General features: G+C 42.7%; 4 protein-coding genes across 10 annotated transcripts; 2 read left to right on the forward strand and 2 right to left on the reverse strand.

Moving 5' to 3' along the window:
• Positions 1–25,644: 25,644 nt before the first annotated feature.
• ntmt2 (N-terminal Xaa-Pro-Lys N-methyltransferase) lies at positions 25,645–47,066 on the reverse strand. Its single transcript, XM_078561361.1, has 4 exons — positions 46,901–47,066; positions 36,383–36,558; positions 26,466–26,715; positions 25,645–25,901 (listed from the first exon to the last, which is right to left on the reverse strand). Exons 1-4 carry the CDS (start codon positions 47,064–47,066, stop codon positions 25,645–25,647), a joined length of 849 nt encoding a protein of 282 aa, XP_078417487.1.
• A 4,429-nt stretch (positions 47,067–51,495) lies between these two features.
• kifap3a (kinesin-associated protein 3a) lies at positions 51,496–281,066 on the forward strand. Its single transcript, XM_078561360.1, has 20 exons — positions 51,496–51,654; positions 80,341–80,472; positions 104,029–104,183; positions 107,406–107,461; positions 108,275–108,416; positions 108,971–109,070; positions 119,961–120,081; positions 124,550–124,655; positions 125,194–125,372; positions 136,774–136,936; positions 155,886–155,986; positions 169,519–169,627; positions 172,867–172,979; positions 176,620–176,785; positions 184,560–184,685; positions 202,140–202,238; positions 204,782–204,867; positions 213,516–213,705; positions 224,637–224,733; positions 280,244–281,066. Exons 1-20 carry the CDS (start codon positions 51,623–51,625, stop codon positions 280,350–280,352), a joined length of 2,382 nt encoding a protein of 793 aa, XP_078417486.1. The 5' UTR covers positions 51,496–51,622; the 3' UTR covers positions 280,353–281,066.
• Positions 281,067–284,709: 3,643 nt separating this feature from the next.
• On the forward strand, positions 284,710–386,598 carry odr4 (odr-4 GPCR localization factor homolog). Of its 6 annotated transcripts, XM_078561362.1 has the most exons (20): positions 284,714–284,833; positions 289,558–289,663; positions 290,340–290,437; positions 290,949–291,029; positions 300,223–300,378; positions 301,461–301,592; positions 305,409–305,507; positions 313,592–313,698; positions 324,842–324,878; positions 339,494–339,628; positions 343,067–343,162; positions 344,637–344,678; positions 345,926–346,054; positions 348,576–348,657; positions 363,292–363,477; positions 369,389–369,415; positions 376,127–376,183; positions 383,329–383,502; positions 384,459–384,532; positions 386,465–386,598. In XM_078561362.1, the coding sequence occupies exons 5-20, from the start codon at positions 300,280–300,282 to the stop codon at positions 386,474–386,476; spliced, it is 1,488 nt and encodes a 495-aa protein (XP_078417488.1). In that variant the 5' UTR covers positions 284,714–284,833; positions 289,558–289,663; positions 290,340–290,437; positions 290,949–291,029; positions 300,223–300,279; the 3' UTR covers positions 386,477–386,598. The 6 variants fall into 6 exon arrangements, with proteins under 6 accessions (XP_078417494.1, XP_078417488.1, XP_078417489.1 ...); XM_078561364.1 differs by lacking the exons at positions 290,949–291,029; positions 383,329–383,502 and having other exon boundaries at positions 284,723–284,823; positions 300,260–300,378; XM_078561363.1 differs by lacking the exons at positions 289,558–289,663; positions 290,949–291,029; positions 383,329–383,502 and having other exon boundaries at positions 284,717–284,823.
• Positions 386,599–400,691: 14,093 nt separating this feature from the next.
• On the reverse strand, positions 400,692–444,913 carry LOC144692468 (phosducin-like). 2 transcript variants are annotated; one of them, XM_078561371.1, is made up of 5 exons: positions 444,794–444,907; positions 423,732–423,919; positions 406,895–406,994; positions 405,366–405,523; positions 400,692–401,868 (listed from the first exon to the last, which is right to left on the reverse strand). In XM_078561371.1, exons 3-5 carry the CDS (start codon positions 406,965–406,967, stop codon positions 401,341–401,343), a joined length of 759 nt encoding a protein of 252 aa, XP_078417497.1. In that variant the 5' UTR covers positions 406,968–406,994; positions 423,732–423,919; positions 444,794–444,907; the 3' UTR covers positions 400,692–401,340. The 2 variants fall into 2 exon arrangements, with proteins under 2 accessions (XP_078417497.1, XP_078417496.1); XM_078561370.1 differs by lacking the exon at positions 423,732–423,919 and having other exon boundaries at positions 444,794–444,913.
• Positions 444,914–576,716: the final 131,803 nt, after the last annotated feature.

Consider the following 576,716-nt stretch of genomic DNA (forward strand, 5'->3'; position numbering starts at 1 on the left):
TGTCTGCCACTGAACTTCCATTGACATATCCCTTAATCTCATTTGCCAGTTTACTTTAGCTGTCTCTGCTTTCATGCCCTCATAATTGCTCTTGATTAAGTTTAAAATACTAACCTTGGACGCACTCATTTCTCCCTCAAAATGAATGTAAAATTCAATCATGTTATGATCGCTGCTAACTAGGGATGCCTTCACTAGAAGGTTATCAATTAATCCTATCTCATTGCTCAATACCAGGTCTAGTATAGCCTGCTCTTTGGTTGGCTCCAGAACATGTTGCTCTAAGAAACTATCCCAAAATCATTCTACCTCTGCCCATCTGGTTTTTCCAATCTCCATGTAGATTAAAATCTCCCATGATTATTGCTGTACCTTTCTGGCAAGCTCCCACTATCTTTTCTTTTATACTCTGTCCTACTGTGTAGTTACAATTAGGAGGCCTGTACACTACTCCCTCAAGTGACTTCTTGTCTTTATCATTCCTCATCTCAACCTTTGGGTTGAACATCCTGGTTTCCTGAACTTAAGTCATCCCTCTTTAATGTGCTAATACCATCATTAATTAACAGAGCCACCCCTCCGCCTTTTCCTAACTTCTTGTCCTTCCTAAAAATTACGTACCCTTCAATATTCAGGCCCCAATCTATGTCACCCTGTAGCCATGTCTCTGAAATGGCTATCAAGTCATACTTATTTATTTCTATTTGCACTATCAGTTCATCTGTTTTATTTTGAATGCTACGTGCATTTAGATACAGAGCCCTTAGTTTTGTCCTTTTATTATTTTTGTAGTGTCTAGCCTTATCTGCTGATTTACTCTTAGAATTGTACTCTCTGTCCTTTCCTGTCATAGTCTGGTCATCATTTCCAATATTAATACCTGTCTCTCTTACTTTGTCTCTACTCTTTGGTTTACCACATCTTCCCAAATCGATCCCTTAGCCCCCACTGTTCAGTTTAAAACTCTCTCTACTTCCCTAGTCAGGTGGCTTGCGAGGATACCAGCCCTAGCACGGTTCAGGTGTAGACCGTCCCAATGGTACAGACCCCACTTTCCCCAGTACTGGTGCCAGTGCCCCACAAACCGGAACCCACTTTTCCCACACCAGTCTTTGAGCCTTCAGTAATTCAGTAATCTTATTTGCCCTATGCCAATTTGCACTTGGCTCAGGTAATAATCCAGAAATTATTACCTTTGCGGTTCGGTTTCTTAATTTGGTGCCTAGCTCTTCATACTGACTATGCAGAGCCTCCTTCCTCATCCTGCCTATGTTGTTGGTACCTACATGGACCACGACAACTGGATCCTCCCCCTCCCACTGTAAGTTCCTCTCCAGCCATGAGCAGATGTCCCGAACCCTGGCACCAGGCAGGCAAAAAAGCCACCTGGACTCTCGTTCTTTGTTGCAGAGAACAGTGTCAATCCCGCTCACTATACTGTTCCCTACTACCACTATATTCCTTTTTGCTCCCCCCACTTGGACCAGAGTACCATGGTCAATTTACTCATCCACACTGCAGCCCCTGCTCTCATCCAAACAAGCTGAGATAACCTCAAACCTGTTGGACAATTGCAGAGGCTCACACTGCTGAACTCCTGCCCTCTGGGTCTCCTTACCTGCCCCTCTTGCAGTCACACCTTCCTGTCCCTGGCAATTGACAAAATCAGAAGACCCTATCCTAAGTGGTGTGTCTGCCTCCTAGGACAAAGCATCCAGGTAACTTTCCCCCTCTCTGATGTGTCGCAGAGTCTGCAGTTCAGCCTCCAGCTCAATGACTCTGAGCTGAAGTTCCTCAAGCCAAAAACGCTTACTGCAGACGTGTTTGGCCTGGATTCCAATGTTATCCAGGAGCTCCCACATACTGCAGCCTTGACACATGCATTCAACCTAGACAATGGCTACCTCCAAAAAGGTAAATAAATTTGAGGGTTTTTTTCTGAAGAACAGAAAAGTTCCTTCCAGCTTCATTGTGCTTACAATAGTTGCTGCTGGCCATGAGCGGCTCAACTCCCAGGACTTACCTCAAGCTACTTCCAGTGAGGGAGCTGACCTGAAAATCCATGCTTCCACCAAGCGAGCTACCTCGAGGTGCAGCAGACGCTGGCAACTCGCCCTGCCTATTTCAATGAGGTCCAAGGACCAAATACTTGTGATCTTTAGGCCGCCATTTGCAGGTGCAGGGCTCATTCTTTTCGCCCATTAGTCCATGACCAAAAGGAATTTCTAAGCCATTTTCTTTTGTTCATACCCCATAATGATTTCATTTAAAACCACTAAACTCACATAGCTCGGTCAATCTTGAGAAATGTACAGCTATGAAGTATTTCATAACTTTGCATTCTGAAACACATAATAATGACCCTTATGTTTTAGATTTGGCAGAGGAGTGTGCTACTTTCCACAAAGGGTCAATCTGTGTAGTGTTGCGTAATTGTTAAGCTTTTGAGGTCTGAAATAACTTTTTGAACTTGCAAACTGCAGGATTTTTTTTACTAATGAGACAGGATATTCTATACAACTGTTATGCCTGATGTATTATGAAGTCTAATTAATACAATATTGTGACAGCAAAGGAAATTTTCTTGGATAAACTGGAGTATTTGAACCTTGCTCACTTTTCTTATTGCCATGCAGCAATGCTGTTGTGTATGTATTTCAAATGGTTAGTTTTGTTTGAGAGCTTGGGACTGTTAGCTTATGGAGTTTAGGCTTTGACTAACAATAAGGAGGTTGTGAGTTTCAAATCCTAGGGCACCTCTAGCTTAAATATATTTGTCTCAGTCAGTCTCCATGGTTCTTAACAAAGGCATTTGAAAGAGCTTTGCAACGTCCTTTCTGCATTAACAGGTGTAAAGAAATTCCTAGCTCAGGTTCATTTGTTCCTGGCTGACTTGTGTGCTGAATCTTTTTACATGTTTGCATTTTTGTTTTGTTTTCTAAATGCTTGCTTCTTTCAAATTGAGAGGAGGTTGGGGTGGTGGGAAGCATCAATGGAGGTTGCAGTGATTAGCAAGCAGAATATCCAGCAGCTAAACCCAGACAGGAAACAAGCACAGACAGTACTTCCAACCCTTCAGAGTTTTGAATTTGGCGATATAAAGATAGGAAAGCACCAGTTATCTAAATTGCACACTAAACAAACAGATACTTATTAAATGGGGAAAGAAAACTTCTGTATTGCAACAATGCATTATCTGCAATTTGTTTTACAAATGTAATATGTTTTATTTGCTGCTGAGGAATATGAATGTAGATTGACATAAGGCAAATATTGCTTGGTGTGTATTGTCATCATTTTTTTCTCTCTCTAAATGAGGGCGGTAGATCAAATTAAGAAATGTATTTGGTAGTCTAATAAAAAGAGGACATGGCAAGGCACCTCAATCCCATGGAATGTACATCGTTTGCCATGTAGGAACTCCAGGGTGTTTTTCATGTCCTGGGCAACCACAGGTGGAACTGGAATTATCATCAGCTGGAGGAGCTTGAACGGCAGTTGGCTCAACTGTGATGTATCTGTGAGGCTGAGAGATATGTGGAGAGAATGGATGACCGCCAGACACACAAGGAGGAGCAGGCAGATAGTTCAGAAGTCCCTTGCGTGCATCTTGCTCTTTAACCGGTATTCAGTTCTGAATACTGGTGAAGGCGATGGATCCTTTGGGGAAGCCAGAGCCAAGGGCATGGCACCAAGAGTGGCTCAGCTGTAAGAAGTGGGAGGAGGAAGATCAGATGTTAGGAGATTCTATAATTAAGGGAACAGACAGGCATTTCTGTAGCAGCAAACATGACTCCAGCATGGTATGTTGCCTCCCTGGTGCCAAGGTCAAGGATATCACTGAGCAGCTGAAGAATATTCCGTGCAAGGGAGGGTGAATAGCCGGAGGTCATGGTCCATATCAGTATCAATGACATGGGTGGAAAGACAGATGAGGTCCAGCAGGCCAGTTTTTGGGGAACTGGAAAAGAAATTAAAAAGCAGGACCTCAAAGATAGTAATTGCTGGATTACTCCTGGTGCCACATGCTAATAAATACAGAAATAGAAGGATAGTGCAGCTAAATGCGCAGCCGGAGGGATGGTACAGAAGAGAGGGCTTTAGATTCCTGGGGCTTTAGAGTCTTAAGACCAGTTCTAGAGGAACTGGAACCTACACAAACTAGGCAGGTTGCACCTCAACTGGGCCTGGACCAACACCATGGCAGGGAGGTTTTCCATTGCTCTTGGGGAGGGTTTAAATAGGTTTGGCAGGGGGATGTGAACTTGAGTGTAGATTTAGGAGGGAGAGAAGCAAAGCTGGAAATGAAAGGCCGAAAATTAGGAAGCAAGAACGGAAGGCGAAGGAAACAAAGGCTAGAAAATAGACAACAAAGGAGTTTGACAGTGCTTAGTGGCATATACTTCAATACGAGGAGTCCAGTGAAAACCGCAGATTAGCTGAGGGCACACATGGATATTGTAAGTATGATATAATGACTGTTACAGCAACATGGTTTAAAGGAGGACAAGAATGGCAGCTCAAAATGTCCGGTTACAAGGTTTCAAATACGATAGAAAGGGAGATAAAATGGATGGAGTGTCGTAATATTGGTTAAAAAAATTGCAGCTGTGAAGAGGGATCTATGTTTCATTAAATGAAGCCATATGGGTTGAACTGAAGAATAAACATGGCTAATAATACTGCTTGGAGTATACTCATTCACTCTTCCAGAATCACTTCATCCAATCCAGGGTCACGGGAAGCCAGATCCTATCCCGACAGTCAATGGACGCTAGGTGAGGTACACCCAGGGCCGGGCCCCAGTCCATCACAGGGCACAAACTCACACACACACACACACACACAAGGGGACAATTTACCGTAGCCATCCACCTAACCAGCACGTCTTTGGACAGTGGGGGGAAACTGGAGCACCCAGCGGAAACCCACGCAAACATACAAACTCCACACAGACAGACGCCTGAAGGCAGCATCAAACCCAGGTCCCTGGAGCTGTGAGGCAGCAACACTAACCACTGTGCCGTCATGCTGCTTGTTGGAGTATACTATAGACTCCTAAGCAGACAGAAGAAGATAGAAGAATAAATATGTAGGCAAATTGCTGAAAAGTGCAGAAACCATTGGCAGTAATTGTATGGGATTTCACGTATGCTAATATTTAGGTATAGAGGGTTAAGAATTCTTAAAATATATTCAGGACAACTTTTAGGCAGTACATAACAAGCCCAACAAGAGAAAGAAGTAACTCTGGTCTTAATTTTAGGGAATGAAGCCAGGTGGGTGGTAGGCATGTCAGTGGAAGAGTATTTTGATGGTAATGATCATAATTCAGTTAGATTTAGCATAATTATGGAAAAGGACAAAGAAGGGCCAAGAGTAGAGTTTTAAATTAGGGAAAGGCCAATTTTCACTCAGTTGCGATTTCATTTGGCAAAAGTGAACCAGAAAACAGCTCCTTGAAGGTAAATCAGTGTCAGAGCAGTGGGAGGGATTCAAGGTTCAGAACATAAAGGAAAAGTGTGGAACTCTCAAATCTAAGCCACCTCAACCCTCCCTCCAGGTGTAAAGGAGCATACAGGATGGGATTAGGCAAAAAAGGAAAACATAGAAAAAAAGAGCTCAATAATGCAGAAAGCTGAGAGAGTATAGGAAGTGCAGGGGTGAAATTTGCCAGGTAGGTGTTGAAGTTGTGGTTCTGTCACTGGGCTAGTAATCCAGAGGCCCAGGTTAATGCTCTGGAGGTATGGTTCAAATCCCACCATGGCCAATGGTGGAATTTAGATTAAATTAATAAATCTGAATCAATTGTTGTTCACTCATGCCTTTTAAGGAAGGAAATTTGCTGTCTTTACATGGCCTACATGTGACTCCAGAACCACAGCAACTGCCCCTTGAAATGGCCTAGCAAGCCTTTCAGCAATATAAAACTGCTACGAAGCCTACAAAAAGGAAATAAAATGGACGGACCACTGGCATCGGCCTAGGCACTGGAAATGAAAATGGCAAACCCAGCCCTGTCAACCCTGCCAAGTCTTCCTTATGAACATCTTGGGGTTTGTGCCAAAATTGGGAGAGTTATCCCACAGACTAGTCAAACAACAGCCTGACATAGTCACACTCGCTGAATCATATCTTACAGACAATGTCCCAGGCACCATCCCTGCATGTCCTGTCCCACCAGCAGGATAGCCCACCAGAGGTGACAGCACAGTGGTAAAAAGTCGGGAAAGGGAGTCTACTCCACATTGACTCCGAACCCCATGAAGTCTCATAGCATCAACCCAAACATAGGCAAGGAAACATCCTGCTGATTACCAACACCCTGATCTCCCTCCTCAGCTGACGAATCATTTTGAACACCAATTGGAAGTGGCACTGAGGGTGGCAAGGGCACAGAACGCACTCTGGGTAGGGGACTTCAATGTCCATCACTAAGGCCGGGGTTTTACTTACGGCAGGCGGGCTGGGCGGGAGCAGGCACAGGTGGGCACAGAGCCAATCGCCGCCTGCGGTTGGCTCTGCACCGCTATTTTAGGCAGGTGGGCCAATTAAGGCTCGCCCAGCATGAATTGCGGTTCCCAAGAACAGCAGGAAGAGTCCGCGTGGCGGTGGGAGGCCAAAGACTGCCGGGTCCAATGGCGACCCAGCAGCCTATTCAAAAACAGCGCAGGCAGCCTTCCAAAGGCTGCCACCGATGTCGCACAGGAGGACATCAGACAGCGCTGTTGGAGAGCAGGCCAGGCAGAATGGCAGATCGGCGGCGCAGTCTGTCCAAAGAATTTTGGATATGTGCCTCGCTGCCCTCCTCGAGGAGGTGGCAGCACACTGCGACATCCTTGTGCCAAGGGACAGGAAGAGGGGGCCCCCCCAACATGATGAAACGTGCCTGGGAGGAGGTGGCAGAAAAGGTCAGCTCCCACAACGTGGTGAGACCCACGTGGGTGCAGTGCCACAAGCGGTTTAATGACCTCTTGCAATCGGGAAGGGTGAGTACCGTGTTGGCATGGGTCACTCATCACAGCGGTAAGGTAAGCCCCTCCTGGCTCCCCCCCCAGTTCAAAATTTTGTTTTTGCATTCATTCATTCACGGGATGTGGTCTTCACTGGGTGGGCCAGTATTTATTGCCCATCCCGAGTTGCCCCTGAGAAGGTGGTGCTGAGCTGCCTTCTGTATCCGCTGTATGTGGTGCAGGAACACCAACAGTAGTGTTTGGGGGCGAGCTCCAGGATTTTGACCTAGCCACAGTGGTGGAGATCCAAAATGTTTCAAAGTCAGGATGCTAAGTGAGTTGGACGGGACTTTCCAGGTGGTGATGTTCCCATCTATCTGCTGCCCTTGTCCTTCTAGGTCGTAGTGCTTGTGGGTTTGGAAAGTCTTAGAGTGTGAGTGGCGAATGTAATGGAGGCAGCATCTGGGCAAGGGGGTCAGCCCTGTCTGCTTGGAGTGAGTATATGGCGGCTCCAGGGTCACAAATCCGATGAGCCCTGCAATGTTTCACTCAGGTTGGGGTGGCAAGGCTGCAATGGCAATGCAGGTACAGGGTGGACTAATCCATGTTCCTCTCTCCTTTCAGGAGAAGACAGCACACAATAATGCCAAGTGGCTGCGGACTGGCGGAGGGCAGCCCCACCTTCTCATCATCACCAGATAGGAGTAGGAGGCTCTCGAGCTGGAGAGGCACCATGCGCCCAGGTCTACCGGCAGCGGTGAGGTTGGGGTGCCAGTGGGAGGTAAGAGTGCCGTGCACTGAGGTCACAATGTCTGTCATTGCAAACATTCCACTGTTGACTGTATATTGATTTCAGCATCAAACATGGGTTTCCGAGCGCATCCTGATCCGGGGGGCCAGGCATGCACATTAACAGTGTAACCACTTCAACTAATCTGATGTCCTTGTTCTTCCTTTCAGCCTCACCGGAGCACGCCCAGACTCAGGAGGCAGAGTGACCACCACTGACCCCTGAGGGCCCTGAAGATATAAACGCACCAACGTCACCCCATCTCAGCCAGGCAGGCACCAGCGCAGATACCAGCACCTCGGTGGGGATAAGATCATCGGTTAGTATGTCGGCACAGAGCGGTGAGGGCACTTCACACTCACTTGAGGTGCAGACAGAGACAGAGTGCCCAGGGTGCCGGCAGTCGGAGGACTGCTCGGGACCAGGAACATGCTCAGTCGATGGCTGATGATGTGCCTCTAGCGTCGTCCCTGAGGCAGCAGACGCTGGAGGTCCAGCAGGGTCTCCGGGAGGATGTGGCGGGGATACATGAGGCAATGCATGCCATGGAGTCCATGATGGAGGAGTCCATGCGGAGCATGAGCAATGCAATAAGACTCATGGCCAAGCGCCACGCTTTCTCCATGGAGAGAGTGGCGACTCTCATGGAGAGGCTCCTCCAGGAGACCAATCAGGGCTTCCTGGGGATGTGCTTGGACCTGTAAACCCTCACAGCAGCAATGACCTCAGGTGATCAGTGTCAGTGTGGGAGATGGATTGGGTACCCAGTATCCCAGCTCAGTGCCCATCCATCAATGGTGAGCAGGGAGGTCCAAAGCGACCTCACGTTGGCGCAAGAGCTGCCTGTCATCTCTGCAGGCTCCTCTCAGGGTGCTCCAGATGAGGGCAGCAGCTCCTCCGCCCCTCTGCCCCAGACCATGGCATCTGATGAGGCTGCAGTGACTGGGGAGATGCCAGCCGTGCCACTGGCTGCTCCCTCCCAGTCAGGGCCAGCATAGGCTCCATGGCCAAAGGATGCCCACCAAGGTCATTAAGGCCAACAGGACAACAGAGTGAGCAGGCTGTCCCAGATGCCGGTGCCAGTGAGAGGGGAAGCACCTAGGTGTAGCACCCTCAAACGTAAATGTAAAACCTTAGGCACCCCACGGGCTTATCACTGGTGGTTTTCTTTTGACCCCCCTTTCAGTTGTTTTTAAATAGTTGTGCTGTTCAACACCTTTTAATGGACTTTGATTTCTGGATGCAAGTATGCAATTATTAAATATGTTGGTTCGCAACAAGCCTCTGGGTGCTTCATTAGTTCTGCAGGTGGACAGGAACCCATGATGTTATGATGTTATGAGTGACTTGTTTGTCATTGAGCTTTATTGACAAGGTGCATAGTTAATGTTCCTAACCAGGCAAATGTTGCTCCCAGGTATCGAGTATGGAGCCTGCAGCCCTGGCATGTGTTGGAGGTTCATCTGTGGTGGGCTAGCTGGAGGAGCATTGGATCAAAGCCTCCTGGGTGTCCCTGCCTCCCTGAAGGTTGCCCAGGTCAGCATCTATCCCCTCAGCGTTCTCCTGAGCTCGCCCTCGGACTCACTACTGGACTTATTGTCTGCAGCCAGAGCACCTGCGTCCATATCTTCTTCCTCCACTGTGTCCCCCCCTTTCCAGCACCAGATTGTGGAGAGCGCAGCATGCAATCACTGTCAGTGATACACGATCTGGGGGGTAATGCAATGCAATCTGAACAGTCCAGGCATCGGAAGTGCATCTTGAGAAGACCGATGGTACCCTCCACCACGGCCCTTGTGGAGGCGTGGCTACTATTGTACCGTTACTTGGCCTCTGTTCTTGAATGGCGGAGAGGCATCATGAGCCACCTTTTGAGTGGATAGCCCTTGTCACCCAGCAGCCATCCAGCCAGCCGGGCTGGAGCACTGAAGAGCCCCGGCACCTGGGAGTGTCTGAGGATGTAAGTGTTATGGGAGCTGCCTGGGTACCTTGGACAGACTTGTAGAATCTGCATCCTGTGATCACACACTATCTGCACGTTCATGGAGTGGAAGCCCTTCCTGTTGACGAAGGCACCGGGCTCACCTGCTGGCGCCTTGGTGGCCACATGTGTACAGTCTATTGTACCCTGGACGCGGGGGAAGCCTCTGGCATGCTCTGCCTGGCTGGCTTCGTCTGAGCAGTAGTGAATGAAAGTCAATGCACACCTGAACAGAGTGTCTGTCACCAGCTTGACACAACTGTGGACAGCTGATTGGGAGACTCCACAAAGATCATCACCCACTGACCCCTGGAAGGAGCCAGAGGCATAGTGAGGGCCACTGTGACCTTCAGAGTCACTGGCATGGGGTATCCACCCACACAGTTGGAGCTGATCTCAGTGCCGATCGTCTGACAGATGGAGGTCACTGTCTCCCTTGAGAGGCAAAGCCTCCTTTGGCACAGCACTTCAGACTTATTGAGGTAGCTGCATCCCCGCCTGTAAACCCTGGCAGCAGGATAGTGACGTCTTGTGTGGCCCCTTCCGCCTTGCACTTCCTGTTGGCCCTGCACCCCTTGTGCCTGTGCCTGTCCTCCCAAAGGCGGTTCCCCTGGAGGCTGAATATGGACTCCTGGCCTCCTGGCCCTCTCTTCCTCCTCAGAGGAGGTTTTTTGTGGAGAGCAAAATCTCCATTCCCAGGATAAGGGAAGGCTGTCTGATACATTCAAGGTCCCAAGTGTTCTGACTCCTCCAGAATCCTCAACTGAAGCCTGTTCTTTCTGTCAAATCAGCTCTGAAGAGAATTGAAGTTGTCCTGTTCACACAAGCAAGCAGCAGTAAGTTTATAACTAAAGTACTAACAACTCGCATTCACGAGCCCACTCACCCCTCTTATCCCGCCCATGGATGCGGTTTTTAAAAATGTGGCCTACCCGCCTGCCCGTTGCACCTGTGCGACACATTGAAAATTGCACGGGCTGCAAAAAATCACTGTCAACTACTGCCTCAAGGGCCTTAACTGGCCTGTTAATTAATGGCGAGCGCACCTCAGAACTCATAGTATGCCTGCCCTCTGAAATATCGCAATGGCGCTCGGTGACGTCAGGACGCACGCCCGACATCATCCTGCCCCTGCACGCTAACGGCAAAATTCTGTCCTAAGAGTGTCTCGGCACTGACAGAGTTGGCCGAGCCCTACAGGACATAGGTGCTAGATAGGGTCTGCGGCAAGTGGTGAGAGAACCAACAAGAGGGAGAAACCTACTTGACCTCATCCTCACCAAATTGCCTGCCATAGATGCATCTGTCCATGAAGGTATAGGTAGGAGTGACCTCCGCACAGTCCTTGTGGAGACAAAGTCCCATCTTCACATTGAGGACATCCTCCATTGTGTTGTGTGGCACTACGACCATGCTAAATGGGATAGATGTTGAAAAGATCTAGCAGCTCAAAGCTGGGCATCCTTGAGGCGCTGTGGCCATTAGCAGCAGCAGAGTTGTATTCAAGACAATATGTAACCTCATGGCCCAGCATATTCCCCACTCTACCAGTACCATCAAGCTGGGAGATGAACTCAGGTTCAATGAAGAGCTTAGGAGGGTATGCCAGGAGCAGTACCAGGTATACCTAAAAATGAGGTGCCAACCTGGTGAAGCTACAACACAGGACTACTCGCATGGCAAACAATGGAAGCAGCATACAATAGACAGCTATGAGATAGCACAACCAATGGATCAGATCTAAGCTCTGCAGTTTTGCCACATCAAGTCATGAATTGTGGTGGACAATTGCAACTAATTGAAAATGACTAATGGGAGGAGGAGGCTCCATTAATCCTCAAAAATACTCAAAAAGCAGACCGTGTCCGATAAGCACCAAGACCTGGACAACATTCAGGCTTGGGCTGACAAGTGGCAAGTAACATTTGTGCCACACAAGTGCCAGGCAATGACCATCTCCAACAAGAAAGAATCTAACCATCTCCCCATGACATTCAATGGCATTACCATCGCTGTTTCCCCACTATCAACATCCTGGGGTTTACCATTGACCAGAAACTGAACTGGGCCACATAAATACTGTGACTACAAGAGCAGGTCAGAAGCTGGGAATTATGCAATGAGCGACTCACCTCCTGACTCCCCAAAGCCTGTCCTCCATCTACAAGGCACCATACAGGACTGTGATAGAATACTCACCGTTTACCTGGATGAGTGCAACTCCAGCAACACTTAAGAAACTCAACACAATCCAGGACAAAGCAGCCTGCTCGATTGGCACCCCGCCCACCATCTTAAACATTCACTCCCTCTACCACCAATGCACAGTGGCAGCAGCGTGTACCATCTACAAGATACACTGCAACTCGCTAAGGCTCCTTCGTCAGCACCTTCCAAATTCACAACTTCGATCACCTAGAAGGACAAGGGTAGCAGATGCAAGGGAACACCACCACCTGCGAGCTCCCCACCAAGCCACACACCACTGACTTGGAACTAAGTTGCCATTCCTTCACTGTTGTTGGATCAAAGTGCGCAATCATCCCAGATTTGCACGAAATGAGGTAGCGGGCAGGAAAAAGGATGTTTTACACGCCGGCTGCAATGGCGGGTTTCTGTGTATTTTCATCCCTTTCCCGCCTCATTCGTATGTGTTCCCGGGAAACCCACTGGGTTGCTGTTGGGGCGTCCCCTGATTCACCCACCTCACTGTCATCTCAAGCCTTCAGTAAACCAGGCGCTATATTTAAAGGCCGTCCCTGCAAAGAGCTCGAACTCTAGGAAGCTGCTGGGGACTGATGGCTGCCAGAGGGAGGAAACATGCTGCCCCCAAATTTAGCGATGACTCCCTCAAGTGCCTACTGGACAGAGTGGAGGGCCGCTGTGATGTCCTCTACCCCAGCTCTGGGCAAAGGCCAGCAAGCAAGGTCACCAATCTAGCATGGGAGATGGTGGCAATGGTGGTCAGTGCCAATGCCCTGCAAAGGAAGAGAGCCATCCAGTGCAGGAAGAGGATGAATGGTCTCATCCGTTCTGCCAGGGTAAGTTACTCTTCTCATCACTTTCAACTCACACACTGACAAACCCATCACACATCCACAGGGATCTCACTCCTCAAGGAACAACACCACTAACTCTTACACACACCCTCATATCTTCACCCTCAGGCTCGTATCCTCAATCGTCCATCGCTCAACACACAAACATTCCAAGCAGTGCCATGTGTCCTGCTCACACTCCTTCCATCTGTTTTCATGCAGGAGAAGCTGCCTCACAACAGCAAGGAGATGTCCCAGACTGGGGGTGGAGTGGCCCACATTAGACCCCTCACTCACTTTGAGGAGAGCGCTATCTTGCTGACTGGTGAGGACTGGACTGTGCCTACAACGATGGTGAGTTCGGCAGCGAATATCCATGTGAGGATCCTGCACTACATCATCCCTCTCTCACTGCAACTGTGAGTGCTCTCTCTCTCCTGCAATTTAACTCTGCTGCAATGCACTAATTATCTCTACTTTGGTTCACAGGGAGCTCTGCCAAATGACTGGTGCCTTCAGCCAGCCAGTCCCTCAGCTCCATCCACATCCTCACCCCCAGCCAAGAGGACACCTCCTCCATTGAAGAGCTGGAAATAAGCAGCCTGGAAGACCCATTACAGCGCTTACCACACCCTCCACCAGCTCAGAGACATATCCTTCGGTAGGACTTAGATCTAGAGCAGGCTCAGGTTCACAATCTGCTGGTCATTGCACAGACACCTGACCACAGCAGGAGGAGGTAGGATCAGCCAAGCTCCCTGGCACTAGGAGGACTGCTGGGGAAGAGGCGTTTGTGAGGTCTGAGTCAGATGACGAACCTCTGGATTTATCCTCCCAACTCATTCTGGAGAGTCAGTAGAAGGCGGGGGTGCATCACACAGAGCTGCTGGAAGCCCTCAACAGAGTGTCATGTGAGTCGGAGGAGTGCATCTGCCTGCACTCTGATGAAGTGGCACTCACATGTGCGCATATGGAGGTCTCCATGGGAGGGATGGCGGGCGCCATGGAGACCCTGGTCCAGCAGAAAGTGGAGATGCGCGCAGGCCTGCACTCCCATCGCGGTAGCCATGGCTGAGTTCCTGCAGTGGCAACGCGAGAGGGAAACTGGACCACTCAACATTCCTCCAAGTGCTCCTTCCCCTCAAACAGTTAGGCTGGGCCCTCGAGCACTTAAAGGGAGGTGGGGCGGCAGCTGGACACCCCTGTGTCATCCACTCAGGAATCTCAGAGACTGTCCTCTCCCTCCAAGTCCCCTTTGTCTGTGACCTCCTCAACCTTGTCCCCTGTCTCCGCAGAGGGAGCAGCCAGCCCACAGGAGGACAGTCAAAGCAAGCTGAGCTTCTAAAGGCCTCGGCTATCCAGAAGACATACGCCGAAATCATCAGGGTCAACAGGGCCAACCATTGCACAGGCTGTCTCCAGTCTTGCTGTGGATGTCAGGGCAGCACCTCAAATAATTGGTAGGCCTAGAAAAGTTAAGAAATTCTGATCACAAGTGGTTGCACGGGTGAACACATTTTGTCACAATCTGAAAATACAATCACTTTCACCAAATAACTTGTAATGTTGTCTTTCAGCTTCATTTACAGGCTTTGCGAGTCCATCCACTGCATCATTTGTACCGCAATTGACACACCCTCACCCTCCCACCCTTCTGGCTCCCTCTGCCCCCCATTCCATCCTACCATGTCCACCCTCAGTTCACTCCCCAGGAGGTAGCCATTGACTCCATAGACCCCTCCTTTGCACATTCACCTGGACATCCCCCACCCCTTCCTCCCTTCTCCACACTTACTCCCTCCTCCACCCTTACTCCCTCTTCTACCTCTCCACCTTTCTCCCCACCGGGACTCATTCCCTCATCTGAACTCCTTCCCTCTACCGATCTCCTTCCCCCTCCACTCCAAACTCCCTTCCTTCTCCCCCTTATACCTACGTACCCACTTGCTGCATTCCTCCTGATTACACCCTCCTTCCCCACCGTACTCCCTCCTCTCCCCTCGCAACCTCACTCCACACCCCGGTACACCTTCCTCTCCCACGCACAGCTGGACCTTCCTCTCCCCGACTTCGCTGATCATCCGTAGCAGCCCATGGCTAAGACTGTGTTGTTCCGAGGAAGACCAAGACATCAACGGAGACTTCTGATCTTCCATGAGCTGCTTTGCAGCAGAGCCATGTCAATGAGAGTCCACCCAACACGTGATGCACGTGTTCCTCCAGGGTCCGGTAGCTGTCGGGCTCCAGCATCTTCTGCTCCTCGGATGTCCACAATCTGAGCAAGGCCCTAATGGTAAATCCCGACTTCTGCCCATCACACTTGCCCAGCTGTGTTCTGGCCCAGCATGTTTTCCCGCTGGCATAATGGAAAATCTGGCAAGGGAGGTGATTCCAGCCGGGCCTTAGTGGGATTCAAATCGAGTTCATGCCGGTCTCCAACGGGATTCGCGTCCCGTCACGGTGGACACCATCAGATGATCCCACTGTGCTTTAACGCTGGCATGAAACCAGTTCTTGGCCTTCTCGCCATATTGTTCACCCCTCCCCCCCCATCCCCCACCCACCATGACACCCGATGCCAAAATGGCGAGAAAATTCCGGCCTTTTTTCAACTGTTGGGAGGGCCAACATTTATCAGTAAACCTTCCAATAATCAACTACATTGACTGCATATGAACATGGCAATTTAATTATTTCATATTTTGTTGACAAAGTGAATCTGTCAAAACATCCGCTTGATTGTTCACAATTTTCATTGTATGTTTCATTTTGGTTTGCCTATCTATTTTTTAACTGTTCTTATAAGGTTACATTTCATTTTCACTGTACATTCTCTGACGTAACCTTTTCACATGCCTGTATACTCAAAGTGAACTGCTTCTACGTATCCCTGATTAATGGTAAAATTATAAAAAATATTTTATGTGCAGCCTCCCCTCCAGTACAATATTTTTTAGAGCTTCCATTAGAAGTCACTTAGAAAACAGTTACCATGTTTAGCATTGGTATATTATGGTGACCAAAATTGAAAATCTGAATTACAGATTGACAAATTTTCTGTCAACATCTATTATGGAATGAATCTAAATTCTGTCATTCTCTCCACGGCTAATTAAGCAGATGTTAAGTGACAGAGTTAAAATATATGCAGCTGTGACTAACTGTAAGATTTTTATTTGTGGAATAAACAAGGCAGGAGAAAATTTTGCACATCTGACAAGCTGATACCACATTTGGCTAGGTTAACTTGTTTTTGTAAGTTCTGGGAAACAAACTTCAAATTTATGCTTTAAGAGCATTAGCTGACCTCACACTCCAGACCAAAGATGTATGTTCACAATTTTCATTGTATGTTTCATTTTGGTTTGCCTATCTATTTTTAAACTGTTCCTATAAGGTTACATTTAATTTTCTCTGCACATTCTCTGACGTAAACTTTTCACATGTCTGTATACTCAAAGTGAACTGCTTCTAGCTTTCTGCTACTGTAACTGGCCACTAGGAGCCATGTAAGAGCAATTGCATGGGAATTGTCCCTCTGCCTTTGCAGCAGTTGTCTTGGGCAGAGATCAGGAATTTACTGCTGCATCTGAGAATAGCAAACATGAGACTAAGTTATCTCTTCCGTCTAGCATGTTTTGGCTTGCAGAATATATTTTGAAGAATTATGTTGTGGAGACTTTCTGCCAGTCTATTTCATATTAAAAACTCCAGTTGCCAAAACTTCAGTTGTAAAGATAATTTTCTGTCACAATTATTGCGTTGATATCATTGACACCATAGACCTGTTTATAAAGAGTGAATTTACATATAGCACACAGCACACTAATGATATCTTCCCTCCCTAAGTGATTGTGTAGTAAAATTGTACAAGGTAACCAGTGTAAATGATGTAGAATTGCATAAGACTAGAGTAGAGATGTGAGCTGATGTAGTACAACCAAACCAAATCATTAAGCCATATGGCTGTGAGCAAAAGTGTAACGTTCAATGAGAAGGCATGCAAAACAAGCTCAGGACAATGGAACTGTATATGCGGCAAAGTTTGCTGGACTGCCATATAATGAAAGAAGATGGTCCTAATGAAAGGTACTGTTCCTGGTTGAAAAAAATGCAACCAAATCAGCATCTGATTAAATAACACAATGTACTATGGTGAAAATCATCCTGTTGACAGTTTTCATGAAAAAGTCCCCATTTGGTCCTCACAATAATAGTCATCACAGATTGTCGCCATGCCATTCAACAGAATTGAATATCTCTCAGATACATCCCAAGCTGCTTCATGTACAATTAATTTCTTTGGCATGTTTTTACTCTTATGATAATCACCATATGTTAGTCAGAAGTGACGTACTTGTGTTTTTAGAAATCATATAAGTGTGTTTAATGTTGTAATTCAGAGTCAGCAGCCATTTTGCATACAGCAGGGTCCAGCAAATTGCAATAAGATTTATAATCAGTTTGTCTTTTTCTGTCAAATTTTGGTGAAGGAAGAATATTTTCAGAGCACTGAGAGAGCTTCATGCTCTCCTTCAAGTAGTATCTTGAGATCTTTGATTCGCACTTCAGCATTGCATTCGGCAGAAAGAACATAAGAACATAAGAAATAGGAACAGGAGTAGACCATTTGGCCCCTCGAGCCTGCTCTGCCATTCAATAAGATCATGGCTGATCCTCCTGCATTTTGGTTTCCACATTCCCATCTAACCCTCATAACCTTTGATTCCCTTGCATAACAAGAATCTATCTACCTCTGCCTTAAAAATATCCAATGACCCCGTCTCCACCCCCTTCTGAGGCAGAGAGTCCCAAAGTCGCACAACCCTCTGAGAGTAAAAATTTCTCCTCATCTCTGTCCTAAAAGGGCGACCCCTAATTTTAAAACAGTGCCCCCTAGTTCTGGACTCACCCACAAGAGGAAATATCCCTTCGACGTCCACCTTGCCAAGGCTGTTCAGGATCTTGTATACTTCAATCAAATCACCCCTCACTTTTCTAAACTCCAGTGGAAACAAGCCCAGTTTGTCCAACCTTTCCTCATAACACAACCCACTCATTCCAGGTGTCAATTTAGTAAACCTCCTTTGAACCGCCTCCCAGTTTTATGTCTCATCCAAAGGACAGCACCTCTGACAACGTGGCATTTTCTCAGTGGTGGACATGAATGTTAGCCTAGATTACTCATTCAACTCCTGGAGCAGGACTCAAATCCAATGCTCATTGACCAAGAAACGTGAAGCACTCTTCCAACAACTTTCTCTGCTCCTTTCACATTCTATAATTTTTCTGGTTTTACTTTCAGTTTAGCACTCTTTTTTTTTCTCTCTATAGCTTTCTGAATTGAAGGGAAAGCACACACATGTGCTTCCTTGCAGGACTGCAAATACTCCCACTACTTTTGATGTTCATAAATTCACCATTTGTGAATCAGAAGTGGTGGGTACTTTAAAACATTTTTTAAGTGCATCCATGCCAGGCTAGGGCAATTTCTTTACGAACATTGGAAATTGGGTGGGTGTGGGGGGGGGGGGGGAGGTGGGGGGGTGGTGGGGTGTGGCGTGGGGGGGGTTGTGTGTGGAGAAGGGGAGGTCATAATTCCCTGAACATGTTTGTAAATGGAAATGACCTGCATTTCATCACGGGAATTAACTAACTACTGGATGTTTGAAAACAGCACCTTGTACTTATTTACTGTCAGCTAAATTCTTGTTTTTGTTGTGCTTCTTAAAACTCTTTTCACGAGATGACCTTATGGCTGGGAAGGGGAGAGGAAACAGATAAATTCAAATGGTAGTTTCACACCATGTAAAAAGCAACTTAGGTCACCAGGCATTTTTTACACCTAATTAAATTAGAGTTTGCTCTGCAATAGCCGGTAATGTTAGCGGTGCTTGGAGTTTACTGATTACATTCGAAGTACGATTGTCTGCTTAGCTGACATGAGAGAGCCTGAGATTCAGCAGTTGTGCAGCTGTTGAAACTTAAGAAACTCCTTCTAGACCACATGCTGAATTAACTGAAGACTTTCTCAGCTGAAGCTCTTCATCCCTTTATATAAAACCTAATGCAGTTTTTGGTCACATTGCTGCAATGGTTCTCACAAAAAAAAGCCTATGTTTGATGTAGTTCATTTTATTTGAAGAGCAAAGGAATCTTTTCCATTAACCCTTGGGAGTATTGCTGTGTCACTTATTATTTTATTTAGTGAGTGTGAGGAGGAATAGGGATGGCTGAGGGGGAGTTTCTTTTGGTTATTTCACCTTTGCATCACTGTAAAGATAGAACTGTTTCCTACATTCATTTTCCAGCAAAATTGTAAGTTTGTCCTTTTACAATTTTGTTAGTAATAGGGAACATGAGAAACCTTACCTTATATTTATGCTGTTGCTCACACACTTGCTCTGCCTGCCCCACCACCCACCTTGAGAATGAAGATACCACTGTGATGGTATGCACATTTGTAATTCCACTCTTCCAGTGTAGTACGGGTACTGAAAAAAACATGGTAAGTTCTTCTACATTGGACACATAGGGCTGGATTGTCATAGAGTTGCAGAGACTCCACAGACCTTTGAAAATGGTGTTTAGGACCTGATTCTGGGATTCCCGGCCACACCCCAATTTTTACCATGGGATAAGGGTGTGGGCTGGTGCAGGTTATGAGCCCGCACCATGCACTCCCGACCTGGCCAGCTCCATGGTGGGGCTAGGCATCTCCTAGCTCTCCTCAATATTCATGGAATTGGGCCAGCTTTTCAAGTACTTGTGGTTCTTCAGGGATGTTGTGAACTATAGTCTGGATAAAGGACCCTTTTCAAAGGTAAGTTCAAAAGGTCTTTCCTATGCCCCCCATGCAAAGCCATGCCCTTCTACGCACCTCTCCATGGCCCCTCATATCTTCCATGCCAACCTATGCTCCTCCAGCCAGCCTCCATGACCCCTCAGACCTTCCATTACCATTCACCTAGTATGCACTCTGCACTGAACCAATGGACTCTATAGTAACAATAGCATGTGTGAAAAAGCTTTAAAAACAATCATTCATTCATAAAAATAGCTTTTATTACAGCCCTATAAAAATGTCAATCATTCAGACCCTTTAACGTATCATAGCAGAAACTGCAAGCACTTGATACCTCTTTATCTTGTGTAAATAAATATTGTGCAATTGACAGAATAAATCACAGAGTAACAGCTGTTAATCAAATAATGGGTGGAATTTTCCTTGCTCATTGGCATCAGGCATCATGGTGGGCGTGAGTGGCCAATATGCCAGGAAGGCCAAAAATTGGTTTTACAACATTGTGAAACCATTTTGCGATCTTCAGCTCTGCCTGTCAATGGCAAACCACATTTCTTGCTGCCAGGCATGGGAACTTCATTTTAATACATCTGCATATCATTATCAGCCCTACTTGCTGGAATAACCCCCCAGCGTCAAATTTACCACCCACGTTGGTGGGAAAACACGCTGGTGCAGAACACATCTTGACAAGTGTGACATGCAGAAGTCGGGACTTACCATCAGGGCCTTGCTCACATCGTGTACATCAAGGAGCAGAAGATGCTGAAGCCCTACAGCTACCAGACCCTGGAAGAAAACGTGCATTGCATGCTGAGTGCATTTTTATGGACATGGCTCTGCTGCGAAACAGCTCACGGAAGGTGCAAGGTCACCATTGAGGGTCTGTTTTGGGACATCAGTGTTTTGGCCATGGTCTGCTATGGATCATCGTCTAGGGTGTGGAGAGGAAGGTCCAACTGAGTGTGGGAGAGGAAGGTCTAGGTTTGACTGGGAGAAGAAGGTGAACTGTGGTGGGGGGAGTGGGGGGCGGGTGGAGGTGGGTGAGTTTGGGAGGGAGTGGGAGTTCGGAGGGGGCAGGGAGTTCAGAGGAGGGAAGGAATTCCAGGGAGAAGGAGTCTGGGGTGGCGAGGAAGGAGTAAAAGGAGTAAGGGTGGAGGAAAGAGTAAGAGGGATGAATGTCCACGTGAACATACTAGGGAGGGGTCTGTGATCCAAGCATTGCCTCCTGGGGAGATAAATGAGGGTGGGTGTGGTAGGAGGGAATTGTGTGAATAAGAGAGGGCAGAGTGAGCTAGTAGGGGGGGAAGGGTGAGGATGCAATGGCAGTAGAAGGGATGGCGAGGGTAATTGGTGGGGACTCAGAGGCAGACACGGACCCTGGGGGTGGAAAGGAAGAAGTCAGGGTGGTCAGTGTGGATGTGGGATTCTCAGGAAGGTAGGGAACATGCACATTCACCTGGACCTCCTGGAAATAAAAGGATTGTTGTTGGTAGGTGATGGCGGAGAGGCGGAAGGTGATGCCGAGGGGTCAACAGTGACGAGGAAAAACAAATGTGTGACGTGGGAGGGATTAGGATGTGGGAGCTAAAGACATAATTCACTAATACCATTTTGCAAAATTGAAAGTGAAAGGAGCCTAGTGTTAGGTGGGAACAGGTGCTGCAGGGGATTAGTGGGTGGGCGGAGATTCAGGTCAGCTCAGATGGACAACTGAAAGGGAACCTCAGCAGGCAGCATTGGACGTGTTCGGAATACTGTGATGAGTGTGATGGAGGAAGGATCTGCGTATGTGGGAGGGTGTTTGCAAGAGGCTCTAAAAGGCCCTGCCGCACACACACTTCTTCCTCCAGAATCACTCGTGGGCTGGCTGCGTGCCGTTGAGCTGCTAGTGTTGGGGGATGCAGGGGGAGGATTTGCAAAGCCTGTAAATGAAGCTGAAAGACTCCATTACAGATTATTGATTGAAAGTGAATGTATTTTCAGATTATAAAGTGGCAAAATGTGTTCAACCATGCTACCCTGACATCCGCAGCAGAGGTGGAGACAGCCTGTGCAATGGTTGGCCCTCCTGCCTCTGATGACTTTGGCGTGGGTCCTCTGGATAGCTGAGGTCTTGGGGGCCCTGGCTTGCTTTGGCTGTTCTCCTGTGGGCCAGCTGCTCCCTCTGCGGTGACAGAGGATGAGGTTGAGAGGGTTACAGGCAAAGGGGACTCGTGGGGAGAGGACAGCCTCTGAGATTCCTGAGTGAATGACCCAGGAGCGCCCAGCTGCCATTTCTCCTCCCTGCAAGCGCCCGAGCGCCCCAGCCTGACTCATTGAGGGGAAGGAGCACCTGGAGGGACGTCGAGGTGCCCTGTTTCCCCCTCGTGTTGCCATTGCAGGAACTCACCCGTGGCTACAGCGATGGAGTGCAGGTCTGCATGCATCTTCACATTCTGCTGGACCAGGGTCTCCATGGTGTCCACCATCTTCCTATGGAGACCTCCATACGCGCACATGTGAGCACCACTTCATCAGAGACGATATGGACGCACTCCTCCAACTCACATGCCACTCTGTTAAGGGCTTCCAACAGCCCTGTGTAATGTTTCCCCGCCTTCTGCTTACTCTCCATGATGAGTTGGAAGGTCGAATCCACAGGCTCATCATCTGACTTAGACCTCACAGATGCCTCTTCCCCAGCAGTTCCCCGAGTGCTGGGGAGCTTGGCTGAACCTGCCTCCTTCTGCTGCGGACATGTGTCCATGCAGTGACCACCAGATTGTGAACCCGAGCCTGCTCTAGATCCAAGTCCCACCAAATAGAGTGTCTCTGCGCTGGTGGAGGGTGTGGGTAAGCGCTGTGACGTGTCTTCCAGGCTGCTTATTTCCAGCTCTTTATTGGAGGAGGTGTTCTCTTGGCTGGAGGTGAGGATGTGGATGGAACTGAGGGACTGGCTGGCTGAGGGTGTCAGTCACTTGGCAGAGCTCCCTGTGAACCAAAGTAGAGATAATAGTGCATGACAGCACAGTCAAAGCAGGAGAGAGAGCACTCACAGTTGCGCTGAGGAAAGCATGATGTAGTGTAGGATCTACATGAAGGTGTTTGCCGCCAACCTCACCGTTGCCATTAGCACATTGCATGTCCTCACCAGTCAATGCGATGGCACGCTCCTCAAAGTGAGTGAGGGACCTAATGTGAGCCACTCCACCCCGGTCTGGGATCTCTTCTTGCTGCTGTGAGTCAACTTCTCATGCATGAAAACATATGGAGAGTGTGTGAGCAGGATGCGACTGCATGGTTTGTTGTGTGGTGAGCAGAACCATGGATGGGATGAGGACGCAAGCTGCAGAGGATATGGGCCTGATGGAGATGTGAGGGTGTGTGTGAGAGTTAGTGCTGTTGTCCCTTGAAGTGTGAGATCCCTGTGGATGTGTGATGGGTTTATGAGTGTGTGATTTGAGAGCTATGAGAAGAGTGACTTACCCTGGCAAAATGGAGAAGATAATTTATCCTTTTCCTGCACTGGCTGGCTGTCCTTTTTTGCAGGGCATTGGCACTGACCACCACTGCCACCACTTCCCATGCAGGGTTGGTAACATTGCTTGCTAGACTTTGCCCAGAGCTGGGGTGGAGGATATCACGGAACAAAAAGGCATTCTAGGGACACGTCACTGAATTGGGGGTCTTCAGTCTCCTTGCCTTCTGGGGCCTTGTCTTCTGTGCTGCAGTCCTATGCTAGAAGCGCTGAGAGGTGTGCGTATGGGTGCACTTTAAATATGGCACCCGGCATGAGGAAGTAGTGAGATGACATCATGGCGGGTGAATCGGAAGCCGCTCACCAGCAAAATGACATGTTTCCCAGGAATGCATGGTTAATGAAACAGGATTGGGATGATGCAGCCAGTGAGTAGAACGTCTTTTTTCTTGCCCACTACCACACTTAGTGCAAATCTGGGACGATTCTGCCCAACATTTTCTCTGAGGTGCAGCTGTTTCAACAGACTAATGGATTTCTGGTCTTTCAGACAAGCTTCATTATGCATTCTTGGCTGAAAGCCCAGATATCCATTCGTCTGTTGAAACAGTTGCGCGCCAGAAAAAGCATTGCTTGCTTGATAGCTCTTTCACTGTGACCTATTCTGTCAATTGCACTATGTTTATTTACACAAGCTAAAGAGGTTTCAAGTGCTTGTAGTTTCTGCTTTGACACTTTAAAGGGTCTGGATAATTGACACTTTTATAGGGATATAGCAAAAGCAATTTTTATGAATAAATGGCTTTTTAAAAAGCTTTTTCATACAAGCTATTTTTATTATTGGGCTGATTGGTTCTGTATAGAGTGTATCTTGGGTGAATGGGCATGAAAGTGCCGTAGGTTAGCATGAGGGCCATGGGGGATTGGTGGGGGCATAGGTTATCATGGAAGGTGTGGGGCTAATGTGCAATATGAGGTGACATGAATGGGGTATGGGGAGTTATGAGGGGGCGAGGGGGTGTGAGAGGTGAGAGCTAGAAGGCTGTCATTTGTTTTATTGACTTTATTGTAACTGGGACAAAGTCCCAGAGCATCGAGGAAGGTCTTTTAAACAGCCTGCCCTCGGTACCCAACAGCCCTGTAGCTGCATCTGAACCCTTCCCGGGGGCAGAAGATGAAAATCCAGCCCATATACTCAGAAGCAGAATATTTGCAGCTTGTTGCTCATGCCTCTCATATCATATGTGGGTCAAAGGTTGGCAGCAGAAATGTTGAAGCCTATGATGATGATTAGTCTCACACTAACGGCACAAACATTTTAATCAGCAAACTCATGAGAATCTCCACAACAATCAGTTCAGTTACAGGCATTGTTGATATTACTGCTGTTGATTGATGGGGTTTGATTTTCATTTTTGGTGTCCATCAGATAGGTGGTGGGCAGAGTAATCAGATGGAACTCCCTGCAGATGTTGTTGAGAAGATGTCTGAGCTATTTGATGATTTGGCTTCATTGCATTAAACTTTTGGGCTGCCCATGCTAATTAGGTAGTTCACTATTTTGGCAGAGCAGGATCAAATGGATCATTGATCATCCCGAGGAGGAGAAAAATAAAACAAATAGGGAAGACTGTATCAAGTACCAACATGGGTTAATCCAAATCATAACTATAACTGATGCTTCTGTATAAATCCACATTGTCATGTAACATATGCACTTCATGATGTCATTGATAAGGTAGTAAAGCTTCAAAAAACATTTTTATATTCAATCGGTTAACTTTAACATGGTTGTACTTGGGAGTGGATAGCTCCAACAAGCAAATATTTTTTTTCCCTAATACATTTTCTGTCTTATGTTCCTATATGCGCATAAACCAGGCAAACTATCCAGTATCTGCTTTACATATAATCAAGAAAGCTTCTTTCTGGTAACCCAGAGCACAATGTTGGTCATATTGGACACAAGGAATACAAATGGGGAGTTGAAGATGAGCATGATTTTAAACATAAAGGTTGTCCAAGTTTTTGATTCAGATCTGAGGGAGATTTTTTCACTCCCAATTTCTAAAAATACCTGTAGACCTGCTCTGATTTTACTGAACAGAGAGGACTGCATAGCTGAGATAGGCTAGCTAATGTTTCTGCAGACCCAGCCTGTTCCAATTGATGAAGAGTCCATTTAGAATGAATGGCCTTTACCGAAAGCCATTATAAAGAGTTAAATTGGGTTATTCTGAGAATGATTTAATTTCTTTAATTGTTCTAAATGACCAATTTAGATGATATTATTGCTCTCGGCATAATTGGACTGAATAATGTTAGTATAAACAGCCCATTTACCTATCTTGACCATAATTGTTGTGTTGCATGGGAAAGAAAAGTGAAGCTTTTATACTTTTCAACCTAATGAAAAACGCACACAAAAACAAAAAATGGACCCTTGAATTATGTACAGAGTGGATGAAATGTGATTCATTACATTGGGCTTTCATAGATCAGTATACGTCTTTATCTAGAGGTGACGGCTAGATATAATATGGATATTTCCCTCCAAAAAATCCTGGTCTAATATACATTAACTGATTGAAGTTAGTAAGTTAGTCAGAAGGAATTACTATTTCAAGGTCAGCATCCACACAGGTACAAACTGTTCAGGGATGTCCAGCTGTTTCTCTGCACAGATGATCTCCAAATCAGCTTTAGCTATGATGTTCCTCAGAATCTCAATCTCCCGAATCATACTACTGTCTGTTTGATCCAGGATGCATCCCTGACGACCAACATTATCTTTAATGATGATAACTCCTTCATCCTTCAGGCTGCACTTGCATTTTATTAGGAATTCCATCAGATCCTTATCTGTTAAATGTCCTGCATTGGGAGAAAAGTTATACATAAAACCTGACCTTTTTGGTTTATTTTTAATGTGTTTATTGTTTCCCTCTCTGTTGCTCATCCTGTCTCATATGCCAACCCCAGCCAAGAAAGTAAAAAGCCAAGCTTATCCCTGACAGCTCCAAATGCCATTCTATAATGTACAGTCTTATGGTGCACAAAGATGGCATGAGTGTTCTTTCTTTCCCTCATAATGAGGAATAGTTTGGTCTTTCCTTATCAAATTGACATGGCCAGGCTTGATTACCCTATATATTTTTTTTAAAATCCAAAGTTATCGAATCAACTGTTCTTTGCGCTTTTATTAATTTTGGATCCTGTTATTTGCTCCATTCAATTTTCAATTATTTATTTTTTAAATTTCAGCAAAATATATTGGGAAAGTGTGGCACTTCCACGAAGTGTGCGCAATACACAAGACTATGTATGAAATATAAATGGATGGAAAATCTAGCAATAACTTTTAATTGTTAAAGGTATCAGCATAACAGCAGAGATATAACTGTTGTTACACCCTTCAGTACTCTAATCATGACTCACCTGTTACCCACTGAATCCAAATAACATCATATTTTTTGATGGGTGGAGTGAACTCCTGTAAAGCAACGCAGAAATAATCCTTCACTTTTCTCACATCTGTTCCTATGTAGGAAAGAGCTTCAAATAAAAAGTTATCCATCATGTCCACCACATCAACAGAGGAGAAAACAGGAAGCAGGACATATCTGGTGACTCTGCCAATTCCACAGCCACAATCCAAGGCATATTTGGTATTAGCCTTTCCTGGGCCCTATCAAAATTGAATGTACATTATTAGTTTTTCACAGGTTGATATTAGACAGGCATATAATCAGAATGTTTATGCACAGATACTGCCTTAAAAACATTTCTATTGTTACAGATAAGTCACAGAAAATGATCCAACTCTAAGAAGATAATTGGAAATGTTCTCAACTGTGATGAGGATAGTCTTGAACTTCAACAGGAATAGACATGTTGGTAGATTGGGCAGACACATGGCAGATGAAGTTCAATGCAGAGAAGTGTGAGGTGATTCATTCTGGCAGGAAAAATATGGTGAGACTGCATAAAATCAAGGGAGATCCTTTAAAGGGGGTGCAGGAACAGAGGGACCTCGGTGTATATGTACAAAGGTCATTGAAGATGGCAGGGCATGTTGAGAGGTCAGTTAATAAAGCATATAGCAGCTTAGGCTTTATTAATAGGGACATTGAGTACAAGAGTAAGGAACCTGTTGAACCTGTATAAGATACTTGTTAGGCCTCATCCGAGTACTGCATCCAGTTCTGGGCGCCATTTTTAAAGAAGAATATGAAGGCCTTGGAGAGAGTTCAGAGGAGATTCACAAGAATTATTCCAGGGATAAAGCACTGTAGTTATGAGGATAGGTTGGAGAAGTTGGGACTCTTTTCCTTGGAGAAAATAGGGCTGAGAGGAGACTTGATAGATGTATTCAAGATCCTGAGGGGTATGAACAGGGTAAATAATGAGAAACTATTCCCACTCAAGAGAGCATCAACAACTAGAAGGCACAGATTCAAAATAATTGACAAAAGGAGTAAATGTGATGTGAGGAAATTTTTTTCACCCAGAGGATGGTTGGAGTCTAGAATGAACTTCCTGAAAGGGTGGTGGAGACAGGTTCGATCGATGTATTCAAAAGGAAATTGGATTGCTACCTAAAAAGGAATAATGTGCAAGGTTACAGGGATAAGGCAGGGGAGTGGGACTAGGTGGAATGCTTTCAGAGAGCCAGTGCAAACTCAATGGGCTGAATGGTCTCCTTCTGCACTGTAAAGATTCTATGATTCTGTGACATTTGTTAAATCTCTATATCAGAATCTTCAATAGACTCATAGGCGGGATGTTAGCTCAATCAAAACTGACCCACTTGCATAGAGTTAAAAATCAGACTCCATGCTCTTTTATTAGTTGGCTATATGAATTATTTCTAATTTGGGAAACAAGGTCAAACCAATCTATAATGTACTTAAGCAAGCTCGCATTGTTCTGTGTTCTCCATTTTGACTAATGAAGAGAGCTGACTAAACCTGTTCCGCTTCAAGGAATGAATATAGAATATCGGAGCCACTTTTAGTTTTTTGGTCTTTGACTGCTGATTTAACGCAGCAGTATTCAATATTATTCACTGGACAAAGCGCAGGAACTTTCTGCATGCGGCTTCAGTGGAAAACTGGCCTAAAAGTAAGAAACATAATCGTTTTTGAACTTGAAATTACACAGGTTGAGTCATTAGTATATTAGGGAGCAAACATAAAAGGATATTTTTGAATAATGGAAAACAGTGTTTCTTAAGAGGTGATAATGATGGATGCTGTTTCCATTGTTGCCTTGGGGTAAGAGAATAGGTTGACATTTTGAGCACAACCCATCATTTGAAGGAGAGAAACTTGGCCTCTTCTCTTTGGAACATTGATTTATCTGCTGTGCGTTTGCAACAGTTGGATCTTATTTAGTGTTTTTATTATAATTTTCTTTTGTCTCTACATTGTCGTTCTTTTTTATGAGCATGATACCCTTGTTCCCTAACCTCCGAACCTATAAATCAAACAGTGTATTGTAAACTGCATGCAGCCAAGAAGGCAGGTGAGTGACTATCAATAATTTTTCTTTCTTCTCAGTTGAGTCTTTGACATTTAAAAACCATGCCGACCACACTACAAACCAAACCACTGAGAAAATTACCACAGATAGAGTTTATTTTTGTCCTTTATGGATTATGTATATTCATCTGTAAAGGTATACCTAAGAGCATAAGAAATAGGAGCAGGATAAGGCCATTCAGCCCTCAAGCCTGGTTTGCCATTCAATAAGTTCATGGTTGATCTGATCATGGCCTCAACTCTGCTTTCCTGCCTGCTCCTTCATAACCTTTCACTCCCTTGTAGATCAAAAATCTACAACTTTGAACTCAGCTTTGAATCTATTCAATGACCCAGCCCCCATTGCTCTCTGCGGCAGAGAATTCCAAAGATTGATGACCCTTTAACAGAAGAAATTCCTCCTCACCTCCATTTTAAATGGGAGACCCCTCATTCTGAAACTGTACCCCCAGTTCTAAATTCCCCCAGGAGGGGTAACATTCTCTCAACATTACCCTGTCAAGACTGCTCAGAATCTTATATGTTTCACTCAAGTCACCAGTCATTCTTCTAAACTCCAATCAGTGTAAGCCCAACCTGCTTAAACTTTCCACATAAGACAATCCCTTCATCCCAGGAATCAATCTAGTGAACCTTGTCTGAACTGCCTAAATGTAAGTATATCCATCGTTAAATATGATTAATGAGGGTTATGAAATATTTCCTTAAATATTTGTCACTATTTATCAACCATCTTACATTTTAACCTATTTTCCCAGCTCATTTTAGTCAACACTGTCTTTAAAGATCTGTAATTGCCTTTGTTTAAGTTTAAGGCACTAGTTTCAGACCCAAGTTACTCACCCTCAAACTGGATGTGAAGCTATATCATGTTATGATCAGTTTTGCCTAGAGGACCCTTTACTAGGAGATCATTAATTAATCCTGCCTTATTTTACATCACCAGGTCTAAAATAGCCAGTTACCTGGTTAGTTCCACAATATATTGTTCTAAGAAACAGTCCCAAATACATTCTATGAACACCTCCTAAAGGCAACCTTAGCCAATTTGATTCACCCAATCTATATTATGATTAAAAACACGCATGAATATTGCAATACCTTTCTTACATGCCCCCATTATCTTTTTGATTTATACGCTGTCCTAGAGTGTAGCTACTGTTAGGAGTCCATAAACTATTCCCACCAGTGACTTCTTTCTCCTGCTATTTCTTAACTCTACCCAAATTGACTCTAGGGGTAGAAAGTCCTGGACTTGCACTAAGTTCAGTAGCGGGCGGGAGGCACGGCATTTTACCTGCTGGCCGCAATGGCAGCTTCTCACGCCATATCTTCCCAATCGCGCCATATCAATCATGCATTCCCGGGCAACATGTCGTTTTGATGGTGGGCAGGCTGTCATTTGCCCGCCATGCGATTGCCTCACCACTTCATTAAGCTGGATGCCATATTTAAAATGCAGCCCCGTGCACACCTCTCAGTCCTTCTAGCCCACAAATGCTGCAAAGAAGACATGGCCCCAAAAGGCAAGAAGGCTGCAGCTCCCGCCCCACCCCCCACCTCCGGTTTAATGACGTGTCCCTTGAGCATCTTTTGGATATAGTGGAGGCTCGCCATGATCCCTCTATGCCTGCTCTGACCGCAGGAGGGGCAACAGCATCGCTAATCCAGCATGGGAGGCGGTGGTCTGCAACAACGCCCTGCAAATGAGGACAGCCACCCAGTGCTGCAACAGGATGAATGGTCTCATCCGTTCCGCCAGGGTAAGTCACTCTTCTCATCACTCTCAACTCACACACTCACAAACCCATCACACATCCACAGGGATCTCACATCTCAAGGGACAACGTCGTTAACTCTCACACACACCCTCAAATCTTCCTCAGACTCATATCCTCTGGAGCTCACACCCTCATCCTGTCCATGGCTCCACTCACCACACAAACATCCCATGCAGTTTCATGTATCCTGCTCACGCTATCTTCATCTGTTTTCATACAGGAGAAGCTGGTTAACAACAGCAGGGAGAGGTCCCAGACTGGGGGTGGAGTGGCCCACATTAGGCCCCTCACTCACTTTGAGGAGCATGCTATTACGCTGACTGGTGAGGATGTGGACCCTGCCTGCGGCGACAGTGAGGTCGGCAGTGATCACCCTCGTAAGGACCCTGCACTACATCATCCCTCTCTCAGTGCAAATGTGAGTGCTCTCTCTCATGCTTTTGACTCTGCTGCCATGCACTAATTTTCTCTACTTTGGTTCACAGGGAGCTCTGCCAAGCGACTGACACCCTCAGCCAGCCAGTCCCTCAGCTCCATCCATGTCCTCACCTCCAAGAGGACACCACCTCCATTGAAGAGCTGGAAATAAGCAGCCTGGGAGACCCATCACAGCGCTTACCTACGCCCTGCACCAGCACAGAGACACACCCTTCGGTAAGACCTAGATCTATAGCTGGCTCATTATCCGGTGGTCACCGCACGGGCACCTGTCCGCAGCAGGAGGAGGCAGGCTCAGCCGAGCTCCCCGGCACTTGGAAGACTGCTGAGGAAGAGGCATCTCTCAGGTCCGAGTCAGATGAAGAGCCTCTCATTCAACCTTCGAAATCATCCTGGAGAGTCAGCAGAGGGCGGAGAAACATCACGCAGAGCTGTTGGAAGTCCTCAACAGAGTGGCCTGTGAGTTGGAGGAGTGCATCCGCCTGCTCTCTGATGAAGTGGTGCCCACATGTGCACGTATGAAGGTCTCCATGGGGAGGATGGCGAACATCATGGAAAGCCTGGTCCAACAGAACGTGGAGATGCACGCAGACTTACACTCCCATCGTGGTAGCCATGGCTGAGTTCCTGCAGTGGTGACACGAGAGGGGCACCTCGATGGCCCCCCGGGTGCTCCTTCCCCTCAAGGAGTCAGGTCAGGGCCCTCGGGCACCTGAAGAGAGGAGGAACGGCAGCCGGACACCCCAGGGTCATCCATTCAGGATTCTCAGAGGCTATGCACTCCCTCTGAGTCCACTTTGCCTGTGACCCTCTCAACCTCGTCCTCTGTCACTGCAGAGGGAACAGCTGGCACACAGGAGGACAGCCAAAGCAAGCCAGGGCCCCCAAGGTCTTGGCCCTCCAGAGGATATGTGCCGAAGGCATCAGAGGCAAGGGCCAACCATTGCACAGGCTGTCTCCACCCCTGCTGCGGATGTGAGGGCAGCGCCTCGAAGTCTAAGGCGTTCAAAAGTTAAGAAATTCTGATCACAGTTGGTTGCGTGGGTGAACACATTTTGTCACTTTACAATCTGGAAATATATTCACTTTCACTGAATAATGTGTAATGGTGTCTTTCAGCTTCATTGACAGGCTTTGTGAGTCCTCCCACTGCATCCCCCTCACTAGCAGCTCAGCTGCATGCAGCCGGCCCACGAGTGATTCTGGAGAGAGAAGTGTGTGTAACATGGAAACATAGAAACTAGGAACAGGAGTAGGCCATTTGGCCCTTCAAGCCTGTTCTGGCGTTCAATATGATCATGGCTGATCCTCTACTTCGACGCCATATTCCTGATTTCTCTTCATACCTGTATGGCAGAACCTTTCGGAGCCTCGTGCAAGCACTCTCCCACGCACGCGGATACTTCCTGTATCACACAATGTCCTGAGCATTTTCAATGTTGCCTGCTGGGATTTGCTTTCAGTTGAGCAACTGAGCTGACCTGCATCAGCACCCACCCACTCCCATGAAGCACCTGATCTCGTCCGCTATGACTCTTGTTTCACTTTGATTTAGCCAGCTTGGTAGTGCTACAGCTTTTCTATCGCTTCTCCATCCTTTCTCCCCAGTCACCCATTTATTTTCCCTCATCACTGTCGACCCACCACCTCACCCCGGCATCACTTTTCACCTTCCCTATATGACCTACCCGCCATAACCCTTTTCTTTCGGGCTGTCCATGTGAACATGCACGTTCCCCTCCTTCCCGAAAATCCCAGCCCCATCCACATTATCCTCTTCGATACCCTTCTTCCCACCCCAAGGGTCTGTGTCTGCCTCCGAGTCCCCATCAACCACCCTTGCCATCTCTTCTACTGATACCGTTGAACCCTCACCCTCCCACTCTGCAGTGTCACTCTGCCCTCGGTCATTCTCACCATTCTCTCATAGCACGCCCACCCTCAGTTCGCTCCCCAGGAGGCAGTCATGGACTCATCAGAGCCATCCCTTGCATGTTCACCTGGACATTCCCCCCTCTGGACTCCTTCCCCCCTTGGAACACCTTCCCCCTTCCAGAATCCTTCCCTTATACCTTCCAACACCCTTACACCTACCTTCCCAGTTGCCATCTTCTCCCTCTTTACCCCCTCCTCCCCTGTAGTCCCTCCCCACTCCCAACCTCCCTCCTGACACCTTCATTCACCCCTCCAAACCTCACCCCCACAACACCTTTATTCCTCCCCCCAACCTCACCCCCCGATACCTTTTCCTTTCACAGTCGATCCTAGACCTTCCTCTCCCACCCCCCGATACATCTTCCTCTCCCAAACACAGCTGGACCTTCATCTCCACCTCTTCGGCCTTCATCTGTTGTGAGCAGATCCTCAATGGTGACTTTCCAACTTCCTTGAGCTGCTTCGTAGCGGAGCCATGTCCATGAGAATCCACCCAGCATATGATGGACATTCCTCCTGTGTGTTGTTGCTGTCAGGCTCCAGCATCATCTGCTCCTCGGATGACCGTGACGCAAGCAAGGCCCTGGCAGTAAGTCCCGACTTCTGCACATCACACTTGTCAAGATGTGTTCAGCACCAGTGTGTTTTCCCGCCGATATGGGCGGACGATCCAGTGTGGGGGGATGATTCCATTGGGCTGGCCTTATAATGATATGCAGATATATTACAATGAGGTTACTGATGTCTGATGGCGGGAAATGCAACCCACCACTGATGGGCAGAGCGGATGATTACAAACTAATTTCATGATGTTGTGAAACCTATTTTTGGCCTTCTCACCATATTATCCGCTCAAACTGCCAAACACACCCGACGCCAGCAGGAATGGAAAATTCCGCCTATACATCTTGATCTTCTGAGCCATTTCTGACTATATTACTGATCTCATCCTTTATAACAGAGTTATCACACCCCTTTTCCTTTCTTCCTATAATTGTGAAATGCCAAAAAGCCTTGAATCTTCAGTTCCAAGCTTTGGTCAACCTGCAAACATGTCTCTACAATGGCTATCATATCACACTCATTTATTTCTATTTGTGCCATTAATTCATCTATTTTGTTCTGAGTTCTGTGCACATTCAGACAAAGAACTTCTGCTTCTGTTTTTTTACCGTTTTTTCCCTACTCTGACCTTGCTTGCTGGTGCACTCCTTTGTCCCTTCCTATCGCACTCTGATTATCATTACCCATATTGTTACCCTGCACTCTTGCCTTATCCTTACTCTTCAACTTTCTAAATTTCCCCTCACCTGAATATACACCCCACACAATGGGCAGAATTTTACGTCCCGCAGGCGGGTGCATGCCTGATCCGATCGGGTATAAAGAAGCGCACGATGACGTCGGGCGAGCGTCCTGATGTCATCACACACTCTTGCGATATTTCAGTTGGCGGGTGCACGCGAGAGTTGGCAGCGCGCCCGCCAACAATTAAAAGGCCTATTAAGGCCATTAAAGTACTCATTAACAGCAATTTTTCGCTGCCCGCCAACTGGGCGAATCAGCAAGGTAGCCTTTGCATTTTTCAAGAAACCTCATCCAAGGGTGGGATGAAGTTTCTGTAATTGAACAAAAAATAGTTAAAAATGTTTGGGCAGAATTTTTATAATGCATATGTTTAGGTGAGTGAGTCCATTGTGTGGACATTTTTTTCTGCATTTATAAATCTTGATTTGATATTCTTCAACTCCCTGAGGCTGCTTTCAGTCTTCAGGGATCTTTCATTGCACGCTCCCTCGCACCCGCACTGACTTCAGCGCTCGCCCTCATCCCCCATTTCAGCACGCATTTCATGCAGGCCGGCTTTTAATTGGCCAGCCAGTGTGAAATCGCGGTCAGCGGGTCGATCATGGGTGGCGGGCCATTCCCAACCACTCCTGGGCCCGCCAACTGCCCGACGACCAAAAAATCCTGCCCAATATTTTGTTCAAAGCTCTCTCCAGCTCTAGTTATTTGATTCATCTAATTGTTCAAACTCACTTACCTAAGTTCAGAGAGCTTAGGTCTAGCTTGATAAAGCTAAGGCTTAAGTCCCTCAGGTGTGCACAGGCTTAGTGCTGGAGCTTATAACTGTGCATACTATCAGTAGAGGCCACTCATAAGCTTCCCAGTGTTCAAGCATCTTATCTATTGTGACATTTGTCTTCATGGTTATCTGGAGCTAAATGAGAAACATCTTAGCATCTACTGGCATATCTACATTCCCAGGGTCCATTAGAGAGGCAGACTAACTGTCCAATCATCAACAGTGCACTTGTGTACTGTGGCCCATAAAGGCTCAAATATTAGAATACTGAGTGCACCACAGATCATTGGTTTGGTCCCAGACTTGCAGTTCCAGATATCCTACCTTGGGCTCATCTCATCTCCTCCCATTGTCAAGAATGCTAGTTGCTATGCGGTTTACTAATCAACTAATAAGGCATCAATAGATAGCTACTAGAAATTGTCATGACTGGCAAGTTGTGTGTGTTCATGCCATGGTCAGGAGGATGGTGGCAACATCTCACACCATCAACATCCTGGGTGTTGCCATTGACCAGCAAAGTAACTGGACCAGCCACATAAGTACTGTGGCTACAGTAACCGGTCAGAGGGTGGGTATTGGTGAATAACTCACCTCCTCATCCCACCATCCTCCCACAAAATCTTTCCACCCTCTCCAAAGCAGCAGTGAGGAGTGAAATTAAATACTCTCCACTTGCCCGAATGAATGCAACTCCAATAATACTCAAGAAACTCAAATCAACTGGAACAAAGCAAATCTACTTGCTTGGCACCCCATTCACCACCCTAAGCATTCACTCCCTCCACTACTGGCACAGAGTGGCAGCAGTATGTGCCATCTACAGGATGCACAGCAATTTGCCAAGGCTCCTTTGACAGCAGCTTCCAAACATGTGACCTCTATCACCTAGAAGGACAAGGGCAGCTGACAGATGAGAAGATCACCACCTGCAAGTTTCCCTCCAAGTCACACACCGTCCTGACTTAGAAATACATTGATGTTCCTTCATTGTTTCTGGTTCAAGGTCCTGGAGCTCTCTATCTGATACCACCATGGGAATGGAGCACCCTCACCGCATGGACTACAAAAGTTCATAAAGGAGGTTTACCGCCACATACGCAAGGGCAATTAAGAATGGGCAATAAATGCTGGCATTACCAGTGATGCCCACATTCCATGAATACATAAAAAGAGACTGAGCCCTGATGGTGATTGCAAGTTTTTCAGCTTTGGGGCATTACAGCTAAGTTTGGTGCATTCTTCACATACAGATATCCACACTTACAGATTGGGTTTGATTGCTAGCAATGAGGAATGGAAACACTGGCTGATTTAGGCTCTCCTAAAGCTAACTCAGTCCAGACTGATATTGAACTTGGGATCTTCTTGGCATGATTTCAAACCTTTCGAAAAGTTCTCAAAACTTTGTGCTCTATTCTCCAACTCTGGCATATTTCACTTACTTGAACTTTAAGTTGCCTCAGTATTACTACCATATTTATTTATATGCTTTAATTTAACAATACTCTCTTTTGGCACACATTGTTCACAGTATCAGTTAACTATCTGTAGCTACAGCTTTGGACTTACTCCTACAAACTTCCTTAGAAACACACTGGAGGCCTCCACATCTATGCTGTTGAGTTCCAAAAAGTCTCCCATCATACCCTCCTCTGTTGCTGGCACCTCTTCATTGAAACGTTTAGCTCTGGCGTAGAACTGCATTTCACCATTAATAACTTCACTTGTCTTGGTGAACAGTTTCACTGAAAGAAAATACAAAAATATAATTATGGTTATATGAAAAGAAACTAAACTGTTTACCAAGTGTGTCATTTAATATGCTCACTCTCTTCACTGTTTCACTTGTCCATTTTTCAGCCTCAATCAGAGCATCATTACAGGATGCTGTCAGATCTGCTGAGTTTTTCCAGCAATTTTTGTTTTTGTTTCAGATTTCCAGCATCCGCAGTATTTTTAATATGTCACAATAGTTGTCCAAATAATTTTCGATTAAATTTTACAATGAAATGTTGCAAGATAAAAACTGAATGCGGGCTACTATTGCCACTATACTGAAGTTGCCATGCCTAATAATATATACATATCATGCATTTAAAAGAAGTGTAAGATTATGCTAAGCTACTCAACACACTATCAGTTAAACCAAGCTTTTTGGCTTGCAGCAAATATAATAGCTGGGAAGTTGGCTATTAGTTAAATGAGTTGGATCTTTGGACAAGAAGATATACGATGTAGTTTCAAAAAATTGAAAGCATTACTGTCCTCTTAGTTTGAATCAAGATTGAATGCTTGGCGTTTAATAGCTAAGGACCAAAGACATTCGAAGTTTAGCATTTGGCAAGTTGTTTGGCAGTGATTTATCACCCTGCACCTCCATCTCCACATGTCTGTTTTTGTAAGGACGGTGTTTTCCTGAGCTCGTTTTTAGAGCTTTTGTTTTTTTCTCCATGTGCGAGCAGGCAGAATCTGCCATCAAAGTAGAATCAGACCATCAATCCATACTGCAACACCATGTGAAGTCATCCAGCTGGAGTTAGCCAAGGATGTTGCCGTTCCTACACACAGATTTCTCTTTACAAAGTGAACTAAACAAACTCAGCTTTTCGTACGTATGTTATGTTGTGATGTCCCACTTCTCAGTCATTTCAGTTGCGACTGAAAGGTTCTAAGTTGTCCCAAAGGGAGAGAGGCCATGTGATTTTGGTATTGATTCTAAAGTATCTAAAGCTGGTTGAATGCAGGCACAATATAGCAGTGCTCCTATAAACTGTGTTAGGATATGGATTGCACCCATAATTCTGCACAAGGCAATCAAGTTACTATTCCTGATTGTGTTGGCAGGATAGAGGTGCTAAATGGAGACCAGATGTTCTTGTGCATCTTGTAAAAACTACCTCCAAGCAGGATTTGCAGAGGCCTTGGGAACTGCCCCTGTCTACCATCTCATTCAATAAATGGTTCATTGCCTGACCCAGAAAGACAAAAACACAGGGAATGAAAGTGTATAAAATGAAGGGCAGGAATGACAAAAAGAACAGGCACAATTGTTAACATTGTCACACCTTGAGCATATTCAAATGAATTGTAATTTTTAAATCCAGTGTAACCTCTCCAATGCTGCTATTATTTGAAGGATTTCCGAAAGGGATTTTGAAATAAAAGTATATACATGGGCAGTGCTTTTTTCAAAGGCTTCAAAAACATTACTATTACAATAATGTCTGGGGAGCCAAATTCTGTCACTTGGAATGTATAAATTTGACAGTCTGTTTCCTATACATAGCCTATTAAAACTCTTTCACTAATGTTGTCATTTTACTGTAGAAATTCTATGAAGGAAGCTCAAAACCCCTGGTCACGTTTAATGGGCAACTGTGTCCTTTGGATATTTCTACAGACTTTGGGACAGCCTACCTTGCTTCCCCCAGGTTTTCAAACTTGGATCTGCAGGAAATAAGAGGTCTGCAAAAGGGATTATAAGGATCACAAGATTTATGTCCTTCTGTCATTAGCTTTATATAAAGTTACATACAGCCTACAACAGGGAAACAGACCATTAAACCCACTTGTCAATGCTGGTGTTTATGCTCCATACTAGTTTCCTTCCGCGCCTCTTCATCTAACTCCATCAGTATATCCTTCTATCCCTTTCTCTCTCATGTGCTTACTTAGCTACCCCTTGAATGCTATTCACCTCAGCTACTCATTGTGGTAAGGGTTCCATATTCTTGCCATTCTTTGGGTAAAGAAGTTTCTCCTGATTTCCTATTGGACCTATTGGTGACTATCTTATATTTATGGCCTCTAGTTTTGATCTCCTCTACAAATGGATAAATTGGGCGGAATAATAGGTGGGGGTTGGGGGGGGTGGTGGGTGGACAGCATGACCGCCCGGAAACCACGTCAGCATGGAGCCGACATGCTCTGCGCCGCTTCGCAGCCATAAAGCATTGCAGGGCAGACTAACCAGGGCCGAGTAGGACTTCTGCCCTTGTTGGGGCAAAAGTCCTGACCTCTGGAGTTGCTGGTCAATCCGATTGGCCGGCAGGTCCATCAGTCCCAGCAGCACCGGGAAGGTGCCAGTGGCAGCTGCTGGGAGTGCAGAAGGAAAAGAAGGTGGATCCCTGGAGCAGGTAAGTCTGGGGTTTTGGGCCGGGAGGGTTTGGGTAGGTTAGGTAGAGGCACGGTGGGGGTGAGGGGGTGGGTTTAAGGGAGAGAGCGGGTCGGAAGGAAGGGGGGTTGCCCTGCGATCGGCAAAGGGCAATCCCCAAAAAGTGATGCCCCCTTTCCATCCTGCCGTTAATTTCAAAAATCGGCTTCCCGGTGCTGCCCTGCTGCCCATGCCAAATATTTTATGGTGTGGGCAGTGTATTATCAGGGTTAATTGGCTTGAAAACAAGCCTAATTGATCCTTAATTATTCATTTAAATATGGGGGGCAGGCTGCCAATCTCAGCCCCTGCCTGCCGCGTATCACGGGGGAAAGCTTGGGGGTGGGCAGGAAAGTGGTGGGATGGGCATCCGCCCCATTTTACGTGCCCACAGGAAACACGCCCATCGGGGGCACATAAAATTCAGGTCATTGTCTATATGCCCAACTTCATTGGTGGGAATTTCCCTTTGTCGGGTGGGCCTGGGAATGGCCCCGAAATGGACAACCGCCCGCGACCGGGCTCTGACCACAAATTCACTCTGACTGGCCAATTAACGGGCAGCCAGCATGAAACACGTGCTGAGAGCCTCAGCGCTGCCTGGGTGGGGGTGGGAGGAACATGAATACTGAAGTCTGCGCACACAGAGCTGCCTCAGGGAACTGAAGGATTTTAAAATGAAAGGTAAGGATTTTAAAAATAAAGTAAACATGTCCCCACATGTGACTCAGCCACATGAAGAGGGACATGTTAAGAATGATATTAAAAAATTTTTATTGTTTTTTTATTTACTATTGGAAACCTCATCCCACCTGTGGATGAGATTTTGTAAAAAATGCAAAGGCCACCTGGCCTATTTGCCCACCCGCCAACCGTAAGGGCAGTGAAAAATAGCTTTCAATTACTTGCTTAAGGGCCTTAATAGACCTCTTAATTGTCAGCGAGCGCACTGCCAACTCTCACGCATGCCAGCCTACCAACATATAGTGCAAGTGTGCAATGACGACGGGATGCTCGTCCAATGTCATCGCACACTATTTTACACCCGATGGGGTCGGGCGTGCACCCCCCCACAGGATGAAACATTCTGCCCTCTAATTTTAAACACCTCCATTGGGTCACCCTCAGCAATTTTTTCCAGAGAAAAGAGCCCTAGCCTGTTAAGCCTTTCATGTTAGGTATTTCCTCTCAGTTCTGATATTACCCTTGTGAATCATTTTTTGCACATTCTCTAGTGTATCTATATTCTTTTGATAATATGGAGACCAGAACTGTGCACAGCACTCCAAACGTGGTCTAATAAAAGCTCAACCCATGTTTGACATAATTTGCCTGCTTTTCAATTCCATCCCTCTAGAAATGAGCCCTAGAGTCCTAGTTTTTTTTATTAATGTCTACCTCAGTATTAATGATACCCACCAATTTGGTGTTGTCAGCCTAGTTTGAAATTGTACTTCTGATTATTGAGTCCAAATTGCTAATGTGAATTGTGTGGTAACCAGCCCTTTATAAAGCTGAAACATGACTTCTACCCCTTAGTATTCTGGTCCTATAAATATAAGGGCTAGCATTCCCATTAGCCTTGATCTGTACCTGTTTGTGACATTTAAAAGATCTATGTACCTGGGCCTCTAAATCTCTTTTGACCTCCACAGTTTCCAGCTTTTCACCATTTAGAAAGTACTTGAACATTTACCTACACTGAAATACATTTGCCACAGTTTTGCCCATTCACTTAATCTATTAATATCTCTTTGTAATTTTATGCTCCCATCGACACTGCATACAGTACCTTTGTGTCATTGGCAAATTTGGATATGTGACTTTCTATCCCATTATCTAAGTTGTAAACAATTACAGTAAATAATTGAAGCCCCAACACAGATCTTTGTGGAACATAACTAACCACATGTTGCCAATTAAAGCCTATTCTCTGTCTTCTGCCGCTCAGTAAATTTTGTAATCAGGTCAATAATTTGCCTTCAATTCCATGAGCATGAACTTTAGCTAAAAGCCTCTAGTGGGGGGCTTTATCAAGTGCCTTCTGGATATCCATATAAATAGCCATTCCCTCGTCCACTATTTTAGTCACCTCTTCAAAAAATTCAATCAGGCTCATAAGACATAGCATACCCTTTACAAACCCATGCTGGATCTCTCTGATCAGCTGAAAATTTTCAAAGTGTTCAGTCACCCTATCCTTAATTGTAGACTCTAATAATTTCCTGACAACAGATGTTAAGCTAATTGATCTACAATTCCCTGGTTTTCCTCTCTCGCTTTTCATAAAAAATGGAGTGGCATGCACAATTTTCCAGTCTAAAGGTTACAACGATTTGATGTGTGAAAACCTTTGCAGATGTGAATGTAACAAGGTTTTGAATTGTAAGTTGGAACTGGAATGTGTACACTACTGGAGTATGAGCAAATGCAATAAAAACATGATTAGATTATGTGAAGGCTCAGCATCGGTCTGTAGTAAAGTGGAAGATATTGGTAGACTTTGTGGCATATATTCCTGGATCATCTACCTGGTAAATATTATTACTTGGTAGATTTACCTTAGCAGCATTCTTAAGGTTTTCCACATCTGTTCCCAGATTGTACAGGTAATATACTCAGCACTGTTCCTGGCTACCACCTTCTGTCGGGCATCTCGTGCTGTTGTCCTCTGGACATGGACAAAATAATAGAAGTCTTCAAAGTTTTGAAAGGGTTTGAGAAGATAAATAAAAATTATTTTGACTAATCAATGAATTAGCAACTGGGGGCTGTAAATGAGGGATTGGCACTCGAATCATAAAGTGGGGTGTTGGGGAAAATAAATTCATCCAAAGAGCTACTCAATTCTAATAGGTATGGCCAGAAGTAGCTATCGAAGCTGGCTCAATCACAACATTGCGAGATTTAGATAAACTCTTGAAGAGGATAAGATATTAAAAGGTACAAGGAAAGATGAAGGAAATGGGAATAGTGTAAATAGTTGCATTGGGGAACTAGCACTTGCACAGTGTGATCAGCTGAATGGTCTCCTTTTGAGCTGAAATTGCTAATATAAATTTCCTGGTGACAAAGTTGTATTAGCTGTTGGAAGCAACAAAATAGGCTATGTAGGAAGTAAAACATTCAGGGATTGATAGCTTACATGCAGAATTTAAATTAGTGTATTGCTTCACATCACTTTGATGACTCATGAAATGACATTATAAATCATATATCACATTCCCAGTCCTGGGTGATTGCTGCTTTTAAAACCAGCTTCTTTTCTCATCAGATAAAAGCAAAAAAACTGCAGATGCTGGAAATCCAAAACAAAAACAAAAATACCTGGAAAAACTCAGCAAGTCTGGCAGCATCTGCGGAGAGGAACACAGTTAACGTTTCGAGTCCGAATGACACTTCAACAGAACTAAGTAAAAATGGAAGAGAGGTGAAATATAAGCTGGTTTAAGGGGGTGGGGGGGTGGGACAAGTAGAGCCAGTGATAGGTGGAGATAACCAAAAGATGTCACAGACAGAAGGACAAAGAGGTGTTGAAGGTGGTGATATTATCTAAGGAATGTGCTAATTAAGGGTAGAAAGCAGAACAAGCAAGGTACAGATAGCCCTAGTGGGGGTGGGGTGGGGTGAAGGAATCGAAAAAGGCTAAAAGGTAGAGATAAAACAATGGATGGAAATACATTTAAAAATAATGGAAATAGGTGGGAAAAGAAAAATCTATATAAATTATTGGAAAAAAAGGGGGGGATTGGAAAGGGGGTGGGGATGGAGGAGAGAGTTCATGATCTAAAATTGTTGAACTCAGTATTCAGTCCAGAAGGCTATAAAGTGCCTAGTCGGAAGATGAGGTGCTGCTCCTCCAGTTTGCGTTGAGCTTCACTGGAACAATGCAGCAGGCCAAGGACGGACATGTGGGCATGAGAGCAGGTTGGAGTGTTGAAATGGCAAGCGACAGGGAGGTCTGGGTAATGCTTGCAGACAGACCGAAGGTGTTCTGCAAAGCGGCCACCCAGTCTGCGTTTGGTCTCTCCAATATAGAGGAAACCGCATTGGGAGCAACGAATGCAGTAGACTAAATTGAGGGAAGTGCAAGTGAAATGCTGCTTCACTTGAATTGCTTCATCAGCCCAGTGATTGACAGATGCAGACATCCAAGGTCATCCAAGTGTATGCAGCCATGCAGCTGGAGTTTAACAGTAAAAAATACACAATACACAACAGAACTCTGGTAATCTCCCTGTTCTAAGGACATTGACGCAGGATTATCTGGAACTGAGTGCTCATCCTAGATAAAGTCTGTTAATCAATATTTCAAAAAGGCAAAGCTTTGTAAATTTTTTTGAGACTGTTAAGTAATGATTCCACAAAATCTGCTATTACAACTCTAACAAAAAGCTTGTTGTGTGATGGATAATCCTTTCACCTCTACCCTCTGATCTCTCTCTGTCATACCCTTTCTTGCCTTTCTCCATTTTATTTGTCATAGGCAGAATTTATGTGTTTCCTTTTACTGCCTGTGATCAGTATGTTTGTACATAAGAGGTGTGTGTTTTCTTACCCTTGGAGTGTGTCCCAATTAAATAATTCAGCAGCAATCTTTTGTGAGTTTAATAATAAAGAAGAGTATTTATTATCAAATACTGGCCCTTAAATGATGCAACATTTCACTCACTCACCCCAGACACACTCACACACACACACAGATTAGTAGATATAAAGGTAATATACTGCTACAGCTTATAAGTATCTCAGTCTCATTCATAGGCCTTTATAGCTGAAGTGAAGGTCTTATAAGGTGAATGATTATCAATAAGCTGTGAGGTCTCTTTTAGTTGAATTTCCAGGAGGTTTGTTTTCAGGTGAACTTGAAGTTGGAACAAGTAGAGGGTGTCCTCCCACTTTCAAGATATTGCTCTCTATTACATTGGTTTCTTGTATGACTTGAAGCTATTTCAATGGATTTTGGTGGAATTTTCTTTCTGTCTGCAACCAGCTTCTTGCTGATTTAAGCAGACAACCAAAATGGTTTCCTCATCATGTGACTTCCGCAAATTCAAAATCCTTTTTCCAAACAAAGGCTGGTATGTTGATTACACATCCTTTGTTGTCATTTGATACCTTGAAAGTTTGAGACAGCCAGTGTCTTTTTGTTTGAATGACCCATTCAATTGATGATACGCCTTTAAATTAGTTTCAGGAAAGAGCATTAACACAACAGCAGTCAGGAAGGTTCCTTTTGTTCCCTCAAAACAGGGGAATGATTTCAATTTGATAAAGAAGTCAGATGTCACTCAGGCAACCATTGTTTGCAGCATTTTGTTCAGTTTTAAAAATATAAAGTATTGACAGGATATACTGGAACATGACATATTCCTACAATTTAGTCATTGCTTCTCTTGTTCAAATATGCCAGCCTACAAGTCTTTATCACCTTCCTTTCTTCTGCATAGACACAGTGTTGAAGTCAAGATTTATCCCTCCATCTCTTACTCTAACTCTTCCTTTCCCAGAACTTTGCAAATCCTCATCTTCCTCAGTTTTCCCTTCTTCCTAAAACCTACAGACTTTAAAATCCAAGTTATATCTAATTGTTTTTCCCACTATCTTCAAACTTGGTGATCCATATAGTTGCACCTTGGTTCCTTCATCACAGTTTGTTAAAAAGTTATCTTTGTTGTCAAACATTGGCAAGTAATGGAAAAAGTTGTAATTCAGCAGAGATTGCTATGAATGTTTTCAGAGACTGCCAGTCCTTAGCTCCCCCTCTACATTTCCAATTACATATGTTGCATATGAACTGCTAGTTCAGACAACAGCTGAAACAAATGCACTTAGTGTGCTGTGAGGATACCAGCAAGCAAAGGACATAATGTACATCAACATTTTAAGCACCAAGCATCCAATTTGCTCAGTGTTTTAAAGTTAATGTTCAACAGTAGATCCTGCTTTACCTACAGCACTAACTGATATTCTGATGCATGGTGCACTCAATTGCATCTTGCAACCATGTGATTTCAAAAATTACAGTCTGAATTTGTTTCTGTGTCATGTGTAATGTGATTTGGATAAAAGGTTTCAATAATCCCCACTATTATAACAACAATCTAGTAAATGCCATGTGTCATAAAAGTTGTAAACAGCATTGGTGTTCACAAAAGGCTGTAATAATGACAGGAATTTTTCGGGCCCGCCATGGCGGGATCTGCTGCAGGAGATTCAGCAGCCCAGCCAAAAGTCCATTTACTTTCAGCGGGACTGGATGATCCTGGCAGTGGCAGGGCTGGAAAATCCCACCTAATGGCTGCACAATTCATAATGGGAATTAACTATAATATAGAGAATACATAGAAGTAATATTAATCCCGTATAATCCACAATGAAGGGAAACAGCCTATCAGTACAGTGCAGTTCACATTTGCTTCATAGGACGACAGGACATTCATATGGTTCGATAGTTTGCGTCACTTGCTGCAGGTGTCTGCCGTTGGTAGAAATGCAATCCTGCTCCTTAATTTGGTCAAACTGCTAAAAGCACTTTTCATAAATAACAAAGGGCAGTAAGTAACCACTGAGGGGTTCAGATGATGTTGCCATGAGTTCTTTCCTGTGCTTGTGTCAGCCATGGCTCAGTTGGTAGCACTCTCGCTGCTTAGTCACAAGGTTCTAGGTTCAAGCCCTGCTCCAGCGCTTAAGCACAAAAATCAAGGTGTGCAGTACTGAAAGAGTGCTGCATTGTTGGAGGTGCTGTCTTTCAGATGAGATGTTAAACCAAAGCCCCATTTGCTTGTTTGGGTGATGTAAAAGACCCCATGGCATAATTCTGAAGAAGAGCAGGGGATTTATCCCTGGTGTTGTTGCCAATATTTATTTCTGAATCAATGTCACAAAGAAACAAATTACCTGGTCATTATCACATGGCTGTTTGATGTGTGCAAATTAGACGCCTCATTTCTTACATTACAACAATGACTGCGCTTAAGAAGTGCATCTTTGGCGGTAAAGTGCTTTGTGGTACCCAACAGTCGTGAAAGGTGTTATATAAATGTAAATCCCTCTTTCTTTATCTACCTTTAGCAGACTATTTTTCATTTGTCTGCTCGGATGTGACTGAATAATCAGCAGCGGCAAATACCAATTGCATCTGATGTGCAGTCACCTTGCCAAAAAATGCTTGTTGGTGTCAATTTCCTCCTTCCTCCCCTTGCATTTTTATGGAGATGTGGCCGGTTAAGGGATTTTTGATCAATGCCAACCTTTATATCAGGGGAAAAGGTAAACGGTTCTAACATTGCGGGTTACAGTATTTGCTTCACATATACTCCTAACGAGATGTTGCCATACCTAATCACATTATGACCATCATATACTGTAAAGCCTTTTTCAGTTTTGCCGCGTTAGTGATCATTTCTCTTAAAATGGAAATATCCTCAGTAATTTAAAAGTCTAAGTCTTATTCTGAATAATACATTCGATATTATTCGGCGGGTGGCTTTGATTCCGGATGTAGACCAATATTTATCCCTCAATCAAAATCACGAAACACTTTAGCTGGTCATTATCACATTGCTGTTTATGGGAGCTTGCTGTGCGCAAAATTGACTGCCGAGTTTCCTGCATTACAACTTCGTTGGCTGTTAAACGTTTTGAGACGGCCAGTGGTCGTCAAAAGGCGTCATACAGATGCAAGTTATTTTTTGTTCTGCTTAATTTGCAAAATGCTCCTCTACGATCGGGCGGTATTTCAACCGAATATGTAATAATAAAACTTGGCGAATACATTCCAGGGATCCGAAATATATTTAGCGCCTGTTTAATCAATTTTGCGTGTTATATTAGAATTCAGTGGTAGCTTATCTTTACTGGGATATGTTCACTCACGCAGCCTCTCCTAGTTATATATAGATAACTGGATAGCAGCGGTCACTCCAACTCACCCAAAGGCAGTTGCTCCAAGAGAAAGAGGTAACTCGAAAAGAAGTCACTCCTGATAGTTTTATGAAGGAAGAAAGTCATGCTGTTGCGGCACATATGGTCGTCGGTCCTCTCCCACCGCGATTTAAAAGCATAGTGGGCTTTTTTCCATTCTACCTTTTCTTCCATTTTATGTGAGAGTTTCTAAGGATTTTCTCTCTCTCTCTGCCTGGGTAGTTTGCTGCCGTTTCTCCTGGTGATTCAGATTCACAGTGCGACCGTCTGGGATCTCTGCTCCTAACAGCTTGGCGTTGACCCTTCGTCCTACTAGGCTCTGTTCTACTAGCAGGTGCTGAAAACGCGCCTCCGCATGAATTATAACCCTCCTAACCAACCAGATCCATGTAATGTCAGCTCTGCGCACAATGATCTTTCTGGAAAGACTAAATCCTGGTGGACAAAAAAAAACTTTTAGAAAAACTTCACTGAATGTGAAATTTACTGAATGTTGCACTGAAGCTGGTACACAGTTCAAACACTGTACCAGAGGTGAAGCAGGAGAAATGAGGCTCCGTGAGATGACAGTGAACACGTGCTCAGTTTACTTCAGTTACTGATTTGTCTTATTGTGAAAGGACATGTATTTTTGCGCGTCAGCCAATGTACCTCCCTTTTCCTTTCGGAGACTGAGGGAATAGAAACATTTTTGCAAATGGATGAGGTCCTAAAATTGTAAGAGAGTATGACAGTTTGAGTGAAGGAGGGGGTGTGTTATAAAGTCATAGCGAGGAAATGCATATGAGGGAAGATGGAGAAAGAGAAGTTTGTAAGACAGAAGAGTAAAGAATATGGCAGATTGACAGGTTAGTTCATGAGAGGGATAATGATGAAGAGAGGACAAGCTAAGAAATATGGAAAGATGGGAGCCAGTAAAGGATGTTTATGGATTTTGATCATTCAAGCCTACTAACTCTCCAATCAAAACATCCTATTACATTGTGTACAACACGGTGTTTTTGTCTCAACCATCATGTCTGGAAGATTATTCCAGAGCTTTATTATTCTTTGAGTAAATGCATTTCTCCTGTGTTGTCACGGAAAGAGAAGCTCATCAATTTTACTTCCAAAATATATAACAGAAGTAGGAAAGTGTTATAAAAACATGCCAAATAATTATTTTTAATCCACCAGATGGAAACCCGAATTGAGCTTTTTAAAACTTGAGCTCACAGCCAAAGATGGCTACCAAATTTACACCACTGTGCCTTCCACATTCCCATCCATTGAGATGGAGACACCATGCCTGCAAAGACCCATCAAGGACAATGACCAGGGGAATATGAGTGAACCACACACCCTGTCCCCATTAGCAAAGCATCCAAGGTAATACCTGAGGTATTCAACTGATGGAGACAAACCATTAAACCCAATCACTTGAACAATGGGATCCTGGCTGAGAGAGGGGAATTCCCAGACATGGACCTATTACTTTCCAAGGGGGAATATACTAGTAATGACCATCTTTGAATCACTGGGTGGTGGTCATGTGATGGATCCACTCTTTGTGTGTTTAAGCTTCTGCTTTCTGCAGTATGAAGACAAGAAGCTGAGGCACTGATAAGAGAAGATCCAAGTGGGGTCTCTCCTTCCTCCTCTCTCCTGCCTGCTTTGTAAGTTTTTGAACACTTTTTGCTGACTGGAACCATCCAGGAATGCCCTTGCTGGAGACAGAATCTTCTTGAAGGAAATTACCTTGTACCGCTGTCTCCAGAAGGAGAGCCAAATCAGCCAGCTTTGCTTTAAACCATATTCATGAGGGAAACAGCAGGACCACCAAATTCATCCTGAAGCCAGCAAAGTCACCAAACTCCATGGGCAGGAATTTCTGCACCCGCCCACTGCCGGGATTGTCCGGTCCTGCCGCAAGTCAATGGACTTCTGGCTGGGGTGCCTCCTCGCCCGCGGCGGGTCCTGCCTGCAATGGGGTCTGAAAATACCAGCCCATGGATCATATATCCCTGAATTTGAATTTAATTAATCCATCCTTCTACTTGTCTGTGTACAGGGTTTGAGTATGTGTGTGTGTGAAAGTTGGTGTGTATTTTATTACTTTACTTAGACCAGGTTAAGTAAAATAAAGCTACCCTGTTTCTTTGTTGAACTCAATAACTCAAGAAAACCTGTTTGATTGGTATTTTATGATCACAGCACGTGAATAGTTAAACATTCGCTGATGGGCAATGTGAAAGCTGGCCTAGAATGTAAGAATAAAAAATAGGCAAGTATATCCTTTTCACGAAAACCCTGCTACAGTCAAACGAGGAGTGGGAAAAAATGGGAGTAATTTGACCCCTCCTCACCTGATTGTAACAAAAGAAAACCTTAAGATTGGACTTTGAACTGTCACACTGCAAACTGGACTTGCACTGCACACTGGACTTGGGTGGAACAGTTTGGAAACAGTGTGATAGAGCAATGGCCGCAGAAGTGTGGAGAATACATCGCATTATTAATGACTTACATTAAAAAAAGAAAGGCATGCATTTATAAAACATCTTTCATGACCAGAGGATGTTCCAAAAGTGCTTTATAGTCAATGAAGTACTTCTAAAGTGCAGTTACTGATGTCATATAGGAAATGTGGCAGCCAATTTATGCACAGCTCCCACAAACAGCAAGATGATAATGTTCAAATAATCTTTTTTGATGATATTGAATAGGGGATAAATATTGGCCAGGACACTGGGGTTAATCGCCTTGCTATTCTAAATACTGCCATTGGACCTTTTACAACACTGTAGATTAGTTAGGGCCTTGGTTTAATGTCTCATCTGAAAGACAGCACCTCCGAAAGCGCAGAACTTTCTCAGTGCTGCACTGGAGTGCCAGCCTTGGTTGTTGTGCTCAAGTCCTGGAATGGGCCTTGAATCCACAACCTTTCTGACTGTACTAAAATGTTCCAAGACACTTCCCAAAAGTGTAATCAAATATATTGTAACCTAGACAAAGAAGGGGGTATTTGGAAGTGTGACTGAAAGTTAGGTCAAAAAGATAGGTTTTAAAAAGGACCTTAAAGGAATTGAGAGAGATAGAGTGGGGAGAGGTTTTACAGTTTAATTTCCAGAGCTTAGGTCCTTGACTTTTCAAGATGTGGCAACTAATAGTGAGACAAAAATAGTGGCGGATGTACAAGACGTCTGAGTTGGAGGAAAGCAGAATCTTGGATGGTTAGAGGACTGGAGTATATTACAGAAATGAGAATAGGTGATGGATGCCCTGGAGGGATTTGAACATGAGGATAAGAATTTAACATTTGAGGTGTCTGGCAACCAGGAACTCATGCAGCTTAGTGAGCTCAGGGGTCATGGGTGAGTGGTTACCTGGTGCAGGATATCATATAGGCAGCAAAGTTTTGGCTTGACTGAAGTTTATGGATGGTGGAAGATGGGAAGCCGTCTAGGAGAACATTGGAATAGTTGTGTCTGAAGGTGACAAAATACATGGATGAGAGTTCAGGCAGATCACTGAGGCAGATGGAAATAGGTGTTGATTTTAGTCACACATTTAATATTTCCTTCTTTGGCTGGGCATCATTGTTTCTCTGATTGCACCTCTGTGAAATGTCATGATGTTATGCCATGTTAGAGGTGCTAGGTAAATGCAAGTTGTTTTTGTTGCTGCAAGCAAAATATGCAGATGCTGGAAATCTGAAAAAAAAAATGCTGGAAAAACTCAGTAGATCTGGCAGCATCAGTGGTGAGAGAAACAGAGTTAACGCTTTGAGTCCGTATGACCCTTCTTCAGAGTTAATACAAATTGTTTTCTTAAATTATAATTTTAATTATTTATTAATTCATTTTTGAAATCCTTTCCCCCCAAATCCCCACCCACAAATACCCCACAGGGCCATCTGTTACGGGTTTCTCCATAGTGCTTTCAGAGCTCTGACCCTTGTTCTGCTATTAACACATTCTGCTCTAACCATCATGCCACAATCAGCACTTTCTTTAGCCTTTACCACTACCATTAAAACTCCTTTTGTCTTGTGTCCATGACATCTTTGACAATCTCTCCTTAGCTCCCACCTATTCTTGATCTTCTTATCTTGCTCCAAGGTCTCTTAAACAGTATCAAATTCATCACGTTTCTACTTCTCTTTAGCTCTGAAGAGTCATATGGACCCGAAACTGCTTCTCTCTCCAGATGCTGCCAGACTTGTTGAGTTTTTTGCAGCGCTTTTTGATTTTGTGGCTGTTGGGCTCCTTTCCTTGCAAAGCCACATTGACCTGGGGTTATTGTTTTGACTGTGACAGCTTTTGGTTATCTCCACCTATCACTGGCTGCTTGTCCCAAACCGCACCCCCCCCCCTCCTCCCCTTAAACCAGCTTATATTTCACCCCTTTCCTATTTTTACTTAGTTCTGTTGAAGGGTCATGAGGACTCGAAACATAAACTGTGCTCTTGTCCGCCGATGCTGCCAGACCTGCTGAGTTTTTCCAGGTATTTCTGTTTCTGTTTTTGTTATTGTTCTTGGCCTAGTGGCGGCGCTGTAGGCGGAGTTCCGCTGCCGTTCCCCAGGCCCCACCCACCGGCTCAGGCCCCGCCCCCAGCACCGCTGCGGATTGTGGGGCGGCTGCACTTGTCCCTGGTAACCTGGGGAGATGTTGTGAGGGCGGCTGCAGGGCTGAGGAAAGTAAGCAAACAAAGAAGCTGCTTGCAGACTGAGCGGGAGGGGCCAGTGAAGATGCAGCCAGAGGATGCTCGCTATCTGAAGAGGTTGGTGCGGCGGCCAGGGAGTTGCCGGTTGTTTTGCTGACGGAGTGGGCTGGGCCCAGGAAACCTGCAGCCGCCGTTATTGCACTTTGTGACCAGGGCACCTTTTGAATTCTGCAGTTATTGCCCACTTTGCAGCTACTGTTTAGGGTGCAGGTTTGGCAGACATGTTGTATAAATGTGCAAAGGCACAATCCCCGCTTCCTTGGAGATGCTGACACCGTCACGGGGCACATTTCCACTGGCGCAAGGTGACTCCCGGATACATAGCCTTGATGACATTATGTATGAGTCGGCCTGGAAAATGAATATTGTTGGGCCCCATTTTGGGGGAGCATCATTCGTAGCGAAGCTGATTCCCACGTAGTTGGTGGCAATTTCAGTAGGGGTTGCTGATTAGGAACGCTGACCGATTTCATTCTCTACCTCGCCCTCGTTCGGCGAGGTCAGTTGTATCCTGTGTGCCATTCTGGCTGTGATGATTTGGGGTTACTCACTAGATGCGTTTGTTGAGTCATTAGAACCAGTGCTGGTTGCTATCAGGCTGTTTATCAGGTGGTATCTGGCGAATTTTTTGAGATCGGGCATTCTGTGTTGGCAGGATATGTGACATTTTGGGAATTTGGGGATGGGGGGTGTGGCTTTAAACCACATATCCGCATCATCACTAAGATCGCCCATTTCCCCTCCGTACCATCATCTGCCTGGACCCTTGCCTCAGCTCTTCTGCTGAAACCCTCATCCATGTGTTTGTTACCTCAGGCTTGGCCAGCCTCCTGTATTGTACCCTCTGTAAACTTAAAGACATCCAAAACTCTGCTGGCCATGTCCTTACCTGCCCCAAATCCCGATCACCCATCGCTCCTGTGTTTGCTGACCTACACTGGTTCTTGGTTAAACAACACCTATATTTTCAAAATCTCTTCCTTGTTTTCAAATCCCTTCATGGCCTGGCTCCTCCCTATCCCCACAATCTCCTCCAGCTCTACAACTCTCCAAGATATCTGTGCACCTCTAATTCTGGCTTCTTGAGCATCCCATGGTGACTGTGTTTTCAGCTACCTTACCTTGGCTCTAGGCTCTGGAACTCCCTCTTAATGCTTACCACCTTTCTACCTCACTTTCTCCCTTTAAGACACTCCTTAAAACCTGCCTCTACGAACAAGCTTTTTGTCAACTGCCCTAAGATCATCTTATGTGGCTCTGTGTCATTTTTTGTTTTACGTCTCTGTGGAGCACCTTGGCACTCTTCCACAAATGGTAATTGATGCTAGATCAGTTGTAGAGCTGGAGGAGATTGCGGGGATAGGGAGGAACCAGGCCATGAAGGGATTTGAAAACAAAGAAGAGATTTTGAAAATACAGGTGTTGCTTAACCAAGAACCAGTGTTGGTCAGCAAACACAGGAGTGATGGGTGATTGGGATTTGGGCAGGTAAGGACATGGCCAGCAGAGTTTTGGACGTCTTTAAGTTTACAGAGGGAACAATGTAGGAGGCTGGCCAAGCCTGAGGTAACAAGCACATGGGGGGTGAGGGTTTCAGCAGCAGAAGAGCTGAGGCAAGGGTCGAGGCAGATGATGTTACGGAGGGGGAAATAGGTGATCTTAGTGATGGTGTGGACATGTGGTTTAAAGACCTCCCCGCCCCCCCAAGCCCACGAGGTCAAGTGTGACACTGAGGTGCGAACAGTCTGATTCAGTCTCAGTTGTCAAGGCGAGGGATGGAGTTGAATGTGAGGGTGCGGAGTTTGTGGTGAGCACCAAAATTAGAGGAAATTTCTGCTCTTCCAGCACTGGATGTTGGAAAAGTAATCTGACAATTTAGAGACAGTGGAGGGGTAGGGAGAGGTGGTGGTGAGGTAAAGCAGGCATCAGACAAAAATTGACAGAACCGAAGGATGAGATATCAGGACAGATAACTAAAAGTTTGGTCAAAGTAGATTTTGGGGAGTGTCTTAAAGGAGGAGTTTTAAAAATGTGTGTAGTCAGCATTCCCCATTGTCCAAACATTGAAATGAATAGACACTGTCTAGGGAGCCCCTGTGCTATTTTTGTAGTTTGACATTGCATTGAATTTATACTCTAGAAAGTACAAATCAAAGTGGTACAAGATTAACTCCTCTAGAAAATCTAGATAAGTGCTTCAGTCTGCAGTCAGATTAGGCCCTGGCTCCAAAATTAAACTAAACTTTACGGTTGCTTTAAAACAAAAATTGCATTGAAGTATGATAATGCAACCAAATCATACTGTTGACATACCAAGCCAATTGGTCTCTGTGTACAAGAAAATCTAGTGAAGACTTGGACATGATCAAAAAGGATAACTCATGTTAATACATCATTCTCTGTTATCTTTAAACTTGTGAACATATATTTATTTTTATGGAAATCCAGCATTTTGAGTCTTCACTTCCACCCTCTATTGATTTTACCATGTAGGAGGCTAATGTGTGTCTGGAGCAGCAGTTTGTGTGGGACTAGTGCTAGGAAACATCACTTTCAGGCTTGGTCACTCTTAGCGTTACCACTCCATCCAGGCCGATGCTTTTCATTTAGTTTAGCAGAAAATAGTAATCCACCTTCTGCCTCTCTACCTTTTTAAATTTGGCTACATAATCACTGAACTTCAAAGGTAATTCATTATATGTGAAGCACTTTGCAATGTTCTGATGTGATGAAGTGCTATATAAATCCAAATATATGTTAACATAATGTGACAGCTTCATTACAGACAGCTGTGAAACCAACTCAGCATTGAAACTATATTACTAATGTCTTGGTGATTCTGTTTTATTTTACCACAGGTTGTTCTGTGCCTTGTAATGTAAGCAATTTACAATATCAGTGGGGAAGAGAGATACTGAAGGAGAACATTTTTCAGGTGTCAGCGTTGTTTCAATGGCAGCACACTCAATCAAGCCAAAAAGGTTGTAGGGTGAAGACTTGAGATTTGAATGCATAACAGAGGTCAAAATATTGATTTATTTTTCGAGGGCTCTCCTTGTGATTTTCTCCAGGTCTACTTTTTGATTTTCTGGGGCTATGTTTGGGTTTTCAGGGGCTCCTTTTTCATTCTAATAACTCTATTAGGTGATACAATAACATAGTAACCTTACCTTCTGTATTTGTGTTCATTTTTTAATGGTTTCCTTCTTTAAATAAGATAAGGTAGCATAAATACCAAGGACTATATGTAAAATCTTTTAACTTGAAATTTATAAATATGTTTTTTTGTTTAATTTATTATAAATAAATTTTCCATACTCTGTTTCCAAATCGAAAATTCTCTCTATTTGGCACAAGGTAACTTATTGGGAATGAGTCTCACATTTGCGGCCCTTTTAAAAAAATTAATTGCAAGCAATTAGCACTCTCCAGCATCCTTTTGTTTAGTTCTGCCAACTTCAACTTCTTTCTCCTCAATACCTCTGTCTAGTGAATGCTGACAAACACGTCAGGATACTGACTTCCAACTGTGCAACAAGAGAAATAGACACAAATTAATTCTGCAGCACCAAACTAACCATGAGATAACAAGTGGTTTAATTCACATATACTTTACATTTCCGTGATTTTTGTTTTCCCAAGGTAATGCACCTCCTTTTGCATGATCATCTGTGCTTTAATGAGACATAGACACATAGATACAAGGAGCAGGAGTAGGCCATCTGGCCTTTCGGGCCTGCTCCGCCATTCAATATGATCACAGCTGATCCTCTATCTCAACGCCATATTCCCACTTTCTCTCCATACCCCATGATGCCCCTAATATCCAAAAATTTATCACTTTCTTTCTTGAATATACTCAGTGACCCGGCCTCCACAGCCTTCTGTCATAGGGAATTCCACAGGTTAACCACCCTCTGATTGAAGAAATTTTTCTTTACCTCAGTCCTAAATTACCTATCCTGAGACTGTGGCCCCTGGTTCTAGACTCCCCGACCAGGGGAAACATCCTCCCTGCATCCAGTCTGTCTAGCCCTGTTAGAATTTTATACGTTTCAATCAGATCCCCCCTCATTCTTCTAAACTCTAGTGAATACAGGCCCAGTCGAACCAATCTCTCCTCATACGACAGTTCTGCCATCCCCAGTATCAGCCTAGTGAACCTTCACTGCATTCCCTCTATGGCAAGTATATCCTTTCTTAGTTAGGGAGACCAAAACTGAGTGCAATACTCCAATACTTAACTGCAGTAAGACATCCCTACTTCTGAACTCAAATGCTCTTGCAATGAAGGCCAATGTATCATTAACCTTCCTAATTGCTTGCTGCACCTGCCTATTTACTTTCACTGGCTGGTCTACAAGGACACCCAGATCCCTTTGTACATCCACATTTCCCAATATATCACCATTTAAATAATACTTTGCCTTTCTGTTTTTCACTCCAAAGTGTATAACTTCAAATTTATCCACGTTATACTCTATCCGCCCATGAGTTTGCCCACACATACAACTTATCTAAATCGCCCTTAAGCCTCCTTGCATCCTCCTCACAACTTACAACCTCACCCAGTTTTGTGTCATCAGTAAACTTGGAAATATTGCATTTGGTTCCCTCATCCAAGTCATTTATATATATCGTGACTAGCTGGGGCCCAAGCACCGAGACCTGCGATACATCCCTAGTCACCGCCTGCCACCGGGGCACTTATTCCCACTATCTGTTTCTGGTCTGTCAACCAATTCTCAATCCATGCCAGTATATCACCCCCAATCCCATGTGCTTTAATTTTTCCCACCAGCCTCTTATGTGGGACCCTATCAAAAGCCTTCTTGAAATCCAAATACACTACATCTAATGGTTCTCCCTTATCTGTTCTACTAGTTACATCCTCAAAAAACTTCATTAGATTAGTTAAGCATGATTTCCCTTTCATAAACCCATGCTGACTTTGTCTAATCCCGCTACTGCTTTCCATGTGTTCTGTTACCACATCTTTATTAGCATTTTTCCCACTATTGATGTTAGGCTAACTGATTTGCAATTCTCAGTTTTTCCTCTCCCTCCTTTTTTAAATAGTGGGGTTACATTTGCCACCCTGCAATCTGTAGGAACTGCTCCAGAGTCTGTAGAATTTTGGAAGATGACCACCAATGCATCCAATATTTCTGGGGCCACTGCCTTTATTACTCTGGGATGTAGATTATCAGGCCCTGGGGATTTTTCAGCCTTTAACCCCATTAATTTCTCTAGCACCATTTTAAAAAAAACTAATGCTGATTTTCTTCAATTCCTCCCTCTCACTAGACCCTTGGTTCCCTAACATTTCTGGGAAATTACTTGTGTCCTCTTTTGTGAAGACAGAACCAAAATGTGTGTTCAATTCTTCTGCCATTTCTTTGTTCCCTATTATAAGTTCCCCCGTTTCTGACTGTAAGGGACCTATGTTTGTGTTTGCATATTTCGCAGTCCTTTTCTCTTCACATATTTATAGAAGCTTTTACAGTCAGTTTTTAATGTTCCTTGCTAGTTTACTCTCATACTCCATTTTCCCCTTCTTGATCAATTTTCTTGTCCACTTTTGCTGAATCCTAAATGCTCCCAATCCTCAGACTTGCTGCTTTTTCTGGTAATTTTATATGTCTCCTAATTTCTTTTGCAACCCACGATTGAGCCATCTTTTCTGTTTTATTTTTGTGTCAGACAGGAATGAATAATTGTTGTAATTCATGCATACGTTCCTTAAATATTAGCCATTGCCTATCCACTGTCAACCCTTTTAGTAATGTTCCCTAATCCATCATTGCCAACTCGCGCCTCATACTCTTGTAGTTCCCTTTATTTAGATTCAGGACCCTAGTTTCGGATTTAATTTCTTCACTCTCCATCCTAATGAACAATTCTATCATTTTATGGTTGCTCTTCCCAAGGGACCCTGCCCAACAAGTTTGTTAATTAATCCTTTCTCATTGCACAATACCCAGTCTAGGATAGCCTGCTCTCTAGTTGGTTCCTCAATGTATTGGTCTAAAAAACCATCATAGGAAATCCTCCTCCACAGTATTATTGTTAGTTTGGTTTGTCCAATCTATATGTAGATTAAAGTCACCCATGATTACAGTTGTGCCCTTATTGCATGCGTCTCTAATTTCCTATTTTCCTTATCTCCATTATTGTTTGGGGGCCTATAGACAACCCCGACCAACGTTTTTTGCCCTTTGGTGTTTCTTATCTTCACCCAAACAGATTCCACATCGTGATTTTCTGAGCCAATATCTTTCCTCATTATTGCATTGATTTCCTCCTTTACTAACAATGCTACCCCACCTCCTTTCCCTATTTGTCTGTCCTCCTAGATTGGAACCCCTTAGCACAGAAGCATCCTAGTTATTTTAAAGACACATACCACTTTATAGAGGTGGTTAACTCATGAGCTGTAACCCCCAATGTCATAATTTTTACAATGAACATTGAAAGTCTGTACACAAATATAGAAACAGTGAGGGGTGTGCTGACTGTCCGAAATAACTTTAATAAATTTCCCCAGCCTGACAGACCAGATGAAATTATTATCCAGTTACTACACTTAGGTTTAACAAAATATGACTTTGAATTCAACAATGAATTTTATCTACAAATCAAAGACACAGGTAATGTAGGTAAGAATTTTTTCCTAGCCTATGCAAACGTTAACATGGCAGATTGAGAAGAGAGTTAATGAAAGTGTCCCTGGCTCCCTATGTGTTACTACAGATACTTGGATGACATATGGGGTATTTTGACTCTCACAGAAGCAGAATTAGAAGAATTCATCAATGTCCTCAATAATCATCACCCCTCCATTAAATTTAAATTCACAACACACAAGGAAAGCAGTAAGTTCCTAGACACCACAGTATTTAAATTGGCACAAGAAAACAGCAGGTATAAACTTGCAACAAAAGTTTTTCAAGATAACTGATACATGCACACACTTTACTCCTTGGAAATTATGGGCTTTAAACTAATATGACTAGACACTACCACAAAGGAAAAGAAAAGAGAAACAGTGGATTACAAATTTAGCAGTACAGTTACCAAATGGTTCGAACGAAGTATAAGGCAGGCCAGTTTTCACCCAGACTTAAAACTGAAAATACTCATATAAATCTCCTGCTTGACAGGATTCTTAATCTCCATGGGTGTATAAACAGAAGTCATTTCTTAGCTCTCTGAATCCTTGGAATTCCCACTGGTCCTGCTATTCTCACTGTTCTGATCATTTGAGTTTCTTGTTTGCGGAGGATACCTACCAGCAGCATGACACTGATGACTGAAGTGAAGGATTATAGCAGCATTGCTGCTGTACTTGTTGGATTTAGAGAACGACAATTCTGACAAAATTCCATAACCCTCATCCAATAATTAGCCCTCCAGTGATTTATATCCACTAGAGAGCTCTTCACTCCATGACTAACTTTAAACCTTTCTCATCGAAACGACCTCCTCTCGATGGCGACAGTGGGACCAACCCGAATAACTGCTCCAGGAACCCTCTCTCCTGCCCTTGATGCTCTTCCAATCATAGATACTGCCCCTGAAGGAGGAGCAAGAGCAGGAGAATCTGTGATTGGAGGAGCAGCTCCTTATAGATTCTGTCACTTCCACATGTGGGGGCAACTTTTCTCTCATTGGCTGCCCCAGTCATTGATTTTCCCTGGGCTATTTGAGGCTTTTGCCTCTGCCTCCATGTATTTTGAACTCTGGTGATAATCTAGGTTGACTCTTCAGTGCAGAAATGAGGAAGTGCTGCACTGCCAATGGTGTTGTTTTTCAAATGAAATATTAAATGAAGGCCCCGCCTGCCTTCTAGGGTGGGTGGAACTTCCTCCAGAATCTTTTCTGCCTCTTCACCTTTAAAAGCTCAGTGGTTCAGCTAAGCTTCTGAACCCCTCTTCCAATCTCCCCTTCCATTAATTGGTATCCGTTCACTTTTTTCCTGCCCCCACCTCTGTAAAGTGCCTTGAGATGTTTTATATTCTTTGAGGTGCAATATGAATGCAAATTGTTGCTGTGTTCATGTTTGATAGATTTCAGACCCGTCACATATACTTAAAATGAGTGTTCATTTTGATTTGCAATGTAATTGATCTTAATGTAGTTCACTGTAGACTAAACATTAGTCCATATCTCTGGCCAGGTTTATAATGGAGTTCTTTGTTTTTAATTGTATAAATTCCACTTGTAACATTTCTATTGATAGCAATTCTGGATATTGTGAATTAGAGATGTATTACACAAAGTCAAAGAAGTCTAATCTGTCTGCTGTGGTCCTTGGATGTGCTAGTGCTGGACAGATTTTCAGCTTGTCAAAAACAGTTACTTCAACTTTAAACATTGAGACATAATCCTAGGAAATCAAATGAAAGACTGCTTTGGGAATAAATGAGAAACTAAAATGTTGAGTACAAAAGGGCTACAACAGGTCATAAAGGATCAGATGTAACAGTGGAAAGCAACTGGATAATTGAGTGGAATGTTCTGGTCCTGACCTTGATGTATGCAATTTATTTTCTTTTAATGTTTCTTGTAATAGGTGGAGAAACATGGTGTTGATGTACAGCATGTTGTGGAATGGATGATAAAACCTGGGACTGCCCATTCAGCTCATCACAGACTGAGTTTCTAATTTCTGTGTGCTGGGAGGAGAATGTGGGGTACCCAGAGGTGTTTGGATATGAGAGGAGAGTAAAGAATGGTTCTTGTCATTGAAGGAATTCGCATCACAATTGTTTTTAATACAGTGATAGTACTTGAATTGTGTAAGTTGGGGAAAACAATTGGTGAGATTTCTGTTACTGTAAAGGTATTTCTTCTTTCCATCCTCAAACTTGAGCAAAGTGTGGTTGAGGGCTACAATATTCTTTTAACTTGATTCTCAATTTATTTCTCTGTTCATGTCACCTGAATGAAGGAACGATAAGAAATGCCTGATCAGACCATCTAGTACAAGCTGATGTTTTAAGTCCATATACAGGATTCGCTCAGATTTTTTACTCCCTTGTGGCTTGACATTAAAATCCAGAATGATTTTTACTTATAGCTTTAAATTAGAATTTTCTTGGAACTGTTCCCAGCGTTGGGTGTTTTCAGTATTCCTTGTGAAATAAGTTAAAATAATCTCTGCAATGCGCGAACTGGACAGGAGACATAAGTTGCATGATTTTTAGTTAGTTTAGTTTTTTGGGAATAATAATTTGGGAAGAGGATGGGTTAATAGTAAGAGCTCTGTGTGATCGGAAGTGCAGTAAGATGACTACATAGCCCTTCCTGTCCTTTCCCTGAATTCCCCCCATCCATCCCATGACCCCCTACACTTTAAAAAAAAACTGACTCATTGATCACCTGATAGTGGTAGGTGCATGGTTGTAATAGTAAGTTAATTTGTAATAGTTAAGTCTTTTAAGAACTGCTTTGCTCTCCTTGCTAAGCAGGATTTAAAATTCATAAACCAAATAAGTAATGTCAATAGTTGAATATTGGTTTAATAGTTGTATTTCAGGAAGCAAATAAGTACTGTAAGTCCAACACTCCTTGTTCTCTTTATTTTCCTTTCGAGCTCATTGCTTTATGCCTTTTTTCTGTGGGGATTCAGTCTGAACATGTTTGCAAATGTCTTGCTGTTCCTACTGCAGAATTTAGCTGTTTAGCTTTACAAAGTGTTAATGGCCTGCAACAAGAGTGACACTGGGTTGTAACATCCGAGCTCCCCCGCGTCGTATTTGTGGGGGGCGGGGTATCCCAAAGTTGTGCTGGGGAATCCCCTTGAGAAGCCCCCAGGTAAGGGTTTGCATGGCAATTGTCCAGAATTGCAAACTTCCTCTGGGCAATTGCACTGCACTGGGAAACATCCGAAAATGTGTCTTAAATTGCAAACTTCGGATGGTTCCAACAGGGTTACATCAATAGTTACCCTGAAAAAGTTAGCAGAATTAAAACCTGTTCTAACTTCTGGGTAACTATTGTACAGATCCATCATACCCAGACCAACCCCCCGCCGCCACCCCTCGGGTCTCCCACCAGAGCCCTGACCACCCCAGAGGACCCCCTCCACCTACCCGGCGACTAACTCCCACCCCCATCCCCAGCCCCCTGCCACGGGTTCACCCTCCCCCCAACTAAACAGTGTGCCCCCCCCCCCCCCCCCCCAAGGGATACCCCCCACCGGGATGAGACTCCCCCCCCCCCCCCCAACCCACCACAGGTCCGACTGTCACTCCCACACATGCCTGGGGCCCTGCACACCCCCCCTCCCCCTGCCACAGACCTGACATCTCCCCTCCCTCATCTCCCCCGTCCCCCCGAGGTCCGACTCCCTCAGCCCTTGAGGCCCGATTTTCCACCACCCACCCACCCCCAAATACTATCCACTTACCTTCTCCCTGGCCTGTCAAGGGCGTTTAAATTTCAATGGGACCTTTAACTTAACTGGTGCCGTAAAAAGGGGTTGTGTCCTCCTTCACTTGGATGGAGCTGGACATCGACGCTGGGGATGTGCTGCACCACCTGGATCTTGCCTGGCCTGAGTTGGAAGATTGGTCAAGAAAGGATTGGAAGAAAAATCAAGTAATTAGTTGGGCACGGAGTGACAATCTGATGCTTCTCGCCAATCTGAGGAAGTTGCAGCCAATGTTTTTCTGTCCCAATACCCTTAGATGATTCCGAAAACACTAAAACAGGCATTGCGGAAGCTTTTATATCTAAATTTGTTTTTTAGCAACAAAAAAAGCATGCATGCACAGCTTTAAATTAGTCTTCAGATTGATATGTGACACTGTTTTTAGTTGGTGCCTGACCGAGATTGTGGAATTAGTTTATTGTTTTCCTAAAATTTCAAATGCATTGGCTGTCCTTTGCACATCCCCCACAAAAATGGCTCCGATTGTCACTGAGATACCCAGTTAATTCCTCTGATACTTTGCTTCCTGTCTGGATTATCCTCACGTGCTTTCTTTGTTCTTCCCATTTGCATGTCTTCCATTGTTACTCCTGGCAAAACCTTTTCTCAGTTGTCTTTTTAATCATTTTTGGTCTCTGAATTCTTTACTCCTGCTGTTCTCAACTATTTGAGCATCTGTGTCTCTTCTCCTTGCCTCCCATGACATTTTCTAGCTCACCTCCACTCACTTTGTTGTTCCCAGTACCTGTATAGCTATAGTTTGAAATAAACGACTGGAATAGAATGCACCAGAATAGATAACTTAAGAAGAAAACCTAGTTAATGTTTCTTAAAGCTGCTTTTGAAATTCTGGAAATTGAGGATTAGTGGTCAGAATAATTGCCATACCCTTGGGATATAAAATAATAAATTAGCTCTGAAATGTTTTTTAATAAAAAAACTCTTCACTTTTACTGCATGGCCAAAATTACTTCGTAATGAAAACTGTTCAAGAGAGTTGCCTTGCCAGATTTGTAAGCAATGCAATATATTTGCAAAATTGTGTTGTAAAGGATTTAGGTTACGTTGGCTTATTTCCTGACTGACTTCAAAACAAGAAAAAATGTGCAAGGCTAGCTATGGCATACAAGCAGTAAACTTGAGTCTGTAGTCAAGTGCACAGACTTAAATTTCTTGTCCCTTCAGTAACACATCAAAAATAACTTTAATTAACTTAATGTTAACAATGTTGTATATACCAGATGTGATGTTTCCAATCTATCTAAATTTTAAATAGAAGTTCGTAATGCTGTAGTTTGAATCGTTATATGCAGTATTTTCAAAGTTGGGCCTACTTAGATTCCTATACTTTGTATCTGTGATAACTGAGATGTTTGAGAGCTAAGTGCTCAGTAACATCCAAGTTTTTCTAGATTTAAACATGCTTAGGTGTTTGTTTTAAGCAGATTATTCGACTCATGGTTCATGCTGATGTGTTCAACGGTTTTCTTGATTTAAAAACAGAAAATGCTAGAAAACTCAGGTCTGAGAGCATCTATAGAGAGAGGAAAGTCACAGACTCGAAACGTTAACTCCGTTTCTCTCTCTACAGATGCTCTCAGACCTGCTGAGTTTTTCCAGCATTTTGTTTTTATTTCAGATTTCCAGCTTCCGCAGTATTTTTCTTTTATCTTAGTTTTTCTTGATTTGTTACATCTTAACCTTCTGTAACTGTCTTAATATATTCCAAGAAAGGTTTCTTGAAGATTGAATGTGCAATGTTTCCATGTATGGGCTTATTTGCACTTGTCCTGGGAAAAATTTTAGAAAACAGAAAAGTTGTAGCCAAGTTAAAAGTCAGAATATTTTCATTATTAAGAACTGATTTAAATGAGTTGATAGCAATCTCACTTAACACTATAGTTAAATTTTCTGATACGTGCAAAGAATAACAATGATTTGTAAATTGAAAATTTACAAATTTAATTTCTTGCAATTGGTTAATGTTTGTGACTGGAATAGTTGATTTGTCAGCTGAAACTGAAGAATATTTTGTGCAATATCTATCAATATTTTATGGAAAATGATTAATGCTTTATTTCGTATTTAGCAGTTTAAAGGATGCTGTGAAGCGTAGTGCTTTCTTTCCCCCCAGATTCAAAGTCCTACATAAAAATTATATAGGTTGATCCTTAGATCTCTGGGACCTGATCTTTGCATGTGTATAGCGAGGTGTTCTCTACTTTGCTTATATGTTCTGCCTAAGACATTTCAACTGGAAAGGAAGGTAATATGTTAGATGTAGGCATAGATTAGTTGTTTGGTAGTACAGGACTTGAGTATTGCTGAAAAAGGAGACATTTTTTGTCAAAGCTTTTCATCTTGCATTCATCGGGACAATTTGCAAGAAAATTCCAATGTCGGGGAAACAACAAATTGATACCGTATGAAAAGAGTGTGTTGATTCTTTGGAAGTGGACTCTGATTGGTAGAGGCATTGCCATGGGGAATGCACCAGTTGATGTTGACTGACAGTTCACTGCCAAGCATTGTTTGAAATTTAAACCGGGCAGCTTGACTCTGGTCAAGACATTGCCCTGAGGAATAAACCAGCAAATGGCTGTCACTTATTTTGTTTAGCTGAAACAGGTGCAGTGCGTGTACATGTTCTTTCCGTCTGCAAAGAACAGGGCCCTGTGTATTATTATATGTAGCTTCCAGTACACGCAAATGCACCACACTGCGAGCCTGACTGGTTGTCAGCATAATTCTTAGCACACTGAGGATTATTTAGTAAATGTTGTCCGTTGTCCAATCGCGGAATCACATCTCATGCTGGACACTGAGTTTTGCAAACACAGGCTGTTTGGGTACGGTCTGTACCTTGTCCATTGCAAATAGCAGAAGGGATATGCTGTTTGATATGATCTGCTAGTCTTTGGGATGTATGCCCTACATACCTAACATCACACTGGCACTGAAATTCATACACCACATTGCTCATTTGTGAGATAGGCATCATGTCTTTTTGGCTTGACGGCAGCATCCTGTTAACGGTGAATACCCACTTGTGTTGCTACTGCATCTTCATAACTTTAGCCTCAATATGGGCTATTTATAATTTATAAGTCACTGTCACTGAGTAGCTTTCACTTAGCAAGTGACGTTTCTGATTTTTGTGAAACTTATTGCAGACTTAGCCTCTCAATTTGCTATCGGCCAACTTTGTTGAGGATTGGATCAACAGGTTGTCATTCAAGTAATACCCTTGGATTCAGAAATCTCCCGTTTGGCTAGGTCTCCTGCCGTTGTCAGTGAATGAAACATTGTATGTGTGCATGATCCTGATTGTCTCAAACTGTTATGGTATGTGGGAAAACACACTTCTAATGCCCCAGCTGTGAACTTAATCCACAAACTAAGTAACTTGTATGTTGCAAGGGAAACCAAAAAGGGAAATTGAAAAACAAAACTGACCCTCCCATTTTCCATGGAAACTAAGACTGAAACTGAGATTGGAAATCAAAACTTCTGAGTAGACTGAACCTGGTTGAAATCACATATAAGGATACAGAGGACCCGAGCTCAGTAGTAATTGGTGAGTCCAGTGGTACAATATAGGCAGGCTGAAGAAAACAGAGGCTGGATACAGAAAGTGAGAATAAACAAATACACAGTTGCTGCAGCTGTTTCTGATACTTGAAGAAAGCATTGGATCTACGCCATCCAGACAGAGTTGAGGAGATTCTACAAACCTATCACACTTTTGGTGAAGACTATATGTGTGGAACTTGGGTTGGTTGTGTGCAGCTGTCAACTGGGGATCAGACTACATCGTAGAAGAGTAGGAGCTGAAATTCTTCATGAGGGAGAAAGAGTTTTGAATGACTTTGTGATTGAGTTTGATGACCTATAATGCTGAGTAGACTGCTGAGCCAATTCATTAGATTTGTCTTAGTTGTATCTGCCATTTAGTTTGTAATCTATAATTCATGATCGACCTGTTAATTCATGTTTCACTTATGTTGATGCTGGATTTGAGTGTTTAGGAAGTACCTAAGATAGTATTTAATGTTTGCTTTGTTTTATTCTTGTATAGTAAAATAATCTTCTGTTTTAAACTGTGAAGTCTTATGGCTTCATTCTTTGAATAAATAACTGGGATTTCAGATTTTTTTTTACTTACTGCTTTTTGCCAATATCATAACAATATGGATAGAGATAAAAGATAATAAGGGATCCATCACATTACAAGGTGTCATCTGCAGACCACCTAGTAATGGAAGGGAGGCAGAGAAAGAAATATGCAGACAAATTAGGGAATTGGGTAAAAAGCACAGTAGTAACTTTGGAGATTTTAATTACCCTGTTATTAATTGGTAAGAAGAGATGGGTAAAGGGGATAAAGGACTGGAGCTCCAACAAAGTGTACAGGGCTGCTTTTTAACCCAATATGTATAAAGCCCAACAATGGAAAATTTGCTATTGGATCTAGTAATGGGGAATGAGTCGGAGTAGATAAGAGAAGTAAATGTAGATAAATATCTCGGCAATAGTGATGATAATATAATAGCTTTAAAATGATAGGAAGGGACATAAATATGACAAAAACCAAGCTGATAGATTAGAAAAAGCTGATTTTAGGGGCTGAGAATAGAACTTGGGAAAATAAAATGGGTAGCTATATTGGCAAACATCGATGTGAAACAACAATGGGAAATGGTTAAAATAGGGTTTAACAGAGTGCAGGAAAATATATTCAGCTAAAGGAAAGAACAAGCTAAATGCTAGTGGGATACTATGAATGAATAAAGACATAAGAGAACAACTAAGTGTTAGAGGAATACATTAGGTACATAGACAGCAGAGAAGTGCATGATGAAAGAGAATACCAAGAGATTAGGAGAGAAGACAAAAAAAAATAATTAGGAAGACAGAGGAACCAGGAACTTAAATTATGAAGGAACGTAAAACAAAATACTGTTGTAAAATATATTACAGTCATATCATTAACAAAAAGAAGACTGTGATGGGAACCAGACCATTAGGTATAGACAGGATAATACCACAGGTAACGATAGAGAAATGGCAGAAATATTAAATAATTATTCCACTTCACCTTTTACCAGACAGAATGGATAGACATGATGTTGGATGATGAGATGAACGATGAAATAAGTTCATTTAAACTTATTTAAAATAAAAAAGGGGAGGTATTGAAACTAAACAAACTTGGAGGACAAAGTCCCTTGTCGGTTTGGATTGCACCTAGTATTTTAAAAGAATCTAGGGAAGAAATAGCAGAGGGTATTACTACTCATATTTAATAATTCATTAGAAAAGGATGTAGTGCCTGTTGACTGGCAGATAGCTAATGTATTTCCTATGCTTGCGAAGAGGGACAGAACATATCCAGGGATTTATGAACCAGACAACTTAACATCAGTGGTAGGGAAAATAATAGAATTTTTATGAAAGGAGAGAAGAACATATAGAAATGAGAAATATAATAGTCAGCATAAATTTCAAAAGGATAAGTCTTGCTTGACCAACCAAGGAGGAGGTGACAGAGAATAGACAATGGTAATGCAGTAAATGTAATTTATCTGGATTTTCAAAAGGCCTTTGATGAGGTCTGCCATAATAGACTAATGAATAAGGTTGGAGAATGTGGGTTCAGTGGACACAAGTGGCAGACTGGATTGCTAGCTGGCTTCCAAGACAAAGCAGAGAGTGGGAGTAAAGATGGTTATTCAGAATGACAATGTTGGGACCACTGCTGTTCACAATTTACGTTAATAATTTGAACTTTGAACCAAAAACACAATTTCTAAGTTTGCAGATGACACCAAATTGTGGGTGGGTAGTCAGTACTGAAGAGGACCGCAACAGATTACAGGAGGACATTGATAAATAATTGGGAAACAAAGATCACAGATAAATGTGACGTAGTATATTTAAGGAAGAATAGGGAGGCCACTTATTGGAAGGCACAAGTCTAGGTGAGGAACAAAGGGATCTCAGAGCGCAAACACACAAATCGCTAGAAGTTGCACCACAGGTTAGCAAGGCCATAAAAAAGCAAGCCAAGCGTTAGGCTTTACTTCTAGAAGGATAGAATTGAAAAGTAGAGAAGTAATGCTAAACCCAAATCGAACCTTGTTTAGATCACATTTAAGAGTACTATGTGTACTTCTGGCCACTATGTTATAAAAAGGATTTAGAGACACAGGAAAGTGTGCAGAGAAGGTTGACAGGGATGATACCAGAAATGTGTGGGTACACATATCAAGAAAGGTTTGACAGGCTGGGCTCCCTTCTCTCTTGAAAAAAGCAGGCTGATGGGAGACCTAATAGAGGTCTTTAAAATTATAGAAGGATTTGATAGAGTGAATACAGAGAGAATGGCTCAGATCTTTGGAGCTGCAGCAGTGATGAGTGGATTGCCGCTGTGCTTGAAAATATCCCTGACCCGATGCTGCTGTGCATTTCTTCCAGGGTCGTCTCTGGGGAACTCTGTCAGAATGGAGTAGAGGTTGGGGGGAGGAAAGGACACAGCCTTTTTATGGCACTGGCTGCCGTATAGTAAGTTTAAAGGTCCTATCTTTGAATGTTAGTGAATGGGTGAGGTGCATAGGAGGTTGGTCGGGTCAGGAGGCTAGCTTGCGGGAGAGGTAGTCTGGGTTGGTAGGGTAGCCAGGTCAGGGGGTTGTTGGGTTGGGGAGGAGAGGATTATTGATTTAGGTTGGGGTAGTCAGGAGGAGGCTGTCGGGATGTTGGCATAGGGGGTTAGTTAGGTCAGGAAAGAAGGATAGTGCGGTGGCCAGGGAGGGGGATTTGTCTGGTGGTCAGGGAGGTAGTCGGGTTGGGAGCTGGTGGTTGGAGAGGTCAGTCGTGTCAGGGTGGTCAGGTCAGGTTAGGGGTGGGGTGTAGTGTGGGAGGCCATTCAAATTGTGTTCGGGCCGGGGGTTGGGGGGGGTCCTAGCCGGGGCTAGTAGGGTCGGGGGGAAGGCGGTTTGTCTGATTGGGGGATGGTTCTGGAGTTAGCCAGGATGATCTGTCTAATGTTTTCTGGGTAACTATCCGGGTAAGTACTGTGGAACTGTCTGAAGTCTTTGACTGTAGAACAGAGTCGAAGATATTCACGGAGGGTCGCAGGGAGCAGGGGAATTGTCCTGTGGAACTTTAAACTTTCGAGGCCGTTCCCAGTAGGTCCGTGTGTCAGCACTTCCACAGAGTCCCGGCCCACATCTTCGGTTGTCTGTCCAGTCTCTGACGATCTGGAGACCAGAAGATTTAGCCCAATGTCTCCTCTTGTGGAGAAGAGCATAACTAGAGGCCATCTATGTAAGATAGTCACCAATAAGTTCAATAGGAAATTTAGAAGAAACTTCTTTACCTAGAGTGTTAAGAATGTGGAACTTGCTGCCACAGGGAGTAGCTAAAGTGAATAGTTTGGATGCATTTAAAGGGCAGTTAGGCAAGCATTTGAGAGATTAGGGAATAGGTGGTTACGAAGTTAGATTTGGATGAGAAAAAATGGGAGGAAGCTAGAGTGAATCATAAACATGAACTGGTTGGGACAAATGGCTTGTTTCTGTACCAACTATCCTACATGATCCTATAGTGAAACATCAGGATTGGCAAGGAGCGTCATTTTTTGGAACAGAGCATCAAAGAGCCCGTAAAGATGGTTTGGCATGTCTAATCACGCCATGTACTTTGAAATGCAGATCGTATTTTTTTTCATGGGAAGGCTGCAAGTTGCTCAGAGTTTTGACCTGCTTATTTGTCTTTCTGCAGTAATGTTGCCACATGTTAGCCAGGGTGATCTGTCTAATGTTTTCTGGGTAACTATCCAGGTAAGTACTATGGAACTGTCCGAAGTCTCTGACTGTAGATCAGAGTCGTAGATATTCGCGGAGGGTCCCAGGGAGAGAATATTTGCAGTTAGTTTGCAGCCATGTTTAAACATTGGAAGTACATGCTTATGAAATGGAAAATAAGATTGTGCGTACTAAAAATACATAAATCATAGAACCATAGAAAAGTTATGGTGCAAAAAGAGGCCAAAAAGGGAAAGAAGAAACTAGCCACTAATTTTTATCCGACTTTGCGGCACCTGGTCTGTAACCTTGCAGTTTACAGCATTTCAGAAGCAGATCCAGGAACCTTTTAAATGAGTTGAGTGTTTCAGCCTCAACCACCAACCTGGGCAGTGAATTCCAGACGCCCGCCACTCTCTAGGTGAAAAATATTTTGCTCATACCCCTCTAATTCTTCTACAAATCACCTTAAGTCTATGTCTCCTGGTAATTGACCCCTCAGTTAGGGGAAACCAGTCTTTCCTGTCTACCCTATCTAGGCCCCTCATAATTTTGTACACCTCAATTAAGTTACCTCTTAGCCTCCTCTGTTCTAAGGAAAACAGCCCCAGCCTATCCAATCTTTCCTCATAGCTGCAATTTTCAAGCCCTGGCAACATTCTTGTAAATCTCCTCTGCACTGTCTGCAGAGTAATTATGTCCTTCCTGTAATGTGACGAGAACTGTACACAACATTCCAGCTGTGGCTTAACCAGCATTTTATACAGTTCCATCATTACATCCCTGTTTTTGTATTCAATACCTCATCCAATAAAGGAAAGCATTCCATAAACTTTCTTGATGACCTTGTCCAGCTGCCCTGCCATCTGTGGACATGCACTCCAACGTGTCTCACTTCCTCAACCCCTCTCAATAACTTCCCATTTATTGAGTATTCCCTTGCTTTGTTTGCCCTCTCCAAATGCATTACCTCTCACATTTCTGGATTGAATTCCATTTGCCACTTTACTGCACATTTCTCCAAGCCATTGATATCATTCTGGAGTTGACAGCTATCCTCTTCATTATCAACTACATGGTCAATTTTTGTGTCATCTGCAAATTTCCCAATCATGCTTCCCACATTTAAGCCTAAATCATTAATATATACAACAAACAGTGAGGGCCCCAACAGTGAGACCTGTGGAACACCACTGGAAACCGTTTTCCATTCGCAAAAACATCCATCGACCATTACCCTTTGTTTCCTGTCACTGAGCCAACCTTGGATCCAACCTGCCGCCTTCCCTGTATCCCATGAGATCTCACTTTCCTGACCAATCTGCCATGTGAGACCTTGTCAAATGCCTTACTGAAATCCATTTGGACAACATCCACTGCACTACCCTCAGCAACCCTCCTTATTAGTTCCGCAAAAAATTCTATTAAGTTAGTAAGACACGATTTTCCCCTAACAAAACCATACTGACTATCCTTGATCCTTCCGTGCCTTTCTAAATGACAGTTTATCCTGTATCTCAGAATTGTTTCCAATAATTTGCCCACCATTGAAGTCATACTGACCGGCCTATAATTTTCTGGCCTATCCCTCACACCCTTTTTAAATAATGGTACAACGTTCACAGACCTCCAATCCTCTGGGACCTCACCTGTATCTATTGAGGATTAGAAAATGACCCTCAGAGCATCCGCTATTTCCTCCCTGGCTTCCTTCAACAGCCTGGAATACAATCCATCTGGGTCTGGTGATTTAGCCACCATCAAGGATGCAAGTCCCTCCGGTACTTTCTCTCTCGCTATGTTTATTGTATTTAATATTTTACGCTTCTCCTTTAACTAGAACGTCTGTATCATCCCTCTCCTTAGTGAAGACAGAGACAAAGTACTCATTGACAGCCCTGCCCACATCTTCTGCATCAACCAACAATTGACCATGTACATCTCTGATAGGCTCTACCCTTTCCTTAGTTATTCTCTTGCTCTTAATGCACTGGTAAAACATCTTAGGATTTTCATTGATTTTACCTGCCAATATTTTTTCGTATCCTCTCTTTGTTTTCTAACTTCCATTTTTACTTCACTCCTTTACTCCTCTAGGCTTTCTACAGTATTAAGCCTTTTGTGACTGTCATAATCTTTTTCTGCTTTATCTTGGCCTTTATGCTTCTGGATAACCAGGGGGCTCTAGATTTGGTACTACTATCCTTTTTCTTTGTGGGGACATGTCTACACTGTACCCATAGAATTTTGCCTTTGAATGCCTCCCACTGATTTGACAGTTTTTCTTTGTAATAGTTGTATCCAGTCCACTCTCGCCAGCTCACCTCTCAGCTTTGTAAAATTTGTCTTCCTCCAATTTTGAACTTTTACTCTTGTTCTATCTTTGTCCTTTTCCATAATGATGCTAAATCTAACTCTATTATGGTCAAAATTTAATTTTGGCAAACCTGAACTATAATTTTTCCAATTGGTTTCATGTCTTGGATACCAGTGAGGGTGTTGGTTACTTGGAGGAGTGCAGTCAGAGCCAAGTTTCTGGCACCACAGACAGCTGTGCTGTACAGGAGCAGAGAAAGAAGAAAAGAGCAGTAGAAATAGGGGATTCGTTGGTATGGGGAACAGACAGGCGTTTCTGTGGCCGTAGATGTGACTCCAGGATGGCATGTTGCCTCCGTGGTGCCAGGGTCAGGGATGTCATGGAGCAGCAGGACATTCTTCTGGGGGAGGGTGATCAGCCAGAGGTCGTGGTCCATGTTGGTATCAATGACTTAGGTAGGAAAGGGGATGAGGTCCTGAAAACAGACTTTAGGGAGCTAGGAAGGAGATTGAAAAGCATGACCCCCAAAGCAGTAATGTCAGGCTTACTCTGAGTCCAAGGTGCAAGCGAGTATAGAAGTAGGAAAATTCAGCAAATAAACATGAAGCTGGAAAGCTGGTGTAGGAGGGAGGGCAACAGACTTATGAGGAATTGGCACCGGTTCAGGAGAAGGTAGGACCTGTACAAGCTGGATGGTCGACACCTGAACAGGACTGGAATGAATATCCTTGCAGGGATATCCGCTAGCGTTCGGCCACCCCCTCCAGCTGCTGCCTGGCACTCAGCCCTCCCCCGGCCCCCTGCCATTTGGGCCCGCCTGGCACTCGGCACTTGGTGGGCCGCCTTCCTCCGACCCCCTGACACTCTGCCCTCCCTCCCCTGGTCCCCCCTGCTCCCCAACTCTGCCACTTGCGCCCCCCCCCCCCCCCACCTCCTCCGCAGGCCCCGGCACACTCCCCCGGCACTTAGCCCCTCCCTCCCCCGGCACTCAACCCCCGGCCGCCCCAGCACTCAACCCTTCCCTACCCCACTCCCACTCCCACGGACCCCCTTCCCCTGGCACATGGCCTCCTGACGGAGATCGGTCCCCTCCTCTCCTCTCCTCGTGGTGCTCAGCCCCTGGTGCTTGCCTGCCCCCTCTAGTTCTAGTCTCTCCACAAGAGGAAACATCATCCTGGTATTGACCCCATCAAGCCCCCTCAGGATCTTAAATGTTTCAAAAAGATCACCCGTCATCCTTCGAAAATCCAATGCATATAAGGCCAACCTGTTCGACCGTTCTTCATGGGATAGGCCCTTCATCCCAGGATGCTTCTAATGCATTTATATCCTTTTTCAAATAAGGAGACCAAACAATACACAGTACTCCAGATATGATCTCACCAAGGCCCTTTACAGCTGCAGTAAAACTTCCCTAGTTTTATATTCTACTACCCTTGCAATAAACGCCAACATTCCATTTCCTTCCTAATCACTTGCTGTGCCTGCATACTAACTTTTTGTGATTCATGTATCAAGACACCCAGATCTCTCTCTACGACCAAGCTTTGCAGTCTCTCTCAATTTAAGTAGTACACTGCTTTCTAAACTTGCTGCCTAAGTAGACAATTTCACATTTTCCCACATTATATTCCACCTGACAATTTTTGCTCACTCACTTAACCTATCTCTCCCTTGGCAGACGTTTTACCTCCTTTTGACAACTTACTTTCATACCTATCTTGGTGTCATAGGCAAATTTAGCTACCATACATTTGGTCCCTTCATCCAAGTCATTGATATAGATTGTAAATAGTTGAGGCCTCAGCACTGTCCCTGTGGCACTCCATTAGTTACAGTCTGCCAACCTGAAAAAGACCCATTTATCCCTACTTTCTGTTTCCTTTTAGCTAACCAATCCTTTATCGATGATAATATGGTACCCCCGAAACCATGTGCTCTTATCTCGTGTAGTAACCTTTGATGTGGCATCTTATCAAATGCATTTTGGAAATCAAAGTATATAACATCTACAGGTTCTCCTTCATCAACCTTGCTTGTTACTTTCTCAGACAACTCTTAAAAAAAAAAATTAGCTAAACACAATTTCCCTTTCACCAAACCATGTTGACTCTGCCTGATCCCATTATGGTTTCCTTAGCGTCTAACATTTATTGGTGCAGGTGTTTTCTTTTGATAACATTTTAGTTAGAGGCATTGTTGCACTTTAGGATCTTTCATCGATAAATTCAGAAGACTGCAGAATACAGCATGTTAACAAATTCTAATAGAATAAGAAATCTGCAACAGAAATGATGCTGCAGTGATGACTGGGCATTCAGCCCAGAGTTTGCTCAGGACAGGATGTTGTTTGTGTGCTAAGTATATAGTCATGGTCATATGCGATGGAGCAAAGGATGAGGTTTGCTTATTCAAACACTGTGGGCACCAGGCAGGGTGGGAAGGTTACAAACTTTTGTAAAGGAGTAGGCTAAGAAATGGGATGGTTTATTTCAAATGTGTTTCATCATAAAGAAATAAGCACTGTATTTGTTATAAACTCTTGTTCTCAAGCCGTTATGGGCGGAGCTAACTATTTATTGTACAGATTACAACAAAAAATTACTTTCAGCTGAAATTATTAGTTATTACCAGTTAATATGAATGCCTTCTACATACTCGAGTGTTTACACCACTATTTCCTGTTTATTCTATTTTATTGCTTTTTAAAATTAGATGTGACTAAAACAGTGTTGGGGATTACATTCAAAACCATACTCTCATTTTTTTCTTTTGTTGTGAAAGCACATTAAAACATAGCAAAAAATGAATTTCATTGCAGTGCTAAACCATTTATTTATTTATCTGTTTTCCTACAGTGGTTTTAGGACTGAAGCACTCAAGTTTAAAGCAAAAAACTGGATAAATATTTGAGGGAGTGCTGGTGCAGTCTTGATGGGCTGCATGGCCTCCTTCTGTGCTGTACTATTATAAATGGGTAATCAGGAGCTGTATATTTTTGGGACTGTTCAAATAGTCTACAGTCTTCTGATTCTATAGAAGTTCCTGTATGAAATTTTGATAATTGGGCAAATGCAAGAGATACTTGAGCTAGTTTAAGATAGTAGATTAATTTGTTGTGCATTATTAATGCTATAATATAGTGCATAAGCTCTGCATAGAACTATTGGACTGAGTGGCTTGTTTCTGTGCTGCACGTTCTATGTAATCAACAAAATGATTACTTCTGCCATATTGCAGTTGTCAGATATGCTACTACTGTAGGATTTTTTTGGAGATATTTCCCAAAACTGCTCTTCATATTGCAGCTCTAGAGCTTTACTGTTTTCTTAAATAAAAATGTTTCCTATCTATGCTTGTTTTAGAAGCTGAAATATTAGAGAAATGATTAATGTAGTAAAGCTAAAATGGATACTGGGAAGAAAAACCTTAGAGATAATTACAGACATCCAAGCTTTTTTCAAGGATCCTTGCTGAATTGTAAAAATATATTATTTTAATAATATTTCACCCAAGGTATTTATTTTATGAAAATCTTGGCAACAAAATTCAGTTTTCAGTAAAATTCTTAACCTATTTTTGGAAAGAAAGTAGTAAGGAGCAAACTTGCATTCACTTAGCACTTCTAAAGAACCCTGGATGTCCCGAGTACTTTACAATTAAATACTTTTTAGAATGTGGTCAGTGTTCTACTATAGGAAACACAACAGCCAATTTGTGTTCAGTGAGGTCCCACAAACAGCAATGAAATAAATTAACAAATTTGAGGGACAAATGTTGTCCAGGACACCAGGAGAATGTCCCTACTTTTTGAATACAGCATCTACTCTTCTCAGAATGCTGCATCAAAAATCTATTATCTTAAATCTGAATGATTAAGTTCTATGAAATTAATATTTATATGAAGCTCACGATTGCAGAAATTGATAAATTTGACATATAAATTTTGATTTCAATTAAAGGTACCATTGCGCCTCTGCTTCACAAACTAAAATGACCAGGCTTGAGGAACTATTTCAAGCATGTTGTAATACTCCCATGACTTTGATGAACTTGAAACTAAGAATTGTCCTATAATGTAATTTAATTTATAAGTCAAGAGAAACTGGCTTCTTTAACTAATTTTGCTGAACATATGATGCAAATAATTAATTTGATAACATTATTAGATTACAGTGAGCGAGTGAGTGTAGGCTCATTACATAATGGCAATCACATAAGTGATATAAATTTGTCACTATATAGCTTTGACTATCAAATTAGAGGTGATTCTGTGCTGCATGCTTCAAGTAGCACATCTATAAACATTGATAGGAAAATCAGGGATACAGCTTTGCAGACCCACTAACCTGACCGACATTCCTTGTCAGTCTGTGCTCCCATTTGAAACATGAATTCATGAAATCACCCCTATAGTATATTTGCAATAATACTAAATATTCTTGAAACTCTTTACAACAGAGCACTGCTAATTTTGCCTTTTTGCTTTGAATCAGGGTGTTCTCTCAGTAGACTAGCCAGATTTCCTCTTCAATCATTAATTAACTGGTCATTATCATCTGAGAGATCTTGCTAATTGTGAAATTGCTGCTACGTTTCCCTAGATAATATTTAAAATAATTGTGTCAGAAGTTGAGATGTTGAAATATGCATCAAGGTGCTAAACAAATACAAACCTTCAAGGTATCATGAAGAAGCCGATGCATATTGTTCTTGCATGTTTTTTTAAATCAGTTTTAGCTACTGAAAGCCTTCCAATCCATGAGTTTGGCAGGAAGAATAGAAATTCAGAATACTATTTAAATGGAGAGATATTGCAAAGCTTGGTGGTACAGAGAGACCTAGGTGTCCTGGTACATGAATCACAAAAAGTTAGTATGCAGGTATAGCAAGTGATTAAAAAGGCACATGGAATGCTGGTGTTTATTGCGAAGGAAATAGAATATAAAAGTAGTTGAAGTTTTATTGTAGCTGTGAGGGCCTTGATGAGAACACATCTGGAATACTGTGTTCAGTTTTGGCCTCCTTATTCGAAAAGTTATATAATTGTGTTAGAAGCAGTTCAGAGAAGGTTCACTTGACTCATTCCTGGGATGAAGGGCTTATTTTGTGAAGAAAGGTTGAACAGGTTGGGCATATGCTCATTGGAGTTTAGAAGAACAAGGATGATCTTATTGAAACATACAGGATACTGAGGGGACATGATCGGGTAGATACCAGAATGTTTCCACTTGTGGGAGAGACCAGAACTAGGGCACACAATTTAAGAATAAGAGTTCTGCCCTTTAAGACGGAGATGAGAAATATTTTCCGAGGGTCATTAGATTGTGGATTCTGTCCTCCGGGACACAGTGGAGGCTGGCTCATTGAATTTATTCAGGGCAGAGTTGGACAGGTTTTTGATAGACAAGGGAGTCGGGGGGGGAGGTGCAGACGAGAAAGTGGAGTTGAGACCTTAACCAGATCAGCCATGATCTTATTGAATGGCTGGGCAGGCTCGAAGGGCTGAATGGTCTATTCCTCCTAAGTCCTATGTTCCTTTGATACACAGTAAGAAATTTTATATGTGCAGTTTAGTCCACTAAGTAAAAATGATTGAGTATCACAGTTGAATTAACTCTGAAAGCAGAACACGTTTCACGAGGCTGGTGGATTACAGTATTAATTGTAGGATATCTTTCCACGCTCTCCACCATTTTGGTGGGCATACAAGAACTTCTAACTAGCTGTCTGCAACACACAATCTGTTGTAATGTAATCTTAAGCCTCAGGAAAAGTAATTTTGTGTTTCACCTGTCCAAAAATATACAATTTGATAGATCCCACACATGCAAATGAAGTATATATATCAAAATTATATCTTCAATGTATTTAAAGAATCGGTTCTAAGAGTTAAGAAAAGTTTTACTTTTTCTATATCGTCTTTTTGGGAGGATGGTTATTTGATATTCTCTTTAGGCTTTGCACCTTGTGAAGAGGAAGGGCTGCATATTTGAATGGAGGCTTCTGCCAATATAGCAATTTTTTTTTGGAGGTGCTAACAGCTGCCCAAAGTGATGGGTTTTAATTTTTGATGCCCAAAGGGAAATGTTTTTTTCCCCTCTGTGCTTTTCAAGTGGTGAAGAATGTTAATGCTGGGGAAATAGAATGCTTCCCAATATGCAGCATCCACTTTCAGCACTAGCAGGGATGGCGCAGCCAATAACAGAGTCCACTTCCCAGTTCTTTGCCTTAACAATGTACCTCAGTCCCAAGCTCAAATGAGCACCCCCTCAATTGGTCCTCATTTCTCACCACCCATCCTTAAGCTCGTTTATATGATCATTTGACATTCCCTGTCTAATTAGAGGCAGCAGGCCTATACGCACTGGGAACTGGATTTAAACAGGAAATGCTGGAAAAACTCAGTAGGTCTGACAGCATCTGTGGAGAGAGCAACAGAGTTGACATTTTGCATCCATATTACTCTTCTTCAGAACTACGGAGAAGTAGAAATGTGATGAAATTTATATCGTTTAAGGGGGTGGAGCAGGTGAAGCTGGATAGCAGGCCAGCAATAGGTGGTTGCAAAGGAGAGATTGACAAAGGTGTCATGAACAAAAAGACAAAGGGAGTGATAATGGTAGTGGTAAGAGTTTAAAAAAAAAGGTGCTGATAGTGGCATTAAGGTAAGAAAGCAGAATGTGATAATGGAAGAACAAGGGTAAGCACTCTGAAAAGAACAACATGTACAAGTAATAGATAGCCCTTGTGGGGGTAGGGTGGGGGGGAAAGGGATCGAAAATGGGATAAGAACAATGAATGAAAATAAAAATGAATAAAAATAAGCGGATAAAAATAAAAATGAATATTGAGAGAAGGGATAAAAAAAGGTGTGTAGATAGAGGAGAGAGTTCATGGTCTGAAGTTGTTGAACTCAGTGTTAAGTCCGGAAGGCTGTAAAATGCCTAATCAGAAGATGAGGTGCTGTTCCTCCAGTTAGTGTTGGGCTTCACTGGAACATTGCAGCAGGCCAACTCTGACATGTGGGCATGAGAACAGGATGGTGTGTTGAAATGACAAGCAACAGGAAGGTCTGGGTCATGCTTGTGGACAGACCGAAGGGTCCAGAGACATAGTGAAACAATGGATATTTGCATTCAAAGAGGGAAATATGCATAATGGAGAGAAGACTGTTTGCAAGGGAAGGCATTTTAAAATCTTACGAGTATGAAAAAGCCTTCAGCATCTATGCCTCAAGCAAATGTCTTCAAAGGACTGAAGTTAAGAAAACTCACTTTGAATTCGACTTGTTCAGGATATCATGTTTTTTTGCCTGAGTGTTTTAAAATTTGTGTCTTAATGTTGCTTTAATGAAAGTGTAACTGGGAGTTAGATTGATTAGGGGATTTAGAAGTTATCATCGTAGTAATTTGTAGATCTATGTATGTATTTAAAATAATTTCTCTTATTAATAAATGTTTAATCTAGTTTTGTAAAAACCTATAAGACTTGGTGGTCTTATTAGTTCTGAATTCAAGGCACGCATCTTGAAATTTATACAAATTGAAAATTAGTTGTGATAGTTGTTTCAAGTTTCCTTCTGGGATTTGACCAGCTTAGCATTTACCATCTGTGTCATAACACTTGATGCTATTTTATATTTAATTTCTAGAATGTGGGAAACCAAGATAAAATCAGCTACACATGAGATGTGACCTCTAATTCTAGAGATATACCTTATTCACAGTGTTGTGTATGATGCGCACTACCTTTGCAAATAGAGAATGCACAAGAAATAAATTGTGTTTCATTTAACAAAACAGACATTGAGACATTGACATCTTTAACTTGCACACCATTGCAATGGAGTAGACAATCATCCTGCTGGCCCAGCAAAGCCCACGTCCCGTGAATGAATAAAAAGAAATCCATTGATTCTGAGATACCGAGAGCCAGTAACAACCCTGGAAGTTAGGGTTTTTGTACTGTGTATTAATTTTATTGATGTGTAGTTAGTATGAATATTTCGCTATGACCATGGGATTCAGTTATGAATGTTGTCTGAAACATCTGGTTTTAAAATTATGGCTATGGATCACTACATTGACATATTTGAGGTTTTGTATAGCAGCTCATTTTTTCATTCTATTATGAATCTGTATGTTTTTTGTAGCTGTGAATAACTATTTATTTCTCTTTAGAAAAGTGAAAGGGGGTAACATAGATGTTCACCCAACGGAGAAGGCTTTGGTTGTTCACTATGAAGTGGAAGCTACAATTTTGGGTGAGATGGGTGATGCCATGCTGGGAGAACGAAAGGAGTGTCAGAAGATGTAAGTAATAGCCAACAAGATCCTTTATTTATCAGAATGTCATTTTTAAATGATTAAATGAAAGAATATTATCCATGTACTATAATGTATGACTCATAAAAGTACATTTTAAAAGTTACAACAGCTTGCATTCACATAATGTCCTTAATGAAGGAATGAATAAGTGTGCAAAATATCAAACATGCAACAGAACAGAAGTTCAATAAGAAAAACTATTCAACAAGAAGGACACTAAAAGATAGTTTTCTCCTGGAAAATGGGAACTCTCCCTATATTGTATAATTGCACGCTGCAAAATGTCTATGACCTCTAGGAGGCTTTAAGTTTACTGTGGAGGTTCTCTGTTGTCTGCAATTGTTCTTTTCTTTTTTTAACTGTACCATTGGGTACATTCATCTGTTCTCGTTTTACGAAGATGTTGTTTGTTTCTCATGGCCTTTTTAGCAAAAAATACATGATCAGGAAAAATGCTGAACCCTCAGATGCCAAAATTTATTTATAAATATTTATTTTTGGTTTTGAAATACAATGTTCCAGATATCTTGCCTAATTTCTTTATGCTGGCATTGGTCGCTGTTGACATCAGTTTTTGTTCACTGTTTCTACTTATCAAACATTGAAGGAAGTGGCTAGTACCATTAATGTTGTAATAGAGAATAAGTCCCTAGGCCAACAAGTAGAGCGTACAGTCATTTCTTTATTAGTGCTGATTAAGTGGATATGGCCTGACAAAGAGGTCACTGTTTTATCCCACCGTCTAATTTCTTAGGAAGTCCTTCATTGTTCAAACCTAAGGTAGGAGACCTTGGTGACCGGTGGCAAATGGCATTTTAATTTTTAACAGTGCATGTCATATACCTGAGTTAATTTTGAACATAATGGTAAATCTGATTTTGATAATTCTGAATCCTTTTTTAGTTTGTATGCTTTTTGGGAAAACAAATATTTTAGAACTTGTTAAAGGGGCTCTTTTAAAATAAGCCTGCCTGTTAGAATTGTGTATAAAGTGTTGCTTTACAAACCAGTTGTACAAGTTCCAAGGCTGCTTGTCCTTGGAATCTACCTGTGACAGGTTTTTCAAAAAGAATAGTTTTGTAATTACTGTAATGTAATAGATTTGCAATGCATTTTAACAATGTGCCATAATGATAGTTTGTGTCTCACTATAACTGACTATGTCAGTTCTTGTTCTTGCCTCCTTAGAAGTAACTATCCATATACTTACAATAAAATTTTGCAGATATTTGGAAAGTGCTATATAATGCTTATTGCACCAGTTCTGTTGCCTGATGGCTGATGAAATAATCACATCAGAAATTCATATGGTTACATTTGATGAAATAATATCAAACTGTACACTAATTGATTATTTGGCTAAGAATATCCTAAGTTCTTGTTTTTGGAAACTTCGACCCATTTTTTTCAAACTAGCAACAACCTCCAAAATAGATAGTGAGACTGAAAAAGTTAGAAAGGGAATATATGGAGATATCATACTGGTTCAATGAAAAGTTAAAATTGAAGTGTCTGTTGAAAACATTGAGTGTCTTAAGGGAGCTGATGGTTCTTTGGAAAGCAGCAAACAGTGATCAATGCATGCATAAAGACTGGTTTATTCAATATCATGGAGGTTTTCAACAAGATCCAGATTTCTTAGTCTCTATGATGATAGAGCTTTCAAAAACCTGGAAGCTCAGTCATTATTGGGCAAGGTTGATCTTTAGCAACTCTGTGTCCAATATCTCCCTTGCATTAAGACATTTCAGTGATGTATTAAATCTTTCTGATATCCTAAATATTCAACAAGGGTGTTATCCAAGGGGATGTGATTGATGGTGGTGGTCATTTGAAGTAATTTAATTTTCATGATCTAAGATGCCAAATGGAAATCACAATCAGGGCAAAAGACATTTTAACTACCAGGAAACCAGCAGTACCTTTGTAAGGAGATGAACAATAGTGGAGCTGCAGTATTAGATATTAAACAGAACATGAGCTTTAGCCCATTCTTCAAGACATTTCTTTCTTGCACAAATGCAAAACAAAAATTGAATTAGTATGAGCCTTCCTTAATGCCTTAAGTATGGCAGTGTTTCCAGTATGACTGGAAGGGAAAGTAACCAGGAATGAGATCAGGTAATGGGACCCTTTATGAACAGATATGTGTATTTGCTAAAACCAGCACCACATTTTCACTGGCAACTATTTGTATAGTATCCTTAACCAGATCATACCAAAGTCATGTAGACATGAAGGGAAACATCCAATTTATCTTTCTTAAAGAAAGGGGAAACAAAAATAATGAGAGTCTGCCAAACAGCAAGAGAAACTGTGACAAATGGATTTTATTGCAGGCAAGTTTGAGGTCATTCACTTAGGGCCTAAAAGGATAGAACTGAATGAGATAGAAGCAGTGCAGGACCAAAGAGACTTGAAAATAAGAAAAACTTGCTTTCATATAACACCTTTCATTACTGTATGAAGTCCCAAAGCACATTGCTGCAAATGTTGCAGTTTTGAAGTGAAGCCGCTATAGTAGTGTTGGAAAGGCAGCAGCCAATTTGCGCTCAGCAGCTCCCACAAGCAGTAATGTGATAATAACAAGATAATCTGTTTATCTGAGGGGTCCTGGTACATAGATCACTAAAATTCCATGAGCAGCTACAGAAAATAATCAAATAGAAAGCTGGTATTTATACCAAGAGAGCTAAAACAAAAGGGTATAAGTTATACCACATCTTTACAAACCTTCAGTCAGACCACACCTGAAGTATTCTGAGTATAGCTGGGCATCACACCTAGAAAGGATATATTGGCGTTTGAGGGAGTCCAACACAGATTTACCAGAATGATACCTGGACTTCAAGGGTTAAATTATGAACCAGATTACAGGGTTGCATTCTCTGGAATTTAGAAGGTTAATTTGACTGAAGTTTAAGATATTAAGGGGAATAGATAGAGAGGAACTATTTATACTCATTGATAAGTCTAGGACGAGGGAGAATAGTTACAAATTAGAGTCCAACCTTTCAGGGCTGTAGTTAGGAAATAATTCTACACAGAAAGGTCGGTAGAAGTTTGGAATACTCTTCCATAAATGACAGTTGATGCTAGGTCAATTGTTAATTTTAAATCTGAGAGAGATTTTTGGTTACCAAAGGTTTTAAAGGGAAAAGGCAGGTTTATGGAGTTAGGTTTAGCTGCTTGATTCCAAAATGTATTGATCTCAATGACTGAGCATCCCCAGCCCTCTGGGGTAGAGAGGTCCAAAAATTCACAAACTTTTGAGCATAACAATTTGTCCTTATCTCAGTCCTAAATGACTGAACTCTTAGTATGAGACTACAACCTCCTAGTTCGAGACTTCCCACCTAGCCTCTCACGCCCTCTAAGAATTTTGTTTCAAAGCAATAGTGCCTCGTTCTTCTAAATTGCAGAGAATTTAGGCCTATTTGTCTTTGGAATTCCCAAGCCTGGTTGTGAAGAAGACATTGACTAGGACGCTTTGGTGGAGACTGTTTATTGTTTGCCACAGAGCTTACTTTCCACTCTAACATCTCACCCAGTGCTGGCTGACTCTTCTTTAGATACACATTTGAGTATAATTAATCAATACCCAACACCTGTTCACCTTATTACCTTAAACTATTAGGTATTTAACATCCATCAACAGACCCTATTAGATACTAACAGATGTACCTCTTGAAATTAAATTGAAATGCAAATAAATATTCATAACAAAAGTTACAAAATCATAATGTTATCTTATATAATCAATCTTTAACATACTCCATATTTCTGGACTTGAAAACAAAAAATATTTAATAATGTTACAACATGAAAATGTCCATGTTCTCTCAATTCATTTTAACACGAGGCGTCCCTCAAGGATATCCAACAATTTATTTGGATAAGCAGTTCTTTTTGTGAAATAATCCGACAACTGGTTACTTGTGTCGATTCATTTTATTTTTGAAATCTCATTCCTTTCAAACATCTTTTATACTTGCAAGACCAATCCTCAACCCCCTTTCTGTAGCACAGTGTTGAATGGATATAGACCCAGAGCAAACGGTTATCTATATAGCATTGTAACTCTTTCGAGTTATCAACAGATCGCATGTAACTCTTTCGAGTACATTCACAGTTCTTGGTTTCCGGGAGTGGGACATGAACCCACAACCTTCTGATTCAAAGGCGAGGGTGCTATGAACTGAGCCACAGCTGACACCTCTATATAGCATTGTATAGGCACATTTTTACCCTAATTGCCCCTTATATAGGAGTTCCTTTAAAGTGCTTGATAAATTCACAGCCATATCTGTCGCTACTACCAGTGCAAGGTCTCCGCAGCTAAGGTGCTTTTAACTACTCTTGATTCCCATGTTAATGGACAACATTTATCGTTTTTTCATTGAATCCTACTGTACTCAAATAACCATCAGGAAGGTTAGTGTGTGAGGGTCACTAAAAATGACTAATTTTATTCTTTCTGGGTCACCCAGGTTTGGAAATCTGAGCATACATTCTTCTAAACTTAATTTCTTCAATATCTTTCTTGCTTTTAGCACTTCCCCAACAGTAGCATATTTCAGCATGGTGCTGAATTCTAATACATCATGACACTTGTCCAGTCTAGTTTTTGTGCATAACTAGTCTAGTTGCCCAACTAAGCTTCTTAATTCATCTGCTTCTCCTTTCGTTGTCGAGTCTTCCTTTTGTTGGCCCAATTTATTGGGATCCTGTTAACATTCTGCAGGTAAGACTGTTGAGTTAGGGTTATTCCCAACTTAATCTGTCTAATATCCAACTCTCTACACTTAAAAGCTCCAGAAGCCTGACTTTCAATTTCGAATTCCTTTATAATTTTATCTATCACAGATTTCTCAAATGTCGCATATCCTTCCACACACACACACACACACACACACACACCCCCCCCCACACCCCCCCCCACACCCCCTGCCCCAACCACCTTAGGAAATCATCTATGTGCATTAAGAAAATGCCTGCTAGTTTTCCTTCATCGTACCAATAAAGCATTGCTGAACCTGCTTTAGTTGAAGACAAACAACTTTTAGTAGGATAGACCAAACTGAAAAATACCACACCCTCGATGCATTGTTTAGCTCGTAAACACACTTATTTAGCCTCCATAATTTCCCCTCTATCTCCAATTTCTTTTGGAGGTTTTAAGAATACTTCTATTTGAAATTGTTCCCCTTGCAAAAACGCTCCCATGAGTATGTCACTAAAAGTGCTAGGAAAATCCTCGAACTTACTTTTCCTGCTGTTGGGGAGTCTACTCTAACTTTCTGGTTGCCCAGTTGTATCTCAAATCCCCAAGCTGCAAGCCTGGCCTTAGCCTTGAATGTACCATCCTTTGTACATATCCATCTATGGGACAACACAGGCTGTCATTTGTCTGGCACTTCCATGTAAATGCCAAACTCTCTCCAACTGTCAAGTACTTTTTGTTTTGCCTCCTTTACCAATTTACCATCTAGTTTGTTAGTAGCCACTAGAGTTTCTCTATTGCAGGGGCTCCTACTACTTGTGTTGCCCCTCGCCTGTTCTTTGGCCCTTCTTCATGTTAAACTATATCCTCTACTAGATCTCTTGTCCCTATCTGAACTACTACTACTTGACCTGTCCCTCCTGTGACTAGACTTTCACAAGTTCTTGATCATTTCATTGGGCTGTGATCACTAGTAGATCCACTGCTTGAACTTACACTAAGTTTCCTGGCTTTCCACATTTTTATTTCCTGCCAGTCCACAGATCTGATATTCTGCTCCTTATTTGTACATTCAGCCAGTTTTTATATTTCCCTGTGGCCTTCCCTGCCCTTCCAATTATGGTGGCTTCCTTCCACTCACTAGCCCCTTCTGGCATATATGCCACCCTAGTTTCAACTTTCGGTAGTTGATCTTTGTGATGGCCCTATCCTGATCTTCACTATCACTTGGCCTACTCTCGGTTAGCCTGTTATCTGCCACAAATCTGGCATACATGTGTGTGAAGTGCGCGGTACATCTTCAGTTTCCATCCTCTGTTCTGGTTCCGTCAATGTGTAATCAGTGCCAGTAAGCTGCGGGGAATGTACTTTAATAGTTTGGTTACACCATGTTGAAAGATTATCGTTTTCCATCAGTGCCTATAACTTTTCCTGGGCCCCTCCATTCTTTCTGCTTCCTCTTATTATATGTCATGTCCCCAGGCTTAAAATTCATTTCCGACTGCCTGATCAGATAACCTCCAAACCGTCCTGATATTTTTCTGAAACCTCTGCCTTAATAAATACTCTCCTCCCTGCATCCATATGTTCTGCAAAAATGGAATTAATGATAGTCCCCTCCAAAGCCAGGGTATGGCCCCACATTATTGAAGCTATCTTTGGATTCCAGCCATAAACAAATTGATAGGGGCTGTAGTCCCTAAACAGCTGGAGTGTGTTTTTTCCCCCATGTACTGCCTACAGTAGAGCAGTTGTCAATTTACAATTCAGTTGGTCAGCTAAAATTTTTCAGAGCATTTCAATCACAGCATGATTTTTCTCTCACATCCAATTGCTGAAATGGCTTTCTGCTGCTGTATGCATGGCTACAATGTTCAAATTTTCATACAAACTCTCGATTTCATCATTGGCAAATTCTCCTCCATTCTGTTAAGAATTTAGCTGGTGCTCCCAGCCCCTTTCCTATTCATTATTTTATCGATAATTACATTTTTGTTTTTACTAAAAACGACCTTTGACAGACTAAATATAGCCGCTATGTATACAAAATGTAGAAAAAAATATTTGTTATCCCATACCTTGAGGGCCATCACTACAGTTTCATTAAAGTCTCTCACCAATGGAAGACTTAACTGCTGGTCATGATGGCGTTCTCCTGTACTTTATTCAAATATCACATTTTTCACTAATACCTTTGACAAGTCTGCATCTTTTAACAGAATCTTCAACCTATGGCCAGAGGAATGTGCATATTGTCGATGTAGTTTGGTAATAATTTGTTTCTTTTCCTTTAAATCCCTATGCCCAGCTATCATTGATACCTCTTCAACATTCGGTCTAGAGATGATAGGCCTTAAAGAAATACAATAATGTCCTGACTGTGTAAATTGCAAATCTACAGATCTAGCAAAATCAGTTGCTTTATCATGCTCCATGTCCAACTTCTTTTGGGCCTTTTCATTGAAGGCTTACTTAACAGTAAAGGTATTTCACTTGATACCACATCAGTGCAGATAGTGATTCACCCCTGCTATTTTACACAGAATTACTATTCTCTTTAGTGATTTCAATGTGTCACCATCACCAAACCTGAAACAAGAAGAACTGTCACATTCTTTGACTTTACTTCAGTCTGCCTTACTTAACAAATCCATGTAACATTTTAGCCAGTTCACCCCACATGTCATGGATGTACACCCACCAGCTCGAATTTCACAATTAAACAAATCTGTAACTAGGATACTCATTACCTGACTGAAGCTTCTGGTGACCAATATGATTACCTTTTGGTCAATATCATCCTTCACATGTTCCGTACCTTCCATGTGGTTTTGTCACAAAAATCCTGTTTTTCATTTTTGGGTAGTTCAACACACTGATACTTAGAGCTGCATTTGATGCACCTGTTGACCACCCCTTGGTTATTCCTGGGGTTCATCCTTCTTCCATAATTGCCAAGCTCCTGCTGCCTGTTATAGCTCCCAGAAGGGTCTACAGCCTCATACATCTTGTTATAATTCTCCTTTTGTACAGACGTTTTGGGCTGTATTTGGAACGGTCTCGGAATGCTGATAGCAATTTATCCTCTATCTTTGGTGTTACTGCTGAAGAGCCCACCCACTTGTGCCATAAAAGCGGCCAGAAACAAATGATGTCCCAAAAATGTTTCAAGGCTTTGGACATTTGATCCAAAAGCGTATCACTCTCTTTGAACCTAACTCCGGTTAAAACCAAGAGCCTTTGATATCCTAGAACAGTCCAATAATTTAGAAATTTCCAAGTTGAATCATTACAATTTTGTATATTGTCAGTTAAACTCCATGATGTATTCTTCAATGGAAGAATCATCCATTTTTAAAAATTTATCAAAGTCTGACCAAGCCTCATAGACATTCTTTCATATAATTTTTATCCATGAAATTCAAGAGAATATACAAACCTCCTCCATTGTCCAGTTCCTTAGCACCTAGTTCCAAGAACACTGTGCAACTGATCTTGCTCCTCGTAGGAAGTGAAGTGCCAGAGCCATCCCTTGCTTTCTTTTCATTAGAGACGTAACCCGTGTTCATACATCAGCTTTATTTTTCCATCGATCATAACGTTCTGTTTCACAAAACATTGGTGGATAATCATATCCTGCCACTTTAGACCTGGTTTCAGTTATCTTTCTTCAAAAAGTCTCCAATTACAGTTAAAAAAAAATTAACTCCAATACTAGTCTTCTGTCTGGAAGTAAACCTTAGTCTCCAATCTTCACTTTCAGGTAAGCATCTTCTGTTACCAATTGTCAGTGGAATTTCCAAGCCTGGTTGTGAAGACATTGAGACCAGGATGCTTTAGTATTTAAAAGCAAAAAACTGTGGATGCTGGAAATCGAAAACAAAAACAAAAATACCTGGAAAAACTCAGCAGGTCTGGCAGCATCTGTGGAGAGGAGCACAGTTAACGTTTCGAGTCCGAGTGACCCTTCAACAGAACTAAGTAAAAATAGAAAAGCCAAACCAAGTTATATTTCACCTCTTTTCTATTTTTACTTAGTTCTATTGAAGGGTCATTCGGACTCGAAACGTTAACTGTGCTCCTCTTCACAGATGCTGACAGACCTGCTGAGTTTTTCCAGGTGTTTTTGCTTTTGCTTTAGTATTTATTGTTTGCCACAGAGCTTACTTCTCCACTCTGACACCTCACCCAGTACTGGCTGATCCTTCTTTAAATACACATCTGAGTATCATTAACTAATCGATACTCAACAACTGTTCAGCTTGTTATCTTAAACTACTCGCTATTTAACATCCATCAATGGAACCTATTAGATACTAACACTAATCAACCTAATCTCTTCTCATTGGACAGCCCTGTCATCCCAGGATCAAAAGCCACAACTTCAACCAAACTTTTAGCCACCCCTTCTCTCATCATCTCCTTTCACTTAGTGTCCATTTTATGATTACATTCTGAATAACACCCTTAACATAGTGCATACCTTGTTACCTGCTTCAAGCCGCATAAGGAGATATTATGACAGGTGACCAAGAGCTTAGCGGACAGGAGGACAAAGATGTAGTGAGATGAAGAGGCTTAGCAAGGGAATTCTAGAGCACTGGCTGCTGCACCTCACTAAATGACCTGAGAACATTTGTTCTCCTTTTATTGGTGCTGGTGATAACCTCAATGTATTCCCTGTTGGCCCGGTCCTGGTGTTTATCTCTCTGCACTGGATTGTCTTACCCTGCTTTGTCTGAGGAAAACCAACATCCACTGACCTACCCCATCTGTAATCACTGCGGTGATTGACTTTGCATTGCCTGTCCAAAGTGTGGAATGCCAAGCAACTAGGTTAATCGCATCTAATTTGGATGCATGAGTTTGGCAAAGATTGTCCATTAGGAGGGTGGCAGATTGAAAGATGGAAGAAATGCAAGTTTCAATTGATTATTTCTGCTGGACCACATAAATCCTTCTTAGGGTGGCGTGGAGAATGGCGGAGGGTTGCGGGGGGAAATTATGGTGGTGTTTCTGCACGCCGTCAGCTGAGAAGCTCCAGTGTTCCGTTAGTAAAAGCAGCTCTCCCTAATTCTGCAGTGCTAGCAGTTGGTGGCAGTGATCATTCACAGATTATTCCACAAAGGTCTTCGTCTGGAAAGAGTGTTGCATCGTCTGCAAATCCCTTGAGGTGGAGAAAAAAATTATTCAAAATTCTTGTCAAAATCTTTAGAGACTTGGAAGGAAATAAACTTTTGACCAACCACAGCGGCTTTTAAGTGTAAGCTAGCTCACTGCTGACAGATCAGCACAGGGAATTCTTTCAGTTATTTGCAAATATTTTGTTGAAACGTTCTGTCTATATTATGGTAATTAATCTTCATAATACAAGTCCAATGGGCCTAATCTAACACCATTAATCTCCCATCATCTTTCATCACCTAATGAAATAAATCAGGTAACATTCACCCATAGCAATGATCAAAATATCAGCAGGCTGATAGTGAAAGCTCTTGCCCTTAACCTTTTTAATTTGTGTACTAGAAGTATTTCAATACAACGAATAAAATGTGTAGCAAGGTTGTTTTCATATTTTAAAAAAATGAATCATACTTTATAAGTTTATTCAATCTTGAGATTAGCTTTTGAATGTTTATTTAAGTTTACCAACTGCTTTTTTCAACAACAACTTATTAAAGGTGCTACATGAATACAATAAAAGGTCTCAAGGCGCTTCAAGGGAGTGTTATAAAACAAAATTTGACACTGAGCAGCAAGGGGACAATAGGGCAGATGATCAAAAGCTTGGTCAAAGAGAGAGGTTCCAAGGAGCATCTTAAAGGAGGGAAAAGAGGTAATGAGAAGGAGATGTTTAAGGAGACAATACCAGATGTTATGGCCTTGGCAGCTGAAGGCATAGGCACCAATGATGAAGTGATTAAAATTAGGGATGCTCAAGAGGCCTCAATTAGCTGAACACAGATATTTGAGAGTTGTGGGCTGTAGAAGATTATAGAGATAGAGAGAGGTGAGGCTATGTGGGGATTGAATCAAAGGGTGAACATTTTAAAATTGAGCCGTCACTTCATTGGAAGCCAATTTAGGTCTGCGAGCATGGGAGTGAAGAGAATTTTGGTGCAAGTTAGGACATGGGCAGCAGAGAAGGTCTGAAGTTTTAGGGAGGCGAGAACATGGGAGGCTACCCAGGAGAGAGCTGGAATAGTTGCATCTTGAGGTAACAAATGCTTGGATCAGAGTTTCAGCAGTGGATGAGCTGTGGTATTGACATTGTTATGGAGGTCAAAATAGATGGCCTTAGTGATGGCATGATGTAATGTTGCAATCTTATCTCATGGTCACATGACACATATGACAGATAAAAGCAAAAAACTGCGGATGCTGGAAATCTGAAACAAAAACAAAAATACCTGGAAAAACTCAGCAGGTCTGACAGCATCTGTGGAGAGGAATACAGTTAACGTTTCGAGTCCGTATGACTCTTCACCAGAACTAAGGAAAAATAGAAAAGAGGTGAAATATAAGCTGATTTAAGCGGAGGTGGGACAGGTAGAGCTGGATAGAGGGCCAGTGATAGGTGGAGATAGCCAAAAGATGTCATAGACAAAAGGACAAAGAGGTGTTGACGGTGGTGATATTAGCTAAAAAATGTGCTAATGGTGACATTAAGGGTAGAAAGCAGGACGAGCAAGGTACAGATAGCCCTAGTGGGGGTGGGGCGGGGGGAAGGGATCGAAATAGGCTAAAAGGTAGAGATGAAACAATGGATGGAAATACATTTAAAAATAATAGAAATAGGTGGGAAAAGAAAAATATATATAAAATTATTGGAAAAAGGGGGATCGGAAAGGAGGTGGGGATGGAGGAGAGAGTTCATGATCTAAAGTTGTTGAACTCAACATTCAGTCCAGAAGGCTGTAAAGTACCTAGTTGGAAGATGAAGTGCTGTTCCTCCAGTTTGCGTTGAGCTTCACTGGAACATTGCAGCAGGCCAAGGACAGACATGTGGGCATGAGAGCAGGGTGGTGTGTTGAAATGGCAAGCGACAGGGAGGTCTGGGTCATGCTTGCAGACAGACCGAAGGTGTTTCGCAAAGCGGTCACCCAGTCTGCATTTGGCCTCTCCAATGTAAAGGAAACTGAATTGGGAGCAATGAATGCAGTAGACTAAATTGAGGAAAGTGCAAGTGAAGTGCTGCTTCACTTGAAAGGAGTGTTTGGGCCCTTGGACGATGAGGAGGGAGAAAGTAAAGGGGCAGGTGTTGCACCTTTTGCGGTTGTATGGGAAGGTGCTGTGGGAGGGGGTTGAGGTGTAGGGGGTGATGGAAGAGTGGACCAGGGTGTCCCAGAGGGAACAATCCCTGTGGAATGCCACCGGGGGCGGGGGGGAGTGAAGAGAAGATGTGTTTGGTGGTGGCATCATGCTGGAGTTGGCGGAAATGGCAGAGGATGATCCTTTGAATGCGGAGGCTGGTGGCGTGATAAGTGAGGACAGGAGGGACCCTATCATGGTTCTGGGAGGGTGAGGAAGGTGTGAGGGCGGATGCGCGGGAGATGGGCCGGACACGGTTGAGGACCCTGTCAATCACCGTGGGTGGAAAACCTCGGTTAAGGAAGAAGGAAGACATGTCAGAGGAACTGTTTTTGAAAGTGGCATCATCAGAACAGATGCAATGAGGGCGAAGGAACTGAGAGAATAGGATGGAGTCCTTACAGGAAGTGGGGTGTGAGGAGCTATAGTCGAGGTAGCTGTGGGAGTCGGTAGGCTTGTAATGGATATTGGTAGACAGTCTATCACCAGAAATTGAGACAGAGAGGTCAAGGAAGGGAAGGGAAGTGTCCGAGATGAACCATGTGAAAATGATGGAGGGGTGCAAATTGGAAGCAAAATTAATAAATTTTTCCAGGTCCAGACGAGACACACATGACAGGTTGTGAATAGCCTGGTTTAGCCTCAGACTGTTGCCAGTGGGTCTACGTCGCGCTCACGCTCTCCCTCTCCCGTGCGCACAAACTCCATTGTGCATGGGCGTGATAACCCCCTTGCATGTGTGCGCGCTGCCTCTCTCGCGCCCTCGCGCACGGGCCTTTCCTTCCTGCCTGTTTGTGCTCGCGTTCCCTCCCACCCGGGGGATTGAAACAAAGGATGAACGTTTTAAAATTGAGTTGTCACTTCATTGGAAACCAATTTAGGTCATGCGAGCATGGGAGTGAAGAGAACTTGGTGCGAGTTAGGATGGGGGCAGCAGAGAAGGTCTGAAGTTTTAGGGAGGCGAAAACGTGGGAGACTACCCAGGAGAGAGCTGGAATAGTTGCATCTAGAGGTAACAAATTCATGGATCAGAGTTTCAGCAGTGGATGAGCTGTGGTACTGGCATTGTTATGGAGGTTGAAATAGGTGGCCTTAGTGATGCCGTGATGTATGGTTGCAATCTCATTTCACGGTCACATGTGACACCCAAGGTTTTGAACAGCCTGGTTTAGCCTCAGATTGTTGCCAGTGGCTCACCCTTGTGCGCGATCTCATACTCTCCACCTTGCGTGGACACTAACTCCATTGTGCGCAAAATCCATTGCGCGCGTGCACGCTAACCCCCTTGCACGTGTGCGCCCTCTCTCCCTCTTGCGCCCTCTCTCCCTGCCTCCTGCCCTCGCTGACCTGGCATCCGCCCACCCTCATGCCAGCGCCCCCTCACTTGTGCCTGACACTCCTCCCTCCCTCCCCTCTGTCGCACGCGCCTTCCCTCCCTGACCCTTTGTGCTTGCCTTCCCTTCCGTTCCCTCGTGCGCTCCTTTCCTCCCTCCATCTCCCCTGCTTGCGCCTCCCCCCCCAGCCCTTGCGCTTTCCTTTCCCCCGCCCTTGCACCTTCCGCCCCCCTGCACTTGCGCCTCCTCCCCTGCCTTTGCGCCTTCCCCCCCGCCAGTTATGATGTATTGGAACTTAGTACTATAATGAAACATGCTACAGTTGAGGTTCTAAAACATTCAAGAAATTAAATTCAGAGAAATGTGCGCTCAAATTTCCAGCCTTGGGTGACCTGAAAGATATGAAGTTAACCCTTTTTAGTGGTGGAAACTGAAATATTGTCCCTTGGCCTAGGAAGCGAAGGAAATAAAAAGGTTGGTTAAAATTATTGTTGCTTCATAAACTCCATCACAAAGACTACCTACTCCCACGTCCGTAACATCGCCTATGTTCCTACCTCAGCCTGTCTGCTGCTGAAGCTCTCATTTGTGTCTTTAATACTTCCAAACTTAACTAATCTAAGGAACTCTTGGCTGACCCCTCATCCTTCACCCTTCATATACTTCAGCTCATTCAAAGCTCTGTGCCTGTACCCTAATTTACACCACTTTCCGCTTATTCATCAGCCCCATGCTCGCTATCCTACAGTGACTGCTGGATCCCAAGACTTGTAGTCTAAAATTATAATCCTTTGTGTTTAAGTCCTTTAATCATTAATCATTGCTCCCTATCTGCAATCTCCAATCCTGCATTCCTTTTCTGCGCCTGCAACCCCCCTTCCCGCCCCCCCCCTCCCAAACTTTCGGCCCTCTGAGCTTGGACTCTTGCAGGTTTCCCTTTCTGCTGTACTGATACAGCTGTTCTTTCAGCAGCCTCGGCCTCGCACTCAGGAATTCTCTACCCTGGCCTGGGTATAGGAGCCCAGGCTGATCTTTCACTCAGCCATTCTACCTGTTTCTTTTTGTTTAAAGCTGCCCTTAAATCTGACCTCTCCAAACGTACTTTTGCTCACCTTGCTCCTTATTGATATCTCCTTTGACTCGATGTCCATTTATGGCTGAATACACCTGTTTCCTACATGCCACTCATACAATGAAAGTATGCTGTGATTTCTGTTTGTTCAGTTATCTGCATGAGTGTGAATTTTTCTTGGATTTAGCTGACAGCTATTCAAATCACAACTTTTTTTCGTATTTACTAATCCTGGGCTGTTTAATTTGTTATGATCCTGGACCAGACCCTCAGATTTTTGGTATGATCTGGTTAGGGATCAGTAACTTTCTGTTTCATGTAGACAAAGTTTGAGATCTCAGGTACTTACTAGGAGAATAAAGCCTCAAGATTCCACACTTTTTGAACAAACAAAATAAACTCTACAATATCAAGTCAGAAAAGTAAAACAATGTACAATATCCATTCTGACATTCAGAATCAACATGAGGTACATGTGAATTAACAGATAAACTGTGGTCGAACACACCACACTGCACAATAAATGGCAGATGCAACCAAGACAAGATCCCACTGATTTCTCAGCAACCTAACCAAACGTCAGTATCCACTGTGAGTTACACAATCTTGTTGAAACTCTGGCCGGGATTTTCCAGCCCCACGGCATTCCTGCCCAAAGTCAACGGACCTTTGGCAGGCCTGTCAACTTTTCCATTCCGTCCACAATGATTCCTGCCGTGGGCTGCATTGGAAAATCCTGGCCTCTGTCTCCCTCACGAGGGAGTTCTAAGTCTTCTCTTTCAAAGATCAAGGCTCTAAATTCTCTCCAAAAGTTGCTCTGACTCAGATTGGCTCAATGACTGCTCACCTCCTGATGGTTTAACCTTTTCTCCTGGGACTATGTTCTACAAGCTTCCCAAAGCTGCACTGACACATGGACACAACTCCAGCTCTTCAGTCACATCAAACAGAACACGACCGCTACAAAGGGTTACCTTTGCTCCAACAGCCCACAGCACCAAGCCACCGACCTCCCGCTGCCTTTTAAGTCCTCCAGGGCTTCTCCTGAGCCCTCACTACTTGGGGCTTGCCAACCACAGCACTTTTGCTGCGTGCAGCCTCTTTCTGTGCTCCGCTCCCCAGTACCTAGTGGTTTCTCTTCCTGGAAGTTCTTAACGTTGGTCTCCTTCTCTCGGTGGACCCTTCCCCCAGCTACACAGTGGTCTATCTCCCTGGGACCTCCCCCTGGGTCCCCCCTCTCTGGGTTCCTTTCCTTTCTCTGTCCTGGGACTCCCCATGTTATGGCGCCCAAAACGGTGATTCTGTGATCCTTGATTTCGCACCAAACAGGTGCACTCCTGGGGCTGAATTTTCCCCCCCGTTGGGGGGGATGTTGATGGGTAGGCGTGTGCAGGTGTGCTTCTGAAAGGCGCACCTGATCGGAGGCGCAGTGCCATTGTACATGGGCGGGCCAATTAAGCCCACCCAGCGTGACATCCGCAGGGAGGCGCTATGCGCTCCTTGGGTGGGGCTGGGGGGCGGATTCCTAAAATCGAGAATGCGCTCTTTCACACATGCGCACGAAAGAGCGCACTCATGTCCCTGAGGCTAAGTGCAGCCTCAAGGAGATCGGCTCTAAATGTGAAAAAGATAAAAATAGAAAAATAAAATTTCCCTAACATGTCCCCTCATGTGACAATGTCACATGAGTTGGGACATGTTCATAATTTCCAAAATAACTTTATTAAAATTTTTAAAACCCCACATGAAACCTCATCCCGCTCGTGGATGAGGTTTCATGTTTTTTCCAGTTCCCACCGGGGCTCCTGGTCTGCTCGCCAGCCTTAAGGTCAGACGGGCAGGCCCACTAATTACTATAATTGATCTGTCAATGGTCTCAATTGGCCATTGACAGGTCGGTGGGCGTGCAGCTTATTTTGCTGTGCCCCCACCTTCCTGAAAATTTAAATGGGGCGCAATGACGTCAGGAGTTCCGCCCGACATCACCCCACGTCATTTTATGCGTCGGCGAGTGGGCCCCGCCCCCTCTCACCGACGGTAAAATGCAGCCCCTGATGTCCTGGATGGCCAAGCCTGTTAACTAAAAACAAAACTAGAAAGAAGTACGCATGGCCTGTAACCCTGCTGCACTCCGCGCATGCCCGGAGCTCCTGGGCCTGCCAGGAAATGGAGTCCTTGGCCTCTGCCTGGACTAAAGAAAGTTCCTATTTCCTATCAAATACAAAAAAAAATGTTTACTTGGAACTAAGAAATGATTAGTTAAAGCTTCTATAGCTGGTAAGATTACATGAAAATATCACTTGTGTTGACGCTGAGGTCAATTGTAAAATTATAAATTGGTATAGAGCTAGAAAGCCCTATTTTATTTATTGTTCCTATTCTAGCACTTGTGTTGTCAAGTACCCACTGTAAATATATACATTATTTATATTTATCTATTTAATAAATTAGTCAATTAAAGATTATAATGAGATCTTTATATGATTCTGCAGCTTTCAAGAATGAGAATTTGATACAGACAAAGAATGGATCCAGTAGCTAGTTATCATCAGACATGTTCTAGGAAACAAGAATGCTCTTGAGGCATAGGGAATGAAAACTCACCTATAAGAGGAGCCTGAAATAAATAACGTAAAACAATATTATTAAACACTTTATTCATTGCAAATTGTGCCTCACCTATGACGTTGGAAAGATTGAATGAAGAAATACCAGGAATGGGCGGGTTGTCTTATGAGGAAAGGCTGGACAGGCTAGGCTTGTATCCATTGGAGTTTAGAAGAGTAAGAGGCGACTTGATTTAAACCTTTAAGATCCTGAGGGGTATTGACAGGGTGGATGTGGAGAGGATGTTTCCTTTTGTGGGAGAACCTAGAACTAGAGGTCACTGTTTAAAAATAAGGGGCCGCCTATTTAAGACAGAGATGAGGGGAAATTTTTTCTCTGAGGGTAGTGATCTTTGGAACACCCTTCCTCAAAAGGCAGTAGAAGCAGAATCTTTGAATATTTTTAAGGCAGAAGTAGATATATTCTTGATTAACAAGGGGGTGAAAGGTTATCAGGGTTAGGCAGGAGGTTACAATCAGATCAGCCATGATCTTACTGAATGGCAGAGTAGGTTCGAGGAGCCAAATGGCCTACTCCTGCTTCAAATTCATATGTTCTTATGTAAATACCAGCAAAAGACAGATATTCAGTTCAAGTCGTAAGAGGTTCTATGTGAATCCTGAGTTATAGTAACAAGTGTGGAGATTTTGGGAAGTGCAAGTCAATCCCCATAAAAGTAGGATGCCCTGACTGATTACTGACATTGCTGAACCTGAGATGGTATCCAGGACAAAACGATGGGTAGAATTAAAGCTTGAGATAAAAACTAACATTTAAAAATCACATATTTAAATATGTATGACTATTCTATGAACCATACAAATTGGAAATTGTGGAACAGCTAGATGATTCAACTTGAGGAAAATGTTCTAACCCATTTAGTTTGATCTTGTGCCTCAGCAGGGTTTTTGTACTTGTGGGGTAATGGAGTAGTCTGCTGTTTTCCAACTCATGACCTTCACTTTTTATTCATGACAGCTTTTTTTGTTTGAAATTAGAAAAGACAGAAATTGTGGGCTCCTTTTGTTTATTAAAATAAAATATTATTTGGGTTTCATGCTGAACTGTAGATTACATTAAATTGTTGTCTATGAAAATCTAGGTTTTCAGTAGCTTGTAAATTACATGTATCTAGCAAGGAGATTATGTATTTCCCATGAGAAGTGGCCATAATAGTGATATGGAATGCCTAGCTTTGAGGTCCTTTATCATCTCCATATGTTGCCAGTCAAAGCCTTCAATCTTACATTTATGTACAGAGTCCCACTGGTTGTGTGGTGTTACTTTTGTTTTACTTGTAATTTTTGAAAACGTCCATTGACGTGCAGGAAAAGTTCTGTGTATTTAAGAAGGGTATGGCAATTTCACAGTATAATTTACAAAATGCAATTATAAATTTTTAATGTTGGAAATCCATATGTGTAATGAAAGCAAGTAGTCTTCTCATGGAGAAGTAAACTTTTTTTTATGATTGAAGTTTGTGTTCCATTTGGCTTCATCCCATGCCTCCACTGGATCCTACTATCCCTCAAAAGTGGTAGAGTAACGCTTTTGGGCATTAACTGCCACACAAATTTATTAAACAACAATAGACCAAGGAACACATCTATCTTCTAGCTCTTCACAGGAGACAATGATTTAATTTCAGTAGTAAAAATATGACTGTGATTACTCTTTACTTGTATGAAACCATTCCTTTGTTAACTACAGAGGGGGCATAGTCTCTGAGACTGAGACGAGGAGGAATTTCTTCAATCAGAGATTGTTTGAATCCCCTCCAATCAGGTGTTTGCCACTGCCACAGTACCAATTTTTAAAATTCATTCTTGGGATGTGAATGTGGCAAGTCCAGCATTTATTGCTTATCCTTAATTACCCTTGAGAAGGTGCTGATAAGCTGTTTCTTGATCTGTTGCAGTGCATGTGGTGTGGATAAACCCACAGTGCTGTTAGGAGGGAATCCCAGGATTTTGATCAAGTGACAGTGAAGGAGCAACAATTATGGTTTTCAGTCAGAATCGTTTGTTACTTAGAGGGGAACCAGTGGTGTCCTGTGCATCTGCTGCCCTTGTCCTTCTGGATGGTAGAGGTTGCGGGTTTGGAATGTGTTGTTGAGGAGCTTTGGCGTGTTGCTGCACGGCACCTTATAGATCGTACACACTATTGCCACTGTGTGCCGGTGGTGGAGGGAATAGATGAGGTGTTGATCAAGAGGGCTTCTTTGTCCTGGATAGCACCGAGCTTCTTGGGTGTTGTTGGAGCTGCTCTCATCCAAGCAAGTGGAGAGTATTCCATCACACCCTTGACTTGTGCCTTGTCGATGGTGGACAGGCTTTGGGGAGTCAGGAGGTGAGTTATTCACCACAGATTCCCCAGGCACTGACCTGCTGTTGTAGCCACAGTATTTATTTATATGGCTGGTCCAATTAAGTTTCTGGTGAGTGGTAACCCTCAGGTTATTGATGGTGGGCGATTCAGTGTTGGCAATGCTGCTAAAGTCAAGAGGAAATGCTTCGATTCTCTCTTGTTGGAGACAGTCATTGCCTGGCACTTGTGTGGCATGAATGTTATTTGCTACTAATTAGCCCAATTTTGAATGTTGTCCAGGTCTTGCCGCATGTGGTCATGGATTGCTTCAGTATCTGAGGAGTTGCGAATGGTACTGAACATTGTGCAATTAACAGCAAACATAGCAATCCAGATCATATGTTGGAAGGAAGGTCATTTGGTGAAGCAACTGAAGATGGCAGGGCTTCGGGAAACATCCTGCGACCCTCCTGCAACAATGTCCTGGGACTGAGATGATTGCCCTCCGACAACGACACCCATCTTCCTTTGTGCTAGATATGACTCCACCCAGCTTTCTCTTTGATTCCCATTGATTTCACTTTTGCTAGGGCTCCTTGATACTGCACTTAACCAAATGCTGCCTTGATGTCTAGGGTGGTTACTCTCACCACACCTCTGGAACTGAGCTAATTTGTCCAAGGTTGGACCAAACCTGTAATGAGGCCTGGAGCCTAGTGGCCCTGGCGGAACCATAGCTGAGTATCTGTGAGCGTATTGTTGCTGAGTAAGTACCACTTGGTAGCACCATCGATGACACCTTCCATCAGAAAGTAGACTGGTCATAATTGGCCGGATAGGATATGTCCTGCTCTTTGAGGACAGGATGTAAACTGGACAATTTTCACATTGTTGGTTAGATGCCTGTTTTGTTGCTTTACTGGGACAGCTTGGCTAGGGGCATTGCTAATTCTGGAGCACCAAGTCATCCGTATACAGCCGCAAAGTGCATCCTAGGTGACCTCTAGACCTGACTATTCCAATGTACCCCTGGCTGGCCTCCCACATTCTACTCTCAATCAACTTGAGATCACCCAAAACTCTGCTTTGTCGCACCAAGTTCCATTCACCTATCACCATTGTGCCCCCTGACCGACATTGGCACCTTGAAAAGCAATATCTTGATTTTCAAATTTTAATCCTTGTTTTTAGATCCCTCATGGCCTCACCCCTCCTTATCTCCCATCTCCTCCAACCCCATAACTCTGAGATGTCTGCACTCATCTAACTCTTGTTTCTTGGCCATCCCTGATTTTAATTGCTCCACCATTGGCAGACGTGTCTTCAGCTGCCTAGGCCTGAAGCTCTGGAATTCCTTCCCCCACCCCCCCAACCATCTTGCTTTCCTCCTTTAAATGCTCCTTACCTGATCAGGCTTTTGTCAGTCTGTTCTAATTTTTCCTTGTGCCTTGTGTGTCAAATTTTGCTTTATATTACTCTTGTGAAGTGCTTCGGGACATTTTATTACGTTAATGGAACTATATAAATACAAATGTTGTACGTTCTGTCAGTAAAGCTAGTGATTTAAACAGTTTTGTGCTACAACAAAATGAAAGAAAGAATTTGCATTTATATTACACCAATCATGATGTTAGCATGTCCCAAAGTACTTCACAACCAATGGAGTACTTTTGAAGTGTAGTTGTAACTGTTGTAGGGAAATGTTGACATCCATCTTGTGCATGGCAACCAAAATTGCAAGGAGATAAATGAGCAGATGATCTTTTCTGTTGGTGAATAATAAATGTTGTCCAAGACATCAGAGCAACTCCTCTGCTCATTATTGAAAAGTGCCAAAGGATTCTTTTATGTTGACCTGAGAAGCCAGAAGAGATCTTGTTTAATGTCTTGTCTAAATACAATCTCTGACATTACAGTGATGGCCCATGTGCATTTGGGGGGAAAAAAAAAACAATATTTTATGTGGGGTGATGGTCCCTTTAAGAACTAGGTTTCTCTGAAAGGGAATTTATGGCAAAGTACCTGACTTGCAGAAAATGATCATGTGACAAAGCTACATGGGAGATGAACCATACAGAACCACTGTAGGAGTGGTAAACTAAAGCAGTTTAGTTTAAAGTTTTGGACCAAGCGGCTGCAGAAGAGGAAACATCTCTCTGAAACAATGTTCAGTTGAATTTTTGTGTGTTGGCTAAAAGAGAGTAAAACTTTTGTTGACTAAAGGACTCCTAAAAGTGAGTTGAACTTCTGGTATAGCCAAGCGGAGAGAGCGAGATTTGGAGGCAAAACTCCAGAGTTAAAGAATGTTGGAACCAGGAGAGTTCTGACCCGAAGTCACTACACTTACGATGCTGGAGCTGCCTGTGTTGAATGGTGAGTTTGCAACCGTAGGGGTGTTGGAGGATATATGAAGGGACAACCTTGCCAGAAGTAAGCAGAAGGCCTAAGAAATCTCAACCCTTACATAAATCTTCAAAGTAATACTCAGACCAAGTGGTTAATCAAAATTTTTGATAAGTATCTGGCTTGAGTTTTGGGGCCTAAGTCTAATGGGGTAAGAAGGAAAATGGATTTAATGAGTTCAGTTTAGATTAGATTATACTTGTATCTGAATTCAATAACATAACTACTATTCAAAACACACTGTAGTTATTAGGATTTGTGTTCTTTGATTTTGGTAGTAAAGTTCTTTTGTTTTAAACCGTGAACCTGTGGCTTCCTTCTTTTAGTAAATGCCTGGAGTTTGGTTCTAAAAAAACTAAACGCATTACTGGTCTCTACAGATCATAACATTATTGAGGGAAGAGCAGCACTGCAGTGTCAACATTTAGAGATCAGTATTTTGTCGCATCAGATTAGGCTCTAAAGTTGCTACATGTATATCATCAAATTTGCTTTTAAACGATTGACAGTCGGAGGGATCGAATATCAATCATTGAGTATCAACAATCATACTATAATGACTGTTGCATCATTACAATTTATTCTGATAGATTGTAATTTGGATGCAGCTTTTCTGGAGGGAACATGTTTTGGAAATAGCACTCAAATATTGTAATGTATAGGTTATACCCCTCTAATTTACAACCATTGCTTTGCAACAATAGCTGCATTGTTTCAAATTAATTTCAAACTACAAACCTATTTTACTGCTGCAACTACTTTTTTTTAGCTATGTATTAATTTTATTCAGGGCTGTGAGTGATTAAGTCTTGGAATAAAAATCTGTTTCATTTTTTCTTTTCGACCGGCGTAATAAAGAACCAGAATGAACTGGCAGATTCTTGGCTTTATTGCACGTGCTCATTTTCAATGTTGAGAAATACCCTACACAAAGGACCCTTGAAGTCTGTTTTCATTGTCAATTTTAAAACTCAGGCCTTTGCTGGTGTTTTCATTTTTTCACACCAAAATTTGAATCCTGGCATATGCAGACCAAATGTGATGTGCTGACATCATGAGGTTACACTGTAATCAGGATAGTGCACAACATGATCATCTGGTTCCCAGTTGGCTGAACATAGTATCACTTGGTTGGGAATTTAGTGCCCTTTATTCCTACTTAATCATTCAAAGTTTTGCTTTCTTGAGCAAGTAGACACAGAGATTTATGTTATCCAGAAAGTTTTTTAAGGTGAATTTAAAGTGGTTGATTTCAATGTCAAATTAGGTACAGAAAGAAAAATAAAAACAGAAAGAAAGATTATATTGAGAGAGAGGGAGAAAAAGAGGCAAAGGGAAATAAATAAAAGTTAACATTTTTAAAATAGCACTGAAAAATCTTGGTGGGATGAGACTCCACACTTAATTCATTTTTGGTGTCAGGGAGGTTGATTGGTAATCATTAACACCACATCATTAAAAGGATAGTTACATTTGTAATGATCAGCATTAATTTTCTGTGGTTGGTTTAATGGCAATTGCTGCAAGTTCCTGGCGGGGGGAAAACAGGGAGGCTGATACTGGGATGCCACTTTCGCAAAACAGAACAATAGTGGGACTCAACAACTTTCGATATACCTATTTAACTGGTGCATCTGCTCATCACCTGAAGTTGCTGTACAGTTTACCTATAAATAACAATGAGTGCCATTAGCCATGCTGTATTTTGACACCAAATGTTGGCACATTAACTCCGCAGTTATTAATTTTCTTGGAAGATACCAACAAAGTTTTCTACTTTTCAGTATCCGTCTGAAAAGCCTGAATGCTAACACTGACATTGCGTCTCTGGCACGGAAGGTGGTGGAAGAGTGCAAGCTCATCCATCCAAGTAAACTAGCAGAGGTGGAACAGCTGCTTTATTACCTTCAGAACCGCAGGGAGAGTCCTCCAGGAAGAGGTAGGAAGTCACTTGTGGAACTCTTTGTGATTTGTCTAACCATTATTTTAAAGTAATCGGAAGGACTACAATCTGCATAGGTCTAATGTGTATATATTATAGCTGTAAATATACTGTTATGGTAATTACATCTCTTTTGAAGTGATACTGTAAAATCCAGTATATGCATGTCCTATTCATGGAGAAGGTATAGTTCCATTAAGAGTTGGGGTTTTAACTACAAATACAGTACTCTTTTTTTGAAAAGTGCTTTCAAACATTTTGGTGAATAATAACATGCTTGTTATCCTAGTCCACTTCTGAAGCATGATTACTTAATTGGTGAGTGCTGGTTACATTGTCTTGGAAAGTACCATGGAGGAGTCGAATAGTTTTTAGCTCCACATCAACAAAAACTGTCAGTAACCCAAGGGGTTTCAGTGGATTAAAAACAAAAATACCTGGAAAAACTTAGCAGGTCTGACAGCATCTGCGGAGAGGGATACAGTTGACGTTTCGAGTCCGTATGACCCTTCATCATTGGTTTCAGTGGATTGATCACTTTACTATCTGTTCTCACAGCAATGCCTTCAGCACTCTCAATATAAGCAGAACTGTTCAAAAATCCAATAGAAGTAGGCTGTGACCATAGAAAACTTGGCCTGTGCCTATCTGTCAGCAAGCATTTGAAACTTTTCATGACCTGGCATTGTACCAACCATGTATTACCATAATGAAGACACAGTACCGTGAATGACAAATTGGTGCTGTTGCTCAGCTATTTTGATTACATGATAGACCTTTGTTATTAACACTTCTGGGGAAGAAAAGGTCAGTAGTTTACAGGAGTTTTGTACAGAGCTGGGTGTCAAATTGGAAAGATGGCAAAGCTGAAAAAGATGGTTCACTTTTCATTTTAATGAATTATATGGAGCCGGCAATCTTTGTGCATGAAAATATGTATTTAAGTGGGGTGAAACACCTATGACAGCATTAGAGGTCTGTACAATTTTTAAACACTTTCAATACAACATGAAGTTTGCTTGAGTTGCTATTGGAATAGGCAGCAATCGTAATTTGCTGATCCACAATTACAGGGCAGGCATACACAGCGGCATGATTTCTTTCATGATATATAATGATAGAATGAATAATTTCAGAGAAATTAAGAGAGCTCTGTAATGCAGATTTAGCTCCCTCCAAGTATGAGAAGAATGAAACGTGAGGGAGTATGCATAGATTTTAATTTGTTGCTTGCCAGTTAAGCTATTGAAACTTACTTCAAGGATACACACAGCAGAAGCATTCTACACTATTGATATTTCTTTCAGTGCAGAATGGGATTCCTCCTTATATTTTTGTATGTGGTGAATATAGAATCTTTACAGTGCAGAAGTAGGCCATTCGGTCTGTCGAGTCTGCACTGGCTCTCTGAAAGAGCCAGGAAAGAGCAGAAAATCACTTAACCAGATCATAATTTTTTTAAAAAATGAATGAGCCCTATGATGGGTCCTCATCTGTGAATGCTACAAAATTATGACAGGAGTTGTAGAGTTGGATCAAAAATCCTGTCTTATAGTTGGCCATTTTTTCTTGTTCCAATTTTTAGGAATTGTAGATTAGTAATGCAGTACTGGTTTTGGACCAGTAACCCTTAGGTGAAAGACTTTCAAAAACATAAATTCTAAGTTTCCTAAGTTGGCTGAACATTGAATAGGATGGTGGCAGAAGAGAGATCTGTAATGCAGATTTAGCTCCCTCCAAGTATGAGAAGAATGAAATGTGAGAGAGTATGCATAGATTTTAATTTGTTGCTTGCCTGTTGGTCTAATGTTGCACTGCTATACTGCAGATTTCATTAAAAATTGGCACCCACAGAGGTCAGCTCACAAGTGTCTGAATGTGAGTTTTTTTATTAATGCTTGTGAAGAGGTGACTTTTTGCTAATCTTGCGAATTAAGGTTTGAAAAAGTCTTACTGAAGAATGTTTTAAAATTTGTCTTGCTCGATATGCAATTAAATTATGACCAATAAGAAGACAAAGTGGAGAATCCTTGAATGCGCAATCATATTAGCATTTTATCAGACCCTACCAGTAATACTGTTTAAAAACTGTGATGCGTTGTTAAAATCAATGATATTATTGGACCTTCAGAAATTGGGGAACACAGGCAATTTATAACTTGGTTTTGTTTTGTGGTACTATTCTAAGATAAGAAGCTAGTAGGTACTAAATGAATGTTGCATTTTGATTAAGATGAGTGCAATTTTTCACACCCCCTTAAGTTGCCTTTAGACATATACTACCTCAGATATTGCCTGCTAATCTGAATTAGATTGGTCCTTAATTATTGGTTGCAATTTTGGATTAAGTTTTTAAAACATTTCAGATAATTTGACATTTTGTAAGTGCAATTGTTACTGTAGTGCTCCATTACTTGACGGCAGCAACTTGAATGCGATAGCATTGCTGTGCTATTTATTTGTTTGAATAATCTCTGTAATACTAACCCCATTAAACATTATGGGGAGAATTTTCTGGTTGGCGAGTTGGGCCTGCTTGCCGACGCGTAAAATGACACACGGTGACGTCGGGTGGGCGTCATTTAGATTTTCAGTTCTGTCAAAGGCCTATTAAGGCCTGTTTAAAACTGATTAAATCAATTAAATGAGCTGCCTGTCCAACCTTAAGGTTTGCGAGCAGGCGAAGAGCCCAGGCGGCCTTCGCATTTTTCATGGAACCTCATCCACAGGCGGGATGAGTTTCATGAAGTGTTTATAAATTAAATACATTTTTAAATTAATGTTCCTTGACATGTCCCAGCTCATGTGACACTCACATGAGGGGACATGTCTTAAAATACTTTCAATTCTTTATTTAAATGTTTGAACCTTAAATCCTTAAACAAAAACGAAAGAGTACAGGCCTGGACTCAGGGAATCATCCCCCCGCACAGGGAGTGCTCGGCGCTTCCGGGCGAGCGTCAAGCTGGGTGGGCCTTAATTGGCCCGCCCATGTAAAATGGCGGCATGCACCCGATTGGGGGTGCCGATCAAGTCTACGCTCACTCCCGCCCGCCCCCGCGCAACCCCCACGATGCGGGGGGATAATTCAGCCCTATGCACTTGGTTACTAAGAGCCATCTTATAATCAAGATGGTGTTTTATTTGTAGTTTGAACCATAACAAAATGTTTGCATTTCTTGCAGAAGGTAAGATCCATTGACTTTGTCTTTTTTTCAGAAAAACGGGAAAAGATCAGCAAACCTAAGGACCCACCTCCTTTTGAAGGAATGGAAGTGAGTGACAAAAATAAATTCAAATTGAAACTGAAAATGCTTTCGTAGTGAGACACAAGTGCAGTGTACGCTGTATAAATAAGTTGCAATGTAAGAGAAGCATGCAGAGTAGCTATTTTGATTAAACATTCAACAGTTGTAATTGCTGTTGGTCATTTATGTGAATAATTTGAAGTCAATTCTATATTGTTATGCAACTGAAAAATAAAAATTCATTGTAGTTTAGCCAAAACCTGATGGAGAAAATAAAGTAATTTTCTCAGAATGCAAATGATCCTATGTAGTCATGAGTTGGATAAGAAGACAATCAAATAGTTTTCAATTCAGATATCATGATATTATGTTACATATTGTGCAAAATACATTATATGGAGTATGAGACAAAACAGATGAAAAATTGAACATTTCAGATTCTCTTCAATTGGCCAAAAGAATCAATCCTAATCAGTTTATAATATTATAAAATTCAAATATTGGAAAAAGTCCAAAATTTTCTCTGGATTATAGGTTGTTCACTTTCAATTTTATATTTTAATTATAATAGCCTGTGTAAAATAAAATCCTGAAGGGGTGAAATTCTAGTTTCATGAAAAGTGACAGCATGCTATTTCTTAATGATCCTCGTAACAAAATAGCATTCTCATAAAATTTTGTTATAAAGTCATGTGTTTCTGTGGTTTTGTTAGTGGCAAATTATATTGGGGAAAACAGACACTTTCATTTTTGGCTGAGTTGTTACCCCTTCAGTATCGACATTGGATGTGTTGCATAAAGAATATCTAGTTTCTGCTGCATGTTCTCTATTACTTACAGATTGATGAAATAGCAAATATTAATGATATAGAAGATTACATTGAATTGTTATATGAGGACATACCTGACAAAGTGCGAGGTTCAGCACTCATCCTTCAACTGGCTCGTAATCCTGACAATTTGGAAGAATTGCTACAAAATGGTAAGCAAACTTTACAGTCATAAAGCACCAATGCCCTGCTTCAGGTATGTACCTTTCACTTCTTGTTTGCCCTTCCCCAGCAACCCCTTTTCCTCACCAATGTCACACTAGCTTCAACAAATCTCACTCCAGTTTTTCTCATTAATTACTTTCCTATGTTCATTCTCTATCCACTTTATCTGGTAACTATATTTGATCATTTATCTTCTAGCTTTCCACCCTTTATAAATAAATTAAATTCACTTATTTTTCCACTTCCAACTGTAGATGGCCTCAGAACCAAAGCATGGGAACAGTGGTAGACTGTCCTATCTGTTCTGCTGTTCAATTAAATCATGGCTAAGGCCTCGACTTTTGATCTAAGGCAGATTCTCTTGGCTGTTTATCATACATTCCCATTTAATACATACTTGCTTTTTTGGTTCCCTGTTTCCATTTTGATTATTTTATGCTTGTTTTAGAATGCATTACTCAAGTTCATTCTGTATTTGTATTCTCCACATTTTTTGATGATTTTTCTTAACTTGTTAAAATTTTAAAATTTCTGTCTTTAGAGACTGCATTGGGAGCTTTGGCTCGAGTGTTGCGAGAGGACTGGAAACAAAGTGTAGAGCTTGCAACCAACATTATTTACATATTTTTCTGTTTCTCTAGGTAAGACTATCTTTGAAATTGTAATAGTACATGTAGCAGTTGGGAAGTGTTAGAATTTGGAATCGCTTTTCTTATTTTGTCTCTCTAAAAGTTGCTTACAAATGGACTTTCAAACTTCCATATGTAAATATATCAATATGCAAACCCCCAGGTAAATAACTTAAAACTTGGCAGATTTAAAAATCCAAAAGCAATAGCAGGTGAGAATTAGCAGAGGATGAGAACAGAAATTATCCTAGTTCATGTCTTAAGACTAACCTTTGGCTGTCCATTTGCTACAATATCTTTGCAGCCATCAATTTTCTCAACCATCTCTTCCTTTGTTGCACTTACTCCCAGTAAAACTTTTGCTGTCTGCCATCCAGTCCCCCTTTTCCCACATAGCTATCTTGCATTTAAAGAATTCCGACTTGGTTATCCATCACCAGATCCAACCGTATTTGGCTACAATGTCCTGTCAAAACTGACCAGTACTGTAAGCTCATCCTAAAAAGCAGACACAACCTTAAACTACTTTGTTCCACTACCAACATCTCCTTCATCCACTCTCCCTGCCCTTTCGATACTCTCCTCTGAATCCCTTCCCCTGATCTCTCCATTCCTGACTCTGGCTTCATGTGCATCCCTCCTCCTTCACCTTGGCTGCTGCATCTTCAGGAAATCTACACCTCATGCTCTTAAATTGCTCCCACAAACCATTTTGCCCCTCTCGTTGGCCTCTGTTCCTTCAAGAATCTCATTAAAATCTAACTCTGAAACCAGTGTTGTCCAATGCATGATCCAATAGTCACTAGTCACATGTGAATCCAAGCGTGGGAAATTGCAATTCTGGTTAGTAGTTAAAAAATGAGTACTGGGCATTCCCATTTGGAATGTAATCTCAATGCTTATTTGGACGGCTATGCATTTGTACTTAATTCTTTTTGTACATTTATTGATAAAATGGTAAGATGAAAAACAGAGTATGCGAGTGCTTTGTGATCACAGTGTTTTAATTCCTTGGATACTGAATGGTGGTAGATGTTAGTTAAATGCATATAGATGTGATATATATTTACCTTTGCCAGTGTACATAGGATGTTTTCTACTAAAATTAGTGCATGTTGCTATAACAATGATGCCATAGCCACACCTACTAGTCAGCGATTTCTGTTGGATAGCATTGTCTTGGATGAAGATTTAGATCACTTCTCCTAATATCTCCACTTGTTCAATGTCTGTTTTTTGATTATTCCTGTGTGAAGCTCTTTTGGATGTTTTTCTATGTTTAAAAAGTTCTATATTAATGCAAGTTAGTTTTTGTTCTAAAACGCATGTATAGCTTTGCCGTATCTACAAATAAACTATGCAATTTTAACCTAAAAACTTGGGGGAATTACTCAGTATCATTATAGTATCCTTATTAAAGGAATATTAGAGAAATATTTGTGAAATTTCATTTGTATGTGTATATATTTAAAGTATTGAGCTTGGGGTGTAGAAAAATGGAGTTTATTTGCTTTATTTTGGCTCCCAGCACCTCCTTACTAATTTACTGAAATGGGTAGTATGGGACACTCAGTGAGGCGAAGTATAAAGAAAGTTATGTTACGAACTATGAATGTGATCAATTATTGACAAATTCAACCTACAAGAAAGCACCATGTTGCTAATTTTAAAAATTGTTGGAATCAATTTTTGGAAAAATTATTTTAGGGGTTGGGGTGGGTATTATCAAACAGTGATAATACTTCAGAATCCACAGGTAGAGAATGGTATATTTTGCACACTGATGTTTAAGGTGTCGATTTAGGATTGTGAACTTCTGAACATTGGCCTTCAATGGAATCATTGAATGATTACAGCACAGGAGGAGATCATTTGACCTGTCTTGTGTGTGTCCACTCTCTGCAAGAGCAACTCAGCTAGTCCCACTCCCCTGTCTTTTACCCATAGCCCTACAAATTCTTTCCCATCATTACTTATCTAAATCCCTTTTGAAAGCTAGAGGCAACCAGTCTCTATGGTTATTTGTGCAGGAATGCGGATGGGAGTTTGCGCTCAGATTGAAAAGACCAAATTCATGAGGATTTAGAACAAGGCTGGAAGATTTGCCTAGCTTGAGCTAGAGGGAGAATCTCTAAGAAAACCCTCACAGTGAAAGACAGTTTTGGGGTTGAAAGTTACCAGGATGAGAAAGGAAAAGAACGGAAGTAAATTCTCGAGAGCTATGGATCACTTTGGGCTGGTTCCAGGAGAATTGAATGTCTACTTAAGGAACAGTGTAGAGTATAACCATAAAGTGGGATTTTCGGTTGTGTTAAAGGGGGAGAACGTGGTGTAGTGGTAATTTCATTGGACTAGTAATCCAGAGGTCCAGGCTAATGCTTTAGAGACATGGGTTCAAATACCACCATAGCAGCAGGTGGAATTTAAAATTCAACTAATAAATTCTGGAATTGAAAGCTAGTCTCAGTAATGGTGACCTTAAAACTATCTTCGGTTGTCATAAAATCTCATCTGGATCACTGATGTCTTTTAAGGAAGGAAATCTGCCAACCATAGTCTGGCCTATGTGTGACTCCAGACCCACAACAATGTGGTTGACTGCCCTATGAAATAGCCTAGCAAGCCACTCAGTTCAAGGGCAGTTAGGCATGGGCAACAAATGCTGGCTTTGCCAGCGATGCGCACATCCCATGAAAGAATAAATAAAAATAATAAAAGGGAAGGTTCTGTTCTGTAGCTTAAAATATAAGCTGCCTAGCCAAATAGTATTTAGTCAATGGGGTTTTTGGTTTGTTTGTTACAGTAAAAGGCTTAAAACGTGAAACCTTGTTATGTAATCCTTTCAGCTATTCAATGGAATTTTGAATTTCTTCTTAAAAGTTAATGGTCTCTATAGGGATTGTAAGAAATTGGGGTCTTCTTCTGGATTTCGAATCCATAGCTGAGATGGGTTAACTGGATTGGCTTTTTTTACAGTGGCTTTTGATGGATTTGTTGAAAAATTAAAATGGCTGTGACTATTACTGAAACATTCCTCAAAAGAGAGGCCTTGTCGTTGAGTGCTATGCAACGATCAGCAAACATTGCTTTGAAGGTGATAGCAGAGAAGTCGAAAATAGATTAAAAAGTAGAAAGTAGAGATAGTTGAGGTATTGGCTCAATATTTCTTCCTTGAGTAATCCAGATGAAACACTGGTTGAGTTAACTCAGATTCAGGTGCAAATGAAGTAACTTGAATTGTAAAAAGAAATGAAAAAATTTTGAGTTTGAGAAAGAAAGGGAAATGAGAGAACTTGAATTAGAATTCCAAAGGGAAGGCAAAAAAGAGTTTGAGTAAAAGAGAAAGAAAGCCTTGAATTGCAAAGAGAAAGGGAAGCCAGAAAATTTGAACTGAACAGAGAAAGACTTTGTTTATGCAGACAAGGAGTAGCAGGCTGTATTGACCATGTGTCAGATTTAACTCCTGGTTTTGGTTTGGCACATAATATTTGTCTCGTGCCTAAATTCAGCAAGGCAGGAATTGAAATGACTTTTGCCTCGTTTGAGAAAATTTCTACGAAGTCAGAATGGCTAAAAGACATTTGGACAATTCTGTTACAAAGTGCTTTGGTAGAAAAAGCATTGGAGGTTTCTTCGACCCTTTTGGATGAACAGTCCACAGATTATGATACGCATTAAGCACAGTAGTCTTAACTGTATGAGTTAGTTTGAGAAGCTTATAGGCAAAAGTTTTGAAATCTATGGAAGCGACAGAATCAGACTTTTGTAGAATTTGCTAGAGGAAAAGAAATGGTGTTTGATAGATGGCATAGGACAATGAAGCCTGAACAAGATTTTGAAAACCTTAAGAGGTGTTATTAATGGAAGAATTTAAAAACTGCACTCCTTTAGGAATCGGGTCCCACCTAGAAATTCGTAAAGCTTCTAAAATAAAGGAAGCTGCTGTTATGGCCAATAGTTACAAACTATCCCGCAAACGCATAGGTGGCAGCAAACCTTTATTTGCAAACCCACAGAAGTGGGGAGATCGGAGAAGTGCTAGTGAAGAGAACACTAATTACCACAAGGAGAATGACAGAACCGAAAAGATAGATGCTTCTCAAAGTAGTAAAAAAGACAAAGTGTGGAGGATAAATATGTTTTGAGGGGACCAATATGGTACCTTTGTCATAAGAGGCCATGTGAAGGCAAATTTCTGGAAATTGGAAGCTAGGGCTGTAGCTTTGATGGGTATTTCTCCAGAAAATGCTGTACCAGTGAGTGAAGCTTGTGACAAACCGATACCAAGTAATGTTGGTCTGAATCGGAACAGAAAAGATTATGGGACTTCTATATTTGAGAGTGAAGCAACTCCATTTTTCTCTGATAAAGAAGCCAAAAAGATCATTATTCTTAGAGATACAGGGCAGAATTTTACGGCCCTGGCAGAAGAGATGCAGTGCTTTAAAACAACATGACTTGGCTGTAACTAATACTGATACAGTGGAACTATGAGGATGGATTCAAGTTTTGGAGTGCATATTAATACTTTAGAAGGATGAAGCCATTGCTCTTGTGAGAAAGGAGTTGAACTAAATTCATATTAATTGAGGAAAACAATTTAAACCAATCCAGGGACTGACTGAAAGGAGTATCAGGATTTTTTGACTGATCATTGATCTGACCTTCACAAGACTCTTAAAGCAGCGAAATAGCCTAAATCCTGCATTTAAACGGGATGGACAATTCAGCTATTTGGCTAGCTGAAATGTTTTTTTCTGACCGGGACAATAAGGAACATACAGCCATGAAAGAAAATGGAGATCAAGCATTAGAACCTGGACTAGGTTCACAGACTGATTCTAAAGAAAAACAAAAGGTCATATTGAAGCCATATGAGAAAGAGTTCTGACAAGGATTTTTTCTCAGGTTATAGCTTACACCTAATGGAATTCGAAGATCACGGGGATTGTCTACAAGTGACAGTTTTGACAATGTTACCCAAACTGAATCGATTGGGCTTTTAACCTAGGACATGGGAACACAGGAATTTACTCAACAGGAGAAAAGAGAATTACCACAGTCCATAATGGAAGGTGAAGCCACTAGCAGCGAAACAAATTTTCATTCTCAGAAGAAGAACTTTAAGAATTGATATAAAGTGGATTTGAATTCCTAACTGTTGCATGCATTTTCTTGATACAGGTTAAACATTGTGATACTGCCAAGAAGGACTGTTTAATGAAAAAATGTGACGACATGGGGGAGAATATTACTTGTACTATATGTCTTAAGTTAGTAATTAAAATGTGTTGAATGTTATAAGTTGTTATATTTTGGGGAGTGGTTTTGAAAACTCATTACTTTTCATTTCTTGGGGCGGTGTTACAAATACGTTTTTGAAATTGTTATATTTTGGGACTGTATCTTTAATTTAGGGTAAGTGGAGGAATGAAGTGGGTGGGGTGTCCTGTGACCTGGTCTGAATTCTTTGACAGTAATCCTGGGTGGTTTGATTATTAAAGATTAACAAGGGGCTCTAGGTTATTTTACTGGGAAGAAAGTGCATGAAGACTTGTAGATAATGGCAGAAGCATCTGTGCTGACAGTTGGTAGACTGCTAGTCTCCAAAGTCTCAGGAAGGTGTCAATGTCCAATTTTGCAAATGATTGTACTTTATCAATTTAGAATCTGTATCCATCTTTCCCGGAACTTTGTGTTTGAAACCCTCCAATCAGATTTCTGCCACTGCCACTGTACCAAAGTGTCCCTTATCAAAATCACAAATGGCACGCTCTGTGACTGTGACAAAGGTAAACTATCCCTCCTCGTCCTTCTCAAACTTGTCTGCAGCCTTTGACATGGTTGATCACACCATCCGCCTCCAACTTCTCTCTACTTTCATTTAGCTGGGTGGGACTACTCTCACCTGGTTCTATTCTTAGCTTTTTAATCATAGTCAGAGTATCACTTGCAGTGTCTTCTCTTCCATTGACTCCCAGTCAAGCAAAGTCTTGATTTTAACATTCTCATCCTTGTTTATCACTGTAATCTCCAGCCCTCTAAGAAAACTATTCTAATTTAATTGTGGCCTCTTGAACATCCCTGACTTTAATTGCTCTACCATTGATGGCCATACCTTCAGTTGCCTAGGCGCTAAGCTCTGGAATTCCCTCCCTACACCTCTCTGCTTTTGTGCCTCACTTTCACCCTTTAAGTCACTCCTTAAAGCCTACCTTTTTGACGAAGCTAATATCTTCTCCTATGGCTTGGTGTTATATTTTGTTTTATAATGCTCCTTTGAAGTGCCTTGAAATGTTTTATTATGTTAAAGACTGATAAAAGAGACATGTCTAAACTTTCTATCTTGCGCTCATCAAGACACTTGCAAGAATACCAATATAAGGGGAAAAACAACAATTTATACTGTATGTAACGAGAGTGTTTGTTTTTGCGCATGGTTTCAATTTTGGTGTGCCTTCAGCCCAAATAAAATGGGAAGAGATATTAGCTGAGTTTAAACTCCTCTGCTCCCAACTATCCCACCACAAACCAGTGTCCATTGAAGAAGCTGAATCCTTGAAAGCGCACCTAGCTGATCTAGCGCATGCATATTGGGGGAGTCCGATCGACCTGGCCAACATTCACATGCAACGTGAATGTCTTATAGCGTTGCGAGGCGTTAAGACAAACCCGCACATACACATAGGTAAACCTGACAAAGGGATGGGAGTAGCCATCCTTAACAAGCGTGACTATATCAACAAAATGCATGCCATTCTTAATGACCGGTCCAAATTTGTATCCTTTGGTCCTGCCGCTCAGCATGACTGGACAGCCTTGCTCAAAAGTAAGCTAAAAAAACGCTTGCTGGATTTGTGTAAGAGCGATGAGCTACCGCGTGATATATATGACAGGGTTCGTCCTCACGGGTCGCTACGTCTGCGTATGTATGGCCTGGCTAAGACACATAGAAGTGATGTCTCTCTATGCCTCATCTTATCTGTAGCTGTTTCTGTACAGCATGAATTGGCTAAATGGTTGGACAAATTGTTGCAACCAGTTTTGACCAAGATTTTCACATACACGGTGAAAGACTCCTTCACATTTGTGAAGGCCATACAGGACTTACATATCGATAGCAATGCTGTGTCCATATGCTGGTTTGATATTGCTAGCCTATTCACCAATGTTCCACTTAAGGAAGTCATAGATATTTGTGCTGCAGTACTATATCATGGCGATCTAGACCTGCCACCATTGTGTGAATCAGTATTCATTGAACTTATGAACTCGGCAACTCGCGCAGTTGAGTTCAGTTTTAATGACACTATGTATGCCCAAATAGATGGTGTTGTCATGGGTTCCCCTCTAAGCCCAGCTCTCGCAAACATCTTTTTGTTGGGTTCCATGAGAAACGTGTCTTTGATGGAATGACACCTAACTTTTTACCCCTCGCATATTTCTGATCTGTGGATGATACTTTTGCTGTATTTAAATCTGCAGCTGCATGTCACAATTTCCTTACATGTCTTAATGGGCTCCATCCTGCGCTCAAATTCACCTATGAAATGGAGCAGTCAAATTAACTCCCCTTCTTCGACTTACTAGTTGAGAAATCTGCCAGGGATTCTCTACCATGGTCTACCGCAAGCCTACCTTCACTGGTCAATATACGTGTTAGGATTCTTGCAGTTCCACATGCTATCAGATTGGTCTTATTGGCAACCTTGTAAATAGAGCCCGAGCCATTTGCTCACCATGCAAGCTTGACGCTGAAGTAGGGTGTATCAAAGGAACCCTGCAGGATAATGGCTACAATTATCAGATTGTTTCACGTTGTATATCATGCAAACACGTGAAGGGGCCTAAGGCCGTCACTTTCAGCCCTGAAAAGTGCCTAGTCTACTTCAGATTACCCGTATCTCAAAAATTTGAGCAACAGGTGAAGCTAGCTGTCTCACACAGATACTGTGCAGTAGGAAAACGAGTGGTATTCGCCACTAACAGCATGGTGCCGTCAAGCCAAAAAAGACATTCTGCCTCTCACGTAAATGAGTAATGTGGTATATGAATTCGTGTCAGTGTGATGCTAGGTATGTAGACTGTACATCCCAAAGACTGGCGGATCGTACCAAACAGCATGTCCCAGCCGCTGTTCGCAACAGACTTGGTACAGACTGTACTCAACCAGCCCATGCTTGCAAAACTCAAAACAGTGTGTCCAACATTAGATGTATTTCCGCGATTGGACAACGTTTGCTAAGTAATCCTCAATGTGCTAAGAATTACACTGTCAACCAATTTAAAATTACCAGTCAGGCTCACAGTGAGGCACATTTGCATGTTCTGGAAGCTACATATATTAATACACAGGGCCCTCTTCTTTGCAGACAGAATGAACATGCAGATACATTGTGCCTATTTCAGCTAAACAAAATAAGTGACTGCCATTCGCTGACTCATTCCTCAGGGCAATGCCTTGACCAATCGGGGTCAAGCTGCCTGGTTTAAATTTCAAACAATGCTTGGCAGTTAACTGTCAATCTCCATGGCAACACCACTTGCCAACCAATCAACACACTTTTCACATACAGTATAAATAGTTGTTTTCCCCCTTATATTGGTATTCTTGCGCGTGTCCTTCTGAGTGCAAGGTGAAAAACTTAGACATGTCTCTTTTCAGCAAAATTCAAGTTATGTACTACCAAATAACTATATGTTAAAGGAAGTATAAAATAAAAGTTGTCATTGTTGATCCAACTGGCATGTAGTTGCTGGGTGTATCCATGCACCTTTTTTTGAATAACCATGTAACATTTGCAATTCTCCAGTCCTCTGGCACCACCCCTATATTTAAAGATGTTTGGAAGATTATGCCTAGTCCCATCTGTAATTTCCGCCCTTAATTTCCTCAGCAATGTTGGATGCTCCCATCCAGTCCTGATGACTTATCAACTTTAAACACAGCCATTCTTTCTAATACATCCTCTTTATCAATTGTCTACCATTCCAGTATCTCAACTACAGTACTTTCATTTTGTCTTTCACAGCATCTTCCTCCTTATTAAAGACAAATGCAGGCTACTCATTTAATACCTCAACCATACCCTCTGCCTCTTCATGTAGATCCCCTTTTTGGTCCCTTATGCCACCTGCCACCACTTCTCTTGCTTCCTTTGTACTATTTATGAGACCATAGGAGATTTTTGAATTGTCCTTTTCTGTTAGCTACCAGTCTCTCATATTCTTGTCTTTGTCTATCTTATTTACTTTTTCACATGCTTGCTGAACTTTATACTCAGTCTGGTTCTCACTTGTATTATTAACTTGGTACTTTTCATATACATCCTTTCTCTGTTTCATCTTACTGTCTATTTTTTTTCATCGTCCAGCGAGTTCTGGATTTGGTTGCCCCGCCTTTCCCCTTGAGAATGTACTTTGATTGTACTTGAACTATCTCCTCTTTAAAGGCAGCCTATTCTTCAGTTAAAGTTTTACCTGCACTCTTTGATCCAAATTTAGCTGGGACAGATCTGTTGTCACCCCACTGAAATTGGCCCTCTTCCAATGAAACAGATTTACTCCAGATTGCTCCTTGACCTTTTCCATAGCTAACCTAAGTCTTAGGAAACAATGATCATTGTTTCTTAAATCTTCCTTTCTTGATCTACTTGACCCACCTCATCCCCCAAAACTAGATCCAGCAATGCCTCATTCCTTGTTGGAGCAGAAATATATGGATCTAGATAATTCTGCTGAGTACATTTGAAGAACTCTTCACCCTCTCTGCTTTCGACTATGCCAGTACATATTAGGATATTTAAAGTCTCCCATTATAACTATTCTGTAGTTTGGCACATTACTGTAATATCCCTGCAAATTTCCTCCTCCATATCTTTCCCACTAGTTGGTAGTCTATAGAATACACGCAGTAGTGCAATAGCATCTTGATTGTTTTTTAATGCTGACCAAATACATTCTGTCCTTACCCCATCTAGGACATCCTCTCTCTCCAGCTCTGTACATTCTCTTTAATGAATATTGTTGCCCCTTCTCCTTTCTTCCCTTCCCTAACTTTACTAAATACTTTGTATCCAGGAATATATAGGACTTGCGGTGCGCGTTATTGAGCTAGTTGTAGCCATCATATGGGTTGTAGCCATCATATTCCCATGTGACTATTTGCGCCTACATTTCATCAACTTTATTTAGCATGCTTTGTGCATTTTCATAAATGCATTATAAACCTAATTTAACCTTATTGGCTTCACTCTTCCACTAGTGCTACATGTTTCTCCCAGTCCTTTGTGCACCTTCTTACTACTTTCTCGTGCCAAATCCTCATTCCCATCCCTTTGGCATCCCAAACAGCACTGACAAATAACCACGCCAGGACATTTGAGCCTTTATTGATCCTACCCCCCTCAGAGCTGTTTCCAATGAACATGAATCTAAGCCCTCCCTCCTGCACCAACTGTCCAACCATGCATTCATCTGTTCTATCCTCTTATTTCTATACTCAATGGCACATGATACTGCGAATAATTCAGATATTACTAAGCTTGAGGTCCTGCTTACTAAATCTCCTTCCTACCTCGCTAAAATGTGCCTTCCGGACCTCATCCCACAACCTCTGGCTGTTCACTGTCCTCCCTTGGGGTGCTCTGCAACCACTTAGTGGCATCTTTGACCCTGGCACCAGTGAGGCACTAGACTCATTACTTGTCGGTGTTTGGAAATTACACTTTTTCAAGATTGTTCTTGCTTTCATAATCCTGCAGTGCATATTTCATAGGCACATTTTAGTTATATTAGATGGAAATTCTTCATAGTGTGACATTATAAGGATCAGTTGGGGCTTAGGATATTAAGAATACCAGTGTTGCTGTGCGCAAACTGATTCTACTTTGTGTCTTGTAGTTTTTCTCAATTTCATGGGCTAATCACTCACTATAAAATTGGTGCACTTTGTATGAACATTATCGACCATGAACTGAAGAGACATGACCTATGGCAAGAAGAGCTTCATAAGAAGAAGAAGGTAGATATCCTTTGCTGTATGTAACAAAATCTAATACTAGTAACAAATGGCAAAGTTGTCTATTTTACTTCAATTAAAAGATTTCATAAATAATTGTCACAGCAGCATCACTCCACATAAAGTTTGACTTATTTGTATGTAAGAAATAGGAGCAGAAGTAGGCCATTCGGCCCCTTGAGCCTGCTCCATCATTCAATAGACCATGATTGAACCGATCATGGCCCCAATTCCGCTTTCCTGCCTACCCCCAAAATGACTCCCTTGTAGTTCAAAAATCTGTCTAACTCTGCCTTGAATATATTTATGGACCCAGCCTCCATTGTTCTCTGAGATAGAGAATTCCAAAGATTAATGACCCCCTGAGAGAGGAAATTCCCCTTCAGCCCCCTTTTAAATGGGGAACCCCATATTCTGAAACTGTGCCCCTGATTTCTAGCTTTCCCCATTGGGAAAAACATCCCCAACATCTAAACTGTCATGCCCTTTCAGAACCTGGTATATTTCAATAAAATCACCTCTCATTTTCATCAACTCTATCGACCCAACCTATTCAACTTTTACTTCTGAGACAACCCCTTCATCCCAGGAATCAACCTAATGAACTTCTTCTGAACTCCTCCAATGCAAGTATATCCTTTCTTAAATAAGGAGACCAAAACTGTATGCAGTACTCTTGGTGTGGTCTCACCAATGCCCTGTAAGTTGTAACAAGATTTCTTTACTTTTACACTCCACCCCACTTGCAAGAAAGGCCAACATTCCATTTGCCTTCTTAATTACTTGCTGTACCTACATGCTAACTTTTTGTGATTCATGTATGAGGAGACCCAGATCTCTCTGTACCACAGTATCCTGTAGTGTGTCTCTATCTAAATATGTTGCTTTTCTATTATTCCTACCAAAGTGGACAACCACATTTTGCCACATTATATTCCATCTGTCAAATTTTTGCTCACCTCACTTAACCTATCTATATTCCTTTACAGACTCTTTGTATCCTTCTCATAATTTGCTTTCCCACTTATTTTATTGTGATTTTCTAAGTGTCCTCATAAATGTCCTTCCTTAATAATGAATTCCAGCACTTTCTCAACTCCTTTTTTGAATAGGAATGTTACATTTGCAATTTTCCAATTTTCAGTGACCTTTCCAGAATTAAGAGAATTTTGGAAGATTCGAACCATAGAACCATAGGAAAGTTATGGCACAGAAAAAGGTCAATTCAGCCCATCATGTCTGCGCTGGCCAGAAAAGAAAAAGTAAAAGAGTAGCTGCCCATTCTAATCCCACCTTCCAGCACTTGGTCCATAGCCTTGCAGGTTACTGCCTTCAGGTGCAAATCTAGGTACCTTTTAAATGAGTTGAGGGTTTTTTCCTCCACCACCCACTGGTGCAGCGAATTCCAGACACCCGCCACCCACTGGGTGAAGAAGTTTTTCCTTATGTCCCCTATAATCTAACTAATTACAACTAATGCATCCACTATCTCTGCAGCCACTTCTTTTGAGATCCTAGGATGTAGGCCGTCAGGTCCGGTGGGTTTGTTAAGTCCCATTAATTTTCCTAGTATGTTTTCTGTATTGATAATGTTCGTTTTAAATTTCTCCTTTCCTTTTGCCCCTTGATTTTCTTCTATTCTTGGGATGCTTTTAGTGTCTGTATGTGAAAGATCCAATACTGCTTGCTTCCTTGTTGGGTTGTCAATATACTGGTTAAGAAAGTTCTGTGTAAAAATTCCAGGAGTTCCTCTCCCTCTTTGCCGTTCACACTGTTATTTTCCCAATCTGTATTGGGTTAATTGAAGTTCCCCATTACCTCTAATGTGAAGTTCTTGTATTTTTTGCAATCTCCCTGAAAGCATGCTGCGCTATCTCCTTCACACTGTTTGATGGCCTGTTGTATACAACAGCACCATAATTGCTCCTCTTGACTCTGAATCAGAAGGTTGTGGATTCAAGTCCCCACTATAGGAATTGAGCACAAAGATCAAGGCTGACACTTCAGTGCAGTACTGAGGGAATTCTGCACTTGTCAGCGGTTCTGTCTTTTGAAAGAGATGCTTGACGAATGTCCCGTCCATCTTCTCAAGTGTACGTTAAAGATCTAATTACACTATTTTGAGAAAGAGCAGGGGTATTATCCCAGGCGGCCAATATTTGTCCCTCAATCACTTTCACTGTTATCACATTATCTGGTTGTTATCGCGTTGTTCTTTGTGGGGGCTTGCTGTGCACAATTTGGCACTATGTTTCCTATATGATAACAGTGACTACACTTCTCGGGCAAGATTTCCTACTCGGCGAGCGGGCACGCACCCGACATGCTCAAGTGTAAAATAGCGTGCGATGATGTTGGGCAAGCGTCCCAAAGTCATCATGCACTCGCATGGCATTTCGGTTGGCGGGCGCACGCGAGAGTTGGCAGTGCACCCGCCAACAATTAAGAGACCTTTTAAGACCATTAATCAATTAATTAACTGCCATTTTTCACTGCCTGTCCAACCTTACAGTTGGCCGGCAGGCGAATAGGTCAGACGGCCTTTGCATTTTTGAGGAAACCTCATCCATGGGCACGATGAGGTTTCCGACATTAATTTTTAAAAAATGTTTTGACAGAATTTTTATTATATTTATGTTCATGTGAGTGAGTCCTTTTTGGGGACATTTTTTTTCACCTTTTCCATATCTTTATTTAAGGGTTTTATAATCTTCAGCTCCCTGAGGCAGCTCTCTGCCTTCAGGGAGCTTTCATTGCGCGCTCCCCCTTGCATGCGCAGACTTCGGTGCTCGCCCTCTTCCCACCCCCATCCCGGCAGTGCTGAGCTTCTCAACACACCTTTCACACTGGCTGGCTATTAATTGACCGTTTCTCGGCTGCTCCCGGGCCCACCCGACGACCCGAAAATCCTGCTCCTGTAGCACTTCATTGACTGTTATTTGCTTTGGGCTGTTCCATGGCTGCGAAAAGTGCTATATAGATGCAAGTCTTTTTATTAATTCCTCATTCTAACCAAATAAATTCTATGTTTGAACCCTCAAGTACATCACCCCTTTCTAGTGCTGCAGTAGTATCTTTGGTCAATACTTCCAGCAAATGCCAGTCCCTTATTTTCTCCTCTATCTTTCCTGACTAAATTGTAGCCAAGCATATTAAGTACCCATTCTGCTCCTTATTTGAACGAGGTATCCGTTACTGCCACCATATTACCCCTTGTGGCTACTTGTGCTTGCACGTGACCAACCTGATGAATTAGTTTCCAGACATTTGGACTCATGCACTCTAAACCCATCTTAGCCTGCCTTGCACTCCCTCATTTGATTCCTCTCATTTCTGAACTGCTCCTCGTTCAAATGCTGTTTGTGTCTCCTAGTCCTCGGTGCACCTTGTATTCTCTAATGGTTCATCCTGGTGCTCCTGCCCTGCAAATTAATTTAAACTCTCATCCATTATTATCGAGGGAAATTGATGTTTACTCCAATGGAGATTTTTGACATGTTTGGTTTTGGCCTTTGATGGTGAGACCAGAATTGCTCAATGCACCAGGCCTGAACCATAGCAAATGGATACTTAAGGTACTACCAGTTGAGTACCTGACAGGGGGAAGAAACACCTTGGACACTGTTACACCAATGACTTCTTAAGAAAGAATTTCAAACCCTCGTTCAGAAGTTAGGAGAGAAAAATGATGAGGGAAAGAAAGGTAATAATTGTGTAAAGGATGAAGAATAAAAAATAAAATATTTGCACTTTATGAAATATTCCAAATGGACCATAGGAGATCAGGTATTTCCTAACCTTCAGTGCTCCCAGGGACTCTGAACAGGAAGGTGTTACCCAGCTAGCTGTTAGGTTGCGTTAATGGTTGTTCTGATCTGACCCTCCCTGTGTGTCCTCTACAAATATAGTTTACAGTGAGTCTGGTCTGTTCTATGTAACTGAACATAGTGCAATTAAAAGTAAAGTGTAATTAAACTTGCTGAATTTGAAGATACAGGAATTTTAGTGTTGAAACTTCTTCCTAATACAGTGCCTTATTTAAATGAAAACAGTGAATTTCCTATTTTTTCATTGATTAAATAATATTTCATAAGCATGATACATTTATATCTAAGTTATATTATTTAATCACATCTGCATTCTCATTTTTAGTGAAATCAGTCATTTCTTCTGTATGGGCATTTATGGTTTTGTTAGAAATTAGAAATTGAGGAAATGCCCTTCCCCTTCCTCATGTGTTCTGATGTACCATAAAAAGTGATGTATAGTGAACATATAGTTGATTTATTTGCATCAAAATCCTGATATGAATGAAAGCATTAAATAATATGTCATAAGCGTGTTAAATATTTATGGTATTATTTAATCACACAGAGATTAACTAATATAACATGAGCTTGGTACATTTATATCTATGGTATATTATTTAATCGCACAAATTAATGGAATGGAAATGATTCCTTAACGTTAGCCTTCACTTGAAGATGATGCTGATAACCAAGTACTGAAGAAAGACTATGAGAAAACATACAAGAAATATCAGGGCTTAGTTATCAAGCAAGAACAACTGCTGAGAGGTAGGTAGTGCTTTTTTTAAGAAAAGTAAAAGTAAACTGCTTCAAGACATTAGAAGTAGGATTAAGGAATTTCTGATCTGTCATCTTCCTTCAAGCTATTGGAGAAGATTTTTTGTATTATAAGTAGTGAAAGAAGTCATTTCTTCTGTATGGACATTTATGGTTTTGTTCAAAATAAATCTCTTTTCCTCTTTCTCCTGTGTTCTGATGTACCTACAAAAATTGATATATAGTTGATTTATTTGCATGAAAATTGCAATATGAATGAAGGCATTTTTTCAGTTCCAATGAACAGTGTAATTATTTTCAAATAAATAGTACCTAATGTGTAACTTTTGTTTGAGTGAGACCAGTCATAGTCTGTGTTGGTATATTTAGTTTAGTTTCATATATGTCCTTATTTTTAATCACTCTAGTGCTTGTGTGTAAATCTGTTACATTTTACACTATTACTTATAGCCCAGAATTGTTTAATAGAACAGAATTCTGTGGTTTTTTTAGTGATTTTAAAAAAAACTTCTTTTGTGTTCTTTACTAGTTGCTTTCTATCTTCTGCTAAATCTGGCTGAAGACACGAGGACTGAACTGAAAATGAGGAACAAGAACATTGTCCACATGCTTGTGAAATCACTCGATCGAGAAAACTTTGAGTTGCTGATCCTAGTGATGTCCTTTCTAAAGAAACTCAGTGTATTTGTGGAGAACAAGAATGATATGGTAGGTAGACTGGAGCATGTATACTGACCAGATTAGAAAGAAAAATTGCAGGCATCATAACATAGTTTATCGCATTGAAATCAGTCACTGTCAAAATGGAGTTGAAAATATGTATATCAGACCAACAATGGAATAAAACATGACGTCTCTGGCGAAACTAGGGATGAGCAGTAAATGCTGGCCTTAACAGTGAAACCCAGTTGAGAACAAAAACAGTCTGAGCTGGTACGGATTGTAGACAGCTGCAAGTTTGAGTCAAATGTTTGGGAATTTTAGTTCCGACTAGCCACTGACCACTCTGGGTATGAAGCATTTTATATAAACAGTAGTAAGTTAAAGAAGCAGAATTACAAGGCGTACAATAAAATGGTATTTAACAAGGCGGTGGTCACAATCTGTTCCTACGAACACTGGCTCTAGACGCTCCGGTTGATTGGGGCACTATCTCTTGCTGTTGCCATGTTCTTGGTGCTGCAAAAAAAAAAAGCCTGAGTGGGTAGGTGTTTGTTTCTTTTTTTTTTGGAGAAACCCCAACCTTTTCATCTACTCTCCCCACGAGGCAGGTAGCAGGGGGGGAGGGCGGCGGCGGGGTGGGGGAGGAGGGGGGGGGGGTGCGGCGGGGGGGGGAGGTGGGGGAGGGCGGGGAGGAGGGGGGGAGGGCGGCGGGGGGAAGGAGGGGGGGAGGGCGGCGGGGGGGGGAGGAGGGGGGGAGGGCGGCGGGGGGGGGGGAGGAGGGGGGGAGGGCGGCGGGGGGGGGGGGAGGAGGGGGGAGGGCGGCGGGGGGGGGGAGGGGGGGGGAGGGCCGGGGGGGGGGGGGGGGGGAGGAGGGGGGGGGAGGGCGGAGGGCGGCGGGGGGGGGGGAGGAGGGGGGGAGGGCGGTGGGGGGGGAGGAGGGGGGAGGGCGGCGGGGGGGGGGGAGGAGGGGGGGAGGGCGGTGGGGGGGAGGAGGGGGGAGGGCGGGCGGGGGGGGGGAGGAGGGGGGGGCGGCGGGGGCGGGGGGGGGGGAGGAGGGGGGGGGCGGGGGGGGGGGAGGAGGGGGGGAGGGCGGCGGGGGAGGGGGGAGGGGGGGGAGGGGGGGGGGCGGGGGGGAGGGGGGGGAGGGGGGAGGGGGGGCGGAGGGGGGAGGGGGAGGGGGGAGGAGGGGGGAGGGCGGGGGGGGGGGGGGGAGGAGGGGGGGAGGGCGGCGGGGGGGGGGAGGAGGGGGGAGGGCGGGGGGGGGAGGAGGGGGGGAGGGCGGCGGGAGGGGGGAGGGGGGGAGGAGGGGGGGCGGCGGGGGGAGGGGGGAGGGGGGGGGGGGAGGGCGGGGAGGGGGGGGGGAGAGGGGGGGAGGAGGGGGGGAGGGCGGCGAGGGGGGGGGGAGGAGGGGGGGAGGGCGGGGAGGGGGGGGGAGGGCGGGAGGGGGGGGAGGAGGGGGGGAGGAGGGGGGGAGGGCGGCGGGGGGGGGGGAGGAGGGGGGAGGGCGGGGGTGGGGGGGAGGAGGGGGGGAGGGCGGCGGGGGGGGGGAGGAGGGGGAGGGGGGGGGAGGGGGGGGGGAGGGCGGCGGGGGGGGGAGGAGGGGGGGAGGGCGGCGGGGGGGGGAGGAGGGGGGAGGGCGGCGGGGGGGAGGAGGGGGGGAGGGCGGCGGGGGGGGGGAGAGGGGGGCGGGGGGGAGGGCGGCGGGGGGGGGGAGGAGGGGGGGAGGGCGGCGGGGAGGGGGGGAGGCGGGGGGGGGGGGGGGGCGGCGGGAGGGGGGGAGGGGCGGCGGGGGGGGGGGGGGAGGGGGGGAGGAGGGGGGGAGGGCGGCGGAGGGGGGGAGGGCGGCGGAGGGGGGGAGGGCGGCGGGGGGGGGGAGGAGGGGGGGAGGGCGGCGGGGGGGTGGAGGAGGGGGGGAGGGCGGCGAGGGGGGGGAGGAGGGGGGGGGGAGGGGGGGAGGGCGGCGGGGGGGGGGGGAGGGGGGGAGGGCGGCGGGGGGGGGTGGAGGAGGGGGGCAGGGCGGCGGTGGGGGGGTGGAGGAGGGGGTGGAGGAGGGGGGCAGGGCGGCGGTGGGGGGGTGGAGGAGGGGGGGAGGGCGGCGGTGGGGGGGGGGGGAGGGGGGGAGGAGGAGGGGGGGAGGGCGGCGGGGGGGGGTGGGGGAGGGGGGGAGGGCGGCGGGGGGGGGGGAGGAGGGGGGGAGGAGGGGGGGGGGAGGGGGGGGGAGGGGGGGAGGAGGGGGGGGGAGGGCGGCGGGGGGGGTGGAGGAGGGGGGAGGGCGGCGGGGGGGGGGAGGAGGGGGTGAGGGCGGCGGGGGGGGTGGAGGAGGGGGGCAGGGCGGCGGTGGGGGGGTGGAGGAGGGGGTGGAGGAGGGGGGCAGGGCGGCGGTGGGGGGGTGGAGGAGGGGGGCAGGGCGGCGGTGGGGGGGTGGAGGAGGGGGGGAGGGCGGCGGAGGGGGGGAGGGCGGCGGGGGGGGGGAGGAGGGGGGGAGGGCGGCGGGGGGGGGGTGGAGGAGGGGGGGAGGGCGGCGGGGGGGGGTGGAGGAGGGGGGGAGGGCGGCGGGGGGGGGAGGAGGGGGGGGGGAGGGGGGGAGGGCGGGGGGGGGGAGGGCGGCGGGGGGGGGGAGGAGGGGGTGAGGGCGGCGGGGGGGGTGGAGGAGGGGGGCAGGGCGGCGGTGGGGGGGTGGAGGAGGGGGTGGAGGAGGGGGGGAGGGCGGCGGTGGGGGGTGGAGGAGGGGGGAGGGCGGCGGTGGGGGGGTGGAGGAGGGGGGGAGGGCGGCGGTGGGGGGGTGGAGGAGGGGGGGAGGGCGGCGGTGGGGGGGTGGAGGAGGGGGGGAGGGCGGCGGTGGGGGGGTGGAGGAGGGGGGGAGGGCGGCGGTGGGGGGGTGGAGGAGGGGGGGAGGGCGGCGGTGGGGGGGTGGAGGGAGGGGGGGAGGGCGGCGGTGGGGGGGTGGAGGAGGGGGGGAGGGCGGCGGAGGGGGGGAGGGTGGCGGAGGGGGGGAGGGTGGCGGAGGGGGGGAGGGGGGGGGAGGGCGGCGGGGAGGGGAGGAGGGGGGGAGGAGGGGGGAGGGGAGGGGGGGAGGAGGGGGGAGGGGAGGGGGGGAGGGCGGAGTGGGGGAGGAGGGGGGGAGGGCGGAGGGGAGGGGGGGAGGGCGGAGGGGATGGGGGGAGGGTGGAGTGGGGGAGGGCGGCGGTGGGGGGGGTGGAGGAGGGGGGGAGGGCGGCGGAGGGGGGGAGGGTGGCGGAGGGGGGGAGGGCGGCGGAGGGGGGGGAGGGTGGCGGAGGGGGGGAGGAGGGGGGAGGGAGGAGGGGGGGAGGGCGGCGGGGCGGGAGGAGGGGGGGAGGGCGGGAGGAGGGGGAGATTGGGCATGATCAATTCATTCCTTCCCCCCTCTCTCAAAAGACCCTGCTCAAATACTCTGCACCCTAATTTTCACCCAGCGACACATGAAGTCTGAGGCAGTAAAATGGGGCCATGCTGGGAAAAGGTTTGGAAAGCACTGTCTTAGTCAGTGAAATTGATTAAACTTGGGTCCAGATTGGCCGACTGTTGCCTAAAAAAACAGACACCAACTTTAAAAAAAAATCTGTTAAATTGCTTAGCCATTTTTTTTGGCTTTAAGACAAAACTGAATTAAAGTTTTAAAATGCTATTTACTTAGCTAAATCCATGAACATTACCAGTGCCTTTAGTAATTTCAATTTAATTACACCTTCAATTTTCAACTGGGCAATAAGCAATAATATTTTGAATAAATGAATTTTGGTTGGACTTGGAAGTACCTCTTCTCAGCTGATTGTACTTGAAAGGAGACGGTTGTTAGGTAGATTGTCTAGTGAAGGATGGACAAAGATTGAATGACTTTGTTTTTCTTTTAGTCATGTAATCTTACATCACAGGAGGAGACCATTCAGTCTATCATGCCTGTGCCAGTTGATTGAAAGACCTATCCAATTTAGTCCCACACCAAAGCCTTTCCCCATGACTCTGCAACTTAGTCCTCAAATCCATGTCCAATTTGCTTTTGAAAGTTCCAATGAGATCTGCTTCCTCCATTCCTTCAGCAAGTGCAAACCACATCTTAACAACCGTTTGTATGGGGGTGGAGATGAAGAAATCATCTTATTTTCCTCCTAATTCTCTATGATATATTTTCCTCCTAATTAAATCTGTGACCTCTGGTTACCAATCAACTTGTTAGAGGAAACAGGTTCTTATTGTCTCTATCAAAACTCCTCATAATTTTGAATACCTCTGTTAACCTTCTCTGTCCTAATAAGAGCAATTATTGCTTCCTCAGTCTCTTCAAAAACCCTGTTTTTATCCAGGTAAGTCTCTTTTGCCCCCTTTCCAAGGCCTTGACATCCTAAAGTGTGTTGCCCAGAAGTGTACACAATACTCAAACTGAGGTTTAACCAATGTTTTCAAAAGATTTAGCATGATTTCCTTGCTTTTGTATTCAGTGATCCTGTTTGCAAAGCAAAGTATCTTATAGTTTCCTAACCGCCTTATCAACTTGCCCCGCCACTTTCAAAGATTTGTGAATACATAACTCTCGGCCCCTCTGCTCCCTCATTCACTCACAAAATATTACCATTTAGCTTCTAATTCAGCTGAATATTTAACGTAACGGTAAAATATTATGCCATCAGATGACAGGATTATACAAAAGCTATAAATTTGAAAATTAAACATTTGTAAACCGTTATGAGGTTTTATCAGATTTTTCCAAGTAGTCACCAATCAAAATAAATTCACCTCATGAAGAGTAGAAGAATATGGAAAAAGATTGACCAGTGATATGAAGGGAAATAGTAAGAATTTATAAACAGTGAAAAGGAAGAAGAGAAAATGTTTTTGCATTTGACCAAAGTATGCATGAACAATGCAAAAATAATATTCCAATCAAGCTTTATATCAGAATTATAATTGAAGTTCAATATTTTTGCCCTTGCTCTTTGTATTTCTTTCAGGAGCCAGTTATTATCATGAGCAGTTCTGTAGCTTTGTGTACCTGACAGGCTTTGTAGCTGCTATTCAGTATTCTACTAGAGCTTTGCTCTTTATTAAAATTAAAAAAGCTAATATTCTCTGCTCTTCCTTTTAATGCATTTTTATATATAGTGACTGGAGGTAATTTTATTTTCTGCCTCTTTCATCTTGTAAATGTTGATCACTTCATTGTTCAACTGGCTGGCTAGAATAAGTTAACATTTTAGTATGTGGTGACTAACTATTCAATTCTAGACAATGTAATTACTCCTATCTAAACCATCTCTTGGTCTATGACTGTCTATATCTACTCATTAAATTTTAATGTGATTTGTGTAAAAGAAAATTTAGAAAAGTCAGGTCTATATTTAAAGACCTACTCAAGCACATCATGTAATCACGGTTTCACCTTGGAGCAATTTTTTTGACCTCATCTTTGTTGATGTAGTTTTATGGTTGCTGGCAATTCTTCAACATCTCATTGCATTCTTCACATATTCCCAGGCTGTAAGTGTTGAACATTGTTTGTGCTATTCGATTGTGAACTGAGTCAGATTGTTTCTGCCACCTGCACTTGCAGACATTGGGAATGATAATTATTGCTGATTTTTCCATCACTACCCATTAAGATGCTGAAACCAATTAGAACTCTTTTACTTACTCTGGCTGGCATCAGTTACTTAACACACGTGGTGATCAAGTCTGGGACGTTCTCCTGGTCTATATGATGTGCTGAAGTAGTCTTTAAATATAGAACTGACTTCTCATAATTTTCTTTTGCACAAATTACTTTCATACTTAATGAGTACATGCAGAAGGTCATCGACTATTAGATGGCTCATAAGCGTAGTTACATTGCCTAGAGTTGTAATAGCTGCTGAAAAGTAAAATGTTCACCTAATCTAGCCTGGTCTGTACATTGTGGTGCCTCGGTACCACATGAGGCAGTGTATCACCCATTGAACCTTCGATCGAACACAGCCTGACTGTCGTTCTAACATCGTTGTTCTCTAAACCTGCATGCATTTTGGTGCCAGCAAATAATTACACTTACAAGCTCACTCAACCTTTTTCCATCTGAAGTATAGAGATTGTTTTCCTCTATTCTGGTACTTTGTTGAATTTTAAATAAATGTGTATCCACATTTTTTTATATTTTTGGGGGTAGGAAGAAAATATCATGTTAATGCAACTCATAAATTTTCCAGGCTTTTCATTCTTTTTAATCAGCTTTGGAAGTCTTTGAAAAGTCACACCTGGAAGTAATCCTATATGAGTAACAGAGGAATTCATCAAAGCTGTAACATGAACAGTCGTTTCAAATCATGCCACTTTTCCAAATGCAAGTTTGTTTAGTGTTGAATTATGGAGTGCTTTTTAATGTGTTTAAAACCAGAGATTTGTGTATTGTGTCCCAGAAAAAGAGCCATAGTTTTTTTTATGAACATGTTTACCCTGAACATTTGGTAAAAGTGAATAATTACTGGGGAGATTAATCAGACTTTTGTCTGCCTGAAAATCACGACTTTAATAACATAGTAAATTGTTAATCTCAAGCAAGTTGTTTCAATTTTTAAAATTTAATTTTGAAGCATCAAAGGAACTTCGGTTGATTTTTACTTTCTTTAAACAAAAAGAAAATGGCACATTTGTAGCTTGCTGTGTTTTTGCTGAAAGCTAATTAATCACTTTAGTATCAGAATTAGTAGTGGCCCCATATGCGCTTGCCAAATGGAGCTCAGAGTCAGCACAAGTGCAGGAAAGGAAATTTTAGCTTAATTTTATATTGAGCTTCATTTCATACCAATGAGAACTATGAAATAAATGGGAATTTCTATTGTATCTTGTATGTTGCATATTAATCAAAGAGCTTTCAATGCAGTTTACCTATTAAACATTAATAACCCTAATCATTAAAAGTACATTATGAGTAATTTTTGCATGCTTTCTAACCTTTTTCCTGAAGGTCTTAAAAATGTGAAACTACCATGGGATTACATACGACTGTCTGAAGACCTTAAATGTTTTGTAATGATGTGCTAAATCTTAACCTGATTGTAATTAAAGCCAGCTTTTCTTCAATGTGTTTTGTCATTAGCCTAATGCTTTTGCATCAAGAAAAACCTATAAAGACATTAAGCACTGTTTAATGCTGAAAATGAGTTACAGGAAAAGCGATTTGGACATGCAGATGTTTCAGGTTAAGACCCAGATGATCTGTACATGGACCCCCATATGTGCGGCGTCCTCACAAGTTCTTAATTTCTTTTTCATCCCACCTGTGTACACGTGGTATGAATTCATTGAAAGTGGGCAACTCACCAAAATTTTTTTAATTAGGTCATATATAAAGTGTTTAGTGAAGAGAGCTGAGTGCCGTAATGGTATTGTATGAAGACTAGCTTGTTGGTGGAAAATAAGCAACTTGCTTTTTTTTTAAACTGTTGCTGATCTGTGTATAGATGTTTGCTTGTCTTCTCTTTCTTTTAATGCATCAACAAGCTGTTCTGCATCTATGAAAACAAAACTAGGTGTCATCATTGATAGGTATCCAAATGAAGTATGACGAAGAAAATTCACTGTTCTTCAGTAATGATATTTGTGCATCCATTATTTCCTGAATATTACATGCACCTCCATGTCATGTTTTGTACAATACAGTATTTACGACATTCATTGGTGAAATCCAATGGAAAGAAATTTGTATCTCAAAAATATAGAATGTGTTTTAATTTTGAGGCAAATGTTTTATTAGTGTTCGATATTTAGAATTTTGTATTAATTTGACAAAAGTATAGGTCATTCATTTTAAACATTTAAACAAAATTACAGTCTTTCTTTGCATTTTTGCCTCCAATTTCCCATGTAATTGCCTCCCTAAATTGCAGAAAGGAAGGACTAAATGGACTTGAGGACTTCTATGCAGAAAGGGAATTGTGTTTTGTAAAGTAACTCTGAGCTGATTCTTTGAGGATGAATCAACTTGCCCTCTTGAAATTATCCAAGGCATATAAGGCTCAGGGGTAGAATATTTGTGACTGTTAGTTATCTGAGAATTGACGTTGAGGGTGGATCTAGATTGTTCAGCATAGTAAAGTTTCAAGAAATAGGTAACATATCTGATTTTAGCCTGCATTAATAGTACGTGATGTTAATGGGATAAGTGTTTTAAAGTATATGCAAAATTCCATGAATTGCTTCATAGTAGATGGTTTAGCAGATACTGCAGTTTGATCTGACCAGGGTTGGCTGTTGAGTTCTGCCGAAGGGCCATGAAGGCTCGAAACGTTAACTGATTTCTTCTCCGCCGATGCTGCCAGACCTGCTGAGTTTTTCCAGGTAATTCTGTTTTTGTTTTGGCTGTTGAGTGCTGGTTCTGGTTATGAATAGATTTCTACATAATGTATAATAATACAGCAAATTAAAAATTACATCTGGTGTGAATTTTGTTCTGGCTGCTGTAAAATGCATCTGACAGTTTCTTGCTACAGATCATAGGTTTTCAGCCATAAAAGATTGTACACATGAAAGTAGAATGACCAAACTGTTGGAACTGTGACTGGATGGATAGTAGTACTGTACTTCTAGGACGTGTCATTTTTTTGTGTCTCTTTACCATTCACTGTATATAAATTATAATCTTGATGGAGTAGTTAAACATAAAATCAAGCACTGATGTTTTTAAGATGGCAGATTCACGTTTCATTTATATTAAATATGGCGCTAGGTAATGCAGATCTTGTCAGTGTAGCTGAGCTTGTTAACTTTTTAAAAGTAAATAAGATTTATTAGAACTAACACTTGCATGTAGTTTGGTTTACGGTCAAATTTGGGAAATACATTATGCTACTGTTATAGGCGAATTAGTCAATGTGCCCTGTTTATAATTATAATAACGCTTCGACTTGGATTTCTTCTTTGTACCAGATAGCTGGTTTCCAGAGAAGCTACCATTTACATTTTATACACTAAACAATATTTGTTCCATTCATATTTTCAAATATTTTTAGATAGAAGTTACTAAAGTAAAAGAATGAAATGAAGTAGAGGTTATGGAATTTTTTGACCAGAGAGTTGCAATTAAATTATAGTACTTGCAGTTGTTAGCATTGCTCAAATATTAGATCTGAGATTTCTACTCACACCTGTGATGTAAACGAACGGCAAAGGTATAAGTACAGTTAAACGAGCAATATGGAGCTACCATATGTGCACCACTGGATCGTCAAGTGAATTTTCTTACATTCCTTATGTTTTCTCTCTTTCCTTTTCTCTCTCTACAACTCTTCCTGGCTATGGAATTTGCAAATATTTTTCTTGTTTTTTTTCCCATTAGCTGGAGGAGAACAGTCAAGAGGTAGCTATGAAAGTAGATATAGTGACGGAGGTACAGCTAACCCAGTATTCGTATTGAGCTTTGAAGAGGATATAAGGAGGCTACAAAGGGATATATATAGATTGTGAGTGGGTGAAGATCCAGCAAATGGGATGGGGGAAAATGTGAAATTGTCCATTTTGGCAAGAAGAATGAAAAAAGAAACATCTAGATAATGAGAGATTGTAAAGCTCTGAGATGCTGAGGGATCTGGGTATCCTAGTGCATGATTTGCAAAAGGTTAGCATGGAGGTACAGCAAGTAATTAAGAAAGATAATGTTACTGTTTATTGCGAGGGGAATTGAATGCAAGAGTAGGGAGATTATGCTTCAGTTATGCAGGGCATTGATGAGACCACATCTGGAGTACTGTGTAGGGTATTGGTCTCCATATTTGAGGAAGGATGTAAATGCGTTGGAAGCAGTTGAGAAGGTTTACTAGACTAATACCTGGAATGGGAGTGTTATCTTATGAGGAAAGATTGGACAGGCTAGGCATATACCTGCTGGAGTTTAGAAGAGTGAGAGGTGACTTGATTGAAACATATAAGATCTTGAGGGGTCTTGACAGGGTGGATGTGGAAAGGATGTTTCTTCTTGTGGGAGAATCTAGAACTAGGCGTCACTGTTTAAAAATAAGAGATCACCCTTTTAAGACAGATGTGCGATTTTTCCTCAGAGGGTCGTGAGTCTTTGGAATTCTCTTCCTCAAAAGGCGGAGCAAGCAGAGTCTTTGAATATTTTTAAGGCAGAGCTAGATAGATTCTTGATAAGCAAAAGAGTTATTGGGGGGTAGGTGGAATGTGGAGTTGAGGTTACTATCAGATCAGCCATGATCTTATTAAAAGGCGGAGCAGGCTCGAGGGGCTGAGTGGCCTACTCCTGTTCCTAATTTGTATGTTCATATAGTTAAAAACACACATGAAACTTGTTTGAATGGAGAGCTTTCACCATTCCCATGAATACTGACTAGCCAAGCTTTTTGACTTTCTTGCTATTAGGATCTTTCATATGAGATTCCTGTTTTTTTTTAATATATATATATACACAAAAAGTTAATAAGTTTAAGTACAATGGGATGATTCTTAATTTGTGCTGTTTCTAGAATTTTGCTGTCTGCAAAACAAGTTCAATGTATTTTAGCTGTCCTTTTATTGTTACAAAATCCTTGGATTTGTTTCGCAAATACCCATAGGTGTTATTTACAATCTCAAATAGTGTTTGATGTTTCCCACATAAAAACTTGATTTAACTACTGCTATATTTTTATGCCACCTTCACCCTTTTCCCCTCAACATTTGCTATTCAGGTGTCTGAATCATCAGCTGCTTATGTGGTGTTAAAACAGATGATGTGGCATTTATTTTTAAAACCTTTTGAAAGCTGGAGTTGTACTTCAGCTGAATAGAGAAATAAAGCAAATAAAGAAATGGTGAAAAGTTGCACGCGTTTTCTTTCACTCTAGTTTATCAACATTCAAAATTTGCAGTGAATCTTTTTGTTGGATGAGCACTGTAATTAAATGTTCCTTGTTAAAAGAGACAAGTTGTTTTTAAATTTAGTAAATTCTAAACTTTGTGTGGCCAAATTTTAACCATTTGATATGATCAGGGGAGTTGAGATATCCTTTGACCTTGACCTTTTTCAGAAAAGCAAATGCTTTTTGAGGGAAATTGTTTTGATGAAAGATAAGTTAGTGGAATTGTGTGGTGGAAGGCTAGTTTTGCAAAATTAATTCCTTGATTTCTCCTCCTCAAAGGTGTGATGATCCCGAAACTGCAATAGTCTACCATGCATTAAATGCATGTAATTTGTGTATTATTTCCTTCCCAGTCTCTGCTCTTTACCCATTGCTACTTATATTTGAGAGATCCAAAGTAACAAACCACCTTTGTTTTTACAGCTAAAAACTACTTTTAAAACCCCTGACCTTTAGGAAATAACAGTAAAAATCAATCAGTGAGCTGTAATGTTAAATTAAGGAAATTAAAATAGTTAATCAAAACCCGGAACTTTGAAGAAGAAAGAGCTATAAACACGAAGAGAACAATAATTCAGTATTTGTTTTTTTTTGTTAAACTGCAGATAGAGTTGAACATCATTGAGAAGTTGTCCAAGTTGGTGCCCTGTGAACATGAGGATCTTCTGAATATTACCTTGCGCTTGCTACTGAATTTGTCCTTTGATACTGGGCTTCGGAACAAGATGGTCCAAGTGGGGCTACTCCCAAAATTGACTGCCTTGATAGGTAATTTTTAAAAATCAAAATCAGCATACCATATTTTCTCAATTTCTTATTTCAAAATTTGCTCAGTTGTATAGTATGCTGCACATGTGACTGTCGAAGCAAATAACCCCACGGATGTAATTCAGTAATAAATACCAGGAGCATGGGTTTCTTAGATGAGTCATGATCCAAGCTCGCAGGGGATAGCCATTGCCTCCACTCAGCCAACCTCTCACTTGCTTTGCAGAGGCAAAGGCTGGTGAGTTGCAAGATTGGCACAAGATGAAAACTAAGGGAAGTTGGTACAGGCCTGCATGATGTGCTGTTGGTGATTGCACACCGGTTGCACATTAATGGGATGCAAACCTTTGTATTTCATGAAGATAAGAGGGCGAGTTTCAGGAGCCTTCATGGCGACCTTTGTGATATCAGTGATGCTTTTACATGAGGCCTGCAATTTGTGCAAACTTATTTGGTTTCCAGCTGTCTATAGGGAACGTAATTAAATTTTATTATTTAATAAAACATTAAATTATTTACTTTAGCAAATATGATATGAAACATTGGGGACAGGAGTAGGCAATTCAGCTCCTTGAACTTTCAATGTGATTGTAACAAATCTGCACCTCAACTCCATTTTCCTGCTTTTGCTCCATATCTCAGCATTTATCTTACATGATAACATAGTTCTTACCATACTTGCCTGCCCTGTTCCTTTTCAGCTCTTTTTCCTTCAGCCAGTATCCAATGTAATCTTGAATGCTGATAAAATTTCTGCCTCAACCGCAAGTCCTGGAACTGAATTCCACACCCTCATAACCTCTGCAAAGAAAATTCTCGTGTTTGCTGTCTGAAACTGCATTTAACCTTGCACCAATGGCTTCTCAGCCTCAACCACTCTGTCTGTAATAAAATCAGAAAATGTTGGAAACACTCAGCAGGTCAGGCAGCATCTGTGCAGTGAAACAATTATGGTTCAGGTCAATGACCCTTCATCAGAACTCATCTGTCTGCCCTGCCCCATCTTTTCATAATTTTAAACAATTGTCACATTGCCCTGTTATCTTTGTTCTTTAACCAGAAAACACAATTTTTCAAGTCTGCCTTATATTTGTATTTCCTCAAGCCTGGCAGTATTCTAGTGAGTTTGTGTTTTTAACCATTAGGGTTTTTTTTGCAATTATATCAGCCTAAGGCATTGCCTTTAAAGTCCAGAAAACCTATACCTTCAAATTCCTTTTCCACAACAGCGAGTTAACCTTAATTTAATTTACAATTACTGCTGTTTCTTTTGCCAAACACTTACTGATGTTGATTTGCACCTGTCACTTTTTAGTCCATCGTATCTCATCGATAGCCTGTTGCAGTTTTCGTTCATTTCCTTATGCTTTACTCCTCTGATTGTTAATACAATCTATTTTGGTATCATCTGCAAATAAACAGACGTGGGACCCAGACTTGAACCCTGGACACTACTGCCCTTATCTCCTACTCAGTTTTCTCCCTGTAAACTATTTTTAATCCAGTTTTCTATTCTGCCCTAAATTCCATGCCACTTAATCTTCTCTTGTAAATGCATGAAAGATACCTTGAAAAAGGTTTTCCTAGAGCATATGTACACAATATGCATTGCATTTCTTCCATCTACCATGGTGGTTATTGCCTCAAAGAATTCTGAGGTTTGTCAAGTACAGTCGTCCCTTTTGAAATCCACACTAGTTGCTTCTAACCATTTTCCTTTTATACTTGGTAATTTCATCCTTAATTAAGGATTTCAGTATTTTCTCTGCCACAGATATTAAACTAACTGGCCTGTAATGATCCTGATTTGCTCTGCCTAGCTTTTTAAAATTATGTGCTAGATTGGCTAGTCTCCAGTCCTCTAGTATACATCTATATGCAAGAGAACACTGAATATTATTTCATGGGCCTCTGCAATTTCCTCCCTCATTTCCCTCTGGATCCTACGATCCTGTTTTTCAATCATCAGCAAACTGACAAGCTTCTTGATCCTACCTCACGTTTAAAAATTATTTTCATTGATGTTGCTGATAACCTCTGTTTCCGTCTGGAAGGAACTGGACACAGAGAAATCGAGGGCCTCAGTAACTTGGGTTGCAAGAGGCCATCTGTCACCTGCAGTGGGTTGCAGGTTTGTTGCAGGAGGCAACACAGGTCCATGACAGCCTCCCTGAAGAAGTGCAGCCTCCTTATGCACTACTCTTCTGAGTGCGGAAGCTTAACTCTGGGCCTTTATGGTCTGTTGGAGGGTAAGGATGTAAGCTCTCCCTTTTTATCCCTGCAACTTCAGGATGATGTGGTCTTTCCACCCGTGGCTGCTGTTCTGGCCTGAATTGAATGGCCAAAATGATTCCCATTTTCAGAGAGTTTTGCCAAAACTCCTTTACCCTTAAGCAACATGGTCAAGCAACAAGCAAAAAAATGTCATTCTGCACCCAAGCACGACTGGAAAATACAGGCAAGATATCTTCCAAGCCTTTTCAATAAGCTTAAATTTAGCAGATAAGCGTCCCATTAAATACCACTGGAAGTGACCATTTCCCACCCTGTACCAGCCATGATTTGTGGGTGGGTTCAGGAAGCTGCGGTGACTCAGATGAAAATGAAGTCCAGCCCTGAATCACATAATAGGACCCTCATTTTTATATTTATTTGCTTCCTTCCCATTTCTGGTTGGAGCTAAATCAAAACGTCCTCAAAAAAACTCAAGAGGTGGGCCAGTGACAGAAACTGCACCCCCCCCTCCCTGATTTTTGTTCTGTGAGCCCCCCATTCATGTTGAAAAAGCATGATGTTATGCATACCAATATTAGCCCCAAGGACTGCAATTGATGTGTTTCTAAAAAAGATTCAACAGTGACCTCTAGTGGGTAAAACTTTTGCATCACTTTCATTCCTGTGGCTATTACCTCAATTGCTGAAGACCAGCTGTTGCTACTTTTGTAATATGTTAATTGGTAGGTTGTTGAGTGCATCATAACCATGAGCCTAGCTATTAATACCAGTGTATGTTTGGCATACAAAATAAAGCTAAAATTATAACCTTCCCAGTGACGGCATTGTGTGTATTTCCAGACATATGGGTAGCTAAGTGGTAGCTGTGACAAATAGGTTTAGCTCAATACAGGTTTAAGCTATATTTTTATTACAGCCCTTCCAGTTGCTGACTTGACATTTAGTTGTAAAAAGTAACCTTGTGAAGATGACTAATTGGGCCTCAAGAGTTAGAAAACAATGACTCATTTATTATAGCTAAACTGTTTGCAATGCAAGAGTCCTCTTACACTCATTTCAGGGCAAAGGAACTTTTTTCCGTAACCAAACCCTCTAATTGGTATGATGACAGCCGTTACTGATGGATCTAAATGGCTACAATTTTATTTTGTGAGTGATGTTTAAACTATAGTGCTGTCCCCCTGTGCTAGTTGAGCCTCTGTGATTTGGAAAGAGTTTAAATTGAAATGTTGATACTTGAAGAAATCATTGGAATAAATCTGCAGCAACAATGCTCTTGAAAACCTTAAGTACATAATGAGAAAAGATGTCTGATTGTATTTAACTGTAGTTTCTTCTGCTCTATCTCCATCTGTACATGTATCTGGGGAGAAAAACATCAGTTTGATATGAAATTAACATTCTGGTGGGATTCTTCATTTGAGTTTCCTTTTTTCACTTTTAGATGTCTAGCATTCCTCTTGCCCCATTGCTGCCAGTCTAATGTTAAACTTGGAATGAGGCAGAATTTCTACCAGTTGATCATCAAGAGACTTAAGTCATTATTTTCCAGCCCCCAGCAAAAAAAACTCATGCTCCCTCATCACCAACTCTGTTTCCCATTATGGTTGCTCAAGCTGAACCAGGTCTTGTTTAACTTTGTCATTTTGCTTGACTGAGCTGTGCCTCTCCATTACTAAGATCTTTTTACTTTTCAGCTTCAAAAAGCTGTCCACCTCTGGCCGCTCCTTTCCCGACTGCCTTGGAAACTCATTCCATATTGTTGTCACTCGAAGTATGATTTTTTTTCCAGTGTCCAGCATCCCAGTCTCTACAATTGCTAAATTAGTCACATTGTGCTGTTGCCCATTAATCTACTCTTGCTTCTGAGCCGCTTCAGTGCTTCCTATCGAATGTTGAATTTAAGATCTGCTCATCTACAAAACCATCCATACCCTTTCTCTACCTCTACAGCCTTCCCCAAGCTTACACTCCTTTTTCTAACTTCTCATTCCCTGCCCCAGCTCTCCTTGTGAATCTCCTCCTTTCTCCAAACTGCAGTTGGTGGCAGAACCTTCACCTTTCTCTGGAAATCCCTTGCTTGCTACCTTTAAAGGTTTTCTCAAAACTCACCCCTTTGGTCACCTGTCCCACTAAGATTTAAAGTAGGTACCTATTCCTCCTTATGATGCACTGCGTAATTTTTTTCTATGTTAAAAGTATTATATAAATAGAAGTCTGGATGTGTGGACTTATTTTTATTAAACCCTTTCACAGTCTGAAAAATCCCATCAAACTAGGTGGACCTGAACCCAGGTGACAGAGTGAAAGGACTGTGTTAAATGCAACTGTGCCACCCTTTTCTATGATGGAATGCCTAGGTAAACACAGCACGGAGGGGATCTAAATCAGACAGATCACATTTCATTCTTCTGAACTCCAGTAATCCTTCTATGATTGGCTGACACTGTGTTACATGTGTCAATTGTTTTATATCACCTTTTATGTCATAACCTCCTGTTAACTGAAATTCCATTTAGAAAACTATGCTGCATTGAGCCCAGAGATGATTAAAAAAAGAAACATATATAAAAACTAGAAGTTTGAATTAGAAACAAAACATGTCAAAAATTCATAGCAAGTTGGCCAGCAGATGCAGAAAGCAAGATTTGCACCATATTTCGGTTTTGTTTACATTATGTCCAGTTACATTTGGCAACACTGCTATATGATCTTTTGTACTTTGTGTATTTACCATCCTGCTGATTTCTGAGCTCCATGTATTGAGACCACCTCAAAAAGGTTGTCACAGGACTCGGGAGTAGGAGTAGGCTATTTGGCCCTTTGAGCCTGCTTCACCCACCATTCGATAAGATCATGGCTGATTTGATCGTGGTCTCAACCGCATTTTCCTGTCTGTAGTGCCACCATAACCTTTGACTCCTTTGTCAAAAATATATCTAACTCTGCCTTGAATAAATTCATTGACCCAGTCTCCACTGTTTTCTGAGGAAGAAAATTCCACAGACCAATGATTCATTGAGAGTCTTAAAAGGGAGACCTCTTATTTTTTAACTGAATACCCAGTTCTGGTCTCCTGCACAAGAGCTTCCCACCCTATCAATTCACCTCAGGACCTTGTATGTTTCAATAACATAACAAGAAAGTTGAACTAACTTTGTTGTGCTGCTGGTTTCTAAATTTACTAATTGTAAGGAGCTAAGACACCCATCAGCTCTTTGACTTTGAAAATGGCACCACTGAGCTTTAAGAAACACAAAGCTTCACTTTCCCTGACTTGAGAGGTGCAGTTTGATTGATGTAATCCCAGCTGCTTGTTTGTACCATTTTCCAGATATTGCACTGTAGTGTTGTATAACTGGAATGTTACTATCTGCAAAACTGCATCTCAGTTTATGGGTTCTGAATTTGTTGCATCTAAACTTACTAAATTACAGTGAATCCTACATTTAACTAACGTAATGACCAAGCAATCTGTTTCATGATGAGTTAATCATTTAATTTATTATGATCACCATACAATTAGTTAATATATTTACAACCTATTGGTTCCTGCTTTTTGTGATTTATTATTACCTGCTCGTCAACCATTATGTAGTATTCCTGTAAAAATGCCTCAGCTTTTTCTTTACTCCTTTGGGGTTAGTCTCAAAAACTCTCACTCCAGCTTCAAACACGCACAGTCTTTCATGTAGGTGCTGAGCATCCCTTAACTTAAATGAGGCTTGTGTGAGTTATTAAGTATTAGGTATCTGTGCAATGTGAGAAAACATCACATACGTCAGTAGGAAACTTTTTCATTATCCCCCTCTCCTTCCGCCTACCCCCTGCAACCCCCCCACCAACTCCCCACCACCATCTCCTAGTGTTACTTTTACGTGGAAACTAATGCTGAAGTATCTTATAAGTGGAGGCCCTATTTTTACTGAAAAACCTCAAATAAAAAGAGATTGCATTATCCACTACTTAAGTTAAATGGTTTTTGAGCTAGAAATTAGAACCTTAGAGCCATTCTTGCTTGTTGCATCTCATCTGTGTTTCCCATTGTTTTGTTTATTCCCCCTTTCATCTTGATTTCTTTTCACAAGCCTGTTGAATGCTATTCATTTTATCCAGGAAATCTATTGTGTTGACTTAACTCTACTTACCATGTCAGGACATTTTAACTGAAGAAATAGTTGGAAACAAAATTCTAATTTTGAATCACCAGTTTATGTTGCCAGGACACAGGGTATTGTCCTTTACATTGCTCGTTCTTGGTGGGGTAGAAATTGTGATGAGCTTTTCCTATTTCATGTATAGATACAACATTTCTTGTCCATAAAGCAGTATTTTATGTCGGCTTAGATTTAAAAAAAACGACACTTGTCCTTTTGAACGGTTAATGCTATTGAGAATAATCCTCAGTTTTTGAGCTAGTCTAAATGATTTCAATGTTGCTGTTATGCCTTTGAGAAAGTATCAGTGATCTGCAATCCTCTGTTTTATATTATGCATTTGCAGCTATTTGAAAATCCCAGTTCATAATTTTGTTTTCTTGTTGACAAATATTCCCTAATACCTGGAGAAAGTCCATACAGGCCAGAGATTTTTAAGTGACCTTGCTAGTATGTTTTGGCTCAGTACACCTGCAGCCAGAAACAATAACCTTTCCCTTCTCTCTTTCTGATCTGCTGTCTCTTGAGGCACAGAAAAGAAACACCTTTTTTTGTCGGTCTCAGACAACAGGCCATCATTCACTTTGCTGCAAAATTATAGCTGGCTTTGGCAGTAACACTGTACCGTGAAAGAAGCATTGAAGTTCTTTGATTTTGAACCTTGCTTCAAATTTCTTTCGAATTTGCATTCCATCTGTAAGAGTTGCTGGTTCTCGAGTAGGAGTTCCGTTTAGTGATGTGAGTGAAAGAACCTGGCTGAGCACATCTCCTGACCCATGTTGTGGAATGATGTGAATGATATATTGAGGCACAGGCCATCCTATCTTTCCAACTGAAGGGCAGCTTTAGGAAGACGGTAACGGAGGAATAAGCTGTGTTAGTTCTAAAATGTGACGCTATGGTCTTGCACTAGTTTTAGATCACCATTCCCTATGTGCACATTGTAATTCTGGTTGTGTGATACCCTTTGCCTGTCCAGTTTACATAATGCCAAAATGTATGCATTGAACTTAACTGCCTCACCAGACTTAGGGGGTCAATTAATCTTGCAGATTACTATAAAAGAGGCCCTTATTGCTACTGTAGTTCTTCTTTAGTTTTAATAGACCATTGCTTGTTATTTTTAGGGCCAATCTTTTACTATTCAGCTTATAAACAATCATACATTTTTCCTACAAATGAAGTGAGGTAATAGCAGGGGTCAGATGTGGCAAAAACCCTAACTAAAACCATCTGCCACAGCCGGTGGGGGTGCAGTAAAGTTGTATCAGGATTGCTTGAAGTTATTGATGGCAGTAAAATTTATGCTTCCTCCTGTTTTCTCAATTAAGTGGAGATGCTTTTTTTTTTCTCCTGGTGTTGGACTGGGCACAGATGGTTTTAATAGATCATGTGCAAATATTGCCAGAGTTTCTGCCTCTGTAGGGTAGACTCCTTAAAGAGGATGTAGTTTACAAGTAGGTTGTTAAATGTGAAGTGTGCATCACTCGAGAAACGACTGCACCAAACTGCAGTGTCTCTTTGAATGATTCATTCAATCAATTTGAGTCAATTTCATACATTCTTCTCAATGCCAACTCCCAGTACAATTGATGTACCTGAGTTGGATTGAACCGCCCACTTATTAATAAATCACTTCATTAAGATTTTAATTTAAGATTTTAAAGATGGTGCTCTATCATATTTCAGATAAATTTTATTTTAATATCACCTCTGCATATCTTAGCCCAAAAGTTGCATTATATTTTTAAAAACACAAATCAATAGTGTGAAAATTTTTGAAATACCCTTTCAGAAACAAAGAAATGCTTGACATGTTCCATCTCCTGGTTACCTTTTTCAACTTATTTCTTTCTCCTCACTTAGTTATGTTACGCTACTGGTCTGTCACTAACTATAGAGTGTGAAGCACAATTAGCATGACTAGAGTTATGCTGTGACTGACACTGTGCTGTGAGCAGAGAGTTCTGCTCACTTCTATAGTGTGACTTTAATCTACATGGAGACTGGGAAAATCAGATTGGTAAAGTTTGCCTGGAAAACACTCATAGAGTGTTTTGAGGACAATTTCTTAGAGCAGTACATTCTAGAGCCAACCAGGGAGCAGACTAGCCTCGACCTGGTAAATTGCAATGAGACAGGATTAATCAGTAACTCATTAATCAGTAAAGGAGCCCAACTGATAGCAAACACAACATGATAGAATTTCACATTCAGCTTGAAAGCAAGAAGTGTTGGGTCCATGACTCGTGTTTTAAATCTAAATAAAGGTAACTATGAGGCTATGAAGGCAGAGCTGGCTAAGGTGAACTGGGAAACTAAGTTGAAAGGTAGGACAGTAGAGTTGTAGTGGCAGGCTTTTAAGGAGATGTTTAATAGCTCTCAGCAAAGCTTTATCCCAGTGGGAAAGAAGGGCTCTGAGAAGGATGCATCATCCATGGCTGAATAGGGAAGTAAAGGATAGTATTAAATTGAAAGAAACACTGCACAAATCTATAAAGATTAGTGGTAGGTCAGGGGATTGGACGACTTTAAGAACCAGCAAGGAATGACTAAAAGGATAATGAAAAGGCAGAAAGTATGAGAGAAAGCTAGCTAGTAATATAAAAAGAGATAGTAAGAGTTTTTACAGGTATTTGAATAAGAAAAGAGTGACTAAAGCAATGTTAGTCCTCTAGAGAGAGTCTGGGGAATTGATAATGGAAAACAAAGAAATTATGGAGGCGCTGAACAGGTGTATATGTCTAAGATAAAAGCAAAAAACTGTGGATGCTGGAAATCCAAAACAAAAATAAAAATACCTGGAAAAACTCAGCAGGTCTGACAGCATCTACGGAGAGGAACACAGTTAACGTTTCGAGTCTGTATGTCTGTCTTCATGGTAGAGGACTTAGGAATCTTCCCAAAGATAATTGAAAACCAAGAGGTTATGCACCATCGTCAAGGAAACAAAGCTAGGAAAACTATTAAATCTAAAAGCTGACAAGTCCCCAGGACCAGATGGCCTGCATCCTCGGGTCTTAAAAGAAGTGGTGGCACAGATAGCATACACATTGGTTATAATCTTCCAAAATTCCTTGTATTCTGGAAGGGTCACAGCAGCTTGGAAAATAGCTAATGTAACACCTTGGTTCAAGAAAGGAGGGAGGCAGAAAGCAGGAAAGTATAGCCAATTAGCCTAAAATCTGTAATAAGGAAAGTGCTTGAATCAGTTAGAGTCATAGTTATACAGCATAGAAACAGGCCCTTCGGCCCATCGTGTCCGTGCTGGCCATCAAGCATCTATCTATTCTAATCCCATTTTCCAGCACTTGGCCCGTAGCCCTGTATGCTATGGTGTTTCAAGTGCTCATCTAAATACTACTTAAATGTGAGGGTTCCTGCCTCTACCACCCCCTCAGGCAGTGTGTTCTAGATTCCAACCACCCTCTGGGTGAAAAAAGTTTCCCTCAAATTCCCTCTAAGCCTCTTGCCCCTTACCTTAAATCTATGCCTCCTGGTTATTGATGCCTCTTGGTTATTGACACCTCTGCTAAGGGGAAAAGTTTCTTCCTATCTACCTTATCCATGCCCCTCATAGTTTTATATATCTCTGTCAGGTCCCCCCTCAGCCCTTTCTGCTCTAGGGAAAACAACCTTAGCCTATCCAGTTATTAAGGAGGTTATAACAGGATACTTAGGTAATCACAATGTGATCAGGCAGAGCCAACATGGCTTTGTGAAAGGGAAATCATGTTTAACTGATCTGTTAGAGTTTTTTGATGAAATAACATTCAAGGTCGATAATGGGGAATTGGTAAATGTGGTGTAATTGGATTTACAAAAGGCATTTGATAAGGTACCACATCAATGATTACAACACAAGATAAGAGCACATGGTGTAGGGGTTAACATATTAGCATGGGGTAAAAGATTAGTTAGCTAATAAGCAATGAGTAGGGATCAATGGGTCTTTTTCGGATTGTAACTAATGGAGTGCCACAGGGATCAGTGCTGGGTCCTCAACTATTTACAATCTACATCAATGATTTGGATGAAGGGACTGAATATATTGTAACCAAATTTGCTGATGACACCAAGATAGGTAGGAAAGTAAGTTGTCAAGAGGAGGTAGAAAATCTGCGAAGGGATATAGACAGGTTAAGTGATTGGGCAAAAATTTAGCAGTGGAATATAATGTATGAACTTGTCCATTTTAGCAGGAAGAATAGAAAAGCAGTATACTACTTAAATGGAGAGCGATTGCAGAACTTGGCGGTTCAGAGGGATCTGGATGTCTTGGTCCATAAAATTAGCATGCAGGTACGGCAGGTGATTAGGTAGGCAAATGGAATGTAAAATAAAGTGGGGAAGTTTACTGCAGCTGTACACGGCCTTGGTGAGAACCACATCTGGAATATTGTGTGCAGTTTTGGTCTCCTTATTTGGAAAAACATATATAATTGCTTTAGAAGCAGTTCAGAAAAGGTTCATTCAACTCATTCTTGGGATGAGGGTCTTATCTAACGAGGAATGGTTGAACAGGCTAGGCCTATACCCATTGGAGATTAGAAAAATGAGATGTGATCTTATTAAAACATATAAGATCTTGAGGGGACTGGGTAGGATGGAAACCAGGAGGATATTTCCTCTTGTGAGGGGACCTAGCACTCGGGGTCATAGTTTAAGAATAAGAAGTCTCCCTCTTAATTCAGGGATGAGGAGAATTTTTTCTCTGGCCATTAGAGTGTAGAATTCTCTTCCCCAGAAGATAGTGGCTGCTGGGTCATTAAATTTATTGAAGGCAGAGTTAGATAGATTTTTGTTAGACAAGGGATTCATGCAGACAGAAAAGTAGAGCTGAGACCACAACTAATAAGATCATTCATGATCTTATTGATTGGTGGAGTAGGCTCGAAGGGCCGAATGGCATACTCCTCCTAAGTGCTATGTTCCCATGTTTTTTTTAAAAGCTTGGGGAATGTGGGGTGGGAGTCTGTGACTTGTTAAAAGGCTCAATGCTATGCTCTGGGACCCAGTAGATGGTGTGAGCACTTTTAAAGCTGTTTCATGTTGGACTAGTTAAAGAAATGCTTGTACCTTTGACAACCTCAGAACGCTCAAAACCATTTCACAGCCAGTGAAGTACTTTTGAATGTAATTCACGGTTGTAACATAAGACTAGTTATATTGTAACTGCATTAAAGTCGAAACAGTGTGAAATGGTTTACTGGCATGTATTTCCCATTGCTCGGCTTTAATATACTTGGATGTTAGGTTTGAATAAAGATACTGAGTTATACTGCCTCATGTACGCATAAAATCATTTTGTATGAATGTGACATGCCAGAATAACTGCAACTTTGGAGGTGTAATTTATTTGATCAGTCTCTCATTCACAACAGCTCACAAAACTGCTGTGGCTACCAGGTCAGAAGTTGTGTATTCTTTGATGAGTGGCTCATCTGACTGCCCAAAGCCTATCCACTACCTACAAGGCACGTTAGGAGTGCTTAATTTGCTTGGATGGATGCAACTGCAGTAACACTCAAAGCTGAACATCATCCAGGACAAAGCAATGTGCTTTATTGGCACCTCATTTATCAGCCTAAAAATGCACTCCCTTCATCACCAACATACAGTAGCTGCAGTGTTTTCTAAATAAAGGAAGCTACAAGTTGCTACACCTTCTTTGGCCGTACCTCCCAAGCCTACAAACTCCACCACCTTGAAGGATGATCTGTAGGTGCACTGGAACACTGTCACCTACAAGATTCCTTCACTGTTCCGACTCTGATATATATCGCCATTCCTTCATCAACACTGGGTCATTTTTAATAGCCTAGTGGGAGCGTCTTCAACACAAGGACTACAGTGGTTCAAGAAGAAGGCAGCCCACCACCAACTACTGGAGGGTAACTAGGAATGGACAATAAATGCTGGCAAGGTCCATGTCTCAAGAATTAATTTAAACAAGAAACTACTTATGTGATAGCACACTGTAAATTAAACATTTGGACGCGTGCAAAAATCCAAAGTACAGAAAAATATGTGCATCCTTTTTTGGCAAACCTTTTATTCCACTGAATACGAATAGCTTAAAGAGCTGCTTCAAAAGAACATAAGAAATAGGAGCCGGAGTAAGCCATTCGGCCCCTCAAGCCTGTCCTGCCATTCAATAAGATCATGGCTGATCTGCCCCAGGCCTCAACTCCTCTTTCATGCCAGCTCCTCATAGATTTTTGAAATACTGGGGAGTTGAGGGCTATTTGCCTCCTCTTTAAATACTTTCAGTGATCCAGCCTCCACAACTCTCCTAGGGTGGAGAATTCCAGACATTGACTACCCTCCGAGAGAAGAAATTCCTTTGCATGTCAGTCTTAATTGAGCACCCCCTTATTCTGTAACTATGTCTCCAAGTTCGAGATTCCCCCACATCTCAACATCTACCCTGTCAAGCCCCCTCAGAATCTTGCATGTTTCAATAAGATCACCCCTCATTCTTCTAAACTCTAATGAATAAAGGCCTAACCTGTTTAGCTGCTCTTGATAAGTCAACCCCTTCATCCCCAGGAATCAGCCTAGTGAATCTCTTTTGAACTGCCTACAAAGCCAGTATATCCTTTTTTTAAAATATGGCGACCAAAGCTGCAAATAGTACTTCAGGTGTGGCCTCACCAACACCCTGTGCAGCTGTAACAAGACTTCCCTATTTTTAAACTCCAACCCCCTAGCAATGCAGGCCAAAATTTCCATTTGCTTTCCTAATTACTTGCTGCACCTGCATGCTAGTTTTGTGTTTCATGCACAAGAACACCCAGATCCCTCTATGCTGCACTTTTTTGGAGTCTCTCTCCATTTAAATAATAGTCTGCCTTTTGATTTTTCCTACCACAATGCATGACATCACACTTTCCTACATTAAACTCCATCTACCAAGTTTTTGCCCACTCACGCAACCTATCTATATCCCCTTGCAGATTCCTTATGTCCTCATCACAACATCCCCTCCCACCTATTTTTGTATCATCAGCAAATTTGGATACATTACACTTTGCCCCCTCCTCCAAGTCATTAATATAGATAGCAAATAATTGAGACCCTAGGATTGATCTTTTGGCACTCCACTAGTTACGTCTTTCCAATCTGAAAAAAGCCCATTAATACCGACTCTCTGTCTTCCATCAGTCCATGCTAATACATTACCCCCAATACCGTGAGCTCCCATCTTGTGCAATAACCTTTTATGTAGCACTTTATTGAATGCTTTCTGGGAATCCAAATACATGGCATCTACCCCTTTATCAAGCAAACTCTGCTTGTTATATCCTCAAAGAACTCTAGCAAATTTATCAAACATGATTTCCCTTTCACAAAACCATGTTGACTTTGTTTAATTGCATTAAGCTTTTCTAAATGTCCTGCTATTTCTTCCTTAATAATGGACTCTAGCACTTCCTCATCGACAGATATTAGGCTGACTGGCCTATAGTTTCCTGCGTTTTGTCTCCATCCCTTCTTGAACACATTAGTGGTTTTCCAATCCGCTGGGACCCTCCCGGAATCCAGTGAGTTCTGGAATATTTCGACCAATGCCTCCACTATCTCTGCAGCCGTTTGCTTTAAAATCGTTGGATGCAGGCCATCAGGTCCCGGTGATTTGTCTGTCTTTAGTCCCATTAGTTTGTGAAAACTTTGTCCCTCATGATAGAGACTGTTACAAGATCTTTATTCCCATTAGCTCCTTCCTTACCTGATATCTTTGGGATGTTTATAGTGTCCACCATCATGAAGACTGATGCAAAATATTGATTTAAATTATCTACCATTTCCCTGTTCCCCATTATCAGTTTTCGAGTCGCATCCTCCAAGGATCCCAGGCTCACTTTAGCTACTCTATTTTTTAATATACCCATAGAAGTTCTTTTTGTTTTTATATTTCCTGCCAATTTACTTTCATAACCAATTTTCTCCCTCTTTATTAGCTTTTTAGTCATCCACTGCTGGTTCCTAAAAAAATTCCCAATCCTCTGGCCTACCACTAGTTTTTGCTGCTTTGTATGCCTTAGTTTTTGATTGGATACTCTCCTTGACCACCTTTGTTAACCACAGGTGGTTCATCCTAATCATCGAGTCCTTTTTGACCAGGATAAATTTTTGCTGAGCGTTATGAAATATCTGCTTAACTGTCTGCCACTGCCCATCCACTGACCTTCCCCTTAGTCTATTTCAGATAATTAATTGGCCTTTTATTTGTAGACAAAATCCTTGAAAATTATTCTCAACTATTCTTGAAAATGGTAGGTAACAGATCTCCACTGTCTTGCAAGTCTCTAAGACTAAGGTAATTGGATTTTCAGTCTTTTATTCCAACACTGCCTCATGCCTTTACCTTCACTGAAGCAGTTGTTGAGGAGTTTGATGGGAGCTAAAGTTTGAACATGTAGTTTGGGCACCAAACCTTGATAATTACACAATAGTTCATATGGGAGATCAGCTGCTGCATGGTGACAATTATTATTTTGAGAGATTTCCTTTTTATTTCAAAAACACTTGCATATTATAGTTATTCAGACATATAGCTGTGCTGAAAAGCAGCAAGCATTGAAATGAACAAAAAAATGATCTTGAGTGTTTAAAACATTGTGCTTTATTTCTTGATTGCTTGAAACTTGTTTATACTAAAGGGAAGAAAGTGAACTGTAAGTGCGGTTTATGAGTAAGAGAGCTGCTTAGCAGACCAATTGCTCTTTTTGAAAAGTGAGCTCACAGAACATAAAACACAATTTCCCATCCATCTATGAGTCTTGATGCAAGAGTTTGTTTTCTTGCATTCAACTAGTGGATTGCAAAAACCAAACTTGTTTTATTAGTTCTAAATCTGGCTATTTTAATACATGATGTTGAATTGAGGACCATTAATGAAGACCATTTGTAGTCTAGTTGTCTTTCAACTCTAGACCTACAGCAATGTTTTTGACTCTTAACTGCCCTCTGAAATGGTAAAATAGAAAAGTCAAATAAGAATGTACAGGAAGAACCACCTGGCATCAACCAAGCATATGGTGCGACAAAGGGCCACCCAGCCCAGTTCACCTATGAAATACTCCTTTACAAAATCCACTGTACTAACTTCTGGGGACTTCTATCAAAATTGGGAGAGCTGTTCTACAGACCAGACAAGCAACAGCCTGACAGTCATATTCACAGAATCGTACCTTAAAGCGAATGTCCTAGACTCCTCCATCACCAACCTTGGGTATGTCTTGTCTCATTGGCAAGACAAACTCACCAGGGCTGAGCATCATTGCCACTGACCACAAAATCTGGGCCATTATGTAGCCCCCTTTGTACTCAATAATTCAGTAATATATCCTTTTACAGAGTTTCATTTTAGGAAACAGTGCTTGATTTCTTTTGGAAAAAACAAGCTTAACTTTTCAGAAGTGTTAGATATGATCAAATGTTAACATATTATGATTTAATGCAGTAATTATTTATAAAACATAATGACTATGTAAGCAGACATCCCATGAATCTGAAATTGGGAGTAATTTACTTCCATATTACCAACCCAAAATGCATTTTCGGAGGAAAAGTGTTCAATTTAGTCATGTAACATATAGTAGCTAGAAAAATAAACACAGACATTTCCTAATGAAGGGATGTGCACACATTTGTTTAATAGAAACATAGGAACAGGGCCGGCCTGTTTGTAAAGTTGGCGTCACACTTGACTCCAAGATGAGCTTTCAACCTCATAGTTACGCCATCCCTAAGACCACCTATTTCCACCTCTCCAACATTGCCTGACTTCACCCCTGTTTCTGCACCTGCTGCTGAAACTCTCTTTCATGTCTTCATTATCTATAGACTTGACTATTCCAACGCAGTCCTATTTGGTCTCCTAATTTTAACCCCTGTAAACTTGAGGTCATCCAAAACTTCTGCCTGTGTCTTAACTAGCACCAAGTCCCGTTCACCAGTCACCCCTCTTCTTGCTGACCTAAATTGGTATCCGGTCAAGCAACATCTTGGCCTGAATTTTGCTTTCTGAGGTTGGGCGCATGCCCGACCTGAACGTATGTAAAATAGCGTGAAAAGACATTGGGTGTGCGTCCCAATGTCGTGGCGCACGCGTGCAATATTGAGGTCGGCAGGCGTTTGCGGGAGTTGGAGCAGCGTCTGATGACAATTAAAGGGCCAATTAAGACCATTAAAAAGCCAACTGTCAGCAACGTTACATTGCCTGTATGATTTTTAGCTTGTCGCACGGGCAAAATGGATGGGCGGATTTCACGTTTTTATTATTTCCTCATCCACGGATGGGATAAAAGGCCCCCGGAGCAGTAGCACTTTCTCTGTCATCATCAGTTCATTGCTGTATGAGTACAGAGTTGTCCCAGAGTTTCTTGGCGTTTCGTTTGATTGTCAAGTGCATTCAGTAGATTGAATCATCAAAGTCATGCATACTGGGTGGGCTGAGGAGACAGTGGAGAGCTGCTACATGATACCATCTGCATTGGAACTTCAATGGGCTCCCTGTCTTCGACCATTCAGTTTCTGATGAGAGGATCCCGTTATGTTTCCAGTACCCACTGCTTACGCATCTGTCACCTGCATTCTTACCTTCATCCGAGACCCCCACCTCACCACAATTGGAGGAGTGAGCTGGCTGGTGGCATTCAAGCTCCAGTGCATCACTCTTGTGTTTCGTGAGGATGCACAGATTTGGCACTCCTCCACTCGTTCTGCGCAGTTCTGTAGCGTTATAACTACTCTTTTCGTGAAAGGGAAAAATAGCCTCATTATTGCCCCATTTCCATGAAGGGCCTTTCCTGGCTCCCACCCGGGCATTAGGTGGGCCATGTCACTGTGGCACACCTCACCTTGCAATGCAATGAGGCCAGTTGTGCTGACATCCCAGCTGTGGCAGGGTGGGCTTAAGTACCAGTTGGCATACACACTCTTAGACTCCTGAAGGTTCTGAGAAACGGGCACCCAACTGAAGTTCTTTGCACAGGTCCGTGCCATTTCTGCACTTGCCCTTGCTGACCGCAGAAGATCATTGAATCTTTTGCGGCACTGAAGCCACATGTGGCGCACCATGTTGTGCCCACTGACCTGGTAGGTGACCTCTGTCCAGGCCTTCTTGGTCAGGTGGGGCGGCCTTCTCTTGCTGTTCCTGGGCATTAAAATGTGCTACCTGGCACTGACCTCCTCCGCCAGCACTCCCAGGCACTCATCTGAGAAACGGGGCCAGAGTGCCCACCCAAGTTGCCCTCCCACCTTCCATGACTTTCAGGTGCTGAGGCCATGACTGCATGCCAGGATACTTCTTGGGCAGCCTCCAGAGAGGTCCCTCACCCTCCCCCACAACTCCTGGCAGCTGTCAGGGAGCTGCCTCTTCCATTTTTGAACACCCCACCGGGTCCCCATTGGACCCGGCACCCGACATGTTCCTGCCCGCCTGCATGGAGAACACATGCGGGTGGTCACATTTCACGCTGGGTTGGCCTTAACTGGCCACCCAGCGTAAGATTGCGTTCACAATGCGGTCTTGGCCGGGAGCGGGTTTTACATCCGCTTCTGGCCGCGCCGACCTCGGGCGCGCCCCAAGGGTAAAATTCAGGCCCTTGATTTTAAAATTCTCATCCTTGTTTTCAAATCGCTCCATGCCCTCACCCCTCTCTATCTCTGTAATTTTCTCCAATCCCAAACCTTCTGAGATGTCTGTGCTGCTCTAATTCTGGTCTCTTGAGCATCCTGATTTTAAACATGCCATCATTGGTGGCTGAAGCTTCAGTTGCCTAAACCGTAAGCTTTGGAATACTCGCCCCTCCCCACCTCTTTTTTCCTCCTTTAAGACAGTCCTTAAAACCTACCCCTTTGACCAAGCTTTGTGTCATCTTACCCCTTACATCATCCATGAAGAGCCTAGCTCTAATTTGAAGGTTATGCACCTTTGTTCCAGACTCTACCACCACATGATACCATTTCTATTAACCTTGCGAATTCCTTAATCTTAAACACCTCAATTAGATCACTCCTTGATCTTCAATACACAAGGGAATAAAAGCCTTGTATGTACACCTTTTTCTGATAATTTAACCTTTTCAGAACTCTGGTGGATTTGCACTGCACTCTCCTCAAGGTCAATATATTCTTTTGCAGATGCAGTGCCAAGAACTGAATGCAGTATTTCAAATGCGGTTACTGAGGCATGACATTCTCATTTAAGCTATACAAGCACTGGAGGGGTGCATTAATCCCCTTAATATACTGCAGACTACACCTGATATGCAGTGATTATACATAGATATCATCTTTTAATGAGATGCCACTCATTAACAAAATGCCAGCCATGAAACCCTTCTGGGGCGTCCAAAACTGAATGCTGTACACCAGTACTATAAGTAAAACAGGAATCAAAGTTTTGTTAATACACCAGCTACAATGGAAAATTTCTGGATATTTTTCAAATTTTTCTTTGGTTATCTTGGAAAGTGTTTGGAAAAGGAAAAAATTTGAGATTTTGATGTGGGTGACAACATTTTTTTTCGTATTTTCTATTTCAGGAATTGAAAACCATAGACAAATAGTGATGTGCATTCTGTACCATGTCACCATGGATGATCGCTTCAAATCCATGTTTGCATACACCGATTGCATCCCGCAGGTAAAAATAACTTCATGACCAACTAATTATGCCTTTAATTTAGCACTTTCACTAATGGATAATAGGGAATAGTACTAATGAAATATGCACCAGGATCATTTATAAAATATGACTATAGGTAAATGTATTCATATGTAATATGAGTGATTTTTTAATGTATTTCCTCCAATCTACATGCTACTTATGGTGCACTTGATCTAACACTGTTTAGGTGACTACTTTGCTGAACACTTTAGTTTTGTACGGAAGTGTGATTGTATTCTCCCTGTGGCTCACCACTTTAACTCTTCCCCCTAGCATTGGCCTCCCACACAAGGTTCAGGAGCAATATCGATCTTTTGTCTGAATGATCTGGAGTTTTTGGTTCAGTCTTGACTTTGGTAACTTTAGACTTTATTTTATCCTCTTTTCTTTTATAGCTGTGAATGCTAGTAGGGTGGGGGCAGATCTTTCAGCATTGTGAAGGAAGGCAGACAGATTGATCGGATAAATACTTACATCAGAGCACCATGTTAGAGCCTGGTACTACTCTACTCAGTGTGTCACACTTTAATTTCAGACTTCTATGTTTGCAGAGGTACACATCCGGTGCATTAACTTGTGCTTTCTCCTTATTGGCACTGACTAATTTGATATGTTTTCCAGCACTACTTGTTTTATTCCACTCTTTGCAAAGTTCTTGAATATCTCAGTTTTTATAAAAGATTAAGCTATATGTTCTTGTCACTATGTGCAGGTAGTTTTCATGTGATTTTATACTTTTGATTATTACCTTGTGTTTTCTGATTTTGTAATCTTGCTACCAGTGTTTTCTCAGTTAGCTGCCTTGTTCACTACACTGGTCCTGTCCCATGAGTGAAAACTGGTTATGGGGAATATCTTGCAGAAATGTCAGAAAATTAATGGGTAGTTATATATTGGGTTTCTTTGGTCCGTTTTAAAGGACTTGAGTATATGTAGTTTCCAACTATTCATTATTCTTTGCAATTACAGTTTTTGCTTTTAGTTTTTACATGATAAATTGGAAACAGTAACCAGGTCTATGCAGCTGCTATTTCTAGTGATGCAAATCTATAAGCAGCAGTTGTGGCCTCAATGTCGTCTTTCCAGTGTTGCATCTGAAGAAAGCTTCAGGTGATTCAGTAGTAGTATTGCAAAAACGTCTCCATCTTCACTTTGAATTCCCTCAGGCTTAAATTGCCAGTCAATTTTTAAATGCCTTAGTGAGCCTTAAAAAAAAATTAATTTTCTTGTGCAAGTGGGACAATTCTAATTTTCCACAATGAGAAATGAAATAAGTATCCACTATACTGGATCCCCGTGCTGGTAAAGATAAGCTCAGGTGATTTGGTGGTTGATTCATCTTTGGGCAGATTGCATCATGATCTCTACCAAGCTGATTTCTTACTAGAAATTTTTTTCTCTAGGGTAAGAATTTTCTTTACAGTCTTCTTTCTTCTTTCGTATGGCTTTAGGAGCAGAAGCTGTCGTTACTGTTTTAATGTTCCCTAAACAGTCCAGTGCCTTGCTGGAGAGCAAGTGTAGCTCCAGGATGTCACCCTCAAACTTGAGTCAGGGTCAAGATGTTATTATGTGCTCCATGGTTTGGTCAAGATTTCCGCAGTCACAGCCAGGCAAGGTTTTGAGTTGCCACTTGTACATTAGATAGTCAGATTGGCCATGTCCAGTCTGTATTCTATTGGGGATTGTCCGCATGCTCCAGGGGAGATTGAAGCCTGGTTGTTGCGATGTTGGGTTGGAGACAATGTGTTTATTTGGAAGGGTGTTTTCTGCCCAAGTTTTCCCTCAGATTTCATCAGTTTTATGGAGTTGGAGATTTTTTATTTGTGTCCAGTGGTGGTTTCGTAGAGCTATGTGGTGAGTTGGGGACCTTGAAGATCTCTATGGGTGGGGAGGTCCAAGTTTCTGAGGATGAGTTATTTCTGTACCTGTTGCTGCATCCCGTTGAATGATATTTGAGAGGACTGATGATCCTGAATTGAGTTGATCTCAGAATTCCAGAAATTATCCTCATTACTGAGTGTATTGTGTGTCAGTGAGTTTAGTGTGATGACTTGTGGCCCATATAGGTACATGGTACTCAGCTGTCGAGAAGACCAGAGTTCCAACAGTAGTAGGAAGGAATGTGATTTTTGCACCCCAGCTTGTGCCGGCAATCTTGCAGATGATAAAAGCAAAATACTGCGGATGCTGGAAATCCAAAACAAAAACAAAAATACCTGGAAATCTCAGCAGGTCTGGCAGCATCTGCAGAGAGGAGCAAAGTTAATGTTTCGAGTCCGAATGACCCTTCAACAGAACTAAGTAAAAATAGAAGAGAGGTGAAATATAAGCTAGTTTAAGGGGAGGTGGGACAAGTAGAGCTGGATAGAGGGCCAGTGATAGGTGGAGATAACCAAAAGATGTCACAGACTAAAGGACAAAGAAGTGTTGAAGGTGGTGATATTATCTAAGGAATGTGCTAATTAAGGGTAGAAAGCAGGACAAGCAAGGTACAGATAGCCCTAGTGGGGGTGGGGTGGGGTGAAGGAATCAAAAAAGGTAGAGATAAAACAATGGATGGAAATACATTTAAAAATAGTGAAAATGGGTGGGAAAAGAAAAATCTATATAAATTATTGGAAAAAAGGGGGGGAATCGGAAAGGGGGTGGGGATGGAGTAGACAATCACTCTCTACTCCATCCCCACCCCCTTTCCGATTCCCCTCCTTTTTTTCCAATAATTTATATAGATTTTTCTTTTCCCACCTATTTCCATTATTTTTAAATGTATTTCCATCCATTGTTTTACCTCTACCTTTTAGCCTTTTTTGATTCCTTCACCCCACCCCACCCCCACTAGGGCTATCTGTACCTTGCTTGTCCTGCTTTCTACCCTTAATTAGCACAGTCCTTAGATAATATCACCACCTTCAACACCTCTTTGTCCTTTTGTCTGTGACATCTTTTGGTTATCTCCACCTATCACTGGCCCTCTATCCAGCTCTACTTATCCCACCCTCCCTTGAACCGGCTTATATTTCACCTCTCTTCTATTTTTACTTAGTTCTGTTGAAGGGTCATTCGGACTCGAAACGTTAACTGTGCTCCTCTCCGCAGATGCTGCCAGACCTGCTGAGTTTTTCCAGGTATTTTTGTTTTTGATCTTGCAGATGATGTTCACTTGTGTCTTTTTTGACAGCCTTTCAGAGGTGGCGATGGTAAGTTAGGGACCGATCAAGGGTCACTCCAAGATGGTTGGAAGTCAGGTTATACCGCACTTTTCTCCACAGAAGGTGACATTTAGGGTGTTGTGTGCCTTGCGATTTTCAAGGTGGAATGCAGAGACGATGGACTTGCATTTGGTTGCAGTCTTCACTTATAGAAATATTCAGTCATTTTTGACAGGTCTGAGTTTAGCGTGGCTTCCATATCCTGGAAAAGTTTTGCCTGAATTGTCAAGGCAATATTGGTGGCGTAAATAAATTTTCGTGATGATGTCGGGTGCATGTCACTTGTGTAAATGTTAAGAAGTATCAGTGCCTGGACACTGCCCTGTGGGGGAACGCCATTGAGTGTTCTTGGAGGGCTGACCTTGTCTTGTGGGTAGACCTTCAACTTTCTGTTGCTCAGAAATGTCCACAACAATGGAGTAGTTTGGCACATGGCAGCAGCAGGGACAGTTTGAGCATCCGTCCATATTTCCACACAGTATCTTAGGTTGAGGAAAAATCTATGAAAACAGCTCCCGTCTTGAGTTTGTGATGAAAATCAGTATCAATGTTTGTGGCAATAGCAAGGACTTGTTCAAACGACTGCGTTGGGGCCTAAAGCCAGCTTGCTCTTGGAGAAGGGATGTGTTGGTAATAGGGCTAATTCTTAAAAGAATGAGCTGCTCCAGGAGCTTATAGGTTGTACAGAGCATTGAAATGGGCCTGTAGCTGCCAGGGACTTTTCTTGCTTTTCAGGTTTTGGCAGGGCTATTATCATCATCTCATGCCAGATTTGGGGATTGTGGCCATTCTTCACCACTACAGAAAAGTGTGCCAGTAAACATTATATTGCCAGTGGGCCAAGATGGTGCAGGAAGTCTGGTGGCATACCATCTTCCCCAGCAGCTTTGCCCCTATTTGCGGTTGCTAGGCCAGCATCCAGTCCCATGAGGGCAAATTGGGAAAGACTCTGAACAACTCGGCATTGCTTCTGAGTTTTTTTTCTTGACCTCCTGTTTGTGTTGTTTATTGAGGGGTCCCTTTGAGTTGGCCAGTAGTTTGGCAATGACAGCATTTATGGTAACATGTGGGTTAGTGGCCTCTGCTGGGTTTGATGCTGCGTCTTTCCTCAGAAGGTTCCAGGTCCAACAGCTTGGTTGTATAAAGTCCATGGATGCCATGCAGTCCAGCCAGCCTTGATGTCTTTGATTGTCTAGAGATTCAAGTAGTTCTGTGGCTGCTGCTGGATCTCCAGTTTGTTGGTATTGTTGAATGAGTGCTTTGTACGCAGGGCTCAAATAAGGGCTGTACTGCGCTCTGAAACCTCGAGGATTGTTCTTCTTTGCTGCAGCAATAAGCAGGGTCATAAATCGATTATACTGTTTTGGTGTTGCGGGGGATATGGTGGATGGTTTTTCTCCACCTCGGCAGTAAATCCAGGCCGGTTTGCCTTATGGAAGTTCCATCTTGGCACCTGTTTTGATGACATTGCAGGGATTTCAACCTCCACATGACCGATAATGGGCACATGTGGGGGAAGCCTGGGAGGACAGTTTGGGACAGGCGTACAGAAACACCTTCAAGATGTGATGAAACAATGGTGAGGTCAGAGTCATATTCCCTCTCCCACCTTGCTGATCGAAAGGTTGCAAGATGCTTAGTGTTATGCACAAGGTGAACTTCCTGTGCCGACATTCACCCTCTCAGGGGTTCCCCAATGTTATCACTTGAATCGTCGCCCCATTCCAAATGGTGACATCTGTTGGATTAGGCCATTCTTCATTGGGGGGTTTATAGATGTTGGTAACTGTCAGCTCACCAATCTTTCTAGCTGTTATGGAGGTACCTCTGTGTTTCATGCCTGAGTTTGTAATATAGTAATTTCATTTTTCACATAAATTGCCAGGCCATATTTTGCATGCCGTAAGGTTGTGGCAGGTTTAGAACCATAGATCTTGTAATGATCTTGGTATGAAAGCCAAACTTAACTCATTGGAGAGCGCGGAGGTTGGGAGCTTCAACTCCTGACCGGCCTTGGAGATTTTGCACATGTGCAGACTGCCATTTTTCAAGTAGTTCCGTGGCTGCTGCTGGCTAAACCTGCCACAACCTTACAGCATGCAGAAAATGGTCTGGCAATGATGTAAAAAATGAAATTACTATATTACAATTTCAAGCACAAAACATAGAGCTACCTCCACAACAGCTAGAAAGATTGGTGAGCTGACAGTTACCAACGTCTATAAAACCCCCAACGAAGAATGGCCTAATCAAACAGATGTCACCATACAGAATGGGGCTACGATTCAAATAATAACAATGGGGAACCCCTGACAGGGTTTTTTTAGGCTCAGTGTGCTTGTGCATAAGGAAATGGTGCGAAAACCCAGGTCAGGTGACCAGGAGTGCCATCGAGAAGTGCCCCAGGCAGGGAATAGGGAGAGGGGATGAGATAATGCATAGAAATTTTCAAAGAATCCTGAGGAATCCAGTTTGAATCTTTCTGATCTCAAGACCACCCCTTCTTGGTCCCGAAGGGAGAGGGTACAGGGAGAGGTCCCAAAAGAATGCAAGAGAGGGGCAGGGACAAGAAAAGGTCCCAGGTAAGTTTAAAAAAAAAAGGGAGGAGCAGAGAAAAAAGGCTCTAACTAAGAAAAGGGCAGCAAGTAGCAGACTTTAAGTGAGGAGGGCTCATGGGAAGCTGGTAATTGAAAAGGGCTCAGGAAGAGCCCTGAAGATCCAAGAAGGCAGTGAAGGTTGGTGACTCTGTGCTGTGAGCCGTTGGGGCAAAGGTATCCCTTTGGAGAAGTAGTGTTTTGCTTGGCTCAGCCGAAGATCTGAAATTGTCCTTGTGAGTTGGTGCTTGAATGTATACTTGGGAATCCATGGGAACAGAACCTCGAGAGATGAGATTGAAACCCTGCGAGGTGGGCTGTTATTGATGCCTTCCAAGTTGGAGTGACTTTTGGAGAGAATTCCAAGGTTAGACCTTCAAAAGCGAAGACTGGAATCTCTTGTGAGACTGACAGAGTTTCAGTGAGATCGGTTGACTCAGTGTTACTGACGTCTGGGTGGGTTGTTGAGAAATCTATGGACTCTATCTTTGTCGTATATGTTATTTATTGTGCATTATGGTGTGTTCGACCACAGTTTGCCTGTTAATTCACAAGCACTTTATATTAACCCTGAAAGTTAGAATATAGGATATATATTGTAAATTGTTTTATCTTTCTGACCTTGAATAGCAAAGTTTATTTTTGTTTGTCCAAAAACCATGGAATTTTGTAGCTTTATTTACTTAGTAAGTGTTTTGAATCTCAAGCTCTGCCTACTTTGAACAAAAATTATTGGTTCCTAACTGGATCTTACCAAAAATTTGGGGGTCTAGCTGGGGATCATAACAATTTCCAGTAACCCAAGAACATCAATATTATTTGTTCTCAGCAACTTTTCCAGGTAGTCACATTTGGCCCATGAGAGACTTTCAACATTCAGTTGACAGGGTCCAATCTTCGGAATGCTTGGCCTTGAGAGGGGTTGTTGTGATCGCTTTGATTTTTAGTTTTGCTCTGTTGGCCAGGAGGCCGGTAAGGGGTGTTCATTTGTTGTTTTGACGACATTAGTTACGGATTTGAGAGTTCAAGAATCTGCTTGAAGGGTGAGCCATGAGAAGGCTGTCATCATCCAGCCCTTCTTTACAGTAATTGCGATGGATGGGAGGAGGATACATAATTAATTATATGAATCCTATATATTCTTCCAAATTTGCATTTTTAAGGTAATGCATAGAACTTCTCAAAGAACCCTGAGGAATCTAGTTTGAATCTTTCTGATCTTAAGACCACTCCCCAAACTTTCACAAATGTGAAGTTCACAAGTGGACACGAACATACAGATTTTGCATTTCACTGTTCAGGGTGGCTACTGTGTCAAGAGCAATGGAGCTGCAGTCTTCAATAGTGCTGCAAAATCTGTATTCTATTGTGCCTGGTCATGCATATTATTAAAATTAATTGGAATTTGGGGCCTAAATATTCCAGGATGCTGAAGGATTCACTACAAACAGTAAAACAAGCATTTTGAAACCAACAGGTCTATGTGCACCCAGAAGTGTGTCAGCCATTTGTGCTGTTAAACAACCAGTCCGAGTGTAACTATTAACATCATAAGCTTAGAAGTTTCGTTTAATGATTTAAAACTAATTTTGTTTGATTTTATATTCAATCCCTGCAGTAAACTGTTACTTCTCAAAGGGATGGTGTGAGCACACCTTTTCTCTTGAAATTTTAATTTCCCAATTTCTAGTCCTGTCTGGAAGATGCTGCGTTACACTTCAATGCAGTTGATTGCCCTCTATAATGCAAACAAATTGCAATTCACCATTTGAATCTAGATATTCTTTATTCATTCGTAGGATGAGAGTGTGCTGGCAAGACCAATATTTATTACCCATCCCTAATTACCTTTGAGTAGCTGGTGACGAGCCACCTTCTGGATCCGCTGCAATCCATGTGGTGTAGGGATACCCGCAGTGCTGTAAGGTAGTGAGTTCCAAGATTTTGACCCAGTAACAATATAGGAACGGCGATATAGTTCCAAGACAGGACGGTGTGTGGTTTGGGGTGAGCTTGCATCTGCTGCCCTTGTCCTTCCAGGTAGCAGAGGCCATGGGTTTGGAATGCGCTGTTGAAGGAAACTTGGTAAGTTGCTGCAGTGCATCTTGTAGATAGTACACACTGCTACCACTGTACAATGGCGGTGGATGGGATGCCAATGAAGCATGCTGCTTTGTCCTGAATGGTGTCGATTTTCTTGAGTTTTGTTGGAGCTGCCCTCATCCAGGCAAGTGGAAATTATTGCATCACATTCCTAACTTGTTCCTTGTAGATGGTAGATGGGCTTTGGGGAGTCGAGAGGTGATTTACTTGCCTCAGAATTTCCAATCTCTGACCTGCTCTTGTAGCGCAGTATTTATTTGGCTAGTCCAGTTCAGTTTCTGGTCAACAGTAACCCCGAGGATGTTGATAGAGGGGAATTCAGTAATGGTAATGCTGTCGAATGACAAGGTGTGATGGTCATTGCCTGGCACTTGTGTGTCATGAACGTTACTCCCACTTATCAGCCCAAGCCTGAATGTTGTTGGGTCTTGCTGCGTGCAATCCCAGACTGCTTCAGTATCTGAGAAGTTGCAAATGGTATTGAACACTCTGAAGTCGACAGTGAACCTCCCCTCTTCTGCCTGACCTTCATTGATAAAACAATTGAAAATGGTTGGGCCTAGGACACTATCCAGAGGAACCCCTGTAGCGATGTTCTGGAGCTGAGATGATTGGCTTCCAACAACCACAACCCTCTTCCTTTATGCTACATATGATAACAACCAGTGGAGAGTTTCCGTCTGATTCCCATTGATTTAAGGAATAAGGAATAAGAAAGGTGCAATTACATTGCTTCGTGTAACATATAGACCACCAGCTAGTGCGAAGGATATAGAGGAAAAAATCTGCAAGGAAAAAGAGGTGTAAACATCATAGAGTAGTTATAATGGGGGACTTTAATTACCCATATATAGACTGGGATAGTGGTAGTGTAAGGGGCGCTGAGGGACAAACGTTCCTAGATTGTGTTCAGGAGAATTTCCTACAGCAGTATGTGTCCAGTCCAAAAGAAAGGAGGCACTGCTAGACCTGGTCCTTGGGAATGAGGTGGGCCAAGTAGATCAAGTGACAGTGGGGGAACATTTAGGGGACAATGTTCATTGTATCATAAGGTTTAGGATGACAGTGAAAAATGATATTGGTCAACCCAGAGTAAGAATAATTAACTGGCAGAGAGCGGACTTCAGTGGGGCAAGAACGGACCTGGGCCAGATAGACTGGAACTAAAGGTTGGCGGGAAAAACAGTAGCTGAAAAATGGGCTACCTTCAAAGAGGAGATGGTTTGGGCACAGTCAAGGTTTGTTCCCTCAAAAGGGAAGCGTAGGACAAACAAATCCAGAGCTCCCTGGATGACAAAGGAGATGGAAACTAAGGTAAAGAAGAAAAAGTGTGCTTACAATAGGTGTCAAGTAGCAAATACAATTGAGAACCAAGCTGAATACAGAAGGTTCAGAAGGGATGTGAAAAAGCAAATACGAGAAGCAAAGAGGGATAATGAAAAAAGACTGGCAGCTAACATAAAAGGAAATCCCAAAGTATTCTATAAGCACATCAAAAGTAAAAGATGGTAAAACGAGGAGTAGGGCCGATTAGGGACCAAAAAAGGGGATTTACATGTAGAGGCAAGAGGCATGGCTGAGGTGTTAAATGAATACTTTGCATCTGTCTTTACCTAAGAGGCAGATGCTGCCCAGGCCATGGCGACAGAGGAGGAAACTCAGTCAATAGAAGGGTTTAAAGTTGATAAGGGGAAGGTATTGGATAAGCTGTCATTATTTTAAGTTGATAAGGCACCGGGACCAAATGAGATGCACCCAAGAATATTGAAGGAAGTGAGAGTGGAAATTGCAGAGGCACTGGCAATAATCTTTCAATATTCCCTGGATTCGGGGGAGGTGCTGGAGGACTGGAGAATTGCGAATATTATGCCCTTATTCAAAAAAGGTTGTAAAGATCTGTCCTGCAATTACAGACCAGTCAGTTCAACTTTGGTGGTGGGGAAACTTCTAGAAACAATTATTTGGGATAGAATTAATAGTCACATGGAAAAACGTGGATTGATTCTGAAGAGTCAGCATGGATTTGTTAAAGGAAAATTGTGTCCAACTAACTTGCTGGAGTTTTTTGAAGAGGTAACAGAGTTGGTTGATGAGGGCAAGGCCATTGATGTGGTGTATATGGACTTCCAAAAGGCGTTCAGTAGAGTGTCGCACAACAGATTTGAGGAAAGTTATAGGTCATGGAATAAAAGGGACGGTAGCGACATGGATACAAAATTGGCTGAAGGATAGGAAACAGAGTGTTAATGGGGTATTTTTTGGACTGGAAGAAGGTTTGTAGTGGAGTTCCCTAGAGGTTGACATTGGGACCCATGCTTTTCCTGATATATATAAATGATCTAGATCTTGGTGTGCAAGAGACAATTTCAAAGTTTGTCGATGACACAAAACTTGAGAGAATTGTAAACTGTGAGGAGCACAGTGTAGAACTTTAAAAGGACATTGACACATTGTTGGAGTGGGCAGATAGGTGGCAGATAAAGTTCGATGTGGAGAAGTGTAAGATGATGCACTTTGATACAAAGAACATGGAGAGACAGTATGAAATAAAGGGTCCTATCTTAAAGGGTGTGCAGGAGCAGAGAGACCTGGGCGTGTATGTACATAATTCATTAAAGTAGCAGGACAGGTAGAGAGAGCTGTTTCTAAAGCATACAGTATTCTAGGCTTCATCAATAGGGGCTTAGAGTACAAGAGCAGGGAGGTTATGATGAAATTATATAGGACACTGGTTAGACCTCAGCTGGAGTACTGTGTACAGTTCTGGGCACCACACTATAGGAAGAATGTGAATCCATTGGAGAGAGTGCAGAAGAGGTTTTCGAGAATGGTTCCAGAGATGAGACACTTCAGTTATGAGGAAAGATTGGCAAAGTTGGGACTGTTTTCCTTGGAGAGGAGAAGGCTAAGAGGAGATTTGATAGAGATGTTCAAAATGATGAGGGGTCTGGACAGAGTAGATGGGGAGAAATTGTTCCCACTCGTAAATGGTTCAAGAATCAAAGGGCACAGTTTTAAAGTGTTTTGAAAAAGAAGCAGATGCGAGGTGAGAAAAAGCCTTTTCACATAGTGAGTTGTTAGGGTTTGGAATATACTGCCTGGAAATGTGGTGGAGTTGGTTCAACTGAGGCATTCAAGAGGGCATTGGATGATTATATAAAGAGAAACAATGTGCAGGGATACGAGGAAAAGGCAGGAGATTGGCACAAAGTTAAAACGCTCAGAGAACTATAAAAACACTATTAAGTGCAAGCTTGTGTTGTTATACATAATTTGCATATCATGTAATGGGGTGGTTTGTTGGCTTTGTCTATTATGGTATGCATACAACAATACCTTGCACTTTTAGGAGCGTCTTAAAGGAGCAGAGGCAGAAAGGCAGACAGGTTTAGTGAGGGAATTCCAGAGTGGGATTGAGCCAATGTAAGTCAACGAGCACGGGTGATGGGTGAATGGGAGTGTGAGTGCAAGTTAAGATACAGGTAACAGAGCTATGAATGAGCTAAAGTTTATGGAATGTGGAAGATGGGAGATTACCCAGGAAAGTATTCAAATAGCCATATCTAGAGGTAATAAAGACATGGATGAGGATTTTAGCATATTGAAATTGCTATTAAATTTCTTAACGTTGATCACAGCTCCACAGAATTGCAGGTATTTATTTATTAGAAACCAATTAAAATAGATGCTTACATAGTGATGTAATGATGCAGTTTAAAAGTAGTTTTGTCATGGAACAACATTCTGCTGCCTTGGCTTTCCAATCTTTATAAAGGCCATTGTTTTGATAGGTTTCCTTTGATCTCTCCTTTTTCTCGCACTAATGGAATGCTGCTAAGGGTCTTTTCATACAGTGCCCTTTGCTCTTTGAAGTCATTATCTGCAGAATTTCATAAGCTGCTTGATTGGTTCAAACAGTGAGTTTGGGAGTCATTGGTCAGGATAGTGATTCTAGAGGAAAGCAAGTTTTTTGCTGTAATCATTCAAAGATGTTGGAGGGGAAGGTGTGTGGATGTGGGAAGTGCAGAGTAGGCCTCTGGTTGCTGGTAAATAAGTGAAGTCAGGTGCCAGAGAGTCTAGACACAGTGATTTCAGCCTGGGACTATGGTATCTGATACTCAATATGGGAATTGTCTGACGGAATACCATCGCTTCTTCACTATAGATTCAACATCTAAATACTTTCCTGTTTAAAAAAAAGTGACTGGCAAGAATAAGCACACTTAAAAGAGGTATACTTTGGGTGATAATCAACTGTTAGTGTAGTGATTAGGAAGCTCTTAATATAGGAATAATCAGTGAAGTTTTGAAACCATATTTACACTTTAGCTGCAGACTTGGATTTGCAGCAATTACTGAAGAATAAATAGTGCACTATCATATTTGACCTCAGTTGTAGATTGAAGCAACAGTATACACCATTTGGTGTTGGAATGGACTTATATTACAAAGTAGGTGATCAGGCAGTCAACTTTTGCATCAAAAATAATTTGTTCGGAATTGTGAATTAAGCTTTACTAAGTTACGCTATCTGTTCTTAATTTTTCTAACTTAATTATGCAGCATTTTTAAAAATCTGTTTTTCTCTTGTCATCCTTATTCTCTTTCCCCCCCCCACCCGCCCCCCACTCAAGGCCCTGACCTTTGCTAGCGTGTGACTTCTCTGACACTGGCAGGATCTTGCACAGTTTTTCACAGATAAGTCCAGGCAGCATGTATTACCAGGCTAGTTGACAATGGAAGGCTTCAATGCCGTGGCTCATCATACCTCGCTCAACTTCCATAAGTGTACACTTTGCAACTGGTGCCACTGGACTCCAATTAGTATTGGAAATCCTGATTGCATTAGGAAGCGGGAAAAACACAAAAGATGCTACTGTCATTTCCAGCAGCCTGTTGTGGTGGAGATCCTTTCACTCGGCAATAATCTGGTGTTGAACTTAAAGACTTCTGGTCTGTGTGGCTCAACATCATACTAAGTTTATCGACTGGACTTGAAGGAAATGATTCAGGCAGTCGAGCTGGCCTATGTCACGTCACCATCCTATAATCTCACAAAAAGGATCTTCTTGCTCTCATGTGGCTTTCTTCCTTATAGCCTTTTTGAAAAGGGGTGCTTGCAATTTTAAGCAATGGCTTTATTAAGAGTGAAACTTTATTACCTTTCTCATGTTTAAATTTTCAACTATTTGAGATTCCAGAAGGAAATTTTAACTTGCTTGTCGGGAAACTGATTGGATTGGCTGTCCGTTTTGCACTGCCCCCTCGCCATTGTAATTTCCATTGAAATTAGTAGAATATAATATCAGGCAGGTTTAAAATGCCAGCCAATCCGATCCAGTCAGTTTCCCCACTGGGTTGGTTAGGTTAAAATTACCAGCAAATAGCTATCAAACATCGTGTAAAATATTTTACAGTTCAAGAGTGGGTTGGATATTTGCAATTCACTTGAAAAGATGATGCAAATTGTATTTCTTCACATTTTTAAAGCCATGAAATAAAGTACAGCTGTGAATATATTGTGGAGGAAGGATGCAGTAGTTTTTGAACATTGAAGAGCAATTGTAGGAACTGATGTATTTATGTGCTATTCTGTTAACAGTTAATGAAGATGTTATTTGAATGTGCAGAGGAGCACATTGACATGGAATTAATATCCTTTTGTATCAACCTAGCTTCTAACAAGAGAAATGCGCAACTGATCTGCGAAGGTAAGATTTATCTGATATCTAAAATATAGTAGAATCCTAACTTTTATATCCAGTTCAGAGAGAGTGGAACCTTAGATTTAGTTTATACATCTAGCACCTTTTATTTATAATTGTGACTTTTAAAAAATAGGTGATAACAGATACAAATAGATTGAGGGTGCAATTATACTTATCCTTTTGTGTTACTGTGAATAAGTTCACAATATCCAATGTTGAAATGACAATGTAACTGAATTCAGGCCCCAAACTGACTCTTGGGATACAGTGTCTTAATCAAGAGTATTCTTCTCTGCCATGTCACATGGTATACTATTACCGTACCATAATAGTATGGTATCAGGACAGTCATACTAAGAAGCACCATCAGTATTCGTAAGCATTTTTCACACTAAAGCAAGGCTGTTTTTTAACCGTGTTGAAAATGTAAATGTCCCCATGTATGCCATTAAAATACTGAATGTTTACAGACAAGGAGGGGAGTAACTTTCCCTGTGACTCAACCAGCAGAGTCACTTTGGTGTTTCTTGCTGCAATGCTCAGTCTGGTAATGACTTTAACTGTAGCATTATTTTTTGAATTCACATTTCAGTGTTATATCCTTTTAAGTAGCATGCTGTGCATTATGGGATTTTGGGTCACTGGAGTGTAAGTTGTCCACGCCTTTCAATAGCTTGGAATATTTTAAATTTGTGATATGGAAGATCTCACTTATTGTAAGATAGCTTGCGGATAACTCTTCTAGTCAGTTTAGTTGATAAGGTGCAGGTTAACAGATTTTACATTTGCTAGCAGCTTGTAAACCCTTTCAATCTACTTTCTTAAATGCTTGAAGTTCAGAAACACACAGATGCTTGATTGATTACACGTTTTGGGCAGTATTTTGTGCCCTTCCTAGTAGTGAGTTTGGAGGTAGGGAGGGCATTTAATTGGGTAAGATGTTAGTGGGTGGGGACTCGCCACTTTCTTGCCTTCACCCCAATTAAGTCTGTGACAGGAAGACCTATGGACATCCTTCCCAACCTGCTGACAGTTGAAGCTCTTAAGTGGGCAGTTTAATACCACTGTCGCTGGTATTAAACAGTGGCAGGCAGGCCTGTCACCACATGGGGAGCACACCATGGACTTCTGGTGGGTGTATTCCTGCGGCAACCACCATCTCCCTGGCGGTGCTGCTGAGTAAAAGGACTGCCGGTCTCTGATTAATCGTGGGCTTTCCGCCCACAGGGTCCTGATTCCATGGAAGACCTGCAGATAGCCTGCTAGTTGCCTGATTAGCTTGTAAGTTGGCAGGACCTTCCCAAAGGAGGCAATGTGGGTCTCTCGCTGGGTCTCCAGTATGTGGCTGAGGCACCCGTCGCCTCTATAAAATTCCCCCTTTTGGATGCAAGACTATTGAATGTTTCCAGTTCTTTTGTCTTGACTGTCACAAATGATAAGTCATTTTGTCAAAAAAACAACATACTTTTTCATGTACTTCTACTAATATGTGTACAAGGTACTTATACAAACCCTGATTCAGAAAGGGGTTACAGGATGATGTTTTTTGTTTTTATTGCAATATTGTAATTAAGATTCCTAAAATTTAACCACAAAACTATTTGTCAAGAACATTCTTATTGGGGAGTTACTTGTAATTTGTAAGTCATTTATGTTTTATTTGAAAACTGAGAAACTGAAATCTTACACCTCCTTCAGTTGTAGGTAGCATTTCTTATGGTTTGTAGTGGGTTGTTTCTCTTGCATAACTCCATCAGAAAATAAAGTAAATAAATCTATTTTTTCATTAAAATTATGTAATTTGCAACGGAGACAAATTGAATAATGAGCAAAAAGACTATGTTTTAATTCCTCTGTTTTTCAGTGTAACCTCCATTTCCTTTTCTTTTCACTTTTAATTCAAATCAAAGTTAGGAATCTGAAGTATCTCCACGAAGGACATGAATGGATCATATTGTGAATTATTTAGATAAAAATATAATTTATTAATGGTGCTAAGTAAGCATGTTTAATATAGCTCGCAAGCATATTAGGACCTTACAGACCAATAATGCTAATTTTTGCAATTAAATAACGTGTTTGCTGTTGGGCTATCTAGGGTCAAATATTTTAACTAGAAGGAAAGAAACAGAATTTACAGAGGCTTTAATCCCACTAATCTCCTCTGCCTGTGCGCACTGTGCTGGTTCTGGACTGCACTAGTGCAGCAGCACTGTGCGCAAGCACAGACACCTACCATGATCAAACAGCGACAGTAGGAGAGAAATCTGGGATAAATGCCATCCTGGGAAGCCCACACCCGGGATGTGGGAAGGAGGGAAAATTCCGGGATAGTTCTGGAAAATTGGGGACTGTTGGTCACCTGGTTTTAATATAGAAGCGTTGTTTAATTGGGATCCAATGTAGATCATCGACAAAAGGAGTGATGGATGCAAATTTAGGGCATTTTGAACCTCAAGTTTGTGGAACCAAGGAGGCCAGTCAGGTGTGCATTGGAATAGTCAAGTCTGAAAATAACAAGACATGGATGAGGGTTTCAGCAGCACATAAACTAAGATTAAGGGTGCAGTTGGGTTGTCATAGTGATGGTAGGGTTATATGTTAGGAAGCTCACCTTGGGGTCAAATATAACACAAAAATTGTAAACAGACTTGAAGAAAGATTATTTGTAGGCTGCAAAACTTGCAATTCTTTTACTGGTTGTGACCTTTCATTCTATGAATTTATGGCGTCTTTTGCTTTAAGTTAAATTTAAGCATATTGAAACACTATCATAGTACTGCATAAGTGTACAGACATCAGTAATGAGACCCCTTTTGAACAAGTAATCTGTGGGTAACTTGAACTATACCTTGTTAGTATTATTTTAATATATCTGGAGTCCCATGTGTTCTTCCACAGTATGTTTTCTGTGTTTGTAATCCTTGCTACTTTGATACTGTTAGACAATCAGTGTGGAATTTCATTTACAAACAAATGTGATATTCCACTGCAAGAAACTTCATGTTTTTAAATAGTTTCCATGTTAGCTTCTATTTTTGCTAACATTCATTTTTAAATCAATAGAATTAACATTTATAGTCTCTTGATTTGAGATGTAGTTATTCCTGTTTACTTACAATACTAAATAATTGACATGAAACATAGTTAATCAGGAGTGCTAAGTGGGTATGTGTCTAGCCATATTATTTTGCTGCAAAAATTGACTCAACATGGCTGACTTTGAACATTATACCTTTTAGGAAATGGCCTGAAAATGCTAATGAAACGAGCCTTCAAATTCAAGGATTCACTATTGATGAAAATGATCAGGAACGTTTCTCAGCATGAAGGTCTAACCAAACATTTATTCATTGTAAGTACTGTAGAGCGATTTATCTCATTGTAAACACTTTAGAGTGATTTACCTGGAGTAATTAGGAGAGTGCTTGTGGAGTATGTTTTTTTGGGTGCACCTATATATGGTTAACTCATTCACTTGATGATTGCCTTGACCTGGCTCCCATTTGTTACAGGGAGCTTTTTTTCACAAAAGCACAAATTTAGTAATGCTTGCTTCTCTCATACTGTTGTTTTGAATCCACTTTGAGCATAAGATTCAAATTCTTGATTATCAGATACTATCTATGGTTTGAGAGTGTAGACCCTCAGAATGAGGGGACATAGTTTCTCTGGGTTGCATTTCCTTGACTGTTACGAAATTGAATCCTATGGCTCACTCTTGATTCCACTCCCAAGAAGGTGTCTTGTCTGAACTGTTCTCAAAATGGAGCACACTGTCACACAAGGATGATCCCGTTCTCAGCATCTACCAGTCTCAAAAAAAAATCCACTTCATAAAACGGGCAGACTGTAATGCTTTATAATTAACCTGAGCCAGAAATATTGTTTGGTTATATTGTGCTGTTGTAGAGATGAAGGTGGCAAAGAGCAGTGTATATTTGTACTTACCCACCTTTGGGTAAGATATAAGATGCCTTTTACGAAAAGAAATCCCCCAAATTTTAAGGTTTTAAACTTCAAAATGATTTAACAGTTAATCAAATTGAATATAATGTACTGCACTTACTACACGTGTCTTGCAATAGTTTGGGGAAAATGAGACTCGGCCAGTCTCTACTGTTGCAAAACTTGTCCTCTCAATACATTAGTTTGTACACATTTGTTTTTCACAGATTGAGGAAAACGCAAAGGAAAGTGGTAGGTTTTTTATATCCTAAGTATGCAGTGGTTATATTAATTAGTTTTTTCCCTAAATCCTCTGATGCAGCAATTGATTATATTTGCAAATAGCACAGCCTAACCTGAGTTTTGCCATGTTCACGTTTTTTTGATGAGAATGATAATTAATACATATTAGGAATCCAATGCTGGGCAAAGACTTATTAGCACAGATTATCCCATTCATCTATGATCTACACCATGGAGTCAATTGCCTGTATCAAAGAACAGTACTCTATTATCTCTCTGTATTGTTGCCTGCCATTCTCATTTTACTTTAAAACCTCCATCTATTAATCTTTAGATCCATATCTTGTGCAGTATTTATCATATACCCTCTAGGAGCGAAAATATATCCAACTATTTTTAAAAATTGTCCATTGCTATTGTGTCAGCATGTTTATTCCATATGTGGACTTTCCCTTAGATAAGAATTTATGGATACTTAATTTGGAAAATAAATAAACAAAAATTATGCGTTCCTTCTTTGCTGTCCCATGCTTAAATATTTTTTCCACTCTCTCCGTCAATTTATCTTTGTACCATCTGTGGCCCAAGCAGTACTTTAGTCTTAAATAGCCCAATTAGCAGTCCTTTCCAAGTTAAAACAAAAGGAGTTACCCATTGCCTGTTTATCCATGAATGAATTTGTGATAAATACCATAGTTTTTTGACCTATTTCATTCTTTATACTGCTGGGGATGCCATTGCTAAATTGCAGGAACTCAGGATTGGGGAGGGGGAGGGGGGCCCAATATCCTCGGCTGCAGATTTGTGCCTTTTATGCTTTTTTTTCATTTTTAACGCTACAGTGTTGTCTAAGTGAAATTGAACAAAAAATTGGACTTTGCCAGTTTGGTAACTTAACTTTGGATGACTGACTTGTTTGTAACTGCAGAATCTAATACAATGGCTAGGATTTTCCAGCCCCGCTTGCTGCTGGGATCTTTTGGTCCCATTGAAAGTCAATGGACTTTTGGTCAGCCCGCCACATCCCCCATAGTTGGGCCTGCCACAGCAGGGCTGGAAAATCCTGGCCAATATCTTTCAAGCATCTGGCTTTACCTTGCTGGAAAAAATTGTCATGTGAATAATGTATGCCATTGTTGATGTGCAAAGCAGACAGCAAATTCAGGAGATTGAGATACACCATGAGTTGCAAATCTACAGAGCTTGCTAGATAATTGCACTGCTCCGCTGTAAGCTTTGCACAAATGGGATCTCACTCTTAGCCACTTTATAAGCTTTAAGAATGTGCTGGATTTACTTATTAGTTTTCCATTAAACTTGCCACAGAAGGTTAACTCTGGTAATTAATGTCATAAGTACCTTTTTAATAATGTGATAGTTGTAAGTGCAATGCCAATCAACCTCTCTGATCCAGAGAGGGAACCATTTAAAATGAAATTTCATTCCTTCAGGTGATAAAATTGATCATAAAGATTTCAGAAGTATCAAATTTAAAATTTTTAGATGTTTTTCCATACTTTGCTTTCTGTCTGTCTTTCTCAATTAAATCTGTTTTTCCCTCTTTCTGCCCTGATTTCACATTGAATTCACCCTCCTTCTCAGTTCTTTTTCCTTCTCAGTCCTTAAATTTCATCGATAAGGAGATACGCTGTTGATCCCATTGTTCACTGGGGTTGATCCCATTGTTCACTGTCCTGTTGCCTATTCCACACCATTATCAGCAAGTTACAATGCAAAATTAATTTTGAGCTCAAGGGCATAGATGAAATGTAAGAGGGTACATGACTGCTTGTAGCTGGTGTGTTCTGTTTGAGTTTCAAGCCTAACATCTGGATTATCACAAAAGCATCAATTTTCATGTATGTAATGTTATTTCTGTCTTTGCCTTGATGCTTTCAGACTCAGCTTCTGTAACACTGTCCATAGCAGCATTCTGAACACTACCAATATCCAACTAACCCAGAACCCTGCTGTCCAAATCAAATCCTATTTTGTTGACATTTACTTATTGTCCATTCCTCACTGGCGTTGAATGAATTATTCCCCCATATATGGATTCATTCTGAAATTCTTTTCCCATCTTACTCTGCAGCTTCCTCTAGTCCCATGTCCTAGCTCACACCTTGTCTGAGTTACGAACATCTCTTTCCCTTCCTGTTGTTACCCCTCATTTTGTATCCATGCAAGAATTCCATTATGACTCATGAATCAATATTGAAAAGTTATGTTAATCTTTGTGATAAATTATAGAAAAATGTGTTCTGAGTTATGAAGAAAGAATGTTAGCATATCAAGTTGCTATTTGAAGCAATATGCTTCACACTAGTACAGTCAATGCTAGTTACTACCTAGCTAGGAATATAAAATGTAACCCGATTGAGCTAGGCAGACCTGAGTATCAGGCAGGCACCGTGAACAGAGTGCTGATAAGTGCTGTGATTAAGTTACTGTAATGCTATATTTTAATGTTTACCAGTAGTGGTATCATTTAAAAACATCACTTTTAAAAAAATCTCATGTTTAACATCATTAAATTTGACTGTATTTTTGACTTTGAATATTGAGTATGGATTCCCACTAATACTACAGCTTTTAAAAAAAAACTTGAATGATAAATTGTATTTATTACAAGTTGATTATTTAAATTTCATGAACTGCTAGAAAACTAAATTTACAATGCACTCTGGCATGCAACAGAGTTCTTCATGTGGTATTAAATTTATTTTTTTTCATATGTAATTGTGCAGATCCAGGTTCTTCAGAGACAAAACAAAATAAAACATGAATACTTTATTCTCTTTCAGGATTACGTCGGGGACCTGGCAGCTCAGATCAATAGTCATGAAGCTGAAGAATTTGTTATAGAATGTCTTGGAACACTTGCTAATCTTACAGTACCAGATCTAGACTGGGAGCTTGTTCTGAAGGAGTACAACTTGGTTCCATTCCTTAAGGACAAATTGAAACCAGGTTTGTTGCAGGGGTGGATTATACTGACTAATAGGTAATGAAAGCATTATTGTAAAATTTAGTTAAGGGGTTTATATATTGCTAAACATATTTCTGATATTGAGTAATTATAATTTTGTAACCTGCGGGTATTCAACCTTGTAAAAAGCAAAAAAAAAGGCAAATATATTTATAATTTCCTTCATTGATAAAACACAAGAAGTAATTTTTCCTTTCACTTGCCCAACAAGCTGAACTTCTTGCAAGTCTCCACATTACTCTAACCCTGAGCCTATGTATTTTTCTAGCTTCTCTCATATGCTCTTCAAGCTCATGTTCATGAGACCCAGCACCTGCTCCCTTCATATCTCCACTAAACTGCTGCTATCCAACTTTCCTTCCATGGCCTTCTGCTGTTTCTTATCTACATGTTAATCCAAGACAACGTCATCCACAGGCATGGGACCAGGTGTACACTGACAGCACCCATCTCTTACTTCTCTGCAACCGCTCACAGCCCCTCCACTGTGTTTGTTGTTTCACTGCCCAATGTGAACAATAGCTTCATTTTAATATGAGGAGGACCAAAAGTATGGTTTTTGGCCTCCATCAGAAACTATTTATAAAGCCAGCGATTCCTTCCCCCTCCCTTGTTATTGTCTCAAGCTGAACCATACCTTTTCTAACATCTTCGACTTGAGCAGAACTTCTGACCCTATATCCTCTCCATTACAAAGACTGCCTACTTCTATGTCAGTAATATCATATCGCGTCGTCCCTACCTCAGCCCATCTGTTACCGAAGCCTTCATCCATGTCTGCCATCTCCAGACTTAACTGTTAAAATGCTGTCCAGGCCAGTCTCCCAAACTCTACCCTCATTAACCTTCAGCTCACCCAAAACTGCTACCTGTATTTTATCTTGTGCCAAGTGTCAGCCACCCATACCCCTCTGCTTCTGCACACTCAGAAATACCTTCCAGTGTATAGCAGTGTTCAAGCTCCTGGAACAGCAGCAGCATCAACAAGTTGGAGCTATAGTGGGAATGATTTTTGTATGGTTGGGGAATCGATTCTTGTGATTAAAAACATGGTCATGATTATTCTCGTGGCCCTGCTTACAATGTAAGATCAGGATTACTAAAGTATTGTTAACAAATTTTGGAAAGAATTTCTGAGGTATTTGGAAAGAATAAGGAAACCATCCTGATGAGGTTGTTTCAAAAAAAATGATAAGTTGCTTAAAAATGGAATTGCTTCCCATACTGTTACTATTTCCCCATTTTTGATTTGTCCCTTATGAGCTCCCAAGACCATAAGTTGTAGGAGCAGAAGAAGGCCATTCGGTCCATCGAACCTACTCTGCCACTCAGTGAGATCATGGCTGATCTGATAATCCTCAATTCCACTTTCCTGTCTTTTCCCCATAACCCTTGATTCCCTTACTGATTAAAAATCTAGCTCAGCCTTGAATACACTTAACTCAGCCTCTATAGCCCTCTGTAAAGAATTCCACAGATTAACTACCCTCTGAGAGAAGAAATTCCTCCTCATCTTTGTCTTAAATGGGCGACCCCTTACTCTGAGATTATGCTCTCTGGTCCTAGATTCTCCCACAAGGGAAAACAACCTAACCTACTCAGTATCTCTTCACAAGAAAATCCCTCTATACCTGGGATCAACCTAGTGAACCTTCTCTGGACTGCCTCCAATGCCAGTATATCTTTCCTTAGAAAAGGGGACCAAAACTGTTCACAGTATTCTAGGTGTGGTCTAACTAGTACCTTGTATAGTTTTAACAAGACTTCCCTATTTTTATACTCCATTCCCTTTGAAATAAAGGCCAACATTCCATTTGCCTCACCTATTACTTGCTGAACATATATGCCAGCTTTCTCGGATTCATGCACGAGGACCCCCAAATCCTTCTGTGCTGCAGCTTTCTGCAGTCCTTCTCCATTTAAATAATATTCAGCTCTTCTATTCTTCCTGCCAAAGTGCATAACCTCACATTTTCCCGCATTATATTCCATCTCCCAAGTTTTTGCTCACTCACTTAACTTGCCTATATGCCTCTCCAGACTCTGTATCATCCTCACCACTTGCCTTCCCACCTATTTTTGTGTCGTCTGCAAACTTGGCGATAGTACATTCATTTCCCTCATCCAAGTTATTAATATATATTGTAAATTATTGTAGCCCTCATAATCAAGGCTACAAATTTAGTTTCCTTCATAAAAAGGGTAAAATTTCATTTTCATAGGAACATAGGAAATAGGAGCAGGAGCAGGACATTCGGCCCCTCGAGCCTGTTCTGCCATTCAGCTCGATCATGGCAGATTTTCTACCTCAATGCCATTTTCATGCTCTATCCCTATACCCCTTGATATTTTTAATATCTAGAAATATGTCGATCTCTGCCTTGAAAATACTCAATGACTGAGTCTCCACACCCTCTGGAGTTGAGAATTCCAAAGATCCACCATCCACTGAGTGAAAAAATTCCTCCTCATCTCAGTTGTAAATGGCCAACCTTTTATTCTGAGACTGTGCCCCCTGGCTCTAGCCCCAGCCAGGGGAAACATCCTTCCTGCATCTACCGTGTTGAGTCCTGCAAAAATTTTGCATGTTTCAATGAGATCACCTCTCATTCTTCTAAACTCTAGAGAATATAGGCCCAGTCTCCTCATTCTCTCCTCATAGAACAATCCTGCCACCCCAGCGATCAGTCTGGTGATCCTTCATTGCACTCCCTCTAAGGCAAGTATATCATTCCTTAGGTAAGATAACCAAAACTGTACACAATACTCCAGGTGCATTCTCACCAAGGATCTATATAATTTCAGCAAAATTTCTTCACTCCTGCACTCAAATCCTCTTGCAATAAAAGCCAATATATCATTTACCTTCCTAATTGCTTGCTGCACCTGCATGTTAGCTTTCAGTGACTTATGAACAAGAACACCCAGGTCCCTTTGGCCATCAACACTTCCCAATCTCTCGTCGTTTAAGAATTACTCTGCATTCCTGTTTTTCCTACCAAAGTGGATAACTTCACGTTTTTCCACATTATATTACAGCTGCCATGTTCTTTGCCCACTCACTTAGCTTGTCTAAATCCCCTCGACGCCTCTTTGCATCATCCTCTCAGCTTATATTCCGATCTAGTTTTACATCATCAGCAAACTTGGAAAAATTACATTTGGTTCCCGCATCTAAATCATTGATATAGATTGTGAATAGCTGATGCCAAAGCACTGATCCATAGTCTGCTAGTCTCAGAATGACCTGTGATTCTTATTCTGTTTTCTGTCTGTTAATCAATTCTCAATCCATGCCAATATATTATCCCAAATTCCGTGTGCTCTGATTTTCCTTACTAACCTCCTTTGTGGAACCTTATTGGCAGCTTTTTGGAAATCCTAATACACCACACCCCCTGGTTCCCCTTATCTATTCTGCTAGTTACCATCAAAAAACTCCCAGCAGGTTTGTCAAAAGTGATTTCCCTTTTATGAATACATGTTGACTGCCCAATGTTACCGTAATTTTCCAAGTGTCCAGCTATCACATCCTTTATAATGAACTCCATTTTCCCTACTCGAGATATCAGGCTAAAATGTCTGTAGTTCCCCATTTTCTCTCTCCCTCCTTTCTAAAATACCAGGGTTACATTTTCTACCTTTCAATCTGGAGGAACCATTCCAGAATCTAACACATCCACTATCTCTACAGCCACCTCTTTGAACACTCTGGGATGTAGATCATCAGGCCCAGGGAATTTATAAGCTTTCAATCCCATTAATTTCTCCAGCACTACTTTTTTATAAATATTAATTTCTTTCAGTTCCTCCTTCTCATTAGTCCCTTTGTTCTCTAGCATTTCTGGGAGATTTTTTGTATTTTGCTCAGTGAAAACAGACACACAGTATTTTTTTAGTTTCTCTGCCATTTCTTTATTCCCCATTTTAAATTCTCCTGCCTCTGCCTGTAGTGGGCCCACATTTGTCTTTTCTAGTCTTTTCCTTTTTACATATATATAGAAGCTTTTACAATGTGTTTTTATGTTTCTCACTAGTTTACTTTCGTATTCTATTTCCTCTTTCTTTATCAGTTTCTTGGTTATCCTTTGCTGAATTCTAAAATGCTCCCAATCCTCAGGCTTACTACTTTAGGCAACTTTATAAGCCTCTTCCTTTGATCTAATACAATCTTTAACTTCTGTTGTTAGCCATGGTTGGATCACCTTTCTTGCTGGGTTTGTGCCTCAAAGGAATGTAAATTTGCTGTAAATCATGTAATAATTCTGTAAATGCTAGCCATTGTCTTTATATTGTCATACCTTTTAATGTAGTTTCGCAATCTACCACAGCCAATTTGCCTCTCAATCTTTCGTAGTTTCCTTTGTTTAGATTTAAGACCCTAGTTTTGGATTGAACTATATCACTTTCACACTTTGTAAAATTCTATCATATTATGGTTACTCTTCCCTGAAGGCTCTTTTACAACAAGATTTAATCAGCTCTTTCTTGTTGCACAATACTATATCTAAAACAGCCCATTCTCTAGTTGGTTCCTCAACATGCTGTTCTAGAAAACCATCTTGGATACATACCAGGAATTCATCTTCCACAGCATTAGTGCTAATTAGGTTTACCCAGTCCATATGTAGATTGAAGTCTCCCATGATTACTATATTACCTTTGTTACATGCACCTCTAATTTCCTGATTTATACCATATCTGATACTATCACTGTTGTTTGGTGGCCTATAAACAACTACCAATGTTTGCTGCCCCTTGCTGTTTCTTAGCTCCACCCAAACAGATTCTACATCTTGATCTTCTGAGCTGACCTCATCATTTATTAACAGCACTACCCCACCTCCTTTTCCTTTTTGCCTATCCTGCCTAAATGTCGAATACCCTTAAACATTCAGTTCCCAGCCTTGATCACACTGCAGCCACGACTCCGTAATGACAATTAGATCATACCTGTTTACTTCCATCAAGTGCCATCAATTCATCTACCCTTTTGTGAATGCTGTATGCATTCAGATAGAGTGCCTTTAATTCTTTTTATTATCTTTGCTTTTAGCTTTAGCTTTATCTGCTAGCACACTCAAGTTTGTATGCTTTTTGACACCAGTTGGAACTCCATTTTTTTAAAAATGGAATATAATTTATTTAATTCCTGTAATCTACTGCCCTGGTCACAAGCAGCTTCTGTGTCTGATGAGTTGCCTGCTTTGAGACTTAGTGGATAAAGGTAGTCTTGGAGCTGCATTGTGCATCAGTGATTAATCAGGTCCCTTAATCGGTTAGTGCAAGCCCTCCTCCATTTCCCAAGTTGATGTTAATTTATTCTTTGATTTTGCATTCCTTTCATAATAAATTGCTTTCATCATAAGATCATGCTTCAGTTTATAAAACTGTTTTTGTATTATGCTCAGTTGATTTGGGTTTGCAGTTGGCATCTCATCTGCTTTGACAAACAGAAAACAATTCTTGTAAATTGGGACATTTGCACCCGATGCCATGAAGGATCTTTGATATGATTTAGATTACTCTCCAATGACAGTTGAATGTTTTTTTTCTAATCATAAATTAGTCACAATGAAGTTCATCAGGCATCCTGTTAATTACAGTGATGTGACTCTTTCAGTAAGTAGAAATAAATTCAGCCTTGTAACACCTAGTACAGGTTATTCCACTGAACAATGTTTGTTCAAAAGATATTTGCCTTTCCAGAATGAAAGCTTTTTGATTCTGGTTATATTTTCTGTTGACCAATAATTCTTGGTGATTCTGTAATTTGCGTGTTTCTCTCCCTGAAGTAGTCATAATCTCAAAATTTTCTGTTGCATTTAGTTCCTGTTCAGAGCAACTGCTTAATTTGTAATAAGTTTTTGTTCATTTTGTACAGTCCTCCCCAGTAACGTGAGGTGTTCTTGACCATTCTCATGCTGTATCCACACATTTAAATGGTACCTTTTAAAACCAAATTTCTTCAGACCACTTTAATTTAATAATAACAGAAATGTAAACTCCTTCTGGTACCTCTTTCTCTTGGTGAGGGAGGAAAAGTCCTTATTTTCATTTGATTGTGTTGACTTATGACCTGATCGATCTTCAATTTGACTATGTACAGAAATGTATGACTAAGATGGTAATAAACAGAAAAATATGGTTGAACTTTCCACTACTTGGAGGTTACTTCTAAGTCGCTTGGTAGTACAGAACTTGAATATTGCTGAAAAGAGAAATGTGTTGCCAAAGCTTTTCATCTTGCACTCATCAGATTGGTTGGCAAGATGACTCCAATTAATCAATCAGCACCCTTTTCTCCGAGAGTATAAATTGTTGTGACGAGTTGAAATTTGGCATTCTTACATTTGCCCTGATGAGTAAAAGATGAAATTCTTCAACAACATCCCTCTTTTCAGCAATTCTAAGTGTACATGTGACATTTTTTAGTGCACGCCAATTTATGAAAAACAGCGCATTTGTACACAAAGATAGGAACAGAAAGAGATTTTCAGCCTCTCGAGCCTGTTACATCATTCAGTTGGATCATGGTAGATCCGTACCTCAACCCTATTAATCTGACTTTGCTCCATAATTCTTTGATACTAACAAAAACTTAACAATTTCAGTTTTGAAAATTTCAGTTGATTGAGTACTGTTACTATTCCACACAAGCACTCTCCTTCCTTCTATTGTAGATCTCAGCACATCGTTGTAATTATTTTGCTCAGTTCCGAGCCTGTTTTCTGTGGAATGTATATTTATATGAATATATCCATTTTAAATGCTTCACATGTCAACAAAGCACTTCTAAATTTCAGACATTGTTAGTTAGGAATACTTGGCAGCCAATTTGTGCATGTTAAAATGCCACAAATAGCAAAATACAGTTAACCTGTTTGTCATGGTGGTTGAATGAGGATGTTGGAAAATTCTCTGCTTTTCGCTGAATAGTGCTTTGTGAACTTATATATTTACCTGTTTCGACATATGCTTTAACATCTTGTATGTAAGGCAGCACCTCCACCACTGCAGCACTCAGTACTGCAGTGTAACATTGGCTGCATTGTATGCTCAAATTACTGAAAAGGAACCTGAATGCACAGCCTTTTGAGTTTGAGGTGAAAGTACTACTACTGAGTCAAGCTGTGATACTTGAATTGCGCAGTGTTCTTTCTTTGTTATGCTATAGAGCCTTTTCACTTTTGCTATGGATGCTGGGATGCTTGTACTTCCTATTTGTGTTCTATTGCTTTCTCATTCTGGAGAGCAAATTAAGTAGAAGAAATAGAGCTGCCATCAAAACTTGGGAGTAGTTCTCAGGATCATGTGCAGCATGAGGTAGAAACTGAAATCTACTCTTCGAGCCTGCCTTTTATCTTTTTTCCTGCCATTTTGTTTCTATGCCCTGGACGATAGCCAGACCTCTGTCAATACCATCTATAACCCAGTCAGTCTGCAGTGTGCACAAATGGCCCAGCATGTCTCTGGTGTTTGATTAGCTCTCTCTCTCCACCCCGACCCCTTTGATGAAATAGGTCTGGCTTCCATTCAGTGAATTTCCACAAAGGGCAGTTGAGAGAGGAAATGTTTAACTTCATTCTAGGATGGGGCATTCATGCAAGTGATCCTTGAATGTATCACTTGGAGCCCTCAGTGAAATAGCAGGCTAAGTGGAAGTTTCAAGCTAGGAACTAAATGTAATCATTTTCTGTCAGTAAGTATTGTCGAGCAGATTACAGTAACACATTTGTTTTTCTGATTTATCAGGTTCAACAGAAGATGACCTGGTTCTGGAAGTGGTAATAATGATTGGTACGGTTTCTATGGATGATTCATGTGCTGCAATGCTAGCAAAATCGGGAATTATTCCTGCTCTTATTGAACTTCTAAATGGTAAGGATTCACGGAATATACTTTATTCCTTTTTACTTTGTTCTCATTAATTCAGGAATGTTCTGGGTAATGGAACTCTTCACAACTCAGGCATGCAGTATCTGCATCAAACAGTGAGATTTTTTTCCAAAACAAAAAATAAAAAATACCTGGAAAAACTCAGCAGGTCTGGCAGCATCGGCGGAGAAGAGTATAGTTGACGTTTCGAGTCCTCATGACCCTTCAACAGATATTTTTATTCATTTATGGGACGTGGGCATCGCTGGCTAGACCAGCATTTATTGCCCATCCCTAGTTGCCTTTGAGAAGGTGGCGATGAGCTGCCTTCTTGAACCACTGCAGTCCCTATGGTATAGGTACACTTACAGTGCTGTTGGGGAGTGAGTGGGTGGGGCGGGGGGGTGGAAGTTCAATGATTTTGACCCAGCAACAGTAGAGGAACGGTGATATATTTCCAAGTCAGGTTGGTGGGTGGCTTGGAGGAGAACTTCCAGATGGTGGTGTTCCCATCTACCTGCTGCCCTTGTCCTTCTGGATGGTAGCAGTTCTGGTTTGGAAGATGTTGCCTAAATAGCCTTGGTGAGCTTCTGCAGAGCATCATGTAGATGGTACACACTGCTGCCAGTGTTCTTTGATGATGAAGGGAGTGAACGTTTGTGGATGGGGTGCCAATCAAGTGGGCTGCTTTGTCCGGGTTGGTATTAAGCTTACTGAGTGTTGGAGCTGCACTCATCCAGGCAAGTGGGGAGTATTCCATCACACTCCTGACTTGTGAATTGTAGATGGTGGACAGGCTTTGGGGAGTCAGGAGGTGCATTACTCGCTGCAGGATTCCTAGCCTCTGACCTGCTCTTGTAGCCACAGTATTTATGTGGCTAGTCCAGTTCAGTTTATGGTCAATGGTAACCCCCAGGATGATAGTGGGAGATTCAGCAAAGATAATGCCATTGAATGTCAAGGGGCGATGGTTTGACTAAAGGACATACCTGGGCAATTTTCTACATTCCTGGACGGGTGGCAGTGTTGTAGCTGTACTGGAACAGCTTGGCTAGGGGTGTGGCAAATTCTGGAGCAGAAGCCTTCAGTACTGTTGCTGGAACATTGTCAGGGCCCATAGCCTTTACGTTATCCAGTGCTTTAAGCCTTTTCTTGATATCACGTGAAGTGAATCGAATTGACTGAAGACTGGCACCTGTGATGCTGGGGACCTCTAGAGGAGGATGCACAGTAAAGCTTCCTTTACTCTGTGTCAACCTCAGAAGAACACTCCCTGATTTGGTGTGGCATTTTTCCCATTCTCAACTAGCATCATGTAGCCTTTATGAGTGAGATTTTCAGATAAAGCCATATTAGGAGCAGAGACTGGATTATGAGTACCCAAATTCAATATGATTCTTACAGCCAAAATACAGAGGAGACTTTCATTCCATCAGCCTGGACTGGATTTAAATCCAGATTCCAGAGCTAAAGGGTCTGCTGTGCTATGTAGTTTCCTATACATTACAATGTCGATTGTGCCATTCAACACTTTATTTCTTTAATTGAACTTAAACTCTAGTATTGGTACGAATGCTATATTGGGAGGCACCTTCATTAGATAAGGCTTCAAATCCAGATTTGCAACTAGGGACAAGCAATAAATATGGCCTTACTGGCATCATCCACATCCCAAAAACAAATATATTTCTAAAAATTGCACCCTGGAGTCCAAACAATTTCCAGCAGAACAAACTAAGATACTGGCTTCCCATCAGAAATTTCATACACAAAGCAAAATGCAACAGTGCTGTACATATTTGTTCATTGGTTTTTTGACAGTACTCTAATTGCTACCTCAGAATCTGGGAAGTACAAGGGCATATTTTGTTCCCAATTCCCTCTATGGCCTTAGCTTCCCTATTTCTGTAACCTCCTCAAGCCCAGTAACCTTTCAAGATATGTGTTCCTTCAATTCTGGCCCCTTGTGCATCTCTACTTTGAAATGCTGCACTGTTGGCGGCCTTGCCTTCAGCTGCTGAAGCACTAAGCTCTGGAATTCATCCTTAAGCGTCTCCAAATCTCTACCTCCTTTTCCTTTTTTAAGACCCTTTCTTAAAACTTTCCTCTTTGATCTAGCTTTTAATTATCTCATGTAATATCACCTTACCTAGCTCAGTGTCAAATTTTGCTTTATAATACTCTAATGAAGCACCTTAAGTTGGTTTATTATGTTAAAGGTGCTGTTTTGTTTTCCACACAGGTCATAATTTACAGATAATACCACTACTGAAAATTAGATTAAAGGAACAAAAGAAAAAGTCAAGTACAGAAGTATTAATGCACAATTTTAATCTCTCAGGCTTAAATTTAGCACAGAAAGGTATAAATATGATGCACACAGGAGGAGTAAAATCCTGATAGCTACATCATGGAAATATCTTTGTACTAATATGTACTTCATGTTTTTGAGTTGGTGGCCATTTGCTGCTTCATCAAAATGCACCTTTAGGCTCTGATGCAAGCCAATAACTTGAATATTTTGAATTCTGCATCAGCAATGCTTTGCCAACACAAGCCTGTTAAAGGAATTCAAGGCATTAATCTGAATTGTTAGTTTTTTGCCTTACCTACAGGATGCAATCTACTCTTGGCCCAAAAACTGCACAAAACTGCTTTTCTTAGAACTTTGACTTTGAGGCTTATTTTTATTTTGTGTGACTCTTCCTTTAAGAACAGTGACCACATTCAACCTCTAAATGGGCAAGTGGGCAGCTAAGTTTTATTAAATAATGCCATCTGTATTTTTCTGTACTTCACAAATAGTGTTCCAATATTAAAATTTGCAAATTAACCTATCACTAGAAAAAGGTGACTCAGCTTGCCTGAGTAAAGTATGTACTTTTACCTGTTTCAGAGTATTACAATATCTGTCGAGACCAGTAAATTTTAAAGAGAGATTCAAACTTAGTCATTAGCTGAAAGAATAACCTGACAAGATTTCACATTTTAAAACATTTATTGTAACAGATGTTATGATCCCAGCTGAGGGTACCCCTGGACAAGCCTGATCCCAGAGTGGAACCCAGCTTGATAGACCCTAACTTTTAATTTGTTTGTTTAGATACGTGGAGAATAGCTACTGAACAATGTCACCGGAGTCAGCTAATGAACTTTTAACAAAAGAATAAAACATTTATTTAACAAGAAAAAAATGAGCTTTATTACAATACTCTTTCACCTACAAGGGTACCTTTACAGGTATACAGATTTATAAGGATAACACAAGTTACAAAAGCTAACTTGTACTCTAATGTCCACATTAAGTACACAGTCTATGTACCATTAGGCACCCTGTGGCCAGATACACCACACTCTGAAACCAAGTGACAGATGGCACCTCAACCAGATGCTATGAATCTCTCCTCAGCTATCCCCAGATGTTTGTCACACCATGAGCCAACTGGTCTCACTGCACTCTGCCTTTCACCGAGGGTTTCCAATCTCCACTCTCCAAGACCTTGCCTTGGAATCTTCTCCCAAACCAACGCTTTCTCTCAGATGCCTTCCGCAAGGGTTCACCCTCAGGATTTCGAACTCTCCTTCTGATGTTCCTCTTCCCTGGGTCACCACATGCTGTCTTCTACACATTCTCTCTCTCAACTGACTCAGCTGTCAACAGTACCACTGCTTCATATGTCCATAGCAAAACGTTACAGACCTTCAGCTGTCACTTTGGACCTTCTTGCTTCTTGCAAGCTGTTCTCACTTTAAATCTGCTTTCTGCAGCTTTTGTCTCTTTAAATCTGAAGCTTGGAGCTTTTCTCTCTGTCCCTCACTATTAACTTCACTTAGTAGGACCTTTTCCAGGTGCCTGTCCTTCCTTTGACTAGATTGTCTTCTTGGGACTTTCCCCTGTTTCTTTGCCCTTGGGACCTTTTGGTTCTTTTGGGAAATCTGCAGCTCCCTCTCCCAGTGTCCAGTCTCTCTGGGGTCCTGGTTTCAAACTGAAACTTAAAACTGCTGTTTCTTTAGTTTTTCTGTATGTCTGGGGAGGGTCCTGCCTCTCTGCCCCCCTGTTGCTGGGAACAGTCCAATTCTTCTACCCTTGTTTGTTTACCTTAGGTAAACTTAAAACTTAAGTCGCAAAACTCTCATTAGAAATGCAAGCACCTTTTTAAAGTGAAACTAAAACTCTATTTGACCTTTCTTAACACACAGATACAGAAATACAAATCAAAATTAAACATTAAAGCTAAAACTCATTCCTAACATCCACAAATACCAATATAACTTAAACTGTCTCTAGCTCCTAACACAAATGACTAAGAGAACACACTTGATTAAACAATATTTTCTTTTTTGTAGACAACTTATACTTTACCTACAGAAAGTGACATTCTGCTGCTATACTTATCACCCATCACACTCACCATGGAATTGCAGGCCTTGTAGCAAACAATCCATTGTTATTCCCAGCTTCCAGTGGGCTCCCCTATCCCCGTTTCGTTGAATAGTAACTTTGAGAAACTGTCTCCAGGCAATTTCCTCAGTTTTTGGAGAGTTTCTTAAATCCACCACCAGCAGTAAAGCCTCTTCTTCTTTCCCCTGGCCATGCTAGAACAAATGTCCTGGAATCCATAGATGGCTGCAGGATGTGTCTCTTTGACCAGAGACTGTCTCCTTCCTGCATCTGGCTATGGTAGCTTGCAGAGCCAAGCAGCATTTTCTCTCTGCTGACCACACAGAACCTCCGCTATCTGCCTGGGATATTCATGGATTTGCAGTGAAGCCTGTAATCTGATGTTAAAAATAGCTTCCTTTTCCCCCTTTCCCAACATGAAAAACATTAGCCTTGTATCTGGGTAGAAATGCTAATTGGCTGTCACTGACCTTGCCTCCTTTTCATCATAGAAGTAAATGGATAATTTATAGCACAACCTGATAAAACAACTGATACCTACAACACCTTGCTAGTACCTTGAGAGACTCGAGTCCAGACTTCCATGCCTCCGTGGTTGGAAAGGAGACGGGCGGGTTTAAAAATGGCAGATGGGACCCAATTCCGGGATTCGTAGCCCCATTCCTGGTGTCTCCTGTTTTCACTGGCGCGGAGTAAGGCTGCGGGCAGAAAGACCACACCCTGCACTCCTGACCTGGCTAGTTCACTTGCTGGGGTAGGCATCTCCTAGCCCCTCCCCCGCAATTTTCATGGAGTCGGGCCAGCTGTTCCACAACTCGTGGTTCAAAGATCTCAGAAGTTGTGACCCATAGTCTGGATTTGGAAACCTTTTGAAATGTAAGGCCAAAGGTTTTACTCATGCCCCAACCATGCCAGCTCAATGCCAGTTCAAGCTTCCTACCCACCCCCAATGACCCCTCAATCGTCTTTGCAACTCATGACTCTTCCATGCCCAATCATCCGGTACACACTATATACAGAGCCAGTGAACCCTATAGTAATAATGGCATGTGTGAAATTGCTCCAAAAATCGCATTCATAGTTCTTTGAAAACAATGTGTGTTCCTACAACTCTATTAAAGTGTCAATGAAACAGAAGCTTTAAAAATTTCACAACTCTTATGCAAATAAGCATTGAGAGATTGAAAATAGAGATCAGAAAAAGGACAACTTATAACCATATAAAGATGTCAGTCTTTAACAACAGTTCTGTCCAGCTGTGTAAAAAACCTCCTGCTCTCATAATCCTTTTATGAGTCCCACATCTCAGCTAAGCATGTATAATGAGGCTTGGTGGGCGGGGGTGAGAGCAGTGATGGGGTGTGAGGGTTGAGGGCTGGAGGGCCTAAAATATAACCAAACAACTGGGACAAAGTCCCAAAAAAACTGAGGCGGGCTTCCCAACCAGCCTGCCTCAGCACTTGGTCGCCTTCTGTGGCCACCTCCGATCTGCTTCTGCGCGTGGCAGGCCCAACTCTATCCTGCACGCCTATCCCCCCTGCCGACCCTTCCCCGGAGCAAAAACTGGGTCTCATGGAGCACTTTCTATCAAGGGTGGTCTGCCGGATAGGGAAATTTCCCAACTTGAGCTACCTTTCTCGAAGACGAAAATCCAGACCTCAGGATCTATTCACCATAAACTCAGAAACTGCTGCCATTGCCTCCAAATGTAAATACCATGCACCTTCTTCTCTGTGAAACTATCTAAACCCTCCCTTTATCTTTAACAATCAAATCACCCAGGCACACTGTCAGGCAAACTCAGAACAGGTCACATTATCCCCCTCCATTTACCCTAAATTTATAGTCGCAAAATATGGCAATTTTATAAACCTCACTTTTGCAACAAGAGACATAATATAGTAGCAATAATTTTGTTGTTTCTTGTGTGACCAAATTGCGCGTAGATGGACTTTTGTATTTTCTGCCAAAATGCACAGATTGGATCAAGTGAAGCCACAACTTCATTTTCCTTTTAATGGGTATTTGTTTGGTATGTTATTTGCAGATTTAAAGGGATTTGTAAATTAATACATACGAACATACAAACAAGGAGCCCCTTGAGCCTGCTCCGCCATTTAATAAAATCATGGCTGATCTGATAGTAACCTCAAATCTGCATCCCGTCTACCCCCGATAACCTACCACCCCCATGCTTACAAAGAACCTATCCACCCCTGCCTTAAAATATTCAAAGACTGCTTCCACCGCCTTTCAGGAAGAAAGTTCCAAAGATTCATGACCCTCTGAGAGAAAAAAAAAATTTGCCTCATCTCCATTTTAAATGGGCGACCCCTTATTTTTAAACAGTGACCCCTGGGGTTCTAGATTCTTCCACAAGGGGAAACGTCCTCTCCACATCTACCCTGCCAGGACACCTCAAGATCTTATATGTTTCAGTCATTTAGCATAAATTGCTATGATATTGAAATTGCTTTTTGATATTGGATCTGGTAATGACTGAAGAACCTTAGTTAAAGCAAGCAAAATTTAAACCAAGGTCAGTGCAAACTTTTCAGCAAGTATAGAATGAGCATTGTCACAATAAAAAAGCAGAATACTGTAATTACAAAGCAGGTTACTTAGCTAAAAAAATACAAGTTTCAGTTGCGACCCTTTGTTGCAATGGAAATGCAACTTTCATTTTTTGGATGCTGACTGGCCTACTGTGTTTATAGCATTTTTGTTCTGCACAGGTAGAGGCAGCTAATTAATAATGTATTATTACACTTAAAAATTGGATTACTACTAAGTACCTAAACATAAAAATCCTTAATATTTGAGCTTAGTTTGCTAGAATATTTTTTTTCATAATTTTAAACATTAATATGCATATTTATTTTGTAGCTTAAAATTACATTGCATTTGGCAAATTGAAAAAAAAATTAAGCACTTATGTAGCTTATGAAGATCTATGATTGATTTGGTTTGGCACTTGACATTAAGATATATTAATGCTGGACTTGTTTTAATATCTCATCTTTTATAAATAGCATTCTTATCATTTGAAACTATATCCTGATTGAAACGAGCTGAATTGAGTACAAAAGTGTAGGACATTTTGTGACATAGGCATTTCACTTCAGTGAGATCATGATATAACTGTGACTGAAGATGTATAATAATGTGATTGTTTCCTCCTCTTTATCCTCAATTCTGTTCAACTTGACTGGCAGCCAAAAGAAACTTCCTGTAATCTCACCAAAATACTTTGAAGTTTCCTAACATTTAAGTTTCAAAAAATGTTGGATAATTAAAGTGTCAAATTTTAATTCTGGCATGAGTACTATGCTTATAAAATGACATTCAGACATTTTGGTGATTCTGAATAAAATAATATAAGCCTTGGTGTATTTGCTACTGGAGAAACCATATAAAGTTCCATTCACAACTCTCGTTTTATTCTCCGATTCCAAAAGATCATCAGGCACATCCTTAACACTTCAATATTTATCAAAGAACGGCCTGGAGTTCACTGTCCACTCTCCATCTAAGAAGTCTTAGGTGCTTGAATTTGGCTCCCTGTATCATCTTCACCAATTAATTGAGTATGCTAATATTTGCATAACCAATACCCCCTCACCTTCCACCCTAGAAAATGAGGACTATGTAGAGGATAATATATGAATGAATGAATGAATGAACGAACCCCTTCTTACAAAATCATTAGAGATAGTGGGATCATGAAGTTGCAAACTACATTTCTTAACTAACCTTATAGGAACATAACTAGCACCATTTAAGTATTAAATGATAAAAATGTTTAGTGGATGCTGTCAACTAATGGAATTAAGACTTTAGGCAACATAACCAATTCAGTTATGTCACAATAATACAGCATTAGCTGACTTTCCTGATTATAAGCTGCTATTAAGCTAAATGTATGAGACTGAAATAAAGTATACATTAGTTTATAGTTAGATTCTTTATATAGCTGACAAGTTAACAGTTTTAAATAGCAAGTATATCGAAAGACTGATCAGCTTATTACTGATGTACTTGCTGCTTTGGCAATGCTTCGAAAATCTTATACAACATTATCACTGAGTTTGTACAGCAGAAAAGGTTGCCTTGCCTAGCCTTCTGAAATGCTTGCCAATCTCCTGGTATGTCAGAGGAATGGGCCTCCATCCATATATGCGATATCTGTCTGTCTTGAGGATAGGTCCAATTTACATGTAGGTAGATATACTCGGACAACAACTGATTCAAGTCTTATCTCTTTTTCTGTAGCCTATATTTTGATTTGTAAAGTCCATAAATTCAAAATTTTAAATCTAACGAAAATGTATTGTTTTTATAGTAGAGAGCAGGGTGGTGTTTTTTTTTACCCTTTCTCACTGCATGATTTCATAGGAACCCAGGAACAAGAGTTGGCCATTTTAGCCTGTTCCAACCTGTCTTTGCCCAATGACCCTTAATACCTTTGGTTAACAAAAATCTATCAATCTCAGATTTAAAATGAACTCATGATCTAGCATCAGTTGCAGTTTGTGAGAGTTCCAGCTCTTACCATCCTTTGTGTGTAGAAGTGTTTTGACATTTTCTTGAGTCAAAAAACACCATCTTTAATACAATTCATTCTCAAACAAACTTTGCGTTTAACTATGCCAAGTGAGATGTACTGAAAAGTTCACGGCTTTCAGTGTCAAACAGATTTGTAAATAAATTCTAGTGACCTTAGACTTGCTACTTAAAAAAACAGACATGCTGATTGGTTTTTCACTCTCAACTTCTCAGCTTTCTAAAACAAAGGGATTACTTAAAGTAACATTGTTTTTAGCCACCTGCCATTTTGGGGGCAAAATTGGGCAGGGCCCACATGTGGTAGGAGATTACCCCATGCCTGTTGCTTCCGATGCAGGTAGTTAAATGTTTGCAGTATTCAGTCAATGCTAAGTACACTGTTTGGTGGTGGCATGGCTGAACAGGAGGCACAACATTATGAGAAGCTAGCACCAGTTAAAGCTAGCGTGCAATCCTTAAAAGGCAGCTGTACCCTTTAAGAGGAGGAACATTATGGCTGGTACAGGTGTTGGCAGTCATTCTTCAAGTGCTTTTGATGTGGGAGCACTCAATAATGGCAAAACCTGGCAGAGAGCAGTGTCCTATGATTTTTTGGCACTGCACTCGAGATCTTGGTGTAAGAGGTGGAGAGGAGGAGAGATGTGATCTATTTATAGGGATCCAGGAGGCCTTCTAGACAAACTATGCAAAGACAATGTAACCAGATAGCTATGGCAGTCGCTGCCTAGAGTCAGATGACCTGGATACAGTTCTGCAAAAAGTTCAATGATCTCACACGAGTAGTTAAGATCAGCAAATGAATCTTCAAGTGACATACCCCAACAATTGCACCACTACCTTACACACTGTTCAGTGCATCATATCTCAACCACTTACCTAGCAATAATCTCCATCAATGAAGATTCATATCCAGCATAGCTTCACCTTGCCCTCATCCAGTTGCTGCAAGCCTTGCACACGCATCTCGCAGCTTGCACACACTGCCAGCAATTCATTCATGGCAGCCCCATGACCCAAACACATTACACCACACTCACTGACACAGTTCACTATCTCTTGCAGAACAAAGTGGTGCATAAACGGAGACAGCAGGACTTAACTGGTGGGAGACGGGCATGGCTGCATGCGTTGGAGGAATGAGTGGTTACTGTTATCGGCGCAACCCCCCAGGATGTTGATAGTGGGGGATTCAGCAATGGTGATGCCAATGAATGTCAAGGGACAATGGTGAGATTCTCTCTTGTTGGAGATGGTCATTGCCTGATACTTGTGAGGCACAAATGCTGCTTGCCACTTGTCAGCCCAAGCCTGCATATTGTCCAGGTTTTGCTGCATTTGGACATGGATTGCTTCAATATCTGAAGAGTCGCGAATGGTTCTAAACATTGTGCAATCATCAGCGAACATCCCCACTTCTGACCTAATGATGGAAGGAAGGTAATTGATGAAGGAGCTGAAGATGGTTGGGCCTAGGATATTACCCAGAGGAATTCCTGCAGCAATGTCCTGGAACTGAGATGATTGACCATCAACAACCATAGCCGTCTTCCTTTGTGCTAGGTATGACTGCAACCAGCAGAGTTTTCCCTTTGATTTCCATTGACTCCAGCTTTGTTAGGGCTCCTTGATGCCACACTAGGTCAAATGCTGCCTTGATGTCAAGTGCAGTCACTCCCGCCTCACCTCTGGAGTTCAGCTCTTTTGTCCATATTTGAACCAAGGCTATAATGAGGTCAGGAATTGAGTGACACTGGCGGAACCCAAACTGAACGTCAGTGAGCAGGTTATTGCTAAGCACGTGCCGCTTGATAGCGCTGATGATGACCCCTTTCATCAGCGGAGAAGGTGCTGTGGTGATATTGTCACTGGACTACCAATCCAAAGACCCAGGGTAACACTCTGGGACCCAAGTTTGTGTCCCACCACGGCATATGGTGGAATTTGAATTCAATAAAAGTCTGGAATTAAAAGTCTAATGATGACCATGAAACCATTGATGGTGGTTGTAAAAACTCAGCTGGTTCATTAAAGTCCTTTAGGGAAGGAAATCTGCTGTCCTTAACTGGTCTGGCCTACATGTGACTCCAGATCCGCAGTAATGTGGTGACTCTTAAATGCCCTCTGAAATGGCTTAGCAAGCCAATTGGTTGTATCAAACAATTGGTTGTATCTCTGCAAACCTGGCCTCTTGCGTATTCCTGATTTTAATTGCTTCATCAGTGACAGCTATGAGCCCAGGAATTCCCTCCCTACACCTCTCCTCCTTTAAAATACTCCTTAAAACTAAGCTTTTGGTCATCTTTCCAATAATCTCTTTATGTGACTTGGTGTCAGTTTTGTTTAATAACACTTGTGAAGCACCTTAAAATGTTTTACTACAGGCATTGCAAATTGTTGTTATAAATTGCAATGGTTTCTGTTCCCTCTCCCACACCATTACATCTGGATACCCTCAAGGATCTATATTTCTCATCAACATGCCCCTTGGCAATATCATCTGAAATCACAACATCAACACCACATGTACACTGATGACACTCAGCTTATCTCATCACCATCTCTCTCGATCCCCTCCATTGTCTCTGATTTGTCACACTGCGTGCCTGACATCTAATATTCAGAGGAGTAGACATTTCATAGAACTAAATATTTGGAAGCCCGAAGTCATTGGCTGGAATCGTCTTAGGTTTGCAGTAAGCATAGTAACAGGCAAGAAAAAGGACATTTTACCCGCCAGCTGCAGTGGCGCCTTTTGGCCGTATTATCCCGATCTAGCCTCATTAATCATGCATTCCCAGGAAGCACCTGGGTCGCTGGAGGGCGGGATCCGGTTCACCCACCAAGCCATCACTTCACCGCTTCTTCACGTTGGGCGCCATACCTAAAGCGCGGCTGTGTGCACACCTCTGTGCTTTCAGCCCAGGACTGCTGCACAGAAGACATGATCCCGAAAGGCAAGAAGACTGCAGCCCCCCAATTCAGTAACGCGTCCCTGGAACACCTTTTGAACGCTGTGGAAGCCCGCCGTGATGTCTTCTCCCCCCCCACCCCCCAACACCCCACTCTGGCCACATGAGGGGCAGTAAGGTCAGCAATCCGGCTTGGGAGGCAGTGGCAGCAGTGGTCAGTGTCAACGCTGCCCACAAGAGGTCGGCCATCCAGTGCAGAAAGAGAATGAACGATCTCCATGCCGCCAGGGTAAGTCAACCACCTCGTCACTCTAAACTCTTTCACTCTCAAGTCCATCACACATTCACTGGTATCTCACTCACTGCCAGCTCAAGGGACATCACCACTCAATCTCTCACACATGCCCTCACATCTCCATCTGGCCTTATCTGCTCTGGAAATCGTCTCCTCATCCCGTCCATGGCCCCACTCAACGTGCACACGTGCACACCTGGCATCCTTCTCATTTTGGCCGGGTATGTGCTTTGCTTACATTCTCTCCATCTGTCTTTATGCAGGACAAGATTGCACACAATAAAAGGGAGAAGTCCCAGACCGGAGTGGGGGTGGAGTGCTGGGCATCAAGGTCCTCACTTTCTTTGAAGACCGCATGTTAGAGCTGGCCAGAGAGGACATGGACCAGATCACCCTTCTGGCACCTCAACTGTGAGTCCACTGTCCTGTATACCGTGGTGGTCATACACTTATAATCTCCACTTTCTCTCATAGGCACATCTGCCATGTCGTCCCCAGGTAGCCTGGGCTCCGACTCCAGCACTGACAGGCCCTCGAATGAGGAGCCTGAGACAGCACTCTCGAAGACCCGTCACAGCGCTCACCCACACCCTCCACTTGTGCAGTGACACAAATCTCGGCGGGACCTACATGGACAGTAGGCTCGGGTTCACTGTCTGGTGAGCACAGCACACAGTCGGTTCCATAGCAAGCAAAGGCAGGGACACCCGAGGTCACCGGCACTCGGAGGATTGCTGGGGGCAAGGGACCTGCTGAGTCTGAGTCAGACGATGAGCCTATGAACTTGGTCCTCAATCAGTTGTTGGAGCTGCAGCGATAATCGCGGGAACAGCAGGAAGAAATAACAGCTGCACTCCTTAAATTGCAAGGCATGATGGAGGAGTCTGTCCGCATATAGTCCGAGGTGATTGCATTGTCATGCCAATACACCGAGGCCAACACTGGTAGGATGGCAGCCGCTATGGAGACCTTGGTCCAAGTACATTGGTCCTGCACTGCTGCGTCGGCTGAACTCCATCGCCTTTGCCATAGTTGGCCTCCAACAGTGTCAATGCGAGAGGGATGTGAGGCAGCTCAATCTCCCTCCAGCTTCCCCTTCTCCTCAAGGAGTCAGCCCGGGGCCCTCGGGCACCCATAGGGAGGAGGATCAGCAGGTGCACACTCCGAATCCCCTCTTCCTGTGACCCCAGCAGCTCCAGCTCCACAGGCTGAAGAGGATGCCACTGCCACACAGCAGGACCCAGAAAGCAGGCCGGAGCCCTACAGGTCTTGGCCCTCCTCAGGGCGTCTGTCAAGGTCATTGCAGGCAGGGCGTAGCAGTCAGCAGACTGTGTTGGGGGAGCGCCAAGACGTAGCGGCAGGGTTAGGAAAGTTAAGATGATGTAGTTGAGTAGCCTGGGCACGGGTATTAATCACTTGTACATAATGTTCACTTTGTTAATAAACTCCCAAGAATGCCTCCTTGCCTATAGCTCCTTGTTCTGATGAGCAGTGTTTGTGTCACTCAGATATGAAACCTTGGTCCCTGCACAAGATATAAAGGCAGGTGTCTTAGTCCAGGGCCTCTTCACTGTGCATTGTGCAACCTCCCTAGCACACTGATGGTGCGCCTTCACAGTCACATCAGTCATGCCTGCACCTCGATGGGGCTTATCATTGCTGCCAGAATGTCCTGGGCCGGCAGCACAGAGTTCCCTCATTCTCTCTGTGTGTTTTCAGCACCTTTGAGGTGCGGCTGGCACCCCCATCCCATCAGCATCTGTGTCCGGTGACAGTGTGGTCCTGAAGGTTCAGCTCACGAAGGATGCCATAGTGTCAGGAGAAGTTAAAGTTTACCTGCTGCATCTCCATGATATGACCCTGCTCACAGAGCGCAAGTGATCTTCCATCAGCCAGACTGAAGTCAAACATTCACTTAAGCTATGTGAGGATCTATGCAGTGACCCACTGCATGTTGTCATCATCCTCCTAGAATGTAGGGACTATGGGCATCCGCTGCATCTCCATGACAGGAGCCTTATCACAGAGGGTATGTGCGCTGCCACCAGCCAGACAGGAGTCAAACTTTCACAAATGCAATATGAGGATCTATGGTGTCTCTTCACTGCATGTCGTCATCATCCTCCATGAATCTAGAAGCTTTGAGGGCCTCCCGAGCGCGCCTGCCTCATCTGGCCAGTGAGAGGGCATCAACACCGTCATCCACACTTTAGAGGACCTTCTCACCCTCATCCCTGTCAACATCGTCCTTATTGGAGGAGACGTGCAGCTCCTACATCTTCTCAGCCAGCTCCTCTCCCCGTTGCAGCATCAGGTTGTGAAGCATACAGCAGGTGATGACGATGTGAGACACCCTCTGTGGACTATATTGCAGGGCTCCACCAGACCAGTCCAGGCACTGGAACCTCATTTTCAACATTCCTATGGTTTGCTCCACCAAAGTCCAAATTGCAGCACGAGCCTTTTTGTGCTTTCCCTCTGTTGCACTCTGAGGCTGCCAGACGGACGTCATCAGCCACGTCGTCTGCAGGTAGCCTTTATCCCCGAGGAGCCAACCCTGCAGCCTTTCTGGACCCTGGAAGATGTCAGGCATCTCACACCTATTGAGAATGTATAAGTCGTAGAAATTCCCTGGGAACCATATGCAGACCTGTAGAATGCGGTGGTCGCACACCAGCTGAACATTCAGCGAGTGGAAGCCCTTGCAGTTGATGTGGTTGACCGCTTGTTGCCACGGAGAACTGAGTGCAGTCGATGGCATCCTGCACCTGTGGGAAACCTGAGATCTGGGCAAATCCCTGATCCTGGGCGAAATGCGCAAAGTTGTGTGCCTTCGCGAAGATGGCGTCCGTGACTTCATGGATGCATTTGTGCTTGGAAGCATGCAATATCCCACAGAGGTCACCTGTGGAGCCTTGAAAGGAGCTGCTGGTGTAAAAAGTGAGCGCCTCGGACACTTTCACTTCCACTGGCAGCGGATGCTCTCCATGTCCCCGTGGCGCCAAATCCTGCAGTAGGTGGCAGATGTGATCGACCAGTTCCCTGGACATGCGCAGTCATTGGCGACACTGGTTCTCTATCATCTGCAGGAATGACAAGTGCCATCTATAGAGCCTGGGTCTAGCGAGGCGCAGGAGCCCCAGCTGCCCCTTCTTCTTGAGGGTGTTGCTCCTCCCTCAATCCAGCTAGGCACCTCTGTTGCTCTCTTCACCTTCATCTCCGCTCCCTGTAAGCTATGAGGTATACAGCTAGGTCACCAGACTCCATGCTCCTGATGATGTACTCCTGTAGGATGAAAGAGATAGATGCGTGGGTTAGCATGAGTGTACTAAGAACCTCTCCTGTGTAAGTCTGAAAGCCCCTTAATGCATCACAGAGAGTGTTGGCCACCAGTTGGATGGCCAGAGTTTAATGCGCTGCATGGCTGCCCAAAACCCCACCCACCTCCGCCCCACTCCACCTGACCGATTGGCAGCAGCTTCGCCCACTGGACTGCATGCTATGCTCTCAGCTCAGGCACAGGCATTCTCCTAAGCCGCACTGCAAGGCTGCACTTTTAGCTTGAACCCTGGGGGAGACTGGTCCAAACCTGAATGATGAAATTGCAAGGGGCTGTGAACACCTCCACCAGTGACTGCTCCATGGCCAGATTTAGCAAGGAGATTGTACAACATGTCCAGTCGTCCAATTGTTCTACAGCCCATTAAAATTTTCATTAATTTGCAGTCTGTGCCTGAGGGGTGAAAAGCTCTGGAGAATTGATGGCACTTCCGTGCCTCTGCTGCATTGCTTGAGTGGGCAGTTAAGCTAGGGGCCCAACTCCAAGCATGTCAATGTGGCTGCGCCTGAATTGTCTCAGCTGCGGAGGAATGGTCACTTTATACAAGATGTCCCTAATGCGTTGCTGCTTCCCTCCTCCCAGCCCTCCTCCTCCCCCACCCCCTGCCTGCATGTGCTTGTGCACTACCATCAGACCAGGCTGCTTTGCCCTCCCCAACTCGTCTCAGATGCAGGGCAGCCCTTGCCTTTGCCCCAATCGCAGTGCAGCTCTTGCCCTGGTACTGTTAGCCAACAGGGAAAAAGCGACTTGCCTGTGGCCTTGCCTGAACGCATGACGCCTCAACCTTGAAGTCAAATGGGCGACCCTTGCAAGCGCTGTGCGACCTCACCTCCGAATTCCTCTCAAAGTGCAGCTCGCCAGGTGCACGCCTCATAAATGCTGTTGTGGAACGTGCCCGGATGACCCAGCGTGGGGGCTGATTAACGTGTAGGGCTTATAATGATATGCAGATGTATTAAAATTATGTTCCTGATGTCGGTGGTGGGAAATATGGCCTGCCCTTGACGGGTGGAGCGGACGTTTTCAAACTGGTTTCATGATGTTGTGACACCAATTTTTGACCTTCCTGCCATATTGTCTGATCATGCCCGCCATGACGCCTGACATCAATGGGCACAAAATTCCGCCCATTGTCTTTGATCCCTGCCACTTAATCCGTTCCCTGGCCACCCGTTTGTCCCGCTTGTTGATACTTGTCTGAGCCTTAGCCAGGTCATCCTTGTCTTTGACCACAAGATGAACTTCTGACCGCACAGTCCATCACTAAGACTGCCAACTTGCACCTCTATAACTTCACCTGATTCTGCCCGTATCTCATCTCATCTGCTGCTGTAAACAAATCCACCCCTTCATTATCTCTCCACCTGACTATTCCAGTGCTCTCCTGGCCAGCCTCTCGTCTTCCACCTTAGATAAAATTGTGCTCATCCAAAACTCTGCTGTTGTATTTTAACTCTCTCAAAGTTCACCCAGCATCCCTATGTTTGCCATCCTACACAGGCTTCTGGTCTGACAATGCCACAACTTTAAAACTCTCATCTGTTTTTTTCAAATTCCTCCTTGGCCTCACCCTGCCATATTTTGAAACCTGTTCTTACCCTATGAGCCTTTGAAGCATAATAATTTTGGCTTCTTGTGCATTCACGATTTTAATCGCTCCTCCACTGGTGGTCGTGCTTTCGCATGCAATGGTCCTAAGCTCTGGAATTCCCTTTCTCAACCTCCCCATCTCTCTTCCTCCTTTAAGATGCTCCTTAAAACATACCTCATTGAACAAACCTTTGGTCATCTGTTCAGATAATCTTCTACTTTGGCACGATGTCAACATTTGTATTGGTAACACTCTTGTTAAGCGTCGTGGGCATTCGACACATTAAAGGCGCTATACAAATGTAAGTTGTAGTTGGAATCTCCTTTCATTGTATGTTTCTGCTCTTTTCCGCAGCCAAACAAGAGGATGATGAATTTGTCTGCCAGATTGTATATGTCTTTTACCAAATGGTTTTCCACCAGGCTACCAGAGATGTGATTATAAAGGAAACACGTATCCTTTCTGAATAACATTTCTTTTTCCCCTTTCTGTTTAGTTCTTAGGTCAACTTGATTCAAAAGAGAAGATCACAAGGCTGAAAAATTAAACTTGTTCAAATACTGTACAGTATATTGGCATTTTAGGTCAACAGGGATCAAAAACTTCACTTGATTTCAGTGTCCTGTTAATGTTTAAAGACAAAAATCTGTAAAAGTTAATAGCATATATTTTAAAGTTAATTTCTTACAGATGAATATATAATTACGATGTACAGGCTGCATATGGAGTTAATTAATGCACAGGCCAAATCCTACATTTACAGAGCGACTGAAAATGATTATTTTATGAAATTGTTCATTATGTACTTTATAATGCATTTTGGCAATTTAACTCACTGAAAAGTGTGTTAAAGTCATTGAAGATGATGAGTGGTGATGAATTGAGTAGTTCTGTTCCATTCATTTTATCTACTTCGACACCTTTTGTGCCTAAGAATGCTAGAGATTTACTTTGTAATTTTTAAAAATGAGCTGTTTGTTATTTAGTCTTGATTTATACTGTGGATATTAATATTGGCAGCTTGGATTTTAATGTGATGTATTCTTTAGAATCTTTAAAACAGGGGACAGGTGGGTTTTGTGAAGATTTGGTAAATGAAATGATTAGATTGCCACTAAACCTCACAGTCCCCTTGGATTGTTATGACATCTAGTCCCATTTGGATCCAAGCTTTGAAATCAAGATTATGATAGAGAGCATACATAATATTGACTTTTTAGAGTAAACCCTAATAAACCCTAATGAAACCTAATTTCAAACAACTTGAAAGGCATATTTGGTCTGTGATGGATAATAATAACTTTCAACTATATGAATAGACAAGGTGGTGTTAAGTAAAACAACATAAGGACAGACCCAACATCCTGAAAGAGGGCATCTATGAGCTGCTGTGGGCCATCAGCTGTAAAATTGTAAACTCTGGATTCTTTAATCTGATGGCCCAATCATTCCTTGATCACAGTCAAACCAGGAGACCAATCCCGGTTCATTGCAGATTGCAGAAACACAACAGCCACACTTCAGAATGAGATACCAATCTACTGAAGTCATTAAGAGGGTTACCAATATGATAAACACCAATCTCAGTATGCTATAAACAGCTAAGTAGTTCCATAAATAGGTCAGTGCAAATCTGTCCTAGGCTTACGAAATTCACTCCACCCAAATTCATGCCCATCTTTCCCAGAACTCCCAGGTTTGAATCCCTCCAATGGAGTTTTTGCTCCTGCCACCATCAAAAATTGCCTTTTATCAGTCAAAAATGACATCCTTTGTGACTGTGACAAAGGGAATTTATTCCTTATTTGTCCTTCTTCACCTGTCTGCAGCCTTTGACATTACTGATTGCACCATCCATCTCCAAAGCCTCTCCAACATGGTCCAACTGAGTGGGACTGCATTTATCTGTTTTCATTCTTATCTATGTAATCATAGCTGCAGAATCACTTGCAATGTCTTCTCTTCCTGCTCTTGCACCTTTACCACTGGTGTCCCCCAGGGATCTATCATTGGTTCCTATTTCTCATGTACATGCTGATCCTCAGCGAAATCTTCCAAAAACACGTAAACAACAGTCAGCTCTATCTCACCTCCACCTCTCCTCACCCCTTCACTGTCTAAATTGCCAGTCTGCTTGTCTAGCATCTAGCACTGGACGATCAGAAATTTCTTCCAATTAAATTTTGGGAAAATACTGGTAAAACCAAAGCTGTTGTCTTCAGTCCCAGATATAATCTGCACTCCCTAACCATGGATTCCATCCCTCACCCTGGCAGCTGCTTGGGCTGAATCAGACTGTTCACAATCTTGGTGTCATATTTGATACTGAAATGAGCTCTCAACCACATGCGTGCCATCAATAAGACTGTCAATTTCCACCTCCATAACATCGTCCAACTCTGCCCTGCCTTAGTGCATCTGCTGTTGAAACCCTCATTCATGCCTTTGTTACCTCTAGATTTGACTATTCGAATGCACTCCTGGCTGGCCTCCTATATTCTACCACCTGTAAACTTGAGGGCATCCAAAACTTTGCAGCCCTTGTTTTAACATGCATCAAATCCCTTTCAGCCATCACCCCTGGGCTCATTGACCTTGACCGGCACCTGGTTAAGCAATGCCTTGATTTTAAAATTCTCCTCTACGTTTTCAAATCTGTCTAGGGTCCTGCTCCTCGCTATCCCTAATTTTCTCCACCCCCACAACCCTCCGAGATTCTGCACTCCTCTAATTCTGGCCTCATGAGCATTGCTGATTTTAATTGCTCAGCTATTGTCAGCTGTGCCTGAAACTGGAATTTCCTCTGTGGTTCAGTGTCATATTTTGTTTTATGTGTCTGTCAAGTGCTGTGTGACATTACTTTAAAGGTGCTATATAAAAAGAAGTTGTTGTTAATGTGCAGCCTGAAACACAATACTTCTTGCTTCCAAAGGCCCTTTGCAATAATATAGCATACTTGACTGGAATGTTGCTTTTCCTTAATGCGCTGTTCATAGAGGCTCCAGCATACTTGATTGACCTGATGCATGATAAAAATGCAGAGATACGGAAAGTGTGCGACAATACATTGGACATTATTGCGGTAAGGAAAAAATGTTGAGTCTGCGTTTATCTTACAACTTTTCTTTTTGGCCCATATCAAATGGGAAGCAATTGAAGAAGTAGGGGAGATGTGTAAAATGGGAAAAAAAATAGATTGTGATGTATATGATCGAGAGTCATAGAGTCATTTACGACACAAGAGACGGCCATTCGACCCATGCCTGTTCTCCATAGAGTAATCCAGTCAGTCTCCTTCGCCTGCTCTAATCCCATAGCCCTGCAAGTTTATTTCCTTCAAGTGTCCATCCAATTTCCTTTTGATTTGTCACACTGCTTGACATCTGGTACTGGATGAGCAGCAATTTCCTCAAACTCTTGTCGTTGGTCCCTACCTCAGCTCGGTTCCCTAGATACCTACCTCATCCTTTTCCATGGCAGTTGTCTAAGACTGTACCAGAAAGCTTGCAGCTTTGCTGTCATAATAAACACTGAGATGGGCTTCGACCACACAGCCGTTCCATCACCAAGACAGCCTACTTCCAACTCCGTAACACTAGCCAAATCCACCCCTGCCTGAGTGCATCTCCCCTGAGTCCTCATCCGTGCTTTTGTCACCTCTAGACTTAACTATTTCAGTTGTGTGTCAGCCGTGGCTCTCTTGGTAGCACACTCTCCTCTGAGTCGCAAGGTTCTGGGTTCAAGTCCCACTCCAGGGCTTGAGTACAAAATATCATGTTTGACATTCCAGTGCAGTACTGAGAGAGCGCTGCACTGTTGCCATCTTTCAGATGAGACGTTAAGCCAGGGCCCCATCTGCCTGTTCGGGTGACTGTGAAAGATCCCATGGCACTATTTAGATGAAGCACAGGACAGTTATTCCTGTTTCCTGGCCAATATTTGGCCCTTAGTCAACATCACAAAAAAACATATGATCTGGTGTTTATCACATTGCTGTTTGTGGGAGCAATGCGCATGTTGATTGCTGTGTTTCCTACATTACAACATCGACTACATCTCAGAAGTACTTAATTGGCTGTAAGCGCTTTGAAATGTCTGGTGTCATGAAAAGTGCTGTATGCAGGTCTTTCTTTTCTTTTTAATGCTCTCTTGGCTGGTCTCCCATCTTCCACCCTAAATAAGTGAGGGCTCATCCAAAACCCTGCTGTCTGTGTCATAACTTGCACAAAGTCCTATTCACCCATCATCCCTTTGGTCACTGACCTACATCTGGAAACACTTCAGTTTTAAAATTCTCTTCAACTCCCAGCTCCTCACCCTGCCATCATGGTGTCATCCCTCCTTATCTCTGTAACCTCCCACAACCCACATGAGATGTCTGCGTTTCTCCAATTCTAGCCTCTTATGCGTTCCTCATTTTAATCACTCCATCGTTGGTGGTCACACCTTTAGCTGCTTATGCTCAAAGCTTTGGAATTCCTGCCCTCAACTTTTCTCCTCTCTGCTCCTTTAAGCCCTCCTTAAAACCTGCCTCCAACCAAGCTTTTGGTTATTTGACCTAATATCTCCTCCTGCTGCTCAATGTCAAATTTCTTTTGATAATCTTATGGAGCACCTTGGATACTTTACAATATTAAAAGTGCCATATTAATGTAAATTAGCAGTGTTGTAGGATTGGCATTGAGGATTGATTGTAGACAAGTGAACTTAATGCATTTGGCCTAATTTCTGTACCAAAGTTAGCTGTGGATATCCAATAAAAATAATGGGAATTTTATTTTTGGATAGGACAGGGTTAATTCTGTAAGTAACATAAAGTTTAGTATGTTTTTAAAAATGGATTCCTTACCTGGTCAAAAATAACCTTATGCTTAAATCATTCACATTAATAAAGTGCACCGGATTTTTTTGTTGCTTACTTTCTTCTACATTACACAATTTCTAGAAATACATTATGCGGATAATGTTTTTCTCTAAATGTCTGAGTGGATAAATGCACTGCACAGTGTAGTATTTAGCCTTGCAACCAGGAAGATCTCATAAGGTTACTCCCTGGTCTGAGTTAACTGCCTTTGCTGCAACTGAAGGTGAAATACAGTTGACTACAGCCTTTCAAGGCTATTGAGATTAAAAGTCTTCCAGAGTTCCTGATCCTAATTCTGATTTTGCATCTATAAATAGTGCATCTCTATGTTGGGTGAGGACAGTGCAGGTTTACTGTACTTACGATCATCCCCATACCACCTCCCCACACCTAGGTTTGAATATTAAGCCTTGACGGGTTGCAAAGGCTTACTTGAAGAATGCTAACTTGGTCAACATACCAGAGAGCTGTGAGCACTCTTGGAGCTGTACCCAGCAATAGTGTTTATCTTCTGGAGAACGGGGAAGAATGGATGCTATTGGTTCTTTCTTGACAATCTGTAGAAGTGTTGCCAGAATATCTTTGTAATTATGCCATTAAAATAAATGGAAACAAACCTAAAGCAAAGTTAATCTGGTGCTCTAGAGGAGAAGGCCATAAAAGGAAAGACCACATTATTATTAAATCAAAAATCCTTAATTGACCTTTATTACAGATTAATATTTGTATTTGTTTTGGTCAGCAATGCTGTATAATATATTTTACCTTGTCATTGATATAGACCAGTTAACATTGTGGCCCCTTCCTCAAGTAAATGCTGGAATTTGTATATTTTTGTTGGCGTTTTGTCTACTTAAAATACATTTGATTAATACCTTGGTAGGAATGTCCTGTTTCACCCCAAATCCTGAATAACTTGCCAGGCTTTTAGATCATTTGTAAGTGACATAATTTCTTATATTTTCATTTGAGATTTGTTTACCACACGCAGCTTCAGATGTGAAGATTAAGAGATGTACTAACTGAACACTAAGTTTTGATTTTCTTTTGTATCAAACATTGAAGTTGAAGTTCAGTAGTATTGCTAACAAAACTGTTCATCTACAAATTTGGAAATTAAGCCCATCAGTATCTCTAAACAGAAAAAGGAATTCAGTATTTTGGGTAAAAGGCTTACGTCAGGCAAATAAATTCTGGCCAGGGCTCTACATCCAAAATTATAACCTGTCTTTTCTCTTTACAGGTGATAATGACTCTGCTGTACATGACAATTTCTGCTTTTGTTTCAAATTATTAGCATAATACCTCTCATATAAAATTGAATATACGAAGGAACAGTGTTGATGAGCACTCTTTACATTTGTTCAGTGCTTGTCCTCTCATGTAACATTAGAACATAAGAAATAGGAGCAGGAGTGGTCTATATGACCACTTGAGCCTGCCTTGCCATTCAATAAGATGACCTTATTGAATGATCTTGGCCTCAACTCCACTTTCCCGCCTGCTCCCCATAACTCTTGACTGGGAAAATAGATCCGTTTGTGCTCTTCAACCTTCAACTCTGAAACTATATAGAAGGTATAAGTTTTTAGTGTTGGTAAGCTTGTCAACTTGATAAAATGGATAGCAGTTGTGAAGTACATTGTAACGCTGTTTGTAATAATAGCTTTGGATAGACTAATGTGTAATCAATGGGAATTAATAGGTTAGGAGCAAGCGAAGGCTTACTAAGAATGAAACAATTTCTCAGTTTTTGTTTTAACATAGCTATAAACATTTGTAGCCAAGATCTGGTTTTGTTTTTTTTTTCTGGTTTTCAAATTCTGTTCACTTAAATTAATACCATGTATGAATACATCTTATTTTGGACCATTTATTTCACCTTTGTTTTCTTCTCAATGTAAATTTCAGTTGGCAATATTCAGTCAATAGGACAACTAGCTGAAAATTCCAGCTTTAGACTCACTCACTTGATTCCCATTATCAGTCTTTTCCAAGTTAGATTTATATTGACCTTGCTTGAGGGAAATTTGCTGAGAAAATAATTTTGTTATTGTAGGAGTTTGTGATTGACTTATTAACTTTGAGAAGTTACTAACAGTTCCAGTCAACACCAATGTTTCCCGCTTTATTCTTTAAAATAACAATATTAGGTAGGTAAGGAACAGCAGGTTTTGGATGTGAAAATCTTTGATATATTTTGTTAGTTACAAGATTCAAGCTCTTATGCCAATTGTGCGCCTAATGAGTTCATGGCATTAATACTAACTATCCAGAGACAAGGCAATCATCAATAATGAAATATTCTCCAATAGTGGCTAAAATGCTTAATAACCTAATAAGAAACATAAGCAATAACAGTAAGGGTAGGCCACATAGCCCCTTGAAATCATTCAGCCATTTAATAAGATCGTGGCTGATCGTTAACCTAAAACCTACTTTCCTGCCTGATCCCATATCACTTGTTACCTCTTATTGTCCAAAAATCTATTGATCTCAGCCTTGAACCTACTCAGTAACTAAACCCTCTGGGGTAGAGGATTCCAATAATTCACAGCCCTGAGTGAAATAATTTCTCCTCATCTCAGTCGTCAATAATCAATGCTTTATCCGCTGATGTTTCCTGGTTCTAGACATTCCAGTCAGGGGAAACAGCCTCTTAGCAAACACCCTTTCAAGCCCCTTCAGAATCTTTTATCTTGCACTGAGATCACTTCTTGCTGTCTGGAATTTAGAAGAATATAGATCAATTTTACTCAATCTCTGCTCATTAATCTACACTGTCATTCCAGGAATCAGATTTAGTGAGCCTTTGTTGCATCCCCTTTCAGGCAAATACATGCTTCTTTAGATATGTAGACCAAAACTACACAGCATTACTGGTGTGGTCTTACCAAAGCCCTGTGCAATTCCAGCAAGACTTCTTTACCCTTGTATTCCAACCTTCTTACATTGGAGGCCAACATATAATTTGTCTTCCTAAATGTTTGCTGTACCTGCATGTTAACTTTCTGTTCAGAACTTTGTTCTCATGAAAGGTCATCAGCTTGAAATATGAACTCCATTTCTCTCCATAGTTGCTGCCTAACCTGCTGAACATTCACAGCATTTTTTTAAATTTCAGATTTCCAGCATCTGCTGTATTTTACTTTTGTGTTAACTTTGTATTTATTGTACAAGGACACCCAAATCCCTCTGAACACCAACATTTAATAGTTTCTCACCATTTATAAAGTCTTCTGTTTTTTTCTATTCTTCCTACCAAAGTGAATAATCTCCCATTTCCACACATTATATTCCATCTGCCACATTGTTGCCCACTCACTTTTAAGTTTTTTATATCCTTTTGCGGGCTGTATCCTCACAGCTTACTTTGCCACCTACTTTTGTGTATTCGGCAAACTTGGATTCATTACACTTGGTCCCCTCATCTAGTTCATTAATTTGGATTGTGTAATGTAATAATAAATTGGAGATGTAACTAAACACTTGCATGGGTAGAAAAGGCTAGGGGAGAAGTTTTTGTCAGCATACACCCCTGACATGGAAGAAAGTAATATATACATCGGAGAGTTTTTTTCCAGATATTAAGAGGAACATAAATTTTCTTGGCAGCAACCTGGAATAGGTTCTCTGTGTTCAAATCCTCGATTAATGGGGTGTGTTCCATGCATCCACAAGTGACTTCATTGGAAATAGAAGAGCCACAACTTCAGACTGACCTGAGAAACCCTCTGGGGCTGTCTGATTACAAAGAAACCACATTATTGGTTGGTGAATGGGCATTCCCAGTTAGCAGTATTGTTCCCAGGGTTCCATTGCTCTCCAGCTTTTTAAAGTCATGGCTTTTGCTGTTGCCTATGGCGCTGCTCGGTGGTGCTCATTTTGAAACATTGTGGCGAGGGGGAGACCTATTTTAAAATGTCCATTCTGACAATTAAATTGACATTTTTACTGAACTTTCAAAATTATGTAGAACTTTTTGAACAAAAAATTCCCCTTAATTTTTCTTTCCCTTTTAATTATATTTTGTATCTGTATTTGTAGTTTTTTATTAAACATATTCATTACAAAGGAAAGATCTTGTTTCATGTTTGATTGAGTGAGTGCAACTAAATTCCTGATTCAGCTCATTCTCTGGCTTCTTTCACTGCTGCTTATTGTTTATCCAGCAATCTTTATGGCCATGCATATTTTACACACATTTGTCCTTTTGATATGTATGTGTTGCCAAACATTAATGAGGTTACATGTTTGAATTGTGATTATATATAATTTTATCAGTTGCTAAAATTGAATTGGGGTTAAGTGTATATACTACAGTGTTTTTGTTGCTGTGGGAATGTAATTCTCCTTACCTCGAGCGTATCAAACTCCAGATGTACGAAAGTGAAAGAAGACCTGTTTTTCATCAGTAGATATGGAGGAGAGGCAGAAGGGAGTAGTTTGTTTGTCCTACAAGATTGTTAATCAGATAGATATGGTTCAAACGAGTGACATGAACACTGAGGTGTTGAAGAGAGGAAACAGACGAAACATATATAGAAAGTTTGCAATTATAACAGATGTGGTAAAGTTTTAGTGCATGCCTCTTGTTTCATTTATGATTTACCTTAATTGTACTGATGAGTGATGATTTCTGTTTAACTGCAAACAGATTCCTAAATGTCTATTCTCTGATAATGTGCAAGAATGTGTTAACAGCATCTGTTAAAATGTTGCTTCAACTTCACTTGTGATATCTCATTTGCTACTGAATAATTCTCCTTTTATAATATAAGTGAAATATACTATATTCATTTCTTCTCCTCACTCCACACTATGGAAGTCTTTCATCAGGCTTGCTATCTTAAAAACATTTAATTGCATAATGTGATCTTTAATTCTACATACTTTATTGCAAGATTTGTGACCATTTTTAATGTTGCATGTGGTCATGGTGCTTCCTTCCTTCAGGGATGGATTGTGGCCGCTGTCAGGTTGGCAATCTATGGCCAACATCTGCTCATTCGAAGTCAAAGTATATTTCAGTTGTGAGTCTCGACTCCTTTGATGGAAATCAGATTGTATTTTAGGTATTTAAAGCCCCAAACGGCTGCCAGGAATGTTCCTTTACAAGGTGTGTGCCCCCTGTAGCCTAATGAGGCTTTAAACAGGCTACACAAAGTGCTACTTCACCACTACCTTTCAAAATAGCATACAGACTCTGGCCATAAAGAAGCTTGGAGCCACCCCATCAGATTGCCTTGATGTAAGGGACACTAACTCTGTTATTTTCTTTTTTTGTTCTTGTATGCCCTTTTCTATTATTTAATTTCCAAAATACTTCTAAAAAGATTTTGGCAAAAGAAACGAATTAGTCCTCATTTTGATATTTCTCCAGGGAAAAGGGGGACTGAATCCAAAGGAAAAAATTGAAGAGTTTCTCCACGGAAGGTGAAGAATTTAAAAAGAAAATGTGGGGAAGTCAGGTCAAACAACTTAGACAATCAGATTGACCCCTGCCTCTTTAACAGTTTGAAGATACATTTTCATGCAATATATGACACTGCATGCTATGCAATTAAATGCTAGTACAGAAATTAATGACAGTTTTTCTGATCTATGGATTCAAAACAGATGTATTAGTATTGTATTTATATCTAAGGCATAGAATGGCTTAGGGTGTTTTGCTAGCTTTTTCTGTTAAAATAGGAATTGCTCCATGCTGAGCTTTACCTGTTCACTGCAGTGTTAACTATGGTAGCTATTACTTTTTAAAAACTGGGTTCCTGATTTTTCCCCCATAAACTTGATACCTTTACTCTCTTTTAAACATCTCTATTGATTTTGCATCTATAGAACTCAGTATGTTCCAATCCTCACCCCTTTCTGTAACTTTCTCTGGACCTACAGCCATCCAAGAACTCTTGTGTTCCTCAAATTCTGACTACTTGTGCATTCATTACTTTCTTCGCCTCACTATTGGCAGCTGTGCCTCCAGCTGTCCACTCTAAACCTCTCTCTCCTTTAAGAAGCACCTTAAAACCCAAATCTTTGACCAAACCTTTGGTCAGTCAATGTTCATTTTTTGTCACACTTGGATGAAGCACCCTGGGGACCTTTTTCTGTGTTAAAGGTTTTATATTAATGTAGGTTGTTTGTGAGAACATATTTTCTGGTGCACTTTTAATTGGCTTTGTTCAAGTTCTAAAATTTAGTTTCTTTGATCTATTTGACAGTATTAGAGGGAAGAATCTTAAATTAAACAGCTAAAATTAGTTGATGCAGTTGTGCTTTGCTGGTAACTACATTCAGTTTGCAAAGGTAGAAATTACTTATTGCGGTAAGTGATGCCTGTATTTCCTAAATTACGGATTTTAAGTGTGCAATGTAAATTTTTTGCATTGTTTTTGATAAATAACATTAAACTTCTAGATATTTTAAACCTCGTGTTTCATAATCAGTCAGTTTATAGTATAGTGGCATGGCTAATAGAGCTGAACAATGAAAAGTGGGAGAAAGATAACTTGTATTTAAAAAAGCGAAAGGTAATGACTCCTTTGGACCACTAATTTTCAAACTCCCTTCGTTTGATGATGTTTGTCAAAATTAAACCAGAAAGGACAGAGATCCATATTACCCTTTTTGAGCAAAGCAAGCCCTAACCATTAATTCTGCCAAATGAAACAATATTTTTGAATACCTAAAGATAAACGAGCTCCTTGCATTCCTGACAGGTTCATGAGGTTAAGTGGTGTTTATGTTTACATAGACAGTCTGTGGAATTAACCCTCCTCCCTTTCCAGGATGTGGCATGTCCATACATATGTCTGAGGATTCCTACCTCATCACTCAGATAACATAACATGTTTATATTTTGACAGGAATATGATGAAGAGTGGGCCAAAAAAATTCAAAGTGAGAAGTTTCGCTGGCACAACTCTCAATGGCTGGAAATGGTGGAGAACCGCCAGATGGATGAAAGTGAGCCCTGCATATATGGTGATGATGGGATAGAGACATATATCCATGAAGGAGACATTCTTGAAAGACCTGACCTCTTCTACAGTGCAGGTGAGGAAACAGTATATGAAGAAGAAAAGATAAGTAAAGTAAGCAGTAACTATTGGAAATTAATGTATAGATTGATACCATTAAGAACACTAGGTTTTCATTTTGAAACTTGTAAAATGCATTTCATGATTACTAAACCATGACAGATTAACCCAATGAATCTGCCATTTCAGCTGTTTGTATCACTGTGTACATGTGCATGTGTGAAATTTCAGCCTCTTTTCACTTATCTGGGTTAGTAATCTTTTGTAGCCATATTTTCAAGCATTTTAATGTGTAATAATGCATAAAATAAATTTGCTGGAATTATTTCTTTGTAGCTAAAAAAAGTGCCATTGCATGGCAGGGGTATTAAATGAGTAGCTAAGAGACATAAGATTTATAGCACCGAAGGAGACCATTTGGTCCATTGCATCTATGCCAGGCGAAAAAGTGTTATCCAGTCTAATCCAAACTTCTAGCTCTTGAGGTGCCTTCAAGGCTACAAGTCAAGCAAATATCCAAACATTTTTAAAAAGCATCGAGGGTTTCTGCCTCTAACACTCTTCCAGGAAGTAAGTTACAGACTTACCCTCTGGGTGAAAAAATACTTCCTCAACTCCCCTCTAATCTTTCCATCAATCACTTTAAACCTATACCCTCTGGTTATGGACCTCTCTTATGGAAATAGGCCCTCCAAATCCACTCTGTCTAGGTCCATCATGATTTATCCACCTCAATTAAATCTCCCATTAGCTGCCTCAGTTCCAAAAAAAAGCACAGCCTATTTACTCTTGTCTCATAGCAAGAATTCTCCATTCTTCGCAACATTCTCGTAAATCTCTTCTGTATCCTCTCTAATGTGATCGCATCCTTTGTTTCATGTGGTGACCAGAACTGTATGTTGTACTGTAGCTGCTGTCTGATTAGTGTTATTATACAGTTTTCACAGAACCGTTCTGTTTTTTTATTGGTTGAAGTCTAGAGTAAAGAAAAATTTCCTGTATGCCTTCTTAAACACTTAGCTACTTGTTCTGCTACTTTCAGGAATCTGTAAACATACACTCCAAGGTTCCTCTGCTTCTCAGTATCCTTCCATTGATTGTGTATCACTCACCTTGATTGTCTTCCACGCATCTCAGGATCAAATTCCATTTGCCACTCTACTATCCAACTGAACAGTTCATTAACATCTTCCTGCATGCTATAACTTTCTTCCTTACTGCCAACACAATGGCCAATTTTCGTATCACTGCAAACATCTTAGTCACACATTTAAGTCTAAATCATTGACATGTACTACAAACAACAAGGGACCCAGTACTGAGCCCTACGGAATCCCACTGGATACAGCCTTCCAGTCACAAAAACGTGAGCCTTTGCTTCCTGGGCATTGAGCCAGTTTTGGATCCAATGTGCCACTTTACCTTTGATCCCATGGGCTTTCAATTTAATGATCATTCTGACATGTGGGGCCTTGTCAACAGCCTTGCTAAAATTCATGTAGACTATGTGAAACTCACTGCCTTCATTGGCTCCTTGTTAACTCCTTAAAAAATTTTGATCAAGTTAGTCAGACACAGCCTTCTCTTAACTGATCCACGCTGAAAGACCTTTATTAAACCGTGCCTCTCTAAATTACAATCTATACCATCTCAGCATGTTTTTTACACCACCAGGATGACTGGCCTATAATTCCTAGCTATTCCTCCCTCTTTTTTCAAAAATGGCATAACTTTAGCAATCCTCCAGCCCTCTGGCGCCGTACCTGCAGCCAGAGAGGATTGGAAAATGATGATCAGAACGTCTGTTATTTCCTCCTTTTGCTTCCCTTTGCAACTTGAGATACATTTCTTCCAGGCAAGTGTTTTATCCATTTTTCAGGATGTTTAACACCTTACTATTTCCTCCCTCAGCATGTTTATGCGACCAGTATTTTACAGTCATCCTCCTTAACTACAATGTCTGCTTTATCTCTCTCTTTAGAGAAAATGGGTGCAAATTATTTGTTAAGAACCATACCATATCTTGCGCCTTCACACTCAAGTTCGCTTTTTGGTCTCTATTGACCCTACTCGCTCTTTAGTTATCATCTTGCTCTTTATCTATTTATAAAACATGAAACATTTATGAAACAAATTTGGGTTTTCTTGATTTTACTTGCTAATTCCTTTCATGCCCTCTATTTTCCCAATTTCGTTTTTATTTCCACCCCTGCATTTTCTATGCTCCTCCAGGCTTTCTGCAGTATTAAGCTCTTAGCACCAGACAAACACTTTTTTTTTGCCATATTCTTCTCTGTATGCTCTTTGGCACCTGGTGGTAGTGTTCTGCTCCTTTTCTTAGTGTGAACATATTTGTTCTGAACCCTCTTAATTTTGTCCTTGAATGTCTCCCATTGCTCTCCATGAATTTACCTTGCAATTGCTGTTTCCCATCCACTATTTCCAAATCACAACTCGGCTTGTTAAAATTTGCCTTTCCCCAATTTAAAACTTTGACTAAAGCAAATGCTGCAAATGATGGAAATCTGAAATAAAAAAATGTAGGAGGGGTATCAGTGGAAGAACCATGATGAAAGGTCATTGACTTGAAATGTTGGTTTTTCTCTTCATAGCTACTGCCTGACCTATTGCTAGCATTTTCTATTTTTATTCAAAGTCTGTCTTTATCCTTTTCCACATCTGACTGTAATATGATCACTACCACTAAAATGCTCTCCAGCTGATACCCCTTCCACCTGCCCAGGTTTATCCCCTAAAACTAAGTCCAAAACTGCCATCCTTTTGTTGGTTTTTTTACATTCTGGCTAAAAAGCTTTTCTGAATATGTTGTAATAATTCTGCACATGTCTATCTATGCCCTCAGCTTATCTGCTTTATTCACTAGATTCCTTGCATTGAAGTATATACCATTATTCATTCCTTTGCTGTCTATCTTTTCATTAATTCCTGGATCTTCCATACTCACTTATTAATTTTCAGCTTTTCATTTTCAGCTTTGCTTCTCTCCCTTCTGAATCTACACTGAGGTTCCCACCACCCTGCCAAGCTGGTTTAAACCCTGCCTCAAAGCACTCGTAAACCTCCGTGTCATGTTATTAGCTTTGGCCCCGTTGAGGTGTAACCTGTCCAGCTTGACGCTGGCCAGAGGGAGACAACATACCATCCTGGAGTCTGCAGTCACAGAAATGCCTGCCTGGTTACCTAGCTATTAACTTTGCATCTGCAGTCACTGAGGAAGAGGATGTTGCCAATGTCACAGTAAAAGCAGAGGTAGTACAGCAATTTGGTAGGATAAAAATAGATAAAAAGGAGCTACTTAAAAGGTTGGCAGCACTCAAAGTAGAAGAGTCACCAAGTTCACATGGGACGCATCATATATTGCTGCGGGAGACGGAAAAGGATAACAATCCTCTGTAGATATAGAAGCAATGCCAGCAGACTAGATGATTGTAAATAATACACCACAGTTCAAAAAAAAGGTGAGGAGTAAATCCGCTAACCACAGGCTAGTCAGCCTAATCCCTATGGTGGAAAATTTTTATACAATAATCAAGGGCAAAATTGTCATTTGGAAGAATATAGATTAATCAATGATAGTCAGAAAGGACTTATTAAGGGCAAATTGTGTTTGACTAAGTTGATTGACTTCATTGATAGAGCAACAAAGAGATTTCTGTATTCTGTATATGGACGTTCAAAAAGCGATTGATAAAGTAGAATGTAATAAAATAGTTAGCAAAGTGGCTGAGTGGACACAAAATTAGCTAAGGGGCAGAAAGCAGAGTAGTGTTGATAGCTTGTTTTTCAGACTGGAGGGAAGTATACAGTGGTGTCCCACAGGGCAGTGAAGGGATGGAAGAAGAATGAGGGTAGGCAATATAAACAATAGTATAATTTTTAAGGGGGTACCAGAGCAGAGACACCCCAGGTGTATGTACACAGGATTTTTGAAGATGGAGGACAAGTTGAGAAAGCTGTTGAAAAAATATATTTGATCCTTGGCTTCATGAAATAGACACAAAGTACAAAAGCAAGGAAGTTATACTGAACCTTAATAAACGACTGGTTAGACACCTGGAGTTTTGTGGACAATTCTGGGCACCACCCTTTAGGAAGGACGCTAAGTCCTTGGTGAATATGCAGAGGAGATTTATTAGAATGCTATGAGGGGGACTTAGATACATGTAGAGACTAGGAAAATTGGAGAGTTTAAGGAGTGATTTAATGGAGATGTTCAAAATTTTGAATGGTGCTGATAGGTTAAATAAGGAAAATCTTTTCAGTGGCAGAAGGATCGCTATCCAGAGGACACAGCTTTTAGGTAATTCACAGAAGAACTGGAGGCATAATGAGAATTTTTATTAAACAGTGAGTTATTACCTGGAATGCTGTGCCAGAAAGGGTGATGGAAACAGATTCAACAATAATTTCAAAAGGGAATTGAATACATACATGAAGAGGAAAATTTTGCATGGCTATGGGGATAGAACAGGGATGTTATTGAGTAATTGGATAGCTCTTTCACAATGGACCGTATAACTTCCTTTTGTGATGTGTTGTCCTGTGATTCTGTTATGTATTATGTTGTAATAACACACAGTACAGCTCACTGTCTCCCAAAAGAAAGTGATACCAGTGCTTGTTTAAGGACAGATTTTATTTTATTTGTTCCACAGTATATAGACAATTTGAAAATTCTATATAACAAAAAAAATGAAAACTGTCATTTTTTTTCAAATAACTGTTACAGTGCAAATCAGTGAAGTATGAGGTAAAATATGCAAGATCCAAAAAACATTAAAGAGCATTCAGTCGACGAAAGCCCCAAGGCCTAGCTGGTGATCAGTTGAATTAAGCAAAATTCTAAATTGATACCACCACTCTACATTATACATAGAGGAGAGAGAGATTTTTCCAATATTTTGAAGACAGCAACAGTTACAACAATAGGAAGGGCAAAGGCGCCAGTTAATAGAAGTTCTTCAACTTGTCTTTGTCCTCGGTTGTGATTATAAAATGAGCCGTAGAATGGTTACAGCACAGAAGGAGGCCATTTGGCCCATTGAGGCTGTTCCAACTCTCTGCATGAGCAATTTAGCTAGTTCCACTCCCTGGGCTTCATAGAAACATAGAATAAAGGAGCAGGAGTAGGCCATTCGGCCCTTTGAGCCTGCTCTGCCTTTCATCATGATCATGGCTGATCATCCAACTCAATAGCCTGCTCCCGCTTTCTCCCCATATCCTTTGATCCTTTTCGCCCCAAGAGCTATATCTAACTCCTTCTTGAAAACATACTATGTTTTGGCCTCAACTACTTTCTGTGGTAGCAAGTCCCACAGGCTCACCACTCTCTGGGTGAAGAAATTTCTCCTTATCTCAGTCCTAAATGGTTTACCCCGTATCCTCAGACTGTGACCCCGGTTCTCGACTCCCCCACCATTGGGAACATCTTTCCTGCATCTACCCTGCCTAGTCCTGTTAGAATTTTATAGGTTTCTATGAGATCCCCCTCATTCTTCTGAACTCCAGCGAATATAATCCTAACCGACTCAATCTCTCCTTACATGTCAGTCCTGCCATCCCAGGAATCAGTCTGGTAAACCTTCGCTGTACTCCCTTTATAGCAAGAACATCCTTCCTTAGATAAGGAGACCAAAACTGCACACAATATTCCAGTTGTGGTCTCACCAAGGCCCTGTATAATTGCAGCAAGACATCCCTGCTCCTGTACTCGAATCCTCTCGCTATGAAGGCCAACATACCATTTGCCTTCTTTACCGCCTGCTGCACGTGCATGGTTATCTTCAGCGACTGGTGTACAAGGACACCCAGGTCTTGTACATTCCCCTCTCTCAATTTATAGCCATTCAGATAATAATCTGCCCTCCTGTTTTTGCTACTAAAGTGGATAACCTCACATTTATCCACTTTATACTGCATCTGCTATGCATTTGCTCACTCACTCAGCTTGTCCAAATCACACTGAAGTATCTCTGCATCCTCCTCACAGCTCACCCTCCCACCCAGCTTTGTGTCATCTGCAAATTTGGAGATATTACATTTAGTTCCCTCATCTAAATCATTAATATATATTGTGAATAGCTGGGGTCCAAGAACCGATCCCTGCAGTATTCCACTAGTCACTGCCTGCCGTTCGGAAAAAGACCCGTTTATTCTTATTCTTTGTTTCCTGTCTGCCAACCAGTTTTCTATCCATCTCAATACACTACCCCTAATCCCACATGCTTTAATTTTACATGCTAATCTCTTATGTGGGACTTTGTTGAAAGCCTTCTGAAAGTCCAAATAAACCACATCCACTGGCTTCCCCTCATCAACTCTACCAGTTACATTCTCAAAAAATTCCAGTAAATTTGTCAATCATGATTTCCCTTTTGTAAATCCGTGCTGACTCTGTCCGATTCTGCCACTGTTTTCCAAGTGCTCAGCTATTAAATCTTTTATAATGGACTCTAGAATTTTCCCCACTGCCAAAGTCAGGCTGACTGGTCTATAATTCCCTGTTTTCTCTCTACCTCCCTTTTTAAATAGTGGGGTTTCATTAACTACCCTCCAATCTAGAGGAACTGTTCCAGAGTCTATAGAATCTTGGAAGATGACCACCAACGCATCCACTATTTCTAGGGCCACTTCCTTAAGTGCTCTGGGATGTAGATTATCAGGCCCTGGGGACTTATCGGCCTTCAATCCAATCAAGTTCCCTACTAATACTGATTTCTTTCAGTTCCTCGCTGTCACTAAACCCTGCGTTCCCCAACATTTTTGGTATGTTATTTGTGTCTTCCTTTGTGAAGACAGAACCAAAGTATGCATTTAGTTGGGCAGCCATTTCTTTGTTCTCCATTATAAGTTCCCCTGTTTCTGACTTTAAGGGATCTACCATTGTCTTCACCAATCTTTTTCTCTTCACATACCTATAGAGTACAGTCAGTTTTTATGTTCCCCGCAAGCTTACTCTTGTACTCTATTTTCCCCTGGTTGATCAATCCCTTGGCCCTCCTTTGCTGAATTCTAAAGTGTTCCCAATCCTCAGGTCCGTTGTTTTTTTTTAGCCAGTTTGTATGCCTGTTCCTTGGATCTAATACTATCTCTAATTTTCCTTGTAAGCCATGGTTTGGCCACCTTTCCTGTTTTACTTTTGCGCCAGACAGGAATAAAGAATTGTTGCAGTTCACCCATGCGCTCTTTGAATGTTTGCCATTGCCTATCCACCGTCATCTTTTTAAGTAACGTTTCCCAATCCATCATAGCCAACTCACGCCTCATACCACCGTAGTTTCCTTTATTAAGATTTAGGATCCTAGTCTCAGAATCAACTACGTCACTCTCCATCTTGATGAGGAATTCTATCATATTATGGTCGCTCATCTCCAAGGGGCCTCGTACAACTAGATTGCCAATTATTCCTTTCCCATTACACAATACCCAGTCTAGGATGGCCTGTTCTCTAGTTGGTTCCTCAACATATTGGTCCAGAAAACCATCCCATATACATTCCAGGAATTCCTCCTCCACGGTCTTGTTACTAATTTGATTTGTCCAATCTATAAGCAGATTAAAGTCACCCATAATTACAGATGTTCCTTTATTGCATGTGTCTCTAATTTCCTGTTTAATGCCATTCCCAACATCGCCACTACAGTTTGGGGGTCTATATACAACCCCCACTAACATTTTTTGCCCCTTAGTGTTTCTTAGCTCTACCCATACAGATTCCACATCGTCAGAGCTAATATCTTTCCTCACTATTGCGTTAACTTCCTCTTTAACCAGCAATGCAACTCCACCGCCTTTTCCTTTTTGTCTGTCCTTCCTAAATACTGAATATCCCTGGATGTTGAGTTTCCATCCCTGGTCACCCTGTAGCCATGTCTCCGTAATCCTGACTATATCATACCTGTTTACATCTACTTGTGCGGCTAATTCATCCACTTTATTGCGAATGCACCTTGTGTTAAGGCACAAAGCCTTAAGGCTTGTCTTTTTAACATTACTTGTCCCGTTCCCACTATTTCAAACCAATGGAACTACTCCAGAATCTAGGGATTTGGGAAGATCACAAGCAGTGCATTCCCCGCCTCGCCAGCCACCTCTTTTTAGAGCCCGAGGTTGTCAGGTCGAAGGATTTGTTGGCTTTCAATTGAATTAATCTCCAGTACTTTTTCTTTAATTTACTAAGCTCCTCACTTTCATTAGACCCTTCGTTCCCCACTATTTCTGATATTTTTGTGTCCTACTCTGAGGACAGATATACAATATTTGTTTAACATTGTTGCCAGTTCCTTGTTCCCCATTATAACTTATCCTGTCTCAGCCTCTAAAGGACCATCATTTTGCAATCTATTTTTATACTTGTATTGTTTACTCCAATTTTCTGTTTTTACCTTATCAATGTTTAGATCCTTTGTATCTAAAACTCTACCAGTTGTCAGGCTTATTACTGTTCTTGGCAATATTATAAGCCTCTGCTTTTAAGCTAATAATATCCTTTGTCTCTTTAGTTAGCCACAGATGGGTCTTTTTTCCCGTGGTGTTTTTATTTCTCGATGAAATGTAGATTTGTTGAGAATTATCAAATATTTTTAAAAATCTGTGCCATCACTCACTCACTGTCATGCCTTTTATTCTAATCTACCTGAGCAAACTTGCCCCATACCTGTTCAATTGGTTTTATTTAAGTTCAATATTCTAGTTTAATGCATCACACTCAAACTCAATGTGGAATTCATAATATTATGATCCATAGAACCGTAGAAAAGTCATGGCGCAGAAAGAGGCCATTCAGTCCATCATATCTGTGCCGGCCAGAAAAAGATGAAAAAGAAACTAGCCGCTCATTTTAATCCCACTTTCCAGCACCTGGTCCATAGCCTTGCAGGTTACAGCGCTTCAAGATGCAGATCCAAGTACCTTTTAAATGAGTTGAGCGTTTCAGCCTGAACCACCGATTTAGGCAGTGAATTCCAGATGCCCACCACCCTCTGCATGAAAAAATTTTCCCTCATGTCCCCTCTAACCCCTCTAACCTTAAATCTATGCCCCCTGGTAATTGACCCCTCAGTTAGGGGAATTAAGTCTTTACTGTCTACCCTATCTAGGCCCCTCATAATTTTGTACACCAAGTGAGTTATCCATTAGCCTCCTTTGTTCTAAGGAAAACAGCCCTAGCCTATAAAATCTTTCGTCATAGCTACAATTTTCAAGGTCTGGCAGCATTCTCTCTGTAATCTCCCCAGAGCAATTATGTCCTCCTTGTAATGTGGTGACCAGAACTGTACACAAAATTCCAGCTGTGGCCTAACCAACAGTGTCATCATTACATCCCTGTTTTTGTATTCAGTAACTCATCCAATAAAGGAAAGCATTCCATATGCTTTCTTTATCACCTTGTCCACCTGTCCTGCCACCTTCAGGGACCTGTTGACATGCACTGCAAGGTCTCTCACTTCCTCAACCTCTCTCAATATCCTCCCATTTATTGAGTATTCCCTTGCTTTGTTTGCCCTCCCCAAATGCGTTATCTCACACTTTTCCGAATTGAATTCCATTTGCCACTTTTCTGCCCACTCAACCAAACCATTGATATCTTTCTGGAGACAACAGCTATCCTCTTCACTATCAACTACACGGCCAATTTTTGTGTCATCTAAAAATTTCCCAATCATGCCTCCCTCACTCTTTCCTGGAGAATATCTTACTATGAGAATAATAGTTGACACTTACCATTAAACAAAAGATCTAAAATAGCCTCTTCCTTGGTTGGTTTCAAGACATATTGTTCCAGGAAATTGTATCTAATGCATTCCATGACTTGTCCTCCAAACTACTTCTGTCAATTTTATTAATTGAGTCCATATGAAGATTGAAGTCTCCCACGATTATTGCATTGCCTTAGTTACATGCTCTTATTGATTAATCCTGAATACAGCAGTAGTTGTTAGCTATTGTTATGGGGTATATAAACTACTCCCACCATCATTTTCCGACCCTTGTTATTTCTCATGTCCACCCATACTGACTCTACTTCCTGCTTTTCTGACCCAAGATCCATGCCATCCTTTATTATCAGGGCTTCTAGCCCTTTCCATTTTGTACGTATTAGCAGTCTTAACCCTGGCATCAGGCAGGCAACACAACTTTGGAACTCCCAGACAGTGGCTGCAGAGAACAGCATCTCTAACTTAGAGGCAGGGACGTTACCCACTGCGCCACAAGACCTCCACTGCCTGAACTGCCAACCCTATATAACCTATTTTATTTATTTAATTAGTTCATGTATTTAATCAATTTAGTTTATAGTTTTTAGTCTTTTAACTAATTACTTATTTTTAGTTATAGGTTGATTAAATTAAATATTTACCTGTAACATGAACCACCATAAATATTGGAGGCAAAAAGCAGCATCTCCTGCCCCTTGTGCACTGAATTCTGACTTGAATCAAGTATCCACCTTTTACACTCTATTTGTATTGCGTTCTGCTTATGATCACTCTGGGCAAGGGCCAGGCAGTCTGTTCCCCTCCCTGGCATTGTGTCATGCATGACTCCAGTTGCCATTTGTAAATAAGTAGCTCTGCTGAAAGAGGCTGCAGTAATATACAAGGATGGGGGAATGATGATAGGAAAGCCAAGACTCCATAAAGAATAGTGACCCAATTAAACGTCAAACCTGGAAACAATGTAGGAAAAAACATTATACCTTTCTGCTTGATTATTTCCTCCTGCCCTTTTCATTGCCTGCAAGATACTTGACCTTTAAAGTATGTAGTATGTGCAACCTTATCAGCAAAGGTAATGTATCAATGTATGTTCTTGTATTTAGTTTCAGCGGCAATATGTGTGCCTTGAGCAAATTATCAGCCTGTGAAGATGTAAAGCAAAATTTAACTATGGGCAGTGATGAATATTTGTTAACTCTGTTTGCAGATGGACTTTTACCCCCTGATGGAGCTATTAGTCCAGATTTTTTAAGTGACTATCAATTTCAAAATGGTGACCTGGTTGGACAGCATCCTTTTAGCAGGTATGCTTAGCTGATGTGAGAACAAACTGCAATATCATGGGAAGTGCAGCTGATATAGATTAATGTCTGATTTATTTTTACAATAAGATTCAAATTTTGGTTCAACCTTGACATTTCTTAAATATTGTCAGAAAATCACCTATAATGTTCAATGAAATTCATTTAAAAAAACTAAAGCCTTATGTTAAAATACATTTGCTGAAAAGAGATCCATTGAATTAAGGTAAATAACTGCTACAAAAAGTGATGTCTCTAAAACATTAGCTTGTTCAGATTGATTACTGCTTGTATATGAAAAAAAATTGTAAAATATTTTTGTATATTAAATACAATGTTTTGCCCCATCTTTCGATTCACTGTAATTGCTCTCAGCCCTTATGCTGGTATGACTCAAAGTATGGTTCTTACACTGATACAGTAATGTTGTTTAAACCTTGAGTATGTAGTTATAGTCTTCATTGTAATGGAACTAATATTTTTTCAGTTGCCAACAAGGCATCTGGTGCTTTTTTCTACCTGTTGATGGTGGTTTGCTCTTAGGGATGTTTGAGTGTTGTTATTCTCTCCCTGCTGCTTTGCAGCTTCTGGGGATTTCATTTCTGCACCAAATATTTGCAATTGGTCGTTGTGTAGTTGATAATTATACAAGCTCATTATTGTAAAAATAACCTGCTGACAACTTCATAGAAACAAATATTTGAAATCTGATTATGAATGTGTTTCAGTACTTAGTAACAATTATCTCAGAAATACTAAGTGAAAGGTTCACGTGTTTTTCACTTCAGCATAAGACTATAGTGGGACTTTGAAACATAGCAGGTTGTGTTCAATAAATGCCTTAAGTTAAGTATACTGGATACTTTCCTCCGCTTCAGCATCACAGACAGCCCCCAACAGCAAACCTGCAGTCTGGAGTATGCCTTTATCCACCCAACACCTAAGTAAATGTAACAAGCCCAGGCGTCAAACCAAACCCTTATCAAGGTCTTCCATGATAGCTTCAGAACAAATGCCATCTGGGAAGAAGTCAATTTCAGATATATCATTCAAATTTCTTTTGAAAATATAATCAGAACTGCCAATGAAATATATACCTTAAAGGATGTATTTGATTTAAATTGAATGGCTTTGCTTTGGAATGCCTCCCTTGTCTTGGGGCTAAATTCTCCTGTCCCATCTGAATATTGTGCAAAGAATCTAATTGACAGTTATTAGTTACCACATTTGAAAACAGTGGACCAGTTAAGTCGGTATAAGATTGTAGTTAAATATTTATGTCTCCTACTAAATTAGGAGGCACAGCAAGTTGTGTAAATGGGTTACAAAAGCGGCATAGACAGACAACGTGGGCAAAACTGTAGCAGATGGAGTTCATTGTGGGAAAGTATGAGGTCATCTACTTTGGATCCGAGAAAGACATATTGGAATATTTTATTCATGTCAAGAAGTACAGAACTGTGGAGAAGCAACGAAATTTACATCAAATATAAAAAAGAAACATCACTTTTTAATAAAAATTATATTTCTCACAAGTCCATTCTGATCACATCTATGTGCCTCCACATTTAAACTCTCGAAAAAGCGTCTGCAATGATGTCGTCTCTTCATGCTACATGAATAATTTTCAAATTATATGGTTGTAGCATTAAACTCCAACGACATAGTCTCAAATTCCTGGTATGAAACTTTGCGATAAGGTTAAAAGATTAATAATATAAATAATAGTGCTTCAGTATTGTTAGAAATGTAGATTTCAACATGTTGTAGAGTCAACACCAAATTCAAAGTCTCTTTTTCCCAGTTGAATACTTTTGCTGGCACAAATTCGACTTTCGAGAAAATAACTAATTGGCCATTCGATCCCCATCTCATCTTCCTGTAATAAAACCGCACTAACACCTGCGTTGCTGGAGTCAACAGCCAGTTTAAACAGCTCAGCATAATTTGGCACTGCTGAAACCAGTGTGGTAGTCAGTATAGCTTTCAAGCTGTCAAAGACACTTTGACACTCCTTTGTACACTCAAATTTCTTGCCTTTAACAGGTTTGTCAGGGGAACCACTACAGTGCTGACATTCGGAACGAACTTCCGATAGAATCCACTCATGCCTAAACCGCAAAATCTCTCATTTTGCCTTAGGCACCGGAAAATTCAAAATACCCCTTATATTTTCTTCTCTCGGCGCTACTTAGCCTTGTCCCACAGCGTAGCTCAAATAAGTTACTTTCGCGTTGGCAAATTCACTTTTTGCCAAGTTTATGACCAAATTGGCCCTTGGTAACCAATCAAACAATTCATTTCAGTATTGTAAATGTTCCTCCCAGGTTTGGCTGAACACAACCAAATCATCAATATATACCACACGGTGGCATAATCCTTCAATGACTTCGTTGGTTAACCTTTGAAAAGTTGCTGCCGCACTTTTCGTTCCGAAGGCATAAATTTGCATTGACCAAGTCCATCCAGGGTTACAAAAGCTGATATTCTTAATGGAACTTGCCAATATCCCTTAAATAAATCGATTTTTGTAATAAACGTTGTGTGTCCAACTTCTCAATGCAGTCTTCTAACTGTGGGATTGGATATGAATCTACCTTTGTTACTGCATTAACTTAGCGATTAAGTATAGATTATCGCAGTTTTACCCATCCAGTTTCGGTACCATTACAATAGGTGAGCTACAGCTACTGTGATTTGATTCAATAATTTAATTTTCCATCATGAATTTAACCTCTTCCCTCACTTGAGCTGACTTCTCTGAATTTAGTCTGTAAGGATGTTGCTTTATGGGTAGCGCATCCCCTACATTAACATCATGTATGGCCAAAGATGGTTTCCTGGGACTATTCTCACAAATCAATTCATGAGTTTGTAATAGCTTTTGTAAGTCACCTTGACAATTTTCTGGAAGGTAGCTTAATATTACCTCTAAATTTTTAAGCACCTACATGTGATCCAATTTGATTAGTGGAGGGTTGCCTTTAGAATTTTCAACTTCTGATTCATTCTCAGAGTGTTGTGATATTTTATTTCACTTCCTACTTCTTTTACTACTGTAAATATATTCCTATTCTGACTTTCTTCCCTGTCATAATATTGCTTTAACATAGTCGTGTGACACACTTGCTGACTTTTCCTCCTGCCTGGAGTACTCAGTACATAATTTAAGAGTTTCTTTTTGATTTGATAAGGTCCAGTAACCTCGCTTTTAAGGGTTCACCAAATACAGGTAATGATGCTAACACCTTGTCTCCAGCTCAAAATTTTGAGCTTTGGCATTTTTATCTGCTCTAGCTTTCATTCTTTGTTGAGCAATTTTCAAATGTGCTTTGATTGATCTTTCCCAGAAATTTGATATGTAAGTCAAAAGTGTATTCTCTTGAGCTTTGGTTAATAAATCTTTCCGTAATTAATTTAAGGGTCTGCTCACCTCATACCCATATATCAGTTCAAAAAGACTGAATCCTGTTGATTCATTAGGGCCTTCCCTAATGGTAAACCGTAAAAATGGAGTTCCTTTATCCCAATCGTTAGGACATTCCTGACAATAGGCTTTAATCATGGTCTTTAAAGTTTGATGCCATCTTTCTATGCTCCTTGTGAATTGATAAACTGATAACTTAAATTGTTTTATTCCCAAACTATTCATTATTTCTTTGAATATTTGTGGCATAAAATTTGAGCCTTGATCTGATTGTATTTCCTTAGGTAATCCATATCTTGTGAAAAAAATTGAACTAACTTTCCACTATCACTTTTGCTGTAATTTTCCCCAAAAGGCACTGCCTCAGGAAATCTTGTTGAAACATCCATAATTGTTAAAAGATATTAATTCCCACTTCCGGTTTTAGGTAGGGATCCTACACAGTCTCTTAAGACCCTGCAAAACGTTGCTTCAAAAGCGGGTATCTGAATTAAAGGTGCAAGTTTAGTTGTCGATTGGGGTTTCTCTACTACCTGACATGTCTAGCAGAATTTAACTACGTTTTTATGCAATTCTGGCCAATAAAAATGTTTAATTATTTTAGCCTGTGTTTTACTAATACCTAAGTGACCTGCCATTGGAATTTTGTGAGCCACTCGTAAAATTTTGTTACAATACTACCACCTGATGAACTACTGCCCATTCCTCATCTGCTGGTATTTGAGGTGGTCTCCATTTCCTCATTAGCACTTTATCTTTTAAATCATAACGCTCAGTCTCTTGAGTAGGCTGTTGATATAGTTCTTTCAGCCCAGGATCAGCCTATTGCATTTCTTCTAAAGAAGGTGGGCTAAACATGTCAACCTTATTTTTTTTCCTTCTTTTTGCTTAGGTTTTCGAAAATTGTCACATAACTGAGTTTTTACTTCATCTCCCTTTCTTATAGATTCTTTCTCTACCTATCTAATTTTATGGGCCTGAGATCTAGTCACTACACAGTCAGGAAAAAAATCCAGGATGTTCCTCCTGTAACACCTCAGTTTCTTTCACTTCCACTGTTGTTCCAACACGCTCGGTGAAACTAATATTTTTGTGCCAGCCAGGCTGTTCCTCAAGAAAAAAAATCAATTCCTGCTATAGGCATTTTATGCGCTACTCCAACTGAAACCTCTCCATTTACTAAATCACTCTTTAATCCAGCCCTATATAATGGAATTAGTTTACAACATCCGTGGATATCTCCCATTAATATCTTTTCCTCCATTAACCTTTATGGAAGACAAAATGTATCATCAGCCAACATCAGTGACTGACTTGCTCCAGTGTCTCTCAATATCTATTGGTTTACCTCCTTGATTAGAAGAATATGGAATACCTCTCCTCTATGAACAAAATCTTTAAACCCTTCCATAATTTGTTTTTCTGAATTTACTTGACTATTCTGAGGAATTATCTCTACCTCTGGTAGACTCTGAGCCTTCGCTTTGTACTTGCACTATGGCTACTGTTTTGCCACTTGTCTCCTTCCCCAAGTTAGTTTTTTCTAAAGATTCTTTAGGTGTCCCTATACTGCAGGAGGTCTCCTAATTAATTTCCAGCGATTAGCTTTAGTATGTTCAGTTTTTTGCAATGGAAGCATACTATTTTCCTTTCATCACTTTTAGGGCCTAGCTTATCTCCTTTATTATTATTTTGATATCCTTCTACCTGTTCCCTAGAACTAGTACCTTTTCCATCACCAAATTTTCTATTCCTCCAATTTCCCTGTTGATTCCCAACCATTTCCCCAAATGTAACTGTCTGTGTGAAATATCATAGGTATCAGCCAAAGCTGCCTCATGCCGGATCTTTGATATTTGATGCTCATCTAAATATGTCTTAATGGTTACTGGTTATTTAGGAATTCTTCCATAATCATAATTTCCCTCACATTAATAAAAGTATTTTCCAACTTTAATGAGTGAAACCATTAGTCCCACAGCATTTCTTTTTCCCTAGCAAATTCTACAAACATCTGATTAGGCTTTTACATTATGGCCCTAACCTTTAATTTATAAGTTTCAGGGAAAAGCTCATAAGCATTGAATATTGCTTTTTAACTGCTTCATAGTCTGCAGATTGCTCTTCTGACATTCATAGCTGTACCTGTCAGGACACTTTGTAACATTAAGGTCCAAGCATCTTTTGGCCACTTCAACTTCACAGCTATCTTTTCAAATGAGGTGAAATATGTTTCAACTCCATCCTCTGCAAACTTAGGCACTAAACACAGATTTTTAATTAAATCAAAATCTTCAGTGGAATCAGAATCATTCTTTGAACCACTATCTCTACATTTTTCCTTTAGTCCAAGGTTTTTTCTAGCCAATGCATGCTGAGTTCTTTCACTCTTTGAAACTTGAGCTCAAACTTTTGCGTTTCTATTTCAATTTCTTTTTCTTTTCCAATTTGAGCTTTTTCATTTCAATTTTTTCTATTTTTTCTCTTTCTGTTTTTTTACTAACGTCTCTCAAGTTCAGGCTTCTGCTTTTCTCTATCTCTTTCTATTTTAAGCTGTCAATTCCTTTTCGTTTTCTATGTCAAGTTGCTTCATTTGCAACTGAATTCTAGCTAACCCTAGCTGTGATAAACCAATTTCAGGTTTCCCTTCTTTTAATTCTAAATGCTGGTTAATTTCTTTAATCATATATTATCCTTATGACATCCTGATTTTATTTCTATATTCAATTTATCTGCTAACACTGTTAGTGTAGCCAAAGTCAAGAATTTCAAATAATCTATTGTTACATTTTCTACTCCCAGAAAAGTCTTAGCAAACAGTCAAAGCCGTTTTTGAGTTCCAATCAGTGTAATATACTTCAAAGAAAATCCTCTTCCTAAGGCTAGTACCTTCATGTACTTGTTTCTTTAAGGATTCATGAATCCCACTTAAATTCAAGGATTTTTGATCCTGCAAGAGCCCCCACTTCATTATGATCCCATCTGATCTTAATACTGGACAAGTCAGATCCAAGAGTGAAACTTGGCTTGATGGATCCTAACTTTTTTTGGAAACCATTGGAGAAAGTTACTGAACAAATTCACAGCAGTCTGCTGATGAACTTTTAACATGAAAAAATAAAATATTTATTTAGCAAGAAAAAAATGAACTATATTACACCAGACAAAAAAAAGTTTGGAAAGATCTCAAGATAACACAAGAAGACAGTTCAAGTTCACACTATTCCTTTACCCCAGCAATATCTTTACAGACACACAAACCAGTGAAGAGTTTGACACCAAGGCTTCTCTCTCGGACTGGCACCGTTGCACACAGTTTTCTTCTGGAGGATTCCTGAGCATTCACTTGAAGCTTCTCACCCAACTTGTATCTCTCCCGGAGACACCCAAAAACCGCACTCTAAACACTCTTTCTCCAACTGCAGAGCAAACCGATGAGCTCCCTAAACTCAGTCTTCCAGTAGCACCTCTGCTGAATGGATGATTCTACTGAGTTCTATAAATGACTATTTAGTCAACTACTGTCTCCAATAGCCTTGTGTTCTTTCTTATCAGAGAGCTTAGAATTCCTGTCCTTTCTCTCTGACACACACTGAACTGTTCCCTGTTTTTTCTGTGTCTATGTCACTTGACCACTGTCACAAGGCAACAAGAAAGTTTTTTCTACTTCAGTGATTGTGGGGAGAAAGACACAAACTTTTAACCCCTTTTAATCTATCTCTTTAGCTTCAGGGGTTGTAAAACCCCATTAAAATGTATATATGCAAACAAACCCAAAAGACCTAACGTTTTAGTCAGGAGTCTATCCAGACTCCCAGGCACCAAGCTCACAAACAACCTAAATGAAACTGAAAGCATTTTACCTTTCTTAACACACAGATATATACCTATTCAACTGAAAAAAAAATGCATTGTTCACAGCACTTAGGTAAAGTGAAGTTTCTATACACAAGTGTCTTTTACTTTTCAAAATTGTCACAAATATAGGTAATATGAATTAATAAAATATATTGTTCCAGTCAGCAGTTTCCTGATGATAAGGAAACCGCTGTGTAATAACTTCTGCATCTTTATGTGGTACAACCAGGATAGGCAGTTAGAAACAAAATGAATGGATTTCATTAATGAGTATGAATTTCAATTCATGGATGATTTTGGCCAACCCAAGACCTACTAGTATCCATTGTTTTATCTCCACCTTTTAGCCTATTTCGATCCCTTCCCCCCCATCCCACCCCCACTAGGGCCATCTGTCACTTGTTCATCCTGCTTTCTACCCTTAATGTCACCATTACCACATCCTTTAGCTTATATCGCCACCATCAACACCCCTTTGTCCTTTTGCCAATGATATCTTTGGCAATCTCTCCTTTGCCTCCAGCCATCCTTGGCCCTCTATCCAGCTCCACCTGTACCACTCCCCTTAAACAGCTTATATTTCACCTAATTTCTTTTTCTCTTCAGTCCTGATGAAGAGTCATTCGGACTCTAAATGTTAACTCTAGCTTCCTCTCCACAGATGCTGTCAGACCTGTTGAGTTTTCCCAGCTATTTTTATTTTTGTTTTTGTTTCAGATTTCCAGCATCCACAGTATTTTGCTTTTAACCTACTAGTGGGATATAGTTTGTCTATTTTGATAGCTAGAAAGGTGTATATATTTATACATAGCTGCAAATAATTGTTCACCTTAGAATCATAGAATCGTTACAGCACAGGAGGCCATTCTACACATGTCTGTGCTGGCTCTCTATAAGAAGAACTTGCCTGTCCCACACTGCCTCCTTTCCCCATAGCCCTGAAAATAATTTCACTTTAGATAATTATCCAATTCTCTTTTGAAGGTCCCAATTGAAACTTCCTGCACTCCCACACACTCAGGTAGAGCATTCAGATCCTAACCATGTGCTGCATAACATGTTTTTCTTCATGTTACCGTTGCTTCTTTTGCCAATCGCCTTAAATCAGTGTTTTCTGGTTGTTGACCATTCCACTATTGGGAACAGTTTCTCCCTACCATACTTTGTCCAGTCCCTTCATCATTTTGAAATCCTCTATCAAATCTCGCCTTGCTCTCCTTGGAGAGCAGAAGATTAACTACAGCTTCTCCAATCTATCCCTGCAGCTGAAGTTTATCACCCCTAGAACCATTCTCGTGAATCTTTTCTGCACCCTCTAAGAAGGAAGTGAAGGCATTATAAAGGTTGATGCCTAGAATTGGAGACACTACTCCAGTAGAGGCCAAACCAGGTTTTATACAGGTTCATCAGAACTTTCTGGCTTTTGTATTCTGTGCCCTTATTTATAAAGCATGTGATCCTGCATGCATTGTTAACCGTTTTTTCAATTAGCCCTACATCTTTATCAAGTTGCGCATATATACACCTAGGTCCCACTGCTCCTGCACCACCTTTGGAATTGTACCCTTTATATTGCCGCTCTTTGTTCTTCCTATCAAAATGAATAACTTCACAATTCTCTGCATTAAATTTCATCAGCCATTTGTCTGCCCGTTCTACCAGTCTGTGAGTTATTTTGAAGCTTATCACTATCGTCCTTACAGTTCACAATAATTCCAAGATTGTGTCAGCTGCAAAGTTTGAAATGGTGCCTTGTACACCAAAGTTTAGGTCATTAATATTGATCAAGAAAGCAGTGGTCCTAACACTGACCCCTGCCCCCCCCCCCCCCCCCCCCCCAACTATATGTCTTCCTCCAGTCTGAAAAACAACTGTTCACAACTACTCTGTTTCCTGTCACTTTATCAACTTTGTATCCATGTTGCCACTGTCTTTCTTATTCCATAGGTTTCAGCTTTGCTGAAAAACCTGCTAGGTGGCACTTTATCAAATTTCATTCATTCATTCATGCATGTGTGCTCTGAAAAGCAATTCATTGGTTCATTGTCTGCTGATGCTTTATCCTGAGCTGTTTCTCTTGGCAGTTTTTTTTTTGTTATTGATGGTATGCCATCGCCTTCCACTTTTAGGGCAAGGTGAGGAGGCAGGTTTGCCTCGTTTGCCTCAGCCATAACTGGAATCAAATCCATGCTGTTGATGTTAATCTGAACCACACACTGGCCACCTAGCCAAATGAGCTAACTGCGCCCCTGTACTTTACCAGATATCTGTTGGAAATCCATGTACAGCACATCAACTGCATTACACTCATCAACCCTCTCTGTTTCCTCACCAAAACACTCAAGTTACTTGAACACGGTATGCCCTTAACAAGTTCGAGCTGGCTTGCCTTAATTAATCCACATTTGCTGAAGTATCAGTTAATTTTGTCCCAAATTATCATTTCTTAACGCTTTTCCTTAAACTTACTTGCCTCTGGCTGCTGGCTTTATCCTTAGACTCTTTTATCCTTATCCTTCTTAGACTTTATTTTGAACAAGGGTCTAACATTTGCAATTCTCCAGTCTTTTGACACCACCCCTGTATCTAAGGAGGATTGGAAGACCATGACTAGTGCCTCTGCAGTTTCCACTCTTTTTTCCTTCAGTATCCTTGGAAGCATGCCATCCGGTTCTGATGGTTAATCAACTTTAGGTACAGCCTTTCTAATACCACCTTTTTATCAATTTGTGGCCCATCCAGTGTCTCAATTGCCATCTCTTCATTATGCAGAATCTTCTTCCTTGGTAAAGGCAGATGCAAAGTACTCATTTAGTATTTCAGCCATGCCCCCTGCATCCATGCATTAAACTCCTCAATGTCTCCAGCCTCTAATCGGCCATGCTCCAACTTTTAGAAACATAGAAAATAGGAGCAGGACTAGATCATTCAACCCTTCGAGCCTCTCCACCATTCATTGTGATCATGGCCAATCCTCTATCTCAACGCTGTACTCCTGCCATACCCCTTAATGCCTTTAGAGTCCAGAAATCTATCTATTTCCTTCTTAAATATACTCAGTGACTTGGCCTCCACAGCCTTCTGTGGTAGGGGATTCCATAGGTTCACCATCTTCTGAGTGAAGAAGTTTCTCCTCATCTCACACCTAAATGGCCTACCCCATATCCTGAGACTGTGGCCCTTGTTCTAGAACATCCCCCAGCCAGAGGAAGCATCATCTCTGCATCTATCTGTCCATCCCTGTCAGTATGTTATATGTTTTAATGAGATTCCGCTTCGTCCTTTTAAACTCCAGTGAATACAGGCCTAGTCAGCCCAATCTCTCCTCATACAACAATTCTACCTTCCCAGGAATCAGTCTGATGAACCTTCGCTGCACTCCCTCTATGGCAAGTATATCCTTTCTTACGTAAGGAGACCAAAACTGCACACAGTACTCCAGGTGTGGTCTCACCAAGGCCCTGTACAGCTGCAGCAAGACATCCTTGTTCCTGTACTGAAGTCCCCTCACAATGAAGGCCAACATACCATTTGCCTTCTTAACTGCTTGCTGCACCTGCATGCTTGCTTTCAGTGATTGATGTACAAGGACACCCGGGTCTCTTTGTACATCAACATTTTCCCAATCTATCACCATTTAAATAATACTCTGCCATTCTGTTTTTCCTACCGAAGTGGCTAACTTCACACTTATCACATTATACTGCATTTGCCATGTATTTGCCCACTCACTCAACTTGTCTATAAATCGCCTTGAAGCCCCTTAACACCCTCCTCATCACTCACATTCCCACCAAGTTTCATGTCGTCTGCAAACTTAGAAATATTACATTTGACTCCCTCATCCAAATCATTGATATATATTGTGAATAACTGGTGCCCAAGCACTGATACCTGTGGTACCCCACTAGTCACTGCCTGCCACTCCATAAAAGACCCATTTTTTCCTACTCTCTCTGGTCTGCTAACCAATTCTCAATCCATGCCAGAATATTACCCGCAATCCCATATGCTTTAATTTTACACACTAACCTCTTCTGTGGAACTTTATCAAAAGCTTTCTGAAAATCCAAATACACCACATCCACTGGTTCTCCCTTATCTATTCTGCTAGTTACGTCCTCCAACAACTCCATTAGATTTGTCAAACATGATTTCCCTTTCACAAATCCATGTTGACTTTGTCTAATCCCATCGCTATTTTCTAAGTGTCCTGTTATCACATTCTTTATAATAGACTCTAGCATTTTCCCTACTACTGATGTTAGGCTAACCGCTCTGTAATTCGCTGTTTTCTCCCTCCCGCCTTTTTTAAATAGTGGGGTTACATTTGCCACCCTCCAATCTGCCGGGACTCTTCCACCCTTTTATTATTTATTTGCCTATAGAAGACTTTTGGATTCCCAGTAGAGATGAGAAGTGATTTAAATGATGGGTGAAATATCAGAAAATAGTTTTAAGATATTCTCTGGAACTGTCCATTGAGAACAGGCTAGTTAGATGTACAGGCATCAGAAATAGAACAAGCCTTTGAGTAATTGGTATTAAATTTCCATCAAGAACCTTTTTTTCTTAATTCTCAGGATGTGGATGTCTCTGGCATAGCTGGCATTTACTGCCCTTCCTTTGTTGGCCTGAGAAAGCCTCTGCCTTGAACCACTGGTAGCTGTTTGATGCAACAGAATAACTTGCTAGGCTATTTCAGAAAGCAGTTAGGAGTCAATTATATTGGTGTGAGACTGTAGTTATTTCTAGACAAGACAGAGTATGAATGGCAGGTTTCCTTCCCCATAATAAATTGGTAAACCATTTAGGCTTTTATGCAATTCTGCAGCTTCATGGTTTTTTTTGTATTGATACTACCTTTCTATTTTCAGATTATATTTTAACCTGAATTCAAATTCATAAACTGTCATGGTGGCATTTGTACTTTATTAGTTCAAATGGGTTACCAATCTAGTTACATAACCACTGCCCAATTAGGTAGTTCATGAAACTTGATGACATCTGAGCCAATTAGCTTCCTTTTTTATTGTGCTTTAAGACTGGCTGATTTCATTAAACTGCACTTTATTTGAGCTGGCAAAATCTTCAAGTTTTAGAAATAGGAGAAAAGTGAAAGGGACATCTACTTTTAAGTGTCTTTATAAATTAAAAACAAAATTATACTTCCATGAAACCAAAGCTTACCTCAATTTAAGAGAGTATCTAAATGGATCAAACTTTAAAATAGATAGCACTTCGGGCCAAGGAAGACTACCAGGAATCTTACTGTCAGCGAAGTACAAAAGCAAGTTTAAGCAAATCAGTTGTGCATCCTTTCGTTAAATGCTGGTCATGGCAGTGATGACGTTTCTGCTTACTTAGGAGAATGAATGTTAGATCCACATCTTGTTGATCAAATGCTGTAATCACTAAATCCTAGCAATGTATAATGTGTAAAAACATTCTGATTTTCTGCACTTGGGCTATATCATCTTTATTTTGCTTGCCAACCTATTGCAATAACAAATCTATTTGAAACTAAATCTAGTAATTTCAGTCTTATGCTTGTTGTTTGTATAACTAACCTGAAGGTTAATTCAAAATGGTGTAGTTTCAGACTATATTACCGTGTCAGTGCAACTGAAGAACACAAAATAGGAGTAGGAGTAGACCATACAGCCCATTGAGCCTGTGTGAATATGGCTGATTTTGAACTTCAAGCCCATTTTCCCAACTGCTCGCCATATCCCTTGATTTCCTGAAAGACCAAAAATTTGGCTATCTCAGCTGTAAATATATATTCAATGATGGAACATCCACAACCGTGTGGGGTTGAGAATTCCAAAGATTCACAACTCTTGGAAGAAATTTTTCCTCATCTCAGCCCTAAATGATCACCCCCTTATTCTGAAACTGTGCCCCTCTGTTTTCGATTCCCCAGCCAGTGGAAACAACTTCTTAGTGTCTACCCTGTCAAACTCTTTCAGAATCTTGTATGTTTCTCATTCTACTAAACTCCAGAGAGTAGAGGACCAATTTATTCAGCCTTTCACACATTTACAATATGCTATGCCATATCAGTTATGATGTACAAAACAAAGCATTTTCATTATTACACTGGCAAGTTCCATCAAATTAACTCTTTTCATTCTGGTTTATTAAATCCATTCAAAGCTATTTTCCAACATACCTCTATTGTTTGTGGGACCTTGCTGTGCGCATGTTGGCTTCCATGTTTGCCTACATTATAATAGTGACTGCACTTTACTTAATTGGCTGTGAAATGCTTGAGGATTCTTAAGGATATGAAATGCACTAAATAAATGCAAATATTTTCAGATGGTTTACAATATTTTGACACCAGAAAAAATACTTCAAACTCGTATGTTATCTGATCCTACTGTCGAAGCAACACGTCTGCGCATTTCCTGTCAATTGAATAATTTACATTTTTGATTCTTGTTCGCTTTATCCTATATCCTTCAAAAATAACTGAAAAATATGTGGCAACAGGAAGCTGCTTCATTTTTTTTAAACACATGATGGTTGTGTTTCCATGTTAAGCCAAGTGTTTATTTCAGATTTCAATTTTTCCTTTGTATCCATAAGGGCAAACTTCATTTTGAATGATCAACCTAATAAGTATTATAAAACTGTTTATTCTTTCTAAAATTTACCAAATATTTATTAGTTTTATCTCTCTATGGTTTCCCAAAACAGCTAATTTTGATGATCTTGTCGCTAAATGAGGTTCAGGCAGCTATGTTTAGTAATAACACTATTTCATTATAATTTCAAGGGTAAATCTCTGGTTCAGTTCTTTAGCTAATTTTGGCTGCTTCGGCAGCCAAATGTGCAGAGTAAAGTGAATAATGTCTAATTTCACTTATCAGACTGGCATTCTTATAACTAGCATAATGAATTGCCATTTATTTAATCTATTTAGAAACATTACTCAAATTCTGGCTACCACAAAGAAATGTAATGTATTGCCTTTTATTATGAGATTGGGCAGCACTGGGATCTTTATGGCATTAAATATAATTATTCTACTTATTGAAAGGTCTCCATGGGCATTGTCATATTGTTCAAACTGGAATTATTATAGCACTGTAAATCAGTAGTGGAAACAGAGAAATAAAGAACTGGCATGACAAAACGAGCTTGACATTTGTAATTCCAGAAGTTTATGTAATTTATTCAAACAATGACTCCTTATTTGTGCTTGTTCATGAAATGTTAATAGGCCCATATATTTGGAAATCATATTTGTTTTTAAAGACATTTATGTTTTTCACAAGTGCTTCACCATGTCTTGCTGAATAGGCATGTGGAGAAAACAAAAGTAGAGTAAGCAATAACAACATAATCCAACATAAGAGCATGAGAAATAGGAGCAATAGTAGGCCATTTGGCCCCTTGAGCCATTCAATAAGATCATGGCTGATCTGATCGTGGCCTCAGACTCTACCTTCTTGCCTGCTCCCAATAACCTTCGACTCCCTTCTTCTTTCGAATTCTCCCATTTTACTTCGGGTCGCCAACAAGGCTGGTTGATCACCTTTCTCCATCTCCTTCTGTCAGTCACTCATTCCTCTTACAGTCTCGCTGTGCTTAAGTCTCTCACCACTGCATCTATCCATCTGGTCTTAGGCCTTCCTCTTCTCTTTCTTCTTGGCTACCCCATCTCCATCACTTGCCTAACCATATTTCCTCTCTCTCCACAACATACCAATCCCTTCTCGGCTACCTTCTTCGCTTCCACAACCGTAGCATTTGACTGAGAGTTGCATCAAGGAGCACTAGCAAAATTGAAGTCAATGGGAAGCAGAGGGAAAACCCTTCACTGGTTGGAGTCATGCTTCACACAAAAGATGGTTTTCATTGTTGGAGGCATCATCTCAGCACCAGGACATTGGTGCAGGAGTTCCTCAAGGTAGTGATCTAGACCCAGCCATCTTCAGCTGCTTCATCATTGACCTGCCCTCCAATATAAGGTCAGAAGCAGGGATATCCACTGACGATTGCTGTCGTGATCCTAGTGGTTAATACTGGATAAGGCAGATCCCAGAGTGAAACCTGGCTTGATGGATCCTAGGAAAGTTACTGAAAAAATTCATAGGAGTCTGCTAATGAACTTTTAATACAAAGAATAAAATATTTATCAAAGCAAGAAAAGTGCACTATATAACACCAGACAAAAAAAGGTTGGAAAGATCTCAATGCAAATACAAGAAGGCTATTCAAATTCTCACTATTCTTTTACCCCAGCATTATCTTTTTAGACACACAAACCAGTGAAGAGTTACCACTAACTTGACACATAGGCTTCTTGCCTGAGACTGACAGAGTCGCAAATGGTTTTCTTCTGGTGAATTCCTGAGCATTCACTTAAAGCCTCTCACCCAACTCATCTCTCTCTCCCGAGACACCCAAAAACAGCACTCTAAACTTACTGTTTCTTCCACTGCAGTGCAAACAAATGAGTTCCCTAAACTCAGCCTTCCAGTAGCACGTCCACTAAACTGATCACTTACTGAGTCCCATAACTGATTATTCAGTTAACTACTGTCCCACTAGCTTTGCACTTTTTTTTCCTCTCAGACCTTCAAACCCCTGTTTTCTTTCTCTGACACATACACACTCTGCACTCCCCTCTCTGAACTCCTTTCTTTTCTGTGTCACTGGATCACTGTCGTGAGGCAACAGTAAAGCTTTTCTACTTTGTGTTTTGTTTTCCGGAAGCTCTGAACTTTCAACCCCTTTTAACCCATCTCTTTAACTTCAGGGGTTGTATGACCTCATTAAAAATGTATATATACAAACAAACCCAAAAGACCTGAAACCTCAGTCACAAGTCTATCCAGGCTCCCAGGCACCAAGGTTCGTAAACAACTGAAACCATTTTTACCTTTCTTAACGCACAAATATATATATAAATTTAACTTAAAATTATACATTGTTCATAACATTTCAGTGTTCAGTGCCATTCACAACTCCTCAGACACTGGAACAGTCCATGCTCGGATGCAGCAATACCTGGACAATATTCAGACCTGCTAAGTAATAAATAGCATTCGTGCCAACCAAGTGCCAGGCAATGACCATCTCCAACATGAGAGAATCTAACCATCTCTCTTCCATGTTTAACACATTATCATCACTGAATCCCCACAATCCTGGGGGGTTACTATTGACCAGAAACTTAACTAGACCAGCCACATAAATACTGTGGCTACAAGAGCAGGTCAGAGGCTTGGGATTCTGCAGCAAGTAACTCACCTCCTGCCTCCCCAAAGCCTGCCCACCTTCAAAACCCATGACCCACATCACCTGGAAGAATAAAGGCAACAGGTGCATGGGAACACCATCACCTGTAAGTTCCCCTTCCAGTCATACATCATTCTTATTTGGAACTATATTTCCATTCCTTCACTGTCACAGGGTAAAAATCTTGGAACTCCCTCCCTAACAGCACTAAGTTCAAAAGTTCAAGAAGGCGACTCACCACCACCTGCTCAATGGCAGTTTGAATTTGAGCAATAAATGATGGCCTTGACAGCAACACTAACATCTCGAGAACAAACTTTTAAAAAAGTGTTGAGCAGAGTACAGATAAGAAATTAAAGGTACAGGTGGCAAGGGTAATACAATCATCGTGTGAGACTTTAATCATCTTGTATGCTGGACAAATCAAATTTGCAGCAAATAGTGTGGAGGGTCCCTTAGAGATAAAGAGAGGAAAAATTATAATGGGGAATAAGGAGGTGACAGATATTAAACTAATATTTTGTATTGGTCTTCACAGTAGAAGACACAAAATAATTCCAGAAGTAGTTTGGAAGCTAGGGTCTAGTGAAAATGAACTTAAAGGAATTCTTAAAAACAAAAAGCTAAAAGCTACTGCGGATGCTGGAAATCCAAAACAAAAACAGAATTACCTGGAAAAACTCAGCAGGTCTGGCAGCATCGGCGGAGAAGAAATCAGTTAACGTTTCGAGCCTTCATGGCCCTTCGGCAGAACTGAAGCATAGTTAGAAGAAGGGAGAAATATAAATTGGTTTAAGGTGGGTGGGGGGGGAGAGACACATTGAGGGTGTGGTGATTGTGGCACAATCACCACACCCTCAATGTGTCTCTCCCCCCCCCCCACCCACCTTAAACCAATTTATATTTCTCCCTTCTTCTAACTATGCTTCAGTTCTGCCGAAGGGCCATGAAGGCTCGAAACGTTAACTGATTTCTTCTCCGCCGATGCTGCCAGACCTGCTGAGTTTTTCCAGGTAATTCTGTTTTTGTTAAAGGAATTCTTATTAGTAAAATGGTACTGAAGAAACGAATGGGATAGTGCATCTACAAGATGCACTTCAGGAATTCACCTAAGCACCTTCCAAACCCACGACCACTACGATCTAGAAGGACAAGGGCAGCAGATAGATGGGAACACCACCACTTGGAAGTTCCCCTCCAAGCCACTCACCATCCTGACTTGGAAATATATCGTCGTTCCTTCACTGTCGCTGGGTCAAAATCCTGGAACTCCTTTCCTAACAGCACTGGATGCAGCGGTTCAAGAAGGCAGATCACCAGCACCTTGGTTCAAGAAGGCAGCTCACCACCACCTTCTCAAGGGCAACTAGGATGGGCAATAAATGCTGGCCCAGCCAGCGAAGCCCACATCCCGTGAATGAGTTAAAAAAAGTCAACAAATCATCTAGACCAAATGGCCTGCATTCTAGGGTTTTAAAATAGATAGTTTGGATTAAAGAAGATCCACGACAGAGATGGTGGATGTATTGGTTTTGATCTTCAAGAATTCTAGAGCGATCTTCTTGGATTAGAAGGTAGCAAACATAAACCTACTGTTCAAGAAAAAAGGGAGGGAAAAAGTGGGAAACTATAGGCCATTTAGCCTGACATCAGTAGTAGGGGAAATCATTATTGGGGATGTGATAACAGGGCATTTAGAAAGTCGTATTATGACTGGGCAGAGTCAATGTGAATTTATGGAAGGCAAATAGAGTTTGATAAATCTGCTGAGGTTTTTGAGATGATAACTAATTGAGTGACTAAGGGGAACCATTGGATATTGTGTTTGAATTTGCAAAAAGGCATTTGATAAGGTACCGCATGAGGTTATTGCACAAAATTTAGGCTGCTGGGATTGAGAATGGGGTTAATGGTCAGAATAGGAATAAACAGATTATTTTCAGGTTGGCAGGCCCTAACTAGCTTGTGACGGCAAGGATCAGTTTTTGTCCCTCAGCTATTTACAATCTATATCAATGGCTTAGATTAGGGAACCGAGTGTGATGTATCCAAGTTTGCTGATGATACGGAGTTAGGTGAAAAAGTAAGTTGAAGGAGATGCAAGGAGGATGTAAAATGATTTAGATTAAGTGGATGGGCAAGAATGTGGCAGATGAAATATATTGTGGAGAAATATAATTATCCACTTCGGTAGGAAAAATAGAAAAGCAGAATCATTTTTAAGTTCTGGGAGACTGGTAAATGTTGATATTCAGAGGACCTTGGTGTCTTTGTACACAATTCACAGAAAGTTAACATATAGGTTCAACATTCAATTAGGAAAGCAAATGGTATGTTAGCCATTATTACAAAGGGATTGGCGTATGAGTAGATCAGCCGTGTTGCAATTGTACAGGGCAGTGAGACCATGTGAGGTTGGAGATTACAGAAATAAGGAGGGAAAAGGCCATGGAGGGATTTGAAAACAAGGATGACAATTTTAAAATTGTGGCATTGCTTAACCAGGAACCATACAAGTCAGTCAGCACAGGAATAATGGGTGAATGGAATTTAGTGCGACTTAAGGATGCGGGTAGCAGAATTTTAGAATTTCCAAAAAGGAACATAGCTAATCAAACTTCTCCACCAGGTCCCCTTATAAATCACATTGCTGCAATTTAAACTAATTTTGCTCTATCTACTTTAACATTTATTATTAAGCTATCACGATTTCTGGCTTTGAGGAGTACTGAGCTTGCCAGTTGGAATGTGTGCAATTGACAATTATGGTTGTTGCTAATATCCTCTAATCTATGACCATCTTCTAACACTGTTTCTGAAAATTATCTGAATTAGTACCCCAAATGGTCTCATAATTTGTCATTTAAAACAGAAATGGGTAAAACAACCATTCAGTAGACACAAACAATGTCCTGGGAGCTCCTAGGCAGTCAGACTACTGCCATTTTTTAAGCATATCTGCATACACACCTTTTTGTTCCCTTTGGGGAATAGTGGAAGGATTTTCAGGTTAAATTGCACCATGAGCGCTGTGGGTGCTGTGGTAATGAGATGGGACTGTTTGAAAGTCTGGTTTCAGTACGCAATTTTGGGGCTAATTCCTTGCTATAATTTGATTTCCCTGGAGGAGCTAAATCCTGTGGGTTTAGCATTAATTCAATGCTGTCATGGAAGTACAATAACTTTCATAATATTTTTCTGGTTTGTGAAGTAGGTTTATGGGGGTAAGTATAGTTGGGTCCGTCTGTGTGTGATTTAATTACATTTGTAGTCAAGTAGACTGCAAGTTTAAATCATCAAAAGAAGCTCGGTGCTTGACATGCTAATGAGTAAACATGGCTGCTGGTTTAGCTACCGTAACATGTAAGATGTGAAGGGAATTTGCGTTTTTAGGTAAATGGATTTCAAAGGGATTTTAGTCTGTTTACAGCTAGCCAGATAAGCAAGACTAAGGAATGTGTTTATTTTTCCCAAAGGTTACTAGCAATATTGGCACCATGAAAGTTTTTATATTATGAGGAAGATAGAGTTTCAAAGACATATGGAACAATAGATTTTCCATATTAAAAAGAAACATATATAAAGGAGAATGAAAGGTTATGTGTCAGAAGGCCATGTAAGATCTTAACAGGAGTGTGTGAAATAGCCTTAATGAAGCCTCCAACACTTGTGCATAAGTCTGTTATATAAGGAAGTTGAAGCTGGGGAAAAGCCATTTGGAATTCCACTGAACAGGGTATTTGTGTTAACTTGCTGAGTTTGTTTTAAATCTAAAATCTATATTTTTGATTGTTGCCTTAAAGGGAGTGTAAAGGGAACTCAGGTTAACTGGGAAGTCTAGGAGTTATTATAGTAGTAATTGTAGTGTTATGTATGTGCTTGACATCTTTTATTTTGTTAATAAATATTTTAATTTAACTTTTTTTAAAATCTCAAGTTCATGGTGGACTTATTACTTCTGAATTCAGTGTACATATCTCGTAATAAATACAAATTGCAAAACCGTTGTGATAGTGCAACCAAGTTTTCCTCGTGGATTTGGTCTGCCTGGCGCACACCATCTGCCACGTCATAACAATGCTACTTTCGTGGAATGGTGTATATGGGCTCCATATGGAACTGACACAGCAGCAGATTCAGGATGGCTCAGGGATCAACTGGAAGGGCTCACAGGTTCTCAGGCACAGAATTGGAGGTCCTGGTGGAGGAGGTCAGAGGATTGGGGTATCTTACATCCACATGGGGGAAGGAGTGCACCTTCCAGTCCTGTTCCTCTCTCCTGCACCGACTGGTGCAGCTCTATCTGACCTCAGGTAAACGTCCCATTCCTCTTGCAGCCCAAAGGGGCTGCTGTGCAAAATGCTGATAACCAAGCTCTCCCTTTCTGCTAGTGGCTCCCATAAGATTTCCAATAAGGTAGCACAGCATTCTTTTTAGGTGACGTTCTCAGAGAATTTGTAGAATAAATGCTTGAAGAGTTTTGAAATCTGTTTTGCAAAAGTCCTCTTCAAACCTTCAGAAGCCAGTGAACAGTAAAAGGTGATATTAAGTAGTGTTCCAAATCCTCTGTCAGTTGGTTGCTTTTGGAAGAAGGCATTAGATCAAGTACTAGCCACCAAAAGTGCCTTGTGTTGACTCAACAAATACACTTGAGGCTCCCTGCATAGGACATCAACAGTGTTGGGGACAAACTCCACCCAGATTTACCAACAAACATCTAATTAGATTAGAATGACATGTTAGGCAGGGTTTATTCAGCAGTGGTTATCATTCACTTGCTAAAACAAATGAGATTGGTTCCTAGATCACTCACCCTTTGTTTTGCAGTTTATATTCTGTGAAAAGATCCAGCAGAAGTAGTTCAGAACATTTTCAGGAGTCTGAGTATCCAGACATAGAATTGTTGGGTTCTCAAACAGCCAGTAGACCTTGTATTCTTGAACAGAGACCTGTCAAGTTTTGGCATCTGTTTTTTAAAATTTTTGTTCAATTCTATTGCCACTGGCTCTCGATACATGTGTCTCATGCAGACCATAGCAACACAAAATAAAATTGCTGCATTTGCTAAGCTGGCAAGTTGTCTTTGATCTCACAGGTAATTCAAAGAACATGTTCAGACAGCAACATTTAAATCAACTTAAAACAAGGACTTGATTCATAAAACGCCCTACCATGGACAGAATTTTTAGCTTGGCGGGTGGGCACACGCCCGACCTGCTTGAGCATTAAATAAAGCGCGTTGACGTTGGCCGAGCGTGCCAACATCAACGTGCACTCTCACGATATTTCGCTAGTGGGGGCACGATGGAGGCGCGCCCACCATTAATTAAGTGGCCAGGTAAGGCCCTTGAGACACCAATTGTCTCCAACTTTATGTAGCCCATTGCGATTTTTAGGTCCTCACACAGGCAAGAAGGGCAGGCAGACAGGCCACAATTTGCAAAACCTCATCCACGGGCAGGATAAGAGGGGTCAGCTGCTTTGTCAAAGTGATTAGTGAGGAGTTTAGGATATCATTTGCTGCTGGTTGCTTCTGTGAACAGGACAGCTTCATTTCGCTTCAGAGCTGCATTCAGATATTTTAGAGGCTTCAGTTCAGGACTCAATTATTGTTTTCTAGGCCCCTGGAGGAGTCACACCGCAGGGGCCTTCCAGGTATTAGACAGCCTTCTCTTACTCTGGTAATGGGGATTGTGGTCTCCGCTGGAGGCACCTCCTGAGGAGGAAGAGAAGGCCAGAAGGGGAAGAAGGCCCTATTCAGCTTCCAGGAGAGCGACCTGTGGGAGGAGAGGCGCAGGCACAAGGGACACAGGGCCAACAGGAAGTCCAAGGCGGAAGGGGCTGCAGAAGATGCCAATATCCCGCAGCCAGGGTTTACAGGCGGCAATGCAGCTACCTCAATATGTCTGAGGTGCAATGCCGACGGAGGTTCTGTCTCTCAAGGGAGACAGTGACCGCCATCTGTCAGAAGATTGGTCCTGAGATGAGCTCCAACTGTGTGGGTGGACACTCCATGCCAGTGGCGCTGAAGGTCACGATGGCTCTCAACTTCTATGCCTCTGGCTCTTTCCAGGGGTCAGTGGGGGATCTGTGTGGAGTGTCCCAATCAGCTGTCCATAGTTGGTGGACACTCTGTTCAGGTGTGCGTTGACTTTCATTCATTACTGTACGGGTGATGCCAGCCAGGCTGAGCGAGCCAGAGGCTTTGCAGTGTTGCTGGGTTCCCCCGCATCCAGGATGCAATCGACTACACATGTGGCCACCAAGGCCCCAGCGGGTGAACCGGGTGCCTTCGTCAACAGGAAGCGATTCCACTCCATGAATGTGTAGGTAGTGTGTGATCGCAAGATGCAGATTGTGCAACGTACCTGGCAGCTCCCATGACACTTACATCCTCAGGAACTCCCAGGTGCCGAGGCTCTTCAGTGCTCCAGCCCGACTGGATGGATGGCTGCTGGGTGACGAGGGTTATCCCCTCAAAAGGTGGCTCATGACACCTCTATGCCACCTAAGAACAGAGGCCGAGCAGCGGTACAACAGGAGCCATGCCTCCACAAGGGCAGTGGTAGAGAGAACCGTAGGTCTTCTCGATGCACTTCCGATACCTGGAACGTTCAGGGGGCACACTCCAATTCCCTCCAGATCGTGTGTCACTGATGTTGGTTGCATGCTGCGCTCTCCACAATCTGGCACTGGCAAGGGGGGATGCAGTGGAGGAAGAAGATCTTGACGCAGCTGCACAGGCAACAGATGATGAGTCCAGTAGTGAGGACAAGCATGGTGAGGAGAACGCTGAGGGCATAGCCCGTGTTGTGCTTAAGGTGCCTTATGTTTCCGCATGCGGGTGCTATGTCTAGGTGCTCCCCCTCGCTGGCATCGGCATTGGAGACAGCCTACTCACTCTGCTGTCTTGTTGGCCTTGATGACCTTGGCGGGTGTCCTCTGGCCCGTAGAGCCTGTGCTGGCCCTGCCTGGGAGGGAGCGGCCAGTGCCATGCCATCTCCCCAGTTGCCGCAGCCTCATATGCTACGGTCACTGGCAGAGGGGTGGAGGAACTGCTGCCATCATCTGGAGTGCCTTGAGAGAAGCCTGATCCTGCATGCCAGAGGTAAAATTCTTCCCCATGTCTTATCAAAAGCATCTCAAGGCACTTGATACTCTGTAAATTACTTTGAAGTGTTTGAAGATTAGGCAAAAATGGCAACCATTTTGCACATAGCAAAACTCCACAAACATAATGAGATGGATGACTAGTTTGCATTTATGCTGGGACTGGTTGAGGGAGAAATGTTGATCAGGGTGCTGGGAGAACTTGCTGCTCCTCTTTTGGGATTTTGAACTACCTGAAACATTAAAAGATGCAAACCTTGGTTACAGCCTTTTGTCCCATTGGTGAGAACACCGGAGTGTAGCTCTGCTTGAGATATATTTTTTGTGTGTTCTTGGGTTTTGTGGCAATTATATATTGCCAGCATGTGCAAGATATACACACTTTGAAAAGGAAAGAAACCCGATGAGTAGATCTTTTTCTTTAAAAAACAGAAATAAAATCCAGGTTTCCTTTGCTCTCTCATCACCTACCACAATGCAAATGAGGCATTAGATCAGAAAAAAGTGAAATAAGTTGGAGTCTGTGGTGACCATAAATTGACTGTTACTGCACTGTAATTTTAATCAAAACATTCCCAAGGCAAAATTATATCTTTGATCATGCTTCATGTCATTTAAATATGCAGCACTGAGTCGTCATTTCCTGAAAATGTTCTCTTAGAACCAGTGGCAACTCTTCCTCCAGGCATTGCTGGGCCATGTATGCTGAGATAAAGGGATAAGGAACTTGCATTCCTGAAGTTCACTAAGTACTGTCCACTGAAAAAAAATCAGAATAACTTTTCTTTTGCAATATCTTTTTGTGTTCTGTATTAAAATTCAACTCTAGCCGCAACATATTTCACAATATCTATTCCTGATTATAGTTTTCTTGGAAACAAACTTTGAAGCCAAGTAAATTGTACCTTCTTTCAGTCATTTTTTAAAATATAGAGACTTTGGACAAAGCTTAAAGCTGTGAAGAGATTTGAGGTTTCTTCTTGTAGTAGGTCTCTGCAATAACCACCATCACAAATGCACACAAAGTAATTATTCAGGAAATATTAACTAAATCCCTTAATTATTTTGTGACATACAGTAAGTCCTCACTTAAAGTTGCATTTGCATTCCTGAAAAGTGCAACTTTAAGTGAAATGATTTTAAGTGAATCAGATTTTTCCATTAAAACCAATAAGAAAATCAGAAAAAAAACCCAAAAATCCATTATACCCTGTAAATTGAAATACTTTACATTACTACATTCCTATATTAGTAAATGAAATAACTTGAAATAAAATAAATTTTAAAAATAAAAGAAATATGGTAACTTTCTACTTAGTTCCCGCTCACCACAGAACCTGCTTGCCCTCAATTCAGCTTGCCACCAATCCTGCTTCCCAAATCTCCCACTCCCTGCCCCTTCCTCTCACTGCTAACCCTGCAGGCTTGCAGCTTCTCCTGCTCCCTAACCCACCCTCTCGCTGCCAATCCTCCAGGCTCATAGCCTTGGCCACTCCCTGTCCCTCCCTCTCACCGATCCTTCATCTCACCAAATCTCCTACTCCCCAACTCTCCTGCTTGCCACTTCCCTCTCTTGAACCCTTGCTGTGAATGAGAACTCTGGAGAAAAGCGGCGAGAAGTAGGAGGATAGACAGCTAGCGCAAAATAATTTTAAAATGAAACTTGTGGTGCTGAATGAGAATACGGACCCCATTAAATGACGGATGTTAAAGTGAAACAATGTAAAATGGGGGGTGATGTAAAATGAGAACTAGCTGTATATTACAGGAGATATGAGGATTTTTAAGACAGTATGTTTAAAATCAAATAGCACAGTGGATTCTGAAAACACTTTTAGATTTGAATGCACGGTATTGTAGGTGATTTTACCTCTTCCTTAAGTTCAGACTCAATCGCATACTAAATCCAATACCCTCATTGAGAATTTTAAACACAACAGTTTCCGCAGAACCATAGAAAGTTACAGTGCAGAAAGAGGCCATTCAGTCTATCGTGTCTGTGCCAGCCAAAAAGAGAAAAAAGAAACTAGCCGCTCATTTTAATCCCACTTTCCAGCACCTGGTCTGTAGCCTTGCAGGTTACCGCAATTCAGATGCAGATCCATATACTTTTTAAATGAGTTGAGCGTTTCAGCCTCAACCACCAACTTCAGCAGTGAATTCCAGACGCTCACCACCCTCTGGGTGAAAAAGTTTTTCCTCATGTCTCCTCTAATCCTTCTACCAATCACTTTCAATTAAATCATACAGTTACCCTTCAGATAGTCAGTCAGAGATGATTGTAGGTCGCTAAGGAGTCATCTTTGACTGAGATCATCCTGCTTGGTTCACTGGGTCTCTTCCAGTCGATATGTATCTTCTTTTTGGAGCAGTGCCCGTCAATACGTATCTTCTAACTCCTTTCTGGAGCATTGCCTGTTGATACATATTTTCTGTCTTCCTTCTTGAGTGTTTGGGATTTGTTCAGGGGTTTACACACAGAGTACTATTTTTGAAAGAGCTCATGCACAATCCTCTTCTGGATGCAGATTGGTTAGTTTGGGTTCCGCCAGGATCACTCAGCTCCTGACCTCATTACAACCTTGGTTCGAGCATGAAGAAAAGAGCTGAACTCCAGAGATGATGTGAGAGTGACTGCCCTTGATGTCAAAACAGCATTTGACTGAGTGTGGCATCAAGGACCCCTAGCAAAACTGGAGTCAATGGGAATCAGGAGGAAAACTCTCCGCTGGTTGGAGTCAAAGAAAACTCTCCGCTGGTCTAGCGCAAAGAAAGATGGCTGTGGTCATTGGAGGTCAATCATCTCGGTTCCAGGACATCACTGTAGGAGTGCCTCATGGTAGTGAACTAGGCCCAACCATCTTCAGCTGCTTCATCAATGACCTTCCATCCTAAGGTCAGAAGTGGAGGTGTTCGCTTATGATTACGTAATGTTCAGCACCATTCACATCTCATCAGATACTGAAGCAGTCCATGTCCAAATGCAGCAAGACCTGGACAATATCCAGGCTTGGGCTGACAAGTGGCAAGTAACATTTGTGCCACACAAGTGCCAGGCAATGACCATCTCCAATAAGAGAATCTAACCATCGCCCCTTGATATTCAATGGCATTGCCATTGCTGAATCCCCCACTGTCAACATCCTAGGGGTTATCATTGACCAGAAATTGAACTGGACTAGCCATATAAATACTGTGGCTACAAGAACAGGTCAGACGCTAGGAATCCTACAGCGAGTAACTCACCTCCTGACTCCCCAAAGCCTGTCCAACATCTACAAGGCACAAGTCAGGAGTGTGATGGAATACTCTCCACTTGCCTGGATGAGTGCAGTTCCAACAACACTCAAGAAGCTTGACACCATCCAGGACAAAGCAGTCCGCTTGATTGGCACCCCATCCACAAACATTCACTCCCTACCCCACCGATGCACAGTGGCAGCAATGTGTACCATCTACAAGGTGTACTGCAGGAACTCATCAAGGCCCCTTAGACAGCATCTTCCAAACCCACAGCTGCTACCATCTAGAAGGACAAGGGCAGCAGATGCATAGGAAGACCACCAAGTGGAAGTTCCCCTCCAAACCCCATACCATCCTAACTTGGAAATATATTGTCGTTCCTTCAGTGTTGTTGGGTCAAAATCCTGGAACTCCCTCCTTACCAGCACTGTGGGTATACCTACACCATATGGACTGCAGTGGTTCAAGAAGGATGCTCACCACTTCCTTCTCAAGGGCAATTAGGGATGGGCAATAAATGCTGGCCTAGCCAGTGATGCCCATATCCCATGAATGAATTAAAAAAAAGTTGGGTGCATGATCAGCCATTGGTTGGTTAGCGTATTCCCAAATTGTCTTCCATTGACTTAGTCATAAAAGGCCTTCTTCCTCTCCTGCTGTGACAACCTGTCAGGTTTTAGTCAGCCTCCACTGATTTCAACCAGTTTGCTGAAATTAACAGTTCTATTCAATTAAAATAGTTCCATTCAATTCAGCAGCACTAAAATTAACGCATATTGAGATAATTAGCAAGTATTGCACCCAATTTTTTTTTCCACATAGCAAACACTGCTCTGAACTCGTGGCCAGTCCATTAACCCTTTCCTTACATATTGATGTTCTTGTTAAGCCTTCACTGCTCTTACTGCTGTACCATTTCCTGCTGAGAAGCTGATTGTTAACTACTGCTGCACTAAAACTCTGTTAGGATGGAGCCTGTTGTTTCTGGGTAAGCACCCTCATGATGAAGTATTCTTGGCACGTGCTGAAAGTGTCGTGCTCCGCTAAATGGAAGGCTGCACTCGTCAAGCATGATCAAGTTCTGTTGCCTTAAGGTTATATCGAAGTTTTTGTAGCATTTTTCTGCAAATTAAAAATGTTGATACTGTAAACCAAGAAAACAAATACAATGGATTATAATGTAACTAGTTAAGTTTAGCATTACCATTACAAGAACAAACCAGAATAATGGAGGAAATTTGTATATGAGAACTTGCAAAATAAGCGTTTTCACATTTTTTTACCCCAAGATAACCCAGAATTTATGCCATGGATGTTTTATGCTCTGTGGTAGAGGAGTTGTACTCAATTCCGATATTTCTTGAGACCAAACTGGCTGAGATTTGGTATTGAATAATATGATTTTAAATGACAACATTTGCCTGTTACTGAAATGAAAATAATGCCCATTTCATTCTTTGTACAATTAAATGCCGCCTTTCTGCACAAATCTACTAAAATAATTTCATACATTGAACTTAATTTATTTGAATGCCATGGATTTTTTAAATATGATCCAAGTCTAACAAGTACATTACTTACAGTTTTTTTATAGTTTTGATTTATAGTCCAGGAAGGCATATAGAAAAGAATACAAGCTCTTAAAACTTTTGGCTTTTCTCCTTTGTTTGAGAGTTGCATATAAATTGAAAATGACTATCAGGCACTCTAGAGGGAGGAAAGGATATGAGCTAGTTTAATATTTTAGGAAAAGCCAAATGTTGCCAAGATTTTATTGGCACATCAGAGATTTTGAACCTGATGATGATTAATTGTTGCAACCATTTTGCTTCATATTTTGGGGTAGCATTCTTTTGTGTTGGGCAGGTAAAATTGAGAATTAAATGTTTTTAAGAATCAATTCTGATATATTGAAATGTGGGTATTAGTGTTAATATTAAGCAACTTCCCCCATTTCCCTCAAAACAATCCATTAGATATCACTTACTGAATGGTGTTCCAAAGCAAATATTATTTGATTTCAAAAATGTACCTAGCAAGCTGAATCACCACCTAGAAGGACAAGGGCAGCAAGTGCATGGGAACGCCATCACCTCCATGTCATACACTCCCTTGATGTGTACATGTATTGCTGTTCTTTCATCATCTGGATCAAAATTCCAAATGCTATTTTGGGATAATTTTAACTCCACAGACTGCAGCAAGTCAGGAAGAATACCCAACACAACTTTCACCTACATCCTGAGAAAGCATTAAATGAAAAGTCAAGTGTAGTGTAAACAGTATGATTTGTTCTTGAAGCTGAAGTCCTAGATGTTGTCTGTTACCACTTGATGACTTTGCTTAATATTTCAAAAATACCTGATGGAAGTTACCTCAAGCTTCATGACAAGGTGGGTTAAAAAAAGTTAGAAGTTTCAGAAAACTGAGATTTTATTTTGACAGGGCTTTTACTTCTAAACTGGAATAAGTTGAGAAAAGGAAAGGTGTGTTCCAGTACCTTATAACCTGTATGAGAAGTTCTAGAAGAGCTTTCTCCAATTATGCAAAACGTTGTATGAGATTCTGTGGACCTTTGTTCATATTCTGTTCAACTAATTCTTAAATAGCCCGACTAAGTTTGGATCCTTCCTCAAAGGAAAATGTTCCATGGCAGAGCTCCTTTCCAGCCATGTTTTATCATTTTCTTGATCATGCTATCCTTGTTGATTTTAATTGATTTGTTTTTGGTTTTGTGCATATTGGAACAGGAAATTGAAAACTTGTGTATGCAATGGAATGCCTTTCTGTTGCAAAAGGAAGAGAAAGAAAAAGATTTGGTGTAAATATCGATAATTGGAAATTAGATATTAGGTGATAACTTGTCTGTAGAATGATATTTGACTATTTTGGAAGTATTGGAGGGGGTCCAGAGAAGAGAATTCCAGAGAAGATGTTTCCAGAATTTAGCACTAGAAGTACGAGATTTATATGTTTTCTCTTGGAGAAAAAAATATTGAGTGTTTTCACAATGCTTAAATGATGTAGATATTTGATTTGGACTGTAAGAGACACAGCTAAATTGAACAAGGTTCAAGGTTAGAAATTCAAGAATTGAGTGTTTGAAAAAGACTCCAAGCAAAAGTGTTAAGACTGATCAGAGGTTGGTCCCTGACAAAAATGAAACTTTTTTTGTCATATTACGTAGAGTTAAAAAATAAAAGCAGCTTCACCCGTGAAACCGGTCCTTTTTGTTTTAATGCACAAAGCAGCAAATTATTGATGTCATGTCTGATTTAGGAATCCAAAGAAATGGTGAAGTTATTAAATTGAAATACAAGCATCCTGTGACTGGCAACTCGCTTTGAAATGGAAACACATTTAAATATCCTTTGTCACTGTCAGATTTTGTAAAATATTTCTAGCCTGTCTTGCCCAAATTGGGGAAGTCTGTTCAGTCATTGGAGAAAGTTGAGAAATCGCACCTGACTACACATGATGCAGCCAAGATAAAATGCAGTAACAAGAGGTTTATTTTGTTTGTTCTTGAGGCTCACTCCAAATTACCTAGTTATTAGTCAAATATGGGGAGGTGATGGCGTAGTGGTATTGTTGCTGGACTAGTAAATCCAGAGACCCAGAGTAATGATCTGGGGACCTGGGTTTGAATCCTGCCATGGTGGAATTTTATTTCAATAAAAATCTGAAATTAAAAGCTAATGATGACCATGAAACCATTGTTGATCGTTGTAATTTCCTAATGTCCTTCAGGGAAGGAAATCTGCTGTCCTTACCTGGTCTGGCCTACATGTGACTCCAGACTCACAGCAATGTGGTTGACAAGGGCAATTTGGGATGGGCAATAAATGCTGGCATAGCTAGCGACGGCCACATCCCATGAATGAATTAAAAAAACATAAAGCCCGTACAATGGGACATAGGGCTTGCCTATTGAAGTGATCTCAGCAGCTGACCCAGTGGAAAATATCTAGAATAAAAACCCGGCAGTCTCACAAAATTGTCTATTTTGTGGATGGATCCTTGCTTCCTCACCAGCCAGGAATTTCCAAAGGCAAGATCTGCAACAGTTAGGCATGCACTGAACAAAATCTTTCACTTTCCAATTTCAACCACTTGGAAGAATTAAAGACTGAGTATCTCCCCCAGCATTTGAGCATGGGCCCGTTCACTTTCAATTGGCTAAACAACTAAATAACTTCTTCCAAAACAATTGGGATAGCTATATGTTTGGAAAAGGATTAGAACAGTTTTAGATAAGATGACTAAATTTACCACAGACATTAAACATTGAAATGAACTGGGGAGAATTGTCTGTGTGCAGCAAATGGGGGATACATTGTGACAATGTGAGGATGGATAAATATTCTGAAATATAGTTTGATTAACTTTTGCGGCAATGTGAGGATGGATAAATATTCTGAAATATTGTTTGATTAGCTTTTTTGGGATCAAACAATTTTCCATCAGGAGATTAACCCACGTTTGTATGTAGTCTGTGAAAGGAATGGATTTGATAGACTAACATTTTTCTTTCCTTGCCATGCTTATGCCAACAAATATCCTCCTCCTGATTTCAATGGCTTTGTGAACAGTTGGTACAAGGTTTCTTCTCTGCCAAATGTAAGAAAATCCTGTTCTTTATAAACAATTTTATGAATTTGTTTCTCACAGTATCGAGGAAATCTTCCTGCATGGAAAGCTGACATTGTTTAAAAATTGATGTTAAATATGATTAGACTATAAAAAATCCCCAAGTTGCACATTCAATCTGTGTAAATTTAAAATAAATCACTCAAAACTTTAAAATGTGTTGGAAACATGGTTGAAGACGTGGGGCCTTTTTTTGAGGTGTAGAAGAGAAAGTTTTCTTCTACCTTTTGCAAAAAAATTCAACAGGGCATTAATAACTTTCAAACATCTGTTAAGTAAGGTCAGTATACAACCTTGCCAATGACATTTCTTGAAGATAAGCTTTTTTTTTGTAAAAGCAATTCAAGAAGTCCTCTAATTGTAATAATTGATTGGAACCATTTCCTACACTTTATCAGGAGAAACTGCATGTATGATACCACATTCTTGAATCAACAGTTTCTCTAATGCTGTGCTTTTCAGCTACCAAGTTGTTCTACTTTTAGCGTACTGTAACTATTTATCACTAGATAATAAACTCATGTGCACATGCTTTGCAAATGAGATTATTTTGCTATTTTACAGCAAACCCAGATACTCTAATAGGGTTGCAAGCTAAACTAAATAGTGTTTCAAGAATTGTAGCTGCATTTCAAAAGGAAATATACAGCTGGCAGTTGTTGTGCCCTTAACAGCATGTGATCATTTGAAAGGAATTTTTAAAAAATTGAATAGAATTACCAGCTAACCACTTGATATTTACTGCATTTTGAAAGGACTGTGTAACCTGAGAAGTGACAGGCTAAAGAGATCAAAGGCATGGTTTAGTGAATGACTAAAGGGCCAGAAACTTCCTGCAAGGAAAAACTAGCTTACTATGGCCAAAACCCAGTTTTGTTTAAAGTCTTATTTTATATGCAGTCATTAGTCCAATTGTGGTTGAGGACTGACCTAAATGGTCTCACAGGGTTCCCTTGTAATTTTCCATTTAGAGTTTTTTTTAAAAAGATAGTTTATCCGAGCTGTAATTCTCAATTTGTAAAAGCAAAATTTAATTTTGCTGTGTGTGTTTTATTATTCCTCAAATGCCTTAACATATCAGTACAATTTTAAAATGAAGTATTACTGGTGGATATAGAATTAAGAGTTTCATATAAAGTTCTAAATATTTAGAAGAATCCAGAGAGGAGGATGTTTAAAAAGAAATGTACAGTATACTGTTTTAAAAAAAAGTTCCTTGTCAATGTGGTCCTTAAGGGGAGAAGACAAAGTACAACTTGTGTTTAGGACTTCTATTGAGCAAGTGAGCTGTACAGGTCAGGAAGATTCAAGACCTGACTCTTGCTGAGTTAGCTGCTCTTAGTTGGGGCAGCAGTTAGGAAACTATAATGACCTCAGGTAATAGAATATCAGCCATGGTCTTGTTTTATTGCTATCCATTGACCAATGCAAGAAATATACATGTACAAAGGTAGGATATCAGGTAAGACGGGATCAGGGTTAGTTCTTTAGTCCTTGCTGGCCAAATGGTCTGCCTGACTTGCTTTCTGGCGTTGTGCATTGATAACCAATTGTATCTGCACTTAGCCAAAGAAAATCCATATTCCTGCACAGAGTCAACACCATTAGCAGAGGTGGTGAGAAACCAGGCATAAAGGAGAAAAATAATAAAAACAATATTGATAGGAACAGAAGTTGGATTGTGCACATGAACAGTAGTAAGCCTCCGAAAAAATGCTGATAGAAATTGATTTAATTTTACTGTTATGAAATTAAGCTTCAGAGAATACATTTTGCTTTTAAATAGTCAGTGGTAAGAGGAGATGTTTAACCACTTTTTATGGGGCCTAATTAGATAGTTAGCCCTGCATGAAGAGCAGCAACTCTGCCTAATGTATTTGGCCATCTTTTTTGACCCTAGAGCTGAGAATTATCACTGGTTGCAAAACAACAGTAAAGTTACTGCTGTAAGCTCTGCAGTTACTCACTTCAGTCAGGACAGAATGCCGCCCCTCCATATTTGCAAGTTGGCCGGAGTTATAGGCAGCCTTGGATCTACAACGAGCAGCCATCTGTTTGGGAATAGAGCGCCCCTGCTGTTTTAAGCTACTAGACGCCCCACAGCTCACCACTGATAATTTAATTATGCCTGAGGCATCAACTGAAACATAGTAAAGAATAGTGTGAACTTGACAGAAGTTCCAGTGGTTAAAGTGAAGTATTTCTCAGTTAGTTGGCATTATCTACTTTGCATTGTTTGAAACTTTAGCAGGCTTATTCAAAAAACAGTTTAATATAACCACTTTATCCTCACTGGGAGGCCTCTGTCCAACAAAAAGCCATTCATTTTAATGATTTTATTTCTCTGCACCTCACTGAAGGAAAAGGGTTAATAGTTTTGACCTAAAACTATATAGACTATAAAAGAGCTGCTGCCAATTTTAAAAGTCTGAAGATTTTTGAGTTTACAAAAGCGCAAAAAATGGCTATATAATGAATGTTCCAGTAACTGGGACAGATGATAGTAACTTGGGTAAAATCTTAAAATGAAATGAATAAACATGATTTTTAACCAAGGATCTGATCTGAAATCTGACATTTCTGAGCAATTTCCAGTTTTAAGGCCGATTTTAAGAAAAGCTGTTAGCTTTGATGGGCTGAGGATCAAGTACTTCAGCCGTAAGTATAGCCAAAGGGCTTTCACTTTGCCGAATGGAATTTTTAATGACAGGATTGGCAAGCCATTTGGAAAAATTAGAATTCTGTGCACTGAAAAAGCCACAGTTATAAATGATGACTGGATGTGATTTAATTAATCAGTTGAGCAACTGCCTGGTGGTGAACACTTCATATCCTGAATGTTTGCTGGTTTTAAATATATTTCAAATCAGTTTGGACTTCAGTTATTGGGAGGCTGGTTAGAGTTTAACTCTTCACTCTCAACAGACAACATTCATCACAGAGAACGGCAGTATATTAATCAAGATCGAATAAAAGTGGTTTACTTAGCTCACTTTGAATTGTGTTGATTTATACATGTACTTAGAAATATCTTCACTTAGTTTTATTTTAAACTCCCTGCATCTTTGGTTTTGTCCTGTGTGAGGGGGCCTTGCACCTTCATCTTAATTTTGAATCTTACATTAATTTTTCCATTATGCTGAACATAAGAAATAGGAACAGGAAGGAGAAGGCATACGCCCCCTTGAGTCTGCTCAACCATTAGTAAGATCAAGACTGATTCTCAACCTCAACTGATCTGCATATTCCTTGATTGCCTTAGAGTCCAAAAATCTTTAACAATCTCAGGTTTGGATATATTCAAGAACTGAACCCTCTGGGATAGAAAATTCCAAAGATTTACAACTGAGCGAAGAAATTTCTCATCCTCTCGGGCTAAAATGGCTGTTTACTTATCCTGAAACTATGGGCTGAATTTTTTGCCTATCGGGCGGGCAGGCCCGACCCAATCTCCGGTGGGTGGGAAGCCGATCTCCGCTGGAGAAGCGGGCCCTGCCACCATTTTAAGTGGGCGAGCCAATTAAGGCCTGCCCAGCATGACGTCCGCCGGGAAGCGCTTAGCGCTTCCTGTGCGGGCGGTGGGGGGGATTCCCCAAATGCAAGAGTGTGCTCTTTCGCGCATGTGCTCGAAAAATCGCACATCTCCTTGAGGCAAAGTGCTGAAAGTTTTTCAAACTTTAAAAATAGAAAAATAAAAAAATCAGATTAACATGTCCCCCTCATGTGACAAATGTCACACGAGATGGGACATGTTAATAAATTGCACAAAAACTTTAATAAACTTTTTAAAAACCTACATGAAACCTCATCCCGCCGGTGGATGAGGTTTCATGTTTTTTCAGAAGCTTGCTGGGGCTCCTGGCCTGCCCACCAACCTTAAAGTTGGACGGGCAGGTCCTTTAATTGTGTTAATTATCCTGTCAATGGCCTCAATTGGCCATTGACAGGTCAGCGGGCGGACATCTGATCACGCTGTGCCCCTGCCTTCCTGAAGTTTTAAATGGGGCGGGTGACGTTGGGGATTCCCCCCACCCGGATGTCATCCCGCGTCATTTTCGCGTCGGTGAGCGGGCCCCACACCCTTCTCGCCGACTGAAAAATTCATCCCTATAGTTCCTAGTTTTAGACTATACAGCCAGGAGAGGAAACAGCCTCTCAGCATCTTCCCTATCAATCCGTCTAAGAGTTCCAAAGTTTTCATTGATATCTCATTCTTTTAAACTCCAGAGTATAAACAGATTCTGCTCAATCTCTCATTCAATAGCATTCTCATCACAGGAATCAAATTCATAGACTCATGGACGTTTACAGCACAGAAGGAGGCCATTCGACCCATCGTGTCCACGCCGGTCAACGAAGATCTGACTACACTAATCCCATTTTCCGGTGCTTGGCCCATAGCCCTGGAGGCTATAGCAACACAAGTGAATATCTAAATACTTATTAAATGTTACGAGAGTTTCTGACTCAACCACTCTTTCAGGCAGTGAGTTCCACATTCCCACCACCCTCTGGGTGAAAAAAATTCTCCTCAACTCCCCTCTTCGCCTTCTACCTCTTACCTTAAATCTATGCCGCTTGGTTATTTACCCCTCTACTAATGGAAAAAGTGCCTTCCTATCCACCCTATCTATGCCCCTCATAATCTTATACACCTCTATCAGGTCCGCTCTCAACCTTCGTTACTCCAAGGAAAATAACCCAAGCCTATCCAAACTTTCAAAATAGCTCAGACTTTCCAGCCCAAGCAGCATCCTGGTAAATCTTCTCTGCACCCTCTCCAGTGCAATCACATCCTTCTATAGTGACCAGAACTGCACGCAGTACTCCAGTTGCGGCCTAACCAGCGTTTTATACAGTTCCGGCATAACCTCCCTGCTCTTGTATTCTATGCCTCGACTAACAAAGGCAAGTATCCCATATGCCTTCTTAATCACCTTATCTACCTACCCTGCAATCTTCAGGGATCTGTGGATGTGTGCACCAAAGTCCCTCTGATCTTCAGTACTTTCCAGGGTCCTACCATTCATAGTGTAATCCCTTGCCTTGTTAGCCTTTCCCAAGTGCATTACCTCACATCTTTCCAGGTTGAATTCCATTTGCCACTGCTCTGCCCACCTGACCAGTCCATTGATATTTTTGTGAGCCTTCACTGCACCCCTTTTAAAGCAAATATATCTTTCTTTGGATATGGAGACCAAACTATTCACAGTATTCCAAGTGTGGTCTGACCAAAGCCTTGTACAATTGCAGCAAGACTTCCTTACTCATACTGCAACCCCCTAACAATAAAGGTCAACATGCAATTTGCCTTACTAATCGCTTGATGTAGCTGCATGCTAACTTGTCCCAAATCCGTCTGAACGCCAACATTTGATAGTTTCTCATTTATTTAGTTTCTCATAAATTATTTTTTCTGTTTCCCTACAAAGGTGAATAACCTACTTGTCCCTACATTATACTCCATCTGCCACCTTCTTGACACTCACTTAACCTATCCCTGATTCTTTAAATACTGATTATGTTTCCTCATTGCTTTCTTTCCCACCTAGCTTTGTATTGCGAGCAAGCCTGAACACATTAGACACTGTCTCTTCGTCCAAGTCATTGATATGGATTGCAAATAGCTGAGGTCCCAGCACGAATCCTTGCAACACCCCACCAGTAACAGCCTGCCAACCTGAAAATGACCTGTTTATACCTATTCTCTGTATTCCGTCCTCTAGCCTGTCCTCTATCCATGCTAAGATATAACACACAACCCCTTGAGCCCTTTTGCAACAACCTTCCATGTGGCACCATATCGAATGCTTTTTGAAAATCCAAGCATACCACATCTACATCACCCTTTATCTACTCTGCTAATTACACATTTAGAAAAGCTGTCTTAAATTTTCAAACACTATTTCCCTTTCAAAAGACCATGTTGACTCTGTCTAATCATATTATGATTTTCTAAGTTCTCTGTTACCACTTTCCTAATAATAGATTCCAGCATTTTCCTGATGACTGATGTCAGGCTAACGAGCCTCCAGCTCCCTGTTTTTTTCCTCTTTTCCTAAAAAGCAGTGTTTCATTTGCAACCCTCCAATCCACTGGGGTAGTTCCAGAGTCTTGGGTGATTGTTAACCTGCACATATAAATTTGAACATTTTAAGGCCTTGCAAAAAATAATCTTGTTTATGAAATGGACATCCTATTATAATATCAAATCCTGTAACCTAAACATTAAGATTTTCCCCTTTGTATCTTATTTTTAAAAACTAGATATTACACACAGGTTACAAGTTGATGCCAGAAAATTAGCTGACGCTTAACAATTAATGACCTAGATATAAACATTTGTTTAAATTGTAACACTTCGTTTTTTTGGAAAAGGGAAAGCTCTCAATGTTCTTCATGCTAATGTAGTATTGGTCTGTATTCTCAATATAGCATTTACAGGAGGGCACATTGGCAACCTAATTATGCGTATATATACAGTCATTTAGTATGTTTCTTTAAAAATTCAAAACAGAGGAGCAGTCTTTATTGCCTATTTTTCATTTGAACGGAACTTGTCCTGTTTGTTGATAAACAAAATGTATTCCCATTATTGCTAAATGGAATGATGAAAGCAAACTTGTGACAATGAAGAATGAGGTGTATGAAACTTAATTCATTCTGGCACCCTAATGGTGTAGCAGTATGCTGCTCAAAAGAGATATAGGATACAGCTACATGATTGCCATTCCTTTTACCATGAGACCTATCGATCACCGAATGATAAAGTGTTGCATGATGGAGTTAGAGAGAGTAGCAAAAGCCCAATCATAACTGGAATGGTTACCTTACTTGTTTTCAGTCAAGGAATATCAGCATGCAGAGAGTGAAGGGCAGGACTGATTAAACAACAAAAAAGATAATGGTGCAAAAAAAAGTGAGGTGATTATGAGAAAAGTATAAGAACAAAAGATGGACCTTTAAATGGTTACAACAGAATAGCAGAGGAGGAGGAATGGCAGGCGGACGCTTGGGTCTATACTCGATGGAGTTTAGAAGGATGAGTGGTGATCTGATTGAAACTTACAGAATACTGAAAGGCCTGGAGAGAGTGGACGTGGAGAAGATGTTTCCATCAGTAGGAGAGACTAGGACCCGAGGGCACAGCCTCAGAGTAAAGGGAAGACCTTTTAGAACAGAGATCAGGAGAAACTTCTTTAGCCAGAGAGTGGTGAATCTATGGAATTCATTGCCACAGAAGGCTGTGGAGGCCAGGTCATTGAGTGTATTTAAGACCGAGATAGATAGGTTCTTGATTGGTAAGGGGTTCAAAGGTTACGGGGAGAAGGCGGGAGAATGGGGTTGAGAAACTTATCAGCCATGATTGAATGGCGGAGCAGACTCGATGGGCCAAATGGCCTAATTTCTGCTCCTATGTCTTATGGTCTTATGGAGAGTGGATCACCCCGATGGCCTTGTACCAATAAGGGATCCCCACCCCATACCTCCTGCACTCCCAAAACACATTGATGTTATCCCTCATTTTTAAAAAACTTTGAATCAGCACATTGAAGAAACATTTGAGGGCTATTCTGCTACACCTTTTGTTTCTCTCCATCATGATGCAACTGTACACCTGTAAGGACACTCCTGGTGAGTCTAAAAATGGTGAATTTACATGGCTTATTAAATTGAGGGATGTGCATGCTGGGTTAAGAATTAAGGTTGTTACTATTGGACAATGGTAGACTCAGGCCAGGGTATAGCACAGGCTCAAATTAGGGTACATGCACTTTCTTTGATGTTGTTTAAAACTATCCAAGACAGGATCGTTTTTCTTAACCCAAACTCACCTGTGAAGTATTTCTATTCCCTTCTTAAGCCTCGATGAAGTTCTTCTGAAATTGCTAATTTAATGTGAGAGTATGGACTGTTTTGTACATGGCCACATGCCTACTTCAAACAAAACTGAAGCTGCCCAAATTCTGCTAGGTACCTCCTTTAGGGAAAAATTGATAAATAATTTAATTGGGACAATTGAAACAATTGAAAAGATTGCCTTTGACCGCAGGTGAGCCATCTCCACAATGCAGTAAGACTAAAGTTGGAAGATGAAACTAATCTGGAGTTTGCTTGATTACGCTTTGCATTGGGAAGAAATTATTTGGACCTTTACCTTGTAGGCTTAGCTATGAGATTGAGTGAGCTGGATTGGATTCATGGCCTTTGAAGAGAATGGACACATTGGGTAGAAATGCCTTTTCTAATTCTGGATTTAAAACAAAAGAATATAATTTCACTGACCTGGGGCAGAGGGTTACAAAGCTTTCTTTTACACTCTGTTGTGTTAACTGTGTCTATGATAATTAAGGGTGAGATTTTAACTTATTCAAAATCTATCCATGTGAACAGAGTTAAATTCTGACCCAAAGTCTCAACTTAAGCTATCTGAGTTCATAAAGTATATTTTGGACAATTTCTTAGAGCACTACCTTCTAGTGCCAACCAGGGAACTGGCTATTCTAAACCTGGTAATGTCCAGTAGGATAGGATTAATCAGTTACCTCATAGTAAAGGAGCCTGTAGGCAACAGCGATCATATGATAGAATTTCACAATCAGTTTGAAGGTGAGAAATATAGGCTTAAGACTAATGTTATAAACCTAAATAAAGGTAATTATAAAGGTATGAAGGCAGAGTTGGCTAAAGCGAACTGGGAAACTAGGTTAAAAAGTAGGACAGTAGAGAAGCAGTGGCAGACTTCTAAGGAGATATTTAATAACTTTCAACAAAGATATATCCCAGTGAGAAAGAGAGACTCTATGAGAAGGATACATCAGCCATGGCTAAATAAGGAAGTTAAGGATAGGATCAAATTGAAAGAAATACTGTTAAATTCTGTGAAGACTAGCGATTGGTCATAAGATTGGACAGATTTAAAGAATCATCAAAAATTGACTAAAAATATTTAGGAGGGAGAAATTAGAGTATGAGAGAAAGCTAGCTAGAAACACAAAAACAGATCATAAGAGTTTCTACAAGTATTTAAAAAGGATAAGAGTAACTGAGGTGAGTATTGGTCCTCTCAAGAGTGAGTCTGGGGAATGGGAAACAAGGAAAGTTGCAGAAATATTGCACAGGTATTTTGTCTGTCTTCACTTTAGAAGACTTAGAAAACTTCCCAAAAATACTTGAAAATCAAGAGGTGAAAGGGAGAGAGGAGCTTAAAACAATCACCATCACCAGGGTGAAGATACTAGGAAAACTTAGAACTAAAGGCTGACAAGTCCCAAGGATCTGATGGCCTACACCTTAGGGTTTTAAAAGAAGTAGCTGCAGAGATAGTGGATGCAGTGGTTGCAATCCCAACAATTGGAAAATAGCAAATGTAACACCTTTATTGAAGAAAGGAGGGAGACAAAAAACAGGAAACTATAGACCAGTTAGTCTAACATGTCATAGGGAAATTGCTGGAATCCAATATTAAGGAGGTTATAGCAGGATACTTAGTAAATCATAATGCAATCAAGCAAAGTCAACATAGTTTTGTGAAAGGGAAATCGTGTTTAACTAATTTGTTAGTGTTATTTGAGGAAGTAACAAACAAGGGATAAAGGGCAACCAGTAAATGTGGTGTACTTAGATTTCGAAAAGGCATTTGATAAGGTCCACATCAAAGGTTACTACACAAAACAAGAGTTCAAAGTGTAAAGAGTAACATTTTAGCATGAATAAAGGATTGGGTAGCTAACAGGAAGCAAAGATTAGGAATAAATGGGTCATTTTCAGGTTGGCTAGCTGTAACTAGTGGAATGCCACTGGGATCAATACTGGGGCCTCAACTATTTGCAAAATATATCAATTACTTGGATAAAGGGACTGAATATATGGTAGCCAAATTTGCCGCTGAAAGCAAGATAGCTCAGAAAGTAAGTTGCCAAGAGGAGGTAAAGAGTCTACAAAAGGATTTAGACAGGTTAAGTGATTGGGTTAAAATTTGGCGGATGGAGTATAATGTGGGAAAATGTGAACTTGTCCACGTTGGCAGGAAGAATAGCAAAGCAGTATATTTAAATAGAGAGAGACTGCAGAACTCTGATACAGAGGGATCTGGATGCCCTGGTATATGAATCACAAAAAGTTAGTAGGCATGTACAGCAAGTGATTAGGAAGACAAGTGGAATGTTGGTTTTATTGCAAGGGAAATGGAATATAAAATTAGGGAAGTTTTGCAGCAGTGAGACTGTATCTGAACCATTGTGTACAGTTTTGGCCTCCTTATTTGAAAAAGGATAAAATTGCATTCAAAGCAGTTCAGAGAAGATTTACTCAACTCATTGCTGGGTTGAAGGGCTTATCTTACAAAGAAAGGTTGAACAGGTTGAGCCTATACCCATTAGAATTTAGAAGAATGAGGAGTGAGCTTATTGAAACATCTAAGATTCTGAGGGGACTTGATACAGTGAATACCAGGAGCATAGTTCGTCTTATGGGGGAAACTAGAACTAGGGGACCCAGTTTAAAAATAAGAGGTCTCCCATTTCAGACAGAGATGAGTTTTATTCCTCAGAGGATCGTTAGTGTGCGGAATTCTCTTCCCCAGAAAGCAGTGGAGACTGCAGCTTTGTCACTGAATTTATCCAAGGCTGTTGTGTAGATTCCTGATAGACAAAGGAGTCGATGGTTATGGGGACCAGGCAAGAAAATGGAGTTGAGGCCCCAATCAGATCAGCCATGATCTTATCAATGGCACAGCAGGCTCGAAGGGCTGAATGGCCTATACGTGCTCCTATGATCTATGTTCCTTTGGTTTTTTTGGGTCGGGGTGGAGAGGGGAGAAATAAATTTTTAATTTTCATTTCCCGAGTGCTAATTCAATCTTTTATCTTTATTTTATACATTATAATCTCAGGTGACGCATAGATTTTACCTTACTGTCCACAGTTTCTCATATTTCTGCAGTGGTCATCTGTGGTTTCCTACTCATTGTGACATTTGTTGAAATCAAAGAAAAAACAAGCTGTTTAGTACATTTCACATGCATGTATTTAGAACTTTGCAGATCTCTACCAATTATTCACGTTTGTATACTGAATGCTTTGAATTACTCAGACAACTCATGTACAATAAGCACCATCAAGTGGACAGTAAGTGAACTACAGTGAACTATATGTTCGGTCTCTCAGCTCTTTGCATTTTCCTCCAACACTTGAATGTCTCTCACTTCATGGTGACCAGAACTTGATGAAAAATTCAAGTTTGACCAGAGCAATGTAAAATATGATCATTACCTCCGCTGACTTGTATTTCAGTTTGGCTGTGCAGTCCAACATCTTTTTGGCTTTGGCCACTCTGCATTGGTTAGACATGTCAGCTCAAGCTTCTAGGTCTCTTTCAGTTCCATTCTTAGCAACATTTGTGGAGCGTGTATGTCCCTCACCTGCTATTGTTGTGACTACTCAAACACTTGGCTTAATTCTCTAAATTAGGAAGAGTCGCGATCTCACTATCGAGCCTTGAGAGACCCCACTCCTGATAAACAATTCCATCATTTTACATGGAATTGAAGTAAGACTAATGGTTCTACTGTTGGCTATGCCTATCTTGTAAGCTTCTTTGAATACGAGCACCTTGCATATTTGCCTGTTTCCACTCTATTTGTAACTCTCATATCCATTGATTCCGTTGTAATGATTATCAGTGCCTTACAGGTCATCTTATTACTAAAGGATATACAGTTAAAAACTTGAGATGTTTCAGTCAATAAATTAATTCAACTCCTTTAATAGTAAGGCTAAGCTCTTTCATGTCAGTTCCTCCAGAGATGTCATTGTGCTCATTTTTTTAATGCAAAGTCAAAAAGCAAAGCAACTAGATTTTATATTCCATTTTTTAAAGACTTAGGATGTATTGGTCCAAATTTTGCTGTCACCCACTGCTGACCTTGAGGAAAGTTACCCATAAAGATCTAGTGATGTCTGGCATGGATTTCTCCTTTCCAGACATTAATTTCATTCTAGTACCAGTTATAGGGGATCTCTTGAGTCCAGCAAGTGTCAAGGAATGAAGCAATTTGACATTCCAAAGTATAAAATTAATTTTTTAAGGGCCAACTAGGTTGTTCAACAGTATTATGACAAAGTATATCATTAAAAATCCAGTTATGGCTCATGGGGAGTTGGGCTGGGGGTGGTGGTATAAGGGCCTCCAGGCTAGCAGTGGTTTGTACTATTTTTGTGGACTTAGAAGAAGAAATCTGGCTCCCCCATCTCCACAAAAATGAAATGATTGAAAAGTTTTCTTTGTCTGATAAGTTTTCTTTTTCAGCCAAATCATTGAAGAACAAGAATGACCAGAAGGTGCAAGCTCACTCTCTGATCAATTTTAATCAGAGCCCTATAACTGGCATTAGATCTCCAATTTGCAAATGCATGCTAACCATCTCACACCAGTAAAAGTTGCCAGCTTCCAATTTTGCTGCTGGTGCAGTTCTAGGGGAGATTGGGCACAGAAGTTTGCAACCCATAAAAGTGATTTAATGCCCAAAAAATTATCACAATATTGTTGAATTTTTCTGCCACCATATTTTAATAGGAAACTAAATTTGTTAAATCAGCCCACTTTTAGGTGATCAAAAAGCAAGACTTCATAACCATGCAGAAATTTACAGAATAAAACCCTTTCACTTGCTTGGCCGTAGGAGAATGCAGTAAGCACCACGGGGAATAGAAGAAGAACTATGAAATAAGTGCTTGAGACTGATATTTTTGCTGTTTGCTTATAAAGACACAACTTTTAAGCAGGGAAATAAACTGTAAAGTTGAGACTGAAAGGCTAATATATCTGAAAATGTATGTCAAGTAGGAGCAATCGTAAGTAAATAAAATAACCTTATATTAGCATAGCTCTATTTTGCTAAGTTGTTCATGATTTTAAATTGTAAATGGCCTGCTGATATTATGCAATTTTGAAATCGTATTCTTTACTGTTAAATATGTCTTAATTACTCAGTTACTCTTTGAATAAGATTGAAATTAGCAACATGGGATAGTTTGAAAGTTTTAATAACTAATCAAGAGGCAGAATCAAATTGTTATCGGAATCCTACTTCTAATCATTACATTTAAAGGACATGCACAGTCACTTCTGAAAACCATTTGGCTCTGTCCTGTTGCCATCTTCCTGCCATATATATGGTCATTTAAAAGTGTAAAGTGAAATAATTGGCTAGATTTGGCTTCCAGATAATAATGAGCTAGATAGTCGAAGTTCAAAGCTAATGGTATATAAATTGTCATTGTGTTCCAAAAGTTTATAGCAATGGATGACATTCTGGCAGCAAAGAATACTTGGGATATTTGAACATAAAACATAGTATGAGGAGGATACAGTTGCAAGAAAGAGTCTAATTAATGCAACAATCAGGTTTATGGAATTATTCTAAAAAAGAAATTCCAGTTAACTGCTTCAAGTAGTTCTGCTGTCTGTCCAAAAGTGCTGATAATTTGGAGGTACAGCAGCCCAACAAAAGGATTAGTCACACTCGTATAGGTCATGCTCGGAACTATAGCAGCCCTTTTATAATCTCAGTTGTGGCTTTGCAGGAGCATTTCACTGTGGACTCCATTATCTATGTCCCAAATTATAGACTATCATTCTTTATTCTTCAGCGGAGACACAGGTGGGCACAGGTTTAATTCCACTGTCTGCAGTTAACAGTTGAATAACTACTTGACAAGACTTTGCACTTAGATGGTAGAGGATTACAACACAAGCTTGGATTTGAGAGGCTGTCAGGAGGTTCCAAACAAAACACCATGATTTTGAAGTGTAGTACGGCTGCTTACACATGAAAACTTAACTGGTGGATATACTGTTAGCCTAGATGGACAACTTCTGTCATCTGCAATCATTGAATGAGTGAAGCAATAAGAGGAAAGGGATATGCTTTACTCGCAATGCAGTATTTCATTGTGCCTAAAAGGTAGGATCATGTCCAATTTTAGGTCTCCAAGCAGTTAAATTAGATTTGTAAAGAAACCCATTAAATTGTTAACATTGCCCAAGCTCATTCAGGCAGTCTGTCCAGGAAAGCTGCTGGGCCAATAGCTCTAAGTGATGGCTACTTTTTCATAATAATTCAGTGAATTTTTTGAAAGTATGTCACGTTCAATTTTTAGAGTCATATTTGAGAAAAACATATTCCCATTTAGTCTTTGCTTGTTCTCCATGATCATAATGAAATGTTTCTTGGTCACTGTAGCCGCTGTAGCATATTTCACTATGGCACTTATATATCTTGTATGGAGATCAAGTAAATGCTTATTTCACATGACTGGACAAATTCTTGCATTATCCCGTTGACAGTTCTCCTGAGACTGGTGTATCCTTTTCACGAGGAGATCCAGCTTTGATCCAACAGAAGTTTATTCTTATACTTCAGTCTGTTGGTGGCAGCAAATCTTTGAATTAAATGCTGAACTATTCATGAGATCTCGACATTTATTTCATCGGTGGTGGTCTTACACATCACCATTACTTCATTGAAAATGAAATAAGCTCTGGTTTTAGAAGCTGAGCTGGTGACTGTAGGAGATCTATGTTTTGTAAGATAAAAGATGACTTATATCTGTTCTTTTTATATTTAACCAGCAGGAACCACCAATAAGGGAGAGATATAAATTAACGTTACTTTGGCAATCAAGATAAACTTTACTTATGAAGTTGCCACTGGTAATGCAAGGAATGGCAGATGGAAATTTAACCTTAACTTTGAGAATGAAACACAAGAGCACTAGCTTATCAGATCCTCAGTCTTGGGAGATGATCTGATTAGTCATCCAATCCTCCTTTACCAGCATTTTCTAAACATTCCCCCCCTCTTCAGAATTTCATGATTCTGGGTGCATAGTGTAGGTGTCATGCCTTCTTTATGCCTCATTACTACTTTTGTCTATGTCAAACGAGCTCAGGTTAAGGGATTGATTGAAGCGCTCGATAGTTATTGTTTTTGTCCAGCCAATTTAAAGATATTATTTCACTGTGGCCTTGGACTTGTTGGTACAGTTCCTGCTCATAATGCCTGAGCCATTGTATTGTTGTATGTACTTTGACATCTATTTTCTTCGAAGTCTCAGTTCCAGATATTACTGATTTTGCTTTGAAGTCTCCTGTGGTTTCTTGTCACTTTGAGAAGCTTCTGCACACAGCAGGCAAGCACTCCATCATGCTCTCTGATGTTACCAATGGACCAGAATCTCTTTAGTTCTGAAGTCAGTATTACCTAAACCACTAATAAACTGCCTACATACCTAATATTTTGCAAGTGAACCTGTCGTGCAGGGAACAACACATTGGCCTTGACTTCCAGTTCAATTTATCCAAACCATCAACCAGCCTGAATTATGGACATGTCTAGCTCTGAGGTACTTTGACTTTGTATCAGATAACAAAACAATATATCAACGAACAAGATAGGATCTAATGCCATTTATGGGAGGAAACATATATCCCTTACATGGTCTGGCTAAGTGCTGCCTCAGGGAGATCGCTGAAAGTTTTTCAAACTCTAAAAAGAGAAAAATAAAAAAATCATTAACATGTCCCCCTCATGTGACAATGTCACACGAGATGGGACATGTTAATAAATTTCACAAAAACTTTAATAAATTTTTAAAAAACCGTCATGAAACCTCATCCCGCCGGTGGATGAGGTTTCATGTTTTTTCAGAAGCCCGCCGGGCCTCCTGGCCTGCCTACTAACCTTAAGGTTGGACGGGCAGGTCCTTTAATTGTGTTAATTATTCTGTCAATGGCCTCAATTGGCCATTGACAGGTCAGCGGGCGGACATCTGATCGCGCTGTGCCCCTGCCTTCCAGAAGATTTAAATGGGGTGGGATGATGTTGGGGGTTCCCCGACGTCATCCCATGTCGGTGAGCAGGCCCCGTTCCTGCTCGCCGACGGAAAAATTCAGCCCAAGGTCTTTTTGTCCAAGCAATTCACCTTTGAATGGTTTTCCTTAGCTGTTGAATACTGCAGTTGGCTTCTATAGATATCTTATCAAAGGGCAGGAAGGAAGGTTTTTCACATTCACCGGTGGCGGGGTCATTGCCTTTGGTGAGTTTTGCAGACTTGCCATTTCTTCTCCTCAGGGTTGGAATGTGGAATATATATAGTATTATCAATTAGTGTTGGCCATCTTGATATAAGTTTCATCTGTTTCAAAAATCTGTCTTTTTAAATGTTCAATTCCTGTATCCAGCAGATGAATTAAAAGTCTTCATAGCAGTAAAACTATTATCGATCTCAGTTTTAAAATTTTCAATTTGTCCAGCCTCAAAGTGAACATAAGAGTGCAGGATTCAATGATGTCAAATGATTAGTCATCTGTGAAGGATCTAGAAGCTCCTTAATCTATGAGACAGAGAGAGTTTTGACAATAGCTAATTCTGCTCAAAAACTGATTTCACTTAAGGTCAATGAGGGCATGGCAAGCTGATGATCTCTAGTGGTTAAAGTCACAAATCTGTTCATGCTGTGTTAATGAAAATTTCATGTTTATTTTTTTTCCTTTTATTCTGCTAGCCAAAGTGAATTTACTCTGGCTTGACAGGAAAACATGATACAAAAGAATATGATGTGCAAGAAGCATCAGCAAAAGGGATAAAGAAGTGGAAAGATTAATTTTTGTCTTTGGGAGTTTTGCCTTTTTGCATATGGGGATGTCACTTTTTAAGCATAGGCCTTGCATTTTTACATATTATATGTGTCCCATTCACAGGTTTTGATGTGTATCTGGCCCCTAACTTCAAAACATTTGACATCCCTGTTCTTAACCATGATATACTGCTGTATTGTGCATAAATCCATTTTGCAACTTGTTTTTTCATCACTTCCTTGACAATTCCATTTCTTCGTAAAATGGGACAGTATCCAACATAAGAACATAAGGCTGCTCAGTAAGATAAGAGCCCATGGTGTTAGAGTCAAGGTACTAGCATGGATAAAAGATTGGCAGTCTGGCAGGAGGCAGAGAGTGGGGATAAGGGGGTCCTTCTCAGGATGGTGGCCGGTGACTAGTGGAGTTCCGCAGGGGTCAGTGTTGGGACCACAACTTTTCACTTTATACATTAATGATCTAGATGAAGGAACTGAGGGCATCCTGGCTAAGTTTGCAGATGATACAAAGATAGGTGGAGGGACAGGTAGTATTGAAGAGGCGGGGAGGCTGCAGAAGGATTTGGACATGTTAGGAGAATGGGCAAAGAAGTGGCAGATGGAATACAACATGGGGAAGTGTGAGGTCATGCACTTTGGTAGGAAGAATAGAGGCATAGACTATTTTCTAAATGGGGAGAGAATTCAGAAATCTGGAGTGCAAAGGGACTTGGGAGTCCTAGTCCGGAATTCTCTTAAGGTTAACTTGCAGGTTGAGTTGGTAGTTAGGAAGGCAAATGCAATGTTGGCATTTATTTTGAGAGGACTAGAATATAAAAGCAGGGATGTGCTGCTGAGGCTTTATAAAGCTTTGGTCAGACCACATTTAGAATATTGTGAGCAATTTTGGGCCCCGTATCTCAGGAAGGATGTTCTAGCCCTGGAGAGGGTCCAGAGGAGGTTCACAAGAACGATCCCAGGAATGAAAGGCTTAACATATGAGGAACGTTTGAGGACTCTGGTTCTATACTCGATGGAGTTTAGAAGGATGAGGGGGGATCTGATTGAAACTTACAGAATACTGAAAGGCCTGGATAGAGTGGACGTGGGGAAGATGTTTCCATTAGTAGGAGAGACTAGGACCTGAGGGCACAGCCTTAGAGTAAAGGGAAGACCTTTTAGAACAGAGATGAGGAGAAACTTCTTTAGCCAGAGAGTGGTGAATCTATGGAATTCATTGCCACAGAAGGCTGTGGAGGCCAGGTCATTGAGTGTATTTAAGACCGAGATAGATAGGTTCTTGATTGGTAAGGGGATCAAAGGTTACGGGGAGAAGGCGGAAGAATGGGGTTGAGAAACTTATCAGCCATGATTGAATGGCGGAGCAGACTCGATGGGCTGAATGGCCTAATTTCTGCTCCTATGTCTTATGGTCTATAAGAAATAGGAGCAGGAGAAGGCCATTCAGCCCCTCAAGCTTGCCCTGCAATTCAGTAAGATTATGGCTGATCTGCCCCGGGCCTCAACTCCTCTTTCATGCCAGCTCCTCATAGCCTTCAACTCCCCAATATTTCAAAAATCTATCCACCTCCTCTTTAAATACTTGCAGTGATCTAGCCTCCACAACTCTGGGGTAGAGAATTCCAGACATTCACTACCCTCTGAGAGAAGAAATTCCTTCGCATTTCAGTTTAAAATGAGTGGCCCCTCATTCTGTAGCTATGTCCCCTAGTTCGAGATTCCTCCACTAGTGGAAACGTTTTCTCAACATCTACCCTGTCAAGCTCCCTCAGAATCTTGTACGTTTCAATAAGATCACCCTTCATTCTTCTAAACTCTAATGAATAGAAGCCTAACCTGTTTAGCCGTTCTTGATAAGTCAACCCCTTCATCCCAGGAATCAGCCTAGTGAACCTCTTTTGAACTGCCTCCAAAGCCAGTATATCCTTTCTTAAATACGAGAACCAAAACTGTATACAATACTCCAGGTGCAGCCTCACCAACACCCTGTACAGTTGTAACAAGACTTCCTTATTTTTAAACTCTAACCCCCAGCAATACAGGCCAAAATTTCATTTGCTTTCTTAATCCTAGCTGCACCTGCATGCTAACATTTTGTGTTTCATGCACAAGAACACCCAGATCCCTCCGTGCTGCATTTTTTTGGAGTGCAAAAAAAACCCCATTGTTTCCACTGATAGATCAAAGTAGAGAATTTTCTATTCAATTGTTTCAAATTATGCATCTCGCCTGACTTTTATTTCTGGCATATTAGCTTTTAAAGGTCAGTAGAGAGGGAGAAAATCTAATGTTACAATTTGCATTTCTGCATACAAGATTTTGTTTGAGTCAAGTATTGAATTCAGTGTACAGGATAATTATTTTTATATTGCTTTTAACTTTTATGGAATATTCCTGTAAAATATAGGCTCTTAAATCAGATCATGAAATACTAGAATAAAAACTAACGTGATTGTAATTAAAATAGCAAAACGTGGAAGATCAGATGAACGTCAATTGTTTTTAGACCAATCTCCTACTGTCTAATCAGAGTGTAATGTACTTTGTTTATTCAAATTGTACTTAGATTCTCAAAATTCTAACAATTCAGAATTCAAAATTAACTATTCATTCTTGTAAATGTTTGCAATGTGATTGACTGTTAAATGTCCTAGCAAGCTGCTCAGTTGTATCAAACCCCTAGAAAGTCAATAAGGAAAGAAACAGGATGAACCACCTGGCATTGAGCAAAGCACTGGAAACAACAACAGCAATGTCAGCCCTGTCAACCCAGCGAAGTCCTCCTCACTACAATCTGGGGGCTTGTGCCGAAATTGCGAGAGCTGTTTCTCAGACTAATCAAGCAACAGCCTGACATAGTCATACTTATGGAATCATACCTTACAGGTAATATCCCAGACACCACCATCACCATCCCTGGGTATGTCCTGTCCCACCGGCAGGACAGACCCAACAGAAGTGGCGGCAGAGTGGTATACAGTCTGGAGGGAGTTGCCCTGGGAGTCCTCAACATAGACTCTGGACCTCATGGCATCAGGTCAAACATGGGCAAGGAAACCTCTGCTGATTACCACATACTGCCCCATGCCTCAGCTGATGAATCAGTGCTCCTCCATGTTGAACACCACTTGGAGGAAGCACTGAGGGTGACAAGGGCACAGAATGTACTCTGGGTGGGGGACTTCAATGTTCATCACTTCAAAGTCCACCACCAAAAGTGGCTCAGTAGCACCACGACACACTGAGCTGGCCAAGTCCTAAAGGACATAGCTGCTAGACTGAGTCTGTGGCATGTGGTGAGGGAAAAACATACCTGACCTTATCCTCATAACTTGCCTGCGGCAGATGAATCTGTCCATAACAGTACCGGTAGGAGTGACCACCTCACAGTCCTTGTGGAGACAAAGTCCCGTCTTCGAATTGAGGATACCCTCCATCGTGTTGTGTGGCACTGCCATCGTGCTAAATGGGATAGATTTCAAACAGATCTAGTAACTTGACGAGGCGCTGTGGGCCATCAGCAGCAGCAGAACTGTATTCAACCAGAATCTGTAACCTCATGGCCTAGTATATCCCCCACTCTACCATGACTATCAAAGCCAGATGATCAGCCGTAGTTTGAAGAAGAGTGCAGAAGGGCATGCCAGGAGCAGCACCTAAAAATGAGGTGTCAACTTGGTGAAGCTACAACACAGGACAAATTGTGTACTAAACAGCATAAGCAGCAAGCGATAGACAGAGCTAAGCGATTCCATAACCAAGGGATCAGATCTAAGCTCTGCAGTCCTGCCACATCCACTCATGAATGGTAGTGGACAATTAAGCAACTCACTGGAGGATGAGGCTCCACAAATATCCCCATCTCAGTGATGGGGGAGCCCAGTACATCTGTGCAAAAGATAAAGCTGAAGCATTTGCAATAATCTTCAGCCAGAAGTGCCGAGTGATTGATCTATTTTGGCCTCCTCAGGAGGTCCCCAGCATCTCAAATGCCAGTCTTAAGCCAATTCAGTTCAGTCCACATGATATCAAGAAATGGCTGAAGGCACAGGCTACTGCAAAGGTATGGGCCCTGACAATATTCAGGCAATAGTACTGAAAACCTGTGTCCCAGAACTTGCCATGCCCCTAGCAAAGCTGTTCCAGTACAGCGACAACACTGGCATCTACCCGGCAATGTAGAAAATTGCCCAGGTATGTCCTGTACACAAAAAGCAAGACAAATCCAACCCAGCCGATTACCACCCCATCAGTCTACTCTCGATCATTAGCAAAGTGATGGAAGGGGTCATGACCACACTATCAAGTGGCATTTGTTTAGCAGTAACCTGCTCACTGACGCTCAGTTTTGGATATACCAGGATAACTCAGCTTCTGACCTCATTACAGCCTTGTTTCAAACATGGGCAAAAGAACTGAACTCCAGAGGTGAGGTGAGAATTACTGCCCTTGACATCCAGGCAGTATTTGACTGTGTGTGGCATCAAAGCCCGAGCAAAATTGGAGTCAGTGGGAATCGGTGGGGAAAACTGTCCACTGGTTACCTAACACAAAGAAAGATGGTTGTGATTTTTGGAGGTCAATCGTCTCAATTCGAGGACATCGCTGCAGGAGTTCCTCAGGGTAATGCCTTAGGCCCAACCATCTTCAGCTGCTTCATCAATGACCTTCCTCCCATCATAAGGTCAGAATTGGGGATGTTTGCTGATGATTGCACAATGTGCAGCACCGTTTGCGTCTCCTCAGATACTGAAGCAGTTCACGTCCAAATGTAGCAAGACCTGTCAATATCCAAATTGGGCTGACAAGTGGCAAGTACCATTCCTGCCACACAACTGCCAGGCAATGACCATCTCCAACAAGTGAGATTCTAACCATTGCCCCATAAGATTCAATGACATTAACATTGCTGAATCCCCCACTATCAACATCCTGGGGGGTTACTATTGACCAGAAACTGAACTGAATTAGCCATATAAATACTGTGGCTACAAGAGCAGTTCAGAGGCTAGGAATCCTGCAGCGAGTAACTCACCTCCTGACTCCCCATCTACCAGGCACAAATCAGGAGTGTGATGGAATACTCTCCACTTGCCTGGATGAGTGTAGCTCCAATAACACTCGAAGTTTGACACCATTGAAAACAAAGCAGCCTGCTTGACATCCACAAACGTTAATTCCCTCCACCACCAACAAACAGTAGCTGCAGTGTGTACCATCCACAAGATGCACTGCAGGAACTCACCAAGGCTTCTTAGCTTTCCAAACCCACGATTGCTACCATCTAGAAGAACAAGGGCAGCAGTCGCATGGAAACACCAGACCTGGAAGTTCCCCTCCAAGCCACTCTCAATCCTGACTTGGAAATATATTGCCATTCCTTCGCTGCTGCTGTGTCAAAATCCTGGAACTCCCTAACAGCACTGTGGGTGTACTTACAAAACATGGGCAGCAGCGGTTCAAGAAGGCAGCTCATCACCATCTTCTCAAGGGCAGTTAGGGATGGGCAATAAATGCTGGCCTAGCCAGTGACGCCCACACCCCATAAATGAATAAAAAAAGATGTTAAATGAAACATACTACTCAGCATTCTAAATGCATGTGAAAATAGCTGGCTTGCAGAAAGGCTTTCAAGTTGGATGTAGCTCAAACTGGTTGTTCTCTACAGCTTGCATTACCAATGTAATGTTTACAGTTTTACACATGTCACTTCCTTACTTTTAATTTCCAGCAATGGTCTTTTTATTTAACCATGGATTTGTTTGAAATAAACAGATTTCCAAAATTGTTAATTTATGGCCTTTTGTGATAAGCTTCAAAGAAGAAAACTTTAATCAAGCTGTTCTGGGTTGGAGCTCAAGTCCTGAGAAGAATACTATAGTAAAACTGGGAAGCAGCAGGCATTTAGTGATTAACAGCATGAAAGTGTGCACAGATCAAGTGAGTTCATTTGTAAGATTTTTCTTCAAATGCAGGACTTGAAAAAGGGACCTTTTACTGTAAACTTTATACTGATATGTAGTGTATATACTGGAATGAGGCTAATTAACAAGGCACATAACATTTCCTGTAATATGTTCACTACCTTTAACTGTCTAGTCTACATAACTTACACTAGATGCTTTAAACATTGATGAATTTTTGAGACATAAAGGCATTAATTATTTAAAATTATCAAGCCTCCACAGCTTAGTTGTAAGGTTGGTTCATTGATGATGAAATTGTTTATAGGACCTGTATAAAGACACATGTCTACATAGCCTGTAATTTGAATGGCAGACTTGATGTCTCAAATGTGGTTAATCTGCCCACCGTCAGCTTGGAATAGTTATTAGTCTCACCCAGGTATACCTAGAATGAGTTTACTTTCTGAATGGTGGTGCATTGTCATAGAGGCTGTCCTTTGAATAAGATGTTAAACCTAAGTTCCACCTATGGCCTACTTCTGCTCCTGTTTCATATGTTTCAGTGGTTCAAGTTAAATGATAATAGTCAAAGAAAAGCAGGAAGTTCATCTGGTATCTTGGTCAATATGTTTTCTTGATTTGACACCATTAAAAATGGATAAGTGCTGCTCCAATAACACTCAAGAAGCTCGACACCATCCGGGCTAAAGTAGCCCATTCGGTTGGCATCCCATCCATCACCTCAAATATTCACTCCTTCCATCAGCGATGCACAGTGGCAGCAGTGTGTACCATCTATAAGATGCACTGCAGCAACTCACCAAGGCTCCTTGGACAGCCCTTCCAAACCCATGACCTCTACCACCTACAAGGACAGCAGATACATGGGAACAAGTTCCCTTCCAAGTCGCACACCATCCTGACTTGGAAATATATCGCCATTCCTTCACTGTCTTTGGGTCCTGCAAATCCTTGAATTCTCTCCATGATGGTACTGTGGGAGTACCTATATCGCATGAACTGCAGCAGTTCAGGAAGGCAAGGGCAATTAGGGATAGACAACAAATGCTGGCTTGTGAAAGAGTAAAAAAAAAAATGGACATTGCTTTGTGGAATCTTGCTGTGTGCAAATTGACTGTCACATTCTGTCAAATACAGTCACTTTTTTGAAGAAGTTCATTAGATCTGAAGTGATGACATGCAAAAATATTATAGGCTACAAATACAAGTCTGTTTTTGTTTAGCATGCTTTATCAAATCTGAATCATTTTCTGAGCTAAATTTAAAAATGAAAGTTTTGTATCAGTTACTTGCAAAATATCTGAAAAATCTAGTGCTGAACCTGAAATCTTATACCCTATCCTTTGACATATTAACTTTTTTCACTTCTTTCCTGATTTCAGTATGGCAATTGATGGGTTTGGTCAGGCAGTTAACTTTCCTGGACGCCCAGTCACTGCCTATGGTTACCGTCCAGATGACCCTTACCTCTATCCATTTGGAAGCAGATAAGCTCAGCAAGAAATATTTATTACTGCTTTTGTAATACTCCTTGTATATAATTGAATCTGTAATGTTTTGTGGATTCTTGCCAGTATTGCATGTTGTGATAACTAACTTGTGACCTATACAGTTTTGGGCTGTTTTTATTTTGAGTATTTATGTAATGACCAATGCTCTGACATAATTGAAAATATTAGTTGTATTTTATTCTAATGTATACTACAATTTCTGTCTATCCTTTTGGATAGCTAAATGAGTCTGAAGAATGTAACTGAAGTAGAGGGTCTTATTTACAAACAGTAGTCTTAAATAAGTGAACACTAAAAGCTAATAAGTCTGCTATTTAAATTATAGGGTTTCATGTTTATCTAACAAAATGCTTCCATCTCAGCAATTTTTACGTTAGAAATTCTATCTTTAAAGATACGTACTGTACTAAATATAGTATTCCAGGCTGGATTTATTCTGCCATTTATAGAAATGGTTACATAATTGCAAAGATACATATTTTAGCTCTGAATAACTTGAATTGTATTACTTGCAGGTTGATGCACTAATTTTGTTCTGTTTGTGCTTTAAGCTTGTTTCTATTTCTATTGCCATTATTGTGGTCTATGAAGAAATGTGAATTTTAAATAGATTTGGCACATGTTCCACCTTACATTAGCATTGTATTTGTTTTGCATTATATGAACCTATTGAATTAATAAATGAGAACTCAAAATAAACAACCAAAATGTTTGTTACTGTCCTTTTACAGTTCTATATTTATTTAAACAATTATTTCATCTGGTTTCTGAGTGGGAGATTTGCTGGAAAATATCATTTAGAGATTAGATAAAAACAGAAATAGCATTAAAACACTCTACAGAAGTCAATAAATTAATAATTACAGATTTAAAAAGGAGTCCCTTTTACCTAGTTGACTGGAAAGGCTTCTAATGCGCAGTCTCTGATGACAGGCTACGTAAGATGCTTGTTCTGTTGTCATTCACAGGAAATTACATGGCTTCTGGGTAGGGATCAATATGCTGAATTGCACCATAACAGTCTGGGATAGACTTGAAGGATCAGTTGGTTTTTTCCCTGATATTTTTGCATGTATGTAAAGCAATCTTTTTCTTCCTCTCCCAAAGGATGTCAGTGTTAACTTTGTGCTGTGGAATTATAGGAAATAGTTTTATTTCAAGCTCCCCAGAGGTGGTGCTGAGTGGAAGCTAGATGCTTCTTTGTGGAAGAGACACTCAAGACAAGTTCGTCTCAAGCTATATTTGCACATTTCAGCAATCCTTTTATTGACTTATATAACAGCTGCTAGATTCTAAGCACACCATTTTTAAAATTTATACAGTGAAAGGACCAGTGTTGGGCTGGGATGAATTATGTTAGGCAGGCTTTACTTTGAGATTATCATCAGACAAATGACTTGTCGAACCACTTATTTCTTTCTAATGATGGAGGATTCCTCGCCTAAATGTTGCCAATTCAAACTCTTTCCTATTTCTCATTGTAGAAAACGGCCACATTATGACAAAGTTACTTCTCCGAAGGGAATATGTGATCCAGACCTTTCCAATTTTAACTGATACAACTAACATGCCCAACTTTTTAATACATGTGCAAGAAACATGAACTGTATCTCGCAATTTTATCCTGTAGATTGGTGCCAGTGAATATACACTGATGCTTACTTCTTGGATCACCCTATCAGGTATTCACCCCATGTGCAAAGTGTACACAAAATCTATCAGGAGATTTACAATTATTTTAAGATCCGCTGGGAATATTTCAAATGTGTTTGGTGGAAGCAGAACTCAAATGGGATGCTGGAGAAAACAAAATCTGACCTCAAACCATGGACACCACGGAGATGTGGACTACACCTGTATGTGAATAGTTGAATTCCACAAAGTATGTGTTCAGGAGGAGCTTTAAAGTTTAACCAACTGCATTGGAAGAGTAGAGTCCACCAAGCAAGAAGCTCCCACAGAAGAAAAAGAATGAGATATGAAAAAAGCACAAATCTGTGACAAAATCCCCTCAACACCAATGCCTCCGCTGTGTTGTATAATTCTAAACTAAAGAGTTTGAAAGGAGGTCTGCACAAGTGGTTCCTAAATTTGTAAGGTAGGAAAGCCAAGGCAAACCTGAAAAAGGTGACAAGTTTCAGGGAAAAAGGACTAACTTAAGCACTGGAAAGTACAGTGACATTATAAAATGAGGCAGAGAGCATCCATATGCCTGCAATAATTGCAGTTACATGCAAACCTAATTCAACAAAGGGTATATTACAGATAGCCCAGAGATGAAGAATAAAACTGGAGTTGATCTTTGCATACTTCTATAAGCTTTTACTTACACATCACCAACATACACATCGCCTCCCACCAAAAAAAATTTTGCTGTTCCTCTTTAAGTAGGGTTTCCCTTGAGTTTCTATAATGTCCACCACCTGCATATAAGAAAATATAGTTATCAAAGGATTATGCAACAATTGTAACTATCTTCAAAAAGGCAGAATAGGTGGAAGTGTTGGCAGGCAATTCCACCTCAGAAGGCATCACAGGCAGGGCAGAAATGTCATCATCCAACATCTGCTTTCCAGCAGGGGTCACTGGCTAATGATCAGGAGTGAGCAACCTGGTTGAGTTCTCTTCCCTAATTCAGAGCTGCTGAATTCAACTCTAAAACACACTACTGCCATTTCTGCTGAGGAATTAGTTCAGTACAGAGTATTACTGTAATCCACACATTCTTATTCTATATGGCTTAAGCTGACTGAGTAAAAGACTATCAGTTGTTTGACCTTTAAAGTACTTGGGTTTTGTTGTCCAGAGATAGAATTCTGTGCTGTGAAATTCTAAGGTTAAAATGACCATATAGAGATAAATCCCATTAGGCTATTACCCCAAGTGCCTCAGCTGATTTATCAATTATCAGATCACCCATTTCCTTTGTATCTTGTCCTGGACTGCATTATGTTAGGGAAACCGCTCAATCATAAATGTTTAGACCATCAGCCTTGCTCAGTGATAGAACTCACATCCGAGTCAGAAGGTTGTGGGTTCAAATCCCATTACAGACCCTTGAGCACATAATGCAGATTAATAAATCTCATTGCAGTACTGTTGAAGGAACTACCCATCAGATCAAGGTATTTCCCTCTTGCCCATGGCAGGGAAAATCTTGACATGCATTCTCCTGAACTGTCTACTTCCTGTGGCTGAGGAAATCACCCCAGAGAGACTGTGGTTTTAGACCTTCTAGGGGAACCTCTGACATTGCCTTTGTTACCGGGCAAATCCAAAAGAAATGTCAAGAACAACACCAGGAACTCTTAATTGTATTCATCAACCTGACCAAAGCATCTGACTCAATAAATCGCAATGCTCTGTGGATTGTGCTCCAAAGACTTGAATGTCCAAGAAACCTTCATCACAATCCTGCAGCTTCTGCATGATGATACGACTACAACTGTCTTGAGGAGGAAATCTTGAAACAGATGCCTTCAAAATCTGGACCAAGCAAGGCTGTGTGATAGCCCCCATACTATTTGCAATCTACTTGCCAGTGGCTTTTTAAAGATCAACTGCTCTCTGATATGAGTATTAAATACCACCTAAATGGAAAACTCTTTAACCTCAAGTCACCTCCATGTCAAAACTAAATTGACCACCGTAGACATACATGATCTACAGTTTGTGGATGACTATAGTATCTTTGTCCAAAACACTTTTTACAGTCTGGTACTTTTTTTGAAGCAGTAATTACCAGTTAATTTGTCTGTGATGTTCATTGAGGGATAAATTTTGGATAAATATAGCACCTTTCACGTCTTCCCGACATCCTAAAGTGGTTCACAATTAAGTACTTACGTACAGTCATTGCTGTAACTTAGGGAAATACAACACCAATTTGTGCATGGTGAGATCCTGCAAAAAGCAATGAAATGAAATCACGAGTTAATTTACTTTTGGAAGTGCTGCTTATTCGGAAAGTGCCATGGGATCTTTCAGGTCCACTTGAGATTGAGAGGGTAGATGATACCTGAGTTTAACATCACACCTGAAAAGCAGTAGGAATTATGTGCTCAAGCCTCTAGACCTTGCATTGAAATTGGCAATAAAAATACACAAATACATTTTTTAAAAAAAGTATGTTAAATCAATGTTTCAATCCATTCGCGTAGCTGAAATAGACTCTGGAACCTGGAATCATGACCCTGCCCAGTTGCACTGTTCGCTGTACGGCCGCCGGCCTGCAGGGGGCGCTGTTTTCACTTGAACGCGCAGTGCGCGCCCAACCGTCAACCGCAAGTTTCCCGCCCTCGTGCGCGTGCGCCGCGCTCCCGGCGGTTAGGGGCGACACGTCATCAGTGTGGGCCACCCTGCGCTGATTGGCCGAGAGCTGGAGCGGCGAAATCTGATAAAAAAAAGGGTCGCCACTGGAGAAAAAGTGAGAGAGAGAAAAAGCGAGCGAGGTAAGAAAAAGTACATTACATACCGATATCTGCAGAAGCAGCGGTACAGGGGGCCGCGTTTCACTAAACTTACTGAAAGATGGAGCCAGAGAGAGAGCCGAGAGGATCGTGTCTCTAACTTATTAAATCTACCGACTGTTCCTCACATTCAACATAAACCATTGTTTTACACGGCTGGAAATCCGAGACAACATCATCCAGCAATAAGATGGGAGGCATTCTCGTTCAGGCGCCTGCTACTTTATTATTATTTGATTATTTTTCCTGTTGTTACTTTGCTGACCTATTATTGTTTGGAAGCTGTTTGTTTGGTGACATATCCTGAGATGACGTCTTCACTGTGAGGTCACATTTCCTTGTGACCTCATAAGGTGATTGTTGCCCATTCCTCCCCCCCCCCCCCCCCCCTCAATAGACAAAAATGGCTCAGTTTTTAAACTTTATAAGTGAAAATACTGCATCAGATTGTGATCTTGCAGTTGCTGCTACTGTGGCCTTTATCCATGGTTGACCCTATTTTAACCCAAAATTTCCTGAAGACTGATGCTCCAGTGCTGGAAATGACATCTTTCAGGTGAAATGTTAAGCCAAGTCTGCCCTGCCATGTGAATGTAAAAGATCCTAAGGTGCTATTTCAAAGAAAAGCAGAGAAGTTATCCCTGGCGTCCTGGCCAATATTTATCCTCCAATCAACATCACAAAAACAGATCATCTGGTCGTCATTGCATTACTATTTGTGGGAACAACACCTCCAGTTCAGAAGTATTTCATTCGCTTCAAGGCAACACAAGAAATAGGAGCCGAGGTAGACCACTTGGCCCCGGCCCGGCTCCACCATTCAATATGATCATAGCTGATCTTGGGCTTCAACTCCATTTTCTCACCTGCTCTTCACATCCCTTAATTCCCTGAGAGACAAAAGATCTGTCTATTCCAGCCTTAAATACATTTAGCGATGGGGCACCCACAACCCTCTAAGTTAGAGAATTCCAAACGTTCATAACTCTTTGACATAATTTCTCCTCATCTCAGTTCTAAATGATTGGCCCCTTATCCTGAGACTGTGCTACCTTGTTTTAGATTCCCCGCCCATCGGAAACAACCTCTTAGCATCAATTCTATCAAGCCCCTTTTGAATTTTGTAGGTTTCAATGAGATTGCATCTAATTCTTCTAAAGTCCAGAGAATATAAGCCCCATTTACTTAGAGCCTCAATATAAGACAACTCTCATCCAAGGGACCAATTTAGTGAACCTTTTCTGTATTGCCTCAAATGCAAGTATACCCTTTCTTAAATGTGGTGACAAAAACTGCACACACTACTCCAGATGCGGTCTAACCATAACCATATACAACTGATGTTTTATTCTTGTACTCCAATCCTCTTGCAATAAAGGCCAACATGGCATTTGACTTCCTAATGCTTGCTGCACCCGTATGCTAACTTTCTGTGTTCCTTGTATGAGCACACCCAAGTCTCTTTGAACATCAACGGATACAAGTTTCACATCGTTTAAAAAATACTTTCCTACTTTATAAACCTTCTGCCATCTTGTTACCCACTCAATTAACCTATCTATATCTCTTTGCAGCCTCTCTGAGTTCTCCCCACAGCTTACCTTTCCACCTAGCATGGTATGATCAGAAAACTTAAATACATTACTCTCTGTTTCTTCATCTAAGTCATCAATGTAGATTGTAAATAGCTGAGGACTCAGCACTGATCCTTGCGGCACTCCACTTCTCACTGCCTGCCAAATTGAAAAAGCGCTATTTATGCCCACTCTCTAATTTCTATCTGTTAGCCAATCTTCTATCCATGCTAAAATATTACCCCCAACTCCATGAGGCCTTATCTTGCCTATTAGCCTTTTGTGTGGCAGCTTATCAAATGCATTTTAGAAATCCAGGTATACTGCATCTACTGGTTCTGCTTTACCTACCCTACTAGTTACATCCTCAGAAAACTCTAAAACATTTATCAAACAGGATTTCCCTTTAGTAAAACCATGTTGACTTGTTCTAATCATACTATGCATTCCTAAGTGCACTATTAAGACTTCCTTAATAATAGATTGCAGCATGTTCCCAACAGCTGATGTTAGGCTAACTGATTTGTAGTTTATTGTTTTTTCTCCCTCCTTTCTTGAAAAGCTGTGTAACATTTGCCAACTTCGAATCTAATGGGATAGTTCTCAAATCTAAGGAATTTTGGAAAATCATATCCAGCATATGCAATATCTCTGCAGCTATCTCTTTTAGACGCCAAGATTGTAGGCCATCAGGTCCCAGGATTTGTCGGATTTTAGTCCCTTAAGTTTCACCAAAATTTTTTTTCTGCTGATATCAATTTCCTTAATTTGCTCACTTTTTAGCCCCTAGGCTACTGCCTACTTTTTTGTCTATGTATGAAACCTATGTGTATACAGACAAAATATTTGTTCAGTGTTTCTGCCATTTCCACATTCCCCATGATAGTTTCTTCTATCTCTGCTTCTAAGGGAACAACATTTATTTTAGCTACTCTCTTCCTTTTAATACTTTTAAAAACTCTTACAATCTCTTTTTATATTTGTGACTAGTTTATCCATATTCTGTTTATTCCCTTTTTATCAACCTTTTGATGGCCCACTTCTGCTTTCTAAAACTCTCGTAATCCACAGATTTGCCACTGTTTTTTGAAACATTGTAAGCATCTCCTTTTAATCTAATACAGGTCAAGTATCCACTATCCGAAACCCTCGGGGCCAATTGTGTTTCGGATTTCAGATAATTTCAGCTTTCGGATACCGTGTATAGGCCTAGGCCTACTTACATTACATTGGCCAAAGCCTAGGCTAGTTATAGTCTAAAGTAAATAAAATGGCAGAAAAGTAAGATGTAATACTGCACAATAAATAAAGAATACCTGCGATAAGTTCCCAATGGTGGTGCCATCTGCAATTCTGCTTATAAGAGAAGGTAAACTGTGAAGAAAAAAATGACAAGGTAAATAGTGCAGACAAACAAATAGACTTCTGTACTGAAGGTCGATGAGATTTTTTAAAAATGCGGTTTTTGGATTTCAAATTTATGGATAAAGGACACTTGACCTGTACTATCTTTAACTTCCTGAGTGAGCCATGGATGGGTCTTTCTTGCTGAGTTGTTGTTTTTTCAATGGAATGCACTTTTGATGAACATATTGAATTGTGTTTTTAAATGTTCATTAACCTCCATACCTTTCAGTCTATTTACCCAATTAACCGTAGCCAGTTCTCCCCTCATACCTATGTTTTGTTTAAGATTCTAGTTGGCGATTGGAGTATGTCACTTTCAAATTTAACCTGGAATGCGATTGTTTTATGATCGCTATTTCCCAGTGGACCTTTTACTATGACATTACTAATTAACCCTGCTTCATTACATAATACTGAATCTAAGATAATTTTATCCCTAGCCAGTTCCACAACGTACTGGTCTAAGAAACTGTCACAAAAACATTCTACAAACTCACCTTCCAGACCACTCTTGCCAATTTGATTGTCCCAGTCTATAAAAAGATTAAAGTCCCCCACAGCTAATGTATTTCCAATGTTACAAGCTCCAATCATTTCTTGCTTCATGCTCTGCCCAATGGTATAACTACTGTTAAGGGGCCTATAAACTACTACCACCATTGTTTTCTGACTCTTGCTATTCCTAATTTCCACCCATACTGATTCTACTGTGATCTTCTGAGGCCAGATCCTTTCTCATTAATGTCCTTATGTCATCCTTTCCTATCATAAGGACATTAATAAGAAGCACTTTGAGATGTCAAGTGACTGAAAGGAACTAATTAGGTTTATCTGTTTTAATTGAAATTTTTTTTATAAAGGCAGTGAAAGGGAAGCTTCTGGGAAGGTAGCAGGAGTCGAATAGATTATCTTCATGGATTTCAGTCTTTGAATTTTCTGCATGTTGACTGTACTTTTGAGTTCTTTTACTGGACTGATCTGCAAAAAGGTACCATCTGGTACCATGTTTTCCAGTGTATGGGTAACTTGGCATTAGTTTCCAGGCCAGTCCAAAGTTGTGATGCCTATTAAGACCTTCTTTTCTTTAAAATGTTGTACAGTGCTTTGAAAACCTTCTCCTTAAATGTATGCAACATTCCATCTAAGTTTTTAAAATCTTTGCTAAAGGCTGATTTACATATTGGGATACCAGCAGATGCAGATGTTTCCCATATTTAAAGTTGAAAATTTGTGTTCCCAGGAATGATAGGCGAATTCTCAATTTGAGTGTGAGCTGACCAAAAATTGCCCTTGCAACACGTGATCCTTTTTGTACAAATTCACTGTTTGCATTTGCAATAATTATACTTTATTGTATGCTCAATATCAAAATACTTTAACATTACTGTTCAATTTATCTTATGATTAATTTACCTTTACTACAAAATCTCCTCAATATTTTCCCATTCCAAAAATGTTTGCTGGTTGCCTGCTCTGTGTCTTACGACTATAATGTGTGAAAATCAATGAAAATATCATGAAGACTCCGCTAAACTTCACTTATCAAAATATTTTGGAGGTGAAATTCCTCTTGTTCATAATTTAATGAAAAGGCCAGGTTGCTCAAAGTTTTCTGGTATAACTACCCATTTGAAGAATTTAAATCCAGGGTTCTTCCCTTGCTACTTCTTTCTCTGGAGAATTGGTATATATTCAGCTTGCAATCTGCTTTTCCAATCTTCGTATTTCTTCCTAGAATTCCCATTCCTACCAAAACAGAATGTGTATTTTGAGGAACTTCTGGAGTCTCTTATGTTCAGTATATGAAGCACTGTAAACCATTCGAAAGGAGATATACGAAGGTAGATATCTCAGCATTTCTATAAACATAAGTGTCTGCAATCCATATTCTTCTCAGTTTAGTTAACATCTGTCAATTCTATGTAGCTTATGGGGGATCTGTTTGAAAGTTTCTGTGCTGGGATAACTCACATTGTGAACCTTCCCTGTAATAGTCACAAAAATGTAAAAGTCAAACTTGAAGAAAGCTCATCTCTCTAAACTTCCAGCTGACCTAGACTAGGATTTAGATGCGCTTTGAACTTCCCTGAAGGTTATAGCTCTAACATCCTGCCTGGCATATTATTTCTATACATTTCCTTCTGGTGTCTGATATGCATTTATTCTTCTCCTCCTTATATCTATGACCTCTATTGTACTTATTGTTTTAAATAATGTTCAGGTTAATAATTGCAGATAAATCCTCAATAAACTCAAAATATTGTTGAAATAATTGTTAAGAAGAAAGTGCGGTCTACATTTGCCCTAGAATCATAGATGTTAGGAAAGGAGATTGTAAACTCTTATGTTGTCATCTTGTATGCTTTAAAGCTGCTGCTAAAGTCTCTCAAAATAGATTTTTTTATGGAATTACACTCCTTTAACATTATGAAGTTTAACTCCTTTAGGGGATATTGAATTATGGGCAGCTTTTCTTCATTCATGATGTCACTGGAGTCAAACTTTATGTTGTCACAGGAAGGGAGTTCTAAATAGAATATCTGTTCCAAAGTAGCTGCAACCAGCAGCTCTAAAGCGTACAACAGGATAACAAAGGGTGACTTGAGTAAATACCGGTAAGTGTAAAAGTATCTATCTCTCTTTATATAAAAAAGGATTGTGTGGCATTAACTCAACTATACTTTTCCTTTAATCCTACAATGTAAATAGCATAAAATGCAATGATACTGATATCTCTCTATATTGCCAGCAGCTGTCAGCAAACTAAATTAAAGAAAAAACACAACAATTTTATCTCAAAAAAATACCAGGAGGAATTATGGTCCCATAATCTAACAGGGACAGTTCAAATTACACGATAAACTGCAAGCTAATCAAACAATTTCATAAATCTCCCAACACACCAATAAAGAGAAAAAAGTTGCCTTCCAAACACAATAGTTTGAAACAAACTCTTAAAGATTATTTTTCTGTTAATGCTGTTTCTGCACGTCATTACATTGGATTAGTTATTTCAAATCTAATTTATGTTGCCAGATAAGCAAAGGTGGCTAATGCTGACTACATTGGCTTCTCCTCCTAACAACAGAAACACAGATTTATATATTCCCTTCAATGTAGTGAAAGGTCCCAAGGCACTTCGTAGGAACATTTGACACTGAGCCAAATGAGATATTAGGACATATGATGAAAAGCTTGGACAATGAGGTAAGTTTCAAACAGTGTCTTAAAGGAGGAGAGAGAGAGAGGGACATAGCGATGTGGTGAGGTTCCCAGAGGGAATTTCAGAGCTTAGAGACTTGGCAATTGAAGTCACAGCTGCCAATGATGGACACTTAACACAAACCCAAAATCAGAGCTACGCCAATTTACTTTGACTTACAATGATCGAAATTGAAGACATATACACAATAGAAAACACTATACTGTGTTTGCCTGTATCTATATTTTAGAAGTTATGGATGTATCTAGTAACGCTGCTTTGTCAGTAGCGCTTTCTAACTCTAACTCCCTTGTTGATCCCTAACCATGAAGCATAAACCTAAATCGTGTGGTGTTAATTGTGGTTTCTAACCCGAGTCCTAACACTGTAACTGCCTAACCCTAAATCACACAGTATTAGTAGTCAATTTGCTGTTATCTATGGTGCAGGGTGACTGGGCATTAATACTTCTTCCTCTGCAGATTTAGGTAAAAACAAAATACCAGATAATCAGAATATGGTAAGTTACTGTGTCTCTTTTCATTATCTGAGTATCCAGACTGTTGTTGCATAACAAAATGCACAATTTTTCACTCCTCCTAATCCGCATTAAATGCAGTCTTCAAAAAGGAAGTCTCTCAGCTGCTAATTGGCAGCTATGATCACAGTAGCTTATTCTTCAAGTAAGAGCACACGCCGTGTTACATTACTTATTTTTGGTTCTTGGAAGTCACATCTGGTCACCTTTCCAGCCCTATTGTTTAAATCTGAGGAGTTTCTGCAGGGCCATTCAGTTTCAATGCTAATTGAGCCATGGTCCAAACATAGCCAGAAGAGCTGAACTCCAAAGGTGAGAGTGACCATGCTTGCCATCAAGATTTCTTTCAAATGAATGCAGCTCCAAGGAGACCTAATAAAATTGAAGTCGATGGGGTTCAGTGGGAAAACTCTCCATTGGCTGGAGTCATACCTGGCACAAAGGAAAATTATTATTGTTGTTGCAAGCCAGTCATCTCAACTCTTGGACATCACTGCAGGAATTCCTCAAAGCAGTACTTAGGCCCAACCATCTTCAGCTGCTTCATTCATGACCTCCCTTCCATTATAAGGATCTGAAGTGGGGATATTTGCTGATGATTGCACAGTGTTCAGCTCCATTCATAGCTCCTCAGAAAATGAAGCAGTTATGCCCACATGTAACAAGACATAGACAGTGTTTGGACTTGGGCTAATGCATGATATGAATGCAGCTTGCCACTTAATAGTCAGTCAATGACCACCTCCAACAAGAGAGAACCTAACCACCTCTCCTTGACATCCAATGAAATCACCACTATCATCAACATCCTGGGGGCTAGGGGTTCACCATTGACCAGAAGCACAGCTTGACCAGTAGTTCAGCTTGACCAGCTATGTAAACGCTCTGGCTACTACAGCAGGTCAGAGGCTCAGTATTACGGAGGAAATACCTCAGATTCTGACTCCCCAGATCCTTTTCTCCACCTACAGGGCACTGAATTGGAATTGTGATGGAATACTCTTCACTTATTTGGATAGGTGCAATGAACAACAAGTTGTTTCGTATCCAGCACAAATCAGTCACTTGATAGGCACCTTCTCCACTCATCTAAATATCCGCTCACTCCACCACTGGCACACCCTGGCAGCTGTGTACATAATCTACAGCAGTGCTTCCCAGACTATTTTCCAGTGTGACCCCCATTTTAACAATTGAAACTCAATATAACCACAGACGGCAGCAAAAACAAAAGAGTAATAAAGCAGCATGGTAAAATTCAGTGTACAATTATTAAAGTTTGCATATTAGAGTTGAGGATATAATGCATCATGTAAATATGAAAACCTGTGTTTTTAAAGTACTTTGTAAAAATGTTATTATATGTACTCGAGGTTTTCAGCCAAGCTTTCCATATTCCCTAGGGATTGAAGACTCAATGAAGCCCCTCTCCCCTTACCCCCTCCTCCGCACACAGTAATAAGCCCATCTCACCGCCCCCACACAGTAATCAGTCCCTATCCTCACCACACACAATAATCAGCTCCTCTCCCCCCCACAGACAGTAATCAGACCCTTTCACCCCACATACCGTAATCAGCCCCTCTCTCCCCATACACTGTAATCAGCCCCTCTCACCCTACACACCGTAATCAGCCCCTCTCCCCCCACGCAGAGTAATCAGCCCCCTCCCCCCAACACACCGTAATCAGCCCCCTCCCCACCCCACACACCGTAATCAGCCCCTCTCCCCCGCCACGTACCGTAATCAGCCCCTCTTCCCCCCACCCCCCCACACACCGTAATCAGCCCCTCTCTCTCACCCCCCCCCACACACACACCGTAATCAGGCCCTCTCCCCCCCAACACACCGTAATCAGCCCCTCTCCCCCTACGCAGAGTAATTATCCCCTATCTCCCCCCCCCACACACCGTAATCAGCCCCTCTCCCCCCCACACACCGTAATCAGCCCTTCTCCCCCCCACACACCGTAATCAGCCCCTCTCCCCCCCCCACACACCGTAATCAGCCCCTCTCCCTCCACGCAGAGTAATCAGCTTCTAACCCCTGCACACACTGTAATCAGCCCCTATCCCCCCCTGCACACAGTAATCAGCCCCTATCCACCCCCCGCTCACAGTAATCAGCCCCTAACCCCCACACACAGTAATCAGCTCCTCTCCTCTCCCCCTCCACCCACCTCACACAGTAATCAGCCCCTCTTTCATCCCCCACCCCCTGCCACTCCATGCACCCCCCCACCCCCACCTGCCTTGATTTAGTTGCCACTGCGTGCAAAGCAAAGTCATCAGCCTGGGGTGAGGAGCCTGTACACCAGGCTGACGAGCACAAAGACAATAAAGTTTTAAACCACCACTCACCACTTCACCTCAGCAACATGACTTCTTGGTTTTTCCCACAATCAGTCACTGAGTTATGCTGTCTCTGCCTGCACCAAGTTGATGCACAAACGTCCCGGGTCTGCTAGGCACTCACTCCTAAGGCTAAAGGGTACCTTGGGGTCACCACCCATTCCTTGCTATTTGGCAGCATCAATCCAGTATGTCCAGGGCTGTCCTGCTAAAGTCTCCTCTCCACTGTTGCCATTTCTGCCTTTGTGTGAGGTGGGGTGGGGGCAGCGGCAGCAGGGGGTACTATCTCTGCAATCCTATTGGCAGTTGTGACCCACAGTTTGGGAACGGTAATCTACACGATGCATGGCAGAAACTCACCAAGACTTCTTTGGCAACATCTTCCACACCCACAACCTCTACCATCTAGAGGGACAAGGGTAACAAGATGGAACATCATCACCTGCAGTTTCTCCTCCAAATCACACATCATCCTGACTTGGGCATGTGTCATTGTCCTTTCAAACATTGGGTGAAAATCCTGGATCTTGCCACCTACTATCAGCACGTGACCTTCAGCTGTACAAGAAGGAGACCTACTGCCACATTCTCAAGTACAACTGGGGATGAGCAATAAATACTGGTCAAGAATAAATTTTAAATAAAACATCCTGTGTTGAACACATGACCTTCTGACTCAGACAAGAATACTAACAACTTAGCTAATCAATCCACATTGGTGTTTACTGGTCACACAAGAAAATAGCCTGAAATGCATTGGCCCACCCTATCCCTCCATCCCAACTTATTTCATTCATCTATCTAAACTAATCTTGAATGTTGTAAAGCTTGTGCCTCTTTCACTAATTTTGGAAGTGAATTTCACAGTTTTATAACTGCATAAAGAAGTTTCTCTTGCTTTTAGTTCTAAATCCCTTGCATTTAATCTATGGACTTCATTTTTGACCCCTTGAATACCGAAAACAGTTGGCTTCTAGCTACCTTCTCTCATTCTATCATAATTTAAAACACTTCAATCATATCGCCTCATGACCTGTGCTGTTCTAACAAAAACTGACTCATTTTTGTCATCTTTCCTAACCCTTGTATTTCCTCATACCAGGCTGCATCCTATTAAATCTGCGTAATGTGCTATCTGATGCCTTAATATCTTTCCTATAAGCGTGGTGCCCATTACTGCACACAGTACTCTGAGGTTTTATTAAGATTTATATCAGCTCATATTGACTTTTATATTCTACATGTTTTACGATAAATCCTAACATTTCCTTAGTTTTTGCAGTCTTAACAACTTCATGGCCATGTTGATGGTATTTGCTGCCCATACCATGTGGAGTTGCTGGACAAAAAGACATGGAGGTCTCCAGATGGTGGTAGCACCCTGACCAAGATTTACTATATATGCATTAGCGGCAGTTGGAGGACATCCCTACAAGATGTCCGGACTTGTTGAGGTGCTGATGTAGGATCATACCACCACCTTGTGTTTGGCAGCTGGTGGAATTTGAATTCAATAAAATCTGGAATTGAAAGCTAGTCTTAGTAATGGGTGACCATGAAACTATCATCGAGTGTTGAAAAACTCCATCTGGTTCACTAATGTCCTTTAGGGAAGGAAATCTGTTACCCTTACCTGGTCTGACCTATGTGTGATTACAGAGCAATGTGGTTGACTTTTAACTGTCCTCTGAATGGCACTAGCGAGCCACTCAGTTCAGTGGCAATTAGGGATGGGCAGCAAATGCTGGCCTTGACAGTGACATCCACATCCCATCAAAGAGTTTTAAAAAAACCATGACCTGCCTGCACCCATTCAGATCAAACTCTTTCGGGTTATCAACAGTCACAGATTGCAACTCTTTCGAGTCCAATCACAGTTCTTGGTTTTCCGGGAGTGGGACATGAACCCACAACCCTCTGATTCAAAGGCGAGAGTGCTATGAACTGAGCCACAGCTGACACCTCCCATTCAGATCAAGGTGGGCAACACAAATACCTCATCTAAATGATTGCAGCATTGGCCTGAGTGGCTCCTGCACTGCTTTCTACTCCTGAATGCTGCCTGAGGCCCCTGAATACAGCAGGAGGACACAACACCTCTAAAGGCATCCCAGAGTACTTCCAGATACCCTGTAATAGAAAAAAATCCAAAATTTAACTTCACTGCAATTCGGATTCTCGCCCTTTAAATTATTCTACTGTGGGACTCATCTTGCAGCTTTATGCATGTTTTTTCTTGAGTAAGTAAAACAGGTGCTGACTCAACCTTAGATGCCCAAATTTGAGATCCTAGCATCACATAAGCCATTGGGCTGTGACATCAGGATAACTCTGAATCAAAGCCTATGGTGCACTTAGGACCACACCGACGTGCTGCCTTATCCTGGCACAGGAAGCAACCGGCATTGCGGGTGGTACTAGTGGAGTGGCACATGGCCTCCGCAGTGTTGCTGCAGACGGCACTACATGAGGAAATTTCTCACCCTAAAAATCCTTTGATCTCAGCCTTGAATATAATCACTGACAGAGCACCCTCTGGGATATAGAACTCCAAAGATCCACAATACTCTGAGAGAAGAAATTTCTCTTAATTTCAGTCTAAAATGGCCCTTATCCTGAGGCTGTGCGATCCATGTCTACACTCTCTAGCCAGGGAAACAACCTTTCAGTGTCTACCTGGTCATGTCCTCTCAGAATCTTTAATATTTCAACGAGACCATCTCTCATTCTTCTAAATTCCAGAGAGTATAGGTGCATTCTACTCAATCTCTCCTCAAGGAACAACCCTCTCATCCTAGGAATCAATCTAGTGAACCTTTATTGCACCCCCTCCAGGGCAAATATATTCTTTCTTGGATTTGGAGATCAAAACTGTACACAGTGCTGTACTGCAGGTGTTGTCTCACTGAAGCCCTGTGCAATTGCAGCAAGACTCCCTTACTCCTTTGCACTCCAACACCCTGGGAAAAAATGCCAACACAAAATTTATCTTCCTAATTGCTTGTGTACCTGAATGTTAATTTGCTGTATCTCTTGTACAAAGACACACAAATCCCTCTGAACATAACAGTCTTTCTATTCTTTCTCCCAAAGTGAATAACCCCACATGGTACTCCCATCTGCCAGCTTCTTGCCTACCCACTTTATACCTTTGCAGAATCATTGTTTTCTCCTCATAGCTTACTTTCCCTTAACTTGATAGATTACACTCAGTCTCTTCGCCTGAGTCATTAATATAGATTGTAAATAGCTGAGGCCCCAGCACTGACCCTTACGTCACCCCAATTGTAACAGCCTGCCAACTTGCAAATGACCCATTTATTCCTACTATCAGTTTTCTGTCCTTCAACCAATCCTCTATCCTTACTAACATACAAGTGTTACTACAACCCCAGGAGCCCTTGTCTTGAGCAGCAACTTTTTGAGTAGCACCTAGTTGGCTGGCTGCATCTTCAAAAACACTCTTAATAGATTTGCCAAACATGATTTCCCTTTCATGAAATTTTGCTGACTCTGCATACTCACGTAACTTTCTAAGTGCCCTGTTACCAATTCCTTAATAATGGATTCCAACATTTCCCAACATCTGATGTCAGGCTGACTGACTTGTAGTCCCCTGTTTTCTCTCTACTTTTATTCTTGAATAGTACTATTATATTTGCTATCTTGCAATTCACTAGGACCATTCTAGAATCTAAGAAATTTTTGAAGATCACAACCTGTGTATTCATTGTCTTCACAGCCACCTCTTTTAGAACCCTGGGATATAGGCTGTCAGGTACAGGGGATTTGTCAGCTTTCTATCCCATTCGTTTTTCTAGTACTTTTTCTTTACTAATATTAATTATTTTAAGTTTCCCATTCTTATTAGAATTTTGGTTCCTCACTATTTCTAATATGTTTTGGTGTCTTCTGCTGAGAAGATAGACACAAAATATTTGTTTCACTTCTCTGCCATTTCCTTATTTCCCATAATAATTTTTCCTGTTACAGCCTCTAAAGGACTTTTGCTGCTCTCTTCCTTTTTATATATTTGTAGAAGCTCTAACAATCTGTTTTTGTATTTCTGGCTAGTTTTTTTCCTCATTTTAGTTTATCCCTGTTTATTAATGTTTTGGTCATTCTTTGCTGCTATTTAAAGCTCTCCTAATCCTCTAACCTATGAATCATCTTTGCAATATTCTTAGCCTTTTTTAAATCTAATACTAACCTTAACCTTGTTAGTTAGTGACAGATGAATCTCTTTTCCCATGGTGTTTTTATTTATCAATGGAATGTTGATTCATTGAGAATTATGAAATATTTCTATTTATGTTTACTATTTCTCATCTACTGTCATACCTTTCAACCTAATTTCCCGATCTACCTTGGCCAACTCACCCGTCATATTTATGTCAGGACTTGCTATGTCATTCTCAAACTCAGTGTGAAATTCATCATGTTATGATCACACTTTCCCAGAAGATCCCTTAATGTGAGATTATTAATTACACAAAATAATATCTGAAATAGCCTCTGCCCTGATTGGTTTCACAATGTATTATTCGAGGAAATGTCTTGAATTCATCCCATGAACACATGCTCCAAACTAACCCCTGGCCCTCCATCGTCTTTTTGACATTTTGCCAGTCTTTTCGAAATGCCAAGTACCTTTGAATATTTAGTCACTAACCTTGGTCGCCATGCAACCACCCACATCCCTATAATGGCTATTAGATCAAAACCATTTCTCTCTATTAGTGCCATTAATTCATTTCTCTTGTTATGAACATTTTGTGCATTCAGATAAAGCACCTTTAACTTTTTACCATTTTCCTTGATTTAAACTTATTTACTGGTGCATTATTACAGTTAAACTTTTCTCTCTTCCTACTGCACCCTATGTAGCCCTGGCTATTTCCTACTGCACCCTATATAGCCCTGGCTATATGGTGTTCTATGATACTAGTCCCAGTTCAGTTGAAGTGGAGCCTGGCCCAAAGGAACAGTTCCATCTTTCCATTGAATTAAATTCCTGAACCAGACACCACTCTTGAGCCATGCATTCAGCTCCCTCATCTGTGTGATCCCATCCCAAATTGTGCTTGCTCAGGTGGTAATCCAGAGATCATTATCTTTAAAGCTCAATATTTTAATTTTGACTTTAGTTCCTCAGACTCCCTCTGCAGGTCAAGCTTGAAGTTTTTGGCTAAAATTCATTTGCATAATCACAAGCTTCCATGAACAAGTTCAAATGGGCAAACTAATAGAATGCATTGTTTTGTTTTCAAAAAATTCTATTGCCAATGCTCCTTACTGTTTTAAGAATGTGACTCTGATGCAGTCTTACTTTAGCTGCTGAATTTGGGTTTATCAGCAAAATAAACATTTGCTTTCTTTCACCAATGACTAACCTAATTTAATGAAAATGAAAATTACTTAAAAAAATGATACTGAACTAATTACTAGTTTAATTGGTGTACACAAGACTGTTTCTTAGTAAATTTAAAGTTTTTGACATGAAAAAACTTTTATAGTATGTCTTAGCATCCATGCACCAAAGATTATGATTACAATTTGAATACCAATACAATGGCAAAAAAACTGCAGATGCTGGAAATCTGAAATAAAAACAGAAAATGTTGGAAATACTCAGCAGGTCAGGCAATGCCTGTGGAGAAGGAAACAGAGTTAACATTTTAGATCAATAACCTTGCATCAGATCGGGTTTGTAATTTGAAGCGCCTTCCTGAATCAGCAGAATCTCGCAATTTCAGCCTGAATCAGGGGTTCGATTCAGGCAAATTGAACCTTGAACCACCATAAAAGATCACGAAACAAAGGAGCATAAATTATTTTGGGCGTAGTTCAATCGTTTAAAATTCTCTGCGCTGTTTAGGCCCATTCCACTTGGATTGAGTTGATGTAACTAGTGGAAACTCACCAACAACGATTTTCCAAATTCGTAACTACTTTTAACTGGTTTTCTGTCAGTGCATTCTCAGTTCTTGCTAATGTAGACTGACAGCGAGACTGAATCTTAGTAATTCCAATTCCATCATGCAAAATATTTATCTGAAACTTGATATTGTGTGAAATAAAAATACATTGCAAACCTGACTGTTTAAAATTGTTATTGAAAATTAGCTGCTGACTTCTACAAGTAATCAAAATACAAGGAACAATTATTAGTCATGCCTAATTTTACATCTTTCTTGATATTTCACAAAATGAAAATTTTAGATGCATCTCTATAAGGTTTGATTTCTCAATCTTCCACAGTTTCAGTCTAATACTGTAAATATATTGTTTGTCCATCTGAACATAAGAGTGAAGATTCCTTTCTTTGTGTGTGATTTGGGCCAGTTCACCAGTGACATTTCATCATGGGAAGATCTTACGTCATTGGGGAATACAGTGAGAAATATCTTAAAAAACTGAAGGCAGAAGAACGATATGGAACAACTGGGATTTTATTAGGGCAGGTAAGCAAACTGACCATGTTCTATTGGCATGTTAAACATGATTAACTGGTTTTAAATCTAGAATTTATTAGAAGAAAAAAGAATGAACTTGCGTTTATTGTCTAAAGAAGATAAACCATTTAAATAAAGGCAAAATACCGCGGATGCTGGAAATCTGAAATAAAAACAGAAAATGCTGGAAAACTCAGCAGGCCTGACAGCATCTGTGGAGAGAGAAACAGAGTTAACATTTCGAGTCTATATGACTCCGAATAAAATAACCTATCATTTAGACTTTTTAGATTGGCATTTTTGATTTGTTTTTTAATTACCATATTTAAACAATACCGCATCTGAATATTTCATTACTTTTAAAAAATGGTCAATGGTAGCTATGTCTTGCAGCTGTCTTGTGTCCTATAATTTTGTTAATAGAGGATTGTAAGCTAATGCTGAATACAAATTCTTAAACGTAGTTTTAACTTAGTCATTTTGTGCTAATTAAACTGTTTGAAAGAAACACAGGCCCTTGTACAAGCCCTTCTAGAATGGCAAAACTGAAACATATTCAAGCTTCTTCATGAAGAAATGGAGTGATAATTGAAGGGCATTACAGTGCATCTTTTCATTGGAAATACTTCAAAATGTTTTTTAAAAACTTTACTTCCCGTTATATTATGTTGACTTTTATATAATACGGTGAAATCTTTTAAATTAATATTCACAATTGCTTGCCTTTGCCCTAAAATGTGAAGGTAGAAACTGTACCCCTTGTGAGTACCCAATGACCCTATTCTCACACTCAAAAAGTGAATCCCTAATGAGAGCTGAAGAGCATTGGAGCTTTCTCTGAGTGGGGGAGGAAATCACTTCCTATTCATGATTAATTAAATAGGATTTTTCAGAATTTATGTGCTTTCTCTTCTAAATCAATGAGCAGTTGTAAGTAGTGATCAGATTTAATTCTCATGTGGTGATAACCCTATTCTTGATTCAGGTGAGCAGTTAAAAATATAGAGTCCTGATGTGTGGTGAAATTTCAAATTACCTTTTTATTTTGTGGTTTTGTCCATTCTGTGACCAAACTTTCTATTATTTTTCAGATTACGCCAGTGAAAACCTATATAGCATTTGCTGCTCGGACTCCACTTAAAGATCACGCTGAACTTCCACCAGAAAATCCAAATGAAATGAATGCAAATGACATTGAGTGGGTGTCTGAGCATGCACGACAGGTCAGTGCTACCTTAAAGTAATTGCTGTTATTTGCATGGAGTAAAAGCTTCTTACGTTTATATTTAAACTCATTTTCTCTGTAGTGTTGCACACAGTTAGCCAGGATTAAGTTCTGCCTTCAGATCAAGCAGGGAAGAAAAGGAAAGAGAGAAGAAATGGAAGAAAAAGGCAAAGTTGTTACTGGAGGGAGAGGGGGAAAGGAAAGGAGGGGTAGGGTAAGAGGCCAGGGAGAGACAACTTTATGTGTGAGAGGGGTTTAGAACGGTACCTCAGTGTATTTTTAAAAGGCATGTCAAATGAACCTGTGCAATAAGATGATATGTAGGATGTACCCATTGGGGATAGTTGGCCAAAATCAAGAAAAATACTTTCTAAGTATGGAGGAGCTCACGAAAACTGTATTCCCTCAATTTGCGTCTCCTGAATTAAACAGATGATGGCACCTTATATTGGAAGCTGAGTGTTGTCCCTTAGAGGTGGTATGGGTGTTAAGGAATTGTATTTTCCTTGGCAATAATATCAGCATTGAATAGTCCCAGAATGGGCTGTGGACTGGAATAACAAATCAGCAGGGAGTTAGGGGAAATATCACATCTTTGTTTAGGATAGGGAATGACAGTGACTGACAACTAATCCAATGCAAGTGGAGAGCAGAAATCAGTTTCAGAAGGTGCACTGACAGTGGGCAATGTAAGGCCTATAATGGTTGGAGATAGAATTGAGTAGGGAACAGCACGGGCTTGCAATAAGTTGGCGGTACCATTTGACATGCATTGCTGTTATGTATCGGTAGTAAAGACCAATTTTAATTTTTTAAGACGAGCAGAGCTAGGGACTTGAGTGAGGATAATAGATCCAGTGTGGGACAATTAGGAGAGGGAAAGAATGTAAAGTGGCAGGGAGGAACTGTGGGAGAGGAGTGGAGAGAGAAAAGAAGGGAGTGTTAAGAGGAATTTAGATTTTTGGGGATAGGGTATTGAGGAATTAAGGAAGGAGAAATGCAACTAGTTCAAGACGGTGATATGAATGGAAAATGCAGTTTTGATGGCTGGGGGGGAGGGGGTGTTGGTTAGTGTAAAAATGGAAATAAAGCAGGGCAGCGGTTGCCTGAGAAGGGCAACTGCAACCACTGGGAGATTGGGTTGGAATAGAATTAAGTTGAAGAAATCTCACTCATTGGTGGGATGGGTGTGCAAAATCTTGTTCGTTGTGAAGAAGTGTGACTAAAATCTTGCTCAGAAGTGGGAGGAGAGATTCGGGGCTAATAATGCTCATATGTTAGAAAAGTGTTTTTCAGTTTTGGTGGTAAGTGGGATTTAAAAGCAAACTCTGTCAAATACCATTAAAATCCTGAGTCACGCCATTGTAATTGCAAATTTACGTTTTCTAATGATGCAAAATTCCGAGGAAATTATAGTGTATGTGAATTAGGCAATGCCATAGCTTCCTAGAATTATGTGCTGCTCTGCTGTTACCTTGCCAAAATAGTGGGAGATCAAATGTTCACAGCTTTTCTCTACTTTTAAATTCAGGGACAGTTTGAATTTTTCTGAACTAACATGACTGTGATTACCACTGTTACTGACACCATTGAAGAATTGTTCTGGTGGGCTTTATAATGTAATCATCTATTGCAATTTCATCTCTCACTTTCATTCCACTGCGTGTTTAATCTTTAATTATATATAACAGTTTCTGAAATCAACTGGACAAATCAATTAGCTTTCCTTTTTTAAGATAAGAATCAGTAGAGTGCTCACTAATATTCCTTTTTACAATCAGATTATGTGTTACGTTTTTATTTAAGCAACGTAAGAACATAAAATATGGCAAAACTGCAGAAGTTGCAACTGCATTCGATCCAGCGACAAGACACAATGGGGAACATTTTCCCCCCCGTTGGGGAAATGCGGGAGCGGGCACCACTAGCCAGCCTTCCGATTGGTGCCCTCGGTCGGGGGGGGAACTTTATGTGGGCGGGCCAATCAAGGCCCGCTCAGTGTGAAGCACTATGCGCTCCATGTGTGGGGGGGGGGGGGATTCCCTCAGCCAGGAGTGTGCTCTTTCGCGCATGCACATGAAAGAGCGCACAGATCTCCCTGAGGCAAAGTGCTGCCTCAGGGAGATCGTCTCCAAATAAAAAGTTGACAGAAAGGTAATAAAAAAATTTCCCTGACATGTCCCCTCATGTGACACTGTCACATGAGTTGGGACATGTCCTTAACTTTTATTTAAACATTTGATAAACATTTGAAAGTCTTCATGAAACCTCATCCCGCCCATGGATGAGGTTTCATGCTTTTTCCGAGGTTCGCCTGGGCTCCCAGCCTGCCCGCCAACCCTAAGGTTGGACGGGCAGTTCCATCAATCAAGTTAGTTTGTTTTTTAATTTGCGTGCCCGCCGAACTGAAAGTCTAAATGACACAGGGTGACTTCGGGAATCACGCCCGATGTATCGCCGCGCCATTTGACGCGTGGGCAAGCGGGCCCCGCCCCCGCTCGCCGACCGGAAAAACCTGCCCCATGTAAAAGTAAAGCCTAACCTAACAAAGACTTGTTTATTCATTCTTTATTAATTAATTTTCCTGTATTTTAGTTGATTGTTTGATACAAAAAGCTGGTGTATTGTTGAATCAAAGATCAGCCGTGATGTAATTAAATGGCAGAACAGGCTTGAGGCGTTGAATGTCTAACTCCTGTTCCTGTGTTCCAAAACAGATGTTGGTTTTAGGAAAAGTTGGGAATACTTTGCTTGTGTCACTCACATGCATATGGCCTCTGCTTTATTTTAAAAACTGTAATTTTTACCTGAACGAGGATTTTAAAATTTGTTCTCTAGTTTTCTTCACTTCATTCTGAAGAAATACTTTAAGCAGAAACTGCTAGACTCTTTTTTTCAGTGCAGCTGACAGAAGTATAGCGATGTATCTTGGGAAGTTAAGCACTGCGTAATCCAAATACAGCTCACAGTCATAGCTTTGGTCAAAAATAACAAGTTCAAGCCTAGGCTTTTGGGAGAGGTTGAGGCCTTAACTGAAAGCTTTAAAGGCATTAAAACATAGGTCAGTGGCTAAACTTAATCATATATTGTAAGTGTATTTTTTTCAATTTATGGACATTAGAAACTCAGGCTGAAGAATAAAATTAATATTGAAACATTTTTCAGAATGCATTTTAACTTTTAGTTAGTAGGAACTAGGTGGCCAGATTGCAATAAGTTGATATATTCTCACTATAAAATAAAGCAGCTATCATATGTAATGCAGGTTGTGGCAGGAAAAAAATGACACCTTTAACATTGAAGAACTACCCACAGAAGTAATAGGTACTGCAAGTAACTAAAGAATTTTCAGGCAAATATGTAGCCTGAGTACCAAATTTAATATATAACTAGCTAATTGCTTACAGTGTTGCGCACTGTAATTTGGATAATATGGTCATTTTCTTATCTCTCTCTTGTACCTTATTGATGATTCTCTTTGTCTCTAATCATTAGCTCCTGCCTCTCCTCGCTACTGTTTTTCTTCCCTTAACCTTTTTTCTTCCTTATTTCTCCTCCTCTGTCTTTCTCTCTCTGTCTTTTTCTTCTGCACTGAATCTCAGGACTGCTATATTTTAATCATTTTAACAAAACTCCCTAGACTAATGACCATTTTTCAGTTTGCTGAATTAATGTTATTCTGGTTTAAATTAGGATATGTGCCTTCATTGTATTTAGGATTTTGTCTTTTATTTTTATTTGTATACTTTGATTAAACAATAAAGCTGTGTAATATAGGATGTTTTAATATATGCATGTTTCCCATGTATACCAGGTTTCCAGAATGTTGCCAGGAGGGATATTGGTACTTGGAGTGTTTCTTATCAGACCTCCAAAAATGACAAAGGAGGAAGCTCATGATATTTTTCGAAAAGTGAGTATAAGGCCTGTAGTCATTTTGTTTTGCTATCTTTAGGCGCTTGTATGCACTATGTATATTTTGGAACGTAGATGGAGGGGAACAGTGTTCATGACAAAGATCCCAACTCTAGTATTGCCTGGATATATAAAAAATGTTTGCATGTTTAAGGACACATTGATATAAAAATTCTTCTTTTTGGTGTCTTCTATATAACTACGGAGATGGATTAGTTTCAGCAAAAATTACCAAGATTTAGTCTCACTAAGATGCACTTTATTTTAGTCTGCTATATGATTTTAATGTCATATGTAGGCTTTATAGGTATTAACGTAAAATAGTTAACATACATTGACGTAAATGGCGCAATATGCATTATAGAAAAGTGGACTTTGCCTGGTATAGAAACTCAGACATTCACTGCAGACAGGCTATCAAGCCAACATTTAGATACTTCACAGAATCAAATAGTTGGAATATAACGAGATAAGGAGGAAGAACAGGACACTTTTTAACCACAATATAGGTTTAAGCAAAAATGAATGATAGAATAGATTAGATATAGATTATAACGTGTGATGTTTATACCTATGTGAAACTAAGAAATAACATAATTAACAGTAGGCAGGTTAGTTCGGGGGTAATGAGAAATTACTAAAGGAAAGCAACTGAACGCTGCTAGGGACCAAGGAATATGTCAGCAATTGGGGAAAGGTTGTGGAGCAGAGAGGACGAAGAAGAGTCAATTGACAAAGATGATCACTACAGGACATAAAAAGTCAGGCAGCTTGGACATAAAACACTAAAGTTCCATCCAGTGTTTGTCTGCATGTAAGTAATGTGGATGTGCAGGACTTGCGTGCTTATTACGATTATTAATATAAGATAAGGTAAAGGACAGTGAATCTGCTAATCTTATATTAATAAAGTATTAATATTGCTGACAGACTCTCAAATTTAGGAATTTGTAAGGCTAATTTTTAGCTTGAATCTTATATTGGCTCTTTCTTGACTTGTGACTAGATAACGTTGAAAAGGTTTGAGTTTACTATCTATTTTTTGTTACATTTAAATTAAAATAAATTAGATAAATAGCCAATAGTTACATAGAAGACAGTTGTTATATTTCAGCTGTTTCTTAGCATAAATACCCAGTAGAATGTTGAACAAATGTAAGTATATAGGGTATATAGGTAATTTGAATCATGATGTGTGGTAAATTGTAGCATGCTTGGAAGAAATGGGTGACTTTGGGCCTATGGTTCGCTAAGATCTCCACCACTGAGATTTTCCATGTCTTATGTCTGGGTCTGTTGTAGGCCAAATGATAGAGATGGATTGCTATTTTTAGTCAACTACTATCAGGATACAGTAAATCCTTACTTAAAGTTGTGGTTGCATTCCTGAAAATTGTGAGTTTAAGTGAAACGATTTTAAATGAATCATAGGTTCCCACCGGAATCAATGTTACAGTCAGAGTTAGATTCCTTCAGAAAAAAACAAAGTACAAGTTGAAATGCTGTACCGTATGTGTGCAGCACTATGCTTCCCTAGCTGAAATAACTTGCAAAATAAAATCCGTCACTAAATGTGTAAAAAATACAATATACGAATTAAATTCTTTAAAAATAAATTACAGCACAGTACTCACCTCAGTACACCATATGTTTAGATTGACCAGGCTCCATATAGTCGCAGAAATTGGTTGGGGCAGTTAGCAACTACCTGCACCGAACAACTTCTACCACTAGATGGAGCTCAGGAATTTGTGCGAGTTCAGGAGTGGAGCCAGTAGCAGGAGTCAAGAGCCGCTGAAGAAAAGACCCCTAAGACACAGGTTAGAACAGAGGCTGGGAGGCAAGGGGTGGGGAGGTTGGCAAGGCAAGGTGCAGGGGGTGGGGAAAGGCAGTTAAGGCCGGGAGTTGGCAAGGTCGGAGAGAGAGACAAGGCTGGGAGTCAACAAGGCTGGGGGGGAGAGGCAATGGAATGGCAAGGCAGGGAGTCGGCAAGGAGGTGCAAATGCAATTAACGTCGGGAGTCAGCAAGGTGGGCGAGAGGCAAGGCTGGAAGCAGGAGGAAGAGGGACTGAAAGCAAGGGTGGAAGTTCTGGAGGAAAAGCAGATAGGCCACGGAAGAGGAAGTCTGTGGCCAACGATGTTAAAATGAAACTGGCTTTGTTAAATGGATATACTGACACTACTTTATTAACAACGTTAAAATGAAACAACATTAAGTGAGTGGATGCGAGGATTTACTGTATTGGATGGCTAACTAGATGGATCTAAGTCATTTTGATCTAGCAATTCCTATATCCCTGTAACCTATTTTTGCTTAAACAAATTTATTTGCTTCTTACATTTGGCCACTTTCTAAATCAATCTTACTGTCACAACAAATACCATACTATTCAATGTTAGGATAAGAGTTCCCTAAGAGCAGTGTTCCTTGCTTAAATGGAATCGAACAGAGTATTTCTGTTCTGACAATAAAAATCTATACACATCTGCTGTTAATTTTTGCCACATCCAGTCGTCAATGGTGGTGGACAGTTAAATAACTAACTGGAGGAGGAGGCTCCACAAATATCCCCTCCCTCAAATTGGGGGAGCCCAACACTTCAGTGCAAAAGAAAAGGCTGAAGCATTTGCAACTATCTTAAGCCAGAAGTGCTGGGTGGATGATTCAGCTTGGCCTCCTTCTCAGGTCCCAAGCATCACAGATGCCAGTCTTCAGCCTACTAGATTCACTCCACATTATACCAAGAAACTGCTGAAGGCACTGGATACTACAAAGGCTATAGACCCTGACAAAATTCTGACAATAGTACTGAAGACTTGTGCTCCAGAATTAGCTGCGCCCCTAGACAATCTGTTCCAATACAGCTACAATACTGTCATCTGCTCGGCATGTGGAAAATTGCCCAGGTGTATCCTGTTCACAAAAAGGTCAAATCCAACCTGGCCAAGTCCTGCCCCATCAGTCTACTCGACTGTAGAAGACATTAATAACATCCTAGAAATAATTATATATCAAGAGGTGAAAGAGAGGGAGGAACTTAAAACAGTTCCAATCACCAGGGAAAGGGTACTGAGAAAATTATTAGAACAAAAGGCTGGCAAGTCCCCAAGTCCGGATGGACTTCATCCTAGGGTGTTAAAAGAAGTGGCTGCTGAAATAGTATTGGTTTTAATCTTCCAAAATTCCCCAGATTCTGGAAAGGTCGGCCAGGATTTTTACCAAACCAGGTTGACTTGGGAGCCCTTTAAAAATGCCGGATGGGTCCTGATTCCAGGATTCCTGACCCCATTCCTGGGCTGTCTGATTTTTGGGAGTGCCTTTAAAGGGTGCAGGCTGCTTTCTGTCAGAAGCCAGCATCTGGCACGCCTAACCTGGCCAGTTCCATAGAGGAGATAGGTATCTCCTATCCTGCCCCAATTTTCTTGGAGTTATGGTTCATGGCCCCTTGCAGGAGTTGTGAACCCTGGTGTACATGAGAGGACGTATTAAAAGGTAAGTTAAAAAGCTACCCCTCATGCCCTCTATGCCATGTTACAACCCTCATCCCACCCCCCACCCCCGTTCCCTCAGGCCCCCATACCAAACTCTGTCCTTCCACTCAACCGTTACAACCCCTCATGCTCCTCTGCCAATCGCTTCCCTTCACAGGCACTTAGCAAATCATGCTGCACTCAGGCTGGGTCAACATGGCTTTGTGAAAGGGAAATTGTGCTTCACTAATTTAGTAGAGTTCTTTGACGAAGAAGCAAGCAACATGAACAAAGAGCACTATAGAAGTGGCGTATTTGGATTTACAAAAGGCATTTGACAAGGTGCCACTTCAAATGTTACTTCATGAAACAAGAGCTCATGGTGTAGGGGGTAACATATTAACCTGGATAAAGATTGGTTAGCTAACAAAGCAGAGTGTAGGCATGAATAGGATATTTTGGGGTTCGTAAGATGTAACAAGTGGAGTGCCCCAAAGAACAGTGGTGGGGCCTCAACTATTTGCAAACTATGTCAATGACTTGGATGAAGGAACCGAATGTATGGTTGCTAAACTTGCTGATGATACAACAATAGGTAAGAGAGTAAGTTGTGAAGAGGAAATAGGGGTCTGCAAAGAGATATTGGTTAAGTGAATGGGCAAAAATTTGGGCGATGGAATATAATGTGAGGAAATGTGAACTTGTCCACTTTGGCAGGAAAAATAGAAAAGTAGTATGTTATTTAAATGGAGAGAGATTGCAGAATTCTGCGGTACAGAGGGATCTGAATGTCCTGGTACATGAAAAGTTAGTATGCAGGTACAGAAAGTGATTAGGAAGGCAATTGGGATGATGTCATTTATTGCAAGGGGGATGGAATATAAAAGTAGGGAGAAGGGTCATGAGGACTCGAAACGTTAACTGATTTCTTATCCACCGATGCTGCCAGACTTGCTGAGTTTTTCCAGGTAATTCTGTTTAAGTTTTGCCACAGTTGTGCATGGTGTTGGTGAGACCACGTCTGGAGTACTGTGTACAGTTTTGGTCCCTTTATTTAAGAAAGGATATAATTACATTAGAAGCAGTGGAGAGAAGGTTCAGTTGACTGATATATGGGATGAAGAAGGGGTTATCTTATGAAAGGCAAGACAGGTTGGGCCTGTATCCAATGGTGTTTAGAAGAATGAGAGGCGATCTTATTGAAGAATAAAATCGTGAGGGGACTTGACAGGGCCGATGCTGAAAGGGTGCTTTCCCTTGTGGGAGCGACTAGAACTAGGGATGCAGTTTAAAAATAAGGGGTCTCCCATTTAAGACAGTGATGAGGAGATTTTTTTTTTCTCTGAGGGTTATTCGTCTGTCAAATTTTCTTCCCCAGAGAACAGTGGAGGCAGAGTCATTGAATATTTTTAAGGTTGAGTTAGATAGCTTCTTTGGAGAGTAAAAAACAGTTAACATTTCGAGTCCTTATGACTTTTCTCCAGAGCTAAAGAGAAGTAAAAATGTAATGAAATTTATGCTGTTTAATGGGGGGGGGGTGAAGCAGGTGAAGCTGGATAGAAGGCCAGTGGTAGCTGGAGGCAAAGGAGAGATTGCCGGAGATGTCATGGACAATAGGACAAAGGGGTGTTAATGATAGTGATACTGGCTAAAGGAGGTGCTGATGGTGGCATTAAGATCAGAAAGCAAAATGTGATAATGGCACGACAAGGGTAAGGCTCTGAAGAAGAGTCATAAGGACTCGAAATGTTAATTCTGTTTTTTTTCCTCTCCACAGGTGTTGTTAGACCAGCTGAGTTTATCCAGCATTTTCTTTTTTTGTTTCAGATTTCCAGCATCTGCAGTATTTTGCTTTTATCTTAGATAGATTCTTGACTTGCAAGGGTATCAAAGGGTATAGGGAGAAAGTAGAGGCCACAATCAGATCAGCCATAATTTTATCAAATGAAGAGCAGGCTTGAGGGGCGAATGGCCTAGTCTTGTTCTTAATTTGTATGTTTGTAAGAATTTGTGCTGCTTTCTCTATGTTGACATCTGTCAACGTATCGACATTCAAAGCCCATTCTGGTCCAAGTTCAAAAATGACATCCGTTCTGCCTCTTTGACATTATTGATCAATCTGTTCTTCTCTATCCACCTTACAATCAACCTAGAAGGCATGCACTCATGTAATTTCAATGCCTTCACCTTATCTTCTCAAACAGTATCTTCTTTACTGCTGAAAAAGACATTTTTTGTCAAAGCTTTTTGTCTTGCACTCATCAGAACAATTCACAAAAAAAACCAATGTCAGGGGAAACAACATATTTATATGTATGAGAAGAGAGTGCTGATTAGTTGGCCAGTAGACTCTGAATGATTGCCTCTTCTTTCGTATTTGTATGGCTGCCTCAGTAGTGTCCTAGGAATCCATTCTGGGTTCATCCATCTATAATTTTTTAATTCATTCATGGGATGTGAGTGTCACTGGCAAGACCAGCATTTATTGCCCATCCCTAATTGCCCTTGAGAAGGTGGTGGCGAGCTGCCTTCTTGAACTGCTGCAGTCCATGTGGTGAAGATACTGCTTCAGTGATGTTAGGGAAGGTGCTGCAGGATTTTGACCCAGCAATGATGAAGGAATGGCAACATATTTCCAACTCAGGATGGTGTATGACTTAGTGGGGAACTTGGGGCGGTGGTCCCCTCATGTGTCTGTTGCCTTTGTCCTTTTAGGTGGTAGAGGTCGCGAGTTTGGAAGGTGCTTTCAAAGTAATCTTGGTGAGTTGCTGCAATGCATCTTGTAAATGGTCCACACCGCAGACATGGTGCACCAGTGGCACTGTACTTTTGGACTGCCTGTTCAAGAGCAAGTCCTGATTTAGTTGAAATTTCTTACAGCTCAGTGTGAGCAAAGTTGAAGTCTGCTATTTTGGTCGCACTTAGGTGCCTTTGACTTTAACCCAACAACTTTCCTGGCTGTCCATTCAAGTAGTTTTTATCCAAAACTAACTTAGCACAACATACAACCTGTCACCAAGATCACCAACTGCCCCTCCACTCTGCCCCACCCCAGGATTCTCATGAACCCGTTATCACCTTGAAGAGCTATGTGGATAGACTGGAGTAGTTCTTGTTAGAGCAAAAATGGTGAAGAGATTTGATAGAGGTGCTTAAAATCAAAGAAGGGTTTAGATAGAGTAAATAAAAATAAAATATTTCCAATAGCTGAAGGGTCAATAACCAAAGGGCACAGATTTAAGGTGATCTGCAAAAGAATCTGAGGTGACATGAGGAAAACTCTTCTTATTCAACAAATGGTTTGGAATGCACTGCCTGATTGGGTGGTGGATACACATTCAGGAGTAATTTTCCAAAGGGAATTAGATAAATACTTGAAGGAGCAAAATTTGGGGGGATTATGGGGGTAAGAGCAAAGGAGTGGAACTAACTGAGTTATTCTTTGAAAGAGCCAGCACAGGCCAGATAAACCAAAGGGCCTCCTTCTGCATTGCACTTTTCTATCATCTTCTTCAGTGCTCGCCTCACTTCACAAACTTCAGCTAATCCAGAAATCTTGTGAATCCATCACTCTGGATCTCTGTGCCTTAATGAATTAATTTCAAGATCCTCATCCTCATTTTTAATGTATCTACTGCTTCATTGCATTCTATTTGAGTAATATTTTTCAGCCAGACACTTGTTCACACCTTCTACTCCAGAAATATTGCTTGTTCTCCACTTTCTGCTGACCTTTGAGCCAACATACCCCATTCTTCTGGAATTATTTTCCAAAACTACTTTATCTGAAAATGTGCATCATTGTCCAGATCTTTAGACCCCCTGCCTAACTTGATTCACTCTCTGCATAATAGCTGACCGCTCTAACATTCTACGGCATTCTTTTAAATGAGAAGTGCTATATCAAAATGTGTTTTTTAGCAATTGCAGTGGAAGTCTACAGAACAATCTGGAATAATAGGTTTCAGATTTAATAGGTTTTATATTTTTAGCAATTTTAAAAATTCTAAAAGTTCTATCTTTGATAGTAAACTTTTCAGCAATATGTTACATCAAGGAAAAACATCAAATTTAACACAGGGTGTACAAGCTAAAACTTAGCAACCTGTGGTATAAACAGGACACTGTAACAATCTGATAAATATGATCTGTGGAGTTTACCTCTATAAAACACTATTTTATGTACCACTCAAATGGATTACCATGCAGCAATCCTTTACTGATGTGCAGGCTGATACTATAGCATTCAGTAATCCATCATGCAACCTGCCATATTATTCCTTGCTAAAAGAAAGAACCAGCATTTAGATTGTACGATAGCATGTGTCAGAATATTCTAAAGTGCTTCACAGCCAATGAATGACCTTGAAATGTAGTTGCTGTAGTTATATGGGTAACCACAGCAAGTAATTTGAGATGTAGTCAGTTCCACATTGAAGAAGTGTGATTATTCTCATAAAAGCACAAAATGTGACATCAGCAAACCACTAGTGTTCTACAAATCCATACCTTTTGGTTGACAGTTTTAAATGATCAGTTATAAACCGAGTGTTTAAAAGGTCAATGTCTATTTTAACTAAGTATTATAATTGTTTAACTTTTCTGCTACAGTTGGCAACTGCTGTCGAGGTTGCTGTCGCAAAGGAAAGACTCTGGAATTTTACAGAGGAGGAACCAGCCGAACGAGTTGTTCTCCAAATCTATGCTGATTCAAAGTCGTATCCTTTAATGGTTAAACAGAGGGACACGGAATTTTATATAATAAAGTGTACTACTGTCAAAACATAAATAAGTAAAATCATGCTGAGCAAACTTATTTCTCAAGTGCTTCTCCATTTGCATTTTTTAATATTCAGGAAAGGGGAACATGAGTTTCTCCCACATGCTTCTGCCATTTGCAGGAGTCCTCTAGTCAGCTGAGAACAAACTGAAATCCCTTTTAAGTGACAGCATGTTGCTCTTGTAAGGAGACAGGAAAAATGCAATGGAGAGACGTAGGAAGAGGAAGAAGTTGACAGAGATCTTTTGGAGGCATAAAAGATAGCTTTCTCAAGGAAAGTATGAGGGAGAAGAGGTGCTCTGCCAAGGGAAAAGAGAGCATATCAGGAAAAAAGAGAATAACCTTTCTCTGGAAAGAAAGCAAAGTCCTGCTTGGGACCGTGAAGGCGGTTGAGTCACCATGTTTATTGGGGTAGGAAGAAAGAATGGAACACAAAGCTTATTGAGGTGGAAAAGAGAGAAAGTCTCTTAAATGTAGCAAGGAGAGTAGGAAAGGCAGACCGTTGCAACATTTTCTGACCATCAACCAATCCTCAATCTGTGTTAATATATTTTGACTTTAATAATAGATTTATTAATAATAACGATTTCCTACTATTGATGTCAGGCTAACTGACCTATAGTTCCCAGTTCTCACTCTCCCACTTTTCTGGAACAGCAGAATTATATTTTCTACCCTCCAATCCATGTGGTGTGTTCTAAAATTTAGGGAATTCTAGAAGATCAAACCCAATGCATCCACTATCTCTGCAACTACCTCTTTTAAAACCTCAGCTTTTTTCATATTATTTTCCCTAGTGCTATTTCTTTATTACTCTTTCTTGTTGGCATCCTTCCATCTGAGAGAGATGATGGAAATGCAGCCTCAGAACTTTGATGTGGTCAGCTGAGATCATCTTCAATTCTTTTGATGGTCAAACAAGCTGGTTCTAGAAAGGCTAAGTCTGCCACAAGTGCTACACATGAAGGTGGAGGATGACCTCTGCTGATGCCTTGTTTGCAGGGCTGGCATTTGCATTGGAGCTTCTGAAACCACATATCGTGGTGGTAACTTCCTGCCCAAAAGATGTTGCCATTTGCATCGATTGTCAGTTGGAATCTCCCATGTCATGAATGATATTGAGGGTTTTCATTTCTTCTTTAGAAAGCACCCTTGAATCAGAGCTTTGGATACCCTGCTGACTTGGCATGGTATACCTCCCCATGTAGCATGGGGATGCGGCCCATATTCCTTCCTGGTCACATACCCTAGCCAGCAAAGTGCTCTTTGCTTGATTAGTGCTAGCATGCTTGGCATGTTTGCCCTAGAAAAGACTGCTTCATTGCTGACTTTGTCTTTTCATGTGATGCTGAGGATGCATCATAAACACTGAAGGTGGAAGTAATTGAGCCCATTTTCTTGGTAAATGTAAGTTGCCCAAGCTTTGATGCCAATCAGCAATATGCTGAGGATACAGGCCTTACAGGTAAGCATCTTGGTCCTGTGGTCAGTTTTTTTTTTCCATGCCCGTTTTGTTAATCAACCAAAGCTACTGGCCAGCTTTCCAATGCGTGTGCTGAGTCCTTCATCTTCTGTCATTATAGTTCCAAGGTGTTAGAATTTTCTGACTACTTCCAGTGGTGTATTGTTGAGTCTGTTCACAGGCAGAGACGCACCATGTCACATAACTATAGCTTTCTTGACACTAATTGAGATAAATGACTGAGCAACTAGTGTAGCATCATTTTTTTATTCATTCACGAGATGTAGGTGTCGCTGGCTAGACCAGCATTTATTGCCCACCACTAATTGCCCTTGTTTAGAGGGCAGTTAAGAGCCAACCACATTGCTGGAGTCACATGTAGGACGGCAGATTTCCTAACAATTGACAACGGTTTCATGGTCATCCTTAGACTTTTAATTCAAGATTTAAAAAAAAAAATTCAAATTCCAACATCTGCCAAGGTGGGATTCAAACCCGGGTTCCCAAAGCATCAACCTGGGTCTCTGGATTACTAGTTCAGTGACACTCCCACTATGCCATTGCCTCCCCAGTGTGCAGAAGTTCTCTCATCAGGACATTCCACACTTCTGTCTTGCTTTGCAGCCTTGATAAGTTGAAGAATTTTCCTCCTTGGTTATGTATGTGGAGGTACACTCCTTCCATGTTGGCAGGGAAAGCATAGGTCAGGAGGACAGAAAAAAAGATGCAAAACAGCGTAGGGGTCAGTGGGTACACAGGTGTTAGGGGAATGGGACTTGGTGCAAGGTAAGGCACAGACAGCAGAGTTTCAGATGACTTCACTATGGGAGAATAGCGAGGAGAGCATTGGAATTTTCAAGTATAGAGGTAACAATGGCACAAATATGTGTTCGGAAGCACATCTCAGAGTCAACTATGACAGTAGGCTTATGAACAACCTGGTTTAGTTTTGGTCTGTTGCAATGGAAAGGAATGGAGTTGGAGCTAGGGAATGGAAATTGGAGTGGGCACCAAAAACAATGGCTTCAGTCTTCCCAATATTTAATTGGAGGGATTTTCTGCTTATCCAGTCCTTGATGTTAGATAAGCAGTCTAATAATTTAGCAAATGGGGAAGAATCAAGGGAGGTGGTGGTGAGGTAGAACTGAGTGTCATCAGCGTACGTGTGAAGACGAACATTGTGCTTTCAGACGATGTTGTCAATGGGCTGCATACACATAAGAAATAGGAGGGGTCCAAGGATAGATCCTTGAGGGGCACCAGAGGTAACAATGAAGGAGTGGGAAGAGAACCCCTTGCAAATGAAACTTTGGCTAGATAAGAATAGAGTTAGGTGAGAGTGCTAGTTCCCAACCAGCCGGCCAACAGTGGATAGGTGTTGGAGGAGGATGGTGTGGTCAGCTGCGTCAAAGATTACAAACAGATCAAGAAGTACAAAAAGGGATAGTTTACCTTCGTCACAGTTTTTTCAACATTGTGGCAAGAGTGGAAACCTGATTGGAGGAATTCAAACGTGGCGTTCTGGGAAAAATGGCAGTGATTTGGGAGGCAAAAACATGTTCAAAGACTATGGTGGGGAAAGGGAGGTTGGAGATGGTGGGATAGTTTGCAAGGACGGTGGGTTCAAGGGTTGGTTTTTTGAGGAGAGGTATGTTGACAGCAGATTTAAAGGAGAGAGGGACAACACCTGAAGATAGAGAACCATTAACAATGTTGGTTAATTTGGGGACCAGGAGGAGAAGTTGGGTGGCAGCATTCCAGTGGGAATTGGATCAAAGGAGCAGGAGGTGGGTTTCATGGGCAAAATTAGCTCAGAAGTGGCAAGAGGAGAGATAGGGAAAGAAACTAGAGAAAGGTGTATATTGAAAGGTAAAGGCAGGGGAGCACTTAGAGGAAGTTGTCGCCAGTGAGCTATTGGAAGGGAGGAATGTGGTAAGGGCAACTGTCGTATGGCCTCGAACTTAGTGAAATAAGCCCATGAGCTCTTCATACTTATTGCTGGAGGTGAGGGCGGAGGAGGTAAAGGAGAGGTGTTTAAGAAGACGATTTGCAGTAGAGAAAGAAGTTATCTTTGTGTTCCAGGATAGTCCTGGAATATTAAACCGTTTTAGCAGGTGATAGCAGATCCCCGATAGTGCTTTATGTAGCCCAGCAGATCTAGCGGTGGTTCGCTAAACCAGATGTCTACCACATGCTTGCAATTCTCTGTCCTTTAGACTTGAGGAACAGGGATGAGGGGCATAGCAGGGGAAATGGCCAGAGTGAAGGAGAGTAAAGTTTTTTATTAAGGACTAGGACATCAAAGTTGGAGGTAAGGTTGTCATTGAGTAAATCAGTAATATTATGTTGAACAGTGGGCTAAAGGCCAGGCAATTGGAATTTTGAAAGTGCCATTGTAATTGGGGGTTAGTTCTTTCCAGGGACAGGTACAGAAGGAAGTAAGGCTGGGAACAGAAGAATTAGAAGCAGGAGTGGGCCATTCGAGCTGGTCCAGTGGAGCTGGCAGTGAGAGTGAGGAGATGGGGAGTGGGAGTGTGGGTGAAGGTTGGGGTGGGAGTTGTATTTGGGAGAGGGAGTGGGGCACAAGCTTGCCCTGCCATTCGATAAAATCATGGCTAACCTGATTGTGGCTTCAACTCCACTTTCCTATGTTTCCCCCATAACCTTTGATTGCCTTGTTGATCAAAAATCTATCTAACTCAGCCTTGAAATTATTCAATGACCCAGCCTCCAATGCTTTCTGGGGATGAAAATTCCACAGAGAAAAGGTTTCTCACCATCGCAGTCTTAAATGGGAGACCCCTAATTTTTAAACTCTGTCCCTAGTTCTAGACTCCCCAACAGGGGGAAACATCCTCTCAGCATTCACCTTGTTAAGTCCCCTCAAGATCTTGTATGTTTCAGTAAGATCACCTCTTATTCTTCTAAACTCTAATGGGTATAGGCACAACCTGCTCAACCTTTCCTCATAAGTTAACTCCTTCATCCCAAGAATCAGTCAAGTGAACCTTCTCTGATCTGCTTCTAATGTACTTATACCCTCTCTTAAGTAAGGAGACCAAAACTGTACACAGTACTCCAGATGCAGTCTCACTAAGGCCCTGTACAGTTGTAGCAACACTTCCCTGCTTTTGTATTCCATTCTCTTTACAATAAACACCAACATTCTGTTTGCCTTCATAATCACTTGCTGTACCTGAGTACTAATTTTTTGTGATTCATGTACCAGGACACCCAGATCCCTCATACAGTTCTGCAATCTCTCCCCGATTAAATAATATACTGCTTTTCTATTCTTCCTACCAAAGTGGACAAATTCACATTTTCTCACATTATACTCCATCTTCCAAATTTTTGTCCATTCACTTAACCTATCTAAACCCCTTTGTGCCCTCTTGACAACTTACTTTCCTACCTACCTTTGTGTCATCAGATTTAAGTACCATACATTCAGCCCTTTCATCCAAATCGTTGATATTGATTGTAGATAGCTAAGGCCCCAGCACTGATCCCTTTGGCACTCTACTACTTGCAGGTTGCCAATGCAAAAGTGACCCATTTATCCCAACTATTGCTTCCTGTAGCTAGCCAATCCTCTATCCATGCTGTTATGTTACCCCCTGCACCATAAGCTCTTACTTTGTGAAGCACCTTATTGGATCCAAGTACCACATTTACAGGTTCCCCTTTATCCACCATGCTTGTTACTTCCTGAAAGGACTCTAATAAATTAGTCAAGCATGATTTACCTTTCACAATACCATGTTGACTCTGCTTTATTGTATTATGCTTTTCTAAATGTCCTGCAATTACCCCCTTAATAATGGATTCTAGCATTTTCCTAATGACAGATGTTAGGCTAACTGGCCTACAGTTTTCTGCTTTCTGTCTCCCTCCTTTCTTAATTAGAGGTGTCACATTTGCAATTTTCCAATCTACTGGGATCATTCCAGAATTTAGGGAATTTTGGAAGATCACAACTAATACATCTACTATCTCTACAGCCACTTCTTTAAGACCCGAGGATGAAAGCCTTCAAGTCCAGGGGACTTGTCAGCCTTTAGCTCTAATTCTTGTAATAGTTTTCCTAGTTCCCTTTCCCTAGTGATTGTGATTGTTTTAAGTTCCTTCCTCCCTTTTACTTCTTGATTTTCAAGTATACTTGAGATGTTTTTGTGTCTTTTACAGTGAAGACAGACTCAAATATTTGTTCAAAACTTCTGATATCTCCTTATTTCTCATTGTTAATGCCCCAGTCTCACCTTCTAAGGGACCAATGCTCACTTTAGTTACCCTTTTCCTTTTCAAATACTTGTAGAAACTATTTTCATTTTTCTGGCGGCGGGTGTGGAAGGGGGTGCAGTTGGAAAGCGATACAAGGAGGTGATCCGAAGTGGCCTTATCTGTGATTAATACGTTGGGACCTGCAAGACCATGTGAGATGGCAAAGTCAAGAGGGTGACAGTGAATATTGGCTTGGGATTTTATACGGAGGGAGAGATTTAGCAAGGATAAGAGGAGAGTGGGTGTGATGAGGTGAGATGTAGGTTGAAAATACAGGACTCGTATGCTAGAAACTTAGAGCACAGAAAGAAGCCATTCAGCGTGTCATACCTGTGTGTGGCTCTCACGCCCAAGCTTTTTTACTCCTTAACCCTGCAAGTTAGTCCTCCTTTAGAAAGATCCTATGGGATCTGTTGCACCACCCTTTCAGATGGTGATCTTAACAACCCTCTGATGAAATTTCTTCTCATTTCTACAGTAATTCTTTAACCTGTGGTTACCAGAGGAAATAGTTTCTCCCTACTTACTTTATCAAACCCCTCCTCTGTTAAGCCTGCCCGTCTCCGCTCTAAGGAAAACAATCCCAGCTTCTTGAATTTCTCCAAATAACTGAATTCACTCATCCCTGATATCATTGTGGTTAAACCTCCCTTGTACCCGCTCCATTGCCTTGACATTCCTTCCTAAAGTGTGATGTCCCGAATTGGAGGCCTAAACAGAGATTTGTACAGGTTTACTTTTATATTCAGTGCCTCTATTTGCAATGTCAAGTGCCCCATATGCCTCATCAACTTGCCCTTCTACTTTCAAAGATTTGTGAACTTGCACCTCCCTCAAATTAGTACACTTTTAGATTATACTTCCTCTGCATATTGTTTCTCCCAAAGTGCTTCACTTCACCCAGCTGCATTGAATTGTATCTGTCATGTGTGCTCATTTCACCAGTGTGTCTCTGTCTTCCTGGGGTTTGCGACTACCCTGTTCAGTGTTTATGGTGTTGACAAGTTTGTTACCATCTGCAAACTTTGAAATTGTACCCCCTGTAGCTGAGTTCAGGTCATTTGTATTTAACATGAAAAGCAATGGCCAAATGCAGACCCCTGGTGTTAGAACTTGGATAGTGAGGTGGCGAAGGGTAGAATTTGAGCCTAATATTTTATACCTAACTTACAAACTTTTATTTGTAGAGCTACACAATAAAATTGTGCATCTCCAACTTGAGAACTAGATTTTCAGCCTGCTATATACTCTTGCAGGAGGTCTTGTGGCACAGTGGTAGTGTCCCTACCCTTGGGCTAGATGCTCCAGGTTCAAGTCCCACTTCAGGACTTGATGGCCACGGAAGGAGCATTCATAACGTGGCCAAACATGTTGATTATTAGCCTGTAAATCTTTCCAATGTGCCTGATGGAAGGGAGAGTTTCCTGGTCAGCCATACTGCTGAAGACAATGGCAAACCACTGTAGTACTTTGCCAAGCATAATCATGGACCAATCCAATGGTTACCAATGCATGGTACATGCTTGGGGCATGGTACTTGAAGGAGGAAAAGGGTATACTTTTGAATAAATCAAATAAAGTAATTAAGGAAAGAACCACCCTTTATCAGCCTGCTATATACTGTTCTGAGTGTTCCAAGTGAACTAATAATCAGCCTGCAATATATGAGCACAGGCGAGTTCCCAATTAATACCCACCACCTGAATACAATTAAACACTCAATTGATGTACAGTTGACACCGGGGAAGGGGACATGCCATTGCATCCTTTTCTAGTCAGAGCAACGGCCTTTCATCGCTACTCTCTGCATCCTATTCCTTTGTCAATCTCAAGTCCAAGTTGCCACCATCCCTTTAATACTATGTGCTTCTATTTTCTGAAGAAATCTGTTATGAAGCCTTTTGAAAGTCCATCTGTACAATATTTACTGCAAAACTTTTATCAACCTATTACTTCGTTAAATAACTCAATCAGGTTAGTCAGACTTGATTTGCCTTTAACAAATCTATGTTGGCTGCTTCTTATTAGCCTATGCTTCACTAAGTGAGAATTAATTTTGTCCTTGACAATGCTTTCTTTTTTATTCATTCATGGGATGTGGGCGTCGCCAGCTAGGGCAGCATTTATTACCCATCTCTACTTGTTCTTGAGAAGGTGGTGGTGAGCTGCTTTCTTGAACCGCTGCAGTCCATGTGGTGTGGGTACACCCACAGTGCTGTTAGGGAGTGAGTTCAAGGATTTTGACCCAGCAACAGTGAAGGAACGGCGATATCTTTCCAAGTCAGGATGGTGAGTGGCTTGAAGGGGAACTTCCAGGTGGTGGTGTCCCCATGTACCTGCTGCCTTTGTCCTTCTAGATGGTAGCAGTCGTGAGTTTGGAAGATTCTGTCTAAGGAGCCTTGGTGAGTTCCTGCAGTGCATCTTGTAGATGGTACACACAGCTGCCACTATGCATTGGTGCCGGAGGGAGTGAATGTTTGTGGATGGGATGCCAATCAAGCAGGCTGCTTTGCCCTGGATGGTGCCAGGTTTCTTGAGTATTGTTGGAACTGCACTCTTCAGGCAAGTGGGAAGTATTCCATCACACTCCTGACTTGTGCCTTGTAGATGGTGGACAGGCTTTGGGGACTCAGGAGGTGAGTTAATCTCTGCAGGATTCCTAGCCTGTGACCTAGTTTCCAGTAGTTTTCCCACCACTGGTGTCGGCCTGTAAACACTCGATTTATCCCTCTCTCCTTTTTTGAATAAAAAGATTTGCAATCCTCCAGTTCTCCAGCACCACTTCAGTGTTCAAGGAGGATTAAAATCAGAGCTTAAACTATCTCCATCCTAGCTTCCCTCAGCAATCTAGGTTTCATCTTATACAGTCTGAATGATGTGGCTGAGCAACAGAAGCAACATGCTATAGACAGAGCTAAGAAACCCCACATCCAATAGATCTGCAGTCCTACCACATCCACTCGTGAATGGTGGTGGGCAATTAAACAGCCAACAAGACGAGAGACGCCATCCTCAGCAGAGCCCTGCACAGGACTGTAAAAGATGAGGCTGAAAAATTTGGAACAATATTCAGATAGAAGTGCCAAGGTAGTGGGTCATCAATCTCTGCCTCTTTCTAGGCCCACACCAGCAAAGCTAGTCTTCAGCTAATTTGATTCACCCCATGCACCATCAAGAATCAGCTGAGCACAATTGATAAAGTAAAGGGCCCCAAAAACATCCCTGCTATTTGCTGAAGACCAGAACTAATCACATCTCCAGCAAAGCTGTTCCAGTGATTTTGTTTATTTGGTTTGTAACAAAAGAGTTACAACTGCTGGCATTCACCTGACAAAATGGACAATTGCCCATGTAAGCCCTGTCACAAAAAGCAAGACAAATCTAATCTGACCAGTTATTTTTATTACTTCTTCATGGGAGTTTGGCACCGCTGGTAAGGCCAGCTTTATTGCCCATTCCTAATTTCCCTTGAGAAGGTGGTGGTTAGCCTTCTTGAACCGCTGCAGTCTGTGTGGTGGAGGTATACCCACAGGGGGAGATGATGGCATAGTGGCAATGTCACTAGACTAGTAATCCAGAGACCCAGGGTAATGCTCTGGGGACCTGGGTTTGAATCCTGTCACAGCAGATGGTGGAATTTGCATTCAGTAAAAATCTGGAATTAGAAGTCTGATGATGACTATGAAACCATTGTAGATTGTTATAAAAACCCATCTGGTTCACTAATGTCCTTTAGGGAAGGAAATCTCCTGTCCTTACCTGGTCTTGCCTACACGTGACTCCAGACCCACAGCAATGTGGTTGACTCTTAAATGTTCTCTGAACTAGGGCAACTAAGGATGGGTAATAAATGCTGGCCTGGACAGCGATTCCCACATCCCATGAATGAATAATACAAAAAACTCCACAGACCTATTAGGTAGGAAATTCCAGGATTTTCAGCCGCTGACAATGAAGGAATGGTGATATATATCCAAGTCAGGATAGTGTGTGACTTGGAGGGGAGCTTGCAGGAGGTGTTTTTTTTTAATGCACCTGCTGCTCTTTTCCTTTTAGATGGTAGAGATTATGAGTTTGGAAGGTGCTGTTGAAGGAAGCTTGGCAAGTTGCTTCAGTGCATCTTGTATATGGTACACACTTGCAACTGTGCGCTGGTGGCGGAGGGAGTGATTGTTTAAGGTGGTCGATGGGATGCCAATCAAGCAGGCTCCTTTGTTCTACATGGTGTTGAGCTTCTCGAGTGTTTGTTTTAGGTAGTTGGAATACCTCTCCTCTGAGCTGCTCCTGTAGCAGCACAATTTATGTTCCATGCTGGCCAAGTTAAATTACTGGTCCTTGGTGACCCCCAGGCTGTTGATGGTGGATTCGGTGATGGTAATGCCATTAAGTGCTATGGAGAAGCGGTTGGGTACTTTGGTTGGAGCTAGTCATTGCCTGGTACTTGTGTAGTGTGAATATTATTTTCCAGACTCAACTATTCCAATGTTATCCTGGCACTCGCTGACTTGTTAGGTTCATGGTACACCAACATCTTGATTTTAAAAATTCTCATTCTCATGTTAAAACCTCCCATGGTCTCACCCCTTCCTAACTGTAATCAATAGTGTGGGCGCTGCATGTTCCCTGAACCTGGCAGCAAGGGCGCTACACATTCCCCAAACTGAGCAGGATGGGCGCTGTGCGCTCCCTGAACACAGCAGGGCGGGCGCTGTGCATGCTCCTAACCTGAGAGTTTGAGTGCCCTGTTCTCTGAAAACAGTAGCCTTAGCACTGAACTCTGTGGCCTACTTAGCAATGAGCGAATCAAATTATACAGTGCAGAAAACATTGAATTACTCTATAGTGGACATGATCAAATTACCATCCCTGACAAACTTTGGTGCGCCATATTCTTTAAGCGGACCAGTCAAAAGCCTGGCTTCACCAACTTGTTTTGTACATTGACATTGCCAACTTGCACTAAGTGCTAAAACATTGAACAAATTTGAATGCTTCCTGCTTTAAGCTTACATAAAAGGACAAGTATTAAAAGCAAAGAGGAGCACCACCTTCCCTTTCTGAAGTGAATTCCCACTCATACCCAGATTTCAACTTTCCGTACTGTTCATGATGAGCTCTGTTCACGTGGCACCCTGTGGTTTAGCTCCATGCCTCATCTCTGGAACAGATCATCCAAAACCCAAAAAAGTCTACACGTATTGAATTGATGTGAAATAACAACCAGTAGAAGCAATTACAAGTTAGAATCGCAGTAACAAATAATTTATACAATTTAAGAGGAATCAACTCTAGTTGAAAAATGAACCTGAACTTTTCCTGAGCTCACTATGTACAGAATGAAGGTGCGAGCTTATGATCTTCACAATCCACAGGTAAGAATACTGTGATGCAGTCCACTGAATTTGAATTCACCTAATTCAAATGAAATGATATTTCCATTATTTAAGCACCAAATTACCACTTTATTGTGTTATTTCTATAGCTGTTTTTTTTTGCAAAATCAGGAATAGACTGTAGCTTTAAATTTTTTTAAATTTTAAATTTCTGTTTGCGGATGTGTATGCCATTAGAAATATAACGGGTTAACTGGGAGACTTTGCAATCAGTGTGGAAACTTATCGATGTGAGCACAGGCTCTGCACTGGCATTTAAGCTTTCAAAATTGTCCCTGTAATGTCTTACATTATGACTTACATAGCTTATTAGTGTATTAACTAATAAAGATTTTTATACAAAACTTCAGTTGGTATTACCAAATCTGAATATTGCTGGAAAGTGAGGCATGTTGCAGAAACTTTTCATCTTGCACCTATCAGGAACAAACGTAAGAATGTCAAATTTCAAACATTGAACAATTTATACTGCAGGAGAAAAGGTTTTGATGGTTGGCAATTCGACTCTGGCCAAAGCATTGCCATGGAGAAAGCAACAGGAAACTATAGGTTCCCCAGCACCTGGATAATTCAAAAATAGCACAAGGCTTGAACATATTACTTTTCTCTGCAGAGAACAGGTTCCTGCATATGAATGTATGTCACTTCTAGCAAGGGTAAATGAGCCACGTTATGAGTTCGGCTGATGATCTTAAATTGGTTGTTTGTGTACCTAGTAGAGCGCTCAGGATTGTTCAGCAAGTGCTGCCCAATTGCGAAATCACATCTAATAGTAAACATTTTGTTCTGGGTTTGCAAACATGGGCTGATTGAGTACATGTGTTTTCTGCTTATTACGAACAACCGAAGGAAAATGCTGTTTGATTCGATCAGTCAGTCATTGGGATGCACAGGCTACGTACCTGGCATCACACCAGCACTGAAGTTGAATATATGAAGTTGCTCGATTGTGTGGTAGGCAGAACATCTTTTTGGACTGATGGCAGCATCCTATTAGTTGAAATTACCACTTGCGTGGCCACTGCATAGTAGCAGTGTGAAATGACTCGCTTAATCTGTTGTTCAAATTTTTGAGACACTTTGCCTTTCTAGGGTAATTTGAGGTAGACCAGGCCCTTCTCAGGTTTGAAAATTGTGGTTTTTGGCCTATTTCGATTTTGCGTGCAACACAGTGAGCGATCTGATCAGAATCACACAGTGCAGAAGAGGCCCTTCGGCCCATCGAGCCTGCACCGACACGTGAGAAACACCTGACCTACCTTCCTAATCCCATTTACCAGCACTTGGCCGATGGCCTTGAATGTTATGACGTGCCAAGTGATCATCCAGGTACTTTTTAAAGGATGTGAGGCAACCCGCCTCCACCGCCCTCCCAGGCAGTGCATTCCAGACCATCACCACCCTCTGGGTAAAAAAGTTTTTCCTCACACCCTCCCTAAACCTCCTGCCCCTCACATTGAACTTATGTCCCCTTGTGACTGACCCTTCAACTAAGGGGACCAGCTGCTCCCTATCGACCCTGTCCATGCCCCTCATAATCTTGTACACCTCAATCAGGTCGCCCCTCAGTCTTCTCTGCTCCAACGAAAACAACCCAAGTGTATCCAACCTCTCTTCATAACTTAAATGTTTCATCCCGGGCAACATCCTGGTGAATCTCCTCTGCATCCCCTCCAGTGCAATCACATCCTTCCTATAATGTGGTGACCAGAACTGCACACAGTACTCCAGGCTATGGCCTCACCAAGGTTCTATACAACTACAACATGACCTCCCTACTTTTGTAATCTATGCCTCGATTGATAAAGGCAAGTGCCCCATATGCCTTTTTCACCACCCTGCTAACATGCCCCTCTGCCTTCAGAGATCGATGGACACACGCCAAGGTCCCTTTGTTCCTCAGAACTTCCTAGTGTCATGCCAGTCATTGAATACTTCCTTGTCAAATTACTCCTTCCAAAGTGTATCACCTCACACTTTTCAGGGTTAAATTCCATCTGCCACTTATCTGCCCATTTGACCATCCCGCCTATATCTTCCTGTAGCCCAAGACATCAACCTCGCTGTTAACCACCCGGTCAATCTTTGTGTCATCCGCAAACTTACTAATCCTACCCCCCACATAGTCATCTATGTTGTTTATATAAATGACAAATAATAGGGGACCCAGCACAGATCCCTATGGTATGCCACTGGACACTGGCTTCCAGTCACTAAAGCATCCTTCTGTCATCACCCTCTGTCTCCTACAACTAAACCACTTTTGAATCCACCTTATCAAATTACCCTGTATCCCATGTGCATTTGCTTTCTTTATAAGTCTCCCATGTGGGTCCTTGTCAAAGGCTTTGCTTAAATCCATATAAACTACATCAACTGCACTATCCGCATCTACACACCTGGTCACCTCCTCAAAAAATTTAATCAAATTTGTTAGGCATGACCTCCCTCTGACAAAGCCATGCTGACTATCCCTGGTCAAACTTTGCCTCTCCAAGTGGAGATAAATTCTCTCCTTCAAAATTTTCTCCAATAGTTTCCCTACCACTGACGTGAGACTCACTGGCCTGTAGTTCCCTGGCTTATTTCTACAACCCTTCTTAAATAGCGGAACCACATTAGCTGTTCTCCAGTCCTCTGGCACCTCCCCCGTGGCCAGAGAGGAATTAAAAATTTAGGTCAGAGCCCCTGCGATCTCTTCCCTTGCCTCCCTCAGCAATTTGGGACACATATCATCTGGACCTGGAGATTTGTACACTTTTAAGCCTGCCAACACCTCCAATACCTTGTCACTCCCTATCTCAATTTGCTTAAGAACCTGGCAGTCTCTCTCCCTGAGTTCGATACCTTTATCCTCGTTCTCTTGGGTGAAGGCGGATGTGAAGTATTCATTCAACACTCTAGCGATGTCATCTGGCTCCACCCATAGATTGCCCCCTTGCGTCCTGATGTCACCCCGCATCATTTAGATTTTCAGTTCGGCGGGCGTGCAGCCGACTCGGCTGTGCGCCCACCCAACTGTCAACAGCCTATTATGGCCATTAAAAAAGTAATTTAAATGATTAATGGACCTGCCCGCCCAACCTCAAGGTTGGCGGTTAGGCGAAGAGCCCAGGCGGCCTTCAGAAAAAACATGAAGCCTTATCCACGGGCGGAATGAGGTTTCGTGAGGGATTTTAAATTTGTGTTACATTTTTAATAAAAGTAATTGACATGACCCAGCTCATGTGATAGTGTCACATGAGGGCACATGTCAATAAAATTTTTCCCATCCTTTATTATCTTTTTAAAAGTAACACCGATCTCCCTGAGGCAGCACTTTGCCTCAGGGAGATCTGTGCATGCGCGTGAAAGAGTGCATTCCCGGCTTAGGGAATCCCCCCCCTCTCTCTCTCTTCCCCCCCCCCCCCCCCCCCCCCCGCCCGCTCTGGGAGCGCACAGCGCTTTTGGGGCGGACGTCACGCTGGGTGGGCCTTAATTGGTCTGCCCACATAAAATTGCGGCACGCCCCCAATTGGGGGCGCCGATTGGGATCCCGCCTGCTCCCGCACAACCCCCCTCGACGGGGGGATAATGCTGCTCTTTGTTAAGAATGAAGAGTGGCTGTATAAATTAATTGATAACAGGGCTGCGAGAACTCAGAGACCCAGGAGGATGTTTGTAAACATATTTTTGAATGTGGTAGGACAAGTTGAGAAAGAGTTTTAAAAAGCCATTGTAGACCCTTGACTTTTTTAGGAGAAGCATAGAGTACAAAAGCCAGGATGTTATGCAAAACAGTGCTAAAACACTGATTAGGCCTCAGCTAGAATGATATGTTCAGTTCTGTGCACTACACTTTAGCAAGGATATAAAGACCTCAGAGAGGCTGCAGAACAGAATGATTAGAATCACGCTAGAAATTAAGAACTTAATTTATGTGGAGAAATTGGAAAAGCTGGTGGTTGTTGACCTTAGAGCAAGGAAGCTTAAGAAGAGATTTGACGGAGGTGTTCAAAATCATGAGTGGTCTTCCTGGAGTAATTAAGGAGCATCAAAACAAGAGTAGGCTATTTAGCCCCTTTGAGCTTGTCCCACAAATCAGTGAGATCATGGATGATCTGTGACCTAACTCCATTTACCCACCTTTGTGCCATATCCCTCAATACCTTTGCCTGACAAAAATACATCAATCTCAGTTTTAAAATTAACAATTGATGTGACATCAATTACCATTTGCAGAAAGGAGTTCCTAATTTCTGTCACCCTTTGTGTGAAGAAGTGTTTTCTAATTTCACTTCTGAAAGGCCTAATATTTAAGTTAGTATTTAAGCTATGCCACATAGTCTTAGGCTCCCCAATCAATGGAAATAGTTTCTTCATATTTACCCTATCTGTTCCCCCTAATATCTTAACCTCAATCAAATCACCCCTAAACTTCAGAATTCCTGGGGAGACAACCCTGGTTTGTTTAATTCATCTTCGTAGCTTAACCCTTGGAGCCTAGATAATCACTCTAGTAAATCTACATTGTACTCTCTCCGAGGCCAGTATATTCTTCTTAAGGTGTGGTACCCAGAACTACTTACAATACTCCAGGTGTGGTCTGACCAGGGCTGTGTATAAGGAGAAACTGTTTCCAGTGGTTGAAGGTGGGTACCAGAGGCAACACAAGGAAACATTTTTTGACAGTAAGGGACACATTGCTGCCTCTGTGCGTCAGTGGTGAAGGGAGTGAATGTTTGTGGATGGGATGCTTTGTCCTGGATGATGTCAAGCTTCGAGTGTTGCTGGAGCTGCACTCATCCAGGCAAGTGGAGAATATTCCATCACACGCCTGACTTGTGCCTTGTAGATGGTGGACAGACTTTGGGGAGTCAGGAAGTGAGTTACTTGCTACAGGTTTCCTAGCTCCTGACCTGCTCTTGTAGCCACAGTATTTATATGGCTAGCCCAGTTCAGTTTTTGGCCAATGGAAACTCCCAGGTTGTTGATAATGGGGGATTCAGCGATGGTAATGCCATGGAATGTCAAGGGGCGATGATTAGATTCTCTCTTGTTGGAGATGGTCATTGCCTAGCACTTGTGTGGCACAAATGTTACTTGCCACTTGTCAGCCCAAGCCAGGATATTGTCCAGGTCTTGCTGCATTTGGAAGGCAAATTTAATGCTGGCCTTTATTGCAAGGGCAATGGAGTATAAGACCATAAGACATAGGAGCAGAAATTAGGCCATTCGGCCCATCGAGTCTGCTCCGCCATTCAACCATGGCTGATAAGTTTCTCAACCCCATTCTCCCTCCTTCTCCCCGTAACCTTTGATCCCCTTACCAATCAAGAACCTATCTATCTCGGTCTTAAATACACTCAATTCAGCCTCCACTGACACAATAAGAGTAGGGAAGTCTTGCTACAGCTGTACAGAGCAAAAGTGAGACTGCACCTGAAGTACTGTGTCCAGTTTTGGGCCCTTTATTCAAAGAAGGATATACTTGCATTTGAAGCAGTTCAGAGAAGATTCATTAGGCTAATTCTTGGGATGAAGGGGTTGTCTTATAAAGAAAGGTTGAGGAAGTTGGGCCTATACTCATTGGAACTTAGAAGAATGAGAGCTGATCTTAAGATTCTCAAGGGGCTTGAAAGTGTAGATGCTGGGAGAATGCTTCCTCTCTTGAAGGAGTCTAAAACTAGGAGGCACCGTTTAAAAGTAATGGGTCTCCCAATTAAGATGGAGATGGGGAAGAATTTCTTCTCTGAGGGTTGTTACTTTTTGGAATTCTCTTTCACAGAGAGCAGTGGAGGCTGAATCATTGAATATAGTCAAGGCTAAGCTAGTCAGATTTTTGATTGACAAAGGAGTTCAGGGTTATGGGGAATGGGCGGGAAGGTGGAGTTGAGGTCACAGTCGGATCAGCCATGACCTTATCAGATGTGGTGAGTGGCCTACTCCTCCTATTGCTTATAATTTTGAGTTATTGTGATCTAGAATGCACCACCTGAAAGCATGGTGGAAACGGATTCAATGGTAATTTTCAAAAGTGAATTGATTAAATACTTAGGGGGAAAGAATTGCAAGGCTATGGAGAAAGTGTGGGGGAGAAGGACTAGTTGGATGGTTACTACCAAAGGACTAGCACTGGTATGATAGGCTGATTGGTCTCCTTTTTGCTGCATCATTCTGTGATTCTACATGACAAGAAATTGTTGGAACTACACCACCATTATCTACCTCACTAGTTTAATTTTTGCAAAAAGAAGAAATGTAAAACCTTCTGAAAATTCTACAAACTGCCAATAATGACAGCAAATGGAAGATAAACATTAAGATTTGCAGAATTACGGAAAACAATTAAATGCCAGCGACATGGCATGATATAGATATGAATGGTTAATTTTCTTGTGATTTACTGGCATCCTTGTTATAATTTTGTTTAAATTACATGTTCATCCATTATATATAACTTATTCCTCTTTGTGCATGACATTACCTGCTAGCTTTGCCAAAACAAATGTATTAGACAATATGAAACCAGCCCCTGGTACACCTTGAAGATGTTTTTGATCTGCAGGTTACCCATATCCTTAATATTGGTCTTGTGATATTTTGTTAGTAATTGCTACCAAACAATATTATGAGTTTAAAATAGATTTCTTATTGTTTGTGATCTCAGTTTCACCTGACAAGCTATTTTCAAGACAATTCTCTAGCACTCAGGTGCTGACAGACCTTTACCCAGTGATTTTGGGCATTAACCAGCCCTTTCCCACCAACCATGAAGCTTTTAGCTCTTTCTTCTTTCAGCTATATATAACACTGTCATGAGATACCACCCTTCAAACCCAAGTGCTTGCCTTGTGGAGGCTGAAACTAAACTGGCTATAGGCATTGAGGATCTTTATTTTTTTCCATACTAGAACTCTCTCTTCCTGATCTCACTGCCTCTTGTTTTTATTCCTTCTGGTTACCGTTGCCAGTACAACTGCTGAAGGATAGGGGATACCACCAGCTGAGCAGCAAAGTCTTGTTGAAGTTTTGATTCATTAGTCCTTCGCAGTCTGCAACCCTTATTTAATGAACTCCCATATCTTTGTGACTGCTGAATACATTTAAAAGTCAGTCATACCTCAACTTCAAAGTCCTTCTTCAAACCAACAGTTGTGTTATCTCCTTTGACCATCTCCTATTCCTGCACTGGTCACACTGCCAACTTTGTTTTGCTTCATTGATGGCACAATATAACTGCAAATTGTTGATTTAACTGTGGAAAACTCAATTCAGTTCCTTCATCGCAAGACTTAAGCTCAAAACCTAGTTTTCTTATGTCCCAGATGCTGAACATTAACCCTGTTTCTTTCTCCACAGATGCTGCCAGATTTGCTGAGTTTTTCTAGCACTTTCTGTTTTTATTTTAGTCAGACAGGCCTTTGCACAGTTGCAAGTTGAATAGCTTATCATCAAATCACCAACAGATTGATGCTTTTGGACAATGTATTAAACTGTGGCCTTCTCTGTCTGATTTCCCTTTGCTATTCAAAGAGTAGCAGGGAGTTTTCCCTCAACCAGTACCACCAAAACCCACATTAATTATTTGCTGTTTGTGGGGCATTGAAATGTGTAATTGGTAGCCACATTTGTCAACCTATCTGTCACTGCATTTGAAAACGTAACTGTGGAGTGCTTTGAGATGCTGTGCAGATGTGATAAGGCATTATATAAATGTAAGTTAATTTATTTTGATTTTTTTCTTCCCTGAGCTGACTGGTTAATATAATTTCAGAGTGCAGCAAACTGATGTGAACACTGCCTAGCATGGGAGTCTAGTTCATGTGTTGTAACATATTTGGGTGTTGGGAAGGAGTGAGGGCAGGGAGAGAAGGGGAGGCTGAATCAACAAAAGTGGTTTTGGTTGGCCTGGTCAGGCCCATTTCCATGCTCTCTTGCAGAACCAATTAGTGCATTGCTGATCCCTTGGAGGATGAGACTGGGGAGTTAATAGCGGGGAACGCAGAAACGGCAGAGACGCTTAATCAATATTTTGCCTCAGTTTTAATGGTGGAGGACACTAGTACCATCCCAATAGTAACAGGTAGAGCAGAGGGTATTGCGAAGGAGGAACTTAGAACAATCACTAGAGAAAAAGTACTGAACAAACTATTGGGATTAAAGGGTGACAAGTCCCCAGGACCTGATGACCTACATCCCAGGGTCTTAAAGGAAGTGGCAGTGGAGATAGTGGATGCATTGGTAATAATATTCCAAAATTCCCTGGATTCTGGAAAGGTTCCAGTGGATTGGAAAAATGCTGATATAATGCCCTTATTCAAAAAGGGGGGCAGGCAGAAAGTAGGAAACTATAGACCAGTTAGTTTAACGTCTGTCATTGGGAAATTGTTGGAATCCATTATTAAGGAAGTAGTAATGGGACATTTGGAAAGTCAAATTCAATCCATCAGAGTCAGCATGGTTTTATGAAGAGTAAATCGTGTTTGACTAATTTGCTAGAGTTCTTTGAAGATGTGACAAGCAAAGTGGATAATGGGGATCCTGTAGATGTAGTATATCTGGACTTCCAGAAGGCCTTTGATAAGGTGCTGCACAAAAGGTTAATACACAAGATAAGATCACACGAAGTTAGGAGTAATATATTAGCTTGGATAGAGGATTGGCTAACTAACAGAAAGCAGAGAGTCGGGATAAATGGGTCTTTTTCTGGATGGCAAGCTGTAACTAGTGGGGTGCCACTAGTTCCTTAGGCCCCAACTATTTACAATCTATATTAATGACTTGGATTCAGGGATGGAAGGTACTATAGCTAAATTTGCAGATGACACCAAAATAGGTGGGAAAGTAAGTTGTAGTGAAGAAATAAGAAATTTACAAATGGATATGGACAGGTTAGGTGAATGGGCCAAAATTTGGCAGATGGAGTTTAACGTAGATAAGTGTGAGGTTATCCATTTTGGCCGGAAGAATAAAAAAGTGACTTATTATTTAAATGGAGAGAAACTTCAGAATGCTTCAGTGCAGCGGGATCTGGGTGTCCTTGTGCATGAATCGCTGAAAGCTTGTATACAGGTACAGCAGGGAGTAAGGAAGGCAAATGGAATTTTGGCATTTATTGATAAAGGAATAGAGTATAAAAATAGGGAAGTGTTGTTACAACTGTACAAGGCATTGGTGAGACTGCACCTGGAGTACTGTGCACAGTTTTGGTCCCCTTACTTGAGGAAGGATGTAGTTGCATTGGAGATGGTTCAGAGAAGGTTCACTAGATTGATTCCAGAGATGCGGGGCTTGTCTTATGAGGAGAGATTGAACAGTTTATGCCTATACTCGCTAAAGTTTAGAAGGATGAGAGGAGATCTAATTGAGGTATATAAGATGCTAAAGAGGATAGATAAAGTAGATGTGGAGCGGATGTTTCCCCTTGTGGGGCATTCTAGAATGAGAGGCCATAGTTTTAGGCTAAGGGGTGGTAGAATTAAATCGGAGATGAGGAGGAATTACTTTTCTCAAAGGGTCGTGAATCTGTGGAATTCACACCTCAGAGTGCAGTGGATGCCGGGACGCTGAATAAATTTAAGGAGGAGATAGACAGATTTTTAATTAGTAACGGGTTGAAAGGTTATGGGGAGAGGGCAGGAAATTGGAGTTGAGGCCGAAATGAGATCAGCCATAATCATATTGAATGGTGGGGCAGGCTCGAGGGGCTGAATTGCCTACTCCTGCTCCTAGTTCTTATTTTCTTATTGCTGAAGAAAATCATAACAGGAGGCTAGTATCACAACTAGTTGGACAGACCCAAGTGTTGACTCCCCTCAGGCAGAGCAGAATGCTAACACCCATTAGAGCAGAAATCAAGGTTTCTTTGAACACTTAGTTGGCCAAGAATATTTGGAATGTGCTGTTGCTGCCATTTTCTTGAGTGATAAAATCTGAGTGATGCATGCCCATCATACAGCGTAAGTATAAGCACAGTGGGCATAATTTTTCGCTAGGCATGTGGGCGCATGCCCGACGCACTCGAGCATGCAATAGCGCATAATGACGTTGGGCACACATCCCACATGCCTAGCGAATCATCGCGCAGTCGGCGATATTTCGGTTGGCAGGCATACGCACGTGAGAGACGGCATCATGCCCACTGACAATTAAGAGGCCTATTAAACCGTGATTTTTTTGCTGCCCATCCAACGTTACAGTTGGCTGACAGGCGAATTGGCCAGGCGGCCTTTGTCTTTTTGAGGAAACCTCATCCAAGGTTGAGATGAGGTTTTCGATACTAATTTTAAAAATTTACATTTTACACACAATTTCCATCTGGTATATGTTCCAGTGACTGATTCTGATGCATGGACATTTTTTCCCAGTTTTTAAAATCTTTATAAATGCAAAATACTGTGGATGCTGGAAATCTGAAACAAAAACAAAAATAACTGGAAAAACTCAGCAGGTCTGACAGCATCTGCGAAGAGGAACACAGTTGACATTTCGAGTCCGTATGACTCTTCATCAGAACAAATTCATCTGCCTCTTGCTTGTCCTGCTCAGACCTTCCTGTCGCTTGCCATTGCAACGCACCACCCTGCTCTCATGCCCACATGTCCGTCCTTGGCCTGTTGCAATGTTCCAGTGAAGCACAACGCAAACTGGAGGAACAGCACCTCATCTTCCAACTAGGCACTTTACAGCCTTCCGGACTTAATATTGAGTCCAACAACTCCAGATCATGAACTCTCTCCTCCATCCCCACGCCCTTTCCGATCCCCCTTTTTCCAATAATTAATAATTTTTTAAAAATATATTTTTCTTTTCCCACCTCTTTTTAAATTTATTTCGATCTATTGTTTTATCTCCACCTTGTAGTCCATTTCGATTCCTTCCCCACACCCCACCCCCACTAGGGTCATCTGCCTCTTGCTTGTCCTACTTGCTACCCTTAATGTCCCCATTAGCACATTCCTTAGATAATATCACCACCGCCAACACCCCTTTGTTCTTTTGCCTATGACATCTTTGGCAATCTCTTCTTTGCTTCCACCTATCACTGGCCCTCTATCCAACTCTACCTGCCCCATTCCCCCTCTACCAGCTATATTCCACCTCATTTCTCTATTTCCTTAGTTCTGATGAAGAGTCATACGGACTCAAAACATTAACTGCGTTCCTCTCCGCAGATGCTGTCAGACCTGCTGAGTTTTTCCAGCTATTTTTGCTTTTGTTTAAAATCTTTATTTCTGGCATTTAAATTCTTCAGTTCCCTGAAGCAGCTCTCTGCCTTCAGGGAGCTTTCATTCCGCGCTCCCCACGCCGACTTCAGCACTCGCTATCCTCCCACCCTCACCCCGGTAGCGCTGAGCCTTTCAGCACACCTTTCACGCTGGCTGGTCGTTAATTTGCCAGCCTGCATGAAATCGCGGTCAGGAGCCAGTCGCGGTTGGCGATCCATTCCCCAGCTGCTCCCGGGCCTGCCGAACTAAAAATCCTGCCCAATGTTACCCAAAAATGCCTCAAAGGGATATTGTCCCTCTTTTCTTTCCCAGTGTTTTGCAATATGCCTATTTCAATAGCCCCATCTATGTGGAGAGCATGTCCCCATCCATTGAATGGAGAAGAATGATAAAGGTAAATAATCCTTTTTTTGCTTTATGGGCCCTGAACTTCGTTGGATTGTGTAGTTGTAAATGCGGCACTGTTTACAAGCTTAAACAGGGTTTCCACGCTTAAACAGGGTTTCCACTGTATTTCCAGCAAAGTTAAGGCGAGTAACGCAGGCTTAAGAAATCCATAGCCATAATGACACATTGTCATGAAAAGATTAATGTCTATAATCTTATTGGAAATTATTTTTAAATTGCAATTGTAGTAGGGTCTGCGTCTATGTGTGTGCCTGTGTGTGGTTTAATTGGATTAAAGCCAGCTAGTCTGGGTGCTTTGATGTATAGTAGTTTGAGATGTTAATTAGATAAACGTAAGGAGTAAAAGGTAAAGTGCAATTTGCATTTGTTGAATAAACCATTCAAAAGACTAGGTAAAATCTTGCACCTAGCTGGGAGACACCAAACAATGTGTTTATTTTAATAAAAATAAAAATACCTGGAAAAACTCAGCAGGTCTGGCAGCATCTGCGGAGAGGAACACAGTTAACGTTTCGAGTCTGTACGAGTCCGACTAGGCACTTTACAGCCTTCCGCATGTCTGTCCTTGGCCTGCTGCATTGCTCCAGTGAAGCTCAATGCAAACTAGAGGAACAGCACCTCATCTTCCGACTAGGCACTTTACAGCCTTCCCATACGTATCGAACCGTTAACTGTGTTCCTCTCCGCAGATGCTGCCAGACCTGCTGAGTTTTTCCAGGTATTTTTATTTTTATTTTTGTTTTGGATTTCCAGCATCCGCAGTTTTTTGCTTTTATCAGTGTGTTTATTTTTTCAGCTTACTAATAAAATTGGTGCTATGAAAGGGGTTTTATTGTTAGAAGAGTTGAAATTCAAAAGGCCTAGTGATTCAAAGGGAAAGCTAGGTACATAAAGAAAGGAGTTTGTGTGCGTAAGGTAGAGGCATTTAAGACCTAACCAGCCTGTATGCCTCCAACCAATTTGCAAAGGAACCACATTTAGAATTCGTAAGGTCAAATGTTCTTTGCCTGGTGTCTATTTAAGGTCTGTGGGAAGAATTTTCCCCCTGTCGGGGGGGGAAGTGCAGGAGCGGGCGCATGCAGGCACGCCTCCGATCGGCACCCCCAATTGGGAGTGCGCCGCCATTTTACGTGGGCGGGCCAATTAAGGCCCACCCAGCATGACGTCCACCAGGAAGCGCTATACAGGTACGGGCGGGGGGAGGGGATTCCTTCAGCCGGGAGTGTGTTCTTTCGCACATGCGTGCGAAGGAGCGCACTGATCTCCCTGAGGCTAAGTGCTGCCTCAGGGAGATTGGTGCCAAATTTAAAAATGGTCAATGTACAAAAATAACATTTCCCTGACATGACCCCTCATGTGACACTGTCCCATGAGTTGGGACATGTCCGCCACTTTTAATCAAACTTTTATTACATTTTTAAAAACCCTCATGAAACCTCATCCTGCCCGTGGATGAGGTTTCATGCTTTTTCTGAAGACCGCCAGGGCTCCCGGCCTGCCTGCCAACCTTAAGGTTGGACGGGCAGGTCCATTTATTACTTGAATTAGTTTTAAAACGGCCTCAATAAGCCGTTGACAGGTTGGCGGATGCACTGCTGATTCGGCTGCGTCCCCGCTGACCTGAAAATTGAAATGACGTTGGGAGTTCCACCCGACATCACCCCACGACATTTTACGCGTCGGCGAGCGGGCCCTGCCCACCTGTCGCTGACCTCAATATCCTGGCCAATGGGTTACTGTTGCCTTAGTGGAGATTTACCTGGGGGTGATTAATTTAAGGATTTGTTAAAAGTTATTATAGTAGTAATTTGTAGCCATGTGTATGTGTTTAATTTGTTGTTAAATTAATAAATGTTTAATTTTATATAAAAACCACGAGACTCGGTGATCTTATTCCTACTGAATTCAAAGTCTGCATCTCGAAATTACAAATTGCGAAAAATGGATTATGACAGTTGTTTCAAGTTTCCCCCTGGGATTTGAACAACTCAGCCTTTACCATCGCTGTGTCATAATACACATAGTGAAAAGAAATGTTGGAAGGAAAGTACTCAAATGATATTTCACATGTAGCTGTTTAACAGTTTCATGATGCACTTGTTTGCATTCAGCTGTTTTTCAGTTGTACTGCTTGAAGCTACAATTTGTAATCTAACTAATTCTTAACTTTTCCAGCTGACTCTTTCGCATTAAAGATCAAATGATGAATAGATGTTGGGATTTTTAATGCTAGCTTGGTTCAGCTCTGGCATTTTTTGCCTCTGAGTCAGAGATTGTAGTTTTAAGTACTACGACAGAATTTGAACACTGTAGGACCACTATATTGTTGGAGGTGTGCTGTCTTTCAGAGGAGAGATTAAACCAAGGCTCTGCCTGTCTGTACATGTGTATGTAAAAGATCCTATAGTATTGTTTGAAGAAGTTCAAATGTCAATGTCTGCAAATGGCCGCTATTCCTCCATCAGGTTAGCACCACCAAAAACACAAATTAACCAGTCATTTATCTCACTTGCTGTTTGTGGGACCTTGCCTAGTGGAAAATGTCTGCTGTGTTTGTCTAAACAGGCAGTATCTGTTCATCAGAAGTAATTAACTGTCTGTGAGGTGCCTCTGGGGATGTCCTGAACATGTAAAATATGTTGTAGAAATGCAAGTTTTTCTTTATCTTTAAAGACCTTAAAATATATTTGTAAGACAGTTGCATGACATAAAATTAATTTTTTGAGATAATACAAGCAAGGAAACAACCAATAGTAAACGTGTCACAACAAAGTAAGAACAGATGGATGTGCAGAAACTGATTTTAAATATCTTGGTTTAAAACTTTGGCCTTGAAGTATTAAATAGAAATGTACAAGAAATATTTGGACATTATTAACAGCAGAAATAGTACTCTGTGTGCTAAATATTCATGTAATAATTCCAGCAAGAAAATATACTGTCTACTAATGAATCTTAATTTCCTGTTTTTTCAAGACTCCTATTAAAATGTTAGACTGTAAACCCAGCAGCTTGACAGCTCCCTGGCAGATCATGGAAGCCACTATCAACGTGGATGTTAATATCCCTGTACCAGTAGCTGCAGAACATAAGTTTGACAAGGATTCATTGGTACGAGTTACTTATTTTGTTTTAAATCTTTCATTTTTGCACTGATTAGGGTTTCATGAGTCAAAAATTCTTGTTGTTTTGGAAATCCCCACTGTTTAATTTGAACTTGGTTGAACAGTGTAGGAAACTAAAGATGGATGTGGTGTGATAAAGGGTGAGCGATACAAGGATGTTTGGTAAAGTAATCACCAAATCACCATTAAAATTGCCAACATAAAGAAAGCAGTGAATACAATATGTTATGTTGATGGAGGTACTTAGAAATCACTTGATGTCCAAGGCCATTTAAGGGAGTGGAGAATAGTGCAGGCTTATTCCACATGCTGAAGTTTGAGGTGAATAAAAAGCTGCTGGTAAAGTAAAAGAAAAGCGAACAAGAATATTGTAGAGACAGTAGCACCTCTGGAAAGGTATGAGGGAAGCAGCAGATGCATTTGATACTGTTTATGTGGAAAAAATAGTAGAAGATGATCTATCAGATGCATTGGCTAATAAGATTGAGAAGAAATTCTGTCATTATTCTGTGAGAAGTGAGGAGTCATGGGCAGGTAGGTAGTAACTGAAGAGAGGATTGAGTCAAAAAAACAAAAATGATTTTGGTGTGAGAAGAAAATGCTGAAGCAATGGACCTCCCAGGACAGGGCAATTTGAATCTTGGGCACAGGATAATGAGTTTGGGGGCAGGGAGAAGATGATGTTCAAAAGGATAGTGATCTTCTTCAAGGTGATTCCTTCTTAGTTTCATTTATCCTTTTCACGGGACGTGGGCATCGCTGGCTAGGCCAGCTTTTATTGCCCTTCCCTTTGCCTTTGAGAAGATGATGATGATGTGCCTTCTTGAACTGCTGCAGTCTATGTGGTGTAGGTACACCCACAGTGCTATTAGGGACTTCCGGGATTTTGACCTAGCCACAATAAAGGAACAACGATATAGTCCCAAATCAAGATTTTGTGTGGCTTGGAGGGGACCTTGCAGCTTGTGGTGTTCCCATGCATCTGCTGCCCTTGTCCTCCTGGGTGGTAGAGGTGGCAGGTTTGGAAGGTGCTGTTGAAGGAGGCTTGGTGAGTTGCTGCTGTGCTTCTTATAGATGGTACATACTGCTGCCACTGCGCTTCAGTGATGAAAGGAGTGAATGTTGAAGGTGGTGGATGGGGTGCCAGTCAAATGGGCTGTTTTGGCCTGGATGGTGTCAGGCTTAAACGTTGTTGTGGCTATACTCATCCAGTCAAGTGGAAAGTATTCCACCACACTCCTGACTTGTGCCTTGTAGATGGTGGACAGACTTTGGGGAGTTAGGAAGTGGGTTACTGCAGGATTCCTAGCCTCCGACCTGCTCTTGTAGCCACAGTGTTTAGATGGCTGGTCCAGTTCAGCTTCTGGTCAATGGTAACCTCCACGATGTTGATAGTGGTAATGGTACAATGGTAATGCCATTGAATGTTAAGGGGAGATGGTCGGATTCTCTCGTGTTGGAGATGGTCATTGCCTAGCAATTGTGTGATGTAAATGTTACTTTCCACTTATTAGCCCAAGCCTGAATGTTCTCCAGCTCTTGCTGCTTATGGACTCGGACTGCATCAGTACCTGAGGACTGATGCAAATGGTGCTGAACATTGTGTAATCACTGAGATGATTGACCTCCAACAACCACAACCATCTTCCTTTGTACCAGCTGTGACTCCAACCAGTGGAGAGTTTTCCCCCTGATTCCCATTGACTTCAGTTTTGCTACAGCTCCTTGATGCCACACCCATATATCACAAGTCTTCAGCACTATTGCTGGAATGTTGTCAGGCCCATAGCCTTTGCGGTGCCTTCAGCTGTTTCTTGATATCATACAGAGCGAATTGAATTGGCTGAAGACTGGCATGTGTGTTTTTGTGGACCTCAGGAAGAGGCTGAAATGGATCATCCACTGGGCACTCCTGGCTGAAGATGGTTGCAAATGTTTCATCCTTGCATTTTACACTGATGTACAGGGCTCCCCCATCAACTAGGTGGAAATGGGAGTTGTGAGGAGAATGCGAAGATGCTTCAAGGGGATTTGGAGAGGCTGAGTGAATGGGTGAAAATTTGGCAAATGGAATACAATGTGGAGAAATGTGAGGTTATCCACTTTGGTAGGAAAAACAAATGCAGAGTATTTCTTATATGGTGAGAGGCTAAGAAGTGATGAACTTCAAAAGGACTAGGGTGCCCTTGTTCATGAGTCACTGAAAACTAACGTGCAGGTACAGCAAAAATTAAGAAGGCAAATGGTATGTTGGCCTTTATTATAAGAGGATTTGGTATTGGAGTATAGATGCCTTACTGTAATTATACAGAACCTTGGTGAGACCACACCTGGAGTATTGTGTGCAGTTTTGGCCTCTTTGGCAAAGGAAAGATATATTTGCCATAGAGGGAGTGCAGTGAATTTTCACTAAATTAATTCCTGGGATGGAGGGATTGTCCTAAGAGGGAAGATTAAATAAACTGGGTCTTCATTCTCTGGAGTTCAGAAGAATGAGAGATGATCTCATTCAAACATATAAAATTCTTACAGGGCTCGACAGAGGAGATGCAGGAAGGATATTTCCTCCAGCTTGGAGGGCCTAGAACCAGGGGACACAGTCTCAGAATAAGGGGCTGGCCATTTAGCACTGAGATGAGGAGGAGTTTCTTCTCAGAGGATAGTGAATCTTTGGAATTCTCTGCCCCAAGGAGCTGAGGAAGTTCAGTCATTGAGCATATTCAAGACTGAGATCGATAGGATTCTACATATTAAAAATATCAAGGGATATGAAGATAGTTCAGGGAAATAGTGTTGAAGTAGAAGATCAGCCATGATCTCATTGAATGATGGAGCCAGCTCAAAGGGCTGAATGGCCGACTCCAGCTCCTATTTTTTATGTTCTTATGCTCTTATCATTGAGTTCTCTTCTTGAAGACAAGCAGGGAAGTTATCCCCGGTGACCTGGCCAATATTAATCCCTCAATTTACATCACTAAACACTGATTATCTGGTCATTATGACATTGTTGTTTGTGGGAGATTGCTGTGCGCAAATTAGTTGCCGTGTTTCCTACAGCCAATAGTGACTACACTTCAATAAATATTTAGCTGTGAAGCGCTTTGAGATGTCTGGTGGTTGAGAAAAGTGCTATATAGAATGCAAGTCTTTCTCTTTTTTTCTCTGAAATCTAGGCCAATGGAATTTATATTTCAAAAAATTTAATTTCTAGTATATTCCCTGTAATGCAATATTCTTGAAATTGCATTTTGTTTCAAATGTAGCTCACAGTCATGTTATGTTGAGCATGTCTATGATGACACTTTGAGGAAAATACTAGAGTTAAAGAAAGGATAAGCAATGTAATAAGCAACTTTTGTTGTTTGTGTAATTTTTACTTAGTATATTTTTGTTCTCTTCCCTTTCACCATTTCCCCCTCCCCAGAAAGGTCTGAATTCCTGGGCAAAACAAATTATGCAAAGCAGTTACCTGATAAATGGACAGTTTAAAGATCCAGAGAACCTAATAGGGGAAGGATCGGTATGGAAGCAAATAATTATTTTGGAATTGTTCCTTTTAAAAGTGCATTTAATATAATCTGTCTAACTTATTTATAATAACCAAAATTGCTGACCAAAATATGTGTTTTTTTCTTTCGTTCATTTTGCATTTATAACTTATAACAGTCTCTCCATTGTCTCTCTAGCTGGGTGGGATTGCTTGTTCCATTCTTATCCAACTAGTCATAGCCAGAGAGCCAGTTGCAATTTCTTCTCTTCTGGGTCCTGCACCGTTACCCCTTTTGTCCCCCAAGGATTTTGTCCTTGGCTCTTTCATGTGACTCATCTACGTACTGCTACACGTAAACAACATCCAAAAACACCTCATCAGTTCCCACATATATGATAACTACACCCAAGTCTACCTTGTCAGACAGCAGAAATTTCTTACAAGTAAATATTAGGAAGACTGAAACTTCTGTATTCAGTCATACCCTAAACTCCATTTCCTAGCCACAACTCCATCTCTGACCTTGGCAACTGTCTAGAGCTGAACCAGACTCTTCTGAATCTCAGTGTCATATCTGATCCCGTAATCAGCTTGCGAACATATATCCGTAGATGCATTGAGCCCACCTATTTCCACCAAGGCTCCTTAGGCAGCACCTTCCATGCACACCACCGCTACCATCTAGAAGGACAAGGGCAGCAGACACATAGGAACGCCACCACCTGGACGTTCTCCACCAAGCCACTCACCACCCTGGCTTGGAAATATATCACCGTTCCTTCACTGTTGCTGGGTCCAAATCCTGGAACTCTCTCCCTATCAGCACAGTGGATGTACCTACACCACAAGGACTGCAGTGGTTCAAGAAGGCAGCTCACCGCCACTTCTCGAGCAATTAGGGATGGGCAATAAATTCTGGTCTGGCCCACATCCAATGAATGAATTGAAAAAGAAACCCGATTCTGCCCTTAACTCATCTGCTGAAACACATCCATGTTTTTAATACCTGCAGACTTGACTATTCCTGTGCACACCTGGCTGACCTCTGACATTCAGCCCTCCATAAACTTCAGGTCATCCAAGATACTGCTGCCCATATCCTAACTCTCAACTCCTGTTCCCTCATCAACCCTGTCCTTGCCAACCTATATGGGTTCTCAGTTATGCAACGCCTTAATTTTAAACTTCTCGTCCTTGTTTGTAAACCCTCCATAGCCTTGCCCTCTGTCAGCCCTCCCACCCTCCAAGATATCTGGCCTCTTGACCATTCCCAAATTGGGGGTGTGTTACTACTTTAAAGGTGCTAAATAAATACAGGTTGTTGTTGTAGTTATCACACTCATAAAGTTATAAAAGTACTTTATTTTTAAAGGAAGTAAACAGTATTCTTTGTGCAATGTTTACTAAAACCCTAATGTATTAGAGTGAATCTAATTTATTATGTGCAGTTTGTTAATCTTTAAATTGCTACTGACTTTTTTTTTGTTTTTTATTACTTCCACAGAAGAAGAAATTACCAGTGGAAGTCCAGTTCCTGACAGCTCCTGTTAGTTTTCACTATTAATTTTTCAAAGTTTCATTGTTTTTTCATCTGACTCATCATAAATGTTTGCTAAGTGTGGTTATTTTCTTTGTTAATTAATATTGAATATTTCAACATGTGTCAATTTAATTTTATTTCTTATTTTGCAATGGAATTTTTACCAGACTGTTCACAGGTTCTGTGCTAAGTAAATAGAGTTATTATTAATCCTTGTATATTGTGTATACACACATTAGTAGGGTATGATGTAAAATGAAAATAATCTATTAGAAAAAAACTGGCAAGCAAAATTTGTACCGTTGATAGATGTATTATTCAGCATGACCTTGAAAAAAAACAACTCAATCATACCCCAATAAAACCATGCCAGCCTAAAAAGATATTACTAGTAAAAAGCAAAGAAACTGCAAATACTGGAAATCTGAAACAAAATAGAAAATACTGAAAACACACAGTAAGTCAGTCAGCATCTTTAGTGAACAGAAGCTTGGTCCATACTGAGGAATGGAGTAATAGCCAAGGTAAATAACAGTTTCTGATTCACCACCATATTTACCAGAGCCCAGTTTAATCAGGTGGAAGCCCCATCACTATGTGCAAATTGGGTTTCTGTGATATAAATAGGGTGATGATGTAATTTCAGGGGGCAAGTAGGTGGAGCACTCTCGAAGCAGAAGTCTCCCCATTCATACTGGGGAGTGAAGTGGAAGATGCCCCAAAAACATATATGTAAAACAACTTTTGTGGGACAGAGAATCAGGAATGCTCCTTTGGGCTCCAGGTGAATATTCTCTGCCTCATGCAGTGTTGGTTCCTCTCCTTCCCCCATACCTCCCTAGCTGATAGCTAGGCTGATCTCCAGTCTGCCCAATATTGCAGCAAGTCATAACAACTTATATAATGGAAAACCTACTCAGGGCGACGTGGTAATGAGGCCTAGCCCTCTAAATCGATTGGACCTCCAGCCAACAGGAATGAGCAACTGGGCCACTCAATCCAACTGCCTGACAATCCAACAAGAGTTATAGCTACACTGTTGTCCTTCTTCACAGCATTATGATGAACACTGTCCAAAATGTTAACCTGTCTCTTCTTATTCTACAGGTACTGAATGACCTGCTATGTGTTGTTGGCATGTTCTGTTTTTACATTAAAACTTTCTTTTTAAACAATGTATTACTGTACAATGCCACTACAATTGACCTATAAATGAATGTTTTTCTTAATTGTTAAGATCCTTTTGTTTTAAGGTTCCTATCGCTGATGGTGAGGTTGATGCTTTAATTGAAGACTGCGGCAGCTCTGTTACTGTGAAGGGTACTGTACGCTGCAGAGCTTATCTCCATGGCAGTAAATCAAAAGTAAAAGATGCCATACAGGTACAGTGTTCTTAGAAAGGAGTTTTTGCTCCTCAACTAAAATATTCCCAACAAGATAAATATAGGCAAGCTCTTCTGTGATTTTTACTTTGTTGCTTGATGTAATTTTATGTCTGCAGAGAATCCTTTGGATTTGGATGATACAAGCATGCAGTTTACACAGATTAATTTTACAACCAGTATAGGTATTCTGTAGTGGAGATGCACAAAAGCTTTACATTGTGCATATTCAAAGAGCGCTTCTAATAATATTTTGAGGTAGAAATGTTTAAGCTAATTCTTTTCTTTTATTATATTACACATAACATGGGTATACCAGCAGGAAGATGAAAGTGATTTCTATGCCACAAAGACTCTTCATTTACTTTTCTATTCTGTTAATTTGCCAATTTTCTTTGGTGTAAGGTGCAAGTGTGATCTTATGAACACTTTGTCATATAAGAGAAGTAGAAGTAACCTAAAACAAAGACTCTACATTACCTTATTTTGTTTCTGTTTCTTCTAATTTTGAAGAAGGTATTTTCTGCCTGGACTTTGTTTCCTGTACCCACACTTATAGAATAACACTATTGCCTCCTGCTAAATTACAATTTTATGGTTTGTGAAAATTAAATAGAATAGAAAGAGGCAAAGCTGAGGCGAACGCCACATTAGGTACAAACATCAGTCTTTTTGTAACCTACCTCTACATTGACATTTTTCCTGCAGCCTGATATGCTTAATCAGGCATGAATTGTAAGTGCTATTACATTCATCTTCCTAAAGGAAAGGCGGACACATAGTGTAAATGGGGTTTTTGAGAATTCAACACTAAAAAGGGATCATAGCAAAGCTTTTCTGGAGCTAACATGAACACTTGTGATATCCTAATTTTCAGAGATTTAGTGGTCACTGGCCGTCACTAATGTTCATTAATCACCTTGCATCCATCAAAAGGTCAGATGTGGAAATGTTCGCTGATGATTGCAGTGTCCAGTTCTATTCATTTCCTGTGTCCACATGCAACAAGACTTGACAACATTCAGGATTGGGTTGATAAGTGGCAAATAACATTCATGCCACACGAGTGCCAGGCAATGACCGTTTCCAGCAAGAGAGAATCTACTCACCTCCCCTTGACAGCTGAGCCCCCACCAGCAACATTCTAAGAGTAACCATTGAGCAAAAGCTGAACTAAACTAGCCATATAAATACTGTGGCTACAAGAGGCTGGGTATTCTATCTTGACTAACTCCTGTGCTGACTCACTAAAGTCTTGCATCACCTACAAGGCACAAGTCCGGAGTGTGATGGAATATTCTCCACTTGCCAGGCTCAGTGCAGCTTCAATGGCACTCAAGAAGCTTAACACCATCCAGGCCAAAGCAGTCCACTTGATAAGTACCCCATTCACCACCTTAAACATTCATTCCCTCCACCACCAGCACATCATAGCTGCAGTGTATACTATATACAAGATGCACTGCAGCAACTCACCAAGGCTCCTTCGACAGGACCTTCCAAACCCACGACAGCTACCCACCTAGAAGAACATGGGCAGCAGGCACGTGGGAACACCACTACCTGTCCTGACTTGGAAATATATTGCCAATGCTACATCCTTGCTGGACCAGAAGCTTGGAATTCCCAAGGTAACAGCATTGCAGGTGTTCCTATACCACATAGACTGCAGCAATTCAAAACAAAGCTTACCATCAGGGCAATTAGTGATGGACAATAAATGCTGGCCTTGTCAGCAATGCTCATATTCAATGAACAAACAAAAAATCTTCCAAAATACTATCAGCCTACACAAAAGTTCTGTCTTAAACTATCGGAAGTAATGTCATTCAAAACTTATTCTCCAGCTGGTCCTTTTATGGTTTTTTTTTAAAACATTGTTGGGTAAGTACCAACCAACTGTGAAAAGAATTTTTGACCTGATTGCCTTTAACCATAGTTGAACCATATTGCCATAGTTGAAGTTACGGTGCTGTTGTTTTGTTGTACTGGCTGAATTACAACAATTCAATTGGACTATTTAATCAGCACAAACGCAACTTTCAAGTATTTTAAGGCATAATTCAACATTTTTGCCCCTACCAAAATGCAGACACTTTAGCTGGTTGATGAATTTCACACATGATTTTATGCTGTAGTTCCCAGGCAATTCTCAGTTTAGTTACCACAAAAAATATTAAATCATGTTTAGTTGGAAAATAAATTTCAAGATATATTTCAACTGCAAGGCTTGCTATATAAGTTTTACTTTCTTCATTTCTAAACATACTTCAGTTAACTTTAGGTAATTTTGTTCCTTAAAATCTGATGATATCAGAAAAAGATGATTGATATTAAGTTGTATTGTGGTATGATGCTTACCATTTGATCAGATTGCAATATTTTTGTTTGTAAGCACAGAATAACGGATGAACTCTTTTAATCATGTTATTGTAGTCTCAAAAAATAGAGTATTGTGTATTTCCTATAATTGCAATCTAGGTGTAACAGTTAATCAAAACCAAACTCATTTTTTTCCCAGTCACTAAAAAGAGATGTGCTGAACACTGTGTTTATCCGCTGTCAAATGGTATTTGAGGATCAAATTCTGAACAAAAATGTTGGTAAGTAATTGATAACCCATTGATTTTTTTCCCCATCTTCTTCAGTGTAGTAATGTTTGTATTAGACTCTAACGTTTTTTGATGTTGTGTGACCAGAATAATATTTAGGAATATTAATGATATTTTGATGTCTGATGAACAGCTGAGGTTTTACTATTGCATTTTGTCTGCTTAACATTAATGTCATACAGTGGGATATCAGGAACTCCTCATTTTATAGGTTTGCTGTTCTTCATTTCCCGGTATTTGCTGTTTTCCTAGTACAGACTCAAACTTGTGCCTCCCGGTTGTTTAATGATTAACTTGTTGCCATTCTCTGATGGACAGGGCAGATAGGATCCCTTTTCAGTCACATTGCCTGCAAGGTAATATGCTTAATAGATGAAAGGTTGGAACTGAGTCAACCTTCAGCAGCAGACCTGAGCCAAATAGGGCACTGATGATAATTGATCAGTCGTCCTGACTCATTAATGAGCCTTGGAGGACGTCACATGGCATCCTATGCATCCATTTCCAGATAACTCTGCAAGCTAGTGTCCCAACAACTAAGATGGTCATAACTTGACAAGCAGTGAGAAACTTACCAGCACTGTGGTAAATTATTCTATTCCAGCTGATTAAACTCCAGCAAGTATGTACAGATTGGATGTTGCCAAGCTGCTCCTATGCTCTCTAAATTCAGATAAGTGTTGTGTATCTTTACTGGGAGAAATTGCTTTATTTCAGGCAAACAAAAGCTCTAACTGTATGAAGTTCTCAGCAATAAGAGGAAATACTAAAAATGCTCACCAGGTCTGGCAGCATCTGCAGAGAGAAATTGACTTAACATTTCAGGTTGATGACCCTTTTGCAAGAACTGTTCTGATGAAAGGTCATCAACCTGAAATGTCAGCACTGTTTCTTTTTCTGCAAATGCTGCCTGACCTATTGAACATTTCTAGCATTTCCTGTTTTTATTTTAGATTTCCAGTGTCTGCAGTATTTTGCTTTTGAATTTCTCAGCAAGTGGTTTGGAATACTTGAACATATGCATCAGGCACTAGGCTATCCAGAAAGTAAACAAGAATAGTGTATCTCCAAAGGTACAGGTATATCAGGCCTGGTAAGACAGGTCATCTGATGATAGTAGCGGCAAGTTACTGAAAATGCATATACATGAATCTAGATAATTTGCATAAAGTAAACCATATAAGGTATATACAGATGTGTTTTGAAATATGTTTATGTATTGTGAGAAGTATTGTAAATGAAATCCTGTATTTACATATGCTTTGATAAAAATTTAGAAGTAATTACTATCTCTGAAACCTGGTTGGATAATAGTGAAAGATCAGAAGTGAGTTCAGAGGCTATGTAAGGTTGGGTCATAAAGGAGGATGTATAGCTTTATTTGTAAAAGAAGAGATAGTTGCAATTCTATAACCGAGAGAAAGAGTATTAGTTATGAAGAAGGAGTTAAAATTAGAGGATTTGGGAACAGTTAAAAGTATGAGTTGTCCAAGGTTGATCATTCTTTGCCATCTTTTGCCACTGATGGTCATACCTTCAGTTGCCTAGCCCTAAGCTTTAGAATTCCCTAAACCTCTCCACTTCTCTACCTTTCCTTCCTTAAGACAGTCCTTAGAACCTACCTCATTACCAAGCTCTTTGCCATCTGCCCTAATATCACTTTATTTTGCTCACTTTTTTTATGAAAGGCTCCCTGTGAAGCACTTTGAAATGTTTTAGTACTTTAAACGTGCTACATACATACAAATTGTTGTTTCTCTGCCAATTGCCTCTCTTCCACTGTTTAAGTTTCCCATCTCTAATTGTGCATACATTTTGTATTTGATATGACAATATCAAGGTGCAAGTTTAAATTTAGCTTTCATGAGCCCATAACCATCTCCTGACCTTACTTGTTTCTTATCTTCACTATGTTCTGAATATCTGCTTAAATTTGCACTCCCCACCCTTGACACCCCCTCCCTCCCACCGAGTTGCTCTGTCATTCGGACGATGATACTCTGCTGGACCACTGGGAACTGTACTGTAAGACTTGAGCAATGTGACTGATCTGATACTTGTTTGCTTTAAGTTTTAAGGTAACTATCTAGCCTACAGCCCTGTTCCTATTCAGATTTGGACTGTCCCTCACTGCAGTACTGGTTTTCAGCATTATTTTGCAGCTATGTCAGTCCTGGCCTGAAATCCCTTCTTCATGGGCTGAAGCCCATTTCTTTGTTGCTTCTCGATATTATCATGTTGTCCCACTTCGTTGTTGTTTCTGCTGTTTTTGTATTTTATGGATTATCTTGATTCTAATACCTTATCTGCTTTTGCATCTTTGATTTTCTGCATCTCTTGAGGGGAATTTTTAACTTTACACTGAGCTTGCTCTGATCTGTTTCCACTGATCCCCACTCCAGATTCTGCTCCACTGCTACTGAATGACATTTATTCTATCTCTTTCAAAAGCAGCAACTTATATTTATATAGCATCTTTAGCATAATGAAATGTAATAAAGTGCTTCATAAGAACATTATAAAAACAAAATATGACACCGAGCCACATAAGGATATATGATCATTTTTGAATAATTAGGGTTATTCACTTTGGAGAAACCAAGATTTAGATGGAGAATATGATTGAAGATTTTAAAATGATGAGAGATTCAATGAACTGTTACCTAACATGGTGCTAGGAAACTTCGGCCTTACTTCATGAGCTTGTTCTGTTCTTTGAGGAAGTGAGTTATGAATGAAAATAACCTGGTTGATGTCCTGCAGCTTAACTTCCAAAAAGTATTTAGTAAAATATGTATTGGTGGATATTAGAACAAATGACATCTCATGGGAATATAGGACAGTTATTATATTGTAGAAGTACCTGATTGAAAAGTGTTTTTTTTTATTATTCATTTACGAGATGTAGGCATCGCTGGCTAGGCCACCGTTTTTTGCCCTCCTTAATTGCTCATGAGAAAGTTGTGGTGAACTGCTGCCTTAAACCGCTGCAGCCCCTGTGGTATCGGTATAGCTACAATGCTATGTTAGAGAGGGAGTTCCATGATTTTGACCCAGCGACAGTGAAGGAACGGTGATATATTTCCAAGTCAGAATGGTGAGTGGCTTGGAGGGGATCTTCCAGGTGGTGGTGTTCCCATGTATCTGCTGCCGTCGTCCTTCTAGATGGTAGCACTCGTGGGTTTGGAAGGTGCTGTATCAGGAGCCTTGGTGAGTTCCTGCAGTGCAGCTGGTAGTGCTGCTGCCACTGTTTGTCAGTGGTGGAGGGAGTGAATGTTTGTGGAAGCGATACCAATCAAGTGGGCGGCCTTGTCCTGGATGGTGTCAAGCTTCTCGAGTGTTGTTGGAGCTGCACTCACCCAGGCAAGTGGAGAGTATTCTGCCACACTCCTGACTTGTGCCTTGTAGATGGTGGACAGGCTTTGAGGAGTCAGGAGGTGAGTTACTCACCGCAGGATTCCTAGCCTCTGACCTGCTCTTGTAGCCACAGTATTTATATGGCTAGTCTGGTTCAGTTTCTGGTCAATGGTAGCCCCCAGGATGTTGATAGTGGGGGATTCAGGGATGTTAATGCCATTGAATGTCAAGGAGCAATGGTTAGATTCTCTATTGTTGGAGATGGTCTCGCATATGTTATTTGCCACATGTCTGCCCAAGCCTGGATATTGTCATTGAGGATGAGGATATTCGTGGAGCCTCCCCTTCCAGTGAGTTGTTTAATTGTCCACCACCATTCACGACTGGATGTGGCAGGACTGCAGAGCTTAGATCTGATAAGCTAAGGGCTGTTATTAATGGGGTACAGTTGCACATAAAGCAGGGATTTGACTTGGGATCATTGTTATGCATCATTTTAATTTATGATCCAGAGGAGGATCAAATGGAATAATTTTTAAATTCACAGATAACATAAAATGCTCATAGGAATTAGTAATACAGAGCAAAACAATCTGATGCAGGTCAATTTCTATAAGTTAGGTGAATGGGCATTTGTGTGCCATTTAATGTGGACATTTGCACTCACTGTCACGGGCATATCTTAACTTTGCAAGAGGATTGCATAGGATATACTGCAAAGAAACGGGCCATTCAGCCCAACCATTCCATGCTGGTGTTTATGCTCTACTCAAGCTTCCTCCTATCTTTTCTCATCTAAATTTACTATCATAACCATCTATTTTCTTCTCCCTGGGACTATCATCCCTGCCAATCCTGTGACAAGTGGGAGACTACGAGGATCCAGGAGAGGGGCAATAAGTAAGAGGCTGTGAGAACAATGCTCTCTTCTGGCTGAGTTTAATCTGTGCCATCTTTGATGCAGGCAGCTGTCTGGGATGACGCTGCAAGTGACTTCATACACATCTCAACCTCAGGTGTGGGGAGCGCATCGTCCGCAGTTGTGGCGTCATCAAACACAGCCTGTTTTTTTGACTTCTCCCCTAATCTCTTTGTACCCTCTCTTATCCACAACTATCTTCTTTTGTGTTAGGCATGACTCCCACCAGCAAGTGTTTTCCCCCTGATTTCCATTGACTCCAGTTTTGCTAGGGCTCCTTGATGCCACACTCGGTCAAATGCTGCCTTGATGCCAAGGGCAGTCATTCACCTCACCTCGGGTATTTAGCTCTTTTGCCCATGTTTGAACTAAGGTTGTAATGAGCTCAGGAGCTGAGTGGTCCTGGCAGAACCCAAACTGGGTGTCAGTGAGCAGATTATTGCTAAGCAAGTGCAGCTTGATAGCACTGTTGATGACCCCTCCCATTAATTTGCTGATGATCGAGAGTAGACAGATGGGGTGGTAATTGGCAGGGTTGGATTTGTCCTGCTTTTTGTGTATAGGATATACCTGGGCAATTTTTCACATAGCCGGGTAGATGCCAGTGCTGTAGCTGTACTGGCTAGGGGTGTGGCAAGTGAATTGAATTGGCTGAAGACTGGCATCTGTGATGCTGGGGACCTCTGGAGAAGGTCGAGATGGATCATCCACTGGACACTTCTGGCTGAAGATTGTTGCGAATGCTTCAGCCTTATCTTTTGCACTGATGTGCTATGCTCCTCCATCATTGGGAATGGGGATATTTGTGGAGGGTCCTCCTCCAGTGAGTTGTTTAATTGTCCACCACCATTCACGACTGGATGTGGCAGGACTGCAGAGCTTAGATTTGATCCATTGGTTGTGGGATAGCTTAGCTCTGTCCATCACTTGCTGCTAATGCTGTTTGGCACACAAGCAGTCCTGTGTTCTAGCTTCACCAGATTGACACCTCATTTTTAGGTATGCCTGGTACTGCTCCTGGCATGCCCTCTGCACTCTTCATTGAACCAGGGTTGATCTCCTAGCTTGATGGTAATGGTAGAGTGGGGGAATATGCTGGGCCAAGAGGTTACAGATTGTGTTCGAGTACAATTCTGCTGCTGCTGATGGCCCAGAGCGCCTCGTGCGGTGGTCACTCCTACCGATACTGCCATGGGTAGATGCATCTGTGGCAGGCAGGCTGGTGAGGATGAGGTCAGGTATGTTTTTCCCTCTTGTTGGATCCCTCACCACCTGCCTCAGACCCAGTCTAGCAGCTATGTCATTTAGGACTCGGCCAGCTCGGTCAGTAGTGGGGCCACCAAGCCATTGACGTCCCCCACCCAGAGTACATTCTGCGCCCTTGCCATCCTCAGTGCTTCCTCCAAGTGGTGTTCAAAATGGAGAAGCAGTAATTCATCAGCTGAGGGAGAGAGGTATGTGGTAATCAGCAAGAGGTTTCCTTGCCCATGTTTGACCTGATGCCATGAGACTTAATGGGGTCCGGAGTCGATGTTGAGGACTCCCAGGACAACTCTCTCTCGACTGTATACCACTGTGCTGCCACCTCTGCTCGGTCTATTCTGACGGTGGGACAGGACATACCCAGGGATGGTGATGGTGGTGTCTGGGACATTATCTGTAAGCTATGATTCCGTGAGGATGACTGTGTCAGGCTGTTGCTTGACTAGTCTGTGAGACAGCTCTCCCAATTTTGGCACTAGCCCCCAGATGTTTGGGAGGAGGCCTTTGCAGCGTCGACAGGCTGCGATTGCCGTTGTCATTTCCGGTGCCTAGGTTGATGCCAGGTGGTCCATCCGGTTTCATTCCTTTTTTGTGACTTTGTAGCAGTTTGTTACAGCTGAGTGGCTTGTAAGACCATTTAAAAGTCAACCACATTGCCGTGGGTCTGGAGTCACATGTAGGCCAGACCAGGTAAGGACGACAGACTTCCTTAGCTAAAGGATATTAATGAACCAGATGGGTTTTTACAACAATTGACAATGGTTTCATGGTCATCATTAGACCTTTAATTCCAGATTTTTATTGAATTCAAATTCCACCATCTGCTGTGGCGGGATTTGAACCCAGGTCCCTGAGCATAACCCTGGGTCTCTGGATTATTAGTCCAGCAACAAAAGCACTACGCCATTGCCTCCACTAGCTCAATATATTTTTCCTGCACTCTGTGAGAGTATGAGAAAACATTAGCTAGTAATATAAAGATGGATAGTAAGAGTATAGATATTTCAGCCAGAAAAGAGTTAACAAGTGAGTGTTGGTCCTATAGAGTCTGTGTATGGTCTGGGAAATTGATAATGGAAAGTAGGGAGATGGCGGATGAATTAAACAGGTATTTTGCTTCGGTCTTCACTATAGAGATCACAACATCCCGGAAATAGCTGTAAATCAGGAAATGGAAAGGAGGGAGGAATTCAGGAAATTTACAATCACCAGGCAAGTGGTACTGAGCAAATTGTTGGGGCTGCGGGCTGACAAATCCCCAGGCCCGGGTGGACATTATACTATGGCCTTGAAAGAAGTGGCTAGTGAGATCGTTGATGCACTGGTTTTAATTTTCCAAAATTCCCTTGATTCGGGGAAGGTTCCATTAGATTGCAAAATAGAAAATATAACTCCTTTATTCATAAAAGAAGGGAGACAGAAAGTAGGAAACTATAGGCCTGTTAACCTAACATCTGTCATCGGGAAAATGTTAGAAGCTATTATTAAAGATATTATAACAGGGCACTTAGAAAAATTCAAGGAAATCAGGCAGAGTCAACATGGTTTTGTGAAAGGGAAATCGTGGTTAACCAATTTATTGGAATTCTTTGAAGAAGTCACATGTGCTATGGATAAAGGGGAACTGGTGGATGTACTGTACTTAGACTTCCAGAAGGCATTTGATAAAATGCTATGTCAAAGGTTATTGCAAAAAATAAAAGCTCATGGTGTGGTATAGGGGTTAACATATTGGCATGGATAGAAGATTGGCTAGCTAACAGGAAATAGAGAGTTGGCATAAATGGGTCTTTTTCTGGTTGGCAGGGTGTGACAAGTGGTGTGCCACAGGGGTCAGTGCTGGGGCCTCAACTTTTTACAATTTTTATAAATGACTTGGATGAAGAGACCGAAGGAATGTTGCTAAATTTGCTGGTGACACAAAGAGAGGTAGGAAAATAAATTGTGAAGAGGGCGTAAGGAGGTTACAAAGTGACATAGATAAGTTAAGTGAGTGGGCAAAGATCTGGCAAATGGAGTATAATGTGGGCAGATTTGAAATCATTCATTTTGGCAAGAAGAATAAAAGAAGAAGCTTATTATCTAAATAGTGAGGGATTGCAAAGCTCTGGGATTCAGAGGGCCCTGGGTGTCCTAGTGCATGAATCACAAAAGATTAGTAAGCAGGTAATTAGGAAAGCTAATAGAATGTTATCATTTATTGTGAGGGGAATTGATTACAAAAGTAGGGAGGTTATACTTCATTTATACAGGGCATTGGTGAGACCACATCTGGAGTATTGTGTACAGTAATGATCTCCTTCTTTAAAGAAAGATGTAAATGCGTTAGAAGTAGTTCAGAGAAGGTTTACTAGACTAATACCAGTAATGGGCAAGTTGTCTTATGAGGAAAGGCTGGCAGGTTAGGCTTGAATGCACTGGAAGTAGAAGAGTAAGAGGCGAGTTAAGGGGTCTTGACACGGTGGATGGGGAGAGGATGTTTCCTCTTGTGGGAGAATCTAGAACTAGGGGTCATTGTTTAAAAATAAGCGGTCGCTCATTTAAGACAGAAATGAGGAGAAATTTTTTCTGAAGGTTGAGAGACTTTGGATTCTATTCCTCAAAAGGCGGTGGAAGCAGAATCTTTGAATATTTTTTAAGGCAGAGCTAGATAGTTTCTTGATGAACAAGGGGTGAGAGGTTATCAGGGATAGGCAAGAATGTGAAGTTGAGGTTTCATTCAGATCAGTCATGATCTTATTAAATGGCGGAGCAGGCTCTAGGGGCCGAGTGGCCTACTCCTATTACTAATTCAAACGTTCTGTTGGACACCATTTTAAATGTTGCCTGTTGTTCCAGATTGATGTTTGTCAAATTGTTGTCCTTTTTTTCCCCCCAAGCTTTATTCTCAGCTCTTAAAAATCAGCTTTTCTGTTAACTTGGTTTTCATCATACTTATGTCCTTCTCTATCATCTTAAAGGGTATTTCTATTTAAGTCACTATTGCCTAGATGTTCCCCTAATTTTACTTCTCTTAGCTGTTTTGATTCATTCCCCATTACTAGATTTAATAGCAAATCTTCCCTTATTGAGCATTTTACATTTTGGGTTAAAAAGGAGCCCTGTACACGTTGTAGTTCCAGTCCCTCATCCCCTTTAACCACCTCTTCTGTCCAATTAATATCAGGGTTGAAATCCCCCATGATTATTATCCTGTGCTTTTTACTCAATTCCTTAATTTGTCTGCATGTTTCCCCTCCATCTCCCTTCTACTAATAGGTGGTCTGTACCCACCTATTCATGTGATTGATGCTTCATTATCTTTTATCTCAATCCAAATGGATTCTATTTTTGTCTTGCTGAGAGCTGCGACCCTTTTTTTGTACTGACATTATGTTATCCTGCATAACTACAGCTACTCCCACCGCCCATTTTCCTCTCTATCTTTTCTAAATATGTTATACCATGCAGTGGTATAGTCATGTTATTCCATGCAGTGCTCCTGATTTTTCTATAGCCACGTCTCAGTAATCCCTACTATGTCTCGTTCCTCCCAGCACAATTGCCTTCAACTCCCATGTTTTATTACGGACACTATGCATTGCTGAAAAGATGTTTTAACTTCATTTTAATATAATATATTAATCTTCTTTTTGACTCTCATTCTATAGGTGTACTTATTCCCTTGCCACCAATGTTCCCCTTTACTTTATTCTTCCCTGTGTCTTCCTGTCCTGTTCCATTCCCATTTAAGCTGCTTATATTCCTTGTAGAATCATTTTTGCCCGCTGCTGCCTTACTAGTTTAAAACCTTTGCCACTTCCCTATTTTCCCTTTCTGCCACGGGTCCCATCCTAGTTCAGGTGGAACCCATTCCATCAGTAGCGCTTCTTCCTGTCCCACCAGTAGTGCTTCTTCCTATCCCAGAACTAGTGCCAGTGTCCCATGAAAAGGAAACCCTCTTTCCCACACCAGCCCCTTAGCCTTGTGTTAATTCTCCTGATCTGTCTGCTCCGATGCCAGTTTGCATGTGGCTGTTTAAAAGGAACTGATAAGAAAGAGTACTGGGGTTTCTGTTCACTTGTTAAGCATACCCAAGCAGTATGAAGTGGCTATAAGGAAAGCAAATAAGATTTTAGCTTGTATTACTAGAGCCGTTGAGTATAAAATGAAGAGCACTATGCTTGGGTTTTATAAGACTCTGATTTATAAATAGTCATTTGGTGGTACAGACTTGGGTATTTTTGTCATTTTGTCAATTCAGATATTTTGTCGAAGCTTTTCGGTTTACACTCATCAGGACAGTTTGCAAGAACACAGTGTAAGGGAAAACAGCAAATTTAGACTGTATGAGAAAGGAGTACTGATTGGCTGGCAAGTGGACTCTGATTGGTCGAGGCATTGCCAAGGAGAATGTACCAATTGTTTGTGACTGACAGTTAACTGCCAGGCATTGTTTGATATTTAATCCAGACAGCTTGACTCTGATTGGTCAAGGCATTGCCCTGAGGAATGAACCAGCCAATAGCTATCACTTATTTTATTTAGCTGACACAGACGCAATGTGTGTACATGTTCTTTCTGTCTGCAAAGAACTGGGCCCTGTGTATTAATACAGCTTCGACAAAATGTATCTTTTTTTCAGCAGAGCTCTGGCATATCTACACTTGAAGTTTTGGTGCCTGCAAAATGAAGGATACTGAGCCTTTGAGAAGGGACCCTGGGATGGCACCAAGGGCTGAGTTTTACATTAATTTAGGGGCGAGAACAAAGATAGGTGGGCACTTCAATTAGTGCTGCAGGCCATGATGCTAATTTACGGTCAGTAATTTTGCTCAGGAGGTGCGAAGGTGGAACCCAACAATCTGCCTGATTCAGATTAATGGCCACTTGCTGACAGATCATTGAGAGCCAGTTTGGAATTTTTATGGAGAGGCACAGGTTCCACGATGGATCCAGAGCAGTCCAAGTGGAAGAAGGCAGCAACACAGCGGGGAGCCAGTCATGGCCGTGCCATTTAATTAGATGGACCCTTAAAAGGGTGCGTGGCTGAGAGAGACACACTGCAGTTGGTACACAGGTGCCATTATGTGAACAGAGTTAGCAGAGCAACTGATCTGTGTGTGTTCCCTCCCTTGCGAAGGTTGTGAGCCCCCAGGGATCAGGGGATCATCAGAGGCAGGTCCCTTAAGCATTGGGAGACTGAGAATATCTAAATAGATGGTGACTGAGATTTGTGCCCTGATTGGGCGAAACCTCAGACCTCAAACCACAGTTACAGTCACTGTGCCTTGAACAACTTCATCTCTGGCTCATTCCCAGGATTAGCAGTGGACCTAGGTAGCTTCTGTTAAGCAGCAGCACACCATTGCATCTCACCCTATTTGCAATAGCTGAGCAGTTCATACAATTTCAAATAAATGAAATCTTGCAAGCACAAAGACAGCGGGGCTTACCTCCATTGCTGGATTCCCAAAGTTGCAGGACCTCATCACTCACACCCATGTGACAATCAAGGTGCCGACTGAGCAGCCAGTGAGATTCATCAACAGGAAGGACTTCCACTCCCTAAGCTTTCAGTTGATAAGAGATCACAACAAAAGATTTATGCATATGTGCGTTTACTAACCTGACAGCTACAGTAATCAATTTTACATTTCAGTTTAAAATCTTATATTTCGTGATTTAATGTGCTATGTCAGAAAGTTATCGCTGAAATTGATAATAGTTTGAGACTAGTTATTCACATTTCCCCCTTTTTATTTTTTTTTCAATTTTAAACTTCATCACAGGAAGGGTAGCGGAAATCTGGGACTGTACCCCTGAATAAAGCTCTCGCTGGTGGGGATTAAGTAAAAATTTAAAAACTGAAATTGATGAATTTTTGTTAGGTAAGGGCATTAAGAATTATGGAACCAAGGCAGGTAACCCTTTTTGGCACCTGCCTTGGTTCCATAACTCTTAATGCATTTATATAATAAATAAAAGGGCATTAAGAGTTATGGAAGGTAGATGAAGTTAAGATACAGATCAGCCATGATCTAAATGAATGGAGGAGCTGAATGGCCTATTCCTGTTCCTATGCATTGTCTAGCTTTGCCTCATCTTCCAGCATCCCATGGTTTTGCAGCTCTTCATATCACCAGCAAAACTCCATGAATGAATTCTCGGACAAGGATGAGGCTTGATCAACCTTTACATGACCCCTGAGACAGAGGTGCTACAACCAAAGCTGTTTGCTCACAAGGTCCATCATTGAGCAGATCATTGGGCTTCTGAAGATGCAGTTTTAGTGCCTGGACCGGTTGGTCAACACCCTGCAATACACTCCTGCCAGTGTCTTCTGCATTGTGGTGGTCTGCTGTGCTCTCCATAACATGGCAATGCAGGGAGGTGTGGAACTTGAAGAAGATCAAGCACTAGACCAACACAGCTCTTCGGAAGAGAAGGAGGAGGAGGAAGATGCGAAACGGAACGGCTCCCATGCTGTGCAGGGAGGTGGCTAAGGCTGGCTTAGAAGTCAAAGCTCTCATCAGGATGACATGAATACCAGCATACATCTGATTCAGGCACATTTCTCCTGAATGCAATTCATCCAGCAGTACCATATGCTTAGGCACTCACTTTGATCTCCCTTTAAGTACACATCCATTAAAAACACAACCTTGAATAGATCCATTCTTGCCACTCTTCCCCATTCAAAGACCAGAGCTTCCCTTCCCCATTTCTTCCCTCATTTGCAGTCGTGCCATTAAAGAATCAAGTTCACATGCCGGGAACATGGCTCAAAATTTCCAGTGATATTAATAAATTACAAAGTGCACATCTACAAGTAAAATAAACCCCAGTGCGCTGGCCGATACTGGCCTTCGCTCTCAACAACTTCTACACGGTGCTAGTCTTTGGCCTCGGATGAGGTGCAGGCAGCCCACTTGCATGCGTCTGCTTATGGCCGTGATGCATGTAAGGGTTGTCGTCATCATGGAGGTGCCAGTGCAGATACCTCTAAAGGTTGCGGCACTGGTATCAATTCAGGACAGCCCGTTACAGGGCCTCAGTCAGAGGCCAAGGAAGGTAATAAGGATGATGGTGCAGCGTGAGGGTCAACACCCTCATCCTCATTGGTGACTGCCTCAGCCCTTAGATAGCATCCTGGATTGCTGGAGGGGACCACCATCTGGGAGGCAACAAGCATCCACTCCATGCTTCTTTGCAACATTAATGCCACTGACCAATCAATGCTACAGAACGTTGCATGTATTTTGTGCATGTCAGTGTATTGTTCCTGCATCTACTCCTTGTATTGTCGCACATGGTTCTCCATGAGGTTGGCCACCTTCTCAGTGGAGGAACACATGCATCCAAAGTGCATCAGAGTTGAATGGACTCTTCCATTCTGAACCCATGACTCCACAGTGCCTCAGGGAACTCTGATATGTGGGCAAACATCTCATACAGCTGGTCAAAGTAACTTGTAACTTCTGAGGCCCTACACCTGAACCCAGCTGAGCATGTCTGTGTCTGTGCCCTATTTTCTGAGAGGGATTACCCACAGCTGCCTGTCCCAGCACCTCCTTCTCACAAGTGGCATGCTGTACACCCAGTGCCACCTTTTCTAACTATGAGCGAAGACTCACCAATGTGAATGTATCTGTGCTGGTGGAGGGTACACTCTAATGATGTGATGGTGCTGACCATGCTAGTTTGGTGTTGTTGGAGACCTCTGCTGATGCTGCTGCTTCATTAGTATGTTCCTCCTCCAAAGCTGATCTTGTGGGTCACACCAAAAGGAGGTCATGAGAATTCATCTCTGACAGCAAAAGGCTCTGCAGAACCAATGCAGCTGAAGCTTTGGCATACTGCAATACAGAGAGAGTGCACTCCATCCCCTTCAACTACAAAATTCAATGTCTTTTCACCCTCTCCTCCAGGTATTTCCATCTCTCCAACACCAGCCTCATCATGTAGCACCACCCTCGCAATGTCCATTCCCACCTTCTCCATAGCTGTGAGGATGATAAACAAGGACGCCCCTCCTCCAGTGGGAGCCCTCTCACTTGTATTCTTTGCCCTCCTCTCCTGTGAGGACTGAAAAGAGAGAGATAAGGCAGTGCTGACCTCTATCACCAATGCCAGCGGCTCATTTAAATAAGCTGCATGTATTAGTGCTGTCAGGCCCTCAACAGCACTAGGGTTCTGAGCCTTGCTGACAGGTCCATAATTATCCTGGACACACAACTCTCCCATGTTCAGAAGCACCGTGTGCCCTAAGGCTGATGAGCTGATATGTCTACTGCTATGACATACCTGGAGGCCTATCATCGGAGTGCCACTTTGCACTCATCATGCCAGAGCAAAGGTCATTAAATCTTTTGTGGCACTGCACCCAGGTCCTCTGGACAATGTTTAATAGGTGGATATCCATTTACCGAACCAGGCAGCAGAAGACATTCTGTGAATCACAACAGTTTTATTGTTAAACTATAGTTCAGTACAAATGCCAATTCCCACTCTTCCCTTCTGGATTCTTTCCCTACCCGGGAACAAAAACCCAGCTCTTAAGTACAGGCTTAAATGAGCATCACCTGCTCTCAATTCACTCAGGAGCATGTCCTGGTTCACTCTGAAAAGGACCTGCTTTTCTAATAGTGTCAGATATTGACTGTCTCCTGTACCTGCTGGTTCCCTTTCTAACTCGCTCATGCAGTATATAGCTCCTGTGTCTTTGTGCTCCTTGCATGCTGCCTGATGCAGTTGTACTTGATCTCTGAACATATGCTCTCTTATACTTGGGGATTAATTCTGCAGAGGAATACAAAGAATACAGTCAATTTGTCTCTCTCTTGCTCGCTCCCCTCTTTCTCTCTACCCCCTCACCCTCTGCCATCTCCCACCCCACTCCCCCACCACTTCATCTATGTCTCTGTCATTGAACTGTTATAGCAATAGTAAATTGGAACAGAGAAATTTAAATACTTGCTGAACTAGTGTTGTTCAGCACCCATTAGATTACACACTTGGCTTCATTATTTTAAGTATTGTCTGTGGTAAAAGTACAACATAGTTGTCTCATTTAAAAATTAATTTTGTGCCCTGTTTTTCACCAGATGGTGATTCTTCAAGCCTCAAAGCTCCGCACAGGGTATTTGCCTCAGTCTTGCCTTCCGGGGTTGCTTTTTGTGATTACGGGTTTTCAGATGAGGGAAATAAAGAGCTGGAAGAACATTTTAAGGAATTGTTGGATTATGAACTAAACCCAGCACAGTTGGATAGGACAGAAGAAGTCATGTTGGGTGAGTCATTTATCTCTCTTTACCATGCATACGTATAGTGGACTGTATTCCTTTAAAATTGAGATGTATTATGGTTCTAGCAGTATGTTTACTTGCAATTACATTGCTGGATGTGTCCACATAAAAAAGACCTGTTCAGGTCCTGAAATAGAAAGAGCTCCACTTAAGTTTAAGTTTTGAACTACTTGAATGAATTAATTGATAATAATGATGCCTTCCTTGTTATAATATTTGATTGAGCAGTAGGAAATTAAGTAATAGTTAAGATGTTTACAGAGATAGTTACATGTTATAAAGCTTAATATAAAAATAATCTGCTATCAGAAGCTAGACTGTTCAGTTAGTATTAATTCAGTTTTCTGTGGGTGTGTTGGGAGATTCTTATGGGAACACTGCAACTTTATTTTTTCATGTAAGCCTTCTGTAATATTGATTTTAAAAGACTGTTGCAGATATCTTATCCTCAGGCAATTTGACCAGATTAGCATGGATAAAGTAAAAGAATATAACCAAGAAAATTTGAGGTGTTTTTGAGAGAAGAATTTCTATGAATTGCTGTAATGTTGGTACAGTCATATTCAAACATTCATCAAGACTGCAATAACATTGTCAGGCATTGAGAACATTTGTTGCATCCCAAGTGGTCCATTGGTCCCCTATGTTATGTTATTCAAGAACAATATCTAGTTTCTGGGTGTAACAGAAGGATACAGCTTGGTCAACTAAGGGAAAACTTTTGTTGGAAGTGATAGTGTTGGTGATGGACAGTGAAGTATGTTAGATTATAGTAAAAAGTTGGACGAGACAAGGAATCTGTAGCCTTGAAAGGAATCAAACAGGAAGAGAGCAATTAAAGATGCATGACAAGTGCAATAAAAAAAGACCTGGAGCATTATTTCAAGTTAAATAATGACTAAGAAAGGCAGATGAAGGTACAAATGCGAGAAAGGTATGTTCAGAACAAAAACAAGAATACCCGGAAAAACTCAGCAGGTCTGGCAGCATCGGTGGATAGGAGCAGTACTGTTAGAAAATAATCCTCGCAAATATCTAACATCGTATTCTGGGAAGGAGAGGCATGTCAAGATTTCTAATGAAGAACAAGATAGAAGACAAGTGGCTTCCCTTATCCTTACTGACCTTTGATGTCTAATATATTATGCGGTTTTGGATTTCTACATCATGGTGCTTGATTCTTTAAATTTCTGATAGAAACCTAGCCAAAGCCAGAGGCAGTTGCATCTTTTGATAAATTGATAACTATGCAGTTAGCTCTGAAATATATATTGTTTAACTCAAACAATTTTAGCCTTCATGCTACTTTATCCTGTAAAGATGTTGTAGCCACTGAAAATTATCCTGAATTGCAAAGGTAGCGAGTAAGACCGTTTGTACTCATGGTTTTCTGTCTTGATGGGACTATTATGTACTTTCGTCTGTACAAAATATATAACTTGCTGCGTGTTCCAATGATCATTATCATTGAGACCTTGCTTTCTGTTTGCTGAAGTTTGTTCGTATATGGAGACCATCAAGTAAATCAGCGGTGCCCAGGTTGAACAAAGCATTCTTGCACTATCAGCTGCTCACAGGAAATGTCTTGAATGAGGAATTACATAGTTGTGTGCATAATACACAATTCGTGTTTAATAAAAACTTAAGGGCCGATGCAGCAGATTCTGCTCAATTACAGCATTAAACTTCGAACTCTTTTGTTCATAAAACAATAACCTCGAACTTTGACCAGCTCCCACAACACAAAACTTATAAGTAAAAATAAGACTAACATGTGAAACCTTCATGAGGTCATTTTCACGTTGATTGAAATGGTAGAATTAACGGTCAGAGATTTGTTCAGGGTGATAGCTTCTTGACACTGCTTTGCTCTCAGAAGTCAAACGATAGAGAGGTTAGGAAAACTTTTGTATTGGCCAGTATTAGACCTTGCTATATGTCTAACAATTGATGCCAGGTCATTAAGCAGGACACAGCCCAGACAGTACCCATGATTCTAATTCATGGCTCCAAAATCTCCTAATGGTTTTCCAGCTTCAAGAGACTGTCCACTGTCCATAATTGGATGGCGAGCCTGCCCTTTGACCACTAATTGACCAATTCAGGGAAAATCACAGATGAATGCCCGTTCCCTGCACAGTGCAGCCTTCTGATCCCTATTAGACCATGATGGTGGGGTCCTAAAGCCCACAGGGAAAATCCTGCCCAATGGTTGAGAGTAGATTTGCCTCCATTCTTGGGGGCAAGCATTGCCAAGGGCTGATACCTATATGACTCATGCGCAGTCCCTCATTAATATGGACTTATGCAACTACATCCACTGCATGTGCCTAAACATGTCAAAATGGTGGCATCTTGACATCACATAGCTCAACCAGCTGATGTACTAGGATACCAAAATTGGGCAAGCAGGTCTTGGCAACATCTGCATTGACTACTCGTTGTACAAAAAAAAACTGAAGTAGCAAGATGGGCTCTGCAGTATCATTACTTAAAGGACCAGGCATCCTGATTGCAGATAAGTAAAACTTATGGAACCTTTTCCTTTGGAAGGTGCCTGAAAGCACTCTTGATTGTTTTTGGAGATGTTTTGCTGTATTTGCTAGAGAGTGTTACTGCATCCTGACAGGGATGACTGTGTGCAGAAAGGTTGCAATAGCTTTAAGGGACAATCTAAGCAATGACAGTGTAAAGGAAAACATCAGAAGTATGCATGATGCTGATGTAATAATGATGTCAGATCACATGACAGAAGTAAGAGCGATCTGGAAGGAGGAGAAGCTCCAACTTCATGTAGAGGTCCAATTTACTGTAAGTAAAGAGTAATGGTTTTAAGAAACTATAGACTTGAGCAGCATACTTTGGGAGAATAGACAATCCCCAAAACTGCTGTCTAGACCCCGACCACACAAAACAAAGAGTGCCTCTGGGTCTGCAACATGACAGGGAGAGGGAACAGATGCTGCAGAGAGGGCACACTCCATGCCATGCCTTCTGCCAACTTGGAAACTCACTCCGGCATGCTCCTTGACAGTGATAGGAGGCTGTCTGGCAAGCTAGCCAACTTACCCAGTATCTCAGTGCACATACCCATTCAGAGTTCTCCTATATGCCTCCTCATCAAGGACCACTTCTGCGTCCCTTGCAGTAGAACCCGTCTGCCACCTCTTGCTCCAGAGAATGGGAAAGCAAAACATCCCTTATCCCCGGCCTGGTTACAGCCCCCTCAAGTCCAAATGACTCATCATGTGCTGATCCCAACTGTATAATAACTTCTGAGAAACCTGCAGTGCCAGTATCTCAGATCAAATGATGAGGCCCCTTCAACTGTGCTGTGCTGTTGCTCTCCCTTCCTCTTTGTGTCTGGGCTGGCAGCAATTCTTGAATGTCTGAAAAGCGGGAACTTTAAGAAATATGCCTGTACCATGTGATTGGGAAGTTTCATAGACAGCACCACTAATAGAACAGCCCATTTTTGACCTTTCCTGATCTCTTTGATTTTCCATTATGAAATGATGGCATGAAGAGTAAGCAGCAAATTCTCTTATAAATCACTACATAATTTCAATCCTCACTGGTGGCCACCCAGGATTCAACTAGTCACATTATAATTGTGAGATTCTCAACTGTTTTTGAACAAAGCAGGCTTCGCACACCTCAGATTTTCACTCCTGGGTGTTAGGAAATGGAGATAGTTTAAATACGTTATATTGGTATTTGTAGGTGTTAGGAATGAGATTTAGCTTTAAAGTTTGATTTGTATTTCTGTATCTGTGTGTTAATAAAAGACCAAATTGAATTTTAGTTTCACTTTAAAAAAGTGCCTGCATTTCTAATTAGGTTTTTTTATGACTGTTGTAGCTAGGTTAAACAAATGTAGGTGGAAGAATTGGGCTGTTGCCTAGCAACAGGTGCCTTCCACAGACACACACACAAAAGCTAGAAACATCAGTTTTGATTTGGAAGCTGTTGGAGTTCAGGTTTTGAAGATAGCTGCCAGGCAGGGGTAGCCTAGAGGGGGACAGATAGCCTGTCCCAAGATAAAGAAAAACCCCAAAAATCCAGGGGAGTGGAACACGAGGAAGTCCCAAGCAGACCTTCTAGTCAAAGGAAACACAGGAACCTGGAAAAGGTCCTGTCAATGAAACTAAGAGTGAGGGGCAGAGAGAAAAGCTCCAAGCTTCAGATTTAAAGAGACAAAAGCTGCAGACAGCAGATTTAAAGTGAGAACAGCTTGCAAGAGGCAAGAAGGTCCAAAGAGACAACTGAAGGTCTGTAACTCTTTGCTATGGGCATGTGACACAGTGGTGTACTGTTAATGCTGAGTTGGTGAGAGAGAGTGTATGGAAGACAGCTTCAATGCATGTGGTGATCCAGAGAGGAGGGACATCGGAAGGAGAGTTCAAAAACCTGGAGGTGAACCCTTGCAGAAGACGCCTGAGAGAAAGGGTTGGTTTGGGAGACGGTTCCAAGGCGAGGTCTTAGAGAGTGGAGATTAGAAACCCTCATGTGAAAGACGGATTGCAATGAGACCGGTTGGCTCAAGGTGTGACAAACGTCTGGGGGAAATTGACGGGAGATCCAAAGCATTTGCTGAGGTGACACCTGTCACTTGGTTTCAGAGTGTGGTGTGTCTGACCACAGGGTGCCTATTGGCACATGGACTGTGTACTTATTGTGGACATTAGAGTATAAGATAGCTTTGTAACTTGTGTTATCCTTACTAATCTGTATATATCTGCAAAGGTATAGTTGTGGGTGAAGGAATATTGTAATATAGTCCATCTTTTCTTGTTTAATAAATGTTTTATTCTTTTGTTAAAAGTTCATCAGCTGACTCCTGTGACTCTGTTCAGTAGCCACTCTCCACGTATCTAAACAAATTAAAAGTTAGGATCTATCAAGCTGGGTTCCACTCTGGGATCAGGCTTGTCCAAGGGTAACCTCAGCTGGGATCATAACATGGGGCATTTGTGATGCCAACAAATATCCTTGTGATCAAATACAAGCTATGTCCCACGTCATGTTCACCAACTTATTGTCGGCCTACATACTTTGCATATGAGTGGTGATTATGACCTAAAATACAGAAAACCATTTATTAAAGTTTCCATGTAAGTACTGTGGTGCTATTTTATCTGATTTTACTTCTGTACATATTTCTTTCTCATAATGAATTTAATTTGTAGTCTAGTTTGACCTGCTAATATAGTGTTTTACTGCCTATTAGAGAAGCATATGCATTGTATGTCCCATAGTATTTCTTATATAAACCCTGTGGTAAAAGGGCAGTTTATTAGCTTTTGCATCCCATTCAGTGCATGCTTAAGGTTAATGTTCGGTTCATAAAAGATGTAAGTCAAAATATTGAAGTTGTCTTGGGCGGTGAGCATGGGAAAATAATTTTGGCAGATGGTCTGAGCTATAAAGATAGCAAGTAGCTGTTCTTCATATCCATTTTACTTTCTACAGGGATGTCTCAACAATTTTCTTAATATAGCTACTTATAACACATAAATGGCCATTGGAATTAAATATCAAAAAGAACAAATGTTTTTATTAATCCTTTATAAATGTACAAAATCTTCCAAATAAACATGCTTTTCATTGTTTATAGAAATATTCACCAGAACTTTTAACTTCAGCAAGTGCATAAAATGCAATATCAGATTGGTCAATCATTACACACCTCACTGGGGAAAGAAAATTCAGGCGGCGAATCCTTTTATACCCAGACCAATGTTGAAAGTTCCATGCGGTATATTAAAGCAAATTTAATATTTATTTTAATTTGTAGCTCTTCATGAATAGAGAATATGCTTCTTTTCTACTACCCACTTGTCTGACATTCTGTTTAATTTTTATTTTGTTTTATACCTGGATGCAACAACTGCAGAAGAGATGGGGACGGAAGGAATCCAAGGTAAAATTGGAGAGAATGTGATTCAACAAATGGGAGATTATAGGTCCGTAATTAAACAATGTGAAGAGTGAGAGATATTTGTCTAGATCTCCTGCGCATTCCTAGAGAAATGTAACCCTAATGGTGACAACTTTGAGGTGGTTAAAATTAAGACTTCATATTGAAGATACAAAATGTAGTGTATTACAACAGTACTGGTGTTTTCATGTAATTTGTAAGTCTGTTCAAGAATATAACTTAAAACAACCTTTCTTATGGTATTATACCTTCACCTGGTGTAATATTGCATTTATGGGCAGAATTGGTCCTTTTTGAAAGGATCACAGTGTGAAACAGTGTTTCACTTCAGAATCAGTCTCCATGCTGTACCACAGAGTAATGTGATTCCTTCCATGGTGGACTTCTGGATTTAATCAAACAATTTTGTAGGTTGTGAATTGGGGAACTGGCATCACCTCGTAAGAGAAAGAAGGGAAATAAAACTCGAGTCAGTAGCCCTGTCAATTTAAAACCACTCTTTCACCTGTTGTATGGATACAAGGATAACCATGTTTTCTAATAGGAATGACGTTGAATTAATTCTATGATCTTTGATCTCAGTGCATTAACATTTGCTGCATCTACGTACTTGATTTGAAAGGAGAAACACAGTGTCGTTGCAACCTTAGAACATGGCAAATCTTTTAATTGATACTGTGCCTTTAATTAATGATGACCCACTTTAAAGGTCACTTCGAATTTCATTTTACTTCCCATCATTCATACCAGTTGGAAGCTTGAAGTTTTCTATTATGTATTACGCAGATTTTGTACATTGTCACTTGGGATGTTTTACTTTGATCGGTGATGTTGTCAAAGTTGAATAATATTAGATTTTTAAAGTTTGGTTTTGCTGTTTATATCTCAGATTTCATTCATGCACTTAAATATGAGATAATTCTGTTTAGATATGGGCCATGTGCTTTACAGCTTTGCACCATTCGTATAGACCCTCGGCCTTAACTGGTATCTTTTGCATTTGAATATTCTGCCACCAAGCACAGTTTCAGGAAGCATTGTGTCAGTACTGCAGATAATTCTCAAATTGAGACAATGGAGACAAAGTTCAACTTGGACAGTCTGACAGCTATCCATATCACTGCACTTCTCCTGCCTTTACCCATAATTATTAAAATGAAGATGCATTTTCATAGAGCCATCATAGCACAGAAGGAGTCCATTAGTCCCATCAAGTCCATGCTAGCTCTCTGTGAAGCAATCCAATCAGTCCCATTCCCCCGCTCTATTTCCGTAGCCCTGCCTGTTTATTTCCCTCAAGTATCCATCCAATTTCATTTTGAAACCATTGATCGTCTCCACTTCCGCCACCCTTGTAGGTAGCGAGTTTCAAGTTATTATCATTCACTGCTTAAAAAAATTATTCCTCACATCCCTCCCTGCATCTCTTGCCCTGAATCTTAAATATGTGCCCCCTGGAATTTGAACCATCAGCTAATGGAAACAGCTTGGCTTTGTCTACCTATCTAAACCTGTCATAACCTCGTACTCCTTGATTAAACCTTCCCTTCAATATCCTTTGCTCCAAGGAGAGCAACCCCAGCTTCTCCAACCTAAACTTGTAGCTAAATTCCCTCACCTGATAAAGCTCCTCTGCACCCTTTCAAAGACCCTCACATTCTTCTTAAAGTGTAGTGACCATAACATGAAAACACTGTTCTTGTTGTGGCCTGCTTTTGTATTCAATATCTCTATGAAGCCCAAGATCCCATATACTTTGCTGACTACTGTGTCAACATGCCCTGCCACCTTAAAAGATTTATGTACATGAACCCCAGGTCCCTTTGTCCCTGTACACTCTTTAGAACTGTGCCATTTAGTCTATGCTGCCTCTGTCTGTCCCTTCTGCCAGAATGCATCAACTAACAATTCTTTGTGAAAAATTCCATCTGCCACTTGTCTGCCCATTCTGCTAGCCTCTCCATGCCCAATTGCAGTTGATTGGTATCATACTGACTGTCAGCACACTTCTAAGTTTGGTGTCATCTCAAATTTTGAAATTTTAGAAATTTCTCTCCTCCTTTTCCCTTTATCTAACATTAACCCAATTAATATTTGGGTAATTAAGTCCCCCAATATCACTAATCTATAGTTTTTGTACATTTCTGAGATTTCCTCGCAGATCTGCTCCTCTATCACTATTTGGAGGTTTATGGAATACCCCAGTTGTGTCATTATCCAAATTTTGCTTCTCTAATCTAACCAATTCTGTCTTTGCCCCCCCACCCCCCTCAAGGACATCCTCACCTTCCAACACTACAGTGTCTTCTCTAATCAGTACTGTTACCCACATCTTTTTTTTCCTTCCCTGCTTTTTGAACACTGTATCCTTGAATGTTAAGCAACCAGTCCTCAGCGTTTTTAAGCCGCATTTCCATTATTGCCATTACATCATACTCCCACATGACTGTTTCTGCCTTCAGCTCACCAACCTTATTCACCACACTTTGTATGTTTGCATATCGTAAATCTGTCTTTGTATTCCTCGTAGTCTGCTACTATCTAGTATGGTACTACTTCTCCTTGTCCCACTTTAGTAGAAAACCTTACACAGCCAAACTGGTAAAACTTGTTGACCCATTTAGTTTGAGCTTTATCCAGTTCCTTTCTAGTGAGAGCGATTGCTTCAATTTGAAATTTAAATTTACATTCAGAGGCACGTATTTTTCCCCGCAGCCCTCTCGTGTCAGCATTGGAGCAGCTGTTCCAATCTCCTTCATTGCATTCCTTTCCTTTGTTTCATCATTAGCTTTGAATACTGTTGCTATCTGCTTGCCATGTTTTCCCTGAATTTTTAATTAAGATGGATTTTTCTCATCTCTAACTGCCATTAACTTCCCCCTTATCTCAGCCTGATGTTCCAATGTCCTTTTAAAATTAGTAGGCTGAGTTCCGACTCTTTGGACACATCTCAAGTAGAAACATAAAATTTTGCAACAGGCTCATAGAAAGTCATTGATTTTTTTAAAGACACTCAGCCTTTCCTGTACAATTTTAGTTTTCGCAACCTCAACAGACTTTTCCAAAACCGCTGCAGACAGCAACGCCTCGTCCCCTGCCAAGTCATTTCCTATTAGGCAAATTATGAATCACACCCACAATTACAGAACTATTAATTAACCCACATTTTAAATTAACTCTATACAAAGGAACAGGTGTACACTTTCCATTAACACTTCGTGTCAATACGTTTTTATTTAGTGAAGGCTCTGGAGGAAAATTCTGTCACCTGCCAACATCTATGACTGTGCTGATCCTGTATCTCTAAGAATGCAGAATTGACTTCCCTGCCTTACCAGACAAGAATGAGGATATTTCACATTTAAACAAGAAACTTCCATAATTTCTGGCACCCTGTCCCACTTTAGTAGAAAATGCAAGGGAACGTACCAATTTGTCATCAATTTTACCCACTGGAACAGTGTTTTCTGGAGGGGCACTGTGCAATCTTACAAATGCTACAGTTTTGCTTTTTAATTCACCTTCACATGTCTTTTTTTATGACAAAGATAACATGTTAGTACCCATAAGTTAGGAGCAGGAGTAGGCTAATCGGCCCCTCGAGCCTACTCCATCATTCAATAAGATCAACCTTAACCTTTGAACTGTCTCTCTTACTACTCTGAGGAAGGCCTGTTTCTTCCTCCAGTTTTCACCAATATAATCAGAACCCTTATCTCTCCAGTTTCTCTGAGGCTTATTACTAACATGCTTGTGAGACAACTTGTTGTCTGCCATTACTACAATTCCCCCCCCACCCTCTCCTTATCTTAGAAACATTAGGCTCTTCCAGGCAGGATCTTACTCCCAAAGGAACATTATTTTTAATTTTTTCCAATAGCATCACCTCTCTAAGATTTTCAAAGTCTAGTTGCACCTTCATTGACCTATACTATCTCTAAAACATAATATCCTTTTCTCTAGCAAATTCCACAAAGGTCTGGATTTCTTCCTTAAATTTCTGTCTGTAAGCTTCTGTAAGGCATTGAGAATAGCAGCTTTCACTGTTTCATAGTCACCAGACTATTTGTCTGAAGGAGATGAACACACCCTGCAATAAAATAGTCTAATCTTCTCTAGACCACTGTGGTATTGTGGCAATTTTCTTCCTGCCAAATCATCACCAGGACTTAATCCTGAGTCACCCTCACATTTTACCAACACTTCCTGTTCATGTAATCAAAACTTTTCTCAGTCCACTTCAAATTTCCTTGCTTCCTTTTCTCTTGCTCTTTGGAATTCTAATTCAAGCTTTTGCATTTCTCTTCCTTTCTCTTTTTCCCCAAATTCTTTCTCGAATTCAAGTTTGTCTTTCTGACTCCAATTCAAGTTGTTTCATTTGTAATTGAAGTCTAGCTGACTCAACTTAAGTGCTATCAGGATTTCCCCTTTCCTCCTCAAGGTCCAAGTGCTGAGCCAATACTTCATAGGAGCAAGAATAGGCCATTTGGCCTGTCAGGCCTGCTCTGCCATTCAAACAGATTCTGGCTGATCATCTACCTCTACGCTACTTCCCCCACTACCCCCATATCCTTTGATGCCATTAGTATTCAGAAATATATCGATTTCAGTTTTGAACAAGCTCAGTGAGCTTCCACAGCCCCCTGGGATAGAGAGTTCCAAAGATTCACCAGCCTCTGAGTGAAGAAATTTCTCTTTATCTTAGTCTTAAATGGTATGCCTCTCATTCTGAGACTCTCTCCTGGTTCTAGACTCACCAGCCAAGAGAAACATCCTATCCACATCTACCCTATCATACCCTGTAAGAATTTTGTAAGTTTCAATGAGTTCACCTCTTACTCTTAGAAACGCTAGAGAATACCAGGCCCAGTTTCCTCAATTGATCCTCATAAGACAATCCCGCCATCCCAGGGATTAGTTTGTTGAACCTCCGTTGCACTCCCTCTATAGCAAGTACATCCTTAGATAAGGAAAGCAAAACTGTACACAATACTCCAGGTGCAGTCTCACCAAGGCTCTGTACAATTGTAGCAAGACATCTTTACTCCTGTACTCAAATCCCCTTGTGATGAAAACCAAAGTACCATTTGCCTTCCAAACTGCTTGTTACACCTGCATGTTAGCTTTTGGTGACTCACGAGCAAGGAGACCCAGAACCCTTTGGACATCAACACCTCCCAACCTCTTACCATTTAAGACATACTCTGCCTTTCTTTTTTTTTTAACCCAAGTGGTCACTTCACATTATATTCCATCTGCCACATTCTTGCCCATTCACTTAGCCTGTCAAACCCCCTTGAAGCCCCCTTTCGTCACCAATGTAAGAATCAAGCGCTAGAGGGTGAAAATGTAGAAAAAGAAAGGAGCACCTCCTTCCTCTCTTCACCAGATTTCCTCACTCACCAAACTTCTTACTCAGCTCAAGCCACTTTCCTGTTTCAATAATCTCTGCTTTTTTAGCCCCACTTTCAAGTCAGCCTCTAATTTCTCTGCCACAGCCATCAAATTAACCTTGTTAACTATTGCAAGGTAGTAACAGACAGGTCTTCTCTCCCCAGCAATGTCTGAGCATTGAAAGTAGCCACGTTGAGTTTCCACAGAATACAGCAAAAGTAATGTGAAATCTTGCTTCTCCAGACTCTGGAAAATTCCAGTCTACCCATTTTACAGCCTCTGTTTCATTTCCACAAGAGCCCCCAATTTGTTACGATCCCTATAGAGACTGATAACTTTTAAAAAGAGATGAATTTCCCAAACAACTAACAGAAATAACCAAAGGACAAGATTTCACATTTTAAGACTTCTACTGCAACAAACAAACTGAAATCAATATAAATCAAACATTACTTAACAGGCAGCTAATACAACGAACTAAAGGAAAGCGACTTTTGCATTAACTAATGCAATCGAAATATGTCTTATAACCCCTTTCGCTGTGCATCGCACTTCAGGCAGAGTGTAGCAAAACAAGACATAATGTTACTGCCGGTTCTCCAGCACGCTCACTTCTCCCTACCATGCTAGGTTGTAACTTCCAGTGTCCTTTGAAATCGTTCCACTCAGCCTGAGTTCTCCAAATCTGACTTCCACCAGCAAGGCCCACCTCTGCAACTCCTGTTCCTTAAATCTCCAAAAGTCCCATCTGTCCTGTTCCCTTCCTTTTGAGCAAATAACAAACTCCTAAAAGCATCCTAGTCCTCCATAGCTACTTTGTTCCTCCACACAGCAGTAGTTGTTTTCTCTCTTTCCCTGTGTCTCACAAAGCGACTTTTCATTTCTGTGAATTACTGTGTAAAGGTGTGAAAATTGTCACTTGATTTCAGTAGGTTTCTGTTTGAGTTTCAGTCCTATAGCAACCAGACCACATAGCCATGTCTCCGAGCTGGTGTGGTTCTGAAATTTCCAATATCACCTTAAGTTAAAGGAGATATTTTAAAATCTAATAATCTTGTAAAGTCTGGCATTTGTAACAATTGTCAAACCATATAGCATTGTTGTAATTTAAAATTGTGTTGTTCCTCATGAGTTAACTAGTTTGAATCACTTGGGAAAAATAGCTTACTGACATTTAATACTCCCCAACCATTCATAGATTATAGAAAAGTACAGTTAAGATGTTTGAGATGTGGTTGTATAGGAAATAAAGTTAGTTTTGACTAATTAAAATTCTATTTTCTATGTTTAAATGGCAAGATCTATTAAAGAAACCAGAAGAGCAGGAAATCACAGAAGCTGGGTTTAAATACAAGGGTAAGTTGCAAATAACTGGCATTTCCAATCTTTCCGAAATCAATAACACAAGTATCTGCTGGACTGTTTGCTGTGTTTATGGATTTGTTATCTTCCAGTCTTCCGGAAATAGACAGTGATGCCATCTCACAAGACATGCAAGAAAAAAGCTATCAGAAAGAGTGCTTAATCTGAAGGAATTTGTCTTCCATTTGTCTCTCTCAGGCTAAATTATTTGTGTTCAGTCTCCCTTTTTGAAGTATTGGATATGAGGGATAGAACTGCGCTCCTCTTAGTGTTCTCAGTTGAATCTATTCAGTAACTGTACTTGAAGATGCAATGATTTGGAGGGCTCAAGTAGCTTTCCATTTTGAGGACCTGACTGTCTGAGTGTCTGTATTTCATAGCCCTAAAGGATGGCCTGCCATCCCTGCAGAGCCCTCATGACCAGGGATGGGTAAAACAATTTATATTAGCATATTAGCCCCCTTTTGTCTTTATGTAGGATGAGCGGGTGTAGGGATTATGGTCCAAGATTAACCTGTGCCTGTTAATTGCCATGGAGACAGCGTATAAAATCCATCTGCCTGCTGATTGTCATGATTTTGCGTATGGCCAGTGCTACCTGTGCTGTTCATTGCCTGCACACATGAAGTGGATGACTGATATTGGGTGTCCAAGATGTTCTTCACAGGCAGCTGGTACCTCTTAATGGGGAGGTACATTGTGGCTGCAGATTAAGTGGAAATAGTCTGTAAGGTGAAATTGCTGAAGCTGGCAGAGAGTAAACAGTAATATTCTCCGATGCTGCACAGGAGTCCTTGGTGCAGGAGGAGGAACATTCTATATTACCTGGTGATGGGGCAGCAGGAAGCCTCCCAGGTATTTGATGGCAGGCAATGGGAAGAAGAAAGAAAGACTTGCATTTATTTGGTGCTTTTCACAACTACCAGACATCTGAAAGAGCTTTACAACCAACTAAGCGCTTTTTGAAGCGTAGTTACTGTTGTTCATATAAGAAACATGACAACTAATATGCGCACACAAACAGCAATATGATAATAACTGGATAATCTCTTTTTGTGGTGTTAATTGAGGAATAAATATTGGCCAGGACACCAAGGATAACTCCTCTGCTTTTCTTCGAAATATTGCCATGGGATCTTTTGCATCCACCTGTGCAGGCAGATATGATCTCAGTTTAATGTCTCATCTGAAAGACAGCACCTCTGACAGGGCTCCCTCAGCACTGCACAATAGTGTCAGCTTTGATTTTTGTGCTCAAGCCCTGGAGTGGGTCTTGAACAATCATTTGCTAGGGACAAGGCTTCTTGGACGTGAATGTGGTGTTGAAAGAAGTTTAATAATCTAACAAGAATTGTCAAGGTAAGAACAGTCTTCTGATTACAGAGCCTCATTAACTGCTGAATTCACACTATGCCCAATCCCTACCATCTGTAATCTGCAACAGTGAGTACGACACAGTTCAGTTGATACCCTTTACATCACACTCACATACACTGCACTATTACTAAGTTCACAGCCACAACTCACATCTCACACACAAACACAGTGGCAGTTATTTAATGATAACCACATTACATAAATCTGTTGTAAGACTCTCGCTAACACACTTTGTTCTTTTTTTGCAGGAGTGGGTGGCTCATAACACTGGGCAGCAGACTGCCACCGTAGGAGGAGTAGTGAAACCATATAATCTTTCATCCATTTAGGAGATGATGTTGGCAATATTGGGATGGGGCAGAATGGAAGCCATGGCCTCTAGCTATACAGGTGGACATGTGTAGGGTTTCATACCTAAACCAGCACTTCACTTCTCCCTTACTCTGCCCACTCTTTATGACAAGCCGTGGATGTTCTCAGCATATACTCTTCTTCCTCTCTGCTCTCCTCACACCACATGTTATAATGAAGATGGACTATCCTTTGATCTTGCTCTTACAGCCACCACCTTCAGTTACGGTCATATCTGGAATTTATAGGCTAGGTTAGAGGAGGGATCCGTATGTAGCGAATCACCAGACACAAGCAGGATAAATCCAGCCAGGCCAATTATCACCCCATCAGTCTACTCTTGATTATCAGCAAAGTGATGGAAGGCGTGTTGACAGTGCTATCAAGCAACACATACACAGCAATAATCAGCTCACCATTGCTCAGTTTGGTTTCTGCCAGGGTCACTTGGCTCCCGACCTAATTACAGCCTTGGTCCAAACATGGACCAAAGTGCTGAACTCCCGAGGTGAGAGTAACTGCCCTTGACATCAAAGCTGCATTTGATCGATAGTGGCATCAAGGAGTCCTAGCAAATCTGAAGTCAATGGGAATCAGAAGGAAAACTCTCCACTGGTTGGAGTCATACCTAGCACAAAAGAAAATGGTTGTGATTGTTGGAGGTCAATTATCACATCCTTTAAAAAGTACCTGGATGAGTACTTGGCATGTCATAACATTCAAGGCTATGGGCCAAGTGCTGGTAAATGGGATTAGGTAGGTAGGTCAGGTGTTTCTCATGTATCGGTGCAGACTTGATGGGCCGAAGGGCCTCTTCTGCACTGTGTGATTCTGTGATCTCAGTCCCAAGACATCATCTTAGGATTTTCTCAGGGTAGTGTCATTGGCCCAACCAACTTCAACTGCTTCATCAATGACCTTCCTTCCATCATAACGTCAGAAGTTCACTGGTGTTTGCTCAACGTTCAGAACCATTCGCAACTCCTCAGATACTAAAACTATCCGTGTCCAGATGCAGCAAGACCTGGACAATATTCAAGCTTTACATGGTGATAAGTGGCAAGTAAAATTCACACCACAGAAGTGCCAGGCAATGACCATCTCCAGCAAAAGAAAATCTGACTATCTCCCCTTGACATTCAGTGGCAGTACCATCACTGAATACCCACACTCTCAACATCCTGGGAGGGGTTACCAAGCACCAGAAATTGAACTGGAACAGCCACATAAATACTGTGGCTACAAAAGCAGGTCAGAGACTGGGAATTCTGTGGCAAGTAACTCAGCACCTGACTCCCTAAAGCCTGCCCACCAAACAGAAGGCACAAATCAGGAGTGTGATGGAGTGCTCTCCATTTGCCTGGAAGAGTGCAGTTCCAACAACACTCAAGAAACTCGACACCATCCAGGACAAAGCATCCTGCTTGATTGGCATCCCATCCATCACAATAGACATTCACTCTTTCCACCACTGACGCACACTGGCAGCAGTGTGTCTAACACATAGAAGGACAAGGGCAGTAAATGCATGGGATCACCACCACTTGCAAGTTGCCCTTCAAGCCACGCACAACCCTGGCTTGGAGAGCTATATGTCTGTTCCTTCACTGTTGCTGGGTCAAAATCCTGGAACTCCCTCCCTAACAGCTCTGTAGGTGTGTCTGCACCACATTGACTGCAGCAGTTCAAGAAGCGGTTCATCATCACCTTCTCGAGGGTAATTAGGGATGAGCACTAAATACTGGCCTAGCTAGCAATGCCCACGTCACTTGAATTAAAAAAAACAAGTTTACAAGAGTCGGGCAGGGGAAGAGGTTGCAGCAGGTGCCAGCTTGCCAGTGGATGTTCTGTTATTTATTCTGCTGCAAAGGACTTGGGTATGGACTTCAATACACCAGGCTACTGAAAGAGGGTAATGGGCTTACGCCAAGAAATGTTTAGTACACTAAGAAGCCTGCTGTCAGGCTTGCAGACAATGTCACATAGCCTGGACAATTCTATCTGCAATTTTGTACAGAGCTTTGAGTCCGCCCCCTCCTATATGGAGCATTTAATCACCTTAATCAGTGCCACAGTGCAACCCACCATGAGCGTCCAGGTAGCCCCATGAAAGAGGAATCTGTTGTCCTCTCACAGCGTAACTCCTTCCACATTTGCCACTCTGTCAGTGCCCTTGTTGTTGCCTGTCAGTTAGCCAGCCCAGACTGCAGCAGTGGGGCTGAGGTAATGCAGACTGCATTCAGCCCCTCCAGGCCCAGAACTGCTCACAATTGTCCAACAAAACCATCTGCAGTCTCCTCAATTGAAGCTCTGCAGCCATCCTTCTCCCAAATTTCAACCACTGGGGAAACACCTCAGAGAAGCACCAAGATTGGGAAAACAACCTGATAGACAGGTAATATGCAAGTGATTTGTTTTCGTGTAGTGTGAGATTATTGATTTGATAAATTTTGAATTTATATTTGGTTTGCAGTCACTGAGGGGAAAAAGCAGTGTTGAGTGAAGCAGGATATGTAATGGTGATTGTCAGAAGAAAAGTATGAAATATGGGACTGCTGGTAAATGGGAACTTGGCATTGTGGCCATTAGAATTGCTGAATCAGAGCTTGGGCAGAATGGGGCTCTCTTGATTGTTGCCTCCCTGCAACCTATCCCCATGGCAACATGGCACACCTGGGATGTCCCAGATAGAGATTTCAATTAACATATTTAATGAAGACAGGACAGTTCTCCTCAGAATTACTGTCTTCAGTTCCCCAGCTAAATGGGCCCACCTGCTGTTTTTGGCCCTTCTAACTCTGACCTTGTAAGTGCACATGGAAGGATGGACGTTTGTGCAAATATCTTGGGAGATCTTGCAACTTACGCCTTCCAGATTTCAATGACCTTACATTTACAAATTTAATTTCCAAAACATGTGAATCGGAAAATTAAATATTTTCACAATTATGTCACTTTTTGTAGCCTGCAAGTAGCCCAAAGCATAAAAGTTGAAAGTGACAGTGACCTTGACAGCCTCAGGTAGTACCCTGGTTTGAGGCTACAGTTGTAACTACAACAACTGAGATAGCTCATACACTGCTCCCTAGTGAAGTTGAAGTAGAAGAAATGCTCCCTGAGACCCTCTGTGGACATGGCCTCCTGCTGAGATCCTTCCTTCCTCTTGTGGCAACTTATCCTACTCTTTCCTGTCTTTCTTCATATATCCCAGTCATGCTCTATTCCCAAAGATAGTCGTACCAGGCCACCTATGACTGGAGACAGATAATTTGTGAAGGAGCTAACAGTAACGAAAGTGCATGAGCAGTCAGATCCCCCTCCCTACAAACAAATTGTGCTTTGAACTCAGTAAATATCACCTAGAAATTGAACAGCAGTCAGAAGTAATAATCAACTTACCTGTAAATCCTGTATCATCTCTTTAAACACTGTTAGTTTAGTAACATTCTGCTTACCGGCATGTTTTGCTGAACAAGGTCAGCACATGCCATTCAATCAGTGGAGCCTTCCAAAATGACCATCGCAGCCGATAATCAGTTTTGCATCCAAGTACTTATTTCTCTCCTCTGCACCTTGTCAATAATGATACTTTTGCAAATGATTCCTCCTGCACCATGGTGCATACAGTGGACTTTATGCAGTAAATGCCTACACACATCTTGGACACCATTTTGGATCATTGGCTGAATGCATAGCACCTGAAATAATGGGTGCTGTGCAGCCCAGTTTAATCACCATCCTCATGTTTTAAAAGATTCCAAAACATGATAACCTACATTGGCACGGACGTGGAAGATGTTGAGCAAAAGTACATTTTTTTACAGTTTGTTAGCAGCGTGTGTTGGAGCCCCAACACAGTCTGCCCTTCAGAGATGATAAGATTGTAGAATTTTGATTAAATTTTCCAGTATGAATTAACTTGTTAAAATTATTCATCAATAGTGAACATTGTGTTGTTTTGTGAGTGTGCAAATCCCTGGTATGTGATTGTATTGATCTCTCTCTTCGTTTTCTTTCGTCACAATAGATTTGCTCAATCCTAATGCACTGCTGTACATTGTATGATTTGATCATTTTGCAACAATAAAATTGTAAATATTGATCTGATACGAAAGTATAAACTATCCATTTTGGCACATGGAATTGTGCCCATCAGGAGTGTATATTAGAAAAAAATCATGGACTCATAGCTCTTGACTTCCATCTGTGGCTGGAGTGGCCATGTGGCAAGCTTACCGTTAAACAGTGTACTCTGAATATAAACTGTTTTTATTAATAAGAACACCATTTAATGATTAAAATGTATTTTGCTGTTTTAGAGAATGGACTAAAAACTGGTTTACCCCGTTATTTTTGGGTGCTGGGGTTCATGATTTGTGACTGGCCTGCACTGGTTTCCTTGGGGGTGGGCAGCAAATAAATTTGATGCTGTTATTTAATTACCCTCATTGTAGCATTGGGGCGAGTGGATTCCCTGCTGCTGCCTGGCTGTCTGTTGCTGCTGCCTGGGGATTGAACAGAATTGTACGGATAACAGGTGGTGCATTTGACCTGCTCTTAAAGGCAGGCTGCTGCTCTTAAAGGGAAGTTGCACCAAATAATATTTGTACAATTTAAAACATGGAACCTGGAACACCCGGACAGAGAGGGATTCCGGGACAACGAATGCAGGCTTTGGTGGTGCAGGTGGGCAGGAGAAGAAACATTATGGTCCATGAGGACCAGGATGCCCTCAAGAACCACACTCAAGGGAGTAGGAGCAGTGGTCATGGAAGTCAATTCTGCCATCTGGCCTTGAGGACCTGACAGTACTGCCACAAAAAGTCGAATTACCTCACGTGGAAAGCACCTTCACATGACATCCCTTACCCACCACACCACCAGTCCCTCACACTGCTCAATGCACCACACCCCCAATACGCACCCAGCAACATTCCCTGACACTCAGAATTCATACCTAACACCCAGGTACCTGTACTCCACCTCACGCTCAGACCCACCACTCGCTGCCTCCACATACCTCCAGCTATACAGCTATAACAGGCACATCACCCAACTACTGTGCAACACAACCACTGACATTCTGCCATCTCTCTTCCAGGAGAAGGTGGGGCACAATGAAAGGGAACAGAGCAGAACTGGTGGGGGACCATCTCCAGAGATCTACAGTGGAGATGGCTCTCTGCATCACAGCACCGGCTGCGACAGAGCCCATGTCATCCAGCATTGTTGAAAACTTGAGGATGACGATATGCTCCTGCTTTATGCCCTTTCTCAACTCTCAGCTCACCCTCATCCTGAAACATGATAGATGAACAAGTTGCTAATGGTGCAACCATGGACCTCTTGCTTCCCACCCCACCCACTTACCCTCAAACCAAACTTCCTCTTTTGATTTGTTTTGCTCTCAGACACCCAGGAACCGCCATCAGCCCAGCCACAGCAGCCCGTGGAGCCAGAGGAGGAGAAGGAGCTAGAGCGCAGCACTGATGAAATGGCCCCGTCATTTGATATGACATTTGCGGCCAGCTGCTCAGATACTTCCGCTGAACGTATCTTGGAGGCTACTGTTGAGCTTGCACGTGGTGCGTCACTGGGCATGAGTGGGCTACAGCCACAGCAGCAGAAAAGGATGGTTCATTTGTCAACTTACCAGAGAGCAAGGTTGCAGATGAGTTCTACTGCAGAGAACTCAGGTGAAGACCAGGAGGGGTGACATAAAGGATAGTGCTGATGAGCATACACACCAAAACGCTAAGTGCATTAGCTGGCCAGCCAGACAGGATCCTGTTACTGTCGAAGAACATGGAGGAGTCTGGCTTCAACTTAGCAGAGGGCATCACACACAGCTTGCCCACTCTGCAGCCTCTGCTCCATCTCCCTGTTGTCCTGCTGACCCAAAAGCACTGTAGGCCTCATACCTGTTGCAGCTTTTGTGTGGGCAGGTCATCTACTCATCTGCTACCCTTGTGAGAATGCAGCAACACTCCCTGTCAAATCCAAGAACTCACCACAACACCTCCAAAAACACTCCATAGAACATTCAGACATTTTCTAATAGCCGGAAGTTCTTCAAAATTACATTCCTTGAACATTGGGTAGCTGGCCCCTCTGACAGCTCAACACTTCTTTGTGGATTGACGCTCAAATTTGTTGCCTGGATCCATGTGACGCAAATTCAGAAGTTTGTTGTCTGTTGTCACATCAGCCAGTGGGGCTGTGTAACATCAGGATAGCGCCCCATCACTTACTTTCAATGCACACAGAGAACACCAACCCAGGCACGCTTCTGAAGATGGCATGCCAGAGTTAGCTGGAGTTGTGCACCTCCAAGAGGGTGCAAGGTTTGCATAGAAGATAACATTCACACCCTAAGTGTTCTGTGATCTATGGTTTGATCCAAATCCCTCAATTTAAATTATATCTCTGTTATGTTCAAAGAACCAATGTTTGTAATTATAGCTATTCATGGTCAAGGTACAGGCTAACATACACCATCTGCTCCATACCCCAATCCTCATAAAATTTGTTTGTATCTTAGGTGTGGCAGCAGCGGCAGGTGTAGGAGTCATCGCAGTAGCAGTCTCTGTGATTTATTTTGGGAACTTCATTGGTGTAAGTCGAGCTTAACTATTATAAATGAAACTGTATAAGAAGGCTATTTATTGTCTTTATGAATCAATCATTTGTTTTACTAAGTTTTTCTTTGTTAATGTCACCAAAACCATGCTGTCTTAATACCGTCTGAAACTAAGCAGTACTTTGGCTCAGCTCTCCGGAGACAGCCACCACCCCCCCACCCCAGGATGTTCCAGCTATGAGGAAGCAGTTCAGGTGAAAGGGTCAATTTCTGAGTGTTTTATCTTGAATACGTTATCCATACGGAACCAAGTCTGTGTTAATTATGTGGTAAATTAAACTCCCCTAAGACATAATGAGGTAATAGTTCTTTCTTGCCCTCTACATGCATGGTTTTTTTACATAAGGGCATGTGTCAGGACAGTTAATTCTTTGTGAGGATAAAAATTAAAACATGATCGAAATGAGCATCGACCAGTATCTCATCGCAAATTTCCTTATTTTTGGAATTGCACTCTTGTAAATCGCATTATAGAAAATGCCTTAATTAATTTCCACTTTCGACGCATACATATTGCATGAAAACCTCTGAACCAGCCCGCTCATAAAAGGGTTTTGCTGCTTTCAGTGTGTTTGTACCTTCAACCCTAATTCTCACCTCTGTGCATAGTGTGGTATCCTACCTCTTAAATCTAGAAATACTATCTGTGATGTCATTTTGATACTGTTGTTGGTGCCTTTTTGGGTATAAAACCAATGAACAAATACATATCAGTGCCAGATATTTCCTTAGAGTTACTCCTGCTTCACAACTGTAAACTGGGTTCCTTCCACAATTTTGGTGGAGTGGAAACAGCCGTGATGTAATTCCCACCTGGTATATTGTTTATGAAGCCACCTGAAAGAAATGAGGGGCCAAACAAGAAGGTTTGATTTCAACTGGCTGGCACAGAGCCCAACCCAGAAGAAAGAGATGTTGAAAGTTGAAAACAAAATTTAGTGTCACTGTTAACATTTTAATGATTGAAGGGTCAACTTTTCTCTTGTTTTTTTTAATCATTAACAATCCCTGTGGTACTAGTAGCACACTTTGTATGCATTTGACTGTGCATGCATGAGGCTCCAACTGTAATTTCACTACTAGATGAACAGCAATATTGATCCCTGCTTACATTGGCTGCCTAGGCTCAGCATTCTTGGTTCTTGGTCAGAAAGGCATGCCCTCAAACCTCACTGAAGAGACTTGAGCACATAACTAAGCTGACACTTACCATCATCTGCCTGTTCAGATGGATGTAAAAGAATCTATGTCACTGCTTTAATACTATCGATAGAATACTATCGTTGAGCTAGCCAACATTAAAACAGATTATTTGTTAATTTGTCTCATTATGTTTGTGGAAGATTGCGAGCATGATTTTTATTTCTCCCTCTGCCTTCACAGGCTGGCTTTGCCTGGGGAATTTCCTAGTGTTATAACATGGCACTCTTTCTCTTGCAGGAGAGCATGAGAAAGACAAAAAGTTAAGGAGGCAGCCTCTGCCAATCTTGGTAGAGAGTATTAACAGTACTAACAGTGTGCTTTCATTTACACTTACATGAGAGGGAAGTCAAACGGATAAAACAATGATCCATGCATAATCGCACTTTGAAGCCCCAACATTGCCACATGTTGAAAGTACATTGTTTAAATAGGTAGCATGGCCTGATTACAACATTTAAGATTTGCACCACATGACAACATTTGACATAAAGCTTAACAGGTTCCTCTGCGATTAGCTAACTGAAATTTAAGGAGTTGGATCTCCTGGTACATGGCTGGGACAGATGGGCAATAGTCCGAAACTGGTCATGCAATGTTGGGAAAGTTGTACAGTTTTATTAAAAACATTAAAATTATGCAGTTTTACAAAAAATGTAACAAGCATATGAGGAATTTTGAACTTGCCTTCTTTTATTCTATTGCAGGAATCAGCTTAAGCACTGATTAACAGCATTCCAACTCCTTTTTCAAGGAACATATAAGATCCAGTTCCCATGCTTTTTTGACTGAAACTGTATTCTCAGCTCCATTTGAATAAAAGCATTACACAGAGAGAGAAGCAATAGATTTTGGTGCAGTTTTTAGACTTGTATTATTATCACAGAAATGGACAGGCTTTTTTATCACTATTGACTGTCTTAGTTGATAACGAATCTGAATATATAAGGAAGTGACCGCTCTGATATTGTTTTTGGACCTGCTGAAATTGTTGGAGAATTATAATTACAGTATAAATCAAGTATTTGTACCTCTCTTTGCCTGATTATGATCTTCCATCTTTTTTGGGTAGGGGATTTTGCAGTCTATAAATAACCAAAGATAATCAGAAACCACCCCAGGAGGTATTACATTTACAGATGTCAGGCTAGGTGTTCCGAAAAGACATTAGATTTGCCCTTTATGCAATCCTAACTCAGTCAGTGAACTTTGGCTCCAAGTAACATGAGCCACACTTCAGCTGTGGAACAGCAGAGAAGCAGTTATTATGCAGGTATGTGAATGTGTCTAATAAAAAGTGTCTCAACTTTTCTGCTATCTCTCCCAGACAAAGCTGTCTTGCACACCCGTCCAGTTCTTTTCTCTTACTTGGCTGCTGCATGGTGACCAACTGGAAGCAGACCAGGGAACTTTTTCATAAAACAAAAGCTTCAAATTCTAGGTTGTTAATCTTCATTTCGGGCAGCAATGATGGTGCTAGGCAAAGGAAAGATTAGAAAAGGACCAGTGCTTCTGGTCATTCTTCATTGAACCTTTCTCCAAAGCCTGAGTTAACAGACAGTTGAAGTAAATTTACAGACATTAGGGGGCCATATTTTTGTGAAGGAGATGGGAAGCGTGAGTCGTAAAGGTTAAGGAGATCTCCACCCTCCATATTTTCATTTCAGGTTTGGGGACAAGAAGGAGTCAGCCTGCAGCCTCCAGCCAAATGGCGGGGCCAGCAGGCTAGAAGGCCTGCCTCTGTTTACTGAGACATCGGCCCAGTTGTAATCATGATTGTCAGGCCCTCACTCCCGGCAACTGTGTCAACAGAAGCAGTTAGTACAGATGGCCAGGCATCTGTTTTTCCAAATGGCCTCATTTTGAATTCTTAGCTGAGCTCTAAGAATGGCTAAAAATGCACTCAACTCAACAGGTAATGTTGACACAGCTTGCACGGGTGTGATAGCTTGTTTGTTTGACATCTTTATAATTACCTGACCCTTGAAGAGTTTTTTCAATGCCTATGATTTTACTTACACAATATTAAGAGGTTAATAACTTTGTCTCATTGATCCTATGAATGGCTGTGATTGAGTGACAGTTTTATGAGGTCAGAGAGCAATGTACCTCAAAGGGAATGTTGATTGACTTTTTTTGGTAGCTGTCTCAGGACTAGGGTTCCTCCATTGTTTACGAGTCCTCTAAGGTGCCATGAACCACATCTACTAACAGAACGGGCCTGACCCCATCAACAATAGTGGGAGGATTAAAATGTCCACTCCTGCAACGGAGTCAGCAAGGTCAGAAGCGCTGCATGTGGGCTGGCTGCCGCACCCTTATCTCATGCCAACCCATATTGCTGGCAATGGGGATGGGGGCGTGAAACTGGGAATCAGGTCCCGCGCACCCTTTTTAAAGGCCTCCCAAATTGGCCCAACTCAACGTATATCCGGGCCAAGGTGAGGACAGCTTTGACTTTTCCTGTAGCTGTGTAGCCTGATGACTCCTGTGCTCACACTTGACTTTGCCAATTCCATTGTGAGTTACAACTTTCCATTGCAGAAAAAAAATGTGGAAAGTTTTTTTTTAATGAATTACTGTGAATGCATATACCCTATGTCTGTAAGTGCATGCACATTTTTTTTAAATGCAGCCTTTCCTTACAATGGTCAAGTTTGTAAAATTGCTGCACAGAGATGCTGCCAGCCACAGCAAAGCAGAAATGAGTTGGGGAGGTATTGGTCATTGTCTATTCTATCATTTAGCAGCGAGTTTTATCTGCAGAATAAATGTACAACCAGGAAAGTAAGTTGGTCAATAAATACAACAAAGTTGCTTTTAATAAATTAATCACTTATTTGTGCTGCAAGCATTGGTGGTTTGGTAGCCTGGGATCCAAATTTCAACATGTGGGGAATAGACCAAAATTATTTCTGTCTATACCCAGTCAGGCTTTGAAGAGGATAGCCTCATGTGTCTGTGGCTATATTTAGCAAGGCACCCTACCAGAAGTAGTGAAAAATTTAAAAAAATGTTTTATTTCTTTATAAATTATCCCATATCTATATACCCTGCTTAGTAAAGACACTTCTGGTGTAAAGGAGGGTAGGTAAGTCAGTCTGCACCCAGTTTGCCACCTGTGTCATTTGAAGTTGATTGCCAATGGCACGCTGGGGAGAGACTGCAAGTGCAGAGAAATGATCAGCCCAGCTTGACGTGGATTAGATCAGGAACTGAGCAGAATGATATTGGACCTCTATTTGTTCCCCTGTTTTGAGTGTTTGTACTCTTAGGGCAACATTTTCCCCCCATCGGGAGGGATGTGCGGGCGCGGGCGGGCAGGTTCCCGATCGGCACCCCCAGTCGGGGGCGCACCGCCATTTTACATGGGCATGACGTCCGCCAGGAAGCAAAGTGCTGCCTCAGGGAGATCAGCTCAGGTTCGAAACATCGAATAAAGATTAGGAAAAAAAAATTACTGACATGTCCCCTCATGTGCCACTGTCATATGAGTTGGGACATGTCAATTTCTTTTATTTAGACATTTAATGCAAGTTTTAATACCCTCATGAAACCTCATCCCGCCCGTGGATGAGGTTTCATGTTTTTTTGAAAGCCCGCCTGGGCTCCCAGCCTGCCCACCAACCTTAAGGTTGGACGGGCAGGCCCATTGATTGATTCAATAACTTTATTAATGGCCTTAAGTGGCCTTTGTCAGGTTGGCGGGCACACAGCTGAGTTGGCTGCGTACCTGCCGGGCTGAAAATGTAAATGATGCGGGGTGACGTTGGGACGCTTGCCTGATGTCACCCTGCATCAATTTATATGTCGGCACCCCCAGCTCGCCACCCGGAAGATGTAGCCCTAGAAATATAGATGGTCAACGATCTGTTTTGCTATACTCTTGAGTATTAAAAGGGTATGACTAGTAGACTGGCACTAGGATCAGTATTTGGGCCTTGGCTATTTACTGGAGAATCTAGAAGTAAGAGGTCATAGTTTTAGGATAAGCCATTTAGGGCTGAAATGAGAAGAAATTTCTTCACACATAGGATTTTGAATCTTAGGAATTCTGTACCTCCGAGGGCTGATTGATGCTCAGTTGATGAGTATGTTCAAGAGTGTGATCAGTAGATTTTTGGGCACTAAGGGGATTGAGACACAAAAAAAAACTCGTATTTGCATAGCGCCTTTCACAACCACAGGACATCCCAAAGTGCTTTACAGCCAAGTATGGTCATTGTTGTAATATAGGAAACATGGCCACCAATTTGTGTACAACGAGCTCCCACAAACAAAAATGTGATAATGACCAGATGATCTGTTTTTGTGATGTTAAATATTGTCCAGGACACCCGGGGTGACTCCCCTGCTCTTTTTCGAAATAGTGCCATGTGATTTTTTGCATCCACCTGAAAGGGCAAACTGGGCCTCGGGTTAACATCTCCGAAAGACATGTCAGCCTTCATTTTGTGCTCATGTCCTGGAGTGGGACTTGAACCTTGTGACTCAGAGATGAGAGTGTTACCAACCTAGCCATGTAGCTATGTAGAAGTGCAGCCAAAATCTTATCAAATGGTGGTGGAACAAGCTAAAGGTGCAATATGGCCTACTCCAGCTCCTAATTCTTATGTTTCTATAATAAACCTATAGGAATAAATAAGGAGTTCATGTCTATATAGGGCTCCGGATGAAGGCTAGCTGTTTTGACAACATTCCAGTTCATTGTGGAGATAAAAGTCAACTCCAGCAGCTCTAGCTCATCACCTATTTCACCACAGACTTTGATGGTTGATTGGGTCATATGGCCAAAATAAATAGAGAAAACACTGGAAAAACTCTGCAGGCCTGGCAGCATCTGTGGAGAGAGAAACAGAGTTAACGTTTCGATTCTACATGACTTCTTCAGAGTCTTTAGCTTCTTTAGCTCGGACTCTTTAGCTCTGAAGAAGATTCATATGGACTCGAAACGTTAACTCTGTTTCTCTCTCCACAGATGCTGCCAGACCTGAGTTTTTCCAGCATTTTTTGTTTTTATTTCAGATTTCCAGCATGCACAATATTTTGCTTTTATCTTAGGGCCATATGGCCAGTTTGCTTCCATGTAATGCTACATCTTTTGCAGAGCTCTCCACCCCTTATCCATCCTGATTCAAACCTGACAGACTGTTTTATCAATAAAAAGTTACAACATACAGGGCAATGTAACCTGCATAGATAATGGACCACTTCACAGATATCACTTAAATATACAATAGAAAAGATTGACTTCAAGATACTTTGAGGAGAACTGGCATTCGTACATTAGATGGTGAACTTTTCATGGCAGGCATTTCCAATGAGATAATTTTACAATCTACTATACAATTTGTCAGTGTATTGTGTTAACTTAGCTATCTAACCTTGATGCAGTTGCCAGATATACAAATGAAGGACATGATCAATCAAGAAATCATGCAACCTTTTTCCTTCTAACCCAGCTTACCCTATATATATATTACAAGGTCTTGCACATGGCTTGTACTTCCTGTAAAACTTGTGATGTCAACAATTGCAATGAAACCTGTCTATAGCTTACATAATGGGGAAATGAATTTAAGCATGTTAACATTTCATAATAGAAAAACCTTTTACCATCATAGTTCACTGATAAACTAGTCTAATCAGTCAAAGCACTTTTTTTTTTATAAGCCACTTTTCTGAATAGCTGAAAATTCTTGTATCCAAAATAAAGTTTCAAATAAAAATGTACCCTTTTCACAATATGCATAAGTTTATCCATTGAATTCTCATGTTTTTTTAAGATTCTCCTTGAAGGCCTTGGCCTGTCTCTCAAACTGGCTGTAGGCTTATTATTCTTGCCCAAAGCTGTGATTCTATGAGCTGGGGATAGATTCTGCAGCCTGAATGTCTGCAGTGTGCACAATGAAGTGTTCCACTAAAATAAAATGGTGGAATGCTTCTCTCTTAGTCTCTATCAAAATCAGTGAGGAACAAATTTCAAAAACTTTATTTGGGCAAAGTTTATGCTGGTAAATCGTGAGCAGCTGTGCCCAATTTGGCAAGAAAGGCTTTCCTCACACCACACTCTTAAGTGTTGATGCTGAAGAGGAATTAAAGAATCTTAACACCTCCTGGAGTTCCCCTACCCTATCATTGCTATTTAAATGAATAGACCTCTTCCCCACCTCCCAATCCTGTGTACTTTGGCAGGGTTAGCAGCAGTTAGAACTGACATAATTCAAAATAACATGACTACATTTTTCTATTAAATTGTCTCTTAATGCCTTGATTCTTTTTTTTAGTTGATTTCATGAGTGGAATCTTCCCTTCTGGAGATTAAGTGCGGCGGCAGGCAGGTTTCATAGCGCATTTCCCGCTGGGCAGTGGGGAGGGATGCATCAGAGGAAGAACCGTCACTGCATTCACCCGCACTCTCCATCAGTGCAGAGACACACATCCCAGTGCGCCATGGATCTAGATTAGGCTCAGGGGTCACATTCTGGGGAACACCTCACTGACGTGTCTCTGCAGCAGTTGGAGGCTGTGACACCACAGGTGCCTGGCCCTCGGAGAACTACTGGACACCAGGGACCAGGCACCTGCTGAGTATGAGTCAGATGATGAGCCTCTGCAAGTGGCCATCTCTAACTTGCTGGAGACGGCACGACAGGCAGCGGAATATCAGGTAGAGTTGCGAGAGACAGTCAACAGACTAGACAAAAGGATGGAAGAGTCCATACGTGCTCTGTCTGATGTCATGGCTCCGACATGCTAGCGCCTCAAGATGGGTGGGAAGGGTCTTGGCCACCTTGGAGACCTTGGTCAAGCAGAGTTTGCCGGATTTGCATTCGAAGCTGCACTCCATCGCTATACGCATTGGTGGGATCCATCAGTAGCTAGTCGAGGGGGGGTGGGGCACATTGACCTTGCTCCAGGTGGCCCTTCTCAGGGAGTCAGGCAGGGCCCTCAGGCACCAACAGGGAGGAGGACCAGCAACTGGAGACCCGGGGACCATCCATCCAGGTGACAGAGAGTTAGCCGATCCCAATCCCTTCTGCCTGTGACCCCATCACCCCAAACTGTACTGGCCAAGGAGGTTGCATCTGCCCCACAACAGGAGATCCAAAGCAGGCCGGGGCCTTCTAGGTCTCAGCCTTCTAGAGGACGCCTGCCAAAGTCATCAAAGACAACAGGGCTTAGCAGTCAGCAGGCTACCTCCATCTCTGCTGTGGATGTCAGGGATGCACCTAGACGTAGTAGTAGGGTTAGAAGCAATGAGAAGCTTTGACATCACTCTGGGTCATGGGTGTTCACTCACTGCATATATCATACACCTTTGTAAATACATTTGCTTCCCATGAGAATGGTCTCGTCATTTGAAAGCATCATGCATATGCATTTTGTGCCCTCTTATAGTGAGGGTGAGCCATGCTCCCACTCACGGTTCGCCTCCCTTTGTGAGCCTCATATTCGTGGTGTGTAGCTGAGTCATGATATTTATTCAACCCTTGTGTTATGTCAAACTCTTTACTGGAAATGTTTGCAAAATGCATTAATAACCTCTACTTCTTACAAAACAACATGGAGCACACAGATACAGGGTTCACCACTGACCTTTCCAAAGATTAGGACCTGGTGAATCATGAAGGTTGAAGGTGCAAGTCTGAGTGCTGAGCTTGCTCTCTCTGATTGTAAAGGCCTTTCAGTGCACTGGCATAGCATTAAGGGACAGAAGGAAGTGGCAGTGTCCTGCTGTCTACACCTTACTCCTGGAATCTTGTGGCTATCAGTGTGGCACAGGCACGTCTTCCACATCGTGCTTCTTCGATGGCACCTTCACGTGGAAGCTGACCCTCATCTCTCTCTTCAGGTTCTTGCTCTACCTGCTCTTCTTCATCCAAGGAACTCCAAGCCTCCTCCATGTCTCCTCCTGGCAAGGGACCCCCCTTGAAGCGCCAGGTTGTGAAGGGCACGACAGACCACGATTATGCGGGGCACCCTCTGTGAAGAGTACTGCAGAGCCCCACCTGAGCGGTCCAAGCATCAGAAGTGCATCTTAAAGATGCCAGTGGTCTGCTCGATGATGCATTGTGTTGACCTATGCGCCGCATTGTACCTCTCTTCCGAGGCACTCTGAGGGCGATGTGTGGGTGTCATGAGTCATTGTTTGGGACCCCTCATCCCCTGTAATTGCTGAGGCCCTTTTAATATATGAGGCATCTGAGAGTGACTTTGGATCTATAAGTCATGGGAACTTCCAGGGCACCTGGCACAAACATGCATGATGTGCTTCTGATGATCGCACACCAGTTGAACATTCAGGGAGTGGAACCCTTTCCTGTTAATGAACATCAGGGGCTGCTACCATGGAACTCTCAAAGCCACATGTGTGCAATGGATTGCACCGTGTACTCTAGAGAAGTCTGAGGTAGCTGCAAACCCCAAAAATCTAGCAGCATAACTACTTCATAGAGTGTGAATTTAATGATGAGCCTTACTCTAGAAGGCATCTGTCACCTTGATACATTTATGTGCTGAGGACTGTGAGATGCCTCATAGGTCCCCTGTGGATCCCTGGAACGATCCACAGGCAAAAACATTGAGCACGGCTGTGACCTTCAGGGTCACTGGCAGAGGATGTCCTCCCAGTCCATGGGGCAAGATGTGTGCCAACTCCTATTTAAAAAGAAGAAAAATTGCATCTACATAGTGCTTGTCATTGCAACCGGACACCTCAAAGCACTTTACAGCCAATGAAGTACTTTTTTAAAAATATAGTCACTGTTGTAATGTAGAAAATGCAGCAGCCAATATGCACATGGCAAGTGCCCACAAACCATAATGTGATAACAATGATAATTTGTTTGAGATGTTAATTGAGGGATACATATTGGCCAAAACACCGGGGCTAACGCCCACGCTGTTCTTAAAATAATGCCATCGGACCTTTTACATTACCCTAACAGAGTCTTGGTTTGACAACTCTACTGTGCACACTGTATCCATCAGTGCAGCACTCCCTCTGTGCTGCACATGAGTGTCAGCTCTGATTTTTGTTGTAAAGAAGTTCATTCGCACTGCTCTTCCATGGAATTCAATTTATCCTCCATTTCCTAAGTCAACAGCCATACTCCTTCCATTGGAATATCCCCACTTGAAAACATTAGTGTCAGTTTTCAATTCAATTGGAAGCTTTTCTCCCTCACTGATTAGAATCATTTTAAAGTTCAGAAAGTGACAATTTGACATATTGTACCTGTGCTGATTTTCTCAATCAGCACATTTTAGTCCCATTCCCCTTCTCGTTCTCCACAGCATATTTTGAGTTTTTAAAATCCATCTTTTTAAAAGTCATTATGGATTCTGCTAATACTCTGGTTTCTGGTAGGGCATTTTATGTTCTAAGAGCTTCCTGCATAATAAATCTCAAATTTATGGCTCATAGGCCAGGAAAAATTAGTATCCCTATTTACATTATCAACACCTTTTTTAATATTGAATACCTGTGTTTCTCTTTCTGTGCCAGTGAAAGGAGCCCTAGTTTCTTTAGTCTCTCTTCATAATTAAACTGGATGTTCCAAACACTGAGCTTTTTCTGTTTGCTATGTCCACAGAAGGCAGATTTCCAAAATATGTACCAGGTTTTTATACCAGTGTTGATCTGAATCAATTACTTGGAAGTGGGATAATTGCTTTGGGTTGATTTTCTCTCTCTAAAGGGATGAAGTACAGCACTAGCATTTGGCATCCGATTAGACATAAGCAATTTGCCGTACCTGCTGGGAACTGTATTCACAATCTTGATTCTGGCATGTGAATACGCTGTGCTCCTAGGATTACTGTTCAGTGAATTGTAGATATGCACTAGAGATAATTCCTTAATCCTCTCCTAATCCCCAGTTTGGTATGGGGCCATATTATCCTCTTCCTCATTTTCAGCATTTTCTTGGAATGCAATAACCTTTTCTGAAAAAAAAATCTCAGACACATATTGCTGAAAGTTTCACCTTTATTGAACTATTGTTTGTATTCAGAGACCTTCAATGTGTAAAGAAATTTTACAAATTTTTCCCTACAAACAGTGAACTAGTTTTGCAGAAATCATTTATTTATGCAACACAAAAGTGAAAGTTGTTTGGAAAAATTTAGTGGGATAAATCATTTTGAAATAACATTGGATTATTTATGACAGATATTTAGTATTATCTTTAGAGAGTGTGGATTTCATTGCTGGGTCTAAGAGAACAGGTAACTGATAACTTAGATTACCTGCAGATTACATGGTTTTTTTTATTCAGTTTTAATCTATTTCTCATTTCCAATACAATTTTATTAAAGCTAAATTCTAGATGCTATTAAAACACATCCAAATAAGTAATAAAGCTATAACAATCATTTCATGTTCATACAGGTACATTTTTACATATTTTTATAAAATACATTAAAGAAAGATACTGTGTAATAAAACTGGACTATTTGTAACATGGTTAATAGCTGTGATCTGCATATGGAGGTGGGATGAGAGTGGTGGGGCTGGGAAATGGGGAGAGCAGAATAAAAAACATATTAAGATAATGGTGACCGGTACAGTAAAGTTCGCTCAACTGCATTTTGTGCCTTTCAATCCTCTTTCCAAAAAGACTTTTCCATTCACTGCATTTTAATTATTATTGATGAGACCAAGGAGGAAAAATTCTACAGCTGCTGAAAATGGGTCCAGGGGTTACGATGCAGGATTAAATGTTAGTAGCATGCAGCCCAGCACTAAAGGCACTGTTGAGTGGCTGCATCCCTCAGCAGGGGGCCCAAGTTCATGAATGGCTACTACCACTTAAAGCAAGCCAGAACCCAACCCCCACAGATTTCCAACCCCCAGTCACTCCCACCCTCCCGGACCTTCGACTGACCTTGGAAACCCCCCTCAGCTCCTGCAGACTTCCAAATTTCCTCCTGCCCCCGATCTCAGACCCACTCCCTACGAACCATCCTACCCCCTCCCCCCCCCCAGACCTCTGACCCCCATCCCCTCAAAGCTCCCCAGACCTCCAACATCCCCGGACCTCTGACCCGCCCCAGCATGGACCTCCAACTCCCCCTGACCTTGAACCTACCCACCACTGCCCTGTACACAAAACCCCTCCCATACCTCAAACCCCACTCCCCCCACAGGCCTCTGACCCCCTCCAACTGACCCCCTCACTCCCCACTCCAGATCGCCCCTGCACACCTCCACTCGCCAGATCCTAACCACTTACCTCGGACAGGTACCTTCCCTTGGCCTGCCAATTTCCCTGGCCCTTTAATCTCACCTGCTATACACCAGCAAGTGCTTTCAAAAAGGGGGCGTGGCCTCCATGAATCCGCTAGAGCTACACTTCGCTGGGGCCTGTGAGCAGTCTTTAGATGCAGGCCCCAAGCAGCTCCGGTGAATGGAAGTGTCAATGTAATTTTCAAGACCAGGTAAGTGTGCATTTATTTCTTCTAATTCTTGCGGGCTTTAGTTGGAAGTTACAGCACAATATCTATCAACCACAACTCCTACTTCACATTCATAGCTTCACCTCACACTTGCACACTCAACACTGCTGCAAGCCTCACACCCACATCTCACAGCTTACACACACGGCCAGTTATTCAACCATGACGACCACATTACTCCAGCAGATTGCAACCACACTCACTGACATGCTTCTTTCTTTCAGGACAAGGGGTACATAACCAGAGGCAGCAGGGTCTAACCGGCGGGAGATAGACACCACTGTATGTCCTTATCCCGGTTGAGGAGGTGGTGCTCGCCATCACTGAGATGGCCATGACTGTAGCTTTGGCCTGCAGTGGAGATGAAACCATTGAAGATGATGGTATGCTTCTCACATCCCAAGTCCCCCTCATCCAACAATCTCTTCTGACTTATAAGCTGCAGGTGGATTAAGGATGCATCTCTTGCTCTCCCTCCTTTCCCTCACTGCAACCCTACCCTTGTGCCTTTCGCCTTTTGGACCCCTATGGCCTGCAGCCTAACCAGGCAGTGGTGTAGAAGCAAGAAGTAGTAGAGCAGGCAGTGACTGAGGACAAAGAAACACCATCACTCACTGTGACGCTCGCAGCCTCCAGCTCCGATATTGACACTCCACATGCTTTAGAGAATAATTGCAGATGGAGTCTGCATGTGGTGAAAGACCAGGCACAAATGGTGTGCACCCAGGGCAGGGGGAAAGGATGGCACAGGTGCCAGTTTGTTGGAGGGTAAGATTGCAACCAAGTTCTGCTGCAGAGGATTCAGTTGAGGACTTTGATGGAGTTGTCTATAGAAAGAGAATGATGGGCATGCACACAGAAATACTTGGTGCATTGGCAGACCTGCCAGAAAGCCTGTGGTCATTGCCAAGGAGCATGAAGGAGTCTGGCACCAGCCTTGCACATGGCTTTGTACAGAGCTTGGAACCCATCCTTTTCCAGCATTGAAATGGTAGCCAACCCCATGAGAACACTTGTAAACCCAGCCATTATTCTGTGTCTAATGGCTGATATCTCAGCTTCTGTTATAGTGCAAGCAGCAAGCATGCAATGCCTTGAGTGCTGTACCTGTAGTGGAATTTCAGACTGAAGTCATGCGAGCTCAGTTTGTTAACATGGATGTGTAGCTTTCTGTCATGCAGGCTCAGACTCCTGCCATCGTGAGTTTGGTACCAGTGCTCAAAGGGCATAATCTCACAGCACTCCACAATCTGTCCCTCAACCAATTACTATAACAGCTGAGGGGCTGCCCCAGGGGATGGGCAGTGCCTCTGTGGAGCCAGAATCTGCTGCCCTGGATGACAGTATTCATTGTCCTATCACCACCCACTCTTCCAACACCTTTGCTATTGCCTGTTGGCCAGCCACCCCAGACTGCTGCCACAATGGTTTAGTTGGAAGCCAGGCCACCTCATGTTAAAGCTATGAGAGATCCTCCTGACAGCCCATCTGCAGTCTGCTCTGCTGAAAGTCAGTAGCCTTCCACCAGCCATATCGCAGCCACAAGGGTAGCATTGCCTGGAGCACTAGTGTAGGCAAAGGCACATGGAAGACGGGCACTAAAAGAATTCAGAAGGGTTATTAGATGACTTTTATATGGAATATTGGATGGTCTTTAATAAAGTTGGTTTGGAATGCTTGTTTTGTGGTGTCATTTATTTCAGTGGCTAAGGAGATGCTGTGATGGTCAGTATCTGAGGGAGAGTAAGGTGTGGGACTGTTAGTGAATGGGGCATTGGTGTGTTCACTGGAATCGCAATCAGGTGAACCTATCACAGACAACTTGGCCAGAAAGGGGATCTGTTGTTTGCCTTATCTCCTCTTTCACCCTCTCAGCTGCTTAACATATATCTGGTGGCAAAGGCTAGGCTATGCAGGATACACCAGGCCATGACAAATCGTGACATATGCTTTGGTGGATACGCCAATGGTCTGCTCGATGCCCTTTCGTATGGCAGCATGGATCTCATTATTTAGATATTGCCCACATGTGCATGGGTTGCACATCAGAGTCAGACATTGGGTGGTCAATAGATAGTCCTTGTCATCCTTTGGTGTCTCATGGTGGTTCAGATGCTGATGGTACAGTGGACAATGCCAGGATACCAGACATTGACCTGCATGATGCGCTGAACATGGTTGCGCATCAGCTGTACATTGAGGGAGTTGAACCCTTTGCAGTTGTAGTACCTCTCTGAATTTAGATGTGGTGCCTGCAAAGCAATGTATGTGCAGTAATAGGCATCCTGCCCCATGGGGGAACCTGCTTTTCCAGGTGAAGTCACGTGCATGTTCCACTTGCACTTTTCTAGTGCAATGTATTCCCCTCTCTTCACATACAGTGCACTAGCCACCTCCCTTATTGAAGAGTGGACTGCGAGATATTGGAGATCTTCCAGCCGGGAAGGAGCCCAATGTGAAGTTGTTCATGGTCACAGTCACCTTTATGGTCACTGGCAATCCTCATCCCTCCCTGTTCAAAAGTTGGAGATCTGCCTGCAACTGGTGCCAGATTTTAGTGAAGCAGAGGGGTACACACTGTTCCTCATTGAAGATGAGGCAAGAGAATTGCTTCCTGAAGACCCTGGATGAATGTGGCCTTCTGGTGAAAATCCTTCTCCCTGTCTCCCTTCAAGAAATTGTCCTCTTGTGTGCTGCCTCTGTTTATTCTCCCTGTCATGTTGCAGGCTAAAGGGGAGCAAGTGCTGTGATCAGAACCTTAAAGTGAGAACCAGGACCTTCACCAGGTGCCACATGACTCCCTGTAGACTTCGGCAACTTTAAATAACAGTGCAAACTACCAAGCACTTCTACTAACTCAGCAACAACCAGTAGAAATAAATCAGCAATGATCTTGAAAGTAAGTGATGATCCCTTTAAATAGCACTGGTGGCATGTCCTTCCTGCTGCTGAACACATGGGAGTTTAAATGAGTGTGTTAGCTGGAGCACTGTGGTCAAAAATGGCACAGCTATAATCAAGTCAGTGTGTTACACACTAAGGTCACAATCTTGCCTATTCAGGATACTTCTGGCACATACTCCCAACACCCACACCAACGAGCTCACCAAGTGCAACGTGCATCCTAAGTGTGCACACAGAGTTCACACATCATTCTGGACCTGAAACGGCATATACAGCCCCAGAAATATGGGCGGCTACGCGTGAAAGTTTTGCAGCCCAGGACTTTAGGTCAAACTCTTATAACATTTGTAGTTTATCATTCACTGATCCCTGAATCTTTGCTGGTAGCATCTGTGCTAGTTATCAATTTAGAATAAGTAGGTCCTGCATAATCTTTTCACAGCAGCACACAGGGGAGTGTGGGCCGCCAAAAGCTCAAAATGCCTCTAAAAACAAAATGAGGGAGAGCAATGTATGTCACAATGTACAAGTGTAATGTGATGCCAAACTTATCTTAAGATCGGGGCTGCAGTTTGTCCATGGATGCAAAACCAGTTTAAGAATAGAATCCACAGGGGTACTGTGGCACTAGGACAAAAGTCATGATCTCAGGAATGGTAGCTGCCAGGACGAAGGAGCGAACTGTCTACTAGATTTTTCTTGTTTTTTTGCCAGTATATTTTAAAGGTTTTATAGCGAAATCTTAGTAGAAGTGGAGCTGAACTATTAGTCCAGATTTACTTACAAACATCTACCTATAGCTATGTATCCATGCTCTTGATGGCCAGGAAAAGTATTCCATGCCATGACACACCTAAACGTTAGCAGAACTACAGTAATTTCTCACCAGTATGCTGTGAAGGTTAAGTGTAGCAACGATATTTAAGACTCGATGTTCAACTGACGATATTCTCTTTTTCCCTTTATGAGGAGAATGAAAAGTGCATGCAGTATAAGTTAGTACCACTAGCACTACACATGTTTGTAAATCTAAATATGAAATCTACAAGTGAGATATAGAGGCAAAAACTTGGTAGCAAGCAAATAGCTGTTTCATTGTCCTCATTACATAATATTGAAACCCCAGAATACGATCAGTTGAGATCAGAGAGTGCTTAAGATTAATTTTTCCCCTATGAAACTATGAAATCTGAGTTGGGCTTTACTGTACTGGGATTTATTCAATATCTACATCGCTACCATCACTGGCGTTTTCACAAGCAGTGAATTCCCTTTCTGGCAAAAGGCCATATTCATTTAGAAAGGATTCAACATCCACCGCAAAAAATTCTTCACCCAGCTGCTCAGTGATGCGTATGAAGTTGCCTATCAGCTCGCCCGCCTTGTACACCAATAATGCTGGGAGGACATGATCAGAGAAGCGGTCACGAGCCCCGGTGTTGGAGGCCTTTATTTTACAGAACTTGACCAAGGGGTACTCCAAAGCAAGGCATGTTAAGCAATTAATCAGAGAATCGCAGCCCTTCACTCCATCTTCATAAATGTTCACCACCACGGTGGTTTTTTTCAATTCTTTTTCAATCACTTGCAAAAATTGCTCGCCGCTCTCTAGATCATAGACCACTCCAAACTGAGGCCCGAAGCTCAGCTGCTGATGCATTTCCTTCATACACTGTTTGCGGTATTTACGAAGGCAGGCTTCATCTTCCTTGCCCTGGATCATTTCGTATTCCTGCACACTCATCTGTATTTTGTGGTTTGAAAAAAATGGTTTTAAGGTTTGCAATTAGAACGTTAATTTATTGTGGGAAGACCAAGCACGTGTTCTTAATCATTTATTCTGAATTCCTTTTAAGGATTCTGTTCTTCAAGAACAAAAGGTGGATAAAATAATGTTTCTAACTGTTTTGGATTTGACTTGATCTATTAAAGAATGTGTTGCATGTTATTTCATAATTTTCCCTTAGCACAGTGTGCAGAATTGTAATCTTATATAGTAATATTGTACATTGTTGAGCAGCACCACTATGTCAATCACCACTTTGAAAAGGTGGACATGGACATTATGATTATTTCTTGCTTGTTAGTTATTGGTTTTTCCCTAATGTTAGTGCTGTAACTGTTTTTGCATTAGTTTCTGTGTTGATGAAAATTATAGCAGTGCTGTGATTATATCACGCCAATGTGTAAGGGAAATTCGGACATTATCCTTGATACTATTCACCATCTGCAAGGCACAGGTTAGGAGTGTGATGGAATACTCTCCACTTGCCTGGATGAGTGCAACTCCAACAACAATCAAGAAACTCGACATCATCCAGGACAAAGCAGCCCGCATGATTGGCACCCATCTTCTAACTTAAACATCCACACCCTCCACAACCAGCGCACAGTGGCAGCAGTGTGTACCATATACAAGATGCACTGCAGCAACTCACCAAACAACCTTTGACAGCACCTTGCAAACCTGTGACCTAGGGCAAGGGCAGCTGGTGCATGAAAACACCACTACCTGTAAGTTCCTCTCCAAGTCATAGTAGAGTTAGGGTCAAAGTCCTGGAACTCCCTAACAGCACTGTAGGAGTACGTAGAGCCAATGGGCTGCAGCAGTTCAAGGCGGCGGCTCACCACCACCTTGGCAAAGGCAATTAGGGATGGGCAACAAATACTGGCCTTGCCTGTGATGCCCACACCCCATGAAATTGATAAGAAAATCTTTGAAGGATGTTTCGTTTTCAGAGCTTTCTTAGTGCTCAGAATTGAGGGCTATTCTTTGCCAATTTTCTCGTCCTGACTCTGGATAAAGAGGCAGAAGCGAATTGATGAATATATTTATCACAATTCAGTTATCAAGAACATATTCTGTTGTTGATGAACTATAATCTGCTGGCCGTGAAATGTTTTTAGTATGAATGAATAACTGTGATGGGAGAGAGAACCTGAGAAACTGAATTGTACAAATGCCTCAATTTACGTGATCCTGTGAGACCAGGTTTCACAATGATGGGAACTAGATAGTCGGCTCTAACATTTGACATTTGGCAACCCAGCATATACTTTGATCACCTAGGTTACTCCAAACGCTAACCCAACCAATTGGCAGTTCACATGCTGATGAGCGTAACAGGCTTTAGTTAGTGGGTAAACACCAGAGAAAAATTAGAACCAAAATTTATAATCAGAAAGAGTGAAATGAGCCACAATTCTAGGGGTAGAGTTTCTATTTTGGGCCCAACTGGTGAATTAGGTATAAAATTGCCCCCAAAGTTGTGTCCATTTTGAAAAGTATTTTTTGCTTTGGGGTTCCACTCCAATTCATTAGCATTTCCAATGATTGCAAATCTGCCATGAACCAGCACAATCAGGCAGTGTTTTAAAACATAATTTTAAAAAAATAATTTTTCCTTTAAACAGAACTCCTTGGTATACTTAAAATGGCAACTTGGTGCAGTTTGGTTATTACAACTGAAAGTGTGTTTATCACAAAAAAATAAGCATTTTTAGTTAGTGTCAATCTACCACCTGTGAGTATCTCCATTTTAAGGCACTGAAAATGATTTTTAAAAAATATACAGTGCCATATGCTAGTTATATTAGGGCACAACAGTCAGTTCTTAGTAAATTAGAAGAAATTATATTCAAAATCTTTTAAAACATTCTAATTAGCTTCCCTTACACCCAAAAGAATCAGCTTAATTTTTAGAACCTCCTCAAATGAGCGCAGTTAGCAAAAACTCCCAATGATGATTAATTCATCCTGGGAACATGGACAGTTACCTGGACAGGGTCTTTGCCCAGTGCAATGCTTTTTAAAACCAGCACAAAAGATCATGGAAAGTTGATTTGCACTGAACATAATCTTTTGTGCTGGTTATACCAATTTCAGGTGACTATCACTGAGAAAACCAGCATAACCTTGTGGAAACTCCAGGGCACAGTGTTTATCTTTAGGTGGGAGATGCTTGAAATTAAGTTCAATTTTTGGTGTAAAATGAACAAGTTCACTCCAGATGAATTGCTCTTGTTTGTCTAGCTTTGTTACACTGGTGCTATTTTATTTGCTGATGCCTTGCTATTAAATCATAACTCAAAAATAAAACTGTATTACCTAGAATATACAGCACAAAAACAGGTCATTTGACCCAAACAGCCTGTACTGGTGTTCATTCTCCACACTGGCCTCCTCCCATGTTCTATCTGTTTCCCCTCTCCCTTTCAGTACATCTTTCTATTCTTCTTTTTGATCATGTATTCATCTAATCTCCTTTATATTCCATGATAAATAGATTTAATAATTTCTTTTTACTTTCCCGATTTTTTTTAGCTTCTCCCCTAAGTTCTTCATGTTCCCTATTGTCCTCCTTTCCTTTAGTAATTAAGTACTTTTTACATCCTTTTTTCTTTAGATTCAGTATTCTCTTTCATTTTTTATTCATCCAAGTTCACATAACTAGCTGGATTGTTTTTGGCTTTTACTGGAATACATTTCTCTAGAATGCTCAAAGGTTTCCCTTTGTTTTTCAAAATTTTCTTCCAGTCTATCTTCTTTAGTTTCCTCCTTTTTTCATCATTATATGCTCTTTTCCAATCTATTAGCTTAATCTTTATCCCACTATGTCAGTCTCGATCCTAATCTTGAACCTTACTATGTTGTGATCACTATTACCAAGATATTCCCCTACTCTTACCTCTCCCAGTTGTTCTGGTTCAATACAAGATCTTACAGTAATTCTTTTCTTGTTGAGTCTCTTAAGTACTGAGTTAAAAAGGAGCCCTGTCTACACTGTAAAAATGGGATGATTTCTTCTTTTGCTGCTTCTTCCTTCTTTATTGGGGTGGTTGAAATTTCCCATGATTATTATTCTGTGCCTATTTTTCACCTCTTGGATTTTCCTACATATTTCTTCCTTTGAATTCCCTTCCACTATTTAGTGGTCTATAGATATTCCTCCGGGTGTGATGGATCCCTTCTTATCTTTTAACTCAATCCATATGGATTTTGTATTTACGTTACTGTTAGTTACATCCTTTTTGCAACTTTCAGTGGCACAGCTCCTCCACTTCCCCTCCTTCCTTCCCTAAATGTGTTGTATCCTGCAATATTTAGTTGCTAATCTTTTCTCTATGCAGCCATGTTTCATCCATATCCTTTCCACAAATTATTGACTCCAGTTTATCTATTTTGATTTGAATACTGCGTACATTGCTGTATAAACAATTGTCTTGCCTGTTTTAGCTTACCTTACGACTGAATTTCTCATTTGTGCCTTGGTCTTTACTGAGAGATCGGTATGGTGATGACAGTTGCCTAAGGAGTTGCCTTTTGTTTGAAGGAGTGGTTTCTTGGTCCTCACTCTCCAGCTTAAACTTTCTCCAGTCATTTATTACCCCTTTTGGACCTGGAAGCACAATTATTGGTTGTAATGCTGCTCTTTCTATCCACGTGGACAGAACAGAGCGGCTAAATGATATAACTCCAACAAAAAATTACATCGGATTTTACAGCCCAGAAACAGGCCTTATGCTGTTTATTAGCAAGTTTATGCTAATGTTTAGGTTCCACATGCGCATCCTGCCACTTTACTTCAGCTCAACCTTTCAACATATTTTGCTATTTCTTTCTCTTGAACTTTTCTAAATATGTTCATTCGTTTTGTTTTAACCTGATGCATCTGTATTGATCTTGAATATCGATTATGTAAATCTTTTGTGCAGGACAGCACCAAAGGTTGAAGAGAGCAAGAATGAAAGTGAGATCAAGAAGTAAAGAGTAGGTGAAACTTGAAAGCTTGAGTATTAAAACCTGTAGATGCAGGGTGTCCAAACTATAGCCTGCAGGGCCACATGCTACCTCCTTGTCCTGCTAATCCAGTCTGCAAAGCCTCCGTGACTCGGTCCCTTTTTGCACTGGCACTTTTTTTGTCACTTGCTCCCTAGGTTTCAGCAAAAGATCAGAAGTCAAAGCTGCCTCTGATTGGTGGATAATTCCTGAATCTGAAGACCAAGGTTTGCTACTATTGACAGCTTGAGTTAGCTGTAAATTAACATAATTTTAAATCACTCAATAATACATAATTAAGAGATCAGCAAAAATAAAACAGTTTGAACATATGCTGTAGATTGTTAGAAGGAAGAAAAGACTCAGGGGCCAAGGAATGCCGCTATTTCGAGGTCCCGGGTAAAAAAACAACTTTTCTATTAATACTAGTATAAACATCTGGTTAGCAATGGAACTTTGGTTATGATCTAATATCATATAACAGCCTTTATGTTTTGCGTTTATAGCATGTTGGTTTATTTTCACATTCTTTAGATTTATGCCCATTTCAAATTTCTGACACTTATTCTTTAAAAAACAAAGGAGGTCATGTGAGAGTGCTTGATGAACAATAAACTGATGTTATCTTCATTCGTCCCCTGGGCACACGATGAATCTAGGTGAGTGAAAACATATTCTGGAACGTAACAAATCTATGACTTACATACACGAGTAGCCAGAAACATGGAAACCAAAAATTATCTTAAGTAAAAAAGTGTAAAGAAATCCCTTAAAATGTAACGTGCTTTCCCTAACTCCCTCCTTAGCTATCCTGAAACTAACCATAAGGAAATATGGAAGTGTGATTTTGCCAGTGATTTGCGCTTCTCTCCCTCAGGGGAACACTTTGCCCTGGTATACATAAGGAGCTCTAGGGCCTAAACACACTTCTTGATCGCTTTTTGGCATGATCTGTTAGTATACCAGCGTGCAGCACAATCAGTTTGATTACCTGTGTTTATAGCTGACATTTCAAGATTTGAATCAGTTTCCACATCTTCATCCCAGCTTTGTCCACGCTCCATTCTGGATAGGTATGTAATGAAATGTACCTGAAAATGTGATAACAGGAAAATAAGATGAGGTTTGGAATTTTAAAACAGAAATTACGTGTATGTGGGTGCAGTGTGGCAGATTGCAAATGATTACTTAAGGCAGTGAATTTTACAGGGTGGGTGTGTATTCCTCGCCCAACCCCACCCTCCAATGGAAAAGTCAGTAGGCGCAGCGCCAACTTTAAATCTGGCTGTTCTGCAATGATAATATGCTGGGGGCAGCCTCAGTGAGCTAAGAATGGAACTTCTGCGCTTCAGGGACAGGAAGGCCCTCCCCCCCCCCCTCAAGAGCTGCCGGCCAATCTGATTAGCCGGCAGCTCTTTTAGCCCCAGCAGCTCCAGGACGCAGAAGTGGCCACTACTGAGACTGCAAGAAGTCCCGAGAAGAATGAAAGATTGATACCGGACTACAAACTGAGGGTACCATCTTGGGCAGGTGCCCCATGGGCACAGGGGACCCCCAAAGGAGGTTCATCCCCTTACTGCCCGCCTTTCTCCTCACAATGAAACCTGTTGGACTACCTGCTTTCCTCAGCCACATGTATAATTGTGGCAGAGGTGGAATAAAGTCCTTATGTGGCCATTAGTTGTCCACTTAAGATCCTCAATAGGCCTGAATAGATCCTCTGGCAGGCTGCCTGCCGCCTTTCCCACCCCCCTGTAATTTGGGGTACAGGTCAGGAATGGAGGTGGGCTGCCCATCCACTTTATTTTGCTTGCCCCCTGCCTTCAAATGTATTCGAGGTTGAGGGAGGGCATGAAATTCACCCCATGGTTGCCTTATACATTCCAGATTTTGTTTGTGATTTAATGCTGTTGTTTGAACCTAAAAATATTTTATTTTTATAAAGCATCACAGAAAGTGGATGTCTTTAATAGTAGTTTTGGAATCCCAGTTCAGAGCATTGTGGGCCAGAATCCCCAAGATTAATTTGAACTTCCCCACCATCGTTTATGAAGATTTTCTAGTTCTTGGGCTGGCCTGAGATGGAACAATGTTTGGCAATACGATACGTTAAAAGAGCTAGTTCTGCCCTGCAGGCCTGCGAATGCAGAGACTTCTACAGCTTAGACAATCTTAGAATTTCATTGGAAGTGTTAAATGTGGTATTTGGAGCAGAATAAAGAACTTTACATCCTTTACTTCACTAATGTGTTTCACAGAAGGGAACCTGCCACTTCCACCAGTTCGGGCCTACACATGACTCTAGTCCCACACAGTACGGTTGATCCTTCATGTCGTCTGACATGGTCAACAAGCCATTCGGTTGTACAATCACTCTGAATTCAAGGAGGAGGCCTATTAACATCATCTCAGCACAACTAGGGACAAGAAATAAATGTGGTCTTGGCAGTAATTTTTATATCCTGAAAATTAATTTCAAAAATGGAAATAGTGAGTAAAGTCTTAATTTCAACATTGGACGCAGGAAAAGCTTCTACAATTACAAATGGAGCTTAGGAGAAACAAGAAAGAAAATTTCAAAAGAGCAATGACCATAGTAGGTGTAAAAAGCAAACTACCAGATTTTTGGGAGAATTAGTATGGGCTGAATTTTGCCGTCGGTGAGCAGGGGGCGGGGCCCGCTTGCCGACACGTAAAATGATGCAGGATGATGTCAGGCGGAACCCCCGACGTCATCCCGCCCCATTTAAATTTTCAGGAAGGTGGGGACGCAGCAAAATCAGCAGCGGGCCCGCCGACCTGTCAATGGCCAATTGAGGCTATTGACAGGATCAGTTATACAATTAAAGGACCTGCCCGTCCAACCTTATGGTTGGCGGGCAGGCCAGGAGCCCCGGCGGGCAATAGAAAAAACATGAAACCTCATCCACTGGCGGGATGAGGTTTCATGTCGGGTTTTTAAAAGTTTAATAAACTTATTATGTAAATTATGAACATGTCCCATCTCATGTGACATTGCCACATGAGGGGGACATGTTAGGAAATTTTTTTTCTTCTATTTTTCATATTTTTAAAAGTGTAAGTGATCTCCCTGAGGCAGCACTTTTGGGGAATCCCCCCCACCGGCACAGGAAGCGCATAGCGCTTCCCGCCGGACGTCACACTTGGCGGGCCTTAATTGGCCCACCCATGTAAAATGGCAGCAAGGCCCGCTTCTCCGGCGGGGATCGGCTCCCCGCCCACCGGAGATTGGGTCGGGCCCGCCCAGAAGGCAGAAAATTCTGCCCAATATGTTTGGCCCTTTGTGTTACTGATAAGCACACCAAACATTTGCAATATACTTAGTAGAATTACATAACATTTACTGCAGAGAAACAGGCCATTTGGTCTATACTGGTGTTTTATGTTCCACACAAGCCTCATCTCACCTTACTTCATCTAAGCCTATCAACATAATTTTCTACTACTTTTTCCCTTGTTTTACTAGTTTCCCCTTAAATATCCCTGTGCTATTCACCTCATATTCCGTGTAGTAGCAAGTTCCACATTCTAACCATTTTTCTCGGTGAAGAAATATCTCCTGAATTATCTACTTGATTTATTAGTGACCATCTTATATTTATCACTCTATTTTTAGATTGCGCCAAACATTTTCTGTATGTTAACCTCATCAAACTACTTCATAATGTTAAAGAGCTTTGCCAAGGCACCCCGCAGCTTTCTCCTTTCTGGAGAAAAGAGTCCCAGCCTTTACTGATTGATCAGTTACTCCATGCACTATCCAAAGTAACAGTGAGCCATGTGGACAGGAAACTTCCAGTTTCAATTCCTGTTCTGTGCAAGTGTTATTACTCAATAGAACCTTAGTTGATTCCCCCAAACATTCCCAAGCCAGGATTCCAATGCCTTATCCATATCCAGTCATTCCTGCTGGAAAGCTCACTTGCATTGATGCCAGTTGAAGGCAGAGTTGGCCTTAGCTGCGATACTCTCCATGGGCAAAGATTTGCCATCTTATCTCATAGAATGACCAATTGGGCAAGGCACCAGAGGTAGTCTACTGCCTAAAACTAACTCAGTGGATGCATGAGAATTTGCGAGTGGAATAAACATTCTACTTGCTTCATATTTGCCTGCTTTTGACAGACTATAAAATGTGTAATCAACATCTCTTGGAGATTTGAGCAAAAAATCTTGAGGCTATTTTGGTGTATTTCATGGATGTATAAATGAATATGCAACTTGGATCAGAACGTAACAATTGAATATACTATACACTGAAGCCAGCGCAAATTGAATATGGAAGTAGATGATGGTGTGGGATCATCTGTGTTGCTTCTGACAGACATTTGGGGTTATCTTAAAGTGATTGTAAATACTTCAACTCATGTAATGGGTCAAGACAAACAACTCTAAAATGAGAATATAATGTAAATGTACAAATATCAGGGGAAGCTTACAACCTGCGTTTCATGGATGACCAAGGAAGCTTGGGATTTACAAACATTTTTACTGGGTCTGATTCTTCCCCCCCCCCCCCACTTTGTTTAAATGATGTATTATAATTTTTACTGGGATTCAGATGTTTAATATTAGGGCAGCCATCTTGTACAAGATTCTTAACCAGGGGGTCTCACTACTCTCTAAGGTCCTCACCCTGTATTTGGTATTAACGACACAAAACAAACTATGGATATAATTTCCACTTTATGTGGAAAGCCTTTATTAACCCACCTACCAATAGTATATACTCACAACACCAGTAGTTTAGCAAGACCTGTGTGCTGGAGCTCATTCCCGGGTGGTCGGACTGCTGAATGAATTCTTCCACACAACTTCCAGTGACTGACCAAATTACACTTCCTGGTTGCAGCCCCAACGACCTTGGGAGTTGTGGCTTTATACCCCTTTCTGACCCTGGTCTCGCGGCATATAACGTAACGAATAAAATCGAGTTATCTGATTGGATTATCAATCCCACTCTGGCCCTGCAAAGACAACCTGCACATGGTCATTTCCTGCTTTCAGCAGGCGGGGTGTCTCCAGGTCCCTGCCAGCAATGGATGTGATTTCTGTACCTTGGTAAGGCAGGAGGAAAGCCATTCACACATACCCGAGAGACCATTGTCTAGTTCCGTTTCTGTGATCAGGGTGCCTGCAGATTAGCCACTGCCCCAGTGGCATGTCCTCTTATGCCTGTGTTTGTGTGCGTCCATATCCTTGTCCAGCCTTTATTTTTAAAAAAGTTCCATATAAGCCTCTGAGTTGATGTCTTCGGTCAAAAATCTTCTCTCTTTGTCTGATGTCCTCTGCACTCCATGTTCCTACCACCCGGCTCTGAGCTCAGGACGCTGGTCCACCTCACACGTGATTACATTTTGACACAAGTATAAAGATAATACGTAGTAAAAAGAAACAAAGGGAGGCCTTACAGCATCTCAGAAATACTCAAAATATCAAAATGCCTTACACCTGAAAGTGCAGAAGATGGTGGAGTAGTGGTAATGTTGTTGGATTTGTAATCTAGAGACCCAGGTACCTGGGGATATTCCTCCACTGGTGGAATTTAAATTCAATTAATAAATCTGGAATTATAAAGACTGTCTCAGTAATGGTGACCATGAAACTATCATTGACTGTTAGAAGGGAAGGAAATCTGTCATCCTGTGGCACACTTTTTTAATTCATTCATGGCTGGCTAGGCCAGCATTTATTGTCCATCCTTAACTGCCATGTTCAGAGGGCAGTTAAGAGCCAACCACATTGGTGTGGGTGAATCTGGAGTCACATGTAGGACAGCAGATTTCCTTCACTAAAGGGCATTAGTGAACCAGATGGGTTTTTACAACAATCAACAATGGCTTCATGGTCATCATTAGACTTTTAATTCTAGATATTTTATTGAATCCAAATCCACCATCTGCCAGTGGTGGGATTCAAACCCAGGTCCCCAGAGCATTACCGTGGGTTTCTGGATTACTAGCCCAGTGACAAGACTACTATGCCATCGCCTCCCCTAATGTGACATGTGACTCCAGACCCACAGCAATGTAGTTGGCTCTTAACTACCCTCTGAAATGGCCTAGCAAGCCACTCAGTTCAAGGGCATTTAGGGTTGGGCAACAAAAGCTGGCCTTACCACATCCCATGAAACAATAAATTTAAAAAAATAGCCTTGTCAAGGGATTTGTATAATAACATGATGATGAAAAGTCATAACCAAACTCTGGATCAATTCTGTTCCACAGGTAAACGAGACTCGACGCTGGCCTGTATCTTAATATCCATTGCTATTAGTAGCTCAAGCAGAATCCCGCACTATTAGGATAGATTATTTTATGCTACTGCATCAGCAAAAAGTACGCTGGAAAATTACTCGTTGACATCAGGTCAGGTCATTCAGTTATCTATTATCCTGGTATTAGGATAGATAGGCTTATACTAGTCAGGTTGTTATCTTCAATGCTGCCAGAATGTGTGTCACGCAAAGTTACTTTTGGGTACTAAAGCTTATAAGGATTTTGCAGCTTATGGTGTAGGCTCCAGAGTGAATGCACTGAATGCTAGTGGCACCTGAATGTCATGCCAGCTGCAGTATTGTTGCCAGTGCACGGTGTTATAATATGTGCTTTTCCTATGAATTCAGTGAGTTCACAATCTTGATCAGTCAATCAAAGGGAACAGATGAATTAGGAGCAGGAGTAGGCCATTCGGCCCTTTGAGCCTGCTCCGCCATTCAAGAAAATCATGGCTGATCTGAATGTAACCTCAACTCCACATTCCCACCTACCCCTGATAACCTTTCACCCTCTTGCTTATCACCAATCTATCTAGTCCTGCCTTAAAAATATTCAAAGGCTCTGCTTCCACTGCCTTTTGCGGATGGGAGTTCCAAGGACTCTAGACCCTCTGCGAGAAAAAATCTCTCCTTATCTCTGTCCTAAATGGGTGACCCCTTATTTTTAAATAGCGACCCCTAATTCTAGATTCCCCCATAAAAGGAAACATCCTCTCCACATCGACCCTTCAAGACCCCTCAGGATCTTATATATTTCAATCAAGTCACCTCCTACTTTTATAAACTCCAGCGGATACAAGCCTAGCCTGTCCCATGTTAGGAAATAGAGATAGTTTAAATAAATTATATTGGTATTTGTGGGTGCTAGGAATGAAATTTAGCTTTGAAGTTTGAGTTTGATTTGTATTTCTATATCTGTGTTAAGAATGGTCAAATGGAGTGTTAATTTCACTTTAAAAAGGTGCTTGCATTTCTAATGAGTTTTACAACCCCTAAAGAGAAGGTAAACATACAAGGGTGAAAGGATTGGACTGTTGCCTAACAACAGGGGCCCAGGGAGGCAGGTCCTTCCCAGCCACACGCAGAAGGAGAGAAACAGCAGTTGTTTTAGAAGCTGTTTGAGTGCAATTGGTTCTGAAAGTTGCTGCCAGGAGAGACTGGAGCAAAGGGGACAGATAGCCAGTTCCAAGCTAAAGAAAAACCCCAAAAATCCAGGGGAGTGGAAGAGGGAAATTCCAAAGAAGACCTACTAGCCAAAGGAAGGACAGGAACCCGGAAAAAATGTCCTGTTAAGTGAAGTTAAGAGTGAGGGGCAGAGAGAAAGGCTCCAAGCCTCAGATTTAAAGAGACAATAGCTGCAGAAAGCAGATTTAAAGTGAGAATAGCTTGCAAGAGGCAAGAAGGTTCAAAGAGACAACTGAGGGCCTGTAACTGTTTGCATTGGGCATGTAAAGCAGTGGTGTACTGTTGACGACTGAGTCAGAGAGACAGAGTACGTGGAAGACAGCTTGAATGCATGTGGTGACCCAGGAAACCCTGGAGGTGAACCCTGGCGGAAGGCGTCTGAGAGAAAGCGTCGGTTTGGGAGAAGATTCCAAGGTGAGGTCTTGGAGAGTGGAGAATGGAAACCCTCATGTGAAAGACGGAATTCAGTGAGACTGATTGGCTCATGGTGTGACAAGCGTCTGGGGGGAGCTGAGGAGAGATCCATAGCATCTAGTTGAGGTGGCATTTGTTACTTGATTTCAGATTGTGGTATGTCTGACCACGTGCCATAGATTTACATGTACTGTGTATTTACTGTGTACATTAGAGTATAAGATAGCTTTTGTAACTTCTGTTATCCTTACAAACCTGTAAACATCTGCAGAGGTATAGTTGTGGGTGAAGGAGTATTGTAATATAGTTCATCTTTCTTGTTGAATAAATGTTTTATTCTTTTGTTAAAAGTTCATCAGCTGACTCCTGTGCCTCTGTTAAGTGGCTACTCTCCATGTATCTAAACAAACAAAAGTTAGGATCTATCAAGCTGGGTTCCACTCTGGTATCAGGCTTGTCCAGGGGTAACCTCAGCTGGGATTGTAACATTCAACCTTTCCTCATCAGACTACCCATCCAATCCAGGTTTTAGTTTAGCAAACCTTCTCTGAACTGCTTCCAATCCATTTACATTCTTCCTTAAATAAGGAGACCAGTACTGTACATAATACTCCAGATATGGTCTCACCAATGCCCTGTATAACTGAATCATAACCTCCATACTTTTGTATTCAATTCCCCTCGAAATAAATTATAACATTCTATTAGCTTTCCTAATTACTGGCTGTACCTGCATACTAGCTTTTTGCAATTCATGCACTAGGACACCCAAATCACTCTACATCTTAGAGCTCTGCAAACTCACACCATTTAGATAATATGTTTTTTTTTTCATTCTTCCTGCCAAAATAAACAATTTCACATTTTCTGACATTATACTCCATTTGCTAGATCTTTACACACTTAGTTAACCTATCTTTATCTTATTGTAGCCTCCTTACATCCTCTTTACAATTTCCTATCCTACCCATCTTTGTATCATCAGCAAATTTAGCAACTGTACCTTCAATCCCTTCATCCAAGTCATTTATATAAATTGTAAAAAGTTGAGGCCCCAGCACCAATACCTATGTCACAGCACTCCTTACATTTTGCCAACCAGAAAAAGACCCATTTATGCATACCTTCTGTTTCCTTTTAGCCAGCCAATCTTCTACCTATGCCAATATGTTCCCCCCTACACCATGAGCTTTTTTTCCCGCAATAACCTTTGATGTGGCACCTTAACAAATACCTTCTGGAAATCTAAATACAGTACACCCACTGGTTCCCCTTTATCCACAGCATATGTTATTTCTTCAAAGAACTCCAATATATTGGTTAAATATGATTTCCTTTCACAAAACCACATTAACACTGCCTGATAGCCCTGATTTTTTCCAAATGCCCTGTTATAATGTCTTTAATAATAGCTCCTAACATTTTCCCTGTGACAGATGTTAGGCTAACTGGCCTGTAGTTTCCTGCTTTCTGTCTCCCTCCCCTTTTGAATAAAGGAGTTACATTCACTATTTTCCAATCTAATGGAACCTTTCCCAAATCTAGGGAATTTTGGAAAATTAAAATCAATGCCTGAACCATCTCACTAGCCACTGCTTTTAAGACCCTAGGATAAAGTCCATCAGGACCCAGGGACTTGTCAGCCCGTAGCTCCAACAATTTTCTCAGTACCACTTCCCCGGTGATTGTAATTTTCCTGAGTTCCTCTCTCCCTTCCATTTCCTGATTTACAGCTATTTCTGGGATGATACTTGTATCATGTACAGTGAAGACTGATGCAAGATACCAGTTCAATTCCTCTGCCATCCCCTTATTTTCCATTATTAATTCCCCAGACTCACATTATATAAGACCGTCGCTCATTTTCTTAATTTTTCTTTTTTAAATAGCTATAGAGGCTCTTACTATATAGCTAGCTAGCTTTCTCTCTGTTATAGAGTTGATCTTCCAGACTGCTTTTCTTAGTGAACATATTTAACTTTACTTACAAGACAGCGGCAGCAACTACACATGTGCATCAAACTTCATAACTAAAGAAGAACTCTCCAGTGGAGGTTTCCTGCATTGTTAACACATTGGTTTGCACAGATCATGTGATCTTACATCACAGTATTATTCTTAAAGCTACAGTCTACATTTCCCAAAACTATAATTACTAAATTTCTCCCCCTTTAATTTAACTTTTCCATACATTTTGCATTTACAAGGATATTTATCTCATGACATTACGATATTGACACAAGTCATGAAATTACAAGTTTAGTCCTTCAGGCGGTTTCCTGATCTATGTGGAACGTTGCAGCTCCATGACTTCAGATTCTTTTGTAGGAAACACATTCTCTGGAACCGCATTAACATCAGGTACCTCATTCCCGGGAGGCGTCATCCAGCTCCAGTTGCTGATAGGCGTGACTCGTGTCAAGCTTTCTGTACGTTGTCCCTCTTGCTAGTTTGGTGTATAGGTCTTCAACCTTGGGAATAGGGTACCTGTCCAGTTTGGCTGCTTTATCGTCCCCACAGATCCAGATGGTCTGGCCTGGCTTAAGGACTGGGACTATGGGTGCTTCCCACTCTGAGAATGAACCGCTTTTATGACACCCAGCCTCTCTAGCCGGTTCAGCTCAGCGTCAACCTTCTCTCTCAGGGCACATGGCACCGGTCTTGCTTTCAAGAAGTAAGGGGTTGCTTCTGGGTCCATGTAAATCTTGGCCTGTGGGCCTTGGATTTTTCCCAGTTCATCCTTGAAGACAGCGTCATATTGTTTCAGCAGCTCTGTTGGTCTGCCTGCTCTCAACTGGAAGATTTTGGACCAGTTTAATTTAATCTCCTTTAACCAATCACACCCTAGAAGGCTTGACCCTTCATCTTCTACCACCATCACTGGTAGCTGTGCTGATTGGTGTCTATAATGAACAGTTGCTCTGGTGATACCTTTTACTTGGATTCCTTTTCCTGTGTACGTTTTCAACTTGGCAGATGTTTGTTCCAAATTTAATTGTTGAGCACCTTTATTTAAATATCTGAAAGTGTGTTCTCCTATTACAGTGGTAGAAGCACCTGTGTCTACTTCCATTTTTAATGGTTTACCATTCACTTGCTCTGTAACAAATATTGGCTCTGCCTTCCCAACTTTCATGTTGAATAATGACTTAATTGGACTTCATTTGTTGTTTGGAGGCCTGTTTAAGTCTCACTCTGCACTGTCCGCTTCTGTGACAAAAATAACATTCTACTTTTTAAAATTGCCAATCACTATAAGAATGATTGTTTCCACATCGATGAAAATTATTTTCCGGTTTAATTGCTAAGCTGTTTCGTTTTTCAGTTAGCGGTGGCTGTTTCCTTCTTTGCAGCGGAGTCCCGGCTCTTTGCATCACTTTCGGCTGACTGTTCCCACCCGACTAGGAGCACAGTGCCATTTTGCGCCCCTTGAATTGCTTGTGAATCCTTTTTAGTGCTTTCCATCGCCAGCGTTATCTCTGATGCTTTCTTAAAATCAAGATTCACTTCAGCCAGCAATCTTCGCTGAATAGTGTCTTCCTGCACACCACATACTAAACGATCTCTGAGCATGTCATTCAGGGTTTCACTGAAATCACAATATTCCTTTAGTTGTTTTAATTTCACTAAGTAGGTAGCAATTGTTTCTCCCGGGACTCTATTCCGTGAATTGAACCTGAACCTCTGCATTGTGACTGAGGGCTTGGGTTGAAAATCTTCCTTAATGAGGTCTATTAATTCACTGAAAGTCTTCGAATCTGGGGTACTAGGGGTCATCAAGCTTCAAATTAAACTGTAGGTTTTTCTCCCACAAATACCCAGGAGAATCGCTCTCTTCTTTTCCTCCCCCGTGATTTTGTTTGCTTGGAAGAAAAACAAAACATCCTATATATTAAGACCAATCATCTGTGGTTGGATCAAACGGATCGAGTCTGCTAAACTATGGAATTTTGTATGAGTATATCTTCTTTTCTTTCTAATGAGCTTAGATACTCACAATGGCTGGGCAAGGTACAGCACCAAATCTGATTTATCCTCATTGTCAGCTTGTTATAGAGTTGATCTTTCAGAATACTTTTTTGGTGGACACATTTAACTTTGTTTACAAGACAGCAGTAGCAACTACAATCCGCATCAAACTCTATAACTAAAGAAGAACTCTCCTGTAGAGGTTCCCTGCGCTGCTAACACATTGGTTTGCACAGATCATGTGATCATACATCACAGGATTATTCTTAAAGTTACAGTCCTACATTTCCCAAAACTGTAATTGCTACATTCTCATATTCTGATTTTTCCTTCCTTATCAATTTTTTGACTATTCTTTGCTCTTGTATATATTCTGTTCAATCTTCTGACCTGCCATCATGTATGCTGCCATCATGCCAATGGAGAGTGCAAAAGGGCATGCCAGGAGCAGCACCAGGCATACCAACAAATGAGGTTGTCAACCTGGTGAAGCTACAACACAGGACTACTTGTGGGCCAAACAGCATAAGCAGCAAGTGATAGCCAGAGCTAAGAGATTCCACAACCAAGGATCAGGTCTGAGCTCTGCAGTCCTGCCACATCTAGTCCTGAATGGTGGTGGACAAGTAAACAACTCACTGGAGGAGGAGGCTCCACAAATATCCCCATCCTCAATGATAGGAGAGCCCGTCACATCAGTGCAAAAGATAAGGCTGAAGCTTTCGCAATCATATTCAGCCAGAAATGCCAAGTGGAGGATCCATCCAGGCCTCCTCTGGAGGTCCGTATCATCACAGATGCCAGTCTCCAGCCAATTCGATTCACTCCACATGATATCACAGCTGAAGGCACTAGGCATAGCAAAGGCTATGGGCCCTGACAAATTCTGACAATTGTACTGAAGACTTGTGCTCCAGAACTTGTGTGCCTCTAGCCAAGCTGTTCCAGTACAGGTACAGCACTGGCATCTACCCGGCTATGTGGAAAATTGCCCAGCTATGCCCTGTACACAAAAAGCAGGGCAAATCCAACCCTGCCAATTACCACCCCATCAGCCTACTCTCGATTATCAGTAAAGTGATGAAAGGGGTCATTAACAGTGTTATCAAGCAGCACTTGCTTAGCAATTACCTGCTCGCTGACGCTCAGTTTGGGTTCTGCCAGGGCCACTCAGCTCTGACCTCATGGTTCAAATGTGAACAAAAGAGCTGAACTTCAGATGTGAAGTGTGGATGACTGCCCTTGACATCAGGGCCGCATTTGACCGAGTGTGGCATCAAGGAGCCCCAGCAAAACTGGAGTCAATGGGAATCAGGGGGGAAATGGTCCACTGGTTGGAGTCATACCTAGCACAAAGGAAGATCGTTGTTGTTGGAGGTCAGTCATCTCAGCTCCAGGACATCACTGCAGGAGTTCCTCAGGGTAGTGTCCTAGGTCCAACCATCTTCAGCTGCTTCAGCAATGACCTTCCTTCCATCATAAGGTCAGAAGTGGGGATGTTCGCTGATGGTTGCACAATGTTCAGCACCACTCACGATTCCTCAGATACTGAAGCAGTCCATGTCCAAATGCAGCAAGACCAGAACAATATCCAGGCTTAGGCTGACAAGTGGCAACTAACATTCGCACCATGCAAGTACCAGGCAATGACCATCTCCAACGAGAGAGAATCCAACCATCGCCCCTTGACATTCAATGGCATTACCATCACTGAATCCCCCATTATCAACATCCTGGGGGTTACTACTGACCAAAAACTGATCTGGACTACCCATATAAATACTGTGGCTAAAGAGAGGTCAGAGGCTAGGAATATTGCATAGATTAATTCACCCCCTGACTCTCAAAAGGCTGTCCACCATCTACAAGGCACAAGTCAGGAGTGTGATGCAATACTCTCCTCTTCCCTGGATGAGTGCAGCTCCAACAACGCTCAAGAAGCTTGACACCATCCAGGATAATGCAGCCCACTTGATTGGCATCCCATTCTCAAACATTCACTCTCTCCACCAACGACGCACAATTGCAGCCTTGTGTACTATCTACAAGATGCATTGCAGGAACTCACCAAGCCTCCTTAGACTGCATCTTCTAAACCCACGACCACTACCATCTAGAAGGACAAGGACAGCAAACACACCATCTGCAAGTTCCCCTCCAAGCCACTCACCACCCTGACTTGGAAATATATTGCCATTCCTTCACTGTTGCTGGGTCAAAATCCTGGAACTCCCTCCCTAACAGCACTGTGGGTGTACCTAAACCACATGGAATGCAGCGGTTCAAGGCAGCTCACCACCACCTTCTCAAGGGCAATTAGGGATGGACAATAAATGTTGGCCTAGCTAGCATCACCTACATCCCATCAATGAATTAAAAAATACTGCCAAGCATACTGTTAAAGGTCTTACTTTATACCACCATGTATGCATTCCTCCAAAGCAGGTTTGGGCACATACTGATGTGCAAGTGCCACTATCACTAAAGTTATCGTTTTTTTGCTAATCTGAGAGCAAGCATTAGACAGGAGTATAACTCTGGTTTGCTTACAATAATACCAATTTGGGACAGATTAGAAAACATGCAAAAACTAGTAACAGTGGTCAGACATGGAATGCTTTTTCTCAAATAATTATTGAGACAGACTATAACTTTATTTAAAAGGGACTTGGATAAGTATTTGAACATGAAGACTAAAAAAAGGAGGCAGGGAAATGTATTGGGCAGATGCAGTTGAAGAGCAAGTACTGACATTGGCCTTCTGTGCTGCTATTTCTACAAGTGATGGTGTAGTTTTGCGATCCACAAATAACACTGAACTATACTGTCAAGTTTTTTATGCTCAAGGCATAGTTTAATTCACTGAGCTTGTTTATTCCAGCCACACGTTTTACAAAAGTAATAATGCATTTGTGTGTGCCTGCAGTTTACTTTTGTAAAGTCTTATTCATGAATCATTGAATTACAATTTAGAGATAAACTATTTAATCAGTTCATCAGATGTATATTTCAATGAACTAATGCCACCCATTATAACAATCATGAGTCAAATTTAAGTTAAAGTGTTTTGTAATGTCATGGAGGCTGCCATTGAAATGAAAACTGCGTTGCTTGTTCAAACTGCTTCCCCAAGCTGGGGTCACAGCCTCAGAATAAAGGGTTGTGAATCGTTGGGATTCTCTACCTCAGAGTGCTATGGATGCTCAGTTGTTGAGTATATTCAAGAAAGCAATAGATTTTTTGATACTAAGGGAATTAAGCTATATGGGGATCATGCAGGAAGGTGGAGTTGAATGAGGAAGCAGGTTCAAAGGGCCTAATGGCCTACTCTAGCTTCTATTTCTTACCTTATATATTGGTCACCTGTAAGCAAGCAGTAATTTGAATTTAAAATAATTTAAGGAAAGCATTTCTGAGCATGTCACATGTCTCCAAATTCAGAAAAAAAATAACCCTAGGGAAGATGAATGATAAGTGTATTTAGGAGTCTTTTAAAATCAGGGGGGAGGAGACAGCAAAATGTGGAGGGGGGGTGGTGGTGGTGTATGGGGAGCAGTCTCCAGAGAGCACGTGAATTGCAGTCAGAAGATGGTGGAGGAAAGAGTGAATGAGTAGCAATCCGGTAGCACAGGAGGTGGTGTCTAGCGAATAAGAGCTGGATAAGATATTTGTGGTGAGGGAGATTCAAGGGGCATAAGCAGGGTATGTTCAATTGGTGGAAGAAAGCGATCTGTGGAATAGGTGAGATGTGCAGTGAGAAGCTTAGCTCAAGGTCAAACCACCTTGGAACTTGATGAAATCCAAGTCAGAAGGATCTAGATGCTGGTGGGCGGCAAAATGGAAGGTTCCAGTTATGCCAATGTTGAACTGAAAGAAATTTCTCATCCAAGACTTGCTATTGAACTGGCAGCAGCAAAGTGATGTGATAGCTAGGTTAAAGTGGAAAGGTAGAGTTGGTTATCTCCATAGCTTGTAGTGCTTGGGATGAGTATGAGGGGACTTGGGGTGTAGCCCTGGGGTACTTTTTTTATTCTTTCACAGGATATGGGCGTTGCTGCTAAGGCTAATATTTGTTTTCCATACCTAATTGCACTTGAATGAATGACTTGTTAGGCCATTTCAGAGGGCAGTTAAGAGTCAATCACATTATTATGGGTCTCGAGTCACATGTAGGCCAAACCAGATTAGAATAGCAGATTTCCTTCCCTAAAGTGAATCAGAATTTACGACAATCAATGATTATTTCTACTACCATTACTGAGACTAGCTTTCAATTGCAGATTTTATTTATTGAATTTAAATTCCTCCAGCTGCTATGGTGGGATTTAAACCCATGACCTTAGTACATTATCCTTGGCCACTGGAACACTAGCACAGTGACATTACAACTACTCCACCATCTCCCTATTACCTCTGATATTACTTTGCAAGTGCAGGAGGACCAATGTTTAGGGGAGTGAAGTGACTGTATTGGAAGAGATATGGCTGGTGTCTGGGTTACAGACACCAAAGGAGGTGCAGTGGAGTCAAATGGTCAACCATGTCAAATGTAGATGATGGGCCTCACACTGGCCCCACACTCTCCTTTCACCCCACCCTAGTTATTGTGCTGACAGAGTTTAACGTGCAGTTCAATTTATGGTTGTCATGGAAAAGAACAAAGACAGACCAAGAGTAAAAGTTATTAATTGGGGACAGGCCAATTTAATCAGCTGTGATGTGATTTAGCAAAATTGAACTGAGATGAGTAGGGGGAAAGACAGAGGGCCAGATTTTTTCGTTGATGGAGACTCTCTCCTCTTCATCGTGGGGAAAATGGCTGAAAATTTTAAGACCCCACCCCAAACACAGCACTTCCTTTTTTTGTGGGAGCAGGACTGACTGGATTCGGACCAGGGTTTGCGCATGCACAGTTTATGGGGGCAGCTGCCCATTTAAATGACCAGTTGCCTCCACTGAAGCGGGATTTTGGTAGGCTAGGAGTGTGAAACCCAGAGTGTGCAAATTATACCAGGTAAGAACTGGTTTGAACTTGGTAAATTTGTTTGGATAGCCAGGGTAACCCTTTGGATATGGTCCTAGGACACCTTTGGGAGAGGTCAGGAACCCTTTGAGGTTGTTGCATAAACTCATTGCAACTATCAAAGAACTGTCAAAGCTGTTAATAAACTGTCAAAGCTGTCAAGGAACTATCAGAACTGTCAAATCTGTCAAGGAGCTGTCAAAGGATACTAGGTGAGTTGGCAAGAGGGGGTTAAGAGCAAAGGGTGATGAGTAGGGGTCATGGGTGGCATGAATTGATACTAAGTTGGCATGGGGCTATATAGGGCCATGGGGGGAAAAGGGGTATTAGAGGCCATGGGAGGTGGGTAGAGGGGCATAGGGGTTATGAGGGGACTTGGGAGTGGGTAGAGAAGCATGGGTTGGCATAGAGGGTATGAGGGGCCATAGGAGGGTGGTGGGGGACATTAGGTGACATAGGTTGGCATGGATGGGATATATGGTGAGAGGAGTGGGGGATGAGGCTGGAGGGCTGTTTTTTGTTTTATTGTTTTTAAAATTTGAATCAACAAAGTGCCAGAGCACTGAGGCCGGCCTTCTGCCCAGCCCATCTCCACACCTGACAGCTTCGCACTCGTTCCGGGCATGGCGGGCCTGAATTTTAATCCAGCCTGCCCCGCCAGAACCAAAATCCCAACTGCAGGCTGCCATTTTTAAAGGTTGAGTTCGCAGAGCTGGTAATTCTCCCATCTCTGTGCACCCGACCTGGGAGCGAAACCTGTGCCAGAGTTTCAGATTTCCACTACACTTTTGATGGAAAACAATCCTTTTAATTATGCTTCTAACAGGCCTAGCTCTAATTTTAAGACCAGCCCCATCAGAGGAATTCAGAATCCCTTTATCATTTCAACACCTTGAGGAAAACACCCCACAATCGTCTAAACTCAAGAATACCAGCAACCTGTCCTCACAATGTAACCCTTTTAGTCCTGGTATTGATGAATCTCTGCTGCACCACGTTGAAATGCCAATATATATTTCCTGAGGTGCAGGAATTGAATTGCAAAATTGAAGGCAGTATTCCAGGCGGGGTCTGACCAAGGCTCTATCCAACTAAAGTATCACTTCTTCAGTTTTTTATTTCAGTACCTTTGAGATAAAGACGAATATTCCATTAGCCTTTTAGATTATTTTTGAACCTGTCTTCTAGCTCTCAACTCCTATTCCAACACACTCCTGGCTGGTCTTCTAAATTCTACCCTCTGTAAACTTGAGGCCATCCAATACCCTGCTGCCCATGTCTTAACTCACATCAATTCCTCTTTTCCCATCACCCCAATACTCGATGACTTACATTGGCTCCCAGTCAAGCAACATCTTGATTTTAAAATCCTCATCCTTGTTTTCAAGCCCCTCCGCGGCCTTGTTCCTCCCGATCTCTGTAATCTCCTCCAACCCCACTACCTCCACGATATCTGCACTCTTCTAATTCTGGCCTCTTATGCGTTCCCAGTTACATTTGCTCCTCCATTGGTGGTCGTGCCTTCAGTCGCCAAGGCCAAAGCCCTGGAAATCCCCCCCGCCCCGCCCCCACCTCTCTGCCTCTCTACTTTACTTCTCTCCTTTCAGACACTCCTTAAAACTTACCTCTTCGACCCAGCTTTTGGTCACCTGACTTAATATCTCCTAATGTGTCTCGGTCTCTTACTTAGTTTTATAGTGCTCCAGAGAAGTGCCTTGAGGCGTTTCATTACTTTAAAGGTGCTATCTAAATATAAGTTGTTGTTTTGGTGCTTTGTGTGCATGGATACTTGAATCCCTTTGCTCGTGCACAGCTTCTAATGTCTCACTGTTAGGAGCATTTTCCAATTTGCCTTTCTCTGAACCAAATTGGATGACCTCACGCCTTCCTACATTGAACTCCATCTGCTGTAGTTTTGCCCATTTGTGTATATTGTCTCCCCTTGTAACTTCCTGCTCTCATCTATACAATTTACTATGCTTTCTAACTTAGTGCCATCTGGAAACTTGGATATACTCGGTATAAAGAAGAATGTGTTCTGACATTTTAATTTTCATGGACCTCCTGATTTGAAGGCGTCCTTGGCACCTTCACACATTCACACATTTGTCATGCATGTGCAGTTTTCCCTGTCAGTTGGGTTATTAGTGATTAATAATCTACAGTACACAAACCATACAGAATATGCCATTAAGTAATTGAATATAGGTTTCTTAACAGCCCACATATGGGTAAGTGCCCTCTGCAGTTGTGGTGTCACCAGATATAGCCTTTAAATTTACTTCTCACAATTTTGAACCTGTGCTCTCTTGTCCTGCAGTCTTTCTGTATCTGGAACTATTGTTCATGGCTTTATTTTCCATATCTTGTTAAACAACATAAGTTCAGGAATGAAGTGCAGAAACGTCCCAGATTTGCACGAAGTGTGGTAGCAGGCCGGAAAAAGGAAGTTTTACCCCCCGGCTGCAGTGGCAGCTTTTCACGCTATATTGCCCCTTCCTGGCGTGTGATAAATGATGCATTCCTGGGAAACATGCTGGGTCACTCGTGGGACAGTCTCTGAGTTGCCTGCCCCACTGTCACCTCAGGCCTTCAGTAAACCGGGCACTGTATTGAAAAGTCGCCCCTGTACAGAGCTAGCACCCTTCAAGGGATAGGAAGCCCCTGGGAGGAAACATGCTGCCCCCAAATTTAGCGATGCCTCCCTCAAGTGCCTACAGACACAGTGAGGTCTGCCATGAAGTCCTCTATCCCCGCTGTGGGTGAGGATCAGCAAGCAAAGTCACCAATACAGCATGGGAGGTGGTGGCAGTGGTGGTCAGTGCCCTGCATAAGAGGACAGCCACCCAGCGCAGGAAGAGGATGAATGGTCTCATCTGTTCCACCAGGGTAAGTCACTCTTCTTATCACTGCCAACTCACACACACACAAACCCATCACACATCTACAGGGATCTCACACCTCAAGGGACAACATCACTAACTGCTCACACACACACCCTCACATCTCCATCAGACTCATATCCTCTGGAGCTCACGTCCTCATCCTGGCCATGGCTCCGCTCACCACACAAACATTCCACACAGTGCCATGTGCCCTGCTCACACTCTGTCTGTTTTCATGCAGGTGAAGCTGGTTGACAACAGCAAGGAGAGGTCCCAGACCAGGGGGTGGCGTGGCCCACATTAGACCCCTCACTCAGTTTGAGGAGTGTGCCCTTGCGCTGACTGATTAGGGCATGGACTGTGCCTGTGGCAATGGTGAGGTCGGAGGCAAACACCCATATGACCCTCTCTCACCACATCAACCCTCTCTCAATGCAACTCAGTGCTCTCTCTCCTGCTTTTGAATCTGCTGCCCATGCACCTCTAGCCAAGAAGACACCTCCTCCATTGAAGAGCTGGAAATAAGCAGCCCGGAAGTCCTATCACAGCGCTTACCCACACCCTGCACCAGCGCAGAGACACACACCTTGGTGGGACCTGGATATAGAGCAGGGTGGTCACCGCACGGACATGTGACCACAGCAGGAAGAGGCAGGTTCAGCCGAGCTCCCCAGCACTCAGAAGACTGCTGGGGAAGAGGCATCTGTGGGGTCTGAGTCAGATGACTAACCCCTGGACTCGGCCTTCCAACTCATCCTGGAGAGTCATCAGAAGGTGGGGGAACATCACGCAGAGCTGTTGGAAGCCCTCAACAGAGTGGCACATGAGTTGGAGGAGTGCATCCACCTGCTCTCTGATGAAGTGGTGCCCATATGTGCGAACATTGAGGTCTCCAAGGGGAGGATGCAGAAATGCACGTAGACCTGCACTCCACAGCAGTAATCAAGGGCGAGTTCCTGCAGTGGCAACGTGAGAGGGAAACAAAGCACCTCGACATCCCTCCAGGTGCTCCTTCCCCTCAATGAGCCAGGCTGGGGCCCTCGGGCACCCAAGGGGAGGAGGAGCAGCAGCTGGACACCCCTGGGTCATCCATTCAGGAGCCTCAGAATCTATCCTCTCCCTCTGAGTCCCCTGTGACTCTCTCAACCTCATCCTCTGTCACTGCAGAGGGATCAGCTGGCCCACAGGAGGACAGCCAAAGCAAGCAGGGGCCCTCAGGGCTTCAGCTCCCCAGAGGACCTATGCCGAAGTCATCAGAGATAACAGGGCAACTATTGCACAGGCTGTCTCCACCCCTGCTGCGGATGTCAGGGCAGCGCCTGGAAGAAATGGTAGGCTTAGAAAAGTTAAGAACTTCTGATCACAACTGGTTGCATGAGTGAACACATTTTATCACCTTATAATCCAAAAATATATTCACTTTCACTGAGTAATGTGTAATGGCATCTTTCAACTTCATTTACAAGCTTGTGAGTCCTCCCCCTGCATCCCCCGCCCACCAAATGCACGCAGCCGGACCACAAGTGATTCTGGAGGGAGAAGTGTGTGTGTGACAGGGTCTTTCTGAGCCTCATGCAAGCACTCTCCCATGCACGGGGAGTCTTCCTCCATCACACACATCTCAATGTCCCAGGCATTTTCAATGTTGCCTGCTGGGGTTCTCTTTCAGTTGTCCATCTGAGCTGACCTACATCTCCATCCACCCATTGATCACACCCCCATGAAGCACCTGTGCCTGCCCAACATGAGGCTCCGCTTACTTTCGATTTGAGAAAAATGGTAGTCGTCACATTTCTGCTCAGCTTCCCCATCCTTTCCCCTCCCCCGGTCACGCATGTCCTTTCCCCCATCACTGTCAACACCCCTGGCATCACCTCTCACCTCCCCACCATCACCTACCAACCACAACCTTTTTCTTTTCAGGATGTCCAGGTGAACGTGCACATTCCCTATGTTCCTGAGAATCCCACCCCCATCGACACAGACCTTCCCAACTTCCTCCTTCCCACCCCCTGGGTCTCTGTCTGCCTCCAAGACCACATCAACCACCCTTGCCGTCCTTTCTACTGCTACCATTGGACCCTCACCCTCCCACCCTTCTGGCTCACTCTGCCCCCCTTCATACTCTCCATTCCCTTCTACCACGCCCACCCTCAGTTCACTCCCCTGGAGGCAGTCATTGACTCTGCGGAACCCTCCCTTGCATGTTCACCTGGACATCCCCCCTTACTCCCTCCTCCACTCTTACTCCTTCCTCCCCTCGGACTCCTTCCGCCCGTCCAGACTTCTTCCCCCCTCCCAAACTCCTTCCTCTCCTCAGATTCCTTCTCCCCTCCAAACTCCTTCTCCCTTCTGAACTTCCACCCTGCTTACACCTACCTCCCCAGGTATCGCGTTCTCCCCTGATACACCCTCCTCCCCGCATATTCCCACCCCCTTCCAACCTTACCCCCCAACACCTTTGTTCCCCCCCAACCTCACCTCCTGACATCTTTGCTCCCCCCCCCCAACCTCAACCCTCGACACCTTCATTCCCCCCTCCCAACCTCATCCTGCCCCCGGTACACCTTCCTCTCCCACTCACAGCTGGACGTTCCTCTCCCCCACCCTCACCGATCATCTCTAGCAGCCCATGTCTGAGACCCTGAAGTCCAGAAGCAGATTCCAGACATCAGTGGAGACCTCCCATCTTCCGTGAGCTGCTTCACAGCAGAGCCATGACCATGAGAATTGACCCATGATCATGAGAATCCACCCAGCACGCAATGCACATGTTCCTCCAGGGTCCGGTAGCTGTAGGGCTCCAGCATGCTCTGCTTCTGGATGTCCACCATCTGAGCAAGGCCCTAATGGTAAGTCCCGACTTCTGCTTCACGTCACACTTGTCAAGACATGTTCTGGGCTGGTGTGTTTTCCTGCTGACGTGGGTGGTAGATTTTATGTGGGGAGATGATGAGATGAATATTCATTGAAATTAGGTTCCCGATGTTGGATGGCAGGAAAGGCGCCTGGCTTTGACGAGTGGAGTGGACGATCGCAAACTGACTTCATGATGGCGTAAAACCGATTTTTGGTCGGCTCGCCATGTTGTCTGCTCACTCCCACCATGACTCCCGATGCCAATGGGGGCAGGAAATTCCGGCTGAAAGACCTGGTTCAGTGTGGATACATGTTTTTTGAGTTTTCTTTCACTATATATTTTAGAAAATCTATTAATAATCAACACTATTCAGAAAAGTTAAGATAACTTTGACTGATAGCAAGTATTTTAAGACCAGTAAGAATAATAGTGAATGGGGGAGATAGACAGAGAACAGGAAAGAGGGAGAGGTAAAAAGGCAAGAGAGAAGAAGAGAGAGAGCAGGAGGAAGAGATTCAAAACAAGACTGACAAAACAGAGTTCAGAAGGAAAATGGTGAAGAGAGAAAACAAAAGTGAGAAAAGCAGTAAAAGAAGAGAAAGAAAAATGAAAAAGAAGAGGACAAGGGGAGTCACAAAATACAAGAAGAGGCACCAAATAAAATCCTGAGCTAACAAAGAGAAGTCAAATTGGAGTAAAAGGAGAGTCAAAGAGAGGGAGTAAGGACAAAGGGAAATGAGTAAGAGAAAGGAAACAGACACACAGGTCCAAAGTAGATGCACAGAGAGACAGGTGTCACTGGAGCCTAATGTCATATCAAAAAGTGCTGGAATTACTGAGCAGGTCAGGAAGCATCATTGGGGAGAGAGATGGAGCTAATGGGAGTTTTATGCCCTCATGGCTGTTTGGAGGAGAGGATGACATTAATAAGATGGGAGTGTGACGTACAAGCACTCTGCCGCCTTTCCTCCTCCGCCAAAATTAAGTTCAGGGTGGAAAGGCCTGTGGTCGCGATTCAAGTTCTTGTGGTCCCTCATTCAAAGGCACACAATGTCTTATACAGGGATCTGGCATCAGGAAGTGGGGGTGGGCAGCTGAGAGCTATCCCCCTGTCAGTGCTGCTGACCCCTTTCCACCTCCCCCGTCACTCAGCCCACAAAACCCGTCTGCCTGTGATATCTTTGCAGAATGGAAAAGAGACTGTGCAGCACATGAAGTTCAAAAGTACCCAACTGAAAACTAGTATATTCTGGTTTGACTATATATATATATATAAAATATATTATACATCATGTGCTTGTGCATGTGTACATACATATATATATATATATATATATATATACACACACACACATGGCCACAAGAGGGCGTTATTACACTCCTCCCTCCTTAATGAAAATATTACACAAAAGCTAAAATTCCATACAACTTATGTACATATCTTGTTTTTGTATTTGCAAATCCAACTTAACTACTGGTTTCCTATTCCTAAGAGGACACCTCCTTTGTTGATCCAAACTTCCAGAACTTGGGGAAGGACCTTGACTCACCTTGGTCTGACTCAGAGGAGACGTTTTCTCCAACAAAGACTGATTTTCCCCTTGACATTCAGTTGAACTTTCCACTTCATCACACATGTCTGTCTGACCCTGACTTGGATTTGGACTCGTTTCAAGCACAACTGGTGTTGGAGTAACTATTGGATAACTATATAACTACTCATATCCCAACTATCTAACTCATCAGGCTGATTTGATTCTTCCCACTTCTTTCCTGCCAGACGTCACCGCGCGTCATTTTACACGTCGGCCAGCGGCCCCACCCCTGCTCACCGATGGGAAAATTCTACCAGTGCCACCTGCTGTGACTGGCAACTCATTTATGTGTGAAAGAAAGATACGTCTTCCCTATTGGCTCTACCTCTCAGGGGAATGGTAACCTAGATATCACATCGGCATTACAAGGATCTTCTGATCGTCCGTATTTAATGCCGTATTGATAAGCAGATAAAATCAAAGCCCATCTCTGCATTCAGGCTGCAGCTAATTTGGCTACTGGAGATTTTGGATTCAAAATAGCCGTCAGTGGCTTACAATCAGTTTTGATCGCAAAACCCATGACCATACAAGTGGTTTTGAAACCTTTTTACTCCAAAAATCAAAGACAATGTTTCACCTTCTATCTGAGCATCATTTCACTCACTGGCGCAGAGGGTAATTGAGGCTGATGCAATTGGTCTCTCCTCACCAATATTCAACACATGAGCAATCACAGCACATTGTAATGCACAAGCATTCTACCATCTACCAATTTACTTTTATACAACTGGAATGGTTTGTCACACCTTTGTCCAATTTCAACCTTCCTTGAAAGTTCGTTCAATGGTTGCAATGAGGTTGCCAAATTTGGTATGAATTGAATTTGGTATGAATTTAGTATGAAATTTGGTCAAAGGTTATCAGGGGGTAGGCGGAACATGGGTTTGAGGCCAAAATCAGATCAGCCATGATCATAATGAATGGCGGAGCAGGCTCAAAAGGCCAAATGGCCTACTCCTGCTCCTAATTCATATGTTCATATGTAATTTACTGTAGTAATTCACTAAGCCTAAAAAAGATCTGAGCTCAGAGATATTCTGAGGGGGCGGCACATTTCTTATTGCCTGAACCTTACTCTTGGTAGGATGTAACCCACCTGTGTCTACCCTGTGACCCAAATACTACACAGAATTTTGAAACATTTCACATTTGTTTTCCTTCACCTGAACGCCATGCTTTTTTAAACATGGAGCATCTTATGCAGCCTGTCATCATGGTTCTGCCAGTTGGAGCTGAAATAAGTATGTCAGCCAAATAGCACACCGCTCCCTGAATTCCTTGCAAAATTTGGTTCATCACTCCTGGGAAAATTCCGAGGGTTGAAGAAACACAAATGGCAGCCTATGAAACTGAAGAAGACCCATGGATGTAACAATAAGCAAATATGACTTAGACTCATCATTTAACTCAAGTTGCAGATAAGCATTTGTCAGATCTAACTTTGAAAATATCTGCCTTCCTGACAACATTGTGAACAGACCCCCCACGTTTGGCAAAGTGTTGAGACATCCACAATCTCATCTCATTGTCAGACTGTGATTTTTTTGCAGGACAGAAAAGAGACTGTATGCAGTACATGGACTTCAAAAGTACCTGACTAAAAACTAGTTTATTCCGGTTTGACAGTATATACGTAATTACACAAATGGCCACAAGAAGGTGCTATTACACCACCACAACTTACCTCTGGTCTGGGTAGCTCCTTGATCCTGGCCTTCAGTGGCCAGTTGTTCCCACAGCAGCCACTGCCTTGCTGGTGATGCTGGTGGGAGAGCAAAGGAGCTGCAGACGTCTGATTAGCTGGCAGCTCTCGAAAGTGGGATTTCCACCCCCATGCTTCTTGATCCCAGAGGAGGCCGGCCAGGGCCACTTAAGTACCTGAGAGGCACTTAATACTGATGGGCCTTCCAAGTGGAGACATCGTAGGTCTCACACTGGCAGTTGAGACCCCTGAGGTTTCAGGTTGATCAGCTTGCATTAAAACTGGGAAAAGTTAGAGACATAGGGTGGGATTTTCTGCCCTGCCCACTGCCAGGATTGTCCTTAACTGCTAGGGCTGGAAAATCCCAACCATAATAGGTTTTGAGCAAGAGATGGGTGGGACAAGGACAAATCTGTGATAGGGTGACAGACAGGAGAGATGGAATGAGTATTTCCAGCATTTTCTGTTTTTATTTCAGATTTCTAGCATCTGCAGTATTCTATTTTTCGATTTATGTCAGAGCAAGTTGTTTTGCATGACAACACAAAGAATAAATTGGATAATCTGCTAATCTATTAATACCCAATTAACCTACATACACTGTCTGACAGTGGCGTACGTCAACAAATGTAAGACAGTTTACAGCATTCAATCTTCTCTGATCAGACAGGCACATTTCAAATCCTTATACAATTGAAGATGTCCTCTCCTCACTTAACACAAATCCCTGGACACATACTGCATGTAGTCAAGTGTAAATTATCTCGCTCCTATTTCACACTCACTCTCTCTCCTGTTTTCACACACACCTACTTTCTCTCCTTTTTTTTCCCTCTCTCTCCTACTTCTCTCTTGTGCTTTCTCTCTCCTTGGTACGAATGTGCATATGTAAAACTAGAAAGTTCAGTCAACATTTGGAGGTTTTAAACAAACCTCAAATGCCACATTCTGGTAGGTTGTCTGCATTTTATCATGGGTTTCTTCTATCTTTTGTCACTCTTTCTAAAGAAGAACACTCCAGCTAAATAGAAACTGCTCAAGAATATTTAATTGTTGCTGATAGTCCCACTTTCATTTTAACTGTGTTCCTTGGCAATATGATTGAAAATTTATTGGAGCATATGAACGCTGAAGATGCTACAACAAAATGAGTCAGATAAGTCAGCATCTGTGAAGTGGCAAGATCGCTTATGATGTGGTGAATGTGTTCCCTCCATGAAATACTATGCATCATAATCTGCCTTTTTCCTTTTCAGATGCTGACAGACTCACTGTGTATTCATAGCTATTTCTTATTTTTTCCCCCAGGAACATGACATGCTCTGGCTGGAGGAAAGCCAAACATGACTGACAATTTAGTTCCCCTGGAGCTTGTAAATATATTCGCCCAGGTCTAACAGCCATAGACAACTTGCAAAACTCATAACAAGGGAACTGATGAGGCGGGATTGTCCCAGGTTTGCACTAAGTGTGGTAGCGGGCAGGGAAACCGATGTTTTACCTGCTGGCCACAATGGCGGCTTCTCATGCCGTATCGTCCCAAACCTGCCGCTTAATTATGCATTCCCGGGAAACACGCAGTTTCAATGGTGGGCCGGCTATCATTTGCCCACCACACCATCATCTGGTCGCTTCATCACACCAGGCGCCATATTTAAAGTGCAGCCGCATGCACACCTCTCAGTGCTTCCAGCCCAGGACTGCTGAACAGAAGCCAGGATGGCCCCGAAAGGCAAAAAGACTGCCGATTTAGTGACGTGTCCCTCAAATGCCTTTTGGATGCAGTGGCGGCCCGCCATAACGTCCTCTACCCCCTGCTCTGGCCGCAGAAGGGACAGCGGCATTACCAATCAAGCATGAGAGGTGGTGGTCAGCGCTAATGCCCTGCAGAAGAGGACAGCCATCCAGAGCCACTACAGGATAAATGGTCTCATGTGTTCTGCTAGGGTAACTCACACTTCTCATCACTCTCAATTCACAAACCCATCACACATCCACAGGAATCTCACACCTCAAGGGACAACATCACTAACTCTCACACACACCCTCACATCTCCATCAGGCTCATATCCTCTCGCGGTTGTGGCCTCATCCCATCTCATCTCACCACACAAACATTCCAGGCAGTGCCATGCCTCTTGCTCACAATCTCTCCATCTGTTTTCATGAAGAAGCTGGCTCACATCAGCAGGGAGAGGTCCCAGACCAGGGTTGGAGTGGCCCACATTAGGCCCCTCACTCACTTTGAGGAACATGATCGCGCTGACTGATGAGGATATAGACCATGCCTGTGGCGACAGTGAGGCCAGGAGCGAACACCCACGTGAGGACACTGCATCACATCATCCCTCTCTCAACGTAACTATCAGTGCGCTCTCTCCTGCTTTTGACTCTGCTGCCATGCATTAATCTACTTTGGTTCACAGGGAGCTCTGCTAAGCGACTGACACCCTCAGCCAGCCAGTCCCTCAGCTCCATCCACGTCCTCAGCTCCAGCAAAGAGGACTCCTCCTCCATTAAAGTGCTGGAAATAAGCAGCCTGGAAGATCCATCACAGCACTTACCCACACCCTCCACCAGCGGAGAGAGACACACCTCGGTGGGACCTAGATCTAGGGCAGGCTCGGGTTCACAATCTCTGGTAGTCACCACATGGACATGCGACCAAAGCAGGAGGAGGCAAGTTTAGCCTAGCCCCCCGCACTCAGAGGGCTGCTAGGGAAGATGCATCTGTGAGGCCCGAGTCAGATGACGAGCCTCTGGATTCAGCCCTCCGACTCATCCTGGAGAGTCAGCAGAAGGCGTGAGAACATTACGCAGGCCTGTTGGAAGCCCTCAACAGAGTGTTTCGTGAGTCAGAGGAGTGCATCCGCCTGCTCTCTGATGAAGTGGTGCCCACATCTGCACATATGGAGGCCTCCATGGGGAGGATGGTGGACGCCATGCAGACGCTGGTCCAGCAGGACACGGAGATGTGTGCAGACCTGCACTCTATCGCAGGAGCCATGGGTGAGTTCCTGCAGTGGCAACATGAGAGGGAAACGGGACACCTCGACATCCCTCCAGGTGCTCCTTCCCCTCAAAAAGTCAGTCTGGGGCCCTCGTTAACCCAAAGGGAGGAGGAGCAGCAGCTGGACACCCCTGGGTCATCCACTGAGGAATCTCAGAGGCTGTCCTCTCCCTCCAAGTCCCCTTTGCCTGTGAGCCCCTCAACCTCGTCCTCTGTCACTGCAGAGGGAGCAGCTGGCCCACGTGTGATTCTGGAGGGAAAAGTGTGTGTGTGGCAGGACCTTTCTGAGCTTCATGCAGCACCTGATCTCACCCAGCACGGCTCACGTTTCTCTTTCAATTTAGGCAGCATGGTCCTGATTCAGTTTCTTCATTCGTTCCCCCATCTTTTCCCTTCCCCCAGTCACCCATTTCTTTCCCCCATCACTGTTGACCCCCCTGGCATCACCTTCCACCTCCCCTCCGTGACCTACCAGCCACAACCCTTTTCCTTCGGGGATGTCCAGGTGAACATGCACATTCCCTTCCTTCCCGAAAATCCCACCCCCATCCACGTTAACCTACCCGACCTCCTCCTTCCCACCCCCAGGGGCCGTGTCTGCCTCCGAGTCCCCACCAACCACCTTCTCCGTCCCTTCTACCGATACTATCAAACTCTCACCATCCCACCCTATCATCTCACTCTGCCCTCAGTCATACTCACCATTCCCTCGTTCCACACACCCACCCTCAGTTCACTTCCCAGGAGGCAGTCATGGACCCAACAGACCCCTCCCTTGCACATTCACCTGGACATCCCCCCCCTCTGGACCACTTCCCCCCTGGAACCCCTTCCGCACCCCAGACTACCAGCACCCCCACCCCTCCACCCCAGACTCCCCCCCCCACCCCACACTTAGCCCTTCCCCCTTTCTGACTCCTTCAGACACCCATACTTCTTCTGCCACCCTTAGTCCATCCCCCCCTTGACCCTTTCCTACAGCCTTACTTCTTCCTCCAGCCTTACTCCTTCCCCCTTTCCAACTTCTTCCTCCACCCTTACTTCTCCGTCCACCCTTCCTTCCTTCTCCCCTCGCCTCTCCGCACTCTTTGCTCTCCCTGGACCTCCTCCCCTCTCCATACTCAGTCCCCCCTCCGAACTCCTTCCCCCCTCCGAACTCCGTCCCTTACCTTCCAACCCCCGCCTTATACCTGCCTCCCCAGTTGCCGTCTTCTCCCCATTACTCCATCCGATCCCATACTCCATCCCCGCCAACTCCCTCCCCGACATGTTCGTTCACCCCCTCCCAACCTCACCCCCTCAACACCTTCACACCATCCCTCACCTCCCTCCCGACACCTTCTTTCCCCCACCCTCCTAACCTCACCCCCCCCAACACCTTCATTCCCCCCCACAAATGTTACCCCTCCCGACACCTTTGTTCCCCCCACTCCCAACCTCACCCCATCCTGACCCCTCTTCCTCCCCCAGCCGATCCTAGACCTTCCTCTCCCGCTCCCCAGTATATCTTCCTCTCCCAAGCACAGCTGGACCTTCCTCTCCACCCCCTCAACCATCATCTGTTGTGAGCAGACCCTGAACGGCGACTTTCCATCCCTGTGAGCTGCTTCGCTGCAGAGCCATGTCCTTCAGAATCCACCCAGCATGACATGGGCATTCCTCCAGTGTGTCGTTGCTGTTGGCCTCCAGCATTTTCAGCTCCTTGGGTGTCCGCGATGTGAGTAAGGCCCTGGCGGTAAGTTCCGACTTCTGCACGTCACACTTGTTAAGACGTGGTTCTGCACTGGTGTGTTTTCCCGCCGATGTGGATGGACAATCCAGTGGGGGTGGGGGAATGATTCCAGTGGGTTGGCCTTATAATGATATGCGGATGTATTACAATGAGGTTCCCGACGGTGAGACTTACGGCCCACCATCGACGGGCTGAACGGACAATCGAAAAACTGGTTTCACAATGTTGTGAACCCAATATCTGGCCTTCTTGCCATATTATCCGCTCACGCCACCGAGCATGCCCGACTCCAGCGGGCACAGAAAATTCTGACCATAGTCATAGTCAGAATTAGTATCATATTGGTTTGTATATTTTATTGCACTCGCTTTTACTTGATTTATCATAAAGCAATTAATTTGAACATTTTTAATGATGCATTTAATTTGTGGTTTTGAGAGGCACAACATTAGTGAAGAGATTTGAAGAGAGCAAGTTTGTAGCAGGGACTGAAGACAATGACAATAAACCTGTTGAGCCAAATATATGTGTGGGACGATGTTCCATTTGACTACAAGTGTATCCCTCATTTACTTCAGAAGGAGCACGACTGAGAACATAATGGAAAGTGGCAGCTCCTTTTAAAGTGCAGAGAGATTAACTATTTTATGATTTTTCTTTACGATAACAACATTTAAAAATAAAGCCACTGTTCACAAAATAATAGGAATGACTTGTTGTCCATGTCTGTGCTATCTTCAGACTCTTACCCGCAGGGATGCAATGTAACTTCTCACAATCCGTAAGTAACTTGTCTTACTGATCCTTTTCAGTTAAGTGTTCAGCAAGCCTCTGCCAAGTAACACTGCAGTGAACAAATGCAAGAAAGAGCCCACATGATTCATAAGTGCCACAATTAAGTTCTCAACCAAACTAAATAAAGCCAATCCTATTGCTAACATTTTACTTTGCCTGGCTGGTGAACCCATTTTTATTAACCCAGAGCATTAATATCTCAGTTTGAGAGAGTGTGACATTTGAGAGTCTTCTTAAATTGACCTGTATTTTCACTTCATTGAAAAACATGTAAGCATTGCAACTTTAAAAATCATTCAGTGATACAAAATTCTCTTAAAATAATAAATCAAAATACTAAGATTAATCTGGACTTTAATACCATGTTGCACATTGTGGGAACACAATGAAGAGTGAAGCACTTAAGTAACACAGTAGATTGTCCAAATGGCTTTAAGCCCAACTCTCTGATTTGAGAAAGTTTTTCTGTTTCATGATGAACCAATGTTGTAGTGGAGGAAAATTTAAAGTCTGGTTTAACAGTGCTTCAATTATTTAAAGCATATTTTCAAAACACAGTGCTGCAATTACCTTAATAACCATCTTGTAAGATCATTGCCTTAATTTTTTTCTATTTTATAATCATGCTGCTTTACAAAACAGCAAATATATCCCCTTAAATTGCTGATGTAAGTGTAGAGATTCCTGTTTCCATCAGCAGATGATATCTAGTTCTCGGATTTGTTAGGAAGGACCAGAGCCCGAGTGACACACCCATTCAATTCTGTTTATCTTGGCTCTGCTTTGAAAGCTGATAATGACACAAGGTCAAACTTGTACAAACAAGCCTGATTTTGTTTTATTCTGTTCCCTACTATGTGTAGATTTAATATCATTGGTAAGGCAGCAAAAAATCTGTTTCACTTGTCCTGAGTTAACATTGTGGCATTTCAGTACCTGTTAACCACGTTGAGGTTTAAACCCCCCTCACAGTCAAAATGCCAGATGTTTACGAATGAGAGAAAACATTTAGTTCTGTTGCTGGGTGTGTGTTTGTGTGTGGAACCAGGTCAATGTTCTTGAGTCTTAGTTTAATGGAGTGAGATAGAGACTGTGCACAGTAAACTTGTCAAATCTGACAATGGGTAGAATGACAGAAGTTAATTGTGGGCTGTGGGGGGGGCGGAGGGTGTGTGTGGGGGGGCGGAAGGGGTGGGGGCAGCAGATGTTCAAGAAAGAATTTAATGTGATACAGAACCAGCTTCTACCCCTAAGGGAAAAAAGCTCTGCTTTCCACAACAAAGAAACACAGCCATGGGCAGCTAAAGAGGTAATGAAACAACCTAAAACTCAAAGCGAAAGCAGATAGAAGTGCAAAGAAAAAGCCAGATCCTGGTGAATGAGAGAAATTCAAAGAGCAGCATGTTGGGTAACAAAACAGATAGTAAGAGCAACAAAAAGTGAATATGAAAAAAAAAACTTGCAAAGGACATGTAAAGCAACACTTTTTTAAATATAATTATATAAGGAAAAAGAGGGTTGCCAGGAGCAACATGGGTCCCATGAAAACTGATAACGGTGACATTGTCAATGTAAACATGGAAATGATGTACATGTTGAATAATTACTTTGCATCAGTATTTACAGTGGAGGAAGAGGATAGCATGTTGGATATCCCAAGGAAACTAATATTGAACTAGAGATGGTGTCTTGCCAAAATTAAAGTAAATAACAGTAATGAACAAAATAATGACACAGTAGAGTGACAAATCCCCCGGACCAGATAGTTTCCAACCCAGGCTTTTGAGGGAAGTAGGCGTGAACAGAGATATAATAAGAGGAATAAATGTGACTTATTCAGGTTGGCAAGCTGTAACTAGTGGAGTGCCACAAGGATCAGTGGTGGGGCCTCAACCATTTACAATCTATATCAATGACTTGGATGAAGGGACTGAATGTATGGTAGCTAATTTTGCCAATGACATCAAGATAGGTAGGAAAATTAGTTGTCACGAGGAGGTAGAGTTTGCAATGGAATACAGACAGGTTAAGTGAGCGGACAAAAAATTTGGCAGATGGAGTATAATGCGAACTTGTCCACTTTGGCAGGAAGAAAAGAAAAGCAGTATATCATTTAAATGGAAAGACATTGCAAAACTTGGTGGTACATAAGGATCTGGGTGTCCTGGAACATGAATCACAAAAAGTTAGTATGCAGGTACAGTAAGTGTTTAGGAAGGCAAACGGAATGTTGGTGTTTATTGCAAGGAGAATGGAATATAGAAGTAAAGAAGTTTTACTGTAGCTGGGGAACCCTGGTGAGATCACTTCTGGATTACTGTGTACAGTTTTGGTCTCCTTATTGGGAAAAAAAGATATAATTGCGTTATAAGCAGTTCAGAGAAGGTTCACTCAACTCATTCCTGGGATGAAGGGCTTATCTTATGTGTTAGACCTAAACCCATTGGAGTTTAGAAGAATTGAAACAAATAAGATCCTGAGGGGACTTGATAGGGTAGATACTGAGAGAATATTTCCACTTGTGGGGGAATCTAGAGCCATAGAACACAATTTAAGAAGAAGAATTCTCCCTTTTAAGATGAGGAGAATTCTTTTCCACCTGAGGGTTGTTGGCATGTGGAATTCTCTTACCCAGAAAGCAGTGGAGGCTGGGTCATTGAATTTATTCAAGGCAGAGTTAGACCGATTTTTGTTAGATAAGGGAGCCAAGGGGGGGCAGACAGAAAAGTGGAGTTGAGACCACAACCAGATCAGCCATGATCTTATTGAATGGCAGGGCAGGCTCAAAGGGCTGAATGGCCTATTTCTGAGCCTAAGTCATATGTTCCTATGTTCAGATGCTCTAACCATAATCTTTCAAAGTTCTCTTGATTTGTAAATTGTTAGATTGGAAAACTGTGCATGCTGCTTCACTATTTAAGAAAGGTAAGAGAGGGAAATCAGAGAATTATAGACCGGTTAGCCTAACATCTGTTTTTGAGAAATTGCTGGAATCTATAATTAAGGGCGGACAGGTCGGGCAGGTCCGAGATTGGCCAGGGAACGAACCACCGTCCGTGATTGGCCCCTACCGCGAATTCACGCTGGCTGGTCAATTAACAACCAGCCAGCGTGAGGTGCGCGCTGAAAAGCTCAGCGCTGCTGATGTGGGGGCTGGAGGAGGGTGAACGCTGAAGTCAGACAAGCACTCACAGAAAGCTCCCAGAAAGCAGAGAGCTGCCTCAGAGAGCTGAAGACCTGAACAAACTAAAGTAAAGGTCACAGAAACCGGAAAAAAGTGTCCAAGCCTCATAATCAGTCACCTGAAAATGTAGGTAATGAAAATGCTGTCCACAGAAATTTATTTTAATTTTAATTTATCACAGAAATCTCATCCCGCCTGTGGGTGAAGTTTCCTGAAAAATGCAAAGGCTGCCGGGCAGATTCGCCCACCCACCAACCGTAAGGTTGGACGGGCAGCAAAAAATCTCTGTTAATTGCACAATTAATGGGCTTAATTGCCCTCTTAATTGTCAGCGGGCATGCTTCTGAGCTTAGCACACACCAGCCAACCGAAATATCACACAAGTGTGCGATGATGTCGGGACACTTGCCCGATGTCATCATATGCTATTTCATGCTCGAGCGGGTCGGGCACGCGCCTGCCTGCTCAGCCAAAAATCCTGCCCTAAGAGCAAGGTGACTGAACACCTTCAAAGTTTTCAGTTGATTAAAGAGAGCCAGCAATTTTTTTAATTCATTCATGGGTGTGGGCATCACTGGCTAGGATAGCATTTATTGCCCATCCTTAAGTGCCCTTGAGAAGGTGGTGGTGAGCTGCCTTCTTGAACCACTGCAGTCCACGTGGTGTAGGCACAGCCACAGTGCTGTTAGGGAGGGAGTTCCAGGATTTTGACCCAGCGACAGTGAAGGAATGGTGATATATTTCCAAGGCAGGATGGTGAGTGACTTGGAGGGGAACTTCCAGGTGGTGGTGTTCCCATGTGTCTACTGCCCTTGACCTTCTAGATGGTAGCGGCCGCGGGTTTGGAAGGTGCTATCTAAGGAGCCATGGACTATGGGTTTGTAAAAGGTAGGAATTCCTGATGAACCATTGGCAAATATATGGAGTTAGGTTGCAAATCAGCCATGATCTCATTGAATGGTGGGACAGACTTAAGGGGCTAAATGGCCTACTCCTGTTCTTATGTTCCAATGTTTAAGTGCCAAAACAGCACAATGCAGGTGAGTGCCAAATGCACACCTGGACCCTTCCAATGCTGGTCTATAGTTATGTGTAAGAATAGCCCAAGCTATTCTCGTTCCAGTTTTTCCTCCATTCAGCTGAAGGGTTGCCTGAATTCTGTTAATGGCCCCTCTGAAAACCTGACCTGGCTCATTATGTGTGGAATGACTGACTGCTCCGGTGTCATTCAATCCTTGGCTTGGCTCATTGGAATCATAATGTTCTGAATGCTATTTTACAGGGTATCAGACTTCTTCTATGCCATTTCCATGGGCAAAATTTCCAAAACCTACCTGACCTATTTTGATCTTTGGGTGAGTTAGAATGTGTAACCACTGGTTGAGTGATATTTTTCAGTGTAGCATAGAAATATGGCAACTCTGAGTTTGGAGATCCCAGCACCTGGCTGGGTTTGGGGGTCTTCCATAGGTTTGGGACTATAGTCTAGTTGACTCCCATAAGCCAGTGAAGAGGAATTTGATTTTGGATCAATGAGTGCCAAAATATCACAGTGTTAAGATCTGAAGAATGCAACAGCCTTGGATTATCTCAGTGATGGCTAGATCTTCACTTGATTGGGACAAAAATTAGCATAAAACCTTTTACAATTATATATTTAATTAACTGGAAATTAGTGGAAAATGAGGATATTTTGCTTCTCTTTCCCCAGACTTAATTCAGAAATTTGAAGAACCAACAACTTCTCCATGGAATTCATTTGATCAATGATCAAGATTTTAAATTTTAAAATATACACAATCAACCCCAGAATTATTAATACTTTTAAAATTGCTGCTTGGCAAAGAGGAAGGATGAAATTGTGAAGCAAGCAGTTGAGGGTTAACAAATACATGTTTTTCGATCCCCTTGGGCTGTTGACATTGGCATGTGCTGATTCCTATTAAACTCTACATTAAACAACTAATGTTGTTGAACTTTTAGTAGAACAGAGTGTCCTGTAGTGGTAAACTGTGAAGAATAGTTAACAAACTATAAAGAAAGAACTTGTTTTTATATAGTACTTGTAATGTCCTTGTGATGTTCCAAAATATTTCACAGACAATTAAACTGTTGTAATGTCAGGAATAGCAGCAGTCAATATGAGCACACCAAGCTCCAATAAACAACAATGAGATAAATGACCATATCATTTGTTTTTAGTAATGTTGGTTGAGAGAGAAGCTCAGACACCAAGAGAACTCTCTCCTCTTCTTTGAATAGCTCTATAGAATATTTTACGTCCACCTGAGAGGGCAGGCAAAGCCTAGATTTAGCATTTCATGCGAAAGTGGGCACCTCCAACAGTGCAGCACACCTTCAGTAACCCACTGAAATGTCAACTTAGATGATATGCTCAAGCTTCAGGAGTGGGGTTTGAACCCATGACATTCTGACTCAGAGGTGAGAATGCTGAGTCAAGGATGATACTAGTTACAAAACGACTGTAAAATTGTTAGTGTGTGATGGAGATCAAACAGAACAGCTCTTTGTTCTTTCAGCATGATGCCATCACACACCTAAATGACTCAAAAAAGCATAGGGGAGAATCTTCAGCGTGGCGAGCTGGGGTGGGGCCCGCTTGCAAAAGTGTAAAATGACGTGGGGTGACATCGGGACGCATGCAAGGCGTCACCCCACGTCATTTTACGCCTTGATGAGCGGGCCCTGCTCCTGCTCGCCAAGCCGAGGATTCTCACCATAATGTCAATTGAAATTCTTTTTTCTGTTTTAACTTGTGTTGCATGTTTAGATTAGAGATTCATAAAAATGGCCAACACAGCCCACAGCTGATGTAAAAAAAAAGTGGGATTTATTTCATTGTAAAAACCCTGGGCTTTACCACTTTTTGTTTATTTTAACAACACCAGTTTCAAATACAGCAAATATCCTGTGGAGTAAAAAAGCTCCACAAAGGAGTTTAGCTGCTTCCCTATGAATTCCAGCTGAGTGAGTAACTGCTGTGTGATTTCTTTTATTTTCCCCAGCTGAAGTGACTGCATTTTCTGCAAAGCTCATTGGCAAGACTTTAGTAGGCAGCAGCAGGCATTATTAAAAATATTGACAAGTCTCTTCTAAACTTATGGAAAGCAGTTAGCAATGCAGCAAAGGGAAGATGGTTTCAATGCATTTCCCATTGCTTTACCATCAATTTAAACACCCATTGCCATTGTGCAAACAGAAAACATCCTCATACACTTCAACTGCCATAATATTTCATCTAGATTTCCAAATCATATTTTCATTTGTGAGCTGAATTATCACCAAATCTACCTTGCAATGTGTTGCAAACCTTTACCAGTTGCAGAATGTTTGTGCCAATTAAGTTTACATAAATTCTGTTTTGAACAGAAGTGCTTGAAGTATCGTTTAGGCCTATGATGTCCATTATGAAATTTGAGGCAGAAGTTGTCAATTTGTTTTATCGGACGTTATATAAGAGCTAAGAATTGAATTGTTCCTCTGGTAATATAACATGCATTGCTGTTTAAAAAAATGCCACATCCTGCAATGAAGGAAAAATTATCTCTTAAGATTTGTAATATTAGATTTAAGGAAGTACATTAAGGAATGGTGATCTGAAATTATTTTGAGCTCCCACAATTATGTTCATTAACAAAAGGCCAATGTCACATATGAATACTGTATTCCCAATCCCTTGGTAAAAGGGATTGTAGAATTATGGAGGAGACCTCACAGCCTCAGTAAATAATAACAGTAACAAACCACACTACCTTTAGAAAGTTACACAGATTTTGACACTAGTGACTATGATTTGCAGCCAACCATGAATAAATATGCAAAATTAGAGGAATTCTAAAAACACAGTAAGTGACTGTGGCGCTAATCAGTGTTGTACTAGGCTTTTAAACTTAAAACTGATCAATAATTCACGCTATAGTCAACACTAAATTCATTTAAATTTTTACTGGGTTAGATAATTAACCATATCTACTTCTTTTACAGCTCAGTGTTTAACATATGGTATGGATGCAAAATATAATGAGAACGGGGGGATATGACTTATTTCCCACTTGCAGCAGTGGCCAGATCACCATTAGTTTGGCTCACAGCAATAAGACTTACTCTGATGTGAGAAATTAAACTCTATTCTCCTTATAGACTGCAGAGACAGCAGCTTAAAATACTGAGTACAGAATGCAGACGAACTGTGTGGCGAAATGAAAGAGACCTACCTGCTCTATACAGCTTCAATGTTCCAACTAATGATCTAGGTAATGTCCTTGAACGTGGCAGACAATAATTCATGCACAGGATAGCTGCTCAGGCTGGACTGCCCTGAGGTTTGAATTTCCAGATCAGGGTGATGTGTCCAGAAATAACTGAAGAGTAAGAGGATTGAGCTGAAAGAATTAAGAATCTTTTCTCATTAGTGTGCTCCAATCAGATGCAGTGCCACAGTTAGTTGCCCGAGTCTCAGGTTTGGGATGTAAGGAACAGAATCTAAATGAATTGATGCTGGTGGAATATATCAAGTAAATTAATTCAACCTTTTGGGGATATTGGAAAAAATGGAATACTTATGAATTAACTAGATCACAAGATTTGAAAGAAGATGGCTGTTTAGTGCATTTAAAAAAAATTCATACAAACATACGAATTAGGAGCAGGAGTAGGCCATTCAGCCCCTCAAGGCTGGATCTGATTGTACCCTCCCACCTACTCCCAACCATATATTTGTACCAGAAGTTATACTGTCTATTAGCTCTTCTGTAACATCATCCAATTTTGTCCCTGTCTCAGCTCATCTGCTGCTGAAACTCACGTTCATGCCTTTGTTACCACTATTGACTATAAACTATTCCGATGCACTCCTGGCTGGTCTCCCACATTCTACCCTCCTTAAACTTGAGGTCATGCTAGGCATTGCTGTCTGTTTCCTAACTGGCACCAAACCCCATTCACCGCTCGTCTTTCATCTTGCTCACCATTGGCTCCCAGTCAAGCAACAGCTTGAGTTTTAAATTTTCACCCCTATTTTCAAATGCTTCCATGGCCTCTCCCCTCCCTACCTCTGTAATCCTCTATAACCCCACAACCCTCTAGGATATCCATGGTCAGCTAATTCCGTCCTCTTGCACATTCCTGATTTTAGATGCTCCATCATTGGTGACCATCCTTTCAACCACCTAGGCCAGGACCCTGCAACCTTAATGACAAAAAGAGTCATTAAATAAATTTAATAAAAAATGCAATATCTTAAGAGCTTCGATGCTATTACTCAAGCACCAATAATAACAAAAAACAAGACAGAGGCTGGAATATCCCCCCCGAGGCCCCCACCCACATTGGCGTCGGGTGTTATGGCGGGTGTGAGCAGACAATATGGTGAGAAGGCCAAAAATTGGTTTTACGCCGTCGTGAAACCAATTTGCAATCATCCGCTATCCCCATCAATGGCAGGCACCTTTCCCGCTGTCCAACATCGGGAACCTAATTTCAGTGCATTTACATCTCATCATCTTGCCTGCTCGCTGAAATCATCCCCCCCCAGTCAAATTTACCACCCACGTCAGGGAGGTTACGGGGAGAAAGCGGGAGAATGGGGTTGAGAAACTTATCCGCCATGATTGAATGGCCTAATTTCTGCTCCTATGTCTTATGGTCTTATGGAAAACATGCTGGTGCAGAACATGTATTGTCAAGTGTGATGTGCAGAAGTTGGGACTCACCGTCGGGGCCTTGCTCGCATCGTGGACGTCTGAGGAGCGAAAGCGTGTTGTGATGAGGACATAAGGAATCTGCAAGGGGATATGGACAGTTTGAGTGAGTGGGCAAAAACTTGGCAGATGGAGCTTAATGTAGGAAATTGTGAGGTCATGCACTTTGGTAGGAAAAATCAAAAGGCAGACTTCTATTTAAATGGAGAGAGACTCCAAAAGAGTGCAGCACAGAGGGATCTGGGTATTCTTGTGTATGAAACACAAAAGTTAGCATACAGGTGCAGCAAGTAATTAAGAAGGCAAATGGAATTTTGGCCTGTTAGGGGGATGGAGTTTAAAAATAGGGAAGTCTTGTTACAACTGTACAGGGTGTTGGTGAGGCCGCACCTGGAGTACTGTGTACAGTTTTCGTCCTCATATTTAAGAAAGGATATACTGGCATTGGAGGTAGTTCAAAAGAGATTCACTAGGTTGATCCCTGGGATGAAGGGGTTGACTTATCAAGGACGGCTAAACAGGTTAGGTCTTTATTCATTAGAGTTTAGAAGAATGAAGGGTGATCTTATTGAAATGTACAAGATTCTGAGGGGGCTTGACAGGGTAGATGTTGAGAAGATGTTTCCACTAGCGGGGGAATCTCGAACTAGGGGACATAGTTACACAATAAGGGGGCACTCATTAAAAGTGAGATGTGAAGGAATTTCTTCTCTCAGAGGGTAGTGAATGTCTGGAATTCTCTACCCCAGAGAGTTGTGGAGGCTAGATCACTGAAAGTATTTAAAGAAGAGGCAGATAGATTTTTGAAATATCGGGGAGCTGAGGGCTATGAAGAGCTGGCACAAAAGAGGAGTTGAGGCCTGGGGCAGATCAGCCATGATCTTATTGAATGGCTGGCAGGATTGAGGGGCCGAATGGCCTACTCCTGCTCCCATTTCTTATGTTCTTATGACAGATGCTGGGGCTCTACAGCTACCAGACCCTGGAGGAACACATGCATTGCATGCTGGTTGGATTCTCATGGACATGGCTTCACTGTGAAGCAGCTCACAGAAGGTGGGAAGTCTCTGTTGGTGCCTGGGGTCTGTTTCAGAACACCACAGCCTTGGCCATGGGTTGCTACGGATGATCGTCGGGTGGGGTGGAGAGGAAGATCCAGTTGTGAGTGGGAGAGGAAAGTGTACCTGGCAGTGGGGGAGGGGTAGGGATGTAGGAGAGCAAGGTCTAAGTTTGACTAGGAGGGGAAAGCATACTGGAGTGGGGTGAGGTTGGGAAGGGGGAACAAAGGTGTTGGGGGGTGTGAGGTTGGGAGCAGGGGAATGAGGGTGTCAGGAAGGGGGTGAGGTGGGGGGAGGGAGTACGGGGAGGACGGTGTAACAGGGGAGAATGTGGCAACTGGGGAGGTAAGTGTAAGGGGGGAGGAAGGTTGAAGGGAAGGAGTTTGGGGAGGATGGAGTTTGGAGGGGGGAACAGTCCAGGGGAAGGAGACAGTAAGGATGGAGGAGGGAGTAAGGATGGAGGAAGGAGTAAGTGGGGTGGGGTGATGTCCAGGTGAACGTGCAAGGGAGGGGCCTGTGGAGTCAATGACTGCCTCCTGGGGACTGAACTGTAGATGAGGGTGGAAGGAGGGAATGATGAGTATGAGGGGGGGCAGCATGAGCCAGAAGGGTGGGAGAGTGAGGGTGCATCGGTAGTGGTAGAAGGGACGGCGAGGGTAGTTGGTGGGGACTTGGAGGCAGACATGCACCCTGGGGGTGGGAAGGAGGAGGCTGGGGAGGTTAATGTGAATGGGGGTGGGATTCTCAGGAAGGTAGGGAATATACACGTTGACCTGGGCATCTTGGGAAAAGAAGGGTTTGGGTTGGTAGGTGACAGTGGGGAGGTGGAAGGTGATGCCAGGGGGGTCAGCAGTGATGGGGGAAAGACATGGGTGATTGGGGAAGGAGAAAGGATGAGGGAGCTGAGAAGAATCCTTACTGCGACCATGGTTTTGAAATCAAAAGTGAGCGGAGCCTTGTGTTGGACAGGCACAGGTGCTGCATGGGACTGCGATCAGTGGGTGGATGGAGATTCAGGTCAGCTCAAATGGACAACTGAACAAGAACCCTGGCAGGCAGCATTGAAAATGCTCGGGACATTGAGATGAGTGTGATGGAGAAATGCTCTGCGTGCGTGGGAGAATGCTTGCCCTGTCCCACACACGCTTCTCCCTCCAGAATCACTCGAGGTCTGGCTACACGTAGCTGAACTGTTAGTGGGGGTGGGGGGATGTAGGGGGAGAACTCGTGAAGCATATCAATGAAGCTGGAAGACACACATTATTCAGTGGAAGTGAATATATTTTCGGATTATAAAGTGACAAAATGTGTTCACCCATGCAACCAGTTGTGATCAGAATTTCTTAACTCTTCTAGGCCTACCACTTCTTCTAGGTGCAGCCCTGACATCCGCAGCAGGGGTGGAGACAGCCTGTGCAATGGTTGGCCCTGTTGCCACTGATGACTTCGGCATGGGTCCTCTGGGGAGCTGGCGCCTGAGGTCCCGACTTGCTTTGGTTGTCCTCCTGTGGGCCAGCTGCTCCCTCTGAAGTAACAGAGGACGAGGGTGAGGGGCTCACAGCCAAAGGGGACTCGGAGAGAGTGGACAGCCTCTGAGATTCCTGAGTGGATGACCCAGGGGTGCCTAGCTGTCACTCCTCCTCCCTTAGGGTGCCTGAGGACACCGGCCTGACTCCTTGAGGGGGAGGAGCACCTGGAGGGACATCGAGGTGCCCCCTTTCCCTCTCATCATTCAGCTGCAGAAACACACCCATGGATACCGTGATGGAGTGCATATTTGCACTCATCTCCACATTCTGCTGGACCAGGGTCTCCATGGCATCTGCCATCCTCCCCATGGAGACCTCCATACACACACATGTGGGCACCACTTCAGAGCAGGGCCCCACTCCCTGACTCGTGTGTCACTCTGTTGGGGGCTTCCAACAGCTTCGCGTGATGTTCCCCTGCCTCCTGCTGACTCTCCACGATGAGCTGGAAGGCTGAATACAGAGGCTTGTCATCTGACTTGAGCCTCACAGATGCCTCTTCGCCACCACCCTTTGAGTTTCGGGGAGCTTGGCTGAACCTGCCTCCTCCTGCTGCGGACACGTGTCTGTGCGGTGACCACCAGATTGTGAACCCAAGCCTGCTCCGGATCTAGGTTCCACCAAGGTGTGTGTCTCTGCGCTGGTGCAGGGTGTGGGTAAGTGCTGTGATGGGTCTTCTTGGGAAGTCCCTTGGGAAGTTTTATTTGTAAAGGGTGCTATATGGTGTGTTGAACACACCAAGCTGTTTTTGGTAGATTCAGTGCAATTAGCTACACAAATAATGGCGCAGATCTTCTAGGTCTCCAGACCGTCGGAGACTGGATGTCTGACTTAACTTGTGTGCTGGGAGCCTGCAGTAGTCCTGACACACTAATCTCCTTGGGAGTTGCTTGGGAAATTTGAACTTCTGATGGGATATTCCCCTCCTCCCAGGGACCCTTAGTGAATGTGTCTGACTCTGGTGTTAAAGCTGCAGACTTTGGATGGCTCCAATTTACTTACCTGAATAAAAGGAAAGTTACCCAGGAAATGTTAGACAGAAAAATCCTAGTCACCCATTCACTAACATTCACGCTGGACATTTAAACTTACCTTACGGCAGAGTACTGTAAAAAGGGGATGTGTCTTGTCTTCCTCCCGACTCTCCAGCGCTTAGGAAAGTTCTCCATGGGACTGTACGCTCCACAATTCTGAAGAAGCTGGGCTTGGAAGACCCGGCCAGAAATGCTGAGCAGAGTCGGGATGCAGAAAAGTATGAGTGAAGCGGCAATCCAAGAATGATTGCTGCTTTGTTGAAGATCCCGGCCAATGATTTTCTATCAATGTCAAATTTTTGGAAGAATGGTTAGTGTAATAAAAATGTACAGTCAAAGAAAAATGTGACATTTAGTGAAATATTCTGCTGCTTGAAGATGATCTACATGGCAATGTAAACAATGTAGAACAGAATTCCCCAAACCAATAGTTATCTGTGTTATTTACTGGTACAAGTCGGAGGTGACACTTTCATTGGGGCCCTTTTTAAAATTCGACCAGCCAAAGAACAATAAGATCAGCTTTAACTTGCTTCTTGTAGGTTCCATTTGTCCTTTGTTAAATTTGTTACTTGGAAAGTAAGCATAGATAATCTCATTGAGGGAAATGGCTTTCAGACTTACCAGTGCCAATGGTGTAAGTGACCTAAAGCTGAAACACGCTAAGCTGGTGTTGATATTAATATCTTATTCAAATCCCTTACAGTGTCAGAATCAATAAATCCTGCTAGCCAGTTTTCACAATCCTCCCGACCCCCCTTCCTCCTCCAGAAAGATTGACAATATACAAAAAGTGTTTAAGCTAAACATAATTCTTTGTAATTGCCCATTTTCCCCCCTTAAGTGGGATCCAGAAGGTGACATTGTTTCACTTGGTTTTGGCAAAGGGGGTCAGCTGATGTGATTCTGGAATAGCCTCCCCTGTGTAGTTTGTTGTATCATGTTGACAAGCTGTCAGATGGCATACTGATGAACATGTGCTGCTTGGTGAGATACAGACCAAGAAGATCCAAGCTACAGCATCTTGTCTGCTCTGAACTGACTATTTTTAGCTGATGTGGTGGTAGAGATACAACAGTTGGACTTATCATGGGTGCTTGTGTATGTGAGGTGTAGGTGGGGCTGGGGAAGAGAATTGGCCGTAGTTCTTGCTCCTGGGCAAGGACAGGATCTGGCTGATGCCTACACAGAGGGAGAACACTTGCAGCCTAGTCTCGTGTGAAGAATGACCACTTGAGGGCCACTCCACTCACTGCAATGTCTACCTAGATTATGTGCTCAAGTGTCCGAAGTGGACTTGAATACCCTGCCTTCTGACTTAGAGACGTGTGTGCTATTACTAAGCCATGGATAAACAATAAATCACTGCTTGAGCTTGGCAGGCTAGAATCCCAGGGGTCAGGGCTACAGAGCCCTGTTCCTACCAGAAAATTTTCACCTTGATTTTGCATTCAAATGTGCTCCAAATGATCAGTACATCATTTGATATCAAACAGTGTAACTTGGAACGAGGTTTGATTGCAGATGAAGCACTCAATTAACATGATCTCTTATACTTCAGGAGTCATCAAAGTGCTCTAAAGTGTTCAAAAGCCATCACAGGTTGTTAAATTTGTGGAAATGATCACTAGCATCCAAAAATGATCATCAGGCAGTATAAGCACCAAAAGCGGTCATGAGGGTATCAGTGCAGCTTTGTTATGTTGAGAAAAATAAAGAATTGTTTATTTAACTCTTACCGCTTCTCTTCAGAATTTTTCCAAGAGCTTCTCTTGCCCCTTCCATTTCAGCTGGCATGTTACCCCTTCCTTCTGATCATTCTCCCCTGCTGCTGCCAACTTCGCCAGGGTGACCAGCTCTGGGGAAGAAATAAGAAATGTTTCACCAGAGGAGTGGGGTGGGGTTGGGGGAGGGAAGGGGGGGAGGGGGAGGGGGGAGAGGGAAGAGTGGGGGAGGGAGGTCGCGGAGTGGAGGGGGGAGGGGGGTCGCGGAATGGGGGTTGGGGGGTGATAAAGAAATAGTCAACAAAAAAGTAACAAAGGGTGGGTTCATCCCAGATTTGCACCAAGTGCGGTAGTGGGTGGGTAAAATGACGTTTTACCCACTGGCCGCAATAGGTGCTGTCACAATTCCGCCACATTATTTATGCATTCCCAGGAAACATGTCATTTCCATGGCAGGCGGGCTCTCATTCACCCACTCGCCATTACCACACAGCTTCATCACGCCCAGCGCCATATTTAAAGTACAGCCATGCGCACCACATCTCAGTGCTTCCAGCCCTGGACTGCTGCAGGGAAGATGTCCACGAAAGGCAAAAAGACTGCAGCCCCCAGGTTTAGTGACGCATCACTGGAATGCCTTTTGGATGCTGTGGAGGCCCACTGGGATGTCCTCTACCCCAGCTCTGGCCGCAGGATGGGCAGCTGCATGACCAACCAGGCTTGGAAGGCAGTGGCAGTGGTGGTCAGCACCAATACCCTTCAAAAGAGGACAGCCACCCAGTGCTGCAAGAGGATAAATGATCTCCCCCGTTCTGCCAGGGTAAGTCACTCTTCTCATTACTCTCAATTCACACACTCACAAACCCATCACACGTCCATAGGGATCTCACTCACTGCCAGTTCAAGGGACATCATCATTCATTCTCTCAAACTCACTGTCATTGTCCTCGCCCGTCCATGGACCACTCACCACCCACACAGGCCAGGCATACTTATCATCTGGCCTGGCAGGCATCCTACTTACACTTTCTCCATCTCTATTCATGCAGGACAAGCTGACACACAACAACAGGGAGAGGTTGCAGACCGGTGGAGGAATGCCTGAAATCAAGGAAAGCAGGGCCACCCAGCTGGCCAGTGACGATCTGGACCGATCCTGTGCTACCAAGTGAGGATCCAGCAGTGCAACATTCATCAGACAACCATGCTGTGAGTGATGTGTCCTTTTTCACAGGCCACTGCCAGGCACTAATTATCTCCCCTTGCTCCCGGAGGCACATCTGGGAAATAGCCGACAGAGTCCATGACCCAGGACCTCCAGTCAAGCCCCGAAGAAACCTCAAGAGGAATCTGGAGGCACCCTCCTTGAAGACACGTCACAGCACTCACCCACACCCTCCACCAGCGCAGAGACACACGCCTTGGTGGGACCTAGCTTTAGAATAGCCTCGGTGGCACTCTGATGCCTCTGCGCTGCTTGAGTAGGCGCAGAAGATAGGAGCCTGACTCCAGTCATATCAATAGCTGCGTTTGAACTGTCTCAGCTGCAGAGGAATGGTCGCTTTATAGAGGTTTCCTTAATGTGTGGCCGCTTCCCTCGCCCACCCTACCCCCCACCCCGAATGCTTGTGCACTATGTTCAACAGCAGGGCTGCCCTTGACCGCCCCCACCTCTCAACATTCCTCAAGCTTGAAGTTCAACAGGCGAGCCTGGCGAGCGCTGCACATCGTCGCTATGTACTCACCTCCAAGTTCCCCTCAAAGTGCAGCCTGCCGAGTGCACGCCTTTAAACGTTGTTGTGAAACACGTCAGTGTGCTTTCCCGCGGACATGGATGGATGATCCAGCGGGGTAGGGGGGAGGCAATTGTGGCGGGCTGAGCGGGTGATTGCGAACCGGATTCGCACCGTCGTGAAACCAATCACGCCATGTTGCCTGCTCACGCCACCAAACATGCCTGACGCTGGCGGGCACGGAAAACCCTGGCCAAATTAAATGTGGCGCCATCAGGAGAAATAAGACTGCAGTGGAATTAGGTTTTGGGAATTTGACCGCTGAGATGCTGGAGTTGGCAGACAACATGGCCCGGAACGACAAGAAGGCCGTATCATCCCCTGCCACCAACAGGTCGCCATCTGCAAAGATGACAGGCTCAACAAGCTACAGGAATGGGTCACCATGGCCCAGGGCAGGGTCCTGTCTAGCACCCAGGCTGGGTTACTGCCCATGAAAACCAGGCATACCAGCAAGTTCAGGCCTGCTGGGCCAAGATCAGAGAAAGGTAAAAACCTATTTTGAATAAAACATCTATCAGGAAAAGGATCTACTGTCCAATACGTGGTTAAAAACCACAATCCTGCAGCTCGACCCCCCCGCCCCCCACTTTCAATTCTCCCCTGACCGCCTGTTTTCCTGCTGGGAGTCAGGAGGCTGGCCTGGAACCCTCCCCTCCCTTTCAGGCCTGCCAGAAACATACCTGCATGGATCTGACCCGAAGCTCAGTCTCAGGCCTTAAACTGACCTCCTCCCCACCTGCGCCTAACCCCCCCACCCCGCAGTCTTGGGTCTGCAATCAACCATCTCCATGCCCCACCCCCACAATCCCAGGCCTACAACTGATCTTCTGGTGGGTGTTTCCTTCCTGCTCCTCACTTTCCATGTGGTGGCATCTGGGTGGTGACTGCAGGGCCTGAAATTTGGCAATCACCGTGCAGAACACTAAACTTTGTATGCACGGTAATAGGCTAATAAAACAGGGACAGTCTGAACACATCTGAGCAAACTCACAAAGAAGCCTTTTGAACTACATCACACATATTAAATGTTTCAGACTTAATTACCCTGGCAGGCAGACAATTCTGCTGAGGGTGGTGAGTTAAACAATTGAAAAAGCTGTTCTAGTCAAATTGATAATAGGAACAAGCAAACAATGCCCTTATCAAAATCCCCAGGGAACAGCAGTATGTTCTTATGAAGAATATTAAAGCAACAGAGATATAGTTAATAATCAATGGACCAATTAACCAGTTATAAAGCTGCTTCGGATCACGAGTGAGTCTGTAGTCAGGCTTGGTCACAGGAGAATCAGTCTGGGACAATGCCTTCATTGGCATGAATAAAAAGTTTCCTGCTTTCTGTCTCCCTCCTTTCTTGAATAGAGGTGTCACGTTTGTAATTTTCCAATCTGCCAGGACCTTCCCAGAATCTAGGGAAGTCTAAGATCACAACCAATGCATCTGCTATCTCTGTAGCTACGTCTTTTAAGACCCTGGGATGCAGGCCATCAGGTGCAGTGGATTTGGCAGCCTTTAGTTCTAATAGTCTTCCCACTACCTTTTCCCTAGTGATTGTGATTATTTTAAGTTCCTCCCCCTCTTTTACCTCTTAATTTTCAAGCATTCTTGTGATTTTTCTGTGTCTTCTACAGTGAAAACAGACACAAAATGTCTATTCAACACTTCTGCCATTTCCTTGTTTCCCATTATTAATTACCATCTCATCCTCCAAGGGTTGAATACTCACTTTAGTTACTCTTCCTTTTTAAATATTTGAAACTCTTACTATCTGTTTTGATCTTTCTAGCTAGCTTTCCCTCATATTCTAATTTCTCCCTCCTTATATAGCTCTTTAAATGTCTTCCACTGCTCCTCTATTGTCCCACCTTTTAACCTATTTTCCAAGTTCACTTTAGCCAACTCTGCCTCACTACCTTTGTAATGGCCTTTCTTTAACTTTAAGACACTAGTCTTAGACCCACACTTCTCACCCTCAAACTGAAATGTAAAATTCTATCATGTTGTGATCACTATTGCTTAGAACCTTCTTTACCATGCAAGTCATTAATTAATCCTGTTTCATTGCACAAAACCAGGTCTAAAATAGCCTGCTCCCTGGTTGGTACTAAAACATGTTGCTCTAGGAAATTGTCCCAAATATACTCCATGACCTCATCTTCCAGGATACCTTTGACAATCCAATTGTCCAATCTATGTGAAGATTAAAATCACCCATTATTATTGTAGTACCTTTCTTTTAATTCCCCATTATTTCTTCTGTATACTCAGTTCTACAATGTAGCTACTTTTATGGACCCTATACGCTACTACCAAAAGTGATCTCTTACCTTTGCTATTTCTTATCCTTACCCAAACAGATTCTATATCTTGATTTTTGAATTAAGGTCCTTTCTCACCACTGTACTAATGTCATCCTGAACTACAAAGCTACCCACCAACTTTTTCCTAGCTTCCCTTCTGATCATTATCCATATCACCAATCTGCTGTATTGCCTTGTGCTTTCTCTTTAATTTACCACATGTCCCCTCACATGATCCTTCTCACCCCCACCCCACTCTTTATTTTAAAGCCCTCTCCACAGAAAGATTCACAATGGTGCAGTAAGAAAATAGTCCTTAGGATATAGGGTTAAGGCATCATTACAGGACAGCTTTACTTTCTACCTAGCTGTGAGAAATCTAACTGTGGTGTAAGATCCTGCTACCATGTGCCCCAAAATGGATATGTTGTTCCATTACAGAACTGGATGAGCAGGGAATAGCTTCATTTTCATTTTTCAAATATTGATTAGATGAAAAATGAGTGTTGTCTCACCTGTCTCATGGAGTTATTGTAACTGACTGTGCACGCCAAGCAGGAAGGAAATTCCTGAAGGTCACAGGAACAAACATTAGCCAACTTTCCGATGATTCTATGCATAAATAAGTTTGACACTCTCAAACTCTGTCCAAATCAAAACTTTGGGTATTGGGTCCTCTCTTTCTTTGAAGGTGAGCACTCACGTGGGGGCTATGACTGAACAGATGTCAGTCCCTATTTGCTACCTCTCCCAGTGACCACTCTTTATGTGTGAGCCTTTATGTTAGGTGCTATTATTTTGTTTCACATTTCTCTCCTCATTAGACAATCACGTGGAGATTCTTCCACACTGGCCACTAGATGGTGAACTAGATGATAATTGGGGGCAAAATGCTGGCTGGTTTTTGCCTCCCCCCCCCTCACTGTGGCTAATTGTCATGCTCACAGTACCAACAGAACTAAGACCAGCTAATTCAGAACAGATCAGATGGAACTTTATCCTACACTGGACAGTGCATTTACTCACTGGTGAAGGTCCTTTTAGGCATTATTAGTGCTTTCATCAATCAAGATTCATCTATAGCAAATGTCACTCTTAAAATTACTTTACAAACAGTGCCACAGTAATGCTGAAAGGCATTTAAATAAGCATAAAATCACTGGATTTACCGTCAACAGGTATTAATTTTCATTTATTAGGTGTAATACACTGGAAATAAAGTTAGTGGCACAAATATTTCATTTTAATGTGAAAGAAATCCTTCTGGAAAACCGCAGTCCTGGCTGCAGGTTGGAGTTTACAACAATATTCCAGCATGACTAACTGACATCAGGTTCAAAGGGCAAGAATTCGAAGAGGGTTAAAATTATTGAAGAGTTCATTTAAATGTAACTAAATGAGGATTGCTGAGCCAGAACCCATGATCTTAAGTGGAAATTAATCATGCTACTAAGAGAATGGCTGTTTTTAAAATCACTCCTAGAAAATAACAATTAACAAAGGATGCCAAGTTCAGTAACCAAAACTTAGATTGCAACTCAGATGCAGTGCTTTTATCAAACCAGAACTAGAATCATCTCTTCTTAGGCAATCCCTCAGGACCAAGGATGACTTTATTTCACACTGGAGTTATGGGTGCTGCGGTGACTAAACAGTCCAATGCTGGATCTGCACGCTGTGCCACAGGTGGGGCAGGTAGTGCTTGATAAGGTGGGTGGGTGGGATGCCCGGATTTTGGTATGCTCCTTCCGCTTTTTGCGCTTGGCCTCCATCTGGATCTGTTGGAGACATTTGCAATGGTTGGCACCTTTGCGGATGCTTCTCCAGTACGGGTGGTCTCGATCAGGAGACCAGTGTCCGCAAGAAAGACCCAAACCTCCCTGTCGCTTGCCATTTTAACACTCCACCCTGTTCTCTTGCCCACATGTCTGTCCTTGGCTTGCTGCATTGTTCCAGTGAAGCCCAACGCAAACTGGAGGAACAGCACCTCATCTTCCGACTAGGCACTTTACAGCCTTCTGGGCTGAATATTGAATTCAACAACTTTAGATCTTAAACTCCCTCCCCCCATCCCCACCCCATTTCTTCCCCCTCCCTTTTGTTTTTTTCAATAATTTATATAGATTTTTCTTTTCCCACCTATTTCCATTATTTTTAAATCTACAACTAATACCTTGTCAGTCTTTCCACCCCATCCCCACTAGAGCTGTACCTTGTCCTAGTCCTGCCATCCATTCTTAATTAGCACATTCTCTTAGATAATATCACCACCTTCAACACCTCTTTGATCCCTTTGTCTGTGACATCTTTTGATTATCTGCTCCTATCACTGCTTGCTTGTCCCTACAACCACCCCCCATCCTCAACTTCTCTCCCCCCCCCTCCCACCTTAAACCAGCTTATATTTCACCCCTCTCCTAACTATACTCAGTTCTGCTGAAGGGTCATGAGGACTCGAACCATCAACTCTTTTCTTCTCCGCCGATGCTGCCAGACCTACTGAGTTTTTCCAGGTAATTCTGTTTTTCATTTGACTCCCTTGTTAGTCACTGTGCATGCTAGGCACCCTGTTGAGACATTGGAGATCTGCATCATGGTGCCCTCACCTTTCAACGATCAATGAGGACTCCAGGTTCGAGGCTCACATCAATGAAGAGACTGCACTAGAATGGTTGCACAAGCCAAAATTCTCACCTCAGTGCACTGCACTCTTACCTTCGTCTGACACCACAGCCTTACCACGGCCGCTTGACCGAGGTGCATGGAGCCTCTTGAGCTCCAAGGCCTCCTGCTCGTACCGGGAGAGGATGAGGAGGTGAGGGGGTCCTCCGCCAGTCTGCGACCTCTCAATATTGTTATGGGATGTCCTCCTGAAAGGACAGAGGAGCAATGATTAGTCCACTCTGTGGCTGCAGCGCCATTGCAGCCTGGCCAACACCAGCTGAGGAGCATCTTGCAGGGCACATCCAGGTCGTGGCCCTTGAGCCGTAAGGCACTCAGTCAAAGCAGCCAGGGCTCAGCCCGTTGGCCAGTGCCGGTGTGATTGACAGTTGGCACTCAGACTCTAGCACCCCTGAGCTCCACAGAGGGATGGCCAGCCCAAAACAATTGAACACTTTGACCCATGCTAACACAGTACTCACCCTTCCTGAGCGCAGCAGGTCATTGAAGCGCTTCCAGCACTGCACTCAGGTATGCCACACCACGTCATGGCTGCTCACCCGGGCTGCCACCTCCTCCCATGCCCTCTTTGTGAGATGAGGTGGCCTCCTCCTCCCATCTCTGGGGACAAGGGTGTCCCTCCTGGCAGCCACCTCCTCCAGAAGGGCACTCATTGGAAAAACAGGAGGCCGAGTGCCCACTCGACCTGCTCTCCCATCTGGCGTTTACTGACACATCCGACTCCATCCTGCAACGGCAGACAGACCGTCCTTCCCTGGCAGCCTTTCTGGGGCAGCCTGAGCCATTTTTAACCAGGCCACCGGGTCACTATTGGACCTAGTGGCTGACAGGCCTCCACTGCCGCTCGGCCCTTCCCAGCCGGTGACGAACCGTGTTTCACGCTGGGCGAGCCTCAGTTGGCCTGCCAGTGTGAAACTGTGGTCTGGCCCCAGTCACGGGCAGTGGTCGGATTTCCGAATGCCCCCGTCCATCCCCGTCAAGCCTGCCCAACGAGGGCAAAATTCTGCCCCAATAGTTTACCCCTATAGCTGCAGGCTTTCGATGGCAAACATGAACCATTCCTGCACATTAATTAGGTACTTTTAGAAACAGCCTGCTGACCCACATGCTTGGCAAAATTTCAGCACTGACGTCTGAATGTCATGCATAATTACAATATTGCAATCAGGACAGGGGTGTAGTGCCAAATTTTGAGGTGCTGGAGCTCTGAGTAAATGTGTTGGCCATATCATTTCTAAATCTACAATTATATTGTTTTCCTATGTATCAATCATTTGAGTCCCCAAGGCCAGTAAAACCGTGCTTTTTAAGTGAAAAATATTAGTGCTGGTTGGCATTTTATTTTGAACCATGTGCTATATTGAATCACTAGTCTTTAACATTGCTAGAATTTTGTTGTGCAACAACTTATTTAATTTAAGCCTATTTAAAACATGAATTACAGAAAATTTTACTGACTTCCGATTGGAGGATGCTATTTTTAGGGGCTACTGCTTTTCTTGATTTATATTTATAACCTGGACCTGGGTGTACAGGGCACGATTTCAAAATTTGATGATGGTGCAAGACTTGGAATTATTGTGAACTGTGAGGAGGATAGTGATAGACTTCAAGAGGATATAGACAGGCTGGTGGCATGGGCAAACATGTGGCAGATGAAATTTAATGTAGAGAAGTGTGAAGTGATACATTTTGTGGAGAGGTGGCATAAAATGAAGGGTACAATTCTAAAGGGAATACAGGAGCAGAGGGACCTGGGTCTATATGTGCATCAATCTTTGAAGGTAGCAGGGCAGGTTGGGAAAACAGTTAATAAATTACAAAAGCAAAAAACTGCGGATGCTGGAAATCCAAAACAAAAACAAAAATACCTGGAAAAATTCAGCAGGTCTGACAGCATCTGCGGAGAGGAACACAGTTAATATTTCGAGTCCGCATGACTCTTCAACAGAACAAGGAAAAATAGGAAAGAGGTGGTTTAAGGGGGTGGGGGGGGGGGGGCGGTGGGACAAGTAGAGCTGGATAGAGGGCCAGTGATAGGTGGAGATAACCAAAAGATGTCACTGACAAAAGGACAAAGAGGTGTTGAAGGTGGTGATATTATCTAAGGAATGTGCTAATTAAGGGTAGAAAGCAGGACAAGCAAGGTACAGATAGCCCTAGTGGGGGTGGGGTGGGGTGAAGGAATCAAAAAAGGCTAAAAGGTAGAGACAAAACAATGGATGGAAGTACATTTAAAAATAATGGAAATAGGTGGGAAAAGAAAAATCTATATAAATTATTGGAAGAAACAAAAAGGAGGGGGGAAATCGAAAAGGGGGTGGGGATGGAGGAGAGAGTTCATTATCTAAAATTGTTGAACTCAGTATTCAGTCCGGAAGGCTGTAAAGTGCCTGGTCGGAAGATGAGGTGCTGTTCCTCCAGTTTGCGTTGAGCTTCACTGGAATAAATTATAAACCGCCCGGTTTTCGGATGAGTGCCTTGCGGTGCTCTTGGAGGAGGCAAGAGAACACCCTTATCCCCAGGGACGGAAGGAGGAGGCCACCGCACCAGACAAAATAAACTGTTAATAAATTATATTGGGTTTTATAAATAGACACACAGAGAATATTGAATATTTTTAAGGCGGAGGTAGGTAGATTTTTGTTAGGCAAGGGAATCAAAGGTTAAATGGGAATGTGGAATTTGAAGGGAAGGGCCGGGCGGGGGCTTGTTGGGCACCAGGTCCAATAGTGACCTGGCAACCGGTTTAAAAATGGCACAGGCAGTTCCTTGAAGACTGCCAGGGAAGAACATATCTTCTGCGTTCTGGAGACTGAAGCTATGGCCTCAACAGCAGCTGGAGACGCCAGGCGGGAGGGCAGGCCGAGTAGGCACTTGCCCCCCCCCACCCCGCCCGGTTTTCGGATGAGTGCCTTGTGGTGCTCTTGGAGGAGGCAAGAGAACACCCTCATCCCCAGAGATGGAAGGAGGAGGCCACTGCACCAGACAAAAGAAGCTTGGGAGGATGTGGCAGCCCAGGTCAGCAGCCACGGTGTTGTTCAGCGCACGTGGGTGCAGTGTTGCAAAAGGATTAACGACCTGCTGTGCTCAGGAAGGGTGAGTACCATGTTGGCATGGATCAGTGCGGCCAAGTGTTGAGGGCTGGCTGTTACCCCATGTAGCTCAGGGGTGTTAGAGTCTGTGTGCTAACTGTCAGTGATGCTGGAGCTGGCCAAGGGGGTGAGTCCTCGTTGCTTGGACTGAGTACCTTGCATCAAGGTGTTCCTCAGATGGGGTTGGCCAGGCTGCAGTGGTGCTGCAGGTAGAGAGTGGACTAATCGATGCTCCTCTGTCCCTTCAGGAGAAGACGAGCCATAACAACATTGATAGGTCGCAGACAGGCAGAGGCCCCCAAACCTTCTAATCCCAAGCAGATTTGAGCCAAATGCCTTGGAGCTGGAGAGGTGCCATGCACCTCACTGAGCTGGTCGCGGAGAGGCTGGGATGTCACACGAAGGTAAGAGTACAGTGCACTGAGGTGAGAGTTTCGGATGGTGAAAACATTCTTGTGTAGCCTCTTTATTGATGGGAGCCTCAAAACTGGATTCCCCATTGATCATTGAAAGTTGCTGGCACCATGATACAGATCTCCATTGTCTCATCAGGGTGCCTGGCATGCACAGTGACAGTGTGATGACTTAAACTAATGACATGTCCTTGTTCTCCCTTAGATTCGCCAGCAAGCACTCGTTCGCAGGACCCCAAAGAGCCACCCCTGACGCCAGAGGACTGCCGGCCTTCAGATGCACCTGCATCACACCCACTCTCTGAACCGGGCACCAGCACAGATACCAACACCTCGGTGGGCATTAGAGCTTCAGCTAGAATGTCGGTGCTCAGCGGTGAGGGCACTTCACACTTGCTTGAGGTGCGGGCAGAGGCAGAGAGTGCCCAGGGCGCCAGCAGTCAGAGGACTGCTGGAGACCAGGATGATGCTGAGTCAAAGGCAGATGTTGAGCCTCTGGAGTCATCCATTAGGCAGTAGATGCTGGATGTTCAGTGGGATGTGCGGGAGGATCTGGCGAAGATCCATAAGGGTAAGTGTGCCATGTTCCCTGTTGTGGAGGAGTCCATGCGGAGCATGAGCACTGCATTGACTTTCATGGCCGAATTACTCATGGAGAGGCAACTCCAGGGACAGAATCGGGAGTTCCTGGGGTTGCGCTCAGACGTGCAAGCCCTTACTCAGGAACTAACCTCAGGTGGTCAGTGCCAGTGTGGGAGATGGATGAGGCACCTAGTATTCCAGCTAGGTGCCCATCCATTAGTGGTGAGCAGGAAGGTCCAGAGCGACCTCACGTTGGCACACGACCTGCTTGTCGTCTCTGCGAGCACCTCTCAGGATGCTCTGGATGACAGCAGCAGCTCTTCCACCCCTCTGCCAGTGACCATGGCATCTGATAAGGTGGCAATGATTGGGGAGATGCCAGCCAGAGATGCCTCCCAGGCAAGGCCAGCAAAGCCTCTACTGGCCAGAGGACGACCGCCAAGGTCATCAAGGCCAAGAACACAGCAGAGTCAGCAGGCTGTCTCCAATGCCACTGCCAGCGAGGGGAGGGGCAGGGGAGTGGAGGGGTACCAAGACGTAGCACTCGCAAACGTAAGTTTATAGCACCATGAGCATGAGGGATCTCACTCGCTGCCAGTTCAAGGGACATCACCATTCACTCCCTCACATACACCTTCGTCTGCCCTGCGGATTGTGTCCTCATCCCACCTATGGCACAACTCACCACCCGCACACGCCAGGCATCCTTGTATCTGACCTGGCAGGCATCCTGTTTACGCTTTCTCCACCTGTATTCATGCAGGCCAAGCTGGCACACAACATAAAGGAGAGTCACAGACTGGTGGAGGAATGCCTGACATCAAGGTCCTCACGGAGTTTGAAAATAAAGTTATCCAGCTGGCCAGCGACTATCAGGATCATTCCTGTGCTGACAGTGAGGTCAGCGGTGCTCAACCATGTATGGATCCAACAGTGCAACATTCATTAGACAACCATGCTGTGAGTCAATTCTCCTGTTCTGCAGTCCCCTGCCAATTATCTCTCCTTGCTTTCGCAGGCACAACTGGGAAGCAGCCGAGTGGGTCCGTGAACCAGGTCCTCGACTCAAGCCCCATGGGTACCTCGGAAGAAGAATCTGATGACATGCTAACTGAAGACCCATCACAGTGCTCACCCACACCCTCCGCCAGTGCAGAGAAATACACCTAGAGTAGCCTCACCACAATCTGTTGAGCACATCGCACTGTCTGACCCACAGCAGGTGGCGGCAGAGACTTCTCAGGTTTCCAGCGCTCAGAGGACTGCTGGAGGCCCGAAATCTGCTGAGTCCAAGCCAGACGAGGAGCCTCTGGACTCGGTCATGCACCAGCTGCTGGAGCTGCAAATACAAGTTGGGGAACATCAGGAAGGAATGTCCACTACAATCCTCGGATTGCAAGACACAATGGAGGAGTCCATTTGCCTTCAGCCTGAGGTGATAGCGCTGGTAATGCCAACGCACCAAGTTCAACACTGGTAGGATGGCAGCTGCCATGGAGACCTTTTCTAGGACATTGGTCCTGCACTGCTGCACAGGCTGAATTCCCTCACTCATGCCATAGTTGGCGTCCAACAATGTCAACGTGAGAGGTGTGTGGGGCAGCTCAATCTCACTCCAGCTTCCCCTTCTCCTCGAGGAGTCAGCCAGGGTCCCTCGGGCAAACATAGGGAGAAGGATCAGGAGGTGCACACCTCGGGGCCATCTACCCAGGTGACTACAGGAGTGTCCAGCCCGTCAAAATCTCCTCTCCTTGTGACCTCAACAAATCCAGCTCCATAGTCTGAGGAGGGTGCCACTGCCACACAGCAGGACCCCAAAAGCAGGCCTGGGCCCTTCAGGTCTCAGCCCTCTAGAGGACGGCTGCCAATGTCATCACCGATAGGGTGTAGCAGTCAGCAGGCCACCTCAACCTCCGCCGTGGATGTCAGGGGAGCATCAAGGCAGTGTTAGGAAGGTTAAGAAGAATTAACTCTTTTGGAGTCAACCAAATAAACTAAACTAACAAAATCAGGGACAAAATAAACACAGCCCCTAAATTAGGGAACTGCAAAACCAAAGAAAAAATTTAAAGGAAATTTACAAACATTAAACCAAAAAGAAGAATTAGTTGCATAGCCTGGGCATGGGTGTTAATCACTTGTACATAATATTAATTATTGTAAATATACTCCCAAGAATGTCTCCTTGCATATGGCTCCTTGTTCTGATGAGCAGTGTTCATGTCACTCAGATGTGCAACCTTGGTTCCTACGCAAGATAAAGGCAAGTGTCTCTTCCCTCACTGGACACATTAGTGATGCCTGCACATTGATGGTGCTTGTCATTGCTGCCAGAATGTCATTGGTAGACACAACAGAGTTCCGTCATTCTCTCTTTGTGCTCTCAGCACTTTTGAGGTGGAGCTGGCCCCCCACCTCTTCAGAGCTGTGCTCCTGAAGGGGTCAGGTGCTGAAGGCGGACAAAGGATCAGATGTATTTAAAGTTTCATGGCTGCATCTCCATAATATGACCCTGATCACAGAGCACAAGCGAGCTGCACTCAGTTAGACAGGAGTCAGACATTCACAGAGGCAATGTGAAGATCTATGGAGTGTCCTCACTGCATGTCGTCATCATCCTCCTGGAATCTAGTGACTATTAGGGCCTCCACTGTGTCTTCATGATATGAGCCTGAGCAGTGAGGGGATATGTGCTGCCATCAGCCACACAGGAGTCAAATGTTCACAGGTGCAAGGTGAGGTTGTTAGGACTGTCCTCACTGCATTTCGTCATCATCCACCACAAATTTTACAGCTGTGAGGGCCTCCCATGTGCGCCTGCCTTATCTGGCCAATGCAATGGCCTCATCACCAGCATCCTCGCCTTTGAGGACCTCATCACCGTTATTGCTTTTGACAGCCTCCTCATCGGAGGAGACATTCAGCTCCTCCATCTCCTCCTCAGCCAGGTCCTCCCCCCTTTGCAGCGCCAGCTAGTGGAGTGCGCAGCAAGTGATGATGATGTGCAACACCCTCTGGGGACTGTATTGCAGGGCTCCACCAGACCTGTTGAGGCACCAGAACCTCATTTTCAAAATGCTTATCATTTGCTCCATCAAAGTCCGGGTCGTGGCATGAGCCTTGTTATACCACTTTTCTGCTGCAGTCTGAGGCCACCGCATGGGAGTCATCAGCCATGTCCTCTGTGGGTAGGCCTTGTCCCTGAGGAACCAACCCTGCAGCCTCTGTGGACCCTGGAAGATGTCAGGGATCTGAAAAGTGCTAAGGATGTAGGAGTCATGGATGCTCCCTGGGAATCATGCGCAGACCTGTAGGAGGCATTTAGGGTTGTCGCACACCAGCTGAACATTCAGCAAGTGGAAGCCCTTGTGGTTGACGTAGCTGACTGCTTGTTGCCACGGAGATCTAAGCACCATGTCAGTACAGTTGATGGCACCCTGCACCTGTGGAAAACCAGAGATCTGTGCAAATCCCAGTGATCTTGCTTCCTGGCTTTCCTGATTCTGTGCGAAACGCACAAAGTTGTGTGCCATCGCGAAATGGCGTATATGACCTCCTGGATATAATTGTGCAGGAGGCTGCGAGATCCCACACAGGTTGCCTGTGGAGCCCTGGAAGGAGCCACTGGCGTAAAAATTGAGCGCTGTGATCACTTTATTGGCCACTGGCAGTGGATGCCCTCCATGTCCCTGTGGCACCAAATCCTGCAGCAGGTGGCATATGTGACTGACCAGTTCCCTAGACACGTGCAGCCTTTGGCAACACTGGTTCTCAATCATCTGCAGGAATGACAGGTGCTGTCTCTAGATCCCGAGTCTAGCGAGGCACCTACAAACGACGGCTCGCTGTAGATCTTCAGCTGTGTGTGCAGCAGGACCTGCCATCCCATCACTTTGAGGGAGATGCTCCTCCCTTTGCTGAGACAGGTGCCTCTGCCGCTCTCTTCTTCTACTTCTCTGCTCCCTGTAAGCCATGAGGCATACCGTTAAATCATCAGGCTGCACTAGTTACAGCCTGCCAACTTGAAAATGCCTCGCTCCTACTACTCTCCCTGTCTGTTAACCAAACCCCATCCATGCTAATATATTACCCCCAACTCCATGGGCCCTTATCTTGTGTATTAACCTTTTGTGTGGCACCTTATCACATGCCTTTTGGAAATCCAAGTATACCATATCTACTGATTCCCCTTTAACTACCCTACTATTACATTTTTTAAATTCTTTCATGGGATGTGGGTATTGCTGGCTAGGCCAGCATTTATTGCCCATCCCTAATTGCCCCGAGAAGGTGGTAGTGAGCTATCTTCTTGAAGCACTGTGGTCCATGTGGTGTAGGGACAGTGCTGTTAGGGAGGGAGTTCCAGACCAATAAGCTCCAATAGATTTGTCAAACACAATTTCTCTTTGTCTGATCTAAATGACTTTCTAAGTGCATTGTTAATACTTCTTTAATAGTAGATTCCAGCATTTTCCTGACAACTGATGTCATGCTAACTGGTCTGTAACTCCCTGTTTTTTCTCTCTTTCTAGGCCAAATGAAAAGTTAAAAACTGAGATTGATAAATTTATGTTATGCAGCCAAAAGCAGGAGATGTAAGATAGAGATCAACTATGATTTAGTTGTAGGGTGGAACGATATTCCTAACAGTATGCAAGGCATTTATTGCAAAAGGAACAGAGTATAAAAATAGGGAAGTGTTGTTGCAACTGTACAAGGCATTAGTGAGACTGCACCTGGAATACTGTGCACAGTTTTGGTCTCCTTATTTGAGGAATGATGTAGTTGCATTGGAGGCAGTTCAGAGGAGGTTCACTAGATTGATTCCAGAGATGCGGGGCTTGTCTTATGAGGAGAGATTGAGCAGTTTAGGCCTATATTTGCTAGAGTTTAGAAGGATGAGAGGAGATCTAATTGAGGTATATAAGATGCTAAAGGGGTTAGACAAAGTAGATGTGGAGCAGATGTTTCCCCTTCTGGGACATTCTAGAATGAGAGGCCATAGTTTTAGGCTAAGGGGTGGTAGAGTTAAATCAGAGATGAGGAGGAATTACTTTTCTCAAAGGGTCATGAATCTGTGGAATTCACTACCTCAGAATGCAGTGGATGCCGGGACGCTGTATAAATTTAAGGAGGAGATAGACAAATTTTTAATTAGTAATGGATTGAAAGGTTATGGGGAGAGGGCGGGAAATTGGAGTTGAAGCCAAAATGAGATCAGCCATGATCGTAATGAATGGTGGGGCAGGCTCGAGGGGCTGAATTGCCTACTCCTGCTCCTAGTTCTTATGTTCTTATTAAGGCACCAAGAATCACCATAGTAGTGTCAGATCCTTCTGTCTTCATACAGAAGATGGGGGAGAAATGTTTTTTAAGTATTTCCTCACAAATTTTAAAAGGGAAAACAATGAGTTAAATTGTTCTCAAATTAGCAAAAATATTGGGCATTACTTCCCTCTCCTCAAGCACATGCCATATATTTTTGTGAGTTTGCTTCAATCAAGGACATTCTGACTAATGGCCCAACGATTACAACATTTCAGCATATTCTGAATGATAAGCATAGGGGAAGTTAAAGTACAATGTACAAGTTACCGCCAGAATTTCCTAGATGCATGAGCTAAAATGGGGTTGAATATGTTTTTCAAAAATTGAAAAATTGTTGCTTTTGCCATTTGTAAAATTACATGTCGTTTAGTTACTTTTCAGACAGATGACACGTTAATGTTACTCAAATCTTGTTGTTACAGAAATATTCCCATTTCCAGTGTAAAGACTTGCCCACTCTCCATTATTCTCAGTTAGGTAGCTAAAACAATGGCAGCGGTTAGAAGGTGGAGTTCAAGCAAGATATTCCCACATTTATTATCCATAAAGAAACCTGAACCTGTGACAGATGTGAGCAAAAAAAATATAATAGTAAAGTTACAGCACGACACAAATTTAGTACAGCCCAATGGGATGCAAGGTATCGAAAAGCTCATGTTGAACTAAACACTATAATAAAAATTATATGAATGACTCCACCACTGAAGTTTATGTATGTATTTTTTGAATACTATTAACACTAATAACTAAGCTACTCACTAGTAAACCTGAGCTAGCTATTCTGACAGCTCAATACATTGCTTACATTTCTTGCAGCATTGCATTGAAAGTTCAATACCTCTTTTGTAAAAATATCTAATGTTAACCATTAGCTTCCTGTATCAAATGCAATCTTAAATAGGGAACTGATCATTCTTTGAATTGCTGCTGGTTTTTCTGTTCTTGGAAATACTTCCCATTTCTGACTGAATGCTTGCTAACAAATGTCAAATATTAAACAAATTTCAGGGGATGGATTTCCATTCCATTATGCAAACTTAAAAACCATCAAGATAAGTTGTAAAACAAAAATGGTGTCCCAATCACACCTTCTACATTCAAGTTCAAACCTTTCTTTAACCATTAAGCGAATATTTGTATCTGTCTTGTACTTAATCACATGGACTGGAGCATTTCAGTCCAAATTTAGATCTAATGCGCAGGTAGTTTTTTGGGGTCCATTGTTCTACATGAAATCAGAGCTAAGATTCCTCACACCAGAGACCTGAATTAAAAATCATAATAAATGGCATACTTGTACTTGAAATAATAATTCTTATTCATCAAATGGAAATTTCTCACAAACCATTCCCGGAACTAGAAGGAAATGAAAACTAATACTTGAGAACTATAGAACCATCTCCTTCCCCCTTCATGTATTAATAATAATTGATTGTTCCTGAACCTCTATTAGTGTTCAGAAAAAATGCATTCTAATTAATTTTCCTTTGACTAAATTCAAAGGTATTATAAACTATTATAATTTACAGGAAGTCGAGCCATTTAAATTGTTTCATTAGGATGCATAACAGATACTTATGGTTGACTTGAACAGTAGGCGTGTAACAAAGAGGCAGTGATCTAGTTGCCCCTATATAACAGAACACTGTTACTCAAGAGGCTTACATGATAGAAGAAAAAATAAGTTTGACCTTGTTACCTCTCCTTTTCTGATCCCTAATTTCAAATTTTAAAAAATACCGCAGATGCTAGAAACACAAAATAAAGATGATAGAAATGCTGGAAGGGCTCAGCAAGTCAGGCTCAGCATCTCTAGATAGAAGTGACCAGTTAAAATTTCAGCTGGCCTTCATTGCAGTCTAAATGTATCAAACATTTTCTCTTGGTGTTTTTAAACCTGTACTCAGTGCTTAGTTTAGAAAAATAACTCCCTTTTCTAGTGACAAAGTCAGTCATCAGTAACCCATCTTCTAAAGTTACTGAGTATATTATCCGTACTGTATCTTTACATATTGGTATTTAATCAATATTAACTCACCTCTGAGATATAGGGTTAATAGAGATTTAGGTGCTAGACATACAGAGATAATAGAGATATAGGCACTAGCTAAAATTAGTTTCATGCCTTCCCTTGCAATCATCAGAAGCCAAGAATACATAGGACAGAAACACCACAGCTTTGATAACTGGCCTGACTTTCGATGCAATGTACCACAAAAAAAGTATTAAAACTATAAATGTCACAGTGCTGGAACAAACTGTTTCCTTAATGCAGTTACCACACATTATTCAGGGTAACCCTTGATGTAGATGAGATGCTTGATGTAGTCGATATGAAATAATTGGACTGATTAACACTGTGATAGTCCCAGTCTGGTTCTATACTCTCAGTGACCCTGGGTTGTCTCCTGAAGCAGATAACTCTTCAAAAGAATTTAGTGGCAACTAATTAATGTACTTTATATGCTAATAAAAGTTCAAAAATTGCTACTGTATGCAATATATATTTTAAACATAGTGGACAGAATCGTCCCAGATTTGCACTCAGTGTGGTAATGGGCATGTAAAATGATGTTTTACCCACCGGCCACGATGACAGGATTTCATGCTGTATCGCCCAAACCCATCACATTATTTATGCATTCCTGGGAAACATGCCGTTTCCATGGTGGTCAGGCTCTCATTCGCCCACCACGCCATCGCCTCGTCACTTCATCATGCCCAGCGCCATATTTAAAGTCCAGCGGTGCGCACCACTTCTTAGGGCTTCCAGCCCATGACTGCTGCAGGGAAGAGTCCACGAAAGGCAAAAAGACGACAGCCCCCAGGTTTAGCAACGTGTCACTGGGATGCCTTTTGGATGCCGTGATGTCCTCTACCCCCGTTCTGGCCGCAGGGTGGGCAGCTGCATGACCAACCAGGCTTGGGAGGTGGTGGCAGCTGTGGTCAGCGCCAACGCCCTTCAAAAGAGGACAGCCACCCAGTGCTGCAAGAAGATGAATGATCTCCTCTGTTCCGCCAAGGTAAGTCTCTCTTCTCACACTCCCAACTCACACACTCACAAACACATCACACATCCACAGGGCCCTCACTCACAGTCAGTTCAAGGAACATCCCCATTCACTCTCTCACACTCACTGTCATTGTCCTCATCCTGTCCATGGACCACTCACCACCCACACATGCCAGGCATACTTATCATCTGGCCTCGCAGGCGTCCTGCTTACACTTGCTCCATCTCTATTCATGCAAGACAAGCTGGCACACAACAAAATGGAGATGTCACAGACCGGTGGAGGAATGCCTGAAATCAGTGTCCTCACGTACTTTGAAAACAGAGCCATCCAGCTGGCCGGCGAGGATCTGGACTAGCCCTGTGCTGATGGTGAGGTCGGCACTGTGCTACCAAGTGAGGATCCAGCAGTGTAACATCCATCAGACAACCATGCTGTGAGTGATGTGTCCTGTTTCATAGGCCACTGCCAGGCACTAATTATCTCCCCTTGCTTTCGCAGGCACATCTGCCAAACAGCCGTCAGAGTCCATGACCTAGGGCCTCCAATCAAGTCCCGAAGAAACCTCTGAAGAGGAATCTGGAGGCACCCTCCTTGAAGTCCCGTCACAGCGCTCACCCACACCCTCCACCAGCGCAGACACACAGCTCGGTGGGACCTAGCTTTAGAGTAGCCTTGGGGTCAAAATCTAGTATGCACATCGCACTGTCTGATCCACAGCAGGCAATGGCAGGGACTTCCCAGGTGTCCGGCACTCGGAGGACTGCTGGAGGCCAGGAATTTGCTGAGTCCGAGTCAGAGATGAGCCTCTGGACTCGGTCAATTCACAGTTGCTGGAGCTGCAAAGGCAAACTCGGGAACACCAGGAAGAGATGTCCACTGCACTCCTCAGATTGCAAGGCATGATGGAGGAGTCTGTCCACTTTCACTCTGAGGTGATAGTGCCAGCATGCCAACACACAGAGATGTTGGTAGGGTGGCAGCCGTCATGGAAACCTTGGTACAGGATATCACTCTTGCACTGCTCCACGGGCTGAACTCCATCACTGTAGTTGGCCTCCAACAGTGTGAACATGAAAGGGGTGCCGGGCAGCTCGATCTCACTCCAGGTACCCCTTCTCCTCAAGGAGTCAGCCTGGGGCCCTCGACCACCTATAGGGAGGAGGATCAACAGGTGCACACGCCGGGGCTATCCATCCAAGTGACTCTGGGAGTGACCAGCCCATCTGAATCCCCTCTTCCTGTGACCTCAACAGCTCTAGCTCCACAGGCCGAGGAGGGTGCCACTGCCACAGAGCAGGACCCCGAAAGCAGGTGGGGCCCTCCAGGTCTTGGCCCTCCAGAGGAAGCCCGCCAAAGTCATCACACACAGGGCGTAACAGTCAGCAGGCTGCCTCCACCTCTGCTGTGGATGTCCGGGGGGCACCAAGATGTAGTGGCAGGGTTAGGAAAGTTAAGAAGAAGGAGTTGCACAGCCTGGGCGTGGATGTTAATCACTTGTACATACTGTTCACTATTATTAATAAACTCCCAAGAATGTCTCCCTGCCTATGGCTCCTTGTTCTGATGAGCACTGTTCATGTCACTCAGATGCGAAACCTTGCTGCACAAGATAAAGGCAGGTGTCTCATTCAGGGCCTCTTCCCTGTGCTTTGTGCGGCCTTCAGACCAAAGTGATGGTCCAGCCTCACACTCCCTGGAAACATTAGTGATGCTTGCACCTCGATGGTGCTGGTCATTGCTGCCAGAATGTAGTGGGCAGGCATCACAGAGTTCCGTCATTCTCTCTGTGTGCTCTCAGCAACTTTCAGGTGAGGCTGGCCCCCTCCTCTTCAGCATCTGTGACCAGTGATGCTGCGCTCCTGAAGGGCTCAGGTGCTGAAGGTGGACAAAGGATCAGATGTTTCTCAAGTTTCATGGCTGCGTCTCTATGATATGACCCTGATAACAGAACGCAAGCGAGCTGCCCTCAACCAGACAGGAGTCAGACATTTTCAGAGGCTATGTGAAGATTTATGGAGTGTCCTCACTGCATGTTGTCGTCATCATTCTCCCTCAATCGAGCAACTATTAGGGCCTCCACTGTGTCTCCATGACAGGAGTATTCTCACAGAGGATATTCATGTTGCCATAAGCCAGACTGGAGTCAAACTTTCACAGATGTGATGTGAGTTTCTATGGGGTCACCTCACTGCATGTCGTCATCATCCTCCACAAATCTAGCAGCTATGAGGGCCTCCCCGGGCATGCCTACCTCGTCTGGCCAGTGTGAGGGCCTCATCATTGTCATTGTCACCTTCGAGGACCTCCTCATCCTCATCTCCATTGGCGCCCTCCTCATGGAGGGGACCTCCAGATCCTCCTCAGCCAGCTCCTCTCCCTGTTGCAGTGCCAGGTTGTAAAGGGCTCAGTAGACGGCGATGATGTGTGACATCCTCTGCGGACTGTATTGCAGGACCTCACCAGACCAGTCCAGACACTGGAACCTCATCTCCAGCATCCCGATGGTCTGCTCCACCAAGTTGTGAGTTGCAGCATGAGCTCATTATAGCATCACTCTGCTGCAGTCTGAGGCCGCCACACGGGTGTCATCAGCCACAGCCTCTGCTTGTCCCCAAGGAGCCATCCCTGCAGCTTCTGCGAACCCTGGAAGATGTCAGGGATCTGAGACCGACTCAGGATGTAGACGTCGTGCACACTCCCTGGAAACCGTGCGCACGCCTGCAGGATGTGTTTCTGGTGGTCACACACCAGCTGCACATTCAGTGAGTGGAACCCCTTGCGGTTGATGTAGTTGACCGCTTGTTGCGACAGAGACCTGAGCACCACATGAGTGCAGTCGATGGCACCCTGCACCTGTGGCAAACCAGATACCCACGAATGCGATCACTCTTGCATCCTGGCTGTTACAGTCCCAGGCGAAATGCACAAAGTTGTGTGCCTTCGAGAAGATGGCATCCGTGACCTCATGGATGCATTTGTGGGTGGAGGCTTGTGATATCCCACAGAGGTCACCTGTGGAGCCCTGGAAGGAGCCACTGGCATAGAAATTGAGCGCCACGATTGCTTTCACAGCCACTGGCAGTGGATGCCCTCCATGTCCCCATGGCGCCAAATGCTGCAGCAGGTGGCAGATATGATCAACCAGTTCCCTAGACCTGTGCAGTCTGCGGTGACATTGGTTCCTGGTCATCTGCAGGAATGAAAGGCGGCGTCTATATACCCTAGCCGCCGACCAGTGACAGCTCGCTGTAGCTCTTCGGAGCCATGTGTGGAAGCTCCAGCTGCCCCTTCTTCCTGAGGGCGCTGCTCCTCCCTCTGCACAGTCAGGAACCTCAGTCGCTCTGTCCTCCGTTGTCTTAGCTCTCTGTAGGCTGTTAGGCCTACAGCTAGTTCACCAGGCTCCAAGATCCTGATGTACCCCTCCTGCAGGATGGAAGAGAGAGACACGTGGTCAGCATGGGTGTACTAAGAACCTTGTCCTGGTTAAATCTGAATGCTCCTTAACGCAACCCGGAGAGTGCTGGCCACTACTTGGATGGCCAGAGATTAGTGCACTGTATGGCTGCCTGAAATCCCACCTTCCTCCACCCCCCAATTGATTGGCTGCAGCTTTGCTCACTGGACTGGATGCTCTGCTCTCAGCTCAGGCACAGGCATTCTCCTAACCCGCATTGCAAGGCTGCACTGTTAGCTTGAATCATGGGGGAGCCTGGTCCGAACTGGGATGGTGACATTGCAAGGGGCTGTGAGCGCCTCCACCAGTGACTGCTCCATGGCCAGTTTTAGTAAGGAGACTATACAACATGTGCAGTTGTACAACTGTTCTGTAGTCCACTAAAACCCTGTGCCGGGGAGTGGGGAGGGGGGTGAAAATCTCTGGAGCACTTGGTGGCACCTTGATGCCTCTGCGTTGCTTTAGTGGGCAGAGAAACTAGAAGCCCGACTCCAATAACATCAATGGCTGTGCCTGAACTGACTCTGCTGCAGAGGAATGGTCACTTTATGCGTGGTCACTTCCCTCGCCCACCCTAGCCGCCCCACCCCAAATGCTTGTGTGCTATATTCAAACGCAAGGCAACCCTTGCCCCCCACCTCACAAGTCACCTCAACCATAGGGCTGCCCTTGTCCACCCCCTCCAAGTCACCTCAACCGCAAGACAGCCGTTGTCCACCCACCCAACGCGCCTCAAACTTGAAGTTCAATCCTGGTCAGCACTGCATAACGTTACTGTGCACTCACCTCTGAGTTCTCCTCAAAGTGCAGCCCACCAAGTGCATGCCTTTTATGTGCTTTCCCGCTGACATGGAAGGATGATCCAGCGGGGGGGCAGGGATGGCAGGGGTGGAGACGATTCTGGCGGGCTGGCCTAATAACGATATGCAGATGTATTGCAATGTGGTTCCCGACGTCTCATGATGGGAAACATGGCCTGTCATCGACAGGCTGAGCGAACGATCGCTAACTGGTTTCGGGCGGCGTGAAACCGATGGTACCATATTGTCTGCACGCACCGCTGAATACACCCGACGCCAGTGGGCACAGAAAATCCTGGCCAGTGACTTTGTGAATGTTAGTTTCTTAAGGCTGGAGTTTTCTAGCCCCGCACCCCCTCTCCCCCCATTGAAATCCCCGTTCACGTTGGTGGGACTGGAAGATCCCGCCGGCATGAAGGGCTGGAAAATTCCAACCTTAGTTTGTTTTGTGCAGTATTTGATATTTGCATATTTAATACAATGGCTGATGCACCAGTAGATGGCAGTGTTCACAATGGAATAACAAATCCCTCCATGTTCACTGTTAACCAGTCTTCACAGTAGCAGCAGACAGAACAACAATTTTTATTTATATAGTACCTTTAATGTAGTAAAAAGTGCCCAGGCCAACATGCTGCACACAAAATTTGATTCCAAACCACATGAGAAATATTGGGGCAGATGACCAAAAGCTTGGTCAGAATGATATGTTTTATGGAATGTCTTAATAACAACTAATATTTATATAGCATCTTTAATGTAATAAACTGCTTCAAGGCACTTCACAGAAGTTATAAAACAAAGTATAATATTAGGGGTGGGCAATAAATGCTGGCCTAGCCAGTGATGCCAACATTGAAAGCGTGGAAAGAATTTATTCATGTATTCTTTCACGGGACCTGGGCGTCACTGGCTAGGCCTGCATTTATTGCCCATCCCTAATTGCCCTCTTGAGAAGATGGTGTTGAGCTGCCTTCTTGAGCTGCTGCATTCCATGTGCTGTAGCCCCACCTACAGTGCTGTTAGGGAGGGAGTTCCAGGATTTATAACCAGTGACAGTGAAGACTGGGTGTGCTATTGTCATTCCTGGTGCCTAGGTCAATGTCAGGTGGTCCATCCAGTTTTCTTCCTTATCCACTGTTCTTTTGCAGTTTGATACAATTGACTGGCTTGCTAGGCCATTTCAGAGTCAACCACATTGCTGCGGGTCTGCAGCCAGACCAGGTAAACAGCAGGTTTCCTTCCCTAAAGGACGCTAGGAAACCGGATGGGTTTTTACGACAATTGACAATGGTTTCATGGTCACCATTATTGAGACTAGCTTTTAATTCCAGATATATTAATTGAATTGAAATTCCATGGTGCCCCCAGAGCATTAGCCTGGGCCTCTGGATTTCTAGTCCAGTGACAAATTACCACTATGCCTCTCACTCTCCTGATAGCTAAGTGGATGGGGTGAATGCTTGAATCTGTTTAAGGTTGAGTTTAAATCAATTTATATTTCTCCCTTCTTCTAACTATGCTTCAGTTCTGCCGAAGGGCCATGAAGGCTCGAAACGTTGGCTGATTTCTTCTCCGCCGATGCTGCCAGACCTGCTGAGTTTTTCCAGGTAATTCTGTTTTTGTTTTGGATTTCCAGCATCCGCAGTAGCTTTTAGCTTTTTGTTTTTATCTTTGAGTTTAAATCCGCCTGTTGAAATTATATCCAAAGCCTGTTGACAACAAAAGCCCAGAGGAGGTGGGGGAAGTCAGCTGCCTTCGTTGCTAAAATGGATGCCCTTCCTAGTAGTGTTGAAAACGTGTGCATGAAATGATTAGTCACACCAGACCAACATGAAAATGGACAGAAGGTAGTTCTAGAGCTCCACTCAAGCTGAATATTTAAGGGAAGTACCATCATCTGTGGTAACTACTCACTGGGCATATCCATGACCAGAGAACAGAAATCCTTCCAATTTGTGTGCAGATATTTTTTGCAATGCAAACACCATTGCCCAGCAATGAATTTTAAAAGAAAAATTAAAATAACTTGCATTAGTTAATCCATAAACCATTAAATCTCCATGACCCAGTTTCTTATTTATCCATTGAGTCAAACCATAGGAATATTGAACCACGCCTTATTGTTTATTTGGGTCTGTTTTATTTGGAATGGATGTAATCTTCAAAGTGGAACTTGATGTGCGTTTGGTGCGACTTCCATTTATTTCAATCTCCCGCGTAGAATAAAGGGTGTTATCATCATCTCCTGATATCAGTAAAGGCTTGACATCTACATATGTAGCGTGGTCTTGTCAGGATAAAATGGCAAGGTACGTCCATAAGTATCCTAGTCCTAGTATGTTGCACTTTATAATCTATGATTTTCTCATCATTTCTTTTTATTTCAGGCTTCCTAATTGACCTGGCTATTGGCACTTTGTTGCATCTTCCCTCACCTTGCCCCACTAGAGGCAACAGAACCTTCAGCTTCTGTGAACTACTCTCTGGAACTTCCCCCACCCCCCAAACCTCTTTGCCTCTCCACATTTTCAAACCTCCTCAAAAACATCTTTTTGGTCATCTCTCCTGCCTTGCATGAATGCTTTTGGTCCATTCCTTTATTCATTTTATCCGTATTTTCCTCTCTCTTTCCCTTGCCTCCACCGTAAATTAGCTTGGGATATTTTCTATGTTAAAAGTATAAACCTATTGACTGTTGATTAAATAATCAACTGTGTTATACAGTATGCTTTGGCAAATAGTACAACTGAGATATATTTGATCAAGTGATACAAGTCATCATTATACCTTGGTAAGTCGGGTGGAGCTAGGATGGGTTGGGGGGAATTGGATGTGGGGGTCAGTCAGAGGCTAGTCAGGGTTCGGGAGGTAGTCGTGGGTATGGAGATTATTCAGGTGTTTGGGAGGGCAGTCAGGGGCTCGGGAGGATGGTCAGGGGCTCAGGAGGGTAGGCAGGGGGCCAGGAGGGTAGTCAGGGAGCAGTCAGGGCTGGGGGTATTTGGGAGTAGTAGGAGGATGGGTAGTAGTCAGGGGCTTGGAAGGGTAGTCAGGGGCTTGGGAGGGTAGTCGGGGGATCAGGAGGGTAGTCGGGTGGGTGAGGAGTAATGGAGTAATCAGTGGGTGAGGAGGGTAGTCAGGGGGTAGTCGGAGGGGGGGGTTGGGTGGGTAGTCGGGAGATTCAGCAGTGGTGTCAGGGGGTCAGTACTATAGCTACCCAGGAGTTAGAAGTGGTTTTAATTCTTCTAACTTTTTCCGGGTAACTGTTCTGCTGAGGCAGTTGGAACCATCCGAATTCTTCGATTTAAATCAAAGTTTCGATGGTTCCCAGTGCAGGGTAATTTTCACATCAATATGTGAAATGGTTGCAGGGTAATTGCCCATCGGAAGTTTAAACTTTCTAGGGACCTCCCATGTAGTCCTTTCTTGGAGACTTCCAAGGGGTCCCCTAGTGCATCTTTTGGGTACCTCCTGGGTATGACACCCTCCGCAGAGGTTGGAAGTTATGGGCCACTTTTACCGCAAAATGGAAGTCTGTGAAAATGATGCCAATCCTGAGATTTGCCACATTTTACAATATATTACACATGGAAGGAATGGGATTCTTACTGTTACAACATGAGCACCAAATAACAGGCTCTCATGATTAAAATAGCATGACTGATGAACAGTGATATTGGTCTTTGTGATTTGAACAGTTTGACAGGACTCTAAGTTTTCTTCTAGCCTGTTAAACAAAAGCGAACATTCCATTCTTGCCTGGGTTTTAATAATTGCTAAGTTAACCTATTGACTCTGTCATGTACCTGAGTGGCAACCTGTTTAACCCTGTTCCGTGCAATCATTCCAAAGCTGGGTGGGTCAGGCAGAGTGAGTGTACACCAGTGGCATACAGTGAAAAGAGGAGAGAAAACAACAGTCACCAAATTTCCCCAGGAATTTTCTTTACGAGAGGAAATGAATTCTTCTGACTGATTTTATTGCATAGGGGTGTGTATAAGTGGAAAATCTATATGTGAAATGGTTGCAACAGACATAGGAAGTGGTTAAAGAGTTTATGTCACGATTACTGGAGAAGGAGAACAGCAGGAACAGAAGCATTGACAGTCTTGTGATGATGTCTTTTATGGTGATGACTCATCTCCTTATAACCCAAAGCAGATGTTCATCAAGTTTGCTTTTCATTATTAAGAAAACTAAACGTATATTTTGTGAAGTATCTGTACTGTATTGCATGGTATTTGTGGTAAAGGAAATTGGGATTACTGGCAGGATTGGCCACTGAAGTTATTTTAAAGATTAAGGCAAAATGGTTAAGCTGTTTGGGGGTACAAATTTGAGTTGGGCATTCAAATCAATGGAAGAAAAAATGTGAGCAGAGTGTAAAACAGTCTCTGCTGCTGCCCAAAACAAATTTATCCCCCACACAGAGTGGCTGGTGGTTATGAAGGAATGGACCATCACGCTTTGGCAGAGTTTAGGATTGGGATTCTGTTGTCTCATTTCCATTGTCACTCTGCATTCTCTCATGTTGTTCGCAGCAGGTTTAGTGGAAATGTTAGCGTTGGACCTGAGAGGATGGAGTTGCAAGGCCTGATTATATGAATCAATTCTTTTGAGTGGTTCACTGGGATTACAGAGTTTTATTCCAATTTGGACTAAACAGGAGAAAATGTGCTATAGCGAGTCAGTTAACTGAAAGATAATCTCAATAATATCATTGTCCATGATCTTTCTTGTTTTTTTGTCAAAGGTCAATCACATGTTGAATTGAGGGTTGTGTGGATTTTAAAGGAAGGTTCAAACTCAAGTCAGTTAGCAGATTGTGGTTGGCGATGTTTGCAGTCAACCAGGAGATGTGTTATTGAGAGGTGGGGCTGTCATCAGTTTGTAGGGTGTGGAGTGTGTTCCAGTGGGGGCTTTGGAATTTCAGAGGGTGTATGGGGTTTTTTGAGGTATTGTATCAGTGGGAGTACTTCATTAGCTGTCAGCTGGTAATGTTCTTTGAGGAGGATGTTTTCGTTGTGGACATCAGGAGATTCATTGTGTTCTAGTACCAGAAGCCACTCAAGCTATGTTGGTTTCAATATACCAGAAACAACCCTCAACCACTTGAGGATGGGCTAGGAAAGATGTGGCAACTTGCTCAAGGGGAACAGCTCAAATTGTGACTAAAGTCATCTAAGTTAGACCATCACCCATATACAGAAATCCAGCCCTTAGAGACAAATTCCTAGTGTCATCACAACCATTTACATTGTGTACACTGAAACTGTTGAATGGATTGTTAACCTCGACACTGAACTTGTTAAGAGTGTGAGGTTTTATAGGATGATTATGTTGTAATCTGTCTCTTTTAATTCAAGGTAAAATGGAGCATGTGGCCTCCTACCTGCCCAGCCATAAACCAATGTGACCTGTTTGCTATGGGAACCAGGGGTCTGAGTCACGTCCTATTGAAACTCAAGTACCAGATTTAATACCTGAATACAAAGGGAGGGGTTGCTGTTCTTGCTGTTGCACGCTTATTGACTCAGAAACCCTGGATAGAGTGATATAGTCTCAGAGACAAAGACCGAGAAACAGCAGGTGTTGCGAACTGCAGAGGAAAGGGCTGTTTTTTGTTAGCTACCAGGCAGAATGTTGGTGGGATCATGTTCTCTGGTCGAAGAGATGGAACTGAACCCATGGTATTTAAAGGACATTGGAAGATTTGCCTTGGTGTGGCTAGAGAAGGAATCGTTGGAGTAGGCCTTGAGGCTGTAAGTCAGTTTGAGATTCACAGAGACTGAGCGAAATGACTTTTGACAGACGCCGAACATTATGACTCAGTGATGTTTATTAAATATTGATTTTAGTTTGTTTGCTACAATAAAAGACTTAAAAATTGAAACCTTGTTGTGTGATTCCTTGGGGTGGAATTTTCCATGCCTGCTGACGTTGGGCTTGTTTGCTCGGCATGAGCGGACAATATAGCGAGGCCAAAAGTCGGTTTCATGACATCATGAAACCAGTTTGCAATTGTCCACTCTGCCCATCAATGGCGAGCCACGTTTCCCGTTGTCGGATGTTGGGAACTTGATTGTAATACATCTGCATATTATTATAAGCCCAGCTCTCCAGAATCATCCTCCCACATTGGATCATTCAAGCACACGCTGACGTGTTTCACAACTGTACATAAGTGACGTGCACCTGGCGAGCTGCACTTCGCTTGGTACTTTGGTTTGTTTGCCTACCTGGCTTCGTGCAACACTCACAGTCATCAACAGCAGGCTTTGCAGATAGCAGCACAGCACTTATAGGGAGGCTCATGGGCAGGTCTCTATCAGACCAGTCATAACGTGCAGGTGGTTTTTCAACGGCTGCAGGGCTAGGGCTTGCTTGGGGAAGGGGAAAAGTGGCTTCAGGCAAGGAAAAAGGCTGCAGGGTGAGGGCTGTGCTGGGGAAGGTGGGGTATCCCAGGGTGTATGTGGGGGCATATGTTGATCTGTGCAAGTGGCCTCAAGATGGTGAGGGCTGAGGAGGCAGTCTCCAGAGGAGATGAGGCCAGATGGAGATGTGAGGGTGTGTGTGAGAGAGTGAGTGGTGATGTCCCTTGAGCTGGCAGTGAGTGAGATGCCAGTGAATGTGTGATGGACTCGAGTGTGTGAGTTTAGAGTGATGAGATGGTGGTCTTACCCTGGTGGCACGGATGAGATCATTCATCCTCTATCTGCATTGGATGGCCAACCTCTTCTGTGCAGCATTGGCACTGATCACCACTGGCATCACCTACCAAGCCGGAGTGGTAATGTAGCTACCCCTCCTGCAGCCAGAACGGGGGTAGAGGACATCAGGGTGGTCCTGCATGCGGCCAAAAGGCACTCGAGTGACGTGTCTCTAAACCAGGGGCTGCAGTCTCCTTGCCTTTCAGGACCATGTCTTCTTTGTAGCAGTCCTGGGCTGGAAACATTGAGAGGCGTGTACGCGGCTGCACTTTAAATGTGGCGCCTGGCACGACGAAGCGGTGAGATGACAGCGTGGCAGGCGAATCAGAGCCCGCTCACCATCAAAATGGCACGATTCCTAGGAATGCATGATTAATGAGGTGGGATTGGGATGATACGGCGTGAGAAGTCGCCATTATGGCCGGCAGGTAAAACGTTCTTTTTCCTGCCTGCTACCACACTTAATGCAAATCTGGGACAATTCTGCCCTTGAAGTCGGTCACTGAAAATTCAAATCTCTTTTCAAAAGTTATCAGTTTCTATGGGGATGGTAACAAACTACAAGTTCTTCCCCAGCCAAACAAACAGAAATTCACATGAGTAAGAAGTTTTTAAAAACTATACACTATCATTTCTTTGTTCTTGAAAAGAACACATTAGTATAATCATTAGGTATGTCCATATCTCCGTGTTCGTACATCAGCTGTTAATATGATGTTAAAACAGATCATCACAATTGCTTTGCGGTAGATTTTCTGGTTTCAGTGATTTTCATTCCCAAATGGCTAGATGTTAATACAGAGCTAGTCAGAAGCACAGTCAACTGATTTGAAAATGAATTTGTAGATCCTCGTGAAGATTTGGCCTTGTGTCTGTAACTTACCTGCTCAAAGACTGCAAAATTACACTCCAATTGCATTTAAAAGAGTTTGGTCTGTTAGAAAGTGATTTGAATGGGGAAGGGCACACATTCTTAATGACCTTTGAGAAGTCTCAATGCATTTCAACCCACTGGCATTCTTTGCAATATGTGAAAGAGGGAGAGGAAATAACATCAGGCAAAGTTGATGCTCAAAGAAGCCCGAAGTGGAACTCCAGCATTCTGTTTCCAGAGGACAGCCGTGGAACATGCATGAAATATGCATGAGGTGTAAAGGGTAAGTGTTGCACTGAATTTAATAGCAACTGGCTGTACTGGTTACAGTCCAGATTACATTTCCAGATTTACCATTGCCCAATCCTAGTGAATTCGTAGTGAGGAGATATTCCAGGTAATACCTCTTCAGTCTGAATTTACAGAGAGGTTGGTAACAGTAGTCTTCCTATACTGCAAATTCACCTGTCTGGTGTACCTCTTCCCAATGGAAGAATACAAAGGAATTTCAATAAATTCATTGTCCAAATTTGTTGATGTGAAACCAAGGCCTCGATTTTCACTCCCAGGGTGGGTGTGCGGAATTGGGACAATTCTCAGTTCTCAAAACGACAGTTCATTTTGACATGTCGACAGTTTCAATAAGCTTGACGGCTAATGAGTTTATGCACTTTTTATGCACATTCATGACTTCTTTTAACAATCCCATGGAGCACCTTACCTCTCCCAAAAGGCACCTGACCTCCCCTACAGCTGTCCTGGGACCATATCCCAAGGGATATCCTACCTCTCCAATGGACTCCGCAAAGTTTAGATCTGCTCCTACCAGGTCAAATTTTCACTCTGTGCTTTCCACTCCTGGCCAACGAAAGTCATACATGAGTAGAGGCAGCTGCCTCTGCAACATGTGTGTGTGCAAATCCTGACCCAGACCATTCTCACCCCTATGAAAATGATAGGTACGGTGTTTGGAGGGGGGGCGGGAATTCTGGATTTTGGCCTCTTCCAGCATTTTCGCAATTGCTCTCTGTCATTAAGAAAATCCAGGCTTAAGAATGAATGGGCCAAAACTAAGACATTGGCCAGAATTTTATGTTCGTCAGTCGGGCCCGCCCGACCAACTCGGTGGCAGGCGGGCGGCCGATTGCCGCTGGCGAAACGGGCCGCGCTGCCATTTTCCACAGGCGGGCCAATTAAGGCCTGTACCGCGGCTTTGCGACTCCCGTGGAGAACGGCAAAATAGTCATGGGGGCGGGCGGCCTCAGACTGCCAGTTCGAATGGGGAGCCAGCAGCCTGTTTAAAGAGTGGCCAGGCAGTCTGCTTGAGGCAGTGCACCATGGCCACTCAGAGATCAAGAAATGTTGCATGGAGGGCAGAGGAGGAGGTGGAGCAGGAGGGGGGCAGGCTATAGGAGAGGCCAGCGGGGGGCCACTGTGCCCCCAGATTTTCAGATGCATACCTTGCTGTCCTCCTGGAAGAGGTGGGAAACCGGCATCAGATTCTGTATCCTGAGGATGGGAGAAGGAGGGCCCCCCCATGTCACCAGCCAGGTGTGGGAGGAGGTGAGCGAGGCTGTAAGTGCCCATGATGACGTCCAGCGCACTGGCACACAGTGCCGAAAACACTTCAATGATTTGCTGCGCTCCAGACAGGTGAGTACCATGTCTGACTTGGCCATTTGACCCAGAAGGCAGCCTTAGCCTTTGACCACCACCAGCTCCCCCACACCATGTCTTGCTGTCGTTACTGCATAGGGCATCTGTCGCACGCTGGGTGGGCAAATGGGTACTGACAATGCTTACATCAGCCTTAGTGGTTGAGGAGAAGAAGGGCTTTCTGCGCAGCATATGTTGGTTTCTGTGGCATTTGAGTAGTTTGGGGGCAACCTGCAGGGGAGGCCACACGACACATGCTCTGAACTCCAACACATGTCATATTGATGGTAATGACATGGTCCAAGGGGTGCCTCAAGGTCTTTTGGGCAAGTCCCATCTGCTGGCATCGGCGTCGCACCTATTTGATCCTCCTTGCCATGGGCGCTAGGACCCGTGTGTTATTCAAAGTGATGGATGCCGAATGTGTCCAAGGGGACCGTTGGGGGAGGGGGTTGGGACCAGCCGTACTATCTTCTGGGGACTCATCACCAGTAGTGTGGACAGGAGCCGCTGGAGGCCTCAGATTGGCCACTGTGGTTGGGGTGCGGCGTGCGCGTGCAGAGTACATGAGCGATCAGCCCCAATAAATCCGCTGTTTTGCAGGCAAAAAGAAACCACAATGCCCGGGAGCGCCAGAGGACTGGAGGTGGGCGCGCCCTCCTGCAGCGGCTCACGCCTTTTGAAGAGCAGGCCATGGAGCTGGGCAGGAGGCAGGGGGCCGGGGCGGCCGGGGGCGATGAGGCTGGTGTCCGGCGGGCAGGTATTTGAGGTCCACAGTCCCATCCACTCTATGTGCTCACCATCCAAACCACTGATGGTTGCTGCAATCGTTAATGCTGCAACACTGCTCATTCACAGACTGAGACATTCTGACGTCCGGGTCATACAGGAGGGACCCTCGTCCCCTTGAGGAATAGCGTCTCCATCACCTTCCAAAGTCACCTTATCCCATTTGTGACCACTATCACCATGGTCTAACATGTCATTGGATTGCTGCTGCACAGCCAAAGACTTATTCCATTCTAGGGGACTTGGAATCTCCTGCACCCTTTCATCCAGTGCACCCCACATTACTTTGTCCAGAAGGTCCTCAGCACCTCAGCTGTGAACCTCATGGCACTCAACTTAGATGAATGCCACCACGTTACTCATTCCTGCACCAAGGGGAAATGTTACCTTCTGGCCACCTGGTCTATGCCCCTCCTTACAGAACGAAGGGCAATAATATGACCTCTCAATCTCCTGTGGTCGGCGGAAAATGTCACAACTGTTTGAGATGTTTCCTCAGCCCCGTAACTATCCAGGCAACAATGTATCCACATCAGGTAGCTCTGCACTCTCCCCATTCCTATGTTTCATAACAAGCCATGTGGCATTCCTGAGGCCATCTGACCAGCCTGTCTGCATGTGCGTTTAATGGTTGGGGCCCATCTCAACTCATTTCCACCTCACCAATGTTCTTCTCCTTAGGGTCTTGAAGGGTGAGCGACTTATGAGGCTGGGGGGGAAAGGGATGAAAGGTTGAACTGACTGTACGCTAACTGATGCACTGTCCTTGTTGTTAATTTCAGCATCACCACCAGAGCGACCCGCACCTCGGCCCCGCGGCCCCCCCTCCACACCTGAGGGGCAACATGTGTGACTTGTGGCACATCATTTCAGCCAGCCAGGCACCAGCGCAGACACACACACCTTGGTGGGGACTTTACCGTCGGCTAGTGTCCCGGGTCACAGTGGAGAGGGCACATCACGATCGTTGGAGGAGAGGGTCGGGGCAGAGAGTGCCGATGGCTCCAGCAGCTGGAGGGCTGCAGGGGACGATGCACATGCTGAGTCCGGCACGGATGACGTGCCTCTGGAGTTGTCCCCAAAGCAGCAGCTGCAGGACAGGCAACAGGCAGAGTGCACGTGAAGAATCTGCCCTCAGGGCAGAGCTTCAGGATCCCTTCAGTGAGAGATTGGCGACTCTCATAGAGAGGGGCTTCCACCAAATGGATCAAAATATGTTTGGGTTACGCTCTGACCTGCAAGCCCTCACAACGGTTCTGGCCACAGGTGGTCTTTCCCATTGTGGGAGATGTTGTGGGCATCTAGCGTCGGCACTTGGTGCCTATGCATCTGCGGTGAGCAGGGAGGTAGATTTGGACCTCACGTCGGCGCAGTAGCTGCCTACTGTCGCTGCGAGCTCCTCTCAGGGTGCACCGGATGAGGGCAGCAGCTCCTCCGCCCCTCTGCCAGTCAACGTTTCTTCCGTTGAGGCTGCGACAACTGGGGAGGTGCCAGTTCAGGAACTGGCCACTCCCTCCCAGGTGGGGCCATCACAGGCTCCACGGGCCAGAGGACACCCGCCAAGCTCATCGAGGCCAATAGGACAGCAGAGTCAGCAGGCTGCCTCACAAGCCACTCCGAGCGATGGGGTGGCATGTAGACGTAGCACCCGGAAATGTGAGCATAAGGCACCTTAGGCACTCCACGGGTATGTCATTGGTGATTTCGTGTTGGCCTTAGAATAGGCATCCATATTTCTGTCATTGTGAAATAATCATGTGTGCTTTAATTTTGGACACAATAAAGTCCACCTTTGTTACCATCGCTGAGGGTCTTTTCATTGTGATGCTTATTTCTTTTTCACATAATTATCATGAGTGCGCGAGTGGACATTGATGTTTCTGTACAAAGGCCTTATTTGCAGCTGATAAGGTGGAAGATGTAGCACCTAAGTGTCACGTGTGGAAGTTCCAGGCAATGCTGGTCCTGCTGATCCGTGTGTGTGGAGCTAGCTGAAGGTTCTTTGGATTAAATTGTCCCGGGTGTCCCTGCCTCCTTGGTGTAAACACGGGTCGTCACTGTGCCCCTCATCATCGCCCTGTGATTCCTCATCCTCTGAGCCACTGCTGGATTCATCATGTGCAGCCTCATCCACTGCATCAAGGTCTTCATCGTCAACTGCATCCCCCTTTCCAGCGCAAGACTGTGCAGGGCGCAGCAAACTACCACTATCAGAGAGACGCAATCTGGGGGGTACTGGAGTGCGCTCCCTGAGCGGTCAAGGCAACGGAAGTGCATCTTGAGAAGACCGATGGCTTTCTCCACCACAGCCCTTGTGGTGCCCTGGCTCCTATTGTACCGTTGCTCAACTTCTGTTCTTGGTTGGCGTAGTGGCATCATGAGCCACCTTCACAGGGGATAGCCCTTGTCACCCAGCAGCCATCCATCCAGCCGAGCCGGAGCACTGAAGAGCCCCGACACCTGAGAGTGTCTGAGGATGTAGGCGTCGTGGGAGCTGCCTGGGTACCTTGCACAGACTTGTAGAATCAGCATCCTGTGATCACACACTATCTGCACGTACATGGAGTGGAAGCCCTTCCTGTTGATGAAGGCACCGGGCTCACCTGCTGGCGCCTTGATGGCCACATGTGTACAGTCTATTGCACCCTGGACACAGGGGAAGCCAGCAATGGCCGCGAAGCCTTTGGCTCGCTGTGCCTGACTTGCCTGGTCGCAGTGGAAGTGGATGAAGGTGGATACCCATCTGAACATAGCGCCTGTAACCTGCTTGACACAAGTGTGGACAGCTGATTGGGAGACACCGCAAAGATCACCCACCGAGCCCTGGAAGGTGCCAGAGGCATAGAACTGGAGGGCAACTGTGAGCTTCAGAGCCGTTGGCATGGGGTGTCCTCCCACACAGTTAGGGGGGATCTCAGGGCCAATCATTTGACGGATATAGTTGACTGTCTCCCCTGAGAGTTGGAGCCTCCTTTAGCACTGCACCTCAGTCATATTGAGGTAGCTGCTTCGCCGCCTGTATACCCTGGCAGCAGGATAGTGGCGTCGTCTGCAGCCCCTTCCACCTTGGACAACCTCTTGGCCCTGCGCCCCTTGTGCCTACGCCTCGACACCCAAAGGTGGCTCCCTTGGAGGCTGATTGTTCAGTCCTGGCCTCCTCCTTATTTTATCCCTCCCTTCCTCCTCAGGGGAGCTGCCTCCACTGGAGAGGTCAAAACCCAAAGCCCTAGGCTAAATGGAGGCCTCTGGAAAGCTGCAAGGCCGAAAAAGAATGCTGTCTGCAGAATGGTTTCAAATTACACAAAAACCTCTTGGACATCAAAGAGAACAACTAACAATCACACAGGCAAGTTTTAAACACTTTCATCAATTATAACTTTGTGAAAAAACATGAACAAACCCTCTGAGTGCACATATCCCGACATTGCAAAAGTTTTCTCAAATAAGCTTCTACCCGCCTGCCTGTTGGGCCTGTGCGCCAACCCGAAGTTCGCACGGGCCCCTCAAAATCCTGGACAATTGGCAAGTTAAGGGCCTTAATGAGCCCTTCAATTAATGGTGGGCAAACTGAGCGCGCGTGCCCGCCCACCGAAATATTGCAATGCCGCGCACTGACGTCAGCACGCTCACGCGACATTTTACGCGCTGACATGCGGGCTATACCACCCGCACGTCAGCCGGAAAATTCTGCCCATAAACTATCTACAGTCATCGGGTTGGACAAAGAAAAAGAACTGAAATAAATAAAGACAGTTGAGGAAAAAAACACAAACCGAAAGCATACATCAAGTTTGTAGACTCTTAGTGAAATAACTTCATATTTAAGGGAACAGCCAGAAACCCCAGACAACAAATTATTAAGAGTGACATTATGAAGTAGTGTACTTCCATTGTCAAGACTGGAAAACAATGCTGACATCTATATGATGTCAGTTCAATTGCATTTTCAAATTATAATAAAGCTCATGCTTACTTTTGGTGGGAATTTCTTGCACCTGATATAAACAAAGCACAAAGTCCACCTCTGCAATTATGGATGGAAATTGAGTGCAACTGGCCTCCAACCATATTTGTGCTCTTATTACAGCCTGATTGTCATCTTTTATAGGGTGTAGCAGAGTTGAATATCTGCCCTTACACTTCATTTGACCAACATGACTGCAAAGTGATCTGGTTACATTTTGATGAGCTTAAGTCAGTAGCAGGGTTTTGTTGTCATTGGCTACTAAGTACTTGTAATGGAGCACCTGGAGCCACTTGTGCTGTTTAAATTCATCTTCCTATTAAATTGACTATACAAGGTGTCAGCTGTGGCTCAGTTCATAGCACCCTTGCCTTTGAATCAGAGGGTTGTGGGTTCATGTCCCGCTCCTGGAAACCAAGAACTGTGATTGTACTCAAAAGAGTTGCAATCTGTGACTGTTGATAACTCGAAAGAATTTTTAAATTGACTATACCTCAAGTTGCTGCTTGGTACAGATCATGTGCTCTGATTTAGGATTTATCTACCAATGAAACAACAGCAATAAAATAGCCCTTTCCAAACCTCAAGGCCCACAAAATTCAAACAGCAAATAAGAAATATAAATGTAATTAGAACTGAGCTCCCTGAACTTTGAGGGCTGGTTTACTGACCTTGAGGAATTGCTTTGTTACACTAGAATTGCAAACTTTATCTCCTCTGATTTAAGGTGTCCAGGATAATGAACTGTTGCATAATAGTAGGCGCCTGTTAATAACAGAACTGGACCAATGCAATGTGTGTAAAGTGAACAAGAATGACGAAATGTTTAGAGAGAAGGTGGTTAGAGAGTTTCTTTCTAATTTGATGACTATTAGGTAGAGAATATAAGATCAACATGAACAAAAGGATTAACTTTCAGACTGCTTAAATTCACCAGAAATTATTAATTCCCTAGCTTGGGTCATGACTCAACTCTATACCTAAAAGATCCTGAAACATTCTCAAATACAGACGGATCTCTCTGATTGATAGATTACTGTTGACGAATTCTGCATGAATTAACTAAATATCAATGTTTACCTGCTACTGCATGCAGGGAACCATAACTTTCAATTCCTCGAAGCCAACCACCAGTTCCTGGCTTCGTGGTAAACTTGTTTCAAGGATTTTTAAAATCATTATTGCTCAATAAATGAGTTACTAGTGAATGTGAGAAAGCAGTGATTATGCTTCCCTCCCCCACTGTTTGGCAGTGCCCAGTTTTGCATCCCTATAACCTCCAACTAATACCTTTACCAGGAAAGTGACTATGTCATGGAAATAAGTTGCTTCTACGAGTTTGTGTTCTAATACTAAGGGAAAACAATGCACTGTGAAAACCTACACTCATTTACCAATCATCTACTACTCATACTTATTTACTCAATGCAAGAAATTCAAATTAGTTCAAATCTTTGCCATTGCTGACATTGGCCAAGGCAGTCACAGAGCTGGGAGTGGGACGGAAACCAGAGTGAATAGATTTGAACAGGAAGTGGATATATCAAATAGGTGCTTGGTAATCAGGGCTGGGGAGAGGGGTTTGCTGGCAGTGCTAAACACTGGGGCTCGGTGTTTTAAACTTTTCCTCATCATCTACATTGAGCAGACCTGAAAGGCTGGCTTTTAAATAAAAAAATACCTGTCAGGCTGAGTTCCCATATTTTTAAGCTGGTCTGTCAGTGTCAGGTCAATTTCACTAGTTGCTGCTGCTTCCAACTTTCAAGCAGCTTCATGGTTCCGATTTTTTAAAAAATCCTGCCAGAGAACCACAAAGCTGCCAGAAGGTGAGAAGCAGCAGCAGCAACTGAGAGTGTTCCTGCTTGAAAATGTTAAGTCAAATCCCTGTAATTTTACAACCAATTGGAGGCTGTGTGGGGTGGGGGCGTGGGGTGGGAGGTGCAGGGCAATGGGGAGGTTGGGGGTTTCAAGGAGTAAATTGGAGGGGATTTGGGGGAGATTGGAGAGGTTTGGAGGGGGGAATTCAAGGAGGATTAGAGGGGTTTGGGGTAAGGTTGGAGGGGGGTCAGAGAGGAGATTGGGGAGAGCTTGGGGGGACATTAGAGGGGCAGCTGGGGTGTATTTTGGAGGGGAGTAGGTTAGAGGGCAGTTGGAGGGGAGGTTAGAGAGGATGTTGGAGGGATGTTAGTTACAGATTTGAATTGTTTTGTAAATGTAATGATTTCTTTGTAGCCACCTCTTAACATCAGTTGATTGGTCTGTGATTAATTATCCTTAGAGAATCAGCATGGGGCCACAAATGTCACCATTGCTACAGTCACTGCCTACTGCATGAAGATGTAATGAAAGAAAGATAAAACCTACGTTTATACAGCACCTTTCACAATGTCGCAAATCTCTTCACAACCAATTAAGTACTTTTGAGTTGTAGCCACTGTTTTAATGTAGGCAATGTTATCAAATGGTACAGCAGGTTCAAGAGGCTGAATGGCCTACTCCTGCTCCTAATATGTATGTTTATATATTATTCTGGATGGATGAGATGAACTGGGCTAGATGGCCTTTGCCATCCATAATTATCTTATCAAGGCTGAAGTTCTGTTTATTTTGCTGCTAATGGAAGTTTACTGTGAGCGAGCTTTGTGGGGTGAGATTGCCAGGACAGGAGTGCATAAATGGGCTCATAGTGAATCAGTAACCTGTTTTACACTACACATGATTCTTAAGAGTCTTTTCCATTGACTTTGATCTTGTCTTTTGTCTACTTATGTATTATCTCACTCTATCTTGGTGCTTTTTATGAATTTCTTGAGGTATTGAAATATTGTGATAAAGTTGTATTGCATAATAGATATTGAAAATATATTGTAGTGAGAAGCACCAATCAGCAGAATCTTCAGACTTGCTGATCAAGAAACAGATAGAATCGTGAACCATTCAGTCTTTGTTCTCTGGCCTCATAAAAAAGTTCTGTTGCACAGACACACCTGAGGATTCCAACACTTCTCACTGACCGTGAAGACCTATGTTGTTCAATCATTCCACTTTGTTGTTCAGGAGTCATTTGATCTTTCTACCCTGTGAGATTACTGATAAAATAGAATCTAATTACACGCCTTGTATGAAATAATTATATTGAATAATATCATGTACCCAGGCAGGAGAAAGCCTTCTACTTTTTCTACAGAATGGAAAAGATCTTGTGCAATTTACCTGGGCTGCAAGGATTGAACCTTTCCCCAAAATATGAATTTGCTGTCACCATGTCCATATGGTGCAATGTGCAGAGCATGTTAATGAGGGCTGAGGCAGTCAGCAAAATCAGTATTATCATCTGCACAGTACTATGAATAATTGTTGGGATATTTTCCTATCAAATTAACAATATTACACGATGCTGTTAAAGTAAAATTTGTGCTCTCTGATTTGTGTAATGGTCATGGTGGGATCACCCATAGGGCACACACATATTAACACAGCATTATATCATTACTGCTTTTATTATTAATAACCCATGCTACATTTTTCATTTATAGGATTAGGGCATTGCTGACTAGGCCAGCATTTATTGCCCAGCCCTAATTTCCCTTGAGAAGGTGGTGGACGATATTTGTAACCAGATGCCAACAATGGGTGTTATCATTTTACAAGGACTTTTCTGTGACTGTTTGCTGAATTGACTTGTGAATCTTGAAAGGGGAAAAATTATCATGCATAATTAAGGGGATGGTTAAATTGGAGAGGAGGAAAAAGGGGCCCAAAACAAGAGAAGCACTGGGGTCCATGATTTCTCTCCTGGCCCTGTTGGTAATGATGTGTTTAAAACTTTGGGGAGATGAGGTGATAGTAAGAGAAGATCAGGGAATAAAAGATAAGCTTTTTAAATAGTGGGATGATTGTGATGGTTCCAAACCAAGAGGTACAGTGCTTAAAAGATTGAAGGAGCAGTTAACCATGGATGGGAGCAACTGGCCTGACGAAGGATAGTTGAGTGATCAGGAACTGAGTTTGAGCTGTCACGGGAGCAGGAGGTGAATTTCACAAGGGTTAGAGTGGAATTAGGGGAGAGGTTATAGAATCTTGATGGGAATTAGGATTGTTTTAGGAAAGCAAAAGACCAGGAAGTGCTAGGAGTGCCTAAGTTTTGGAAATAAAGGGATCTGTGTGCTCGCAGTTATCAGACATGAGGTGGTGTTAGGAGATGGAACTCAGTGGAGATGGTTTATTGTGGGCAAAGGAGTTTGGATTTTCCATGCCTTCCTGGATTAATGAAATAATTTGCGATAGAAGGGGAGATGCGGTATCTTTCAAACCAGATCTAGCAATGTGCAGCCAGAAGAACGCAATCTTCTAATTGTACTGAGAGAAGTGGAGGCATTGGAAGGCTGTGACTGATAGCAGTTATTTAACTGGTATTGCTGATATGGGTGTTAGCTGTGACCCAATGGAAGCATCTCTCACTTTCTTAGTCAGAAGGTTGTGGGTTCAAGTCCCATTCCAGAGGCTAGAGTACAATTTAGGTTGATACTTCTGTGCAGTACTGAAAGACTGTTGCACTGTCAGGAGTGCTGTCTTTTGGATGAGACATTAAACCAAGGCCCTGTCTGCCTCCTTGAGTGGATGTAATAATTCCCAGGGCCCAATTTTTGAAAAAAAGTGGGGGAGGTCTCCCAATATTTATCCCTCAATGAACATCATTACTAATGGATTATTTAGTCATTAGCACACTGCTATTTGTGTGAAATTGCTACATTATCCACAATGTCCATACTTCAAAAGTACTTAATTGACTGCAAAGTGCATTGGGAATATCCTGAAAGGCACTATATCAATACAAGCCTTTGTTTAACATGGAAAATTTGTAGATTAGATTTGTAGATTAATGTTAGTCCCATGGTACCATTGGGTCTCCCATGCAGCCGGCATTAATTCAGAGGTAACCCTGTCAGATTTGTCAGATTTAACTGTGCCACTGGACGAATTAAGTTTGACATAGTGCTGCATAGCATGCAAACACCCCAATGACACCAATATGAAATGACCTATGGAGACATTTTGTCTCTTGTTCGCATACCTATCTAGAATTACAATCCATAGGAATTAGAGCATGGTAACAATCAGTGTTGGTATTTATCTTCCAGATGAAGATGAAATGGACCTAACACATTCGGGTGCTTGTGAATTGAAGATAAAAGATCATCCCTCCTGATTCTTGACATTGTACATTGCTCCTTTTATTTAGAGGCTTTGTTTCTTTTTTGTCATAGTTGATGGCATTTTAAAGGGAAAAGTTCAAGTAATTTGATTACTTGCTGTAAGTAATCTTTTAATCAGTGATACAAATTGCATGAAAATGTCTTGATGGGAACTGTGAAATAATGATGATTTTGTGTGCGGTTAAGGCATGGTTGCTTAATTCAAATTGTTTGTAAATTTATTGTCAGCACTAAATTCCTATTTTGCCTGTTATTTATATTGGTCAATTGAAATTATTGGATTATTCAAATTGTTGTTTGGTAGTACAGAGCTTGAGTTTTGCTGAAAAAAGAAACATGTCAAAGCTTTTCATCTTGCACTTATCCGCACATTCGCAAGAATACCAATATAAGGGGAAGGCAACAATTTATATTGTATGTGAAGAGAGTGCTGATTGGTTGGCAAGTGGCATGGAGAATGCACCACTGATGGTGACTGACAGTTAACTTCCAAGCATTGTTTTAAATATTAGATTTGGTGCCCCTGGCAATGAGGGACAACACCCTCTGCAGGATGGGCAGAACCCCAGGCATCAGGAGGGGAAAGAATGGCAGGAAGGCAATGGAGGCCAAACCCTAAACACAGGATGGAGCTACTTAAGATGACCGAGAACCAGTGGTGCAGGAGACTGAGACTCTCTGGCCGATGGCCAGAGACATCTGTGCTTCCGAAGCTGAAGGCTTCACACCTCGCAGCACTGGTTGCGTGCTCTGCCAGTAACCGTTAATGTCACTGTGGCTTTGAACTTCACCCCTTCTAGCTCCTTCCAAGGATCAGCTAGGGACCTTTGTAACATCTCAGAAATGGCTGCACCCTACTGATACCTTCTGCCAGATCTGGAGAGATCATTCATTTGATGGCAGACATGGCCAGCAGAGACAGAGGACAGTGGGCTTCGCCTCCATCACTGGATTCCTCTAGGTGCAGGGCATCATTGTGGCCATCAAGGCACCCAGTGACTGGCCAGTGAGATCCATTAACAGGAAGGTTTTCTACTCCATCAACATCCAACTGGTCTGTGACCACAACAAGAGCTTCCTTGTGTGCTTTCTGTCTTTTGTGTGACTTTCTGTCACTTTCCTGGCAGCTGCCATGGCTCCTTTATCCTCTGCCAGTCAGGCTGCTGCAGATCCATTCCAACCACTAAAGTGCATGGATAAATCTAGGGTTCAAGGGACATCACTTGAAAGGATGGCTAATGGCCATTCGAAGAGCCCAGCCAAAGAACCAGAGCCTCAGCAGAACTGCTACTGAGCAGGCCATTGGACTTCTGAAGTTGCAATTCCAGTGCCTGGACCAGTCAGGTGGTGCCCTCCAATAACCTCTTGCAAGAACCTTGGTCATTGTGTTGGCCTACTGTGCTCTCCATAACATGGCCTTCCAGAGAGGTGTGGACCTTGAGGACAGTGAGGCCCTGGAAGGGGCCAGCTCATTGAGGGAGGAGCAGGAGGCAAGGGAGGAGGGTAAATTAGGGACAGAGGGAGCTGAACTGAGAGATTACCCAGCTGCATGACGAGATGGCCTCCCCCTGCCACCCTCGAGAAAGAACCTCCCTCCTCTCCCTCACACCCTTCAGCATGAGATCCAGGTTTACATCGATGAAATGAGGTGCTGCCCTGGGTGCCAGGCCTCCAGTTCCTCTGTCATATCTCTCTTCCCTCTGGTGTTGTGGAAGACTTTGTCATGAATCACAGATTTCTCCCTCAAGTCAATCAGCAGCCTCAGTGATGATGCCGTGAGATATCTAAATAAGTTCCACACCATCTGATTCACAGCCATCCCCACCCCACTGGCTTTAAGTGGACAGGAAACCTGTCTCCATGTCAATGAAGGGCTGCACCCCATCGAAAATCTGACCTTTGCCAGTTTCCCACTGGAGGTGTGTTTCTGACGCAGAAACAGACCTGGCCCCAGTTTCCTGTCTCTGTGGTGGAAATCCAGCCTCATATTTGTGTGTGTGAGACTTATATATCCATTACTGAAAATTCCACACCAGTTCTGGGATTTCTTCCCCTTGTTTATTTGATTAGGATTAAAATAAGCTTCTCGAATGAAAGTGGAAGCAATTTGTCATGGCACTGCCCTCTTCCTGTACTCCTTAGGTCAATTCATTTAATTTCCTGTTATACAATGCTTTGCCTCTATTTTCCCACTTGAAGTAGTTTGATTATATTTAACAATTGCAATAGAAATTGTTACTCAGGAGCAAGCATATGACGAAAACATTTTGATTTAAATTCCAACAGGTTATATTTCTGTTGCCTTCGTAATTTAACTCAAGATGGCTCCTGGTGTAAATGGCAGCTCTTTGCTAAGCTTCTATCCATGGCAATCCAATGCCAACATTTCCCTTTTCCCATTCCATCTCCTGCACTGATTAAGTTCCCCCATCTCTAGCAGCAGGTGCATTTTAGCCCAAACTATCAATTTAAAATCAGGGCAGATTGCCTAATCCCACTTGTTTGTACTTTTACTATGCTCATTAGGGCCTCTGCTTAAATGGGTTTGTCTGGTTTCCGAATTTCCTGTACAACCAGCAGTGTAATATCCTGCTGGAGTATAGAGTAAGACTCAGCTTGCTTACTTCAAGTAAACTTGCTTCAAGCTTTAATATAAACTGCTCCAGCCTACGGTTCTCATGTGCTCTTGTTACCTGCAGAGCTTCAGGACAGTCCTCGAATTAATATGCTGGCTTCTCAGCTTTTCCCAGCTATTGTATTGACTCCTGAGCAGATATCCACCTTTTCTTGGTTGAAGTGTCTTTCCATGCTAGCCTTTGACCCAACAGAGACTGTGGGCTGAATCTTACCTATGTCAGACGGGCTGGGCGGGCCGGACGTGGAGCCAATTGCTGCCCGCGATTGGCTGCGCGCCGTCATTTTATGCGGACGGGCCAATTAAGGCTACCCAGTGTAACACGCGGCCGGTAGCACTTAACGCTACCTGTGCATGTGGGGAGGAGGGAGAGTTGGGAGTGCAGCAATCTCCCTGAGGCACGGAGCTGCCTCAAGGAGATTAAGTAGATAATGAAACTTTTCAATAAATGAACTAAAAAATTATTTAAACATGTCCCCTCATGTGACTGTGTCACATAAGCTGCGACATGTTTTAGCATTTTGCAAAATTTATTTAATTATTTTATAAAACCTTCAGGAAACCTCATCCTCCCGTGGATGAGGTTTCCTGAAAAATGCGAAGGCCGCTTGGGCTTGTTGCCTGCCCGCAAACCTTAAGGTTGGACAGGCAGTGCTGTTAATAACGTCAATTACTTTCTTAATGGCCTTAATAGACCGTTGACAGTTCGGTGGGCGCGCAGCCACCACCAGCGCACGCCTGCTGAACGCAATATCGAAATGATGCGCGATGACGTCAGGCCGCATGCTCAACGTTATCTCATGTCATTTTACACATCGGCGTGTAGTGCCTGCCTCCGCACACTGGCGGCAATATCCTGCCCTATATTCTCTATTGGGCTGCCTCCTATTCTAATATCTGATCTGCTCCTGTATCCTCCATTTTCCCTCCTCCACTGAGAATTGTCCACTCCACGTTCAGCTAGTTTTGATTAATTCTCGTTCTACTGTGGATTCTATACCTTTGCTGGCAAATGACTTTTGCTTCACTGCCTTTTGATTGCTTCCCATAGCTGCTGACACCACTCATTCTCCAAAAATTCACTATCACCTTCACTGGACTGGGTTGGCCCAATTCCTCACACTCCTATTGCTGCTCCTGAATCTTGTGTTTACTTCATCTCACTACAACTGACCCTTAGAGCAGCTCCTCCATCTGCCCTGATCCCATAGGTTTCTCTTTCACTGTCCCCTGGCTTTCTGAGTCTCAATTACATTGCTGCTCACTCCTCCACTGATATGCTGGATCTGTTAATATGTATTACTAAAGGGAAGTCACTATACACCTGTGCTGGAGCCCTGGAATGTCCTCTTCTGGTTCAGTGTTGACTTTACACCTACTTGACTCTCCATTTGCCACTGGATAACCTCCAGTAGTGTGCCCACCGAGAGTCCGCCCTTCAAACAACTTCTGGACTCACAACTACGCCTTAACTTTCTCTGAATCTGGACAAGTCAAATTCATCACTCCACAGGACTTCAGCTTGACTTTTGGACTCTATCTCATATTGTTCTTAATCTCTGTTTACAACTAGCACATGTCTGTCCTCATCTTGCCATACCTATATAACCTGATCCCCTCTGTGGTCATTAATATGCACATTTTCTGCCTTATGTTTCAAGCCTTTTATTTCTATCTCCTTTTTCAAATTTCTCTTTGTTCCACTCAGCCCCTTTCTCTTATCCCCCAGTCATGCAACTTTTCATTTCTCTTCTGGGAGGAACATTTCCCCACCCACTCTCCCCCACTCCCAATCCCCCTCTGTGCTGCCATCTCAATATTGAATCCCCTTGAATAGCCCCACAACTACTTTCTGTGCCTCTGTGTGTTTCTTACTATTCTCCTAGTTTTCCAATGGCTCAAATTTAAAATTCTCATCCTTGTAGTTAAATTCCCCATGGACTTAATTGCTCCTCACTATCTCCATAATATCTTCCAACTCTTCAACCTTCTAAGAACTCTGCATTTCTTCAACTCTGGCCTTGTGTATTCCCCGCTCCTTTCATCCCTGCATTAGTGGTGATGTCTTTAGCCATGAAAGTTCTATGGTTTCAAATTCCCTCTCAAATTCTCCTTTTAGCTCCATCTCCTTCTTTAAAACTCACCTTTAAACTAGCCACTTTGATCAAGCTTTTGGATAAATAACCTTCTAAATATTGGCTCCTTTTTTTGTCTGATTACATCTCTGGGTGCTGAATCTGTGCTTAGCAATTCATACAGCTCCACCACCCACAAGGCACAAGTCAGGAGTGTAATGGAATACTCTCAACTTGCCTGGATGAGGGCAGCTCCAACAACACTCAAAAAGCTCGACACCATCCAGGACGAAGTGGCCTGCTTGATCAGCACCCCTTTTACCACTTTAAACATTGACTGCTTCCACCACCAATGCACGGTGACAGCAGTGTACACCAAAACAAGATGCACTGCAGCAACTCACCAAGCTTCCTTTGACAGCACCTTCCAAACCCGCAACCCCTACCACCTAGAAGGTCAAGGACAGCAGATGCATGGAACAGCACCACCTGCAAGCTCCTCTCCAAGCCACATACCATCCTGATTTGGAACTATATTGTTATTCTTTCACAGTCACTGGATCAAAATCATGGAACTCCCTTCCTAACAGCACTGTGGGTATATGTACACCAGTTAGACTGCAACAGTTCAAGAAGGGGGTTATCCACTGCCTTCTGAAGTGCAATTAGGGATGGACAGCTAATGCTGGCCTTGTCAGTGTCATTCATATCCCATGAAAGAATAAAAAAATGTCCAGCCTTTGTTGTACGATGTTGTATGTGCCTACATGCCATTGTAATGTAAAGGTGCTCAGCAGAGCAAGGGTTAATGTAGGACTGGAGAATAGCACCGCGCATGATATGATATATAGAGCCACATGGTAATAGGCTCATAGAACAGGCTAGAAGCAGCCTGTCTGCTTGGCAACATCACCATGCATGACATTAACTGGGATCTGTACATAGTTAAAGATGAACAATAAATGGGTCATGTTTAAACATACAAGTCTCAAGATCTCATCATTGAGACATCAGACGAACCCATAACACAACAGCATTGATAAGGAATTACTTATTTTGACTGCCGTTTCTTGTCATTTAGGAGCTTTGTTCTCAGATGCCTGTTTAATGGTAATGGCTTTCAAAATCTGTGCATGGTATTGAAAGCAAATATTGGCAAACTCCTAATGAGCTCCTGCAAAACACAAGTTAGCAACTGGGACATTACCACGTATTGAATTTAAACCTACATAGGGTCTTGTGAAACTAATTAAATATGTTGAGTTACTCTGATTTGAATTATTCTACACATTTGGTTGTGTTGGCTGACAAGCATTGTTTCCAAAAAGAATACTTGGATAGCAATTACTCTGATTATTGCGAGTGTTCATATACATATCTTGGTTCTCAAAATGCTGAATATTGCCTGTCTGTTAAAACGTTCATATCTTACTTAATTGTTGTCTTGCTTGCAGAGTCCTGAGTAATTGCTTGCTCATGTTTTCACTTTGTGTTCTGTTGTTCATGTATATTTTAATTCTTTTTCCTTGTCAATGTAAAACATGAATTTCTTTTTCAGGATGCCCTTGGAAGTCTCCCAGTTTGCTGCGTCTTGGTTTGATATAATGATGATTCATTTAAATGCTGCCAGAGTGAAGGGCCGCCCACTTCCCCAGTGAGTAATGGGAGTTAGTGGGTAGCTGGGAATCTCAGAAATCTGGCCCAGTAGAGTAAGATCCCTCAGCACACAGAATGTAAAAGAAAACATTGTACAAACAAGGAAAGGGGGATTATGTTGTTTATTCACCACCAAAAAAAACTTACTCTGCTGGGAGGTAATGTTCCACGCACAGAATATCTGATAGATAATAGAAGTGTGCATAATCAGGTTCTGCTGTGTTATTAATACATTGCAGAAGGGGTTATTATCCTTTGATAATGAGAAGTTGAGTTGTTCTTCCAGACTAGCTTCATTTTTAAAATAATTTTAAGCAAAAACAATACAACACTGTGCCAATGCTTACTTAAAATAAATTTAGTTCTATGCATCAAATATTTCCAATGGGAAAAATTGTTCGACATGACTCCTCCATAGTTTCACTTACCAGAGCAGTGATTGGCTCCCTGCCTGTCAGGTTGAGGACCTGCTGCTCCACTGGGGAAGGGATGTACAAGCGCCCTTAGCCACCTACATTTAATGCCTGCTGGCTTATACTGTGTGCAATCTGCCTGCAAGGAAGAAAGAAATGTGCTCGTTTGAGCCTCATGAGCTGTTTTGAGTATGTGCTTGTCAGGTAGAATAGCGCTGCTATTGTGTACAAGATGAGAGGTGGGGGGAAGTGAGGGTTGCAATAGCACTAGAGGTAGGAGGTGTAGAATGTGAGTGGGGGGAGGTGTGTTGCGTGGTGATTGTAGGAGAATGAAGGGAAGAGGACATGTGTGTTTTGTCAATATGTGAGCAGTAAGTAGTTGAGGTGAAAGCTAAGACAACCCCTTGACAACTTTGGTTTGGTTTTTAAAAGTTATACACTCATAGAGCTCCACAGCACAGAAAAAGGCCCTTTGCCCCATCAAGTCTGCTCTGGTCAAACATGTACCTAACTATTCTAATCCCATTTTCCAGCAGTAGGCCCATAGCCTTGTGTGCCATGGCATCACAAGTGCACATCCAAAAATTTCTTAAATGTTATGAGGGTATCTGCCTCTACCACCCTTTCAGGCAGTGAGTTCCAGATTCCCACCACCCTCTGGGTGAAAAAATTCTTCCTCACATCCCCTCTAAACCTCCTGCCCCTTACCTTAAATCTATGCCCCCTGGTTATTGAGCCCTCCACCAAGGGGAAAAGTTCCTTCCTGTCTACCCTATCTATGCCCCTCATAATTTTATACACCTCCATCATGTCCCCCCTCAATCTCCTCTGCTCCTGGGAAAATAACCCCAGTCTATCCAATCTCTCCTCATAACTAAAACTCTCCAGCCCAGGCAACAACTTGGTAAATCTCCTCTGCATTCTCTCCAGTGCAATCACATCCTTCCTATAATGCAGATTCCAGAACTGCACGCAATACTATAGCTGTGGCCTAACCAGCATTTTAAACAGTTCCAGCATAACTTCCCTGCTCTTATACTCTATGCCTCAGCTTTTTAAAAAAATATATACTTTATTCATAAAATATCTGGAAGAACATTACAAAACATTTCTAAATCGCCATCACAAAAAGTACAATCAGATTCAACTTTTACACATGGATCATGAGGTGCTTCAATACAATCAGTGAATATTACAATCATTTCAATATGGTCATTACAGACAATCAGACAGTGCAATGATATTGGAGTTATCAACATACATCATAATGCACTCTGAGGTGCTTCAATACAATTATAATACAATTAGTATTCAATGCATACATTCATTGTGAGCCGTGCAGCCCGAGGGCTCTATACAATTCCCAACCCCTCGGTGCAGGCAAGTGTCCCATATACCTTCTTAACCACCTTATCTACCTGTCCTGCTACCTTAAGGGACCAGTGGACATGCACACCAAGGTCCCGCTGATCCTCGGTACTTCCCAGGGTCCTACCATTTATTGTATATTCCCATGCCTTTTTTGTCCTGCCCAAGGCTTTGCTGCCAGGTTCCAGGCGCTATACTACTCACATTCATCTCTTTCTCACTCTCTTCGGAGGTGTTGCCTGCAAAGCATTCTGGCCTTCCAATCCCCTGGGTGAATCAACATTTACTGCAACCATTCCTGTAAATTTACAGCATTTCTTGCTAACTTGAAGCCACAATAGAAACTGTTTTAAGGGACAGGCTTCTTTAAGTGGTGTCAGTAATGTTTAAATTCCCACCTAACAGTCCTGTCAACCGTGTTATTTTCAGTCACGATCAAATTTTTAGTCTATGATATTTTGATGATTACTGATCTAGAACCACACCAAATGTAAAAATAGGAATAGGAGGAGGACATGCAGCTCCTATAGTTCTTTTATCTTTCTGTTATGACTTTGTGACTCCATTTACCCATCATCCCTCCATATCCCTTGATACCCTCCACTAACAAAAATCTGTTGATCTCATTCTTGAAAATTTCAACTAACTATTTGCAACTTTTTAGGGGTGAGGAGAGAGTTCCAAATTCCCATTCCTGATTTCACGCCTAAATAGGCTAGATGTAATTTTAAGATTATAATCTCATGTTCTAAATTCCCTCAACTGTGGAAATAGTATCCACCCTATCAATTCTCTTTATCATATTAAACACATTGATTAAAACACCAAAACCATTGATTGCTATGCAACCATCACACAACTAGTAACTTTCACATTCTGTGAAATAAAATGCCTGTGATTAACTTCTTTTGACAGCAATACCTTGAGACAATGATCCAACATTCATTCACAAGGCCTTCTTTACAACTGAATCTGCATTACCTCATTGTTCACCTTGATGAAAGGCCTCAATTTGCTTAATATATATTAAACTAAACTATTACTGAATGACGTAAAATGTTGAAACCTTTTCACCTCCCATGACTATAGCTAGGAGTTCAATAACCATTGATAATCCTTTAGTTGTAGGTACTCAGTGCCAGCTTTGGCTCAATGTTATACTCCCACTTCTTGAGTTAGAAAGTTATGAGTTCAAGTGCTACTTCAGAGACTTGAACAAATAATCCGGGCTAATATTTAAGTGCAGCATTGACAGGAAGCTACATTGTCAGAAGTGTTGTCTTTCACATGATACATTAAACTGAGGCCTTCTTAGTTGGACATAATGAATTCCATGACACTAAAAATGCAACTTACCAGAAGATTTAGACTCATCCCAGGGCCAAATTGGGTGTCCTGGAGAACGGAATTTTTAAACTACTGGTGAACATCAGCTCTCAGTAAGAAATCAGAAGTCCAGATTAATACCTTTTTATCCTCATTTGGTGAACTTGCTGATAACGTAATCCTAATACAGTGCATCGATGAGTCCTCAACCAGCTTCAATGAAATATGAACAGCCTTTGACAAATGTTTTAATCTGCAGTGGAGGAGCGTGCAGAGCTTAAAAAGAGACATAGAAAACCCCCCAGCAAAATGATGAAAAGGCAAAAGACAACACCGGAACAAGCCACACAAGGGATGCCAGAGAGGCACAGAACTTTCAAAGACGTGGACACGTTTCCAGAACTGTACCAGATGGTATTGAACAACAAGGAAAAAGCCCTGTGGCAGACAGATCAAGAAAAAGCAGAAGAACAATCAGAGAATGTTCGTTTCAAAGCTGATGTGGAAGAACTCAATCTAAAGTACAGCCAGGCACAACAGCAAACAGGAAAGTCACACAGAAGTCATTGGCTTGAAAGGCCCTTTGATAAGCCAATAGGTTCCCCTGGAAAAACAGGAAGAGTTGAAAAAGAGATGGAAATCTACTTCAGAAAAAGCTGTGTTGAAGTATCAGCAATGACAAAGTTACAAAGTTACACACTGGTACGGAGAGTGAGAAGACAAGAGCTGAACAAGAAAATAAACAGTTGAAAGAACAGTCCATAACCCTTCAGGAACATGGTGGAATAAAGAGTACCCTGAGCAGCAGAATGGCAGAACAGCAGAACAACCTCAATGAGACTCTGGTAAATTACAAGAAAACTCAAGATGGAGCACTTGAGCTTTGCAGTGAAAAGGAAAATCTGTTGACGGACCTTCACGTTACAAAGATCGCTCAGTTCTGAGTTTGTCTCTCGGGAACATTATGAAGTGAAAGAAAATTAATTAAATGTCATTCTGATTGAATTGGTGAACCAGCTTTCAGAGCAGACTCAGCAATGTTGGTTATTCCGGGAGGAAGCCAAGGCACACAGGAAAGAGACTGCAATGCTGAAGGAAACAGTTGCATACTTGGAAGGAAACTTGCAAAAACATTACATTGCCATTACATTTACAAAGAGTTGAAGGTCAAGAATACAGAATGGCAAGCGAAGGTAGAAGTTCTCACTAAAGAGTATGAGGTCTTTCAAAATCAATTGGCAGAACTGCACTTATGGAATGTTATCTTGAAAGATAGAACAGAGGAACAATACTCTGCCAAGGAAAAACTCCCCAGTGGAGAGAACGCAACATAAGGCAGCAAACAAATCTTTGAGTTGATCTACATCATCTGTAACCAGCCTTTCTCTCTCCTGAGCAGGGGTGTCTGTGTCGCCCTGGATCTCCTCCAGATGGCAGATGATATCAAGACTCCCATTGTCATTAACCAGCCAGAACAGCACAGTCCTGAGTACTCAAACACCTAAGAGCATTCAGACTCAGATTTCACCTTCAATCTTTCTTTGCGGAACAAGTTTGCCCATTACCATTCCAAGTCCCAGAAAGCCCCCAGTGGTCAGGCCAACTTACTGCCTATGAAATTACCATTGCACCTCCGGTGGAAGTCGTACCAGACAATGATCAGAAGTCTGAGAAGCTGCTACTTCCAACTACACGATGGTACAGCTGGTCGACACAGCAACCACTGTACACACACTGCAACTTCCAGCCAGCATGCCACAACCACAAGGGATGTTGGAACCTGGCACCAGTCTCTCACCATTGACAACTATAAGCAGAGGCGAGCGTACCACTAAACCTTCTTCTCACCACCAAAATGGTCTTGTTCAGCCTCAGAGGGCTTTGAGACAGCCTACATGGAGAAAAAAGAAGAAAAAGCAGCACCTAGGAGACAAATACCATGTTCGTTCACCCTGCAAGAAACAATTAAAAGTAACAGCAACCATGGATCAGTACAACAGGAAAACTGACCAGGCATGGGTCAACATTAAGCAATGGAAGAAACAAATGAAAACATACCCAAATGCCAGTCTAACCTCTGAGCCAACAGCAAGAACCAGAACCAACAGAGCCTACCACTCTGATGATGTGTTCTGATGAAGAGTCATACGGACTCGAAACGTTAACTCTGTCTTCCTTTCCACAGATGCTGTCAGACCTGTTGAGTTTTTCCAGCTATTTTTGTTTTTGTTTCAGAGAGCCTACCATTCTCCTGACAGAATGGAGAAAGATGTGGAAGGGTTATAAGGCCTCCAGAATGGTTGAACCACTAACTTCAAGTTCTTGGAGGGGGGAGATGGGGTAGTGAGAATGTTGTTAGTGCTAATTGTTAGTGCATAATAGCAATAATGTTGGAATCGCATTAAGGTTGCTGCAATAAGGTAAATGCAGAAGAATTATAACAATTTAAGGCTTGAAATAAACAGTGATGTAAGAAGGCACATGACCCAGAGCTAGGGTCAATGTGGTATTGGCCAGAGATATGTTAAGATCTAGACATGAAGATAGTCCCTTGCCTGTACCCTTTACTGTATATATGTATATAGTTACAAGTAGTTAACAAAGACTTTCTGTTAAAGTACAGAAAGTATGAAGACTTCCAAACAGATACGTTTTGTAACCAACACCATTACAAAAGATATGGTTTGAAATGGAGAATGATGGAATTAAAAATGAGAAACAGAACTTACAATACAACAGGGAATTTTGAATGAAGACAGAAACAGAATAATTTCTAGAAAGCAGTCAGCTTATAAAACCAAAATGTTTGGTCAGTATAGAATTTATAAAGACCCTGTCATGAGTTGTGAGCTGTGAGCAAGCTAGCAATTGGGCAACCCAAAATATATTTTCTATGTGTCATGCTTGTAATGTTACTCAAAAACAAAACCAAAGACATTGGAATAAAAATCCTCACTGAATCCTATGAGTTAATGTAAACATCAAAACTGAGCAATGAATAATAGCTACAAAAGCAAATTACAGTGGATGCTGAAAATCTGAATTAAGAACAGAAAAAGATGGAAATATTAAGCATCTGTGAAGAGGGGAACAGGGCTGATGTTCCAGTTTAATGACCTTTCACTTGAACTGAAAAAGTTAGCGATATAACAGGGTTTTAAGCAAGCTCAGAGGCTGTGAAAGTGGGGAGATTAAATATTCCCTGCCCACAACCTTATCACAGATTTGACTGGATTATATAGAGCATCAAAAATGAGGCTAATCCTATCCTCTCTCAACAGGCCTGAATTTCATACTTCCGGACGCAGAGGCAATATGCGCTTCCGTCCACGATTGGTCCCTGAGCGCAATTTCATGCTGGCCGGCCAATTAACAGCCAGCCAGCGTGAAACGCATGCTGAGAAAGCCTCAGTGCTGACGAAGGGGGTGGGAAGAGGGCGGACGCCGACAAAAGCAAGGGTGCGGTTGGGAGCTTCTAGTGAGCTAGACAGCTGCTGCAGAGCTGCCTCAGGGAGCTGCAGACCTGTACAGATTAAATGTCAATAAAAAAATGCACCAAACTGTGTCTATGCAGCACATTCAAGCACCTGACAGCAGAAATCAAAAAACATCAGCTCCCAGATATCATTTTTTACCTGCCCGTTTTGCCCGTGCGATGAGTGCAAAATTACACGGGCAATGTAAAATTGTGGGCAATAGGGTTTTTAATTACCTTAATTGGCCCTTTAATTGTTGGCAGGCACAATTCCGACTCTCATGCGCACCCATCAACCTCGATATTGCTCCCGTGCATGATGACATTGGGACACATGCCTGATGTAATTTCGTGGAATTTCATGTGCATTCGGGTTGGGCACGTACCCGCCCGATCAATGTAAGATTCTGGCCATACAGAGTTCCCAAGCAATTATAGCCTACAATGAAAACATTCTTCAAGTGATTGAAGACCTTTATGTGGAGGTTACAACTTCAGTAATATAAGATATGTCGATGACACCATTCTTATTGCCAACTCTGAAGAGAAATTGCAAAAGATTTTGGATAGAGTAATGAGTGAAAACGAGAAGAAAGGGCTGAGCATAAATTGTAAGAAAAAAAATGTCTAGTAGAGCCCAAAAAGAAAATCATACCAGAATGAAAGATCACAATGAACAGTGAAAAGGCCACACAGGTAGACAAATTTTGTTGCCTAGGAAGTATGTTAACACTGGACGGAAAACGTGACCAAGAAATAAGACGAATAATTGGAGTGGCTTGTGATGCATTTCAAAAAACGAAAAAGATTATGATCAACTCAAAATTAGCCATGAAAATAAAGCTGAGAATTCTGGAATGCTACATCACACCAATGTGGCATGTGGAAACGAGGGTTGGGTGATTGGTAAAGCAATGCAGAGAAGAATTGAGGCTGCAGAGTTGTGGTCTTTGAGGCGAATAATGAAGATATCTTGGACAAGTCACACTAGGGGTGCTAGTAAAATCTGAGATCAGAAGAACTCTGCTGACAAAGATCAGGAAGAGACAGTTGGAACTTCTTGGGCACATAATAAGAAATCATGATTTAGAAAGTCTGATGCTGCTGGATAAGATCGGCAGTAAAAGAGATAAAGAAAGACAAAAAACGATCTTTCTAAAGAGCTTCGCAAACTGGATGAATGTACCGCAACAAAGATGGTCCTCCAGAGCAAGATTAATATGGAAGCCCATGGTTGCCAATGCCCTCTTAGGGCACGGTACCTGAAGAGAGCGAGAGATACATCCTAACTCCCATGCAGTGACAACAAGGCTAACTGTGAGAAACTCACTTAGCACAGCGCAGGAATCAAATCTATAGCTTACTACTGAAGAGTAGTGGCATTACTTATCTATCCATCAAGTGAACGCCTAAATGATCCCAACCCTAAATCAACAATTTGAGCTTAATCCCCTGGTAGATGATTATGTGACAGACTATTCAAAGACGGATTGTACTTAGTTTTATAAATGAATGCTGTGTCACTTCACATCACAATTCATAAATAGAAAAGAATGCCCCACCTTTGGTATGATGGTGTGGTGCTTCAGACATTCTCATGGTGTAGCCATCTATTTGTGTTTTGTTTTTATTACCATGGAGATAGCATCTACAACTGATTTCCATACTACAGTGATATAAATAGAAAATGCTAACTTTATCTTAGACGTTAGCAATGAAACTTCACATACATGGCCGTTTAACTGCAGCTTGAAGATGTCACCTAGATTTGATGATATTGCCCTCTCATTACGCATCCTTACACATCCTTTATGTAACTGTGAGCAAAATCTTTACCACATCAGGCAGGCGCATGCCCAACCCGTTCGAGCGTAAAATGCTGCGCTTTGATTTCAGGTGAGCGTCCCGATGTCAATGCACAGTCGCGTGATATTTTGGTCGGCAGCACGCCCGCCGACAATTAAAAGGCCCGTTAAGGCCCCCAGATTCTCAATTGACTTACACATTTTGCTGCCCATCCAACCTTACGGTTGGCGGGCAGGTGAAAAGGCCAAGCGGCCTTTGCACTTTTTAGGAAACCTCATCCACGGGCGGGGTGAGTTTCCAAAAGCAAATTAAAATAAAATAATTTTAAAATTGAATTAATAACATGTCCTGCTCATATGACAGAGTCACATAAAGGGGCATGTTTTATAACATTTTTCATTTCTTTATTTTTTAAAAAAACTCTTCAGCCAGAATTAGCACCTCGGTGGGCGGGTGTGCACCTGACCCACTTGAGCATGAAATGATGCACGTTGATAAGCGTCCCGATGTCAACGCGCACTCGCGCAATATTTCAGTCGGCGGGCACACATGGGAGAAGGAGCCGTATCCGCTATTAATTAAGAGGCCAGTTAAGGCTCTCAACACCCCAATTGTTGGCGAATTAATGTTGCCTGTGTGATTTTTCAGCCATCGCATGGGCAAAACAGGCTGGTGGGCAGCCCACAATTTGCAAAAGCTCATCTACGGGTGGGATAAGAAGGGTCAGCAGCATTGTCAATGTGAGTAATGAGGAGTTTTGGAGATTGTGTGCTCCTGGCTGCTTATTTGAACTGGACAGCTTCATCTCTGTTCTGAGCTTCATTCTGAGCATTTCTAGGCTTCATTTCTGGACTCATTGGGGTCTTCCAGGCCCCTGGAGAATTCAGACTGTGTGGACCCTTCCAGGTATCAGACAGCCTTCCATAACCCTGGGAATGGTGATTGTGGTCTCCGCTAGAGGCACCTCCTCTGAGAAGGAAGAGAGGGGCAGAAGGGAGAGGAGGCCACGTGTCACAGTGCAGCTTCCAGGGGAGTGACCTGTGGGAGGAGAGGTGCAGGCACAAAGGGCGCAGGGCCAGCAGGGAGTCAAAGGCAGAAGGGGCCACAGAGGAAGCCACTATCCTGCTGCCAGGGTTTACAGGCAGCAATGCAGCTACCTAAATATGTCTGAGGTGTAATGCCGAAAGAGGGAGACAGTGACCTCCATTTGCCAGATGATCAGGCCTGAGGTCAGCTTCGACTGCGTGGATGGACACCCCATGCTAATGTCTCTGAAGGTCACAGCGACCCTCAACTTCTAGTCTCTGGCTCTTTCCAGAGGTCAGTGTAGGGTCTCCCAATCAGCTGTCCATAGTTGCATCAAGCTGGTGACAGACGGTCTGTTCAAGCGTGCATTGACTTTCATTCATTACCATACAGACGAGGCCAGCCAGGCTGACTGAGCCAGAGACTTTGCAGCGATTGCTGGTGTCCTCCGCGTCCAGGGTGCAATAGACTCCGCACATGTGGCCATCAAGGGGCCAGCAGGTGAGCCCAGTGCCTTCGTCAACAGGAAGGGCTTCCACTCCACTGGTAGAGAGGACCATTGGTCTTCTCAAGATGTGCTTCCGATGCCTGGATCATTGAGGCAGAGCACGACAATACCCCCTAGAGTGGGTGCCACTGATAGTGGTTGTATGCTGCAGTCTCCATAATCTTGCACTGGCAAGGGGGGACCCACTGGAGGAAGAGGATGTTGATGCAGCTGCACAGGCCACAGATGATGAGTCCAGTAGTGAGTCAGAGGAGAAGCATGGTGAGAAGAACACTGAGGGCATGGAGGCAGACCTCGGTAACCTCCAGGGAGGCAGGGAAACCAGGGATGCCTTGGTCCAATGCTCCTTCAGCTAGGCTGCCAAATAAGAACTACCACCTCATTCCAGGGCTGCCGCCTCCATCCTGCATCGCAGAAAGGACCCTTTCCTTGGCTCCCAAGATATACTCAGTGTCTGTGCAATTAAGTTTCAACAGACCCATGTCCAGCATTAAATATTGGCCTACCCTGCATCTACAGAACAAATGAAGCATACTCAGGTCAATACCACAAAATCAAATGTTATTTAACATTGGAACTCTCAGATTCTTGAACTGAACATTAACCGGTGTTGGTAGTCACACCATTAAAAAACAAAAAGCCAAATGGGGAACAAAAGATCACCCCCTCTTGTGCTTAAGGTGTTTTATACTTACATTTATGGGTGCTACGTCTAGCTGCTCCCCTCTTGCTGGCACCAGCATTGGAGACAGCCTGCTGACTCTGCTGTCCTGTTGGCCTTGATGACCTCGGCGGGCGTCCTCTGGCCCATGGAGCCTGTGCTGGCTCCGCCTGGGAGGGAACAGCCAGTGCCACGGTTGGCATCTCCCCAGTTGCCACAGCCTCATCAGATGCCACAGTCTCTGGGAGAGGGATGGAGGAACTGCTGCCGTCATCCAGAGTGCCCTGAAAGGAGCCCGCAGAGACGACAGGCAGCTTGTGCACCAACGTGAGGTCGCTCTGGACCTCCCTGCTCACCATTGATAGACAGGCACCTAGCTGGGATACTGGGTGCCCAATCCATCTCCCACACTGACACTGATCAGCTGAGGTCATTGCCTGTGTGAGGGATTGCAGGTCCGAGCGCAACCCCAAGGACCCCTGATTCTGTCCCTGGAGCAGCCTCTCCATGAGAGCTGCCACTCTGTCCATGGAGGAGTCATTGCTCTCGGCCATGAGGGTCAACGTGGTCATGCTGTGCAGGGACTCCTCCTAAATGAGGACCATGGCACGCACACCCTCATGGATCTCCGCCAGATCCTCCCGCACATCCCGCTGGACATCCAGTATCTGATACCTAATGGACAACTCCAGGGGCCCATCATCAGCCTTCGACTGAGCATGTTCCTGATCCCCAGCCATCCTCCGACTGCCAGCGCCTGCCCCTCAAGCCAGTGTGAAGTGCCCTCATCGCTGTGCACCAAGATACTAGACAGTGATCTAATGCTCACTGAGGTGCTAATATTTGCGCTGGTACATGCTTGAGAGAGCCGATGTGACGTAGGTGCGTGGGTAGCATGGTGACCCTCCGGGGTCAGGGGTGGCCCTTCAGGGTCCTGAGTGTGAACACCTGCCTGCTGGTGACTTAAAAAGGGAGAAGGACATGGCATTATTTCAAGTCATCACACTGTCACTGTGCATGCCAGGCACCCTGGTGAGACAACAGAGATCTGCATCATGGTGCCCTCGTCTTTCGATTATCAATGGGGATTCCAGGTTCGAGGCTCATATAAATGAAGAGAGTATACTAGAATGGTTGTACAAGCCAAAATTCTCATCTCAGTGCACTGCACTCTTAACGTCGTCTGACACCCCAGCCTCTCCACGCCCGGTTGGCCTCTCAAGCTCCAAGGCCTCTTGCTCATAGCAGGGGAGGATGAGGAAGTGTGTTGTTCCCTCGCCAGTCCGCGACTTCTCAATACTGTTATGAGATGTCTTTTCCTGAAGGGATAGAGGAGCATTGATTAGCCTGCTCTCTACCTGCAGCGCCATTGCAGCCTGGCCAACCCCAGCTGAGGAGCACCTCGCAGGGCACATCCGAGTCGTGGCCCTCGATCTGCAAGGCACTGAGTCCAAGCAGCCAGGGCTCACCCCTTTGGCCAGCTCTGGCATCATTGACAGTTGGCATTCAGACTCTAACACACCCTGAGCTCCACAGGGGGACAGCCAGACCTTAACACTTCAGCACACTGATCCATTCCAACACAGTACTCACCCTCCTGAGTGCGGCAGGTCATTGAAGTGCTTCCAGCACTGCACCCAAGTGCGCCGCACCACATTGTGGCTGCTCACCTGGGCTGCCGCCTCCTCCTATGGCTTCTTGGTGTGGTGCGGTGGCCTCCTCCTCATGTCTCCTGAGGACAAGGGACAAGGGTGTCTCTTCCGGCAGCCATTCCCCCAGGAGGGCAGCGAGATACTCGTTGGGGAAACGCAGGGCTGACTCCCCTGCCAACCTTACCTACTGCATGTGTTCTCTTTCCTGGATCGCAGCCATGTCGCTGTTGCAACTCCGATGCAGGCAGCCTCCCGAGGGCTGCCTGGGCTGATTTTCAATCGGCCGTCAGGTTGTCATTGGACCCGGCGGACAACAGGACCCCGCTTGCCCCTTCCCGGGAATCCTGCAGCTGGCTTTCTCACTGGGCTGGCCTTAAATGGCCCCCCAGCGTGAAATCGCCTTCCGGCCTCAATCGCGGGTGGCGGCCGGCTTCCTGACCTCCCCCGCCAAGCCCACCCGACAAGGGCTAAATTCTGCCCTAAGTTTCCTTATAAAAATGTGTCAGAAGGTGAATTCCAAATTAGCTAATAATGAACAATAGGTGTGTGTATTTTGGGAGTTTTAGCATCTGCCATTTTTCTGACACAAGTGAGTTTGAGTATTTATCCAAGACATGGTAACAGCCTTGATATGCGCATACCTTGCAGTTCATTATTGTTATTTGATCACAGTTTTTGTGCGCTGCTATTTTTTTTAAAAACATTTTTAAAAGTAAAATTGTGAGCTCACCAGCAGTAACAACATAAGAGGTCAATTTCGATGTAAAAATCAACTTGATCCTGTTTATGGTTATCCAGTGTTTAAGTGTGTGTGCGTTTACGGCCTGGATGTTTAGTAAGTATGGGTGACTTGGGATCCCTTTAAAAATGGCGGGCGGATCCCAATTCCTGGATCCCCAGCCCCATTCCTCGGCTGTCTGGTTTTTGGGAATGCCTTTAGAGGGTGTGGGCTGGTTCAAGTCAAAAGCCTGCACCCCGCCCCACTCCCGACCTGGCTGGCTCCATTGTGGGAATAGACATGTCCTAGTCCTTCACAATTTTATGGAGTCAGGCCAGGGTTAAAAGGACTCGCAGTTCACGGACCCTCAGAGGATTCACAAATCGAAGACCACATGAGGACTTTTTAAAAATAAGTTCGAAAGGTCCTTCTTAAGCCCCGCCCCCAACCAAGGTATGCCTACCAAACACCGCCTATGGCTCATTGGGGGCATGAGGGCTCATAAGGGTTGTTTGGGGGGGGCTTACCTTGCATGGGTGGCATGAAGGGCCATACGGAGTGGGTAAGGGGCCTTACCTGGCATGAGGGCATGAGGGGCCGGGGGTGTGGGTGGGGGACCTTACCTTGGTATGGGGAGCATGAGGAGCCATAGGCAGTGTGTGGGGGGCATGATCTGGCATAGATGGGGTGTGGCGAGAGGCTGGGGAGTGGAGTGAGGTGGTGTGAGGGGTGAGGGGTGAGGGTTGTAGGGCCTTCATTTTTTTTATTCTAACTGGGACGAAGTCTCATAGCACTGAGGCGGGCCTGCCCCGGCACATGGAAGCCTCTGTGGCTGCCTGCAAATGTTTTCCTGGGTCGGCTGGCCCGACTGCAGCCTATACCCACTGCCCCCAAGCAATGACAACCCTGCCTTTGTTGGCACTTTCTCCCCAGGTGGGCAGGCCGAGCTTGGAATTTCCTCAACCTCCGCTACCTGACTCGCTGATGAAAATTCTGGCCTAAATGTTAGGTAAAGAGAGAGTTTGGCCTGCACCTTCCCTGGTATGCTCAGCCTACTAACATTTACTGGATTAGTCTCCTCAAAGGTTGATCCCTCTGATGCTTTCCTTGCCACCAAAGGTTCTACCCTATCCACACAAATCTCAACCAGAGCCTGTTCGCTTGCAGAAAATATCCTCCCTGTCCTGGCACCTGCATATTGTATGTCCACTTGTTACAGATTGAGGAAGATTGGCTGGCACGATGGTAGCCCTCTTACTGGGTAAATGTTACATGTTATGGAGGCAACCTTAAGGACATTTGAGGGAGGACTGGAGGAAAACAAGAATTTGATTTTGTTTTTTTAATCTAGTATGTCTTTAAATAATATATTACCAGATCTGACATGGCCAGGATCAATGGATAGCCTGATATCTGGAGCATGCTTGTAATATTTAACTGCTTACCTGGTCTGTTCGCTTTCTTTTAACATACTTTTGTAACATGGAAGTCTGACGAAAACTCTCAAAGTTCCCTTATATGAATTGGCTTATGCCCTGTAGACTGGTGGTTACGCTTCCCTCAGCAACCCCAAAGATTTTACAGCTGATTAGGATCACTTACAGAAGCAGCAAATGTGAATGCTGGTATAGTTTGTCTCACTCCCCACCTTAAAGAATAATCATATCTGAAAACAGAAACAAATGGACTAAAAAAAACTTGCCTAAATGAAATGCACATCTGACACAATGGGCGGAATCGGCCCAGATTTGTACTAACTGCGCTAGCGGGCAGGAGAATTGACGTTTTACCCACTGGCCACAATGACGGCTTTTCATGTCGTATCGTCCTAAACCCACCACATTACTTATGCATTCCCGGGAAACACGTTGTTTCCATGGCGGGCAGGCTCTCATTCATCCGCCATGCATCACCTCGCTACTTCATCATGTTGGGCGCTATATTTAAAGCCTAGCCGCGTGCACACCTCTCAGTGCTCCCAGCCCAGGACTACTGCAAAGAAGACATGGCCCTGAAAGGCAAAAAGACTGCAGCCCCCAGGTTCAATGACGTGTCGCACAAGCACCTTTTGGATGCAGTGGAGACTCGCCGTGATGTCCTCTACCCGAGCTCTAGTCGTAGGATGGGCAGCAACCTCACTAATCCGGCTTGGGAGGTGATGGTCAGCGCCAATGCCCTCCAGAAGAGGACAGCCGCCCAGTGCCACTACAGGATAAATGGTCTCATGCGTTCCGCCAAAGTAATTCACTCTTCTCATCACTCTCAACTCGCACACTCACAAACCCATCACACATCCACAGGGATCTCACACCTCAAGGGATAACACCACTAACTCTCACACACAACCTCACATTAGTACTGCATGTGAGATTCTGTAAAGTAGACATAGAAACACAACACAGCGATGAGAGTTTGAGATCCACAAGAGGAGCCACAGACAAGGTTTGGTGCAATACAGAAGCTGAACGTGCATTGAAACTCTGGGAAGCAGAGTGCCTCTACAGACAGTACTTTGCCAAACATTGAGTGCTTGATTGTAGAATAGCTGGATCAGTGGTTAATGGAAGCAACAAGTCTGTTCAGAATCGTGCTGTGCAGTTGGTTATGAATCAGGCAACAAAAGCTGCAAGGCCAGTGAGATGTCCTTCGGTATCATGTCCACACAAAAGACAAAGGTGCCTGAAACAGGAAAAAACCTGAACTGCAGCCACAAAAAGAAGTGGGAAGGGAATTTTTTTAAAAAATTCAGCAGCTGCATTGATGAATCTCTGCACAGAGTAGAGAGGTTACAAATCCCCTACGCCTCAGACATGTCTGTAAAAGACAGGGAACATCAGGAAACAACACCAAATTCTCCAGCATGAACTGGAAGACCACAGATGTCCTATCCAAAGTTAGGCTCTTCATATAAAGGACGTAGTTATGCTTTTTAGATTTATCGGCCACAGAGCTGGATGGACAAGCTTTGAAAATGAAGATTCCCATTGGAAATGAGGGGTTGCATAGAGTCAATACTCCATGGCTGTTTGAGGAGTATCAGCAAGAGCCTGTTAAGCTATGGAACTTGTGGAAGGATCAGCCTTGTGTAATAGTGAACTTTAGGATTCGCTATTTGGAGCTGATATCCTACAGACAGCAGCCACAATTGATCAGTTTGTCAGCAGGTGCCCTGATAAGGGCAAGAACTGTGATTTTTCAGAAGCTGAGCTGTCTGAATAGATAATGGAACTGGTTATAGCTTCAATGCCAATCAAAGCCTTTCAAAAAGACCTTGTGGAGAAAAGAAAGTCCACGACATTGATAGACTGCTAAAAGATGGCAGAAAATATGAAGCCATTGTAGCTGGACAACAACACCTGCAGCTGCCAGTGTTGACGCAGTGGCCAGGACGCAGAAAGCAAGCAAGTCATGTGGGAAACGTGGTCTATTGCACCCGCCATAAAGCTGACCTGCGTTCCAAGATCTTTGCAAAGTGTGTAATGTAGAAGGACATTGAGCTTGCCCATGTAGGAAATCTGCTTCTGGAGGTGTGACCAGAGGTTACAATAAGTTACAACAGCAAAAAGTATGTGCAGCATACTGGTAGCAACAACAGGGAGTGTGTCAAAGATCCACATAAGTACAAGTATGTACACTGGGTTAGCAACCACAAACAGACCAAAGTGAAGATTTAGATATTCATCTGGAAAGTGAACAGGCTTTCCGCATTGTAAATATGACACAATGTGTGGATGAAGTCAAACAGTTAGACGCTTTTGCTACCATCAGAAAAGTCATAATTAGAAGCTCAAAGCCAAAGTCGGCATGAGAGTGAGTGCGAACATCTTACCAGTCAGAAATCTGAAAGATATGTATCTGGATCATTGATGCAACCCACGACAGCCAAGTTAACTGCGAACAATGCATCGATTATTCATGCATAGGTACTTTGACATTGAAATGCAGCTACAGCAAGTCTGCATGGAAACCACAAGTATTTTACCTGGTGGACATGAGCGGACCAGCAGTAGCATGGTTACTGGCGTGTACAGAACTCAACATTGCGACCTTACACGAGATCACCAATATACCAATTGCAGCAGAAGGGGCCAAGAGAAATCGCATTGATTAATAAATTGATAAAGTTAATCTGACCCACATTCGTATGGCATTCCTTGTGTCATCAGTCCATGACCTACAGCAGATGTACCCAGACAGATTCAATGCTATAGGAATGATCAGAGGTGATGTTGGACTATACTTCAAAGAAGATGCAATTCCATTGATCGACCCTCCTAGAAAGTGCGATGTGCACATACAGGAGAAGCTTAAGAAGAAATTGGATGACTTGAAGCGTAGCAGCATTATTTATCGTGTGCCCCAGCCGTGGGCAGTTCTATCATGGGCGTACTGAAAAAGATGGCACAATCCGGGTATGCTTAGTTCCAAGAAGTCTAAATCTTGCTCTAAAGAGATGCCCACACAAGATTCCAACATGAGAGGAATTAACTGCCAAATTCACAGGGGCAAAGTTTTTCTCCAAGTTGGATGCCAAACATGGATATTGGTCACAACAAAAACAAAAAATGCTGCAAAAACTCAGCAGGTCTAACAGCATTTGTGGAAAAAAAAAACAGAATTAATGTTACGAGTCCTTATGACTTCTTCAGTGCTAAAGAGAAGTAAAATGTAATGAAATTTATACTGTTTAAGGGGGGTGGAGCGAGTGAAGCTGGACAGAAGGCCAGTGATAGGTGGAGGCAAAGGAGAGATTGCCAGAGGTGTCATGGACAAAAGGACAAAGGGGCGTTAATGATGGTGGTACTGGCTAAAGGAGGTGCTAGTGGTGGCATTAAGGTCAGAGAGCATAATGTGATAATGACAGGACAAGGGTAAGCACTCTGGAAAGAACAACATGAACATGTGACAGATGGCCCTTGTGGGGGTGGGGTGGGGGGAGGGGATGATGGTAGGAAAAAATATTGAAAATAGGATTAAACAATGAATAAAAATGAATTTAAATAAAAATAGAAATAAAAATAAGTGGATAAAAAATAAAAAAATAAAATTAAAAATTAAAAGATGAAAAAATAAAAATTAAGAAATGAGAATGAATATTGAAAAAGGATTGTATAAAGGGGGTGAGGATGGAGGAGAGAGTTCATGGTCTGAAGTTGTTGAACTCAATGTTAAGTCTTGAAGGCCTAATCGGAAGATGAGGTGCTGTCCCTCCAGTTTGCATTGGACTTCACTGGAACATTGCAGCAGGCCAAGGATGGACATGTGGGCATGAGAGTAGGATGGTGTGTTGAAATGGCAAGCAACAGGGAGGTCTGGGTCATGCTTGCGGACAGATTGAAGGTGTTCCGCAAAGCAGTCACTCAATCTGCGTTTGGTCTCTCCAATATAGAGGAGACCGCATTGGGAGCAGCAAACGCAGTGGACCAAATTGAAGGAGGTGCAAGTGAAGCACTGCTTCACTTGAAAGGTGTGTTCGGGCCCTTGGACGGTGAGGAGTGGGGAAGTAAAGGGGCAGGTGTTGCACCTTCTGTGGTTGCATGGGAAGATGCCATGGAAGAGGGATGAGGTGTTGGTGGTGATGGAGGAGTGGACCAGGGCATCCCGGAAGGAACAGTTCCTACGGAATGCCAACAGGAGGGGTGAAGGGAAGATGTGTTTGGTGGTGGCATCATGCTGGAGTTGGCGGAAATGGCGGCGGATGATCTTTTGAATGCGGAGGCTGGTGGGGTGAAAAGTGAGGACAAGGGGGATCCTATCATGGTTCTGGAAGGGAGGGGAAGGTGTGAGGGCAGTGGCGCGGGAGATGGGTCAGACATGGTAGAGGGCCCTGTCAACCACAGTGGGTGGGAAACCTCGGTTAAGGAAGAAGGAAGATGTGTCAGGGCGCCGCTTTGGAAAGTGGCATCATCGGAACAGATGTGACGGAGGTGAAGGAGCTGAGAGAATGGGATGGAGTCTTTACAGGAAGCAGGGCGTGAGGAACTGTAGTCGAGGTAGCTGCGGGAGTCGGTGGGTTTGTGGTGAACATTGGTGGACAATCTATCACCAAAAATTGAGACAGAGAGGTCAAGGAAGGGAAGGGAAGTGTCAGAGATGGACCATGTGAAAGTGATGGAGGGGTGGAAATTGGAAGCAAAATTGATAAATTTTTCCATGCCCAAATGAGAGCATGAAGTGGCACCGAAACAATCATCAATGTACCGACAAAGGAGTTGTGGGAGGGGGCCTGAGTAGGACTAGAACAAGGAATGTTCCACATACCCCATAAAGAGACAGGCATAACTGGGGCCCATGCGGGTATTTGGAGGAAGTGAGATAAGTTAAAGGAGAAATTGTTCAGTGAGAGAACAAGTTCAGCCAGACGGAGGAGCGTCGAGGTGAATGGGGATTGTTCGGGCCTCTGTTCAAGGAAGAAGCGGAGAGCCCTCAGACTATCCTGGTGAGGGATGGAGGTGTAGAGGGATTGGACATCAAAAAAAGATTGAAAATAAGATAAAACAATGAATAAAAATGAAATTAAATAAAAATAGAAATAAAAATAAGTGGATAAAAAATAAAAATTAGAAGAGGAAAAAATAAAAAATTAAGAAATGAGAATGAATATTGAAAAAGGGAGGTATAAAGTGGGTGAGGATGGAGGAGCGAGTTCATGGTCTGAAGTTGTTGAACTTAATCTTAAATCCGGAAGACTGAAGGGTGAAAAGGAGATGGTTAAGGCCAGGGAACTGGAAATTGTTGACATGACGTAGGGCATCAGAGGAATTGTGGATGTAGGTGGAAAGAGACTGGACAAGGGGAGAGAGAACAGAGTCAAGCTAGGAAGAAATGAGTTCCCTGGGGCAGGAACAGATATTGGTCAGTTCATTTGGCAGAGGGACCTTAAGGAATCATTATATTTAGGACACCATTTGGAAAATACTGCTTCCAGAGATTACCTTTTGACTTATCCATCAGATCTGTTCTAGCAGCGCATGGACAAAGTTACAGAAAATATCACTGGATGCATATGCATCATTGATGATATTGTGTTGATGGGCAAAGCCAAGGAAGAGCATGACTGAAATCTACACTCACTGATGGCAGCAGCTCATTGTGGATGACTCATCTTCAACAGCAAGAAATGCCAGGTGAATGTGGGTCAGATTAACTTTTTCGGCTCTATTTATTCAAGTTCCAGGATCCTTCCTGACCCAGGCAAACTCAAAGATGTATGCGAAATGCCTATGTCCCAGGACAAAGAGGACTTGCAGAGATGCCTCAGATTTTCAACTTCTTAGCAACATACTTGCCAAACTTTGTTGATAAAGCATCACCACTGAGAGAGCTCTTATGGAACGATGTTCCATAGTATGACAGGGGGACCATCAACATGTGTTCGAGCCACTGACACAGGTATTGTCAGAAGAGACATGTGTTCTACAATTCTATGACCCCAAAAAAGAGATGGTCTTAAAGGTCAATGCAGGTCAAAAAGGGATAGGAGTATCATTATGCAAGATGGAAAACTAATTGCATTTATCTCCAAATGTTTATCACAAGCACAGTCTAATTATCCAGACATGAGATTCTTGCTCTGATATTCAGTAACACAAGGTTCCACACATACCTATTTGATAAGTGATTTATTGTGGAAGCTGATCACAAACCATTGGAAATGATTTAGTGCAAGCCCTTGCCAGGCCATCACCTCTTCAATTTCTCAGAAATAGAGAAGAAACTTCTTGAAAAACAAGAATGAAGACGGCACATGACTGACATGCCTGATTTGCATGTAGGACAAAAGATTCAGGTCATACATCCTACCCAGGGAACTTGGTCATCAGCGGAAGTGTCCAAAGTGTGCAAAGTATGCAGTGAGCCTAGATCCTGAGGTCACAACACCAAATGGGGTGACGTTAAGAAAAAACAGAAGCCAGCTAAGGGAATTGTACAACTGTACAATGCACTGTGCTCTGATTTCATCTAAAACACATTCAAAGGTGAGCTTGGAAAGTGAAATTGTGGAAGACCAGCGTGAAAACAGTCAACACTCTGATGGTATACAGGATGCTAATGAACCTACAAGTCAAGAGCATCTAAGTGATAAAATCTAAATCTCAGGAAGGTCAAAACATCACAGAGATCCAGGAGAATTAGTAAGCCATCTATATGTTATACAGACTCTTAAACAGAGATCTACATTTTTGTGTAAATAGTTTTCAAAACCACACTACTGTGCATGTATTTTCATTCAACATACGTAGAGTTATCTTAGAAAAAAATGGAGATGTTGTGATCTTTTAAGGGAATATGCAAATGAGTAAGTACCAGGCTATAAAGCAGCATGTGACCAGCAGTTAGTAGTACATATGGACATACGGAAATAGAAGCAGAAGTAGGCCATTCAGCCCCTTGAGCCTTCTCCGCCATTCAATAAGATCATGACTAATCTGTTTGTGTTTTGAATTCGATATTCCTATCTACCCCCGATAACCTCCTTTGATTCCCTTGCCTAACAAGAATCTATCTACTTCCGCCTTAAAAAGATTCAATTCCACCACCTTCGGGGGCAGAGTGTTCCAAAGTCACACAACTGCAGTGGAAAACTTCTAAACTCCAGTGGAAACAAGGCCAGTCTGTCTAACTTTTCCTCATAAGACAACCTGCTCATTCCAAGTATTAATTTAGTAAACCTCCTCTCAACCACCTCAAACACATTTACATCCTTTTTTAAATAAGGAAAACAAAACTGCACACAATATTTGAGATGCGGTCTCACCACTGCCTGTATAACTGAAGCATAACATCCTTACTTTTATGTTTAATCCCTCTCATAATTAAGGAAAGCATTCCATTAGCCTTCTTAATTACTTGCTGTACCTTCATACTAACTTTTTGTGACTTATGTACTAGAACAACTAGATCCCTCTGCACCTCTGAATTCTGCAGTCGTTCTCCATTTAATTAATACCCTGCTTTTTTAATCTTCCTGCCAAAGTGAACAGCTTCACATTTTCCTATATTATACTCTATGTGCCAGATTTTTGCCCAATCACTCAACCTATTTATAAATGTCTACAACCTCCTTATGTCCTCTTCACAACATACTTTCCTACCTATCTTTGTGTCATCCGCAAATTAAGCTACCATGCCTTCACTCCCCTCATCTAAGTCATTGATATAAATTGTAAAAAGTTGAGACCCCAGCACAGACCCCTGCGGGTCTCCACTCATCACATCTGCCAATCGGAAAAAGACCCATTTATGCATACTCTGTTTTCTGCTAGCCAGCCAATCTCCTATCCGTACTAATATGTTACCCCTTACACCTTGAACTTATATTTTCCACAATAACCTTTGATGTGGCACCTTATCAAATGCCTTCTGGAAATTCAAGTATTGCATGTCTACAGGCTGCCCTTTATCCACAGCGTATGTTACTCTTTCAAAGAACCCCAATAAATTGGTTAAACATGATTCCCCTTTCACAAAACTATGCTGACTGTTCCGATTGCCTTGAGTTTTTCTAAGTGCCCTGCTATAACCTCCTGTGTGTGTGTAGGAATTGCAACTGTGCTGTCCCTATCAATAACGGTATTGAATCCATAAAGAAGACCTTTCTGCTGAGACATCCTGTACTGCATCTTCAAATAGACTGAACCTATGAATTGTTTACTAGTTGTTTGTGTAAGATTAGTGAGTTTGTGTAAATGGAAATAGAAACACAGTGAGTGGGGGCAGGGGGTAGGGGTGGGGTTGGTGGGTAGGGGGGGAGGTTGGAAACAGATGAAGAACTCGAATGACACATCGAGTCAGTTAGTATGTGGCAGTGGGGCGACAGGTTAACATTTTGTTTGGGACTGTTCCTGAGAACTGACAAAGGCTATTGCTAATGTGTTACATTTCAGTAAGTAAAAATGTCTTTCTCTTGTCAGAGCTTTATTGACCCACTATGACTTTATTTTTTGGCAACAATTATTATATAAATCTATGAATTTTGTTTTGTTTTGTTTTAATGAAATGCCAGCCTAAAAATGTTCTGTTTCTATTTATAACTAATCTTTAATAAGCTTCTATTTCCCATCGATTAAATACTTTTGGATTCTCTCAGTCTGAAGATTTGTTTGATGTTTGTAATAATCTTTTGAGCACTCATTAACTTAATGAACTTGAAATGCCTACATCACCAAATGCTTTCACTTCACTTATGACTTTGGTGCCGAAATTTTAAATGGGTGTTGGAAACTCAAAATTAAATAATGCATTTAAAAGACAAAGCCAGGCATTGGCCTAACCTTTAAAAGGACACAGACACTGGGGAAAAAAGTGAGGTGTTTCTTTTGTTGTTTAGAGAAGGTGATGAACCTGGAGCTGTTTATGGTGTCATTTTGCAAAGCATAAATGCAAAGGTTCTGCAGTGGGTACTGGATTTGGAACTTGATTTTCCAGACAGGTTTCTCATTAGAAACATCAAACTTTATTTACAGGCTGCAGCAGCAGTTACATGCTTCCATCAAGCTCCACAACTAGGACTCCCCACTCTAAGGTTCCCCGTGCTTAAGGCTGATTCATTCACACTGTCACGTGATACTACACGACACAATAAGTCTTTAAGCTACAGTCACTACATTCCTTAAGCTACAACCACTATAGAACTTCCTTCCTAACAGCACTCTCAATGTACCTACATCATATGGACTGCAGCAGTTCAAGGTGACTCACCTTCTTGAGGGCAGTCGGGGTGGGCAGCAAATATTTGCCTAGCCACTTTTGCCCACATCCAACGAAATAATAAAAGAAAAAGTTGAAGATGGTGTCCCTTTTGATTTTTCACAATTTATTGTTATGCTTTTAAGAGTAAGGGTGCATATTTTTCAGGAACCATAAGATAGGGGTTGCTGACAACTTAGCTTGGAGTGTAATAGTTCTTTTGTGTTTGGTTTTGAAAATATGCCAAGGGAACAAAGTGATTGCAGGTGACCCAATCAACTGAAAAATTATTTTCAGTTAGTCACAGATCAAATGGCATCTTTAACAGGGGATTAAGAGGTAATGTCAGTTTTAAAGAGAAGTATTAGATAAAGTATAGAATACTTAGAGTGATATCAATTAAAATAAAATTCATGATAAAGCACACCTCAGATTGGTCGGTGAGGAGGGCCAGGCAGATTCAGAGGTCCCTGTCTGCCCAGATAATAGATCCCAGCTGGTGCTGAGCTTCTCCAATTGGCTTCCGAGCTTGAGTTACAGAAAGCAGATCAGCCAATGTTCCACTTCACTTAATCATAAGACATGTAGGACTATTCAGCCTCTATTAGTACATTTGTCCAGAAACAACCAACGGTCCCTCCATTAGTTCATTCTTATATGCCATTTTGCCTCTGCAACCTTACCAGGAAGTCCATTCAGAGTGTTGTTCATTTTTTGATACAATGAGTAATAGAACATTTACCAACTGTGATTTGAAAACACTTGGAGTTTCCCAGTCTATAATGGGTCAATTATAGTAGATCATTGAAATAACTTTCTGGTTCTCACTTGTTCTTTAGAACACTTCATAGAGCAATTTGACCCAATCCATTCTCCCTCACTTTCTATACCCAATGGAGATGGAGATTCCACCTGGTATTGACTCTCCCATGTGCAGAGCAATTGGGTGTTGATTATGATGACTTTTTAATAAGGTTTCCCACTTGTTTGTGGCCTTGCTGTGATGAAAATGACACTTGGATCCTCTGGCATTTTTGAAACTGGAAAAAAGATCGCTGTCTTTTTCTTTAAGGTGGCATTTTGCACCTAATTGCAGTGAGCTTCAGGCCAGAATTTTCCTATTGGCGTTGGGCAGGGTGGAAAATATGGTGAGAAGGCCAAAGATTCGCTGCCTGCCGTCGTGAAACCAGTTTGTGATCATCCACTCCACCTGTCAATGGCGAGCCACATTTCCTGCCGCTGCATGTTGGGAACATCATTTTAATACATCTGCATCACTGGAATCACCTCCCCACGTTAAATTTACCACCCACGTCGGTGGGAAAACATGCCGGCCCAGAGCATGTCTTGACAGATGTGACGTGCAGAAGTCGGGACTTATTATTAGGGCCTTTCTCAGATGGCGGACATCCAGGAGCAGAAGATGCTGGAGCTATACAGCTACCAGACCCTGGATGAACACATGCACCGCACGCTGGGTAGATTCTCATGGACATGGCTCTATCGCGAAGCAGCTCACAGAAGGTGGAAGGTCACCGCTGATGTCTGGCCTCTGCTTCGGGACATCAGGGTCTTGGCCAAGGTCTGCTACAGATGATTAGCCACGGGCCAGGAAGAGGAAGGTCCAGCTGTGAGTGGGAGAGGAAGGTGTACCGGGGGTGTGTGGTTGGGAGGGGGTTGGTGAGGGAGCATGGGGGCAGAGGGTATAACAGGGGAGAATTCAGCAACTGGGACGTACAAGTAAGGGAAGGAGTCCAGAGGGAGTAATGATGGGGGTGGGAGATGTCTAAGTGAACGTACAAGGGAGGGGTCTGCGGAATCAATGACTGCCTCCTGGGGATCGAACTGAGGGTGGGCGTGAGTATGAGAGGGGGCAGAGGGACCCATAGAATGGGAGGGTGAGGGTGCAATGGTAGTGGTAGAAGGAATGGCAAGGGTGGTCAGTGGGGACTCAGAAGCGGACATGGACCCTGGAGGTTGGCAGGAGGAGGTCGGGGAGGTTAATGCGGATGGGGTGGGATTCTCGGGAAGATAGGGAATGTGCATGTTCAGCTTGATATCCTGGAAAGAAAAGGGTAGGGTCGGTAGCTGATGGTGGGGAGGTAAAAGGTGATGCCAGGGACACCAACAGTGATGGGGGAAAGGACATGGGTGACTAGGGGAGGGGAAAGGATGGGGGAGCTGAAAACATACTTAACAACAACCCTGTTTCTGAAATCGAAAGTGATAGGAGCCTCATGTTGGGCAGGCACAGGTGCTGCATGGGCGTGCGAGCAGTGGGTGGATGGAGATGAAGGTCAGCTCAAATGGACAACTGAAAGGGAACCCCAGCAAGCAGCATTGAAAATGCTCGGGACATTGAGATGGGTGTGATGGGGAAGGTAAAAGCAAAATACTGCGGATGCTGGAAATCTGAAATAAAAATAGAAAATGCTGGAAAAACTCAGCAGGTTTGACAGCATTTGTGGAGAGGGAAACAGAGTTAATATTTCGAGTCTGTATAACCCTTCTTCAGAGTGTGATGGAGGAAGGCTCCGCTTGCATTGCAGAGTGCTTGCACGAGGCTCTGAAAGGCCCTGCCACACACACACTACTCTTTCGAGAATCACACGCGGCCTGGCTGCGTGCAGCTGAACTGTTAGCGGGGGGGTGGGGGGATGCAGGGGGAAGGACTCACAAAGCCTGAGAAATACTTTACTCAGTGAAAATAAACATGTTTTCGGATTATAAAGTGACAAAATGTGTTCACCCATGTGCAAGCACCTGTGATCAGAAATTCTTAACTTTTCTAGGTGCTGCCCTGTTATCCACAGGAGGGGTGGAGGCAGCCTGTGCAATGGTTGGCCCTGTTGCCTCTGATGACTTCTGCATGGGTCCTCTAGAGAACCGAGTCCCTGAGGGCACCGGCTTGCTTTGGCTGTCCTCCTGTGGGCCAGCTGCTCCCTCTGCATGACCGATGATGAGGTGAGGGGTCATGGGCAAAGGGGACTCAGAGGGAGAGGGCAACATCTTAGATTCCTGAGTGGATTACCCAGCGGTGTCCAGCTGCTGCTCTCCCTCCCTTCGGGTGGCCAAGGGCCCCAGCCTGACTCCTTGAGGGGAAGGAGCACCTGGAGGGACGTCGAGGTGCCCCATTTCCCTCTCGCATTGCCACTGCAGGAACTCACCCATGGCTACTGCGATGGAGTGCAGGTCAGCAGACATCTCCACGTTCTGCTGGACCAGGGTCTCCATGGTGTCCGCCATCCTCTCCATAGAGACCGCCATACACGCACATGTGGATGCCACTTCAGACAGCAAGCGGATGCACTCCTCCGACTTGTGTGCTACTCTGTTGAGGGCTTTCAGCAACTCTGCGCGATGTTCCACCACCTTCTGCTGACTCTCCACGATGAGTTGGAAGGCTGAAACCAGAGGCTCATCATTTGACTCAGACCTCAAGATGCCTCTTCCCCACAGTCCTCTGAGTGCCGGGGAGCTCGGCTGAACCTGCCTCCTCCTGCTGCGGACATGTGTCTATGCGGTGACCACCAGATTGTGAACCTGAGCCTGCTCTGATCTAGATCCCACCGAGGTGTGTGTCTCTGTGCTGGTGCAGGGCGTAGGTAAGCACTGTGATGGGTCCTCCAGGCTGCTTATTTCCAGCTCTTCAGTGGCTGCATATGAGGACCTGGATGGATCTGAGGGACTGGCCGGCTGAGGGTGTCAGTCATTTGCCATAGCTCCCTGTGAATCAAAGTAGACATGATTAGTGCATGGCAGCAGAGTCAAAAGCAGGAGAGAGAGCACTCACAGTTGTGTTGAGGGAGGGATGATGTGGTGCAGGATCCTCACGTGGGTGTTCGCCGCCGACCTCACCGTTGCCGCAGGCAGAGTCCACATCCTCACCAGTCAGTGCGATGGCACGTTCCTCAAAGTGAGTGAGGGGCATACTGTTGGCCACTCCACCCCTGGGCTCTCCTTGCTGTTGTGAGCCAGCTTCTATTGCATATAAACAGGTGGAGAGAGTGTGAGCAGGACACATGGCACTGTGTGGAATGTTTGTGTGGTGAGCGGGGCCATGGATGGGATGAGGACGCGAGCTCCAGAGGATATGAGCCTGATGGAGATGAGCGGGTGTGTGTGAGAGTTAGTGGTGTTGTCTCTTGAGATGTGAGATCCCTGTGGATGTGTGCTGGGTTTGTGAGTGTGTGAGTTGAGAGTGATGAAAAGAGTGACTTACCCTGGGGGAACGGATGAGACCATTCACCCTCTTCCTGCATGGTTGGCTGTCCTCTTTTGCAGGGCGTTGGCGCTGACCACTATTGCCACAGCCTCCCATGCTTGCTTGCTGGTTGTTGTCCAGAACAGAGGTAAAGGACATCACGGCGAGCCTCCACTGCATCCAATAGGCGCTTGAGGGAGGCATTGGTAAAATTGGGGGCAGTGTGTTTCCTCCCTTTGGCAGTCATCAGTTCCCAGCAACTTCCTATCCCTTGAAGAGTGCTAGCATTTTGCAGGGTGGCTTTTAAATATGACGCCCGGTTTACTGAAGGTCTGAGGTGACAGTGGGGCGGGCGAATCAGAGGCCGCGCTGCCAGTGACCTGGAGCGTTTCCTGGGAATTAATTATTAATGAGGCAGGACACACTGGGAATGGGACAATATGGTGTGAAAAGCCACCGTTGCAGTTGGCAGGTAAAGAGTCCTTTTTCCCGCCCGCTACTGTACTTAGTGCAAATCTGGAATGATTCCTCCCTCAGTGATAATTAACCAATGTACTGAGCATTTGTCTTGTAATCATTCCAGCTGTGTTTGAACTATGTTAACCTGAGATAATGTACAAACTAGACAAGCTATGCTATTTGTGTTTGTTAGTTCTCTTTATCAACACTGGTGTGTTCCACTTCCTATGCTAAGTGATTAATGTCTGGGCCCCCCACCTTAAATAGTCTGCTGCACCTGCAGACCTCTTCACTTTTCAGAAGGTTTAAGATTGCAAACTGATGACATTCACATTTCACGACTTGAGCTAGTAAATGTGTAAAACTGAGTACAGTGCATTTAAATGGCAATAAAGGAATCTCTTTTTGCAGCCCATTGATTTCACAATTACTGAAGTATAAATTTAAACAATACAAGAATTTGTTGTTATTCTGGCTTTTACTATTGTTGCATGTCTGTCCAATGTTATTTATTAAATATAAGACCTATGCACTATTAAGTTGCTGTTGGATTATGTTCAAATTTTAGTTGCTGAGCTTATCATGATCTGACCACTAGTTCTAGACTCATCTGGCCTTCAAGCCTACATTTTTGACCATGGTGGTATCCAGTATTTTGAATTTTGGTGCTTTACCTTTTTTAAATAATAAAAACAAATGGCAAAATATATTCAGTTTCTTGTCCTAATGTTATTAATAGTATTCGTAGTATGTTTCAAAAGGGCTGTGCAATGTAGAAAAAAAGCAAAGTAGCATGGCAATTATTTTCTTCTGTTGAGAATAAATTAGATTGCACAGAACTCTATGGAAATTACAACACAGACACAAGCTATTGGCCCAACCAATCTGGTTATTCTCCACTAAGTGAATCCCACGACCAACACATCAAATCTAAGCTCTGCAGTTCTACCACATCAGTGTGAATGGTGGTGGACTAGTGGGAGAAGGAGGCTCCTCCTCAATGATGGCAAGTCCAGGATTTGAGTGCAAACAACAAGGCTGAAGCATTCGCAACCATCTTCAATCAGAAGTGCCAAGTGGCTGTTTATCTCACACTTCTCCTGACGGCCCCAGCATTACAGATGCCAACCACGAGCCAATTTGATTCACTTCATGTGATATCAAGGATCGGCTGAGCACACTGGATACAGGAGTGGCTATTGGTCCCAACGACATCCCAGCTCTAGTGCTGAAGTCTTATGCTCCAGAACTAGCTGTGCCACTAGCCACCTCTTTTAATCCAGGTGTAATATGGTAACCATCTGACAACATGGAAAATTGCCCAGGTATGTTGTGTTCATAAAAAGTAAGGGAAATCCAATCCAGTCAGTTATCTGCCCATCAGTCTGCCCTCAATCATTAGCAAAGCGGTGGAAGATGTCATTGACAGTACTATCAAGTGGCACTTACTCAGCAAAAACCTGCTAACCAATGCTCAACTTTGGTTCCACCAGGACCACTTAGTTCCCAAACCAATTGCAGCCTTGGTTCAGACATGGACTGAAGTGAGAGTGACTGCCTCTAACAACAAGGCAGCATTTGACCGAGTGTGGCATCAAGGAGCTCTAGTAAAACTGAAGCCAATGGAAATTGGGGGAAACTCTCCACTGGTTGGAGTTATATCCACTGCAAAAGAAGATGGTTGAGGTTATTGGAGGCCAATCATCTCAGCTCCAGGACATCACTGCAGGAGTTCCTCAGGGTAGTGTCCTAGGCCCAATCATCTTCAGCTGCTTCATCAATGACCTTCCCTTCATCATAAGATCAGAAATGGGGATGTTCGCTGATGATTGCACAATGTTCAGCACCATTCACAACTCCTCAGACACTGAAGCAATGCATGCCAGCGTGCAGTAAGACTTGACAACATCCAGGCTTAGTCTGATGAGTGGCAAGTAACATTCACACTGCACCAGTGGCAAACAATGTCTAACTTAAAGAAGAGAAAGTCTAACCGCCACCCCCTGACATTCAACGGTATTACCATAGCTGAATTCTCCACCATCAACTTCCTGGGGATCATCATTGAACAAAAACTTAAATGGACTGACCAGTAATGCCCACATCCCATGAATGAATAGTTCTTTTAATAAAAAGGCTCTGTTGTTCAGATCCCGTTGTCCTGCCTTGTTCTGTAAAGAAATTACAGAGGTGCAAAAACTATAGGCTAATTTGTAATGGGGGACTTTAATTATACTAATATAGACTGGGATATTAATAGTGTAAAGGGCTGCGAAGAGAAAGAGTTTATAAACTGTGTTTAAGAGAATTTTCCATAAAAATATATTTTCAGTCCAATAAGGAAGGAGGCATTGCTGGATTGGTTCTGGGGAAAGAGGTGGGGAAAATGGATCAGTATGGAAACATATCAGAGACTGTGATCATAGCATCATAAGGTTTAGGTTAGCTATGGAAAAGGACAAGGAGCAACCCAGAGTAAAAATTATTACTCGGGGGAGGACAATTTCAATGGGGTGAGAATGGATTTGACCCAGATAAGTTGGAATCAAAGACAGAGACAAAACCGTTATGGAACAGTGGGCTGCATTTAGAAAGGAGATTGTTTGAGCTACATTCTCATGAGGAGGAAAGGTAGGACAAATAAAGCCAGAGCTTTCTGGATGACGAAAGAGGTAGAGAGTAAGATGAAGCAGAAAAAGGTTGCTTATGACAGTTGTTAGATTGATAACATAAGTGAGAACCAACCTGAATGTAGGAAATTCAGAGGGGTTACAAAGAAGGAAATAAGGACAACAAAGAGAGAGTGTGACAAGAGACTGGCAGCCAACATAGAAGGGAATCCAAAAGTCTTCTATAGGTATATAGATAGTAAAAGTAGCAAAAGGAGGAGTAAGGATGATTAGGGACCAAAAAGCGGATTTGCATATGGATGCAGAGAGTATGGTTGAATTACTAAATAAGTAGAAACATAGACACATAGAAAACTGGAGCAGGTGTATGTCATTCGGCCCTTCGAGCCTGCTCCACCATTCAACATGATCATGGCTGATCCTCTATCTCAACGCCATACCCTCACTCTCTCCCCATATCCCTTGATGCCTTTAGAGTCTAGAAATCTATCTATTTCCTTCTAAAATATATTCAGTGGCTTGGCCTCCTTAATTGCTTACCTTCTGTGGTAAGCAATTCCACAGGTTCATCACCCTCTGAGTGAAGAGGTCTCTCCTCATTTTAGTCCTAAATGGCCTACACCGTACCTTGAGACTGTGACCCCTTGTTCTAGACCCCCCAGTCAGAGGAAACATCATTCCTGCATCCAACCTGTCCAACCCTATCAGAATTTTATACATTTCAATGAGACCCCCTCTCATTCTTCCAAATTCCAGTGAATTCAGGCCTAGTCAACCCAATCTTATCTCATTCAACAATCCTGCCATCTCAGGAATCAGTCTGGTGAACTTTCGCTGCACTCCCTCTATGGCAAGTATATCCTCACCAAGGCCCTGTGCAGCTGCAGTAAGACATCCTTGCTCTTGTACTCAAGTCCTCTCACTATGAAGGCCAACATGCTATTTGTCTTCTTAATTGCTTGCTGCACCTGCATGCTTGCTTTCAGTGATTGGTGTACAAGGACACCCAGGTCCCTTTGTACATCAACATTTTCCAATATATCACTATTTAAATAACACCCTGTTATTCTGGTTTTCTTACCGAAGTGGATAATTTCACACTTATCCATTTTACACTGCATTTGCCATGTGTTTGCGCACTCACTCAACCTGTCTAAATCGCCTTGAAGCTCTTTAAAATCCTCCTCACCGTTCACATTCCCACCAAGTTTTGTGTCATCAGCAAATTTGGAAATATTACATTTGCTTCCCTCATCTGAATCATTGATACATTGTGAATAGCTGGGGCCCAGGCACTGATTCATGCGGTACCCTGCTAGTCACTGCCTGCCGAAAAAGACCCATTTATTCTTACTCTCTGTTTCCTGTCTGCTAACCAATTCTCAATCCATGCCAATATATTACCCCAATTCCATGTGCTTTAATTTTGCACACTAACCTCTTATATGGGACTTTATCAAAAGCTTTCTGAAAATCCAAATATACCAGATCTACTGGTTCTCCCTATTCTATTCTGCTAGTTAGGTCCTCAAAAAATTCCAGTTGGTTTGTAAAAAATGATTAACCTTTAATAAATCCATATTGACTTTTTTAATCCCGCTGATCTTTTCTAAGTGTCCTGTTATCACATCCTTTATAATAGACTCTAGCATTTTCCCTACTACTGATGTATGGTTAACTGGTCTGTAATTCCCTGTTTTCTCCCTCCCTCCTTTTTTAAATAGTGGGGTTACATTTGTCACCCTCCAATCTGCCAGGACTGTTCCAGAATCTACAGAATTTTGGAAGATACAACCTACACATCCACTATTTCCATGGCCACCTCTCTTAGTACACTGGGATGTAGATCATCAGGCCCTCAGGATTTATCAGCTTTCAGTTCTATTAATTTCTCCAGCACTATTTTTTAACTCATACTAAGTTCCTTCTCACTAGACCTTTGGTTCCCTAGTAATTCTGGGAAGTTATTTGTGTCTTCCTTCATGAAGACAGAACTAAAGTAGTTGTTTAATTGCTGTGCCATTTCCTTGTTCTCTGTTATAAATTCTCTTATTTTGGACTGTAAGGGGCTTACATTTGTCTTCACTAATCTTTTTCTTTTTACATACTTATAGAAGCTTTTATAGTCCGCTTTTATGTTCCTTGAAAGTTTACTCTCAAACTCTATTTTTCCCCTCTTAGCCAATCTCTTAGTCCTCCTTTGCTGAATTCTAAACTATTCCGCATCCTCAGGCTTGCTACTTTTTCTAGCAACTCTACATGACTCCTCTTTGGATCTAATACTACCCTTAATTTCTTTTGTTAGCCAAGATTGGGCTGTTTTTCCTGTTGTGTTTTTGCACCAGAAAGGAATGTATAACTTTTGCAATGTAAACATTCATTTCTTAATTGTCTATCCACTGTCATGCCTTTTAATGAAGTTCCCCAATCTACCTTAGCCAACTCACACATCATACCTTCATAGTTTCTTTTGTTTATATTTAGGACCCTACTTTCGAATCGGCTAACTTCACTTTCCATCCTAATGAGGAATTCTGTCATATTATGGTCACTGTTCCCTAAAGGACCCTGCACAACAAGATTATTAATTAACCCCTTTTCATTGCACAATACCAAATCTAAGATAGCCTGTTCCCTAGCTGGTTCCTCGATGTACTGGTCTAAAAAAGCATTTCATACACATTTCAGGAATTCATCCGCCATAGTATTATTGTTAATGTGGTTTGCCCATCTATATGTCAATCAAAGTCACCCATGATTACTGTAGCACCCTTATTACATGCATTTCTAATTTCCCGTTTAATGCCATCCCCTACCTTAACACTATTGTTTGGAGGCCTATAGACAACTCCCACTAATGTTTTCTGCCCCGTATTGCTTCTTAGCTCCTCCCAGACTGATTCTACATCTAGATTTTCTGAGCCAATATCTTCTCTCACTATTGCACTGATCTTATCCTTAACTAACAAATCCAACCCACCTTCTTTTCCTTTTTACTTGTCCTTCCTAAATATCAAGTACCCTTGGATTTTCAGTTCCCAGAATTGGTCACTCTGCAGCCATGTCTCCGTCATCGCAATCATGTCGTATCTGCTCATATATTTGCTGATGGCATCCAACTCTACTTCACCAACATCCTCCATAAACTTGAGCTCATCTAAAGCTCTACTGCATGTACCTTAACTTGCACCAAATCCCATCACCCATCACTTCTGTGCTTGCTGACCTACATGGCCTCTTAATCCACCAATGTCTCCAATTAAAAATGATCACCTTTGTGTTCGAATCCCTCCAGGGCTGCACCCCTCCATGCTTCTGGAACATCCTGTAGCCTTACAACCCTCTGGGATCTCTGCCCTCTTTCAATTCTGTCATGTGGTAACTCCAGCACATCCATCACCCAATGCTTGGTGGCTTTGTCTTCAGTAATCCAGGCCTTACAGCTCTGCAACTTCTTCTATTTTCACCCCTCGTTCCTCCTTTGAAAACCTGCTTAAAATCTACTTTTCCCAATGATTCTATTGTTTTGGCTTGATGTTGAATTTTGTCTGAATGCTCACCGGTGAAGCAACTCAGAACATTGAATGGGATTGTATAAATGCTAGTTATTAATTTAATTTTTCAACAGCCTTTTCTGCCTGCTACAGGTGCTGAACAATGCTTAAGCATCCTGCAAGCCGTCATTTGGACAATAACCCACATAATTGGTTTGTTGAACATCTTTTTGATATCAGTTGTACCATCAGAACTTTAGATGCATTGATTCCCACGTGATCTCACCACAGTGAATAGGCTTTATATCCACATCTGTGCCATCAGCAATGCCACATAATATGTGACCATGATGGCTGGCCAAGACACCTGTCACCCTTCAATCTCAGGCAGACATCAAGTAGACGCAGGAGAATCACTCATCAGGCTTGAATATCCTGCTGATGTCACCCTTTTCCAGGTGAAGGACATCCTGGAGGACCAGAGATTGTTGTTCCTCTCGTTCTCACATGAATGTAAATGGAGAAAATGCACTTTGACCAGGGTAATGAGAGCAATATGCAAGAAGTCTCATGCGGATACATCCTGCTTGTTTTGCCACCCTTGAAACTCTGTATAGAGACCACTGCCACAGCAGCATAGAGGACCAACAGAATGATCCCTTGTCAGCCATGACCATTCACCTGGGAGGATGGAGGTTTGGAGTCGCAGGTTGGCAGCCTACCATCAGCCATGCCCCTTGTAGGATTCCACATCCCTCTCTCCCTTCAACTCTACCTCTGACTGCAACCAATGGCAAATGGCTCAGAATGAACAGCAGCTCCATATCTTGCTGGGATCGCGATGTTATGAGACCATGGCGCTGGGATAGACCTGCCGCGTGGGCTTCAACATAGAGTGAGGATCTCAACTGACCATAGTTCTCATACACTTTCCTCATCACACCCTGGTCTACTCCTCCATCATCCCCAACCCCTCAAGCCTTCCCATGGCACCTTCCCATGCAATCGCAGAAGGTACAACACCCCCCAACTTCCCCCGCCCCAACAGGGCCATCTGTCACTTGCTTCTATGTTGTGCTTTCACAGAGCGCTGACCCTTGTTCTGCTATTAACACATCCTGCTACCTTACCTTTAGACCACTATCAGCACCTTCTTTAGTCTTTACCACTACAATTAACATTCCCTTTGTCTCATGTCAGTGATACCTTTGTCAATCGCTCTTGAGCTCCTACCTATCCCTGATCTTCTATTTTGCTCCCCTCCACCACCTCCTCTTAAACAGTATAAAATCCATCACATTTCTACTTTTCTTTACTCTGAAGAAGAGTCATGTGGACTTGAAACATTAACTCTTTTCCCCTCCCAACAGATGCTGCCAAACCTGCTGAGTTTTTCCAGCATTTTCTGTTTTTATTTCAGATTTCCAGCATACGCAGTATTTTGCTTTTGACCCACCCTGATCCTGCCCACTCCCGTTATCCCTCTCGCCTTTCTTGTTCCTCCTCCATGACCCACCTGATGAAACCTGCACCTGCCAGATACACAACTTGAACCTCCCACCCTACCATGTCCCACTTCCACCTTTGACTGGCACTGTTCCCCCTTAACATCAGTACACTGAGTTTTCCCCCCAGGACCCCAGCATCAACTCCTCAGACCCAGTCCTCTAAGACACTCTGACCCGCCCCCTCTTCCCTGGACACCCTAGCCCTCTCCAGCCTTCCGCGTCCCCTTCCAGCCTTCGATACTCAGCCCCCACTTAAAGTCTTCTATGACCACTTCCAGCCTTTACCCTCCACCTCCTTCCACCCTTTCACCCCCACACTTCCAGCCTTCCACTCCTCCCTTCCAGCCTCCCACCACACCCCTTCCAGCCATCCCAGCTTTCCACCCCGCTTTCCCATGCGTACCACCTCCTGCCTTGAAGCAGCTTTGATTCCCAGCAGCTGAGAGTGGTGTGCAAGAATGGGGAAGGCAGTGTTGAGTGCCCAGTAAATTCAGGAAGTCGTTCTTGCCAGGTGCACACCACTTATGTACAGTTGTGAATTTCCACTGATTGGGTGCTAAATTTGGAGAGGGGGATAAGATTCCAGCGAGGATTCAAGTGAGGTTCCCGACATAGATCCGCAGGACATGCAACCTGCCTTTAAACCACCACGAAAGTCGGGAGAACAAGATTCCAAACTAATTTTCCAACGTCGGGAAACTGATTTTTGGCCTCCTGCCAAATCTTGCCTCACCACCGCAGCACCCCCCCGACACCGGCTTCTCCCCCCCACCACCCCCCACCCCTCCCCACTGCCCCCCCAAACCACGATTCCCACTGCTGACAGGAACGGAAGATTCTGCTCCAAGAGACTGAAATCAAAAGCTGCTCACAACAGAGGCTGGCAGAAGAAAAGGCAACTTCAAGATTTCATAAGGAACTATCTTTGTTTTTAAAGTAGGTACAGCTGAGGCAGACCTCGAGTGCTATCACCTCGGTGGATCCTCACTTTTGCCTGTCACAGTGACTGGACCAAATTGTCATCTTTGAAACATAGGGGCCCTCAGAAGGAGCATTCCCGTCATGGACCCTGTCAGGCTTTGTGTCGCCTGCGAGTCCTCCTACAACTTCCTTTTACTCAGATTCCCAGAGCCTCTGTGTAATAGTGGTGAGGGAAGGTGAAGTGACACAAGAAAAAGATAATTTGAAACATCTGTCGTATCTGATCAGAGCGATATCAATTGAACAAGCAGACATTTGAATTTAGTAACCATTTATATCTATCAGAACTCTATCAAAAATTCACTTAAATTGGACCCAGATGTAGATTCATGTGAAAGTAAATAAGAATGTTTCAGGACAGAGCTATCTTTAATTTATTTTTCTCCCATTTCCTTCCCTCCCCCCCCCACCCACAGTGTTTTCCCTCCCTTTCCCTTGCAATGCACTTTACTAACCTAAGACGATGTCTAGAAATACAAGTGAGATGAGAACAGGATCATAAATTTAAAATTACTTCATTATCTGATCACATTGTTATTTGCTGCTAACCTCAAGTACGGTAACTTTAACAAATAAGACCAACCAAGAATCAAAGTTATTCATTAAGTCACTTTGAAGGATCATTGATCTCAAATGTTTGGCTTGAAAATGCTTTGGAAACATAAACATGGCAAAGACCTAAGCTGGGAGAAGGGGCTATTTGTATATGTACATGTCAAGCATCAGTGCTTCGTGCTGACAGTCAGTGTTTTGAGGGTTCCACTCCTCTTTTCTATCCTCTCCTCTCGACATTTGGTGTCCAGTGCTGCTCCACGAGTGATGCTACTGTTAAAGTGTTTCTACCTGCTGTATGTTGTCGGCAGCGGAAGAGGGAATGGAAATGGATGACACTGAAGCTGGGAAAATGAATGGTACTAAGGGGGAAAGTGAAATGGATTGACAGGAAGGAAAGAAAGAGGCCAAATGAAAGGAAGTCAAGAGAGTAGTGATGGGAAATGGTTGGAATGAAGGGAAGAGAGGGGGAAATGGAATAGAGGAAATACCTATTGACCGCACGCCATGTTTAAATGACAGTGAGAGGACAGGGCAAATTCCTGGCCTGGGTGCCATCCCAGGAAGGAGGGAGAGGACCCAGTTTTGGCCAGTTCTCTCTCCTTTCTGTCTTCTTACTGTTTCAAGCTCTGCTTCAGAGCCAGGTTTATAATTATTTTTCAGATGTTCAGGGCATATTTAAAACTTGCTCTTCCACTTTCCTAAGCTGCACAGGATTTTCTTGGGTTGACCCTCACTGAAGTGGATAGCAATGGTCTGTGACAAAATATCCTGAGCATTAAATGTATAATGTGCACTGTCATAGGCACCATGGGTTAATATTCTCTGTGCGCTTTGACCTATGGTAGGTGTCATGATGTTCTATATGCCATGTACTGTGCACTTTGGTAGTTAACACAGATGAAATTAGAGAAAGTACAAGCAGAATGCATATCCATCTCAAAATACAAAATCAGATTTGGATAGTTCTTAATTAAATAAAACCAAAATGCTGCGGATGCTGGAAATATGAAACAAAAGCAGAAAATGATGGGAAAACTCAGCAGGTCTAACAGCACCTCTGGAGAAAAAAGCAGAGTTAATGTTTCGAGTCTGTATGACTTCTTCAGAGCTAAAGAGAAGTAAAAATGTGATGAAATTTATACTGTTTAAGGGGGGGTGGAGCAAGTGAAGCTGGATAGCAGGCCAGCAATAAGTGGGGGCAAAGGAGAGATTGACAAAGATGTCATAAACAAAAAGACAAAGGGAGTGTTAATGGTAGCGGTACTGGCTAAAGGAGATGCTGATGGTGGCATTAAGGTCTCCACCCCACCCCATAAGGGCCATCTGTCACTTATTCATGTTATCCTTTCCAGAGTGCTTACCCTTGTCCTGCTATTATCACATTCTGCTTTCTGACCTTAATGCCACCATCAGCACCTCCTTTAGCAAGTAACACTACCATTAACACTCTCTTTGTCCTTATGTTCATGACATCTCTGGCAATCTCTCCTTTGCCCCCCTACCTATCGCTGGCCTTCTATCCAGTTACACCTGCTCCACCCTCCCTAAATAGTATAAATTTAATTACATATTTCCTTCCCTTTAGCTCTGAAGAAGAGTCATACAGACTCGAAACGTTAACTCTGTTTTTCTCTCCACAGATGCTGTTAGACTTGGATAGTTCTTGGGCTGGTATATAAACAATAGAAGAGCTGTGTATTTCAAACTTATTTGCTGGAGACACGAATGTTATGCTATTAGTATTTGGGAACCTTTTGTGGAAGATGTCAAGGTACAGAGTATAAATGACTTAATGATATGAACCACAAATAAAAATGCCTTTATGAATGGTAGCAATAGGAGCTCATACCTCAAGGCAAAGTGACTTGGCTATCTTGACTCATTATTCATTATTCTGTTGAAGTCAGGATAATCTGATAGCTCTGTGAAGTTAACATTTTAATGCCTTTAGGATACTGTAGTAGGATTCAATTTCCTCCTCTTGTGCAACCCACAAAAATTCCCTTTAAAGATCCATGTTTACAGAAATGACAACAGATGTCACGACTCGCTAAGAAAATGAAGTAATTATGCAAATAATGGTCTTCTGGGAATTTGGGGGAATATGAAAGATATGTTTTACCAAACTCTAACATTGAGTTTAGCTGGTGTTGGGATTCGCTTTTATTTATCTTTTGTTGTGCACACCCTGACATGAAAGATTGGAGTACCGAAGAACAGAAACTGAAATAACTGGGTGAGAGGTTCCAGATAACATTCACCAAGCTGCTTTGGAAATTTAAACAACTGTTAATGTTTTGAAAAAGACATTTTTAATACAAGACACTGATTTTATCTTGAGCACATAATCTAGGTTAATCTAAGATAAGCAACATAGTGTGTATTGAGAGAGTGTTGCAATGCTGAAGGTGCTATCTTTTGAATAAAACATTAAATCAAGGCCCCATCTGCCCCATTGGGTGGACATAAAAATCTTATCGCACTTTTTGTAGAAGAACAGGGGAGGGCTCCCAGTGTCCTGGCTATCAATTATCCCACATCCAACACTTACTTGGTCATTTTTTGTATTTCTGCATGTGAGAGATTGCTGTGTGCAAATTGGCTGCTGCGTTTCCTACGTATGACTATACTTGAAAGTACTTTATTAGTTGTGAAGCACTTTTGGAAATCCTGAGGTCTTGAAAGACAGCATATAATTCCACGCTTTTTCTTTCTTTGCTATAACTAGATTACAGGCTAGGAAAAAAATATGCAGGTAACAAAGCAAGGTTTAGCTAACTCCTACATTTACAGCATAGAGAAGTTAGAACTGATTTTCCTCTTTCACATTCCCAAATAGTGCCCTAGAAACGGTTACAGCGAATAGGAAAAGTTAAATGTTATTATGTTGTGCTCCTGATTAGCTCGACACTCAAATATCCTCCATGTCCTTTCTTCTGTCTATACCCTCACTTCACCTGAAGAGGGCGCAGAAATATAAATTTCATGCAATTAAAAGTCAGAGAACTTGTTTCCCAGATCTCTTCTAGTAGCACTGGATATAGTTCTGAGACACACTACCTCCATAAAACTATTATATTACTGATGGGTTAGATGTTATCTGTTTTGCGGAATAGTCTGTTATTGTCAAGATAGGCCTGTATTTTTGACTTATTTAATAAACACCAGTTTTGCGTCTTCAGCATTTGTAGCTAATTGCTGTTGATATTTAACACTTATCAATTGTATTCAATATGGTGGCAACCCCTTCCCTACTGTGAGTTGATGTATTTGGAGGCAAATGAGGGAGAAACAATCACAAGCTCATTTGACATTTGGAGAAGTCACTGCAGCTTCTTTTTAGATACTAACAAGTATTTCTCATTCTTGTTTTTAAGTCACTCTTTGGCTGTGTTCTCCCTTACCACTGTAACCTCCTTCAGCTATACAACCTTCTGAGATCTCTTCAATGCTCTAATTCTGGCCTCTTGTGCATCCTTGATTTTCAACACTCCACCAATGATGATTGTGCCTTCAGCTACCTAGACCCTAAGTTATGTAACTCCGTCTCTAAATCTCTCGAACTCTGTCTCCTCCTTCAAAAAACCCTTAAAGTCTACCTCTTTGACCAAGAACTGGTCACCTGCCCTAACATTTCCTGTGGTTTGGTGTCATATTTTGTTTAATAATTGCTCCTGTGAAGCATATTGGGATATTTTAATAACAACAACTATAACAGCTTACATTTACATAGCACCTTTAACATAATAAAATATCCCAAGGTGCTTCACAGGGCCTTATAAAACAAAATATGACACTGAGACACATTAGGGCAAATGACCAATGGCTTAGTCAATGTGATAGGTTTTAAGGAGTGACTTAAGAGTAAAATGAGGTAGAGTGCTGGAGAGGTGTAGGGAGGGAATTCCAGAGTTTAGATCCTAGGCAACTGAAGGTATGGCCACCAATTGTGGGGCAATTAAAATCTGGGTTACCCAAAAGACCAGAATTAGATCAGTGAAGGGATCTCAATGGGTTGTGGGGCTGGAGGAGATTACAGAGGCTGGGAGGAGCGAGACCATAGGGGGATTTCAAAACAAGGATGAGAATTTTAAAATCAAGGTAGGCCAGTGAGCGCAGGGATGATAGGTGAACAGGACCTGGTGGGCTGCAGAGTTTCAGATGACCTCAAGTTTATGGAGGGTAGAATGTGGGAGACCAGCCTGCAATGTGTTGGAATGGTCAAGTCTAGTGGTAACAAAGGCATGAATGAAGATTTTAGCAGCAGATGAGCTGAGACAGGGTGAAGTTGGACAATGATATGTGTAGTAGTAGGGTCTGGTACATACAGTGTTAATGTGGGACTGAGTACAGTACCGCCCACACAGTGATGTAAGAAGGCACATGACCCAGACCCAGGGTCAGTCTAGAGATGGACAGAGATGTGTAAAGACCTATGATGGAGTCAGCTCAATACCTGTACCCTCTACTGTATATTTGTATATAGTTATGAGTTGTTAATAAGGACTTTCTGTTAATATTCTCAAGACTACGAAGACTACTTCATGGCATCTGAAGCGGGATTCTTCATGGTGGCAGCGGTAGGATCAAAAACCCTTATTCTCACAAGAATGCAGAAAAAACGAAGAAAAAGGACATCTTCAATGGATTTTGAACTGAAACAAACTCCCAACTGAAGCTACAGATGCAGAGAAAATTCACCAGAAAGAAAAAGCTCCAGAGAGAGAAGAGCGTGAAAAGGTACAAGTTTTACTCCAGCATAAGACTCCATTGAATCTCTCCTGGACATACATATGAACATATGAACTAGGAGCAGGTGTAGGCCACTCAGCCCTACGAGTCTGCTCTGCCATTCAATAAGATCATGGCTGATCTGACTATAACCGCCCACCTTGGAAGTCCAGCTTCAGCAAGCAGAGCTCACAGCCTACAAGAGTAAGATTTTTTTTTAAATTCCAGGCCAGCCAGTCCTGAGAAACCCCTTTCCATTCATTCAGCCATAAGCACATTGGAAAGAATCTCATCACTCATCTCAATCCCCGACTCTGAGTCTCAACACTTGGATCCTGAGTTTAGCAAAAAAACATTGACAATTAATTTTTTCTGCTTCGGTTCCCTTGCAGTCATCCGATTTCCTAAACAGCAAGCCTGCGGTTCTTTTCTACGCATCCCAACTCGCAATGCTATACCACTGATTAAATTATCAGCAGCTAGCCGACCCACGCAGCCATTGCAGACCTTTCTTCTTCAGGTAGAAGCGCGCCGCCACCATCTTGGAAAGCCTGCCAAAAACCAGCAAGTGCGGGAAGATTCATTGTTTGGCAGTGAACGGTGATGCCATCCTGGAAGCCTGTAATCTCTTAAAGCTGTACCCACGCTTCTGAAAATCTTCAGCATGGATCACAATCCCACACTTCCAGCTCCACTGGATTCACACAAGGCCCAGACCAGTCATAGAATTGGAGTTTTTGGAGGAAAAGATTCCTAAGATACAGCATTACTACAGGCCTACGTAAAAATTCAGAAAACTCAGATTTCACCTTTGATCGCTCTTCTCTTATTGCGGAACAGGTTTGTCCAACATCATTCCAGGTCCCAGTAAGTCCCCAGTGGTCAGACCAACCTATTACACCAGATTACCATTGCAACTCCGATGGAAGTGGTACCAGAGAAGGATCAACAGTCTGAGGAGCCTCTAGCTCCAATTATGATGACGATACAGTTGGTAGACACAGCAACCACTGTGCACACAAGGCAACTTCCAGTCAGCGTGCCAGAACCATAAGGGATGCTGGAACTTCGTAGCAGCTTTGCACCATCAACAACAAAAAGCAGAGGTGTGCATGCTGCTCAATCTTCTCCTTGCCACAGGAACACCCTTCCTCAGCCTCAAAGAGCTCCCCAGGGCCCAAACAGAAAAAGAAGTAAAGGCACCACCAAGTAGCTGAATTCCACTTTCATCCACCCCACAAGAAATGATCAAGAGTGACAACAAACATGCGCCACCAAACCAGCTGGACCAGCCAGGCATGGTTTAACATCAAGCAATGGAAGAAGTGACTGAAACTGAACCCAGATGCCAGTCTAACCTCCAAACCAACAACAAGAACCAGAACCAACAGAGTGTACCACTCTCCCGACAGAACGGCGAACGAGATGTGGAAGGGTTCTAATACATCCAGACCGCCTGAACATCTAACTTCAAGGACTTGGAGGCGGGAGCTGGGGTAGCAAGAATGTTGTTAATGTTAATAGCAACAATGTTGGAATAGCATTAACATTGTAATAATAAGGTAAATGCACAAGACTTATAATAATGTAAGACTTAAAGCAAACCATGGGATAAAGACTTGGTGGGGGGTGGGGGGGGTGGGGGGGGAGGTGTAGTAGTATTGTCTGGTACATACAGGGTTAATGTAGGATTGCATACAGTACTGCCCACACAGTGATGTAAGAAGGCACATGACCCAGAACCAAGGTCAGTCTAGAATTGGACAGAGATGTGTAAAGACCTATGATGGAGTCAGCTCAATACTTGTACCCTCTACTGTATATATGTATATAGTTATGAGTTGTTAATAAAGACTTTCTGTTAATATACTCAAGACTATGAAGACTACTTCATGGTGTCCAAAGCAGGATTCTTCAATCATGGAGTCAGAAACATCTGGTCTTAGTGGTGGTGTAAGTATATGGTCGGAATCTCATCTCGAATATAACACCAACATTGCAAACAGACTGATTTAGTTTCATAACATTGACAGAGAGATGGATGGAGTTGGTAGCTAAGGCACAGCATTTGGAGTGGGAACTGAAAAAAATGGCTTCAGTTTTTCCACTTTATTTGGAAGAATTTTCTGCTGATCCAGTGCTGGATGTCAGATAAGCAATCTGACAATTTAACAATGGTGGAGGAGTTGAGAGAGGTGGTGGTGAAATAGAGCTGGGTGTCATCAGCGGTCATGTGAAAACTAATGCTATGCTTCCAGATAATGTCGCTGAGGGGCAGCAAGTAGATGAGAAATATAGAGGAGTGAGGAATAGATCCTTGGAGGACACCAGGTGTAGCTGTGCAGGAGCCGGAAAATAGGCCATTGCATGTGATGGCCTCTGGCTACTATTGGGTAGATAAGAATAGAACCAGGTGAGAGCTGTCCCACCCAGCTGGGCGACAGTGGAGAGGTGTTGGAGGAGGATGGAATTGTCAACATGTCAAAGGCTGCGGACAGGTCGAGAAGAGTGAGAAGGGTAGTTTGCCTTTGTGAGAGTCTCATAGGATGTCATTTGTGACTTTGACAAAAACCATTTTGGTACTGTGGCAGGGCGGAGACCTGATTGAAGAGATTTGAACATGAAGTTCCAAGAAAGCTAGCACGGATTTGGGAGGCAACAAAACATGCAAGAACTTTGGAGAGGAATGGGAGGCTGGAGCTGAGTCAGTAATTTACAAGGACAGAGGGGTCAAAGTTTTTTTGTGGAGAGAGGTGATGATAGCAGACTTAAAGGAGAGTGGGACAGCATCTGAAGATCGAGAACTTAACAATATTGGCTAAGATGGAGGGAAGTTGGGTGGTCAGCAGTTTAGTAGGACTAGGATCAAGGGAGCAGAAGGTGGGACTCCTGGACAAGATGAGCTCAGTGATGGCATAAGGGGAGATAGGAGAGAAACTAGAGAAAGATGTGAGTTCAGGGCTAGGCAGTGGGGAGAGTTATAGGAAGTTTAGGAAGGGAGAGACACAGAGGCAGCCTATTGAATGATCTCAATCTTAGTGACATTAAAGGCGCTTTATACATGCGAGTTGTTGTTGTCTCCCTACCACAGAGTAGCCCCCTTTGCAAGACTTGCTCCATGCTGCCTGCAATTAATCAAGTATTCAAATCTGTGCCCAGCTCCTATTTCCACATACTCTTTAATATCCACATTTATTTCCTCTGTTTCTCCACTGTTGCAGCTCCCTTCAAGGCTGAGTGCCAGGTGCCTGGACTCATTGAGAGCTTGTGAGTGCTGTGTTGTATAAGGGCACTAATCATGCATAAGGGATTGGGTAAAAACATTGTGGGTTCATTTATTGAGACTAGGCACATGAGAACATATATACATAGGTATAAAGCTTGAAGACACCAGGAGTAGAGCTGTGTGTGTTGTTCTCCAGAGGGCTATCATTATAGGATTTGTGTCACATGAAGTATTTCACAATCTAGCATTATCACAGTGGGGTGCCTGTCAGTTCACAGTTTGATTAATTGCTCCAACTGCTTATAAAGTCTTTGATGTGGGGCTGTGAATACAAATGCTTGTTGTTATAAAAGATTAAGTGGTTGAAGGAATTTAAATGGAGTGAATGGATATTTATTAATGACAGTCTTTTTCTTAAATAGTGAATTTATTAACAGTCACTTAGAACTTTATTTCCTCGCGGCATGAGTCCTAAGGTCTGCCCATGGTGGCTACTGAGTGAGTTGGCATGGATGGTGTAAGGGCAAAGGGTGTACATGAGGGGTGAGGTCTTTGTTTTTTCTTTACATCTGGGACAAATCACCAAGGCTGGCTTTTTGCTTAGCTCATCTCTGCACCCAGCAGCCCCTGTGCTGCCTCCAAACTGTTCCTGGATCGGCAGGCCTGACTCCAGTTAACACCTGCCCCTTAGAATGAAAACCTGACCATCCAGGGCACTTTCTCATGCGTTGGGTTTGTGGAGCTGGGAATTGACCCGAATCTGCACTCCCGACCCAGGACCAAAAAGGCCTGGACCATTTTTGACTTTGAGTTGCTTGGTTCAGTCTGATCGGGTAAAATAAGAGGGTATGTGAGACAGGCGGGAGTTAGGTCTGATTAGATCCTCAGTTATCTCCCAATTTCGATTACCCATGAAGGTAAATGAAGGAACAGCAGGATTGATGTTGTCTCCTCCATTATGGCAGGTACTTATTAGAATAGTTTTAAATTATTTAAATGTAAACAAATGATTAACATGTTATCTGCTCTCACCAAATCACCATGATATATGTTTATATGCAAACATATGTTAGCTGCAGTTGACAAGCAATCAATATGACAAAAAACAAGGGAAAGGAATATGCCATTTAGCTCCTCAAGCCCACTCCTTCTATCAAATATGACCTGTTCGTAATTTCTTTGAAGGGGCTGATTGGCTCAATCAACAGCATGGCTGACATGCAAAAACAGCCTTGCTATACTTGAAAATTTCCAAACAAAGCCATTGAGAAACGGTTTACCAAACATGGAGTGCCCACTTCATTTACCTCAGCATCAACCTCAATTGTACAATGGGCGCTGCTGGAGTTTAATCATGCAAAATGACACAACTACAAGAAAGACCACAACTGGGATTTTCTGTGCCCACCAGCGTAGGGCATGTTTGGTGCCGTGAACGGACAGTATGGCGTGATTGGTTTCACGGCGGCGTGAAACAGGTTCACGATCATCCGCTCAGCCCACCAATGGTGGGCCGTGTTCCCTGCCATCGGACGCCGGGAACCTCATTGTAATACATCAGCATATCATTATTAGGTCAGCCCACCAGAATCATTTCTCCCACCCCCCCCCAGTCCCCGCTAGATCGTCCGTCCACGTTGGCAGGAATACACACCAACGTGTTTCACAACAGCACATAAGCAACGTGCACCTGACGAGCTGCACTTTGCTTGGGATTTCAAGGTTTGTTTGCCTACCTTGCTTCAGTTAGCGCTCACAGTCATCAGCGCAAGTCTTCACAGACAGCACCACATCACTTTTAGGGGGGCTCATGGCAGGTCTCTACCCACCAGATCAGCCATATGTGGGTGGCTTTTCAATGGTTGCAGGGCTAGGGCTTGCTTGGCGAAGGGGGAGAAGTGGCCTCAGGCAAGTGAAGAGGCTGCAGGACGAAGGCTGTACTGGGGAAGGGGGGTAACCTAGTGTGTATGTGGGGGCATATGTTGATCTGTGTAAGTGGCCTCAAGATGATGAGGGCTGAGGAGGCAAAGGAGATTAGAAAGTGTAGATGTACAAAGGGACCTAGGTGTCCTTGTCCATAAGTCCAGAGGAGATGAGGCCTGATGAACGCGTGAAGGTATGTGTGAGAATGAGTGGTGATGTCCCTTGAGTTGGCAGTGAGTGAGATGCCAGTGAATGTGTGATGGGCTTGAGTGTGTGAGTTTAGAGTGCTGAAATAGTTGCCTTACCCTGGTGGCGCAGATGAGATCATCCATCCACTATCTGCATTAGATGGAAACCTCTTCTGTGCAGCATTGGCATTGATCACTAGTGCCATCTCCTACCAAGCTGGAGTGGTAATGTTGCTGACCCTGCTGCGCCCAGAGCGGGGATAGAAGGCATCACAGTGGGCCTCCACAGTGTCCAAAGGGCGCTTGAGGGCTGCAGTCTTATTGCCTTTCGGGACCATGCCTTCTTTGCTGCAGTCCTGGGCTAGGAACACTGAGCGCGGCTGTACTTTAAACGTGTTGCCTGGCGTGATGAAGCGGTGAGGTGATGGCTTGGCTGAGGAATCAGAGTCCACCCATCATGGGAATGCCGTGTTTCCTGGGAATGCATGAATAATGTGGTGGGTTTGGGATGATATGGCGTGAAAAGCTGCCATCGTGGCCAGCTGGTAAAACGTTGTTTTACCCGCCCGTTACCGCACTTAGTGCAAAACTGGGACGATTCCGCCAGTCCACCATATTGAGGATCTGTAAATCCTTTTATGCTGGATTGTATGATGTGAAGCCCATAGACAGCACAACCTCCCAGTCCCTCCTGTTCTCTATTGTCGAGATTTTATTTGTTCATGGGATGTGGGTGCCACTGGCTAGGCCAGCATTTATTGCCCATCCCTAATTGCCCTTAGATGACAGTACATGGGAGAGTCTGGACAACCTGCTAACTCTGGATGAGCTGACTAAGGCTTTTGAGTCCTTTGAGAAGAGTAAAATGCATGGAAGCAATGGTTTACTGGCGGATTTCTATTCGGTTCTGTGGGACTGGATCACCCCAGACCTGCTGGAAGTGTACGAGAGTGTCCTTCTGGCCAGCAGCATGTCAGAGTCCACAAGGAAAGGCATCATGACCCTCATCGACAAGCAGAAGGGGTAACATAGGAACAGGAGAAGGCCATTCAGCCAGTTGAGCCTGCTCTGCCATTCAATATGATCATGGCTGATTGAAAACTTCAATGCCTTTTACCTACACTATCTCCATAACCCTTCATGTTATTGTTAATCAGAAATCTATCAATCTCAATCTTATACATGCTCAATGACTGAGCTTTCTTGGCCCTTTGGGGTAGAGAATTCCAAAGATTCACAACTCTCTGAGTAAAGAAATTTCACCTCATCTCGGTCCTAAGTGGCTTCCCCCTTATTTTGAAATCGTGTCCCCTGGTTCTAGACTCCCCAACCAGGGAAAACATCTTACCTGCATCTACCCTGTCTATTCCTTTAAGTATTTTGTAGGTTTCAATGAGGTCACCTCTCGTTCTTTAAAACTCTAGAGAATACAGGCCCAGTTTCACCAATCTATCTTCATAAGACAAGTCCAGAACAAGCCTGGTGAACCTTTGTTGCACACCCTCTATGGTAATAATATCCATTCTGAGGGAAAGGGACCAAAACTGCTCACAGTACTCCAGGTGCAGTCTAATCAAACTGCTATGCAATTGAAGCAAGACTTCACTACTCCTGTAATCAAATCCTCTTGTGATAAAGGCTAACATTCCATTAGCTGTCTTAATTGTCCGCTGCAACTGCATGTTAGCCTTCAGTGATTTAAGGACAAGGACACCCAGGTCCCTTTGTACATCTACACTTTCTAATCTCTTACCATTTAGGAAATACTCTGCTCATCTGTTCTTCTACCAAAGTGAATAACCTTACAATTTTCCGCATTATATTCCATCTGCCATTTCTAAAAACGTACCTAAAAAATACGCAGATTGATGATCATCTGTTACCAGTTCGAACTCGTCTCAGGAGACTAGGGAAATCATGAAAAGGGAGGAAATTAGAAATCGACAACATATTTCACTGTTGAATGCGGACTATAAACTTCTGTCCAAAGCCATCGCCAATTGGGTCAAGTCTGCTCTTGAGCTGGTGATCCACCCTGTCCAGGCCTATGCTGTAACTGGCAGGAAGATCTCTGACAGCCTCATGCTACTCAGGGATACCATTGCCTATGGATGGGACAGGGGGCTGGACACCTGCTTCATCAGTCTGGATCAGGGGAAGGCCTTTGACAGAGTATCGCACACTTACATGATGGATGTGCTCTCCAACACAGAGTTTGTGGAGGGAATCCATACTTGGATCCAACTGCTCTGCACAAACATCTGTAGCGCAGTTTCAATCAATGAGTAGGAATTGGAAAGCTTTCCGATCAAATCTGGAGTCAGACAGGGCTGCTTTCTCTCACCCTGTCCTGTTCATGTGCTGTATAGAACCCTTTGCTGAGACCATCAGGAAGGATTTGGACATAAGATGAGTGATGATCTCAGGCAGTGGAGGCACTTGGGTCAAAGCCTCCCTGTACATGGATGATGTCACGGTTTTCTGCTCAGATCCACTGTCGGTGCGCAGATTGATGAACATCTGTTACCAGTTCAAACTTGTCTCAGGAGCCGAGGTAAATCATGGCAAGAGGCAGGCCATGTTCTTTGGGAACTCGGCCGACCAATTCTTTGTCCTCTTCACCGTCAGCTCAGACTGCTTGAAGATGCTGGGTATATGGTTCGGAGGGACTGCGGCGTGTGCTAGAAACTGAAAAGAGCAAGTAGCTATGGTCAAACAAAAACTGGGCATGTGGGAGTTATGCTCCCTCTCCATTGTAGGTAAGACCTGGTCATCAGGCCAGAGGCACTCTCGATGTCGCTGTACATGGCGCAGGTCTAGCCTTGTTCTCACTCCTGTGCTGCAGCGATCACCCGAGTCATCTTCCACTTTATCTGGAGGTCACAAATGACCGTGTTTGCAGGGACACAATGTACAAACCTCTAGATAAAGAGGGAAAAAATCGTGCTCAACATCGCCCTCATCCTGATGGCCACCTTCGTATCTGACTGCATCAAGCTATGCGTAGACACTCGGTACGCAAACACTAAGCATCACTACATGCTAAGGCTCTACCTGTCCCCGGTGCTATGAAGGATGGGTCTGGCCACACTGCCACGGAACGCTCCAAGTAATTGGACCATGCTGTACCACCTGTCCCTCGTGGAAATGTTTATGCAGAAAAACACCTTTGACCACAAGTCCATCAGGCAGTGTTCTGCATGTAACGTATTCGAGGCCCTATGGGAAAAGGAGATGGTAGATCCTGTCGGATGGTTCCCTGAGCAGACTGTCAAAGTCATTTGGCAGAATGCCTCATCGCTAGAACTTCCCACAAGCACATTTAAAGTGACTACCCATCGTGTATTAAAATATATGGACTTATGGTGAAAATTGTGGTTAAAGCTCCCTTATTTGTCACAATTGCGTAAAGCAGATGACATTCTTTTTAACTGAGTTATTTTAATTGACTTTAATTGTTTTCTTTTGACAAGATGTTATATGCTAAGCTAAGTATCCACTGATTCTAGGTAACCAGATTGTTGAAGCCTGGTGGTGAGAAAGGCCCTCCCTGTCAGATCCTTCCTACATGCCACGAGTCTCACCACCTCTGCATGTTACCCTCGAGGCGGCTGTGATGGGAAGAGACCGTTGTTCAGCTCTTTATGGAATATGCCTTTGCAAAGCAGGTCTGGAAAAAGATGTAATGGTTTTTGTCGAGGTTCATCCCAAGCAGCTCCATGACGCGGGACTCTGTGCTCTATGGGTTGTTCCCAGGGCCATACACTGAGATAAGCATCAACTGCAGTTGGAGGATCATCAACTCATTGAAAGCTCAAAACCTTTTGGTCTTCCAGTGCAAAGAGTTATCCTTGGCCAACTGTTGCAGACTGGCACGCTCCAAGGTCCAGGACTACGAGCTGAGGGATGCACAAAAGCTTGCGGCAGCTGCCACAGAGGCCCAATGGGGAAAGGTCACTGTATAAGACCTTTCAGCTACAGTGCACTGAGGGGCTGTAACATTTGAACAACCTCTCAGGCTCTATGCCTAACGTTGAATATGAATACAGAAGTATTGAAATGGTATTGAGGCACTTCAGAGAGGAACATGCTGTACGAAGGAAAGTTGAATTCTATTCCAATTCTTGTAATTTTTCAATTTGAAATGTTTTGCCCCCAGGCTGTATGCCTGACATGGAATGTAAATTGAAAACATCAGAATAATTACAACTAAATAGGGGTATCTAATAGTGGAACACTCTGTATGGAGACAAGGTAAGTTTTATAGCACAAAAACAGAATTACCTGGAAAAACTCAGCAAGTCTGGCAGCATCGGCGGAGAAGAAATCAGTCAATGTTTCGAGCCTTCATGGCCCTTCGGCAGTTTTATAGCACGTTCTGTCATTTTCAAGTTGAAAAGTTTTGTAATGCACTTTTACAAATTTTATGAATGAAGTTTATTTTTGGAAGAAAAAAATAGAATATGCTAATTCAGGTAATGTATTATTAAATTGACCTCAGAGGGTTAACTAAATTCTAATGGTTCATCTTGGAACAATGCAATCCTAACCTTCTTTACCGCTCTACTCACCAACCCCCTTTCCACCATCGCCAAAGAAGGTGACTAGTTGATATTAAGATTATGTCTTAGAATGGACTTTACCCTGTTTGTTTAACCTATGAGAAAGCTGGCCAATCGGTTTCTCCTGAGCAATAGGGTAATCAGTGAAATTCCAAGATGTTAATCTAATATTCCAGCCTAAACCAGTTAACTCTGCATTCCATTGATACAACATCCATCATTTGCAGATATGCTTTCAAAGATCTCTCCCATAAGTAAGGCTTTATTCCCAACAAACTTTCATTTGATTAATGATATGTGCTCAGGGCTTGAATTGAAACTCTTAAGGTATTCAATTTTCTGAATATATCACTTGTCCCCTTACAGTCACTAGAATAAACACTCAAACAGACCTTGGTTTATGCTATTCACTGCAGAACAGAGCTATTAATCATTAAAAAATAGTAAGAAAGACAAATGGTAGCTTTACAATAATAGGCCATAACTGTTAATTCTTGAATGTAAGAATAAACAGATATATTCATTCATTAAAACTACTGGACCTGGATTATACTTGTGGCTCTCCAACTAATGGCCTCTGAAGAATTGGGGCAAGCATGCTAAATATAAATTGAGATAAGACCACTCCTGACTCTGATCTCCCACGATTCCCTGAGCAATAATAGAGAGTCAGTGTGATGGTTATCCAACTAACCTCAGCTGTGACATTTGACTGATTTCTGTGCTTTTGTGTCTGTCTGAGGTTTGACCAAACAGGCAGATTTAGTAAAGCAATAAGACTGCTTCACAAAACCCTAAAGGTTTTTCTTGTTGTTGTTGATTAACATGTGGAGGCAAACTTTTATTTCATTGCTGCAAATTGCAGAAACCATTTCTATGGAATGTAATTCCTGCACACACTTCTGAGAAAATATTCTAGCCCTGCCTCTTGCAGCAACCAACATTTAAAGTGACTACCCATCGTGTATTAAAATATATGGACGTATGGTGAAAATTGTGGTTAAAGCTCCCTTATTTGTCACGATTGCGTAAAGCAGATGACATTCTTTTTAACTGAGTTATTTTAATTGACTTTAATTGTTTTCTTTTGACAAGATGTTATATGCTAAGCTAAGTATCCACTGATTCTGGTAACCAGATTGTTGAAGCCAATGATTTTAGTCATAGGTAAGATGTTGTGCAAGTAGTTAAAAATGAATTGCAGATGTGCTCTATCTAACGGTAACAATTTACAGTTGAGCAAATAAAAAAAAGTGCATAAGAATGCTATGAGTTAAATTATGGCAGATGTCAAAGACATTACTGAGACTTGTGGGAAAATTTTAATTCCAAGTGAGGTTTTGTTGGTGTATTAGTGTTATGTTGGGAAATACTTTGAGAGTTGCCAGCTGGAACAGCGTGCTTTTGCCTTGAGGGTAAAATGCTGATGCTGTAATTTCATCACAATCTGAATTCACACTCGATCTAGGTTATTGTCTGGGGTTGCCTATTGGAATAAGATAGGGGGATAATTGCAGGAGAAGACAGCCAGTGTCACTCAGGTGTACCTCCCAGAAGCTTGTTAAAGTATTAATTTGTATAGAGAACTAAATGCGCAGGTTGTGAATAAATCAGACAATTTACAAAATAAAAATCTAGAATGGGTTAGCTGTTAAAGCACATTAACATTATTAATGAGTAAGCTGTAAGTAACACATTAAAACAGTAATAATATTTGACCTACAGAGGCAAAGCACTTTTAGCCATCAATTTAAGAAAAAGCTAGCCTGAAAGGGAAATATTCCTTTTGTGGAAAAAGGAATACCGTCAAAATAAAGTACTCCTTCCACATGGCCTGTAAGACTAGGAACAAAAATATTCAGTTTCTTAATGTTGGAAAATATGTTTCACTTATTGTTTTGACTGCAACTTGTTCAAGCCTACTTGAACAGAAATATGTTCCGTTGAACCACTCAACTGGCATATACACAGAGTTTTTAGGCAAACATTTCTCCTTATCTGACCCTGGACCAGCATCCTTCCTGGAACTGGGTGCTGAACTCGGACTCCAGAGCAAGTCAGCTATTATGCTTCCATTAATTAATTGCTTTTTCTCTGCTGAAATGGACAACAGTCAATGAAGTACTCTGATGAACAATAGTTGAATATTATTTTTAAGGGTGATTTAGATATATTCTTGACTGACAAAGGAGTCAAAGGGTACAGGAAAGAAAGCAGAGGCCACAATCAGATCAGCCATGATTTTATCAAATGGCGGAGCAGGCTCGATGGGCTCGTCTGTAGGCCTTGATGGTATTTTCTATTGTCTCTCCTTGGGACAAATGTTGTTGTTTCAATTAATCAGTTTGTGTTTTGGAGTTGTGGGTTATTTTGGGACATTAATGGAAGAATGAAGGTGGAACATTCAAGGGCAACAATAAAATAGGTGAAGAGCAGGATAACATTACTGTAAGAGGACAAAACTCTTAGAATGCCTCATTACAAAAAGAAGTGAAGAAGATATATTTCCTCTTGGCAGTAAGCATCAAATCGATAAGATATTCCAATAATCAGCCTGCATCTACCAGCTATATAGGCATAGGTGATGTGGATGTGATCAATGTGTTGGGACGGACTTTTATGCTACCACCTGGTGTGTAGGTGTATCAGTTCACAGGGTGTAATGACACGGAAGAAGGTACAGAGACATGTACTGCTCAGTCTGAGTCCGTGATGGGAAAACAGATAGGTGTGGGAAGCTCCTGATTGTAAACATTCTAATAACCTCATCCATCAATGAGTACCCCAGATGGGAGTTAAATAGGATATAGAAGAAAATTTTAAGGTCCAGTGATAGGATTCATTCAATTGTTTTTTGGCCATTTCTGGCCAATTTATCTTAATGGTATTTTGGAGAAGTTTATGAATCTTTGTGTTAATTACTTAACTTTATTTTTTACTCCCATTATTAAACTCAATGATTACAGGTGAGAGGTCCCCATAGGGAATGTGTTTGGAAGAGGGGTGTTGTACAGGTCAGCCTGTATGTATACAAGGTCTCTCAGTCCATCTGCTGGAATTGGCATGTCAGTATCTGCAGCAGTTTTCAACATAATTTGCAGATGACTAGTGCAGGCGTAGAGTCCACCTCTGGAAACATTGACACAGAGCAGGCCTGATGACACAGACAAAGTTGAAGGCCTAACCATTATATTGAATAACTTTTCCAAAACCCCCACTATTGTGAAGTGCCATTTTTTAAAGCTTCTTTGGCAGCACCTCCCAAACCCACAGCCTCCACCACCTAGAAAGGCGAGAGCAGCAGGTGTATGAGAACATGATCAACTCCAAGTTCCTTTCCGAGTTACATAGTATGCTGATATTAGCATCATCATCACTGGGCCAAAGCTCTGGAACTCCCTACCTAACAGCTTTGTGGGAGTACCATCACCACATCACAGAATCACAGTGCAGAAGAGGCCCTTCGGCCCATCGAGTCTGCACCGACCACATGAACTGCAGTTGTTCATTAAGATAGTCCACCACTGCTTCTCAAGGATAACTAAGGATGGTCATTGCTACTGACACCTATATCCTGAATATAAGGAACAAAAACTGCTTTTCCTGGTATTGCATGACAAAGAATTTGTGGGGACAATTTTCAACAAAATCTGGTTGGCTTTATCTGTCAATTTACAGGCGTTGCTGTACCATCCTGGCAAAGACTGAGAGAGATTATTTTCATAGGGACTAAGTCAATTTAAAGACAAATACAGACAGATGCCACCTGTTGCATTATTATTATGTGACTGTGGCACTTCCCTTTAATTGTCTCAATCCCTTTAATCTTCACCTCCATGCAACTAACTGCTGCAACTGCTGGTATGCACTCTACCCTGCTCAAATCAACATCTGGGTCTGTGAATAATTTTGTAAATAGACTTGCCATGGAAATTTTAAAACTGCCCATTCTGGCGGAGTTAGCAGCAGTTTTTAACCATTTATTCAGATGGGCAAAACATCAGGCTCATTGTTTAGCTAATAGTCACACATCAGGAGGCCGACACAAGAAAGTACACTCCAGTCCCCCCTCTCACAATATACTGTCAAAACACATTCCTCAGGGGAAGCTCATTTCTAGACCCCAATAGTTGTTATTGTGCTTTTCAATGTATTTTGATTTATACATGGATTTTATGGAAAATAGACCCCAGCCAGTTGGATTTCCCTCTTTCAGCATGTGCACTACACAGGGTCTCACTCGGTCAGTTAGAGATTGCCTGCTCAATAGAGAAGAGGCGGGAAGCATAGAGCGAGTTATTAACGACATTCTTGTCTCTTCCACTTAGTTGCTCACAGTATTATATTGCGATTACAGGCAAAACAATTTGCAAAAGAAAAGTCTGCAATTCGTCAGCTGTTATAGCAGAACAACCTTCGTATTTACTTCATCTCCAAGCAGCCGAGAGAAAACAGGAAGCACTGATTATCTGAGATTTCTTTCTCAACCTTCAAGCTAACAGAAAGCTAGCCTTAAAGGGACATAAACTTTTTGGATAGCAGACCAAACTGTTTAACAACACCATTTTTATATAGACAGGTGCCTTGCTTGAAAGAGGATCTCAAACCATGTTACTGGAGTGCCAGGTGGATAGTGAACAAAATGGATGCTAAGTGAGGGGAATTAGGGTAGCGAAAAGAGATATTTAAGGAGACTGTTGAAGACAGTAATAACACAAAGTGATTTGAGAAGAGAATTCCAGAACTGAGAAATAATGGCTGGGAGAGCAGGCGCGGATGGTGAAGTTAGGGAATGGCACAAACAATAGCTGCGGGCTGTCGGAGCAGGATCTGTGTCCTGGGATGTTTGCTGAGAGGATTCCCTGAATTCCCTGCAGTGAGGAATATGAAGACCTTGAACATGGTTTGCTGGAGCTGGGACATTCACAGTGAAGCTAGATGACCACTGGTGCTTGTGGATGTGTGGGACATTGTACAGAGAGGACTCTGGTCACAGAGCTCTGAATGAGTGGAAATTCATGAATAGTGGAGTTGGCAAGATCACAGAAAAGAGAATTTGAGAAATTGCCCCTCAAGATGATAAAAAATTAGAAAGAAGGTGCCAGCAGCAGAGAAGTAACAGATTAAAATTCTCATCCTTGTTTTCAAATTGCTCCATGGTCTCACCCGCCTATTTCTGTAATCTCCTCCAGCCTCACAACACTCAGGGGTATCAGCGCTTCTTTAATTCTGGCCTCTTAAACATCCCAATTTTAAATACTTCACCATCAGTGGCCATGCCTTCAGTTGCCTGGGCCCTAAGCTCTGGAATTCCCTCCCTAAACCTTTCCGCCTCTCTACCTCTCTTTCCTCCTTTAAGACATTCCATGAAACCTGCCTCATTGGCCAAGCTTTTGACCATCTGACCTCATATGGCCATGTGGCTCATTGGACGGAATTGTCCGGTCCATTTGGTGGCATGCGGGGGCGGGGGGATGGGGGTGACAATATGGTGAGAAGAAGCGAAAAATCGGTTTCACGCTGCCCTGAAACCAGTTTGTAATCGTCCTCTCCACCTGTCAATGGTGGGCTGCGTTTCCTGCTGCCCTGTGTCAGGAACCTAATTTCAATACTTTAGCATGTCATTGTAAAGTCATGCCTGTTGGAATCATCCTCCGCGTCAAATTTACTGCTTACATTGACGTGACTTCAGAACGGCATGCTTCACAACTGCCTTTAAAAAGCGTGCACCTAGTGATCTGAACTTTGAGGGAAACTCGGAGGTCAGTGCACACAACCTTGCACAGCACTCATGAGAATCACTCATGAGCACATCAAGGAAGAGGCGCCATTCTTTCGGGGGCGGGGGAGGGAGGCACACACAGGCAAGTTGTTTATTCTTCGTTGGCTTTCAGTACGGTGCTGGGGCAAGGACTACAGGCTGAGGGGGAGCAGTGGGGGGGTGTGGGGGGGTGGGACAAGCCAGCACAGAATGCCCTCCAAATGCTAGAAACCCGGGGAGTCCCTGCCTCCACCTGCTGGATTGATGACCTTTCTTGCTGATCTTCACCTAGAGCGGAGGGGGTAGAGGACTTCATGGCGGGTCTCCACTGCATCCAGTAGGCGTTCGAGGGAGGTGTCGCTAAATTTGGGGGCAGCGTGTTTCCTCCCTTTGGCAGCCATGGCTTTCTAGCAGTTTTCAATCTCCTAGAGAGTGCTAGCTCTGTGCAGGGGCACCCTTTAAATATGGTGTCCAGATTACTGAAGGCTGAGGTGATGGTGGGCGGGTGAATCAGAGGCTGCCTCGCCAACGATCCAGCATGTTTTCTATGAATGCATTATTAATGAGGCGGGCGTGCCAAGGAGGGGATAATATGGCACGAAAACCCGCCATTGCGGCCGGTGGGTAAAATGTCCTTTTCCCCACCTGCTACCGCAATTATTGCAAATCTGGGACGATTCCGCCCATTGTCAAATTTTGCTTTATAATGCTCCTGTGAAGCACCCTGGGACATTTACTTATGTTAAAGGTGTGATATAAATGCAAGTTCTGGTTGCTGTTGTGTGATTCAAAGGTCAGTTAAGGTTTGAACTGGTTTTAATCTGAGCAGACAGCCAGGGAGGTTACTTGAGTTTGAGCCAAATACATGTGGATATTGGCAGGAGTACAAGCATTTATCTGAAAAGTACTTTTATCCCCTCACCATTTGGTCAAGCCAAAAAAAATAGCTCTTTCCTCCTTGGCAGAGGACAAAACTTGATGATAAATAATGCTGGTGTTGGTCGTGACTGCTACTATTGATGTAAACAGTCTGACGGGTTATGAAATATGTTGCTTATCCTAACCAATCATTCAGGAAACTGCACGTGTAGTATTACACTTCATTTCAACATGCACTGCAGTAATAGGCAGCATAAGGGATTTCACAACTCCAGTGACTAGCTTTAAGTAATTACCGTGATCTATGACTGGGCCATGAAAATTAAATAATGAAAGGTTTTAAACTAACGTGTACTCTTATTGACCTTTATTTAGTAAACCCATGAGATGTGCAATCTGTGGCATAATCAGCAAATTCACCAACTCCATTACTACTGTGTTGGTCTTTGGATGATGTCCTCAAAAATGCATTTATTTGGCATTTTATTATATTTATATATCACTTTACATATTTAAGTAGAAGCTTATTATATTTATAGGCTGGAATTTTTCACTCCTGTTTGTGGTGGGCATCATGGCGGGCAGGAGCGGAAAATATCGTGAGAAGGCCAAAAATCCAGTTTTATGGCATCGTAAAACCAGTTCACGATTGTGCGCTGCAGCCTTCAGTGGTGGGCTGTGTTTCCCACCACAGCATGTTGGGAAGGTCATTTCAATATATTTGCATCTCATTTTAAGGACTCCTTGCTGGAATTATATCCCCCATGCTGGATCAACAGGGCATGTCAGCGTGCAATTAGAACACCCTGGTTCACAATGGCACATAAGTGATATACACCTGGTGACCTGCTCTTTGCTCATGAATTTGAGGTTCATTCGCCTGTCTTGCATCACTCAATGCTCGCAGTAATCAGCGCCAGGCTTTGCAGGCAGCACCATATCACTTTCAGGGGGGTGTCAGAGGCAAGTCTCTACCCAACAGACCAGCGGTAAGGTGGGGATGGCTTTTAATGGGCTGCAGGGTTAGGGCTGTACTGGGGAATGGGGGGAACTGACCTCAGGCATGGGAAGGGGCTGCAGGGCTAGGGCTGTACTGGGGAAGGGGCTGCAGGGCTAGGACTCTTCTGGGGGGTATAGGTGAGGAAAGTTGCACTTAGATAAATGACTGGGGGAATGGTGCGGGGGTGTTCTCGTCCTCAGAGCCAGGATGGGGGGAGGGTATGTTACAGAATGACATAAGTTACTTGGGGCCAGAATGGGAGGAACGCTGAGTGAGGAAGCGCTTCAGTTTATATTGTTGAGCTTGCAAAGACTGTCCTTGTCCCAGTCCAAGGAGGGAGAGGGCATGTCAGTCCAGTCTCAGTCATGCCCAGCATGTTGTGCGCAGGGTGTTGTCATAACATCAAGCACCTCAATCAATGGGGTTTCTGGCATCATACTGGGTCGCAGGTGGTACATTCAGTCAGGGGAGGCATCTTCAGCTGACGGATGGGGAAAAGGCATTGTGGGGGTATCCAAGGGTGTGTGTGGGTGTGGGCATGTATATGCTTAACTGTGCAAGTGGCTTCAAGATGGGGAGGGGTGAGGTCCACAAGGGGCATAGGCACATCCGCCTCAAAATGATCAGGGGCTAACAAATGGATATCCACCACAATCACGATGGGATCAAGAAATACAGGGAGAGAATTGAGAGGTCTCGGAGGAAGGGAAACCTGAACATGAAGCTCCTGCAGGACAATGGGAGGGGTTTCCATACTCACACAGGGAGGGTCCAAGCTGGTCTGGCAGTGAGAGCTCAGCACCACCATCTTCCAACCTGCAGTGATTGTGCAGTAAAAAATTAAAATGAGGAGAAGCTCTGCTGATTTTGGCTCTGCGGGTTGATTGGAGGACAGGTGCATGCACTGGGAGGGGGCAATTAAAGGGGCATCCATTGAACTGTACATTCACAAATGAGGAGAGAGGCACAGCTGAGACATATTAGGAACCTTTTGATGACAATGCAGGGAATCAGGAAAGTGAAGCAATGATGCGCATTCATGTGAGACTAATCCCACAAAGTGGCACTAATCGATCTCCTTGTTTTAATCCCTTGTTTGCAGCGTGGAAATTCCCCAGAACGATAATGAAATCCAGAACAATTGGGTGGCTGGACAAGCTTCAGAAGCCTCTTAGAATCATAGCACTGCATGGTTCACAGATAAGATGCCTCAGGGACCCCCCCCCCCCCACTCTTCAATATTTCCTGACTAAATATTTACCCTCATGTTTATTCCAAAGAGTGTAGTATTAGAGTGCAGTGAATGAGGATCCCAGCACCTGCGCTGAAAACAACACATCAATGCACCTGGCCAAACAAATAACATAGCTGTCAGTCATGTAAATGGGTGGGGGGACGGTGGGGACAGCACATTGATACGCACCCCACACTGACCATCGTTTCAGGGGCGAGTAATCTCCAACACGGTAACAAAGCCCTTGAACCCACATTCACTGATGAGTCATTGACAGAAAGAGGACTTCTGGGAAACCAATGCTGACCCTTGCCTGTTTCGCATTGATACTGCAGAGAGGAGCACAGAAAAAGGCCCTTCGGCGCATCAAGTCTGTGCCAGTCAAACAAGTACCGAGCTATTCTAATCCCATTTTCCAGCACTAGGCCTATAGCCTTGTATGCCATGGCTTCGCAAGAGCGCATCCAAATACTTGTTAAATGTTATGAGGGTATCTGCCTCTACCACCCTTTCAGGCAGTGAGTTCCAGATTCCCATCACCCTCTGGGTGAAAAAATTCTTCCTCACATCCCCTCTAAACCTCCTGCCCCTTACCTTAAATTTATGCCCTCTGGTTATTGATCCCTCCACCAAGGGGAAAAGTTCCTTCCTGTCGACCCTAACAATGCCCCTCATAATTTTATACAACTCAATCATGTCCCCCTTCAATCTCCTCTGCTCCAGGGAAAATAACCCCAGCCTATTCAATCTTTCCTCATAACTAAAACTCTCCAGCCCAGGCAACATCCTGGTAAATCTCCTCTGCACTCTCTCCAGTGCAATCACATCCTTCCAATAATGCGGATTCCAGAACTGCACGCAATACTCTAGCTGTGGCTTAACCAGCGTTTTATACAGCTCCAGCATAACCTCCATGCTCTTATATTCTATGCTTTGGCTAATAAAGGCAAGTATCCCATATGCCTTCTTAACCACCTTATCTACCTGTTCCACTACTTTAAGGGACCGGTGGACATGCAAACCAAGGTCCCTCTGATCCTTGGTACTTCCCAGGGTCCTACCATTCATCGTATATTCCCGTGCCATGTTTGTCTTGCCCAAGTGCATCACCTCACACTTATCCGGATTAAATTCCATTTGCCACTGATCAGCCCATCTGACCAGCCCGTCTATATCCTCCAGTAATCTAAGGCTATCCTCCTCACTATTTACCACCACACCAATTTTCGCGTCATCCGCAGACTTGCTGATCAACCCTCCTACATTCAAGTCTAAGTCCTTTATATAAACCACAAATAGCAAGGGACCCAACACCAATCCCTGTGGAACCCCACTGGACACAGGCATCCAATTGCAAAAACACCCCTTAACCATCTCCCTCTGCTTCCTGCCACTCAGCCAATTCTGGATCCAATTTGTCAAATTGCCTTGGATCCCATGGGCTCTTACCTTCGTTATCAGTCTCCCATGCGGGACCTTATCAAAAGCCTTGCTGAAGTCCAAGTAGACTGCGTCAAATACATTGCCCTCATCGACACACCTGGTCACCTCTTCTAAAAATTCAATCAAATTCAGACATGAACTCCCCTTAACAAAACCATGCTGACGGTCCTTGATTAATCCCTGCCTCTCCAAGTGTGGATTAATTTTGTCCCTCAGGATTGCTTCCAATAGTTTCCCCACCACTGAGGTTAGACTGACTGGCCTGCAGTTCCTTGGTTTATCCCTTCCTCGCTTCTTGAATAACGGTACCGCATTGGCTGTCCTCCAGTCCTCTGGCACCTCTCCTGTGGCCAGAGAGGTATTGAAAATTATTGCCAGTGCCCCTGCTATCTCCTCCCTTGCCTCACTCAACAGCCTGGGATACATTTCATCAGGACCTGGAGATTTGTCTACTTTTAAGCCTGCCAGACCACTTAGAACCTCCTCTCTTTCTATGCTAATTTCTTTAATTATATCACAGTCCTTCTGCCTGATTTCCATACCCATGTCATCCCTCTCACTTGTGAACACTGACACAAAGTATTCATTTAGAACCCTACCTATGTCTTCCGGCTCCACACACAAATTACCACTATGGTCCTTAATGGACCCTACTCTTTCCCCAGTTATCCTCTTACTCTTAATGTACTTGTAAAATAACTTTGGATTTTCCTTTATGTTACCTGCCAATGTTTATTCATGCCCCCTTTTTGCTCTCCTAATTTCCCCCCTACACATTCTATACTCCTCTTGGGCTTCCGCTGTTTTGAGCCCTCGGTATCTGCCATAAGCCTCCCTTTTTCTCTTTATCCAATCTTGTTTATCACTCGACATCCAGGGTTCCCTGGATTTGTTGGTCCCACCCTTTATCTTTACTGGAATATGTTGGCCGTGTACTCTCCCTATTTCCTTCTTGAATGAGTCCCACTGTTCTGACGCAGATTTACATAAAAGTAGCTGCTCCCAATCCACTCTGGCCAAATCATATCTGATCTTATTAAAATTGGCCTTCCCCCAATTTAGAACTGATTTCTGGCCCATCCTTGTCCTTTTCTTGACCATTCAACCTTGAATCTCACAGAGTTATGATCACTATCTGCAAAATGTTCCCCCACTGATACTTCTGCCATTTGCCTGGCTTCATTCCCTAAAATCAAGTCCAGGACCACCCCCACTCTTGTCGGACCTTCTACATACTGGCTTAAAAAGCTCTCCTGGATGCATTCTAAGAATTCCGTTCCCTCTAAACCTAATATACTATGACTAACCCAGTTAATGTTGGGGAAGTTGAAATCCCCCACTATTACTATCCTATTATTTTTACACTTCTCTGGAATTTGCTTACATATCTGCCCTCCTATTTCTCTCTGACTGTTTGGGGGCCTATAGTACACTCCCAGCAAAGTGATTACTCCTTTTTAGTTTTTCATTCTACCCATATGGCTTCATCTGAAGAGCCTTCTAAGATGTTATCCTTCCTTACTGCTGTAATTGATTCCTTGATCAATATTGCAATACCCCCTCCTCTTTTACCTCCTTCCCTGTCTCGTCTGAAGACCCTATATCCTGGAATATTGAGCTGCCAATCCTGCCCCTCTCTCAACCATGTCTCCGTGACAGCAATGACATCATACTTCCATGTGTTAATTTGGGCCCTCAACTCATCTGCCTTATTCGTCAGACTCCTTGCATTAAAACAATTACCATCCAACCTTGCCAAACTCCCTTGTGCCTTAACTGGCCTATAATTTTTATGCCTTCCAGACTCACTTGCTCTCTCTTCTAATTTTGGTTGTGCATCTCCCCCTGCTGAACCTCCTCTGAGGATCCCATCCCTCTGCCAAGTTAGTTTTAAACCCTTCCCAACAGCACTAGCAAACCTCCCCACAAGGATGTCGGTCCCATTCCGGTTCAGGTGCAACCTGTCTGCCTTGTACAGGTCCCACCACCCCCAGAAATAGTCCCAATGTCCCAGAAATCTAAAGCCCTCCTTCCTGCACCATCTCTCCAGCCATGCATTCATCTGGACTAACCTCCTATTTCTATACTCACTAGTGCGTGGCACCAGAAGTAATCCAGCGATTACTACCTTTTGAGGTCCTGTTTTTAAATCTGCTTCCTAGCTCCCTAAATTCTGCTTGCAGGACCTCATCCCTCTTTCTACTTATATCGTTGGTACCAAAAGGTACCATGATCTCTTATCTGTTTGCCCTCCCCCTTTAGAATGCCCCACAGGCGTTCAGTGACATCCTTGACCCTGGTGCCAGGGAGGCAACATACCACCTATGGCCGCAGAAACGCCTGTCTGTTCGCCTTACTATTGAGTCTCCTACCACTATTGCTCTTCCCCTCTTTTTCCTTCCCCCCTGTGCAGCTGAGCTACTCACAGTGCCATGAGCGTGGCTGCACTCCCCAGAGGAACCTTCACTCTCACCGTTTTCCAACACAGAAAAACGGTTCTTTAGTGAGATGCACCCTGGGGATTTCCTGACTATCTGCCTGACACCTTTCTTCTGACTGATGGTCACTCATTCCCTCTCTGTCTGCACTTCCATAAGCTGTGGGTTGACCACGTCTAGAAACGTGTATCCATGAAACTCTCAGCCTCGCGGATGCGCCTCCAGCTGCTGCTCAAGCTCCGAAACCCGGAGCTCAAGTAGCTGCAACTGGTGGCACTTCCTGTACACGTGGTCGGTCAGATTGCAAGGAGTGTCTAGGACTTCCCACATGTTGCAGATGGAACATAACATGGGACTGAGCTGCCCTGCCAATGCCTCTATTTGAAAAAAAACCCTTTAAGTTAAATACAGTATTTATGTACTTTAAATAAAAACTAGAACTCTTACCTTTCCTTAGCTTAATCTATTTAAACTGGAGAAAAACTGGAAAAAAAATGAGAAAAACACTTACCCACTAATCACCAATCAGCTCTCACCTTTGTGCTGACGACACTTTTTGAAGCTTCCCTGCACTCACGCTGGTTCAGATCTCTCCTCTGCTCTCTCGCGCTGACTTATGATGTCACTCTTATTATTTTCAAATAGAACTGACTGCAGGACACTCTTCCCAGACTGCTTCACCGCGATGCTGACTGCAGGACACTCTTCCCAGACTGCTTCACTGTGATGCTGACTGCAGGACACTCTTTCCAGACTGCTTCACCGCAATGCTGACTGCAGGACACTCTTCCCAGACTGCTTCACCGCGATGCTGACTGCAGGACACTCTTCCCAGACTGTTTCACTGCAATGCTGACTGCAGGACTCTCTTCCCAGACTGTTTCACTGTGATGCTGTCTATAGGACACTCTTCCCAGACTGCTTCACTGCGATGCTGTCTGTAGGACACTCTGCCCAGACTGCTTCACCGCGATGCTGTCTATAGGACACTCTTCCCAGACTGCTTCACTGTGATGCTAACTGCAGGACACTCTTCCCAGACTACTTCACCGTGATGCTGACTGCAGGACACTCTTCCCAGACTGCTTCACCACGATGCTGTCTATAGGACACTCTTCCCAGACTGTTTCACCGCGATGCTATCTAAGGATACTCTTCCCAGACTGCTTCACCACGATGCTGTCTTTAGGACACTCTTCCCAGACTGCTTCACCGCGATGCTGTCTATAGGACACTCTTCCCAGGAAGATGGAGCCTGGATTTATTGCTGCCTGCATTATCGCTTATAGGCAGGACAGAAGAAGGAGAAGATAGCAACGGAGGTGCCTGGCTTGCCCAAGGGAGGAGCAAAACCCTCAAGACCAAGAGCCAGCAAGGCCTCTTCCAGATGCAGAGGATGAGGCTCACAGACACGTTGTGCGTGGGTGGCTCCCAAGACCCAGGGTCCACAGAACTTGCATGTCTTATCTGCAAATGAGGGAGGCAAGTCTAAAACAGGACAAAGCACTCACAGTATAAGTATCTGAGGGATGAGCTGGTGCAGGATCCTCACTTTGGTTTGCGCCACCCACCTCACCATTGGCGCAGGCACGGTCCACGTCCTCTCCAGCCAGCTCACTGGCTCGATTCTCGTAGGGAGTGAGGTCTTGATTTCAGCCACTCCATCCCCGGTCTGAGGCCTCCTCCTTCGACTATGTGCGAGCTTGTCCTACATAAAGGCAGATGGAGAGAATGTGAGCAGGACGCATGCCAGGGCAGAATTAAGGATGACTGCCACCTGTGGGTGGTGAGTGCAGCCATGGACGGGATGAGGATGTGGACTGCAGAGTTTATGAGGCCAGATGGATATGTGAAGGTATGTGTGAGAGTGAGTGGTGATGTCCATTGAGCTGGCGGTGTGTAAGATGCCAGCATAAGATGGGCTGATGAGTGTGTGAGTTGAGAGTGGTGAGATGGTTGACTTACCCTGGTGGCATGGATGAGATCATTCATCCCCTTTCTGCACTGGTGGCTGACTCTTCCTGTGCTGCTTTGTCACTGACCACCGCTGCCATCGCCTGCCAAGCCGGAGTGGTGTGGTTGGTGGACCTCCTCCGGCCATTGCAGAGGTAGAGGACATCGCGGCTGGCCTCGACTGTGTCCAGCAGACGTTCCAGTGAGGCATCACTGAATTTTGGAGCAGCATGCTTCTTTCGTTTGGGAGCCATGTCTTCCATGGAGCAGTCCTGGGCTGCAGACATTAGAAAAGCTGTGCACAGGTGCCGTTTAAATATGGCGCCCAGAGTGAGCAAGCGGTCAGCTCATGGTGGGGCTGGCAAATCAGAGGCTACCTGCCTGCGACCTGGCTTATTTCCCATGAGTGCATAATTAATGAGGCGGGAAGCGGATGAGACAGCACGAAAACCCGCCATTGTGGCCGGTGGGTAGAATGTTGTTTTTCATGCCCACTACTGCGCTTAGTGTGTTGTGGTGAAAATCCCATCCATAGTGTGCTTATTACATTTAGATAATCTCTACCACATTTAGTTCACGTTTTATTGTTTCAAATTTAAATGTTGTACATACAGTTAATTACTTGGAAGGTAAGCGCACTTGAAGAAAGGATTGACATTTATGTAACGCTCAGGATGTCACAAAGCACATCTCAATCAATGAACTACCATTGCAGTGCAGTACTTCTTAGAAAACCTATTGGCGGCCACTTTTCACACAGCAAGTTCTCAAGGAAACTATTAAAATTAATTGACCAGTTCGTCTTTTTTGTGGTGAGAATCTGAGGGAGGAATATTGGTCAGGGAACCAGGAAAAGAGTCTGCTTCCCTTTTAATAGTTTTGCAGGAATCTTCAACATCTACCTGGACCACCACAACAAGCAGACAAAGCCTATTTGTAACATCTCATTCAAAATATTCCCCTGTTTCTGTCATTATCTCTTTTGACACATGAATGTTTTTGACAATGATCTCATCAGGGGAAACCTGCTGTGCTTGAAACAGTAACAATATTCATGAAATTCTCTTGTAGTTTTGCCATTGTAACTGTTCCTGAATTAATAATTACAGGCACTGTCAGTAATCTTCCTAACTCCCAACTGACCAAACAATTACCAGCCCTGGGACGTGACTGGAAATATCAATTTTTTTTTCCTCAGCTGGAGTTGACTAACTGCTGTCAGAAACCTTGGGCTGGATTTTACAAAGGTGGCACGAATCCTGTTGCTGGGGCCAAAAGCTGGGATGGGGCAATGGGGACAACCCCATTTCGGTGGGCAGGGACACCAGGACCCACAGTTTTCCGGCACAGCCAACTTAGTCACTTGGCCAGGGTTGCATCCTTCTTAAGGATAGTAGCTGAACCCCGAGAACTGTCAGCCCAGTCAGAGGACTGGAAGCTCAGCAGCCTCTGCAGCGCCACTGGGAGCAGTGGTCATTGCTGGGGCTGCACCTGGAGGATGAGGGTGCACCGATGGCCGTGTGCCCTCCAAGAGATGTGCGTGTGGTCTTGAGGTGCTGGGGCCAATTGGAGAGGCCCCAGGCAGGCCTCAATGAAGTGGGGGAGGTGTCACTGTGGGAAAGGGGCTCCATTATGGGCCAAAGAGTGCCCGAAAAGGGGGCCTCACCTGCCTGGGAACACATTGGGGTCTACCAGGTTTCACTGCATGGCCTCCCCACTTGGCAAAGGGCCAAGTGCCACTGGTAAAATGCCAGCAGAGGTGGGAAGAGACCCATAATCGGCTGCTTAAATGATGTAATTGGGCTCTGGGAAGGCCTACACTTTGCCCGCACAGCCAATTAAGTTCTTCTGCAAAGGTTGCATCCTTATTAAGGACAGTAGCTTAACCCCAAGCGCTGTCAGCCCAACCGGTAGCTCAGCAGCCTCAGCAGCGTCATTGGGAGCAGTGGTAATTGCTGGAGCTGCATCTGGAGGATGAGGGTGCATCAGTGGCCATCACATTTCCTGTCACTGGCAAAACAGCATGGTGGAGGGAAAGACAATGGGAATGCCATCTGCCACCCTTTCTGGTCATTTTGCCAGCCTTTCTGCTTCCAAGCCCATCCTAAATGGCTGGTAAAATTCAGCCCCTCTTGCTTCCTTGTTGCTGGCAGAAGCTCCATTAAAGTTAGACCACAATTAATCTGTGACCAAGCGAACTACGTATCGGTCTCCAAGAATGTGTATGTAACTGCATGGATCTTGGTTCTGTTCCAAAAGTTTCTGAAATGATCGTATTGCCAAAACACAAAACACAAAACCAATCTGATCTCAAAGGAAATCAACTTAGCCCCTCTTAATGTTAGCGAATTAAACCAGCAAATATCTGGTTTTTATCATTTGCAAATGTGTTTGTGGTCCATACCTGAGAAGAATTTTAATGAGATGTGCTGCAAAAGGTGTCAACTTAACACTTTAACCCTAACCCTAATTTAACATCAAAAAGTGCTGGAAAAACTCAGCAGGTCTGACAGCATCTGTGGAGAGAAAGACAAGAGTTAACATTTCAAGTCTGAGTCCAAGTTCAAGTTAACATTTCAGAGCTCTGAAGAAGAGTCATTCGTACTTGAAATGTTAACTCTTGTCTTTCTCTCCACAGATGCTGTCACACATGTTGAGTTTTTCCAGCATTTTTTGTTTTTGTTTCAGATTTCCTACATCTGCAGTATTTTGACTTTATCTAATTTAATATCGACTATCTTAGCTTGGTGCTATCCTCAATGTTAGAGTTGTTGGTCCAAGGCCTACTCCAGGACTGGATTATGTAACCCAGGCTAACATTTCATGCAGTCCTAAAATGATGAATAAAAATGGAAGTGCAGAAGGGAAGTAGGAGACAGAGGTTAGGAAGAAACGGAACATTCTCTTGATTGGTGGGATTTATGACAGGTCGTGTTCCTCAGGAACCTGCATGAAAGCACTGCATAACATTTATGCCACTCATAATTGCTCAAATGACAGAGACATTTGCACAAAAGTGTTAGTAGATAAACAGTACATCAACATGGTGTCAACACTGCTGCAGATTGCTCCATTATGAAAGGACACGTGCAGTGATGTACCTCTAGCTGACAGCAGAATCTAGTTGAAAACCGACTCTGGTGAGATGTTAGTAACATGCGGACAAATGGAATGTAATATCCAACATAAGGGCATGTCCTTCAAGTTACCCATTGTTGTCGTGAGCTATGTCAACAAACCAACGTTATTGGGCAAAGCCTGGCTTTGCAAGGCTGAAGATAGACTGGAAACATGTTTTCCAAGTTGACACAACCAAGAAACTGAATGACCTATTAAAAAGTTGCAGCAACATTTTTGAGGAGAGCCAAGACATACATGGTCGCCCATGTCTAAATCAGGCCTGCTGCATAACCAGTGTATTGCAAGGTTAATTCCTTATTAAAGGATTTGGATGAAGAAGAAAGAAAGTTGTACATCAAAGTTTACAGATTAGACCAAGTTATGAGGCAAAGTAAATTGTGAAAGTGGAAGAGGAAGTTATAAAGGGACGTAAATAGACTAAGGAAGTGGGAAAAACTATGGCAGCTGGAATTCAATGTGAGGAAGTTTGAGGTCATCCACTTTGGACCAGAAAACTACAAATCAAACTATTTCCTTTATATTTTCCCATCTGCGCTCTAAGTGCAGTGGTGGGTGGCAAAAGTGGCGTTTTCCCCACCATGCACAATGGTGTGTTTTTGCGTCACATTGTCTGCTCGTATTAATCATGCAACAATCAGAAACACGTCGGATCGCAGGCGAGCGGCCTTTGATTTGTCCGCCCCGCCATGACCTCTGTAGATCTTTCCTCCGGGCGCCTGATTAAGCTACACCCACACACAGCCTCCTCAATGTCTCCAGGCCAGGGTTTTGAAAAATTCATTCACGGGATGTGGGCTTATTTATTGTCCATCCCTAGCTGCCCTTGAGAAGGTGGTGGTGAGCTGCCTGCTTGAACCGCTGCAGTCCATGTGGTGTAGATACAGCCACAGTGCTGTTAGGGAGGGAGTTCCAGGATTTTGACCCAGGGCAGACATGGCGGCAAAAGGCAAGAAGAGTGCGGCTCCCAAATTTAGTGATGCTTTGCATCAGACTGAAAGCATACAGCTATGAGTGCACTGAGGATTGTAGAGCAGCTCCTGTCTCTACTAGGCTGCTATGGTGACTGGGACACTGCAGAGACACTAGTATAGGCTGTGCCTTCTGACATGTGATGCTGGCACGCTCTCCTCCTGGTTGGACCTCCTGTCAACAAGGACACATGTTCCTGAGGCTTCATCATCCTTCAAAGGAACACGAGAATTGTTCGCGAAATGGATGAGTGCACCACATTCTCAGATTGAAGTGCATGGTTGCAAGGAAAGAGTTAGCAATGCTGGTGTTCATGTGGGCCCATGAGAGAGGCACTTGTCCAAGAGGATGCAGACTACCACTCATCATCCTCCTAGTGGAATCTGGTGGCTGGGAGGGCCTCACATGCACGTCTGACTCGTCTGGCCTGTGCTACGGCATCTTCGCCTGCAGCCTCAGCTTCCTCGACCTCATCACCCTCATCCCTTTCAATGTCCTCCTCATTAGAGGAGATGTGCAACTCCTCCATGTCTGCATCTGGCAAGTCCCTCCCCCTTTGCAGTGCTAGGTTGTGCAATGTGCAGCAGACCGCAATGATCCAGGCCACCCTCTGGGATGTGTACTGGAGTGCTCCATCAGATCTGTCGAGGCATTGAAACCGCACCTTCAAGATGCCAAAACTCTGCTCTATCAGTGTTGGGATAGCGATACGAGCATCATTGTACCTTCTTTCTACAGGGTTTTGTGGTCATCGCATGGGCATCATCAGCCAGGTCCTTTGTGAGCACCCTTTGTCACTGAGGAGTGAATCCAACCCTGGATTCTGTGTGGTCCCTCAAAGATGTCAGGGATCTGTGATCTACTCAAGATGTATGAGTCGTGGCAGCTTTCTGGATATTGCACATACACCTGTATGACTAGTTTCTTGTGGTCGAAGACTGGCTGCACATTAAGTGAGTGGAAGCCTTTCCTGTTTATGTATTGGAGTGCCTGTTACCAGGGAGCTTTGATAGCCACATAAGTGCAGTCAATAGCATCCTGCACCTGTGGGAATCCAGAAATCTCAGCAAAACCCAGTGCTCTGGCCCGCTGTCCTCTTGATCTTTGGTGAAGTGCATGGAATTGTGGGCCTTGGCAATAAGGGCTTCTGCACTTCGTGCATGCATTCGTGTGTGGAAGCTTGAGGTCTGCACTGGAGCCCTGGTAGGAGACACTGGCGTAGAAGTTCAGTGCGGCAGTGACTTTCAGAGCCACTAGCAATGGGTTTTCTCCCAGTCCCCGTGGTGCCAATTCCTGGAGAATGTGGCAAATGAGAATCAACAACTGCCCGGACATGCGGAGGTGTCAGCGACACTCTCTCTTGCTTATCTGCAGATAAGACATGTGAGTTCTGTACACCCTGGGTCTTGGGAGACACCTACGCTTGATGTGTCTGTGAGCCTCATCCTCTGCATCAGGGGTGGGCCCTGCTGGCCCTTGCTCTTGAAGGTATAGCTCCTCCCTTTGGAAAGCCAGGCACCTCTGTCACAATCTTCTCCTTCTTCTCTACTGCCCATATGCGATTGCACAGGCATCAATAAATCCAGGCTCCATCTTCCTGAGGGTTTCCCCTCTGCAGTATTAACGTGAAACAGCCAAGAGTCAGCATTAGCCTCCGAAGGTCTTCTTTCTTTCAATGTCTTGTTGGTGAATAAGGGTTTAAGTGCCTTGTTCCACATCGACAACTACTCGCCCAGGAAATGGTGGCCAGTACAGGGTGTGCATCAAGATGCTCCCTCCTCCACCCTTTACCTGACTAACTTCTACAACACTGCTTTGGGCTGGCGCTTGGATGTGCTGCTTTCAGCTCAGGCACTGGGATCCTCATTCACTGCACTCTAATACTAAACTCTTTGGAAAATGTTTAGTCAGGAAGTTAGATTATTTGAGGGGGCTGGCCTGGCTGATCTCTCCTGTGCTGCTTTGGCACTGACCACTGCTGCCATTGCCTGCCAAGCCAAAGTGGTGAGGTTGGTGGACCTCCTTCAGCCATCACGGGGTAGAGGACATTGTGGCGGGACCCGACCGAATCTAGCAGGCGTTCCTGGGAGGTGACACTGAATTTTGGCACAGCTGTCTTCTTCCCTTTCGGGGCCATCTCTCTCATCTGTGGCAGTCCTGTGCTGCAGAGATTGACAAAGCTCTGCCTGGGTGCCGTTTAAATATGGCACTCCAAGTGAGGTAGCGGGGAGCTCATGTCGGGGTGGGCAAATCAAAGGCCGCCTGCCCAAGATCCGGCATGTTTCCCATGCCTGTGTGATTAATGAAATGGGAAATGGATGATACAACGCAAAAACCCACCATTGCAGTCGACAGATAGGATGCCGTTTTTCATGCCCGCTGCCGCACTTAGTGCAATGAGGGGAAAATCCTGCCCCATAAGACTGATTGCCCTATCAGATGTTCTCAGCAAGAACTAGTGATGCAAGGCAGTGCTGGTCAGGAAATCACAAGCCTATTGAACCAGTTTGTCCTTCAGTTTAAATTAAGCAATGTCTCTTTGGAGGTCATTTGACTGCAAGATGACAGCCCGAGTGGTGGAAAACCAGAACCAAGTTATCCCTTTCTGGCACATTTGATAATGCAAGACTTCAGTCAAACAAGTATCTGCTTGACTCTGCTGATAATTGACCAGTCAGAGGGCTGGGTCTTCCCATACAGCTCCAAATAACTTTTGCAAGCCCATTCCATAATCAACAGGATAGTTAGTTGGGAAAGCATTGTCAAGTTTACTAATACTCTGAAAACAGTACCCATACATACTTGTGATTTTGTTCTTTGTGTTTTTTAATCACTCAACAGCACTCTGTTAACCCTAGTTACAGACTTATTCTGTAAAGGAGAAGTTGAAATAACAATATAATTGTTCTGCATGACTCAGAGAGAAAACAAACCTCTCACTTTTACAAACATTGAATTTCTGGTGACCATTTATTTGTCAGCTCATATTACTTTATTGGCACCTCATTTAGAAAACTAGTCTGGTTTGAGAAATTTAGAGCTACATGTTTACAAAAATCACAAGGGATTGTAGGGTAAACACCCATCCCCCAGACAAACTCAAGTTGAACTCCGACCAGCAGCCTTTCTGCTTCAACAGCTGAGTTCAGTGACATAGTGGAAACATAGAAGGAGCTCAAGACATGGTCAGAAGTGACACGGTGGTGAGAGGTCAATGTGTAACTCAGAGTTATCCTCACTTTCCGATGTTGATCAGGTACTTTTGAAATTCTCTGATCATGAATGTGTTGGTGGTATTGCATAATGGGAAGTCTAATCATTGATTGAATACAGGCCAGTTACAGTACAGTAATTATAGTGGGCTTGCTGTACTAGCAGCTCCCTTCTTACTCTCTTCAAATGTATGTATTTTTTTAGTGACGTAAATCGTTGGGTAGAATTCAACTTGAAATTTCAGATTGGCGTCATCTCCTTCAGATGGCATGTATGTCTTTCCTTTTCCAAAGGAAATTCCGAAATTGAACAACAAATAATCTGTATTTTCTCTCTTCTCATATGACTGGAGGGGGTTACAGAGTGCACTGAGGATGCTCTGTGACCGGAAACTGACGAGAAAATCAATGATCCATTTATCGCGGCTTAAATACACAAGCATAATTAATGGTGTCACAGTAAATTATTGTCTGTCATATAATTCCTTTCTTCTCATATTTAATTAATCTCAGCTGTGGGGATCCATGGAGGGTGAAGTATGCAGAACAGTATACTCTTTTTAACATTAGGTGCAGGACAGAAAAGGGATTCACTCACACTATTATAATTTATTTAAGAGCTCTTGGATTTTTGTTATTATTCCTCTCCTAAACTATATTTTGGCTTAACAGACTTAAAATATCAGTCTAGAAGTTCAACTGTGCCACACAGATTTTACAGGCGTACAGGTGTTCTGTTGGCTAACCAACAGAAAGCAGAGAGTCGGGATAAATGGGTCTTTTTCTGGATGGCAAGCTGTAACTAGTGGGGTGCCACAGGGTTCGGTCCTTGGGTCCCAACTATTTACAATCTATATTAATGACATGGATTCAGGGATAGAAGGTACTATAGCTAAATTTTCAGATGACACCAAAATAGGTGGGAAAGTAAGGAAGAAATAAGAAATTTACAAATGGATATGGACAGGTTAGGTGAATGGGCCAAAATTTGGCAGATGGGGTTTAACATGGATAAGTGTGAGGTTATCCATTTTGGTCGGAAGAATAAAAAGGTGACTTATTATTTAAATGGAGAGAAACTTCAGAATGCTTCAGTGCAGAGGGATCTGGATGTCCTCATGCATGAATCGCTGAAAGCTAGTATGCAGGTACAGCAGGTAATAAGGAAGGCAAATGGAATTTTGGCATTTATTTATAAAGGAATAGAGTATAAAAATAGGGAAGTGTTGTTGCAACTGAAAAAGGCATTGGTGAGACTGCACCTGGAATACTGTGCACAGTTTTGGTCCCCTTACTTGAGGAAGGATGTAGTTGCACTGGAGGTAGTTCAGAGGAGGTTCACTAGATTGATTCCAGAGATGCGGGGCATGTCTTATGAGGAGAGATTGAGCAGTTTAGGCCTATACTCGCTAGAGTTTAGAAGAATGAGAGGAGATCTAGTTGAGGTATATAAGATGCTAAAGGGGATAGATAAAGTAGATGTGGAGTGGATGTTTCCCCTTCTGGGGCATTCTAGAACGAGAGGCCATAGTTTTAGGCTAAGGGGTGGTAGATTTAAATCAGAGATGAGGAGGAATTACTTTTCTCAAAGGGTCATGAATCTGTGGAATTCACTACCTCAGAATGCAGTGGATGCCGGGACGCTGTATAAATTTAAGGAGGAGATAGACAGATTTTTAATTAGTAATGGGTTGAAAGGTTATGAGGAGAGGGCGGGAAATTGGAGTTGAGTCCGAAATGAGATCAGCCATGATCGCAATGAATGGCGGGGCAGGCTCGAGGGGCTGAATTGCCTACTCCTGCTCCTAGTTCTTATTTTCTTATGTAAAACAAGTGCCTAAGAATCCAATATGACAGGTGATGTGCACATGCTCATTCCATTCTAGAAGTTTACTGCCCATCATATTGGATCTGGCCC

Source organism: Cetorhinus maximus, chromosome 17 (assembly GCF_964194155.1).
Source record: "Cetorhinus maximus chromosome 17, sCetMax3.hap1.1, whole genome shotgun sequence".
Classification (NCBI taxonomy): domain Eukaryota; kingdom Metazoa; phylum Chordata; class Chondrichthyes; order Lamniformes; family Cetorhinidae; genus Cetorhinus; species Cetorhinus maximus.

Bases quoted from the DNA above. Each gene is read 5' to 3' on its own strand.
- odr4 (XM_078561362.1), top strand. From the start codon at position 300,280: ATGGGAAGATCTTACGTCATTGGGGAATACAGTGAGAAATATCTTAAA. The intron at 301,593-305,408 runs GTCAGTGCTACC...CATGTATACCAG, and splicing joins TGTCTGAGCATGCACGACAG to GTTTCCAGAATGTTGCCAGG. The intron at 339,629-343,066 runs GTACGAGTTACT...CCCCCTCCCCAG, and splicing joins AGTTTGACAAGGATTCATTG to AAAGGTCTGAATTCCTGGGC.
- LOC144692468 (XM_078561370.1), bottom strand. From the start codon at position 406,967: ATGGAGCGTGGACAAAGCTGGGATGAAGATGTGGAAACTGATTCAAAT. The intron at 405,524-406,894 runs GTAATCAAACTG...TTGTGCTTCCAG, and splicing joins AATGTCAGCTATAAACACAG to GTCCAAAAGGGGTAATAAAT. The intron at 401,869-405,365 runs GTAAGCTAAAAC...CACAAAATACAG, and splicing joins ATGAGAAATTCAGTCGTAAG to ATGAGTGTGCAGGAATACGA.
- kifap3a (XM_078561360.1), top strand. From the start codon at position 51,623: ATGCAGCCAGAGGATGCTCGCTATCTGAAGAG. The intron at 107,462-108,274 runs GTGAGTGACAAA...TATTACTTACAG, and splicing joins CTCCTTTTGAAGGAATGGAA to ATTGATGAAATAGCAAATAT. The intron at 184,686-202,139 runs GTAAGGATTCAC...TCTTTTCCGCAG, and splicing joins TCTTATTGAACTTCTAAATG to CCAAACAAGAGGATGATGAA.
- ntmt2 (XM_078561361.1), bottom strand. From the start codon at position 47,066: ATGGAAGAAAAGGTAGAATGGAAAAAAGCCCACTATGCTTTTAAATCG. The intron at 26,716-36,382 runs GTAAGTCCAAAG...CAATTTTGATAG, and splicing joins TTCTAAGGAAGTTTGTAGGA to GGCCCAGGAAAGGCTAATAC. The intron at 25,902-26,465 runs GTGAGTCATGAT...CTCCCAATGCAG, and splicing joins TTGGATTCAGTGGGTAACAG to GACATTTAACAGATAAGGAT.